The 576,716-nt window shown below is 44.5% G+C and overlaps 10 protein-coding genes and 2 long non-coding RNA genes across 22 annotated transcripts in view; 8 read left to right on the forward strand and 4 right to left on the reverse strand.

Annotated features, from left to right (window-relative positions):
* Positions 1 to 510: 510 nt before the first annotated feature.
* Positions 511 to 5,435, reverse strand: LOC116656814. The gene is made up of 3 exons (XR_004311802.1): positions 4,422 to 5,435; positions 4,168 to 4,268; positions 511 to 1,576 (listed from the first exon to the last, which is right to left on the reverse strand). It is a non-coding gene; the product is annotated as an uncharacterized LOC116656814 (long non-coding RNA).
* Positions 5,436 to 5,467: 32 nt separating this feature from the next.
* Positions 5,468 to 45,780, forward strand: RHBDL3 (rhomboid like 3). 4 transcript variants are annotated; one of them, XM_032457701.1, is made up of 9 exons: positions 5,468 to 5,950; positions 7,485 to 7,508; positions 21,336 to 21,494; positions 25,148 to 25,372; positions 28,351 to 28,499; positions 30,196 to 30,308; positions 35,587 to 35,687; positions 42,188 to 42,248; positions 45,355 to 45,780. In XM_032457701.1, exons 1-9 carry the CDS (start codon positions 5,840 to 5,842, stop codon positions 45,624 to 45,626), a joined length of 1,215 nt encoding a protein of 404 aa, XP_032313592.1. In that variant the 5' UTR covers positions 5,468 to 5,839; the 3' UTR covers positions 45,627 to 45,780. The 4 variants fall into 4 exon arrangements, with proteins under 4 accessions (XP_032313592.1, XP_032313594.1, XP_032313593.1 ...); XM_032457703.1 differs by lacking the exon at positions 21,336 to 21,494 and having other exon boundaries at positions 5,469 to 5,950; XM_032457702.1 differs by lacking the exon at positions 7,485 to 7,508 and having other exon boundaries at positions 5,469 to 5,950.
* A 5,513-nt stretch (positions 45,781 to 51,293) lies between these two features.
* On the reverse strand, positions 51,294 to 62,812 carry C16H17orf75 (chromosome 16 C17orf75 homolog). 2 transcript variants are annotated; one of them, XM_032457707.1, is made up of 10 exons: positions 62,614 to 62,812; positions 61,835 to 61,915; positions 59,935 to 60,060; positions 58,744 to 58,887; positions 58,483 to 58,540; positions 57,182 to 57,301; positions 56,469 to 56,533; positions 56,197 to 56,333; positions 55,237 to 55,340; positions 51,294 to 53,457 (listed from the first exon to the last, which is right to left on the reverse strand). In XM_032457707.1, exons 1-10 carry the CDS (start codon positions 62,751 to 62,753, stop codon positions 53,242 to 53,244), a joined length of 1,191 nt encoding a protein of 396 aa, XP_032313598.1. In that variant the 5' UTR covers positions 62,754 to 62,812; the 3' UTR covers positions 51,294 to 53,241. The 2 variants fall into 2 exon arrangements, with proteins under 2 accessions (XP_032313598.1, XP_032313599.1); XM_032457708.1 differs by having other exon boundaries at positions 59,935 to 60,046; positions 62,614 to 62,752.
* A 12,416-nt stretch (positions 62,813 to 75,228) lies between these two features.
* Positions 75,229 to 91,858, forward strand: ZNF207 (zinc finger protein 207). 6 transcript variants are annotated; one of them, XM_014559534.2, is made up of 12 exons: positions 75,229 to 75,411; positions 76,847 to 76,973; positions 81,035 to 81,173; positions 82,050 to 82,220; positions 82,340 to 82,415; positions 82,913 to 82,960; positions 84,006 to 84,076; positions 85,560 to 85,717; positions 86,889 to 86,981; positions 87,960 to 88,202; positions 88,824 to 88,983; positions 89,127 to 91,858. In XM_014559534.2, exons 1-12 carry the CDS (start codon positions 75,371 to 75,373, stop codon positions 89,285 to 89,287), a joined length of 1,488 nt encoding a protein of 495 aa, XP_014415020.2. In that variant the 5' UTR covers positions 75,229 to 75,370; the 3' UTR covers positions 89,288 to 91,858. The 6 variants fall into 6 exon arrangements, with proteins under 6 accessions (XP_014415020.2, XP_014415021.2, XP_032313601.1 ...); XM_014559535.2 differs by having other exon boundaries at positions 82,053 to 82,220; XM_032457710.1 differs by lacking the exon at positions 86,889 to 86,981.
* A 38,894-nt stretch (positions 91,859 to 130,752) lies between these two features.
* On the forward strand, positions 130,753 to 159,388 carry PSMD11 (proteasome 26S subunit, non-ATPase 11). Its single transcript, XM_032457712.1, has 14 exons — positions 130,753 to 130,905; positions 133,233 to 133,334; positions 138,460 to 138,584; positions 144,758 to 144,829; positions 145,229 to 145,286; positions 148,578 to 148,772; positions 153,319 to 153,463; positions 154,287 to 154,347; positions 156,146 to 156,208; positions 157,635 to 157,760; positions 158,234 to 158,269; positions 158,534 to 158,585; positions 158,888 to 159,030; positions 159,149 to 159,388. The coding sequence occupies exons 1-13, from the start codon at positions 130,815 to 130,817 to the stop codon at positions 159,028 to 159,030; spliced, it is 1,269 nt and encodes a 422-aa protein (XP_032313603.1). The 5' UTR covers positions 130,753 to 130,814; the 3' UTR covers positions 159,149 to 159,388.
* Positions 159,389 to 165,148: 5,760 nt separating this feature from the next.
* CDK5R1 (cyclin dependent kinase 5 regulatory subunit 1) lies at positions 165,149 to 168,418 on the forward strand. The gene has a single exon (XM_006195974.3). The coding sequence runs from the start codon at positions 165,284 to 165,286 to the stop codon at positions 166,205 to 166,207; it is 924 nt and encodes a 307-aa protein (XP_006196036.2). The 5' UTR covers positions 165,149 to 165,283; the 3' UTR covers positions 166,208 to 168,418.
* Positions 168,419 to 170,280: 1,862 nt separating this feature from the next.
* MYO1D (myosin ID) lies at positions 170,281 to 474,512 on the reverse strand. 2 transcript variants are annotated; one of them, XM_032457713.1, is made up of 22 exons: positions 474,060 to 474,512; positions 389,387 to 389,595; positions 387,312 to 387,405; positions 385,038 to 385,203; positions 383,283 to 383,336; positions 382,007 to 382,102; positions 377,984 to 378,100; positions 375,943 to 376,146; positions 372,052 to 372,197; positions 371,852 to 371,966; positions 367,619 to 367,789; positions 364,040 to 364,110; positions 360,426 to 360,500; positions 355,574 to 355,706; positions 344,076 to 344,242; positions 334,599 to 334,806; positions 299,828 to 300,051; positions 294,999 to 295,143; positions 294,375 to 294,479; positions 283,377 to 283,490; positions 254,258 to 254,412; positions 170,281 to 172,587 (listed from the first exon to the last, which is right to left on the reverse strand). In XM_032457713.1, the coding sequence occupies exons 1-22, from the start codon at positions 474,152 to 474,154 to the stop codon at positions 172,431 to 172,433; spliced, it is 3,021 nt and encodes a 1,006-aa protein (XP_032313604.1). In that variant the 5' UTR covers positions 474,155 to 474,512; the 3' UTR covers positions 170,281 to 172,430. The 2 variants fall into 2 exon arrangements, with proteins under 2 accessions (XP_032313604.1, XP_032313605.1); XM_032457714.1 differs by lacking the exon at positions 474,060 to 474,512 and adding an exon at positions 473,719 to 473,974.
* On the forward strand, positions 274,344 to 274,870 carry LOC102515270 (40S ribosomal protein S24-like). The gene is given in 2 exon segments (XM_032457715.1): positions 274,344 to 274,455; positions 274,457 to 274,870. Coding segments are annotated over 2 exon segments (384 nt in total). The 5' UTR covers positions 274,344 to 274,408; the 3' UTR covers positions 274,794 to 274,870.
* On the forward strand, positions 442,539 to 445,935 carry LOC116656815. Its single transcript, XR_004311803.1, has 3 exons — positions 442,539 to 442,607; positions 444,646 to 444,651; positions 445,925 to 445,935. It is a non-coding gene; the product is annotated as an uncharacterized LOC116656815 (long non-coding RNA).
* A 23,478-nt stretch (positions 474,513 to 497,990) lies between the features above and the next one.
* Positions 497,991 to 508,951, forward strand: TMEM98 (transmembrane protein 98). Its single transcript, XM_032457716.1, has 7 exons — positions 497,991 to 498,151; positions 500,198 to 500,378; positions 501,486 to 501,617; positions 502,588 to 502,621; positions 504,369 to 504,484; positions 506,756 to 506,815; positions 508,111 to 508,951. Exons 2-7 carry the CDS (start codon positions 500,248 to 500,250, stop codon positions 508,316 to 508,318), a joined length of 681 nt encoding a protein of 226 aa, XP_032313607.1. The 5' UTR covers positions 497,991 to 498,151; positions 500,198 to 500,247; the 3' UTR covers positions 508,319 to 508,951.
* Positions 508,952 to 540,809: 31,858 nt separating this feature from the next.
* SPACA3 (sperm acrosome associated 3) lies at positions 540,810 to 543,962 on the forward strand. The gene is made up of 4 exons (XM_006185834.2): positions 540,810 to 541,011; positions 541,814 to 541,972; positions 542,372 to 542,450; positions 543,876 to 543,962. Exons 1-4 carry the CDS (start codon positions 540,825 to 540,827, stop codon positions 543,940 to 543,942), a joined length of 492 nt encoding a protein of 163 aa, XP_006185896.1. The 5' UTR covers positions 540,810 to 540,824; the 3' UTR covers positions 543,943 to 543,962.
* Positions 543,963 to 555,155: 11,193 nt separating this feature from the next.
* ASIC2 (acid sensing ion channel subunit 2) overlaps positions 555,156 to 576,716 on the reverse strand; it is a 924,670-nt gene continuing 903,109 nt past the window's right edge. Inside the window, 7 exon segments of the mRNA XM_006185835.3 lie at positions 555,156 to 556,110; positions 558,043 to 558,111; positions 559,590 to 559,669; positions 563,021 to 563,112; positions 565,109 to 565,262; positions 566,373 to 566,429; positions 568,361 to 568,511. Of these exon segments, the coding sequence (XP_006185897.1) occupies positions 556,009 to 556,110; positions 558,043 to 558,111; positions 559,590 to 559,669; positions 563,021 to 563,112; positions 565,109 to 565,262; positions 566,373 to 566,429; positions 568,361 to 568,511 (705 nt within the window). The 3' untranslated portion in view covers positions 555,156 to 556,008.

Consider the following 576,716-nt stretch of genomic DNA (forward strand, 5'->3'; position numbering starts at 1 on the left):
TTGGGAGACAGGTTTGCTCATTGAGCAGATAAATGCTGTGAACCTGCTCTGTGCCAGGACTCGTTCTAGGAGTCAAAGATTCTGCGGTAAGCAAACAAAACCAAGTCCTCGTGGAGTGGAGTGGACACTCGAGCAGGAAGGTTTACCATGGGCCTCACGGCAAATTGCCTCCAGACTCTCCCCGTCCCTTGTGCTCCACGCTGGGCATCCTCATGTCTGGCTCTGGGCGGTGGGGAAGGGCAGCCAACCATCCCCCCTCCTCCCGGGGACACCGATTGCACACGTCGCTTAAGACAGACGAAGTGGAAAAACAATCCAATGGCTTTTGCGCCACAGCCAGAGACACCCCCAGAGTTCTGGCTCACACCAGCCTGGACCAGCCCCACCTAGGCGCCCTGATTTAGCCCCACCCACTTGCCCTGGGAGAAGAGAAGCCCACTGCGGGCAGAGGTCTGGGCCAAGTGCTCTCACCACCGCAGGGGCTTTTGTCTTTCACTCTTGAAATAAGAAATTTGGTGAGGGGAATGGAGAATCAAACCTGCTCTGGGCCCAGGGATTTTACCTTCCCCGTTTGTCCTTGTTCTGCTATCCAGAAAAGGCCGGCGTTTTGAGGATGAAATGAAATGACAGATGTGTAAGTGCTTTGAAATAAAGGCAGCAGGGATACAACTGTATTTTTATTATGCAGAAGAATCCTTTCTCCATAACATAAAACTTGTTTCCTGTTGAGGGCTGAGAGTAATAACTATGTAATTAGACTCCATGTCAGATCAAGAGACATGCTCTATTTCTCATTAAACATTTGTTCACCACCTACAGTGTACAATGTTGTGTATTGTGAGAGGTGCAAAACTGAATAATAATCTCACCTTCAAGGAATATATATTCTTGTACAAGGAAGATAAAACTTAGATAATATAATGCAAGGTCAAAAGAAAAAAGTGATCCAGAGGAAGGAGTGGTCCTATCCAGGCATGGAGGGTTGAGGAAAGTCTTCTGAAGGAAAGAGCATTTGTCAGAGAGATGCACATGGTTGAACTGGGACGTGCTGTTTACCAAGGACACAGGACCTATCTATGACATAACTAAAGGTCACAAAGAGTGTTGGGGGCTCACAGAGAATCCAGAAATGGGGCCCTATGGACAGCCTAGCCCCAAGGAGCCGGCAGACAAGGAAGATGAGGCCTGGCAAGGCAGCTGAGCATTTCTCTGAATATGGGATTGGCTAAATCTTGGACCTGTAAACGTTTCCTCTGTGCTTTTCTGAGCTTCACTCTTGGGTGCCCACACCTCTCTTTGAAAGGGTTTGGTGTCTATGAACCTAGACGTCTTTCAGTAATGATTTAAGTTCCTCAGAAAACTGGGGGCCCCGGAGTGAGAGAGGAAGAGACTAAAGGAAAGGAGGGGGAAAAAGTCCGTTTAGCAGTCTTGTTCTGTTTGATCTCAGAGACAGCGGGCAATGATGGAAGAATGCTGGAGCCGGGGATGGAGGGCGGTTGGATTCCAAGTGGCGGTCTCCTCCCTGGGCTGCGCCCGCTGTTCGGACTTGCCGACTTCAAACAGGACTGGGGGATTCCTGGAAGACAAAAGAATTCAGGGCAGGGGCTTGGATCTCAGTCAAAAATAACTCCTGTCTTCATCCCAGGCAGCTTGGGGCTGTTTGCAGGCTTCTCAGAAAATGGAACTCCACGCGGGCGGAGGGGACTGTTAGGGTCGGAAGGGTGTGGGCCTGGCCGAGGGAGACATCAGAATGGGAAACTGGGCTTGAAGAAGAGGCCCAAGCACAAAGGTTCTGGAGAAAAAGTCACTCCCATTACCCCCCCGCCCCCGGTGCTGCCATTGCTTTGAGCCGTAATTACAGCCCTGAATGTTTCTTCGCTGGTTTCTCATTAGCTCATGATGTCCACAAACAAACTCCTGGGCTCCCCTCACCCCCTATTCCCTCTCCCAGCGGTTCCTCCTGGCTTTCCTGGTTCACCAATGGCAACCCCATTGTCCCCACCCCACAAGGTTCAGAACATCAGATCCATAAAGAAATTTCCTCCCTTTCTTGGTAGATGCATCTTAGACACTCAGCCCCCAAACAGCTCTCCCCTCTCCCTTCCTCTATCCCACTGGTCTGTAATTAGAGGATTATCTAATTTTCTCCCAGGAGGCCAGGGCCTGGGTCTTATTTCCTTTGTATTCTCAGCACCTCAGCCAGGGTCTGGCAAAGAATGGACACTCGCAATGTGTTAGCAGAATTGCTCTCTTGAGCTGCTGCCAACTTAATCTTCCTAAAATGCAGCTCCAATTAGAAGCCACCACTGCTTCTCCATTGCCCATTAAGCAAGGTCCAACCTCCCCAGACGGGCACTCAAAGACTCCGGCGGCGTGGTTCTCACCCACCTGGCCATCCCTGCTTCGTGCTCACCCACAGAGTTGTTCCCAAGACAGTCAGTGGCTTTCCCAACTCTGTACCTTTACTGCAGTGGTCCATCCACCAAGAAGCCCTTCCACACTCTACCCAGAAGCTGCCCTCTCAAAGTTCATCTCAATAGCATACTCCTGCCCCTCTGGACTGAGTTTGACCCATCAGAATCTGAACTGCTCTCTCCCAGGCTCTAACCCTGTCCTGCACTGACTTAGTGTCTTGTTAGGAACTTTACAAGAGGTCCTGGATGGAGAGCACTTACAAAATGAAGAGCAGGGTATGAATGCCAATCAGCCCATCAGCAGGTAGCCCCAGGGTACGAACATGTAGGAATGCCTGGCCAGGGCAGCGTTCAGCATAAGTGAGCAGGCACCATGCCCTTTCTCTCCTCTGTCTCCAGTATGGCACAGAATGTGCTGGCCCACAGGCTGTCTTAGGTTGGAGTGGGACAAAAACTGTCAGATATCCTGGCCACTCCCACCCCTTAGAGGTTTCAGGCCTTGGGACCCAGGCCCCGGGTCCCACTGCCTGCTGGGAGTGGTCTGTTCCTAGTTGCAGATGCCCCTGGGGCTGAGGGGTTCAGTGGGCTGGCTGGCTGGTGAGGCTGAGGCAATGCTGAGGGCAAAAGGTGAGAGTGTGGCCTCAGGTTCACAGAGAATGTTGGATGTCACAACTTGTCACAGAGTCCAGATGGCTGTGCTCCTTCCAGCAGGGGCCAGGGAAAGGGAAGCGGTCTCCTGAAGGGAGGATTCTGGCTAGAGGTCAGGAATTCTTCCCAAAGAGACTTTTGGGAACACTGTCTGCCGAGGTGGGGTGAAATGTTCCTAGGGCAGATGGAGGAGTAGGAGACCCTTCTGGATACTACCCAGAGCCTCCCCCTCCCCTTTATTCTAACCGCTGCTGCCCTCATGAACCCATCTTTGGATGGCACCTCCCATGTCCCTGTGCTCAGGCCAACCTCCCTCCTGTCTGTCTCCTGCACTACAGCTGGAGGGATCTTTTTAAATATTACTCTCCTGCTCACAGTCCTTCGATAGCTCCCCATTGCCCTTAGAGTAAAGTCCAAGCCCTTTTCTCAGGAAGCACACCCTCCCCTCCAGGCTGGGCTCTTTACTTTGAGTGCCTTGCTCTGAGTTCCAGCCTGCCAGACTGCATACAGTTCCCCTCCCAAACCATGCTGCCTCCCAAGTATGTACTGTTCTCTCTGCCTGGAATGTCTCCCCTCCAGCTTTTCCACTTTGCCTGGTTCTGGGGCATGTCCTTTGGGAAGCCTTCTTGGACACACAGGAATCCCCTCCTTTGGGTTTCTATAACCCTGGACTTCCCTGGCTGTCACCCTCAGCTGAACAGTTTCTGGAGGTCAGGGTCTGGATCCTGTACACCTCTGTATTCCCAAAGCTCTGTTACTGGCACTTAGTAGGAGCACAAGAAATGTTCGGGGAACTGAACTGAGCCTCCTGAGGTCCCTTCCGCTGGAGGGAATGACAGAGTTGGATCATTTGATAAGCGCTGTCTCTGGGCTGGAGAGAAGGCAAAATTCAAAGGGCAGCTGGGGTCAGAACACTGCCCAGGGCTGCTGGGCACCTCACAGAGGCCAAGACCTCCCTGGGTTCTTCTCCTCCCCTCCCCTGGAACCGCCCGCTTCCTGGCCCACTTCACCAGTCCCAAAGATCTAAGTGTAACACAGCCAGCACCCATGCAGGTCCTGTAAGTGATATGGGGTGCGGAGGGTGGGGGGAGGCAGTGACACTGACCTTAGGGCCCCCAGCCACCCCATGTCCTTCTGGGCTTCATTCTGCAAAGGAGTCGATCAGCCTCTCTTCTGTCCCCTGAAGGCTGTTTTCAAAATCACACCCTATGCAGACAGTTTTATTTACAAGAAAATCTTGGCAGGATCTTGACTTGTTAGTAGAGTAGGGATGGGGGGAGGGTGGTGAGAAACAAAAATAGTTGGAATGATCACACTTTCTGAAACCGAGATGAAAATTGGTGTCTGTAGCAAACTCACCTAATTAGAACGGAGTTAATTTCCTTCTCTGCGTTTAGGAGGAACAGTCATTGTCGGGTGGGATGGTCACAGGTTGGATCCTGGGGCCGGGGTTCTGTGTTCACTTTATGAAGATGAGAGCATTAATTGCAACTTTCACCAATGGAAATGAGCATCAGTTTCTGAGAGAGAGAACAAAGGCCAGTAAGGGGAGTGGAAGGAGACAGCCTTGGTGTGGGCTGGGGACTGACGGTTGGACATCACCAGAAATGAATCCCTGAGCCCCCTGGGAGAGCCCAGCACCTGTCCCAGCCTGCCATTGGCACCGCTTACAGGCAGAGCCTCTGCTTAAGGGAGAGTCTCTCCTGGGAGTTCTCTCCTGCAAGGAAGCAGGACCGATTTTGCTTTTTTTCTTTAAAAGATTCCCTACTCCTCTGCTCTAACTTGATTCCTACTTGCTTTAGCCCCTCTCCCAGGTAGGGCACTTCCCTAGTCTTACATTTGCCACCTGGTCCAGTAAAGCCAGGGCACTGTCACACAGCTCTGGGTGTTGGGAGGCCAAGGTTCAGGGTTTGGGGTCTGGGATTCTTCTGAATTCTTCCATCTCTAAACTACTGGGCTACCTGGTCCCCCCAGGATCTGAGACCGAAGTGAAGAGAAATAGGGTGGTCGAGGGACGCCGTCCTCCCAGCATCCTGCCCCTAATCTATTCGCAGTTAACCCCGACATTGCCAACTTAGTGAATATCTCTCCCCTGCCTCCTTCACGAGTCTGCTGCCTCCAAGTCATCGTTAACCCAGTGAGTCTCGGCAAGTGGACACTGCACCCTCCGGCCGGGTGCGGAGAGGCAAATCCGGACCCGGAGTGGAAGCAGCTGGTGATGTGGCCGGGGATAGCACAGCCCCATCCCCGCCCTGGGCCGTGCGGCTACTTTGCCCAGCCCGCAGCAGCCCTCCTCCTCCCCAGGCCGCGGCGCTCTGACCGAGTCGGCCCGGGTGGTGGCGCCCGGGGGGTGGGGGCGGGGGCGGCGGTCCCCGGGAGCAGCCCCGCCCCCGCCTGCGCGCCGCCCCCGAGGAGTCCGCGGGGAGGTGGAGACTCTCGCGCAGAGCGGGGGCCGCGGGAAGCGGGAAGGGAGCGTGGGGAGCCGCGGGGCCGAAGCCGGGGCCGGCCCAAGGGCGCCCTCGCCTCAGAGCCAGGCGTAGGGGCCGCGACGGAGGCGGAGGCCGGCGGCGCAGCGGGCGCCGAGAAGTTTGCGGCTGAGGGCCCGGCGTCCTGGGGTCTCGAGGCGGCGGCGCGGGGGCCGGGGCCATGGGGGCGGGCGCGGAGGCGGCGCGGCGCGCACAGAGTCCCCCGTGCCGCACGGCCGCCGCGGCGCAAAGTTAGCCCGGCGCCCCAGGAAGAGCCCCGCAGCCGCGGCTGGCCCCGGACGCCGCCTCGGCATGGGCGAGCACCCCAGCCCGGGCCCCGCAGTGGCCGCCTGCGCCGAGGCGGAGCGCATCGAGGAGCTGGAACCCGAGGCGGAGGAGCGGCCGCCACCGGCGCCGGAGGACGTGAGTGCCCCCTCCCCGGCCTGGGCAAACTTTCTAGGGGGCGTCAGGGGACACCTGCCCCTCCCCCCGGCTTGCCCCTCGCGGGGCAACTGGGAGGTTTCAAGGTGACGCGGAAGCGCCCCGGATTGGCCGGGTCCCCGCGGGCGGGAGGGGGCGGAGGGACCGGTCTCCCCGAAACGCGCGCGCGCCACCCCCTGCTCGGGCTCCCGGGGCTTCCCTGCGGAACGCAGCGCCCACTGCTGCGCTGGGGACCCGTCGGCCGCCAGAGCCCCCTCCTCGCGGCTGGTGCAGTGCCCGGGACACGGCGTTTTCCCGCAGAGGCGGCCGCGTCACAGCAGTGGCTCCCCTCCCCTCCCACTCGCGACCCGGGGCTCTCGGAACCCAGGGAAGGAGCGGGCGCCGCAGAGTCCCCGGAATCCAGCGGCGCAGATCGTTCTGGCGACCCCCTTCTCTGCTATCGGATTAGTCCGCACCCGGCACCTGTCCTGTCGCAACACTGATTGAAATTCCAGCTGGCCCTTGTCCCTGAGCCCGGCCGGAGGAGGGAGAGAAGGAGTGCTGGGAGCGGTTTTGCTCCCAGAGGGGGGTCAGGAGTCCCAGACCGCGTGGTTGCCAGCGACGGCCCCCTGGGTGAGGATAGGGAGGGGCTGCCCCAGAGGGCTCCCTGCCATCTGCTGCCTGAGTCTCCCTTGCTCTGGTCCCGGGAGCCATCGGCAGAGCCAGCCCTGGGGAGCCCTGGAAACTGGAGTTTCTTAAGCTTCTCCCTCCCGAGGTTAACCTGCTAACGGAGATGAAGAACTGGGCAGACGCTCTGCCCTGCCCCTTCCCTCTCAGGGTGGGGACGGGGAAGTGAAGCCTGGCCCGCACAACGTACCAGCGTCAGCCGGGAAGTCTGAATGGGGTTGTACTCCCCCTTTGGCTCCTGTGCTTGAACCCCTCCCTTGTTTCTGGCCCCCTCGTTCTAGCAGAACTCCTGTACTCGTCACTTAGACTCAGACTGAAGGAGACTGGGTGGGCTTCAGTGTATTTAGGAGCCCCCGCCTCCCAAACTTCAGGCAAAACGTTAGTGCTTATGCAGGGGTGGGATTTCCTGAGTAGGGCTCTCTGGCTGCCAGCAGGTTGAGACAGCTTCAGCAGCTCTGCTGGAATTGCACCTGGGCGTGCATTCCAGGCCTGGGAGTAGACACACAGATAAGCTTTAGGCAGCAGAAGTTATTAAAGGCTGTTGGACAGAGTTGGACATCTTTAGTAATTGTTGAAAATTACCCTTCTGCTCATTCCTCCTCCTGCCTATCCCAGAATGAGGGACGCTTTCCCTCTCAACCTGAGTTCTCCCAGCTTTGCTATTTGTAGACTTCGTTCGGGAAGCTCTTCCCAGATGTTCCCTGGCCTCTTGTCAGTGGGTGCCTGAATGTGGGCAGCAGTTGGGAGGCTAGGTCAGAAACAGCAGGGGGCTGCAGAGGCCTTGGTGATAAGTGTGTTTCTTTCTTTCTCTCCTCTTCCTCCTCTCCTGCATGGCCTTCCTCTCTACCAGCACTGGAAAGTCCTGTTTGATCAGGTATGTGAGCAGTTAAATGCCCCCCTCCTTCCTTCCAGTCCTCCCGGCAATCAGTCTCCCTGCTTGCGTGGGCTTCCCTAGCTCTGCACTCCTGAGATGGTGACGTGGGGTGGGGGTGTGGCTTAACGCATCTCTGGGACCAAAGGAACAGTAATGCTCTCCACTGCTCTCCAGGTTTCAGGAGGAGGTGGAGGGGACTCCCCTGAGAGATCCTTCCCTCCCTCCTCCTCCCAACTCCACTTCACCAGAGCCGGCTTTATACCATGGAGAAATCGGACAATATGTATTGAAGCCTGGGACCTTCTCCATATGCCAGGGGATTGCAGTTGGGGCTGGGAAGGTGGGGGAAGGGCCTATGTTAACATCCCCTCTCCTTTTCTACCTCCACCACCAAAGATCCATGGCCACCACTGAAGTAGAATCTCTGCCATCCTTGGAGGGTGACTCACAATATGAGCATTTTTTTTTTAATTGAAGTTTAGTTGGTTTACAACGTGTGTTAGTTTCTGGTGTAAAGCATACCCATTCAGTCATATATATACACACACATACTCTTTTTCATTATAGGTTATTACAAGATACTGAATATAGTTCCCTGTGCTGTACTGTTAAGACCTTGTTTATCTTTTTTATATGTAGTAGTCTGTATCTGCTAATCCCAAACTCCTAATTTATCCCTCCCTCTCCCTCTTCCCCTTGGTAACCATAAGTTTGTTTTCTATGTCTGCGAGTCTGTTTCTGTTTCATAAATAAGTTCATTTGTCACAATATGAGCACTTATGAAAGCTGACTCTAATTTTGCCTCAGGGATGCGAGATTTATAGATAGAAAATGGTACATGATTGTTTGCAATGCCTAGAGTCTAGGTGTGGGGAATGGAGTTGGAAGTGCCACATGTTGGCTTTGGAACCTGAAGATGGACATTTGACCTTCAGCAAAGAAATGGTTTTCTTCTTTGCTTGGTACTCCTGTTGCATGCAGTTGTGTGTTTCTTTCTCCCTCCTGGGTTCATGATACAGAAGGAGAGGAGGCAAGAGCTGTCTCAGTGCAGGGGAGGAATGAACGCTGAGGTCCTGGGGTGAGAATTACACCAAGAAGCTTGTGTGACTTTAAGAGACCAGTCTGGTTGGGCCAGAGGAAATGTACTGGGTTGGAGAGAGAGATAAAGCTGAAAAAGTACCATTGGAGGTAGGAGAAGCCTCTGAAGGTTTTTTAGCAGGTTTGTTACAAGATCCAGGCACTGCTTTGGGTAGATCCTGAGTGAGTGGGATAGAAGTCAGGTGGGTTGCAGGGATGAGAGAAATTAGCCAGGAGCCTGTGGCTATGATTGGATACAAGCACCTTGACTTGGAAGTTGATGGTAAGAAAGGAAGGAAAGAGGGACATGGCAGTGGGAGGACTGGAAGCCCTTATTAGACCCTAATAGATGAAAGGACCCGTGTATGTAATTCTGAGATTCTGAACCAAGGAGGAAAAGGAAAATTCAGGGTCGGGGTTGGGGGAGGTTGCAAAATTCGGTTTTGGAGCAGTTCAGCTTGAGGAGCCCCCTAAATGCGGATGGCCAAGTGGGACTGAAAACACGGAATTCAGCTTGAAAGACATGCTGGACCTGGGGCGTCATCCACCCTAACACGAGGCCTGGCAGTGGCTTGGGAAGCATCCAGCATCTCCTGTCCCTCTGGGGTGGCACACCTCTCCCTGGCTCCCGAGTGCCACCTACTCTCCCTCCGGCTCCTAAGAGTGCAGCAGCGGCTGGCCTGACGCCCTGAGGCAGGAGGGGGCCGCCTGCTGCCTCTGATACCACAGCCAGCAAGCTGCCAGCCCTTCACACCTCCTGCCAGATTTAGCACCGAAACCTAGAACAAAGTGTATCATTCTTCTTTCCCTCTGTCTGTGTCTGTCTTTCTCATTTGATTCATTTTCTTTGCCAGTCCCTGTGTGTGTGTTTACATTTTTAAAAGGAACTATTTGGGTGAACGGAGGAAAACTTTCAGTCGGAAGAATTTGGAACTCAAGGGAGCAGAGAGAATATGTAGCCCCTGATATCCCTGGGTGATCTATGAAATCCAATTTTTCCCTCTGGATGGAGACCCTGGGTGTCACATGGAGCACCCCCCGGCTTCTGGGAAGGGATACCCAGAAACCATTCTGGACAGACAAAATTAATTCTGGGAAAGGAACTCCCAAAACTTACTCTGGACAGTTTTTTCTCACGATAGGTTCTGCCTTGTGTCTGTACTGCCCACCCCTCATGAGGCATTAGAAGCCTCTTTCTATTATCTTGACCTCTGGGAGATATCCACTCTGCGTCTGTTCCCCCTACTTTCTGGAGCCACTCTGGACCGTTCCCCTGATAGGGCTGAATGAAGACAAGGTGTGAAGCCTCACAAATGGACACACAACTTCAGAAAGACACCGGGTTATTCAGAATATGGAAGGTTTCATCCTCTCTGCCTCTTCCTCTGGGCTTATTTAAAGGAAGGATTTGGTGATGGCGAACTTGGTGCACTCAGGAAAGTATGTTTGGCCGGAGGTTGCAGGCAGCCTCCCCACAATTTCTTGCAGACGTTGACGGCCCTGATGGGGCGAACTGTGCTGAATGGAGTGGGATTCACATGACACCTGTCAGAATCCCTGCAAGTTAATATGGCCCCGGAGCTCACCTTCCAGAGGCCATTGGGTTGGGAGGCTATCCCCAGTCGGTCTTCCTTCCCTTCCTGGGTCAAGGCGACGGATACCAGCGGTTGTGGTTTCAAACTGGGATCTGCTGGGACCTTTTTCCAGGTTTTAGGGATGGAATTGGGCCAGTTCTTCTGTGCTCTCTGATTCTTCAGCATGTAGAGTAGCTTTGACCCAACAGGAAGCTAATTGGACCCAAGGACTAGAAGCTATGACCTTGGTCTTTTGGTCCTATGTGGTCATCCCTCATCTGAATGGCCAGATTGCCTTTTGAGAAGTTGGAGGTGAAGAAAACAGGTGACCCCGGCCCCTTGGAAGTTTACCTGGCCGCCCCCTTCCACCCTCCCCAGCATCCTGGGCATTTGTCAGGTCTGCTTTAGCAGGGGTGTAACACGCCACCCTCCTCACCCCCCTCCCTGTGCTTCCACGCCAGTCCCAGAAGTCGCAGCAGGCAGGAAACCCAAAGCTCATCACTTCGGCCCCCAGATGTTCCAGGGGCTTGTTTCCTGTTTGAACTTCTCTTTGAGGAAATTGTCTTCCCACATCCTTGGGATCTTAGTGGTTTTCCTAAGTACTGGATTTTAAAGTTACCATAAATATTAACCTGTTGTCAGTGTAATATCGTGGTTAAAAAGATCCTCTTTGCCTATAGTTGAATCTGTTGGGCTTTTCCTTCACGATTCCTTCTGTTGCTTCGGAGCTAAGACAGTTCTCTTTCCTCTCCAGATCTCATAAATATGCGCCTCTATTTTCTACCACTTTTTCTCTGATTAAAAAAAAAAAATCGTCTAATCTTTTAGTCCATCCAGATCCTATTCCAAACCAGTTACCCTAGCATCACCGTTTATATATTGTTTGAGAAATTTTATCATTTGGTAAATTTTTGTGTGTGGTTGAGTTTATTTTTGATTTCTCATCTATTCCCCGATATTTACCATTTTGCTCAGGTAGCGTGCCCTTTGGTTATTGCTCTATATTTGTTTTGCAGGTTTCCTACAAGCTCCTCTTTTTCAGGTTATGCTTTGATAGTCTCATTCTCAGTCCCTTCCAGAACTCCAGGGAGGTGCCCTCAAGGGCCCAAGGTCAAATAGCAGATAAGAGACTGGAGCCCATTAACCCTTACAGGGCTTCTGGGGTTGGAAAACCATTTCCAGGTTCACACTTAAAAATGCCTTCAAGATCTCTGAATGTTTAGTGAGCAAGAGGGCTTGGAGCAGAGTTCTGTTAAGTCAACAAAGCACAATTGCTTTCCAAGCTCCAACAAACAGGAGGGAAAAGGGAGAATGAAAGGACCTTGATCGTGTCTCCCTTTCCCCCTTCCCTTGGGAGCATGCATTTCCCAGACTCCAAGAAGAGACCCCAGCTTCACTAATCTCCCGGAAGTCTTGACTGTCCCTCCAAAATTATGAACGTGCTATGACCACAACCTGGGTCTGCTTAGGTAGGCTGGGGGGGAGAACCCTGGCTATGGCGTCAGATAGACCAGTGTTCAGGCCTTACTGGCTTTGTGATAGGAGTCAAGTGACATTAGCTCTCTGAGCCTCAATTTCTTCATCTCTAAAATGGGGATAATCATCTTTAACTTCTGTGGGAGTTAAATAGAAGTGGAAACTCTTCGTAGTGTCTGATACCCAGTGGACTTTTGACAGCTGTCATTTGACTGGGAATCAGAATTTAGTGGAAGAGACACAGGGCCACTTCTGAGACCCGGGCCTCCCTGGGGAAGGTGGCTGCCTCTCTAAACCAGCTCCTTCCCAGTCCTGGCTCCTGGAGAGAGCCACTCCTGCACCCAGAGGGTTTTTCTGCTTGCTTTCCCTTAGTGTCTCTCCTGTCCAACCCCCTTGTCTCCAGCCTGAGGAAGGTCTTCCCTTAGCCTTACCCTAAGGTCTACCTCATTTACAGTGCTGGAGGCTGGCTTAAGAGGGTTCTGGGAGCTGAAAGGAGGTTGACATAAGACTGCTGAACGGCTTAGTGAGAAAACACCTGCCCCAGAGACGGGGCATTGGTGGTGCCCTCATATCACAGGATTAACCAGCAGAGAGGGGTTCCCTTGCTCGTGCTCTGCACCTCCAACCCCTTCTCCGGTGGCCTCCAGACTTGAGAGTTTATGGACTTGCTTCCACCACAAAGCCAGCTTTGCTGCCGTGCTCCTGCCCCAGTGACCCCAGCAGTCAGGCTGAATTAACCCTTTTATCCCCGACCACTGACCACTCCCACAAATACATTCAATGGCAGTTGAGCAGTGGGGCCGTGGGATCTGAGACTGTACGCTGCCTGGCTGCCTGCCTGACACACACACATGCTGGAATGAACAAGTCAGACGACATCCCTGCACACGTTGTCTTGGGTTCCAGTGTCCTCCCCAGCAGCAGGCCCTGACTGTGGGGCTGCCTCGCCTGGGTCGGCCCCTCTGGGGCTGCTGCTACGAGGATCATGGATCATTAGGTGGTTAGAAGCATCTTGTCCAATCTGCTCATTTTGCAAATGAGGAAACAGAGGTCAGTGACCTCCTGAGGTCACTTGACGCAGTAGTATCAGAGCTGGTGGCCCAGCTCTGCCCTCTCTCTCTGACCTGTGTTCCTGCCACTGGGCCTTGCAGACCTTCGTCTGCTTCCTTGGTGCCCTCAGTGACTAAGGCAGTGGTGAGGACCCACATCTGGCTCAGGTCCCAGCTCTGCTTCTCCTAGCTGTGTGACAGTGGGGAGGCCAGGTCACCTCTCCGAGCCTCCATTTTCTCATCTGGAAGCTGCCTGCCCTCAGGGCTGTTGCGAGGCCTGATGGGACAGCGTGTGGATAGCACTTGGCATGGTCTGTAGCGAGCCCCTGATAAATGTGGTGTTGTTACCCCGTCACTGGGATTTCAAGACGTTAACATCGGTTTGAAGATAGTTCTAGGTCCAGACCCCCTTCTACCATGTCAGGCTGGCTTCTTCAGGGCAGGAGCTGGAAACCCACCTCCCCCCTGGACTTTCACAGAGAAAGGAGACAAGCTTTTGGATGGAGGCTATCTGGGGGAGCCTGGCTGCCCGAGCGTTTCCCTTCTGCTCACTCTCTCCACCTGCATGGCCAAGGGTGAGGGCGAGAACCGGAGCGCAGAGCAGGCCTCCTCCACCCAGTCTTCCGACTTGGCAGTTCCTGTAGGTCGGTTGTGAGATTGCACCCAGAGCACTATTCCGTGTTATGGCAATGAGCTGCCGTGTGTCTCAGATCGTGTCGAACTAGGGGTAGCAGCCAGCCTCATTCTACCAGCTTCTTTGAAGCAAGGTACAGGTTTGAGTCAGAAAGTGTTCCTTTGAGAGAGCAAACATTGAATGTCTGCTGTGTACCTTTATGTCCTCGTCTGGTTTGGTCTCTCCATAGCCCAGTGAGGTGAGTGGTGCTACCCTCTCTTTACAGAGGTGGAAACTGAGGCCCCGGGGGGCAGGGCTTGCCTGAAGACACAAAGCAGACGGGGACCCTCTGCAGAGGGGTTTGTGTGTGTGTTTGTACACAAGGCTCCTAGGGGGCTTATGAAACGGGGCAGAGGGCCACAGGAGGTGAAGGAGTTTGGTAGCCCTTTATCCTGCCCACTCTGCTCCTGAGCAGAGGTCTGCGTCCCCCTCCCCTCCTTCTCCCTGGGTCTCTCTTTTCTTGGGAACCAGAGGGACCCACTGGCGGCCTCCAGGAGTAGCAGCAGGAGGAAGTGGGTTTAGGCTGAAGGGGGTGGGGTGGGGCAGATGGAAAACCCCTCCTCCTTGCTTGCACACACTCTCTGCTCCCTTCTCCCGGCTCCCCTGGGGCCCCTGCCCTTGTGGCTGTGACTCGGCTCCAGTCCCCAGGCAGCCGGCAGTGATGGCTGGCCCCGGTGAGGCTGCACAGGCCTCACAGCTGCTCCTGGGACCAAGGGGCCTGCCTCTGAGTCACAGCCCCCCGCTGCCCCCTCTGAGTCTGGGCATCTGCACAGCCTTCATCAGGGTGGGAGGCTCTGAAGGGGGAGAAGCAGCATCTTCCAGGAGACTCTCTCTCCAGGTGGAGATGGACAGGGCCTGGAGGAAAGAGGCACCCCACCCCTCACTGCCCACCTGACCTCAGCTTCCTGCGGTCCAGAGAAAGTTTGAGAGCTCTTCCACTCACGGCCCAGGTGTTCAGAGAGCTGGGTAGTTTTCCGGAAATATGCCAACTGTCCAGCGGCTCAGCCTGGATTCAGGCCAGGATGTCCTCTGCTCCTCTGCTGAGGGAAGTGTGCTTTAGCTTCCTAAACAGCCTGCCAACCTCAGATCCTGGGGTTCAGCTGTTTGACTTATGGGGGGTGTTCAGGAGCCTGGCTTGGAGCTTCTGGGAGAAGCCCCTTGAGGGGCATAAGCTGCCTTCCTCAAGCCCCTGGGGTGGCAGCTGGAAGGACAGGAATAATATAACCAGGAATCCTAGAATTGCTGTGGCTTCTCCAGCTGTCAGGTGCCTGGTCAAACCCCAGGGAGCATCAGAGCTCCTTGTGTGTCCATGTGGGGAGATGGGGACAGGAGGGGTCAGAACTTGGTTTTTAGGCACCACTCTTGCTTCCTCCCAGAGAGGCCTGGTCTTTGAAAATCCACTCCTAGCTTCAGCTTAAAGCCGGCCAGGTGGTGCCCTGTTTTACTTCCTGAATTGCCTCTCGGCAATTCGTTCCTCTCTTTGTGCCTCAGTTCCCATATCTGTTAAATGGGACAAATCACACTTACTCTAGGGTTGGTGTGAGAATAATAGCAATCAAACATTCGTGAAAATGAGTATTTCAGGTCGGGGGTGGGGGACAGTCAGGGGATGGTGTGAGGCGCATTTTCTCTATGGGGCAAATTAGCATCCTCATTTGCAAGGCAGGGAACTGCTAGAGAAAGCTGCTACTCCTGTAACCTTGCCTCCTGACCTCAGCAGCTGCAGGCCTGGACCTAATTTATAGGGCTGTAAATATCCATGAATGGGCCGGAGTTCCCTGGTGGGCTCTGGCTGTTAGGTGGGGACAGCTCTGCTGAGCCATAAACCCCTGGGCAGCCTTGTTAATTCCACTCTGCTCAGAAGCCTGGTAAGGATGCAGGGAGCCAGTGGATGAACCATGGTAACTCCCAGTTGGGAGGGGGGCAGCTGCCTGCACCCTCCTCTGCCCCAGCGTGCACACCATGTGGTCCTTTACCAGGGCTTTCTGTCTTGGCAGGGATGGGAGCCTTCCTTAGATTCCAGGTCCCGATCTTCCAGACCTGAGAGGTCTTCACCAGGAGGGCACCCCAGGTGCTGCCTTTGGGCTCTTTGAAAGTGCCCACACCCCCTCACTGAGCACCTGGATTTATGTCAATCAAGGAGAGGGAGAGGGTCCTTCTGGGAGAGAGAAGGGACCGGACGTGTAATTATCCTGGACAGGAGTTTGTACAAATCACACGAACATAATTGATATAAAATAGACTTGTTCCTTTTTTCGTTCTCTTACGCTTTGCTGCTCCTGGGTGGATTCTGAAGCCTTGGCCCTGAGGCAGGGAGGGAAAAAGTGGTGCCGCTGTCCTGGGTGCTGAGCAGGCAGATCCCAGCCCCGTGGGGCTGGTCCCTGAGAGCTCAGCTCAGCAGCCCCTTAAGCCAGTCACTGCTTCCTCGGCCTCTCCAGGGGCCTAACCCCTCCTCAACTGGCTGGAGCTTGGATCTGGCAGACTTTTAGTTTTGCTGGAGGACTCCGGACAAAATGTCAGCTGCCTGGAGGACCAGAGCCACTCATGAGATGGGGGTGAAAGGCTGGTTCAGAATCACCAACAGAGGGGCCAGGTTTTACAAAAGGGAAAAATGACTCTACTGTGGATTCATGCGTTTTTCCCAAAAAGTGTTCCATGGAATGCTGCTGTGAAAAAATACTGTGATCCAGTAAGTCTGGGAAATGCTGGGCTGAACAAAATCAGGAAGGCTTCTCCACTGTAAGATCTTGAAGAACCCTTCATATGTTTTTTGTTTGTTTTTGTGTGTTTTTAAAAAATATTTTATTTATTTATTATTGCACTATTTAATTATTTTATTTTGGCAGGGATAGGGGAAGTAATTAGGTTTATTTATTTTTAGAGGAGGTACTGGGGATTGAACCCAGGACCTCATGCATGCTAAGCATGTGCTCTACCACTTGGGCTATACCCTCCCCTCGCCATATGGTTTTATGCATCATACCCTTCCAAAAGGGTTCCCCAAACTTATGGGACTGCAGAACCCTTATTTCAATGCCCCTTCTTGGGCCTGGTGTTCCACAAAACACACATCGAGAGACCCTGGGCCAGTTCTATTTTGTATAACTGAACAGGACAGAGAAAAACAAGAAAGAGCAAGGCTGGACCAGCCACCCAGTGGAGGAACCCTGAACTGTTCCCATCTTGACCACTAACTTGCCCTCTGTACCTGTTTCCCCGTCCATAAAATGAGCGCGATGCCTCACACACAGTCACTCCTTAGTAAATACGTGTTCAGTGAACGGATGGGAGGACCGAACTGGGAGTCTCTCAAACTCTTGCCTCCTAATGATGGGAGAGTGCAGGCCCCTCCACCTGGATGTAAACCCATCTGCACCAGTTACCAGCTCTTCAAACTTGGGCAGCTTGGCTTTTGATGCCTCGCTGTTCTCCCATGTAAACAGCACCTACCTCATAGGGTTGTTGTGAGGTTTAAATGGGGGGACCACGTAATTTATTATCCAAATTGGGACAGTGTGGGGTGGGAGAAAGGGGCACTGGTAATAGTTATGCTCAGACAGTAGGTGTAAACCATGACTGTCTCAGACAAATCAGGACATAGGGGGACCCGAGGTTTCAGTGAGGTGGCCCCTGACACCTAGCAGGCGTTCTGCATATACAGCTACTGTTGTGTTGCTGTTCAGCCGGGTGGGATGCGGAAGGCTAGTACATAGAACACTTCAGAAAGCAGCTGCTCTGGCTGAGGACCAAGGGGGGCTGCTCGGCGACCCCCTCCCCACCTCTCTGGATGTCCCCCACCACCTAGGACTCTGCAGAGCAGCTTAAAAACCACTGAGTTCCTTTCGGCTCTCCTGGACCATGAGTTATCATTTCCTGACCTGCTGCCCTTCTCTGAGGTGTCCCCAGCTCCCTCTGACAGCACAGACCTCACTGCTGTAAGTGAGCTGCCTCATCCTGACCCCGAGTTTCCCATCAGCCCTTTGACTGAGTGAGGATGCAAAATTGAAGATCGACTGCCCCCCGTGGGCTGTCTGGGTTGTGGATTTCTCTTCCCCAAACCCCGTTTGCATATTGGGGGTGCTTGTGTGTGCAGAGCTGGGAGTGGACCCCCTTCCGTCTCCCTGAGAAGGGAGAGTTCCTACCATGTAATTGATGAAGAAACTGAGGCAACGTGGTTAATGATCTGCCCAAGATGGCATAATAGCTGGGGGGGGGGGCATCTTTCCTGAACTCTCCCCCAAATCCTCCCCCTGGCTGGCGATAAGGCAGAGAGAATTTGGTGGGTCCTTTCTGAGCCAAGATCAAAAGTGCGCCAGGAGGGGGCCCAGGCTGGGAGATGGGGTATACAGCAGAGCCTGTGTGGGGCCCCGGGCAGGAGGAAACTGGTGACCTAGAGGATTAAGGGGCCAGAGGGCTGGGTGCTGGTGGGATTAAGCGGCCCAGAGCCTCAGTCTCACAGCTCTTTTCAAGGCCAAGGCAGGTGGGCGGGAGCTGTGGGAGGGTCACTCCTAACTTTGTGCCTTCCTCCTCTTCTGCGCCAGAAGCTCCACGCAGGCTGAATGTGGACTTGCCCCCCCCCCACTCCCCTGACAGCGCTGGGAGTCAGCTATTCAGGAGGCAGCTGCGAGGATGCTCCCGACTCTTGGCTCCCCTCCGCGGGGCCCCTGCCTGCCTGTCTGAGGCCCTTTCAGCCCCATTCCTCCTGCTGCCCTACCACCCCCAGACTAACCCCAGTCAGGCTGTCTCCAGCCCACCCAGCCTAGACCTCATCCTGAGAGCATCCTCCTGTCCAAAGTGGGTGAATTCAGGACATGGAGCACCCAGGACGGGGAGCTTCAGGGCCTTTAGCACACCATTAACGAGGAAATTACATTTGTAAGGTTTGTTTCCCCCAAAGTTCCAAACAAACCATGGTGCTAGTATGATCCTGTCCCCATGGCTGCCCTTGAGGGGGCCCAAAGGTGTGTCCCGGAGGGTCTGCCAAGCCTCCATGACACCAGTGCTCCCTCCAGGCTTTAATGAGGCAAGTGGAACCGGACAGAGTCCGGGCGGCCTCAGTGGTAAGTGGCTGAGACACGAATGGGGTTTACCTTGCTCCTTGCAGCCTCTTTTAGAAGCTCTTAGCTTCCTTCTGGGGCAGTGGGACCCACCTTTCTCCACCTTCTGCACAAATCCTCTCTCCGTGTTTCTTTTTGTCTCCCTATCCTTCTCTCTGTCCACCTCCCTCCACCCCCAACCCCACCCTGGCCAGCTTTTGCTCTTGCCCTCAACTTCCCAGGTGTTGAGGGGGATGGAAAGTGTCCTGTGTTCCTCTGTGGAGCCCAGATAGCCGGCCCCTCTCTGCCTCCCACTACCCCCAGTCACCCTCCTTCATCCCTGAGGCCTCATTATTAGGGTAGCGATGACCCTCCATTGTCTGGCCTGTCTGGCCCTGGCATGAAAGGTGGAGTTTTGGCAGAGAAGGGAGGCTCGGCCTGATTCCAGCTCCTTCTCTGCAGTCTGGAGCCTGAGATGTGCTTGGGGCAGGACTGGCAGGCCCTAGTGGGGGGCGGGAGGAGGAGCCACAGCGCGGGCCCCTGTCACTCGGAAGACAGCAGGGAGCCCTGGTGGGGGCGGGAGAGCAGGGGAGCAGGTGGTTCTTTGTCTGGAGCTGGAGCGAGGGAGAGGGGCCCTTGCCTGATCCCGGCCCCTGCACCCCGCTGCCCCCCTGAGCCTCCAACGGCCCCTAGGAGCGCATTGGCTTCCTCCCCCAGGCTGGGGCAGGAGAGGCTCCCTGCTGTGTGAAGCCCACTGTCCCCTGTGGTGCTCACCAGGGGACAGCTGGGGAGGCGTGGATTTTCCCAGGGCTCCAGGCTGCTTCTCTACCTCCACCCACATCAGCGCCCCCCCAGTACAAAGGCCACGTGGGACCAGAAGAGGCCAGGCTGGGGAGTCCCCATGGCCAGTGCCAGTGCCAGCCTGTGGGGATGGGAGGGGTCCCAGGCACCAGAGAAGGAGACTTCCTGGCTTCCGTGACCACTTTGCCTCTCCGGGTGTCATTTCCTTACCTGAGGAAGGAGATCAGAACCATTGCTGTCTGAGGCTCTTTCCTGCTTTAAAAATCTGTTTAGAGTGGGCCTGTGGGGCTCCCGAAGCCTCCTCCTCTTCTGGGTCTGCACGCACATCTTCGATCCTGACATTTTGCTTCTGAGCAGCAGAGCAGGCCCTGATGCTGGGGTCAGCAGCAGCCGGCGGGCTGGGAGTCTGTGCAGGCTTGTCACTTAACCTCTCTGTGCCCATTTTCCTGGGCCTCCACTTCCTCATCTGTAACATGGGCACAATCATAGGACTGACTCATGAGGTTGCTGTCAGGGGTCAAAGAAATCATTTGCGTAAAAAGTGCTTGGAATGGTGTTTGGCCTCATGAAAACACTCAGCAAATATTTGATGTTTTTACTCTTCAGAATCTTTCTGGAGCAGGGGTAGGTGAGTTTCCTGAAATACTCAATGGCGTGAACCAAATCGGTGTCATCTCTGAAGTTTGGCATTTTTGCTGGAGCGTGGGGGACACATGTAGGTTCCTCAACAGGCCTCCTTAGAGATGGCTTCTCAGGTCGAGTTCTGGGGAGAATTGAAATGGTCAGGACTTGTAACTCTTGGCTGTTTCTCCTGGATTGTCTTTGAGAGGCTGCACCCAGAATCAGCCTAAAATAGTCTTCACTGACCTTATCCAGAAAAGGGGGAGACGTTGGTTTGGCCTTCCGGGCTCCCTTGTCATGCACACGTGGACGTTGACAGTGTCTGTTTGCCTTTTAAAACCTAAGCATCCCACGGCAGCGTCTCCAAGTGTGGTGAGTGCATGGGGAAGCACTTTACGAGGAGGACCAGCCTTGGCATCGCTGGGAGACCGCTTGCGTCTTTTTCTAGCAGGATGTGTGCTGGAGTGGGGGTGGAAGTCAGGTGGGTGCTGTGAGGAAAGAGGGGCTATGGAAGAGGGACAGAGTGGTGCGGGTTGCTTTGGGAGAGATGAGTAAGCCCCTTTTCTCACTGAACCCATGAGCCTTTCTCTGTAAAGTGAGTACCTGCCTCTTCACCTGAACCTGCACTCACTCCACAAATCTCCACTAAGTGTCAGTTATGCCGGGCTCTGTGCTAAGGCCTGGGGACAAGTTGTGATGCCAGCCTTCAAGGAACGGGCAGTCCAGAGAGGCGCTGAAAATAATAAGAGGACAGTGCAGGGCGGAGGCCGGAGGGCTGTCCGAGGTCCCGGGAGGGCAGACCGCGTGTGAGGGAAGGCTTCCTGGAGGCCCAACACCTGGTTAGTTGGAAAGTGTGATTGTGATCGTGATCGTGATCGGAGTCTCCCAGGGAGACACGAGGCAGGGAAGTGAGCCCTAGGCAGAGGCTCCCACGTGTGCAGAGCTGCACAGGGCAAAAGGGCAAAGTCAAAAACCGACCAAACACCCCGAGCGCGCGTCTTTGGGGGGCACCCCGCTTGGCGGTGTGCGCAGGGCAGTGGGGTGTGCGTGGGTGCGGGGGTGGGGGTGGAGCCCGCAGCCAGATGTGGAAGGACCGCCCGGGCTGTGCTCCCAGCTCCCCGGGGTCTCGTGCCTTCCCCACTCGGCCCCTCCGGACCAGGCCCCAGATTTCCTTATCTTCCTCCACTCATCACTTCTTCATTCCTGCTTTCCTCTTGTCCAGGGTCGGCAGTAAGGGCAGGGATTAACCTCTCTGAGCGTGCGTTTCCTTCCCTACGCGGGAGACACCGGGTTGGGCGATCTCAAAGGTCTCCGGGGCTTTCTAGGGTTGTAAGTGGTTGTCCCCGCTATTTGAATGTTTCCCATGGGCGCCTTGGAAACATCCCAGATGCCGCCTGGGCCTCTGTTGGCAGAGGGGTTGGGAGCCCTAAGTGGTGATGGAGGCGGGGCAGGCGCATGCGGCAGTGCGGGGGAGGGGCGGAGCCCTGCTGACCCCGCTGCTGTGTGTGTTTCTCCCTCAGTTTGACCCTGGGAAAACGGGCTACATCAGCACAGGCAAGTTCCGGAGCCTCCTGGAGAGCCACAGCTCCAAGCTGGACCCGCACAAGAGGGAGGTGCTCCTGGCTCTCGCCGACAGCCAGGCCAATGGGCAGATCTGCTACCAGGATTTTGTCAACCTGGTGAGCACTCTGGGGCCCTCGCCGCTGGGAGGGGCCTGTTTGGGGTGTGGCTTAGAGGGTTCTTTTGGATAATTAAAGGCATCCGTTGGCCTGCAGCGTTGAAAAAGTCCAGGCTTCGGCAGTTGAAAGGAAATCACCAAGAAAAAGAAGCTTCTGGCAATTCCAGACCCCCTACTGTAGCAGCAAAGTGGCTGCAGCTGTTCCAGCCCTCAGCAGGAGGCCTGGGATTTCCCGCCTCCCATTGGCCTCGATTAGGCCAGTGGGATGTGCTCATTGGCTCAAACCAATCAGTGCCCACCCCTGGAGCTGCCAGTGGGGTCAGTTCCGCCTAAATGAAGGGCTGGGAGTGGGAGGTGGGAGGTTATTGTTGGCAGGAGAGGAGCCGGGGAGCGATGTTCGGAGGATCAGACCAGACCTTTCAGGAACGATGGGGCTTGTGGGTTAAGGCTGGAGCTCATCAGACGTGCTGGCAGATGTCCTGCGTTGGCGGAGGGGCTGGAGGCAGGAGGCCCATGAATCCTGCACAGTGGTCTGATGTCTTGGAGATAGGACTTTTTCCTCACCGGGGGTTCCTGCTATGCTGTTCTGGGGGCTACTGCAGTGGGATTGGAGTGGGGATCAGTGGGGTTAAGCAGGAAGCATCCCACTCTGGGATGGGTGGGGTATGTGTGGAAGCTTCGTGAACCAGCAGGATGAACACAAGGCCAGAAGTCTCCACTCAGTTTCCCTATTGGTGGTACGGAGACTGTCACCTCTCTTCTTGTCACCCATTAAGTGACTGATGTGAAGTCCCCAGGCTCCTAGAATTCAGAGGTATCAGTGATGGAGGACCCAGGACCTGCCATTGTGCTGGGTTTGGGGTTATTTTCATTGCCTCTTGACTAAGGATCTGCCTTTGCCCAGAGGTTAGCATGATTGCAGGGAGCAGCTGTAGAGCTTTTAGTGGTGAAGGAATCTGCTGTTCTGAGTGGACCCAGGGAGCAAACCTCGAAGGTGGGGGCCAGAGCTCAGTTAAGCAGGGGGACTGGCGGGATCCAGGGGTGGGCAGTGGAGGTGAGCCCTGTGGCTGGACCAGGCCACGGGTTTGAGCCTTCATTGGCTCATCCACAGCCCCAGCACCAGCGTGTTTGCTGCGTGCCCTGCTGCAGGGCTCAGTGCGTGAGCTGCTTCTCCAGCCAGGGGTCCGTGGAGTCCTCTGTGGGAACTCACAACAGCAGATTACTTGTTACCATCAAGATTACAGTGTTTGAATTCTGAGCTGGAGTGGGCAGCCATGGCTTGGGTTCCTGTGGGCAGGGCTGCCCTGGAGACCAGCACTAAGAAGGGGATCTCCTGGTGGAAGCTCTGGGCCGGGCGGAGAGCTCGCGGGCTGGAGTCGGGGGAACCTGTCCTGCTCCAGGCTCTGCCTTTGCCACTCAGTGGGAAAGAGCCTGTTTTCCATTTGTGGAATGAAGCCAAAGGATACCCTCTTCAGGGTTGTGGCAAGGATTAAATAAGATGAAGTATTTGAAAGTTTTTGTTGTCTCTGATGTTCTTTTACCAGATTAACTCCTCTGCATCGTTTGTGAGCCCCTCCCCATCCCAACCCAGGCAGAACAAACCAACCTTATCCAGAGACCACATAGTGCTTTGTGCAAGCCTCTCTTATAGCAGAGACCACGTTGTTACAGCTGAGTGGCCAGGGTTATCATGTACGGGTGTGCAGGTTGTGGACTGTACAAGAAGGATACTGGGCAGAGATGAATGAGAACTGGAATGTGACCTGAGCTTTGTTCAGCAAGGCCTGGAATAAGTGTATCCACCGAAGAAGAGACTCACTTATCTGATTGGCACAAAAGCGCCATCTGGGTTTGAATCCTAACTCTGATTTACTAACTATGGGTCCCTGAGAAAATTACTTTCCCTCTCCAAGCTCTTGTCCCCATCTTTATAATGTGGGGATAATATGCACCACATAACAAAGATGATGTCCTCTTTTGCTGCTGTTTATACATCTGTCTTTCCTGTAAGCTCCATGAGGCCAGAGACCAGGGCTGCTACTGTGCCCAGCACAGTTCTGGGCACACCAGGGCGCAGGTGAAGGGTGAGTGTGCATGTGCACGCACTGCTTCTCCTGTACGCGTGCTGAGCTCCTCCCCACCATGGGTCTTCCGGGTGTGTGTTTGTGAGTGTGTGTGCAGTGCAGGCCCGTGAGCACGTGCATACCCGGGGACTAGGGGACCGGATGGAAAGAGTGGCTACAAACTAATTTGACGACGTGATCCTGTCTCAGGCTTGCAGTGAACGTGGAGCTCCAAGCCCTGCCTGCGTTTCCAGAACCGCCAAGCCACTGAGAACCAGATGCAAGCTTTGCAGACATGGGGTGGGGGTGGGGGGTGAGAACAGGGAGTCATTGGAAGGGGTCATCCGGGAAGGCCTGCTGGAGAGGCGAGCCTTTGGCTGGATTTTGAAGGTGCTTACAGAACCCAGGAGAAGGGAGGGGATGCTGCAGATGGAGGCTTATTCCACTTGGCCTGGTCTGAACCCAGCTTCTCCCCAGCTCCCTTCCCCCGTCAGGGCTTCAAAGCCCTGTGCTTTGGTCTGCCTGGCTTACCTCCGCAGCCCGGTCTGGACTCCTGCCTTCAGGTGAATGCAGCCTAATGTCACTGCTGAGCCCACAGTCTCAGGAATACATTGGCAATCCACACCCAGAGATCATGAGACAGCCATCCAAGCAGCACAGTGGGCTCTGGAGCTGGGAGAGCCACATCTCTAGGACATCTCCCCGTTAGAAGGGTCTAGAGTGTGGTCACAGAGGGCAGGTGGAAGGTAACGGAGGCCTTGGGAGGCTGAAAGTCAGCAGGGATGCCTCTGGTCTCTGGGAGTTGGGCTAACCACTGGGCGAGGCAGCCAGGACTCTGCTGGGGGTGGGGTTAGTCCTTGGGCCCCCTGAGCCTCGCAACTCCCTTGAAGGCACTCAGGAGGGATGACCTTCCACAAGCACAGCCTTAGGTTCTGGCTCTGGGGACCTCCCTGCAAACTCGCTTATCTAACCAAGGGCTGCCTGCCTCTTCCCAAGCTGAGGATATTGACTGCTACTTATCCTTCAGTTCTCACTCATACCACCTCCTCCAGAAAGCCCTCCCTGACCACCATGGGCCAGGGTTGGGCTCCCTCCTGTGTATTCCAGCGGCACCTTCACTTGGAACCATGACTGCTGGTTGCTTATCTGTCTTGAGCACCACTGCGTCCCCTGCATTGGCAGTGTGCCTGACACTTAGCAGTTGTTCAGGAAATGATGATGGGTGATGGAGGGGTCTGTGGAAGGGAGGTATGGTGAACATGAGTACAGGCCCTGGAGCCTTACTGGTTTTGGACTTGACGGATTCCTGAAACTCTATGTTCTTCAGTCTCCTCACCAAGAGAACAGGGATGTTCGTGGTCTGTATCTAGCAGGTGGAGTAGTTGCCTCAAATGAGCGAAGCTGCAAAGTGCTTAGGACAACCCCTGACACTGAAGGGCTCTGTGAATATTGCTTCCTGTAACTATGACAGAAGAAAGAGGAAGGTGGGATGAGGCCTGGCTGATCTCAGGAATGGGCTGGCTGAGAAATGGGTCGGGGCTCTCCCCAGACCCCAGTGCTGACCCCCTCCTCCTCCCTGTTCCCGGTGTAGATGAGCAACAAGCGGTCCAACAGCTTCCGCCAGGCCATCCTGCAGGGGAACCGTCGGCTCTGCAGCAAGGCCCTGCTGGAGGAGAAGGGGCTGAACCTCTCCCAGCGGCTGATCCGCCACGTGGCCTACGAGACCCTGCCCCGGGAGATTGACCGGAAGTGGTACTACGACAGCTACACCTGCTGCCCCCCGCCCTGGTTCATGATCACAGTCACACTGCTGGAGGCAAGGACAAGGGTGGGGAAGGGCTGCTTGGTCTTGGGGGGACCTGGGGGGGGGTCAAGAGGATATCTGAGATCATGAGAGGGACGGGCAGCATCTTATCCACCGAAAGGCGATGATTGAGGACCAAATGGCAGTTGTCACTGCAAGTCAGGCCCTGTTACGGTGCGTGCAAGTGTTGTTAAAACCCCTGGACCACAGAGAGATGGCAAAGATGATAACTTCAAGCCATATTCGCTGCAGCCGAATCCCCATGTGACCACCCCCGCCAGAAACAACAGCAAGTAAAACAGTGTCATAAGTTCACTGATTTGGGGGATTTAGCCAGGCTAACTCATTAAAACAATTTATTTTAGTTCCTCCCTGAGTGAGTAAGGTGGACAAGTCATTTGCTCCGCGGGAACTCCCCTCTTCCACCTGTAGAGTAGGAATACGCAGACCTGCCCTCCTTCTCCCACAGGACTCCTCAATTTAGACCACCAGAATGGCTGGCGGTGCTTTCTGAACACAAAAGCGTTACACAAATACATACGGGAGGGAGTGTTTATGAACAGGCAAATGTGGGCTTAACGTATTTTGCAAGAACATTCTCCCCTTAGGGAATCCTTCGTGCCTATTGTTATTCTAAAAGTCTCAGCTTATGCAGTAGAATCCAAAGTGCCACTTTCTGAATCAGTGCCCATGTGCGAGGGACTCAGAGTTCTTCCGACTCTTCAGCCTAAGAACCTGTGTGCCGCTCACCTCCCCGCAGCCCCAGCTCTTGAACGGACGCTTGGCCTCCCTTTGGCGTTTGATAATCACCGTTCTCTTCCAGAGCCAGGGGCCTAATTACCACCCCTGCTTATGGTTCCTGCCGATTCAAACGGCAGGATCGTTAAGCTTCATAGCATCCTTCTTCTTTTTTTCTAAATCAGAATATCTAATCTGCAGGCTAGAGCCTCTCTGTGTTATTCCAGCTTCACCCAAGTACATGTTGGAGTTGTGATTTTGCTGAGATGTTCTTGGACTTGTTCTCCAAGCACTTACTGTGTTGGTCTATTTATTAACTTCTATTTGAGGGCCAATAATAACAAGCTGGCTTGGAAGCTGGATTTGCTGCCAGGCCACCCGCACGCATGGTGTTAGGTGGACAGAACAGCTCCCAGAGACCCCAGGGAGTCCAGCTGCCATTCCCAGGCCCAGCCCAGGAGGCCTGAGCCCTACCCTAATTCCAGCTGCCTTCCCTGAGTGCATGCCGCACACAGGGCTGGCTTCTCCTGTGCACTTTATCATTTTCAAACCTCACGATCATTGTGGAAGTGTGGGCATTCATATCCTCATTTCTAGATGGAGAAACTGAAGACCAGTGAATGAAAATAATTTGTCCAAAGGCATCCAGAGGAACCAGATCTTGCATCCAGATTGGTTACGAATTTTCAAAAACCTCAGCTGTGTAAACCCAAACCACCAATCTAAAACTGACAAATGATGAAATAACTGTTTCAGAGACCTCATACGAAAGCTCAAGGCTTTTATTTTACATACAGGTCTAGTCACCTGGTTTTCTGATTCCATAATGGAGTGAAAATAGAAGGAATGTGGTGGGAAGCGACAAGAAGGGGCCCCCACCAGCAGTCGGAAGTAAGAACCTGGTTGTGGTACCTGGTTAACAACATGCTGACAACCTGGCACTGTAGGAGAGGACAAAAGAAAATGTCAAAGCACAACTGACTCATAAAGAAACGCAAGAATTTGGGGTCATTTAGTATAGGAGCGAAAACACCATCAGTTGCTGGAGAAGACATCATTCCTCTAGCCCAGACCAACACCTGAGGCATCCTTAAGATTAGAACAAAGGGACATGAATTATGCATTCTAGAACGAGTTCCAGGGGAAGAAAATGTAGTTAAAATAAACACCCTTTTTAGGGCTTCAACAAATATGCTCAGTCATCTTCAAAATCAGCTTATGTGGAGTGTTGGTGAGAATGCAGGGAAGTGGAAATCCTTGGGCGCTGTTGGCGGGGATGTAAAATGGTTCAGCGTTGTGGGAAACAGTGTGGCAGGTCCTCAAAATATTAAACCTAGAATGACCACGTGATCCCACAATTCCACTTCTGGGCATGTAGCCCAAAGAATTGAAAGCAGGGAAGGGTTCAAAGAGATCGTGGTACACCCATGTTCATTGCAGCATTATTCACAATAGCTAAAAGGTGGAAGCAACCCCAGTGTCCATCGACAGGTGGGTAAACAAAAAGAGGCAGATACGTATAATGGAATGTTAGTCAGCCTTCAAAAGGAAGGAAATCCCGACATGCTACAGGGATGTACCTTGATGACATTATGCTAAGTGAAATAAACCAATCACAAAAGACAAGTACTGTATGATTCCACTTACATGCGGTCCCTAGAGGAGTCAAATTCATAGAGACACAAAGTAGAATGGTGGTTGCAGGGGGCCAGGGGGTGGGGGGGGAATGAGAATTAACGTTTAACAAGTATAGAGTTTCTTTCAGTTTTACAAGATTAAAAAAAGTTGTCCGAATGGATGGTGGTGATGGTTGCACATTATGAATGTATTTACTACCTCTGAACTGGGCACTTAGAAATGGTTAAGATGGTTAATTTTTTGTGTATTTTACTACAGGTTTTTTTTTTTTTAAAAAATCAACTTAGGTGCAATGGCCTCACCCCTCAAGTGGGTATGTGAGTTATTACTGAAATTAAAGTTTAAAATCCTGCAAATTCTTCCTGCTTAGCACCAAGGTAATGTGGAGAGAGACCATGAGACCATTTTGTGAAATTTTAACACAAAATAATCAAACAGAAGTGGGGTGAGAGATGGTGGAACACACGCTTGGGTGCTGGTCATGGGAGTGTCCCTCATTCTCTGCGACGGAAAGGCGACAGCTTCCGTCGGGATTCCAGGTGTTAGCACAAGAGGCATCCGTGGGCAGTTCTGCACCTTGTAATGGGCTCTCTTCCTCCTGCGTTTTCATCCAGGTTGCCTTTTTCCTCTATAATGGGGTGTCGCTGGACCAATTTGTGCTGCAGGTCACCCACCCACGATACCTGAAGAACTCACTGGTTTACCATCCACAGCTCCGAGCACAGGCTTGGCGTTACCTGACATACATCTTCATGCATGCAGGGTGAGTGCCTGTCTTCTTTCACTCTGTCAGGAGTCCCTATGGGAGAATAAGTGGTCCAGCTAGCCTGGATTGAAATATATTTTTTAGTTTATTTTTATTCTACCCGGACACAGGATTTGAGCAGCTCCTTGAAACTCATCTAATACCAAAACATATGAGTAAATTATGAAGAGGGTATGGGCAAAGGGAAACAGAGGGAGGAGGATGCTAAAAGCCAGCAGTGAGATCAGCACACACATACACATGTAATTCTGTATACTTGCTAGAAGTGGGTTACAGATTTATTCTGAGCTTCCTAGTGGCCAAAGCAAAGAGGGAAATGTGGTCAGCCACCAGGTTCATTGTCCATAAACTGTGTGTGTGAGTGCCCCCATAAGTGAAATAAAGGACAGTTTTATTGAAACCACCTCCCTTGCAAGGAGATCTCCATATATGGTGACGTTAGTCTTCTTGAGGCACTCTGGCAATGCTTATTGCTTCTGTTTATGGAGCCACGTGGCCTCTTTTGGGGCCTAGAGTGCAGTCAGTTCTCACTGGTGCCTTTTACCCACAATAAGGACCTCCTGGCTGGCCAGGTGCCCACCCAGCTCCAAGTCCCTTGAAGAGCATGATCTTGGCTGGAGACTGTTTTTATGTAGGAGAAGCGTGGAGTTGGGATATCAGAGTCCTCAGACACGAGAGCTCTCCATTGTTTTCTACCGAGTCTCTAGAGAAGTGAAGGAGCTCATTGTTAGCCTGGGAAAAGCCCTGGGGGTGCCTGTTCCTGGGGTTGCAAATGGGCAGAGGGTCACCCTGGCCCCCATGGCTCCATCATTCCCTTTCCTTGGCAGAAAGACCTATAGTGGCCAAGAAGAAGCTCCACTGTGAGACTCCCTTCCCACTGAGCCTCTAAAGCGGGCACAAGAGCCACCCCTAATTGGCTGCACTTGCTGGGGAGGGGGCTTTGGGTGAGGAGACATCGCGATGGTTGCCAACGGATGTCTCCACTCTGAGCCTAAGGAGATGGTGGGCCCGGGGTGTTTGCCTTGCCTTCTGTGTCCTGGCCTCGACCTCACGGGGCTTAGGAGAGGAGGTGGGGGGCCACTTTGTGCTTCCATTTTCTCATGAGCCAGAATCTGGATGCAGCAGGAACTGGGGGACAACTTTGATTTACTAAGTTCTACGAGATATCTTTCATGCTTGCACTTGTTTGGAAAACATCTTTCTCTTTAAATATCAGTAGCTCTTACAAATATAGTAGCAAGCCAGAGTGACTGAGTGGCCTGGATAATGGAGCAGGTCCTGCACATCAGAGACCTGGGCCATGGCCCCAGCCCAGCCACTACCCAGCTGTGTGACTTTACACTGGTCAGTGCCCCTCTCTGAGCCTTAGCTTCTCTTGTGTCAACTGATGGAGTTGCTGGATCTTGCCCATGGTTGGCCCCTCTCACTCTGGCAAGTGCAGACACTGCCAGTCACCACCCAGGCCCCATACCTGTGTTCCTGTCCCGACTGGTGGGGAGGGTGTGGAAGGAACCCTCTTTCCAAGATGATCTGTCTGCATTGTAATTCCTCCCCTCCCTTTCGCACCGCCACCCAGACTGTGAGCTTCTCAAAGGCAGGTGTAAGGTCTTCTTCACTACTAGGTCTCCAGCGTCTTGGCGTGCTGAATGCATGCATGCATGCATGCATGCATGCATGTGGTCTCTCCGTACAGGATAGAACATCTGGGACTCAACGTGGTACTGCAGCTCCTGGTGGGGGTGCCCCTGGAAATGGTGCACGGAGCAACCCGCATCGGGCTTGTGTACGTGGCCGGCGTTGTGGCAGGTAGGCAGCTGGGCCCCGTGTCCACAGGGGTAAACTTCCCCAGGGAGGGTGGGAAAGCCCATGGGGTCGAGCAAGCCCCAGGCTGCCAGAGGACCCTCATCACCGAGGCTCCTGATGACTAGAGTGGACCTCTGGGCACATCTCCCCGCCTCTCAGGGGAGGCTGGAAAGGGGACCGCCACGCAGAAAGGGAGGCGTGTAGCAGCAAAGGGGGACAGAGCACAGGGTTTGGAACAGACAGACTGGAGTTTCAGTCTTTACACTTCTGTGTTGTTGCTGTGTGAGCTTGGGGAAATGCCTCAACTTCTCTTGGCCCCGTTAAGCTTTAGGAGGAAAGTAATGCGACCTGCATGTCGAGTGTGGGAGGGTGGGGTGAGGTAGAGTGAATTAAGCCATCCTAGGGCAGTGAGATCCCTGTGAGGACATCCAAGGGGTAGGTGGAGCCAGGTACCTCCCCTGGCCAGGCTGGCAACTGTCCCCGAAGGGGGACCTAGCGTCTGCCCAGGCTGGCCCTTGAGGAACCCGCTGCCTGGCAGGAGGCAGTGAGCATCCGGGCCAGCTGGACAAGTCTGGGGTCCTGGCTGACCCAGCTCACGTGGCGCGTGATCACAGCAGTCGCTGTGGCCTTGAGGAGTGCGGCCAACCCCCAGCCCCCGCCCCCGAGGGAGGGGAGGCGGGCTGCGATGAGCTGGGGGAGCAGAGCAGAGCTCTGCAGGAAAAGTCTGCACCAACTGGGCTTCTCCACAGAGGGATCTCCCTCGTGATGTTTCCAACTTTTTTGCTGGCTTCTTTTTTTTTTTTTTAACAAGGCTTGCTGCTTCAGCTCTTTACCTTGACAGCTGTGCCCAAGGGAGCTTTGTGTGTATGTTTAAGTAAGATCTTAATCCTTTCTGAGTGGCATTAAAGTTGTCATCAGGAGAGCAGGGTAGCATCGGCCTTGTAAACAATGGGCAGGCAGGGACCCTGGGAGTCAGTGAAGTGGCTTCAGGAATCAAAGAGGGAAGGGTCCCACCCCCCACCCCCCCACCCCACCCCACCCCATGAGAGGCTGGTCTGCTAATTTGTGAACCCTCAGCCTGGGAGGTTGGCCCAGTGCCCTTTCCTTCTCTCCTTCTGTGCGGAGGTTAAAAACTTAGACCTTGCACACCTTGGACAGCACCCACACCAGCTTCTCCCAGAATCCAGCACCTTCTGCATCCAATGGTCTGATGCGCATCTCTGTGTGCCAGACTTACTCAGCCACCCACACACACTCTGAGTGTCTGCATCTGGGGGTTTATAGCCACATTTTCCGCACCTACATACTCAGAGCCCCAGATGGTTAATGGCGAGGAACAGGAAAGATGCTCGTAACACTTGCAGTTAGTAGTCAATTAGATGGGAGTGCCAGTAGCCTCGAAGAGAAACGTAAGATTCAAGATGACTCAGGCCTTGAACTAGATGATACCCAGCGGGGAGACACTGATACCCAGTGCAGGCATCCCTTCCCAGTGATACCAGCGCAGAAGGGGATGGCGTACAGGCAGAGGGGGCTTGCCATCTAGACCTGAGGGTGTGGGGCTGCATTGCAAAGCAAATGACGTGCACCGCTCTACCTGAGTCACTCTGCCTTCAGAGCAGAGGGCATTCTGGTCACCACATGTCATACCATTGATCTCCAGGACTGAGTTGATTGATCTGCCTGCACCCTTTCCTCCTTCTCCACTCCATGTGCATCCCCCCTCAAAAGGGGGACCCGTTCAGATAGCCAGACCCTGACCGAGAGCCAGTAGTTACCAAGTGCCTGCCCTGTGTGGGCCAAATTTAATCCTCACAACAACCCCCTGAGGCAGGTACTCTTCCTCTCCACCTGTTGCAGATACAGAAACCAAGGCTTTAGAGAAGCTAAGTGACTTATTCCAGAAGACACAGTCATAAGGGGTGGAGCTGGGCTTTAATCCCAGACTGTCTGACCCCAAAGGCTGTGCTCTAAACCACCGCCACAGTATTACAGGAACCAAAAGGCAGACCTTATCCTTGGTGTGGATAGGTGTCAGAAACCTAAGGGAGGTCTTAATAGACATCGGGCACAGGAGGTCTTAACAGACAGGAATGAGAGAGGCAACTCTCCCCGCCTCCCAGGGTGAAAATATTCCAAATCCAAGGCCGTCGCATTTTGTCACAACGATAACTGACCTCTGCTGAGCACATCCGATAGTCCAGGCATGTGATAAAGGGGTCACGTGTGTGATCTCCTCTTCTCATCACAACAGTCTTATCAGGGTGCCGACACTCGCATTTTATAGATGGTTCAGGGGTGAAATCACCAGCTGCCCAGCCAAGAAATCCTAGGACTGCAGTGGAAACCCTTCCTCCGCCCCATGCTTGAATTCAAGCCAATATGTATGTATCTCACTTCCGGCTAACAGTTACAGGGCTGACAGATGAAATACCTTAAAAACCAGTATCTTCACTGCTCTGCCAAGCTTTTATCCTAAGCTACATAGCTTATAAGCTACGAGTGCATCCCTAAGCCTGGCTCAGGGTTTGGCACATGTTAAGCAACAAACAGTTGTAGACTGAATGAAAGAATACATACATAAGTAAAGTTATGTTGCTTAAAGGTAGATGTTCTGCTGACGTTTATTTGGATTTTTTTTTTTTAATGGCCAAGGGAGATGCTGAAAAACACCTGCTTTAAATATCCCAGGCTGGACATTATGGGCATTACGGCAAAGTCACCAATCTAGCCCCATGCTGGCGTGGATCCAGTGTTTTGGTGGGGTGATTCACAGCCCGGACCAGCACCGGTCCTTTGATCTGCTGCCATGCAGAAGTGTGGCGCGCCACTCTGGCTTGCCTTTCTCTCCTCTTCCTTTGCCCCAACCAGCTCTGTGGGTCACACTGGCCTTTGCCGAACGTCATCCATTAGATGCATCAGGAGTCATGCCTGGCCCAAGCTTCCTGCCCTGGGGTGGCCTGTCTCACTCTGTTGATACGTGTATATGCCCACATTTACACTTGACTCTCCCAGTCCCTCTAGGCCAGGGCTAACCTGCAGTCACTTTAGGAAAGTCTTCCTGCCGCAAATGGAGGGCAGGTGGGTCCTGACCGTTACCTTCCAGATTGTGTAACCAGGATCCGAACCTCAGGCCCTGGATCTTAGGCCAAGGCTTGGATTATTGTATTCTGATCTGGAAGGAACCTTGAGGTCCCCTCCAGTGGGTGGCAAACTTTATTCCCAGGCCCCCCTCCCATTCAGCCAGAATGACTCTCTGTGCTCTGCTCCGTGGGGTAGGGGTGGGGGTCAGGTTTCCTTTGAAAAGAGGATCTCACTGCTCAAAATTCAGAGAGCCTTAGACCTCCTCATTTCACAAATGTGAAAACTGAAGCCCAAAGAATTCAGGAGCTGTACCCGAGATCACACTGCTAGCCAGTCACGCCCTCATTCTGTACTCCTGCCATGATCCCTGCTGACCTCTGGCCCTAGGGTCAGGACTCCCATCCATGGGTAGGGTGACGGAAAGGTCAGTGTGTGGAGGCTGGACCCTGGGGGCTTCCCTGATGCCAGGGAGGCTGAGGGAGCAGAATCCTGTCCGGTTTGTAGGGACTCACATGGAGGAGAGAGGCCAGCCCAGGGAGGCTGGGGCTTCCTCTGTCCAGACGTTAATTAACGAGGAGAGGCTGGGCAGCCAGCCCTCTGCAGCCCGGCAGTGCAGCCTTCTCAGCCAGCCCCGCCAGGAGAGCGTGGGAATCCTTTGTCATGCAGATCCCGCGGCCTGCCTGTTTGCCACCCTGGGATTTTTTTTTCCTGTTATATATGGCTGACCCTGTGGCTAGTCAGTTAAAAAAAAAAAAGTTATCTGACAATAGATCAATACCTAATTAAAGCCGGAGGCGAGGCATGAAAGGGGAGAAGAAAGATTTATAGCTGCCCTGGGAGGGGAGAAGGACTTGGGATTTCTTAGTTCATGACAGTTTGTATTTTCCTGAGAGATGACATCCCCCGCCTTGAAGCTAAGAATCTGTTGTGAGGACCTCTTCCTGGAAGGAGCTCCATGAGCCGAGGAGCCTTGAGAGCTGTCTGTGGGGGCTTGGGGAGGTGGGGTGGCAAGGTGGGGAGAAAGTAGATGACCTTGCAGGGGTTCCCCAGGCCCAGGGTGTCGGGTACCTGGTTCCCAGGCTGGGCTCAGCTTCTTGCTAAGTAGTGGACCCTCCGGCCCTACAGAACCTGCAGAATTTGGCCTTCTGCCTGTTCCTCTCTCCACCCAGGCAGCAGCTAATTGGCTCATGAGCCTGCGGGCATTTTCCAGTGGTGATTTCTGCACACTCACCCGGGCCAGCCACCTCTCATCCTCTGAGCCCTGGGTTCTACCTCCCAGTTATTTTTAGTCTCCCATGTCTTTCCCTGGAAGCCAAAGCATTGATCACACTTAAATGAGACCAGAACAATACATTTCCCATCTCCTCTTTGCCCGGCTTCCCTCCCAGGACAAAAGTTTGTCATCCCCCGACCAACAGTCTGTACCTTTCCTTTCCCCCAGAGAGGGTGACATCATCTTTTTCTCTTCCCTGGGACTTTTCAAGGACATTTTCCCTCCAGCTGTGGAGATCCCGTTGGCCTCTTGTAATTTCACTCGGTTGGACATGGTGCTCAGCAGGTTTCTGGATGCTGTTGAGCAGAGAGAACAAGGGTGGAGGTTGACCTCGGTCCCAGCTTGGGGCGTGGCTGCTACAGAGGCTAAGAGCACAGGGGCTCCGTGTCAGGCAGACCTGGACTCACATCCTGGCTCCAGCCCTTCCTCCCCATGACTCGGGGCTCAGCCTTCTCATCTGTGCAGTGAGGCTGCTAGTGCTAGCCTCAGAGGGCGATCTTGAGGGTCAAAGGGAAGGATGGACGTAAGACCAATGTCTGATACACAGTGCCCCGCAAGCGGTGGCTGTTTCTGCTGTAACTACTACTACTGTTGTTGCTGCTGCTCGAAACTGTGAGAGAGCCCAAGGCAAGGCAGAGCTGGGCAGCCAGGCAGGTGAGCTGGGCTGCAGTCCCAGCTCCGCTTTGGGCAAGTCCCTTCCCTCCTTTGCTTCTCGTCTGTAGAAGGAGAAGTTTGCACCAAACGGTTCTTTCAGCCGTAAATGAATCTTCCAGGAGGCTCCAAGGTGACAGGGGATCAAAGGAAGAAGAGAGGGAGCCTTTGCCCTGGGGTCTCAGCCCTGAGGCTGCAGCATCTGAGGGCCTGGGACTTGGGATGGGGAGCTGACTCTAGCATCCCTGAGTTCTCCATCTCTCTCTGCACCAGGGTCCTTGGCGGTGTCTGTGGCTGACATGACCGCGCCGGTCGTGGGCTCCTCTGGAGGGGTGTATGCTCTCGTCTCTGCTCATCTGGCCAACATCGTGATGGTGAGCACTTCCTGTCCCGGCGGGCCTTTCTTGGCCTCCCCTCTGCCATCTCTGGGCCCGGGCATTAATCCGCTGGAGCTTGGTTTTAGATCCTCGTCCACACTCCAGCTCAGGCTCGGCAAGCCCCAGACGGCCCTAGCTGATAGCCAAGTTCAAGGACACTCCTCACGCTCTGCTGGCCCACTTCCGATGCAGTCTTTCCATATATGATTCGTATTTTCTCCAGCCATGGCTTTGCCTATGAATTTGCCCAGCTCCCTATTTCAACTCTTTCCTATTCACTGGCTTGAAAAAGTTAAACTCCTGGAGCACTAGCACGCATCATAATTGTAATTCAATTATGAATTGAAAATTGTTGTTTGTCGCAGATTGTTCAAAGTAAAGGGACCTTAGAGATGACTTTATCAGAATTCTCAAATAGGAAAGAAGGCTCTGAGAACTTAAGTGATGTGTCCAAAGTCACAATCAAGTTTGTGGCCAAATCGGGACTTGAACCCACATTTCCTGGCAACCATTGAAGTGTGGAAGGTTCACTACAATGGGGCACCGTCATTCCCTGTCTCATGCCCTTCCCTACCTGTTCCTGAAAGGCAGTCTTGCTTAAAAGCTGAGTGGGGCTGTCATTCAGCCTAGATCTGAATCCCAGCTACCCACTTCCTAGAGAGTGACCTGGGGCAAATGACTTCACTGCTTTGTGCCTCAGTTTCTCCATCTGTGAAATGGGATGAGTTGGGATAAATGAGATAAAGTGAAAACAACCACTCAGTATAAGTGTTACCCTTCCCTGCTCCTTGCAGAAGAGTACGGGGTAGACGCAGAGTGGGGACAGGATCTTCAAGGCAAGAAATTGGAAGCAATCTGATAATCTTGGAGGAGGCCAAGGAGAACTGTTCCCTTCTTTTGGAAGCAGTCTGAAGTTTGGAGGCCGAAAGAGGAGTCACTGGCAGCACTTGACTAACCCTGCTGAATGTGCCCACTGGCCCAGGAGCCTCCAGGCAGGGCCCAGGTCTTCCTCATCTGTTTCTCCAGTGCCTGGCGTAGGGCTGGACACCTGGCAGACGGCGCCCGCTAAATTCTGATGAAGGAAGGGAGGGAGGGGGAGAGAGAGGGACAATGTCCAGAAAAGGCATAACTTCTCTTCGGGATCCTCTTGCTCTCACGTCCCTCCTCCGTCCCACGGCCCCCCACGTGGCGGGTGTGCGAATGCTCAGTTACAGCGGTCTGTGGGCTTCCTGACTTCTCCCGTTTCTTCATTATTGCCACTCTCACTTGGCCTGCTCCTCAACACCAGCGCCTTTCTTTTCACCGAAGTCCCCTTTGTACACTGAGAGAGAGCATGAGAGGGGCAGACAGAAAGGGAGAGAGAGGTGAGACAGACAGACACTGAAGATGCTTGCTACTTGCCTGAATTTTGGCATCTTCAAGCAAGCGCGTGGAGAGCTACAGCAGGGTTGGGGAAGCCCACGTGAGGGTTGTGTGTGTGTGTGTGTGTGTCTGTGTGCATGAGTGTTTACACACAGACGTGTACGGCTCGGTCTGCTGAGCACCTGGGAGCCCAGGGCCGCCTCACATGGCCCTTTAAATGGGTCATTCTGTATCAGTGCCACAGCTTTCCCCAGACACAGCGTTTCCTCTGAATTCTGCCTCCTCCACTCCTCCCTCCCCCTGCCCCAATTCCCTTCTGCAGGGGGAGGAGATGCCAGCCCCTCCTTCCCCTTCCCCTCAAGACGTGTCTGTGTGTTGAAGGTGTCAGAGCAGTACAAGTCCAAGAACGCGGGGAAGAAGAGACAGACAGGAGTTTATAACGGGCCCTGTTTCCAGCCCTTCCCACCGCCTGGGAAGCAGCCCTGGTGTCGCAGAAGTCCCCGTGGTGAGGGCAGACCACCCCAAGGACCCAGGACCGTGGGGTGAAGCAGTGGGTGGAGGAGAGGGGTGCGAGAGCAGTTTTGTTCCTGTTTATGCTTCTTTCTACAAGAAGCCTGTGGCCTGTGGCGGTGGAGATCAGCCGTCCCATCCAGGAGCCCGGCGCTCTTCCAGAAGGACATGGCTTCCCATGGGGTCCCCCTCCCCTAGAAAGCTGTGTAGTGCCTACTGGACAGTGAAACATACCCATTTTCTCCTTAAGAAGGTCAGTTTCCTTTCCTAAAGAGGCTGCCTTTCCCCAGACTAGCTCAGTGCCCGACAATTCAGAGATCCATTAGGACAGAGCACGTGAAGCGGCCATGTCTGTGGGTCGGAAGCACGGAAGCACTGGCAACTGCGTGTGGTTCAACCTCACTGATTCTTAATTCCAAAGTGAAGATTTGGTCTGTGTGTGTATACACAATAAAGCACCTCATTGGATCAAAAAGGAGAAAAAGCATGGACTTGATAGCCAGAAAATCTGGATGTGAGGACTGGTGTCACCATCTGATTAGCTGTGAGTTCCTTAACTTCTCAGGGGCTCCCTTGTCTCATCTGTAGTCCCTTCTTCGCAAGGTAGTTGAAAGACGTGAAAAGAAATGAATGTGAAAATGTTTTTCATGTGGCAAATCATACAGCTGGGAGATCCTGTATGTATGTGTGTGTTTAGATATTTTATACATATAATTTTTATCCTTATAAATCCCACCTGATGTCTGTCAGAGAAACATCAGAAGAATCTGTCCTTTTCTGTGTCCTTTTTGACATAGAAAATCTTGAACACTTCTGTTCTCAGGACTCTATTTAAATGAGAAATTCTGCCTTAAATGAAAGTATGTCTTATTTTTCATAAAAAACATTACGAGTTTCAAAAAGCTTGTCATTTACATGAGGGGATTAAATCAAGAAACTATTTTATGGATGGCATAAAAGACCAGCAATCAAGACTTCTTATTTTAAACACTGGAAGTATAAAGACACACATAATTGAATAATTTATTAATTGCCTTTTGCCAGGGCCCCTGGGGCAGTGTTCATTTTTAAATATACAAGATAGTTTCTTATACTTTGCCCCATACGATAGATGTTTTTCTAAACTGTTTGAGATCTAAATTGTCACAGATTGAACCATACCATCACAAAGCACAAGGAAGGATTCTTGTCTAAAAGACACGGAAGATTTCTGTGTGATAAGATTCATTTTATTAAGTAAAAACCCTTCTGTAGGACAAGTCATCACTCCCAAGTTATCTGTGTCATGTTCTCCTGTTTCCTGTGTTGGGTTTTCTTGAAGTGATTTGACAAGAAATTGTTTCCACTGGGGATGTGTGAAGCTGCACTGGAACGGAGTATCCTCCCTTGGTTTCAGCCTCTGAGCCCTTCACTGGTTGGGTGAGGAAAACGCCAAGGGGACTGGTTACTACTGCCTTGTTTGCTGAGGATGAGTTACCTTCTCACCCTGCTAGGCTCTGGGAGAGAATGAAAGTAAAGGACCTGAAAAAAAAAGTCTCTGTTCCCCAGGGGCTCTCAGGCTTTTCAACATTTATAGCTGCAGCAGTGCTGGCTTCATGTGAGATTTTTTCCTTCTCCCCTGTTGTTTCACTGTGCTTATTTTATTGGAGGAATCATGGGGATGGGGGGATGAGGCAGCTGGTGGAAAGGAGTGACTGGCTGGTTGTTAACCCCTCAGCTGCTGGGAGGCTGGTCACCTCCTGATGTTCGCTTAGCCCTAGAGCTGCTGGGGCAGCCAGCAGGGGCAGACAGCACAGATAGACAGACTGTGGCCTGGCCTCGGACGTGTGGGCGGACAGAGCCCTGGATGGGAACCCTATCGAGCTTAACATTAACTTACTGTGATCTTGCACGAGCCCTCCTGGACCCTCAGTCTCTTTTTCCCTCAAGTGCAGATCAGAGCGTGTGACTGGATCAGCTTGGCAAACTCCAGTGCCTTCCAGTGCCTGGCAGGTGTGGTAGAGGAAGCCTGCCTGGGGAGCAGTGGGGCAAAACTGGAGCTCCCCAGCCTCATCCAAGGTCATTGAGAGTCCAAAGATTTAAGTCCATTATGCAGGGCAAACTCACCATCTTTTCCCCAGGTCTAGATACTGTCACTTACATGACTCCTACCACATGCCAGGCAGCATTCCTAGTGCTTTACACATATTAATTCACAAATTCATTTCACCTTCACAACAAACCGCAAGGTAGGGAATTGAGACGGATACTGTTGTCATCAAATTTTCAAATGAGGGCGCCAGAAAGAAGGAATTCTGAGCCACCCACCCGTGGTCTTGCCAGACCCAAAATACAGACAGTGCTTTTTAAGACAGGTCCCAGATAGGGCCCAGAGAGGGCCTGGACCTTGGCTGAAGGAGAGAGCAGTAAATACGTTCTAGGCTTACTTTGCCCACCGTGTTACCACTCGGAACACAGTGAGAGACACCGTCTTCTGGTATCTCTTTTGTTTTTAAGTGTGGTCAGTACATTCATATTGTGCAACCGTCATCACCATCTGTCCACACAACTCTTTACAGTTTTGCAAAACTAAAATGCTCCCCACGTAGCAACTCCCATTCTTCCCTGCCCCCAGCTCCTGGCAGCCTCTATTCTACTTCTATCTCTGTGACTTTGACCACTCGGTATCTCGTATAAGTGGAATCAAACGTTATTTGTCCTTTTGTGAGTGGCTTAGTTCACTTAACGTCATGTCTTCAAGGTTCGAGCATGTTGTAGAAACTTTCCTTTTGAAGGCTGAGTAATATTCCATTGTGTGCATATCCCACCTTTTGTTTCTCCATTTATCCATCCATGGTTACTTGGCTGGCTTCCACTTTGGGGGCCATCGTGACTCACACTGCTATGAACGTGGGTGTCACTTTTAAGGAGAATGAAGGCCTGTGGATGGACATCAAAGGGAGGCAGAGCCTGGCGGGGCAGTAGCAGGAAGAACTTTTCAGTGATGAGAGCCCCTTCACAGGGCTGTCCCAAGAGGCGGTGAGCTCCCTGTCATAGGGGCTGGAAGGCCATTTTGTCAGCTTCTTGGCAAAAGTGTCCCCTTTAGGGGGAGATGGACTATCAGGTAACTCCCAAAGACTTTCTCTTCCCTAGAGCTTCACCCTGGGGAAGAACTGAGGGGCCACCCACTGTCAGAAAACTGAGCTCTCTCGCACTGGGTTGCCAGATCCAGTGGAGGACACTAACACCCGTTTTGCTCCCTGTCTCCCGGCGAGGCTCCTCTGTGGGCAGATGCCAGCAGGTGACAACATTGTCCCGCCATCTACTTAGCACAGAACACGTTAGCCAGCAAAGCTTAGACTTTCCCACCTAAAGAGGGGCCGTGTGTCACCCACCTTGCCTTTTGTGCTGAAGGACGTGCAGGTCACTGAGGAATAACTGGGAGAAGGGAGGCGATGGGCACGGAGCCCAGTGCGGCAGGATTTCTCCCTCTTTGGGCAGCTTCCCTGCATCCCGCTTGGTCCACCGAAGCATCCATAGGCGTTATTGTTGCGTTCAGGGCCTCTGTGAAGTTTCACACATGTGTCCTTCAGTGTCAGAGGAATTTGAGACGTGCCCCTGAGCTGGGCTGGGGCCAGGCAGGGGAGGCAGGTGGTGGAGGGACAGAAGCCCCGGCTGTCCCCACTTGCCTCCTTCTCTAGGACTCACGTGTTCCAGGGAGATTCCAGGCTCCTTTCTGCTTCTGGGTAAATGGAATCGTGCTTTGAAAGCACTGCAGGAGTGCCCCTCAAAGGGATCCTGTGGCGAAGTCTTTTGTAAAGCCAACAGTCCTTTTGTAAGGTGAATAATTGTACTCTGATTATCTGCCTTGGAGGTTCAGAGTGTTCGGAGATTCTCAGGGGAAAGAAGGATTCGTCTGAAGACCATCTGCGCCCCCTCTTTCCAATGCCCAATTCTCTAAAGCATCCCCCTGGAGGGACACGAAGCCCTCGTTTGAAGCCTTGAATGATGGGAAACTCACTACCCCCCCACATAGCTCATTCCATCCTTGGACAGCTCTGCTTGTTAGAAATGGAAGCTTATCCTGAGCTTTAAAAAAAAAAATCTCTCTCTGAAGTTTTCATCCATTGAGTCTTCCTCTATCAGGTTACACTGAATGTGCCCTTTCTTCACCGTGACCCACTTGATAGGGCCAACAATGAGCTTGACCCCCGAGGCTTCTCTTCATTCATCCCTCCGATGCAGGGCTTTGAGTTCTTTTATCGTCGTCATGGTTCTTCTTGGACTTGGCTTGGTTTGCCATCCTGCCTCCCTGTGCGACCATGGGACCCAGCAGTTGATGCCACCGTCAGGTGTCTGTCCGGATAGAGGAGGCGGGACTCTCCTCTCGCAGGAGCTAGGTTCCTGTCCTCTGTTAGTGCAGCTCAAGAGCTTTTGTGCCAGTAATAAACCTTCCATCGTCTAACATCTCAAAGCCATGCTGGTGTGACCTGCAATTAAGCCACAGTCGCCTCACTCAGGACTTCATGGACGTGATTTTCTTTCCTTTTTTTTTTTTTTCAATGTCGGGTTTCCCTAAGCGGGATGCATCTGCAGAGGAGTGGTCTGATCTGGAACTAATGGAACTCTCTCTCCTTTTTCCCTAGAACTGGTCAGGCATGAAGTGTCAATTCAAGCTGCTGCGAATGGCTGTGGCCTTGATCTGTAGTAAGTTCTGATGGGGCTGGCTGGAGGCGGGAGCCCTGTCCTGGGCCTGGGGTCGTGGAGCGGGTAGGGATGGCACAGTCCTTGCTCTTCAGGGCCTTGTGGTCAAAAAGCAAAGGGAGACATGTCCACAGGGTGCGACAAAGTGGGGCTGTTATGAGACAGTCTGGCCTACAGTGCTGCTTCCTAACCTTTCTTCAACTTTTCATTGACCTGTAACGTGCAGACAGAAAAGTGCACACGGGGGACGTGTCCAGCTTAATGGTCGGGCTAAGAAAAAAATAACCTCTTTTTTTGCTCTTATTTGTTTTTTACTTAAAAAAATTTTTTTGGTGTCAGTATTTTTATTTAAAAAAATGTTTTCCATCCAGTTTTATTGAGATGTAATTGGCATACAGCCCTGCGGCACAATGACTGGACTTACACACATCATGACATGGTTAGGACTGTATATTTAGCAAGCATCCATCGTCTCCTACATATACCAAATGAAGAAATAGAAAAAGTATTTTTTCCTTGTAAGAAAAATAACTTCTTAATACGCTTTTCGGTCATGGAGTCGATCCTTTGCGATCTCCTGTTGGAGGCTCAGGATGCCTTCCCAGAAAAAGGCTCACGCGCGCACACACACACTCTCTCTCTCTCTCTCTCTCTCTCTCTAAAACTTACAGTTTAGCAGACTCACAAGCCGTAGCTAATCCATGAGCCCCTAGGAACAATTGCAATGGGGCCTTTGCTGGGAGAAGTCAGTCTACCTACAGAGGGTGTTTTGAGTGTGAAAGAGACGGGTGTTCACCTGGTAGACAGGGTGTTAAGGGGGCATTTCGGGTGCAGCATGAACAAAGACACAGGGAGTGAAGGGTCATGGCTGGCAAGTCGGTTCACCAAACTGACCCATGAGGTTCAGGTCTGTGTATGATTGTATAAGCAATCATAAGAGTCAGATCACGGGGAGCTTTAAACGCAAAGAGAAAGATTGGATTTCATCCTGAAGGCAATGGGAGGCCACTAGAGGGCTGTAAACAAGAGAGGTGCTGACAGCTTTGAGTCTGAGGTGACTGGTCAGGCTGCACTGTGAAGGAGTTGAGCGGGGGCGGGGTAAGACCTAAGGCCAAGGGGCTCATTCTGAGATGAGTCCGAACAGAAGAGAGAAGAGGGGACGCAGATCACCGTCAGTCCCCAGAACACGGCTCTGAAGAGCGGATTATTGTCAGGCTTAACTTACAGCCTCAGAGTGCGAAGTTCTTTGCCCTGGTCACCTCACCTTGAGATGGTAGCGCCAGAATTCAGATCCAGCCTGTACCATGTCTAATGCCCAGTACTTTAGCCAGGCTAGGCAGGAGCTCCTGGACTGTCACTGCCCCAGTCAGCCACCTGCTATGTGGGGAAGAGGGAGATTGAGCGAGAACAAACGTGGGATGGAGGAGGGGCCTGGGTGGGCCCCACTCAGATCCGCTCTCACACCCCTTATAGCCCATGGCTTCCAGGGCCCTCTGGTCTCAGTTTCCTGGATGGGGTTGGAGTATCTCTAATCCCAGAGAGGACCCTCCAACCCTTAAATTCACAGACTCTTTGAGCCAGGGCAGTGGGGGGGCAGTGGGGGCGCATGGCTTCCTTGTCCGCTCAGACTCATTTGTCTGTTTGCAAGGAAGTGAACAGAACAGAAGTCTTGCTGTTTAAAAGAATCCAACTCCAAGTATCATAAAAACTAAAATGCTGTTTCAGAGCCGGGACCAGTGCCTTTCAGCCTTCACTTGTGGACCCCCAGGACCTGGAAAACAAAGGCAGGAAGATAGCCCAGGCCAGGGGAGGTGCTGTGGGGAGGGAACGGTGTCCGTCCCTGGCTGCTCCTTTTCCGCCATCTATCGGCCATCCCTGGACTCGCAGGGCCCAGGCCAGGAACATAGGCAATTCCCAGGGGAGTGGTGTCCCTGGAGGCGCTGGCACCTCTGGCGTGGTCAGGGTGGAGAGGGGCGCACTGGCTAATTAAACGGTAACTGAGTAAGCACAGAATTCCCCCGCAGGCTTTCGGTCTGTCACATTTGCCTTGGTTTCCTCATCTGTCACGTGGGGATGACTTTGGGTGGTGGGTGATGAGATGGCCCAGCTCCCCAGCATCTGCCCTTTCAAGAGAGAACATCCCCATTGGATTGGCGACCCAAGAAGTTCGTGCCGGAAGGACAGATTGGAGAGCGGGATGGGGGTGTTTTAGAATCTCTTAAGATTGAATTCCAGCACCTTGTTGGGACCGTTTATTTCCATTTCTTCCTTGCCCTTTGCCCCTTTCATCCCTTCCTTCCACCCACAGAAGCTCTGCTTCTGAGGGTCTTGAGATAGTACAGGAGGCCACTTGATAAACTTTAAAGAACTAACACACACTGAGGTTCTGAGTTTCCCAAAGTGCAGCCCGGTTCAGAGGGGCTGAGACCTGATACAGGTGAGGGAACTCAGCCTCCAAGGCTCCGGCCGCAGGGGTGTGAGGGCCTTTGGGCTTCTGCACGAGAGCTGTTCCCTGCCTGTCATGTTCTTCTTAGCATCTTCTCCCTCTCTCTCTTTTTCTTTGGTGGGGGAGGTAATTAGGGTTTATTTATTTTAATAGAGGTACTGGGGATTCAACCCAGGACCTTGTGCATGCTAAGCACACGCTCTACCACTGAGCTATACCTTCCCCCACCCCGCCTTTTTTTTTCAATGGAAGTGTAGTTGATTCACAATGTTGTGTTAGTTTCCTTAGGGTCCTCTCCTGATATTCAAATGTCACCTCTTTAGCAAGATCGGGCCTGATACCCCAAACTAAAGAATCCCCCTTCTTTAAAGCCAGCATTGATTTTAAATCACCATTTTTCCCCCCTATAGAGTTTCTTTTACTGAAATTATCTTATATGTTTAATTGTATGCTGGTCAATTGCCAGGCCGTGTAAGCTCTGGGAGAACAGAGGTTTCTCTGTTGTCTCCATGATGACATCTCCAGCGCATCAAGCGAATGCTGCTTGGCCTGATGGGGAGTGAATGAGTTAGTGGGTGGATGGATGGAGCGAGTGCAAGGCCGCCCCCTCAGCCCCCACCCCCTGGCCCTCCTGTGACTTCTCTGTGCTTCCTCCCCTTGCAGTGAGCATGGAGTTTGGGCGGGCCGTGTGGCTGCGGTTCCACCCATCAGCCTACCCCCCGTGCCCTCACCCGAGCTTCGTGGCGCACTTGGGTGGCGTGGCTGTGGGCATCACCCTGGGCGTGGTGGTCCTGAGGAACTACGAGCAGAGGCTGCAGGACCAGTCGCTGTGGTGGATTTTTGTGGCCATGTACACCGTCTTCGTGCTGTTCGCTGTCTTCTGGAACATCTTTGCCTACACCCTGCTGGACTTAAAGCTGCCGCCGCCCCCCTAAGGGACTGGAGGACCCTGGCAGGGGAGGGGAGGGAGACGCTGCATCAGCGAGGAGCAGTTGCTTCTTTTTCTCATCACCAGCGCAGTGAGGCCGGGAGGAGAGCACAGGAGGCGCTGGGCCCCTGTGATATTTGTATTCAGATTTGCACAGACAGTGGAGCCATTTTTCTGAAAGGCACCTGCTGGAGGAGTTGGATGTGGCTTCCATAGTCTTTCTAGACTGTTCTGAAGACATTGGGCCAGGTCAAAGGCCTGGGGTGGGGTGAGAGTGGCCATGCGCTTGGGCTGTCTGTGTCCCATGTGTTCAGGAGTCCCCTCCCTTGTCACAGATTGGGCAGCAGCTTTCTCCCTCATCCCCCACCCTGAGAGACCCTAAGAATGAAGGAAGGCCTGAGGCCGTGGTGGCCAGGCGGGCCCTTGTCCAGCCCAGAGGTAAGTGTTGGCCGGGAAATGATCCCTCCATAGCTGTTGGGTCTGGAGCTCCGGAGTAGAAAGGGGCCTGGGGAAGCCCAGGGCGTCCTTTCGTGCCTGTTGGTGGGCACTGGGGTGTGGCCTCTAGTGCCTGGGGTGGGCAGAGGAGGGAGATTCTATAACTCCAGGCCCCACCCTTTCCCTGGGGGTACCCAGCAAAAGGAACCCACGTAGGAGGGAAGAATGAACTTCACCCCAAGTTCCGCCCTGGGGGAGGGCGTCACCTGTGGACTTCCCCCGGAGTGCTGAAGTCTCACGCCAGTGCCCCAGCATCCCTGCCCTGCTTTACCTTTAGGGTCTTTTCCTTCCCTTCCAGTGCCCTGACCCCGCCGTGTGCCTGTCCTTTGCTTACAGAGACAATGTTCAAGTATGTGTGTGCGTGCGTGTTTGTGTGTGTGTGTGCATGTGGTTTGGTGGGCAGATGCACATGTGATGGGAAAAACAGTGTGAGGCCAGTTGGAGGCTGCAGAGGAGGCCCGGAGGGGCAGTGAGGCGGTGTGGGGGAGTCTGTGTGAGAAGAGGGAGGACACTGGGGTGGGGGTTGCTTCCCGAGGATCCTTGCTTTGAGCAAAGCTGGCCCCTTCTTTCCCATCCCCGTGCCTCCCACTTCCCAGGCACTTCCCTGAGAATCGCTGACCAGTGGGAGACTAGCCGTGGGGGAGGGAGACCTGGAGCCCTTCTGGGGACCCTCAGGCTGCTGAGGTTTTCCTTGCCTTTGCCAGGTTCCATTCTGATTCCAATCCAGAATAGCCTTCCTTTCTGAGAAGATTCTGTTCTGTCTCCCCTAGGAGGGAAGGGGCTTTGGGGGTGCAGGAGAGACTGGAGCGGGAAGGTTGAGGCCACGCGTTCTTCTGAGTCGGGGGCACAGGAGACTGCAGTGAAAGGAATTCCAATTCAGACAGAAAACTGCTTCTGGAGAATTGTTGGGTACTTGGATGAGTGTCAGAGGTGAGGGCAGCCTGCAGACTCAGGTGCTCAGAGTTGGAAGGGAACTTGGAGGTGATCAAATCCAGCCCCCTACCCATTGCACAAGTGGGGAAACAAGGCCAAGGGAACGACCCCGATGGGAGGGTGTGGGGAGGACACACTTGACAAACTCTGCCATTCCTGCTCTGGAAACCACTGGCAGCTCAGGAGAACCACAGCCTGGGGGGCAGAGGGACTGGTCTGGGCAGGAATGAGGGCAGGAGTTACCTCCTGCCAGCCACATATCTGTTGGAGCCCTTACGTATACTGAGCTCCAGAGTCAGCCGGGCCAGGCATTCGGGGATCTTGGGCCACTGCGTCTTCTTGGCCCCAGTAATCACCTGAACATGAGCAGGGTTTTCCTACCCAGGGACACCCCCATCACCCCCAGGCTATACCAAGACTTTCCCTGTCTTTGCCCAACGAGAAACAGATCGTCCTGGTCCCCGCACATGGCTCTTGAGGTCACAGTGCACGTGTGCCAATGCTGTGCCGATGACAGCCAGCCCTGGGGGCTGGGCCCAGGTCTCCGGCTGAGCTGCGCCAGTGGGGGCATCTTGTCTGTGCCCTGCCAGCCTTTCTCTGCCCTACTGAGAGAAAGGTGTGCTGGAAGGGTCCACTTCTTAGGAGAGGGGGCTGAGATGGAATTGGGGCCAGGGAGACCTGGGTGAGGATGGAGAATGGGGCCTGGGCCGTGGGCTGCTGCCATGCTAACCCTGAGTCATGCTGTCCCCTTTTGGAGGGACAGGGGCAGCTGGTGCCAGATCCTTCTCCTGGCACCCGAGAGTTTTGTCCAGTGCAGCCTGGAGAGGGGCTTTCCTCTCTCAGGGGTGAGAAGACTTTGAACCAGAAGGTTCTAGAAAGCCCTCAGAAAAGCACCCAGTTTTGTCAGGGCTTCAGATGGAAGCCTGTTATGGAGAAGGACTGCCTGAGGCAGAAGTCCCATCTCCCATCCTATTAAGCCTGCCCTGCAAGGTCTGGGACGAGCTAAGGGAGCCTCCTCTACAGCTCAGGCCACCAGCCCCGGCTGCTCCCTGTCCAAAAGCAACCTTGAAGCCCACCTCCACCGCCCTCTCCCTGTATCCCTGCCTAGTTGGGAAAACAGAGTTTCTGTGTTTTGGAGACAGCGCTACCTGTATATATATCTAAGGGGAGGCACTGTCTCAAACTCAGATTTACTGCACAAACTGCTTTACCTATAAACCGGCTCTAGGAAACATGCTGAGAAGTCAGCATAAGTGTTTCTATGACGTCTAAGCAGGGCCACACAGTGGTGACATCAGCCACTTCACATGATCCAGGTCTCCAGCTGAGGGCCAGGAGACAGCTGTTTGGTAAGGAAGGTTTACTCTTTGGGGCCTGGCTTGCTCCTCAGCAGGTCCCTTTGCGCCCAGCACCTGCCAGCACTCCATCCCCATCCACCCTCCTGCCTCAGCCAGTATTCTCCACCCCTCAACCTCCCCTCCGAACCCCCGTGGCCAGCGTGCTGGGAAGCAGAGGGTGGAGTGAATCTTGTAAAGGCCAGCCGGCCTTTCGTCCACTGGATACAGAGATTGAAAGCTGGGGGTTCCCTAGTCAGCAAGTCTAGACTCACTCCCTCCTCAAACGGAACAGGAATCACAGAGACGGGCGGAAAGGGAAACAAACCTTCAAAGGAGAAATTTCATTTTAATGACACCATTAATCACTCGTTTTTTAATTAGGAAAAGGTCCCTAATGAGACGCTTTTGCCAGCTAATAGGATTCTCCATTTCCATGAGAACCACTCTTGCCCAGAGGATTAGGGGAGTCACTGCTTACCAAGCCAGGATCCTCCCCTAGTGTCCAATTTTGTTTGCAAATAATGCTGATTCCCAGGTGCGGCGGACGCCCTTTCCTGGCATCACTCGCGTTGCTCCCTGTGCTGGCTGGAAAGCGCCAACACTCCTCTGCCTTAAAAGACTGCCAGACACAGATCTTACCCCCAGGACTTGAGTAAGTGGGAGAACACAACAAAACACAAGCTGCAATGTTTGTTTCTAAGTATTTTTGTATTGTGTACATTCTGTATATTTTTGTTGTAACATATTATTTGAGCACAGATTCCATTAAAGATTCTTTTTTTTCTTTAAGCCATTGGTCATTCAGGAAGTGGCCTGAAGGGCTGGCATTGGAGCCTGTTTCATCTGGGGCTAGGTCAGGGCGGGTGGGAGAGGGCTGACGGCAGTGGGGCTGGGGCTCTGATTTACGCGCTACAGATGGGGCGTCCGTGCTCAGTGCTGGTGTTTCCAGCTTGGTGGCTCTTAACCTTTCGTGAATTGCTGAATTCTCTTGAGTGGTTGCTGAAAGCTATGATTTCTCTTCCCATAAAAATGCACAAGTAGACAATGTTGCATACGATTTAGGGAGAGAAGGCTGGGAAATAAGGAAACTCATCCACGATTTCAGGTCAGGAATCTCTGTGCCAGCCGTCCTGGTGGGTGCCCGCCTTCCCCTCCCACGTCACACTGTACTCCGATGAGAGATCAATATTTTCACTATTATCATTGGAGAAGTCTTCTTCAAAATACCCTAGGTACTTCCTTTTTTACCCCAGTAGCCTCGTGTTTAGGTCTTTCTCGGGGCCATCTGCACTGTGGTCTTGAGGAAGGGATGGGAATGTTCTCAGGGTAAAAGGGCATGGACAGTTCATACAAAAGGGGACGATAAGAGGAGCATAAATGTGAAAGGTGGAGTCTGGTGCTTGGTGAGTGGGCTTTGGCTGGGTGAAGCCTGGGAAAGTGAACTTGTGCTCACCAGTTTTCTAAGCTCATGGCGGTGTGCTGTCATTTTGCCGTTCATTTCTCTCACTTGAGGATTAAACCACCCTGTTAAGTTCACGGTGGGAGTTATTTCCTCTAATGTTTTCATATCAGCTTCCTGTGTAGCATTTTAAAATATTTCTGAACGCTGCAGAAGTCATCCCAGAACAGACTTCAGAGCACAGTGCAGGCAAAAGGTCCAAGAACCCAGTTCTGTTTGGAGTGTGAAGAACCGGCTCCCCTAGAAGGGAAGTGGGGACCCTGTGGGAGCATCAGTGCTCCTGCACGTTCGGTCCAGGCTCCGACACCCAAGGCAGTTGAAGGTAAGCTTCCTGGCAGCCAGAAGCTGTTTCTTTACCTTGCCTTTGGCCTCCTGCACTTCCCTCTTCACTCTTCTGCCTCCTCCCTTCTACCAGATTCTCATTCTTACCATAACTTAATGAGATGTTTACCAATAATGCGATAATTATGAAGACAATTTACTGGGTTCCTACTATGGGCTAGGGCCCTGGCATATCTTATTCTCATTCAATTGCACAGGAACTTGGTGTGAAATGGGGAGAAGTACGCCCATAGTTACACACGAGGGGATGGCTTAGAGGAGTTTAGCAGCCTGCTAGTAGGATATGGCATGGCTGGATTCATACCCAAGACTGCCTGGCTCCACGTTCTCAGCCCTCAGGTGTTTGTATGTGACTTTAAGGACACGAAGTCTGTAGACGCATCAGGGTGGTGGTTTAGAGACCCAGTCTCGTTGCGCTGGGCCTAGGGCCATTCAGCCATAGTCGTGAACCTTGGAACATTCATACAGTGTTCACTTAACAGGATCTCCGCTTTGTCAGCCCTCTCAGAAGCAGTTGACAAGAAAATCCACAGGTATTGATTCATTACTGCTCCCTATCACCCCCGATTTCCAGAATCTAGCATTTATGCCAATGCAGAGTGATTTAAAGTCTGTGAGACACATTTAGGAAGTTTAGCAGATAAAGGACTTGGAGCTGCCGTCCTAGACCTCCAAGTGGAAGGGCTTCATTGAAACCAGCGGGGTTTCCATGGCTGAGAAGATACGTGGTTGGGAAACTTTAGTCCTAGTAACTGAATCCTATTTCTGAGAAGCCTGCAGGCTTTCTTGGCATCTGGTATAAGTGATCCTCTGGTCAAGGACAGACATTCTGTCATAGTTAATAATGAATGAGAGAGAAAGGAATTGACTTGGGTTATTGAGTTTGACACGTGTAAATTTACTGGACAATGAATAAAACATCGTGATGGAAATTGCTCTTACCCTCTTGCCTCATGCCTCCTGCAAGAGGCAGAAAGGTGTACCCCAGCAGGTGATTGATTTCCTTCAACAAATTCCTCAGCATAATAAGTACAACTGCCCCATAAACTTGTGAATTAATAAAAATGTCAGGTTGGAGAATTGAGCTCACTGAGTAAAAATGACCGAGTTGGTGAGAAGCTAAGATGTTTTATTATTACTATTAAAAATATAATTACAGGTAAACTGAGACCAACTGAGATGCATGACAGACATTTCCTCTGTACGTACAGCACACAAATAGTACGTAATGTATTCCACACCTGAACAAATCCTTTGTAAAACTTTAGAAGTTAATGTATTAGCTTATTAAAATGTCAGTACAGTGCATGTTTCTAGTCATGAGCTCTTTGAGTCTCTTCTCAGGGCCTGCAGGATGTTCACCTCCGTCTCACTAGTCGCCTCACCTGCAGTAGTGATGCAGCAACCCTTTTAAAATGAGGCTGTACTGTATACAAGTGTGTCATGTAGTGAGCTGACATTACAAAAAATAGATAGAAAAGTACATATAAAGAGTATGTAGTTACGCCTTGACTCGATCCACAAGTGACTGGAAGCAGGTAATACATTTGTCTGCAAATGCTATTTACAACATGGATCCTTGAATGATATGTGGATTTGAAGATGAAAAATATGTTTTCCAGACTCAAATTGTTGATGTCCTAATGTTGTTTATTTAAAAAATTGATTTCCAAGTGAGCAACCCTACATCAGAAACGGTCAGATTCAAGGGTTGTGCCATAAAATTGTTTCCCATAGTCATTCTGAGTTTAATGCTATAAAAAAGATGCTACTTGGATTTTTTTTCCTACACTGACTACAATCCAAGTTATTAAAGTTTAAAACCACATGAAAGCCTTTCTGAGGATCCTGAATTGTATTTCTCGTTAAAAGAAAAGAAATGGCTTGGTGAGTCATGTCTCTAGACTTCTACAGAAGAGAACGCAGAATCCTGTTGTCAGTCATTTTGAAAGTTAAAACTCAGCACTTAATGTGAATTTAGATGAGTTTAGGAGAGGATTTTTACAAGCTTGTGTTCCACGGAGCAGTCAGGGTGGGTCTCCCGAGGGCAGTGAGAACACAAGACTTCTGATCTTCTAAACAAAAATCATTATCAAATGGATTTATTAAAGAGCTCTGCAGAACAAACTGCAGCTGTATGTGTGCAGCTACGGTCGGCTTCTGTGGGAATTATTATAAATGGCTCTAACGGAGGGCACTTTCGATTGATTCAGAGTAAAACAATATAAGGCTTGTAACAAATGTACAAAAAACTAAAATCAATGAGTAAGTCTGACATGAAGAATCTCTGCTTGCTTTATGTAATAGTTTGCTTGTAAAATTTATGTACTTTGTTTCTTTCTTTAACATTCTGCTTAAAAATTCCAGCATTTCCATATAACAGAAAAAAGAAAATATAGGCTGTTGGCAAACACCTGTGAACAAATGAATGAAGGAAAGTGATGGGGCCAGTTCTGCAGTAGTTTTCCATCAGAGATGTTTTACCTTAAACTAGTGTGTCTGTTTTTAAAGCTCATTTCATTCCTTACACACTCATGATTTATTTGCATATTGACATCAAAGCTGGCCTCATCATCCATGCCATTATCAATCAGACTGAAAAAGTCTATCAAGCACCCACAGGATGCACAGATCTGTCTTTGAAACGATGTCTTATTGTTAATTTGTCCTAAAATTAGGAATACATTTTTTAGAAGAGGCTATAGTACATTGAGAAAGAAGTATCATGATCTTTCTGGGAAGAAAAGTTGCTAAATATTGCAGCAAACTCCTCAGAGAAGCCACAAAATCACCTCTGAAGTTTTTAAACAATAGCTCTCTGAAGTCTAGAATTTATGGGTCCAGCAAATGTAAAAACTTCACAACTTGAATGCACACCTCTCTAAGACTCAGTGAAGACGTTCCTCAGATTTTTATGTCTTAAAAGTACAAAAAAAAAAAAAAGCTAGAATGTTTCAAATAATCTTAAACAGCAATCCTACAACAATTGTAACAATTGCAGTTTCGAACACCAAGGCTTAGGTAACTTCACAATACAGTTTTCTCAAAACATGTGATCAGAAACTTGGGGCAAGAGCTTCTTTCATAAATTCTTCAAGGACGGCTACCACATTTTTGGCTTCAGGCATTTCTTCATGTTCCACCTTAACAATCTTCAAAAGGATGTCTCCACTACCACAGTTCTTTAGGAACAGGAAACACTTAAACAAAGCGTAATGATTCGTTTCTGCCTGCCGGATAAATCTCTTCAAATTATTTATGTCTTGTATGGCCTAGAGAAAGATTACCCAGTTAAATATGTGTTTAGTGAGGTAATAAAGCCTGAAAAAGATCTCCTATCTAGCTGAGAACTCAACATATGTTGCTGAGATTTTTGCTTTTTATTTTAAATATTTTCATCATTTTCTTCTGCTAATACGCTTTGCCCTTGGGAGAACAAAATCCCTTATATAAAGTGAAAATGGTTTATAAATCTCCTAAGGTGACAACATGCCTCCCCACCAGAATTTTGAACCCTTAGGCACAGAACCTCTTTTTTTATGCTTTCCAACGAGGATATGTTACAAATTATAAGCCTGATGTTCCTGAGAATTGGAAATGCAATGATACATATGTAGGATCCACTGAAAAATATAAATAAATGCCTTCTAATGATTCTAGTTTTTGTTCTTTTTAAATTAGAAAATTATTTTAATTATTATGAATAAAACTTATGGTACAAAATAGATACAGAATAATGCAAATTTATGGTTAAGATCTGGACCCTATTTGACAATTTATCAAAAAAAAGATATTGTTTACATATAAAGAATGACAGGTAACATCTTTCATTAGCATTGCCTTTACAATTTATAATGTCATTATATCATCATAGTGGATAGATTTGCTCCATCTAAATGTCTATGTTTATTTACAAATAGTAAACTAACTTGAAAAAGTGTTCAGCCTGAATAATAAAGACATACAGATTTGAACAGCTATGGAGTGCCAATACTGAATTAATAAAAATAAATAAGATGGATAAAAACTGTTATATTAGGTTCTGCATAGAAAAGCCCCACACATTGCTAGCCATTCTGGAATTTGCTCCTATTTTTCTGAAGTACAAGCTGGCAATTTGCAATAGAAACCAAAGCATTCATATCCTTTGCCTCTGTAATCCCACTTTGGGGAATATACTCTACAGTGATAATCCAAGTGAAAAAAATATGATGCAGCAATGTCCCTTCTGAACATCTATCTGAAGAAAACAAAAATACCTACTCAAAAAGGTATCTGCACCCCCATGTTGACTGCAGCATCACCGTCAACAGCCAAGACATGGAAGCAACCCAGGTGTCCACTGATGGATGAGTGGACAAAGAAACTGGTATATACACACAATGGAATACCACTTAACCATAAAAAAGAATGAAATCCTGCCATCTGCGACAATGTGGAAAGACCTCAAGGTCACCATGCTAAGTGCCAAATGAAACAAGTCAGGCAGAGAAAGACAAATACCACATGATCTCTCCTACATGTGGAATCCAAATAAATAAATAAAAACACGCTCCTAGACTCAGAGAACAGACTGATGGCCACCAGAGGCAAGAGGTACGGAGTGGGAGAAAAGGGTGAGCTGTTTGGTTTTGGTTTAAATAACTGTATTGGGGGGGTAATGTATTTTATTTGTTATTTATTTTTGGTGGAGGTACCAGGGATTGAACCCAGGACCTCATGCCTGCTAAGTTCGTGCTCTACCACGTGAGCTATACTCTACCCCCGTAAATAAACAGAATTTTTTTAATGCACGTAAAAACAGTGATATATACCATTGTCACCTGTCAGATCAGCAAAGATAAAATGTTTTGATACCCAGTGGACTGGGTGTGAGGAAACTGGCACTCTCAATGCTGTTGGTATGAATGGAAATTGAGGATTCTAATTTTGAGAACGTCCTAGTTAACAGACGTCATAGCTGTAGAGCAGATCTGTTACTCGGTCACTAGTACCAACTGAAATTTAGACAAAGATTGTATGTGGCACTTGGCAGACAGCCCATTAGTTACCTTTAGTTTAAAGTTCTCCAGGACTTGTCGAAAAAGAAAAGGGTTACCTCCTTCAGCACCATTCAAAAAAGCCTGCATCCAATCCTCACAAAACCGATTGCTTCCTAGAAAATATTTTAGAAAAATTACATAAATGAAAATGAAATCTTACAAAGCACAAGACATTTATTCTTCCTTTTTATTTCTTTTCTTTTTTAATTGAGGTATAAGAGACATATAACATTATATTAGTTTCAGGTGTACAACATAGTGATTCAGTATGTGTATACATTGTGCTATTCTTTCCTCCTTTAAAAAAAACACTTGTAATGAATTATTTAAGACTTCTATAATGGTCTAAAACAAGTGTACTCACCACCTGGTTAAGAAGTACCAAAATGGTCGCAGCTCTCGTGTGCCTCTCTTCGCAGGTGCATCCCCCTCCCTTCCCATCAGAAAGGTGTATCATACCCATGTCTTTCTTTAAACTTCTGCCACACACTTTTTTTCATCTCTAAGCCCTATATAGTATTGTTTTGCATATGTTAAAACCATGTATTTTTCTTTAATGGCTCTTTCACTAGGTAGTAGGCTTGTGAGCTATCCTGGGACATGTAGCTCCGGTTCCCTCATTTCACGGCTACGTAGTATCCTATTGTGTGAATACAGCAGTTTGTCAATTTTCCTGTTGATGGACATTTAAGTTGCTTCCAGTTCTTCGCTATTTCAAAGTGTCCTGATGAACATCTTGTATCTGTCTCCTTATGTACCTATACAAGTGTTTCTCTCTATACCTAGGAGTGGAATTGTCAGGCAAGGTGTGATTTCCATGTTTCTAGAATAGCTATTGTTTTTGGCGATTCGCGGATAAACATGTAACACTGCACAAGGCAGAAAGGGTAAATTTGCATTGCTGTTCTCAGGGCGAAAGCTGAGATCCACAGGCGCGCCAGGAAGGCTGCTTCCGAGGTCGTGGCTCACCTGCATTGTGGAACTGAGGCCGGGAGCCACTGCAGTCGATGATCACAGACCTATGCTGCTCCTCCGTCATGGCCATGCACAAAGATGTCATGGTGCCTTCGTGAATAAGGCCTTGGAGACTGGCCACACTCAGAAACCTGCCATACACACAGTCCTTTTCCACAAACAGGAAGGGAGGGAGAAGCAAATTCATTCTGCACTAGGGGACATTTAACAATGTACATATCAGGCTTGCCGTGGAAAGGGTCTCTCTCGGCAAAACTGTTCTTTACCTGTTAATGTCTCTCTTTGTTTTTTCATCTGATTCTTTAACCTCAACAGGAGTATAACTCAGAGCCTATGAGAGAAAAATAAAGCCTAGTTCATCCCTGTATCCCACTTTTTCTTGTTGAGCAGCTACTTGTGACTAAACGTCACCTCCCCCAATAACCACCAGGCTAAATGATGCTTGCCGGGCATGGCCCTGGAGCTCTCCAGGGCCTCGTCCCCCTGCTGCTCACTGATAGTCTGAAACCTGGCTTTACCCCCGATCTCACGAATCATCCAGCCTTAGCTGCATCTACCCGCCACGCATATCTGAATGAAAAGCCTGACCATTTACTAAAGCCTTCCCCATTGTCTGGATATTTTAGTGAATTTTCCACTTTTCATTGGCACATTTTGAATATAGTTAAAATCAGTTTGAATTTTTGTTTTCCTTCACAAATTGTTTTGGAAATTACACCTCTCCCAGATCACTTCAAAAAGTACTTTAGAATGTTTCCTCCTATTAGGAAGACTCAGTATTTGCAATTCCCCCTCAGTAGTGCAGCTTCCTAGATCTGAGTAAATAGAGTGTGGTCCATCCTGATTGCAAGCATGGTCTGAATGAATATTCAGAGGAGGGAAAGTAATGTTTAGAGAAAATAAGTATGTCTTTAAATAATCCAAATTCTGCCAAAGTGATTCTCAGTTAAGGAAGTGCTTTTGTTTGGGCAATACTTACAGCATGGAGCAGAAAGCTAAGCTTCTCCTGAAAGAGAAGAACCACCCTTTGGATTGGGCATACAACATCCTCAAACCAGCTGCTCAGGTAGGACTGTATGTGGTTCTCCCCGGCCCTTGCCTAGACCAAGAGAGAACGTCATTTGCTTTAATATAAGCCTTCACCTTAGTGGACTTCACATTTCCTTCATGATACTCTTGACAGTGAAAAGAACTGGAGACAGACACCCCCTTCTTTTAAACTAACACCACCAATTCACAAAAAGGAATTGTGATTTAACTTTGCTGGGCTTGTTGGGCAGAATGGGGATTAATTCTGTACTGCATTTCTTAAGAACACACTAAGAAACACATCATATAAAATGAAGAGATGGAACTGATAGGGTTCCGTGCTATTTCTTCACCTAGAGGAGTTGGGCATTTGCACGCGCCTCTCCTCCCACTGTACTTCGTACTCTTGGAGATACTCTCTCTCTGATTCTCGTCTCCCCAGCACTGGTGCAGTGTCTGAAGCAGCCATGTGTGAGCTTATAAAGTGCCTGTTGAATGACTGAAGGAATGCAGACAGATGTGAACAGGGAAGGATACAAGTCCAGGCATCAGAGCGCTCAAGCCCACTCCAGGTGTCAGAACCGCTGCCTTGAGCTCACCTGGCTCCCTGGGCGGTGCTGCTCGCCCTTGAACCCATATCCCCCGCTCACTCCTGTGCTATCCTTTCCTCTCCTGCAGTGTCTTATAAGCACATGCATGACAAGTAAAAGGAATTATTACCACATGTAATGGGTAGAAAATTTATAAGAATTGTGACTTAAACTACCGCCACAAACTAGTTTTTAAAAGGTACGGATAGAGGAATCGATATGGATTGTATCCAATTCATAAAAGATTGATTAATGAAAAATGGTATGTTTCTGAAAATCTTTTTTGTTGTGTTCAAGGACAGTCATATCACTGCATAGCATGTCTCTGGTGCCAGTGACCTTATGGGCCATTAGTCTGACCAAACTATAAATCTCACATGTCTAGAAATCAGGAGAAGAGCACCCTCTTCCTCACTTGGCCTCAAATTCAATGAATTGAATTTTTCATGGATACAAAACAACAGAAGCAATCTTGTGAAACTTAACAGCACTTACAGGACTATGTTCCCTGCTTCCCTTAACAAGCACCTTTCTACTAGCCCTCAAAGTAGCACATTTTCAGAATTTAAGTGTCTGTGTCCACCTGGATGATTCGACAAGTACAGCAGTTACATAATGTTAATCACCTCAGTCTTTAAAAATATTAATGCAATCATCTTACCTCACAGTTCATGTTATTTTTCAGCCCTTGAATGTACTTGTCCAATTCAAGCCTGAAAGTATGTTCTTAAGGAAGCAATAAAGGATGAATCAAGACAGGGTTTTATCTCTCAAAAGGTAATATAAAATCTCTCAAATAATTGTCAATTCAAACAAGCCGAGACAAACTGGTCATCTGAAGGAATGAAATTCAAGTAATAATCCTCCACTTGCCTTCCAGCATTTTCTCACCTGCTATCCTTAAAGACCAAAGAAAGGATATAGCTCAAGTCCTTTTTCAGACCCTCCTAAAAAACAGACCACGTACTCTGAAGAATTAGGTTCCGAGTCCATTGTTGCTGTTTCAGGAAGCAGCTTTTCTTGTTGGAAAAGGCAGTAGTAACAACCGACTTGGTAACCTGGAATTCTAGAAAAGGGAAAAAAGAGGTAAAATGTATTACTTTGATAATTCATGCCTGTAATTTTGTAGACTGCTCTGAGCCCTGGTCATCTTGCCCGGGCAGCACCATTGCACTGCTCAGCAGGTCAGAGCTTCCCAGGCTTTGTGGTTTAGTCATAACAGCAGAGGAAAACGAACAGACACCACCATGGGCTTCAGCTAAAGCAGCACCCGACTAACATGGAATGTCTTTGAATTCTCCTGTCTTACGTGAAACATTCCTGCAAATTTCAGTCTTGTTCATAGTTTATCCATGTTCACATAAATATAATCATCTTTTCTCCCTCCCTCAAAACTTCATGAATCACAGAAGCCCTAGGCAGATGGGCCGTGTTCACCCTGTGGCCTTATCTCTGGGATGTGGCCTTGTACTCCTGAACGGACTTGATGCCAATATCATGGTCTGAAGTGAACTACAAGCAAGGGGTGTAATGGAAATGTGGCTGGAATGCAACCTATATTTAAACCTGAGTTCCATCAAGGTGACCAGCCTTGGGACCTGAGGGCGGGACCCACCTCCTTGGGTAAGGTAAGTATGATCCACTTCATCTGTTCAAAGCAGTCCTAGCTTTACAGCTTATTCTCCCTAGTCTTCTGACTCCTCTGGGACCCCAGTCCACTGCCCTTACCTCTTTTTCACAGTCCCTCAAGAAGGAGTTTATTTCCTCACCTGAAAATGGGATTAAGACTGTCTGCTCTCTCACCCCTTTGCAAGGAGAATGGCATCAAAGTTTGTGCATGCACTTTACAAACTGTAAAGTATACAATTCGAGTTTTGCCAATGAACTCTTTTCTTCCAAGTACAACACTAAATAAGTACACTGAGGAGGCAGAGTCCCTGTCATTCATTTAATTCCATTCCACAAATGCTTGCGTGTGAGGCCCAGTGCTCAGCTGCCAGGGAACAAAGATGAACTCGCAGGTTCAGCAGGAGCTGATCTTTTGGGGTTTCTCATCATTTCTCATATTCAGCTCAGAAATAAAATCTCAGGGCACAGCACATTTTACACTTACCTCAGCTCCACAGATGCAACATTACCCAGCCCTTCAAAGACGGCTCCCTTAGAAAGACGCTTAGCAATGAAACTGCGCAGCTCTGGCTCCACTTCAGATGGTAGATTAGTATCTGCCAAGGAGAGGCTTGACGAAGGAAAGACACACATTCCTTACCAGTGGACACTGCATTCACACTCCGTAAGTCAGACAGGATGTCGCTAAAAGTCCTCTTTAAGGACCTGAAAAAGCTCCCTATCTGACTTCTGCTGGTGAGGCTCCTAGGATGTTTGTCACCCAATATGATCTACCTCATCTGTTCAATAATCTTTCCAGCTTATTCTCTCTAGTATTAGGACTCCACTGCGCCTTACCTCCCTTTCACAGTCCCTCCAGTTTCTCATTCTCACTTCCCTCCTTACCTAGCTGAAATTCCACGGTCAGTCATAATCACACCCCTGCACACATTCTCAGTCAGCCTCTTTATTTTCACCTCCCTGTACTTGCTCAGCAAAACTTCAGCCCGACTTAGTCCGGCTTTCTCCCTACTCTGCACCAGCACCCACGCAGCTGAAAGTAGCTGGACAAAAACCTACATTCACAGTGTCTAGTCTCATTTTACTTACTTTTTTTTTTGGAGGGAAGGGAATTAGGTTTATTTACTATTTTTAGTGGCAGTACTGGGGATTCAAGCCAGGACCTATACATACTAAGCACACACTCTACCATGAGCTGTACCCTCCTCCTTCTAGTCTCATTTTAAATTAATGACCACTGACCTCAAGTGGGCCCTCACTGCTGCCCAGCTATCACTACCTTGCCTGGTTCACTGTCTTCTACTCTCCTAGATCACTATTTCACGCCTCTTCTCTCCTCAGTCCTCCCACTACCTACTACCCATGAGTAACCACACCAGCTTAGTGATCATTTTTATGAGCTAAAAATAACAATTTCAGCTTGGTTTAGATTGGAAAATAAACAGAAACTATAATTTGAATATGCAGGGAAAAAAGATCTTCTAGCACCAAACTTCCCAATAGAGAATCTGAACTTCTCACATCTTCGGTTTCATATTATGGAAAGTTTCAAACATATAAAAAGTAGAGAGAATAGTATAATGAACCCACATGTACCACCCAGTTTTGACAATTATCAGCTTATGGCCAGTGTTGTTCCACATGTACGCCCCTGCATTGTGCATACCCTCCCACCTCTCAGAGTTATTTTGAAGCAAAGTTCCAGGCATCATATTATTTCATCCCTAAATTTCTCATTAGGTATCTCTAAAAACTGAGGACTATATATATATATATATATATATATATATATATATATATATATAACCACAATATTATTACAACACTGAAAAATTCCTTAAATCATCCATCATCCGGTGAACATAATATTTTTGTATTATACCCTACTTTGCATCAAGTGTTAAGGTTCATTCATTCACTTATTTAATAAATATATATGAAATGTCTACCCTATGCCTGGTACCACTCAAGGTACTAGGTAGAGAGAGATCAATTAACAAAAGAAAGGGCAGTCTCTGTTGTCTTGGAGTTTACATTCTAGTGTGAAGCAGAGAAGCTATGAAAGGATATTAACAGGGAGAAAAAAGGAGGATATTAAATTTCTTGATACCCATATGATATTGAATATTTACTGGAGTCCCAGTCAGGAAGCTCAGAATAACTGGCTGGCTAATCACCAGGGGCACTATCAGTATCTGGATCTGCCCCAGCCTTGAATGAATGAACTAACGAGGAAAGCGAGATGAGGTCCCTAGGGGACAGGTGGGCTTGATGGTTTGACTCAGGAAAAGCTGAGTGGGGATAGGGTACCCACTGACATCTGAAGGCCAGAGATACCCTCAAGATGAAAGCACATACACGGGTTATGGCCAAACTGTTTTTACCTGAAATCATCACCAGATGGAGTTTCTGCGTTTGTGCCGCTAGGGCTTCCATCATCACTGTTCGCTCGCTGCTGTGCCAATCTGCATGCCACAGAAGCAATTCAGCTATTAACTATGGGCTCTAACTCAAGTGGTGTATGGGGAGCCCCACAAACAGTCAACTAAAAATGCTGCAAGACAGAAGTGCGTGAACCCTCCAGTGCCTATTTTCATTGACAGGGAAAACCCATAGAACAGTGCTGACAAGAGTCCCTTCTCTCTCCCGGCCACCTATGGGGTGGAGGAAAGGCTTAATCAAGCATTGGGAAGATTCAAGGAAATTTTCTGTTAAAAACAGACTTTACAGGGCCAAAAGAGCCCCAAGAAGTCTGCCCGGGTGGAGGGAAAAGAGGCCGCAAGGACAGAGGGTAAAGAAAAGGTGAGGGTAGGGGTACGGATGTGGGGACTGGAGATGGAGGGAAGGGGGGGGGGGGGGAGGCGACAGGAAGGACAGGCAATGGGAATCGACATTATTCAGCATGCGAGACTGCGCTGAACAAAGGGCAGGGGCGACAGAAAGGGGCCGAAAAGATGACAGGGAAGCACAGAGCGAAGAGGCATGGGAGGGCACAAAAGTCCGGGACGGGGGCGGGGAAGTACGGCGTGAGGCAAGGACTGCCCTGAGGGCCCCAGCTCTTGGCCCGGAGGGAAGAAGACGGCGTTCCGGAGCCGCCAGGCTGTGGGGCTGGGGGTGGGCTGCGGGGCCGGGGCGGGGCCACACGGGCGGCCGGGCGCTGCACCTGCTTCCGCGGTAGCTGTAGAGACAGTAGTGGCTGCTGGGCGGCGGCTCGAGTCTCCGCTCCTCAGCGGAGCCACCCTCCTCGCTGCTCTCTAGTTCCTTTTCATCCCCATCCAGTGATTCCCGCAAAGAGGGGAGCATCGCGGCGGCCTCGGCGGCCTCCGAGCGGCCGTGTGTCCCCGCCAAACCGCTCCCCCGCTGCCGTACAGTCCTCGGTGGCTGGGCCCGTCCGGCTCCCGGCCCTCGCGCACGTGCGTTCCGTTGGTTTCTCGGGTCTCAGGCGAGGAAGCTAGTCTGCGGCCGGGGCCAGTGGGTGTGCTAACTTACCTCTGAGGAAAGACTTTACCACTTCTCTTTTATCTTTTTCTCTTCTGCCTCCAGTTTCAGACGTCTAGGAGACTCCATATGTGATAAAGGTGGTGCAACTAACCAGCCACCTGGAAAGGAGTAAAGCTTCTTTCCTCCTTCCCGGCGCGGGAACACACAAGCACCTACGCCAGTTTGAGGAAAGAGGGAAGAATTTATGTTCTTAAATCTCACCCCCCAACACACACACAAAAGAGGTGAAAATATGGGAGACTTTAATAAAAAAAAAAAAAAAACCCTTGAAGGAGGCCTTTCTAAACATTAACGAAACACTTAGAAAACCCCAGGAAAAGATTAATAAATCTGACTAGTAAAAAACTTTTCTGTGTGGCCCAAAGTCAAAACACGAACAACAAACTGGGAAAAATATTTGCAACTTACATGATAGATGAAGGGCCATAATTTGTCAATAAACAGAAAAAAAAAATAAGCAACAGGCAGTTCACAGAAGAAGAAATAAAATGAAGGATACATTAACTTCAACTAAAACTGATTGTACAACTTTTCACCTAGCAGATTAGCAAAGATTTTAAAGTCTGATAATAATTCTGCACTGGGATATGTAAGGAAGGAGTCATTCTCAAAAACAGTTCATAGGAATAAGATTAATGCACATGCTTTAGAAAGGAACTTGAAAATATCTATCAATATTTTATTTATTTTTATTGAAGTATAATTGATTTACAATGTGTTAGTTTCTGGTCTACAGCACAGTGATTCAGTTGTACATATATATTCTTTTTCATTATAGGTTATTACAAGTTATTGAATGCAGTTACCTGTGCTATACAGTAGGACCTTGTCATTTATTGTGGGAGCACAATCACGGGCAAACAAATTGTAGGGTCGCACTGCGCGTTGCTTAAAACAGCAGGGCATGCTTTGCTTATCTAGAACTGGCTGTCTTTGATTCCTGAGATTCCTACGCTTCCCTTTTATTATCTCTTAGCATATCTTAACCTAGAACAGTTTAACCTTTTACTTAAATTGCTTAAGATTTATGACTTATGCCTTGCTTTGTTCAAATTCCAATTACATATGTCACTCTGATTGAAGAATCATTCTCGGTAAATTTGAGAGTCTAAGGGGGTCTCGCAGAGTTGATCTAATCAAGATGTCAGCCGTCCTGCTGTGGTTCCTTCTTTATGTTTCCAGTTGCAGAAGATCTTTTTTGCTAGGTTCCAGTCTTTTCTCGATGGTTATTTAGCAGTCAGTTGTGGTTTCATTGTAGTCACGAGGAGAGGCAAGCTCATGATCCTACCACTCCGCCCTCTTCACCGGAAATCTATTCAAACCTGCTTTAAATGTGGCAAAACAGGACATTTTCAGAGGAAATGCCACCAATCTAAAAAAGGAATAATTAATAAGCCTCCTACCAAAGACTGCCCTCTATGTAGCAAAGGAAAGCATTGGGCCAACCAATGCCATTCTAAATTTGATAAGGAGAGGAAACCCCTTTCTGGAAACAAGAAGAGGGGTGCCAGCTCCTGTGCCCCCAACCCCAAGTGGAGTGGTGCCATAATGAAAACCCCATCTCAGATATTCCTAACTCAGGCCACAAAAGGGTCTCCGACCTGTGAGCCTCCATCTCAGGGAGCTCCAAACTGGACCTGTACACTACCTCAGAATTAATTTTAAAGGAACAGGACAATATATACACTGTCCCCATAGGAATTTGGGGCCCTCTGCCACCTAATTCCAAGGTTCTTATCTTGGGAAAATTAAATCTTACAAAAAAGGGAATTATAGTTCTTCCCCACATTATTAACTCTGATTACATGGGTGAAATTCAAGTTTTATTAAAAGCATCTTGGTTGCGTGTTATACCCCACCCCAAACCCAGATAGCACAGTTACTCTTAACTTCCTCTTACATTCCTGATTCTCTCCTGAGTAAAAGGGAAAACAAAGACTTACATTAAGTCAAATAAACCTTTGTTAACTATCTCAATTAAAGGTAAATTCTTCCAAGGTCTTATTGACACTGGAGCTGATGTTTTTGTTCCTGCTTCACATGAATGGCCCGAACATTGGGAAAAGATTTCAGGCCTTATGACCGTTACAGGGGTTGGAGGGACCCACCTACCATTACAAAGGAAAAGACCTCTTAAATGCATGGCCCAGAGGGACAAATAGGTTATATTCAACCTTTTATCCTACTCATACCTGTTTCTCTATGGGGCAGAGACCTTTTCCAACAATGGAAAGTAATTATACAGTTTTTTGGGTAGGGGCCACTGTTAAAATATCTTCCTTCCTTTTGGTTTGGAAATCTTCCACACCAAAATGGATCGAACAGTTGCCCTCAAAGGGGAGAAACTTATTCAAGCTACCTTACTAGTTCAGCAACAATTGGAAGCCAGACATACCGAGCCCTCTACGCGCCCTTGGAACACTCCTATTTTTTACCACCCCTAAAAGGTCAGGAAAATGGCTATTACTGCCTGAGCTTCGGGCTATGAATGCCTTTCTTCAGCCAGTGGGGGCATTACAACCTGGTCTTCCTATAATTCCTGCAGATTGGCCTCTTATTGCTTCTTTACTATTCCTGTAGCTGAACAAGACCGTGAGCGCTTTGCATTCTCTCTACCTTCACCTAACAATCAAGCCCCCCATCTCATTATCAATGGCAGGTTTTACCACGGAGAATAATGAATAGTCTTACAATTTGTCAGTATTTTGAGTACATCAGGTGTTACTACCCACCCGTAACATTCATCCCTCCTGCCTGATCTATCATTATATGGATGATCTTTTGCTTGCCGCCCCCACGCAGCCTCAGCTCCTGTCTGCCTATCAACATATGCAAACCTCTCTATTAGGACGAGGACTTCAAATAGCTCCGGAAAAAATATCAGATTCAAAAACCCTGGCAATATTTAGGCCAAAGAGTCTTCAATTGAACTATTCAGTCTCAGCCTATTATCTTGGACACTCCACACTTACGTACATTAAATGATTCTCAAAAAATTTTAGGGGCCATTCATTGGATCCGCTCTATCTTGGGGATTTCTACAGGACAACTTTCCAATTTATTCAGTATCCTCGAGGGAGATAATGCCTTAGATTCTCCCCGAAGCTTGACTTAGGAAGCTAAAAAGAAAATAGCTCTCATTGAAGAGGCCATCCAACACAGGCAGTTGCACAGAAGGCAACCAGGCTATCCCATGTTTTATTTCTATTTCCTAACTTCCATACCCCCACAGGGTTATTAGGACAATTCATTGATGGTATTGAATGTTTAGAATGGATATTTTTATCTCATTCCCTTAAAAAAGCTCTTACTTCATACACTCAACAACTTGTTGATCTACTGTATAAAGGCCGATACCGTTGTCAACAATTAACTGGTTCTGACCCATAATTTGTCCAGGAATATCTTTAGAAGACTCCCAACACTTACACAATCTTTAGATTTCCAGGCCACCATAGCTGAATTTACAGGACAATATATATATATATATATATTCGTACCTTCTGATAAATTACTTCAACAATTAGCCCTTATTAATGTCACTATACCTCAGAAGGCTGTGTCTACACCTACTCATAGTGCTATTACAGTCTTCACTGATGGCTCTGAAAAAACAACTAAATCTGCCATGGTTTGGTTTGACCAAAAATGGCACAAGGTAATTTCTACAGGACAAACCTCTACACAAAGAGCAGAACTTAAGGCTGCCATTATGGCACTCCAACATGTCTCTCACCAGCCTGTTAACCTGGTCGCTGATTCACAACACGTAGTTTATGTTATTCAAAACATAGAACAAGCCTCCATCAAAGGATTAACTGATTCTTCCCTCCTTTCCCTTTTCCTTACTTTGCAGTCTCTTATAGACAAACGACAACACTGTCTCCTGGTTACACATATTAGATCTCATGCAAATTTACCTGGTCCCTTAACCACTGGTAATGCCATTGCAGATCACTTTGTCGGTTATAGCTTAGCTTTTAAAGCAGCTCAACAATCACATGAGTTCTTTCATCAAAATTATAAATCTCTTGTTAAACAATTCTAGTTAATTGTATCTCAGGCAAAACAAATCGTTTTAGCCTGTCCAGACTGTCAATTATTATCTGGAGGACAAAAATCTTGGCTGGCATAAAGCCCAATCAAATCTGGCAAACTGACGTAACCCATTATACTCCTTTGGTCGACACCTTCTCCAGATATATCTCCGCCTCCATTCACACTGGAGGAAACACAAAACGTGTCATCAGTCACCTCTTACATGCTTTCGCACACGTGGGAAAGCCACAACAAATAAAAACTGGTAATGGATCTAGTTATATCTCCTCCAGATTCAAACTTTTCTGACAAAACTGGGAATTACAACATACTGCAGGTATCCCTTACAATCCTACTAGACAGGCCATTATAAAACATGCTCACTCTACATTAAAATCTGTGATTAAAAAACAAAAAAGGGGGAATACACCTGGCATGTCCTTCTCAGATATATTACACAAAGCAGTATATACTTTAAATTTTCTGAATTGCAATTCTCAAGGCCTCACAGCGGCAGATCGCCATTTTAATATAATTATCAGCAGCCTCTATAAGAGCAAAAGTATTCGTAAAAAATGTGACACATGAAAACAATTCCTGGGAAGGACTTTATGAGTTAATCACCTGGGGGCGAGGCTACGCTTGTGTTCTCTTACCTACAGGACGACATTGGACACCAGCCCGTTTTGTCAAGCCCTACCATGAGCTGGAAAGATCAGCCCTGCAATTCTCTTCCTCAGATGGCCAATCTCTCCTTCCAAGACCATCGACTGAAACCCTGTCAGAGAACAGCCAAAGCTGCAGATGTGATCTGGGGACAACTTAAAAGACTCGATCAACAAGCCACTGAAGTCATGCAATGAGTTGGAGCACCTCCCAGTCCAGATAACATGTTCACAGCATACTTAGCAGTGGTAAGGTAATACCGTTCCTGCTCTTTGCTTTTCTTTTCATTCCCTCAGCACAAGCCCATTTATACTGGACACACATTATCAACCCTCCTCTCTTCAGACCTGTTTCCTTGTGGGGTGCTGATCCTCCTCTAAGCAGCAATGACACCCGGTGCACAGAAGGCACTTGGCTCCCACCTCAAGGACCCCTTCTGGAACAACATGATTGGTTAACTCTAAATGATTCTCTTTCCCTTTTTAATGCCCTTCCTCCAGTATGTTTTACTACCACCTATACAACTAATTGTCAGTCTATCAAATCTCGAACCTATTTACATTATCTCCCCAAAATTAATAACCAAGAGGCCAACCTTACCTTTATTTTTGCAGCAGCAGTAGATGAGGACATTCCATCCAATCGTTCGACCCCTCCACCTGTAAACCATTGTCAGATGACTAGGGTCTGGTCTCCTAACAGTCAATCCATCTCAACAGTGTAGATCCTCTATTGCTTACGAGCGGCCCCTTTCTCCCAACTACACCCTTTTTGATTGGGGCCCTCAAAGTTATCTATCTTCTATGGGGAAAAGATTAAATTTTACAGACTCAAGTAACTCTTCCATCTATTGGACTAATGGGGGCCTTTCTGGCCCAATTTTAAGAACTTCTAACAGTCTTATACATAGTCCTTGGCATTCCACTTTGTGGCACGTTGCCCTTCCCTTTCTTCCTCGGAATATTTCTCATGGCCTACATAATAACCACAGCAGTAAATTTGCTGTTAATCTCACCTCTCATATTTCTGATCACATTCTATCTTGTACTCCACATCCTTATTTTTCTCAATGTCTTCTCAAAAGATCGATATTACCTTTGATAACAATCTTTATGTTCTAAAAGTACATTCCCCTGCCTGGTATACATCATGCATAAGTTATTTAAACGCTACCAAATTAAATATTTCTCATGTTGTCATGTTAAGGTGACAGCCCCAAGTGTGGCTACCTGTTAATCTAACCCGTCCCTGGGAAGGATCCAACAGTCTCACTAGTTTTACTCAAGCCATTTCCAAATGGAGATCTAAATGTTCATTGGATGGCTCATTGCTTTTGTCATTTCTGCAGTAATTATTCTTGCCACTGCTTCTGTAGCCACAGTTTCCCTTACTAAATCTATATATACAGCAAAAATTGTAAATCATGTCACGACAAACATTACTCATGCTATGCTCACTCAAACCCAAATAGATAATGGCATTATGCAAAGATTACAAGCAGTTGAAGCATCCCTTGAATGGCTTGGAGACAGACAACTAGCCCTGATTGACAGACAACTCATACAGTGTGATTGGCAACATGATAAAATATGCGTCACCCCCTTGCTCTACAACCAGTTGCAACATTCCTGGGATTTGGGTAAAAGGCATTTACAGGGAGCGTTCTCCTCTAACCTTCAGTCCAGTATCGACACTCTGTCTACCCAGTTACATCAACAATTGGTTTACATACAAAAGGAAATTCAAACAAATATTGAGTAAGAAATGTCTGATAATTTAAAATGGCTAAACCCCACCAACTGTTTTCATGGCATCAACCTACGTATTGGATTATCAGAGCTTTTTGCTTGTTAATCCTTTTTGTTTTCTCTATAGTCTGCAAGTTGATCTTCTCTGCAATTACTGCCTTAAAGCACCAAAATCAACTGATGATCGCCCTTCTATTTATCTATTATGTATATAGTAGTTTGTATCTTCTAATCCCAAACTCCTAATTTACCCCTCCAACCCCCACTGGTAACCATAAATTTGCTTTCTATGTCTGTGAGTTTCTGTTTTGTAAATAAGCTCATGTCTGTCATTTTTTAAGATTGCACATGTAAGTGATATTTGTCTTTCTCTGTCTGACCTAGTTCACTTAGTCTGATAATCTCTAGGGCTATCCATGTTGCTACAAATGGCATTATTTCAATCTTTTTTATGGCTGAGTAGTATTGAGCATATATATCACACACACACACCACATCGTCTTTATCCAGTCATCTGTTGATGGACCCTAAGGTTGCTTCCATGTCTTGGCTATTGTAAATAGTACTGCTATGAACATTGGGGTGCATGTGTCTTTTGTATTGGAGTTTTCTTTGAATATACGTCCAGATGTAGGACTTCTGTATCATAAGATAAATCTATTCTTATTTTTTTAAGGAATCTCTATAGTGTTTCCAGAGTGGCTGCAACAAATGACATTCCCACTGACAGTGGAGTGGTCCCTTTTCTCTGCACCCTCTCCAGAATTTATTGTTTACGGGCTTGTTAAGGATGGCCATCCTGACTGGTGTGAAGTAATACATCACTAGAATTTTGATTTGTATTTCTCTGATAATTAGTGTCTATCAATATGTTAAATGCATATACCTTTTGACTATCAATGCAATATCAGGACATCTTCAAATAGATGCACTCACGTAAGTGTGAAAATACATAAGTCCAAAGATACTCCTTGCAGCATGGTTTGTAATGATGAAAAATTAGACACAATCTGAATGTTCGACAGTGGAGGACTAATGAAATAAGTTAAGGTACATGTGATGGCAGGCAGAATAATGAGCCCTCTCCGAACACTTTCACATCCTAGTCTTTGAAACCTGAGAATGTTACCTCAAGTAGCAAAAGGGACTTTGCAGGTGTGATTAAATGATCTTGAAATGAGATTATCTTGGATTATTCAAGTGGGCCCAATGTAACCAAAAAAGTCTTTATAAGAGGGAGGCAGATCAGAAAGAAGGCAATTATGATATCTAAAGCATAGATTGGAGTGATTTGGGACCACAAACCAAGGAATTGGGCATCCTCTAGAAGCTAGACAAGGTAGTAAACAGATTCTCCCCTTTAGCCACAGACAGAATGCAGCTCAGCCAACCCATTTCAGACTTTTTTTTTTTTTTGGTTTCCATTACTTTATTTTTTTATGTATATAAACTTTTGTTTATTGAATTATAGTCATTTTACAATGTTGTGTCAAATTCCAGTGTAGAGCACAATTTTTTAGTTATACATGCACATACATATATTCATTGTCACATTCTCTTTCACTGTGAGGTTTTTTTTAATTTAAAATATTTATTTATTTATTTATTTATTTATTTATTTATTTATTTATTTATTTATTATTTTTTGTTGTTGTTGGGGTAGGTAATTAGGTTTGTTTTTTTTTTAATTTTGGAAGAGGTACTGGGGATTGAGCCCAGGACCTTGCATTTCAGACTTCTGACCTTCAGTACTGTAATATAAATTTGTATTGTTTTAATCCACTGAGTTTGTGGTAATGTGTTATATCAGCAACAGGAGACTAATACACATATGTACCAGAAGATTATGCAGCTGTTTTAAAAGGATGAATTAAAACATGTGCACATTTAGAAAAACAACCCAGTATTTAAGTTTTTGTTCTAAAGGAGCTGGCAACCCAACTGAGGAGACAAGGCATGCACATGGGAAAGGGAAGAATGTAATTACTACCAAGAAAGTAATGTGGAAACCTAAGATGAGCTTAGAAATCTCATTACTGGCCTCTTGACTACGAACATAATCTGAAAACATTCATCTTTGGAAGTTGGTCTATCAAATGCCAACAGAAATAATCATCAATATAGCATTTATAGTTTTAGTATTGCCATTTATTTAGCAGTAATCGTAGGTCAGGATATTTACCTATTTTATTTCATTTATCTTTGGACCAGATCTGTCGATGAGGTTTGTCCTTGTTTTACAGCTGAGGAAATTGAGGCTCAGTCAACATAAGTGATCAAACTATGTCTATCTGACCCCCAAATGCATACTCTTAACTGTTATTTTAAATTGTATTCTGCTTGGGTCTCAGAAACAACTCTGAATAAAAGACTATGATGGTGAGTTGTAGAGGGGCTTTATAATCTATCTTCTATCTCCTTCTGACTTCGTTTCCTATCACCTGCCCCCTTGTTCACTCTGTTCAGGTCACATTTCTTGGTGTTTCTCCAAAGCTCTAATTTTTTTCTAATTTAATAATTTTCTAACTGCTCTTCTCTCTCTGCTTGGAATGCTCCCTGAGTTTTATGTCTTATTCCCTCACATCATTCGGATCGCTGCATAAACATCAGTTCCTCAGAGTGAACTTCTTGACTGCCTAACACAAAACACATCCTATAAGCACCTCCACTGCGGTCCCATTAATGACTCTATCCTGTCCCCTTAGACTGTTCAGTCCTTCATTGCATTTGTTACCTCTGACGTTAGGTATTTATTTTCTGTCTGCCTCCTTCAGTAGAATGTCAGCTTGTTCACTGCTATATCCTCTGGCCTAACACATGGCCTATAGTGCTCAATGACTGTTTACTGAATTCGTTTTAAGACTTTGTAACACCTAGGCATCTCTTTCTTGCTTGTTTCACCTTACACTATATTAAAGATATCAAAGTACACCTACATCCCATGTTAACGTCATACAGAAAAATAGCTAACATTTATTGAGCACTTATTGTGTATGAGGGCTTGTCTTAGTGCTTTACAAATACTTGTTTAATTCTCACAACCCCATGAGGTAGATATTATTGTCCCATGCTACAGATGAGTAAGCCAAGGCCAGATTTTCTTAACTTGTCCATGGTAAAATAGCTAGTAAGTGACAGAGTGGCATTCAAACCCAAACACTCTGACACTAGAACTCCTAATACCACAAAATTGAGTTGAGGATGACTTGTTGACCTAGAATTATGCATTGTAACCATTTATTTGAATAGTTATTAATCTCAGGGTTGTTTTGTTTGTTTTTTGTCTTCACTTCTTTAGAGCTCCTTTAATTTCTTACAATGTTTTGGCTTTTCAGAATATAAATTTTGAACTTCTTTTGTTAAATTTATTCCTAATTTTTATTCTTTTTGATGCTAGTGTAAATGGAATTGCTTTCTTAATTTTATTTTCAAATTGCTCATTGCTAGTGTATAAAGTACAATTGATTTTTGTTCATTAATCTTGTATTGTGAACCTTATTGAGCTCTAACTAGCACTACATTTTTAAAAAATATATATTCCTCAAAATTTTCTATATACAAATGTATTAGTTCTCTAGGGTTGCTGTTAACAAAGTACCACAAAATGAGTTGTTTGAACAACAAAATTTATTGTCTCACAGTTATAGAGGTTAGAAGTCCAAGGTCAAGGTGTCAGCAGAGTTGGCTCCTTCTGAGGGCTGCAGAAGAGTCTGTTCCAGGTTTCTCTCCTTGATGTATAGTGCTCTCCTTTCTATGTCTCTTCATATTGTCTCTGCATGCAAATTTCCTCTTTTTTAAGGAATCAGTCATATTGGGTCAACCCTAAAGATCTCACCTTAGCTTGATTACCTCTGTAAAGACTGTTTGCAAATAAGGCCACATCATGTAGTGCTCAAGAATAGGATTTCAATATATTAATTTTTCTTTGTGGGCTTTTTCTTCTATTCACACGATCATGCCATCTATGAATAGAAATGGTTTTACTTCTTCCTTTCCATCCTGGATTCCTTTTATTTCTTTTTCTTGCCAAATCACCCTGATAGACGTGAAGTACAGTATTGAATAAAAGTGGCAAGAGTGGACATCCTTACATTATTCTATCACCTTTCTCCTACATTTTTGGTTTTGGTAGGGCACCGGGCACCATCTAAAATTATCTTAAGTAAATAAATAAACCGAATTACCTTCCCCCCCTCCAAAAAAAGAAATAGAAAAGGAAAACGGAAACACAAGTTCATGTTGTATAACACAGGAAACTCTATCTGATATCTTGTAGTAACTTATGGTGAAAAAGAATATGAAAACAAATGTATGTAAGTTCATGTATGACTGAAGCAATGTGGTGTACACTAGAAATTGACACATTGTAAACTGACTATACTTCAATAAAAATATATAAATTTAAAAAGTCAAAAAAATTATTATTTATTTTAGGAAGAATGAATAAATAACTTCTTAGGATCACTGCCCCACTTCAGACCAGTTTCATCTCTCACCCAGATTACTGTCACATTCTCTATGACTTGCCTCTAAGCGTCCACCAATCCACTGTTCACCCTGGAGCCAAAGTGATTCTTCTAAAATTTAAATCTAATTTAGCTCCATATTTACACCTCTGTGACCTTGGGGGTAAAGTACCTCAACTCCCTTAAGCCGCCTTTTCTTCAGCTATATTAACATGGTGATAATAATGGCACGTAAATCACAGGTTAGTAGAGACAAGTGATGTAAAACTTACTACCTCGTCTGGTACTCAGTAAGTGCTCCGTGGATGTCTGCTATTATTTTTTCCTTTTAATAGTAGCATATTAATAGTAATAACTTAACATTACTAGTAACTTCTATATGCCAAGCTGTGTTTTAAGTGCAGCCAGTGGAAGTTTAAGAGCCTTGTCCAAAGTCATGCAAGTAGGCAGTGGCACTGATGGAAAATGAACCCAAGCACTGGGTTCTTAACCACCTATATACTCTTATATGCGTTATTCTCTCATCGCCCTTTTAAAACTCCCCTGTTGCTTCCCAGAGACTTCAGCATGAAATCCAATCTCTCAGACTGCTCTAGAATCTCCAGAAGTCGCCTTTGCCAGCCTCCCTAGGATTCTCTCTTGCTACCAGCCCCTTCACTACGAGCTCCAACACTACTACCTCTAGCTTTTTTCAGGTGCTAAGCCTCAGACTTGCACTTTTTGCGCCCTTGGTGAGGAGCCTTCTCCACTTCGCTTGTTCCCACTGACGCTTTAGGAAACTTCCTTGATACCCCAAAGACCGCCGAGTTCCTGTAATCCGTTCCCCTCCTGTGAGGTCCCCCAGCACCTCGTAAATCACCATTTAAAATTAAAAAAAAAAATTTCCATCATCGCGCTGACCATGATGCATCGTCTGTTTATCTGTCACCAATATGTGAGTTACAGGCAGACTGCGACTTCTTTGACTTAATAGTAGGCAAACGTTCAGCACTTACTACAGAAAGGAGTAATCCGGCATGAAAACCTGGGGGTTGTCTCAATTATCCTTTACTTGTGGTTAATTGTTTGTACTTAATTACGCTGACAAACTTTAAAGTTTTGGGATTTTTTTCCCATCAATTCGGGAGTGTCTTGGCGTACCTAGGTCACCCGTCCTTTACGAAAGAAACAAAACCGGAGGGATTAGCACGCCCAGCGAGCGAGAGCCGAGACTACTCGCACCAACAAGATGGCGATCACCGCTCCCCCTCGCCCCGTGGCCGCTAGTCTCCACCCACTCAAGGCGGAGGCCTGCGTCATGTGACCCTGCCCTGCCTGGCACCGCCTCCGAGCCGCAGTGCCTGACGGGAGACAGAGCAGCGAGCGAGAGCGTCGGCCATTTTGTGGCTGTTTCCTGTGGGACGCGGTGGTGGCGGTTGGATCGGAGGAGTGAGCGAATTTCGACTCATTTTTTCTGCTTGTTTTATCCTCCTTTTTTTTTTTTTTTCGGTAGAGGGCAGTTATGGGACGCAAGAAGAAGAAGCAGCTGAAGCCGTGGTGCTGATATCCTTTGTCGGTGTGAAGTCGAGGCCGAGCGGGGGCGCCGGCTGGTGGTGACTGGGACGGGGAGGCCTGGCTTGGGCCTATGGCGGCGGGTGTCCGGGATCTAGGCCTTGGGGTCTGTGGTTTGGTGGCTGGAGGTGGGTTTGGGAAGGCTTCTCGGAAAACGGAGTCCCTTGGGCGGGAGGTTCTGGCCTTTGAGGATCGTGGGACTCCGTGACTCAGGAGGTTCTTGCTTCGGTGCGAGCGCTGACTCTCCGGGAGGCGGCTTGGACCCTTTTCAGCAAGGACAGTGTCCCCGAGGACTTTTGCCACACTCCGTTGTTTTGGTGACGATTCAACAAAGGGACTTTCCTCGAGCAAAATATGCTAATTGACTTTGGAAGATTAGGGGAGAGCTTCCGGAGTCACCCACTTTTTCCGTTCTTGTAGAATCGGTGGTTTAGTAAAGGCTTACGTTGGTTAACCCTGAGTTAGACCCCCCCCGGCCTTTTTTTTTTTTTTTTTTTTTTGGCGGTGGAGGGGAGTTAGCTGCCGCGTCTCACCCACTGGCGCCTTGATTTCAAGGAGCGTTCTCTTACAGGGTGGGGTTTCTTGTTATCTTTTTACCTGGCTTTGTTAGACTGAAAAAAATGCCTCCTGTTACTTAGTAAAATAAAACGTGGCGTCCTCTTAATACTTCTTTTTCCCCAGAATCGGTAATATACGTTAAAATTGATTTTATTTACTGCCTTGTACCTAAAAACGGTTTATTACAGAACTGCGTTTATTTCTATAATAGTTGAAAAGTGATTACGGATTTTGTATTTAAAAAAAAAACTTGACTATCGAGGTAAGAACTCTCAGAATCATGAATGTAACTCGTCTCTGAGTTTAAATACATTGCTTGGCAGCATACATTCATACGGAATTGCAGCCAACTTTATGGATTGTTAATAGAAAGTTGTGTCTTTTTTTTTACTATGGACTTATTTTCAGATTCTAATAATGTAAATGTTAAGTTTTAAATATGAGGTAAATTTTTACTGAATCTAATTCTTGAAATTTTGTTAACATAAACTTTGGTTTTGTTTTATCAGTGAACCCTTCCAGTTCACAGTGTGCATTTATAAATGTTGAAATAATGAACTAAAGAAACGTTAATTTCACAAAAATTTCTGTTAAACGTGGGAGTTTGACAGAACTATATTGCTTACTGTGGTGGTTATTTAGGAGTGGTGAAGCAGTATTATGGGCCTCCAGGACATTGAAGATTCTGAAATTATGTGGCAGGTTAATCCGTAGTGAGTAATAAATACAAAGAGCAAAGTTTATATAAAGTATTCAAAGAGGTTTTAGCTGTTCCCATTTTTAATGTTACCATTATTCTCTTTCATGATTTATTTTTTTAGACAGTGTCATTATTTTGCGATTTTTGTGCCTTAACAGTAGTGATTAGGTATTGTAATAGAGATTTTGATGATGAGAAGATCCTTATACAGCACCAAAAAGCAAAGCATTTTAAATGCCATATATGTCATAAGAAATTGTATACAGGACCTGGCTTAGCTATTCATTGCATGCAGGTAAGGAGTTTTCTTCTGTATTTTATTTTTGCTTTCTTGTTTGGAATCAAGGTGTGTGCCTGGGGTAGGGGGGGGTCTTGAATTTCTCTTTGATAGCTGTAGGGTTTTTTTGTTGCTTATTGCAAAGGATTAGATAAGATAACCAGTCAGCTTTAAAAATAAGAAAACCTGTTTCTTAGCCATTGAAATAAACAGTTGATTTTTAATGTTTACAGAGAATTTATATCAATATCTTTCAATTATGGATAAGGTCTTTCATCCTAGGTTAGGTGGATGACAGTTTGGTTGAGATCACAAAGTATTTCCTCGGTACTTGGAATACGGAACAAGGATCAGTGATTAAATTTTGTGGGCTGTGTGACCAATTCTAATCCCATAAGAATTAATACATAATTAACTGCCATTACTCACTGCCTTTTTCAAGGATTTGTTATCAGTTGCCTGGGGCTAGGCTTATTTCAAGCATTTATTTTATGGACCTCTTTTGGAATGGTAGCATTGTGTTTCGTTGAATAATTTCTAGGTTTCTTGAGTTCTTTACTAGGTAGGGAGAGCTGTGTAATTTATACTTTTAAAGATCAAATAGGTACGTTTATATCTTGCTCACCATTGTTCTACTTTTGCGAGTCCCTGAGCTGCCTGAATTTTTGCCTAATTGGACCCTAGAGAGATGTGAGATGGGCAAATCCTTATTCATTGAAAACTACTGTTGGTAGGAGGCAGGGAGGTAAATTTAAAACCAGACATTGCTTCCCCAAGTTTAAAAGGAATTTTATTTAGATCTTTTTCACTCCAATAATTTTACTATAACAACAATTTAATATCCATGCAGAAATATGAGAGGCTACTGGACCCACAGTTTTCCACTGTGGCAGTCACTAGTTACATGTGGGTATTTAAAAGAAAATTTAAAAATTCAGTTCCTCAGTCACATAGCCACATTACCAGTGCTCAGCCACATGTGGCTGGTGGTTGACTATTGAATAGTAAAGATAACAGAACATGACCATTTACCAAAGGAAGTTTCTGTGAGTGTTTTAGGAACTGATTATACAGCAGTGAATAAAACAGTTACCTTTGTGGAGTTTAGATTTGCATTGTGGAGGAAAATAACCTATAAATGTTTAGTTTGTCTTACATGGATAGTAATAGAGAAAACTAAAACTAGGTAGGGGGCATAGGGGAGGGCCACAGAATAGTTAGGAAAGGCCTGAATGAGAAGCTGACATGTGAGCAGAGAGCTGAAAGGAAGTGAGGGAGAGATTTCTGGGAAGAGCCAATGAAAGACCTTCACATCAGGGGCGTTCTCCCATATTGAGGGAAAGCAATGTGCTACTTCTATATAGGAGGGCTTGCAGGCTATTGTAGGCCATTTTCTTTACATTTGAATGAAATGGGAGTTTTAATTGAGATATAGCATGCTTTGGTACGTTTTACAGTCATTTTGGCTGCAGGGTTGAGAGTAGACTGTAGAGTGCAGTAAGACCACTTAGGAGACTGGAGTATTCCATATTATGGGTGAAAGTTGATGGTGACAGAAACCAGAGTTTGCTCATGGGTTAGATGTGGAGTATGAGAGAAAGTGAGTGAAGGATCTAAAGGTTTTTGGTTTGAGCAATATGAAAAGTGAGTTACCTCGTCTGTGTCTGTGGATTCAACCAACTGCAGTTGAAATTCTGATTGAAATTCGATTAGTTGAATCCACTGGTGTGGAATCTGGATCGAGAGGGCTAACTATACTATGCCCTTTTATATAAGGGATTTGAGTATCCTTGGGATTTGGTATGGAAGGGTATTCCTGGAACCAATACCCCATTAATAGGGAGGGACGACTATATGGAAATGTGGAAAGCTACAGGAAGAATAGGCTTAGAGATGAGGATATCAAGATCATTTTATGTTAATTTTGAGTGTGAGTATGTCAGTTTGGAGACTGTTGAATATCCAGATGGAGGTGTCATATAAGCAACTGAATCTACAAGTCTGTAGTTCACAGAGAGGTTGAAACTGAAGCTAGAGATTTGGAAGGATACAGTATAAGGATAGTATTTTAAACTAAGATACTAGATATCCTTCTTAGGGAGTAAAATATAGATGAAAAAGAGATGCAGGAACTCCACCTTGGGCCACTCCCAGCATTTAGAGGTCAGAAGATGAAAAGAAACCTATCAAGGAGATTGAAAATGTGGGCAAACCAATTCAATAAGCGCAGCTAATAGGTAAGCGCAGGACTAAGATTGGATCAAAGTGGAGGTCATTGGTCACTTGCCAATAGTGATTTCCTAGAATGATGAGGCTGATTGGAGTGCTTTCAAGAGAAAATGGGCGGGAAAGTAGAGGCACCCTTTCAAGGAGTTGTACTGTAGGGAAGTGCAGAGAAATAGGGTGGAAGCTAGAAGGAGATTAAACAACGTCTTACTTTATTTATATGTTCTTAATAAAACTTCACAGCAACCTGTGAGATAGGCATGGCTGTTAAGTCATGTTAACATGTTAAGACGTGCTCCAGTTCTGTATTTGATTAGCCTAGGGCATTAGTAATTTAGATGTTTCACATCAGTACTAGCTCCTATCTTTTCAACCAGGACTGTATTTATTTTTACTAGGCAAGATTCTAAGAAATCTAATTCTGGCTGTACCATAGTGTTGGGACGATTTTAAGTAAATTGTTATTTTCCTTCTCTTTCCACTATCTTTTAATTAATTTAATCCTGCTCTTACCACTTAGAAATGTAATGAAAACTAATGTGTATGTGAATGTAATTATTTCTTTAAAGGACATATGAGTTACTTCATCTGAGTTTATCAGGAAAAGTAATACTTAAAAGTATCAAGAAAAGTTTTTTTTCCAAAAAACTTAGGAATTGGTGATTAAGTCTCTTGTTGAATAACTGTTCATGGATCTTTTAATCACAGTAAGATAATTTCTAAATTTTTGATTTGCGTGTCGCTGTTTAAAATTTTTGAGATACATCTCTAAGAAGAAAACAGTTTTCTTTAGTTACCTATTTTTTCCATGAAAGTGTCTAGGAAGGAAAGAAAAATTGAGTATTACTTTGACAGATACATCAAAGTCATTACACTAAGTAAGTGGTTCTCAAGCTTGAGCAGGCATCAAAATCACCTTGAAGGCTTGTTAGGTAGATTCCTGTTTCTACCCAAGAGCTTCCAATTCAGTAGAGCTCACATATAGCCTGAGAATTTGCATTTCTAATAAGCTTCCAGGGGTTGCTGATATTCTAGGCAAAATATTTGGACATACTTTAACCTAAGTTAATGCTTTTTGCTGAAGAAGCCCAAGACTGACAGGGATTTTACCATATTGACAAAAGTTATCTACATTTGAGGGAACGTTTGATCTAACAAAAAACATACAGTGAAAAAAGTCCTAGAGCTCCAGGTTTTAAGAACTTCTTTTCATGACCTACCAAATAAATTCAGCTAGTGACAGGATTACTATTGTGGTAATGTTAAGCACCTCAGATGATTATGGGTAATGAAATTGTAAATGTCACTTTTATGATTTGTAACCGCAGGCTTGTTTCAAAATCCATTCTTGGAAAATTTACTTTATTCCAGTACTTAATAAAACTTCATAAGCTTTACTTAATTGAGGAACTTCTTGGGACTTAATTTCTGATTTGAGGAGCACTATTAGTTTGTTGCTAATAATTTAAGCAAGTGAGATTATATGGTAAACTTGAAATAATGTTTATTGAGTCCTTCCTATGTATTACTCATTGCCAAATGCTTTTTATGCACACAGTATTTTATTTAATCCTAAAAAGGACCCCAGAATTTAGGTAACATATAGGTGGAGTAAATTGAGGCTTAGAGAGGTCAAATGATTGGCTCAATATAGCTTACTAGCTATAAAGCTGGGGGGGTTGAATCCATGTAGTCTCACTATAGAACCAGTCATTCTTAAGCATTATACTAAGTGGTCTCTGAGTAATTTGAAGTTACTCTTTAAAAGATGCTGTCTTTCATGAAGCGCTTTTGTCTTTCTAATGGAAGTTTTTTGTTTGTGTGGGTGTCTTTTGTTTGTTTTTTAATGTTAGGTGCATAAAGAGACAATAGATGCTGTGCCAAATGCAATACCTGGGAGAACAGACATAGAACTGGAAATATATGGTATGGAAGGTATTCCAGAAAAAGACATGGATGAACGAAGAAGACTTCTTGAGCAAAAAACACAAGGTAGGTACCAAGATGTATGTTTTTTTTTAATATAGCTTCACTAGTAAGAGTATTATTACTACTTTCAAATATAAATTTAATGGTAGATACTAGATGTATTCAGATTTCCAATTTTGAATTTTATTTTTCTTTATGTTATAAGTTACATATTTGATTTGTGTATATGATACTATTTGGATCATTCTGTACATTTTATTTTATTTTTACTTATAACTGAATTCCAGATGGATTTAGCAAGTGTTGAGGCCTTTGAAAATGAAGGTAGCTTGTTTTGATTTATGAAACCACTGATTGTAAATTTTTTTTAGTACTGTATTTGATTTGGGATTTATAGCCCTGTTCTATCCAGATAATAGAAACTTATTAATTGCCTGTTAAATTTTTTGTTTTGAAAAGGATTACAGAGAGGTCAGATTGGTTTGTCATAATTTACCTTTTGGGGTGAAATAGAAAGCTGTTTTTTACTTTTTTAAATTTATTTTTAGTTTTTAAATTTTGGGCGTAAAGGGCTTTTTTTTTTTTAATTATATTTTTATCCTTAATTGCGGTACTGGGGGTTGAACCCAGGACCTTGTGCATACTAGGCATGCACTCTATCACTGAGCGATAACCTTCCTCCTCAAAAACTGTTTCCTAAAATAAAACTGACTTAGGAAAATTATTTTTACTTGCCATAGAATAGGAGAAGGATGTTGTCCTTGCTTAATATAGAGTGAAAAAACATTTGAAGAGAACAGCGTTAACTGCATTTTTTGGGAAGAAAACTCTCAGGCATTAATTGCACTGAAATAAATTTTTTGAATGCTGGATGTCTTAAACTTGCTTAGTTTTTCTTTCTTTCCACTCTGTTAGAAAAACTAATTAAAACTTTTTTAGCAGAGAGTCAGAAAAAGAAACAGCAAGATGATTCTGATGAATATGATGATGATGACTCTGCAGCTTCAACTTCATTTCAACCACAGCCAGTTCAACCTCAGCAAGGTTATATCCCCCCAATGGCACAACCAGGACTACCACCAGTTCCGGGAGCACCAGGAATGCCTCCAGGTAGCACATCAGGTTTCTTACAGTTTAACAAATTCTTTGGTCTTTATTGATACAGTTCAGAAGTACTAATTTTTTCTTCTTAACCCCCCCCTCTTTTTGGCTGAAATTCTTGTTTATAGGCATACCTCCATTAATGCCAGGTGTTCCTCCTCTGATGCCAGGAATGCCACCAGTTATGCCAGGCATGCCACCTGGGTAAGAAAACTCTTAATTGGCTTGTGGGCTTGTGCCTGGTAATCTTTTTCATCTTGGGTGTTACATGAATTAAATGTTACTTTGTACTTTTTGCTTCTAAAAGGTATGGGCTCTATAAATATTAAGCTTATCTAATAAAGGGGTCTACTAATAAATTTAAGGAATATAAATTTGCCTCTGAAAAGAATAGAACTTGGGGTTTTAGAGTGTATGTAGGCAGCCATCTACTTCAATTGCACCTGGTGTAATTAAAGCAGTTGGTTGTAGGTTTTGAGTTTCTGAGATTCAGAACTGTCCATAACACTTTATAGTTGTGACAAGAAGCAAACTCTGTAAATGATTTATTTGTCAAATCATCAAGAACTAAAATGAATATGAGGTGCCCGTGCCCATCACTTTTACTTAAATATTGTTGGATATGAGAGGTATACAGTACACTTTCCCACTGTATTTTGAAAATCACAGTTAGATTTTGATTTTGTCATACATTTTCACAGATTGCATCATCAGAGAAAATACACCCAGTCATTTTGCGGTGAAAACATGTAAGCATCTCATTCATAATGTAATTCAGGAGGTATAATCATAATGTCATTTTCTTGTGTGTTTAATGGTATCTATTCAGTTTACTTCAGAAGTTTTCTAACTTTCCTTACTAAAACTTCTAAAATTTGTAGACTGATAGACACAGATCTTTTGAGGGAACTAAAACATCTGTGAGGAAATAGTAATAGACCCATATAAATAAGGCATTTTCTAAGTGTGCAGCTGTTTTCCTCAAACTGCTGAAAGTAATGGGACTTAGTAAAAAGGATTGGTATTAAGAAAGAATGTATATTCTTTTGCCAAATTACATACTTTATTATTATAGAAGGTAATTGAATTTTTTCTAATAAAATCTATATATAGAAGTTATTCTTCTGGTAAGAGTACTTAAGAATTCACTAACTTGTAATTTTTTAAGTGAATTGGACACTGATAATTGAAGGTGAGATTTTTTTAAGGGAAGGAAGATAAATTGGGTTATGTTTTTAAGTCATGATTTAGTGTTAGATAGCTTTCTGCTTAAAATTAGGCAGTCTGAGTTTACTTTTGATTATCTTTAATTATGATGGTAGTTCTTCTGTGCCCCTCCAAAAAAAAAAGAAATCTTTATTCCACGGGGTACATTCAATATTTTCCTTTCGAAAAATCTGACAACTCTAAAATAGAGAGTTCTTTTTTTATATTCTGTGGATATTTTCCAAGTGAGACAAAAGGTGATTTTGCTTTCCAATTACACATATTTTAGATAAAATCTCTTTATTTATATTAAGGAGAGTATAATTTTTGTCCTCAATGGCTTTAAATGTATTAAAATGCACTGTTAACAAAGATTGAATTTTTTCCCCCATTTTACTGGTAAACCCAAGAGTTTGCTGGTTTTTAAGGAATTTATTTTGATAGGATTATCCTAGTGTGTTGTGTTCTTTCAGTATTAGAGGTCTCATTCAAGTCTTACCTATTGTTTCAGGCTTTAGCCAAAATACTTTCTAATGTTTCATACTGTTAATTAACTTTAGTTGTCTCTTGAAATTTGCTTTCTAATAGAATGATGCCAATGGGTGGAATGATGCCACCTGGACCAGGAATACCACCACTGATGCCTGGTATGCCACCAGGTATGAAATGTTAGATAATTGCCTTTTTAATAAGACAGGCATGTTTTATTCTTAAGTATTTTGGACAGTAGGTTTGTATGCATTGGAACAATGTAATTACAAAATTCCCATAGGTCAGTGACTTCTTTTTAAAAATACTGTGAGAAGTGTTATGATGGACTTCTTTCTTTTTTCTTTTTTTGTTTTGAAAAAGATAGTAAAAGTACTCTTCCAGGCAACTGGAATGAGCCTATGCACAGAGCCTGTGCACTGAGGCTCACATATTTAACGGTGGTTGTATCTGTTAGGAATATTTTAGATGAGTAATGGAGACTCTTAGCAAGTAATAGAGAAATCCAAAGAACTATATTTAACAATGTAGCCATTTATTATCTCACTGAATGTAGGAGTGGTAGATTCAGTGGCTCTAGTGATAATCAAGAACCTGTGCTTGCTTAATTTTCGCTTTGCTGACTTTAGCTTTTTTCTCCTTCGTACGTGTCACTCAGTGGTTACAGGATGTCTTAAGAAAGGATGTCAGAAGTGTACACTCCTTTTAGGGAGCAAAGTAACTTTCCCAGAAGCTCCTTAGCTTCTTATACATCATTGACCGAAGTAGGTCTCATGAACCCTCTTAAGTGCAAAGGTGCCTGGGAAATAAAGTATATTGACTTTATAGCCTGTAATATGGGGAAAGGGATTTGGTTAGCCCAGTAAGTGTGCCACAAAGGCCTTCATGAGGCGCTCTGAGCCCATTGCCTAGTTTTTAATCCTAGCAAGTTTGGTTTGGAATCCATAATGGAGTTGGATGTACTCAAGTGATAGTTGGTGTAAAAGGAACAGGAAAAATAAGGTAGCAGCAAAATTTGAATCATTGTCGGTGTAGCCATTAATTTGTAGACGACAGCTTTACATACATTGTGCTCTGAGATGATTTTAGGCATTTGAAGGAATACAGAAAAATAACCAATGTTCGTTTCATAATGTGAAGTCAGTAAGAGTTTTAACTTACGTTGAGGAAGTTTAAAGTGTACACTAGTGGTGCATTTTAGGAAAATGTAGTGTTTAAAGGAATAACTTAGTTTCTGGATTAATATTTATAGCTGTATGTATCTATTACAGTTTTTACTGTAATTTGCATTAGTTCAGGAAACATCTATCTGGTAGATGATTGAAATAATTATCTTACATGTTTCAAAAGTTTGCTGCATCAGTAATACCAACAAGCTTAAGTTTTGCTTTACCTGTGCATGGGGTCTCGAGTGGTGTATTTCACTTCCCCAAATTCTGAAGAGACATGAAGGAATACAAAGTTTGAGGCAAAATTGTTTCGAGGGGCAAATATCTGGAGTTCTTTGGGTTTCATGCAGTTCAGCAGTCAATTGTTGTAGTATAGAATCTTTTTTAATATAGTACATTTTAATGGCAAAGTTCGGGGGAAATATTTTTTTCTGAACTAAATGTGTAAACAACTGGGTCCCTCTCCAATATTTCTTGTCTGCAGGTATGCCACCTCCTGTTCCACGTCCTGGAATTCCTCCAATGACTCAAGCTCAGGCTGTTTCAGCACCAGGTATTCTTAACAGACCACCTGCACCAACAGCAACAGTTCCTGCTCCGCAGCCTCCAGTTACTAAGCCTCTTTTCCCCAGTGCAGGACAGGTAAGGTGAAATTCCTGAAAAGGGGTGCACTTACATTTAAAGGTAAAGTACAGTTGTTTACTGAAATCTTTGAAATCGTCATAGGTCAATTTTTTAAATTTGTAATCTTTTTAATACAACTTATTAAATATTACTAAGAAGTGGCTCTTCTATTCCATGTTTGCACATGTTGATTTCCTCTACTCATAAAAGATTGACTGGAACCAGAGATAGTGTAGTAGGTTATTTTTCATAGTTGTGAACTCTGGTTATTCTTATCTTCAGTTAGAAATGAACGTTTAATTTCTGTGAACTTCAATACATGTTCTTAGAGGTCTTCCTTTACCTAATGGACTCGGAGTGGAAAGAAACCAAAGCCAATGATGAAAATCCTGAGACCTTAGCAAATAATTTTTGGGCTCTTCCTTTAGTCTAGAATAGTGACAAACAATGCTGCACTGTTACTGGAAGGGCATCATTTAATGGCTTTTGACCTAGTCACATTTGTATTTCCTACTGGTCTTTTTTTTCCCTCAGAACTCAGAAGCGAAGATGCTTCTTTTATATATAGTATGTACATGACTGTTGCTTTTGCTTTTTTTTTTCCCAGTTTCATTCAGAATTAAGCAGATGTATTTATTCATTCAGAATTAAGAGGATCAGGATGTATGTTCTTTGTTGTTCACCTTACAGTTACTCCTTAGATGTTTTCTTCCATTTTTTTTTCTTTGTAGTTGCTAAATTAAAAGCATTACTTTTAAGTGCCTTTTAAGCACATTAACTTATGTTTTCGAGGTGGTGGGGGATCTGTTTATTGAGAGACAATCTTGGCAAAAATTGTATTCATTGATAGACAATTGGATTGAAGTGTCAGTAAGAATGCATCATCATTCTCAGTTTAAGATAATCAGTTTTGAAGTATCATAGTGCAGAACACATTAGTTTTAGGGGGAAAAAACCTGTGATTAATTAGATTTATTGGTGTAGAATTGAAAAACAACTTTTTGAGGCTCATACTGTCACTCTGTTTATTGTAAAAGCAATAACTGCCTCTATATATAAAACGGATTTGATTGCATTGTATTTTGCCTTTACAAAAATGCAATCTATACTGAAAAAAAGTCTACCACATGGCTTATTTTCACCCATTTGTTTGGAGACTTTTCATTGTTTCCTTTCTTTTATGCTACAGATGGGGACACCTGTAACAAGCTCAAGTACAGCTTCATCCAATTCAGAAAGTCTGTCTGCATCTTCTAAAGCTCTGTTTCCTAGCACAGCACAAGTACGCAGGAAGTTGCAGTTTAAAATTGTTGAAATGGCTTTATAACTTAACCCTTTGGACCCTACTTTAAAACAAAATCTTTTCCCAAAAATACACTATTTAATTTTTTTAAGTACAATTAATGGCATATAAATCAATGGTTTTTGAAAATTTGAACCTCATACTAACAGAAAAAAATGTACCCCAAACTCCTAAGGTTCTAAAGGGTTAAAAGCATGTAAGCAGTAAATGCATTATAGTGGCCAATGGTTAGCTTGATGCATGATTAAGCTATTCTGTTTTTTGCTGTTTAATCTAATGCATCAGATAATAACGTAAGGAAATTTAGTACTCTGCATTTGGTTCTAAAAGTTGGCCTAATTTACATGTTTCAGATGTTTGGTGTTACGAAAGGTTAACACTTTTATTACCTATAACTTTATACTTAAAAGCTCTACTAAACCCTTTTGTCCATCATAATCATCCAGCCATTGTTAATTGGGAGGGCATTGTATTAGTATATAAGGGATACTTCTGAAGGATGTGTCACCATTGATAATTGTTTATGCTATTCTTAGTAACTGAAATTCATCCAAACATTTGTATTCTGTAAATTTTTTTTTGAGTTGGTTGATTAAACAATTTAGAGTAATAAAAATAGAACATATGCTGTTCCATTATATGATACTATATTTCATCAATTGGGAATAAATACAAAGCTTTGTAAATTGAGTAATTTTTGGCAGGGAGATAGATGACATCTGAGAAGTTACATAAGCAGTTCTTGTTTCTACTGCTATGTTTTGGATGTGCTTGAAAAGACTTCAGCATCCTTTGATAGTATTTGTTACCTTGAATTTTGTGGATTGTTTATGATGTTAACTTTGTTTTAATTTCAAGTTTGCTCTCGTTGAATGTTGGTGTCTTAAGTTAAATTGGTAGTAAATAAATTCAGTTTTGGGTTTTGAAGTTTTGTTGATGAAAGATTGTGTTTTACAGGCTCAGGCAGCTGTCCAAGGACCTGTTGGTACAGATTTCAAGCCCTTAAATAGTACCCCTGCAACAACTACAGAACCCCCAAAGCCTACATTCCCTGCATATACACAGTCTACAGCTTCAACCACTAGTACAACAAATAGCACTGCAGCTAAACCAGCAGCTTCAATAACAAGTAAGCCTGCTACACTTACGACAACCAGTGCAACCAGTAAGTTGATCCATCCAGATGAGGATATATCGCTGGTAAGTTGTTTACATTTTTTTACTAACAGAGTTTGAGTACTGTTGTAGCAGCTTACCCATTTAAAAAGTTTTGATTTGTATAGTGATGGTCTTACGATTTGACTGAATGCTTGCTAAGTGATATTTACTATTCTGATTTTTAAGAACCACCAAACAAAGTGAATATTGCATGTTTTGATCTTAGATACGTTCTCCCCCTTCCCTCCAGACTATTTGTGAAAGAAGACAGTAAGTTGGGTTCTTACTCTCTTAAGAATTATTTTTGTTAGACATAAATTTGGTAAATTAATTGAAGAAACAGTGAAGTGTGAGGTAGAATCTGCAGATCACTAACAGTCCGTATGCTTTCTTCATTAGACACTTTTCTTGCTGAAGCAATTTATAATTCCTGGAATGTTGTTCAGATATCCCATGCTTCAAATATAAAAATAGGTGAAATTTTTTTAAGGCGTCAAGATTTTAAGTAGTTGGACTGGTTTGTGGGATAAAAGTAACTGGGGTGTAAGGGTACATTTAAAAATTTAGGCTTACTCATAAATTATAAAGACTTTAGATGCTTGCCTTATGGTTAATGAGCCTCTGCATTCAGGTGTTTCACATTTTGCTTATTTTTATTCCTAGGAAGAGAGAAGGGCACAGTTACCTAAATATCAACGTAATCTTCCTCGACCAGGACAGGCTCCCATTGGTAATCCACCCGTTGGACCAATTGGAGGTATGATGCCACCACAGCCAGGCATCCCACAGCAGCAAGGAATGAGACCCCCAATGCCGCCTCATGGTATTCCTCTTTTTATGTTTATTATTATATTTAGTGGATTTTCTCAGTATACACGTAGTATTTATCTGCAAAATACATTGCAGTTAAAAGTACCACGCACAGACCAACTCAATCTATTTTTATGTTTTAAATGTGTTTTTTAGGTCAGTATGGTGGTCATCATCAAGGCATGCCAGGTTACCTTCCTGGTGCAATGCCTCCGTATGGGCAGGGACCGCCAATGGTGCCCCCTTACCAAGGTGGGCCTCCTCGACCTCCGATGGGAATGAGACCTCCCGTAATGTCGCAAGGTGGCCGTTACTGATCTTACTTCATCCAGTCTAATAGGTTTGGAGATTAAACCTTTTCTCAACTTGTGCTGTTTATATAGCCAAGCTTCCGTCAATAAGGCTTCATTGTGACTTTAACACATATTATCTTCCCACATACCAGGAACTATTGGACATTTATTTTACATGGGAAAAATTATTTGGAATAATAAAGCAGGAACTTTTCCTGAAGTTGCAATTTATACTGTATGGCTTCTTTTTCATGTTTCATCTAGGTTTTTAGAAGTGAAGTATAGTAAATTTGGTTCGTTATATTGTGAAGGCGCTGGAATTACATGAACATACCACCTTAATAAAGGCAAGTTCTGTAAGCTTACATTGCTATTTGTAAAGTTATGCCTTCACAGCATTTCATATGCTGTTGGACTTTATGTCCCCAACCTTGCTTGGTGAGGGCTGTAACTGTCTCCAAGTACCTGTACATTGGAAGTCTGAATGTGTAACAATATTTAATGTATTTAGAGTTCCTCATGTTGCAGGGTTTAAGAAATCTGACCCACCAAGGTCATGTGACTTTTCTGTACTGTTAAACTTCATTGTAATAAAATGAGAGAAAAATTTATGCCTTTTTATTCATAACCCAGCTGTGGACCACTGCCTGAAAGGTTTGTACAGATGCATGCCACAGTAGATGTCCACATAATAAAATTCAGTTACCAATGCAGTTTTGATATATCACTGGATTCTGTCTTTGAATTGTAGGTTCCTTAGCTGCATGTTTTAAACTGGATAGTATGTGTAGAATTGTATGTTAGTCTTACACTTGACGGAAAAACTTAGATATACATATGAGTCACTACATGGGTATGAAATCTTTATAATGTGTCACCTTTCTACCCCCTTGGTGTCAATACGTGTTAGATACCATAGATGTTTAAGATGTAAACCCTGATAATCCCTCCCTGCTGATGATGTTTAGAGCCTAGTGCCAGACCCACTCATTTCCTGTTGATTGTTTGTGAGACTGCAGTACTTTGTGGACCTCAGAAGCTTGTCAGGTGCAAAATTCTAGAAGCTTAGGTGCATGCAGTAATAATAGCCTTTTGTGCTGTTAATGATTGGCATATATTCTAAGTGTATTGACAAGAATCTAAATGTGCCTCTCTTAGGATGGTTAACTGATGGATTTGAAATTTATTTGGTTTCTGGAAGATTACATTATTTCTTTGATTAAATGGCTACCTTTTGTTCCTGTTAAGCCTAGATGGCTTTCCTGTTAACCTTTTCATCCTTGGAAATTCGAATGTTAAACTGTGTTCCTGTGAAGAACTTTTCTGTAGAGATGACTACTATTATTCAGTATCTTGTGTTGCAGGTCTCATATAATAGCTCTTGTTGACCTCTTTTTTTGCATCCATTTTTTTATCTTTACTTTTGCAGAGTAGTTTTATTATTAAGTATCAAATGGCCTGTACAAAGTATAATAATACAATGAATTCAAGTTCCTTGGTGTAAAGTTAAAACTTCTAAGAAAATAATGTTTTTTTGTAACCTTTTTGGGAAGGTGTAGATAGGAGACATAGAATCTGAAGTTTTGTTAAAAGAAAAGCTTTAACTTTAAAAGAAAATACTGAAAAATATTTTAATCATCGTAAAAATGTCTGTGTATAAGCGACAAGTAAAAGTCATTCATTTAAACAAAACATTGTAAATATTTTAAGCTGATTGCTATTTTTAAATGTATTTTGCTCCAGTGGTTTTATAGCTCCTGGGCTGTGGTACCATTGAGGTTGAGAAATTTTCATAGTTTGAAAAGGCAACATTCATGTATCACTAAGAATGCATTTCTTCCTTCTGCCAAGCCCCTACCCCTTTTCCCAACAAACACCTGCCTACCTAAATAGTTTTAAAATTAATACCTTAGATTTGACAGCACATTTATCATACTGTCAAAGATTTGTGTTGAAAATCTTTAAGGTAAAAATGGCATTATTAAATTTAGAATGATTAAATAGGAATTGTTCTGCCAAACCAAATGTCTCAAGCATTTCATGTACAAACTACAAATGGATTACAGCAGTTGGGGAGAGGGAACAGGAAGAGGAAAAAATGTGTTAGTAATGTTTCAGATGTTATCCAAAGCTTGATTTGTATTTAATGCAAAGAGAACCAATATACCAAGGCTTGTTGTTTTCTGAGGTCTGAAAAGAGAAAACATTGCTACTTTTAAGTAAATGATAGAATTCTGGTTAAAAGTTAACTCAGAATGTTATGCTTGGCACTTTAAAAACTTAAGCACACCATCTCTTACAGTTTAGTATACGGCTCAGGTGGTGCCCATTTGGTATATTTAATGTGTAATTTTTGCATGCATCAGAACATAATTAAGCTTCTAGAAAATACTTTATACCTAACTGCTTCTGTGGTCCATAGTGTGGTTAAATCACAAGTGGAACAAATTATGTTGAAATAATTAACTCTTACTTTGACTTAACACTTTCTTAAGTGATAAATGGGGTTGAGTTGAAGTAAACTTCATTGGCCCTCACAGAAGACCGCTTTTGGGACTTGGTATAGGCAGGCAGGCATTGTGATGTCACAATTTAGAAAGTTATAAGATTAATTGGGCTGCCAGCTTTTGCTCTACCTCATATCCACTGTTACCACTTAAAAAAAAGTTTTTGTCTGGCACTAGTTTCTACTGTGTAGCTTTTATTCCTGTTACCACAATAACAAGACCAGCAGGTGAGGATCTGCTTTTGAGTGACTGCTGGAATATCATTTGGTTTTATTAATACTTAGTATTTTAGTAATCTCTCACACATTTACCATTAAGAATCAGGTAAATATTCTTTAAGTACTTCTGTTCCACTGATCAAGTTACATATTGAACTTAAACTCAGTTGAGTTAAATTTAGTTATTTGGAGGGCAGAGATTCCCAATAAAACTATGGGCTCAGAATCGAATTACAGTGACAATAGTTTTTTTTTTTTAAGAGCTGCTCTTTTTTCCTTTGCTTGCTTGATCATTGGGATTAAAAAAAAATGCATGTCTTTTAAATTAATTGGGTAATGTTTTTCTAAAATTAAAATTTTCTTCTTCCTATAGCCCTGCCATAGGACAGGCTGAGGCTGAGTCTCAGTGTTGCCCTGTTCAGTCTGAGGCAAGTGGGATTTATTTTATTCCTTATAGGGGCTTTCACAGCTTTATGGCTGTTGGATATTTATGTCCCCAAACTTGCAGCAAGTTTGGTGAAGGCCCCTAAATTTAATTAAACTTAGGATTTTTATGATCTTTTGGCAGAGAAGGCTCTATATTAATATTCACGTTTGACTGTGGTGTTAATAAAAAGTATTTGATAAATGTAATTTTATGTAATTATCTTGTGTTACATAATACTTAACAGCCTCAGTAAGCTGGTATTGTTGAACTTAAGTAAATTGACAAAATTTGATAATCTTGATTTGGAGGCATGAAATGGTTTTCAAATTATCCCTTTTACTTTTAGGAAAAATCTTACTGGTTATTTTCTCCTTAAATTTAACCTCAAGGATAAGTTTAACATTGGAAATGCCACTGGATACTGAAATCTGCATTTTTAATCCCAAAGTTACGCATTGAACATTACGGTTTTGAAATGTCATCTGGAAATGCTTGTGATTTTTAATATTTTCAAACTTCACCACATTAGAGCAAATGTTAATGTAGAGCCCTGTGAAGAGTGGGAAGATGGTGTGTGTCTGGTATATATGCATATACACTACACATTGGATATAATAAAAAAGAGTTTGGGTATTACAGACCTACCAGAATGGATGGATTACTAATTTTCAGGCAGCCAAACTGAAATTGTATCACATGGTAAAGTTAGTATATTGAACAATGGTTTTGGGATGAGTATTCTAAGTTTTATTTTATCCTTACTGAGCAATATTTGATGTAGTATGCACACATGAAAAGAATTTATGTTTGTTCCCAACTAAAAATTGCTTATTTTGTTTTTTATGTATATATGTTGTTGGAGGCAGGTAAAGAGGGAACTGGAAGAGAGGCCAAAACAAACTTGGATTACTTTTTGTTCCTTCCTGTGTTAAAGCCATCATTCTATTCAGATAGCATTTTCCTCTGAACAGTAATGGTTAACATATAGTAAAATGTTTAGCAAATCCAGGCTTGTGTTTCTATGCAGTTTTAATTCTTGGAAGCATAAAGAAAAAATATGCATTAAATGAATTCCAAATTTTCACCTGTGTAATTAGAACATGTTTTCTCTGTTACTGAATCATGGAAAAAAGATCTTAATGTTTTTAAGAATTATATCACAAAAAAAATACCATTGGAATAGTTTATAACTCGCACCTTTTAAGTCTCTTAGTTGGAGGTGTTTTCTTTTGCATCCACCATCCCCTCATATTCTGAAATATTCAAAAGTGAAGTTGATTGTCCTAATTCTAAAGTGATTGTTGAAACAATTATAATTGAAATACACAATTACACACTTGATTACTGGGTTGGGAGGGATTTTCAAAGGGTGACAATTTGTTGAAGGTGATATAGATATCTTAAAGATGTAGCTTTGATCACTGTAGTTCTGTGACTCAGACTAATAATTTTGAGAATTCCTTAATTTTCAGGTGTCTATTAGGTCCACTGGTATAACTTAGTAAACTGCTGAAGGGAAATGTTGAAGCCACTTCTTTACTGAGATAAAATTTTGAGTAAAAACTGACACTTGTTTTGGTAGGGGATTTTGAAAAAAAAAGTAAACATGTACCCTAAAATTTTGTGTGAATCAGATATGTCTTTTTTAAAAGGTGGTATTTATCTACCTAATATTGCATAACCTTTGTATGTTATTCCAAAATGAAACTGATTCTTACTGTAACTTGGAAGTCTTCTAAAAGAAGGAGTTCATTATAAATAAGACTTGACTATTAAGACAGATTTTTGTAAGTAATCATTCTTCCAATTATATTTCTGCTTGTTCTCATTTGAATATTAGTGTAGGTACTCCTATTAGCCTTCTTAGTATTTTGTTTTGTGTAATCTGAATCACTATAATAAATAACCTTTTTTTATAGCATAGGAATCATTTAACTTTTCTGTGTGGTATTTCTTGGCAAAATAAAGTTACTTTAATGATGTATAGTATGCACATAGTGGATATCCACAATTTTGTAATTAATGTTGAATTTTCAGAACTATACTTTTTAGTATCTTGGTTCTTTAGACATCCCCTATCATGAATCTAATTCAAACTAGTCCACAGCAAATGGGGAAAGCAGGACCTCAGCTTGAGCTCCCTAATTCTCTAAATATCTTCAGCAATTCCGAATTCTTTCATGTTCTTGGCATTTTTGTTGAAAAGTAAGTTTGAAAGAAGCTTTTTTTTTTTTTTTTTTTTTAAACTAGACTTCTTCATTAAGGACTCAGAGAATTGCTTTTTATAAGCATTGTTTTTTCTGCTCTGGGCGTCATACATTTTTGCATAATTGGCCATGAAAGGAGGAGCCTTTCAGTTTCTTCCCAGCTCTGGAAAAATAATAGCTTGATACCAGTTTGAAATTTCTGAGTGACCTCTCTTTTAATCTGTTCAGTTAATCTCATGCATTCTCATAATCAGGATGTAGAAATCATACTAAAGCAGAAATGGAAGACCCAAAGGAGATCTTCACTGAAGCTAATTCGAATTATTTCTATTTGAAGCAAATTGAACAATATTACAAATGATGACGGGTTTATGGTTAAGTTCTTTAGGAGGCATATGATCACCTGCTATATTAGGAGAATATGTTTGTGAATATGTTGTAATTTTGTCAGATTAACTATAGAGAAGATGCATGTGAGTAAACTTTATTAAAAATGATTTCTTGGACCCCAGCCATTAATTCCAAATGCTGTAATGATGTGAGGTTGTAATACGACACAGCTTCAGTAATGTGCTGTGTTTCTCCCAGGGGTTTGTGTAATGCTTTGTTTATAAACCAGGGGTTGAGGGGGGAGTCCTTTTTTCTAATTCTCTAGACCCTTTAGCTTTCTTGTGTCTCGTTTTTGTTTTGTTTTTGAACCATTAATACAGTTAAAGGTCATATGCCTTCACATTTGGTTAAATACAGGGAACTGGCAGTGAAATTTATTGATGCCCAATGTGGATAAAATGAATGTTGTTTTCCCAGCTTACTGTATACAGACTAGTAGTGATTATTTAGGAGAAAAGACATTCATTGGCCATTGTATTGTTAGACCTTAGATGTAATGAAAGGTAGCAACATTCTGCCCTTGGTTTGCCTGTGTTAAGGCTTCACCAAATCATTTGTTATAATGTAGTTTATTCTTAGCATTTTATTCATAAGTAGTTCCACAGTCATTCAGAGATGAAACTAAACAAAATTTGCCACATCATTTTCTAGTCTCTACTAATAGAACAAGGCTGCTTAACTATCCAAGTAGACCCAGGAAATAAAGTTTCTGTAAGTTTGAGTTAGAAAAATACGGGATATACACTTACTGAGCAAAGCCTCCCTTTTAGCTGTTAGCTTGTTAGTGTACTTCTGGAGGAGCAATAGAATTTACTTTTCAGCCCATGTTTTTTAAAATTGAAAATCTTGAAATGAAGTCAGGTATTTTGGAAATTGAATTTAAAGTATTAAAAACTGCGTATCTCTGTGGGATATGGCTACATACACTTAAATTAGAAATTTTTGTGCAGAGATTTTTTTTTCCTAGTTATATGTAACCCCCTTTCAGAGTAACCCAAATTTTTGTAATGCACATGTTGGAATACATAGTTTATTAAAATTGAGATGTGTCCAAGAGATACACAGTGTCTTTAACTCATTCTCTAAGGTCACTCTAAATTTAATAGCCAATGTAAGGTAATTTTTATAAGATTTAGGGAAAATTTTTTAAAATGTATTAATATCAGGCTCTGAGGAAATTAATGCACATTGACTTTTTAAGCTATGAATTGAACTCCTCAGTTTAATACAATTTGTGTTTTTGTTAACTAGCAGCAGAATTTCAGCATTTGCTACTTACTGGTAGAGAAGAAAAATCCCACAGCCCTGCCAGTACAGGTTAGTTTAATCTGTAAGTACCTGATATTCCTATTTTTTTCAAACATATACATATAACCCACACAAGGAAGAAAGCTGTGCAGTTACTTAAATGTGAGTACAACTAATAGTAGAACCATTGGACACTTTCAAACACTCGATACTTGGGCCGAAGTAGGTATAGGTTTGCTCACCTCAGTTGTAATAAAGGTGTAATACTACCCCTTTATTAAGTGGTTATGGTTGAACCTAAATAGATACATTGACTATAGAAGGAAAAGGCAGTGAAAGTTTCAATTGGCTATATATATGCTTATATTGGTATGATATGGAGTGCAGGGTTTGGGTCCAGAGTCTTCTACTTAAGCCACTCCTGTGGTGGTACTCATATTTACCTTTAAATTTTTTACAGTTTAAATCAACCTAAGACAAAAGTCAAGTTTCCTCCCCTCTAGCAGTCATGAATGGTGTGCAATCATAAGCTATAAAATGTGTTTATATTGCTTTTTTGTTCTTAAATGTATTTTATTTACTCTTGCTGTAAATAAATACTAACTTTGTTCATCTTTTTTGTAAACTATATAAACTATTCTGTTGGTGCACCACCACTGTGGGTTCATTTTACTTTGAACTAAGAAAAACCTTACTTTTTAGTACTCAAATGAAAGCTTGACTACCCATCAAGAAATCTAGACAGATTCTTCGTGTATTTCTTTTGAGGGGCAGTGAGACCGTAACAGGTTATGAAAGTTATGTTAAGACTTTTTATTGTTGTTTTTGTTGGTTCTACCAAAATTATTATCTTGAACCATCCTTGAGAAATTTATTTTAACCTTTAAATACTGTGCACTTAATGTTGATAAATTTTAAATACTGAGAAGAAAGTGTATAATTTAGTGTATAGAAGCCTGAACCATCCTTCTAATCTGTAGCATTAACCAGGACGTGTGGCTTCATCCTTTTCACCTTAAGTGTAACAGTGTCTCATTTGAGATCTGTCTGTAAAACTAGCTGATCATCTACTCCTGTTAAACTGAGAGTGGTGATTGGCCACTGGAAACATCATCTTAATGTTATTTTATATGGAAGTCATGCGTTCAGTTTTTAAAACTCAATTATCATCAGCTGATAATAAAATATATTTTATAAGATACCCATTTGTCTTTATATATAAAATTGCCTAAGGGCTCAAGTTTCATTGCCTTTCACAGTTTAATCTGTATAAGAAATGTCGTAGATGCAGTGGAAATGGTTTTCCTTAAAACCATCTCTTAAAAGCTGCTTTACTGGTGAGTACTGTTTTATACTTTTATGTATCTTTATTTTTCTTTTTAAATTTAACAAGTTGGACACTTTGATCAAAGTGTCTGAATTTCTATACTCTTCAGCTATTACCTGAATCAAGAATATTAAGGTGATTATTTTACTTCCTGACATTTCCCTCATCTGAGCTCACTTTTTTCTTGACCTTCATTTAGTAGATTATAACAGCAATAACTTTAACATATAGATTGTTCCCTTTTGTTGAGATAGGAAAAATATTTTTACTCAAAACTATCTAGCATTTACAAAAATTTTTTTAACATACGATTTTTTTGTTTACAGCCAAAAGTTGTTTTTGTTTTTTTCCCTCAATGCTTTTGGTTTCCATGTTGCATAGGTATAAAATTTTAAAGACCAGAATTTCTGTTTGTCCTTGTTGAAGCTGCTGTTGAACAGTTAAGCTGAGAGTACGGTTGAAAGAAGGTTTGTTTGCCTAAGATGGTCATGCAGACTAACTGCTTACAAGAGTCTCTCTCTTGGGTGAGGTTTGAAAATTTCAAGTGTATTTTTAAGTCACTCTAACCTTGCATGAAGAACTTAGATTGGAAATACTGATTTCTGGGACTGTGTGTATCAGTGAAAGCCTCTGAGTATATTTCTAATTACTTTATCCCCTGTTTAATACCTTCCTTCATTGTAACCGTGGATTTTTTTCCTTCTACCTTTTAGCCACATCCTAGCTAATGTCAATATATGCTAAGGATGTTTTCTCATTGTATTTCCTGCCTTTGTAAGCCAGTGATGAAGAGTCAATTCATACTTTTTAGTATGAACAATAATAGTCTTTTAAAATTGAAAATTGGTATGAGTATGTGATAATGGTGATATATTCTTCTAGATAAGCACTAAACAAAGTACAGATCGTCAATTTATGTCTTTAAGATTTAAAGTGAAGTAAGTTTCTAAGGAACTCTGTCCTTTCCTAGCAAGGATAAGCAGACATTGAAAATTTGGTAAGTATGTAACTTTAAATGCATGTAATAGTGATGTGAGTTAAGTAGCCAAATTTCCATAGTTTAAGATAATATTTAGGCATGAACAAGAATTCTTGAATCCCCTTTGTGACTGTGTGTAGCATTTTTACAAATTTGTGTGCACACTGATTAAATTGAAATGTATCTTACTCCTTTGTCTGGGTCATTTTTTGTTTTGTATGGTGCTTTATTAACTTTATATTTCAAGCTTTTTTCAGGGTAGAAATAAGTGATGGGTAAAGAAAATATCTTCAGGAATTATTATTTACATGTCCCCGTCTTAAAATCCAGTGATGCTTTTAAGTTTACTTAAGCCTTTTGTTTTTCAGCTCCAGTTAAAACTGACAGTAGGCAGCTGATCAAAAATGGGAAAGAAATCTTTGTGCTCTTTCTGGAATATTGTAGGAGTCATCGTATAATAGCAAAATGTTATTAAGCCAATACTGGATTTTCATGGAAGCAGTGCTTTTTAAATTAAGAGGAAAAGGAATCTCCCTGTGACACTTACTGTTAAGAAGAAGATAATAAATAGAAGTTAAAGTGAAAACATTTAATTACTACAGTATCTTTCCAAACTGGTGTATAGCATTATTTTGTGAAGTGGTGCAAGATTGCAAAGGGTTGTAGGAAAGGGGAGAAGCCCCCTGCCCCCATTCAGTCTCTAGGCTTCACTCCAGCATTGTCCTGGCAAGGAGGGAAATGAAGAGCAAGTCATGCATGGGATATGATGGTAAGGAGGACCTGAACAAAACAAACGAAAGAGAATAAATGCTAGTCCAAGTCTGTGATTAAATGGTTTAGCTAAACAAACAAGTGGTGACTAGTAGCATGATTTTTAATGTAAGTAAATGAACTCACTGATCTTAAAGGTAGTAACTAAATACTAGCTTTAAAGTTTTACCATCTTTAACGTTCTACTAATTAACACTTGGATTTTGTTGATGGGGTATTTTAAAATGAAGTTTTCTTAACAAATAGTACATTCTGTCACTCTGACATACCACCTAGAAGCGAGTGCATAAGAACTGAAATGAATGACCACGTTTATAGTGTTCAACTATGTTAGATTTTATCCTACTGGTAGGGTTTGGGTGAAAGAGATGTTTCTAGATGTTCCTTAGTGTATGGAGCCATGCATTAATCAGAGCTCACAAAAGGTATTGAGGTATTTTTTTCTCTCTCTCAAGGTGGTGTGGGGGTGTTTGCTAGGTTTTAAGAAAGTCAAAACTACCATCTGATAAATGGTGCTTTCTTTCCATGTCCGAAGCAGTTTACAGTTTGTGTTTTCATCTAAAGGTTGAAGGATTTTTGCTTCCTTGTTATTAAAAGCAAGCCTCTTTGCTCCAGGATAATGATTGACCGTTAACAAACATTTGAGTGCCTGTTAATTTACAACAATGAATAAAATTTTTCATTTCTTATATATGATATTTGTCTGAGCCCATTTTGTTAAGTTGTATCCAGAACAAATTACATTGAGTGAATTATAATGATTATAATGATACACTTTAACTGTCCTTCACAGTTTTTGGTGTGCCTTGGGAAGTAGAAGGCAAAGTTACTTTTATTAAATATAGAATGCGTTTTGGGAGAAAGTAAAGGGTAAATGAGTTTTGGACTGTGGGTATGAGGTAATTGTGAGAAATGTATTAAAGTTGAACAAGTAGATGGAGCCAGAAGCAGCATAGTAATTTAGATGAAGCATAAAACTAGACCTTGCAATCAAATCCTTGTCTGCTGTTTAGTAGTTCTATGATCTGGAACGGGTTAACTTCTCTAAAATGGTGGTAATAAGTTTCCTAGGCTTTTGAGAGAAAGTTACTGTATGTAACAACCTACCCTTGTCTGTCAGACCAGTGGAAATGGTGGGACTAAGGTTGGGGTAAGCAGTTACTGAAAACCTAAAGATTTTATTTCACTTAGTAAATGCGTATGAGTGCCTACCATATGCTTGGACACTCTTGGTATATACGGGGAGACAGGAAATACATCTGAAAAGAGACCTTGGAGCTGAGGATTTAAGAAGCCAGCCCTTGAGAAAAGTCTTGTTGATTAACAGTATTACAGGTAGAAGGGAGAGTAGGTGCAGAAACTGAGATGAGAAAGCATAGCATCTTGGAACAAAAAATATAAAAGTATGAGTAATGGATTGGGAGGGTGTGTGAGAGATGTGAATAGTGATTGGAAAGGTAGACCAAATCACAGGTCATGATTTGAATTTTATTCTAATGGAAGTCGATGAAGGGTTTTGATCTGGTGAGTAATATATAATTTTTAAAATCTTATTCTAAGTTGTGTGAGGGTGGGGAGTTGGTGGGCAGCATGGGGACTAGTAGAAGGCAAGAAGAACCTGGGGTAAATAGATCTCAAGAATAATCGATGTGCATTACTGTGACTGCATGACCATTGGAGAAGTTAGATGATGCCAAACCTAAGAACAGAAGAAGTACAAGAGATTTGGAAGTTAAACTTTTTTATTCATGATTTAGTCCACACCTGACCTATTGTAAGACTTTGATTTAGGAAATGTTTATTAGGGTCTGGTAAGGCATTGAGGTGGAAAAACAACAACAACAACAAAAAAAATAAAACAAAAAATTAATTAGAGACTTAGGAAGGATAAATGCTAGCACGAAGAAAGTGAAAATGCCCTCTGAACAAGTTTGGAGGACGGTAATTCCACCTGCATTGTGTTAGAAGAAAGGTGGCATTTGAACTAGGTTTTGAAGGATGTTAGGGTTTGGACAAATTGAAGAAAGTGTTAGGGAAACAACTTGAAAACAATACGGAGAGATGTAAAAAAGTTGTAGAGAATGAGGTAATTTGAAGTGAGCATAAAAAGATCCTTGAACATCACGGGTACACATTTCCACTAGGAATTGGAGTGCCTTTGATTTTTTGCATAAAAGTAACTTAATGAGAGCTGTGGATTTGGTTTCTCTTCAGAAGCAACCAAAATCTCCGAGATCATCAGATGCTGTCACCATTTCCTCACTGCCACTATTACTCTGGTGATGTGGAGCAGTAGGATTCAGAAACCATAACGGCCTGACTGCTATTGACTTAGTCAAGTTACAAGAATTCCTTCTGTTTACCAGGGCTAGGTTAAAACATTTTGAAAACCCTCTATCTCAGACCATTACTTTCCTCAGTCACTTTCCTGTAAATGGCCTCTCTTTTTTCTGCCATTTTTTTCCTCAGTGGTAATACATTGATCCTGTCCCTCAAAAACCTTTGTTACGCCCATTTAAATCCTGTTTTGTACAACTATACTATACCTGAATTCTTCATAGAATAGAACCTTACTGAAAACTAGTTCTCCACAAAGGTGTAGTTTCTAATAGTTACCTGAAGTGAATGTGCTATTCATTCAGATTGTTTGTACCTCGAGTTTGAGAAGATCAGTGAACTGCATGTTACCAAAAGCAACACAAGTTACCGTATTTGCTCCATTTGGCTCTCTTACTCTGCTTTAATTTACTGACTCCTGAAAGTTCCCCTTTGTTGAGATCTTTGGCATATTACTCAGATGCTAAATTTTTTAAATGAATGATTAATCTTTGAAAAATATTACAGTACTATACTACTGAAGGCAATCACAAAACTGCAAATTGGTGTAGAAGCATACACTGTAGATGTATAACACATCCATTTCAACCTTGGGTGGGTCCAAAGCAAATCTGTGTAAGGGTATAGTCACCTTTTCACTTACTGCGTATCTTTTCAAGTCCTTGTTTGCTTCCATCATCACCACCTGCCACACCACACGTGCACTTGTCTCATGACTGCTTTCTAATTCATGAAGATAGTAAAAGCCAAAGCCTTTTATTTTTAGGTACCATATCTATAAAGTAACGTGTATTTACACACTTTTATGTCTTTAGACTTGATATCCAATTAATTGCTAATGCCTTTTACTATGAAATTCCACCAACTGCCCTTTTTTTTGGGGGGGGGGGTGTTTTTTTTAGAGAAGTTCCAGGTTTACAACAAAATTGAGAGGAAGGTACTGGGATTTCTCAAATACCCTCTTGCCTCTGCCCGTACATAGCCTCTTCCATTATCAACATCATTCACCAGAATGGTACAATTTTTTTTTTTACCATGGATGAACATACACTGGTTCATTATAATCGGCCAGAACCTATAGTTTACCATAGGACTCACAATTGCTGTTGAACATTCTGTGGATTTGCATAAGAAGAGTGACATATATTCGCCATTGTAATATACAGTTAAAAATCCTCTGCCTGTTCATCTCCCCCACTCCCACCTCTGGCAATCACTGATCTTTTTATTGTTTTCATAGTTTTACCTTCTCCAAAATGTCTTCTAGTTGGGATCATACAACATGTACCCTTAGATCAGCCTCTTTCAGTTGGTCAGACACATTCGTGTCTTCCATTGTCTTCCTTGATTGTTAGCTCATTTCTTTTTAGCGCTGAGTAATAATCCATTGGATTCACTAGTTTATCAAACATTCACTTATGAAGATGAAGGACATCTTGGTTGCTTCCAGGTTTTGGCAGTTATGAGTAAAGCAGCTATAAACATCCATGTGTAGATTTTTGTGTTGATGTAACATTTCCAACTCCTTTGGAATAAGTGCCAAGAAGAGGAATTGCTGGATTGTATGCTAAAAATGTTTATAAGAAACTGCCAAACTCTTACAAGTGCCTGTGCCATTTGTTCCTCTTGCTCTGCATCCTTGTTAGCATTTGGTGGTGCCAGTGTTCTGGATTTTGTCCATTCTAATAGATACGTAGTGGTATATCTCATTGTACTCATTTCCCTCATAACATAATATGAAGCATCTTTTCATATGCATGTATCTTTAGTAAGATTTCTGTTAAGATCTTTGGCCCATTTTTAAACTGGGTTGCTTCCTTTTTGAGTTTTAAGAGTTTTTTGTATATTTTGGATACAGAGTCTTAACAGATACGTCTTTTTCAAATATTTTCTCCTAATCTGTGGCTTGTCTTCTAATTTTTTTTAACTTTTATTTATTGGGGGTGGGAGATAATTAGGTTATTTATTTTTAATGGAGGCTCTGGGGATTGAACTCAGGACCTCGTGCATGCTAAGTATGCTTTCTACCACTGAGCTATTACCCCCCACCCCCATTTTCTAGATGTTTTTCACAGAGCAACTCCTGCCTTCTTAGTGCTCTCTAGATTATTCCTTTTGGTGCTTCTTCAGCTTCTTTTCCTGGAAGTTTCTCATTCTTTTAATGACTCCTCTAGGATAAAACTTGAGGGATTGAAAGTGTCATAAAGGGTAGGGTTCAAGAGTGATTCCCAGGGGGAAAGGGATAAACTTGGGAGTTCAAGATTTCCAAATATTAACTACTATGTATTAAAAACAGATTTAAAAATATAGCACAGGGAACCATATTCAGTATCTTGTAATAACCTTTAATGCAAAAATATGAAAATGAATATATGTATCACTGGGACATTTTGCTGTACACCAGAAATTGACATATTGTAACTGACTATACTTAAAAAAAAAAAGACTATGGCCTAGAGTTGCGGGCATTGGGTGGGGCAGAGTGATTCTCAGGTTTTACTTCTCTATTTGGCTTAGAAGACCTTTTGTAAACTGACCCTTGCTTGTCTTCTGGTCTCATTTTTTCCCATTCCCCTGTGGTACTCAGTTCAGACTTTCACTTCTCTCTGCCTAAATATCACTTCTCTCTGCCTAAATGCCATATCCTCTCCCTTTACCTCTTGTCTTGGTTGACTTCCTCATCTTTACACTTAACAAATTTTAGTTTAGAGATTATTTCCTCTTATAAATCCCTGAGCCTTCATGATGACCTTCTTATGTGCTTTCATTACAGCAAGTACTCAACTATTAATCTTGCTTGTTTGGACTGGACTGCAATCTCCTTGAAAGCAGGTGTGTGTCTTGTTCACTGCATTCCTAAAACCTAGCATGCTGCTTCATGGCACTTAATAATTGCTGAATTCAACTAACTTGCTGGTAGTGGGTTGATTGATTTCATCAGAGTGGACTAGTGGTCCAGATAGACACGTGCCTTTATTTGAGCATTGTGCAATTTAAATCTGACCAACTCAAGCTGTTCTTTTGAGCAGGATCTTTAAAAAGTGCTTATTGATTGTCTAAAGAATAACCCTTTCCGACAGCAAAGGTCTCCCTGACAGCTGTTCTGAGAAGCAATGTAATTTGTGTTTTTTCCAGGAAGATTAGAAGGACTTCCTATGGGATGTCTGTCAGAGTAAAAAGTTCGTGTTTCCTATGTGGTGAAAGACCAGCTCTAGTTTAGAAGAGAGGTAGACTAAACTAAGGATTGCAAACTAAAATACCTAGAAGAACGAGATAGGTAGTAGAAATGAGGGAGATGAGCCAGTTGGCGAGTGGTGAACTTCATGACCCGTCTACATGAGGTTCATGCCATGTGCAATGTTTGGTCAGGGTTGCCAGATTTCATTTTCCTAGAAAAGTTAGACATCTTTTTGAATTTGGCAAAAAGATCTGTTTTAAAAATTAAATGAAGCACTATAAGCCAAACACATCTGCAGGCCAGTTCTCCTGTGGGTCACCAGTGTGAGGCTTCTTGAATGGAAGCTGATGTTTGTTAAGAATTTATCTGTCAATAGCTCAGTGGTAGAGTGCATGCTTGGAGTACATGGGGTCCTAGATTCAATCCCTGGTGCCCTTGTTAAGGGGAAAAAAAAAAATCTAACGTGGATCAAATGAAAAAGCTCCCTGCCCCACCCCCAATCACAGTCCCAAGGAAGAACTGCTTTTAACATTATCTGTTTTGGCTTCACCTCTGTATATCTAAATAACATCTTTTTGTTGTTGACTTACAAATATTAACATCCATTGATTTCCACTGTCTTAGGTAAGGATTTAACTCACTTGTTCCATCTTTACCACACCTTCCTTTATGTAATTATATCACTTTTCTGTTCCACTGTTTATTACATCTGTAATGTATCTTTATTCCTTGTCCCATCAATTAAAGACAGTATCTCACCTCCTTGCTTAATAAATATCATCGTTTGCTCCTCTGTTCTTTTTCCACCTTTCACTTCCAACTTAGGATGTTTATGCTTTATGCAGTGTCAAGGTTTGGACATTTGCATTTTGTTCTATGATCTTAATGCGTTTTGTCTATAGATAGATTTTAAAATTGGAAATCGACAGAATTCTTATGATTGTAAATATTACTCAAAAGGCCAAGAAGTGTAATGTGATTACATTTCCTTTATAGTAAATTTGTTTTTCCTGAAGTCAGTCAGTCTCTCTTACTTTGTCTACCTTTATTATTTATTTATTTATTTTTATTTATTTATTTTCGGCCTACTTTTATTATATCCTGTAGTTCTGATATTTCAAGGACGATGTCAATCTCTGGGATTCCTCTTTGGTGGCTTTTTTGTTTGTTTGTTTCTGGTTGTGTGCCTTTTACAGGAAAAATCCATCATGTAGTATTTTAGAAGTTTGTTTGCAGATCCTGGGTGCTTTCTGAAAGACGTCTTCATATTCAGAACTGAGAATTACGTTCCTAGCCTCCTTCAAATGACAGATGCTGTAAAACCATGTGAACTTCCTTGTTTGACGGTTAGGAAAACTGAAATTAGCCCACCAGTAAGCTTAAGTCAGGAAGAAGTATTTTGCAATGTACGTATATCCAGAATATTTAAAGCTTTTAGTTGACATGAAAAGTATCCAGTGGAAAAATGGGTAAAGGGTATCAACTGGCAGTTCACAAAAGAGAAGACTAGAGTGGCTAATAAATGTGAAAAGAGGACTCAGCTTCACTAGTAGTTATTAAAATGAAAGTTAAAACAACAGTGAAATACCATTGCAAAAGCCTGGATCAGTCTGGCAAAAAATTAAATTCTGATGATAAAAATGACATCGATGTGGAACGGCATATACTCCTGTGTGCTACCAATGGGAATGTGTTTTCATTGGGGTACAAGTTCTGGCTGTCATAACAAAAACCCAACTATAACGTGGTTTAATAAAGTGGAAGTTTTTCTCCCATAACAATCCAAGCTGAAGGCTGATACAGTGTTTGTGACACAGGCTCCTTTTAGTTTTTTGGTCTGTCAACTTTAGTAGGCATCTTCATTCCTTGGTTTCATGATAGCTACTCCAGGTATGGCTGTCATATTAACATACCAATTAACAAGAGAAGGGGAGAGACCATTTCCTCTTTTTAAGGGCATGACCTAGAAGTGGCCCAACTTCTACTTCTATGCCATTGGTCATAACTGAGGCACATGGCCACAGAGAGTTATAAGAAATGATGAGAAGCGGGGAGGGTATATCTCAGTGATAGAGTGCTTGCTTTGCATGCACAAGTTCCTGGGTTCAGTTCCCAGTACCTCCATTAATAAATAAATAGATAAATAGATGAATAAATAAATCAAATTCCCTCCAGAATACATTTAAAAAAAAGAAATGATGAGAAATTATATATTCTAGTTGACTATGCACCCATCTAAAATTTGGAGGATCTGTTATTAATATTTTGAAGACTGTTAGCAGATATCGCCATGTAGAGTAAACTAGTTTAATCACTTTGGGGAGCAGTTTGGCAAGATTCAATAAAATTGGAGATGTATTCCTCGATCCACCAGTGCCACTTCTGGATGTATGTCTTAGAGAAACCAGATGTATACACAAGGAGATGTACAAAAATACTTATTGTGGTAGTACTTGTAACAAAAATTTGAAACAACCAAAATGTTCATCAATTAAGGATGGATATTTTAAATATGTATAGGTAAATGCAGAAAAGTCCAGCAGTTAAAAGGAACTAGCAACATGGAACAGTATCAGACAACATTGTGTGATAAAAGCAAGTTGAGTAAAGGTGAGTACAATATTATGGTATCTAAATAATGTTGGAAACATGCAGCACGGTAGTATTTTTGCACACAGATATATGTAACAAAAAGTAATAAGACCTGCATGGGAATGGTAAATACCAAGTATAGGGTATAAGTTACCTCTTGTTGCGGATGGGGGTAAACAAAGTGCTTCAACTGTATCATGTTTTTGTTCTTCAAGATCTGTAGTAAATACAGCAAAATGCTAAAGCTGAAGAGGAAAATGCTAAAGCTGAAGAGGAAAGACTACATGGAAGTGATACATGAGAAAATTGGGGTATTTTTGGAGACCACTGAGAGCCCTTTAAACCCAATGATGCCAGCGAAAGGCAGCGGAAACCCCAAGGCTGCAAAGACCGTAGACTTCAGAGAGCTGGTGCTGCTCTCACTGTTCCTTGTTAGCTCAGAAGCTGTAGGTAGCCCTCTCTGGCCTAATGCATGATGGCCACACGTCTCCTTAGCCTCTCATGGCCTCCATGCTCCTTCATGCTCTCTTTGACATACCCTATGGTACAGTTACCCAAACTAAGTTTTATTCCCTGTGTACTTCTATAATCTTTTCTTAGTTGTTGTCTACTTTGCCATGGTATATGAAATGCACGTAGAGAATGTCGAAGTTGAAAGCAATTTTGCATATCCTGTCAGTGACTCCCTCCCAGTCCTGGGTATATACAAGAGTCACTTGGAAAGCTTTTAAGAACATGTATTTCAAGGTCTCATCCCTAGAGTTTTTTTGTTTTTGTTTTTGTTTTTTTACTTCAAAAGGTCTGGGGAACAGATTTGGCATGTGTATTTTTATTTTTCAAATTTTATTTCTGTATATTCTGCTTTGGTCTTTGTCTGCTCATGTGTATGTTTACAATAGTGTGATAGTTTTATAATTTTTCTATGTTGCTACAGTATCCACAATTATTATCAGAAAGGTTGTGTAATAATTTATTTGCCCATTTCTTGATTGTTGGTAAGTTACTTTTATAAATGATTATGCTGGGACTATTTTCCTGCATATAGCATACGTATTTTTTTAATGAACCACACTGGACACTTTACGTAAGAATAACCTGAAGCCTAGAGATGTAAGTGCCTTGCTTCCTGCCACACAAGTTAAGAGAAGGAGGAATAAAGCTTGAACCTGATCTTCTGACTTCCAATGCAACACCCTTTCCACCACTCATATTTTCACACCTTGTCTTTCATATCTTCTCTCTGTACAGCCAGGACCTATCCATCCTCCAAAAATTTGTGTAAATATTGCTTATTTCACATAAGCCATTCTTTGCTCACCCACTGGAAGAAATTTGTCTTACTGAGTGTCCTTAATATCTACAGTTCTTTTTTCCTTTTTCACTTTTGACCTTAGATGATAATTACAGTTTTTATGTCTTAACGTCCTTACTAGAGGCAATGTGCACAATGGTTAGGATTTTAGGCTCTGGAACAGCTTGAGATTTCTAATTTCAGCATCAGGTCCTAGCTATGTGAATTTGGGCAAGTTACTCAACCTCAAAGTCTGAGTTTTTTCACCTTTAAAATGGGATTAAGTGAGACACTAAACGTAAAACACCTAGTACAATATCTGGCTCACAATATGCAATTTATTTTAATTGTTTTGGTAACATTACTATTTAAAGTAATAATATAATTCATGGTTAGCTCCTTGATAGAGCTAGTGCTTTAATACAGTGTTTGGGTACATAGTATGCACCTAATAAATATTTGTTGAATAAACAAGAAAATTAATATTTAAGGTATGTCACCTCCCCAAATATCCTACAATAAGAGGCCCTCGGTAAATGTTTAATATGACACTGCTTGTACCCTTGCAGGCAATAATTCAAACTCATCTCACTAGCAGCCATCCTGACTAGCTAGTACCTTGTTTGTAGTGCTTTTTTTTAATTCTTTTTCTTTTAATTGTGTTATAGTTTACAATGTGGTGTCAATTTCTGGCATATAGCACAATTTTTCTGTCATACATGAATATACATATATTCATTTTTATATTCTTTTTCAAATGAGCTACTACAGATCTTGAATATATTTCCGTGTGCTATACAGTATAAACTTGTTTATCTATTCCATAGTGCTTAACCACTCAGGCCTCAGGACCTTGGATTATGTCTATTTTCATTGGGCGTTTCTGGTCCAGATACAACCTTTGTGAGGCCAACTCATGAAAAAAATTTTCTTTTCCAACTCACGAAAATTTTATGTTTTGGAATTGGTGGGAAGAAACTAAAGTTGAGATTATTATGTATGCATTTGTTTTTGTAATTTAGTGACTGATCTCTTAGTTTTTTACTTGGCTAAGAAATTTGGATCTGAAGTAGATTTTTTTTTCTCTTTTTTGAAAAAGTTAATAGTACCCTTGAGTCTAGGGTACATTGTTTTAAAGTTTTACTGTTTAAAGGAAATTGATGAGGGAAAAAGGAATGAACTTGCCTTTACTAATACCTTGAATTTGTATCTCTTTCTGTGTGCAAATTTCTTCTTTCTTGAGGAGTTAAGCAGGTTTCTGTAGTGTGCTCTTTGTGAACTAATGTCCACTTATAATACTAAAAAACAGAAGTGGAGGGTAGCACTAAAATATCTGAAGTTTGATTTCATGGACCTTCATCCATGTCGGTGATAGGGTCTAACGCTCTGAGTGAATGGATTTACACTCGGAGCACTGTGACTCCCTGTCTGACGTGGGTCCTTCGTCTCCACTGCTGGGGCTGCTCAGTCTCGAACACAAACCCAGCTAAACCTCAGGCTTGGGGCTGGCTTCCTCCCTGCCCTCATTTCTTGAGCTCATTCTGACTTCAGTGTGGTTTTAGGATCTGAGCACATGTCTTGTTTCCACCTTCTCTGCCACACTCCAGCTTCCAGAACGGACCCTCTTTCTTGGTCTATGAAGCATCAAGTTGATTAGGGACCACTTTGCTTTCACCACTGCTGTTTGTGAGCCCCCCAGCCCAGCTGATGCTTCCCCATCTGCTGCCAGCCTTTCGGATGATTTTTGATTGATTTGCATATATTGAAAAATCTTTGCATCCCTGGGGTAAATCCCACTTGATCATGGTGTATGATCCTTTTAATGCATTGTTGGAGTAAATCTGTTAGTATTTTGTGGAGGATTTTTGCATCTATATTCATAAGTGATACTGGTCTGTAAATTTTTTTGTGTGATACCATCTTTGTCTGGTTTTGGTGTCAGGGTGATGATAGCCTCATAAAATGAAGTTTGGAAGCGTTCCTTCCTCTGCAATTTTTTGGAATAGTTTCAGAAAGATAGGTATTAACTCTTTTCTAAATGTTTGGTAGAATTCACTTGTGAAGCCGTCTGGTCCTGAACTTTTGTTTGTTGGGAGCTTTTAAATTAATTATTGGTTCAATTTCAGTACTGGTAATTGATCTGTTCATATTGTCTGTTCCTCCCTGGTTCAGTCTTGGCAAACTGTACCTTTCTAAGAAATCGTTCATTTCTTCTGCGTTGTCCTTTTTGTTGGTAGATAGTTGCTCATAGTAGCCTTTTACGATCCCTTGTATTTCTATGGTGTTGGTTATAACTCCTTTTTCATTTCTGATTTGACTATTTTGGGCCCTCTATCTTTTTTTCTTGATGAGGCTGACTAAAGGTTTATCAGTTTTGTTTATCTTTTCAGAGAACCAGCTTTCAGTTTCATTGATGGTTTCAATTTTTTTTTTAGTCTCTATTTCATTCATTTCTGCCCTAATCTTTATGATTTCTTTCCTTCTACTAACTTTGTTTGCTCTTCTTTCTCTAGTTGCTTTAGGTGTGAGGTTAGGTTGTTTATTTGAGGGTGTTCTTGTTTCCTGAGGTAAGCTTGGATCGCTATAAACTTCCCTCTTAGAACTGCTTGTGCTGCGTCCCAGAGGTTTTGGATCGTCGTGTTTTTGTTTTCATGTTTTGATTTCTTCAGTGATCCACTGGTTGTTTAGTAGCATATTGTTTAGCCTCTACGTGTTTGTGGTTTTTGCAGTGTTTTTTTTCTTGTAGTTGATTTCTAATCTCGTAGCATTGTGGTCAAAAAAGATGCTTGATATGACTTCAGTTTTCTTAAATATACCAAAGCTGACTTTGTGGGGCAGCATGTAATCTATCCTGGAGAATGTTGCATGTGCACTTGAGAAGAATATGTATTCTGCTTCTTTTGGATGGAATGCTCTCTATATATCAGTTAAGTCCATCAGGCCTAATGTGTCATTTAAGGCCTATATTTCCTTATTGATTTCCTGTCTGGATGATCTGTCAATTGATGTAAGTGTGGTGTTAAGGTCCCCCACTATTATTGTGTTACTGTCCATTTCTCCTTTTATGACTGTTAACAGTTGCCTTGTATGTTGAGGTGCTTGTATGCTGGGTGCAGATATGTTTACAATTGTTATATCTTTACAATTGTGATATTGGGCAATGCCCCTGGACACCCAGAACCCCATGAGTTTAACACTGAAGGTGGTCTGCTTGCCCCAAACATGTTCTGAATTCAGCCTCTAGATCAGGGGTTTATAAGGACCTTTAAGGCTCATTATGCATAGTACCCTGGAGCAAGGATTGTCCACACTATGGAAGAGATCCCCAGTAGAGAGAACATCATGAAAGTCTGGAAGAATTACACTGTCAAAGATGCCATCATTGTGCTGTGGAACCATCAAGCCCAAACAATAAATTCCTACTGGAGAAAATTATGTCCAGGTGTTGTGCATGGCTTTATAGTATCAACGAAAGAGCCAGTCAAGGAAATCATGGAAGAGATTGTAGTTCCTCAGCCCACCGTGGACTTTCTTCTGTCTTCCCTCAAATGTCACTCCAGTGAGCCCTTCCCTGACTATCCTACTTAAATTTCATTGTCTAGCTAGCACTCCTTACCCTCCTGCTCTGCTTCGTTTTTCTCCAGAGCACTTATGACCTGTTGTACCATAATTTATTTTATTGCTATTGTCTGTCTCCCCAGATAGAATTTAAACTTCATGAGGTCACGGATTTTTGCTCTTTGGTTTCCCTGCTGTTTTCGCAGAGTCTAAAACAGTGCCTGGCACTTTGCAGGCACTCAGTAAACATTTGTTGAATTAATACTTTGTCAGAAAATCTACCAACAGATTAAAAGAGAAAAAATATATGATAAGCTCATATGCAGAAGAAGAATTTGATAAAATTATTCACTCATGATAAGGACTCTTAGCAAACAATAAATAGAAGAGAACATCTTTAACTTGCTAATGATAAAAAAAAAACAAACCCTAGAGTTAATGGCTTACTCGATGGTAAAACTTTAGGAACATTTCCATCAAAGATAGAACCAAGACAAGGAAGTCCCTGCTCTCACCTATTCGGTTTTGTGCAAGGACAAGAAAACGTACTAAATGATACAAAATTGAGAAGTGAAAATAAAGCTGTCCTATTTGCAGAAGAAGTCTACACTAAATATTCAAGAGCATTTACAAACTATTAAAACTATTAGAAAGTTCAGTAAAGTGACTATTATATAAAGATCACATTCTTTCAAGTAACAATTTGTATGTATCATAGAAAATGATCTGATTTATAACACTGACCTAAACTATAAGCTACTCAGAAATTAATCTAATGAAAGATGTGATAATTCTTTCATGGAAAATGTGTGGAAAAATCACAAAATATTATTAGGGAACAAAAAAATTCTGACTAAATGGAGATATATTCATAGATGGGAAGATGGAATATCAGGAAAAAATCAATTATCTCCAAATCTGTAAATTAAATGCTATGCCTAATGAACTTTCCTGGAACTTGACAAGCATAATCTAGAATTTATATGAAAAAGCAAAAAGCCCACAATGTTAAGACAACTTTAAACAAGAAGAATGATGTGAGGGACATGCCCCCATGGATATCAAGACTAATTATAAAGCCACGGTAGCTCTCGAGTCTAGTAAAGTGCCTGACAGTCTTCAATGAAGTTTTGCTGGGTATATTGATGGTGAGTGGATGAACGGACTTGCAGGACACACAGATGTGCAGGGTAACCCTGGGTGTTACCACTTGTCTGAGGTCAAGATCAACTGGAACTGACAGGACTGAGAAAGGGTTGAACCTGAAATTGAAGACGACTCAGATTGCAAGGACCCAGGAAAACTGGATCTGCCAAAAAGCAGCACATAGGGCTGACTAACTCATTTCATTTGTCTATAGAGACATTGGTATCCTTAAGCTAATTTTATCTTGTACAATTTGAATATGGGCTATTAAGTGCACTGTTTGGCTGAAGTGCAGGAAAATTTTTTTTATTCAATGGAAAAGAAGTTCATAATTATTATTATATATATATATGTATTATATATTACTATGTTGGGAAGGTTGCTATTACATAAATTACAGGGCATGGAAACTATGAAAACACTTCACTGCATTGTTAATCATAACATATTTTTGACTTGTATTTTATTGTTACCACCATACTATTTTCCAGAGTAGCTGACTGGTTTACATTCCCACCAACAGTGTACATTTGTTATTTCTGGGGATTGTTTTTGATATTGGCCATCCTAATGAGTACGAAGCAGTATTTCACTGTAGTTTTGATTTGCATTTCCCTAATGATTTTCGTAATGATTAGTGATGTTTAGCTTCTTTTCATGTGCTTATTGACTATCTGTAGATCTTTGGATAAATGTCTATTCAAGTCCTTGTCCATTTTTGAATCAGGTTTTTTGTTGTTGAGTTTTAGGAGTTCTCTGTGTATTCTGAATATTAATCCTGTATCAGATATATGATTTGCAAATATTTTCTCCTATTCTGTGGGTTGACTATTGATAGTGTCTTTAAAAAAATTTTTAAAAAATTTATTTAGAGGGAGATAATTAGGTTTATTGTTTGTTTGTTTGTTTGTTTAATGGAGGTACTGAGGACTGAATCCAGGACTTCATGTATGCTAAGCAGTGCACTCTACCACTGAGCTATACCCTTCCGCTGACAGTGTCTTTCGATGCACAAAATTAAAAAACTTTTATGCTGTCCAGTTTGTCTATTTTTTCATATCCAAGAACTCATCGACAAATCCAATGTCATATCCAAAGTAGTTCTGCATGCCTTATTTCATTTGTGCCTCAAAGATACATAAAGGAGGTTTGTTTTAATTCAGTGTTCCCTTGGTATGTGTGCTGCCGAAGCGAGCACGAATTCAGTGTTCATTTCTAGAGCAAGTTTTGTGCCAGGTTTTTGTACTAGATCTTGGGGAACCAAAGATAAGACGAGGACTCTGACCTTAAGTAATAACAGACAACACTGGAATTCACAATCTGAAATGTGTATATGAAAACAATGATTAAGGGAGAGACAGATTATTGGGATGTGTTAATGAGAGACAGTGATGACATTTATACTGTCTTTGTTATATATTGTTTCCTTTTTTTTTCCAGCTTTATTGAGATAAAAATAATTGACATGCAACATGGTATAAGTTTAAGGTGTACAACGTGCTGATTTGATATATTACATTTTTTTATTTCAAGGAAGAATTGATGTTTTTTATACTATTTTGAAGTTATATTTCACAATTTATATGGCTGATTTGCTATACTTTTAAAAATTGTATTTTCCACAGTTATGATTTTTTTTCCTCTTCAAAATCTGAGTGATATATTAGGACATTCAGAGTAAGCTGCCTTCCTTGACATTGTGTTTGTGGAAGGAGGAATTAATCTATGTGCATAATTTGGCCTCTTGCATCCAAAATGCAATTTGGTTTATTAGAACTGTTTTAGATAATCAGTGCCTTGTAGGTTTGTGTTGTTATTTTTAGATCTGAAAAAGATGGAGAGAAATAAAATGTGACAAGTCTCAGTGCTTGAAGTACGTGAAACAAATCAAACATGAACAAAAACAAAAGTCCCTGAGATGAAGAACAGAAAACCTGTGATTATTACCATTATGAACTCCACAGGGGTATTGAAGTGATCAACATATCAATAACATAATTAAGTAGAAATATATTTTTAAATTTTAAGAAATAGAGAAGCCATTCTTCTAGGGTATGTCTCTTCTATTCTCAGAAAAGTTTGCTTTTTTTTCCAGTTAAGTATCAGTGATGAATAAACAGTCCATTCATATTAAATACACTGTGTGCTCCTTTGGCAGCTCATATTAATTACACTGATTGCAAATCTGTATACCAAGGAAAAGTATACAAGCCTGTTGCAGACTTCTGTGTGTTGTGCAGAATTCCTCACTTCATGTGAAAATGACCCTTGAACACCATAACACAAGCTTTGTTAGGAGTTGGTTTTCTTTTAGAACGGGATCCCTTTACTCTGATAATTTATTCTAACAGAAGACCTCTACCCAAAGCAGTTAGTGGAATTATTTTGAGCAGTGCTACCATCAAATCAGGATGTGCTAGCCTTCAGGGAGAGCCCCTGGTTTTGCTAGTCTCCTTACCAAGGCCAAGTCAAGATTTTCCACCAGGACTGGCCTCTGGATGACAGATCTGCAGTACCTGGTAGGAGTCATGGGTCAACACTGCCTAGTCATTTCTGGTTGTTTTTGTGGAATTCAGATGCAGATTTGATCAGTGACTAACCATGATCCCACATGTGGGGACATTGTGAGATAACAGATAATTTGGGGGAAATCTCATGTTGGTTTTGTAATTTGACCTCCTCTTTTGTGCAGGATTTGGAGAGGAAGGTAGCATTCTGTAGACGAAAGAACAGAAGTTTTCTCATCAGAGTGATCTGGCTTCAAATCAAGAGTGTTTGGGTTCAAATCCCGACTCTGACTAGCACTGTAACTCTGGGCAAATGACTTAAACTCTCTGAATCTCAATTTCTTCACTCATAAAAAAAGGCACTACTTTATAGGGTCTTATGAAAATTAAATGAAATCTTAGCACAATGCCTAGCGTTAGGAGAAGTACAATTATTTCACTGTTAATGATACAAACATTTGGGGCATATTTGGCACATTTTATTTCACCTCAAAGCTATACAAACTCAATAAATATGAGTTCCCATCTAACATTAATTTTCCATTGTTAACATAGAGAAATTTTTGTGAAAATGTTACTGTACCAGTTATTGAAATTGTGTGTTAACATCTGACTCATCAAAGAAAGTGTAAACGTTACTGCAATCTGTTTTTTAGTTTTGTTGTTAGACCTCTTTATCCAGTTGATATTAAATTTAAATAAATACATCCTTATTTCTACTGCTCTTGATTTTTCGACTAGGAATTGCTATTGAGAAGGAATAGAGACCAGGCCATATTTATAAGTGTTCTGAAAGAAATTTTGTTAAGTATAAACCAAGAATAGGCAATAGTAGGCAGATACAAATGAATCAGAATGCATGGGACGAGCAGAATGCAGAGAGCTGTTGAAAAGTCTTATGCCTCACAGCTAATTGGCTATTTTTAAACAAGGTTGACCCTAGGTGTCCTGGAAAAATTATAAAGGAAAGTTTAGCTTAGGGTAGGGCTCAGTGAGCATTTGCAGATGGAATGGAGAGAACACTGAGATGAGCAGGGGTTTGAAGTACTGAAGATTTCTCAGGAGAATGGTAAGACTGTGAGAGAGAGTCTCTGTGAATCTTATGGTAAATTTACTTGATGGCTATATTTCAAGACCTGTTGACATTTTTATCCATCCTTAAAGGCCTGTCTTGCTATTTCCTCCCAAAGTCTTCTCTGGTCTTCCTACTAGCTAATAAGAATCCTTTCTCTTTATACTAAATAACTGTGAGTTTGGGGGACTGTTTTATTTATACTTCTCATATGAGAAATTATGTGACAGTTGTTTGTGTCATATTGTTATATGAATGTATCTGCTTCTTAAATCATGGTGTGGTAGGAAGAACATGAGTTCTTAGGTTGGAAATATGTGGATTTGAATACTAGCTCTGATCTTTTAGAGCAGTACTTTTTTGGTTGTTGTTACATAATATCTATTTCCATAGGGTTGTGGGGAGGATTAAATGGAATAATATAGAGTACTTTTTACCTTCTGCTGATCTGCAGGTTAAATCTAATGGCATAGAATTTCTGTTCCTTGCTCTCTGCTAAGGATTCTAAAGAGGTGGTTTGAAAAGGGAAATTTATAGATACTAAATGAAATCGAAAACCCAGGTATATGAGGAGTCATGTGTAAGATCGCTGTCTTTTAATCTGACAAATTAAAGTGATGAACAAAGAGAAACTGTGATATCAAGAAAGACTGTTACTAGTCACTCAGATTATAAATACATTTACTTTATACATTACGTAACGGAAATGATACCACCTGGTACCAGAAACAATTTCTACCAGAAAAATTCATTCTGACGGCACAAAGTTCTTGTTTAAAATTTGGGCAGCTATCTGTATTATTAATTAGCCAAGCAAGAAGAGAAACATTCTAAAAACGTGCCTTTACTGAGCTAGTGCAGACCTCTTATTTGTCTAGTAACCATTGCAGTTCTGTCAAGACTTTGCACATATGTCAGAATCATTTACATAAGATGCAGTGTGGTGTAACGCAGTGACCCTGGGCTAGAAGTCAGAAGAACTCGATGCAAGTCCTGATGTTATCTGAGGACAGGCCTCTGTTACATGATAAACAATGATAAAACATAGGCTGATCAGAATCATCGTGCAGGATGAAACATTGCAACTCTAAATATATCAGTGTGTGTGTGGTGGTGGTGGTGGGAAGATGAGTTATTAAAGATGGCTAAAACTGACTGAAGCAGTAACCTCTAATCTATATGAAAAAGCAGGCTCCCTATAATGCCTAAAAGTAAACGTGAGTTTGAAAAACCTTCTCTGAGATAAACCCTTACTAGACTTCACAGATCTGGTGATATGCTGGTGGTTCTGTGTTGTCATATATCGAAGAAATGTTCGTCAGGTCCTGAGAAGCAAAGGCAGGGAAGAGGTCCTGGAATTTACCAGCTTGCACCAGACCATCAAAGGTGAAGGTAGGACATTTATTTGGCTTAGATGATTCTTCAAAAGGGGACAGTAAGATGCTCTTGAGAGAAACCTAGGTAATAAAAAGGTCAGGAAAAATTGTCTCTGAAAAAAAAAGAATCAAGGAAAAATGGAGACTTCTGGAGAAGATAAAGCTATCGTATGCCTGTGTTATCAAAATGCCTGCCAAGAACACAAGCATCAAATGGGGACTCCTGGGCGTCGCTGTTTGTTGGCATTGTCCTCAGGCGAGGTAAGTTTGTAACTTCTCACTCTCCTTGATCTTCGTATAATTTCCTGGAGCTTTACACTGACTCCATAACTTCCTAAGCGTGGGTTCTGGGCAAATTCCTTAGCTTCTCTAAGCTATCCTCATTTCCTCATCTGTACAACACAGATCTCCAGCACCTGCTACTAAAGATTGTGTTAACAATGGAGTAAAGTGATGTATGTGAACGTTTCACCCTCAGTCACTTGATCAGCTCCCTCCTGCTAAGGAGCTCCCTAGATCGACAGGCAGAGCACAATGTCACTTCTCTGCTAGCCTCTAGCTACAGTAACACTAGCACTTGGAGTCCTGTTCTGACTTGTGATCCTTAGTTCAAGTCATTTCACTTCTTCCCAGTGGAGGAAACACAAATGGAGCAAGTCGTGGACGCCACGAAAGGTTGTGGTGCTTGTAGTTCTTACACAGAATGGGTTTCCAAACAAGCCTCCCTGGTACAGTGTATCATTTCAGAGGCCCAAGAAGAAGTCTGAGTACTCACAGAAGCAGAAACATTAGCAACCAGTTGCTTCTTAAACGAAAGAAAGACAAAAAAAAAGGCATTGAGATATAATTGACATACCATACAATCGACCCATTTAAAACGTAACAGTGCTTTTTAGTATATGTACAGAGCTGTGCAACTATCACCACAGTCAGCTTTAGGACATTTTCATCATCTCCAAAAGAAACCCCAAACCCACTGGCAGTCACTTCCCATTTCCCTCCAGTGCCCCCAGCTTTAGGCAACAATTAATCTATTTTCTGTATCTATACATTTTGCCTTCTCTAGACACTCATATAAATGGAATCATACGATATGTGGTCTTTCTTTCATTCAGTGTAAAGTTTTCAAGGTTCACCCATATTATAGCACATATCAGTACTCTGTCTGTTTTTATTGCCAAATAATATTCCATTGTATGGATAGACGATGTTTTATTTATCCAGGTGTTAGTCATTTGGACCAGTTCTTCTGAACTCCCTTTTGCATTTGGTTTTCACAGAGAAAGGACTTAAGAGTGACTTGATTGCACTTATAACTCAACAGTGAAAGCCTTGTAGGTGTTTCCTATGTGTACGTGATTTAGTCCATTTCATTGCCTAAATCAAAACGTGAAGACTTGAAACATTCCTATTTGAAAGTAGCAATATTCTTCATCTCTTCTAGTATATTGAATAGTACTGTTGAACTACTTACTGGTTCTGGTGGTTACTAGTTTTGGATTAATCACCTTTTGAACTTTTTTTTTTTAACTTTTTTTTTTGATTTATAATCATTTTAGAATGCTGTGTGAACTTTTTTTTTTTTTACAGTTATATCAAAAATATAAGTACACTGTTGAAACTGGGAAATGCAGATAGGCAAAATGAAATGACCTATCATCTCAGCACTCAAAGACAACTAAACTTAATATGCCTTTAAGGATCATTTATTTGTAAAAATGGTACATATTGATTATAAATTAGAAGAATGTAAAAAAAAAAAAAAAAAGGAAATCACTTTAAATCCCACCATGCAGAAATAACTACTTAATATTACGTTAAAAGTATTGCAGATTCCAGACATCTCTCCCTTTGTGTATATATAGGCAGAAGGACAGATGGATGGCTGAACAGATAGGAAAAAAATACATAAATGAAAACGTTTTTCTTTATTTTTTTTTTGAGGGGAGGGAGGCAATTAGGTTTGTTTGTTTGTTTGTTTATATATTTTTATTTTTAAAATGGAGGTACTGAGGATTGAAGCTGGACCTCGTGCATGCTAAGTACACACTCTACCACTGAGCTATATACCCTTCCCCCTAAATATAATATTATAATAATGATTTTTAACAAAAATAATATTTACTTGAATTTTACAGAAGTTTTGTGTTCAAAATAGGGATCTGAGCACATCTTGCAATTTCAGTCCTTTCCCCCAAACTCCAGAAATGATAGGAACAATACATATTTAATGTATTCATAGATGTGCTCTGAAACAAGACGAGTCCTCAGAGATTGCGAGAAATTCCCAACAAAAATCAGATGGGATTCCGCTGAAGAGGGAAACGGCAGTCCGTTGCGCACGTGGGAATCCAGCGTCTGCTTCTACCAGGAGAAGTGGGCGCTCCGCTCTCGGATGGGACGTGGTGGAAGGTGGCAGCCGAGCAGGCGGAGTCCTGGCCATCAGGGCTGGTAGACCAGGCGCAGCTTCCGGCCCGTCCTCCCTGCCCGCGCTCCGCTGTGTCCTCCCTCCGGCAGGTGCTGCAGCTGCGGCCACTGTCTCTAGAAGGGAGCAGCGTCTCAGAGCTCAGGCAGTGTCTCAAGTGGCCGGCAGGAGCAGGGAGAAATGAGGAGCACCTCGCCCTGAAAACTAGCTGCTGAGGCATCTTCCCTTGGGCTTGTTCTGCCCGTCTTCCAAGCTCACTGAAAACCACATGGAGCATCAGCTCCAACAGTCAAATCCGTTCTGCTCTCAACTACACCCCTGACTCCAAGGTCAGCTGCCGAAGTAGGGAACATTTCAGTCTACTAGCAACCTCAGTGGAAAGACTGGATCTGTGGTAAATAATCCCCAGATAGTTGAGTAGCACCTTGAAATAGAGTGAATAAAACAGAAGAACTTCAGTTTATACTGTATAGCACAGGGAAACATATACAAGATCTTATAGTAGCTCACAATGAAAAAGAGTATGAAAACGAATATATGTATGTTCCTGTATGACTGAAGTATTGTGCTGTACCCTGGAAATTGACACAACATTGTAACTGACTATAATTTAATAAAATTTTAAAAATTAAAAAAAATAAAAGAAGGTATAAAACAAACAGAAGAACTTCACTTGAGGAAACGTAGCTAAGAGAATTGGACAAAAACTTTAGAATAAGCATAATTAATACTATCAGAGAGATGCAAGGACGTTGTATCCGTGAAGCATGAACAGGTATCACAAAAGTGAACTAAACTGGAGAGCTTAACAATGAAAAACATAACTGTTGAAATAAAACAGTAAGTGGGTAGAATGGCAGAGTGGAAACACTGAAAAGGGAATGGTGTGCTGGAAGACTGGACGGAGATGTGTTGTCAGAGAGCAGTAGGAAGAGGAAGCAGGTGCAGGAATGAAAGACATGGAGGGAAGGTCAAGTGTTAACATCAGCCTAGTGGAAGTGACAGGGGAAAGCAGAGAAAACGGACAGTAGGTATGGCAACTTTTTTTTTTTTTTTTTTTTGTTATTCTTACAACTGCCATTCTCTAACCCTTCTCTGCTAGCCAGGCTTCCCATTATAGATGCTGACCATGCCCACCAAATGCTTTTCCAGCCACCCTTGCGCCTGGGGCATGGATGTGTGATCCAGTCCTGATCAGTGGGCCCTGATGGGAGTTCTGCGAGGAGACTTCTATGAGTACGTCTCCACAACACCAAGAGATGCACGAGGAACAACAGCTTCCTGTGTCTGGATGCGGTTGTGCGAGGATACACTGTCCGGAGCTGCAGTGGTCATCTTGCAACCACACGGGGACAAAAGCAGTGCTGAAAATGGCTGAAAAGAAAGATGGCCCTTGAGTCCTTGTATACTTTAGGTATTAATCCCCTGTATATTTTAGACATTGCAAATGCCTCCTTCTATCCTGTCACCTGTTAACTTTGTTTATGTGGTATCTTTCATGGATAGAAATCGCTTTGATGTAATCAGATTCTTGTTTGTTTTCCCGTACAGTTTGTACTTTTGATGTTTGAAGTTCTTCTCTAGGTCTCAAAGTTCATCCTACATTTTTTTTCATCAGTTGGCTTGATGGCTTTATATTTAGTTCCTCAGCTCATCTGGAGTTCACCCTTCTAGATGCTGTCCAGTTTTATTTTTCTCCCTAGAGTAGACAAGTTTTTCCAACTCCAGCTAATAAACAATCTCTTCTCTCCCCACGGATTTGTGGTGCCTCCTTTATTGTATATCAAGTTCCCATTATAAATGGGTCCTTCTCAGAGTTCTCTGTTTTGTTCCTTTTGTCTATGGCACCGACACCCACCTATTAAGGCCTTGCAATGTGTCTTAATATCTGGTAGGGCAAGCCTCCTCTTCTCCATTTCCTCTTCTTTTTTAAGGTTATCTCAGCCGTTTGTGAACCTTTCTCCTTTACATAAATTTTAGAGTATTTTTATCGTTTTTAGTTAAAGAAAAACAACTTGGATTTTTGTTCGTGATTTGTAGATTTGGAGAGAGATGCTGAACAGGGTAAAGAAGAGAAAGCCTGTGTAGAGTCATGTCATAATGACATTTCAGGGCATCAGAAATAAAAGAACATTCTCAAAGCTATCAGAGAAAGCAGATTTCTGAGAAAAGAATAAAAATCAGATTGGTATCTGATTTTTCTTCAGCAACATCAGACACACAAGAATGCAGTGCAGCATGTGGGAAAAACAGAGCTTCATTTTGTGTGTGTGTGTGTGTGTGTGTGTGTGTGTGTGTGTGTGTGTTTCCAGAAAACTTCATGATGTACCTTTAAATTCAAGCTTGATAGCACAGGGAGGCCAGAAAACTCAACTCTCTCTGCCCAGAAGTTTTACAAATTATCTATACATTCAAGGGAGAAAATGCATAAATAAAATAATTGAGACCATTTATAACTTAAGTGAATAATAATAGGCATATGTTATGGACCAATATTACTTACATTTGATATTTCGGTTTTATGCAATTCCATGTTTTATGAGCTTTGGAGCTAACCCAAACATTGGAGTGAGGAGATGTTATTTCACATGTCAAAAGAAAAGTTTTGACATAAAAAAATTTGATATCTCAAGGAGCTATCTCTGCCAAGAAATACAGCAAGGAGGGCTACAGCTTATGATAGAAAACAGGGAATGTCAAATTTAACTTGAGACCTTTGACTCTGCGTGATCAACGCTCTTCCTTTAGCTGAATGGGTTTTAAATATTTTGTATCCTTGTATTTCTTATCAGCATAAAGAATGGCAATTCACTGACACTGAAACTCCTGTATAAACAAAGTATTTCTAGATGAAGAATGAAAGCAGGAAGAAACAATGAGCTACAAGAAGAAACCATGAGCAAATAAATGAGTGGAACTTATCACCTTAGTATCGATTGGACTAAAAAGTTTTAAAATAGTTATGAACCAACATTCCCATCATACCAGCGTGGTAGGTATATTATAGTGGGGCAGGGAGCTCTCAGGATAAAGTAAAAACATGCTAAAGGATCTTGGAATCCTGTGTTTTTAAGAGGGAGATATAGATTTTGATTAGTTCTAAATATTATTAGAAAAACAATGTTTAAATTATGTGGGCAACAGTTTAAAGGTAGCCACTAGAAGATTAAAAGTTGAGTACAAAAAAAATTGAAGAAATGATCAATCCAGTAGAAGGCAGGAACGTGGCAATGAGGAGAGAAGAAGAAAATACATGAAATAGAACACCCCCAAAATGGTCAAAATGAATAAAAAATAGTTTATAGATTATCATCAAGAAAATGGGTTAAAATGCTAATTTTTAAAAAGCTCAGCTTGGATTAAAATCACCCGCACATATCACAAGCTAGCTGTATGATATTTATAGGAGGCACATGTCAAACAACATAGAGAGCCCGAGTATTAAATAGAAAAAGATATAGCAGGGAAATAGTAACTAAAAGACATCTGGAGTAGCAATTAAATTTTAAGAGGAAATTTCAGTTTTTAAAAGGAAGACTCCATCTACGATCATGCAGATAATCTCAATGCTATTAATATTAAGTAAATACAAAATAACAAGATACTATTTCACTTAGATTGCACCTTACATTTACACAATGTTACATGCCACTTAGATCGCCCAAAGTGTCAAGTACTGGTGAGGATATGGAGAACATGGTACTCTGTCTGGTTGTTCAAAGAATTCTTTCTTTGATGTTTAATAACTCAACTAGGATACAGATCAGTGTCACCATTCTGCATCAGTTTTTTTTTTTCCTTCCTGGAACATGGTTTGCTATTTCCATCTATAACTAATTTCTTTATTTGTAAAAGAGAAATTTTTAAAAATTATTTCTCTGGATAAGTTTCCTATTTCATTTGTTAGGTTCTTTACTTCAGGGACACCAGTTAGCTTTACGGTAGATGCTTTTGTTCTTTGTGTCTGTTATTATCTTTATAGTCTAAGAATTCCCCAAAGTCTGTAAACTAACGAATTACAGTCATGGAACAGTGATATCAGGACAGAAGCAAACTCGACCCAGGTCTCGTAGGAATAAGGAAAATAAAACTCTGCTGAAGATGAGCTCACAGTCCAAAGTTACGAACACATGAGAAAACAATCCTCCAGGAGGGAGAGGCAGCAGACACAACAAACTGCAGGAGCAGATCCGCAGGAATATCAAATAATTATCAGACATGGATTATAGGCTTCAGTTTAAATGACTAAGGACGTGAAAGAAGGAACCCAAAGCGTAAGAAAATAGTACAATTCTTTGAAAAGGGGACAGTTTTGGAAAAGGACCAAATAAATCTTGTAGAAATGGAACTAAAATTTTCAATTTGATCAAAATGATTGCTTAGTAGATGGGCTAAATAGCAGATTAGAAGCAGCTAATGATATAATCAGTGGAATATTAAATAACTTTTTTTACAAATTGCCTAGAATGTAGCACAGAGAGATAAAAGGATAGAAAATATAAAAGAGAGTAGGGTATAGCTCAGTGGTAGAGCGCATGCTTAACATGCACAAGGTCCTGGGTTCAATCCCCAGTACCTCCGTTAAAAAAAAAAAGTTAATATAAATAAATAAACCTAATTACCTCCCCTCCAAAACAAACAAAGAGAAAATATAAGAAGTGTGGTGAAAAGAAGCAGATAGTCGAATGGTGCTGTCCAATAGAAATATAACATAAGTATATATCTTAAAAATTCCTGGTACCAACATTAAAGAACATAAAAAGGAACAGGTGAAATTAATCCAAAATATTATCATTTCAACATATAATTGATATAAAAATTATGAATGTTACCTTTTTTTATACCTTCTTTAAAATGCTGTGTGTATTTTGCGTTTTTACATCAAGTTCGATTTGGACCAGCCACCTTTCAAGTGCCCAATAGCCACATGTGGCTGGTGACTACTGTATTGGACAACATAGATCTAACTTAACATCTTAAAGGGTTTCCAGGAGAGAAGAGACAATATTTGAAGAAATAATGGCTGAGAAATTTTCCAGGATTAATGTAAGGCATGAATCCTCAGACTCAGAAAGTCTTCATCAGAATGTAAATATTTTGTAGTGAAACCGTGAAGAGCCTAGAACAGAAAAGATGTTAAAACTAACCCGAGAGAAAAGATGGATTACCTACAAAGGACCTTCAGTTCAACTGAAAACAGTCGTTTTCAATATCTTCAAAATACTGAGTCAAAATAAGTGTCAGTGCAGGACCTTTATATCCACTGGAACTATCAATTAAGAATGAGAGTAAAATAAAGGCGTTTTCAGTTAAAGACGAAGTTTATCAGCGGCAGACTTTCACTGAAGGAGAACCGTAATAAAACACAAATACAACAAGGAAGTCTGGGGACAGGTGGCAATATGAAAGAGGATTTCTAAAGAGAGATGGAAAGATAATAATGACATACTTTGTGTACTCCTTAGGGTTTGTTTTTTTTTTTTTTCTTCTCTCTATCTCTAGAGCTCTGATGGCAGGGAGTGGGTAGAGTTGAGGAGTCAGTGCTAACTCTGACCTGCTGACCTTACCTCCTGGTCTGTCTGCTGCACAGAGTATGAGGCAGAGAAGGAAGTGGGGGAGTATATGCTGTTGAATTAGCAGGATAGTACATTATAGTCTTCCCCTATTTGCTCAATAATGGGATACAAAGAAAACAGTGAAAAATTAACAGGTATATAGAGGAAAGAAATCATTTTGGAATACAAGGTAACATGGAGGGGGTGGAGAGTAGGGCTTTGTAACGTGTTTGGGAGTTGAGTTGGGACAGAAAGAAGATTGACAGAGAAGGAAGAGAGGCAAGACCGAGGGTGAGGAAGTTTAGATGAGAAACAGAACCAATAGTTGCTTGTCACGCTGTTGCTATAAAAATCACTAGTTAAAGATTTGTTTAGCCCTCCAAGAGGGCTCCCTGAGGAGGCAGAGGAGTGGGTGCCACAGCTAATTTAATCAGCAACTTGATTATGAATTTAATAGCTGCCATTGAATGAGCACTTACAAGTGTCAAAGTGGTGAAGTGTTCTAGTGTCTTTGAAAATTCAACCTTCAAACAAGTCTGTGAAGTAGTTTTTTTTTAATTGTGGTGAAATACACATAACAAAATTTACAATTTCAAGTGCAGAGTTCTGTGATATTAAGCACATTTACGTTGTTGTGCAGCCATCAAGTGAAGAAGATTTTTCAAGTAGTTTTACCAATGACCAAACTTAGTCTCAGAGAGTTTAAGTGATTTGCTGTTAGTTGGTAGTAGAGTAAAGATTTGTGCTCCCTGTTTGTCCAACTTTAAATTCCATACTCTTTTTCTACCAAATCTAGTGCCTTTGCTAAGAGTAACTTGAAAGTCTTCAAAAATTATAAATCTAGGGCAGGAACTTGAATGACTTACTGGTCTTCCAATTAGAAATATGATTTGGGAATAAAAAGAAGTCTAGTGAAATGTAGACATTTCTAGTGAAATGTAGACACAGTGATATTGAAACCAGGATTTGGTTTTCTGGCCCAAATAATCATTGAATGGCTTATACGTATTCCTGATTTTTTCCCATGCACCACATGCCATATGTACTGCTATTTAAATTGACCCACTTTGTTTTTCATTGTAACTTTATGTCTCAAACTTCAATAGAAAACCTGTAGTATTATTGGCCATAACTAGAATGGATTGAAAATATAGGGGATTATTTTTAATGGGATGGCATGGAAGGTCTCTTTGTAGAAATGATCTTTAAGCTGAAACCCAGGGCGGGAATATAGAGGCTTTGAGGTGGAAAAGAACTTAGCATATTTGAAAAAAAAAAAAAAAGAAATAGAAGTAAGAAATAAAGGAGCCGGCTGAGCAGAGTGAATAAGGGGCAAAGTGATGAGTTGGAGTCAGAGAAATAGGTAGGGGCCAGATTATGGAATACTTGGTGGACCCTAGTAAGGGAGTGCTAACCAGATTCTCACAAGGATCAGAATATCAGATACATGTAGAGAAGGCGTGAAGAAGCCCAATGTAGAGACAAATGACAAGTCAACTGCCAGAGGGTGAAGGGGAGCTTTTGGTGACGTTGAGAATGCCATATTCCTGAGAATTACTTACACGTGTAGTACTGCTTAGTTTAGGAACATTGCAGTCAGGGGAAGGCGACTGACTACTAAGCAGTAGTTAGTGATCCCCACGACGTAACTTACTTGTCACTGTTGCGTAATGAAGATGCCAGAAGGAAAGAAAATAACTTTCATTCAACATGTCCCCATATTATCTTAGCTCTTATCCTTTCAACAACCTTGAGAAGTAGATTTTATTATCCCTGTTTTCCAGATGGGAAAACTAAAGATCAAAGAAATTAGGAAACATGTTAAAATCACCAGCTACTAAATGGCGGGCCTGGAATTTGCGAGCAAGAGGGTGACTCCAAAGTCCATGGTCCTTTTATTACATTGTCTGCTTGATGATACAGTTTGAGAGATTATGAAAAATGTACAACTTAGGCTTAGAGATCACTCTCTTGGACTTGGGGGGAAGAAAACCGAACTGATCAAAGGTAACTGGTGCAGAATGGCCATCATTCAAAAGTCCACAAATGACAAATGCTGGAGAGGCTGTGGAGAAAAGGGAAGCCTCCTACACTGCTGGTGGGAAGGCAATTTGGTGCAGTCACTGTGGAAAACAGTGTGGAGATTCCTCAGAAGACTAGGAATAGACTTACCATACGACCCAGCAATCCCACTCCTGGGCATATATCCAGAAGGAACCCTACTTCAAAAAGACACCTGCACCCCGATGTTCATAGCAGCACTATTTACAATAGCCAAGACATGGAAACAGACTAAGTGTCCATCAGCAGATGACTGGATAAAGAAGATGTGATATATTTATACGGTGGAATACTATTCAGCCATAAAAATAACAACATAACGACATTTACAGCAACATGGATTTCCCTGGAGAATGTCATTCTATGTGAAGTAAGCCTGAAACAGAAAGAAAAATACCATATGAGATCGCTCATATGTGGAATCTTAAAAAAAATAAAAGAACATAAATACAAAACAGAAGCAGATGCATAGATATAGAATACAAACTTGTGGTTGCCAAGGGGGCGGGGGGTGGGAAGGGGCAGACTGGGATTTCAAAATTTGTAGATATGACAGGCATATGTAGAGTAGATAAACAAGATTATATGGTATAGCACAGGGAAATATATACAAGATCTTGCGGTAGCTCACAGCGAAAAAAAAACGTAACAATGAATATATGTATGTTCATGTATAACTGAAAAATTGTGCTCTACCCTAGAATTTGATACAACATTGTAAAATGACTATAACTCAATAAAAAAAAGTATTAAAAAAAAGGTAACTGGTGTAATTAACTAGACTCTTGCATCTCCTGGGAGATCCCTGCCTAGCTCCAAATAGTAGAAGCACTAGGGAGGGGCTCATAAGCATGACCATTCATTCAGAATCTTAACAACAATTAGAGAAGGCAGTGTGGAACCAGTAACTAGGGAACATTTTCAGGAGATTAACTAGTAGGTAATAATTAGCTGTGGTAGCAGTGGTTGGACAAAATAGAGGAATCAAGTTAGGGGCCCAGGAAGCTGAGCAGGTGATGGTATTGTAATAGATATGCTGACGGACTTCATGTAGGTAAAAAGGACATCCATTCTCTGTGAATCTCCCCTCCCTTCTCCTGGGTGACTTTTGGGCAAATCTAACTTTATGTCATTTATAATGATTAAATGTCCAGTCGTCTTTACTTTCTGCTCAGTTTTGCTGTGAAGCTAAAACTGCTGTCAAAAACTTAAGTTTATTAATTAAGAAACAAGTCCAGTCTAGCCTAAATCAAAATTTTAATTTTATATCTCATTTAAAGCTTCTCCCCTCCCTAACTCTCAGAGAGCTGAAAATTTGTGTTTAGCCTGTACTTTCACTCTTTTCTTTCTTTCTCCTCTCTCACTCTGCTGTTTCTGGGTCTCTTTCTTAAAGATAAATAAACTGCCTAACCCAGACACAGAGGAGTGCAACCACTGGTTCCCTTTACAGTTCCCTTTAGGGGACAGTATATTGCGTATTTGGATTGTCTTCACCTGGAGAAAGATCTTCCTCAAACTGAACTGCTTCTAGACACTGTTAGTATCTCCTTTAACCCTCAGTGGGCACATAGAATGTCTTTTTTTCCTTCCACTTAACAGCTTTTCAGGTATCTGTGATTTTAGTTGAAGGCACTGGAGGCATTGGAAAGAAAAACCCGTTTTTTCTTTATTGAGCTGGGGAGTTCGAGTAGCTGTCAGATTTCTTTCTGACCCCTCATAATTGAGTGAATGGGAAAAAGATGATATTTCACTTTCTAAGGTCTGTTTTCTCCAACACTGGTGCTTTTAATCACAGGTTGGCGGCTAGTAGTCTAGCCTGGAAAGAGAGAGAGAGAGAGAGAGAGATAGAGGGAGGGAGGGAGAGAGAGAGAGAGTGTGTTTGTGTCCCACGTGTTGCTGGACACTGGAACGCATCTGAATGGTGCCATTCTTCGTCTGCCACATAGTGAGCATTTTATAAGATCGTTTATTGCCCTGAATGAATGGCTAAATGTGGAAGCTACAAAGAAAGCCGAACAGCTTTCACTGAGTACCTAGCCCGGTGCTCAAATACTCTTCTCAAGGGCAAGCAAAGGGAGCTGGGGTGTTGAGGTCTCTTTTGGGATGGGTGGGGACTTGCCTTGGGCTCCTATTTTTAGGCACTACCTCTTTAATTCGCGGGGAGCCGCTAGGCGGTGCTGGGGAGCCTTGCATGGGGGCAGCAAGCTCTCCAGCGCCCCTCCTCACTCCTCTTCCCCCGCCCCTCGGAGAGACTACAACTCCCGTGGTGCTCTGGGAGTGGGAAGGCGGGGCAAAAGGAGAGGGACGCGAGGGCGGGCCTTCCGGGCGTGTGCTTCCGGCGTCGGCGGCCGTGGCCGAGGACTGTGTGAGAGCGGTAAGATGGCGGCGGCGGCGGTGGTAGAGTTCCAGAGAGCCCAGTCTCTACTCAGCACCGACCGGGAGGCCTCCATCGACATCCTCCACTCCATTGGTAAAGGTCGCCGCGCTCCCTCTCGGGCCCCGCCGGCTCAGCCCGGCCTGAGTCGGTCGGCGGCGGCGGAGCGGGGCCGGGCTAGCCGGCTCTGGTGCTGCTGACTCACTGTGTGTGTGAGGGGGGCCGGGTCGGGGGCCCAGGCCGCTCGGAGCTCCCTGGAGCCTCCTGGCTCCCACCCCGGTGGGAAGCCCCCAGGCAACCCCGGCGTCCACTTGCCGGCTGCTGACTCACGGTGGGCTCAGCGTGGGGTGGGAGTGGGCCGAGCCGGGGCCCCACCACTCCCCGGTCTGGTCTCCTGCTCTGGCCCGTGCGGGCTGGCCGGGGACCGTGAGCGGTGCCGGCCGGCGGGCTTGTTGCGAACTGGGCTGAGAGCCTCTAGTTGCGGGCTTTGGCGAAACCCGCTCCGGACAGGCATTTCCCGCCGTTGTTATCAGCACAGCCTGCTCGGGTGGGAGTGCGAGCGCTCTGCTCTTGGAGTTGCGTTCCGCGGGACGCTGGGAGCTGCTACTTCTCCTAGCCCCACCGCAGAGGCTCCACTACGAGGGGACCTCTTTCTGAGTGTGGTTTGAAATACCGAGGGGACACACACCTCACATTGGCATTTGGTTTGGGGAGGTGGCCAAGACGTTCCTCTGCCCCCGTGTAGGGTGGGACCGCCCGGCTAGAGGAGATGACTAATCTCCCTAGTCTCCCTTATTGAGGTTGAAAGTGAGTTCGGGGAGTTAGTTGTCAGTCGCGGAGTTCAGGGAACTCTTTGGAACCGGCCGGCTGCACATTGCTGGAGAAAATTAAAGATAAATTTCTTAGCACTGTAGTACGATTGTCTTACGCCTTGCACACAACAGGAAAACTGAAATGGGAGCCCCAGCCGGTCGCTTCCGACAGTTTTCTACTGGGATTCAGGTGTGAACAGAAATAAATTTATGATGACAGAGAGGGCTTTTAACATTCATGCATAAAGGGTTCAATTAGGGCAGGGGCTAGCTCTTCACTGCCCATGTAGTAATGTGACATTTTAAATGTAGCTTGAGAAGATTCGAATCGTATCAACAAGTAGTATGAGAATGCACGTGTAGGTGGGACCTCCAGGATGTTGGCTTTTATGTTCACTCACTAGTTCGTTGGTACTGCTGAGTTGCCTGGAGGAAGGACAGTGACATAGTCTTGATGTCTTTATTTTGAGGCGGGGGTACTAGGAAAGAGGAGGAAGTGATGCATCAGTGAATGGATGATATTGTTAAATAAAGGGTGTTTCAGTTTAAAGTTCTGGTCTTGACTTAAGTCAGTTACAGTTATAGAACCAGTATAACAGTCACTGTTATGCATTATTTTTAGCCTGTGAATACGGACTATTTAGAACTAATGTGAGAAGCATGGATTTTAATTTTGTGCCTAGTGCCTAATATTTTGTCTTTTATAAAGTAGGAATTATGGTAAACATTGTAATTAGAATATTTCTTGCTTACCCACTATATTAGGAGAGAGTTCACTGAAAGCTTCCCTGTTAGAGCAAGCTTGAGTCATGATGGTTGACAGCCTTACTTTTTCCGGACTCCATCATGGAGTATCAAAAGCTGGGTTTTTGTCAAGTCATGATGCTTTGTAAGAGAAATGATAACTAGTGATGATCACTAAAATTATGACTACAAACTTGAAGAGGCTGTTCAATGTTTGAGTGGTAGAATAGTTATTATTGACTGTTGAAAGTGGAGCAGATAGCACAAAGTTATTTTAACAGGTCCTGAATCCCTTATAAAGTAGCACTCCCTCTTAAGGATCACACTGGAGCTTTGACAGGATTGCTTTTCTTGAATAGCTTTGTAGAATTGTTTATCCCTACACACCCATCAGCCAAGTTTATTGAAAGACCTTTGACTTTATAGTTACCAGTAACTAGGTCACTTGATTTTAGTTTGTGGCATGTAAATGCACAGGTATGTTTAATATTTTCACGTAACATAGTGTCTAGCAAGGGGCCTCCCCCCACAAGTTTGAACAACTTGTTTTGTTGGAGTTTTGCACCAACTAAAGTGACTTCAACAGAAATCTCAGGGTATGTGGGTAAGGGAAATTCTAAATGGCAGAATGAAAAGTCACATTTAAAATTAAAAGGAATCCATTTTTATGATTTACACGGGGCATGTCCTAAGTGATCATCTTGCTTTTTCTTGTTAGAGTATTTTTGTTTGTTTGTTTTTTAAGACTTTCTAGAATTTGTCTTTTGGCAACTGCTTAAATTTGTAATGGATCTGGTGAGAGTGAAATTTCTCTGAGTCCTCATTTTCTGTCAGAATTTTAAGAGGGTTTGCGTTTTCCTCTCCCAGTAAAGCGTGACATTCAGGAGAATGATGAGGAGGCCGTGCAGGTCAAAGAGCAGAGCATCCTGGAGCTGGGGTCTCTCCTGGCGAAGACTGGACAAGCTGCGGGTAAGTGCTGCTGATGGGTTGCTCTTTCTTGTACCTGAAATGCTGGGTGAAGTTTTGCTTTTTCGTTGGGGAGTGGAGGAACATAGGAATGCACCCACACGGTTTATTGATGGGGTAATTCAATTTTATTGCCAACTTGTTGAGCTTCAGTTTTCTATCAGGAAATTAAGAGGCCTTTAAATTCAGTTCTTTCATGGAAGAGTTTTGTCCTGCAGGTGAGGGGAAAATCCTATTCCTATTGGGATATAGCGACCTGTGATTTGTTCCTGGTTTGGATTTTCACTTCATTCCCTGACATGTGGTCAGCAGCAGCAGCAGTCTTCAGTGGTTTGCACAGAGCTGTTCCAATGTGTTTAAGGTGGATAGTGACTCTAGGCCCCTGCCTTGAAAATGACTAGGGATTTTGTATCCAAGGAAGTGGCTTGCTGTTCTTTTTTCGTGATACACAATGAGTAAGACATTAAATGGGGAGAACCTCCACAAGATTTCTCCACTGATACCTAGCGCTTTGTGCCTGTTGTTGCCTAGACTGAACTTTTGACTTTCCTGGCTTGAGATGCTATTCTGATGATGGGTGTGTCCTTGGAATGACAGAGTCCCATTGACCAGGAAGGGCCTTTGACCAGTAAAGTGGTAATAGTATTTAGAGAGAAGCCTGCTTAAATTTAAAATAGATGATTTTTGTCAACTTTAAAGTGAATTTAGAGCTTGTCTGATTAGAATGGATTAAGCTTTGGTAGTGACCTCATGAATTACTTTGCCCCAAATTATGTTGTTATCCAAGAGAATGATAGGTATAACTTAGCAGAACTTCTTGCACTTGAGAATAAGATCTTTCCCAGTTAAAGATGATAAGTTATTAATTATTAGGCTCAATCAACAGAAAGTTGAGTAAAGTTTTATAAAATTGGGAGGATATGTTTATATGGATCTTGTATCATATTTAAAGTATTAAAAATACCTGTAATTTAAAAAAAAACCAGTTTTTGAGTGTTTACTATGAATTAGTTACTGGTTTAAGCAGAAGCAGAATTTAGCTTATTGACTGCTCGAAACAATTTGGTAAGGTAGATACTGTTACTCATTTTATACCTGAGGAAACTGAGCACAGAAAAGTTAAGTATCTTGCTTAAGGGGACTCAGCTAGTATGTGGGAGAGTTAGGATTTGAACCCATGGATGGAGTCCTGCTTCAGCGCTCATGACCTTGGGGCATAATGGCTGTTGCTTTTCCATCATTATCCACTTACGGGTTATCAATGGTAGGTGCTGGTTTTTTTGTGTTAGGCTGACTTGTTTCCTGTTTAACGTATTTCTGGATTCCTTTTGCCTGTCAGTTAATTTGAGCTTGAGGGTTGTAGAACAGTTTTGATAATTAGTGCACACAAAATATAATTAATGAGGTAATTTTCCTGAGATAATTAGAAAGCCAGGTGAAATGATTTTTCTTCTGTTGAACTATCCAAATGTCTGTTTTCCTCCAGTAGCATAGATCATTAAAAGCAGCATGTAGTATAGTCAGTGTTTCAGAAAATTTGTCCCAAAATGTTACTATTTTGCTTGGAATTGCTGTTGCATGCTTTACTCTCTCCTTATTCCTTGCCCTTCCCTCCCTATGACCTATACCTGAGAAGTCTATTGTACAGCTAAACCTATTGGAATTTGACAGGTGAGTCGTTAAGAACTTGCAAAAACATTTCCAGGTTCCTTGTCATTGTTTTCTAAGAAAGACTTTGATGAGTATAGTAAGGAAGCTTTGGGGCCTGTGTTCATTTACCTGTCTTTGCTATTAATAGTTGATCGGTTTGTGGTGTTTCCTTTGATTTTGGCTTTCCTGAGAACAGAAAATATGTCTGTTCTATTAATTTTCAATTTTGCTTTGTTATGCTTTTAGTATATGGCTAGCACTGCGCTATGTGCTCTACTCAGAAAGTTTAAGATAGGGTTCCTAACAGACAGCAGTCACTTGGGAATTAGTGAATACGACAATGTCTGATGGATAACAGTGACTGAAGATAGTGCTGATCATCGGCACACGTGATGCCTGAGCTCAGGATCTGTCGATTTCATAGCCTGAGACTCTTAAAAGGAATATGTTGAATTCTGTGAGGTTCTGAAAAGGAAGTTCTGGTCATACAGTTAAAAATAATTTCAGTAAGAATAGGATGAAGAAGTCAATATGATTCTATGAGAATTAAAAAAAAAAAAAGAAAACAGCATGTGTGAAAATGGAAAGAAATAGGGAATATACCCAAGAATGAGTAAGAAACAGTAGTAGACTAAAATGAAAAATGAACTCTTTTGGCAACTGAGGGGTCATTTGTTTCTCTTTTGGAGTAAGAAGAATAGTGCTTGGAGAAAATACTGTAATGCGAGCAGGTGCTAGAGAGAAGGGCAGACTTCTTAGCTCATGTTTTACTTCTGCCTTTTCCAGGAAGGAACATGATTTTCAAAAAAAAAGATAGAAATAACATCAGAGAGAGAGAATTAAAGCCAAAGCAGGTGAGAGGAGAGAATCTCTTTGAATAAGTTCAGGGCTCTAGGCTCTGACAACTTCTGTCTTTTACTGTCAGAAGAATAGTTCTAGCAGGTGTATTTTTAGAACCACTATTATTCTGAGAAAAATCATGGAGGATGGAGAAGTGTAAGGAAACTGAGGATGGGCAGACATTATTCCACTTTTCAAAAAGGTAATGAAAAAAGTAAATTCTAGATACTGTAAACTGGTAATCATCAGTAAAGTTCTGGGACAGGTTATTTGATAAGTAGGTTTTAATCACTTAAAACAGTGGGTTTATTAAAAATAGACTATTCCAGACTCACCTTAGCTCTCTTTGGTTGGCCTTATCAGACCAGCAGATCTGTAGGGCTCCACAGACAGTGGCTTGTCAGCTGTTGTTGTAAATAAAGTTTTGTTGGAACATTGTCAAGTCCACTTGCTTACATAGCGCCTGGGACTGCTTTTGCACTATGGTGGCTGAGTTGAGTACCCACCACTGAGACCATACAGCTCACAAAGCCAAAATCTGGCCCTTCCCAGAAAAAGTTTGCCAACCTCTGGGTTAGAAGAATGATACAGACTGCATGTCTGATGTAAGCAGGGTATTCAACAAGTGGATCATTTGTCAACCTGGAGGGATGTCTCTAGTACCGTGTCATAGGGGTTTGTCCTTGTTCTTCTGGTCAGCATCTGGCATTTTGGCTAAAGCCGTGTCAGAAAGTACATGACTCAGTACAGTAGGGGACAGGATCAAGATTCAGAGTTATTGCCAAAGGCCAGCAAGGTTAAATTCAGTATGGTAAGTATAAAGTTATATATGTATACTATTTATCAAAACAGAGGAAGCGGGGGAATTACCTGTCTATGCGAAAAGGTCTTATGGACTCAGTCTGAACAAAGAGTGCTATCAGAAAAAGCGAAGCATGTTGTCTTGTGTTACATGTGGTAGTCCGATCAGGAGAATTAAGCTATGACTGTACTGGTCTGACCCTATGTGGAACATTGTTTTGGGTACCACAAGTACATTTGCAAACTCGAGTTTATTCAGAGAAGGGCAATAAGGTGATACAGAATCTAGAAACCAGGACATTGGATGAACAGTTGAAATAGCTAAAGATGTTTAGCTTGGAGAAAGGGAAAGTGAGTGAGATATGAGTGACAGTTATCATCAGATACTTGAAGCCAAGTGGAAGGAGGGTATAGACTTGTGTTTCAGAAAAGAACAGTTTAGTTTGACCAACATAGGAATTGTCTGCTTTCTGAATATTTCTGTCACTAGATTTGTTCAGAATTGTTTAAGCATAGTAGGAAAATGCTATAGGAGAAGGCACATTGCACTAGACTACTTTTAAAAAACCATGATTATATAACATAATTGAAGTTTGCATAAGTGCAAAAGGAATTGGAGGGAGAGAAATCAGTGTAGCCAGGAGTTGGCATGGAAGATTCAATAGGACTTTAGCTGGATTTAAAAGGATATCTAAAATTTCCATAGATTGGGGTGATGGGAGGGATTCCAGGTGGGGGCGCAGCATGAGTGAGGCATGGAAGTCAGTACAGGAATGAATGGAGTGGCAGGATGGGAGAAAAATCTCAGATTGTGGGACTCACAGGTCAGCACTGGGGAGTGAAGAGGAAGATGAACTTTTCCACTCTGTATAAAGTTCCTTTTATACCTGACACAGTCCCGTGCATCCTGTGACCACTCAGGCAGATGAGGATTTCAGGACCCTGAATTAGCGTTCTCAGGAGGGGGAGGTTTGCTTGCCCTGAATTAGAGTTCTCAGGAGGATGAGTCTACAATTGGAGAATATTAAAGAGGCAGTGGCACTAAGGTAATTTTAACCTACATTTCGAAAGTACTTCCTTAGTTGTTTAGATGAAATATTCTCTCATTTTCATTCTTGTTTCTAAAGGTGCTCCCTTAGAATTACTATACCATCCTCTTTTCTTATACAAGGGGAAACAAACCCTCTGTGGTGGACACCTTTTCTGTCATAGTTTAAGATTTAGGTTTTGCAGATTAATGAGGAATTTTAAAAGGTATATTATAACTTTAAGGGGCAAACACTCTTAACTTTTATGTGAAAAGTTGATTCATAAGAGTGCCGTGGAGATGACATTGGTAAAAGGCTAACCCGGGGAGACTTGAGGAACCGAGGGAAAAAGGGAAACTGGAATTGAAAATCTGTTTAAGGGGAATAGCTAAGACAGACTTGGAAATTAAAAATAAAAAATTTACTCCTATACTGTGATAATTTTGTTGGTTGTGGGGAAGTGATTTTAGTCCAGGGTGGCAGAGACGTAGATATTTCATGTTCTAGAAAACTACTCTCTGAGAGTGTGAGTATTTTGCTGTTTATCTTTCATTAAGATGAGTGAATGAGACAGAGGCACACGAGCTTTTCCCAGGGCCCTCACACTAATCCAGTGGCTGGTTTTTGTTGTTAACTTACTTTTGCAACTCTGTTACCTGCTAAGAATGCTTTAAATTCCTACTAAGTTTCATTTTGACTGATTTCAGTGACTTAAGTACTGATTTTATGATCTTGGGTCATTTTTTAATTGGTATTTTGTCCCTAGTTATTGATGTATGTTTTTCCTGTCTGAATTGCCTTCCACACAGAGCTTGGTGGACTCCTCAAGTATGTGCGACCCTTCTTGAATTCCATCAGCAAGGCTAAAGCAGCTCGCCTGGTCCGATCTCTTCTTGATTTGTTTCTTGATATGGAAGCAGCTACCGGGCAGGAGGTAAGCTACTTTAATAACAGAAGGTAGACAGTATGGAGCAAAGTCTTGTTTCAGTGAAAGAAATGCCTGCACTGCGGTGCTAATGTGGAAGGGACAGCTGGGAGGCCAGCGCAGGACTTACCATGTCAGTTTCTCTTTGTTGCAGGGCATTTGATACTTTGGGTCTGTTCGGTGCTTTGCTTTGTAAGTGGAGATTGTCAGTGGTCCCTGGAATCCTCATTACATCAGGGTCACAAACTGATTCTTGTCTTTGAGGTGTTGTATTGCCACACCTTTGTAATGTTTTCTGTGTCTGTGGTACCTTTCATTCTGTGTCACAGAGCTCTTTGTGAGCACTAATTAAGTCTTGTGGCATCCCTTCTTGGCATGTTTTGTGCTGCGTTGACGCCTTTATTGAGGCGTGAGCGTCCATATGTGTGTGTCGCATGTGTGCGGAAGTGACTGGTATACCTGTACATGTCCTCTACAAGTTCTGAGGAGACCCTGAGATATGTTGAAGGGCGCCTCTTTGGAATCACTGAGCCTCTTCCAGTTCTTTTCAAAGATTACTGTATTTTCTGCGGTTCAGGAAGAGACACTCCTAAAGTTAAAACTCATCTGTAAAATGTGGCAGATTCAAGCAGGGTGTATGGTGGTTGCTTGAATGTCTTTGTAGGGAGAGTATAGTCTTTTCTATAGATGTATTGATGAGCACTCATTGAGCGCCTGCTATGTGTTAGGCACCGCTGCAGGTACTGGGGATGCGTTTGTAGCAACATATAGTTACTGATCATGAGGATTACATTTTAATGATGAAGGAAGGTAATAAATATATAAAATGTCAGGTAGTATAAAGACAGGGGTAGGAATTGGTAGTTGGTTGTTTGCCGTAGCCTCTGTGGGTGTAAAAAATACAAAAGGGCTTAGTGGATGTTCGGTAAATAATGAGGAACCTCAGAAACCTAGGACATATGGATCCCATTTTGAAATCATGTCTTTTGTAAAATGTGGTTTCTTGCCTTAATGATTCTGAAACCTAGTTTAAATACCATTATCTAACTTTGTAGAAAATTCATTTATAGAGAAGTCTTCAAATTCATTTGTTCCTGGCAGAACTGTTTTGTGATAGTAGATCAAAAGTAGATAATGTTTAGATGTCTGCCTTTTGAACCAAACTGTTAGAATTATTTTTAAATTAAAATAATTGAAAAAGAAATTTAAAAGAAAAAGTGCTTTTTTTTTTAAAGGATATTAGTCTTATCTAACCCTAACTTTTTTTAAAATTGTATTCTCATGAAAAAGTGACGCTCCATCTTTTGTTTGAATTAGGGTGCCTTAGAAATGTCAGCTTGAAATAGATTAATAAATGTTACTCGGAACATTTTAAGTAGACAAAATTAATTATCCAGACTGCTGCTTTGATACTGAAGTCTCTGGAATTTGTCCCTTCCCATAACATGGAGCTGACTCAGTGGTTAAAACTACATTTGTGTAATGATCGGTTCTCCTACTCCTGAATCCACATCATCCAGATCACAGTTTAGTGCTCTCCTGTGGTTGACTAGTGGGCTTGGCTGGCCTTTATCATGTGGCTCCATGTCTGGTGAGGCCCTCCCTGTAACTGTGTGTGTACATTGCAGTTGTTCATCGTGCTTTACTTTTTTGTTGGCTGTAAACCTTCCTTCCTGTTCTAGGGTGGAGGGAAACACTCAGGTATTGTGTCGTTTTATCATCAGTGTCATCTGAGTGCTAAGTAAGAGCTTTTAGGGTTTTTTTGTTTGTTTTTGATGATTAGCAGTTTAGCTTTTCATCAAGAGCCAGAGTCTTAATCCACTTAGCAGGACTTCTTTCAGTAATTATTGTGGATTTTAGGTTATTTGCTTGTTTTGGAACAAATTATGAATCATCCAGGTGGTTTTACCTGCACCTTAAACTCAACATAGCCAACTTCAGCATCCAACTATTTATTAAATTCTGTCAGTGCAACTTTCTTTGGTCTCTCTTCTCCATTTCTTTTGTATTTATTCTCTGTACAACTACCATCTAGTTTGGGTTCTAATTATTTCCTTTCTTTCCCCTGAAGTGTAGTTGTTGTAAAGTGGGCTCTTAATTATTTCTTTCTTAAACTACTGCAGAAGCCTCATAGCACCATTTTCAGAGGTATCCTACCAGGTAGCCCCCTGAACATTTTACTCCTCTCCCTGTTCACCCCACCCTTCAGCAGCTCTCCATTGCCCGCAGAACCAGGTGTTTCATGTTTTCCTACAACATGACTGAGCACAGCAGCCTCATTGCCCGATATGCTGCGAAGTGTACCAGCCATGTCCGCCGTGTTGTGTACCTGGCTGTTTGCTGAGCAAGCCCTGAATGTCGTCATGATACACCCTTCCATTCTGTGGTCCCGTCTTGAGTTCCATCTGCTCTAAAATCTTCCCTTGTTGACATCACTGTGATCTTAACTCTTTCAGTGATCCACGTTGTATTTTGTACATTATATTTCTGATTATTTGGCCTTGTTTGACGGTCACTTGAACATTTTTTTTATCTTCTTTACTGTAACATAGTCTCATTGAGATGAAGCACTGTGTATCTTGTACCACAGTGCCTTTCTCATTCCTAATTCATGGCTGTTCCTTTAACCAAGGCTATAGCTTTAAACTGTTCTAGCCTTGGGGCATTTGTTTTTAGATCTTTTTAAATTGAGTTATAGTAATTTTACAATGTTGTGTCAAATTCCAGTGTAGAGCACAATTTTTCAGTTATACATGAACATACATATATTCATTGTTACATTTTTTTCTCTGTGAGCTACCACAAGATCTTATATATATTTCCCTGTGCTATACAGTATAATCTTGTTTATCTATTCTACATATGCCTGTCAGTATCTACAGATTTTGAACTCCCAGTCTATCTCTTCCCACCCCCTTCCCCCTTGGCAACCACAAGTTTGTATTCTGTATCTATGAGTCTGTTTCTATTTTGTATTTATGTTCTTCTGTTTTTTTTTTTTAAGGGTTCCACATACGAGCGATCTCATGTGGTATTTTTCTTTCTGTTTCTGGCTTACTTCACTTAGAATGACATTCTCCAGGGGCATCCATGTTGCTGCAAATGGCATTATGTTGTCTTTTTTTTTTTTTTTTTTTTTTACGACTGAATAGTATTCCATTGTATAAATATACCACCTCTTCTTTATCCAGTCATCTGCTGATGGACATTTAGGCTCTTTCCATGTCTTGGCTATTGTAAATAGTGCTGCTATGAACATTGGGGTGCAGGTGTCTTCTTGAAGTAGGGTTCCTTCTGGATGTATGCCCAGGAGCGGGGTTACTGGGTCATATGGTAAGTCTGTTCCTAGTCTTTCTTTTGAGGAATCTCCATGCTGTTTTCCACAGTGGCTGCACCGCCTTGGGGCATTTTTATACATCTTGGTTGGTCTCAGCCTGATCTTAACACAGTTGTTTTCTTCATATCATTTCAAGTCTTCACTTATATCTCATTCCTCAGAGACCTTCCTTGATCACCCTGTCTAAAATACCCTATCTCTGCTTTACTTTTCTTCATATTTATTTTACTTACTAACACCTGTTTCCTACTTAGACTGTAAGTTTCATGAGGATCACTCCTGTGTCCTGTTCACTGCTGCATCTTTTGCACTGAGAGAAGTCTGGCTCAGAGAAGCTACATAACTAGGATTTGTTGAAGGAATGTATGGATTATGCCCTATTCATGGTAGATGCTCAGGGGATAGTTTGTTGAATTAAGACTAAGTTTATTGACTTGAGATATAAGCTTAGGGCATTGTTACATTTGTCTGTGTGACTCAATAAATAGAAAATTGAGTATAGATCTACAGAACACTCTTCGGCTTGCCATGTTCCTAAAACTGATAAGATTCAGGTTAGGTTCTAGTTAATTGCAGTACTTAGGTTTAGAACCTAGAAAATGAGGATATATGTATGGGTGGAGTAGGGAGTGAGGACTGGGGTGGTTGGCCAAGGGAGGGGAGTAGAGAATTGGGATCAAGAGGGGAGAAAGAAGACTGAACCAGACGCTTGCCAAATAGTGAACTGAAATTCCAGAATTAATTTTACCTTCCAGGGATCTCTAGGGAGTTTCTGTGGGAAGCCATTTTTTGGTGTAGTCTATCCAAATGGAACACAGTAGGACCTTTTAAGAAACCTTACATCAAAAATCGTATTACCAAAACAGTTATTTCAATGCAAAAAGGGAGTTTGTGATAGAGAATTTCAGACTTAGAATAGTAGTTAATTTTTTCCCTTAGAAATTTAGCTAATATAGGCATTTAAAAAATGGTTAAGTGTATTGATTTAAAACTTAAATATCCAGTTTTGACCATGTCAAGCTTTTGGGCTCAAGTAAGGGCTTCCTCCAGAAGCATGGGCCTCCTGTGTATTCTGATCCCCTTTCTCAGTCATTGTTAGCATTAACAAAGCACAAAGCCTCTCATACAAAATAGCTGTGTAGCAAGGGCAACTGGCCTTTAAAATCTTTTCCTAGAACTGAAGCACTGGTTCCACCAGTTACAGTCCTAGATATTGCAAATATCTGTACTCAGTAATTGATGACAGATATGCAGTTTATGTTGTAAAAATCTTCTACTCTAGGAGAAATGTCTGTATTGACCTGAATTTATTAAGCCTGGGTTGAGATAGAAAGAGCACTGAAGGAAGAGTTGAGTTCAGGTCCCAGCAGCTGACCTTGGGCCAGTACTTAACATCCAGACTATGAGGGAAACGGGGACAGTGAGATGCTGGAATAGAATCCGGGGCCTCTTTAACAAGGGCTGTACATCAGCACGGCCAAGCTCTTACTCCAGACTACTGAATCAGGAGCCTTGGCATTCGTTGCTGTATGGTTTGAAAAAGCTCCCGGGTGAAACTGATGGCAAGCATTTCTTAGCTCCCTGAGTCATGTAGGACTAAAGACTTTTATTTTTGTTGCTAAAAGTATTCAGCAAAATATTTTCATTTCTATTCATGTCACAAAGAGATCTTATATTGAGTTTGACTTTTTAGGACATAACTCAAAACTCTGAAATTGTGATTGGTTTGCTTTTATCTTAGTTTTTGTAGAATTTATGAGGGCAGTTGAGCTGAGTTGGAGATTAAGTAGCCACCAGGGGGCTCTAGTGAGTTGTAAAGAGTTCATTGAATCTCTTACTCGTGAAGCCTCCAAATTCCATGTAATGTCATCCATTTATCTGCTGAGCTTGGACTTAGGATCTAAAGGCAGAAGGTCTGTCAATTTGGATTATGTCCCTTCACTTTTCCCTCATAACATCTCTCAAGAGAACTTTGGATTTAGATAAAAACTTGTATTAGCAATTTTAGTTCTGTGGAAAGCTCAGTTTCTTTTTACCTTATGCTCTGATTATGAATCTTAATATAAAATTTGGAGTAACAGAAGGGATACAAGATCTGCAGCACTTAATATGTTCTTTGTCACAGCTAATTTGTCAAGGATACCTGATGGTATGTTGACCATCTATACAGAACACTACTTTAAATCAGTTACTCTGCATGTTACAGTGTCGCTTGGGTAGCAGATAGAACTTAGATAGCCTTTAAATAAAGCTTAAAAGCCCTTTTAGGTGTTAGGCTAATTCTGATTTCTTTTTACTCCCTTTAATACATGCTAAGTCTGCTGTGTTCTGATAGTGAGTTGTTAGTTGGCATTTCTTAGAATCTGAAAGAGAAGAGCCAGCTGGGCCTTTTGAGTCTTACAGGCAACTGTTAGGAATAAGACACTTGTGCCTAGGCTGAGAATTTCTCCTCTTTATGACCAGTGTATTCACATTAATGTATTACTGTTACTATTCAGGGAGAAATTTCTGCTATACAAATTCCTCAGCCATCATAGAAATCTTCGCTTCAGAGCTAGTATGTTGAAAGTTCTGGATCCTTCCTGGAAAGGTAGAGGAGGAATCTTGAAGATGAAGCTCTTTCCTAAAGGAACACAATCTAAGTACAAAGATACTTTGTGTGTAAAAAGCCAAGTTGATTCTCCATTGCGATATAACCATTATATATTGAGATACTGTGGATCAAGGCATGTCCTGTGAGACATGGGTAATGTATAAGGAGGGAATGAAAGGTGTTCTCCAAAGCGAGGTTTATGGGAAGAGTGTGGGGACATAATGCTGCATGTACTGTCTCCCCCTGTTGCAGGTCGAGTTGTGTTTAGAGTGTATCGAATGGGCCAAATCAGAGAAAAGAACTTTCTTACGCCAAGCTTTGGAGGTATGTACCTATAGTAGTACTGCTTTCAGTTCTCTTAGGCATTTGACAGTCTGTGAATGTAAGTTAACACTATCCTGATCAAAGGTATTTTCAGCAGCTTTGTACTACTCTGGCACCCAAAATTATTGGTAGTAGTCCCACTCATGAGAATTGCTCTAGTTGAAGTTTTGAGACAGCTAGCAGTACCTAGCTCAGAGAAGTAAGCAGCAACATGGTAAACAGTCACTGGCCATAATAGGAGATAATACTGTGGATTAGATGATTTTTTAGGCTGAATTTGATGCTATCATCAGGCCTTGAATATTCAACAGTAACAGTTCTGTGACTGTCAATCTTTGATTTCTTTCTTTGGCTTTTTTTATCCCCTTTCCATCAGTCAATGCCTTTTCTTTTTCCTAGGCAAGACTGGTGTCTTTGTACTTTGATACCAAGAGGTACCAGGAAGCGTTGCATTTGGGTAAGTAAACTGGTGGAAGCTAATAAGGCCTCCAAACTGGCTAACTGAATGTGTCCTGAACCTAGCTCCTCTTATTAGTTATGTATTAGTAATTCAGGTTGTGCCTGCTTCTAAGGATTTAAGGTGGCTTACATTTACTGAATCTGTCATGGAGAAACGCCATTTAGACGTTCTGAGAAACAACTAGAGTTGATCTGTGAATTGTAGAGAACCAAAGGTTCAGATTGCAAGTGTTTACTGACTGTCACATTTAGACTCTCTGTTTATAATTATCCTTATAATCTATTTTAAACATCAAGAAATTAATTGAGTGGAAATACATAAGGAACCTGAAGTGGGCCAACTAAAGGCTATTCCCATTTGACCTTTATAAATATCCTGAAATCTTTGCGTGCTTTTTTTTTCTCTTTTCATTTTTTAAATTTATTTATGTATTTATTTTACAATGTCGTATTTTTAAAGTGAAGTATAGTTGAGGTACAATATTATATGTTACAGGTATACAATATAGTAATTCACAATTTTTAAAGGTTATAATCCATTTATAGTTAATATAAAATATGGTCTATATTCCCCATGTTGTACAGTATACCTTGTAGCTTGTTTTATACCTGATAGTTTGTGCCTCTTAATCCTCCTCCTCCATCTTGCCTCTCCACCTTCCCTCTCCCCGCTGGTAACCACTACTTCCTTCTCTACATCTCTGAGTCTGTTTCTTTTCTGTTATATTCACTAGTTTGTTGTATTTTTTTAGATTTCACATGTAAGTGATATCTTACAGTAATGTCTTTGTCTGTCTGACTTACTTCACTTAGCATAATGCCCTCCAAGTCCATCCATGCTGTACACCAGAAACTAATACATTTTAAATCAACTGTACTTCAGTTGAAAAGCAAACAAACAACCAGCCCATCTAAAAGATGGGCAGAAGAACTGAACAGACATTTTTTTACAAGAGGAAATGAATATGGCCAACAGGAATATGAAAAATTGCTTAACATCACTAATATCAGGGAGATGCAAATCAAAATCACAATGAGATATCTCACACCTGTCAGAATGGCCACTATCAAAAAACACAAATAACAAAGGTTGGCAAGGATGTGGAGAAAAGGGAGCCCTTGTACACTGTGGGTGGGAATGTAAATTGGTGCAGCCACTATGGAAAACAATATGAAAGTTTCTCAGAAACCTAAAAATAGAACCAGCATATGGCCCAGCAGATTCACTCTTCGGCATATATCTGAGAAAAACAAAAACATTGATTCAAAAACAAAAACAAAAGAGTACATACAATCTGCTATTCACAGCAGCATTATTTATAATTGCCAAGATACAGAAGCATCCTAAGTGCACATCAACAGATGAATGGATAAAGAAGATGTAGCATATATATGTGATGGAATACAGCTCACCCATAAAAAAGGGTATTTTGCCATTTGTAGCCCTTCACTTTTTTTTTCACTTCTAAAACCAGAATTTTATAACTGCCTGCTGCTTTTTTAAAAAAACCTAATGGGTACCTCTGGACTATTATCCCTGAATGGAAGAACTTGGCTTTCATGATCTATTAGGTTGAGAAAAATGACAAGATTCAATTTTTATCCTGCAGAAGTGATAATTTCATATGGTTTAAACAAATAGTAGCATTAAAAAAAGTTGAGATATAATTCACAGGCCATAAAATTCACCCTTTTTTAAGTGTGCAGTCCAGTGGTTTTTAGTATATTCACGAAGTTGTGCAGCTGTCACCACTAACTGATTTCAGAGCATTTTCATCACCCCAGAAACTAACCTTGTATCCATTAGTTGTCACTTCCCATTAATTCTCCATCTATTGTCTTTGCCTGTCCCCTTTCCCAGGCAATCACTAATTACTCTTTGCCTCTGTAGATTTGCCTATTCTGGACATTTCACATAAATGCATAGTTATGGTCTTTTGTGATTGGGTTCTTTCACTTAGCATAGTGTTTTCAAGGTTCATCCATGTTGTAGCATATAGCAGGGCCCCATTCTTTTTTATTGCTGAATAATATTCCATTGTATAGCTGTACAACATTTTATTTATCTACATTCATCAGTTGATGGACATTTAGATTGTTTCCACTTTTTGACTCTTGGGAATACTGCTGTGAACAGGTTTTATGTGGACATGTTTTTCTTTTGGGTATATACCCAGGGGGAGAATTGCTGGGTCACAAAGTAAGTCTGTTTAAAAGCTTTTGAGGAACGGCCAAACTGTTTTCCAAAGTGGTTGCACCATTTTACATTCTCAGCAATAATCTATGAGGGTTCCAGTTTCTCCACATCCTCACTAACACTTGTTAATGTTTTCTTGTCTTTTTAATTTTGGCCATCTTAGTGGGTGTGAAATAGTATCTCACTGTGGTTTTGAATTACATTTCCCTAGTGACTAAACTAATGATGTCGAGCATCTTTTCATGTACTTTTTGGGCCATTTGTATATCTTTGGAGAAATGTCTATTCAAATCCTTTGTTTATTTTTTAATTGTGTTAGTTGTGCTTTTAGTATTTATTCTGGATATAAGTCCCTTACTAGTTATGATTTGTAAATTTTTTTTTCCCCGTCCTATAACTTGTTTTTTTCAATTTCTTGATGGTGTCTTTTGAAGAACATTTTAATTTTGATCGTCTCATTTATCTTTTTTTTTCTTTTGTTGCTTATGCTTTTGGTATCATATTTAAGAAATCATTGCCTAATGTAAGATCACAAAGACTTACTCGTTTATTTTATATATTTAGCTCTTACATGTAGGTCTTTGATTCAGTTTGAGTTAATTTTTGTATATGCAAGTCTGGCTGGATTTGATTTTCATCTGTGTTGGGGAAGAAGGTGTATTTGGAGAACATTAGTAGGTGCAGAACTCTTTCCTTCCCCCACCAACCCTAGTGCCTGGTGTTTCTTATTCAGTCTTGTGTTTGCTGGGTGGAAGAGAGTGAGGTCAGGTACCTGTCTGGATAAGTAGTTTCAGCATTTTCTGGGTGGGGATTCCCACTGTATTCAATCTTAAGAGTAAGCTTATAGGACTCTCAGCTCTGATGTCCTTTGTATGCATGCAGAAGGGCTTCAGAGAGATCTGTGTTTCTCTTTTGGAAGATAGCACATTAGCAGAAAATTTAATTCTTGTAAATAGATAACCTTTTGTGAGGTTTTGAGTTCAGGCAGGTTTCTTTATCTTGAATGTGTGAGGGTTAGTTAGAGAGATATGATATTAAAGTATTAAAATTATGGCTAATAAAGGAATATATATATATTTTTCCTTTCTCCAGGTTCCCAATTGCTGCGGGAGTTGAAAAAGATGGATGACAAAGCCCTTTTGGTGGAAGTACAGCTTTTAGAAAGCAAAACATACCATGCCCTGAGCAACCTGCCAAAAGCCCGAGCTGCCTTAACCTCTGCTCGAACCACAGCAAATGCCATTTACTGCCCCCCTAAATTGCAGGCCACCTTGGATATGCAGTCAGGTAACACCCATAGCTGTTCTTGGGATGTTTTCTTCTTAAAGCTCCTCTTACCCCACAGGTGGAAGGAATGGGGGGTTGGGGCTGGAGAATAAAATTGGCAATTTGGCTCACTATTCCTCAGAGAAACCAATTGCAAGGTTACTTCTCTAGCTGTCCCTTTTCTATTCACTTGCTGTTTACTGCCTGAAATATATTAAGAACATGCTTAATCTGTGGTTGACCGGACAACCTGACTGTTAGAGCCAGCACCCTAGTGAGGTCTCACTTATGTTTAAAAAGATCTCCTGTAACTTCCATCTTAGTCACTCAGGATGGTAGCACTTCTCTCCAGGATTGGACTAATTCAAGTCTGATATCACTTGGAGACCTTTGCAAAGCATGTTGGATTTTTCCAAAGGGCCTCAAATCAAGGCTGAGGAAAGACACCCCTCACCCCCATTTCAGTCGAGCGTAGTGGACAGCTTTCTGATGGAGTGTGTGAATGTTTGGCTAGGAGGCCATGGATTGGCAGGAAAATACTTTTTCTTATAGTCATCAGCTTTTATTAGTTATAATTTATTATCATTGGAGGAGCGTTGGAATTGAAGGCCAAGGACTAGTTTAAGGCTTGGTGTCACCTCGTTGCAACTTTTGTTTCCATGTAACACTGTGCAAGAGAGAGAATAGCTCCCATGCCTGCCTCTCAGGTGTTGTGAGTATGGAATGGCGTGTTTTGCCATGCAAAGGTTAAGAGCAGAGGCTCCAGAAAACAACTTTTCTAGGTTGGAATTTAGTTCTGCCAGTTTCTAGCTGTGCGACTGGGCAAGGTACTTAATTTATCTTGAGCCCGTCTGTGAAATGGTGATGATAACTCTACCCCCTCACAGTATGTTGGTGAGGACTGAAGTGAGGTGGAGAGTGTCAGCTCTCATCCCAGCATCTTGCTTTGGCCAAATACTGGCACTCTCTTTAAGCCGCTTCTCTTCATTATGCTCTGGCTTCATGGTCAAGAGATGAACTTGCATCCTGTTTCTTAAATAGAGGCCATTTTTATGTGAACCCTGTTTATTTCTCTTTCCAGAATTTGTATCACTACCTGTTTTTACCTGTTACCAAGAGTGTTTCTTCTCCCTGTCCTTTTGTTCGATTCTAAGTCTTTGTTTTCCTTTTCCACTTGGATCCTCCTCTCAGTCTTCAAACTGCCCCAGCTGAAAAGGCACAGCTCTGTCTCCTTTTTAAATTGTTGTCTTCTCCTTTTCTGTCAAGCTTCTTGAAAAAAGTTGAAAGAATATTATTACTTTGAGTTTTTATCATAAATGGGTGTTGAATTTTATCAAATGCTTATTCTGCATCTGTTGAAATGATCATGTGATTTTTGTTCTTTCTTTCGTTGGTGTGGTGTATCACACTGATTGATTTCCGTATGTTGAACCATCCTTGTGTCCCTGGGATGAATCCAGCTTGATCATGGTGTGTGATCTTTTTTATATGCTGTTGGATTCTGTTTCCTAATATTTTGTTGAGGGTTTTGCATCTATGTTCATCAATGATATTGGCCTGTAATTTTCCTTTTTGGTAGTATCTTTGTCTGGTTTTGGTATCAGGGTGATGGTGGCTTCATAGAATGAATTTGGTAGTATTCCCTCCTTTTCAATCTTTTGGAAGAGTTTGAGAAGGATTGGTATGATCTCTTCTTTGTATGTTTGGTATGATTCCCCAGTGAAGCCCTCTGGTCCTGGACTTTTGTTTGTAGGGAGGTTTTTTTCATTGCTGATTCTATTTCATTTCTAGTGATCAATCTGTTCAAGTGGTCTATTTCTTCTTGATTCAGTCTTGGTGGACTGTATGTTTCCAGAGACTTGTCCATTTCTTCTATGCTGTCCAGTTTGTTTTCATATAGTTGTTCATAGTATTCTCGTGTGGTTTTTTTGTGTTTCTCTAGTATTGGTTGTAATTTCTAAGGATATTATTACTTTGATTTCTCTATTAACTCCTTGAAAGGTAGTAACTCCCCCCAACCTCTGACTTTTGGGGAGATTTGACCCTGTTGAGCACTCCTGGCTTCTCTGATAGCCTTGTCTTCTTGGTTCTCTTCTCTTGACTGCTTCTCCTCAGTCACACTTTGCTGTTTCATCTTCCTTCTGATGTGTCTTAAGTGTGGGTGTGCTCAGTGTTGTTTTCTCAGTTCTTTTCCCTTCCTGTCCTTTTCCCTTTTTCCTGTCTCACCCTGCACTCTCCCATGGCTTCAGCTGCCATGTAGCACACGAACGGTCTCCCCACCTAGAGCTTCAGTAGCTTGTCTCTCTCCTAAATCCCATTTCTAAATGTCCCACAGGTCTCAATCTCAGCATGTCAAAACCAAGATTGTTATCTAACCCTTCCCCCCTCAAACCATCCTTTTCTACATTTCCTGTTTTAGTTAGTGGTGTCATTGATGCAGCTGCTCAAGCTATTATCTTTGAGGTAATTTTGACTCCCTTCCTCTCCTTCACCCTTCATATCCAGTCAGTTGCCAGATCAGGTTGAGTCTGTCTCCAAATCTGCACTTTCTTTTCCATCTCTGCAGTCACTGCTCTAATCAGTGCCACTGGACCACTGGAGTAGTCTTTTACTAATCTCACTGTCACTTTTCCCAGTCCATCTTATTTACTGGTCTTAAAGTCATGTGTCCGAAACACAGATCTGATCATGTAACTCTTTTGTTTAAAATTTTCCAAAGGTTCAGCGTTATCCCCAGGCTGTTTTACTTTAACAATGCATTCTAAAGGGAGGCTTTCTTTCCTTTTCGTGCTCATCTCCGGTTTTCAGTCCTAGCCACCAAATGACTTCATGTATCCCTGCTTCTGTGCCTTTATATATTTTGTCTTTCTGCTGGAATTCTGCTTTTCATCTTGCCCCCTTGGCAAACTTGTCTGCATCCCTTCAGATCCAGCTCACATGTCTCCTTTATAAACCCACTTCAGTGCCTCCTTTACTTCGGACTTCCCTACGAAAGGTATATTATGGTACAGATCTCCTTGTTACTGTTTTGATGACCGTCTTTCCAACTGTGAGACTAGGATTTCCTTCAGGGCCTTACTTGTAATTACTTCCTCAATAATAGTCATATCAGTGCTTGGCACATGGTAGGCCCTCATTAGTATCTGTGTTGAATGTGTCTAACCAGCTATGATGCGTGTCATCCTAATGTGGTCTCTATTTGCTAATGTGTTTGGGAAAGCAGTATTCCAGTTCTTGGGCCTTATTTTACTCCCCCCCCCCCCCTTTTTAAACTAGTCTTATTTTGGGTCTGGTCTGTGCTCTTCACACTTTGGACTGGGAGGAGTGGAAAAACGGGAGTTTGTCTCACGTAGTTCATCAGTGTTAATAGTTTGTTGGGTATTTTTTAGGGAGGTCTCCTTGACTGCAGAAGAGGGCAGGTTTTCTCCAGGCCTCTGTAGTTAAGAACAGTAGTAGAAGAAGGAGTTGACTCCTTCAGCCTCAAAATGGGAGGCCTTTTGGGTGGGGTGAAAGTACTGGGGTGTGGAACATATCACTCACTAATGGTTATTAAGTCAGAAGTTTCCAGCTGGCGTGCCAGGCACACAGGTATGTGACAGGTGGGTTAAAAGTATGCTCAAACTGATCCCTTGAGGTCATGTGTAAGCAGTTTCATCCTTTCACTCTGGTGTGCTGAGTACTTCCTACATGTAAAAAGCTGGGAAGCCCTGTGGTGAACAGATAGATGGGACTAAGGCAGAGTTAGAACTGATATACAGAATCTTAGGGCTTCAATGCCTCCCAGGCTAGAAAGAGCCAATTTTCATGTCATCCCAAGTCATAGCAGAGTTAGAAGGAATAGCAGGTTCAGTCAAAGCCAGGCTTATTGGGAGCAACCCAGCTTCTAAACAGTAGAGAATTGGTCAAATGAAGTGTAGTGTATCAGCCTAAGGAAATACTGCTTTACTGTGTACAGTCAAGTTCGTGGATTTGGCATTACATGCAGTCTACACACTGATTGCATCAAGGCAAAAGCACATCCATAAACGACCAATATCTAAAATGAGAATATTAAAAGTTGGATTTCTATTTCTCCCATGAAAGCTGCTTACAGTTAAAAACGTCAGGCTTAGAAAAGCTTTCTTAAAGAAACGGTTGATGTTATTAAAAGGTAATTTGTACATACCAGGGATGTTTGGGTCAACTTCCTGACCTATGAAGATAATGGCCTTTTCTGGTGGCTCTAAAAGGTAGGACTGCTGTGATGGTGAGAAGCCTGAGAAAGGTGTTATTGTATGCTGTTTTTAGGATCCTCTTTAGTTGGGCCTCTAACTTCTTTGGAATTAATACTTGCAAGATGGCACTGAACTGGGAGGCCAAAGACCTGGGTTCTAATCCCAGCTCTGCCACTAGATGGCAGTGATTTGGGCAGGTCCTTTATCCTTTCCTGACCTGATGAATAAGTCGGCTGGGATAGATTTCTGGGATCTATTCCAGGGTGGGATAGATTTCTGAGGCCCTTCCCACCTGTGAGATTTTGTGGTTCTTTTATTTTATATGGTTCTCACTCCTTTCTTTTAATGCCCAGGTATTATCCACGCAGCAGAGGAGAAGGATTGGAAAACGGCGTACTCATATTTCTATGAGGCGTTTGAGGGTTATGACTCCATCGATAGCCCCAAGGCCATCACATCTCTGAAGTACATGTTGCTGTGCAAAATCATGCTCAACACGTAGGTGCACGTTAACTTTGGGATATGAGAACTCAAGTCCTTTATCTAGGTTTTTCTGCCGCAGCAGAGATGGCTTGGGCAGGGCGTTTGGCTAGGTACAGAAGCAGCACCTGCTGCCTGGTGGGGCTGGTTGAGGTGGAGTGGGAGGGTTGACAGTAATCGAGAGTACTTTTGCTCGCTGATGTTTCAGAATCGGGGAGACAGATTTTAGAAATCTCTTCCCCAGCACCTCCTCTTTGAGTATTCTCCTCCTCTTACAAATATTCTGTCCAGAGAGTTGCTGAGCACAGGACAGAGGGCCAGGAAATAGCTTACAGACTAGCACCAGCCATGGGGCCACCCAGAATGGGTGTGGATAAAGGAAGAGGTTAGGGAGGGGTTTGAAAAGCTGGCAATGGCAAACGTGACAGATCTTTTTATAAAGAATTCTACAGAATTTATCCACATTCTTTTGGGAATAAATGAGATACTGACTGGGATTCTGTTTGGATCTTAGGAGTGTATAGGGCTTGTGTTTTAAAATGACCTGTTATGCTGGGATTGGATTTGTACTTACCATTTTGCCTGTTGGGTCTTTGGCTTTTGGTAGGTTCATTGTGGCTTTCTTTTTAATGTGGAGTTTTTCTCCTCTTCAGCACTGAGCGCAGAGTGGAGAAAGCCTGGCTTCTGTGGTGTAAGGGGCCTGTGGGGTTAGGGGTGGGGGCTGATTACCTCTGTGGGCAGAGTCTTTTCAGTGGAATTTTGAGAAAAAGAAATTTGCCTATACATACACTTAGAAGCATAACATCCTGGAGCAATTGACCAAGAATGTCTTTTTTTCTAGCCCAGAAGATGTCCAGGCGTTGGTGAGCGGGAAGCTTGCACTCCGGTATGCGGGGCGGCAGGTAGGGACGCCTGGGCTGCAGCTCTGATCTCTGCTCTCTCTCAGGCAGCGTGTTGTCCAGCGTGGTGTGCGGTGACACCATGCTCTTCCGACCTCCGTTCTGCTCTTCATTCTTTTTTACCTCTCTCTTTTCCTTAAGCTCATTCAGTATATTTCCTGTACTGTTAATTCTTGGCTTGAAAAATCAATGTTTGTTGCTCTTATGGGTATCAGTCAGTTTGAGGGACTTACAGAATTCAGAATTGAACTGTAGCATTTTCAGTGAGTTAGGTTGCGCCAGAAAATGTATCTCCTGTGCTCTTGGCTTGCAAAGTTAACATGCACAGAATATGAAGTCTTGGGTTCTCTAAGAGTCTGGAGCCCAGTAAGCTCAGGTGCACGTTTGCTTTAGGGAGATTGGATTGCTTGGTGCAGAAACTAGGTTTTGATGACGCATCAAGTGCTTCTCACATCAGTACCTTTCTACTCATGTCCTGAGTTTTGCGTGTGGCGCAAGAAGAGGCCCTTGGTGGTCGGTAGCCCTGTTTGTGGTGCCTCTTATGCCTGAGTAGGTGAGAGTGACCTGTTGAAAGATGATGACTCAGATGTGCGCACCATCACTTCTTTGTACTTGCTTGCTTATCACTAGTAAAGTAACAGTCATCTTCTAGATTCAACTGCACTTGACTCTGAACAGCAGACACATTGGCTTTCTCACTGTATCTTTGGCAGAATGTCCACAGCAGATGATTTCTTCCTGCTCCACCAGTGGCCCTAATTGGCTTTTCATTAGAAAAAGTTTCAGATTAGCTCCTAGTTTTGACCAAAAGAATACTGGTTTATTACTGTAGTGAAAAACTCACTGTAATATCTAGAACTAGAGTTGAGGAGATGGGCTAGGAGAGATCCGGTGTCCAGAACAAGGTCAGGTAACTAATAATGGTGAAGCCAGACTTTGATCTTGGGTTATCTGGTTCTAAGTTTCAGGCTTTTCTCATTATGACGTTTGTTTTGTCTATAGGACAAATGCTGAAAACAAACTATATTAATGATGAGGTTTGCACCATTTTTAAAGTCTCCTGTATAAGACACACTCTCCTTATTTAAGTGCATGGGCTGGTATAAGAGAAGGTCTTTCTGTCCTTTGCACTTGGATGAGAGATTTCAAGCAGGAGTCAGGCCCATCTCTAGAAAGATGAATGTAGATTTCTCACTGAGTAGAGATCTGATAGCTTGGTCAGGTGCCTTTTATAACCAGGTTAGAAGTTGCCCCTCAGCCGTTGATTATACCTTCGTCACTCTGGGGTTTTAATATTCAGCATAATATGTAGAATTTTGATGCCTCAGCCTTAATGAAAGTAAACTGGCCTGTGCCGTGCACCAAACCCAGCAGAATAAGGCTGGATAAAGCACAGGTGTGATCAGGTCTCAGGGCAGGAAGGCATTTGGGGGGATACGGTGATAGGGAGTCTTTGAGGAGGGGAAAGAAATCACAGTTCCCTGGCCAGCTTCCCTTTTAGCTTGTCCTCTTTGGAGAGTGCTGTATCAAAGTCTGTTTTTTGGAAAACTTTCTATTTCCTAGTGTTTTTAAGTTGCTTCAGATTTCAAAGGGAAACTGGTTGGCACACATTGGTATTTTTCTAGGTTTTCTTCCCAGGCCTCCAAGAAGAACAGTGGTGGGGAAGGTTCTTCTCTGCAGCCAGAAGTTGTGCGGACATAGCATGTTTCTCCCCGCGGCCCCTTGCGTGTTTCTTATGAGACTTGTTGGGATGTGAGTGTGCAGAATAGGTCACTTTCACTATTTTTCTCTTTATTCTTAGACAGAAGCATTAAAATGTGTGGCTCAGGCTAGCAAGAACAGATCACTGGCAGATTTTGAAAAGGTAAGCATGGAATTGAGTTGGTAGGGAGTGGGTGGGGGAGAGAGGTACTTTAAAAAAAAACTTCTTTTTAAAATCTTAAATGATTATAGTTTCACAAGAAGTTGCAAAGATAGTACAGAGTGATTCCATGTACCGTTCACCCAGCTTTCCCCTGTGGTAACATCTTAACTATAGTACAATATCAAAACGAGGAAGTTTAAGCACTTTTGTACAAGGAAACTTTTTGAGTTGTGATACCTCACTTATAAACTGTGCCTTTCAGTGTCAAAAAGTTCTGTCATCCTTCTTTTGCTTGAGTTTTCACAACACACTATTAGCTGCATTTTACACTTGGGGGAGCTGGGATTTAAAGAGGGCCAAGTGACACAGCTGATGGGTATCAGGTGTGATTCCGGGCCTAGTTCTTTTCCCACACAGCATGGTCTTAGGTGTCCCTTCAGTTCCAGAAGTGCCAGCTCTGCTTCTCCTCTGCGGACAGAAGAGAGGCTTTGATGTGCGCGTCTGGGCTGAAGGACACTTCCTCAGGATGGAGCTCTTCGCTCAGTGTTTGCAAAGGTTTGGAACAGGAGAAAAACTTACCTAATCAGTAGGGTGAGACTTGCACTTTTCCGAGCCTCTCTCCTCTTAGTCTGAGTATAATGATCAGCTTAATGGAAACAGACCTAGGTCCAGGAAGAAAAATAGTGTGGACAGAGACTAGATTGTGTGTCTCTGACCGCCCCCTAAGAGTCATCATATTCCTGGAGGTTTCTTGCCAGTTTCATTTCCTTACGTGGCATGATTTGCTTGCTTCCCTTAACACCTTATAGCACAGCTGACATGATATTGAGACCATTACTAAAGGTAAATAAATCACATACACGAATAAATGGTCTAGATCATTTTACCCCAAGGTTTAGGATGTTTGATGAAACACTTCTGTTAGGGATTCCTTAAAAAAAGGGTTTGTGATCAGATATTTGGGAAACACTAGGCCTAAACAAAATTAGAAAGATGCTTTGTTTTCTAGTGACTACAGTGTGGTATTCCTTGTAAAACCCCAAGAGCTAGCTGTGGAATTCAGCATTGCCCACTTATTTAACCTCAGAATTCTTTTTTCCCCCGTGGTGGCCCTATTTGTTCTGTAGAATACAGACTGAGGACTGCTTGTGCAGCTAGCTGGGCCTGTCAGCAGAGCTGCTCTCAGGGCTTACTTGATTTGAGCTGTCCATGTGAACCTTTAGATGGAAAGCCTAGGGTGGCTCCATCTTTCACTTCTTGATGTTCCTTTTCTTCTGCCTTCTGTCGTGGCTGTTTTTTCATCTCCCCCAAATCCTCCAGAACTTCAGTCAGCCATGTAGTTACAAGGGCCAGCAGACTGCTTAGGAAGCTGGGAGTAGCATGGCTTTCAAGTGCTACTCTGTGCCAATCTCGGCTCTTTTGGCAGGCCCTGACAGATTACCGGGCAGAGCTCCGGGATGACCCAATCATCAGCACGCACTTGGCCAAGTTGTATGATAACTTACTGGAACAGAATCTGATCCGAGTCATCGAGCCTTTTTCCCGAGTACAGGTAAGAACCCTCCTGGGGGCTCTCGCCCTTCTCTGGTGGGAGGAGGTTTCTGGCTGGGCATCCTCACTGTAGCCCACCCCCTTCCCACGCCCATCCAAGAGTGTGTGTGGTGGGCAGGAGATTCTCAACAGCTTGGGGTTTTCTTCACAGGGAATGAGAGTTGAGGAGGGGGATGCTGTTGGGTAGAGGCTGGCGAGCTTGTCCCTGCTTGTTTTCAGTGCAGTCTCCTTGCTTTTGTAGTCACCATGCATGTGGTAAACTCTTTGTTCTGGGTGTGTAGGACAGGAGTGTGTTCATTGTAGTGATGAAGGGCAGGCAGTTGGACCAAGCACAGGAGACTCAAGAATGTCTAAAGAGAACCTCGCCCTGTAGAGACATTCGGCAGAATTTCAAGAAACAGCACCACCCCAACTGTAACATTAGAGGCAAAAATGAAACTGTCAGTGTTGGTGTCTTTTTACCTTTCCTTTTAGATCGAACACATATCTAGCCTCATCAAACTCTCCAAGGTAAGGAGTCCTGAGCTTGTCTTGGGGGTAGGGATCGGGAAGGGGGCATGCTGAGGGGCGGCCAGTTAAACCTGCTGGTCCTTGTTGGAAAGCTCCCAAGCTTCTCAGGAGGGACTGGGGACTGTAGCTCAGAGCTGGAGTTGTATTGTTGCTGTTTTATTTTCATTCCATTTGCCCTAAGACCCTTTTTGTACGAGGCTTTTGTGTCAGCGTGATCTCTAACTAGTGGATGCTGGTCCCTTTAATCATGTGCTTTGATTTTAGGCCGAAGTGGAAAGGAAATTATCACAGATGATTCTTGACAAGAAGTTTCATGGTGAGTAACCATCATACAGGCGAGGGGGCTGGTGGTGGTGATGAAATGGTGAAGAGGCATCATGTTCTTGTTTATCTTGAAAGAAGGTGCTCCATTTGTGTCACCTGGTGGTTCCCTGGGATCCTTGTCCCTCTTATCCCTGTGATGAGAGTATATAATAAACATGCACAAATGGAGCAGGAAGATGACTTCTGTTCCCCTCCTTTCTGGAGAAAGTGAGGCAGCTGGGGAGTGGGCTGCTTCCCAAGTGCTTGTGTGTCTAATCCTTTCTTCTACCTGGGTTGCGCTTGTGTCTCCTACAGGGATCTTGGACCAGGGGGAGGGTGTCTTGATTATTTTCGACGAACCCCCAGTAGATAAAACTTACGAAGCTGCTCTGGAAACAATTCAGAACATGAGCAAAGTAGTGGATTCCCTCTACAACAAAGCCAAGAAACTGACATAGGTGAGTGCTGGCTCCGGGACCTGGGCCCGGGCAGCGCTGTCTTCTGCCTGTCGAGACTGAAAGCCTCCTGGTGGCCTGGCGGCTTCCCCGATTGACACTGCTCTGTCTTCTCTTGCAGAGTTGGATCTGTAGCGGTCCTTTGGAGAGTGTGTGTGGCGGGAGAGTGAAACCTTTGGGGAAAATGCTAGGAGATTCTTTTTTCTTTCTGTTCTACTTTTCGCTCGGAAAGTTTTTAAATCCTCATTTGGTGCATCTGTATTCCAGCCGATAGGTGTGCCAGTTTTCATGTAATCTTTACTGGCCCAACTTGGGAGTGGGGAAATTGCTTAAAAAAAAAAAGAAAAAGAAAAAAAAAAGGTTATTCTAAATAAAAGGAAAAAGGCTTACACTACCTAAAGCTGTGCTCTCTGCCTCCTGGGAGAGGGCCGCAAAGCCAGGCGCTCCGCCAGCCACGGGGGCTCCTAACCCACCGCTGGGCGTCACCTCTCCTCTTCAGAATTGGGTGTTTGCCTGACCATCAAAGCAACGACTTTTTATTCTGTTTGTACTGAACCAAAACAAACAACTGTGTATAGACTGCTGTTTTCTTTTTTATTTGAAACGAGGCGTTTCGGTGTTCTTTCCCTTGCCATATGGCCTGTCCACTCACCCTTCCCCTGAACAATGGCTCCAGCAGACTGGCCGAAGGTCCCGCCGCGCCACCGCAGCAGCAGCGCCCGCACGGCTCCGCTCCGACCTGTGAAGGGATGGGGACGAGGCCGGGAGCTCGTGTCCACTGCGGCCACATGGGGAGCAGGGTGGGCCCTCGGGGGCCTGCTGTGCATGTGGCCCTTTTTAACACAGTAAACTAGATTAGACGTCAGTGTTTTAATTGCCTCCCTTCTCTGCTCTTTTCTCCCCTCCTCTCTTTCCCCTCACCCAGGAGACCATCCCATTGTCTCTCTTCTTCCTTCCTCCTTCCCTTCCAGGGGAGTCAGGCTGTCTGAAATCCTTCAGCTTCTCTCCCTGTCCCACTGCTCCTGTCCTGCTGTCAGATGAATTTATTCCTTTTTTAAACAGTGAACATCAGAAATGAGACTGTGGGGTGTGTGGATTTTTCCCCCCTCTCTCTCCCAATTTTTGTTGTTGGGTTTTTGAGCAACCTCATGTCCCCCTCCCAGGGAGCTTCTTTATTTACCTCTTAGAAATGGAACGAATGGGAGGTAGGGCACTGTACTTCAGCATGCTTTGTTTTATGATGAGATTACATAGCAAGGCTTTCGTGCCATCTGGGCAGGTAAGCTTCTGCACCTCTGTCGTGCTCAGCTATCTTTTCTTCTTCTCATTCCTCTTTGTTTTCTCTTTTTTCCTCCTCCTCCTCCTGCCTCCTTCCTGCTGGCCTCCTTTTATCTTTCTCTTCCTTTCTCAGATTATCCTTCCAGGTTTTCGTAATAAATTTATATTTTGTAAAAGGATTTTGTTGTATCAGGTTTAGCATCCTCACTGAATCTGACTGGCTTTTATTTTCCTCTCCAAAATCAGGTTTTTGTTCTCAACATCTTTCCCCATCATGTCCAGTCACTGTTTTGGTTTTGGCACCATCAATATCAAATGTACAAACGGTTCTTGCTAACCAACACCAGGTATATCTGATGTTCAGATGAGTTCCAATAAAAACAATTTTTTTTTCAAAAGGTGTCCTTTCTTGAGTGCTGGAGGGCTTCTGATCAAGTCCAGGCAGTTCTGTGTAGCCCTCTAGACTGGACAAAGCTCTGCTATCTCATTTGCTTCATGGGAGACCTTTAGATCTGGGGTCAAGTGGAGGGCTTTGGGTGAGAAAATTGGTCTGTAAGGTCTGAGATGGGAACTAGAATTCAGTTATCTTTGTTTTTCCAAGGCATCGTGGTCCAGTGAGGACACAGGGCTTGGGCTGTAATATCCTCACAGCCTGTTCCTCACCTGCATGACGAGAATGGTGCTTCCTTGGCAGGTAATTGTGGTGGGAGGTTACATGAAGTCATGGAAGTACAGGTGCCCGAGAGCCCTGGCATCCAGTTGTGGTTTAGTTTTCATTTGGAATCTTCAAAAGTGTTGATTTTCCTGCTGCCCTTCAGACCCCAGGAACAGTCTGTCCTGAGGGGCTCTGGGCTGCTAGGAGGGGAGGGTGGGCTCTAGCCTTTAATGCCACTTGGGGCTGAGTCACTGTTCTGTGTTTCAGTGTTGTGTCTCTGTGTATAGTTTTACTTAAGGAAGAGTTGTGCTTCAGTAAAGGACTTTGATAATCCAGAGGGATCCAGAGCCAGGGCAGCGGGGAGGGGAGGGCAGCCCAGGAGCTCAGTGGGGCAGCAGCCCTTCCTCTGCTGACTTCCTCTAGACCTGCGCTGTCCAGTGTGGCCACGAACCCCACATGGCTGTTAAGCCCTTAAAATGTGGCTATTTCTAACTGTGTTGCCCTGCAAATGTAAACAAACCAGACTTAGAAGAATGTGAAGAGAAAATGAAAAATTGCTTAACTTTTTTATATATGTTGAAATATTTTGAGCATTTATTGGGTTAAATAAAATTTATTATTAAAATTCACCTGTTTCCTTTTACTTTTTTAATGTGGCTGCTTGGAAATATTAAATGACTTATGCGGCTTGTATTTGTGGCTCACGTTAATATTTTTTTTGGACAGCGCTGCTCTAGACCTCGCAGGATTGCTTCCCCTCCCAGGCTTCAGATAAGCTGATTCTAGGCGCAGCCAAGAGGGTGGGGTGGCCCATGGGCTGGCATTTGCTTGGCTCCGTCACTTAGGGACCCTTGCTGGCACCAGCCTTCATGGTGCCAGGGCTTCCTTATGTGTTAATGAGATACTGGTGGTGTTGGGAGTGGCTGGGGCGGGTGGCTGTGGAGCCCCGCTGCAGGTGAGAGTTATGTAATCTGCACTGCCCAGAAGGGCCGCTAGATGCTGCTCTGTGATGCCTGAGAGAACAAAGCACGACTTCCTCAGGAGCCAGGGCTCAGCCCTGCTTTATTTGGAGCCCTTTCTGGGAGCTGGCTGGCAGGGATCTTGACCTCCCTTCCTGAGAGTGGTATGGGAAGGGGGCATGCAGAGGACGGCGGCTCTCCGTGGACATCCCAGCCCAGCAGCGCATGTGACCAGCAGGCTGGTCCTTCCGGCAGCTAGAGATAGGCTATAGGATAAAGAGGCTGATTGATGGGGGTGGGACTTGGAGAGCTTCCCTGCAGTTCTGTGGTGAAGACTGGGAAGAAAACAGCTGTGCCTCATTCAGCTGGGTCTGCCTTCTGGGCCCTTGATTCTGCCATTTTTGGCAGATGGTTGCCCTTCCTTTCTTCGCTGTTGGAGCAGTGATGGGAGCTCGAGGCTGGTGGTGGTGGTGGGGTTGAGTGAGCGGAGGAGTGGTGTGGTGCCTTGAAACAAGCCGAGCAGTCACGGCACAGGGGACAGGGGTCCAAACCGCCCCCCTCCTCAATCACGACAGCCAGTGTGCTGGCAGTGCCATGCCATTCATGCTCCTCTGCATGTGACTTGGCCTCTGACATGGGTGAGGACGTTAGGGTAGTTCTGCCAAGAGCTCTTTCTGAAGGTGCTAGGAAAGGGCGGCCGGACAGAGGCAAGAGGGGGACACGAGAGTGTGGCCAGGCTGGAAAAGGCCCAGGCCAATGCAAGCTTCCATGGGTTGTGAAATGGGGTGGGGTGAAGTGTAGGTTGGTACTGCTGCCATGAACTAGGATAGTTAGAACTGAAATTTGTAGGTACAGGTAACAGGGTGGGTCCAGATCGTTCTAAGGGGTGTCTTCCAGGCTCAGAAATCCAAGCATATTTTGGAAAGTGGAAAGCATTTAACCTCTGTTCAACACCAGAATCTGAAGGGGAACTTGAGACACAGGAAAGGTAATGTGGACATGGGCCTCCACTAGAGGCAGGATGAAAAAAGTTTGGGGTTCAGCTTTGCCTTAGGAAGAGAGTCACTGGGCCAGCGGACCTGGAGGTGATTAATTCTTGGCGCTTATAGTAAACTATAAAGAAGGAGGGCTGAGGACAGCTCCATTTGAATAGCAGGTTGGGGTTGTAGACCGAGGAGCCTCCAGAGGAAGGGGCACATTGAGCTAAGAGTGTGCCTTCATCTTCTAAGTTAGGATGGAAGCTGCTGTGGATGTTTCTGAAGGGTCCTAGAAGAAATAGCCTTCTGGGTACAGAGCAGTGTGTTTTCCCAAGGTCCCCAAAGCTTTCAGTTGACACTGTTGACAGAGAAATCTCTGGATTAGTACATTCGCAAATTCTAGTACTTTCTGATGATGGTAGCATTGTTTTGAATGATGCCAGATTTCTGTTCTGCTTAGGGCAGTAGGCAGAGCTGGCACAGGTTCTGTGCTGGTGTGGTTGGAGTCAGGATTGGGTCTTCTCTGGATTGCCACTTCCTCATCACTGGTTCCAGAGGTGGTAATTTGGATTGATAAAGATTAAGGTTCCTGTTTCACAGGTTTGTGGTCAAATTTGAGTCTATCTCCAGAACCAAACTAAAAGAATAACAAATGAATGGCCTTTGTGAACGATCTGGATTCTTGTTCTTATGAGAGGAACAATTATTGACTTTTACTCGGAACTTAGTAATTTTACTGGTACCAAGTCTTCAAATTTATACACACTTGGCATGAAGAACATTTAAATCAACAGATCAGAGGCTGGTTGGAGGAGCAGTTGCCTGAGTTTTATAACAGATAAGAGGGCAAGTGGAAATTTCGAGGTCACAATTGTGATGGGCTCAGTTTTGGCCCATCTCTGGGGCAGCGACCGAGCCAGGAGCCTCAGGGCCCTGTCCCTGGTGTGGTGTGGGAAAGTGGCTCTTTGTGGACCGGCCTAGAACTGCCTACGCCTCTGGCCTAGATTTCTGAGACCTACCCGGGCCGTGGGCATTCCTGGAATGGGGCAACGGAGGTCCCGCGGGGAAAGGGACCTCAAACTGATGGGACAGCGCCTTCGGGATGCGCGTGGCCCTCAGACGGCCTCAGCAAAGGCTTCGCCTCTCATCTTTCCCAGGGGACGAGGATGTTAAACTGAAGGAGGCTGCTCAGGCCCCGGCCTCAATGGATGGCTTCTTGGGTGGCAGCCTCAGCCCGGGCGGGCCGCGCGTCGCCAGGGCGGGTACGCGCCTGAGAGCGCCCCCGCGGCCTGCAGCTGCGGGCGCCGCGGCGGGAACAAAGGCAGCACGTGTCTGGGCGGGGCGGCAGGCGGGGTCGGCCCTCGGCCCCGCCCTGCCCCGCGCTCCCTACCGGCCCTAGCTCGGCTGCGCTGTGCGCCCGCGACTCTCACGCGGCCGGACTGCTGCTGGCGCGGCGGCGCCGAGCGGGCTGCGAAGCAGTGCGGGAGGGGGCGGCTCCGCGGGGCGGGGCGGGGCGGGGCGGTGCCGCGAGTGCGCGCCGCCCGAGTTCGGGTCCTGGATGGGGCGCGGCGAGTAGAGGCGCCTCGGGCTCGCGGCCCCGTCGCTGTCCGCACCGCGCACGGCTCGCACTGAGCATCGCGGCGGCCCCGGCTTCCCCGCGAGACCAGGCCCGGCAGAGCCAGCTGGTGGCCTGCGCGCGCGCCCGAGAGGGAGGCCGCTGAGGTGCGCGCCGGCGCGGGCGCGGCGGCGGCGAAGGCGGCCGAGCGGGGGGCGGGGCCGCGGCGCCTGCAGAACCTTGGACAGAAGCTCCGGAGTCGCCGCCGCCGCTGCCGAGCGCGAGCCCCGCCGAGCCCCGCCGAGCCCCGCCGAGCGCCGGGACCGCGGCGCCGAGCCGCGGCGCGCATTGCGGAGGGCGCGGAGCGCCAGAGCCGCCTACCCGGTAAGCTTGCGCCTCGGGCCGCCCGCCGCCCCCGGGGAGCCCGACCGGGGTCGCGACCGCGCGCTGTGTCTAGGCGGGGTCCCCGGCCGCCCCTGCCGGCGCCGCGATCCCCGTGCTGTCAGCTGGACCGCGGCGGGCACGGTGCCGCAGTGGAGCGGCCGGGCTGCGGCGCGGGGGCGCGGGCGGGGCCGTGTCGACTGGGGAAGGGCACGGTCGGGGGCCAGGTCCGCGGGGCCGCCGAGGCCAGGGCGGAGGAGCGGGGCGCGGGCCCCGCCTGGTGCTGAGAACCATCTTGTTTTCCACACAGATCCAAAGCGGCGGCACGCGACCCCGGGAGCGCCCCCGCCTCCCCCCCGGGCCGCCGCGGGCTCGCTGAGCGGTTTCTTCCCTCCGGCCGGCAGGCTGGGCGCGCAGGGGCGCGGGCCCCCGCCCGGCGCGCAGCGGCACCATGGGCACGGTGCTGTCCCTGTCCCCCAGCTACCGGAAGGCCACGCTGTTTGAGGATGGCGCGGCCACGGTGGGCCACTACACGGCCGTGCAGAACAGCAAGAACGCCAAGGACAAGAACCTGAAGCGGCACTCCATCATCTCCGTGCTGCCTTGGAAGAGGATCGTGGCCGTGTCGGCCAAGAAGAAGAACTCCAAGAAGGTGCAGCCCAACAGCAGCTACCAGAACAACATCACGCACCTCAACAATGAGAACCTGAAGAAGTCGCTGTCGTGCGCCAACCTGTCCACGTTCGCCCAGCCTCCACCGGCCCAGCCGCCCGCCCCCCCTGCCAGCCAGCTCTCGGGCTCCCAGACCGGGGTCTCCTCCTCCGTCAAGAAGGCCCCGCACCCTGCCGTCAGCTCCGCCGGGACGCCCAAACGGGTCATCGTCCAGGCGTCAACCAGCGAGCTGCTGCGCTGCCTGGGAGAGTTTCTCTGTCGCCGGTGCTACCGCCTGAAGCACCTGTCCCCCACGGACCCTGTGCTCTGGCTGCGCAGCGTGGACCGCTCGCTGCTCCTGCAGGGCTGGCAGGACCAGGGCTTCATCACGCCGGCCAACGTGGTCTTCCTCTACATGCTCTGCAGGGATGTCATCTCCTCCGAGGTGGGCTCCGACCACGAGCTCCAGGCCGTCCTGCTGACCTGCCTGTACCTCTCCTACTCCTACATGGGCAACGAGATCTCCTATCCGCTCAAGCCCTTCCTGGTGGAGAGCTGCAAGGAGGCCTTTTGGGACCGCTGCCTCTCCGTCATCAACCTCATGAGCTCCAAGATGCTGCAGATCAACGCCGACCCCCACTACTTCACACAGGTGTTCTCCGACCTGAAGAACGAGAGTGGCCAGGAGGACAAGAAGCGGCTCCTCCTTGGGCTGGATCGGTGAGCCCACTAGCCTGAGTCATGGCTCAAGGATTCAATTCATTTTTAAAAATTTATTATTAAATCAGATTTTGTGTACAGTATGTGTCTAGCAAAGCCACCGAGGGCCTCTCCCTTCCCACCTTCTTTCCTTGGGGTTTTCTCCAGCCCTGCCAAGAACTCTGGGCTCTTCTGAACTCCCGAACCTGTGCAAAACCCAGAAGATGTATTCAGAACCACCACGGCCCCTGACCTCCCACTTTAGGGAATTCAAAGGACTGACCTGCCTCTGCCGCCTGTGCCCTTGCTGGACCAAGGCAGGCGAGACTGCCCACTGCTCCCTTTGTGGGAGCTGGCGAGGGGTCTCTGGCCAGGCAGCTTGGGGAGGAAGTAGAGTTTCTAGTTGGAGGCTCTTTCCTGGCTCCCGTTTTGGGCCGTCTGTTCTCCCAGAGGCTCCTGGAGCCGGCCCCCCTGACTGAGCCGCACGTGGGATTGTGAGGCAAGTTGCCCGCGGCCCTGGGACAGCCTCTTCAATCAAGGAGAAGTCGGCCTGGTGCAAAGACGGTGTCCTGTTGTTTTGACCATGCACGACCCTGGTTTGCTCTTTTTTCTGTTTTAGGGAGAAGGGCTTTCCTTTAGTGGAGACACGGAAGTGGAGACGTGGAACTTGCTCCCCTTCCCCCCTTGTCCTCTGTTCCCGGCCGTGTTGGTACTGTTGGTTAATGAGCTGGTTTGACTCATTAAGTTCTTTCATTTTGGGTCCCAGCTAAAGCAGTGGGGTGAAGCTGGGGACAGCTCCTTTCCTGGGTGAATTTTTCATTTGAATCATGCAGCTTAGTCACCCTGTGGGGAAGGCCCAGGCAGCTGCAGGTGCCCATTGTCAACAGCCTGCCTTCTGGGCAGGTGGGGTGGCCATGCCTGGGACCAAGCCAGAGCCCACCTAAGGGCTAAGGCTTCTTGCTGGTGCACATGACATCTGTCCTGCAGAGCTGCAGGACCGGGAGGGGGTGATGTCAGGGATCAGGATGATGTGGTAATGATGTCCCCCGGCTCTCACCCCTTGATTTAAGCTGTTTCCAAACAGTTCAGTTTCTTCTGAAGACGAAGCCTTGCCCTGCAAGGCCCAGTGAGACAGCTGCATCTTGGAGACAATTACAAGACGGGAGTAGAACTCCTGATCGCCTGCTGATTCTACAACTGATCATTTGCAGCTGCTGGTTTTGGTTACCACCTGACCCTAGTGGCTGTAAAAACACATGATGTGTACTTAATCAATTTTCTTTCTAATTCTCCCAGATTGGTGGCTTGGGACTGGGGAGAGGACCAAGAGAAGGGAGCAAGTCTTCCTCCATGGCCCATCCCTCCAGCTTTGGGGAACAAAGACTGATGCGAAGACGCTACAGAATTCTCTCTTCCAATCCCAGTCCCCCAGAGGGTGCTGGAATGGGGGCTGGGGGGAGGCAGAGGGCCTGTTTACATAGGATTAGCTTCCAGGTGGCTGCCCATTTCAGCGCAAGCACTACTGAAATTCACATAAAAAGAGAAAGCTGTGAAATTGAGGCCGGGGTTTAAGAGGCCCAGAGCCGAGCCCGCCCGCCGGCCCGTGTTCTCCCGAGGAAGTGGGCCTGCCCAATTGGGAGAGCATTTGCCCCAGCTACACCCGGAGGCCCACGCTGAGCCATTCCCGGGGCCGCCAGATTACCTGACCTGCCGCGGGGCTGGAAGCAACCCGCGGCTGCTGGCACAGACCTCGCCGCAGCACCTCTTCTCCGCTGGAGTTGTCACACAGCCTGTCTTTTCAGATCCTGCTGCCATGTGTGACCCGAGGTAGGAGGCCCGTGGGGGCAGCGGGCGCTGGTGGCTCGGAATTGGGAGGTTCGGGTGCCAAGTCTCAAGAGCAGGGGTGCGCGTCTGTAGCCGCTCGTTCGGCGGGCCGAACTTGGCCTGAAACTGCGGGAAGTTGCATCCGCGGGATTCCAGTTTCGTGTGTTTCCTTCTCTCTCTCCATATTTATTTTTTTATTTTTGGAGGAGGTGCAAATTTCAGGAGTGGTTGGGGACTAAGGAAAAAACTCTAGTTCCATCAGTGTGAAACCTGGCGGGGTCTCCTCCCTCCCTTGCGCTGGTCATCAGTATTGTGTAAAGGAACTGATAAAATACTTGAGTGTGCAAGCAATGAACCCATTTGACATGCTGCTATGAAGACTACTTTTAGAACAACAATAAAAAAAAAAAAGGAAAAAAACTAACCTAAAAAAAAAACCCTTTATTCTTTAATTGTTGCTTTTACAGTGATATTGTGCATGCAAACCAGGAACATTTTGTGTCTTAAGAAAAAATAATCTTAGAACAGATGGCTGTGAAAATTACACCCGTGCACAGAACAAGTCACAGGAATAATAGTTCAGGATTTGGTTTTTCTCTATTCCTTGTAAACCTGAAGGGTTGATATATTCTTTCCATGCAGTTATTAGAACTTAGTTTTGTTCCGACAGTTGTTAAACTTGCAATGAAAAGAAAATGTGCCATTTTTTTTCCACTCGGAATTATTCATAGCTGTATATTTGAAACTGCTAATTACACACGTGCGATGTATGTTGGTTTTTTAGTGCAATTTCTTTTGTAGCTATTCTTTGACCAAACTGTGGGTATTGTTAATATTAATTTATATTTGTCTCCTTTTGTACGTATGCGTAGCGTGTTTGTAAGTATGTGTGGTTTATAATCTGACAAGGTCACGAAGCTCAGTTTGGCTGTAATTTAATTCCCCTTCCCTTATTTTTATTTATTTTTGTACTGTGCTGATTAAATAAAATGCACTGACCATCCATTACATAGACCTCTTTTGTGGGCACATCACTGACAAGCAGGCTGGGGGCCCTTTTTGTAAATGGTTCCTGCACTCAGAACGTAATTGGATTGCACTATGGGGGAGGGGAGCGTGGGAGGAGGGCAGTGTTGGGGAGAGGGCTTAACGAGCGCGTTCACGTTAAGGTGATTAAGAAAGAAACACAGGTTAAGTCAACTCTGGTTTAGCGGTGGGGCGGGGGCAGTTCCTCCCCAAAGGCTTCCGAGGCTTGGCCGGGCTGGGACCTCCGGCCAGGGAGGATCAGGCCCGAGGCGTGTGCTGGTGCAGGGGTCCTGCAGGGCACTGGCTTGGCTCTAAGGCTGCTGCCCTGAGCGTCGTGGGCCTGGCTCTGCTCCCAGCCCACTGCCCGGAGGCCCCCAGGCTGGCAGGAGTGGGCTCAGGGCGTGTGGCTCAGCCCTGCCAGTTTAGTTCTGTGCAGTGTTCCAAATGAGAGAACTCCAGCCCCGGGGCTCCCAGATTAGCAGCCACCCCAGCCCGTCATTGTGGCAAGCGCGAGGCCCTCTACTGGTTGTATTGCCAGTGGTCTGTGCCCATTCCTGCCACCAGCCTGGGCCTCAGGGACCAGGTGTTTTGAACTCAGCCCTCCCCAGGCCTTGAGTCCCATTGGCTGGAGCTGCCCCTGGGCCCCGGGGAGGCGGTGCACCTTGGAAGCTGTCAGCTTTGTGCTCAGGGCCACTCGCCTTCCTCAGGGCACCCTGTTTGCGTCAGAAGCCATCACTGCACCCGCCAGTGACCGCTGACTGGGTGGCATCGTCTGGTCTCCAGGCCCTTGGGTGATGGGGATGCCCTGTCCCTTGACCCTCCTCCCCCACCTAAGGAGTCCTGATCTCTGGCTCAGCCGGCTCCGGGAGAGGCTGACCAGCCACGGTTCGCTCAGACCTCTCTCCGAGCTGCAGCCATGGGGGTCCGAGCGTTGCCTTTACTATACAGGTGCTTTAATTTCAGTTAATGTGAAAGCAGTGAACTTCCATTCTAGTGCGCAGGCCTCAAGGTGGTGGAAGAAAGGGTCTGGATTTAAGTCTACTGCCTGTCCCCTCTTCCCACTCCTCACAGCTTTTCTTGTATTTAATATTTTTGTTCAAAAACCTCAGGTAAATTATCCTCCATTTTTACCTTATTTGTGCTTAATGTTCCCTTCCCTCCTCTGGGAGAGCAGCTGACTTTATACAAGTCAAAATTTCACAATTTTCGATATAGTGTTCAATTCAATAAGCAGAACACCTTTAAAAATAAGATTCAATGCTTTATTGCTCTTGATGGTAAATCAAAATATGCTTTAGAAATAAAGTTAATTTAATGGAAAATAGGAATATACGCACCAAACCATAAAACTGCATTTAATTAAATCAAGAGAAACACTTCATTGCGTACAATCACCACGTCCTCCTGCGCTCCTCTCGCACTGTGATCACACCTGCGGTTCCCTCTTCAGTTGCCACACACTGGTACTTCTTTTAGGACATCATGAAAAAGTGCTTGTCGGCCGGCTGGCAGTGCCCTGGCCCTCAGCCGGGAGGCGCTGGGCTCAGGGACCAGAGGCAACACCGAAAAGGGGAGGGGGGGAGGCAGGACTCCAGACCTCCCTCCTCTCCTGCCTCTGAAAGGCACTCATTTGGCATGTTCAGTTTTGGTGTGTCTAGGACATACATTTGCGTGTATCTAGTAAAGCAACAAGTTTGGGGAGGTAAGTGGAAAGGAGAGGTGGCGTTCCAGTTAAGGTGGTTCGACTAGTGTCCGGGCGACTGGCAAAACTATGGGTGTTGCTGAACTGGGGTGGGGGCACCTCTGCCCTGTGCAGGCAGCTGACCAGGCCTCGCGAACGAGAATGGGTTTCTAAGGCCAGGACTCGGCTGCGAACTGTACGGGGTGCAAATGTGCTCGAGCCCTGGGAGCAGGGGTGGGGCAGCCGTGAGGCCAGGCTGCTGGGACCACCTGGGGGCCGGCCAGGGGGCCGCGGCAGGCACCGGGTGAGGCACCAGCGGCAGCACTCAGGCACTTGGGATGTGTTGCGAGGTCGGGGTGGCAGGGGGCAGGCGGGGTGGGCCGCGTCTGTGGCAGAAAGTGAGGAAAACGTCAGCACGCCCCTCTTTCGCACCCTGCCTGGCTCCTCCTGGGGCCTGGGCTCGTCCTCAGCCCCCTCACCACACAGGGTGTCTGAGTGTAATGGCTCCCGGCTGGGAGGCCCCGGATGCCCTGAGGTGTGCGGCCTGCTGCTCAGCCGAGGCCGGGAGGAGGGCGGGCTGAGGATGGCGTCCGGGGCACACGTGCTGTGACCGGGCGGGGGCCGGCAAGGCCCAGCGCGCTCCATGTGCCTGGCGGCCTGGGCCCCGGCTGCGGGGTCGGGGGTTTCTGTGCAGGGCCGGGGTGGGCATCCTGGCCTGGCCTGCAGTGCCAGGGCCCCTCGCTCTGTTTTCTGTTGCTCCACTGCCCCAAATTCCTGTGTACTCCTCCCCTTCTGCCCCAGTCCTACTTTTCCAAATATGTATGAGGCCGAGGTGTTGGAAGGGGAAAACTTGCAAGCCCCCCAAGTGCTCCCCAGCCCCCCGATGCCATCTTCTTGTTAGTGTTCCTGACACCAGTGTGGGCACAGCGGACGTGGTGTCTGACTGACCACCCTGCAAACTGTAAATGTAAGTGTAAGACAAGTGTGGGCCCAGGCTGTGCGGTTCAGTAAGATGATCCCTGGAGGGGGTGGCCGGGGGGTGGGGGTGGGGGCAGGCACCGGGCAGGGCAGACTGCTGGTGGGTGTGGTGGTTTTGCTGACCAGAGGCTCCTGGGCTGAGAGGCTGGCTCTACAGGTGAACCCGCTCACCTGGTGGCTTTGGTGGCTGCTGGGGGGGAGGGGGTCCTCAAGGAGCTCTGAGAAGCTCCCTGAACCAGGGCACAGGGCCTGCCATCACCCTGCGGAGGAGGGCGACCGCCTGGGCCCAGGGAGGGAGCAGGACTACCTCCTCAGCTCATCTCCCCTAACCCGGGGCACATCTTTGGTTGGAAACTGCATCCGGGCTCCCCAACCCTCCCCTCGTGGGGCCAGCTGCGGTCACCGGGTCGGCTGGGGAGGCTGACCTGACCTGGCCATCGCGGCAGCCTTCGCTGACGGGAGGCGCCTCTGAGAGGAGCTGGGGTCTGGGGGTCTCCGGGGGCCAGGCAGGGCACAGGGGTCTTTGGTTTGTTTTCTTGAGGGGGCTGTGGATGGTCAGGACAGAGGAAGATGGAGAACAAAGGCAGAAAGCCAGGGGGAGGTGGGGAAAGACCTCCGAGAGGAGCCGCGTAAGAGGCAGGGGCCCCTCCCAGCACGACCCTGGTGAGCGAGTGGGCTTCTGGTGGTGACAGTGCCGGGTGCCGGGTGCCGGGCTGGGCGGCCCCCGCTCCACGGAGCATCAGTTGCCGGGCACGCTGAGGATGAAGCCCGAGCGGTTCTTGGTGAAGTCGGGCTGTGGCTGGTTGAGCCGCGTCTCCACGGAGACGGTGCACTTCTTGCCGTGCAGGCTGCACTGCACGGGGTTGGTGACGTTGACTTGAAGGTGGCGCTTCTCACTGGAAGAACCAAAAAGAAGACAGGTGGTTAGCAGGCGGTCTGGGTCTGGGAGTCTCCCTGGCAGCCCCCGGGCCTCATGCGTGCCCCTGGGGTCGGGGCACAGAGGGTGAGGCCAGGAGAGAGGGTGCTGGCCTGCAGCCCTGAACCAGAGCCGTCAGGGAGCGAGGGGTCGAGGTTCAGGCGCTGCCTGGCTCCAGAGAGCCTGATACGTGGGGCAGGACAGAGGAGGGAGCCTTGGTGGAGCCACGGCCACCACGCCACTGGCCTGCGGCCGAGGACTGAGCCACTGGGCTTTAAACGTCAGTGGGGGGATATCACGAGGGGCTGGGGCTCTGATCCTATCATCGGTTACGTCTGATGGCAGCAGGGCGCCCTGGGGGTGCTGTGTCCAGGGATAAATGAGACTCTTCAATACATGGTCCTGACAAGAGAAATGTCTTCTGTGAGTCCCGGCTCTGCCCTGCCTGTCACCGGTCCAGCTGTTAGAACCAGGCTGTCCTCTCACGCTGGGCAGCTCTGCGGCCGGGAAGGCAGGAGGGAGTCAGTGAAGCTTCTACCTGTGTGTCCTGGGGTCACGAGGCCCTGGTGGCCCCGTGGAGGCTCAGCTGAGCCTCTCTCTCTTGGGGGGGGGGGATCCACCTGCTGGCTAGGTCCGAGGGGGCCCGGAATGTGGCTAGAGAGGCCCGCGCACCCGCCGAGTGGGAGCAGGACCCGTCCTCCGGCACCTCGCTGTGCACTGATGTGCTTCAGATGCTGCTTATTTCAGAGCCAAGAAATGTGTTGGGATAGGCCGGCCCCTCGCGTCCCCTCGCACCAGCCGGCACAGCCCCGTGCTGCACCTCGTGCCTCGTCAGCTTTCTCTGTGCTGGGAGGTGGGAGGAGAAGGGCCTGCTGGCCGGGAGCTTCATCGCGGGCTGGGCCTGCTCCCCCTGCCGGGACCCACTTCGTTTCCCCTAGGGTGTGCCGAGTGTGGTCAGGCTGGGCTCTCTGGATGCTGTTGCTCTTGGCGTTGGACAGGGGAGGCCAAGGGTCCGACTGCAGGGGACGCCAGGCTGAGGCCAGCCCAACTGTGCTTTCGCCCAGCCTGGCCCATGGCCCTGGGAGCCCCCCTCACTCAGACCCCTTTGCTGCAGGTGGTGCTGGAAGGGGGCCTGCGGACAGTGGGGTCTCGGCCTCCCTGTCCCGGAACCCCATGGCTTTGCTGGAGCGTCTGGCCCTGGTGCCTGGTGGGCAGCGATGGAGGTGCTCTTAGGGGCCTTTCTCATGGCTGGTGTCTACCTGCTTCCTTGTTAAACACACTACAGAGGTAGAAAATGCACACAGGAAGAGACCCATGGTTATCACTATGGGCACTAGGTATCTGATGCTTAATGTCTTGTCAGCTGCAGCTAAAACCTTGGCTTAGACGGCTATTTTTAACCAGACTTGGATATAAAAATAGCAGAGCCCACTGGAGGCAGTGACTCGGGTACCTCTCCATTCCCCCGGGAGCCAGGATGCCATGCGGGGAGACGCTTGGCCTGTGGTCTGGGTGGGGGGGCCCTGTGACCCTCGTCCTGGCTCCACTGCCAGCCTGGAGCGAGCCGCGCCCTGGCGCTGCAGCCCCGCTCGCAGGTGGAGGTGCGCGGCCGAGCCCTCAGCGGCCCTGCCCTGGTTCCCTGCCTGTCTCCGTGGGGCTGCTGTGGGGTTGGGGCAGCAGAGGGGGCTGAGTGGCTCTCTGGTCTGAAACGCCAGGCAGCTAAGCAGTGCCGGCTGGGGCCGGCCACACCGCCACTGACGGCAGCAAAGGAAGACGGCGTGGATTGAGTCTGCTTCCTCCACACGTCAGACAGTTACCACATGACCCAGCAATTCCGCTCCTGGAGATACACCCCAAAGAGGTGAAGACAGGTGTTTCACACAAAAACTTAGGGAGGTTTACAGCAGCATTATTTACAATAAGGAAAAGGTAGAAGCAGCCCAAATATCTAACTGATGAATGGACAAAATGCGGTCTATCCACCCAATGAAATATTATTCAGCCATAAAAAGGAATGAAGTAATGATACCTGCCACTACATGGCTGAACCTTGAAAACATGCTAACTGAGAGAAGCTGGACACAAAAGTCACGTATTGCATAATTCCACGTACACGAAACATCCAGAACAGGCAAATCCACGGAGACAGGAAACATATTAGAGGAGTGGGGATGTTTCCTTTTGGGGTGAAAATATTCTGGAGCTAGAGAGTCGTGATGATCGTACCACTGAGAACGTGCTAAATGTGACTAATTGTACATTTTAAGTTATGGGTGTTTTACCACAATTTTTTAAAAAGGGGGTTGATCTAAAGGAAAAATAAGAACTTGCCCATAAACCATGTTATCGCTCCCCATTTCAAGTTTAATCCAAGACGGTTTTAAGCCCAGCCAGGGGTTTCTGGAGACAGAGCAGGCAGGGCCCTAGCGGCAGACAGGGAGGGGACACGCCATCTCCTGCTGGAGCTGCAGCACATGGGAATCTTTATAGAACCAGAGCACCCTCCTTAGTTTTTAAAGAAAAGAAAGATTTTATAGCTGCCGATGACAGCTGCTGATGGAGGCTGGTTGGCTGTGAGGGGGAGGGGCTTTCCACCCCATCTTCTGTTACAGGATTTAATGGCTCAGCAAACTGGAATTCGGGGACTTTCATCTTGTTTCATCTGTTCCAAACTATCACTGCAGGCAAATGGCCTTGATCAACTTGCTTTCCTTCCGTTTCCTCCAGCCCTCTGCTCATGACAGAAATCCATGGGTCAGTGCAAGACCGGCTGGGCTGGAATGTCCATGCGGCCGTGCATTTAAAAGCCCTGCACAAAGTGGGGCAGCATAAGTCTCTCCAGGGGCTCAATCAGCCAGGAACATGTCCCCTCCTGTCCAGACCCCTTGTCAGCTGGGAGCAGGAGGCTCTCGGCCTCTGGTCTGCCCTAAGCAGCCCAGGACGTGAGCCACCTTCTCTTCTCGATGGCGTTGCCTCCTGGAGTTCTAATATGTGCACTTGACAGGGAGCTGGGATGGAAGCGAGGTCAAGTGCAGCAGCCCAGTGACCCGACCGCTAGGGGCGTGGCCAGGGGTTCCAGATTCAGGGAGGCTAATGCAGCGTTCTCTGTGTTTGGTCACAGGATGTGATAAGGGGAAGCTCGCCTTGCACCAAACACGGGCAGGTGGTACACAGATGCTTTTCAAAGTGGTGACCCATGCATGTATCAAGTGTTTCACGATAAACCCGAGAGTCATCAGGACAGGCCACTTTCCACCAGATGCCGCCGGGACACAAGTGCCCAGTCTCCCACTCTCCCCGAGGACGACAGCCGTGGCCGGGGTTCATGTCTGAGCCGCTCAGGGTTTCACTTCCGTCAAGGAGGAGGCCCCTCTGCTCATATCAAACCACAGAGGGCAGCTCTTGCAAAATCCTGCTTTAGGAAATGCTACTTCTGTTTCTGTCAGGGTCGAATGGTCACTTGGACCACAGTTGCTTCTAGAATGAGTCTGAGAGCCCAGCGCGCATGCGGTCCTAGTGGGCTGTCACCTGCACTGGCTTCCTGAGTCCTTTCTGGGTTTGTAGCTGGTGAGGGATGATGGCAACACCATTTCTACTGAGAAAAGAAAACTTCTCTGGTCACTAGATGGTTCTAGGCAGGCAGCACGGTCCTGAGGCCCCAGTGCAGCCTGGTGGGTGCCTCCAGGACCACGTCACCCAACCGATCGGGCTCCCTGTCCAGTGGGGCATAACCTGTGCTGACCTGACCTGTGTTCCCCTCCCGCAGGGACACCCTCCCCCATGGCTCCCTTCCCCCCACCCCTTCCCTTGGCAGGCGTCTGCGAGCGCCTCTGATGGGCTGGGCTCTGCCTAGAAAAGGGAACACAAAACGAGGGGTCCCCAACCTCAAGGCACCCGTTCTTCTCAGGAGTAGGGGCTCATGTTAACCCCCTGCCACAAGCCCAGGGGGCCACCTGAGCAGGGGTGGCTGGCCTGGGCTTCTGGAGGGGGTGACGTCAGACAGACACCCCAGGAAGCAGCAGGAATCCCGCAGGAGCGTGCTTCTGTCTCCTCACTCCCTAAATCCAGGTTTACCTTCGGTCCTTTCCACTTTAACCGTTCTCTCTCAGTGTGTCACCTATGCTGTGGCTTCAGTGACAGACAATTACCCAGTCAGTGTCCCCTATCCCAGCAAGAGGTCCCAGGATTTGCAGCCACTGGCGGGACAGATTCCACCGAATGTTCTATAGCGGCTGAGTCTTCCTGTGCCCAACCCTGAGCTCATCCTCTTCCCTCCTCCTGTCGGGTGTCCTCATCCACCTGTCCCAGAGGCTGGGAGGCCGGGGTCAGCCTGGTTCCCGCCTCGGCCCACAGCAGGTCACCAGGTTGTATTGATTTCATTTTCTTGGTCTCTCTCTGCTGCCACCGCCACCACCCCTTTTCCTGGAAATGGATGTAGCTCCTTAACTGTCTCCTCTGTCTTCCCTTTGCCCTGCACCCCGCTTCACACGCGTCCTCCACATTGTCATCAGAGAGATATTTAAAGGCACAAAAAAGATCTTGTCATTCCTCAGAGCTTTCCAGAACTGCCCGCCTCCCACCCCCACCCCCAGGCTGAGCTGGGTGTTCATCTGTGTCCCCTGTGCTCTCGGAGCTCTGAGCAGGCAACCGTGCTGGGCTGTTTCCAACAGCGTGATTGGAGCTGACAAGCTTTCCTGACTGCTTACAAGTGTCTATGATGTGAATCAGATTCCCCAGAAAGAACACTTAAAATTTAAGTGGAGGCTGCAGGAAAGGAAGGGTAACCTCCAGGAGTCAGGAGGGGATGTGAGGCCAGGGTGAGAGGGAAGGGCCAGCGGATGCCAAGCCCAGGGCGTGCTGGCCTGAGCAGGAGTCACGCCGGGCCACCGGCAAGGGAACCGGGACTGAGGTCCTGCAGGAGGCTGCCGTCCGGCCTGGCAGAGAGGCCAGGAACCACTGCGTGGAAAGGTGCACACACAGAGCTTTTTTTTTTTTTTTTAACTGAAAAGAAAACCTCAAGCTTTCTTCTCTTGACTTCTTGAAAAGCAAATCCACTGCAGGTCACTAATGGCAAAGCAAACCTTAAGAACAGCCAGAGACAAAAGAGACATTCCTTGCAAAGGAAGAGTAGGCTTTCTCATCAAATATGAGGAAATAACGATCACACAGACTCATCAAAGGCTTTAAGGAAAATAACCGTTAACCTAGACTTCTCTCCCAGACCAATCCCCGGAGCACGAAGGTGAAAGGCAGACTTTCTCAGACGACAAGGGTGAGCCCCGGGGCGTCAGGCAGGCTCAGCTCTCGGGCAAAGAATTTAAGGACCCATCGTCAGAAAGACACTGAATCCAGAGGAGGAGAGTGGCGTGGGAGACGCACAGAGAACAGACAACTAGGCAGACATGCAGGTCAATCTAAGTGAGCCTTTGCTGCAAACACAGCAATGACTGAGATGACTCACTCGAACTAAAATCCTGGAGAAGAACAACATGCAAGGTGGGGTGTGGTCCAGGAAAGCGTGCCCCGGGGTCCCGGTCTCGCCTGGGAGGAGGCTCCAAAGACCAGCCAGCAGTGAAGGTGGCTGATGGTAAATGAGCTGGAGAAGGAGAAGGAAGCGGGAGCAGAAAGTCTGCTTCCTTTAACGGAAGGAGGACAGGGGGAACCAAAGGAGCCAAAAAGAAATGTGGGGATGAGAAAACACAAGCTGACACGGATGTGAACCTGTTAAAAGGGCCTTCTCAGAGTGAACTGAGAAATGTGGCAATAAGGCTGTTTGCAAGAGACGCATCTAAATCCTAGAGACAAAGAAGAGTCAAGGGGATGGGACGAGATCTTACAAGGCCAATGTCAATCATAAAACTGGCAAACGCCGCTGCTGGGGAAACAAGCCGTGAGGGAACTGTGTTCTTTATGAAGGAGTCGCTCGCCAGGAAGATGCACTCCAGAAAATAAAAGTTAATACATTTGTGTGAGATGGCGTAAGACTTGCAAAGATATGACCTGTCTGCAGATAGTCAATGACCTTAATGTATTCCCCCCCACAAACGTACAGATCCACAGACACTGTTAAAAGAACACAGATTTGAACACAGTTAATAAGCTTGTGGGCTTATTAGAGAATACATGTTATTTTAAACTCATTTGGACTAGGTACCAGGTCCTAAAAGGAAGTTCAATAAATAAGTAAGAATTAGCATCAGGCCAAAACTATCTTCTCTGTCTATAATATAATACAAATAGAAATCAAAGGAGACTAACAACAGAAAGTATTATATGCTTTTTTGCTAAGTGCTTACACACATATACATGTTTATTGAAGTATAGTCAGTTTACAATGTTGTGTGGATTTCTGGTGTACAGCACAATGCTTCAGTCATATAGGGACATACATGTATTTGTTTTCATATTCTTTTTCACCATAAGTTACTATAAGACATTGAATATAGTTCCCTGGGCTAATACAGTATAAACTTGTTGTTTATCTATTTTATATATAGTAGTTAGTATCTGTAAATCTTGAACTCCCAATTTATCCTTTCCCATCCCTTCCCCACCTGGTAACCATAAGTTTTTTTTTTATGTCTGTGAGTCTATTTCTGTTTTGTCAGTAAGTTCTTTTGTCTTTTGTCTTTTTTTTTTTTTTAGATTCCACATGTAAGTGATATCATATGGCATTTTTTTTCTCTTTCTGGCTTACTTCACTTAGAATGACAATCCCCAGGTCACCCATGTTGCTGCTAATGGCATTCTGTTTGATGGTTGAGTAGTATTCCATTGTATAAATATACCACAACTTCTTTATCCATTCATCTGTGGATGGACATTTAGGTTGTTTCTATGTCTTGGCTATTGTAAATAGTGCTGCTATGAACATTAGGGTGCATGTTATCTTTTTGAATTAAGCTTCCCTCTGTAGAAAGAATGATTTTTTTTAAAAAAAGACATAATTAAGAAAGCAGCCTGGACTCATGTCAACATCAGACACTAACCAGAAGACTAGAGGACAGTGTCAAGCATCTTCAAACCCCAGTTGTTAAGAAGTGAGTTGGAGCCGTGGGTGAGCAGGGGCTGGGCTTTGGGGCACACACACTCTGTGCAAGGGTGTGTGGAGGTGTGGACTGTGAATCAGGCATGGGGGAGGCTCACTATTCCAGGGGTGCTTTTTGGGAACTGAAGAATCCTGCAAAGTGTATCACTGCTTTGCTTTGTAAATCTAAACCTTCACATATTAGGCGTTCCCTCCTCATGGCTAGTGAAGTTCTCAGGGAAATAAGTGTTCATAGGATGACAAACATTTGGACTGATAGGTTTTGGAAACACACGTGCAAGGCTGGAGAAGTTCCAGGAATGACATCAATGAACTTTTTTTTTGAGGTTGAATGGAGATGAGCGGACACTGGTTCCATGCAAATGTCTCAGTAACATCCTGAGGAATGCGCACAGACGCTTCCCAGGATCACTGGGCTGTCTGCTGGCCGGTGCTACGCGGCAGCGTGGCTTGTGCAGGTGTAAAGGGGTCTTGGATCGGGCGAGGGGAGGCTGACAGTCAGCAGCCACTCTTGGAGAAGGTGCCATGTGCCAGGCACTGTGCTAAATACACTTTGCACGCGTCTTCTCATTTAATCTTCACGAGGCACTGTCCTCATGCCCACCATGTAGATGAGGACGCAGAAGTTTAGCAAGGTCACGGGGTTCCGCACGGCTGGAAGGTGGTGCGGCTAGGGTCGAGGCTGAGGAGTCTGTCTCCTGAGCGACATGTTGAAGCCCTGTCCATTCAGTCCTCACGCTGACATGTCTGTCTAGCTGTCGCCTGCGACACTGCCTCGGCAGCAATGAATTCTCTAATACTTGGTGCTTACGTGTCAGGAAACAGCATTTGGTACCTGCTGTCATGGCGCTAAGGTCGGGCGTCCTGACCCACAACCATGACGCCTACTGTATGTCACTGTCACCACTCGTCTCCCTTCCTGGGTATTTACAACATCACACTGATGTTTCAGGCCTGGCTGATTCCGAGCTGCCAAAGAAGGGGCGTTCTCCCGGAGCCCGGAGAACTCCTGCACTTTTTGGACTATTCCCCGGCGTATGCTGCTGTCTTGACTTGCCCATTGGAGTCCCCGAGGAAGGCTGTTGCTCTGTGGGGACTCCTGGCTTCTGTTTCTGTCAACCAGAAGGTCCCTATTCTTCGTGGCGGGGTGGACCAGGGCCCGGCCTCTGCATGCTGGATGTGGCCTGGCTGAGCGCCCCCGGGAGGCCCAGTGACTGCTGCTCGGGCCTTTGCTGTCTTTTCCTTCTACCAACATCAGAGACCGAGGGGGTGAGGAGGCTCCGTTTTGCTTTATATATATTTGGAATCTGGGCTCTTGACAGGCTGCATTCCTCTGTCCCTCCCAAAATGTCCAAATTAATGCTTTATGTCAGGGATAATGAAACCTTTCAAAACCAAACTAAAAGAACTAAACCCTACCCACAGCTCCCAAAATATGAGGCAAGAACAGAAAACAGAAGCAACCAAACAAAACACCACTGAACCAAACAGAAACCCTGCCACAAAACAAATGGGACGGCAGCCGTGGATGGGGCGGCCTCCTGGGCCGGGGTCTGGTGCCCCCTTGGGGGGTGCCCGGGCCCCCATCAGCCCCGACAAGAGGTCCCCTGCGTCCATGGCATCTTCCTCGCCTCCTCTTTCTCCCCCCTCCTCTCCCTTCTTTCTCTCCCCTCCACTTCTCACCTCAGTGTTTTACGCTAATGTCCTTGGGGCTTTATTTTATCAAAAAATATCTGTTTGAGAGTTTTTTTTTCCCCTTTGCTGTGTTAAGCTTTTTCTTTCTTTCTTTCCATCTTTGCAGTTTCCTGCTTACACGTCTGCTCCTCCTATCCTGGCACTTCTGTTAATAGCACCTCCAAAGTTAGCGCCGTCTGCGAACACGGGAGTTTATCTTCTCTTCACATCATTAATGAAGGTGCTAAATAAGACTGGATGGAACACGAACCAGGACCCACGTCTTCCTATGAACAGATGATTTTTAGTGGCTTGTCAGAAAACTGCTCTGTCTGCTGTTTAATCTAAACTGGTGTTTGTATGTGGCGGTGGGTCACTGCACAGAGGAGCTGGCAGGTCCCCAGACTCCGCCAGCTGAGCACTGGATGTTTCAGGCAGTTTATGGCTACACACGCTGGTGTCATATACACTAAAAAGAGCATCATCAAAGAAGGCGTAAGTAAGATGAATGATTTCTGGGTTCTGGGTTGTAGGATGGCATTTTTTAAATAACAGATTTATCAAGATATAATTAACAAACCATAAAATTCATCCTTATAAAGTATACAAGTCACTGATTTTTTAGTAAATTTACAGAGTTGTGCAACCAATGCCACAGTCCAATTTTAGAACATTTCCATTCATCTTTTAAAATTTGACTTCATGGTTAAATACACAATTCCAGATGATTTTTTTTGCTCTCATAGACATAGTATTTTATATTTCTATATATATTTTAAAAATTTACATTATGTACTGTTCATTGTTTCTAAGAACTGTTTAGAGCTTTAGCTTTTAAAATCATAGTTATCAAAGAATAAAGCCAACCACAAAATAAGAACCAACAGAAAGCAGTAATCCAATCATGAAGGACAGTCAGATGTGCTCACACATAATCAAGAAATTAGTCACCTAAGTTATAAATCGTAAGTAGTTCATTTGTGTCTTTTTTTTAAAATTTTTTTTCATTTTACACATAAGCGTTATCATATGGCATTTTTCTTTCTGTTTCTGCCTTACTTCACTTAGGGTGACAATCTCCAGGTCCATCTATGTTGCTGCAAATAGCATTATTTTATTCTTTCTTATGGCTGAGTAGTATTTCTTTGTATAAATATACCACATCACCTTTATCCAGTCTTCTGTGGATGGACATTTGGGTTGTTTCCATGTCTTGGCTATTGTAAATTTGTAAATAGTGCTGATATGAACATTGGGGTGCATGTATCTTTTTGGATTAAGGTTCTCTCTGGATATAGGCCCAGCAGTGGGATTGCTGGATCATATGGTAAGTCTATTTTTAGTTTTTTAAGGAACCTCCATGCTGTCCTCCATAGTGGCTGCAGCAACTTACATTCCCACCAACAGTGCAGGAGGGTTCTTTTTTCTCCACACCCTCTACAGCATTTATCATCTGTAGACTTTTTGATGATGGCCATTCTGACTGGTGTGAGGTGATACCTCATTATAGTTCTGATTTGTATTTCTCTAACAATTAGTGATGTTGAGCATCTTTTCATGTGCTTACTGACCATCTTTCTGTCTTCTTTGTAGAGATGTCTATTTAGGTTATCTGCTCATTTTTTGATTGGGTTGCTTGTTTTTTTTTGATATTAAGGTGTATGGGCTGTTTGTATATGTTGGAAATTAGTCCCTTGTTGGTTGCATCATCTGCAAATATTTTCTCCGATTCTGTAGGTTGTCTTTTAGTTCTGTTGATGGTATCCTTAGCTGTGCAAAAGCCTTTAAATTTAACTAGATCCCATTTGTTTACTTTTGTTTTTATTTCTATTACTCCAGGAGCTGGTTCAAAAAACATATTGCTGTGATTTATGTCTGAAAGTGTTGTGTCTTCCTCTAGTTTTATAGCATCTGGTCTTACATTTAAGTCCATTTTGAGTTTTATTTTCGTATATGGTGTTTGTTAGAGAATGTTCTAATTTCAGCCTTTCACAGGCAGCTGTCCAGTTTTCCCAGCACCACTTATTGAAGAGACTGTCTTTTCTCCATTGTATATTTTTGCCTCCTTTGCTGTAGATTAACTGTAAATGTTTTGGATTTATTTCTTGACTTTCTATCCTTTTCCATTGATCTATGTGTCTGTTTTTGTGCCAGAACCATACTGTTTTGATTACTGTAGGTTTGTAGGATAATCTGAAGTCAGGGAGCATGATTCCCCCAGTTCTGTTCTTCTGTTTCAAGATTATTTTGGCTATTTGGGGTCTTTTGTGTTTCCAAACAAATTTTAACATTTTTTGTCCCAGCTTTGTGAAAAATGTTGTTGGTAATTTGATAGGGATTGCACTGAATCTGTAGATTGCCTTGGGCAATATGGCCATTTTAACAATATTGATTATTCCAATCCAAGAACACAGTATATCTTTCCAATTGTTTGTCATCTTCGATTTCTTTCTTCAGTGTCAGAGTTTTCAGAATACACGTCTTTTGCCTAGGATGGCATTTTTGAACAGGGTTGGGAACTAAGAGGAAGATTTGCCATTGGCTCAGGAATTCCTCTGCATTATCTTGAAACATATTCTACATCGAACATCTGAGTCTAAGGCTCTGGGATGCAAGACAAATAATAAAACAGCCTTCGTTCTCAAAAAGCTCTGAGTCTGGGGAGGGTGGCTACTATAGACGGCGTGAACGCTGGCGCCATCAGAGGCCTGAGAGTGCGCTGAGGAAGCACAGAGCCAGGGGACGTGAAGGCCCCCTCCCTGCCCTCTGCCGGGGTGCAGCCCCTTGGGCTATGTAGCCTGTGGCTTTGATACACAGATGCGTCGTGGGAATAAACTGGGCTCTCGGCACCCTGGTCCAGAATGTGACCTGATTTCTCATCCTCACTCTCCTCCCATCGGTAAGGAGGAAGGCAGAGCCACAGGCAGGGTGTGCAGTTCCTGGGGGAATGAGCGCACTCTTGACCCAGTGGCCTCATCTCCATCCCTCTGACAACGTCCCTTCAACACTAATTGTCCTTCCTCCCTGCAGCCAACCTGGGCCTCCCCAGCCCGGATCTCCAAAACCCAAAGACAGGAGGCAGTGAACTTCCCTTTGGAGGGTGAGGACTTAAACAGAGATGACCCTGAAGCCTAAAACTGAAGTTTAGGGAATTGTGGGGAACAGCAGGCGTGGGGCTGGCGTTCAGGACACAGCTGTGTTTGGAGAGTGTGGTGAGAGAGAGACCGGGACAAATGACAGGCAAGGAGGTTAGGCTTAATTCTGTAGGCAGTGGGGACACCCTTAAGGATCCCTCAGTGGAGAAGATAGATAATACTTTGTTTTCAACAGCACATGTACTGCTGTCTGACACAGACCTGTTCGACCCTTGGCTTGTTTACTGTCTGTCTTCCTCTGGCTCCCAGCCCCTCCCCAGAGCTAAGCTCCATGGGGACAGGACCTTCCCCATACGGCTGTGCCTAGAAGAAAGTCTGGCATAAAGTAGGTGCTTATTTAATAAAAGAACGGCTGCATGAAATGGATGGAGAGGAAACAGGTGATGTGGAAGGTAGGCTGACGGGGGCATGTGAGACAGGCAGACCAGGTAGGATACTGTGAACCAAGAAAGAAGGGGCTGTGATGGTGAAGAGGGTCAAGTCAGAGATGCTTCAGAGTGAGAACTTGGGTGACTGAATGTAGATGGTAAAAGGGACAGTCTCCTGTGTCCCTAGGTTTTCAGTGTGGGTGATGGTGAAGGAGGCAGAATAAGTTTGGTTCTGGACAGTGTTGAGTTTCACCTCTTCTGGAAAAAGATCCAAAGGGTTTCACTGCATATTATGTCAACTCAGGAACATACGCCTCATCGCTCTCCCGCCCTTAAAGGAACACGCGAGCCAGTCCCGTAGATCATACATCACGATGCTCAAAACCTATTGGTAAATTTTATTATAAAACCAGTATTTACAATGTTATGGTTGGTGCTGTGCTCTGCGAAGCCAACAAGCCTGGAATGTGACAATTTAGTGTTAAAATGGCAAGTGAGCAGCCTGGCCGCCAGCCTCACCAGCCCCCCCACAACAAACTCCTTAACATTTCTAACTTTTTATTCAGTGTTCTTTTTCATACTTTTCCTCCCATTCTTTCCAGCAATCTGAAAACGTCCAAACTTTAAGAGCAGATTTCCTAGGTGCACTAGTGCAAATAAGTAACAGGGTGGGGTGGGGCGAGGAAGAAAGCCCTAATTCCTGCTGTGCAAACAGAAGGTCACGTTCTCTAAAACTGTGGTGACCTACAGAAAACTGGTCCCTGTCCAGCAACAATCAGCGAATTAACGGTTTACTGAACGGTTAGTTCAGGTCCCCATTTAGAGGCGGTCCGCACATCAGACTTTTGACGAGCCTGGAAAGAGTGATTTCTCACGGATACTAACCAGCCCTTTGGAACTTTGGCTTTAACACCCCGGGGAGTCTGACACCCAAGCTGGCAGCAGCAGGAGGGAAGAGACAGGGACCGGGGACTTCCAGGTTCCGTGCATGTCTAGGAATGTTGCTTCATCAGGACAGGAGAGGACGGGGCTGGTGGAGAGAAGAGGCCTTCGGGCTCAGCTAGTCTAGGGTGTGAATCCAGCTGGAAGGCTCTGGGTGATCATTTGTCCTCTGATGCTTGGTTTCCTGAACTGGGGTAGTTAACACTGGTAATGCTTTCTTCCAAAGGGTCGTGGTGAGTGCTGAAGGAGAAAATATTCATATGCCCAGTGGCCAGGGCAACGCCCGGCTCAGGGTAAGCGCCCCTTGACATTAAGTGCCTGGTAATGGAGTCAAGTGCTTGAATGACGGAGGTTCTTCTGTTTAGAGTGCTGGTTAAACAATGGATACAAGGGCTGAAAGGACCCTTGCCCTGGGGCTCAAGGCCGTTGCTTGACCAGAGAGAGAGCCCCTTAAGAAAAAACTGTGCCACCTCCTAGGGCCATGCTGGTGAAAAGGCTGGTTCCAGGAGGCCTTTTAACTTGTTCGTGGGTATGTTAAAATCCCATCTAAGCCGACATCTTCTTGGGGGCGGATGACACAGTTCCTCTTATGCATTTTTTTCCACCTTGCTCTTAGGAAACCTTACCGCCCATTCAGGCCACTGTCCTCCACAGCGCAGAATATCTGATTCGGTAGCAAGTAAGCTGGGGATTTCTGTTCTAAGGGGGAATTCGAGGAGGTTAAAACAGAAGCAACTAGCTCATAAACCAACCCCAGAACACTGAGATGAAAAGAAACAAATTGCCCACTTTCCACCACCTGTTTGAGAACAGAAGGGTTTGCAGTCAGTTATGTCAGCTAAAAAGACGTACCCTGGGTCAGTGTGGTACAGAAGCCCTTCCCGCACAAGTGCTTTTGATGGAAAGTCCACCCCCTGCTCCGATGCACCCTTTCATGCTGGTGGTAACAGAGGCAACACAGGCCTTTCCATCAACGTGTTCTGCACACTTCTTAGCAGCTCTGCTTTTCCTTTCTGCATTTGCTATTTTAAGCGAGTACATAATGCATCAATTTTCAGACTCTTGCTCAGCGCCACCACTACAGAACTGAGAACTCCGTAATCTCGTCAGGCCATGCAGAACAGTATTCCAACAGATGAGACGCTCCATGCAGCCTTACCTCCCCTTTCCTGGGGTGGGGCATCTATTTCTGGCCCTTTAATGAGAGAGGAACCAGTGGCGGTGGTCCAGGCCCACTTGCTCAGGAATCCCACATCACAGAAGCCATCCACCCTGTCCCTGCCGCTGGGAGACACATCAAAGGCCCCGTGGGGTCTCAAGCCCATTCAACTGCTCTCTCATTTTTTAAGTGCCCAGAAATGGGTTGTTTGGATTCAGGCTGGTGCTTCCTGGCTGGGAATGAGAGTGTGGGATCGCTCAGGCCACACGGTGCTTTTCCTGCCAGCCCTGAAGTGCTCCTCTTCTCCCCATGATCCCTGGCATGATGGAAGAGGCCCAAGGGTAACCGTACTTCCCTGTCCCCCATCTCCTAAGAGATTTCTATGTGACGTGTCCCCCATGTGGCTTCTTGCCAAATTTGGCCCTCGAGTGTAGACACATTTCGACTAGAAAGCCAACTGCATCTGGTTCTCTTGGTGGGTGGCGTGGGCAGGCTTCCCTGCTGTGTGTGCGCCGTGGCTTCTCATACAGGCCCGTTCACTGCCTGCAGGGCTCCCTGGGGTACGGAGCTGAGCAATCCGTGGCTCCATCCACTGGCTCATAGATGAGCCAGGGATCTACCCTTCCCACCGGGCTGGTATAAACAGGCCGGGCCACTTCCACCAAGTCCTCCAGGTCCCACTCCTTTTAGCCCACATCAGAACCGGTGCAACAGACGAGACGGAATGAGTGCACAAGTGAGTGATTCTACTGAAAAGTGAGTAATTCAATAATAATCGACACCACAGTCCCTCGACAGAACTAAATCATGGCATCGAATGATTCAGCCATCCGGATGGGGACCTTGAATTACTGGCTCAACTTCATCAGCATAAAAACCATCAAACCAAACAAACACACTCTTCCTCTGGGGCGGGAAGTCAGACTCCCTGAGTGATATTTAGGTCACTGCTGCCTGGGCAAGTCTGAAAAATGGTTCGTGCCCTGATTAGACAGGCTTGTTTTAAATGACTGTCAAAGGAGGGGACCTGCAGGGTTCTGAAGGCAGAGTGGGGCTGGAGAGCAGGGCCTCTCCCGGAAGTTGGCGGAAGCACGACAGCTCTCTGCCCGGCCTCCGGTGTGTCAGCCTCCGCTTCACAGTTGAAATCGAATCTCTGGGTTTGGTGCGAGTGCGTGTCCCCGTTTCCTCTTGCCTGCATTCTAGCAACACACACAGCAACATCCTCAACCCTGACTGAGCAGCGGGCCTGCTGAAGGAGCATCAGAAACGCGGTGGTCAGTCCCCACTCAGAGAGGCTATGATCCGTCGGGCCGCGTGTGGCCCCTGGATGTCGGGTGGCTCTCCTGTGCGCCGCAGAGCCCCGGAGCCGCCCCCTCCCCGGGGGTGACCCAAGGAGCGCTGCCTTGCCTTGGGTGAGCCCTCCAGTCAGCTGCTCAGGAACTGGGCTGGCAAATGACAGCGTTCCCCTTGTTTACAATGTGACTGATGATTCAAGCTTGTCATTATGACGAATTTCAGACCTGCACTAGAGAGAACAGTTACACAAGAATTATTTAGAACACTTTACAAAGGGATTGCGCACAGGAAGGGTTGAGCCCTTGGAGGGTCATGAAGCTCACAAGAGGATGGGGGCAGTGGGCACCCCTCCTGCCATCCTGGGTCACCCTTTGGACAGCACCCAGGCACTGTCACTCTGTCAGCACCCTCTTTCTTGTCCACTTCTCCTCTCTTTATTCAACAGATACAGACTAAGTCCTGAACGGCCCTTGAAGATACAGTGGCGTAAAAGACAAGTGTTGCTCCTGCCCTCACCAAAATTACAGTCTGGTGTGGAGACGTGAATTACACACTCACTGTCTATCCCTCATTCTGGGAAGAGCTGCTCTGTAAAAAGTGCAGAATCACATGGTGGGGGACCTAAACTACTGTCATCCACTCTTGGAGGAACTGGGGAGCACTTTCTTGAGGAAGTGATAGTGATATTAAATTTTAATACCATATTTTATTTGTAAAGGCAAATACTAAATGCACATGGTGTAACATTCACAGGTAAGAGGGTATATGTGGGGGAAGGTACATTTTCCTTCTAGCTCTATGCTCTGGCCTCCCTGTTCCCCTCCCTATAGGCAACCACAGTTCTACTTACTGTGCATCAGTCCAGACACTGTTCTGTGTGAATACAGCCAATAAATATATACGTATACATGTATATTCATGGGGTGATTTTAAACCCCAGTCTTTAACCATTTTAAAGGCATACCTTTCATTCCGGATGTAGGGATGACAGTGATGGGACCCTGGTATGTTATGGAAGCAAGGCGATATTGGAGAGCCACTGACTTGTGACCCTGGTAAGTGGTCTAAGGTTTCTGGCTGTTCATCAGTGTTCCATCATTTAAGTACTAGGTGTGACCTTCAGAATATGGGAGAGGTCATTCCAAAAAGATCCTGTTAAACCAAATATCTCACTATGTGTTGGATATAGTTGGTGTCTAGAAAATGCTTTTTATTTTAAAAATCTAATTAGACCATGGTGTGTCCTTTTTATGGACACTCCACTAGAGTAGCACACATCTGTTATCTTTTTGCTCTCTTTTTTTTTTTCTCTCAAAGGCGAGGGGAAAAACTAGACCATGAGCCAGTCTGACGTTTTAAGCCAGTGCCATTAGAGCGGCTGTGTTGCCCCAGGACAAGGATGGATGACAGAAGCGTTATGGGTTGGGGGTCATTACTGTGGCCCCAGCGCCCTTCATTACTAGCTTATGTGGATGCTAACTGCAGTACAGCAGCCCCTCCTCCCCCAATCAAGAGTTTAGGTCCTGGAAGCCCTGGTACTTCTGCTCTGGGATAACCCCATCCTGATGAGTTCTCTGGGGCCAGATGAGGCACGTGCATTTCCATGACTCTTAGCTCCGGTGACTCTGGGGATGTGTAGGTGCGCAATGCAGGGCGGCCGGAGGCCTCGCCGGGCCTTTCACACCAGGGTGACAACGGCGGGCCACAGCCACAGGCCATGAGCCCGAAGGCAGTCATCCAGGAGGGGGAGGAACAACAGTGCCTATTCTCTTAATCCTCTTTTTAAAATATCGGTTTCAAGTGAGGCGTTAAGGTCCCCGAGAATAACAAACGGGCCCTGGGCCCTGACTGTGCCGCTGGGTTGAGGGAGCGGCCCCTGCTTGGTCCAGCACCGGCACCGGCACCTGCGGGCGAGGGGATCCACGACCTGCGGCAGCTCAGGAAGGGAGAGCGTGGGGGCGGGACGACAAGGGGGGGGGCCCGGGAGGGAGCCAGACAAAGAATCTGCACCCGCCCGGGTGGGCTGCGGCGGGGGAGGCGGCGCCGGGCCCAGGCAGCCGCTTTTAGCTCCGCCGCTCCCCGGTCGCCATGGCAACGCGGGCATTAGCGATTCCATCTGACATTAAAATGCCGACGCCGGCCCGGAGCGGGGGTGCCGCGGCCGGCGGGTGGAAAATGCGCGCGCGCGCACACACGCCCACCGAGGCGGGCGGAGCGAGCTCCTTTTAGGCGGTAGTTTTATGCATCATTTATCGTGCCCCCCACCATCTGCCCTGCCTCCTTCCGGCTGTTTTTGTTTGTTTGTCTTTCTAGAGAAGGTGATGATTTGGGGCTTAGATCATCTGCTGGCATATTGATGAGCTCACTGGGTCGCTGGAAAGGGAATGGGGATCCGGATCTGGGTTAGCTGAGGGTATGTGACTGGTTTAAGACATAAAACATTAAGAAACGGAGTATCTGGGCAAATAGCAGGCTTTCTTTTTCTTTCTTTTCTTTTTTAAACCAGGGCTATGAATTAGCCAGAAATAGTTAAAAGGAAAGGGAGCAGAAAGGGCTACCCTGCAGACACGTGAAACAGGATTAGTGGAAACCCTAAAGACCGGGGCCCACGGGAACCATCCTGCAGCAGTTTGCTGCACGTGACAATTTCACCGCTCAGACCTCTGCTCCAGAAAAAGAAAATCAATCTGTGCACCTTTTTTTTTTTTTTCGGGTACCTGAAGCCCAACCTTGTGGTATTCTCTCAAACTGCATTTTGGCACGCACAGGGAAAGGCTCATGAAACTATACTCTGAGGGGGGAAACTGACCTTAATCACCTCTGTAACTGGTGAGCCCACAATGGGGATGGCCACACATCAGGTAAGGGTGGTGGCCCAGCCACTGTGCACAAGTGGAGTCTGCAGAGAGGACCTCCCAAGGCCAGCCTCCTGAATGCCATAGGGACCGGACCCAGAAACACCCCGGTAGCCTGATGCCTCACTGTGAAGGCAAACAGAGACCAATGGGTGTGGTTGGGAAGTTTCTGAAAACTCAGCAAAGCATGGGCAGGAACACATGCCTTCTCAAGCCACCAGGTGAAGTCTCCCCTGTGTGACACAGCTCTCCTGCATCTGGAGCATCCCACTCGGTAAGAACATAAAGAGGGATGTTGATGAATAACTGGCGTGTGATGGGGTGGTGCTGGCTGGCAGGAGCTGGCTCCCAACTGCTCTCCTCTCAGCTGCCGGGTTCCCAGGCATGAGAGGGTATCCTGTCTCCGACTGCACCGCCCTTTCCTGACCAATAGAATGGGGTCCATCTATCTGGACAGAGGCTGTGTCCATTCCAAGAGAAGCCTCTCTGGTATCCAAGGGTAGGGGAGGAGTCTTCTCAACTCGGCCTTGCCACAGCTGAGGACACAGGCCATGAATAAAGACAATAAATGCGAACTGTGATGGTTCCTGCATCCCAGAATTCTGACCATATTCAAAGATGACTGGCAAAGTTCATCTTCCCAACAGGTGGAGATAAACAATGAGTAGAAGGACTAAGATGCTGAGAACACGGGGCAGGGAATTTGTCCGCTCTGTTCAGCAAGGCCTCCAGACAACACACTCTTTGAACAGATTTACTGAAAAGACCAAACCTCGATTCTGGAAGCTGAGAGTTCTAGAGCTGGGCCTTGAGAGATGCTCTGACCTTGAGGGTTGCTTTAAGCAGGGAAACATCTCAAGCATTCTGGCCAGAAGGCGGTCTATTTATTTCCTCCAGGCCTCTCCCTCAGGGACAGATGGCCCGTGCCTCCCTCTAGTGTTACTGCATCCTGATGGCGGCGAAGTTCTTCCAAACCATGACAACCAACCTACTCCTTAGAAACACACCGAAAATAGGGGTGAGAAGGCCCAGGCGGTGCACATCATTTCTGCAGTCTAAAATGAGTGTCAGGTTGGTGAACGTTAGGGCAGTCTCCTTTTAGAGGCCGACTTTGTGTGATAAAGGCCCACAGATTCCCACACAATCATGAACAAAATGGAAAGAACTCTGAGGAAGTTAAAGGAAGAGGAATTTTCATGGTCTCATATACGTTGATCCTTTGCTTGCTAGCCGGCGCTTCAAGGAACATTTAAATACAGATAATAGTGAAACGAATGCCCGATAATTTAAAGTGATTTGGGAAAACCTTAATTTGCTGAGATATGGATGGTGACTGCTGCTTTGTCCATGGAACACTAGCCAGCCACCCTGGATTAAATAAACCCGTTTCCCTGAACTGTTTCAAATATTCATGTCTAACAAAAAGGTGCATATCCTCCAGGAGCAAATGATTTTTTGTTTCATGGTTAAAGGAAAAACTGAAAATGATAAAGGTATCAAGTAAATTCTCTTCATGGGGTATCTATTCCCCCACCACTCGCCACCCCAACTCCCCCATCTCACCACGGGAGGCTTGATTCTGTCTCCTAACTACGACCGGAAAGCACTGAACCCAGGGTCAGATGCCTTTGGACCAAAAGTAGGTCCCTGTTGGTGGTCAGAATGAGAGAATTCTGTCCTAAACCACCCCAAGTTCTTGCAGGCCTTCTTAATTTTTAGGTATTCCTTAAGACGAGTTAAAGCGTCACAGTGCTTGGAGGGGGGAATCGGTGAATGACATATTAGGAAGATGAGACATGCTGTTCCTGAACAGGCAGCAGAGTCTGGAGGGAATGGGATACGGAGCAAGTATGATGTGATGCTAAGACGGGGAGGGGTAGGAGGGTGGGATGGCCCGGTACCAAGGGGCCTGCGGCATGAAGCTGAGGGGCCGTGTGCAGATGCTCCGAAAGGGAGACCAAGGCAAAGTCACAGCAGAGCAGAGGCGTCCCGCGGCCAAGACTGACACCCTGTGCTTCTGAGGTGGGGCCAGCCCCACCGCACTGCATGTCCATCTCCTCACTGTCTGAGTCCCCAAGCCTCGTGACAACGGTGTGGTCACGCCACATCGCCCACCTATCTGCCATACACAAGACAGGAGACTAGAGACGCAGCCGAGGGAGAGCCTGCGAGTGGCCAGGAGAGAGACGGGAGGACAGGAGGGGTGGGAGGAAAGGGAACGTGGTGTGTTCAGCGTAGTGGTGGGCCTTCAGGGGTCCCCCTACAATTTCATTTGCCGGATAAGGAACCGGGCCCCAGCAGGGCCGGCTCACTCACGGAGGTGACGGTGGAAGCGAAACTCTCGCCTACACTCAGATTTCCGACTCGGCGTCCATTCATCTCGTTTCTGCGAGGGAAGGGAAGGGCAGAAGGACCAGGTACCACCAATAACGAAACAGCAAAATGCAAATGAAAACCAGAAAAACTCTCCAGAGGAAACCGAGACGACTCTAAAAATCAGTCCGTTTAGTCTCTGGGACAAAATAACAGAACCTGAAGCAGTTCAGCGTCGAGACGGCCGGCGCGCAGCGGCACTGGCTGAGGCGAATCCTGGCTTCTCCACTGACAGGCAGTGTATCTGGGGCCAGTTTCTAAACCTCTCCCAGCCTCAGTTTCCTCAGGCATGAAATGGGGATAAACACACCTTGGCAAAGACTTCCTCAGCAAACAGCCTGGAGCATAAGTACTTCCTAAGAGTTCGCCGTTACTATAATTATGATCACTACCAAGCTGCCACAGCCAGGGACACGTTTGTTTTTCTTACTAAAAAAAACGCAGTTTAAAAAGAAAAAAAACAAACTTATTGGCGGTTTCTATGCATGGGAAAGCATATCTATTTTCTTTCTTTGGGGCTCGAAGAGTATATATATTTCTTTTTGAATTTCCCACAATAAAAAAAGCACCTGGTTGCTTTTGTCTTCGGTGGCGCGTGCTTCCTCCTGAGGTCAATGTACTTTTTCCTCCGTTGGTGAGAAAGTCCCAGTCTCGGTCTCACAGCTGAAAAAAGGGTTGCTTCTTAGCAGAGTGGCACAGACTTCACGCTCCCGGGGCCGAGGCGGAGGGTGGGAACACGGAGCAAGCTGCCTGCTTCCACGTGTCAGTAGTTCTGTTTTCCTTAGGAAATCAGTTGGACTTGGCTCATAGCTGAGACTAGGAATTCTCAGTCTGAAGGAGTGCAGGTGCCACCACACTTTTTTCCTCATCTGTAAAATGGGTACTGAGGTTTAACCCGTTAATACGAATGGGGAACGGCAGACCCCTGGGGTCCAGGAGTGTTATTTCTTCGGCCTCTCAGGTGATGCTCCTCTGACCACTGGTCCAGTGGCCCAGAGACAAACCTCCCCTCTCTCCTGCCCCACGTGGATTTTCAGGGCTGTCTCCTCTAGAGACTTCCTGAAGGGTTTTACATTCCTGGTTATTTTTAGCCTCATTTAGTTGCACTGTTCAAACGCGGTCAGGGCATGGCACGCAGCTGTGGAAAGCAGCTGCCGTGGTTTGATTTCTAGTCAGTACCACCTGACATTTCTTGTTGGTGACTTCTAAAATTCCTTGTATTTTTTCCAGGTCATCTCAAGAACTTTTTCCCCCTGGAGCGTTGGGTGTGACATCTGAGCTGTGTATCTGATAACCCGCTTCAGGTTGGGTATGAACCTGGAACCCCGCTAGAAAGGTAGACAGATTTCAGTTTTGGGGGACCCAGAAGGAGCAGGTCTGGGACGAGAGTCAGTGCGGTGGGCTCTGGTCCTCACAGCTTCCTTAAGGCCCTCCCTCTAGCTTTCCAATTTTAGAAAGGGGTGGGGGCCGCTGTCTCTTGAGGTCGCAGGGAGGAGGCAGCACGCTGGCCTGAGGGGAGCCTCACTTCAGTGACAGCAGCTGAAATGGACAAGAGGCCGGGCTGGGCTCCTCGGCCGGGGGAGATCTGGGCTGGGCCATGTGCTTCTTCCTGCTTCTCCATCCTCTCTGCCCCACACGTGCTTACCTCCCTGTCTCTCTGGGTCGTTCAGTTATTAGCTTCTCGGTTCACCCGCACACACCCACCTGCCATGAAGCTTCTGCCTTGCAGCCTTCTGCACCCTGTTGTTGCCTGGACGGCCCTTGGTCCATTTTCCAGACCAACGTGTCGTTTGATTCTCAACACCAGCATCACTTTTGGAAGTCTTTTCTGATCCATCAAGAAAGGCTTAACTGTCCCTTTGATGTATCTGACACATTGGATTGTAGCTGCCTATTTACTCAACCAGTCCCCCACTAGGCTGCAAACGCCGGGCAGGCTCACGCTGTGGTTCACTGGTGTATCTCCACTTCCCAGTCTCTGGCCCAGCACACAACAGATGCGCTGTAAGTATTTGTTGAATAATGTTTCACACTCACTGAGAACGCCCTCTTTTTTCCCCTCCCCTATATATTTTTTAGACCGTAAACTCTTTGCTCCTCAAATCAATTCTCTAAGCCTTCTATTTTATCACAATATCCAGCTCAAGTCCTTTGTTGGTTCTGCGTTTGAAGGAATCTTCAATTTTGCATATAGGTATGAAAATGTGATGCTACAGACTTCTAGACAGAGTCTGTGTCTAAGATAAATACATCAAGGGAAGGTGGAAATCTGGGCTGGATGACTGAGGCTTTTCCTCTGTATCCTGGTCATTCTCCTTTGTGAAGTCTTTTTTTTTTTTTGTGGGCTGCTAAGGTCAGATCCCTTTTTTCAAGTTCTTCTTGACAAGGAGATGGCACAGGTGTTCTAACCAAGAAAAAATCTTCCATTGATCATCTGGAACTGTTTTTCATTTCCTTTCAAGAGAATTCTTACAGTAGAGAGAGGAAGTGTTCGGTTGCACACAGTCTCCACGAAGGCACCCTGTCCGCCCCAGCCCCAGCCCTCCGCGCCAGCGAGGCGGAACTAACCCCACACAGCAGCACCGTGGGTCTCTCTGCAATGACTTTTCAGAGGGCTGTTTTTTGTACTGTCACAACAGGTGTCTTTCCCCAGCCCTCGCCAACAAGTGGTATTTTTAAGCAGCAGTATACAGGGTGTGTAGGATGACAGTGCGTGCCTCCTGTACCTGCCACGCAGCATCTGGCATAGGAGTCAACCTTTGGCCTGAAAAGAGGCCACAGGAACAAGGTCTCCATCCAGACACAGGGCTGCAGACTGGCACTAATGGCATCTGGAGCCACGCCTGGAGCTGCGGGATCCACCCTGCAGGCTGCTGAGATAACTGGCCGGTGGCGGCTAACCGGAGTGGGGAGGGGTCCGTGTGGCTGTCCCAGGGGTGTGTGCAAGATGAATGATGACTGAGCGACTGGTCTGCTGAGATACTGCGTGGACTGGGAGCTGAGGCTCTGCTTCCCGCCCTCGTTGACTATGTCCCAGAGATGCCCAGACAGCCAGGAAGAGGCAAGATGTTTCCCGCGTGAAGCAAATATAAGCAAAAGCAAAACAACTCGATTCTTAGGGCAACAAAAAGCGTGTGCCTGTCCTGCCCCTCCAGCCAGTGGTTTGGGGGGAGAAGGCAGCCTGATGGAGACGTCTGACGTCCTCTGCCCTTTGGAGTGCTGCTTGCAAGGCACCGAGGACCCTGTTGCTACTGCAGGGGGCAGAAAGTGAGAAGGTGGGACGCACCAGGCCAGTGCTGGGAAGCTGGTCTCCTCAGATCAGCAAGTCGGGAGGGAGGGTAGCTAACCCTTCTGTAGAACTTGGGGGTGTGTGTGAGAATTATGGGGATGGGTGGCAGGATAGGCTGAAGAACGGCCCTGAAAAGATAGCCCCGTCCTAATCCCTGGAAGGTTACGTTATATTGCAAAAAAAGGCCATTGCAGATGGGATTACATGAGGCTCCTGTGATTTGAGAATAGCCGATATTACCCAGGTGGCGCCCACATGCAGTCACAAGTGTCCTTATATGAGGGAGGCGGAGGGAGCTCTGACACAGCCAGAGAGAAGGTGATGTGATCGGGGTGGGGGGGCAGGGACTGGAGGGATGCGGCCACGGACCCCGGGATGCCAGCTGTCCCAGAAGCTGCGGGAAGCGGCACGGGGTGGATTCTCCCTTGGAGCCTCTGGAAGGCGCACCGTCCTGCGGCCCCTCTGTCTCTGGGCCCAAAGCAAATCAGCGATAACTGATTCTGGCCTGCTGGCCTGCAGAACGGTGAGGGAACAAATTTCAGCTGTTTAAGCCGCCAAGCTTTTGGCAATGTGTTACGGCAGCCAGGATAAGATACAGTTTGGGTAGACGTGCCACTCAATGAGGCTTCCGACTCTGTTCCAACAAGCAGTATAAGGTGGGGCCAACGAGAGAGAAGAACAAGCATTTCTCAGTGTTCTATTCACCACATGGAGCAGTAGCAGGGTTCTGTATGAACGCACACTCCACCATCTCCTGGATCTGAATCAGCCACTGCGCTTACCTAGCTCTGCAGTGTTAGGGTGTCTCTAGCGTAATCCATGGCCAACTGAGGCAGGCAGCTGTGAACTGACGGAAGGAGCTGTGAAACAATCTCGCCCAGCTTCGTCGGGGAGGGACCCGGAAGGTGTCCCACATGCACGGCGGGGACAAGGCGGGGAGCAGGGGGAGGCGGGAGAGGCTGACCTCTGAGGTGCAAGCAGCCTGGACAGCGGGGAGAGGAGCACACCCTCCAGAACAAGGAACAGGGAAGAACCCACGTGCAGCTCTAGGAAGCTGCTCCCTCGGGAAGAAGAAGGGGTAAAGGAAGACCTGACCCTGTTTCTGTTCCATCTTCACTCTCTCCTAGGGATGAGTTCTCTGCCTGGGTGAGTGATTTACTTTTAAAAGGAGGACCACTGGGGGCATCCACCTGCTAGGTGCGCTGTGCGGATGTGGCCAGGATGGGCGGTGGGGGCGCTGCTTTGGGTAGGGGGGCCTCTTTGGGCTCCTGCGGCATTTTGGATGGGAGATGTGCCATTTGCTTAAAGAATGGCTTCAGGTTTCGGATGCCAAGGTGTTCCTATGGTCTCTCCAGGGGAGGACAGAGAAGGGGCACAGGAGGTGAGAAATCCTCAAAGGGAGAGAAGCACACACTCTTCTCGGTCTGGGCTCTCCAGACAGGCTCCTTGCTGTGAAGAGGCCCTGCGCTGACTCCGGGTGTCAGCGATGCGGGGGAACCCGTCTCCTCCCCGTGGCTGGCCCCCCAGCCCCAGGCTCCTGGTTGGATCGACACTTGAACAATGACGTCTTAAACCCTGGACTCATTACCGATCCGCACCACTGACCGAACACGCACAGCAGCCCCCGCAGTAAAGGAGGTCATGGGGGTTCGCAGTAAACGTACAGCTGACCCTTGAACAACCCGGTTGTGAACTGTGCAGGTCCACTTACCCGGGGATTATTTTCAACAGTAAACACAACCGCCCGAGGCTGGGTGAACCCTCCGATACAGAGGAACGAGGTGCACAGAGGGCTGGTTGGAAGTTACACCCACCTGGATTCCCGAACACTGGGAGACTGGCAGCCCCAACCCCCGTGCTGTTCGAGGGCCAGCGGGAGCTGGCACAGCCTCGGATCTCCAGGGAGAAACAGACACAACTGAGAAGACCCAAACCAAGCAGAAACGTAGGTGACAGGTATCTTGAGGCCCTGAACCCACGAGGAACTAGCAGAGAAGCTGGGAGATCTGCATTCATCAAACCCCCAATTAAACTGCCTCTGTCGTCCTGGGCTTTAAATCTTTTGTCTGTCGGTAGAACAGGTTTGATATAGTAACAAATGGCTTGGAGTATTAAAAAAAAAATGAGACAATGTGCGTGAAAGCACTTTTAAAGCTATAGTAATTGTGTCTCAAAAGATGATATACAGCATAAGGAGATATAAAAGATTACGCTGATGAGGGGTAGGAAAAATACAGACTGTCAGCTTACTTCCAGGAATATAATAATTTCATTGTGACTCATCAGGACTCTCTGGGACAATAGTGAGAGATATCATTCAAGAGAAAAGAGCATCTTGACACTGAATATAGCTACGTCGGGTTTTGCCCGCCCCTTTCTCGAAGTGCTCCGCCTTCACTCCCCTTACAGAACTGATCAGCCATCCCAGGACCTCGCTCCCCAGCCTCCGGGCTTGAGCCTGGGTGGAGGTCATGTGATCCCGAGCGGACCAACCAGAGACTGGCCCTGGGATTCATCTATTTTGAAGCAGGAGAGGTTTTCTCTTTCCTTTGGGTTGCTATGCTGGCATAACACAAGCCTGGGGCTGCCCCTGGCCACGATTTCCCCTGTGGAGAAGCAGCCTGTAGTAACACAGAATGAGGCCAACACACAGAGACCGGGGGGAGGGGGCGGGGAGTGGCGCAAGAGAGTCGGGTTAGGGGACGAAAAAGGGTCTTGACCAGAATCAAGTCCTGGCTGCCAGTGCGTAAGCCCCCAGGGCCCTTCTGGGATATTTGGTTTTGGGTTTAAACCGGCCGCTTCATCTGAACGAGCTCTGATTTATGGGGCGGGCTTATTCTGCAATAAGGAATAAACCTCGATGGAGGGCAAATAAGTAGGTTGCTGGAAAAAAGATTCTATAAAGGTCACTGTTTTCCCTGAAAGAAACGGGATGGGCTCAGCATTTGGAGATATTAATCCCCAATTTTCTAAACCTGGCTCAGCACTGACAACCTTCTGTATTAATTGAACAAAAAAAGGCCATATGCCTGCGGCATGATGAACACCAGGAGCGGCATTCAGCGACGGTCTGGCTAGATTATTCTAATGCCTGATGAGCACGACCAGCATGGGGAATATACACAGAAGATAATGCTGAAGTGGGGAGAACAGTGATTGGGACAACATTTAAGCTTCTAGAATATTAAGCACCAGTTATTTTTCATACCATTTGCTTACTGAACAGGAAAAACTCATGTTTCAACAGCAGCAGCAGGAATCACAGAATGGCACTGTCTCAGAGGTCACTGCACTGAAAGTGCATGCTCGCCCTCGACGGCTACATCATTATCTGGCTGCAAACAGCCGTCCCCAAGCCGATCTGCTGTGGAGTCCTGTCTAATCCCCTGCGCTCCTGGCAGGTGAGAAGACCCTGAAGGACCTGCCCTGCACCACCCCGGCTCCATTATGGCAACGGACACTTCCATGGACAACTTCCAGTTGAAGAAGTTAAGAAGGCAGTTCCCTGAAACAAGTATCGGAGACAAAGGGATGACAAAAATGGGACTCTTTCTCCTAATCCTTTTCTGATCTCCATCTTTCTATCAGATATGACCTACCTTCTCTGGAACCTCTACACAAGTTTTTATCTGCTACTAATAGAGCCTGCTCAACGACACAGATTCAGAAATTAAGAGACTGTCTGTAGCAGATGAAATGGCATAGTGCCAACACTTTATGATAAGTCCTGGCCTAAAAAGAGGTGCTCAGAGTTGGGTATTTGGATGAATCTAAGAAATACAAATGGGGGAATATTCAAAGTCCAAGAGAACCAGGACTGCATGGATGGGCTCACTAAAAATTCCATGTATGTCTCAGAGGGTGTAGACTGGTGTGGCCATTCTGCCACAGCAGAGCTGACCCCATTTTGGGGTAGGAAACAATTCTGTTGACCTTCATCCACACTAAGGTTATTTTGCAGGGTGGTACCAAATGAATGGGAGAGCTTCTCTTTGAGAAGCCGGCCTTCATCATGGTAACTTGCTTCCCTGGGTTTTCCAGGTCAATGAATTCAGAATTTTTGGTTTTCTGCCTTTGTTCCTGTCCCTTGATGTCCCTGAAGTGCCTGGCGTGGTGGCTTTAGAACACTGTCTCACGTGGCCTCCATCTGCAGTAGGTTCTCGTCTTCCTGCTCTTTAATTTTCCTCCTGTCCCCTCCGTCCTCCTCGCCCTTCACCTGCACGGCTTCAGGTAGTTTCTACATGCTGACAACTCCCGCGTCTATACCTCTAGCCCACTGGAACCCCCAGCCTGAGACTCAGCCACCCCCCGGGCACCTCCACTTGCACAGTAGGCAGTTGTTCTGTTGTGCAACCACCCACCTGAGAAGCCAGCAGACGCTCCTAGACGCCACCTTCTCTCCCACGCCGCAGCTGTCCATCACCATGTCCTATGGATTTTTACCTTTTTAATCTCTTCCAAACCCACCTTCTCTCCTTTCATCCCTACAACCACTTCACTATCCAGACTTTCAGCGAACCTCACCAAAATCCCTGTAACGACCTCCTCTCAGGTCTCCCTGCCTCCCTCTCTGCTCCTCAGGCTACAACCAGAATGATCCTACAAAAATATAGACTGGAAGTTACCAATCTGATCGCTGGCTAGACACTCTCCGTTGGGTCCTCACTGCCCTCAGGAGAAAGTCCACGCTCTTTCCGATGTCTCTGATCTGCGGAATCTCCAATTCCAGGCTTCTCACTCCCTCCCGAGCTTCCCGGGCTCCAGCCCCACTCAACTTTCTCTAGTTCCCCTGTGGCCCCACGTCCCTTCCTGGCTGTCACCTGCTTTTCCCTTTGCCAGCACACCGTTTCCTCCTCACGCTTCCCTAGTCCAAGTTTATCCTAAGGAGATAATCTGAAACGCCAGCATGTTTTATTACAGGATATGCATTACTAATGCACCAATTACAATTAAAAAACAGAAGAAACCCTGGAAACTGCCAACTTGCCCAATAAACCCAGTTTTTAAATGACCTCATGAAGTTTTGTGTGACTGGGAAGTCACTCCTCGTATATTAGATGAGAAAACCACAATGTGAAGCTCACGTTCCATCACAGCGTCACACGTACGGAAACAGCAGCAGTGGTCATTGTGTCTGCATGGCAGAATTACTAGTGATTTTAATTCCTTCTTTAGACTTTTCTGTTTTCCAAAAATTTACCCATGAACACACAATAATTAGTTTTGTAACTAGGAAAAAACTATATCCATATACTTTTTTTTTTCAAAGAAGAGCATCTCTGAGTGAGGTAATACAAAGGTGGATGCAGACAAACCTTGAAGATTCTATTTCTCGAGGGAGGGGTGCTCTGCAGGGAAAGCTTAAATCCTTGACTGGTACGACACCGTGTCAGTGAGCTCAGTAATAATCTGTTGCAAAGGGTGAAGTGAAAAGACAGCTGAGGAGGGCGGGGGAAGTTCGTGCTGATGCTCCAGTGACAAATGCACGGGCTAATATTAACTCCTCGTTTCCATTCCTGCATACATCCCTTGGCTCTCTCCTCTTACCCCCCTGTCGATACGGGCATACCGTACATTTGGGGGCTGCTGAAGCCGCCGGAGGGCCCCGAGCACCGGGCGAGGGAGACGTGGTTAACGCCCCGAGCCCCAGCTGCTGCGCCTCAGTCAGCGGGGAGCAACAGGTGGCCTCCTCCCCACTCTGTGTGTCCGGCCACGGACAGAGAATGGAAAGTTAACACACAAATGTTTTGTTCTCCAGAAAAATGAAAATCATTCAGCTAAGTCCATACAGCTGTACCCAGCAGCCATTTGTGATACGTTAGTCTTTGCAAAGCAATAGGAGACTCTGAGCGCCGGCCTGAGAATATTACATATGAGAGGAGCTTCCCACCCAACCAAGCACGCATGCTGTTTCCACTGGAGGCTCTTTTCTGTCTTAATTAAACTTGGAGTTTAATCGATAAGCAGTGTTAGAAGAGAATGGTGTACTTTTGGGAAAATGAGATGAAACTTTTTGCTTACACAAAAACATCATCTGAAAGCATAAAATTGAAAATACAGCATCTTCTGCTCACTGAAGCATAACTGCTGATTAAGTTTTCACACTATGACCTAGCACTGAGCATTTGTTACCAAGCGTGTATTAAACAGGAATCCAATAAATAATTAAAAAAACCCAAACTTTTGAAGCAGAGAAATGAGTCTAATGTTCTCTTTTTGAAGAGAGGGAAAGAGCACATTGTACGTATGTGACATTTATATAAAACCCAATCACATTTAGAAAAAATCTTTGAGGATCTCAGAGTGTTTTCCCTACAGACACAAGACCATAGCAACCTGAGGGAGAAAGGCAAATTTCTAGTGCTTCATCCTATTCCTGCGAAGAGCGCCTGTTCTCAAAGACGAGAGAGGCAGAGACGGTACGAGAGAGAGAGAGGGGAGCAGGGAAGGGTTACAAGTCTCCCCGCTACAGACTCTGATTCTGTTATTTTCTAAGTCTTGAAAAGAAACCAGCATGAAATCACAAGTCAAATCTTGATGAGGGACAACAAAAGAAGATTCTATTATGTCAGGTCATTCAAAACTCCAAATTGACTTTTGTTATTACAGCTGGATAAAGTGAGTGAATTCTTATTGGTTTAGGTATTAAAATGAACCATACACATGGCTGTTTGGGTTACGTGAGTGATGAATCTTATGTGCCGGCTTAATTTCCCGGGTTTTCCAATGGATAATTCTAAGGGCAATTCCAATTTGTTAAGTTTCTCAGAATTAGATTTGAGTTGGAAAAAAATGATAGTATGAATAAGAAAATACTATTATGCAGTATATATTTCATTTTAAAGTTTGAATTATTTCTTGGAATCAGATCTGGGTCTGATCTGTAGAATTTTCTGCTTGATAGCCTTAAACATTGGCAGTATTCCAACAATTGTTACTGACTCCTTTTAAGCTTCGTTACCCAGGATTTCATTTTGGTGGTTTGAAGGAAAAAAAAAAAAAAGTCCCATGAATCGCATCCTTTCACAGTTTGAAATCGAAGGGTTCACACTTCTTGTCAGCAGGAAGTGGAGGTTGGGAAGAATTCTATTTTTGGAGTTAAAAGGCCACCTTTGACCTAGAAATGCGTGGTTGGATGAAAGATGTTTCTCTGTTCTGTCTTACTTGATTTACCCAAGGAGCAGAGAAACACTTCAGAGTGCAAACTTCAGCAGACTTGTTTCCTCCCACTGCCCTAAGATAGCCCATGGTAACCATGTCTCGAGAATTTTAGATTTTCAGGTGTTTATTTTGGTCATGTGTGATCCATGTCGCAGTCATTTAAATTCACATTACTCAAAACACTCCAAGTTGAAATCTTGACTCTTTCCCAAGCTATGAGGATCAGATTTATTCTTCTAGATCAGGGGATGGGAAATGAACAGTGTGAACCGAGGGCTGGCCACTAAGTAACACAGGGATCCTGGAGAAAGAAACCAAGAAAGAAATGACTCCCCAGAGGAGTAAATGTATCCTGGCACACTACTTGGCTCTGAAGGAACCAACGTTTATAAAGTTACAGTGATATAAGTGCTAGTTATTGGTTTACAGTTTAGAGTCAATCACCAAAGTGTAAAACAATGCAAATATTAACAATGTAAAGGTGAAGCTACAAGTGCCAAAAGTTCAAACAGGAGCACTGACATCTTCATTCCACATGGGGTAAGTTTAAGACATGGTCAGGTCTGAAGTCGATGGAGCATGAAAAAGAGGTTCTTGCATATTTGTGTATTTCACGGACGCTAAAAGCTCACATCTTCTCAACCTTTAATATATTTGAAACGGGGATGCCCCTTACTCTTGAGGATATCTTAAAAGTATAACTGGCAGTGCTGTTTTCCTTAGAGGAATATAAAATAACGGTGCATCTTACAATAGATGGCATCTCAGATTTGATAATGCAGTATTCTGAGTTGTAAAAATAACTAATAGCAAACTAAGGATAATGAAAAAACTAACAATAATTGGGAGGGAGTGACCAAAGGCAGCTAAATAAACCATCATCTCTTAGAATCAAAGGCCAAGAGGTAATATCTACACAGGATACATTTTGTAAAATGCCAGCACAAGCATGCTGTTTGTGTATCTTTTCATTTTAAACCCTTCCACTATTTGACTTCTTAAAAAAAACAAAAACAAAAAACACATTGTATTAGTTTCTTGTGGCTGCTGGGACAAAGTATCACAAACTTGGTGACTTAAAAGAACAGAAACTTATTCTCTCATAGTTCTGGAGGCCAGAAATCTGAAATCAAGATGTTTTCAAGGCCACATTCCTTCAGAGGCGCAAGGGTTCTTTGCCTCTTCCAGCTTTAGGTGGCTGCCAGCATTCCCTGACTTGTGGCTACATCACCCTAATCTCTGCCAATGTCTTCACATGACCTTCCCTGTGTGTGTCACGTCTCCCTCTGCCTTTCTCTTATAAGCACACTTGCGGTAGCACTTAGGATCCACCTGGATAAGCTAGGATAATCTCCTAATTTCAAGATTTTTAACTTAATTATATCTGCAAAGACCTTTTTTTTTTCCCCCAAATAAGTAACATCCACTAAGACATGGACATACCTTTGGAAGCCATTATCAGTCTCTCATATATTAGTTTGATTTTAAAACAGATATAAATCTTGTCATTATACAACTCAAAGACTCTCAGTGGCTACTCATAATTTCCAGGATCGAGTTCAAATGATATATTGGTTTTATACACACACACACACACACATATACATTTATATTTATATATATGGGTTAAATTTGTGTGTGTGTGTGTGTATAAATATATATATTTAACCAATACAAAAAGTATTATGTTTATATTGGTTAAAATATATATAAATGTAGTCTCTAAACGAAAAGCACAAGATACAAAAGAAAAATAGATACATTGGACTTCAAGATTAAAAACTTCTGTGCTTGAAAGGATACCATCCAGAAAGTGAAAAGATAACTCATAGAGAGAAAACATTTGCAAATAGTATAAACGATAAGGAACTTGTATCTAGAATATACAAAGAGCTCTTAGAGCTTAATAATAAAAAGACAAATAACAATTTTTAAATGGGCAAAGGACCTAAATAGACATTTTTTTAAGGGAAGATAAAATACTAGCCAAACACACACAAAAAGATGTTCTACGTTATTAGTTATCAGGGAAATACACATCAAAACCATAATGAAATACCACTTCATACTGACTAGGATGGTGATAATAAGAAAGACAGATAACAACAAGCATTGGCAAGGAACAGAGAAATTGGAACACTCAAGACGCTATTGGTGGAAATATGATTTGGCAGTTCCTCAAAATGTTAAACATGGAGTTACCCTATGACCTAGTAATTTCACTCCCAGGTATATACCCAAGAAACATGAAAACAAATCCACATAGAAGCTTGTACAGGAATGTTCACAGCAGCATTATTCATAATATCCCAAAAGTGGAAACAACTCAGATGTTCATCAACTGACAAATGGATACACCAAGTGCAGTATATCCATATAATGGAATATTATTTGGCAATAAAAAGGAATGAGGAAGTGACAGGATACACTGCTACAATGTAGATGACATGTTGAAAACACTACGCTAAGTGAAAGAAGCCAGTCGCTGAGGACTACATGTTCCCAGTACATATGATTCCATTACATGATATGTCTAGAGTAGGCAAACCTATGATGAAGCAGATTAACAGTTGCCTGGGGTACGGTTAGGGGTTTAGATGGAATGGGGTTGGGGTGGCTACCAGTGGGTATGGGATTTCTATTCGGGGTGATGAAAATGTTCTAAGTTGATTGTGGTGATGGTCACACAACCCTGAATATACTAAAAACCACTAAAATATGCTTTCAAAGGGAGAATTGTATCTCAGGAAAGCTCTTTATAGACAGACAGATAGTCAGTCTACAGAATCACTGTCTTTGGTCAGTCTCAGCTCCAAGAGTACGTGTAGACGGACAAGAGAGAACACGGCAGATACCCTACGTGTGACCACTGTTACTACCGGCATCTGAAGCTTCACAGGACGTGGCCCTTGCCTACCTCTGGCCCCTTTTCATCCCTTCAGTCCTCTTTCAGGGCAGTCTGCACACCCCTCTCCCACCCCCACACAACTATATTACCTCTCTGAGTCCCCAGGAACAGGTCCAGCACACCCTGCTTTTACTAGAATACTCTCTTTCTCTCCTCCCTTCGCCTGGCTAATTCCCCTTTTCTCCCCCTTCTGCATTTCCTCAGCTGTAAATCTCCCAGGAGGTGTCCCCTACAGGGTCCAAAGACAGTCCTGCCCGTCCCGCCGGGTCCCCTGTGGCTCCCACGAGCGCTCACAGCTCTCGGCACACAGTCTGTCCCAGGGCTCACCATTCTCCACAGCATCTGTCTGCCACGTCTCAGTCGTCTGTCTGCTCAGTGCAGAGCAGACCACAGTAAGAAGCGGATGTGCTAAATAACCACTGGGCCTACAGAGAATTACTGCAGCACCAACAGAGTCTCTCCTAGGAAAAAGGGAAGATTTCCGAGCTGGCTTTCTGGACTCAGGAATGTCTCGGTTCCTCTGGGATGGGGGGCCCAGAGTGGCTGCACTGGGGCCTCACCTTACACGTGCAGACCTGCCCGCCGCCTGCCTCCCACCGTGTGATGGAGGAAGTGATGCATGGCCTCTCTCGTGACCCTGGTCAGCCCCACCTCCGCGGTGGCCCGCTTGCCTGGTTAGCACTTTACTGATGCACACGTTCAGACATGTGTACTTAATGGAAGGGACAGCTCAAGAGCAAAAACAGCCTGGCGTTTACACCTTGCAGCGGAGGGAAGACGCACTTGCAAACCCTGTAGGAGGTAATGCTCATAAAAAGCCCACGGTTTGGGGAGGTTTGGGGATGAGAAGGAACGATGGCTTTCTAAATATTCCGCAGATCGTAAGCACTGTCAGTGCTGAATCCCGGGAGGCCTGTGTGAAGTGCCCTCCAACCCCCCCCCCACCTCAGGCAGTGAGGGTCCCAACCCAGAGTCACTCACATCAGGGAGGGCAACGTGGGGAGGGGGGAGACACTGCAGGCAGGCGTCCTGAGCTCCACTCCGATGACTGTGACCCGTGATACACTGACTTGAGTGGTGAGAGTTGTTTGGAATACGAAGGCTGCCAACCGCACAGCTCTGGGGTGCCCTCCGCATCGCAGTGCAGGTGCCAGGCACCCCATGACCGGCTGCCCCACAGAGACTTGCAGTTGTCTTGGGCGGCCTGGCTAAGTCTCGACTGTGTCTACAAAAGCAATACGGGCTTTCTTCGTTTCATACAATATTGACATCTTTTTTTTTTTTTTAAAACAACACTGTCTAAATTGTACACGTGACTTAACGGAATCATGATGTATTTTAAAGGGAACTCTCAACACGAGGAGGGCCTGAGTTGGTCAAAAGTTTCTTCACTGGTCCCATCTTAGGGCAGTACTCTTAGCAAATACTAGCAACTGTCTCTTGCCTCTGGTGTATTTTATTGGTAGGAGTTAGAAAAACAATGAAAGGCCAATAGCTTCCAGGGTCCCTGGAAAATATGCCAGTTGTCATTTCTGAACGACGGAACATTTGCCTTTGGACAAATAAGACTCAACTATACACTCTTCACAGGCGTCCTATCAGTCAGGCAATAGCTTTTCCTTTATTAAAACAGAAAAGGATCAGTACTGGCCCGTGCACACACGTGTACACACACGCACTCCCTTTACCTTCTATGCTATTCTAAGCATTATATATATATATATATAGAAATGAGCCTAATTTCCTACCTTATTAGTTGATTTGGTAAACTATGTGATAGAGGACAAAATGAGTATTTTTAGTTCTCTGTGGTTTTTCCCTCTCTAAATTTCCTCTTCCTTGTAACTGAGCACAGGCCCGGCCCACCCGCCTTACAGCACCACCGTGGACCCACTGCTTAACGCAGGGGGAGGGAGGGAGGGAGGGAGGGAGGGAGGAAGAATCTGGCCACCTTCCAAGGTCCCTTCCAGTGCCCGCTCCTTCCCGACCTCTTCCCCCTGCATGCCGCGGCCCGGAGCCTGCACCTCTCCTTGGCCCGAGGAGTCAGTGCAAATGAGCTGAAGTCCTGACTCCGCACTTACTAGCCATGGGCACCTCTGGCAAGTGACACAGCCGCTCCGGGTCTCAGCTTCTTCCTCTGAAAAATGGAAGCAATACCCATCCCAGAGGGGTTAGGAGAAGCTTAAAGGAGAAAAACGTACGTAAAGCACATGGCTTAGGGGAAGCGCCCAGCCAGCAGTCTGAAAATGGTGGCATCTTCTCTTCCTCTATTGTGCTTCCTTCTGAATTTATTCTGCCCCTGTTATCAAACTATAAACTTTGAGGGAGCAAATATTTATTCAACAAGTGGGGAAATGTATGTGAGAGGAAGGGAAAACCACTACACTTCCCACTAGCAAGGTGCTCCTGAAGCATCACGACCTCACTCTGCCCTCTTCTGGCCCCCGGGTCACCCACCAGGCTATGGCTCTAAGGCTGTACCAGCCAGATGGCAGACTTCTCACCAGCAAAGACAGCCAGGTATGGAGGGTTAATCGCAATACATCCTCACTGTAAAACATTACCTCTCTGCTCAAATTTCATCTGCATTTGACCATAGGAAGGACGCCCCTGATTGCTGAAGGTATGCAGACGATTTTTTGTTGTTCTCTATACCGAACTGCAGAATAGAAGTAGTCTGATGCCCTACTTTCCTCCTTTGCTTCGGATTGTCCACGATTAGAATTTAAGGTCTGTTTCTCTACCCTTGGCTTTTTTCTAAAGGACTTGGGATGCTTGCGGGTATGCATCTGAAGCCCTGGGCTAGATTCCTGCGATCATTAATCTCATCAGGTTTGAACAGGGCAAGCTTATAACGGAGATGCGTGCGAGTCTTCTACATGCCAAGAACAACCAGCACCGAGGCCCTCACAGACCACGTGGCTACAGGTTCAGTCATGGATTCCCTTCCCAAGGGACGCTCACCCTGGAGCCCCCAGGCTGCTTGTATCATGGCCCTGAGCAGTTACCCACTCTGACGCTGCACTGACAGAAATGGCGCTCCCACTATGCATTTAGGCACTTTGAGGGCTGAACAGGAGCTCATCCACTCTCCAGTTTTCCTCTGGAATTCAGTAATGAACTCATTAAATCACCAACTTGTTGTGACAGGAAGTCATTCAGATGCTGATGCTGTTGCCATGGAAACCATCCCTCCACTCGGAGCTCTGTCTGTCTCTGCTAGGAAGCACCCCAGCTCCATAATTACTGTCATTCCCCAAATAACACAGAGCCAGCACGGCTCTGAGCAAGTCCAGAAGCAGGGCATACAGAGACTCTATCCTGCTTTCAGGCGAATCCTTGTTGCTTTTGGTATTTTTAGCACATATTTCTGTTCTCTACCAGCTGTCTATTAAATTCCTACATGCTGGCTCCTTTCCAGCACCTTTCTTAGAGAAGCAGACAAAGGATTTTTTTTTTTTTTTGGAGAGGGGAATAGCTGTCAGGGATACTGGTGAGAGAGAGCCCACTGCTTCCCCAAGTCTTTGTGCTTCCAAATATGGAAAAATGAGTTCTCCTGCCTTTTGAGACCCTGAGAGACAAATCCCGAATTCTGTTCCAGTTCACAGCCTATAAAAGCTAAACCTGGACGGATCAGTAATGCCCAAATACAAGTTCAGAGATGCAACTCCAAGTACAAAGTGGTGTTTGCTTCATTTTGCTTGCACTGTCTAGGCTGTTGCTGAGTGCCAGTACTGAGGGCTGACCAAGTCACAGAAGGGATAAATGCCCACTCTTATCCAAAGCAGCAAGCCAGTCTCTTTTGAATATGTTATGGCACCCGGTATACAGGGAATCTTAAACAGAACAAGCACTTAGCAAATGAAGGACACTGTACCAGGCATCCCGCATTCTGTTTCATGATTCAAATTAATCTGCATGAAAATCCCACGAGGCAGGTATTTTTATCCCAATTTTACAGCTCAGGAATGTGCAGCTCAGAGCAATTAGGTAAATTAAATAAATGCCATGCTCTTTCACACTGCATAGATATTACCCCGTCACACATGCTGAGCCCACAGGCATAAAGGTGACTTCTGTCGCCTTAAAACCACAGATGCCCAGATGAGGAAAAGCCTTTCATGATTCTCTTTTCCCATCAACCAGCCAACACCTTCGAGGACATCTTAGGTGACTGTCTGGTCTCAGCTTGGGCACAGCCAGTGATGGAGAATTTACTAAGAGCTGTCTGTGTCTGGACAGCAGTCCTGATCTGTTCCTCACGTGAGTGAACAATAGTCATTGCTGGCGCTTCCGTGAAACTGCGGCAATTTGGTTCTGGCTGAGAGTCTGCCCTTGAGTATCCATGGGTGGACAGAAGAGGGAAATGAGAAAGAACTAGGTTAGGGGCTGTCTGAGCTCAACAAGAGCATCTCAGCCGACCACTGACTCTATGATCATTCACCCCGTGGGGAAGAAACCTGCTCCCCGGTGTCCGCAGGAAGCTGAGCTTTGGATGAGACTCGCATTAGACACACTCCCTCCACAAAATGCATAGCTGTTTGTTACAAACAGAAACACCAACATTTAAAGAAAGGCAGTGAGCAGTGATCTCTGGGCCACCTGCTGACAACGTTAGCAAGGTCAGAGGGGAAACACAACACACGAACCTTCCAACTTTATGAAGCTCTACATTTAGTGCCATTAAGATAGTTTCTTTCTGCTCATGGGAGTGAGATTTACTCTTATAAATGCTCATTTGCCCCTGCCTTAGACTATATAAAATCTTTGGTGGCAAGATCTGTGATATATGCACATGTCTGTAATGTGTATGACCTGGGGCAAACCTCTTTAACCCAAGTGCCTCCCGGCGGGGAGGATGTAGCTCAAATGGTAGAGCACATGCCTAGCATGCACAAGGTCCTGAGTTCAATCCCCAGTGCCTCCTCTAGAAAGAAAGAAATAAACCTAATTACCTCCCCCCTCAAAAACAAAACCAAAAACAAACCCAAGTGCCTCCCTTTCCTCATCTGTCAAATGAAGGATACTGTTAATTCCACTATAACCTTACCGGAGTGCTGTGAGGTTGAACTGCAAAGTGCAAAAAACCCAAAAAAACAACAAAATCCTGTGAAAAGTATCAAACCTATAAAAGTGTGCCTAGTTCAGTATTCTATGATAGTGAATACTTAAATATGAACCATTTAAAGCTTAATATGTTAGGTCAAGTCTCTTTACAATTACCATGAAAACCAAAATGATTTTTAAAGCTTTGAGCAATGATTTATTTTAAGTAATATTCAATGCCAAAATTTCGATAGTACAGAGTTGTGTGATTATTATTATTATTTTTTTTTTGGTGTTCACTGTCTCATGACCTAACCTGTTGCAAAGATTAAAGCAGAATTTCCCACAGGCAATCACAGAGGATTAGCAAGGCCTCTGTAATACCGCATCACTAAAAATGAGCAGGTCACACACTCGGAGCCCAATGTTTTTAGTCTTCACAGATTTGTTTTCAAAGTAATTTAAAAAAGGTACTTGTGAATATAGTCTGCTTACTTCTTAAAAACTATCTGGGCATAGCCCACAATACAAGGAACAGAAATAAAATGGAAGTAATTAAAAAATAATCTTTTAGTCCAGTTCACAGCCATTTCTTGTTAATAACATCTGTGAAACAGAATTCATCTAGAGTTGCAAATGCAACCTAGAGTTTCTGACACTGAAACTATTTTATTCCCCATAACTGCAAAATGGAGCTGGTAATAAATGACTTCTGTGGGTTGGGCACAGGTGTCTGTGGAGCAGTCCAAACCATAGGACCCACATAAAAATCAGCTAAAAGAGAGTTTCTTCTCTACAGCACAGGGAACTATGTTTAATATCTTGTAATAACCTTTAATGACAAGGAATATGAAAATGAATATGCGTATGTATATGCATGACTGGGACACTGTGCTGTGTACCAGAAACTGACACATTGTAACTGACTGTACTGCAATTAAAAAAAAATCAAACACTATGGAACTCTAAGAGAATGAACATTAGTATCATTATGAAGTGGATTAAATCAAGATGCAGCACATGCCCAGATCACATGTTCTATTTCCATTTGGATGCTGCAGCTAGTTTTATGCAGAATATGCTAAGAAAACCACACAAAAGGGAAATGAGTCACTTACTGAATGCCAGAAAAGCTTCGGCTCACTGGCGAGACGGAGACTCAACCACGTCTTTTTCTGCCCCTGTTCCCCTCCTAGATCCAGAAAGCACCGCTTTGTCTGAATCACAGGAGAGAAATGCTTTTGGCAAATATATATTGGACCCATCCAGCGTTACTCCTGTTCTTTCTCTGTGTCTCACACACACATACACACACACACCCCCATATCCAGGAGGCTTTGGAATGCATGTTCCCCACCCCCGCAGCAGTCTTACCTCCATAATCATGTTTGACCTAGACTAACATTAAAATATTTTGCTGTTCCTGAGAAAGCAGCAATCGGCGTGAGGTTCCATCCTCTCGTGGATGACAGCCCATTACCCTTCTCCCTCTCCTGTGTCCCCACTAGGATAAAAGCCCTGGCATAGGAGCTCTGTCTGTCTTGCTTACTCCCTGGTCCAGTGCCTGGCATTTTGCTGGACCTCAATAAACATTTCCTGAGGGAGCTGAATAAATATTTTCAGTCTCTCCTCCACTGGCTATCTGCTTTTCCCTCAGCCTTAAAAGCATGGACAAGCCTCCTCATTAAATAAAAGACCCCAAAGCCCACCATTCTTTTCTCTCCATGAGCCATGAAATGCCCCCAAATTAAAACAAACCGTCCTTAATGCCAGGGCCCTCCCAGCTGCTGGCCTCTCTCTCATAGCACCGCATTGTCAAGCTTCTTCAGAGAGTAGTTTATATACTTTGTCTTTACTTCTTTTTTTATATGGAAGTATAGTTCACTTTCCATGTTGTGTTAGTTTCTGGTGTACAGCATGGTGATTCAGTTACACACACACACACACACACAAGCACACATATCATTTTTCATATTCTTTTTCATTATATGTTATTACAAGATACTGAATGTAGTTCCCCATGCTATACAGTGGGATCTTGTTGTTTACCTATTGTCTTTACTTCTGTGCTGTTTATTCTTCAACCTTGGAAATCCATCCATCTGTCCATCCATCCACTCCCTGCCTCCCTTCCATCCATCCATCCTTCTGTCCACCTAACTTTTTCCTCCTTCCTGTCCTCTTATCTGTCCATCTGTCTTCCATTCCCCTTCCTCCCTCTCTCTTTCCTTTGCTTCTGTAAATATACACCAATGCCTGCTATGTACTAGGCGCCACACTGGGCCCTGAGAATACGGTACTGAAGAAGACACAATCTCTGTAGTGGGCGGGTTCTTGATCTGGTGGGAGATACATGCGTGTAAACTTGAGATTCTTAAACTGGGGCACAGTTCCCTTGGATACTGAGAAGTGTGCTATAGTAAGTGGGGCCATAGAACAAACGGAAACTCTTCCAGGAGGATCAGCTTTACTCCATGTAGATAACTGGAAACATTTCACACTCAATTAAATTAAGGCCAGTGTTTAAAAATGACAGAATGAGAAATAGCATGATAAACAGCATTGATGGTTAAAACAAAACACAAGACTTTAGAAGAAACATGCCATAGGCTGTTTCGGGATATGATTCCAGTGAGTGCTGAGTTTACCCTTCTGCTGCTGGGGGAGTTTCTGTAGAAAGGTCTGAAAAGCAGATAATACCACACAAGGTGACACATTAGCCTCGAGGTAAGAACTTGAGCTCTCAGGGAGTTCTGAGAACGTGCAGTCTTGGGGAGGGGTGGACGGGACTGCCTTTACCGAAGACGTGACACCGGAGGTCGCTCCTGGAAGGCGAGTGGTTTGCCATGGGGAGAAGGAGGGGACAGCCACAGTGGGCAGAGGAAGCAGTGTGCGCAACTGTAAGGAGCTGTGAGTGGATCGGATATGTGAGAAGAACGAGGAGTTTAGTGGCAGCTGAAAAAGGAGGGAGGTTCTGACGGTTCAGAGAAGAGCCCAGGTATTGTGCCAGAAAGTTCCCGTGCTGGAGACCATTCTCTATCTGTGAAACTCTTTTCCTCTTGGGACCACTGTACCCTGGTCCTCCTACTTCTTTGACAGTTTCTTCTTAGCTCCTTTCGCTTGTTTTCCCTCTTCAGCATGCCCTGCCCAGCCCTGGAATTTTAGCATTTCCCCAGGATTCCTTCTTGGCTGTGTTTTCCTTCTTATTCTGCACACGTGGGTTGTTTCATTCACTCCTTCTGCTTCAACTTCCTTTAAGCAGCTGACTTCCAAATCTATATCCCTCAGTACAGACCTCCGGGCTCCAGATACCCACGTCTCACTGCATGGTTATCTCAACCCGAAGTGACCTACAGCCTTTCAAAGTGAGTAAGTCCTGAGCTGTCTACAGTATCTTCCATGCTCCTCCCCTCCTTTTGGCCAGTCTCTACAGTCTAGGTTAATGGAACCACAAACCCACTCAACCAACCAAATAAAAACTCAAGAGTCACCAGTTACTTCGCTCATCACCTAAAGCAAATCAGCACCTCTCCTAAACCTCTGTTAAAATTCCCTTTCCTTTAAATCTCCACCAGGGATTCCCAACTAGGCTGGAAGTTCTCCCACTCCCTTCACCCCAGGTGAGTATCACTGCATGTGATGATGCTTTACTGATGCACATATGCTGTGTGGTTGGACTCTGCAGGGGCAGAAGAAGGTTAGTCTCATTAGCATGACCATGTCCCTCTTGGCCAATTGCAGTGACTAGTTAACTGGCCTCCCTGACACCAGCTTCCTTCCCTCTAAAACCTCCTCCACAGCTCTCCAGTTGTCTTTTTAACAGAGAAGTCTGATTAAAGATGACAAATTATTGAAATGTACAGAATAAAATTACTGCAGAATGAGAAGGAAACAGAAGTGAATCTCTGGGTGGGTAAGACTTTTTAAAGCATTCATGCAAAGGCTAAAGGAAAAGGCAGATCTGACCACACAAAAATGCAAAACTTACGTAGAAAAAAAAAATGATGCAATTAAAACAGACAGATGGGGAAAACATCTGTCATGTAGGAGAGTTAACAATCCTAATATGTAAAGAGCTCTTACAAACTAATAACCAAAGGATGGAGGAACCAAAGACAGAAAGAGGCAAAGGACGTAAACAATTCACAACACACGTCAAGAAGACAAGTAGGCTCATGGGAGAAAGTGTTCAACTTCATTTAAGAAACACAGATGAAACCAATGGATACCCAAAGTTTTCTTCTCTGTCAAACTGGCAAATGAAATCCAGTGCTGAGTGAATAATTTGGTACATGAGACACGCTCATACTTGGCTGATGGGGGCATAAAGTGGCACAAGCTTTAGAAAGCGAATCTAGAAATACGTATACAAATCCTTGAAAGATATATATCCTTTAACCCCACGATTCCATTTCTAGCAATACCTAAGGAAACAATCATGTATGTAAATAAATAGCTTCCTCTAAGGACAATGATCACAGCATTGCTTAAAATACTGAAAACATTCTAGATGCTCAGTAATAAGGGTTGACAGTGAAACAATATAAATAAGTTTTAGCTCATTTTTAGCCTGAAATACCACCCAGGTATTAAAAGTGGGGCTGGAAAACAATACCTAGTGACACAGGAGGACATTTTCAGAATGTTTGCTCTACATTAAGTGAAACAGCAACCATAAAATAGACTGTATTTTAAAAAAATCTCATTTGGGGAAGACTGTATGCAAAAGAAGATCCAAAAATGTTAACAATGGTTTGTTACATGCCTACAGATTTTTTTCCTTCAGTGTCTTTGTGTACATTTTCCAAAATTTCCACATTTAGAGTTACTTTTGTTATCAGAAAAAATATTTTTAACTAGAAACACAAAAATTCCCCTCTGTTTTGGCTGCCTGTTGTCTACTGGATGAAACCCAAGTCCCTCTGCCTGATATGCGAGGACTGTCACAATCTGGCTCCTCCTCGGCTTCCCAGCCTGCTCTTCCGGCTCTTCCAGACAGAGTACCATATTCATGGCTTACCGTGTCCTGTGCATATCTGCCAACAAACCTTTGCCTGCACAGCCACACCTCTCCTTTCTCTCTGCTGTGCTCACAGGATTGCTTAACTCCTCATCCTTCTAAATGGTCTGCCTTTCCAAGTCCTGGTCTTCTCTCAGTTCCTTAAGCCTGCCAAATTATTTTCTGCCTCAGGACCTTTGCACCAACCATTTGCCTATCTGGTTCAGTCTTTTTATGACCAGCTCCATTTCATCTTCCAAACCTTAACTTAAATGTCACCTCTTCATGTGGCCTTCTCTGATTACAATTTTCAGAAATAGGTCACCTGCTTGAATTCTCTGTCTCAGAACCCTGTTTATTTCTCCTTAGCAGTTACTGTGATACAGAACTGTTTTTATTCATTTGTTCACTAGTTTTTGGTGGGGGGTTGCCCCACTTGAGCATAAGCTCCAGGAGGACTGGGGCCATGATCTGTCTAACCCAGGGCCTCACACATGGTACAACACAGTTCTTTACGGAGAGGACAGACAATGGACAGACCAGCTGTGCTAGAAAGCACTCCTCCATCTTCCCATGGGGCTCTGTACGCTCATCTCCACCAACATATTTCTAGAAACACGACCCCAGGTATTTCTTTACAGCTGCTCCCTGAAATGGACTTTAGGTGCTCTGAGATAGAGACTGGGTACAGGGTCAAAGTCTGGTGTATTCTACGTGCCCAACAAGGATGTGCTCTGAATGATGGATGAGGGGCACCCAAGGCTCCAAGTGGGTGGAGGAAACCATTCTGGGACTGAGCACTTGCTACAACCCACGCATACGACGAAACACTGCCTACAGGTCCACTTCAGCTCAGTCAAGACCATCATATATTGGGCAGACACAGAGTTTGTGGCAACAAAAACTTTTAACTAAATTTTAAAACGAGTTTTAGCAATTAGTTAATAATTAATTCTTGAGCTTCCAATAAAAAAAAAAAAAAGAACAACAGCACATCTAACATTAAGACCACAGAATAAGAAGGGAAAAGAGGAATGCCAGAGTGCCTCTGGGTCTGTCAGAAGAGTGAACTGTGCTCAATTCCTTAATCTAAGGAATTTATAGGCTCCTTGTGTGGAACCCATAAACTGATGTTTGTTTTCTTTTTACAGTGTGCTCCCAGGGACCTCAAATATTTTACAGACAAATAATGTGGGGCAGTCACTCCAATTAAGGCAGCTTAAGAGTGAGATGGTCTAATTTAAGGATGCTGAGTACAGAGATGGTTAGTGACTTGTGGGACAAAATGTCAAGTCCCAGGTTTCAGTAGGGCAGTTCTTATTCAGCAAAATAACGTGAGCCTTTTCAACTTGGGAGCCGTAGCCTGTCTTTGTAAAAGTGGCCAAACTGGATGGGGCCTGAGATGCCGTGTTGTTAGTCAGGGGTTGGCAAAGTTTGTCTCTGAGGGGCCAGAGGGTGAACATTTCAGCTCTGTGGGCCACACAACGTGGCTGCAACTGCTCAACCTGGCCATCGCTGTGCAGATGTAAACAGAGGCGCACGTCTGTGTTCCCATGAAGTTTACTTTGTGGACAGTGGATTTGAATTTTACGTAACTTTCAGGGGTTACGAAATATCATCCTTCTTTTGATTTTTCTGCTAACCATTTAAGAATGCAGAACCACCTTGGTGGTGGGCCTGATTTGGGTGGTGGGCCACAGTGTGCTGAGCTCTGGGCTAGTTTGCGACAGTTTATCTGGATAGGCAGCTGTGGGACAGGGAAAAGACACGCTCCGAGAGGCAGAGCCCTGATTGCAAGAGTGAGTTCCAGCGCTTGAGCAGCTAGGCCCAGCAAACTATTTCTGAGCACAGCCATTCCAGAAAATAATGTCGGGCCCTGAACAGTCAACATTTAACTTAAGATGGAGCAACAAGGGAAAAAGACTTTGCTCTCAGAAGTGAAGAGGGTGCTCTGGAGTTTGATTAGAAGTGTTCTGTTCACACTTTACGGAAGCACATTATATTTGTGCCTTTTCACTGCAGGATAAATGGAAAACAAGTTCACACGCAGCGATCCTTACATGGTCACACCTGCGGTCTGAAACTGCAAACAAAACACTCTCCTCCGTTCAAGGGATCATTGTCAGATGACTCAAACGCTGGCAATAAGAGAGCCCGGAAATGTCCGTTCTTTTCACGAGACAAAGGCTTCCTCCACATTTCTCACTGGTTTGGCGACAGAATGAATCCCCACGGAGATGAGAGGAAGCAGAGGTCACTGACAGGGTCTCTTGGGCCCCCCCTCATTTCCTCTTTTAAAGAGTGCTTCCGTTCTAATTATTTCACTCCTTCTTCCTTGAATAACACGGGTGCCTCATCTTGGAGAGGCAGCAGCGCCTAGGGTACCAGATGCCTGGATGCTGGTCTGCTGCTAACTAGCCGTGACCTTGAGTAAGCCACTGAACCTCTCTGTGCCTCAGTTTCTTCAGCTATAAAATGAGGGTAATCATAGCACCCGACTTCCAGAGCTGAGGGGCTTACACGTGTTAGCACACGCACAGTGCTTTAAACAGAGCCCAGCGCCCTTCGTGTGCTCACCAAGCACCTCAGAATCTGTGCACACAGATTTAACCTGCTCTGCTGGTCGGGTGTTCCCCTCTTTTACAGGGAATACACTGAGGTTTCATGGCCCAAGGTCATTCAGCTATGGAGTCTCTTTTGATTAGGAACCAAATTGTCCTTCAAGGGCTTTTAAATTACTGAGTGTGATCCGGAATTTCCAGGCTCTTGGTCTATTATGGAAGCTCCTTAAAGAAAAGGCTGTATTAAAAAAAAAAAAGTCTTAAAAAACCCACATACTTGTAATCCATATACAATAAGGGATCTCAATTGTTTGAAGTTACATTAGTCCTTCTCCTGTGCTTTATTACCACTACCTTTTTATCATGCTTCGTTATTTCCCTCCCCAATACTCTTTTTACTATCTGAAATGTCTTCCTCTTTTATTGATCACCTCTTATCGATCTCTTGAAATGTAAATAAACCACGTCCATCCCCAGCCACAGAACTTTAAAATAAACTATTTCTTGACCTCTCAGTTTCACCTTCTGTATTTATCAACACTGTGCATGTGACGCGGTGACAGGATAGCTGTCCTGTAGTAACCTTCACCCAACTGCAGAATAATGTGTGCGGCAAACTGAACGTGCCTGTTGTTAAAATATTGAAGTATTCTGGGAAAAAACGTAATCCCTCCTTATGTGTAAATATAGTAACTGATTCACACAGCCATGGTAGGTCACCAGAGATACAGCTTCTAGTCTGCAAGGGGAGCTGAGGCCAAGCCAACCCAGACGAGTGGTGTTCCCAGAAACCTGCTGCAAGGAAAAAAATGGACGTCACGGAACATTTGAATTAAAAAGAAATTTTAACACCCAGAGATGACTGAAAGAAATGATCCCTGATACAAAGCTTTCACACCTGAAGTTAAAATTCTGACTCTCAAGATTAGTTGGTGAATCATTCAGAGAAACCTACGTTTTTGAAGCCTGTTATTTTATAGTCTAAGTAACATTTGTAACTACTGTCACTAACTCAGTGTTATTATATGTTCTGTACTTTTTGTTTTTTCTCTCATTTTTTCCAACTATTTTTTTCCCCTAAAGTTCATATATGTTCATCGTAGAAAATTTGGAAAATGGAGGAAAGAAAAAGCAGTAGAAACAAAATTTTACCTATAATACTATCTTGCCATCTTGGGGGAGAGCTCTGGTTAATATTTTGACATATTAACATGGTAACACCGATACTTTACACATCCTTCTAGTGATTAACTTTTGTCATAAAGTTAAAATAATCTTTTTCTTACAGTTTTCCCCTGATTGCCACTGAAATAAAGCTGGAAAGCACAGAAAAACTGGAAGAAATAAGAATGAAAGCACTTAGGATTAACCATTTTAGTATCTTCTCTTCTGCTATTTATGCCTATGTTCTTTTCAAAGTTGTGATCACAATTTGGATACAATATTTCATACTTAAAAAACTTATATCATAAGCACTTTCTTTTGACATCAAAAAGTTTGTAAGGATTAATTTTAGGGCTGTAAAAAATTTCATCATATGGTTATACCAGTATTCAAATATTCTTTTGTTTATAGCTTTCACTATTTATAAATAACTGTTATATGCATCTTTACACATAGATCTTTGCCCACATTTTTAATTCCTTCTTAAGTCATATTTCTTGAAAGGAGATTGTTAGGACAAAGAATATGAGCATTACAAGATTAGCAATGTTTTTTTCCCCCCTTCTGATTCTGAATGTATAACATAATCCTTGAAATAAATACTATTAACATTGTACTATATTTCCTTTCATCCTTTTTAAGGGCAGAAAGATTTTAAAGTCTTCTGATTAATGCTTTCAGTTGGTTCTCCAGATCTGTATCAATTACCTGTCTCAACAGCAATACACTACTACATCCTCATTAGTGTAACATCAGTGTTACTAAGTTAATGTGTCAAAATATTAACCAAGGTTCTCTCCCAAGATGGTGAGGCAGTATTATGGGTAAAATTTCGTTTCTACTGCTTAATACTTTCCTCCATTTATCATTAAAATAAACCACACTGACTTGGACGGAAAGGGAGTATCTTACCATTTTGCTAACCTACCTTTGATTATTAATGAAGTTGAAAATTTTTCTGTATTTTTTGAGGGGGGTAAATTGTCCATCTTCTCTGCTATAATAGATCCTTCTAAATACTTACACAGTGACCAGTGGAGGATGAAGTTAATCTAAGGCTCATAAATACGGATCTCAGCCCACACATTTGAGCACCCGTGGGAACCACGTCAAACTGAGTAAGAGGCAGAGAGTGAAGGGCGGCTTCACCCACAAGGAGCCCAAGAGTCACACCGCTGTCGTTCCTCCCCCTCCCTCACTGCACGCCTGACATTCGATCATGCCTTAAACTGCGGTGTGTCGGTTTAAGATGAGCTACTAAGTATCTGATTTAATGTATTTGGTTTTTTTAAGCCCTTTCTTGTGTGATGTTATTTTGCTTTGCTAAGATTCTTGCTGGGCTTAAAAAGGCTACGTGGGACTATAAAAGTAGCAAGAGCTAGTGAGATGTATCAACAATTGATTAAAATCTGCTTGGCTTAACTCAATTCCTTGGAACCTGGAAGTCAGTCTGCCGGGTCCAGAAGCACTTTCCGTCTGAACACCGGCTTCCAAGGACCGCGTGGAGTCTCCGCGGCTGTGGGCGCTGCAGCTCCTGTGAGCAGAGCCCAGGCACACGAGGAGAGGAACCTCACACCTCAGCCTCTCCATCCCTTCCAGATTTGGTAGAAAAATGGACTGATCAGGGGGCTGTCCATCAGCAGGTAGATTTTCCTCACGCTCGCTCTGAAGTTTCTAATTACTCACACAAATCTGGATCTGAAGCTGACGTTGGCTTCCTTCAGAGTCACTTAGGAAAATCTCGGTCAGCTTGTGGTCCCTTCCTTTCTAAGCTGACATCCTGTACTTAGCGATTACTGTTAAGTGGTTAAGTGTCTCTGCAGTCAGGGCTGCAGTGTAGTGTACAACCCGGGGTGAGGTCCCACCCTCCCTGCCCTCTAACCGGAGCCTGCCGACCTGCCGACACCCACCTGCCTCTTTCCCTCCCTACTTTGCTATGTATTTAGCGCTTCCTGCAGCGATGACTCAGATACGTACACGGCACATCCCCTGTTCTTAGTGAGTTTACAGTTTAATGGGGAGACAGACATAGGTGTAAAATGAGGGGAAAGTAACAGTGACCGCAAGAGAACAATTCCGTGTAGTTCCACTTCCAACCCTCACTCTGGGGAGTCACCTGGGACTCATGGCCACGTGACGTTTGAGGAGGAGAGAACAGAAGTGGATGCCAACAAGGCCTGTGTGCATCCTGTTGTCACGGTTACAAAGGGAATATGTGCTCCTTCTAGAGACAACACGACCCCCTACCCCCGGCCTCCCAATTACACAAGACAGTCCTGCACCTTCGATGCCAGTGCCTCCTGCTGTATAATGCGTAGGACTAGAAATATCGCCATGATCTAGAAAAGACTCGTGTGCTAAGTCTGTCCCTTAAAGAGAAGACTCTTCTTTGTAGCAACAGAAGGCATCCTGGCAGCACCCACGATTTACAATGCAGTCCCCATCTGTCCCTCTTAAACTTCACCCCGCTGGACCTTGGAAACCTGACCACAGGGAGTGGCCGCTCAGATTCTGGAATCTCCTTAACCCTTAGCTCTCCATCATCTGCTCTGCCACCTCTGCCCCTGGGAGCAGCCACTCTTCATCCAGCCAGCAATGGTTTGGGACCAAATTGAGCTAGCATGTGGCCATCACTAAACACACTCAAGGAAGGACTGTGTTACCAATGGCATCTGAACAGGGCGTCCAGCACTGAAGGTCAATTCCACGCACCTGTTTCAGAGTTTCTCATTAAAATCAAATGCATTCAGTAATAAGAAAGCCATCCATGGCTTCCTAAATAAATATTCATTCAATACATAGTTTCTGAGCATCTAGGCTGGTACACAGACACAGTCCTTCCCTCATGGAACTCCCCGCAGCCTCCTCAAAGTGACAGATGCTAAATTTACATGCACACACAAATTAATTACAATTGTGGTGTTACGAGGAAAAAGAATCGGGTGCTGTCAGGTGACACCAACACCAGGATTTAGACTTGTCTGGGGAAGGGGTCACTTGAGCTAAAACCTGAAATAAGCGGTGGGGATGGGCGGGTAGTTCCCAGAAGGCGCAGCACCCAAGGCGTCTCTGAGGCACACAGTGTGGGCCGCTTGCTTGAGGAAGTGCAGATCTTTCTCGCTTTACGATGGGGCTACATCCTTATCAGATAAACCCATCGTAAGCTGAAAGTATCATTAGCCAAAAATGCAATGAATACACCCAACCTACTGACATCACAGCTGAACCCAGCCCACCTGAAATGCGCTCAGAACGGTTACATTCGCCTACAGCTGGGCAAAGTCATCCCACACAATGGTAGTTTCACAATAAGGCACTGGATGGCTTGCGCACCTTACTGAATGCCGCACTGAGAGTGAAGAACAGCAGGACAGTCGCCCGGAGGGGGGCAGCGACAGTACACGTGTCAGACGGCGTGTCTGACCGGAGCTGCGGCGGCACCTGTCCAGCATCACAGACAGTGCTGGATGGACATCGCAAATGTGCCCGCAAAGAGAGCAAAATTCAACATTTGAAGTACGGTTTCTACTGAATGGCCCTTGGGGAGGTTAACAGGGTGAAGCTCATGCAGAGGCAGCAGTTTCTGGCTGAGGGTGAGGGGACACCGCGAAAGGGCAACTAAGCGGCGGGGTCGGGGGAGAAGCAAATACCTTGAGAAGTACCTGAAGAAGGAGGGGGTGAATCAGGGTGTTTGTCTAAGCGTCCTGAGGACAGAAGCCTGTTTACCTTGCTCATGGCTGTAGCCCTGGTGCAGAGAACACTGCTTGGCAAGGAACACGTGCTCGACAAATATCGGCCGAATGAACGGCCGCACTGGGACAGAACTGACCTCGTAATCATCATGATGGCAACAGGAGCAAAATCAGCCGCCATCACCTGAGCACCTACCATGTGTCCCACCTGCGCTCAGTGTTTGGCTGGACTAACCCAACTCCACCAACGTGCGAAGCAGGCGTTGTTACCCTCCCGTCACGGACGAGGAAGTAGATGGTATGCAGAGGTTTAGGAAAACGCCCCAGGTGTCTTGTTCAGACAGAGAGGCAGGGAAACGCAGGCCAGCCTCAGTCCAAAGCCTTCTGCCACGTCATGCTGCTTCTCAAGCGTGAACGTGTTAGGCAGCTGGGCTCCAGGCGCTTCCAGATGACTTGGCCGCTGTGGGGTCTCAGGCTGTCACGGCGCTTAGCCACCGCGCCCAAGCAGCCCTGTAGGAAGGAAGCAGGTGTGCACCTGAAGCAGGTGATCGCAGGACACCCACCAGCTGCATCTACCCAAAGCGCCTTGTGAGATGAGGCTGTGCCTGGTTAGTTCAAGGGTGCGAATGAGGCCACTGTTCCAGGGTAGTCTCTGTGTCCAATTAACTCGGCTCCGTGGCTTAGAGACACACCCCAGTCCGAGTCATCCCTCCCCAAGATGCATTCACTAGTTTCAGGGAAGACTGCTGAGAAGAGTGGGTGGCTTGGTAAAACCTGTTTGTAAGACTAGAAAAGCCATTCAAAGAAACGTCACAATAATGGCCAGGTGTGGCTTCCTACCAAAAGATCACGCAAACTTCTAACCCAAACTTCTGTGCCCGGAGCTCCTCTACCTTGCAAAGACCTTTTCTCCAAAAAACGCTTGAGATTTTTTTTCCCAAGTATTTCTCAGAATCTTCTGTGTCTCTGTGATATTATTAAAAAAAAAAAAAAAAAGGAGGGGGGGCAGGTTGGTAGGTGAGTAGCTAGCATAATTCCTGAAAATTGCTAAAAACTTAAAAGACTGAGGCACATTCATAACATCTATGTAACCCGGATGCTGTTCAAAAAATTATAGCTGGAGACAGAGGTATGACTATAACCAACACTTGGGCAAGCTTGTGTTTAGGATACGGTTAGAACAGTTAGTTTTCAAGGCAAGTGGTATCTAATTCTACTTCTCTCTCTGGTGAGGGGAGACTCTCTCCGCCTCTCATCTCTTCCCTCTACAAATTGTCCTCCTCGGGGCTGCTGCACTTAACCTTTCCAGAGCACAGATCTGATTAGTTCACTGCTTTACGTAACTTACCAACCCCACTTGCATAGCATGTAAGTCAGGTGGCTGTGTGATTTATTCTTCTGGGACATGCTTGAGAGTTAAAGGAGGCAGCTCTATTAATTATAATGTTGGGGCAACAGCCATGGACCAGGAGAGTCCCTGGCAAGTGGGATGGTCATCTTGCACAGAAGGTGCCTGACAATCTTTCCTGACTCCATCCCGCCCAGATCAGCCTCTGAGAGGCACCTGCCTTCCCTGTGCTTTCTGGCTCCGTCCCTCAGCCCTTCCCTGCTTCTCAGAGGGACGGGTGCTTCCAGACTAGCTGGAAGAACCACACTGTGTACTCCCCACAGCAGAGTTAGGGGTCTGGCCTCCAGGCTCCAAGCACCTGCAACCCAGCCTTCACTGGAGCATCGGCACTCATTTCCGTGCACGTTGCCTCTGTAGACCATGAGCTCCACAAGGTCGGGAACTGAGAGATGCTTGTGGCCACCGCAATGTATACAAGGGTGTTCCCTGGGTCTTAAGTGCTCAGTAAATGCTAATGGATAAGCAATCAATTCCATGACTAGAGAATCTGATAGCTTGTTTGTAAGTACACTGAGGTCTGTGTTGTAAACAAATGTTCAGACGGCAGCGTTGTATCACAGAGCCGCTGCCTGTCCGGTGTCACAGAAACGTCGGCTGGTTTCCGCGTTAAGTGAGCGTATGGAAAAATGACATGACATGAGCAGTTTGTTTTCTCAGCGGCGGAGACCGTCACAGGCAGGATTTCACTTCCATTGTTCGCTGGGGACGGTGCTGCCAAAATGCTGAGCCTGAGGTGACTGATCCCCGCGGTGGCCTGAGCTGTCGCAGACCCGCGGGCACCGGCTCGGGCCTCCGAGGCGGCACCTTGTGTGTGGCGCTCTCACGCCTGCGGATGGACTCCGCATTGGTATCTGCCACGGACAAGGCACCTGTGCCACTTCTGTGCGGCCCCCTCCCTGTCCAACCTGTCTCTTACAATCGGGAACGCCCAAGGGAAGTGAAAGGAAGTTCCCCAGGCTGACACGTAAAGACACCACCTCCCACTGGGTGAGCCACGGTGTGCACGCCCAGGAGCCTGAGTTCCCTGTCTCCCAAAGCGTGAATCTTGGAAGTGATGAGCAATGACAGGTAAGCTCTTACATGGAGCTAAATCTGCATGTCCAGTGACGTTACAGAGTGAGGAAGTCAACGCAACTCAGTAGTCCATCCCACTATGACTGCTTCCTGACACTGTTGATCTTAGCACGGACAACCAGAACATCCTAAAGAGCCAGAGAGTCAGATCCATGAACAAAGGACAGAGGAAAGGTCAGATGAGTATATGGAGGCATCATACAGTGAGTCACTGGACGGTGAGAGCTGTTCCCACCGCCCCCGAGAACAAGGAGAAGCCACAGCACAGGAAACTTCGGTTTAGGAAGAGGACCACATTTCCTGAGCAGGTTATTTCAGATCATTAAATAAATCACCAGGGCAGCTGTGGAATATATTTCTCTGGAGGTCTTTAAAACCAGAGCAGTTATTAAGTGTCCAGGGATGAGTTCTGCTGAAGCGTGATTGTTACCTTGAACTGGCTAGAATCTTTAAGCTCTTCCCAACCCTACCATCTCGAGATCCTCTATCAATTGCCAGCGGAAGATGAGAGATGAGCAGAACCCAGAAGCAGAGGGGCCACAAGAAGTCACCTGATCTGCTCCCGGGCAACTATACAAGACTTCTATTTTTAGGTATCACTGAGGACGGAAAGCAGTGATACCTGGAGTCTCCCATCATTAATCAGTCTCTTACAGTCCAAAGCTTGTCCTGAGCGCAGTCAAACTTTCTTGGTTGTAAGATGGGAACCAGTTTCCTCATATCAGTGCTCTTATCCAGTAAGCTAAGGTTATCGCACTGCTTAAGGCTCTTCTAACATTCCTCATGCTTTCAACGCTCCTGTTGTAAAGGTCAAGAAACTCTCCAAGACTGGGTGAAATTCGAATTTGATGTGATTATTCTGTGATTCGAATTTGACGTGATTATTCTGTGCACAGATGGATGTTATAATCCCAAGCTTGGGCGTCTGAGGTGTGAAATTAAATATTAAGGAGTTTGGGATGGAACCTGGATGAAATTTTAACACAACATCCCTCTTCTTAAAACACACGCATCCTGAGGGTGTCCATCCATGCTGTAACTAACCCTCCATGGGTATAAGCTGCTCAGTGCCCATGTCTGTCGGGGAGGAGGAAGGGAGGGAATGAAGCAACAGAGGAGGGTGGACCCCAAGCTCCAAAAAAGGGCTGGCCCCAGTGAGGAAGGGGTCTGGGAGGGAGCATGTGGGGCAGAAGGAGAGTCAGAAGTCCCAGCACCACGCAGGCGTGGAGGGTGGAGGGAAAAGTCAACAAACACATGCGGAAGGGAATTTTTCCTGACAGTAACTCAAAGCATCACTTGGGAGAGGCCTCAAGAGTCTTTATCCTCGTTCACGCTAGAGTAGGTGAGTCAGTGTGAAGTGTGTCCTCTGCCGGCTGGGCTGGAGGGAGACGCGGGGTGAGGAGGGTGGGCTGTGGAGGCAGGTGGGGGGCGGTAAGGACACACGTGCTGACAGGCCCCTGGCCAATGCACTGACCACAACTCTCTAGCTAAAATACATGCTCGCAACCCTCCATGTGGCCCTCTCTCCACTGCCACTTTTTAAGTCTCTGTTCCCGTGGCCATGACCCTTCTGTTCCTCCGCGCTGCTTCCTGGATCGAGCCTTTCTTTCTTCCTTGGAACTCTCAATTCCAGGAAGTTCGTCAAGTGGCCCAGAGAAACTGTAAATTCTGGTAGGCACTTGAATGGTTCTCTAGCAGGTGGCAGAGGACATGGAACGGGGCTTAAATTAGAATTAAATTACATCAGAAGGGTTGAAACTTCTATGCGCCAAGAAAGGGACTAACCTCTCTCTTGACCCCTGCTGGCACACCCACCACCACCTTCCAGTACATTTTAAAGAGGAAGAGGCTCTTGGTATTATTTTGGAGAAATAAGACGTTGAACACCCTCCTCCCCTCCATTCAATTAACTTTGGGAAATCAAAAAGCACTCCATTCTCCAGGCAGAAAATCTGATTTTGTGGAGGTCATGAAAACATTACCCTTTTATTCTTTAACAAAGTAGCCCACACAGAGAACTGGGGGAAAAAAACAAACTAAAGGCAACAGTCCCTTGACCTGCTGCTCCCTTCTTTCATGCTTGTTTCAAACTGCTTCTATTTTTAATTCTCTGCTGGTTATTAGCTCCAATCACTACGTGATATGCTTATGCTGTTCCTTCTTAACTTACCAACGTTAAATATTATCCACTGACTTCCTTTTATGTCAGATCTGCATTTGTGTCACTAATAACCTCCTCTCTCCCCCTCATCTATAACTCAGTCAATCGAGTTATAATCATTTTGGACTATCTTTATTACATTAAATAATATATATATCTTTGGTTTTGTTCCAGCAACAAGAAACTGTATTTTGGGGGGGGGGGCAGGGTATAGCTCAGTGGGAGAGCGTGTGCTTAGCATGCACGAGGTCCTAGGTTCAATCCCTAGTACCTCTATCAAAACAAACAAACAAACAAACCAAACAAATAAATAAAGCTAATTACTCCCCAAGCAAACTGGAAAAAAAAAAAGGTAAAAAACCTAAAAAAGGAAAAAAACCTGTATTTTTATTGCCTCCCTGTATCAGGTGAGGCTATCAGCATCTCTACCCTCTTAGCACATCTGCTTCCCTCCCAACTGTCCTTCCACATCCTCAGGGTGAGGATACTTCTTCTGTGACATCAACCATAAGCTCTTGATTCTACCTCCAAAAGGTGCTCCTGTCCCAAGTATCTCACTCTCAGTCAGTGTTACTCCATCACGTGCTCCAGCCAGAAAGGAATCCTGTCCTTCCCGTTCGCCCCACACAAGTCCTGTCATCTCTGCCTCCAAAACACCTTCTCACCATCTCCACGCCACCTTCTGTCTCCAGGACCGGCTGCTCTTACCTCGCTAGTCTCTCCTCTACAAAACAGCCACAGCGACCCGAGACAGCATCAGATCCCACCACATGACTCCTCTCGCTAAGAAGCAGTCTCTCACTGCAACCGCCTCACCACTGCCCATAAGAGCTCCAGTGATCCGGCCCGGGCCCCCTCTAACATCCATGCTCTTACCCACTCTGCTCCAGCAAGGCTGACCTTCATCTTTGGACCGTCACAAGCTAACTCCTATGTCAGGGCCTTTGCTCTTCTGCTTGGTAACACCCCAGGTCTGCTTCTCATCCTTCAAATCCTCACTGAAGCGTCACTCCTTTCAAAACGTCTTCCGCATGAGCAAAAGCAGCCTCCGATCCCCACCTATGCGCGCTCCTGTTATTCTGTTTGTCCTCATGCTCCTCTAGACATGACCTTACTTATCTGTATGTGTTTACTGCTTTCCTCCCCTTTCTAGAATGTGAGCGCTGAGAGCTCTTTTGTTCACTGCCTGTACCCCCTTCATCTAGGACAGTGCCTGGAACACAGAAGGCATTACAAAAAATATTGGCTATTATCAACTCAGTGTTCTGTAACATTGCTAAGGCTTCTATGCTTAGCAGTTGCTTTGACTAAGACTAATTCCAAAAGTTGGAAATCCCACAGTGTTTTATTACTGCAACCATGTAATTATTATTCACTACTTAAGCAATGTCCCCAAATATATCCTCTCTTGAATGTTCTTTTCCCTTGGAATGTATAATTGCCTTTTCTCTCCATGGTCTCACGTTTTAAGGATAGAACAGAGCCCTGTGAGTTCCCCCTTCCCCCAGGGACCACACTGAAGCCCGCCGTTTTCTCCCTCTGATCTGGACGGATGCCTCACCAAGTCTAAACCGCAGCGGCCACTCCGGCTTTATTCCCTTCCTGACTTGGAGCTACTACCTCTTGGCTCTCACGTCTTCCTCTTTCTTGTTTTATTACCTTAGTTTGCTGGAATACAGCCTCGGAAAATTTCCTATGAAAGGGTGTGTGGAGACCCCGTGCCTGTCTGACTGTGTTTTTCCCTCTTGTTCATTTGTTTTGGTTTTTTAACTTCACACTTGATTAATACTTTGGCTGGGTAAAGAATTCTAGGCTGACAATACTTTCCTCTCGGTGCTTGAAGGCAATTTTCCATTGCCTTTTTGCAGCTGGTGTAAGTGAAGAGAATTCATGTACGTACGTACTCTTAGGGATAACCTCCCAACTCAGACTTCCTGAAAAAGACGTTTACAGTAGACAAAGTGAACAATTGTATCCGTGCTGGCAAAGACGACTCGGGTGGATGCATACAAGACCAAGTTCTGTCAAGCTGGCTAATGTAAACTACCTGAATTAGGTTGAATTATAGTATGCTGAGTCAAGAAAGTCAATTCTGTTTCTTCCAGATAGGCAGTTCTCCACAAATTCTTCTCTGCAGCAGGCTAAACACTTTCCTACAAGTCTTTTCCTGAGGGTTCTAAGCAACCTCTTACTCACAGCACCCCTTGGTTCATCCTCGTGGTTCTCAGCACAACCGTGGTGGCTTTTTGTTATCTATTTGTAAAGTCGGAGCGGGAAGGAAGAGCATCTCGCTTACGGCTGTGTCTCTGGCATCTGGCTTGCCTACAGAAGGCCTGGCATTCTGAGTGGGGGCTCGCTCGACAGGCCCAGGAGATAAAAGCAAAGCCCTACAAGGTGCGGAAGTGTCTCAGAGTCAACACGCCCGTGCCTGCCGGGCGAGTCAGGCTCCTGCTCTTCACGCACAGACACGCGCTTTCAGAGATCACGGGTCTTGGAATCAGAGAACTTAGGTTTGACTCTGACTCTGCTACTTATCAGCTACGTGACCCCGGGCAAATCATTTAAATGCTCTGAACCTGTTTTTTCACGGGTAAAATGGGGCTAAGAATGTCTACCTTGCAGCAGAGTGACTCTAATGATTAAATTAAAGATAATGCATGCAAATAAATGGACATAACAGTGGGCCCTTAAGAACTGGTTATTACTTTTATTTTTATGAATAAAAGCAATAGAAAGTTATTAAAGATATCAAACTTAAAGCATTCATTTTGATGAAAAAATTCAGAATTTTTCATCAAAAGATTATACTGTTTCACACAATACTAAGCATTACAAAAGTATTCTATAGTAAGACTGAAATAATTAACAAGTTTCTAAATCTGAGGCTCCTTTTGGTCAAATGTCCTCCGTGCTTCCTGTAGCTCCACCCCTGTCACCTTTGACCGACCTTGTCTCTATAGCTCAGTCCATTAAAAAATCGTTAGGCAGAAGTCTCAAGCTACAAAGTCCCACATTTGCCTTCTTTTGCATCCTTTTACTTACTGATGAAAAATCCTGAATGAGTAAAACAGACATAAACGAGGTTTTATTCTAAGTTTTATGTTTATAATACACGTCGTTTGCTTAAACAACATCAGTTCTGTGTGTGGCGTGACAGTACACAACTAGCGAAGGGGCTTTCCTGGGTGACTTGTGCATGTTGATCTTATTATTTCAGTCCCACTGGACGCACTGAGCTCAGCAGGCTCCCTCTTCCCATCTCACGCCGTGACCTTCACTCACTGTTCCCCCTGGGAGGGCTTCTCCTAACTCTGTTTTCCATCCATTGTCTGTCTTTTCAGGATTCCCGTTTCTTTCTTTGGAGTGTGCCTGGATGATCACTCTTCAGGGAAATCATAGCTGGATTGAGGGTCAGGGATAAATTCATCTTATAGGCTCCAGAATTCCCAAGACGATTTGCAGCTCACCTACCTCTAGTAGCCACCAATCCATGGTGTTCACATCCCACAGCAATGGAAAAGAAGACAGGACTTCTTAAAAGCTACGTTCGTATTATGCTTATCATCGAGGGAGCATCTTTTCGTTTTGGTTTGTGGTCAATCAATGCCCTCATCTGAGGGATCTGACAACGGCAGAGGTGCAGAAATGAGGCAGACAGGAACCTCAAAACCTCAAAAAGCCTTCTATTTTATTCCTTTTTACCTACTAAAGGCAATCCACTAATAGAATCTGAGAACAAAACTGCAATAAATTTAGCTCATTGCTAGGTAGATCAGGGGTGAGTCAGGGAGAAGGAAGGGGAGCGTGTCAAAAAATCTATTTTCCCAAATGTGCAAGACAAAGAGCCCTGCAGACTGGCAAGCTTGCCATCCTGCCCTATTTGCTATTTAGGTTCTAAGCACTACAACTGATGTTAAGTTTTTAAACCATAAGGTTTTAATTTAAACGAACCTGCAGGTCTCCTGACTTTCTTATGCCTCCATCCACGATGGAAGCAACAAAGGACAGCACATTTTGGAATCTGCATTTAGAGTCACCTGCCAAGGCTCTCTGAGGACAATTGTGACTGTCTAACTCTAATCTTTTATAAAATGAAGGTGAAGAAGTTTTCTAAACAGTACAAAACTCCAAGGAAAATTCTGGAATACATACCACAAGCACCTGACACACTGCTCCGGAAAGCAGAACCTCCGACCTGGACTAAATGTGATGACGGCAGACCATGTGCTAAGAAATGTGCTTCTGTGAGTTAATATTCATATCTTCTCAATCTGATAAACATCAGCTTTGATTTATGACGGCCTCCCTTCTACAACGGAGGAGTGACTGAGAACAGGAATAATGTGTAGTATCTAACAATTAATCAAAGTTTGTCAGGTGCTTAGATGTTTATTTTTACACCTTTCCTTTTGCTAAAGGTATACTTTCAGGTTTGAGTTCTGCTCTTCTGAACAGATGGCCATCATTTAACTAACAATGCTGAGTTTATTTACCAAGGATTCACAGTCTAGTCACAAAACAGTGAATATGATTTAGCTTCCACTAGTGACAGCGGAAAATAGTGCTTAGGTAAGAATCCAACAGATGGGATGACTTTTAAGATTCATAAACAAGTTTCAAAGAGACCCTGGAGGTAGCTATTAGAACGCTTGGGTTTATAAAACATTAAGAAATGATCAGCAGAAACTGTATATAAAAAGGTAGCAGAATATGGCTTTGCAACCTCATGTACATAAAATAAGTTACTTGGTAAAAATATTTCCTTTTGTTTGTGGTCTTAACTTCTTTTTTCAACCCATTTGAGAGGTCCAATCAATTGCCATTATTAGATAATAGGGAGTCCCATGGCAGATGGGGTATCAGCATTCCTAGGTGTACCAGGTTTGAAAATTGTACCCTGATCTTCCCAGGATCACCCACTATCTCCTGACTGCAGAATTACTGCTTCCCCCCAGCAGCAGAAAGCCAGCTTCAGAACCTAGCTCACCTGGGAATCAGCACCGGCTGGTCAGGTTTAGAACACGTCTACGCCTGGCCCTGCAGGTTCTCCCTTACAGAACAGGCACGTGCAGCTGGTTTTCCTGAACTGTTCCAGCACAAAAAAATTAAACTTTCGAGTGTAGAGTCATAGAATTTAGAATAGAAAGAGATAAGCTAACATTTTAAAGATTGGGATATACTTCCGCTCAATCTTTTAAAATTTTTTTTTCTTTTTTTGCAATTTGGCCTTCACCTTCCAATACTTAAATAAAAGCACATTCTAAGGCCACCAGGTCAAAGGGGCTTTTCCAGGTCTTAACCTCCTTTTATGCGGAGGCATTTGACCACACTGTTCTCTTCTTCTTTCCAAGAGATATTTCCCCCAAGTCTCCAGCCTTTCTGACCTCCCTCCCTTTCTTTCAGCACAGGATCTGCCTAGGGTTCCCATCTGGTCCCCCTTCCCACTCTCCATGTCCTCCGTGGTGACTTCCTCCTGCTTTGGCCTATCTTCAAACTCAAGACATTGCCTTTAAGCTCCTCGACCGTCTGGTCATACCTACATACCTTTCTAGTATTTCTTGCCACTCCCTCTGCACAGCCTCTGAACTTGCCACACCGGACTGCTTCCCACTGTTTTCAGAACAGGGACCGTGTGTTTGCAAATATCCCTTCTGTGGCTTTGTTCATGCTGTTTTTCCTACCCCAGACGCATCTCACCCGTCTCACCTGGCCCTCCTTCCCTAGACTCTAGGGTCCAGTTCCAAGCTTACTAACAGCTTCATTGTGGCATCACTGACATCTGATCAGCTCCACACATTCAAAGTGTACGACGTGAAAAGTTTCGAGCGGTGCGTGTACCTGTGAAAGCGTCGTCGTGCTCAAAACATCCACCACCTCCCCAGTTTCCTTGTCCTCCTTTGTGAACTCTGCTTCTTGTCTCTCCCCATCCACTCTCCTTTCCCAGACAACCCCTGATCTGCTTCTTGTTATTATAGACTAATTTGCATTTTTAGAGTTTTATATAAATGGAGTCGTACAGTGTGTACATTTTCCAGGTGGGCTTCAGCCATGTGGTAGTGTGCATCCATGCCATTCTTTTTATTGCTCAGTAGGAGTCTGCTGTATGGATACCACTGTCTGCTTATCTGTTCACCTGTTCACGGACATTTGGGTTGTTCCCAGGATTTGTTACAAATAAAGCTGCCATGAACATCTGTATGTGGGTCTTTATGTGGCTATACGCTCTCATGCCCTTTGGTAAATTCCTGGGAGGGGAGGTATGGTTAACTCTTAAAAAAAAAAAACCTGCCAAACTGTTTCCCAAAGTGACAAGATAAAGTGACAGTACTAATTATCCAATGAATACAATTATCCAAAATGGACAATGTTAACTATCCAGAAATGATCCAACAGTGCTGGATCCTGTCTTGGGGGTCGGGCATTCAGCCTTGCACCATTAGCTACGAGGTGAGTTTTAGATTTTCCACAGATGTCCTTTAACAGAGTGAGGAGGTTACTTCTACTGTTGGTCTGCTGAGAGTTTTTATCAGAAATGAATGTTGGATTCTGTCAAATGCTTTTTCTGCGTCTTCTGAGACATCATATGGTTTTTCTTTTTAGTTTATTCATATGATGCATTACATACATTGATTTTTGAATGTTAAACCAACCTTGCATGTCTGAGACAAGTCTTCCTTGGTCATAATGTATTACTCATTTTATATATTGTTGGCCTCGAATTTTCCTTCTGTATACAGCTTTTTCCTTCTGTATAATGCTATATACTGTTATTTCCTTTCCTGTATACTGCCGAAGTGGATATACTAAATTTTGCTCAGATTTTTTACATGATTGTCCCCAATGGATATTGATCTGTAGTTTTCTTGTAATATTTTTGTCTGGTTTTGGTATCATGGAAAGGCTAGCCTCCTAGACTGTGTTGCGAAGTATCTCCTTTTCAATATTCTGGAAGAGTTTGCATAGAAATGGTATTATTTCCCTTAAATATATAGAATTTATCAGTGAAGCCACCTGGACTTGGAGTTTTCTTTGTGGGAAGGTTTTAACTACTAGCTCACTTTCTTTAACAGACCTAGAACGATTCTAGTTACTTCTTTCATCTTGGGTGAGCTTTGGCAGTCGGTGTCGTTTAAGGAATTTGCCCATTTCATCTAAGCCATCAAGTTTATTGGCATAAAATGTAAATGACAACATCCCCTTATCTTTTTTAATTGTATCTACAGAATCTGTACAGATATCACCTCTCTCACCCTGATATTGATACCTTGTGTCTTCTGTTTTCCCTCCTCAACTGACTGGATGCTTATCCATTTTATTTTGGTCTCATTGATATTTGCTACTGTTTTTCCATTTTCTGTTTCATTCATTTCAGCTTTGATCATTATTGTTTTCTTTTTCCCATTTTGGTTTAACTTGCTCTTATTTTTCTAGTTTCTCAAAGTGGAGGCTGACCTCACTGATTTGAGACCTCTCTTCTTTTCTGTTCTAGGCACTTCATGCTATAAATTTCCACCTACGAATTGCTTGAGCAGCATTACATAAATTCTGATTATATTGTGTTTTCACCTTCGTGCAGTTCAAAATACTTTCTATTCTTCATTTTAATTACTTCTTTGACCCATGGGTTACTTTGAAGTGTGTTATTTAGCTTCTAGTTATTTGGGGATTTTTTTCAGAGATCTTCTTATGACTGATTTCCAATTTAATTTCATTATGGCAGGGATGTTGAATCCTTTACATCACTTGTGCCTTATGTCACGGCCCAGAACACGGTCTATCGTGGCAGACACGCACCTGGAGAGAGCGTGTACTCTGATGCAGTTAGGTAGGATGTTCCCTAAATGTTAATTCGGTCAATTGAGTTGGTAGCATGACTCAGGTCTTCTATACACTTACTTACTTTCTGTTGACTTGCTCCACCAATTACTGAGAGAGGGGTAATCGAATTTCCAACCATGATTGCAGACCTGTCCATTTCTCCCTGTAGTTCTATCGGTTTTTGCTTCATATTTTTTGAAACTCTCTTACGAGGGGTGTGAACAGTTAGGCTGGTTACAGTCTATTTATTAACTGACCTGTGCTACTTTGTTACTGTTATTCTGTAAACATGTGCTTTTTAAAAAGATTGAACTAACAAGGAAAGAAGCTGATACATTTACGCACGTAGCTGTTATTTCTATTGCTTTTTATTCATTTGTGGAGATCTGTATTTCCATCTGGTATATTTATTTCTTCTGCCTGAAGGACTTTCTTGAATGTTTCTCGTACTGAGAATCCACTGGTAATGCACTGTTTCAGCCTTTGTGTGTCTGAAATGTCTTTAATTCACCTGTGTTTTTGAAAGCTATTGTCGCTTGGCATAGAATGACATGCTGACAGTGTTTCCCTTCAGTAGTTTAAAGATGTTGCTCCTCTGCTTTCTCTCTCTCATTGTTAACCGGCGAGAGACCAGCCACACAGCCTCACCTTCATTCCTTTGTGTATAACGTGTCTTTTCCCTCTGGCTGCCTTTTAGATTTCATTTTTATCACTGCTTTTGAGCAACTGGATTGTGATATGCCTTAGTGTAGTTTTCTTCATGATTTTTTTTTTCAGTGTAACTTCTAGGAGCTGTGGATTTATAAGGTTTTCATTAAATCTGGAAAGTTTTCAGACATCATTTCTATAAGTATTTTTTCTGTCTTCCCCCTTTGGTTGGGGACTTCATTCATCCATCTAGGAGAGCACCTGAAGTGGTCCCACAGTTCATTGATGATCTGTTCCTTTTTCAAGAACCTGTTTTCTTCTGTGTCCTTCATTTTGGATAGTTCCTGTTGGTATGTCTTCAAGTTCACTAATCTTTATTTCTGTAGCATCTAATATGCTATTAATCCCACCCAGTGTATGTTCATGACAGATGTGGTTTTCACGTCTGGAAGTCTGGCTTGGGTCTTTCTGGATACCTTCCACGTTTCTACCTGTTTGTTGTAATACAGTGATGATAACTACTTTATTGTCTCTGTTGGCTATTTCTAACAACTGTGGCAGTTCTGGGTTGGGTTTAATCGATTTTGCTTCTCATAATGGGTTGTATTTTCCTGTTTCTCTGCAGGCTGGTTAATTTTTGACTGAATGCCAGACATTGCGAATTTTACCTACTTGAGTGGCGGATAACTCTGTATTCCTATAAATATTCTTGAATCTTTTCTGGGTTTCAATTAAGTTCCTTGGAAATAATTTGATCCTTTCGGGTCTTTTTAAAAATCTGTCAGAGGAACCCAGAGCAGTGCTCAGTCTAGGGCCAATTATCCCCCACTGCTGAAGCTAACCTTTTGAGCACTGTACTTAAATGCCCTGTGAATTACGAGGTTTTCCAGCCTGCCTGCTGGGAACTTCCCCTACCTACCCCTCACTCTCTGTGAGTGCCAGGCCTGGTCACCTCTCGTCTTTTTGGTTGTCTGTCCGCAGGTGGTCTCCTAACAACATGTGCTGATCAGTACTCAGATGAATACTTAATTAAGGGACCCTGCACATCTCCAGAGTTCTCTGTCTGTGCAGCTCTCTCCGGTTACCCGTGTCCCGTAAACTTTAGTGGCCTTAGTCTACAAGCTCCCAGGCTCCACTATGGTCCCCGCTCCCTGCGCCATGGCCTGGACATTCCCTCCAAGCAGGAAGCTGGGGCAACTGCAGGGCTCACCTCATTTGTTCATTTGTTTTCTGTCTCTGATACCCAGTGTTTCAGAAACTACTGTTTCATCTATTTTGTCTGTGTTTTGGTTGCATCAGGTAAGAGGATAAATCTCCTCCTTGCTACCCCGTCTTGGCTAGAAGTGGAAGGGCTACTTTTGAAACTTTAGCGATCTGTGAAGCCTGGTACAGACACCACTTCTCTTCGATGAAGTTTCCCCAGAACATTCCCCCTCTCTCACTCTGGTGTTAAGGTGCACTCTGACCTCTGCGAGTTAAGCCACTTTCTTTCTGTTCTCATAAGCCTATTCTGCGTTATGTAGTCATCTGCTTTGACAGACCGCGCGCTCCCTGATGGCAGGAGATACCTGGGACAAGGAGTGATATATGATCGAGCCTCAAGAAACACTCTCCTCTCCCCATTACGATGGTGCTCACTAGCCAACACTGACTTCTATTTTATTTTTACCATCTTAACCATTTGTACGTGTACAGTTCAGTAGTGTTAAGAATAGTCACACTGTCATGAAACACCTCCTGAACTTCTTCTATCAGGCAAATAGAAATACATATTTTTTTAGGGAGGAGGGTATAGCTCAGTGGTAGAGCAAATAGTTAGCATGAAAGAGGTCCTGGGTTCGACCCCCAGTACCTCCATTAAAAAAAAGAGAAATATGTGTGTGTGTGTGTGTGTGTGTGTATAAAATATTATATATATAATGTGTGTATATGTGTGTGTGTGTGTATATATGTGTGTGTGTGTGTGTGTGTGTGTGTGTGTGTGTGTGTGTGTGTGTGTGTGTATAAATATATATGTAGATGAATGAATGAACACATTTGGTGGAGACTTTTAATCTTGATTAAAAAAGGCTGACCTGCTCAAGGGCTTACAGAGAGCTGGTGGTGGGAGTCAGGACCAGAAGCCACACTGTCTGTTTCCTGTCAAATACTCATTTCTCCCAGGTCTGTTAATTCAATGCATATGCTGAACAGAGAATGCCAAGTATCGCCATGCATCAAAGAAACCTCAGATGTGGAAAGCCAGAAATTACTGATTTTGAATGGCATAATTTAGCTAGGCAGAGCTTGGGTTTTTTTCCATTTGTCTCGGTTAGAAAGCAATATAATATCCTCTACAAACTGTTCCTTGATTCCTGTTTTCTGACAAGGAGCTCACTGAGTCATCTAGTGCTGTAAGGCTGCTTTCTTATTCGATTTGATACCAAAATTTCTTTTCTCCTCATATCCTCAAACAAATTCCTTTCATTTCCTTTGCTATCTCTAGGCTTGGCATCTTTCTCTCTAAGGCCAGGATGTACAGCCCTGCTTCACTTAGTAATGATTCTACCTCACCAAGGATGGATACATGGATCAAGCTGATTTTTTTCCACTATGAAAATTTCATGGAGATTTGCTGGCTATTTGTTGCTTTGTTTCTGGAAGAAAAGATATTCTGAAATCATCTCATAATTTTTAAATTTTTTTTTCTGGTTATAAATAATGACAATTATAGAAAATATGATATTCCATATATTTTTAGACAAGAAAAAGGCCAAAAAGAAAATATTAAATGCAAAAACCTTTTAAAAAAAAAAAAAACCCCAAACCTCTGTAAATGTCATGTTGGCTCTTTCTTTTGGTCTCAAATATGAAGAAAAGGGGGCTTGGAACAATTTTTCTTTGCGCCAAAGAGAAGCTAAAGGAAGTAACTGCTGATACCTTTTTAAGAAAGGATGGAGGAGGGGCTTTGAATTCAACAAAACAAACCTTTCCCCTTCACACGGAGAAGCCTGGCACCTACAGAGGGTCGGACCAGGGATGCATGCCATGTGGAAACTGAGCAAAACGTTAAGAGTTTCCTGACACTATTTCATGTCCTAAGCTCTGGAAAACACCATGCCCCCGGCCCTCTGAACATTCAGGGATGAAAACGGTTCTAACTTAACGTGAAAGAAGGATCTCTCACTCCCCTTTCTAGCGGTAAGTTTCTCACCTGCACCCCAGTGCTGCACGTGCCTGAGAGAATCACAGACAGAGTCCCGGGATCTCAAGGCCCCCACAGAGGCTTCCCTGGGCCACACGTATGCAAACGACATTTTGAACCCAAAGGCAGAACTCTACATTTATGTCATTCCTTATTCTAGCCTGTCCACATCTCCCGAATCCCGACTCTGTCATCCGAAATACAAGTCATCCTTCCTGGGTTTGTGTGACCTGCAAACTCGGCCAGTAGGTCTTTTATCCAAGCCACTGTCTGAGGGGAACCATTGAAAGCTGAGCTCTCACGACGTCTTCTCACGGAACTTTGCTGACTTCTGTTGCTCTTCCCCACCCCACCCCCCATGCAGTACTTAGAAAATATAACTGCTGATTTTAGAATTTTGCTGAAAAATTCTGTCAGGTTCAACAAGAAGGGTCATTTTTGGATCTCTGTTCGCATTTGCAAACCAGGAAGACTTTCCTGTTCAGTTTGGGGCGCCGTCTCCATTCCCCATGGCTGCTCAAAGATCCCTGCCAGCGGGCAGGGCTCCTACTGAACGTCCTCAGCATCTCAGGATGCGGGCTGCCTGGCTTGGAGGTTTGAACTAATACAGCATCCAGTTGTCTTCTTTTTCCTAGTTGGGCTTTACTTCCCCTAATGCTTGTTCTTAGTTTCAAAAACGTCTTCCTCGACGGGTGAAATGAAAACACCTTCTATTCATACGATACTGGTTTCCCATCCTTGTTCAACCAAGTACTGCCCCTCCTTCCTATTTGTTATTATTTCCCCCGAGTCTCAGCTCAGCTGTGACGTCAGTCTTCCTGACAATATTTCTACAGGAAACTGACATTCTGAATCACGGTGGTGACAACCTTCCTTCTGTCTTTCCCCTGGTTTTCTTCTATCTGAGCTCAGGTGGCCTTAGGTTCAACCACATTGGTTTCTTTATCTTCCTCCCCTGTTTGTTACATGAAACTGTAGAGATCTCATGTGTAAGGGGAAGGCTCCCTTTCTTGAGCTTATTTTATTTTAGAGGGTTTAGTCCTGGGTTAACACTCAACGTTTTCTGTATTTTTTTTGAGACCTGCTTGCTAATGTCTCAAGTTTAACTATCCTTGGACCTGCCTCATTTGTCATTACAAAACCTATTTGCTTCCAACAGACTCAACAATCTACTATTTTCATTTCAACTGTGTATTAGTTTTTTTTTTTTATTTCACCCCTGAGGAAAAATTAAGATAATGCTGGGAAGACTTAAAAACACAGAGACAAGGATATGTCTCTGGATGGAGGAGAAAAAAATGGAATTACATCTGTCTGGCAACGTAGACACTAACATAGAAATTAAGAATTCCAGATCACTGATGTCTTCAATTTTGATGCCCAGAGATGAGGAAAAAACTACAACCAACAACTGGCAGATTCTCAAGCGTTTTTTTTAAAGCTCAGTTACAAAATCAGCAAAGTTAAACTGGATAAAATACAACCTCACAATGTCAATTTATAAAAGAATGTCTCTAATACCTAGAGAGGAGTTTAACACCCCAATATTTACAAAATGGAGACACCTGAATCTGCTAAAGAGACTCCAGTAAGAGTTTAGAGGTAGGTTCATGAAGTATTTTAAGAGAAATACTAAATGTTGGCAATGAAGGATCAACTATATGTTTTACCAGGATCAAACAACATCCGCTGTATTATTTACCAGTAGGTACCAGTGTATCACAACTGCTGACTTTTGCAGGACTTCAGCGCGTTCGGTTAGGACTCTCTTGGATGCAAGGACAGAAACCTGATTCCTATTAGCTCAAGCTAGGGGAACTTGTTATGAACTAGGACAATTCACTGAGGAAAAGTGATCTACCAAATGGTGAATTCACCAAAGATCAATCTGCTGAACAATGAATTTGCCGAATTTACCAAAGTTGCATATTTAACAAAACCAGTTTTTATTTGTCCAGTTTTTATTGGATAGATTGGCTGGACGTTTAGGGTTCTTGGGTGGTCAGGCTCTCCCTTGCCTTCCAGCCTGTCCCCTTTGCCCCTCAGTCTTTCCCTCTCTCTGCATCTCAGCCTCCCTCCTCTGTGGGATGGGCACTCAGATGTCCTGGGCACACTCTCTCCTCTTTTCCTTTCTCTCTTCCTCTGTTCTGGTACATCCGGCTGCAACAGCAGCGCCAGAAACAAAGGGACTACTCCTTAAACTCTTGTTAGGAAAACGGATCAACTAAACTGCATGGAAATTCTCAAAAGCTATTAGCTGCCATCTCCTCTAACCGAATTGCTGTAAACTTTATAAAGAGTCGAAAGGAACAAATTTTTGGTAAGTTGGTAAGTTTGGTAAACTAGATGTATTAGTCGTTTGGGCAGATTTGATGGAAGAATACCAAATACCAGATGGAAAATAACTGAAGGAGGATTTGAAAATTTAGTATAAACTGGATTTCCCATAAGGAAATGCTAAATGGATTCTGACAATTGCTTGTGTGGAAAGTGGTTGGTGCCAGTTTCTAGGAAAGGCTTGGGTCTGGATGACCTGAAATGCAGGCTGCCTCTCTGTGGCAGTCAAACCGTGATACTTGGCACTGCTGTTTGGGAATGGCTGCATGGACTTTTGAGGCCCTTAAGAGTACAGTGCTTATGTAAAACACCCACGTGCTTGCTAGTTCTTTGGAAGTATCTCATAAAAGGACACCCTTCTTTAGCCATTCTAAATAAACTCCAAACAACACACGTGCAAACTGAGTGAAGTCCATTTTTCTGCTAAAATTCACAAAAAGATTAAGCCAATTCATGAGCTCCGGCATTCTTCAACCTGACCATGCCTTAAAGTGCTGTTACAAGGAACATACTCAAGAAGGATATTCCTTGAAACCAGTTTTTGGTAACTTGGCAAATTCTTGCAAATTCAGAGAATCGGTCATTTGGCAAATTGACTTCTGGGGAATTGGTTTTTTAAAAATCTATTTTTAAAATACTGAGAACACCCCCCGACTACTCCCCCCAAACAATTTCCAAGTGTACATACAGTACAGTCCTGTCAGCCACATGCATGCTGGTGGACTGATTTTTGACACATCAGCCTGTATCAGATCATACAAGATCTTAGCATCAAACAAGGTCATACGATGTGAAGGCCACATGGAGGCTGGCCCCAGAGTTAGGCAGATGCAGGGACCGGGAGCTTCAGAGTCTGCCTCACCGCTGTCTCTGCTTCTCTGTGGGTCAGCTATGCCCTTCTCCCTGAGACCAGCCTTCTCCACTTTGGGAAGTGTGGTCACTCCGACTCCCAAATATCTGGAGAGGCAATGACCTGGAAGGCTTTTCTGGTCTGAAGCCCACTAATCTTGAGGAAGGGAAAAGTGGTGCAGTGTGGGTCAGGAGCCGGCCCTGCACCACCCAGCTCTTCCAGGGAGTCAGAGGATGTCAGGATGTGGTGCCTTGGGGGAACCATGGAGATAAATGACAGAGGGGAGGGAGGGTCCAAAAGAAGGGGCTGCCGGACGGGCCAAACAACAAGTGTTCCCACACTCAAGCTCCTCCTCCCGTATTCAGTACTACCATCATTCACTCCACCCCTGGAGAATCTTCTCTCCCTTAAAAACCACTATACAGTACGATAAAGCTTCTTTAATCTCTTACTTCCTTGCTGTCCCTGAAGGCACAAATCTAGGTTCTTCCCATCTTATTAGAGATTTTTTACTGCTAACAACTATATATTTTGGGTAGCCAAAAATCACAAACAACAGAAAAGTTACAAAGGCTAAGTAATTTTGTTATAGTTCTTACTCCTTTGAGGTCTTTTGATTTCTGGTTTTATTACTAAGAGTTGCAACTTGCCTTTCTAACCTCTACCTTGCTAGCTCTTTCTCCATCCAATTCATTCTTTTTTGGCATCTGGGGGCCACAGAAGTATTATATGTCAACTAATGTCCTCAAGTTCCCATTGCCCTGAGGTGGACAATTATTTTGCATTCCTGAGCATCTCTAGGATGGAAGTATGTGTCACCAGGCTTCGTCTCACTGGGCAGCTGTATATTTTTATACTTGCTTTCTCCCCATAACCTATATGATAAAGTTCAAGTTCACTGGCATGGGGTCTCATAGGCTCCTACTTCAGCTACTTCCCTCCACCAAGCTTTTGCATATTCTGCTCCCTTCTCTGGGGAAAATCTTGCCCCATTCCCAACTGATAAAATGCCAGCCATCCGTGAAGACCCAGCTCGACGATCACCTGCTCTTATCAGGGCTTTCTGGACTCTCACAGGCAAAGGGAACTAGTTCGCCCCCCCTTGCTTCCGTGGCCCGGTCCTCTGCCCATGGCCCCATCGTGGCACGTTTATCAGGAAATGGACGGCGTGTTCCATCTTCCCCATGAGATTAAGAGCTGTTTGAGGAAAAGGACCCAATGATCCATCTTTGTAACCCTCCCACCACCCTTAGCCAGATCTGCAGTGGGTGCTCAGAGAATACAGGCCGAATGATGGTATGAAAATATAACAGTGTTTGTTTCAGATAAAATACTTGGTTAAATACATTATGCTTCCTGTCCAGCTGATAAGACTTGAAATAAACACATGAAGAAAGCTTTTAAAAAATCCACTGAGCTAAAAAGTAGTATCTGACAATTCAGGAAAACAAGAGTCCAACAGATAACACAAACCAGGGGATTATTCACTCATCATTCAGTGAATGAACACGTCACGGGAAGATCACCATTTTAACATACAATACTTATTTATGTTAATATTCAGTGTGATGGGCCTTCTAAAAAAATAACAGGATTACTGTAAAAGTACAAGATGTCCCTGTGGAGATGCTGAAAAGATGATCAGTTTTCCAGCACTTCTGGTTTCCCTCTTTCAACATGAAAGGCAAAGATGTGCACATGTCATAAAGCAAATAAGTATCTTTGATCTGCACAAAAAATCCCCAGCAAATCTCCACCATAAGAGCAGGTAAAGCTGAGGATGACCGTGCACCCCTGCACATCCTCTGAGGGGGCTTTGTCCAGGGGCAGCCGCTTCTCAGGGCAGACGGGCACAGCTCAGAGCGAGAGAAATGGGAAGTCGGGAGATCACTCACAGGCCACAACAGCTGTGACACCTTAATGCTGTTTGATTTTGGTCCTGGCTTAGTCACACTGAAAAGCTTTTAAGACTCCTCCCTGTGTTCTTTTGTGCACAGCAGACGGGTATGGCTAAATATAAACAGGTTAAGTTCATTCCATGGAAGTCTGCTATCGCAGGTGGGGTGTCCTGTTGGGAAACGGACAGACAGGTCCTCCCTGCAAACTTCTTAGGGTAGTTAAAAACCATTGCTTAGAACAGTATTTTGCACCTTACTTGGTAATAATAATTTTAAAACATGAAGTTTTAATGGTTTGATTTTTTTTTAATGCTACTTTTGTCACAATGGCTTCAGCAAAATGGCCATGTAAAATCATCATGTGCTCATCCTGGTAATCTTCTGTGTCAGTTCTTGAAACCAGTGGGAATCACTAGGGTAGTTTACTAAGGAGGTAGATTCCTGGAGATTGGGGTTTAGAAGGCCTGGGGTGGGGCCTGAGGACCTGCCCTTTGAAGAAGCACCTCCAGGTGATCTCAGGGCAGGTGCTGCCCTGATACAGAAAGACTGTCGTTGTTTTTCATGGCAAATGCTGTTTCTTTGTATGGAAATACCATACTATGTTGAACCACGTTTATTCTGATGGACTTCTATATGGTTTATGTGTCTTCATAATTAGTGATGATGCTATACTATCTGTGTTTTCTGCCTGCCATCACTTTCTGCTTCTTTTGTGGAATGTCGGCCTCATACGCTTCACCTCCAAACACTCCCACCCAGCTCTGGCTTGCCCTCTTCCAAAAAATGCTCTTCTAATGGTCCCCTGGTCTTGTGGGAGACTTCCAGATTCGGAGAAGATTCACTTCTCTGGTCAAAGTGACTGCGATTGGGGCAGGTCCCTAAGCCATGTGGTGCCCATCTCATTACTCTGACACAGAACGAGTCTCTTCTAGTATGCTTTGAACTAACACATTTACTGCATATACGATACCTTCTTTGTAAGATGTACACTTATTTTGTGTATCGCCAAGAAAGATAAGGTGTTGCCCATTATCGCTGTAAGAATCCAGTAATTGTAAGTCACATCCCAATTTCAGGGATACTAACATTAAAAAAAGTATTTATTAGAATCAATGAAACAGTCTTACTTTTGCTCAGTGTAGTTCTCTTTTCCTTGTACACCTATTATTTGAATGTAAACTTTATGTTCTCTGTCTTCTATATCTTTCAACTTCCTTGTTATTATCTTTCTCTGTACGCCAAGAGACCTTCTTACACTTTTCTCTTGCATCAATTTTCTTTTCTGCAATACCCATTGTATCATTTCTACATTTAAAGTTGATTTAAATTCTTATAGTATCTTTTCTTACTTCATTCAAATAATTGAACATTTTTCTTTCTCAGCCAGGCCCCTCCCATCACGGACTGTCATGTAATCTTTGGTCTGTTTATGCAGAATCCAAACTTTCTTGAATTTCTTTCAGAATACAGTTTCTAGAATGTGAAATTTCTGTTATAATCCTTTTCAGAAATATGCTTTTCTTTTTCTTTTAAGTCTATGGTCTGCACCTTCCTCACTGCTACTGGCTTTCTTTATAGGTCTCGTAACTAAGGAGACATCTGTTCAGTTCTGGTGTCCTTGCAGAAAAGGGGCATATAGATCTTCTGGGGCCCTTCTAATAGTCCACTTGTTTATAGTTAGAATCCACTTCTCAGCTTTTAAGCTGGAGAGCTGGCTTTTGTACACAGCCTCTAGATGTGGTTTTGAAGTCTTTTACTTATTATGAAGCTGCTGATCTGAGCAGGAATCCCTAGATTTTGCTTCCTTGCCAGCCTACTGACAAGGAGAGTTTGAAATTATTTCTAGTTCTTAAGTTGCTAAAAAAAAAAAAAAAGTAAATGAAAAGCTGTAACCCCCAGCATACAACATACCCATGGCTCTTCCAGCCCAGAGTTCTTTTAGTGGCTGATTCAGTGTCTTGAAATACCTTTTCACTCCTGTCCCCAGATGTGCTGCACTACTTACAGGTGCAATCCTCCGATCGGTACAAGAGGAGAGGTATTCACAAAGGGAAAGGAACTGTCACAGAGTTCTTCCTTTCCCTCCTACAGAAGGAGGACTAAGTTACCATTCTCTGGTGGACAAGACACACACATCAGCGGGGAAGGGCCCACAGCCAGCCCTCCATCTTCAACATGTATCTGCTTGGGAGTTTTCCGAGTGCCAGGAATGTTCTGAACACGAGGGAAACTGCCGTGAACAACAGAAACAATGTCCTTGCTCACATGGGGCTTATAGTCTAGTTGGAATATATACAATAAGTAAATAACTGAAGACACAGCGTCAGATGCAGAGGAAAGCCATGCGGGAAAACAAAGCAGGGTAGGGGTCAGCCAGTACTGGGGCGGAGGAACCGGTATTCTTTATAGGACGGTCAGGGAAGGCGTGGGGAGGTGACACGTGAGCAGGGGTGAAGGATGTCCCGTGTCCCTCTCAGTGGGCCTCTGGCTGAGCAACACTTCTAGTTGCCAGTCCTAAGGAAAGCTGCCATCTCTTCCTGGGTTTCTGTGTGTATCTCTATTGGAAAGCAGAAGACCTCGAATTGTTCTTTTCTGTCACCACAAATGAGATGACTTCAATAATTATCCTTTCAAATGGCTCTAATACTCCATTAAGTAGATGGACCATAATTTAATCAACCAGTTTTCTATACAGTTGATCCCTGAACAATACTGTTTTGAACTGGGTGGGTCTACTTATACATGGATTTTTTTTTTTTCCCAGTAAATACTACAGTACCACATGATCCACGACTGGTTGAATCCGTGGATACAGAACTTTGGAGACAGAGGGCTGACTTCTGCTCTTGAGCTTCTGAGGATTTTCTGCCGGCGGGTCCTTGAGCCAACCCCCCTTGGATTCTGAGGGACAAATGTAGTTGTCTACCTGCATTATTTTCAACTATCTTTATTTTACTTGTATATTTTTAGTTGGAATATTAACTATTACGATCAGCAGCCACGCATTCAAGGAAAGCAGCTGGGGGCTGCAGAGTAAGAGCCAGGAAAACCTGCACCTGGGTTCCAGGCAGAGGAGCAGGGCGTTAAGGCACTGCCGGACGGGGAGGGGCAGAGGCTCTGCCAGGTGGCCTCACTCCTCCACTTCCTCCCCCTCCGGGCAGGAGGCCCCATCTCCCCTGGCCCCTGCAGTACCTGGGCCACAACCAGCGGCCTGCTTATTACTCTGGCTCCACCGATAGTTTTAGTGTGAGTTAAAAAAGAACACAAGCAAACTACAACAGAGAAGCAGGTCAGGTGTTCAGTTAAATTCAGTAACGGTGCTCCTTTAATCGAGCAGATATTAAAGAGACTCCTTATGAAAAACAAGCAGCAGACGGCACCGACTTCTGGCTTTCATCCACAGAAAGAGAACGGGAAAGATAGGAAGTTTCTGTGCCTGAGACTGGGGTTGTCCTGAGGTTCCCAGCAACCAGACGGGCAAACGCAGGGGCAGCTGCTTAGGGCACAAGGGTCCTCTGACAGCTTAACAGTGCGGAGTTCCTGGTGACTCCGTAGCTGGGGCGGCCAGCGGGAGGCCATCTGTTTACCAGCGGGCAGAAAGGCTCACCACCAGCAGGTAGTCACCGCTGAGCGTGAGCTACACACTGAAGGTCGAGCAGCCTGGCCGGGGGGAGCCATTGGGGCAACGAGCACAGACAAAGCAACCTCACCGCAGCTTCTTGTGACCTACACAACGAGACCCCACCGAACGGCGGTTCTCCAAGAGGTTTTACTTCACCCTACTCAGTGCCCTGAGAGAGATGATTCACTCAGAAGGCTCTTTTGTTCTTTTCTACTTCTCTAAACAGGAAAGGAGAATAACCATGAACTCAGAACCACCTATAATACACCTAGAAACCAGCTGCCATTTATTTATTTAAAAGAAAAAAAAATTTCTAGGTAAGTAGTACATATACCTGTTGTCAAAGGTGTAGAGTGAAAAATAAATAAAACCTCCCTCCTACCTCTTTCTCCCAGTACCCATCTCTCCTCTCCAGAGACATCCTTTCCCACTTCCCGAATGTCTTTCTGGATATAGTCTATAATGTACATAATACTGTGTGTGTGTGTGCGCGCATGAAAGAGATATATACACACGCACACACACACACACACATATATGTCCTTATAATTTTTTAATTGTGTGTATTTAAAATGAACAAAGCATATTAAAAGCTCTGAGAAGTACTGCAGTGAAGAAACCTGTCTATCTTCATCAGCATCTCTGAAACATCCAACTTCGGGGCCCCTCCCTTTCTCCTTTGGTGCAATTCAGGTGTGTGGAAGGTAGCCAGGACTTGCTGGTACGGCAGGATCAGGTGTTTCTGGAGGGTGTCAGTTCTCAATGGTCTGTGCTTGAGCCATGCTGGTTGTTAAATAATCTAAATGTCACCCTTTGGAATAGACTTCATTAAAAGGCTGCCTTCAAATGTTCTAGAAAATGTGAAATGTGTGGGTGAGTTCTTGCAGAGGCAGAAATAATGGGTCCAGGTTGCATAAAGACTGAAGGAAGTGAGAGAAACTTATTCATATTTAGTTAGAGAAATAATTTATACTTTGCTGGGTTTCGTTTCGGATTAGGATGGAAGGAAGTGCCAGGAAAGGGCTGGCTTCAGTCTGTGAGGGATGATGGTCTTGAGAAGTTCATTACGTAGAGGAGAAACCCATAAGCTTTATCTTTTTTGTTTTCATTTTGAATTATGATTATTTCAAACATTTTTCATCTAGAAGCTTGATTTGGGTCTGTTTTTATATATTCCACGTCTCTAGCTAACTTCCGAACACCTGAATTTAGCTGTAATGACGGTTTTCATGTCTGTGTCTGCTGATTCTAAGCCCTTTGTCCGCTCTGGGTTGGTTTTAGTCGGATGATGATCGCTTCCCCTCATGCTGGACTGCACTTTCCTGCCTGTCTGTATGCCTGGTAATCTTTGATGGGACGTCAGACACTGTGAATTTCACCTTGGGAGGGGGGTGGATTTTTTTGTACTGCTATACATATTCATGAGTTCTGTTCTAGGACACAGTTAAATCACTTGGTAGTGTTTTGATCCTTTTGGCTCTTGATTTTAAGACTCATTAGGCGGGACTTGAGGGGGATCCTACCCAGATCTCAAGCGTTCTCGCTCTGTGCACGCCTCTCCTCCCTGGTACTCTGTCCTGCAAACTGTAGCTGCCCTGGTCTCCCCCAGACTCTTGTCTCCATCTCCCGGACTCAGGGAGTCTCTGTGCTCCTGCTGGCTTTCCCCTGCGTGCACCATGGCCTGGAGCTCTCCCAAGGCAGGGTGCTAGGATGGCTGCAGGGCTTGCCCTGGTAGATTTTCACCTCTCAGGGGTCATCGCTCTTCACTGCCTGACGTCCAGGGTCTTGAAAACGGTTGTTTCACAGGTTCCGTCTTTGTGTTGTTGTTGCTGCTGCAGGCAGGAGGGTAGGGTAAGGCTAGTCCCGCCCCTGTCCTTTTTTTCTTCATTTGCCTTTCTTTATTTCCTTTGCTGACTTTTGTATTGCCAGTGCACAGTTCTCTTGCTGATTTCTTTTTGGTTTATGATTTGCTGTGAGTGGGGGCAGCTGTTGGCTGAAGTGTGGCCCCTGAAGAGGTGACGTTATCATGCTGGGGTTGTCCTAGGGTTTTGGCTCAGGTTGCTGAACTCCTCTCATCCTCTCTCCAAACTGCAGCATCCTCTGCCCAAGGCCACTTCTCCCCTCAGCCGACTGTGTCCTTCCTCTTCACCCTCCGTGCACTGGAGTCGGCATGACTCACACGTCTCCTCAGGCTGCAGGCGCTCCGGGTGGTAACCCTGTAACCGTCTTTGCTCACGTGATCATGGTCGGCAGCTGGAGGTCTGCTTCATATTTGTTCCTATTCCTATTTCACTGAAGATTTATTCATTTTGTTTGTATCTTATTTATTAGGTGTAATGAATATTCAATTTTATCAAACAGTACTTTTGTCTTCTCTTAAGAAGCATTCGGTGAATAGGTTAACAGACCTTTCTAATGGATAACCACTCTTGTATTCTTAGGGCACAGCCTCAAGGGTTATGATGCATTATTCTTTTAAAACACTCTTGGATCCAGTTTGGGGCATTTTATTTAGAATTAAAAAGAACTCTCTGCAACAAAGTGGGACTGGACTGTAATTTTCTTTTCTTGTGCTATCCTTCTTTGCTTTGGGTATAGTGTTGTCCTGGCCTAATAAAATGAGATACTCTTTTTTCCATGCCCTCCTTCCCCTGCCAAATTATTTACCTCTCCCTCTTCTCTCTGCAACTTGGCCAGAACTTTGTTCACGGACTTTAAGTCCTAATCATCTCTATAATTTTTCAAGCAATGACTCCTGTTCAAATCCAGTCTATCAACAGTATATTTTGTTATTTTGAGCCCTTTCCTCCCAACTTCTAACTAGAGAACTCTTCAGAATGTACTTTAGGGAAATCATCTGAAAGATGAAGAACTGGCCCAGTTAAATCCTTATCACCTTTGGATTTACAAAATTAACCCAGGGACACATAAGACTATGTGACACATTGTTATGCTTGTAGAATACAGTATGATTTTCAAAGTCACACCAATGATACTGTACTTGACAACAAAGGAAAATAGCTAGGGAAAAATCAAATTAATCTTTTCTCAAGAAGTCAACAGCAAGTTGAGGACTACAGCCCTAAGTCCAAATTCCAAGCCGGAAATTTCTCGGGCAGACAGGAAGGATTTTTTTTTTCCCTCTTGCTTGAACATGACTTTTTAACTCACAGGATTAAGGACACAGGATAGGGTAATCAAGAAAAAACTGAAAAAAAAAAAAAAACAACCCCAAAAACCCCAAAAAACCACTTAAAAAACCCCCAAAACCCCACCATCTCGACAGCCTTCTTCTCTTCCTTCCGTTTATAAATTTTTAAAGACACTTGAAAGTCTTACAGATATTAGAGATAGAAATGTATCTCAGAACACAGAGGCTAGGAAAAAAAAGCAACTGATGGATTCTAAGAACAAATTCACTTATCTCCCCCACTTGTAGAGGCGTTTAACAGAGGCTGGAATTTGCTAAACAAGGACACAGATGGAGAAAAAAATACTTCAACTTCCCAGGGAAAAACTATTAGTATAGGCATCCAAATTCAAGGTAATTGAAACCCCTGATTAGCCATACTTTGCTATAAGTAAATATTAGGAGGAAAAGAGACCTGCTTATCCGAGTTGCAGACTTAATAGTAGAGATGCCTTCTCCATGTCTTTCCCTTCCATTCTAAACTCTTCAGTATTTCTCTTAGCTTTATGTTTGGCAGATGGAAGGCACTTTTTCAAAGGCCTTTATGTTTATTATTATTTTTTGGTAATTCCTTAGTTAGATTCTTATTTTTTCCCCCACCGGATGACCACTAAACATCATTCTGCTTATAGCATTTAAAAGCATTTAATTATATAAGCTATTTAAAGATCTGTTTTGATCTACAATATGGTTTTAACACAAAATAAATGGCCTACGCATCTCACTGCTAAAATTATACTCCATACATTTATCAGCCATCATGAACACAGTAGAATTAGACATTTGGACATCAGATTCTAAATACGCTTTTGTGAAGAGAAAAGCCGTATCAAAATTTAAAGGAAAAAACCCCAATACTAATAAGGAATACTAGATGACTCTTGGAAATTTAGGAAATGTCTTTTAGGAAGAAAAGGAACTGGACATTGGGCTCATTTCTCAGTCCCTGAGTTTGGAAGAGCAGTCCCCTCCTGGCCTCAGGGTGGTGGTGGTGGGGGGGTGACAGTATGTCATAAGGGGAAGAAGTGGGAAGAACATCTGACTTTGGAGCCAGAGAAACACCCAGCTCCAAATACTCCATGACCTTCTTTGGGAAGAAAAACACCATCTTTAAAATGACTCCAGTAAGTAGCCAGACAAAAATCACTCCCCACCTTAAAATGACCCACTCACTGGTCCCCATCACCATCAGGATCTGCTCCGTTTATATTTCTCATATCACCATTCACTACACAGACGTACACAACCACCCGGGCAGCATCTAGGTTTCCCATGAAGTTCTCAGACAATGCCACATTCCATCACGACCCCATGGGTTTCTGCAGAGGTTACTGCCTCTTCAGAATTCCTTTACTCTTCGTGGACCTACATGCCATCCTAGGCCTGCCTTCTAATTTGTTTATATTCCTAGTTGATACTCTAACTGACTGTATTTGGGGTACATGAGAAGCTGTGACAATAAGGATGTAAAGTAAGTTTTCTGTCTTTTGGATTTAATGACATTGGGGTTGGCGGTGAAGAAATCACCATTAGGGAAAACTCTCGTTGTTGGTTCAGCTGGAGGCTGGGAAAGCAGAGGATCTTTCCTAATCTTGAGGCTAAGCCTGGATACTAATTTTGTCTTCTGTGAAACAGATGACTTAAAAGTTGTCCTTGAGAAGGAAAACAACTCAATATACTAAAATTGGCACAAAACAAGTTCAGTGAGAATAACGATGGAAAGAGTTCATATATTTTAAACTTGTCTTAGTTATAAAAACCAAACTTTACCTCTTGAAATGATTCACCAGGACTCCAACCAGTTCTCCAATTCGACTCTCGTGGGTTGGCTGTTTGCTGAAGAGGCAGACAATGAGGTCTTTGTTGTCTTTGGTATGGAACACCACAAGCTGGTCCTTTCCATTGGAGACGCTCAGACCAGTCAACTGCAGAGAGACAAAGCGTGGAAAACTATTAGGATGGTTTTCAAAAAGAGGAGCTTAAAAATACACTTTGTAATGGTTTTAGTCAGTCACTCTGATGACATTAATCTTTATCAAGTTCCATGAAACACACAGATGGAAGGAAATAATGAGAACGAAAATGAATGAAACTGAAAACAGAAAAACAAGACAGTAAAATCAATGAAACAGAGAGCAGGTTCTTTCAAAAGACAAATAAATTTGCTACACCTCTAGTCTGAAAGAGTAAAAGAGAGAAGACCTAATTACCCATATCAGGAGTGGAAGAGGGGCTATTACTACAGACCACATAGACATTAAAAGGATAATAAAGGAATATTTTCAACAACTTTATACATAAATTCAACAACTTAGATGAAACCAAACAATTCCTTGAAAGCCACAAATTACCAAAACTCACCCAAAAAGTAATAGATAACCTGAATACTGCTCTATCAAAGAAATTAAATTCGTGGTTAAAAACTTTTCAAAAAAGAAAACTCCAGGCTCAGATAATTGCACTGGTAAATTCTACCAAACACACACACACACACACACACACACACACACACACTTAATTGAAGTATAGTTGATTTACAATATTGTGTTAGTTTCTGGTACATAGCATAGGGATTCAGTTACATATATATATTCTTTTTCATTATAGGTTATTACCAAATATTTAAAAAAGAAATAGCACCAACTCTCCATATCTCTTCTAGAAAATAGAAGAGAATACTTTATAACTCATTCTACGAGCATTGTTCTGATACCAAAAACAGACAAAGGCAGTACAAGAAAAGAAAGCCACAAACCAATATCCAATATCCTTCATGAACATGGATGTATTCAGGATGGCCAACAATGTATCAGCAAATCCAATCCAAAAATATACAAAAACAATAATACATCAAGACCAAGGAGAGTTAATCTAAGAAATGCATAGCTAGTTTTGTATTAAAAAAAAAAGCAACCAATGTAATCCATCACAGCAATAGAATAAAAAAGAAAGCCACATGATCATATCAACTGATGCAGAAAAAGCATTTGACAAAATTCAGCATCCATTCATGATATAAATCTCTCAGCAAACCAGGATTAGAAGAGAATTCAACCTGATAAATAATATCTACAAAAACGCCACAGCTAACATCACACATAGTGGTGAGAGACTGAATGCTTCCCCCAAAGATCGAGAGCAGTGCAAGGACTTCTACTGTTACTGCTGCCGTGTAACCTCCTACTGGAAGCCCCAGCCAGTGCACTGAGGCAGGTGTAAGTAAATTAGAAAGTATACAGATCGAAAGGGACAAAACAAATGACTCTGTTTTCAGATTACATGATCGTCTATGTAGAAAGTCCCAAGGAATTTACAAAACAGCTCTCAGAACTAGTAAGTGGGTTTGGCAAGGTCACCGAAAAAACAAAGCGAACAGACAAAAATATATTGATTTCTATATACCAGCAATGAAAAACTGGAAACAGAAACCTGAAAACAAAACCATCTGCACCAGCTTCAAAACTAAAAATACTTAGATAAAAATCTAACAAAATATGTGCAGACCTGTAGGCTGAAAAGTACGAAATGCCAAAGAAAGAAATCAGATGAAAATGCCGATGAGAGAAACAAAAGAAATCTAAATAAATGAAGAGAAATAATGTGTTTGTGGATTGAGAAACTCAATATTGTTCAATATTGCCAATTTTTCCTCAATTGATCTATAGATTTAATGCAGTCCCAACAAAAATCCCAGAATTTTTTTGTAGATATTAACAAGCCGATTCTAAAATGCATATGGAGAGGCACAGGAACTAGAAAAGCCAAACAATATGAAAAAAAGAACAAAGTTGGAAGACTCACAGTAGCTGATTTTTTTTTTTTTTTTTTACTATAAAGCTACAGTAATGAAGATAATATAATTATCAAAGGGATAAAAACACAGGTCAGTGGGAAAAGAACGGAGAGTCAGATACAGTCCCACAGAAACATGAACAACTGGTTTTTCGCAAAGATGCAAAGGCAGTTCAGTGGAAAAAGGGTAACTTGGACAGGACATTTGGATAACTCAGAACATTTGGACACCCACTTGCCAAAAGAAATAAACATGGACCTAAATCTCACACCTTATGAAAGATTAATTCATCATGGATTAGAGATCTAAATGTAAAAATGTAAAACTATAAAACTTCAAGAAAACATAGGAGAAAGTCTCTGCAACCTTGGACTGGACAAAGATTTCTTAGAAATGACACCAAAAGCACAACCCATAAAAGAAAAAAAATGTTAAGTTAAATTTCATCAAATATAAAGCTTTTCGCTAAGAAAGATATTGGTAGGAGAACAAAAAGACTGCCCACAGACTGGGAGAAAATATTTGCAGAGCTCCATCTAATAAAGTACTTGTATCCAGAATATACACAGAACTCTTAAAATGCAAGTAAGAGAGCAAACAAGCCAATGTAGCATGGGCAAAAGATCTGAGGTCACTTCACCAAAGACCTATGGGTGGCAAATGAGCACAGAAAGATGCTCAACAGCCCTAGCCATTAGGGAAACGCAGACTCAGCCTACAAGATATCACCACAAACCTATCAGAATGGCCCAAATAAACAAGAAACAAAGAGGAAGAAGAACAACAAAAGTGACGACAACAAAAATGCTGGTGAGGCTGCAGAGGGACTGGAACGCTCCTCCATCGCTGGTGGGGATGATAATGGCACAATCACTGGGAAGCCAGTTTGGCAGTTACTCAAAAAGTTAAACACAGAATTATCACATGACCCACAAATCTCACTCCTAGGCATTTATTCTAGAGAAATAAAAACTTAATGTTCACACAAAAACTTACACAGGGATATGTACAGCAGCCCTATTCGTAAGTGTGCCAAACTGAAACCAACCAGAACATCCATCAACAGGTGAATAAACTGTGGTACAACGATACAATGGAATGCTATTTAGCAATAAAAAAGAATGAACTAATAATGCAAATTACTGACATGCAACTACATGGATTACTTTCAGAGGCATTATGCTGAGTGAAAGCAGCCAGTCTCAAAAGGTGACATATTGTATGACTCCATTTATACGATATCCTAGAATATAGATGTCAGCATTTGGGGTCGGGGGTCCTGGTTGGTATAAAGGAGTTTTTAGGGTTAATGGAATGACTCTGTATCTTCACTGTGGTGGTGGTTACAGTAATTTGTGCATGTATGAAGACCCACAGACTGGTATACCATCACCACCACCAAAAGACAATGTTATTTATTATACGCCAATTAAAAAAAAAATAGCTCCTTGGTTGCTTTGATCCCTAGAACTACTTTGGTCAATAAAGCAGGAGCCTGAGTGATTTCTCATTGTGGTTTGTTCTTCTATTGCAGAAAATACCAAAGTGCCACCTCCTGGCTGCCATCGGTGCTGTCAGTCAGTCCAAAGCATTGACAGGGTATCCACTGCGGGCAGCGCAGAGTGCCAGGCAGCTGGCAGTGGGGATGGAAGTACCAAAGATGCAGATGGCATAATCCCTGTTCCAGGGAAATTCATAATCCAGTTGAGCAGCAGAGACAAATATCAAACAACCGAACACTTTGAACACTTCTAACAGTTCATACATTTGGAAGACCGTTTAGTCCCAAGCTCGTATTTCACAGATAAGGAAATTGAGGCTAGGAAGTTAGCTGATTTGTAGGCCTTGAAACTGGAACTCAGGTCTGCAGACTGACCCAGGCCCATGTTTTTTCCATCATGGTAGGCTTTTCCGAATATCACATACAAATGAACATAAGCTGTAAAAATATGCACCCCTAAATGTCAAGTAAATAAATTTTCATTGAAGGTGTGTTCTTAGGTTGATTCTAAAGGATGCCTGGGTCAGAGCTCACTGGAGGGAAGGGAAAATATTCAAAGAACTGGAAGTCATTGCACAAGCCTGTGTAGATCTTGGGCTCTCCAAGGCCCTAGGTAAGAGGATGTATCAGTACTCCTGCCACTTAGATGTGCCCCATTCAGATAATTTTCTATGATTAAATTAAATATACCATTTTCATTAAAAAACATTTTATGTCTATGATGCTTCACTCTCATTTGATTATTTTATATGCAAAATCCAAAATTGAGTTTATTCACAGGAGAGCTTGATTAAAGCCTAATAAAATGAGACTTCTAACAGCAGTAACTCTGCTGGCATATCTCGGGAACATTAGTTGCAGGGGTTCTGGGAAAGGGAAGGATTCAGCAGTGAAAGCTGGAACCACCCGGACAGAGGAGCCCTTACTCGATGCCGTCGGGCCAGAGCACAGGCGCCGTGCCTGCTTCCGCAGCCACCTTCCTGCGGTGTGGGCGTCCCTTCCTGTTCTCCCCTGTTCTGCCCTGTCTGGGTGGCTTCACCCTGCGGAGCACCGAAATTCTTCATGCGTGCTCTCAGGCCTTCGGGTGTGGCTGGGTCTCAGCAGAAAAGAGGGAGGCAGCACCTACTTTCCTCTGCTGCACACATAATGAACGGTTAAGTCCCTGTGTCACCAGGGCAGGACAAACAGCATCCAGGATGTCTGTTTTGTTCTGGGAGACAGAATGGCAGGTAGGGAAAAGCAGTGCAGTAAGGGACGGCTTGGGTGTGCACCTCAAATCCGTCATGTGAGCCTGAGTGAACCATTCCATTTCTTGGGGCATCTGTCTCCTTTTCTGCAAAATCAGGACCCTTACTAGATGCCTTGTCTCCCTCATGAGATGGTGGTAAGGATCAAATAGGAGCAACTCTCTCTGGGGTTTAAAAAGATAAATAAATAAAATCCGTCCGCCTTCCATGGTTTTTACACTCTAAGATGAGACAGGATTGGTGAAACCTGAAAACCTTCACAGAAGCACCACGCCAAGGGAAGGTATCGTAGGCAAATACATCATTAGGGAAGGGGGGTCATGTAGGGCAGGGGCCACACACAAATAAGTTCCTCAATAAAAGTGAACCTGCTTATCAAGACTTCCCCCTGCTAGTTGCCTTCTTATTTCTCTTAATCCGTGAGTGAGCTCTACGCTAAGATATATCTAAACCTTCCTCCTCTTTAGTTTTTAAAGATCTGAGTAGGGCAGATACAGTCTCGGATGGTAATCCCTCTCAATTCTCCCAGACCCTCCTCAGGAAGGAGGTTCACACAGTGAACACAACAAGACAAGTAACAAGGTCCGGCAGTCCTGAAGGAGGGGGCTGGTCTGAGGGGTCAGAGCAGATGGACTTAAGTGCAAGAAAGCAGAGAGAACTAGAAAAGGAAATCTCGAATTTGTACTCTCATTTATGAAATAAGTGCAAAACGGACCAGTATTAGGAAGTGAAATGACTCTGAAAAATAAACATGATAAATTAAAAACAACAGAAGCAGTGAGGAACAGAAGAGATACTACAGAAATGAAAGAAATGGTTGAAGAAAAAATTTTCAATGTCAAAAATATTTGAGTCTTCAGATCATAAGGAGTCTGGGGTACCAGCCCAATTTGCTTTCCAGGGAATCATACGGAAATGTAACCCAGAGAAAAGTTTTGAATTTAAGTGTTAGAGACTAAATATGTTAATAGATATTTTCTATCTTTTACTATTTTTATAAATAGCAGGGGAGAGAAGAATTAACTGGAAATTAATGCATACGACCTTACTCACAACAAAATACTCCATACAACTTGATCCATCAGTCAGAGGATTTAAAAAATTCAGGTATAATCTACATGCAATAAATTTAACCGATTTTTAAGTGTTTCGGTGGATGACTTTTGACACTCAACTCAAGACACAGAATATTTCCATCACGCCAGAGTTTCCTCTGATTGTTCTTTTTAAGTCTTAGTTCTATATTTGTAAGTCAAATTGGCTTATTTAGCTTTTGAGAGCTTAAAACGATTAGCTCATTCCTTAAGACCTAGAAATCCAGAGGTCCACTGTGGTAAGAACAAACGCACAAAACACTGAATTTTCTCCTAACCTTTTCTCTGTTTTCATGAATTGTGCCATTAGGATTACGAAAATTTTACAAATAAAATCATTAATCTTTGAAGGTGACAAATCAGCCAGATGCTATAATGGTGACCTTAAAGGAACTATTTAAACTATTATAACAATAAAATATGGTTTATTCAAGTTACTTGAAATAGGTGGTTTGGAGTTTAAACCATTTTTGTTTGCCCATCTCTTCATCTTATAGTAAGATTCCTTGTGACGGAATTTAACTTTATTTAGATTTCTCTTAATGGACAGATAATCCCTGGTTTCCAATCTCCAGTTCCAAATAATTCAAAATAAATTATGCTGAGGCTGTAAACCCACAGCTGTTGGATGAGACTCAGTCTCACGTTGTAGGACAAGAACCAACACCTAGAATACAGAGTTGCAAACCTGCATCCTTAGGTCTAACCTCGCATGAGCTCAGGGGTGGGGTTAACACTCCCCCAAAGTCCACTGTAACCACAGGTCATCTTGCCTGCTGTCTTTTTTGCTCCATATTCCTCTTTATTTCCCTGTCTGCATCTTTATGACTCTGCATATGTGTGCACAAGCTTTGCCACTGAAACTTGTGGGGCCTCAAAATAGGCCAGGAGCCCTCGAGTTCTTGTTACATTGAAAAGAATTAGTCTTATGAAACGGTGATCAACTCCTAGAAAACCACCAAGGGCTGACCAGGGAGGAGAACGCAGGCCTTGTCACAGTGCCTCCATCTAGTTTTCACTCTGGGGCCTCCTTGGTCCAGACGTACTCCCAGGAGGCAGCTACTCCGTGCCTTCCCGAGTGCGAGGGTCTCTTCTCTTCCGTGGTTAGTGCCGTCTACACACACCTCCGAGGGACTTCATTAACTTGGGGTTTCCCCCCTGATTAGGGATGTGCTTAACACACAAGAGCTGTCATAAAATCGTGCTGGTCACCTCACTTCTTCAGGTTTCGGGTTGTATGCCGATACATACTCTCAGGCCTTTTGGATCTGCCACTCTCTTTCAGTTCTTTGGTTTGACTGCAGAGTTACAATATTTATGCTCTTCTGATCTCAATTAAGAAATTGATTCTGGCTGCTCAGCGATGGAGGACATTCTGTTCATCCTGTTTTCCATGCAGAGACGTGGAAGGCAGACTGCTCTGACTTTTTGTAGGATGATGCCTGCTGGCTTCATCTCTTGCTTTGTCTCTCTGTCCTCTGTTCATCTGTCTCTCCTGACCTCCCTTCTTCTGTCCCTTTCCCTCTTTCCTTCTCCTTCTCTTCCTCTCTCTCCTTGGTCCAACCAGCTACAAATTAGGGATCTTAACTGTACAGATTCATCAGGGAAATAATGCACAGTTTGGGATAACTAAGAGTTTATCCCTCTATAAACAATCGTCATTTGGAAGCAAAGAAGTGCTTGTGCTCTGAGCCACTGTGTAGGAGGTCTGACCGTCCTGAGGCCGCTTTGTTGGGAGGAACTCGAGCCTCTCAGAGAGGTCAGGTGTTGATCCTCTGATCAGCAGTCCTGGTACGAGTCCTCCCAGCCTCAGTGCCAGACAAATGGGCGTGTGAGGGTCCCAGTGATCCCAACACTCAGCTGCTGAGGAACCCCTAGCCTGTGTGTCTTCCCAACCAAAGCCCTTCAGACTTTGGAGCAAAGGCGAACTGGCCCTGTTGGGCCGTTTCCAAATTCCTGACCCGTGGAATCCATGATCATAATACAATGGTCGTTTTTTTCACTCCACTAAATCTGGGGTGGTGTGGTACACAGCAATGGTTGACCAGAATAGAAGTTTGGCAGCAGCGAGGTGTCACTGTGACACATCCTAAAACAGCTGGCACTGGCCTTGGGAAGTGGGTGGAAGCCGGAAGAGCCCTGAGGAGCCTGCTGGTGGAATCATGACGGGCTTTAAGGAGGCGGGCACGCGGGCTTGAAGGAAAGCAAGAAAAGTATTATTTCAAATTTGAGGAAAGGAGACCCTTATTACGAAATGGCAGAAAATTTGGCAATGCTGTTGCCTGTGGGAAGGTAGTGAATGGAAGATGCAACTAACAAATTCAGTGATCTAGACGCGGATTTCTAGACAGGATCCTGAAAGTGCCATCTGGCTGCTTCTCGCTGTCTATGGAAAAAAGGGAGAAGAGGAGATGATTCTAATAAGAAGATGTTCAGCTTTCATGCAAAATTTAGAGGAAATATGAAGGAGCCTGCACTTGCTGGGTTTGAAAATAAAACTGGAGAAGTCCCAGCTTCTCCAGATGGCAGATGACTCTCAAATTGAGAAATGGATTCAGGGCAATGATCAGATCCAAAGTGGGAATGTGAAATCCCTTGCTAAAGCCTCAGAAAGACCTAAGGCAGTGCTACACAGAAACTTCCAGATAGATGAAAGGCTCTCCAAAGACCTTCAGGGCATGCCTTACAAATTTTCTCTTTTAAACAGTGGGACTCTTCAGAGTCTTAGCTGCCTTGTCCCACAGCAGCTCACAAGGAGCCCAAGGTACAGGACAGTTTATTTGCAGAGATTTGTGGATGTGCTTTTCATGGATTACAAATTGATGCACAGTAAATCCACTAAGACTTCAAAGGAATTGTATCAGGTTGGACTGAAAGGGACAGAAATGTTACAACATCTGCAGAGGTGTCTGGACCCCCAACTTTTGGTGGGCAGGAAGCTGGCTAAGAAGGCTACTTAGCTGCAAGCACAGGTGGCCTGTAACTGTCATGTGCCTCCCATTTCCCATCTCTGGGGACGGCGAGTGTCTACTGGGGTATCCCACCTCTGGGTCACCACTGTATGTTGGGTATGTGGGGCAGATAACTTGTCATTTTAAGGACCCGAGATTCACAGGTCTTCAGGTTGAAGGAATTCTGGCTGAGGAACTATACTTGGATGGACTTACACAATGAGATCCTGGACCTCAACTCTGAACCTGACGACCTACAAGGATGAGGCTTTGGGGCATCTTGGGAATGGGTGAGTGCATTCTGAATGTCAAGAGGAATGAAAATAATTTTTGACCACGGGGTAGACTGTGGAGGCTTTAAAATTTATTCCTAAGTCCTTTGACATTCTGCCCATTGAGAGATGGGGGTCTGTGTCCTCTCTCCTTGAATCTGGGCTGATCGTAGTACTTGCTTTTAGCCAATAAAATGCAACAGAGGTGATTCTGTGTGACTTCCGACGGTAGGTCATCAAAGGGGATGCAGCTTCTGCCTTGCTCCTTAGGATGTGCATGCTCTGGACAATAAGCCACCTCGTAAGAAGTCTGGCTACCCGGAGGCCACCATGTGTAAGGAAGCCCCCGAAGGGGCACATAAAGCTCTCCAGTCCTCAGTCCCAGCCAGTCACGTCCCCCCAGCTCAGGGGGAGAGAATGAGCCTTCAGAGGATTCCAGCCCCCAGCCCTGAGTCACCGCCAACCTTCTAGCCTTCTCAGCTGAAGCCTCAGATACTGTACAGCAGAGACGAGCCACCTGCTCTGCCTTTTATGAATTCCTAATCTAAAGAAACCAGGACCACAATAAAGAGAAGGTGGTTGTAAGTTTGGGGCAGATAGTTATGTAGCAGTAGTGGCCAGAAAACAGAGAAATTTTAATTATGTAAACAGATCATGGAAAGAATGATACGTTCAGGATAAGAGGAGTCTATTCCTTTATAAACAAATACCACTTTCTTTCTTTCTTTTTTTTTTATTTTTGAGTAAAGGTAAATTTATTTAGAGAGATGCATAGAGTGTAGGCCACTTCAGAAGGCAAGAGAAAGGCCACGAGGTGCAGGGGATGGGTGCTCAGGTTAGAGCAGAAGTAGGTACACACTCTACAGACAGAGTGTGTGCCCCGAAGATGAGGGAGCATAAAGGGCGGCCCAAATATCACTTTCAATAACAGCAAAAATTGTAAAAAAAAAAAAAAAAAAAAATTTTATCACATTGTAAGAGCATCTAAGAACACACTATGTTTTAGAACTGTTTTCAGCTTCATGAAACATAATAAAGTTATTATTTTACTTTCAGAGTAAAATTCAGAGTTGTTATGGTGAACATTATTTAGCAAACATGCTTTGAAACAGATGTGTCTAAAAGCTACTGGTGTTCCTGTGACTATACCCCGGAACCACATGCTCCAAAAATCACACCAGGACATGTAAAGCACATGACATCTTAATGGTGAAATAAAGCCTTTTATACAAAATACGGGTCATGAGCGGTAACAAGAAACTGTCTTAAAGCCAGTGTAATCGACTTTCGGCACCAGCGGCTAGTTATGAGCCTCGTATTACTGATCGATATTATTCAGGTCAATGAAAACAACCGTGATGAACGGACGAAAGGGCCAAGTTTACATTATTGATTGACAAGGCCTTTCAACTCTTGATTTTTACAGTTTGATAAAAGCAACTCAGCAAAACTCTTTCATAAATTTCCAAAAGCAATCCATCTAACTGCACCGAGTAAGTAACATCTCCACAGTCAACTTCAGTTTCTCCCAAAATGCTCCTCGTCCTGGAAGGGATTAAGGGCACCACCAAGAAAAAAAAATTTACTGCCTGGATAATGTTCTCATCACAAATGAACTTTGTACTTCATGACGTTAAATACACATTCCTTTAGAGGGAGCTGCACAGGAGCTCAGGCCGGCCACAACCTCCTCTATTAACTTAAATGCACGAATCATTTCCCCCTTTGGTTGCAAGTACCCCGTTTGTGGCATGCAAATCTGGCTTTTTCATATTTAGATTAAATGAGTCAAATTCCTTACTGAAACAGTGGTTAGAACCTATCAGTTCATGGGTGTCAGCCAAATGGCCAATTGTTTTCTTTTTGCTAAAAGTCTCAGACAGGCCGGTTGGAGGTATCTCTGCTAGATTATCTGGCAGTTGGGAGTTCCTGGGTTTGTCTTGCAGCTTGAAATTCAGTAGTTCCAAGAAAAACTGAATTCTAGTTCCAGAAAAGACTGCTCTGAGGAGACAGCTCAAGAAGTCACTTCGACAAGCTTTTAATATCAAGCCATCCAGTGGAACCGAACTCAGCCTCCTCCTAAGTCTTCCTGCACTCTCAGTTTTCATGTATTGCAACCATCAGCATGCCTGCCTGCCTGTGAGAGACTGACTCCCTTTTAATTACTGCCTCAGATTTATTGTTGTGGGCCTGGGGAGCGGATAATCAGATTCATCACAAGGGTGCATGAAGCAAGATAAATGGCCCAAGAGGGCACTCCTTTAGAAAGAGCATGCAAAATTTAGTGTGCAAACTCCATCACATCTGTTTTGAGTATTCAGGACTTGTGAAATTTCTCCACTTATATTCTGTTTATCCCCCATGGTTCATTCAGGCTGATGGCTGTCAACCCTGCTTGCATGTTACAGTCACGGGGGACACTCTGCTTTATCTGGTGTTGGATGGGGCGGGACATCTCCAGTTTTTGACGCCCCCTCCCTCCAAGTGATTCTAATCACACATGACCACTGATTCAGGCAAAACTGTTAGATAACTTCATCCTAGATAGTCAAATTATTATTTTATAGAGCTAATTGTCTTATTAATTGAGTCAAGTTTTATATAATCCATTTTGAGTTTATTTTTTCTCCATTTAGAAATACCAACTTAATGAAGTTACTTTCCCTGTTTGTCTTTCAATTGAATTTTTTTTTTTAACCTTACAAATGAGCGATCCTCTCGATGCAGAGATCACTCACTCATAATTGTAGGTTTATTTTCCTTAACCTACGTTTGCCAACAAATTGAGTCCACACACACTAGTGGTGCTCCACTTTCGGGATGATGAGTGATTCTGATCACATCCTGGTCATTTTGGGTATTGTGTTATCAGACTCTGGGTCTAATTTAAATCCTCTATTTTAGGAGGCTTCTGCTAAAAATGAATCAATGCTCTACTGCTGGGTGGGAGTGGACATCCACGCCCTACTTGGACTCATTGACTCTGCTTGGTGGGGAGTAGGAAGGGCACGTTGGAGCCACCAGGAGCGGGTGGAAACCTAGGCTGCCCATCCAGCCTCCCCTGGAGGCCCTATGAGAGGGGAAGGGGCACCTCCTTTCCGCTTGGAAGGGGCAGAAGTCCAGGCTCCTCGTGGGGCCTTGGTTGAAGGAAATTTGCAGGCGGGTGAGGGAGGCCTGCAATCCTCCCTGGTGTTTTTCTCGAGAAGTGCGTTTATTGTCAAAAAGGTTTCTGTTTTCTTAGGCTGCCCATTTCCTGGTCCTCTGGCAAGAGAGAGCAAACATTTCTTGTCTGTGCCCACCGGCATTTCTGGGCAGGGGACTTCTCCTGCACACAGTTCGGGATGTACAGAGGCAAAAAGAAATCCCAGGGGGCTCACTGCCATGTCGTTTCTCAAGTCTTAAGGTCCCTAGCTAGTCCACTTTCTCGCCACCTTTCAGGGTCTTCTTAACATTTGTTTTATAATATAATGTCTAGCGTTTTTAGGTGGACTTAGTGAGATGGGGGGGGGGCGGGGAGAAATGCATCTGTTCTGTCTTGCCCAGTACTGGAAGGTCCAGCTCTCTGTTCCAGATGATGCGTGCAGACAGGTTAGAAAACACAGCTTTCTCCTTAGGGAGTCTGCAACGCAGCTGGGGAGCCAGGAGGCACACATCGCACGAGGATGCAACATGGGCCTAGTGGGGAGGAGGGCTGCAGGCTCCCCTCTCTTTAAAATACTGACAATTCTCATATGCGAATGTCAAGCTTAAGCCTTTCTTGTAGCGCCTGATGGGGAAAGCTCCGACAAGGGTCCCTGGGGACCGCATACTGGACTCGACCAAAATGAAAGTCATTACCCTGCCTTAACTACTGTCCTCGTTTCGGCCCTATTTCCATTAAGTGCCACCAGTCACGCCATGTCCCAGGCCCCAAGAGCATTTACTGCAGTGGTCTTTATTTCACCAGCCTCTTCCCAGGTCAGTCCATACTTTTTAACACTGTCGGGGAGGGTCAGCTCCCTAAAAAACCAACCTCATCATGCCACTCCAAATCTGTCGCCCTGCGTTGCCAAAAACATTCATTCACACATCCCTTTAAGAATCTGAAAAAAAGCCACAGGTACACTGTACAGAAAAAAAAAGGAAAAAGAAAAAAAAAAAGCACAAGTGTTTGCATACACTTATGAAGCCTTGAAAGGCTTCCTTGTCTGGGAAACCATCTCCACTCCACTCCCTGCTCTCTCAGCAGTTCCCGCTGCTCTTTGTTTCAGGATTTAAGAAGCCGTACTGGGGTGGTTTCTGTATATGTCTGCCTCACCCACTGAACAGCTGGCAGCGGCTCTGTCTTGTTCACCTTTACCCCCAGGCCCCGGCCTAGTGCCACAGCAGGCAGCAGGTGATCACAACTCATGGAATGCGCGGAGGACAATGAGGGTAAAGGTGCAGGTGAGGCCGGAGGGTTCTCTCTACTCAGGACGCTCTGACGGGTCCCCTGCGTTCCTCTCTATCAAAGCCACCAGCCCCAGCATGGCCTTAAAAGCCCCGTTCTCCTGGTCATTCCCCCTCGCCTCACCCGCTCTCATGGTTTCAGCTACCACACGTTCCCGGCTTCCAAATCTATGTCCCTGTTCTGAATTGTTCTCGAGACAGTTAACTGTCTACGGGGCCTCTCCGTTTTTCCTTCCCCAGGCTCCTTAAATGAGTGCAGGTAGGACTGAGTTCACGTTCACACTCTGCTACGACGTCGCTGCTTCCCCCGCGACATCTCCCATCTTGGTGAGTAACCAGCAGGCCCACCTTGTCCAGGGAAGAAGCCTGCTGGGGGTCTAGACCCTATTTTCTCAGTGCCTGCAGCCTCTTATTTTGACCACTTAAACAGCTCTTGAATCCAGCTCCCTTAACCCCTCTTAACCGTCCTGGCTTGAGTCCAAGCCCTTGTAACTTCTCCACAGGATCAGAGCCGCAGCCTCTCCACTGCCTTCCCCGTCACCAGTCTCGCCCCTCCGACTCATCCGTCCGCACCCATTTACTGAGCACCTGTGGTCTGGCAGTAACAGGTGCCCACAACCCCCCGTCTCGGCGTCTGTGTTCTACCGGGGAGCTGGGGAGCGCACACAACTGTGTCTTGTGACAGAGGTGACATGTCTATGAGGAAGAACCAAGGAGCAGTATAAAGGCACAGAGAGGGAAGGATGGATCCTTCTGGACAATCCCTTGGAGGTTATTCTGGGCAGAGACCTGAATGGAGCGAGGGAGCCATGCGGTTATCTGGGAGAAGGAAGAAGGAAAAGCGAGAGGGAAGAATGAACAGTGAGGACACCGAGGGTGGCCCTCTCCCCACCCCTCTGGTTTCTACAGGCACAGGACCGCCAGCCCACAGGGGGTTAAGAGCAGCTGATAATTACTGAGCGTTTTACTACGTGACCAGAACTAGGCTAAGGACGTCACACGCGTGACTTCAGGTTAATTTACATGCATCTGCTTTCAGGCTTCAAGGCTCCACTGAGGGGGGCGCTGTCGTTACAACGGGGCGTAAATTCAACAACTACCCATATGCTTCCACGCATCTGAACACCTGTGCTAGTCAGACCCACTGGGATGTGGTTCTTCCTTTTGTCCTTTACCATTTACAGTGTGATGGTCTTGAAATGCAATGGGAGGTATTTTGTTTTACAACTCAACAAGCTTTGTGAAATGGGAAGGCGTGGAGGAGCAGGGAGCAAGGGTAGACATGGGAGGCGGCTTCCTAAGGAGCCAAGTGACTGTTCCAGGCCCAGAAGCCAAAGAAGTAATTTCGCAAAGTCAGGAGAGAGAATCCTGAACTTGCCCACTTCACTCACCCTGCGAGATCTGCCTCCATCCCTGGCACATCGTAAAGATGTCTGTATTTAGATAGGATTCCAGTGAAATAAAATCTGTTTCTTTACGTCAGTTATATCAGAAAATCAGACTCTCCCTGTAGTGTGCCAGAGCTTCATGATAATTCAGTGCAGAGAAAGTCTGCCCTGAACCTCAACCATTAATAAAGGAACAGGCCCATTTACTTAATACCTATGAGTTCAGGACCAACGTAGGTTGCCTCCCAGTGACGTGGGGAGGGCCAAGTGAGACGACGTACGGTGATGTCCATTAGAGGGATGGAAGTCAGCAAATATAAAGTGATGATCTTACACTACTCTTGTTGGCGGAAAATCTTCCAATAAGACCATCTGCAAATGTGAAACCACAGTCCGTACCTTAAAGAAGATTTAATTTTTGATATGAATCACAGGATTATGAGGCTTTCTAGGAAACACACACTCTCTCTCTTCCCTGTGTGTCACTGTCCCCTATATACACATGCAATGTGCGTGCACACACACACACACACAGGGGAGAAAAATCTAATGGCAGAATTTAATTTGGGGGCAAGTCCAAATTTCAATATACATCTCCAAGAAACATATAGAACAACAAAAGCGAATAAATGTGGGGAACAGAAGAAGAGTTAGATCAGGAATCTCCTCCCTGGCTGCACACTAGGGAGCTTTAAAACACGCTGATGCCTATCCCCAGAGATTCCATGTTACCGGTCTGGGATGTGGCCAGGGTATCAGAATTCAAAAAAAAAACTCCCTAAGCTATTCCAATGTGCAGTCAAGGCTGAGAACCCCTGAGATAGAAGCTACTAACATTATTGATTTGGGCTTTAAAAGTGGAAACTAAATGAAATCAAATTCAAATCTCTGACGAATCAGGTTAGCAATGAAAGCATTTTTTTTCTGGCCTGAGATTGTAGTACCTTTTCCTACATGTTTCTTCTTGGAAGAGACAGGATTGCAATTAAGAGAGAAACAACTGTGTAAATGGAAGTACAATGTGGCAGCTGTCTTCAGAGATGCTGCCTTTTTTTTTTCCCTCCCCAAAAGGAATAGAGCAAAAGGTTTTTTTTCCTTCTGTATCCTAGTGTCTTGCCCTAGAGAGCCCTTGACATGTGGAACATGGCTAGTACACAGGCTCTAGTCTTTTCAAAAAACTATTATTATTTTTTTAATGGAGACACTGGGGATTGAACCCAGGACCTTGTGCATGCTAAGCAGGCACTCTTACCACTGAGCTAAACCCTGCCCAGACAGGCTCTGGTCTTGATTATGTAGTTTCCTGGGGGATCCCCAAGGTTTGCAAGTCACTTATCCTCAAAAGGTTAAGATAAAATATTCAGAAAGCAATTATCATTATTAAGAAAGACTTACATAAATAAACAAGAGAAATGGGAGAGAGAAAGAAAGAGAGACCATCCTAGGCAGCTAAGCCAGAAGATGTCCAGCCTTCCATCTCACTGGGGCTTTTTGGGCTCTGGTGTCTGAACAATCTGTATGGAAATCCTGCACGAGTGACCAGCCTCTCTGGGAAATGATGTAACCGTTAGAGACAACAGCTTATGGTAAACAGCTCTAAGCAAATCAAGTTATGTCAAAAGTCAGTACTTTGGGGCAGGAGGTAAAGTCCATTTTCTTCAGGACTATCCTTGGAAATTCACTTGATTCTTTGATAAAAATCATACTTAACTTCCTGCACAGGACTCTTAGAAAGATGGAGACACAGTATATTTAAATCACCCAATAAATGCCTGACACTGGGTACGCGACAAATGTCAGTTCTGTTAGTTCTTTCCTCCTCTTAAAATAGGATCTTAGTTAGATGTGCTACTCATCATAAAAGGGAGGCAGTTATAGGAGGTCACCATCAGGGTTGTGACTCTGAGGGCTCCAGGGTCAAAGAGAAGCCTGGTGCCACTCCCTGTGAGCTGTGTGACCTTGGGTGATTACTTGACCTTTCTGAGCAACAGCCCTTGGGAGAGAGGTATTATAATTTGTACCTATGCCGCTGCCTGTGCTGGGTGGGCTGGTTCCCTCCTCTGCCTCTCCCACGGTGCTGCGGGCAGACTGTGACGGACTATGCCACTGTTAGTGCCCGGCAAACGCACAGCACATAGTAGGTGTTCAAAAGTGCTGACTGTGTAAAAGCTCTGATGAGACAGCTGTACAGGAGGAAGCTGACTACTGCCTCAGGTTAGTGGCATCCACTTCTGCAAGTGCAGAGATCTTTTACGTGCATGCCTTCTTTCGGGGCTTTGTTTTAAAAGGATCTCCTTTCTAGCAATCTGACCTCTGGATAAATGAGGTGGTCTTGGACTAATTTGCTTACACGTTAATTTTACAAAGGCTTTGTGGTTCTTTAACAAGAAAGCTTTTCAAAGGAGTCATTCGTTGGCTCTAACGACTATTGCTCTTAGACACTGCTTCGATACATCTTTTACATTTGTAATTGCATTTCCAAGTATAGTACTGATGAAAATGGATTCTATCTCCTGCCCCAAAGCACCGACTTCTGACATTGTAAGTTGGTTTGCTTATTTAATACAGCTTAGCGTAAGCGGCAGTCTCTAACCCGTACGACAAAAGGCATTTACTTCTAAACACATGTCAGGAAAACAATCAATAGGAGAGCTCTGAAATTCTGACTTTTTTCTCCTGTTTAAAAAAAGAGAGAGAAAGAGAGAGAACATGGCTAGATGCCACATTTCTTAGAAGTATTTTAAAACCTTGTGGCTCACTCAAATCAAATAATAAAATAATTGAATGTTAAAAGAAATCATAAAGGGAGTGGACTGTTTCATTGCCAAAGCATCAGAGCAAGAAAAGATTCTTGAAAAAATTAAACTGAAACCCTAACATTTGCATCTTTTAAAGAGGAACAGAGGTTTGGCCAAATAGCCAATATTGCTAAGGAACTCTCTTTGTTATAACAGGCAAAAATATAAACATTTGCACAAGATGTTCAAAATAATACAGCTTGCAGGAACTGCTGAGAATTAATTAGGAAGGTGAATTTATTACCTAAATAAATAAATAAATAAACAAACCCGAGTGCCACTCAGTGTCTGGCATTAAGGGGATATACACGTTCCATTAACGAGGACTAGTAAATATAGTTTAAAGGCTCGAGGGAGGAGTGAGAGAGGGAGGAGAGAGAGAAGGCTGGCGCACACCAGCTCAGGCGGTGCCAGACGTCAGCTGACTGCCTCCACTGAGATTACCATGGAAACACCTTCTCCTGGGACACTGCCAGGAGGGCAGGGGTGCTTTAGAAGTGGTGATGGGGAGCAGAGCCGGTAGCCGATGGATTTTAGCAGGGCTCACCCCTGTAACACTACAAGGACAATCTATCTTCCAAATAAAACGGTATCTTTCTAGCAACTCACGTCAGATAGAGTCATAAAGCATGAAGCCTGACATAATTACAATCCATTTACCTCCACAAAGCAGTCACATCGGTTCAGATAATTGTCTCTTTTCTCTCCCCTGCTTGCTTTGTATCCTCCGTAGAACTAGAGGAGGTGTTTGTGTAAATTAATTGGCTACTCCCTGAGCCATCAAGCCCATACTGATGAAAAGGGACTATATCAAACAGCATTAATGGGCAGATTCAAACATTCTTCAAACCGACCCATCAGGCAAAACCAACACAACTCACCAACAAAAGGGCAAGAGGAGTTCCAGCTGAGGTCAGGTTAAATGTTTCAGTTTATGCGGTCTCGCTGGAAACCAGTGAACAGATTTTATGTTTACGCAAATTAAACTCAGTCTTGGCAACCAGCTCGCAGAGCGCTGGCTGGGGAGAGCCAGTGTCCACGTGCACTCGAATGGCAGAAGCGCAGTGATTCAAGCACCGTGCCTCAGCCATGGGGTGCAATGTTCCCCACTGATTCACAGCGATCTCTAGGATGGCGCTCAGCGTTAAAGAGGCTGTGATCAAAGCTGTGCACACAACGTTGCTAATTGTGTGGGCTACCTCTTGCCTTTGTTCTCCGCATTAAACCCTGGATACCATGAGTCTTCCTGCTTTGCAAAACATTCAGATTCTGACCCCGCCGCTCCCTGTACAAATTTTAACCTTTCTTGACAACCGTATTGGAATGAATGCTTTAATTTGGTATTACCACTTACAAAATAGAGCGTAGAGGGTGACTCGAGGGGGATGACACTAATTTGACAATAACACAGATTCCCGCGGGCTGAAATCCTAACCTAACTATGCAGCATTTGTACACAGAAAGTCACTCTGTGGCTAATACAGGGGTCATGTAACGTGAACGTTTCATTCTCAGCTTGCTGTGCACAATTATCTGACCACACCATTTGTGAGAATATTCTTAAAAACCTATCATGGTTTTCTACTTTTATCTTTCCTGTGAAAAATGACTGGCATCATTGTTAAATGATACATTGACTGAATAATTTTTGCCAATGGAAGGGAAAAAATGTGTTAAATGTATCTTTTAATTATATTTTGCTTAGGTTTCTGTAAAGATCAGTCTTCATCTCCTGAACACAAAGCAACAGACAGTGGGGGAATGATTCTTGTAGTTGAAGACTGAGACCCCCAGGGTGTGTGGAGGTTTTATAGTTTAGAGTAATAGAAAAATACATGATCCCACTACACACCTATTAGAATGGCTAGAATAAAAAAAAAAACTGGTAATAGCAGATGCTGGTGAGGCTGAGGAACTCTTGATCACTGCTGGTAGGAATGCAAAATGATACAGTCACTTTGGAAGACAGTCTGGTAGTTCTTACAAAGCCAAACTTAGTCTTACCACGTGAGCTAGAGCTGCACTCAGAGGTATTCACCCAAATTATTTGAAAACTTGTGCCCATACAAAAACCTGCATGTGAAGGTTTGTAGCAGCTTTATGCACAACTGTCAAAAACTGCAAGGAACCAAGACGTTGCAATAGGCAAATGGAGAAACAAACTATGGTACATCCACACAATGAACTATTTTTCAGCAATAAAAAGAAATGAACTACCAAGCCATGAAAACCCATGTAAGAACCTCAGATACCTATTGCTGAGTGAAAGAAGCCAGACTGGAAAGGCTACATACTGTATAATTCTAATGACAGGATATTCTAGAAGAGGCACAACGAGAGAGACAGTAAAGTGATAAGTGGTTGTCAGAGGTTTGGGGGAGAGAGAGAATATAGAAATATATAAAAAATATCAAGCTCTTCCTTCCTGGCTGCCTGAGGATCCACCATTATGAACGACACAGTAACTATCCGGACCAGGAAGTTCATGACCAACCGAACTTCAGCAGAAATGAATGGTCACTGATGTCCCTCATCCTGGAAAGGCAACAGGACCGAAGATAGAGATTTGGGAAAAGCCAGATAAAATGTACAAGACTACACTAGATGTCATCTTTGCGTTTGGAGCCAGAGCCATTTTGGGGGGGAGCGATGGTGTGATTTACAATTCCTTGGATCATGCAGAGAAAAACAAATCCAAACATAGACCTGCAAGACACGTCCTGGATGAAAAGAAAAAGGCCTCAAGCAAACTGTGGGAGGAACACAAGCACAGAGAGAGCAAAGTCAGGGGGACCGCAAAGGCCGGTGCTGGTGCTGGCAAAAAGGCCGAGTAAAGATTCTGCAGTGACTGTGCAGATTTTTAAAGAGAAGATTAATAAACTGTAAAAACTTGAAAACACAGGATCTAGTCTACCAGCAGTTAGCAATCTAGGGTACACTGAGGGCAACTTAATAATAGCTTGGCTACAGTGAAACATTTTCCAAAGATGAGTCACACGCCAGAGTTAGCTGTATATGTGCCATCTTAGTTGAGATGCAAGGTATAGTCTTAAGTATGTGGAAGTGTGCTACTGAAATAAAATTAACATTGCCTGATTTAACTTCTGGTTTATAGGACATACAGGGACTAGGAGAGTAAGTTAACTGAACCATGAGGAACCAGTTGGACAAATCCAGATGAGACCAGTCCTGGGTCCTTTAAAAACTCAATGTCATACATACCGAGTGTTGGTGAGGATGTAGAGAAACCAGAACTCTCACAGACTGGAGGGAACATAAACTGGAGCATCCACTTTGGAAAACGGTTTGGTAGTTTCTTACAAAGTTAAACAAATGCCATACGGAATAATTCCACTCCCAGATATCCACCCAAGAGAAATGAAAACATATGCCCACGTAAAGTCTTGTATGGGAATGGACATGGCAGTCAAACGTCCATCAACTGGTGAATGGGGAAGTGAAATATGGTAGATCTGTGCAATGGAATATTACTCAGCAATGAAAACAAAAGAACCAATGATGTATGGAACACGGACAAACTTCAGAAACATTATGCTGGGTGAAGGAAGCCAGACACAAAACAGTATCTATTGTATGATTCCATGCATATGAAATTTCTAGAAAAGGTATAATTATAGAGATAGAAAGATAGTCTAGGGCTGAAGTTGGGACTGAGTGCAACTGAGCCTGAGAGAACTTTCTGGGGTGCTGGAAATGTTCTGAAACTAGAAATATATGATGTTTGTACAACTGCATAAATTTACTAAAAATAACTAAACTGTACTTTACAATGGGTGGCTTTCTTTTTGTAAGTCCTCTAAACGTATCAGTTTGCTAGGACTGCCATGCAAAGCACCACAGACCAGGTCGCTTTAGCGACAGAAATTTCTCAGTGTTCTGGAGGCTAGAAGCCCGAGATCAAGGTGTCGGCAGGATTGGTTAATTAATAGTAATTAAAACAGTCTTTGGCATGAAGATAGACAATAGACCAAGAGAGCAGAGGAGAGAAACTAGAAAAGACATATGCACACACTTGACTTACGACAAACGTGGCACTGAAGAGTAATGGGGCCCTCCTCCTTGACTTGTAGACGGCTGTCTTCCACCTGTGTCTTTACGTGGTGGTCCCCCTGCACCTGTCTGTGTCCCAGCTGTCCCTTCTCATACGGACCCCAGTCATAGCGGATTAGAGAGCACCCTAATCTCTCACTTTAACCTAAACCTCTCGTTAAAGATCTTGTCTCCAAATACAGTCACATTCCAAGGTATTGGGGGTTAGGATTTCAACAAATGAACTTTGGGGGAACACAATTAACCCCTAACAGTAAATTATACCTCAAGAATGCTGTTTTAAAAAGTCATTATGCAAAAAAGTGTGTGTGTAGAGGTACAGTATTGGATTAAAAAAGATGTAACTAAATCCGAAATATAAACCTAGACAGGGTTTTAATAGGTATAAAAGACATTCTTTGAACAATTGAGGATATTTGAATATGAGTTCACCAACCATAAGGGATAATGATAATGTTTAATATTAAATATTATGAAAATATTAATTTTTTTAGATGTGAAAATGGTATTGTGGTTAGGAAGAATGCCCTAATTCTTAGGAGAATGCACCCAGGAGCATCTTAGTGGTGAAGGGTCATTAGAGATAAAACAAATATGGCAAAAAGTGAACACTTACTGAATCTAGGTGGAGGGCACACGGGTGTTCCCTGTATTGTACTTTCAATTTGTCTGCCCATTTGAAAAATGCTCTAATTAAAAGTCAGAAGAATTGAATTATCAAAGAACTCTGAAGGGGCAGAAAGTTCTCGAGGTAGGAAAGGCACCTAAATGAGAGATTTCTTTTCTTCCTCTCCTTCCTGGCTAACTGAAGTAGAAAATTATATTCTGTTAAAGCTCACACCCAGTTACAGCTTTTTATAAATAAGAAGCAGTTAGTATTTGTACTACACAAAATCTAGAAAAAAAAATCATAGATTTTAGAATTTTTAAAGTTTGGCAGGGAGGAGACCAAGAAGTGTGGCTGCAGCTCACTCAGAATAACAAATGACAAGCAAAGGCCCTTTCTAACAGGAGTAGCAGACTGGTGGCCTGTGGGCTGAACATGGCTTATAGACATGTTTCATTCAGCTTACATGGCGTTAAAACAATCAGGAGATTTTATATATAATACAGACTGCAGCTTTTTCTAGGTGAATCCACAGATGTGCTGTACTGGACTCTGGCGTGGTCACAACGGATGAGAGTGGGGTGGTGGCTGGCCCGCGATGGGTCTGAACTTCATTCGTTTCTGAACCTGACTCCTAAAGGAATCTGACTTTTTGGCAAAGAAAATGGGTAAACAGCAAGCTGTCCCTTCTGCTGGGCTTTGCTTTACCACCGTCCTCAGCTCTATTTCCCTTCACATGGATACAGCGAATGAGAACATTATATTGGCGGTGTATGTGTGTGGGGGGTGAAACTGAAGAGAGGGGATTTGGAAATGATAATTTTAGAGTTCATAAAATCTTCGCCCAACAATAATTAAAACAGTCTTTGGCACAAAGATAGACAACAGACCAAGAGAACAGAGGAGAGAAACTAGAAAAGACATAGGGACACACCTGACTTACGACAAACGTGGTGCTGTAGAGCAGTGGGGAAAAGACGGTCTTTTCAGTAAACGGTGCTAGGCCGATCATTTATCCGTATTGGGGAAAAATAAACCCTGGGCGGCCGCCTCGCATAAACACAAAAATCAATTCTAGGTGGATTGTGAGATGTCGGTGTGGGAGGCACAGCAATAAAGCTTAGAGAACGTAACAGACGAGGATGTCTTCACCATCGTGGGGTAGGGAATGATTCCCCAAACAAAAACAAAAAAGCATCGACCTTAAAGGAAGAAAAACCTGATAAATGAAACCACATTAGCATGAAAAATGTTGTTCACAGACACTGCTGAAAGAACCAAAAGGCAAGTCACAGAGTTGGAGAAGATATTGGCAACACAGGTAACTGCCAATGGGCATGTATGCAGAATATAAAAAGAACTCTAGGAAATCAATTTTTTAAAAAGTCAGCCCAATAGAAGAATGGCAAGAGACATCCAAATGACCAATAAACACACAAAAGGTGCTCCACCTTATTGGTAATGAGGGAAATACAGATAAAACCCACAATGTGTACCCATCCACGGATGAATGGATAAAGGTGTGGTATACACACACGATGGAATGTTATTCAGCTGTGAGAAAGAAAGAAATCCTGCCATTTGCAACAACTTGGATGAATCCTGAGGGTGTGCTCAGTGAAGTAAGTCAGAAAGAGAAAGACAAATACTGTACAATATTATTTACATGTAGAATCTCAAAAAAGGTAAACTCAGAGAAATAGAGTGGAGTGGTGGTTGTAGGGGCTGGGGGAGAATGCGGGAAATGGTGAGATGCTGGTTAAAAGGTACAAATTCCCAGATATAAGATGAGTATGTTCTTGGGATCTGTTATACAGCACGGTGATTACAGCTAATAATTCTGTATTATATACTTAAAAGTTGCTGTGTGATCAGATTTTACATGGTCTCACCCCTAAAAATTTGTAATTACGTGATGTGGTGGAGGTGGCATCTAATGTTAAAGGTGTAATCATACTGCAATAGATAAATGCATCAAATTGACACATTGTACACCTTAAACATACACAATGTTATATGTCACTTATATTTCAATAAGACTAGGGGAAAAAAAACCCCCACAATGTGTAACTACCACACACCTACCAGAATAGCTAAAATTCAAGACTGTCCTGGAGCAACAGGAACTTCCCAGTGTTGTTGGTGGGGGTGTAAACCAGTATTACTGCTTTGGAAAACTGGAATTATCTACTAAAACTGCACAGCAGTTTCACTCCTGGGTATTTGTCCCACAAAATGTATGCATACAAACACCAAAAGATACGCACAAGAACGATTTTTAAAATCTTAAATATCCATCAACACAGGAATGGATAAACGAAACATCCATTCCTTCTGGTATATACCTGGTATATACTCATAAGGAAATACTATACAGCAATGAAAATGAGAGAACCAGAATTACACAAAATAATATGGAAGCTCTTGTGAACATAATGTTGAAAGATGTTAGCCACTACGCATAAAAATAGATTAAAAATAGTTTTCACTGTACAGCACAGGGAACTATGTTCAATATCTTGTAATAACCTTTAATGGAAAAGAATATGAAAATGAATATGCATGACTGGGACATTGTGCTGTACACCAGAAATGGACACATGGTAACTGACTGTACTTCAATTAAAAATAAATAAGTAAATATTTTAAAATATCCAAAAAAAAAAAAATTGCAGCATCAGCCGAGTTCTTATCCACGGTGGGCATCAGTTTAGCTCCTGCTTGACAAAGTCTGGGATCTTGGCAAGTGGAATGCGGGTAGGTGGAAAGAGTCCAAGGACCCAAGGATGCTGCATGAACGTGGACTTTTTGAAGCACCGCTCTCCCACTGACTTCCTTCTCACTGGGAAAACCTAATCACCCACCCCAGTATTCAGTATGATCTGTGACCAAGGTCCAAACGTGACTTGGGCCTAAGGACAACACTCAAAAACTGTAGAAGGGGACTGACCATTTTTACCCAAAATGAACTGTAGTAATTATCCCACGCTATGCCAGGAAAAGTCAGGAAAGACTGCACATTGATTTGCAACTGCCTGACGAGGAGCTGAAGCTCCAATTTGGATCATGCAGAACTGGTTGCTATGGTGAGGCCTCATCAGAGACACTGTGTTCAATATGTCTCTGCAGGATCAAACTTGAATGGCTTGTTGTTGGGTTGGCTGATTTAGACCTCAGCCTGGCCCATGTTGTCTGGCAAGAAAAGTGATTGTTAGTAAGAAAACACATAAAGAGAGATAAAGACCAAAAAGAATGGCAGAAACTTAGACCATCCAAGCACCATGTTGCTGAGGGAGTCACAGAATAACGTGGTTCCTCAGAGCTGCCTTTAAACTGAAGAGTTTCCTGGGTGTCTGTGAGATACCTTTCCCTTACTACCATGTGCATCTTAAAAAAAATTTTTTTTTTATTAATAAAGAAAATTTATTTTTATTTTTTTTTTGAAGTATAGTCAGTTTACAATGTTGTGTCAATTTCTGGTGTACAGCATAATGTCTCAGTCATACATACACATACATGTGCATCCTTAATTAAAAACAAAATATTACTTGAGATAGTATTTGGTCCTGTTGGGGCCCAGGGCAGGCCTCAAAATATGCCTCAATGGCACACTGATCATTTTGAATTCAAGATACTTAAAAAACAGCCAATGCAAGAGGGACACTTTGACCCCCCTCTCTGTCTCCCTGAAATCAGGAAAGAAACCTCCCATGTGAAAGGTGTTCTCCCTGCACTGGGAGGTGGCAGGCAGTCACTATCGCCAGAGATGGGGAACCCAGGGCTGAGAAGCCTGTGTGGATAAACCTTGTTACCTCTTTACTGCCCAAGGCCAAACTGTTGCTTAAACTCCTTATAATTAAGCACCCAAACCTAAGTTTCTTTGTCCTGTCAGATCTTCCCAAACTCATTGTTTCTTTCTACAAAAGACATAAAAGCTACCTGCTTTAGGTCATTCTCTGAGCATCATTTTACGATCTTCCGCACACACAAAATCGAACTGGGTTTTCTCCTGTTAATGCGTCTTGTGTCAATCGTACTACTGGTCCAGCCACAAGAACTCAAGAGGGACAGAGAGAAACTCCCCCTCCCCGATAGGCACAATCTGTTCCCTGGAGCCAGAGAAGCCCAGGGAATTCAAACAGGGGCCTAAGCAGGAGGAGAAACGAGACATGTGGGGATCCTCAGCTATGTGTGTTTATTGATCACTCTTTATTTCTGAAAACGTTCTAATCTGATTCTGAAACACAGTGGTCCCAGAGTTCTTCTCCTCCCTGGAATAATTGATAACCTCATGGAACTGAAGAGGAAATTGGAGCTCATACGCACATTAAGAGAGAAGGGAAAATGGAGGCCCATAAAGACAAGAGATTTCCTTTTCATTCCGTTTCCTGCAATGATCCTCCTTTTCCCCACCATTTAAGTGTGGGTGCTCTTGAATCATCTGCCCGCTTCTCCCGCCAGACTCATAATTTCAGCCTTCAATTATGTGCGCATCTGCTCTTAAAGTTTTATCTTACGGGCTGAATCCTTCCCCCTCTTTACAGTACCAGACTTCCCGTTACCCGTGGAGGGTACACGTAACAAACTGCATCAATACCTGAAACTCGACGTGGTTAAAACTGAAATCATTCTCCTTCTTCCCCCAGCTGCTGGGTTCTTCCTCTCGGTTATTATTAGCCGTATCGTTTTCAAAGGTTCCTTGTCTTGAACGATGTTTGTGATTTCAAAATATTTCATACAAAAAGTGTGGAGAATAAAATAACAAGTATTCATGTCCCCATTAGCCAGACTTAATATTGGGTCACACTGGCCTCAGACTGAACATTTTTACAGACACGGCCGCAAGTCCCCCTGCCCCATTCAATCTGCTGCCTCCTAAGAGGTGACTCTCTCCTTAAAGCAGGCCCTGAGACAAAGACTGACGAGCATCAGAACTGATCTGAGAGGTGCAGGGACACCAGCAAGGGCATGAGGAGGTGGCTCAGGGAAAGGAAGGCACCTCGAAGGGCCCATTATTAAGCAACTACCCCAGGGGGCAGCTGCAGCTTATTCCTACAGAAAAGCTCCAGCAAATGGTGTAAAACACACCTCAGAATGATGGTGGCCGATGAGGGGTGGAGTTGGAGTGTTTATACCCCCACACCCACTCGTCATTTGGGTGGCTGGGGGGTGGTAGGTGGGGGTCTCCAGCGAGCACAGAGGGCTCTGGCAGCCTTTTGACAAAGACACTGGCTGCTGGAAGTTAGGCTGGTGTGCACCAGGACGGGAAGGGAAGGCAGAGCACTGATGTGTGACACGGTGCACCCATCCTACTGGCCTGGTTTTACCTTTATGCCAATTGTTAGACATGGTTCACTTCTGCATTACAGGACACAACTGATAACATTGATGATGATGATGATGACAACGGTGACGATAAACATACACCAGCCAACACGGAAAAGGAAGGTAGTTTGGGAAAATAACTTCAGTTGAAAGACCTGTTTAACTATTTATGGAATTCATATTGTGTGCTTGATTGATCTCCCTTTAACAGAAAGTAAGGAAAAGGACTCCGACACACTCTTTTAGACTTTGACAAAATTTGATTTTTCTCCCTTATCCTCCTTCATCTCCTGCTTCGAGACTGCAGGGTTATTAGGCTTAAACTCTGATTGATATAGAAGATCACACGTCTTTGCTAAGAAGGCTACATGCGATCAAGAATGTCTCAGAACGTCATTTTCTTCTTAGCTGCCACCCATCAGCCTTTCTGCTGAACGGGAGTGGAGTGTGTCTGCGTATGTGTGCGGGGCGGGGACTACGTGGTGGAGACGGATCCCAACCCCCTCACAGGGTGACGAGCCTGCAGAGATGTTCTAAATTATTTAGCAAAGCCAGGAATAGTTTGCCTTCGATGTACCTCACAACCAACAGGACTCCTGATTTAACAAGATAAGAGTACAAAACAGTATGTTTCCAGTTCCCTTTTGCAGAGGCCAAAAGGATTTAAAATAATTTTAAATGATACTCTTCATAGTTCCTATTATTGGACAAACACAGACCTCCCTCTTTAAGGACTAGCAGGAAGAGAAAAATCCCCTGACACGTAAGAGCCAGTCGTCCAGGAGGGTCTTTCTGAAGAATCAGAGCAGGTGCTTGTAAAGCAGACCCCATAAAGCAGGAAAAAAAATTAAAAAAAAATCTATGGAGATTCGAGGAAACACCCACCAAATTTCATATTTCAAATAAGGAATGATTACAGAACTTGAAAACCCCACAGAGAAAGGGAACACCTAAGTGGGTTTAGATCAGAGGTAAACCATATTGGTGAAAAGTCTGGAAGCAAGCCTCCATTCTACATTTAAAAGAGAGATAATGTTTTCAGAAAGCAATTCTCGACTGTTTTTCTACCTGATACCAGTTCCACATAAAAACAAGCCTTATGAAAATAAATCAGAAAATATGTCTCGTGTCACAACATTTAAGCAGTGAGTAGGATTAGGAATAAAGAAAAGTCACGTAGAACTCAGAGTCCTATACTTTAAAAAAAAAAAGGCTTTGTTGTTCCATTGGAGGCTCTGGATCCTCCTTCTAGAAAACAGTACTTTTGTATGAAACATGCAATTGGGATAGAATTTCAGGAATTCAAGGGCTTCCTAAAGCCCCGACGGTTCTAGGGATCAGTCTGTTGACCCACTAGGGGTCCATGAACGCCAGGCTGAGAACCCCTCATTCAGAGAGAAGCAGAGGCACTTACATTGTACAGAGGGATGGTCTTCATCACTTTGTAATGCTTAGTGGGATCCATTTTATACAGGTGACGATCAGTGACAAAAATTGCTCGATCTTCCACCTTACTAAATCGATTCACCTGTAAGAAAACGAAACAGTAAACCATATTATTGCATCAAGAAGGAAATCAAACCGTCTGTCAGGAAAACATCTGGGGCAGAGGTGGCTGGCTGTGGAGCCAGGCTATTGGATGCAACAGGGAGCTAGAAAGAGTAGATGTTTCCAGATTTGTGGAATGTTACAATGAAAATTGCACAATTTTACAATTTAACAGGGGAAAAAAACCAAGAAAATTGAAAAGGATTAAACAGAATTAAAGGACTAAAAACATATAACCCAGACATTATAAAGAAAGTGAAAAGGCAACCCACAGAAGAGGAGAAAATTCATGCAAATCATATATCTGAAAAGGGATTTTTATCTAAAACATATGAAGAGTAGAATGTATGTTAACCTGGAGTATATAACTCAATAATAAAAAGACAAAATTTTTTTTAAATGGGTAAAGAATTTGAAGAGACATTTCTCCAGAGGAAGATACACAAACGGCTATAAAGAAACACTGAAAAGATGCTTGATTTCATTAGCCATCAGGAAAATGTAAATCAGAACCGCAGTGAGATACCACTTCGCACCCACTAGGGTGACAATAATTAACAAAGACAGATAGTAACACACGTTGGCCAGGATGTAGAGCAATTGGAACCCTCATCTCTACTGGTGGGGATCTAACGTGATGCAGTGGCTTCGGAAAACAGTCTGGCAGCTCCTTGAACGGTTAAACATAGAATTACCACATGGCTCAGAAACTCCACTCCTAAGCATATACCCAAGGGAACTGGAAATACATCCACATGGAAATCTGCGCCTGAATGTTCACAGCAGCCTTAATCGTAACAGCTAAGAAGCAGAAACAACCCAAATGTGCACCAACTGATGAATGAACAAATAAAACGTGATCTATCCATACAATGGAATATAATTCGGCAATGAAAAGAACGCAGCGTTGAGACAGGCTACAACACGGATGAACCCTGAGAAGACCATGCCAAGAAAAAGCAGCCAGGCACAAAGGACCATATGTTGTATGACTCCATTTACATGAAATGGCCAGAACAAGCAAATCTATAGAAACAGAGCACAGATTAGTGGTTTCTTGGGGCTGGGGGAGATACGAGGTTTGGGGGACTGTTAGCTAAGAGGGTGTGTGGGGTTTGTTTTTGGGTTAATGAAAATGTTCAACAATTGATTGTGGTGATGGATATACAACTCTTAACTATAAGAAAAAGCCACTACATTGTATACTTTAAAATGAGAAATTATATGTTAAGTGAATTTTATCTCAATAAAGCTGTTAAAAACAAAGTTATCTCTATTTGAAACAATTCATTCTGTCCCTTTCCTCATGCACTGGGCAGGTGTATTTCAGATTAAATTTCCTGAAGTATGTCGTTAAATCTACATGTTCTACATGACATCTACTTGCACCAAATGACGTAAGTCAGACAGAGAAAGACAAACACTGTGTGATATCACTTATATGTAGAATCTAAAATAAGACAACCAACTAGTGAATCTAACAGAAAAGAAGCAGGCCCAGATATAGAGAACAAACTAATGGTTACCAGTGGGGAAAGGAAGTGGGGAGGCGCTATGCAAGGGTGGAGGTTACGAAGCACAAACGATCAGGTATAAAATAAGCTACAAGGATATACTGTACAACATGCGGGATAGAGCCAATCTTTTATAGTAACTATAAATGGACTATAACCTTTAAAAATTGTGAATCACTATAATGTACACCTGTAACATACATAATTGAAAAAGACCCCATGTTTGAAAGTGGGTAGTGCCTTCCTATTGCCTATAGAATAAATAATTGTCTGATCATCACTTCTGCTCATTAAAAAGAATGCACCATGCGAGAAGGCAGTAAGTGCCCCACGTGGAACGGATTCAAGCAGAGGCTAAGTGGACATGTGATGTAGGTGTGGTAGAACAGGCAGTCGGAGGGTTTCCAAGGCCCCCTGCCACTCAGATTCCACCGTTCTTTTACCTGCCTTTCAAGAGTTCTCCTATCTGCCACTAGTCTTCTTATTTAACTTGATTTCTTCAAGGACCCTGGCTCCCTTCTGATAGCTTTCCTTTCTCTTAAATGTTTATGATTTTCTCCTCCCGTTTCCTCTTAAAAAATTTTTTTTTTACTTTAAAAAAATATCTTTTTTGGCGGGGGGAGGGAGGTAATTATGTGTGTGTGTGTGTGTGTGTGTGTGTGTGTGTGTGTGTGTATTTTTTTTTTCTTTAATGGAGGCACTGGGGATTGAACCCAGGACCCCCCATGCATGCTAAGCACACGCTTTACCACTGAGGTCTACCCTCCCCAACCTTTTCCTCTTTATCCATGTATATTTCAAGACAACACTCAAATTTCAGTCTGTTATAAAACCTCTTCAATTCCTCCAGTAAAAAAAAAAAATCACTCTTTTCTCTGAATTTCTACAACATGGTTGTAGAATCAATACATAGGATTTACAAAGAATTAAGCATAAAACAAAAAATTAACACTGAAACCAAGAAGCACAGGTATTTCTTTGAAAGCAGGATATGTGAGGACAGGAGGAACTACTGGCCGAAGTGTTTCTGCTAATGGAAAACACTGGGCGTGTCATCACTCTTTGCTTGGAAAGAATGACAGGAAGGAAGGCTGGCTGATGCTGATAAAAGCAAGACAATTCAGTTACATCTATCCTTGGTCTCTATACGAAGTGGAGTTACTATTTACACCTCTCCTACTAAAAGGGCAGAAGTTTTCACTTAATAATTGAAAAGTTTTAGTTAATTTTAAGGACAGTTGACTTGTTTTTTTTAGAAATTTATCTTATTTTTTAATTGAGGTATAGTCAGTAAGTTCAGTTGACTTATATCTTGTAGACCATGGATGCTTGGTTATTAAAAAATACATACTTGCTACAATAGTTATGTGGAATGCTGTGTTTTTTAAACTTTTGGTTGAAGCTATGTTTGGCAAAAGAGGCTGATTTTACTTACTAATCCTGTGATAATTAGTCTACTGACTATATCTCGCTAATCTGGCTCTAATGACCTGAGCCAATACCACAGGTTGTACAGACTGCCTTAAAATTAGAAGTCTATCCAAAAGCTGCTCTCCTTGTCAAACAGCTACAAATAAGTTACCAAAATAGTTATAAATAAGACTAACAAATTTACTTCAACACAAAGTAAAAAATCTTACATACAGCTGTATGATTTCTTTTTTTCAGTGAAGGTTAAGAAAGAGCAAGACGCATCTGCGGTAAAAGAAATCAGAGCAATGGTTGCCTTTGGTGGTGGTGGTGGGGTTCTGGCTGGGGAGGGGGCTGAAGGAGCTTCCTAGGGTGATGGAAACATCCTCTATCTTGATGAGGTTGTGATTTACACGTGTGTGTGCACTAGTCAAAACTCACTGAATCATATACTTCAGATCTGTGCACTTAACTTGCACATAAGTTACGCCTCAATACAAATGCGAGAACAATGTGGAATCTCAGATATCCAGGGCAGGTTTTTATTGATTGCCTATTATTTCACGGACAGTGAGTCTCTCTTCCAGCCTGCCTGGAAGTTCCTTGAGGGTAAGGTTTATAAGGTGCCTGTTCTCTTGTACCTGATAGCCCCCTGTGCAGAAGTGGGCAACCTGTAGTATTTACTACACCCTTGCTGATCAGTGGGCTTTGAGAGCGCTTTTAATCCCACAGGACAATTTCAAGAAGTCTTCTTCCCCACATGAGCCAATCAGTGTTGACAATGGGAACTGTCAGACTGGGAAACCAGACAGGAAGATGGCCGCAGCACCCTGGGGAGGCTGCATTATGTAAGGAAAACATTTCCCAAGTGGCAAAGGGAAGCACACTTGCTCAAGAGCTTCAGTCCCCAAGGCCCAAGTTGGGTCGTGGAGAAACTTTATGTCTGCATTGAAAAAAGAGCAACTGCGGACTTTGTGATTTTTGATTTCTGAGGCTGGAAACCATTTAATTAGTCAGCTATCTTTGTAATAAAAAGCTCTCTCACATCACAGGCACTATATAAGCACCCTGGGTTGCTGATTTGGAACTTTTTATTCTCCTTGTTGGAAATGTTGATATTTACTTGTACATTTTCTTTTATCTCACAAAGTCTCTTCTCCATGCGTTAATTTTTCCCTTTGGAGTCTAAGTTTCTGGAGGGCAAGATTTTTACAACCAGCCATCACGACTAGATTGCCCACAGAATGCTGATGGGCTGGATGAACTGTTCAGAGCGGATTCGAGCCTGTATTTGCAATGATGTATTACTGGGTAGTAGCCACCCACAGAAGATCTCTTTTAGACTCACAATTTCATTGAGAAATGTATCCTTCTAGAATTATAAATCTAGAAGTGGGATTGAACTTATTTTTTCCTTCATTTAAAAATCCAGCACATGACTTCAATTAATTAAAAAAAAATTACATTGGTAGAGCAATTACTCAAATTAAATAGTTTGATAATTTTTTCCCCCTAAATTTACAATGTGCATGTTCAAGCACTTTATAAACTGCTAATGATATACAAGGAAGCCCATTGTTGCAAGAATCTGAAACTAGTAGATGGGGTTGAGATAGACAAGAAACGAGTAAGTGAACGTAATTTCACATAAAGATAGATATAATATAGATAAATATAAATATAATTTCATATAAAGGAAACAAAACTAGATAATGGCCTTGGGAGAAAATGTACATGTGTGTGATTCTGTTGAGTGCTACTTTGCTAGAGAGTCAGAGAATGCCCACATTTGCAGGTAAATCTTTTCCTAACAGACAGAATGAACCACAGGATTAATCTTGTAAATAAGTAGTTAATGATTCACTGATTAGGACGCTTCAGTTTTAGATTTGGGTAATAGTGATACCTAAGTACCACGCACTAAAAATTTCCAAACAACTCCTGTGTCATATTTCTCAGTGACTGGAAAGAAAAGGAAAGGAAAACAAAGCAAAGCAACAGAACCCACTAAGACCGCTCTCCCTAGCAGACTGTAATAGAAGAGAACAAATCTGACTGCATATTAGAACTGTTCCTTTGGCTTTAACCCTGTCCTGTCTTCCAGGCTAGGCTCTGCACCTTTTATAAAAGAATGTTGCCTTTAGCCTGAAATATACAGGAGAGCCTATTCTCAAGGCTTTGACCTTTAAAGATATGAGCTCTTTTGCACTTACATAAAGATAACAAGTTGCAGAATAGAAAATAACATTTGTTTTGTTGGAGGTTTTCCAGGGGCAGGTGACCTGACCCAGGAGGACAGCTTCCTACACCAAGAAGTTTGCAACAACCAACCACACCTCCCCCGTCTTTTTAGTATAAAAGGAGCCTGTATTCTGACTTGGGGAAGGTGGTTCTCCAAGACATTAAGTCTATCAACTTCTCGGTTTGCCAGCTTTCTGAATAAAGTCGCTATTCCTTGCCCCCACACCTCATCTCTTGATTTATTGGCCTGTCGTGCGGCGAGCAGAACGAGTTTGGACTCGGTAACAAATTAGAAGGCAGAGCTGTGACACAGCTAACTAAATTAGGACAGTAGGGTAGGATCCAGTGGGACATACTGCTATAGGTAGGGCACAGCAAACTAAAATTCAAGTTTCAGTTTGCATTTTATTGTCTCCTCCCTTTTGCCTTAAAGTTTTAGAAATCAGTCAGTCCTCTAAACATGTCCTTTATAAACCCAAGCATATTCTCCAGCCTTACTGACAGAAACAGTGTCTGTAATAACTGCTCTCGGTAGTGACGGTTTACTGGACATGGCAGCGGTTTTTGCCATAAAAGAGAGCTGGCACTTGTCAGAGGACCTGAAACAAGCTGGCTGTGCAGCTCCTCCATCAGCGTTTTTTCTAGGTTGTTTTGCACAAGCCCCGCCTCACGGGGTGCTTGGTGAAAGACAGGGTTCCAGGCCAGGCTGGTTTGAGAAACGCTGCAAATCACAGCCACCCCTGCGGCGTTCAGAGCCCACGGATACATTAAAGGCTTATAGAATTCTGCACTTAAAGAGCATGTTTAACTGCTGAACCTAGCCTTTCCCAAATACATTTATTTATGGTACCCTTGGGGGAAAATAAAACCTAATAATCAACAGAACACTGGTTTGTGAAAACCTCCTTGGAGAACACTCGTCGTTTGTATCCACCGTAGAGTATGGAAAACAGAGAACATCTAAGATGGAATCTGAATCATACACAAAAGTAGGAATCTGAATCATACATAAAAGTAGGACTCTCATCTTTTGTGAAATCAGACTGAGAGACGTATGAGTGTGTTGCAAAAGAATGTGGAAGAGAAAAACTTGCTGCGCAATTTCACGAGGTCACACAAGATTCAACACAAAACAGGCCATGGGGCTAAGGTGGAGAGCACGGCCCTTCTGACAATACGCCCATGAGTAGTTCGTCTAGAAACCCGTAAACAAACCCCTCAAAGCGGCAATTACATTGAAGCCCTGCGTAGAAATGTTACAACCTTTTTAATGTATAAATGTAATTTCTAAAGAGAACAGGCAGTAAATCTTCACCTTGAGGTTTAGCGAACCCACCTCATCTTGAAAGCACGAATCAAGCGAGTGGGAAGGACATCATGTAACAAAGGAAAAGCTTTGAGTTGCGTAACTTAGCCAAAGCGAAATGGCAAAGAAAAATGTTTTACATACGTATGTGAATTTGTAAATTCAAACGTAATGAAAGCAGCTGTGGCACAGGAACCCCATTTCCCTTCCGCTTAAATTCACAGTCATAGAAAAACTAGATCAGAGACTCAGTGTTAGCTGAGATCTCATCTCACTTCTTCTCTTACCCAAGCTACTGCCCTCAACCAGGGAGCAATCCCTGCCAGGGCGCTCCTGCCTGGACACGTCTGGGGGCCGTCTGTGGGTTTTGTCAGCTCCACAGCGGGCCAGAGGGCAAGTCTCCCTGGAGCCAGACCAGGAGAAAACACAGCGTGAGGGTAACAATGTGCCAAGTCTCCTACCTCAGAGAACGTTTTATAAATGTAGCCAGTGGCAAGTGGCTGCTTCAACAACCAAAGCATAAAGAAGAGGGTTTTGTTAATTTGTTTTGCTTTACTGAAATCGTATCAAGTTTACCTTCGTACACCCTTGGGGATTGAAACATTTTTAAAGACGGTATTACCTAAGCTGTAGTGTGAAGAAACCTACTGCATTATTTTGCATTGAACTTAGAAATACAGAAGCATGACTAAGATTTTTTCAGTTTTTATCTAGTTTTTACCCCAGGGAGAGCCATGCTGTCAGACATCAAATTGCTATCCCTGGAAAACAGAAGCAGAGATGCCAGGCTTTTCCACAGCAGACGACATGATTCTCAAACCCGTCCAGCTCTCTTTGATCAATTGTTCAGATGACTAATTTGACTCCCCGGGTATGTTGATATTGGAAAGGCAGCATCTCAGAGAGCAGACGTGAGAATTCACCACAATGGTACGTTCCTTGGTCAAATTCAAAAACTGGCATCATGGCTTATACTGTTTTGTGTGGGTGTGTGACTCTGGTTAGCAAAAGTCCTTTCTTGATTGATCAACTCTAGGTATATGTGCAAAATAGAGTTACTGGATTAGGAGTTCAGAATTAGACTCTACATTATGGTGACCACCCCCAAGATACTGCCAGCAAGCTTTCCTTGGTGTCATTTATTTCATTCTAAGTTTAAAACGAGCTGCTCTCTATTTTGTTAAAAAGTCTTTATTATATTGAATTGGTATCTTTTTTCTTAGAACATTCATTTGAACACTAACACCACTAAATAATAATTCCCTGCTGCTCCCTGACCCCAGCCCCTGGTAATCAGTATTCTACTTTCTGTTTCTATTAATTTGACTATTCTTGGTATTTCATATAAATGGAATCACACGATATTTGTCCTTCTGTGTCTTACTACATAGATATTATCGTCAAGGTTGTAGCACGTATTTCATTCCTTTTTATGGCTGAATAGTATTCCTTTGTAAGGATACACATGTTCAGTTGTCCACCTACCGATGGACATTCGGGTTGTTTCCACCTTTAACTACTGTGAAGAATGCCACTGGGAACACTGCAGGGCAGTCAATTATCTTTTAAAGAGATTTAAGTGGTAAGAAAAATATTACTCGATAGCTCCCATTTCCCTTGCTCTTCATTCTCTGGTGTATTATGTTCATATTTCCTTCTGCCTGAAGGATTTCCTTTAACATTTCCTGTGAGTTCATATCTTCAGATGTGTCTGAAAAGATCTTTATTTCACTTTGGTTTTTGAAAGATATGTTTGTTGGGTATAGAATTCTAGGTCAAGTTTTTTTTTTTCCTTTCTGTAAAAAAGTTTTAAAGTTAGTGCCCCACTGTTCTCATCTGCACTGTTTCTGATAAGAAATCTGATGCATCCTCATCCTTTTCCTGTGTCTTTTTCCTCTTTATCACTGGCTTTAAGCAATGTGATCATGTTGTGTCTTGGTACAGTTTTCTTCAAGATTTTAGTTATTGAGGCTTGCTGAGTTTTCAGGAGTCTATGAGTTTACAGTGTTCATCAAATTTGGAAAATTTTCAGCCATTATTTTTTTAAGTATTTAAAAAATTTCCCCTTCTCTTTTCTCCTGTAAGGGACTCCACATGCCCTTGTATCAGGCCATTTGAGGTTGGCTCACAGCATCCTAATACTCTGTTCGTTTTTTTGGGGGGGCATTATTTTCCCCTTCTCTGTGTATTTCATTCTGGGTAATTTTATTGCTATATCTTTAGTTTATTATTTGTTAAGTTTACTATTCATCTGCAAATATCTAAATTGCTGTTAATCCCATGAAGAGAATTTTTTAAACGTCAGACAAATATCATATTATCTCTGTTCATTACATAGCCTAACAACTGTTTCAGTGGCCTTGTCTGTTAATTCTACAATTGATGTCAGTTCTGGATCAGTCCACATGATTGATTTTTCTCCTCATTATAGGCTGTAGCTTCCTGCTGTTTTGTATGCCTGGTGATTTGTGATTGGATGCCACACACTCTGAACTTCATCTTCCAGGTGCTCAGTATTTTGTTTTCCTATAAATACTTTTGGGCTTTGTTCTGGGACACTGTTAGGTTACTTGGAAACAGCTTGATTCTTTTGGGTGATTTGTTAGGTAGGATTGGAGCAGTGGTTAGTCAGGGCCAATTATTTCCCATCACTGAGGCCAAAATTCTAGTCAGGACTCTACCCAATGGTCCATGAATCATGAGGCTTTCCAGTCTGGCTGGAGGGAACAGGCACTTCTTGCAGCCCCGTGTGAGTTCCGGGCATCATCATCTGTAGTCCTCTGGGCGGTTTCCTCACATGTGTGCGGAACAGTCCTCAGCTGAACACCTGACGTGGACCCCCTGAGGGTCCCTGGAGTTCTTTTCTCTCTGTGGAGCTCTGTCCTCTGTGGGACTCTGCTCCACCGACTCCAGCTGCCTTGGTATCTCCCAGCTCACAGCTTTGTCTTGTCAACTGGGCAGCCTACTGAGTTCTTCCTTGGCCGCCCCGGCCCATTTCTCTCTCAAGGAAGTAAACTGGGTAACTGTAGGGCTCGCTTCCTTTGCTTCTCACACCTCTGGGTTCACTGTCCTTCCTTGCTTGATGTGCACTGTCTTGAAAACCACTGTTTCATATATTTTGTTCTTTTTTTTTTACACTTTTATCCTTCTTTCATTCATTTCAGTAGATGTGTTGTATCCTATTATGGCCACACATGATTATTTATTAATCCAATCATATACTGATGGAGATTCACATCTTTTCCCTCCAGTTTTTTGACTGTTACAATGTACAAAACTATCTATGTGTATGGATATGTGTAAATCTAGTGCAGGATACATCCTGAGTTGTAGAATTCCTAGATAAAGTGGTCTGGGCATTTTAAATTTTGATAGGTACTGCATACATGTCCACTCAGAAGGACTGTATCTTATACTCCTACCAGTAGTAATTCCTTAAACCCTTGCAAACACTGGTTGTTATCAGCATTTTAAAGTTTTCCAAATTTACAGCTGAAAAACAGTATTTCATTATTTTGATCTAAATAATACTGCAATTATGCACTTTTTAAAGATTTGAAACAAAGCACCTCTAAAATCACCTAAACCTGGGCCTTTGTTATGACATAATTTTTTGATAATTTTCTTAATTCCTCCTTTGGATATTGGCATATTATGTCAGTATCTCTTCTGGGGTCAATCTAGACATATTTTTCTTAAATTCATCCATTTCATTAATACTTAAATTTTTTTTTACATCATCTTGTAAAACACTCTTTTATAATTATTTCAATTTCCCCTCTGTGTTTTGAAAACAAGTTTTAGGGTTTTAAAAACCAGCTATCTCCCTTTCCTTCCACTTTCCAGCTTCCAGCTTTCCACTGGCTCAACTGCTCCAACCCCCTAGGTAAGTAACAATCCTCACATGTCCTGCTTCAGAGAAGCGAATATATTCATAGCACATAACTCCATCAACCCTCCGCTTCCAAGTCTCACTGCGTCCTTCTCCCTTTTCTAAACTACATTCTTCCTCCTCTTCCCCTGTTTTTTAAAAATACTAATAAAACATGTATGAAAAGTACTGAATGACCATTAAATACAAGGCAGACTAATACATGCTATGAAAGATACACACAGTAAAATACAAGCCCCTGATGTCAGAGAGGTTCCCCTTCTCCTGTTTTAAAAAGAGATGGTTACCAAAAATATTGACTTCCCTAATTAGGCTTTACAGCCTAACCCTGAGGTTGCAGTCACCTCAACCATTCCATCGGTGCCACACCCCACAGGGAGAACTCACTGATGACATGGCCGGGGTGCACCTGGTGTTATGTTTTACCGGGGCCGCAGCCACGTCAGTTTCATCGGCATCAGTCTGTTCTTTCCAAGGAGGTCTGTTTCAAGCTTGCCTTACCTTACGGACGTGACAGGAGAAGAGGACGTTCATGTATTTGTCCTTCCGTTTCAGTTCATTTGCGACGGGGACGAAAGTGCCTGAGGTCTGAGGTGTATCTGGCTTCTGAAAGAAAAGGGAAACACGAAAATATGAGCACACTTCACATGTTAGATGACAAGGCAACCTCTCACTGCTTTCTAACTACACGCGGATAGTTTCACACATGTGCTTTGGACCTCCCCATCCCAGATGAAAAGCTACTACTGAAGGGTTACTGTAACACCAACGGTCCTATAATATTTTTGAAATAAGGAATGGGAGAGAGGATGAAATACAGCTTTAGGAATAATGGATACAAAGATGCTAATTAAAAACAGTTGTTGAATTACGTAAGGGAAGGTTTAAATGGTCAATGCCAGGTTACAGAATGTACCTAATACATGTGGATACAAGACAGAGGACCCATTTAAAGTGAGGGAAACATTTATTTAGAAGCAATAAAAATCTTTTAGTCTAGAGTCTCTCGTAGAAATTTAGTTTCTGAGGGTGTCTTAGTCCTTCTATCAATTCTTGGAGAAAAATTCTTCTCTTTCTTTGGGTAGGGGAGCAGGAGTAGGTTCCACTTTGTTCTCCTGGACTTACCGAAGCAAGATAGTTGCCCTCCCAGGCCCTCTGGAGCCCAAGGTCAGCCCTTTGACCCTTCAGCATCTCCACGGCTGCAACCTTCGCCCTCACCTGGGGCAGGTCTGAAGCAGGTATAGTCTTGATGAGCTGGGATGCTCTCCATCTATTAGAAAATGAACCAAATGTATATGAGACTTTAGAAGCACCATCCTTTTCCTTCTCAAAAGTAACCGAACCTGCCATTAAGTACAATTAAATCACTTGTGTGCTATCTTAAAAAAAGTAAAATGCCTCTAAAATACACATAGAACTTGTTAAAATACACATAGTTTCCTGTAGACAGAGGTTTTTGTAAAACTTGTTTTGCTGTTTGTGTGTTTTGGGAGCAACCAGAACTCAATGATACACGGAGTCTCATAATATATATATAGTTAGGGCGTGGGAACTTTGGATTCATCATTCATTCATTCAACAAATGTTTTCTAGGCACCTCCACCTCCTGTTTATGCTGTTTTCGGGAGGGGAGGCACAGCAGTAAAGAGATGCAGGTCCTTTCTGCCAGGTGCTTACGTTCTAGACCGCAGAGACAGATAGTAAGTAAGATGAGTAAATGCCGAGTGTGTCTGATGTGATACATGCTGTGGAAGGAGATAAGGCAAGAAAAGGGGGGCAGGAGAGCAGCAGAGGGAAGGGACGGGGAGCAGGTGTTAGGTACGCAGGGTGGTCTGGGAGGCACCAGCTGTACGGATGTTGGAGCAAGTGTTCCAGGAAAAGAGTGGGCAGAAAGGCTGTAAAGTGTGAGCCGGTCCCGTGTGTCAGAGGACCAGCCAGGAGTCCTGTGAGTTGGGGCAGGAGCACGGGGGAGAGGACCAGGCCGGGGGTCCAGGGGAGAGCCGGGGCCAGGATCCACGGAGCCATGGAGGCATTCCCAGGACCCTGGCCTCCACTCTGCATGAGAAGTTGGTGGAAGGTCTTGAACAAAGAAGGGACGTGGCCTGACTCTCGCTTCACAGGCTCATTCTGACGGCTGTGTGGAGAAAGGCTGAAGTGAGGCTGGGCCGGGCACGGACGCCCACTTAGGAGGCTGTTTCCATCAGGCACGTGGCAGAGGATGGTGGCTTGGATCAGGAGGTCATGGTGGAGGTGGGGATGGGTGGGGTTCTGGAAGAAATGCCAAGAGCATCTGCTGACAGATTAGATGTGGGGGCAAGACAGAAACAGAGGATTTAAAGATGACCCCAAGGCCTTTTGGTCTCAGCAACTGAAAACATAAACTAAAAATAATCTATCCCTGATCGAGAAAGACAAGCACAAGGTCTTCTGCGCTCTCAGCAGCATCCTAGAATTGCGTGAGACGTATGCCCTCGTTTCTGCCACCAGAGGCTGACGCAGCGAGGCTGGAACTGAGCACCTCCCTCTCGCAGACGAAATAATCAAGGCCGGTGGTTCTCAAATTATGCTTCCGTGGAACACTAGAATGAGATTCAACTAAACCTGGAAAGTGGTGCTCTTTTCCCAGTTTACATACAACGCTAGGGAGACGGTTTTCACCTAAGGTTTTTCCTGGGGTGTATGCTTGTTTCAGGATGGTGACTGGAGCCTACATGTTTGTTGTTCTGTCTGTCGAATTCCCATTGAAATAACTCAATAAATATACGAAAAAACCCATACCGCCACCAGACCATGGGAGTGATGTCAGTACACTGGAAGATGTGGCGACTTTCTGGGTGGAGAAGCGGCTCCGGGCAGGGCAGTCACGCTCAGTGGGAGAGGAGCCCCCGGCACACGCAGTCCCGAGCCCCAAAGCCTGCAGCAGCAGGGCTGGGAGCAAGGGCTGGAGGGGAGGGGAGCTGGGCCCCTCCCCTGCACGCAGTGACTGGCCAGGGTGAGGCGGGACACCGGCCACGGCAGAGAGGGCCCGAGAGAGCAAGGTGCCAAATGACAACCATGAAAACGGAAAGGCTCAACGTGACGGTGAAATCCTCTTTACTTTCTATGGCCAGCCAACACTCCATGGGGCAGACTGTCCTAAGATCATTCCTGAAGAGGCTGGAAGAGTGACAGGTAGGGAGTAGCTTGTGGTCAAAGTCAAGGACACCAGTGACAGACACGATGGTACAACATGAAGCAGCTTGTCCCAGGGAGCCCTCCAGCCCCAAATTTCTCCTCGGCAGGGAGGTCCTTGCCCCATCTGCTGGTCTGTTCTTAACCTATGTGCTCGGTCAGCCTGTCCCTTTGTCACTGCTCAAAGTGGCCCAGGACAGGGTCCTCGGCGGACTGACTCCAGGGGCCCCTGGCAAAGAGCTGTCTGTGGAGGGAGCTGGGGCCTGACCTACGCAGCACAGGGAGAGCAGCACATACTTCTCGGCCTGAATCAGGCAGACGGCCACCTCTAAACACGCGTTGCCGATCACAGCTACCGCCTTGACCCCATGAAGCAGCTGGGCAAGAGGCCACGTCCAGCCTTCCCAGGGTGAGAGAGAACTGCTGTGAGGAGCAGGGGCGAGCCGAAACACGATCAGATGCACACGGGGGTGCCAGAAAAGACAAAACCGCAAGGTCACAGCTAAATCCTGTAACACACGTCTCTCGGTACTCCGCAGATCAAAACTCAAGCACAAGTTAAAAACGATACAGTGACTAGGTCAGGGGTTGGCAGACTATCGCCGGTGCCCAGTCCGGCCCATGGCCTGGTTTTGTCCTGTTCCCGAGCTAGGAATAGTTTTTACATGTTCAACAAAGCAAAATATGTGACCAAGGCCATATGTAGCCCACAAAGCCTAAAATATTTACTATCTGGCCCTTTTCAGAAAAAGTTTATCTTTGAGCTCTATTAACACAGCTGGCAAGATTCATTCAGTGTGTGTGCGCGTGCGTGTGTGTGTGTGTGCAGTCAACTCACAGAGCAGATGCAGAATGTTCAAAATGCTCACTGATTCTAAGCCCTAAGAAGGCTGGCGCTACCTTTTGCATCGTTCTTGTTTGTCACCGTATCCCTGGGACCTAGGTCAGTGCCTGTGATACAGCAGGTGCTGAGTAAATATTTGCTGAATGAACACACTGTAATTTTACAAAAAGTAATCAATTCTAAGCCATACATAAAGCCTCCAAATCTAAAAAGAAGACTGCACAGGCCACAGTGCAACATTATCAAAATCAGTAATTCTTTGTATCCATTTAAAATATCACATAGATCTTGATCTATTCTGCTGAACAGGCCTCCAGGACTTATTTCTAAGTAAAGTCACAGAACCATATATCTAGTCCTGCTTGTGGAAACAAGAGAAGAAAAGAAAGCCAAATGAACACACACTCACAGCACGAGCGGTCACCTCCACAGGACTTAACCACGTGTCAGGCACCATCTGAAACGCTTTACGTGTATTTACTCATAACCCTTTCAACAACCCTATGAGCAGGTGCTATTATTACCCCTCTTTTACAGATAAGAAAACTGAGGCATAGAGAGGTTAACTCACTTGGCCAAGGTTACACAGCTAGCCAGGGGGACAGCCAGAATAGGATCCCGGGCTCCAGGGTTTGTGTTCTTAACCACTGTAGCACGCTGTCTCTTACGTGTGTATGTGTTTGTAAATGCACAAAGATTTAGAAGGATACAAACTGTTAATGAGTGGTTATCTCAGGGGAAAGAAAGAACACAGGGAGAGACAAGAGGAGTTGTAGAGGGTTTCAGCTTTATGCCTTCTACATTTTCACATTATGTCACTTAAAAAATGAGCAGGTACTCATGGATCAGTTACTTTTTAGATTATGTCAAAAATGCGAGTGACAGATGATACAATTCATGAAACAAATTTATCTGCGCACTAAAAAGGCTGCCAAGATTTACAGCTAACAGTTATGATACACTGGAGAACGGAGGGTGAAGGTGCTTTTGCCTTCAGTAACTCTACTGTTCCACTTTTTTCATTTTATGAGCAATCATTTTTAAAAAACCAATGAGATATATATTAAAGAGTTTTCCTCTCATGCCCTTTTTTCTCCTGGTATCTGCTACCAGTTTACATTCAATACATCAGTTAGTTCATGGTGTTCTTTGCGGAATATCATGATGGCAAACGACCGTATGTGGGAACCATTAGCTCAGTTTATGTGATTAGATGGCTGTATCTAAGACACAGCTAAATATATCTGGTGCACACTGGCAACAAATAAGCTAAAAAAAAATGAGGAGAAAGGAGCTATGAATAACTACAAAGTCAGATTCAGGGCAATTTACAGAAAAAAAACTGGAAAGGTATCAAATGTTACATGGGTGTTTATTTATTTATTATATATTAAAAAAATAGCTTGCTCTAATAAAACCATTGTTTTCTCCCTTTCACTTTAAAGAATCACTTGGGAAACTTTAAAAAGGACCTCCCCTCGGCCCCCACTCCCGAGCTCTCTAAAACAGGACTTTCTGGAGGTGGGACTTGGGCATCAGTGTGTTTTATAAGCTCCTTGTGAGTGTCGGGGTACCAGGCAGAGAACCACTGTTCTGAAAGAATGAACATATTCAGTTATGTGTGGTGATTATTTAATAGTTACTTTTGCCAATGGAAGAAAGGAAAGACATCATGCAAATAGCTTTCTTGAACAAGGCTTGATGCTGGCCGTGTGGCACACTGCTGTCTACTGGCACCTGGAAAAGGGAACTGACAGCTCGATGATTCTGAGGGGTAAGCAGATGCCCTCTGAAAGTGAAATCTGCTGGAACTGCAGACGCAAGGTAGAAGCAAATGTCACACAGCAATCATTGGCGCTAATACCGTGGTCTCACATTTGTGACTTTACATACTGAGTGTACTGCTGTAAAATGGATGCAACACACACCAAGTGCTTACCGGTTAAAAATGGCCTGCAGGGCCTCCTCGAAACGGCGGAGAACTTTAGGTGGGGTCGGCCACTTCACGTGCTTGCCGTAGTCCCTCATCGTCCTGATGCCCTGGAAGCGTCTGGCCACCTCATGGATGTACGACTTGACTTTGTAGCGACGGTAGTATCGGAGAATTGTCAGAGCCGCCTTGGTCCTCTTGTACCGCATGCGGGCCAGGGTGCCCCGCCACACCTTCGCAGCAGAGGAGAAAAAAAGGAAAACGTTGCTAGGATGGCCGAGTAGCAGATCACTTTGAAATCACAGAAACTCCTTTACTTATAAGCTTGTCTGTGGAATTTGCCTGTGTCACAAAATCAGACCCAAAGCATGTCAATTCTCCCTGCCACCAACAGATGGCGCCAGGAGTCATGCCTGTTATTTTGATTCCGCGTGCAGCTGTTCATTATCCTCATTGGAGTATCTGTTGAGTTTGAAGCAGAGCCCTGTTCTAACTCTACGGTCATGAACAGAAGAAAGCCAAAATACAATGATCTTTGGATAAATATATATTATTTTTTTAAAATTTGCATTCTTTTTCACTTTACAATGTTGTGTCAATTTCTGGTGTACAGCATAATGTTTCAGTCATACATACACATACATATATTCGTTTTCATATTCTTTGGATAAACATTTTCAGAATGTTGAAAGGAAGCAAGATGAGTCAGAATCAAAAGCCATCAACATCTATAGTTCTCTTATGAAACCTAGCTCTACACAGATTATACATATTGGCCATTGGCGTGATGTCGCATTGGATGTATGAACTGACTTACACACAGTCTGTTCAGGCTCTCTCCCCAGGTGCTTTGTAAACTCCCAGGAATTTAGATATATTCCTGGGGAAAGGGTAAAAGCCAGATGACTAATATCACACAAATCTTTGTTTTTTCCCCAGGGCTCAGAGATCAATCAGATGTACATAAATGTCCCAGTGCCTGCTTTATCCAAGCATGGTGAATTGAGAGATACTTGTATATTTTTTTTTCCAGATCCTTTGTCCCGGTTCCCATAGTTCTCAGTCTTTCAAGTAGAAAGAAATCTGGTGTCACCTTCGAGGCTTCAATTGGCTCTTCCCCTAAATATGCTGTCTACCACCAGACACACTCTTTCTTCCTCAGTATCTCCAGTATAAATCTCTTTCTTTTCCGTTCTGCTACTATGGTCTCCCAGACCCCAAACGACCGACCTGCTTCCTTTGATAAACTCTTTGTGCAGACCACCATCATGCCGCAGCTGATCCTCACGGCTGCTGCATGAATGGCTGTTCCAATTCTCAGGTCGATGGTACCACTTCCCTCCTGTCTCTGGCCTCTCAGGACTAAGATAGTCGATCTCTAGCTCAAAGCCCACAGTGTGAGTTCTCCAGGCTCCCTCAGGGGACTTTTCTTTCTTCTTAAGCCCCCATCTGTACCCACCAATTTCCCTCAGCAAAACCCATGTGATGCCTCTTTCGTTCAGTCATTTCAGGCTGGTCTTCACACACTCCTCCAACAGGCACCATGCGGCCACAACGCCCTCCTTTCCCAGCCTGCTGCACAAGAGAGGCAGACGTGTTTGCATACAAATGTGAGAGGGTCATCCAGGGACCCCAGAGAGGAACTAACAGGTCGAGGGAAACCAGGGTACGTGAGGGAAACATGACGTGGGAGCGAATCTGTGATGGAACCTAGAACTCACATACAAAGAGAACATATATACATATACATATATACACACACATATATATACACATACATACATATATATATGGGGGGGCAGTGAAAGGTAGTTCAGTCTTGCACATGGCATCAGCACAGTAATGCTTTTTAGTCAAAATGGCTCTTTTCCTGTGGCCGAATCCATCACACACATGGCTCTGTTAGGCCCCCACCCAAGCACTAAAATAAAGGTCCCTTCTTTAGTATCTTGAGAAACCAAAAGAGCACAATTAGAGGGTAGAAGCCTATGATTCTGTTTCTTAAAGAAAACACATTTTTAAAGTTTCATATTGTTTCCTCCTTTTTTTTTTTCCCAAAGAAGAAAGAAATGAAAGACTTTCTAGAACCACATCTATATAGGAAATCAATCTTTAATTTTCAAGAAATATTTTCTAGATATTTTTATTGAAATATGTCTGGTTAGATTCTTTAGTAACTTGAAAAAAATTATAAGTAAGTGCTTTGTAAGGGGTAGCGTTTGTTTGTTTGTTTGTTTTTACAACCTTTAAGGTTTCATCTATGTCCTTGGTTTATTTAGGTTTTGTGTAGCTGAAAAGTCAAATAGCACAAAAAAAGTATAAAAAAGACAGCAGCCCTTCCTCTTGCCCTCCCAAGCCTACTTCTCCACCTTGCAGTCTCATTCGGCGCCAACTGTTTTAACTGCTTCTTCTGGTATTTACAAATAATACACATATACGTTATTTCTCGGTAGATAGTTTTAGACAGCACCCAAATTACAGAAGTTGGTGCCATCACTGTTACTTCTCTTCTATCATCCCAGTAATAATTACATCAACACGTTAAAGTCAACAGTGCTTACATCATCACATATGTTAACTATATCACACACTGCAGAGGCAATTTACGTAATACACGTATGCATACTCCACGTTGTATACTGCATATGCCTTTGGTTCATCACTGTGCTAAGGAGCATAGCATGGCTACCATTCCTTCACGCTGTCACGTAAGCTTGTTTTTATTTATAGTTAGTAACTGTCTCAGTTTTAAAAAATCTGCTTTATTTTCTAAATACTGCTAATTTCGACCATATGCTCGAACAGACCCATCAAAGGATCAGCAGTCAGTTTCCAATCGTCAAGCCCAGCAGTCAGATCTTTTCCTTTGCTGTCCCCGGGGTCCTCTGCTCTCTCGGCCCACTGCACAGCTCCTGTCCTGGTACTTTTAAAACTACTCTTCCGTGTCGGATCCCTGATTCTTGAGCTTCTGTCTTCCTCTTTCTTGGTTTCCCTCCTTCCAGTAGCTTCTAAGAAAGGGTGCGTGGCGAGTAAATTTCTATTCTCTTTAATTTCCTTGGAGAGTACAAGGCAGTTGCCTCAAATGTTGTTTCCTCAGGTTCAGGAGCAGAGTTGCGGAGAACAGGCTGGGGACCCAGACTGCCTGTGTTCAAGTCCCAGCCCACTCTTACCAGCTGGGTGAGCCCGGGCGAGCTTCTTAACCCCTCTGAGCCTTTGCTTCCTTATCTGTAAGACGGGGACAGTAATGGTGCTTATCTTGTAGTGGTGATGCGGGGTAGATACACACAGGACACTTAAAAGAGGGTCCGGTGGGAATCTGGAGCTCAGTAAACACTGGCTGTTAAACGGCGATTTGAAATCTGCTCTTTGTCTTTTAGCAGACCATGCTCCTTTCCTTTTTGTATGTGCAGATGTTCTGTCTCTGTCACGACTACTGCTAGGTGGGAGTAGGGATGGGGTTTGAGCAAGATACTAGGGTTCCAGGCATCAGGCTAGCAGGGGTCACTGTCTCTGACCTGGAAACTCTTTGATGAATATGAACTATTCCTTCTCAGTGTGCCATTTGCCCTGGAGAGTGTTTCACTGGGTCGTATTTTATTCTTCCACTGATATTATGGACTGTACGTCTGTGATTGATACGCCTTATCTAGTCTTTCAGCTGCCCAAGAGGAGTGGAAAGAGAGCTGGGGCTTTGGGTGGCTGCCATCGACTTCCTTCCTGAATGCTAATGAAGTCCGCGCACCAGAGCTTTGCTCCCCTGAGCAGGCGTGCATCGTGGGCTTCTGGCCTGGTGGGTGGGGGACACGCATTCTTTCTCCAGGTCTTGTGGAGCTTTTTCTTGGTTTGTCTGGAATAATTATTCCTACCAGATGCCTCCCCTATTCCCTGCCCACTTACTGACCTAACAGAGGCAGGGAAGAGGGCAAATCTTCTTGACTCTTTTTGCCTGGAGGGGAAGAAGTCTTCTTGAAGGAAGAAAGGGCCCCCGTCAGGGGTGTTACTTACAGCCAGAACCTTCGAAAGCAGTGAGACTTTTCAGAATTCCCTCCTTGTACTTTTCCATGTTCCATTCTGCTCTTTGAAGAATACATCGATTTTTTTTTTTAAAGCATCTTCTTTTAGTTTGGTCCAGTTTTTCTTTTTCTGGACGACACTTCGCAAAGTTTATAGTATGAAGTTGGGATCTTTTTTTGTTTTGTTTCATGGTTGATGGCATGCTCAGTTTTTATGTTTAAAACAAACACTTTAATCATAACAATTTGCTTTTACCATTTTGTTAATTTCAGCAAATTTGGGAGAAAGGAATTTCTTGAGCCTGCCCCTGTATCATTAACTTTGTCAGAAGTCCCTTAGGCTTTATTTTTCCAGCATCAGACAAAAAGTAGCATTGAAAAAATACAGAGGCAAATGATTCTATGCAAAAAAAAAAAAAAAAGATTCATGAATTTTTCCTTATAATCTTAGCATATTTGGTTTAAACAGATCTGCTCCCACAGTAGTTTGTGTGTCTGTTGTGGGAGGAGGGTTGTTGATTTTCTCACCAAGGGTCTGAAGGTTCGAATTTAAGGTATAAGACAGATTTTCCTCCCTCTTTTTTTTTTTTTTTTTTTTAAAAAAAGCTTCAACTGCAGGGTTTTTGAAGTCATACAAAGCTCACCTCCACAGAGGACTCTGCCTGATGATGGAGTGTCAGAAAGGGGAAAATTAAATGCTATATTCGATAAGCAAATGCTTCATGCTTACTTGAATGTGCCTAGAGAGGTTTCAGCAAGAAAAAAACAAGGGTGCCAGAGGGGCCCTCATTGGACAACATTCACACTAAAAGTGGAACAGACCAGACACTTATTGTGTTTAAGGATATGATGCAAGAGAGTGGAGGTGGAAAGCTCAAGGAGGCGTGGTGGGAGCCGGGAGAGAAAGTTATCAGAAGATACGAGGCAGGGGCGGCCTGGCAGAGGTGAGACAAGCAGGCCATTTCTTAGGAGGAGTAGAGGACAGGGGCAAACAGAGTGGCTGACTGCACAGAGAAAGACGAATGTCACGTGACATCACTTATAAATGGAATCTAAAAAAAATGACACAAGTGAACTTATTTACAAAACAGAAAGAGACTCACAGACATAGAGAACAAATTTATGGTTACCAAAGGGGAAGGGGGAAGGGGGAAGGGATAAATTAGGAGTTTGGGATTAGCAGATACAAACTACTACATATAAAATAAACAACAAGGTCCTACTGTGTAGCACAGGGAGCTGCATTCAGTATCCTGTAATAAACTATAATGACAAAGAATACGAAAAAGCATAAATACATATAACTGAATCATCATGCTGTACACCAGAAACTAACACAATATTGTGAACTGACTATACTTCAATTTAAAGAGAGAGAGAGAGAGAATTAGCACCGTAGGGCACACATCCCTGCTACTGAGTTTTGGATCCAGTTCCTCCCTTCAGTGTCCGACCCCCTATACTCAGGTCTCAAAACAGCAGCCGAATGATCTTTCTAAGACCAAAGTCAGAACGTGTCACTTCTCTGCTTGACACTGTGCTGGGGCGGCTCCATCTCCCTCCATCTCTCCCCAAGTGGAAGCCAAAGTCCCTCCCCTGCCCACGAGGCCCAAGTGATCGGGTCCCTCGGCGCCCAGCTCCTCCCACCGCCCTCTCCCTGGCTCACTCCAGCCTCACTGGGCCCTGCTCTGCCCTGCACAGGCTTCCTGTCTCAGGGCCTCTGCCCTAAAGCTGTCCCCTCGGCCAGGAAAGATCCTTCCTCCAGATGGCTAGTGTCCCCATTCTCCGGTCTTCGCTCAGTCGTCACCTTCCCAATAAGCCCGGCCCTGCCCATCCTGTGCAGAGGTGCCCCTTGTCTCCACCCTCTCCTGGTACTCCCCATTCTCCTTACCAGGCTCTATTTTCTCCCCTGTCTCCAGCACTTCGCAACTTTACGACCCACCTAATGTACCTATTTTGCATCGTGCACGCTCGCCCCTCCCCTCCCACTGGAATTTAAGCCCTGCCAGGCCTGGGATCTTTGCCTCTTTGGCTCACTGACGGGTCTCCACAGCTGACAACAATGCCAAGGACACAGCAGCCACTCAGGAGCGTTTGCTGAGTGACAGTGTTTTCAACTTTATCTTCCCAGCCCATCCTTGTTCTCCAGCTACTCCTTTTAAAAGCACGTTGCTCTGACTTCACACGAGGGATGAGATTTTTACAAGAGCAACTCTGATCCTTCCTCTCTGAGTCTACGAATCATGGTTTTACTGGGTTTTTTTTTTTTTGCTTTTTGTTTTGTTTTTGGCTGCTCCCTGCATTATATGCGTTACCTTGAAATCTCCTCTTCCAATTGTCTTGGTCTCTTGGCCTTTTGTGCTAGAGGCCTTGCTCACATGTCTGGGGCTCCTTGGTCATCCATTCACTGAAGCCTGAAAAGCCACTTGGAAGCTCTGTGCATACGCTTCACGGGTGGGGACCTTCACTTTAGGGAGATTAGGTGGGGACCAACTGTCTGTGGGGACCCCAGAAGGTCTGTATCTGAAAGTGTTTTCTCTTTGTCACCAGAACTCTGAGTGAAGGGGAGTGGGGAGAATCTTTAGTATTTAGACTTTTATTACTTAATTTACTTGGTTTCAGTATGGTGTCTGACCCCTCTCCTCCACGGGTGCCTGGTGTCTCCAAGCCCAGAGCTTCTCTGGTTCAATTTCTTCAGAGGAAACTTCTTGTTTTCTATCAGAAGGGGACTGAGGTAGCCCCTGGCTCTGCAAGGCTGGGAGGAGACCTGGGTTATAATTTTTCTTTATACAGACTTTCAACCAATATCTTCCTTCAGCTCCACCCCTCACCCCTACCTGCAAAGGGGTCTTTGCCGAACCTGCCTACAGCCCAGGAGCGGGGTGACCTGATTTGCTTGTCAGCCATCTTCTCTGCAGGCACTTAGATTTCACTTTCTCAGCCTGCTTGGGGGACTCACCGCATGTTCACTTGCTTCCAAAATTATGTTGATGCCTCTTGTCTGCTGTTTCCTTTCCACTACGGTTCTGTCTGTCCTTGTGGGTTTCTCCAGTTTTTATCCCTCACTGCTGATTGAGGGCTTTGAGAGGGAGTGGATATAAACAGCCTGTCATGTTTAACCAGATGCCTTATAATGCCATTTTAATTCTACCATGCGTCCTCTGGCGCACACCTCCTCAGTGGTCAGGCAACAGCTGGCAGTCATTAAAGTACAAGATACACTTTGCAAAAGATGTAGGATTCTAGGTTGCACTCTATTGCAAAGTAGGTCAATTACGTGTCTTCAGTTTAGCTTCAGAAACAAACACAGGTCAACTTTCCTTTGTCCCCTAGTTCTCCATATTTTTTTCTTTTCTCGTCATCATAGGTGTTGGGCCCTTTCCATCTGCTCTGAAACAGCTCCCTGTTGCTCAGAATTGGACATTCTCTTGGTCTCTACAACCAGAATCCTTTAAAATTCCAGCTTTCAAGTTTCCCAGACTCTCCATGCCTAGGGACAGACTTTTTTGGGGGCAGATGCAACTTTCTTCTATTTCCATCCTCCAAATTGTTATTCTGGCCAAGTTCTAACAATTTATGGTTGCGAAAGAGTTGTGGTGGAGGAGAATCGATTCAGGTACCAGGCTGAACTCTGAGCAAACTGTAAAATACACAAAATCTATCTTTAGTACCCATATACCCCCATCAGATTTAGAATACTATGTCCATTCTGGGATATTCCGTGACTGATTCATGAAGGCTTGGCCCCCTTCTTGGAGTTATTTTAAAGGAAGACTCAAAGCAGAAAAATCTTCCCAAGTTATTTCTCTTCAACTCAAATATCTCTTTGAGTGACAAAAAGAATAAAGACCCGATGTGCTATTTTTAAAATGCTAGCGCCCATGTTTTTACCAGAAGAGCGGATGCCAAAAAGAAAATAAGACCTAGTGAATATCATCTGTAGGTTTTCAGCATAAATTTTGACACAAAATTTGGTTTTATAGATAAATAGCATTTTCACGTGACTTAGGGGAAAAATTAAGGAATAATAAATAATCAAATTTTCAGTCAATAAACAGATATAAAACCATTCAAATAAAGCGACCAAAAGAAAAAAAAAAACATGTGTTGAGTCTGATCATTATAAACTATCCTGATGAACTTAGCTGTATATGTGGGGGGTGTAATTTAGAAATGATGACCCCTGAGATTTTACCTTGGTCTGGGAGACCAAGCTGCCAAGCTAGTGGACTTGTGAGCCCTCACTTAGGATTCATGCGTTTTGTATATGGCCTTGTGCAGATGCATCAGCCCAGCAACTGTTGCCTATGAGAGATTTCTTTATGTAGATGGTGCTACAATCTGACAACCTTCTTATAACTGTAAACTTCAAGCAGTTGCACCTCTTAAGTCGATTACTGTCAGAGGACTGGCTCAACATTAACTCTGTCAAAACTCAAATTGCAATTATTTTGAAGATAAATGAAAACAAAATTATGCCAGCTAACAGGTTAAGTCACTCTGATGAGCCTTTCAGGATTCAAGCTTGTTCAAAAATAGACAGTCCATGGAGCTCTACTGAAGTGGTTGCTTTCTTTTGTTCATTTTTTTTTTCCTTAAAAGAAGAGGTACAAAATTGACAATTCATCTCTAAAATCTCTCAGGCCAAGGTTATGTCAAACCTGCTTTTTGACATAAAACTTCAGGGTTTTGGCCAAGTGTCCGGGGCATTTCAGCAGATCTGGGGAGGTGTCTGGGGATGTTGTGGCTTTGTGTAAAGACGCCTGCTGCTTTCTGCACCCCTAGATCCGCTGTTACCCAAGACGGAGGTGGCTTATCACCTGGTCAGGGGACAGGCTGGGCTTTTATCTTATGGAACAAATGCATTGACTTGTCTTCCTTTATGTCTAACATCTAGAACATGCAGAACTCCTTAAAAAAAAACCAACTCAGTGCACCTTTGCTTCAGACGCTTGCAAATGATCTCAATTTTGAATGGCTCCCTAGATCGCTCAAAAACTCAGATAATAACTGATATTTGAAAGGAGTAGCCAAAGGTGCACCCTAACACTCTCTTCTGTAGAGTTCCAAAAGTGAATTCGGGAACACAGGGCCTTTGAAATGCTTCCTGAAGAAGGAATTCCATTTTCAGTAAGTTCAGGAAGGCTGCACACTGCAATTCCTTTCTGGAGATTTATGTTGTACAGTAGTGTATTAGGAGCTCTGAGAGGGGAGGGTATAGCTCAAGTGGCAGAGGGTGTGCTTAGCATGCACAAATTCCTGGGTTCAATCCCCAGTACGCCCTCTAAAAATAAATAAGTAAACCTAATTACCTCCCCCAACACACATGCACACACACAAAAGAAGGTCTGAGCAGTTCCATGTAAATAAACCAATTTTAACTTTGGTCAACAAAATTAAAAAAAAAAAAAACATAGTTAACTAGAGAATCCTTTGTACACAGATTACTAATTCATTTTATCCCCTATCAAGATACGCCATCCCAAAAGATGCCACTGTGACATCAGCATTACTGAGCCCTTGTTCACTCTACAAGGACCTCCCCAATTCCTCTGCTACGTGTCGGTTCTGTAGGGAAGACAGAGGAAAACAGGAGACAACTATGACATCCTAGGAAAAACCAAATATGCTTATGAGATAATTATAACCCATCCCCGAAAAAAGCAAGATCTGGTCCAATGCCACAACCCTGTAAGCCTCCATGTAATGAAGCCGTAATTCCTGTCCCAGTGAGGCTCTTTCAAGGAAGTCCAGCACCAGCAGAGGGACAGCTCCCTGGCTGGCACAGAGTGGGGGATGGGGGGGGGAGTCCTACCCCGAGGGAGAGGCCAGCCTTCCCTCCAGATGACTGGGGGAACCAGGCAGTCAGACTTCGTGGGGTTCAGGTTTTTTGCTTGTAAGGCCAAGATGTTACAGTCGGTGAATTGTAAGAGTGCACACTCGTAGTCTGCCATGACAGCTACTGTTAATGAGCAAACATTTAAAAATGTTAAAGGTTCTTTCTGATCCAAAGTGCACATGGAACGGACAACTGCACTCTTTGATCTGATTACTGCTATCACCCCTCAGGGAAGGGAGAGAAAACATTATTTCATTATTACGTGCCAGGCGTTATGCTAGACACTTGACATACATTAAAAATAGGTATTTTACACATTACAATATATAAAATAGATAAGCAACAAGGATCTACTGTATAGCACAGGGAAATATATTCGATTTCTTGTAATAACAAAATAGAAAAGAAACTGAAAAGAAAAAAATGTATGTATAACTGAATTGCTTTGCTGTATACCTGAAATTAACATTGTAAATCAACTACACATCAATAAAAAATGAAAAAAAGCACCCCAGAACAAAAAAATAGGTATTTTAAAAGTATTCATTCTTGACATATTTTTGTACCTTGCTATGTTTCTCTTGCTCATAATTCAACATAAAAAAAAAAGCAGGGAATACATTTGACATAAATTTCTTTAAGTCATTCATGAATACATTTCTGCTGGCAAGTGCTTGGCTTTGAGAAACTATCATTTTTCAGACCTAAAACCCTGCTTCTACAGAGGAATGCAATTAACAGTCACAGCTCTTGTGAGTAGCCTGGCTCTGGTTGTGGGCAGTGGGAGACGGTGGTAGCAAGGTTCTGTTTAAACCAGCATCCTCCAATGTGTCCCTGCATCCCACCAAGCCATCAGTTCCCAGTTTTCACTCCAGTGGTGATACTGGGTCATGATGCTTCCCAGAGGGGGATTTCAGAATTTTGGAAGAGGGAAATAATCTGGAAAAGGTCCCTTAGATTACCTGGGTAAACATCAGATATGCCTCCTCTTTTCATTTTTCTGTCTTAGATTGTAATTAATTTAAGGGGGAACGGCAGGATGAAAAATGTATACTTATTAAGGGCAGATCCTTTTCAACAGTTCAATTTTACACAAGTTGAACAAAATATGGTTAGATAACTATGAAGACCATTCCTGGTCATAACTCAATGCCAAAAAAGGAGAAAAAGAGGTATACGCCTGCATCGGGACATGATTTACCATAAAGGAGGCGATACACATGATCAGAGTATAACATGTAGCTCATGCCGGGATAATGCGGTGGTGACACAGACAGGAATGTTACTACTTAGAGAAAAATCTAAAGTAAAATGCTAGATTTTCTCAGTGATGTTGAGGTTTTATATTTGTACACATAGCTGTAACCATATTATTGAAAATCCAACCAGAAACATAACCTTGTACTTATCCTACTACCATTTCTTTTCCAAGAAATGTTTTATCACATAATATTTGAAGACTAAAGTTTCTTAGTTATACACCAATCATGTCAGAACAGATTTTAAGTGGATGTCAACAGGAATAGGATTAATTTTTCAACAAACTTCTCTAGAATCTATTTTAAAAAATTTATATTTTTTACCAGTCATCTTAAATTCTTTTTTGTAAGCTGCATATATCTATCTTTAAAATCCATTTTCTTTGGACTGCCTTTTTTATTGATTTGTATGAGCTCTTTATAAATTAAGAGAATCATCCTTTTGTCATTAATGTTTTAAACATTTTTTTCCAGTATGCCAATGATCTTTTGATACTGTTTATGGTACACTTTCACATGGAAGTTTTTTTTTTTAAATTGTGTGCAGACAAGTGTATTCATTTTTCTTTTATGATTACATACATATTTTATACAAAACTGAGATCATATAATAATCATACAGTGCTTTGCAATGTTTTTCATTTGATACATCAGGCACATTTTCCCATGTGATCAAATATCCTTCTGTAATGTGATTCCGAATGGCCTCACAGTGCTCAGCCAGATAGATGCACATAATTCAGCTAACTAGCCCCCTCCTGTGAGGTATTTCTGGTGTTTTCTGTAACTGTAAGTATCATTTTGGGAGTACCACTGTACATAAATTCACGCGCACAGATGATTAATGGCAAAGTTCTAGAAATAGATTGGCTGCTGTGTCCCATCTAGGTTTCCAACTGCTACATATTAAAGTACTCATTTCCAAGCTCTACTGTGTGAATAGTTAAAAAGAATTAACTCAGTTGATAGGATAACATATTGTTGCTATGATTAAATTGCTTTGATTTCGAATGTTATTCAACTTTTAAAAAATCCACTAGCTATTTGAATTTCTTCTTTTGTAAATTTTCTCTTCATTCCTTTTTTTTTGTCCATCACATATTTGTAATTTTACATAATGATTTGTAAGGGCTTTTTGTACAAGAAATAAGCTAACTTTTTATTACGTTTACGAAGACTTTTTAGCATTTTGTCTTTTACCATTTCCTGGCCATGGCTATTGGTTCTGGCCAATAAAATATGAGAAGACATTTTCTAGGTGTTTCTTTCTTTCTTTCTTTCTTTCTTTTTTTTTTTTTTTTAATATTTTCTTCTTATTGAGTTATGTTCAGTTTACAATGTTGTGTCATCTAGGTGTTTCTGAGCAAGGAAAATTCTCACTCTTCAGAGAAAATGTCCAAGGACTTCTAGAAGAGACTATTCCCTTGAATGAAGAAACATGTGGCAGCTGTTAATTGTGAGCAGCTGTCTTGCAACCACAAGGGGGAGCCATACTGAGAATGAAGATGATGCAAGAGAAGGAAGGCTTCCTGTTGTAGGAAATAAATCCACACTCTGACAAACCGAATTGCATGTTCTTTTCCCCTCTCCCCTCATTCCTTCCCCTCCCCTCCCCTCCTTCTCGCTTCCTTCCTTCTCTGTCACTCCCCCTTTCTCCCTTCTTTCCTTCCTTCCTTGCAACTGATGACACTGCGATACAATATTTTTTGAGAAACGGAAATTTTAAATGCTTATGTGGGGATATCTATCAATCTTTGCCTTTATGATTCTCCTTTTGCTACTGTTAAGCTCAGAAAGGCTCTCTCTACATTAACATCAAATAGGTGCGCATGAAATGACTTTGTTTCATTAAAACATAAGCTCAAAGTGGTTGCCAGGGGCCGGGGGTGAGGCAAATAGGGAGAGGCTGGTAAAAGGGTGCAAACTTTCTGCTCTAACTGAATAAGTTCTGAGGATCTAATGTATAACGTGGAAAGTATAGTTGATAACACTGGCTTGTACAACTGAAATTTGCAATAAATATTCTCACCGATAAACAAATACATAAAAAAAAAGTAAGCTCTATGTTGGGGGAGGGAGGATTCAGTCACAAACCGGAGAGAGCCTTTATTTCACGATCACTCCATGAATGGCAGGCAACGGTGTCTACTCTAGCAGGTTATCCCTTATTAAAGATGTGTGAAATGCCCACTAGAGCTCTGGATTCTCTGAAACACAGACGTGTCACCAGCTATGGAAGATGAATCTGACAGGAGAGATGTTCTATCTGGACCAAACTCACGTGAGGGAACTCACCTGGTCCGGCATAAAGAGTTAGTATCAGAAATCTGTATGAGGCTGTGTCTTCCAAAACAGTTATGTAAAAACCCACCGGGAAATAATCAGGGGGAAAAAACATATATCCTCACCCACTCACACACACACATATAAAATTACTTGACTGCAAAAGGCATAATCTCTGGTGAAAAGGGTAGACAGTCTATGGAGTTTAATATACAAGTCATAATAAATCAGCAGTTTCACAGAATCAGAGCAACCTTATCGTGAATTCAAAGAACAATCAGAGTGCTTTTCGAATGAACACCAGCGTTAGTTACACTGCCTACACAGTCCCTTCTGTCTGTCAACCTTGGAAATATTTTAGGATCATCAAAAATCTGCCTTTCTTTTCTTGGCTTTTTTTTTTCCACTCATCTCAACCGGCTTGTGATCAATATTTCATGGAACTCTTCTATAGCTGCCCTCCAGGTATTCTTCCAGAAAACCCAAGCCCAAATTTCAGCTGAAAACTTCACAGACAGAAATCCCACTGTACTCAAGTCTTGAAGAAAGGAATGTGCACCAGTGACAAAAAGTGACAGAAGCACAGAGACCAGAGTGACACTGCTTAGTTTAAATGCCCCCTAAATGTTCGAGCCCTTTCTTGCTGCAGTTTTTTTTTTTTTTTTTTTTGCTTATGTAGGTCACTCTGCTTGTATCTCCTCTCTGGACTTGTCCTAGAGTCAGACCCTTGTCAATCTTTAGGTCTCATCTTAATGTCACCTCCTCCGAGAGGTCTTCCCTGATTGCCCCATTTACATTTCCCCTGTCCTCTGAAGGACTGTCCCAACTCAGCCCTTCCTTTCTGTCAAAACTGTTACACAATTTATAATTACTTGCCGACTTATCTTCTGGTCTTACTCTTCGATTAGCGTGTTTGCCATGCGAGGACAAGGGCTATTTCTATTACATTCATCACTGTGTTTCCAAAGGTGCCTAGCAATAAACACATTTGTTGAGTGAACAGATACTTATTGGCTTGAAGACACTAAATATCTTTTATGGTAGTAAGTTTAAAAGAAGACTTGCTTCTCTGTGAAAAAAGGCCCCATGGAATGTGTTACATCCAAGAAGGGCTCAGCAAAATTAGGGTTTAAGAGCTCACTTAAGAGAACTAGACAGCCCACCCTGTTACACAGTTGTGCAGACAAGCCAAGCAAATAATGAAACATTCAAGGAAGAAACACATGGCAGCTGCCACACAGTTCTCAAGTCTTAGTGGAATTTCAAAATCAACGCTGGTGGATGACGGTTCTAGAGCGGTCTAGCTGGAATAGGCACCCACTTGGAAAACTGCTGCCCATTGGCCAGGGAGGAACTGGATGCACAGGAAAGTCTGGTTTTCAGTGAATGTTCAGTTCACGTTTTAAAAATTTCACTAAGAATGTAAACATCTTCATCTTAAATAAGTTGGTTCTGTTCGAGCTATGAAACTGGATTTTCTACATTAAGTGCCGAATTCCTTGTTCATTCCAGTTATTGGATTTTTCATGAAAAATTCCCCCTTTGCCTTCTTTTTTTTTTTTTCTTTCTTTCTCCCACCTTTTTGCTTTTGTTGACAGAAGTCAGCACCTCACTTTTTATCAAGTGACCAAGGAGAAGGTGACACGGTACATCCTTCTCTCCCGGAGCCAACGAGACGGAGAAAGAGCCCAAACACTCTACTGTGAAGCATTCCTTTTTCCACGGGGCTTGTGAGAAGGATCTAATTCCTCTATTACTGGCACGGAAGAGGGGCAAACCCTAGACTGGGAAATTATATCAAATTCGAATATACAAGTATTGTGCACTAGTTCTCAAATTAAGAACAATCAGGTTCTGATGAATGTATAAGGAACCAGCTCTTGGTTAGATCACTTAGGTGAATGAGCCATTCAGGCTCACAGGCCAAGGGTGACATGAGAAGATACTGTAATTAATGTCGCTTTGGCTTTAACTCAGCAGCTTATGGGTGCTCTCTGGTCCCTTCTCGAGAAGCTACCCAGCAGACACTCTGCTCTTCCAAATGGACAGAAAACTCTTGTTCCTTTTTCCTACCTCCATGGAATCCATCGAGTCACTGCCTTATAGCAACAGGAGCTAGGCGGCTCAGAAGAGTCTCAGACTGTCCATGTCTTAGAGGTTTACCCCCAGATCAAAAATCATGGAACAAGTCTTCTGGGATTGTCACATTCAGGAATGCATTTGCTTGGCCAAATTAAGACCACAACAGTCATAACTCCTCGACCTCACCATCAAATAAGAATTACAGAAAACTGTCTTATCACTAAAGAACTTTGCTTTGAATCCTGGATTTTCTTCCTCTTCCAAATAACTATATTGTTAACGTAGCTTTTAAAAAAAGTATTTATGTATGTTTTTAATGGAGATTCTAGGGATTGAATCCAGGACCTTGTGCGTGCTTAGCACGCGCTCTACCACCGAGCTATACCCTCCCCTGTGAACATAGCTTTAAGGTAACTGTCACTTACAGAGAACCCCGTGCTAGGCTGTTTGTATAACAAACATTCATTCCTTCTCACTTGACCTACATGGGCCACCCCACTGATGTGACCTACTTTCAACAACTGGATATAAGTGTATGCGACTGAACAGTTTGAAATGTGCTAGTGTGGTCAGTCTCCCCCTCTCAGGCTTTGGCCCCTGCCTCAGGGGTCAACGGACTTCAGGAAAATGAGCAACACATGGAACCAATCTGTACTCAACCCACGGCCTGGAATGGGCTCAGCCAAGAATGGCCAAACCCTGGATGCATGAGGAAGATGTAAATTCTGACTGTTATGTCTACTAACTGTTAGAGTGGTGTGCTGGACTGAATAATGCCCACGCCCCCCGCCCCACCCCGCTTGCCCCACCCCGCTTGCCCCACCCAAAGATATCAACCCCTTAATCCCTGGAACCTGTAAATGTTCCCTCATCTGGCAAAAAAAAAAAAAAAAAAAAAAAGGACTTTGCCGATGTGATTAGGGGAGGGTCTTGAGAAGTGTAGATTATTCCAGATTATCTGGTTGGACCCTAAATGCAATCTCATTTATATTTATAAGAGGGAAGCAGAGGGAGACCTGAAGACAGAAGAGGGGATGGCACCGTGACCACGGAAGCAGAGACTGGAGCCACACACTGTGGAGTTCTGGCAGCTACCAGAAGCCGGAAGAAGCAAGGAATGGAAAATCTCCTACAACCACCAGTGGGAGCATGGCCTTGACAACACCCTGATTTTGGCCCCGTGAAACTGATTTCAGGCCTCAGGTCTCCAGAACTGTGAGGGAATAAATTTCTGTTGCTTTAAGCCACCAAGTTTGTGATCATTTTTATCGCAGCCATAGGAGACCAATAAGGTGGTTTGTGGCATAATTATGGCCACTGTTAACTGATACATACCTAACCAGTAATAATCAACAATGATCAGGTTTTCTTTTTCTTTTTTTTTTTCTTTTTTTGAGAGAGAAGAGACAACAAACAGATTCACCTAGAAGAAGACCAAAGTCTTCCAACTGTGTTCCAAGGAACACCCAGATTCCTTAAAGGGGCTTCTGATGCTGTCACTTGGGGCCGTGGTTCCCACCTCCCTCCCCAACCACACCAGATCTCAGTTCACATCTGTTCTCTATTTTCAGTTTCTACCATGAGTTTCATTTAGAGAATTGATAATATTAGTATTAATAATACCAATGTTAATAATAGCAGCAAACACACAGCACTAGCCACACGCTAGGCACTGATCAAAGTATGCTGAACATACTAAGTCATTGAATACAGCCATACAACAAGGTGGGTTTTATTTCTCTTTTTACACCCGAGGAAACCAAAGCACAGAGAGGCCCCGAAGTTTCATCTGGTGAGTGTTGGAACTGGGACTGGAACCCCAGTGCCTTGTGCCTGACTGAAGCCAAGAACTACCTGCTGGTTAGGCCAGCAGCAGGGTCTAGAAATTACACAGAAGTTAGCGATTCTTCAATTCAGAGCAGAGTTAACACTTCAAGGCTTCTTTCCCAATTGGGAATAACTCTTAAGCCTACTAATTACTCCATTTACTTGGTGTTATGAAGGTACCTCATTTAAATGCACACTGACCAGCTCTCAAGTATTAATAAATATAACACAGCTAATAGGAAACTTCCTAGCTCCCAAAGCACCTAGCACTGAGGCATGATAATATGATGACACTACTGGCTAAATACCACCCCGAACCCCTGTGCACAGGGCATCATCCTGGGGCCCCTGGGTGGGTACAAACGAGCATGAGGACAATTCAGAATCCAGCCGAGGAGAGAAGACACACATGCAAACTTAAGAGATGATCTACAGACTACAGAAATTACAGAACTCAGCGGGAATCTCCGAGCTGCAGACTTCTCACAGCTGGCCAGCCGGGAGGTTCTCCGCCCTGACTTTCCAGCTGGCACACCTGAGGAAGGACGGCCACACGTGCGGCACAATTCCTAGGCTCGCACCCTCCCCGGAACATGCCCTTCTCGTCCACCCAAGAAAGTAGATACAAACTTCACAGAAATCACCTCACATCAGCACCTTCTTAGAAATTAACTCACTATCTTTGCTGACTTACTATTAGTAACAAATCACTCCTGATGCACCTCACACCTGGTTGTGACAGGTGTGCCCATATTCAAACCTATCACTTTACAGATAAAGCAAGTAATGACCTCACACAAACCCCAAACTAACAGCGGGCCCACGGTTCCCGCCTCCTGTTGAAGTGACTGTCCCAGAGAGCCACACAGAGTCGACCAGTGGATGCTGGTGAAGGAAGTAAAGACGACTTTATTCAGACGGGTCTGGCCAGGGGGGCGTCAGTGAGGGGGTGGAATCTAATCTGAAGACACTAAAGGCAAGGTGAGCAGAATGCGCAGAAGCACACAGGTGGGAAGAAAGGTGTGTGTGTGAGTTCAGGAAGAACACGGTGATGCTGCCTGGTGGCTCAGGAAAGATGCTGGGAGAGCCTGGTCTTAATTTTGTAGGTGGTTGAAGGGTCTTCTGAACAGAGGAGTGACATCACTAAAACTAAGACTGTGACGCTTCACAGATGTGGGCCAAGGAGGAAAGCCTGGGAGATCACACACAGGTGGTTCAGGGGCCCAGCACCATGGCCATCGCCATGGTTCTGCCGATTTTCAAATGGGAACAGCCCTTTACAGTGTACACAGTATGACTTCAATTTAAAACAGAGTGTGTGTGTGTGCGCACACGCACGAGCATGCACATGCACGCATGAGTAGGTATTTCTAGAATTAACAATGTGGTTAATAAGGAATCGTCCTGAACATCCTGTTTTGTAACATATATTCTCACTTAACATTTATCATGAACACTTGATGTTGTTCAATTTTTTTATGTTGTCATTGTTAATGGCTGCTTAGTTTTCTACTGTATGTAAGTACCATAATTTATATAGCTCATTTCTTAACATTTTTCTCCATTACTTTCCATTTTCATGGGAAATGCTGAAAAGAAAATTCTTACAACTAAATTTTACATACATTCTTAAGAATTTCCTTAGTGGAAATTTCTAGAAGTATAATTACTAATTAGTGGCAGACCCAATTTTAACATTTTTTGGAAAACGCTTAGCTAAACTATGCTCCAGAAAGTTCTCCAAATGTGCTCTCGTGCCAGCACTAAACATATCCTCAGCAACACTCCGCAGGATTTTTTTTTTTCTTAAAACCCTGAGTATTTGATAGATGAAAATACGGTTGTGTGTGTGTGTGTGGATTGACTGATTATATTTCCCTGAGTTTTCTAGTGAGGAATTTATTTCATTTCTCTGGAAGGGCCTTTTGTATGTTAAAGGCACTTATATTCTGCACTTGCTGGAATTACAGAGTTTAAATCCACTACCTGTCTTCCCACGAAGAGAAACTGAATGCTCTAAATATATGCAATAAAGAAGGATACATTTCCCAGAACATGTTGAATATTTCATAAACTTTTTTGGTTAAACCGTCCAAGCAGAATGTGTTTGCATGTGCCATGGCAAAGAATGTGAGCCATTTCTGATACACTTAGATTTCTTGGCTGGAGCTACACACATGCACAAGGGTAAGAAAAGAATAAAGCAAACCTTAGCACCATGGCTTTTACCCTTAAACAAAGTACACTCCATTATAAACCCACTAGGATATTAGGATATTGCTGGTCACCCATAAAGTGTCCTAAGCTTAATGAAATATGTGGCCAAACTACTACTTCAGACAGGCTTTTTTAAAAAGTCACTTCTAAAAATCATCATTTGGGGGGTGATAATTTACATTAAATATCAGCATTGTCACTAGGTAGTGAGTGCCCATTATAATATTTTCATCATTGCCTTTAATATTTTCTCCTCGGTTATTTCTGAAAGGATCGGAGGGAACTTACATAAATGGTACACAGATCACAGGGTCACCCAAGTAAGGACAAAAGAAGGACAGGTAGGGAATGGGGCGCAGGGGTGTCGGTGGGAAGGGGGACAGTCACACTTGAAATCCCCACAAGCATGGCTCCTGGATTTGAGTACAAATCTGAACCCTAAGCTTCCCGGCAGCTACAGCAAATGGGAAACCTAATGAGTTGCATAGGTTTCACTATTTAATAAGGTTGGTAATTAAACACTCCCTGCACCCAAATATACTTTTAATTTTTAAATAATAATTTTTGTTGCAGAGGAAGAAAAATTAATAGCTCAGCAATGATTCTAGGGTACCCTGTTTGGCTTGGCTGTGCACACTTTTTGCCACCTGTGTAAGGCAGTCTTCCTCCAGACAAGCTTTTGGTGCACATCTCCTACCTATAAGACCTTCCATTGGAGTCTGGGATGACAATCCTCGCTGAATTGTTCACACGTTTTTAATTTAATGTAAACACCTATTCATCAAATCATTTCCCCTTCACTAATTAATTCCCTACAAAGAGTCAATCTCTTGAGCTTCCAGCAATTAAAAAAAGAAAAGTGCAATGAAAAACATAGCCATGGGTTCCTTTCCTTCCTTTTTTTCCCTGCCACCACCTATAGGGGCCAGAAAGTGTTGTCATGGAGACAACAGCTGCTGGGTTATGAGTGACAGGTCTCAAGAGAGAAATGTCTTGGAAAGGGAAGATTTCAAGTTAAAAAAAAAAAAAAGTGGTGCAGGAAAACCAATGCAAGGTCTTTCACGAAGCATGGCGGGGAGCTCATGGTGGGGAGCTCGGGTGAAAGGTGTATTTGAGCAAGCAAAGAATAAAAGAAGTATTTTCCCCTTTCTTTCACCTAAGGTAGGAAGTGTTTTCCTTCCATAGGGGAGCAAATCTCAAGCATATGTACATATCTTGGCATAATTACATTTTAAAGTTGGGATTCACGCTGACGCGCCAAATCGGTTGCCTCAGTAATGAGGCATCGCCCGGGCAACGGCTTTGCTGCTCTTCCAGGAGAGCAGAGTCACCTGCTTCCAGCTTACTGCGGAGCGGGCTCGGGAGGGGATGGCAGTGGTGTCTTACTGGCGGTATCTGAGAGGGGATACGTAAGAAACAAATTATTTTTGACATGTCGTCATTACTTTCCAAATATGCTTTTATCTTTTTTATTCATCAGTTGGGTGGGAGGAGGAAAAGGGTGGGTGGGTGAGAGGGAGGGAGAGAGGGAGGCAAGAAAGGATGCTCTGTCATTCTAATGTTAAATTTTTGCCGAAGCATTTTCATTGTTTTGAAAGGGCTTTGCGTTTGTCAATATGTAAATACTAAATGGCATCAGTTACTGGCTTTACACAGTATAAATCAACAGAAATTTTCTTTACAATGATAAAAATCAATGACTTGTACAGAGTAACGTTATTATAAGAGTACTGCTGCGTCACACACGTGGGAGTGAGGCTTCACCGTTCAGTAATCATTTACTAAATGTCCTGTAGATGATCAATACTCCTCGGTTCCTTTACTAAGAACATACGTCCTTTCCATACCTATTTTCATTACCATGATTTATCATTAAATGTTCAACATACTTTCCTGCTGGAGGATTCTGGTACTTGGTTGGTGTTTCTTCTCCTCCTGTACTCTGCTTTCAACCAGACCAACTTTAACGTGCTGGTTATGCTATTTTGTTATTAAAAAGTCACTATTTTCCTGATAATAGTTACTTAGTGTTTCAGTTTTTTGTTATTGTAAGTAACACTCATTTAACAAACCAATGATTTTCCAAGCGTCAGATTCAGCGGATACTTTCAGTCCTTATTTCATTGGATGTTTCAGGTTTGACACCACTCATCATTCTCTTACCTGAAATCAGCTACTTCCTTTGCTTCCCTGACTCACACATGCAACCTGCTGGTCACCTTGACTTGAATGCCTTACAGGCACTTTGAACACGTCATGCTCCAAACTGTTAACTTCCTCCAAATATGCCCCTGCTTCTGCACCCTTTCTATTTCAGCTGTTAGTGGCACCAGCTATCTAGGAACCTATGTTGGAAACCTAGGAATCAATGCTTCCTGCCTTTCATCAGCCTCCCATCCAAAATGCTATCATGTCCTGAAAATTTTGGCTCCTAAATATTTCTCCCCATCTCAAATACCATAGCTCTGATTTAAGCGTCCAGTAGCTTTTCCCCCAGATGACAGCAACAGGCTCTTAAATGGCCATCCTGCCTCCAGTCCTAGGTTTCTAATTCCCCCTTGACACAGGTCTACTTAAACTTGAAAACTGTGACCACATCACTTCTGTCTCCTAATCTTTTCAATGGGACTTCCACCAAGTAAGAAAAAAAAAATGTGGCCGAAGAGGTAAGTCTGGTATCCCTGCTGCCAGAGAAATGTAAAAAAACACCCCTATGCAGACCTGACCTTGCAAGAAAGTAAAGGACATATTCAGGGGTCAGTATAAGATTGGTCAAAATGAAAAATTCTGACAATCCAAATGGTTGATAAGGATGTGGAACAATAAAAATTCTTACATGGTTCTGGGTAAGAGTAAGTGGGTACAATGCTCTTGGAAAGCAACCAGGGAATCTTCAGTACTCTTAAAAGTGTGCAGACCCTACCGCTCAGCCTTTGCAATCCGCAGTATCTTTCCTAGGCTGGGGCTCTCAAGGTGTGGTCTGGGAACCTGCGCACTGCTGAGATCCCTGCAGGGGACCTTCAAGATAAAAGCTAATTTCATAATAATCCTAGCAGGCATATGCCTCTAATTCTCATCCTCTCTTAAGTCTACACTGGAGTTTTCCAGAGGCTACATCCCATGGGATGACATCATCAATCTGAATGGAATGTACACCTGTATGTTCTTGAATTTCCCAGAATTCTGAGCTCTTAGGGCTCTTCAAAGTTTGGGAATAGCTGCCCTACACAGACGTATCCACTTGTAGATAAGGAACTATGTACGAAAATGCTCACTGCGGCATTACTTACAATAACACAAACTGAAACATTAAGTAACTATCATCAGGAAAATAGTGACTTTTTAATAACAAAATAGCATAAAGAAGTAAAAGTAATTAAATTAGAGCTGCAACTACGGACCTGGAGAAATTTTAAAAACACGCTGAGTGGAAAAATCTTAGTCTCAGAGACTTTGTACAGTATAGTGTGGAAACGGAGTAACATGAGCCATGACAAAATAACAAAACGATCAGATCAGAGGCTGCCAGTGTAGACTAGCAGCCATTCACGAGGAACCACGACAGAAGGGAAGCTGGTTGCCCTGGGTGCTTTGAGAAGACGAGGCCTGAGCTAGCTCTTTATGTCTTGTTAGATAAATAAGGGAAAGCTTAGTAAACATCTATAAACTTGTGACAAAATTTAAGTCAAATCTAAATTTAATTCTGTCATCATGAGCTGCAGGACTGCCATGTACGTCTGCCTCCTAATTACCCATGTGGTGTGGCTCTTCTCTAAGAAGGGTAAAGAACTTTCTTGTAACATTGAAAGGGCTATTTCAGTCATTTCAAGGACAAAGACTAGTGTATGTTTATTATGGCAAAAGGTATGTTTGAATATTTTTGTAGAAAATTTTGTTTCCTATTTTTGTCACAGGAAGTTTATTTTACCCACTAACCTTAGTGACAATTAACCTGCTATAACGTCAGTGATCCAGCTCTATAATGGTTTATGAAATACAGATTAAGATCTGTCTTCCCTGTTAATGGGCTTCCAAGTGAAATGTGCATCTAAGAGTGGTTCTCAAACTTTGTGGCACCTCTTATTCTGGAAAGCCTTCTCTGCCCAGCTCAGGAAGGGGGCTCTTCTCTGAGCCCACCTGGCAGTCGTTGTCTACTCAGTGGTGTCAACAGTTACCGCACTGCATGGGTTTGAGTGCTAACATATCTCTCTCCTGACTGGGTTGTTAGCTTCCTCTATGTGGAACCTTGTCTTGCTCATTTTCACATCCCTATTCAGTAATGGATGGGCAAATCCATGTTTATCACTCATTTAAACATGCATGTGAAGTGCCATTCTTCCACATCATGGTGTTGGGAAGGACAATTGCTACTCGTTTCTTGTCACCTTGTACTGAAAAGACATACAGTCAATGGCCAGCATTTAATCAGAGGCACATTTTCCTTTATTTCTTTCAGTACTTAGCTAAGGTCCAGCTGCATATTCTTGACCATAAATATCTCCCTTGGGGAAAAAAAAATATACATAGACTAGAAGTTAGAGACAGAGGGCTTATCTGTGCTACCCAATATGGTAGCCATCGTCACATGGAGCTAGGGAGCAGCTGAGATGCAGCCAGGCTGAACTGGGATGAAGTACACACTGGATTTTAAGGACTTCATTACTATTTTGGATACACTGAGTTAAATAAAATATATCATTAGAATTATTATCACCTAATTATTTTTATTTGTTTAAATGTAGCCACTAGAAAATTTAAAGTTACACATGTGACTTGCATTATATTTCTATTGATCAGTGGGTGTTCTGGGGATTTGGATGAATCTCATGGCTGTAGGTTTCTGACATAATTACTGTGAAACCTGAGTGGCGTGGCCCAGGCCTTCTGCCTCCAGCTCAGATGCTTCTGGTCCCTGTGGAGTACTCCAAGATGCTGCCAGGAGGACCAGTCCTGAACTTCCCTGAGCCTCCCTGGCTTGAGTCTGGGTATCCTGCCTGAAGTTTTGCAAACTTAAGTTGTAAGGGCTGGGGGCTATCTTTAAGGGGAAAAAATACACACACATATATATAAAAATATATACGTATATATATGTGTATATACATATATACACTGTATATATATAAAGCAGTGAGGGGACTGGCACTGGGGACAACCTCTCTTACCACCCAGCAACGCCTCCTGCCACCCTTCCTGTAATTCAGTTATGCTTTGTCCACAGTCACCCAAATATACCTCTCCCAACCCACTCACGGCTCAAAAGTCACTTTTACCAAAGCAAATAAAATATCTTCTCCTGGAGCATGTATTCTCAGTAAAAGAGAGTCGCTGATCATTTTTCATGATGGCACACATGTCAAGAGCTGATGCACATGGTTTCGTACAGGAAACATCAGTGTTTCCTTCCAGTTGTGGTAAAGATGTGTCTTAGTTCACGTACTCAGTGGTAGCTGACTCAGACATCACTAGATGTCGACCAAGGTCATTCAATACAGGAATTCTGCCAAATCGCGTTCTCCTTTTTCTCTAAGCACGATGCCATCATCATCTTTGTGGCAGGTTTTGTGAACTTCTCTCCCACAGTGTGACTCATGCCCGTGTTTCCTATGCAGAGTGCATACTGACTGATGCCACAGGTGAACAGCGGGTTAAGAACTTGTGTGCAGAAGGCTGGAATCCTGGGTTCAAATCCCAGTTGTGGGATTTGCCATCAGTGTGGCCTCCAGCAAGTTACTCAGCTACTCAGTGGCTTCTCTTTCCTACTAGATGAAAAAAGTAACAGACACGCATTCCCCGGGCCCTTGTAAAGATTTAGTTAATGTACGTAAAGTGCCCAGAATACAGCATGTCACTCAGTAAAGATTAGCTAATATACTAGTAGTTTTTCTTTTTTCTTTTTTTTAACTCCAAGGTCAAAAGCAATCAACTTCCTATGAGAGATAATCATTTTGCTTTTAGCCCGAGAAATAAACACTTGATTGGTTTCACAAAGGAGCCAGCGAACTTTGTCTGAAGACGATGTGAAAGCCCCGTGGCTTCACGCCACTGCCTGACAAAGTTGCACAGCAAACAGTACAGTAGGGAGTAGGGCACGCGAATCACTACACCAGGACAATCCAATTTTCAGACAAGGATTCTATTCACACTTTTTCTCTGACTGGTTTACAAAATTACTATGCTCAGGCCTCTACTGACCTTTGAGACTGCTTACAATTAATGGTGATGACACCGTTCTCAGTTTCAGAATTTACTATTTTCATTATATGTCTGTGCTCTAATGAGTCCCTTTTAATTCTTCCCAAGCTCCTTCTTGCCACAGGGGCTGTACTATAACCCAACAATAAGCATGCAAAATGCAAATTTAACCAATAAATACAAGAACGTACAAATAACGTTAAATCGTTAATTAGGACAAACCAACCAGGGCAGTCCTTGTGATACGTGAGCCACCTTTAAAACCTACACTCTTAAAGGATGAAATGATATGTCACTGAAAAATCATAACACGATAATGATGAGGGTGTTCCCTTCTCAAAAGGGCCTCAGCTCCTGCTGCTATCTGTGGAAAGACATTTCTAAGTCAGCTGGGAATAGTGTACACAAACTACACATTAGGTGATGTAAAGGAATTGTTAACTTTATATGGTGCGATAGTGGTCTACGAAAGTCCTTCTGGAAAGGTTATACTGGTATGTAAGGGCAAAATGATAATAAATCTGGGATTTCCCTTAAAAAGCACCAAACCAAACAAACACACATAAGAGCACGAGGTGTGTACTGGGTAAAATAAGAATGGCTAAACGTGGGTAATTGAGAGATGGGAACATGGGTCTTTCTTTCTACTTTTGTGAATATTTGCTATTTTTCATAATAGAAATATCAAGAAAGGAAAAGAAAAGACACCTTGTTTCAAGCTGTACTAAAAAAGTGACCTTTAAAACACTAGACCCTCAAAATTCAATAAATTCCAGAAACTAGAAATAGTACATTTAACATTCCATAATCATAATTCAGTAAAACTAAAAATTAATAACAAAATTGGAAAACGAAATAAAACACTCAAAGCATGAATCACTTGGAAATGATCTTTACATTTTTTTTTAAATAACTCTTTTGGGAAAGAGGAACTCTAAACATTAAATAACGTATGCGGTCCTAGAGATACAGCAAAAGTAGCGCTCAGAACAAATTCCATAGCCCACTATTAATAACTGTGAAAGGAAAACATGCACGAAGTGCCGAGCTCCAGAAGTTAGAGAAAGATAATCTCCTGCTTGTGTCTTCTCTTTATACTCCAAAAAAGAAGAAATCGATGAAGATAAAAGGCAAAATTAATAAATCAGAAATAAGAAAATGGAGGAATTAATAAATGAGAAAACTAATTCTTTGAAAACACAGTAAAATGCATCACGAACTAAAGTTCATAAAGAAAAAAGAGAGTGAGTACCGATCAAACACACAAAAAATAAGAAATGACACGGGGGACTGACTAAAGACACAAAGGAAATGAAAAGAAACATGAGCGATTACTTCGTTTAAGTCTGTTCAATTAAATTTGAGAAACTGGATGATTTTCTAAGAAAATATAAATTCAAAAACGGATCCGAAACAGACCGTCTTACAAGGAACTAGAGAAAGCCTTTGAAGAGCTCCAACAAATGCCCCCTTTCACACATTTTCACACCAAATTCAACCTGAACAGATGAACCCCAACACTGTTTAGACTTTCCGTTTTCCAAAATATGGAAAAAGGAAGAGTCTGTCATCCTGCTGAGACCTACGTGACACTGACACTGAATTGATTAGTAGAATTCTCCATATTGATAGTTCAAAGAGAAAAAAAATTACATGTGCATCTTGATACCTAAGATGCAATTCTATTTAGTTCAACATCTATTTTTTTTAAAATTGAAGTATAGTCAATTTACAATGTTGTGTTAGTTTCTGGTGTACAGCATAATGATTCAGTTACATATATATATATTCCTTTTCATATCCTTTTCCATTATAGGCTATTAAAAGATATTGAACATAGTTCCCTGTGCTATACAGCAGGGTCTTGTTGTTTATTTATTTTATATGTAGTAGTTTGTATCTGCAAATTCTGAACTCTCAGTTGTCTCCCCCCACCTTTCCCTGTGTATCATAAGTTTGTTTTCTGTGTCTGTGAGTCTACATCTGTTTTGCAAATAAATTCATTGGTGTCATTTTTTTTAGATTCCACGTATAAGTGATATCACGTGGTATTTTTCTTTCTGTTTCTGGGTCACTTCACTTAGTATTCTTGATTTTAAAAGTACTCTTAACACAACTGGAATAGATGGATTCCTCCTTGAAATGTTCAAATGTACTAGCTCGATCAGTAGCACGCATAAATAGAAACCATTAGAAGCAGTCCCATTAAAAATTCAGGAACATTTCAAGGATGTTCAGTATCACTCCTCCAGGAAATATCTCAAGGAGGTTTTACAGCAGTGTGGCCTCCATCCCATAGTATGACTGCCAGTCTGAGGGCAGCAGCCCAGTACAACAAATAATGGCATAAGAACAAAAAGAAATCTTCCCATGTGCCCTCTTAAAAGGACACTGGATCTTACGTGCTTCTGTTACGACCTTTATCAAACATCACACGTGGTGTGCTTAAAAACACGGAGGATTTATAGATAAAATCAGGTGGCCTTATTTTTGTACAATAGTCACACAATACCAGTTTGCTAGTGGACTGCCGAAGTTACTATCTTGTATTCTTAAAAAAAGAAAAGGTCATTAGCTGCTCTACAATTCCATGTTGAACCGCACATAAAACTAGAAACGACGGTCACATTACCATTTTAGCCCACATTCTGAGTTATTTTATTTCACCTCCTTGAGGTCCTTCCTTCCTTTCTCAGGGTTACATTACCTCTTTCTCTTCCACATCCTTTCCACACTTTCTCCTCCGCTCATTCCTCTGTACTCTCTCCTATCCTGCCCTTGAGATTGCTCCCATTTTGCTATGACCTAATAATCAAACCACAACCATCCTCTAATCAGGCAGCCACCAGACAAGCAAAAATAAAATCCTGGGAGCCAAGGGACCTAGGTGGCGGATGCATCTGAACATTATAGCACGAGGCTTCTGTAATTTCCCATGTAAACAAGCCTGTGCTTTCATGTAACTATGACAGAAGAAGGCCGACTGGTTCTAGACTTGAGCTTGAATCTGAACCGCACAGCTCGTTGGCATGGCGTGACAACTGAGAGCCGCATTTAGGACTGAAATAAGAACCAGAAAAACTCATGGCGTGGAGTGTGGAACAGGTCAGAGGCTAGCAAGATTTAAGTTTCCAAAGGGCTGGCGGCTCTTGCTGCTGTGGAATTTGGGAGCTATAACTGATCTCAGGGTGACCACAAACTGCCTGGATGAAAATGATTAAAGCCTTATTATTTTAAGAAGGAAAGTCTATGTCGAGAAGCCTTCGGGACGTGATACAGGCAGGACATCGACTTCATAACTATAACAGGGCACACTGGAAAGGACAACGTATTCCTAGAGCTAGGATCAAAGCTGTGGGACCTGAACTGGCGCCAGTATGGGACGTGGGGACCCATTAAGATCTTTGTCTTTTTTTTTTTTTTACAGTAATTAATGATAGATGTGTGTTTATTGCCATTTTGAACTTACTTTTGACAATGAATATACGTATGTTCATGTATAACTGAAAAATTGTGCTCTACACTGGAATTTGATACAACATTGTAAAATGACTATAACTCAATAAAAAATGTTTAAAAAAAAAGATCTTTGTCTGTAATCGATGCTAGACATCCTTTAAGAAAGGCCTAGTTCCCCCAAGGGAAGACACAGTTCACAAAAGTGCCAACCTGTCTCACAGGTGGGTCAACCGAGTCACTCTTCAAATCCATCAGCTTATTCCAAATTTGCTGGTAATGGTCACACAAAAGATAAATTTCCCCAATACTTTTCCAACTACCTTTGAGAATCCACTTTTCATATCACCTTATATGATGATTTTGATGTTGCTCTATGATTCTTTCGGATGAGAACATACACTTAAAACTGTACATGAATGAAAAAAAAAGGGAGTTTCTTGAGAAGTTCCATACCCCACTCGTCTTTCAAGACAGCAAAATATTTCAAACAAAAGGGGTACAGAATATTAGAGAATCATGATGCTTTGTAATGCATTTCGTATGATACTTTCATTAAAAATCTATAAAATGTATAGCCTTTTTTCAGGATCTCCTCAGCCACACAACAAGGAAGTGTCTTGTTTTCTGGGAATCAATGAAAACAACACACAGAAGACAGATGGTAAGAAACCCCAAACCAGAAAGGTCCAGGGTGAAGAAGGGAAAAAGCTACAAGGAAATCAGCTTGGACAGATCTGCCTCACAACACACTGAGTAACAATCATTATACACGTCGACTCAGCCCCATGTGTTTGCTGCTGAACTGACGACTGATGTCTCAGCACCGCCTTGCTTAAGGCTGTAATTCTGAAAATGTCAATTTCTTCTGTGCTGTCTAGAAATACCACCTTATTTGATTTCTCACTCAAATGGGATGTAAAGAACACACACAAACTCCCAAGTGGAGGGTGTGTGGGTAAGTGAAGCAACCGCATACGATTGAAAGGAAGAGAGAATGACCTTCAAGAAAATCCTGCTGGCTACACTGATTCATTCCTTTTAATTCAAAGATGCAAAGATGTGGATACTACAACTGGGGATTCCTATAAAAAGATTTTTCCAATACAGGCACACATCAGTTCACTGCCCTTCACAGATACTGAGTTTTTTTTACAAATGGTAGGTTTGTGGCGACCCTGCATCGAGCAAGTCTATCGGCGTCATTTTTCCAACAGCATTTGCTCACTTTTTGTCTCTGTGTCACATCCCCCTCAGTAGTTCCCACAATATTTCAAGCTTTTCATTATTATTAGATTTGTTATGTGATCTGTGATCAGTGGTCTTTGACATAACTACTGGAAAAAGATTATGACTCGCTGAAGGCTAGGATGACAGCATTTTTAGCAATGAAAGCATTTTTAAGTTAAGGTATGTACTTTTTAAAGACATAATTCTACTGCACACTCAGCACACTACAGTATAGTGTAAAACAAATTTTATATGTGTGGAGGGGGAGGGTATGCTCAGTGGTAGAGCACATGCTTAGCATGCACAAGGTCCTGGGTTCAATCCCCAGTTACTCCTCTAAAAATAAATAAATAAACCCAATTAACCTGCCCACCCCCCCACAAAAAAAGTCTTATTTATATGCGTGGAGAAATAAAAAATCTGTATGACTTGCTTTACCGTGATATTTGCTTTATTTGTGGTGATCTGGAACCAAATCCGCAGTATCTCTGAGGTCTGCCTGTATTCGGGCAAAACATTCAGGATTTAGGTCTTTCACAAAGTGTATTTATAAGAATGAAAAGAGCCAGCCAGTGCTCCAGCGAGACAAGCTCTTCCACTCATTAGTCGGTGGGAGCATAAACCGGCACAATCTTTCTGGAAGGCATTTAACAACAGGTATAGAAAATCTTAAAAGCATCTATTTTTTAAACCAATAATTTTGTGTCTGAGAACTTATCCCAAGAAAATAATCAAGGATGCTTGCAAATCCTTAATAGTAGTAATAGCAGAACTAGAAGTAGTAACGACAGGTATCGTTATTGAACTTGGCGGCAGGCACTGCCCTAAGGAAGCAGAGAAGTGCACCACGGTGGGACCTGCCAGAGTGAAGCACTGGAAATTGCCAGACGTCCACGAATAGCAGGCGGACTGAAGAGACTCTAGTAGATCACAGTAAGGGTCAAGCCAGCTATTGCAAACATGCAAGTGTTGACACTTGTAAAGGTACAGCAAAAATACTATACAACAACGGTAGGATATGATTTAAATTCACATACAATATAAAATTATATTTTAAAAATATAAAATGATTTCCTTCATGATTCTACATGAACTTGTATTGCTACTACTTATATACTATAAAACCAGTAAAACTCTTTAAAGTCGAGACGGTTACTTCTTTAAAAAAAGGTAATTCTAGCAATGTCAAAAATCCTCTAAAATGTCAAGCATATGACCAAGTATATGAAGAGAGACAAGATGCACTATACAGATTACCTGCAATTCTTGACACTGAGGGGTTAATGGTTTAGATGGTGAGAGTGGAGAACTATAAATTCTTTTTACGAATTAGAAAGTGACACAGTTTCTGTCTCCTCTGTGATCTTGGTGGTTATACAGCTTATTCCTTTAAGAACAAGCAATTGCCGCTTCCAACTTGCTGCTGAATCTCTATTAAGGCACAGAAAAGGTATAAAGATACACTGAAAGCCAAGTTCCCACCTGTTAAAACCTCTTATGAGGTACTGTAATAAACACAGTCTGATACTGGCAAAGGAACTGACTATGGAACAAAATAGTGAGCCCTGAAATAGATTCAAGCATATACGGGGATTTAATATCAGACAAAGGTGGAATTTCAGTTTAGTGGAAAAAAGAGAAATTTTTAAAATAAATGGAATTAGAATAGCTGGTTATTTACTTGGAATAAGACAGAGCTGGACCCTTAATATCACACCATGTACAAAACTAAATCCCAGAGCTGTAATTTTTGGGGGGGAAGAAACTCGAAAGCTATAAAGAAAAAGACATATTTCACTGTATTAAGTGAAAAATCTTCATGTCAAAGAGTATACCATGAACAGAGCCAAATGACAAATGATAGCTTGGGAAGAATAATTGCAGCACACGAAGATAACAGCTCCCACAAATTCACAAGAAAAAGACAAGCAACTCAACAGAAGAATGGGCCAGTGATACGAATAAACAGGTAACAGAGGGAGCAGTCCAAAATAAGCCAATAAACACACCCTCACCAGCAGCCAAACCCTGAGCCTGGTCAACCTCTTGGGTAGGTATAAAGGAAAAAAAAACAAAGCATTAGATCTGTAAACAACAACAAAACTACCAGCGGCAAGCATGAAGATCACAGGTAGGGATCTGACTACACAGAAGAACAGATGTGTGACAGTAAGCTACCACGGCAGACAAAAAGCAGTCAACTTGCAAACTTACAAGCCGTCTTGAGAAACAAAACAGAACTGAGTAAAAGCAATATTCAAAAAAAAAAAAAAATTAAGAGAAGGAAACTGTTTTAAGGTGAAAAAGAATTTGGTATTCCACTCCAAAAGTTTTCTTGAGTTCTAGGAAAAATAAGTGAAAGAGATGAATACTTAGAAACATCTTCTCAATTGGAAGGGAGGGGAAACCTTTCATTATTTGCACACGGTTATTATTTCTTACCCAGAAAAACTAACAGAATCAACAAATATGAATCAATGAAGGTTTCATTCTGGATACAGATCAACCAACATAAGACAGTATTACTTCTCTATACTGACCCTGCCATCTAGAAAATGTAATTTAAAAAATTTCACAGCAGCTACAAAAAACAGTATCTAGGAATTATCCATGAGTTCCTAAGGCCTTTCCAAGTCTAAAAGTCAACGAAGTGATTTAAATAAGCCTATCCCATACTTTTAAGATGATTTAATACTATAAAAATGTTAATCCTTTCAAATTAATCTATAAATTCAGTGCGATTCTAATAAAAAGTATTGTTGAATTTAATGAACTCATTAAACACACATTAAAATTTATATTACAGAATAAAGGTCTATGCATAAGGTAATCAACCTTAATAAAGAAGAGAAGATGGTCTTATCCGACTGCGTACTAAGACATACTACCAGAGAACCAAGTGGCATTAGTGCAGAAACAGGCAGATATAAAAGCAGAACAGAACAGAGTTCTCAGAAACAGAACACAGTATGTACAATATGTAAAAACAGAATACATAATAGAAGTGGCACCACAAAAATGGGAAAAGGACAGACTGGTTAGTAGATGGTATTGAGAAAACTTGCTCACCAAGCTCACCATATAGAAGTGAAACTGGATTTCTATGTAAAACCACATACATAGGGAGATTCTGAATGGATTAAAGACCTAAAGTGAAAGGTAAAATTGTACAGTTCATAACAGAAAATATAGGACAGTCCTTTTGTGACCTAGAGACAAGGAAAGCCCTCTTGCACAAAATTCCAAATCTCAAAACATAAGGCAAAAAAAAATGAAGAATTTGACTATGTCAGAAAGAAGGATTCTCTTCAACAAAGCATACTGGAAAGTTCATAAGAATGTGTACAGAAAAGGAGAATATATTTATAATGTCTAAAGTGAGTAAGAGATGAAAGTCTCAAATATTTAAGGAATTCCTCTTAACCAACAAGAAAATGGTACCAACTCCAGTAGAAAGACAGATAAAAGAGATGAACAGGCAGTTTATAGGAAAATCCAAAAAGCAAACAGACATTTAATGAGATGCTCAAATTCAACAGTAATCCAAGAAACACAAAGTAAACAGCAACAAGGTATCATTATATTTGTTAGTATGGTAAAATTTAGGTATCTGGGTGATACTGGTGAAGATATGGGCACATGGTAACCCCCACATACGGCTGGTAGTGTGCCAACTGGCAGTCATTCTGGAGAGGAGCTTGGAACCACTCGCACCAATTAGGTCTGCCTATACCCATGACTCAGCCACCTTTCTCCTGAGATACACATCCCAAGGTCATTCTCACAGAAGCACGTGATTTCTCTTTCTATGCATATATAATTTTTTCCATTAAAGTGGTTCATGCAGAAGGTATGAAAATGGGTAAGGAGGATAGACAGAAGCACTTGAGCGAGTGAATGAAATGAGAAGGGCCCCTGCACAGATCAATGATGACAGATCCCATGATCTTATGAGCATCGCTGAGTAAGCACTCCCCACCTTGGGCAAGGGCTCGTGGTGGGTCATGACGGGGGAGGGAGGTGGTTTCAAACATGCCAGCCAAGCTCTTGAATTACAAGATAGAAAAAGTTCTTTATGCAATTAAGCTGAAACAACTCAGTTCACTACAACAGACAAAAAAAAAACCAGACTGCTTCAGACATCTCTCTGGTTTTAAATACCAGAAGACAAAATATCTTCAGAGTTTTGAGGATAAAATAATTCTGAGCTCAAGCAGCCAAGTAAGTTTCCCATGTGTGAAGGCAACAGAAAATGTTCTAAGATATGCACAGATGCAGAAAATATACCATCGTGAACATTTCTTGAATCAAAGAAAGCATTCAACTAATCTTTAAGAGCATAAAAGCAAAGGATTATCTTTATGTGTAAACTATAAAATTACCTTTTGTAGGAAGAGGACAATCCTTACGAGCATCTGGGCACGGAGTTCTTCCAAGGTAAACAATGTTCTGGGTGTTCGAATGAAAATTTTGGTTTTCCCATAAGCTACATCATCCTGAAAACCACAATGGTCAATCAGTTTCTTAACAGCCTCTTTGTCTGAAGGAAGGTCATGGTTGGGCCAGGTGAACTCAGAGATCATTTTGTACCTGGATGAAAAAAAAGACCAGGGCACAGATTAAGGGAGAAAAACTATACGGTATCAATAGATTGAGAAAAGCTACTCAATAAAATTCAAGATGCTTCATAGAAATTAAAAAAAAATTCTTAGCAAACTAGGAATAGTGGTGAATTTCATTAGCCTGATAAGAGACACAGAAAAAGCCTTCAATAAGATACAACACTCCCTCAGGATAATAATAATAGTTACTAAACTGGGGTTAGAAGGATATTTCTTAACTTAATAAAAGCTATTTACTAAAACCTTGCAGCAAATATTATTTGTAAAGGGGGTACCTTGGAAGCATTCTCTTTACAAACAGAAACAAAACAAGGATGCCTTTATCATGGGTTTGCGAGTTGGTCAATGACTGGAGGACAAACAAAATTAACATTGCTTATGAGCAATACGACTCGTTTCAAAGGAAATCAAGCAGATCTTCAGACAAACTACTATTGCTAAAAGAACACTACACAGTGTTCTGCACATAAGGTCAATACACAAAAATCATTTTCAAGTCTCTATGCACGCAGCCAACAGTTCCTTGATACATGGGGCAGTCACAGGTTAGTTCAGTACACACCAGCTTCCTCACGAGGGTGAATGTGAGCAAGACAGAAGGCAGAGAGTCACAGCCTTTTGCAGCCTAATCTCACAAGTGACATCCCATCACTTTCACCATATTCCATTTTGCTAGAAGCAATTCACTAGGGCCAGCCCACGCTCACAAGAAGAGGATTCCAGCAGGGCATGAATACCAGGAGGTGGCGACAGATCACTGGGACCAGATTAGAAGGCTGCCTACCACAGTACTTCCCCCCCACCCTTGGTAGAAAGTTGTTCAATACATGTAGTCAGATTTAGTAATGTTTTTCACATGTTGCATCTGAAATTTTAAGTCTTCAGTGAGAAGTGAAAGGCTCTCCTCACACTCAGATTACCAAGTACTCGACCTATGTGTTCTTCTAGTACTTGTATGTTTTCATTTTTTACCTTTAGGTCTCTGATCCATTTGGAGTTTATTTTGGTATATGGTGTGAGGTATGGATCCAACTTTACCTTTGGACAAAAGGCTACTTCTGATACCATGCACTAAAAAGTCTTTCTCCCTCTGATTTAATATGCCATTTTCCTCATATGCTAAATGCTCATGTGTACTTCAGCTCATTTCTGGGTTTTCTGATCTGTTTCATTGTTTTGTCTTTTCATCTGCCATCAGTACTGCACGGCTTTAATTACAGATGTTCTAAGTATATTTTACTATCTGGTGGTCTCTTCTTTTTTAAAGGTCTTTCTAGCTATTCCTGCATGTTTATTTTTCTATATGAACTTTAGAAGCAATTTCATAGTTCAGGGAAAGGCAATCACAAGACAAACAAATCCTTGCTGGTATTTTTATTGGGTTCCCACATTAAATTCATTAAATTTATCTATGATGTTAGATTGTCCTATCCAAGAACAAAGGACACCTTTCCACTTGTTCAAGTCTACTTCTGCACCTTTAAGGAGCCTTCATGTTTTCCTCCTAGGCCTTTGCACATTTCTGGTAAGACAATACACAGCTAAGAGGCATCTGACCCCTTCTTACTCTCTCTCTCTTTTCCTAATTTCCACCCCAGCTTCCACAGCAGCATGCTCTTCCTGGCTTCCTTCTGTCTCTCTGAATATTTCTTCTCTGGCTACTGTTCCTTCATCACTGGACCGTAAAATGCTGGAGTGCTTCAGGGCTCACATCAAGCCCTCTTCTCTCTATGTACACCCTCCCATGTCACTTCATCTAAAAATCCACTTTATTTTTCAACTCATGCGTTCATTATCCTGAGCCCAGTTCTGAGCTTCAAACTCATGTATCCAGTGCTTACAAAGATCTCAAAGGCATCTTAAACTCCTCTTTCAGCCTTTCCCACCTCAGTGTCCTCTGTTACTAAAGCTGGAATCCCGGGAATCATATCTGATTTCTTCTCTTTTCTATCACCCCTTCTAATCCACCATCCAGTCTACTGACTCTATCTCCAAAATCTATTTAAAATTCAACTATTCTCATCATTACTGCCACAATCCTGATTCAGGCCACCATCAAGTTTACTACAATAGACTCCTAAACTGTTTTCCATTTTCTCTCCAATCCATTCTGCATATTTAGCAGCTAGAGTAATTTTCTCAAAAGCCTCTCATCAATTTTATTTTTTACTACTCTCCTCCTTCTGTTACTCTATGCCAATCACCTTAGCCTTCTTTTTAGGGTCCGATGATGTGATTGCCTCCTTCTTGCTTTGGAGACTTTGCATATGCTGTTCTCATCGCCTGGAATGCCTTTTAATCTTTGAAAGGCTGAGACTTGTTCTTATCTTTTAGCCTTTGATCTTCTTTCATCAACCATCAACCCTCATCCCCATTACTCCTCCCTAAGGCAGCCAGCTGGGTTTTTTTCCCCTCCCACTATTCATCATCGTTCGTAATCATATTGACTTGTGGGTTTACCACTTGAATGTCAGTCTACGGGTACCATGAAGGCAGGGATTTTGTTTTGTTTCCCACCCATACGCCATGTGCCTATGACACTGTCTGCCACACTATGAGGAAAGAGATATCCATCTATTGAATGAAAAGAAGAAAAAAGGATACACATTTAAAAGGCTTCTCACTTGCCAGATAAGAGACAGAAACAGAAACCAAACGGAAGAGTTCTAATACGAAGAGAGAGATAATATTACACAATGTCACATGAAAAAAAGGGAAACAAAATTAAAAAACCTTCCAAATCTGTTATAAAACTAGAATAGGAGTCAACAGGCAAGAATGGCATGTGTGTCTGAAGTTTCAGCTACACTGCTGAAACTGGAAGCAATCCTACTGCCAGCCTGCTCAGTGAACATTTCAGGGTAACGACACCCTTCCTTGCTTCCCCATGGTCAAGGGCATGCCCCCAGTTCTCCAGCAAACCAGCATCCCAAACTTGCAAATTAAAAACTGCACTCATCAGCTTTCTGACAACTAGTTTTACCTCCCTCAAAAACTTCAGCAGCTTTTAAGGTTATCAGTACCTTCAAAATTATTCTCTCTCTTTTCCAATAAAAGAATGAAAATCAAAGTGACAAGTAAAAATTTTAGGTTCAAAACTAGCTTACAAAAAAAAAAAAATCTGCAAACTCTAAAAGCACAAATTCACTGCGGAAAATAATACTTTTTCTCTCACCATGACTGAAAACATTAGCCCAACATCCTACACACCTTCTATTCTACCCCACGTCCCACTGCTAATTAGTTCAATCAGTGTGACAACAAAACATCAGTTTCTCAATTTGAGCAAACGCATTTTATGCTGAGCGGAAGGTAAACACAGCCTGCAGGGTGGGAACAGACTGTCTTCCCAGGTGCACACCCACCCCCTCATCCAGCGCTCTTCCTAGATGACACCGGGGAGGACCTCATCTCGCCGGAAATCATCATCAGTTAGAGGGACATCAGTCTTTTATAATTCTTTTACATCTTGAACACTTGTAGTGTGATTATTAATGTTTCAGCTTTCTCAACCACTCATTTTATGTTTTCGATTAGGTGTGCTTTCTAGTTGTTGCTTTTCACCCTGTCTTCTCTTGGACAGACTGAGTTTTCTTTATTCCATTTTATTCTCTCCTTTGATTTGAAAGCCGCAGTCATGAGGCAAAGCAGCCTTAAAGGCTGTAGGCTCAGGAGCCCACTGTCCGAGTTCAAATGGGGGTAGTAACTCCTCTCCTCATGTGGTCGTGAGCTTCAGGGATTTATTACGTGCAGACTGCTTAAAACACTGCCTGGTACATACGGTGAGCACTTCACGATGTTAGCACTATTACTGTTACTGTTATGAAAATTTTAATACGTAAAAATTATATTTATAAGAAAATACATACTCCTCCGTCTAGTTAATTACCATCTATATAAACAATACAAAACTCTTCATGTACCCTTCACGTACTTCTGTATTTCTCACTCCCATTTTGATTTTTGTTGCAAATGATCACAACAAACTTCCTTTCCCCGCTCCCAATCGATTCTTGTTCAGATTTCACAAAAAGTTTTACTGATTTGTTTACTGTTCAGTGTTGCTTTTTTGCATTCCATGATTTCCCTTCTGCATTTACTTGCTAAATACGCCCTCTAGAAGGTTTTTCAGAAAGGGTCTATGAAGAGTAAACTTTCTGAGCCTCTGTATGTCAGAAGACGTTTTTATTTTACCCACACATCTGAATGATAATTTGGCATGGGGTAAAATTCTAAGCACAAAGTTCATTCCCCCTCATTGTGAAGATTTTGCTCCTTTGTTTGCATCAAATGTTGCTAATGAGAAGTCTGGTGTCAGGATGAGCCTCACTTCCTTGTAAGTAGTTTGCCTTTTTCCCTAAGAGCTCTAAGTATTTTTCTTCACATCTAACATACTAAAAGTGAACATAATTTACTGAAGCTTCATTAAAAAAAATCATGTTTTATCCTCAGTGTATTCTTTCAAGCTGACCCCTATTCTCTCTTCTTTCCTTCGGGTGCTCCTGTTGGATGGCTTTTGGTCCCCCGGATCAACCTTGCACACAGCCTGACCTTTCTTTAGTACTTCCCATCTCTGTTTCTCTGTGATGAGGTCTGGAAGAAGTCTTCAGCAGGAAGAGACTTCTCTAGAGAAGTCTCTAGCTCATTAATTCATTTAAAAGAAGTTTAGTTGAAAAAAAAATTTTTTTTGTGGTAAGCTTTACATACAGTAAAATGCACACGTTTAAGTATACGATTCAGCAAGTTTTGAAAAATGTTTACAAGCACTGAAACTGACACCCCAATCGAGAGAATCCCCAGTCCCCATAATCTCCAGGAGACTGCCCTCTGCCCTTCCCCCTTTCCAAGCGCTGCTCGGATGTCTGTCTGTTCTTGAACTTCACAGAAATGGCAGCATAAAGTATATCCTCTTAGGTGCCTCTTTTTCAAGATGTTTTATTCATCCCTGGTGGTGCTGTAACAGCCGTTCATTCTCTTTAATGGGTATCAGTAACCATGATATGATTACACTACAAACTGCTGACTCATTCTACTGATGGACAGATCACTCTTTCGTTGTGCGTAATCTGCTTTTCATTCTCTAAATCTCTAGTTAGTTCTTTTTAGTAACTACCTGTTCTTGTTTTTAACCTCATATTCCTATTTTAGGGCCATAATTCTCTCCTCTGTCTCTGAGAACATGAAGTAGGCTTATTCAAGTGCCTTTTACTCCTTGCTCCGGTTCCTTGAGGGTGGCACTTTTCACTTGTTGAGCGTATTGTCTCTTTTTCACAGGCGTGGTCTTTCTCAGATGCCTGCCTGTCACTGCCTTCCCCAGAGCCCCTCCATGCACCTCCTGGCCTTGGCTGGCCTCCTGGAAGGTGCCTACTTTTGCTTCCTGAGTCTTGGCCAGTGTGCCTCTGAGGTCTGCCTTGCAGTTGGTGAGGTGGTTACTTGTCCCAGTCATTAAGGTGGCCTCCTGGTGCTGCAGGGGAGGTAAACATGGGCACGGCAGCTGGGACACTCCCTGATGGCAGCTCAAGCCTCACAAGGCTGTCTCTCCCTAGAACTGCGACCCTGGCTGACTTCTGGGTCTTCATGTCTACTTTCTTCCGTATTTCAGAATGAGTCACATCTTCAGGGTTCTCTGAGAATCCCTCTTTTGATGTGTGGCTTTAAATACATATATTTTGCATTATTTGGGAATGTTCTGGGGTGGGAATGGGAGATTTAAGCTTGTACCATACTTAACATTCACGGATTCTTTTTAATCCTTTCTGTTTTTATTCGAGTATTATAAAACATAATTCAGTCCTTATAGTATGTCTTCCCTGCCAAAAAAACACACCAAAAATTTTGAGTTGAAAGTAAAACAGGCACAAAAAGAGATTAAAAGTGGGTAAAGATATGCACTTGCAAAATTCCTTGTTCCCTCCAAATCCAGTTTGCTTACTCTCTTACTTCAGCTATGCTCTGAGGCTTCCTCTTTGTCTCGTGGTAATATATTTTCAGTTCAATAAATATATATTTTAGATAAATACACTTTGAATTCAGCCTCATCCTATAGTTACCCATCCCCACTCTGCTCGTTCTAATCTTTAACTTCTGCCGATTTTACAGAGGGAACAACACAAAAACAAATACTAAAACTGAGTAATTGCTAGGATTCTGACACTAATGGCGAGGGACTAGTAATCTTCCTATTAACATTAATTTAATACTGTTTGAAATCAAGACTCGTTATGAACACATCTCTGCTCATGAACACATTCCTACTCTACAGCCTCAATAAAAAAAAAAGAAAAATCAAATGTAAAGAGCAGCATGATTTCAATAAGGAAAACGATCAGTTTTGAGCATAACCTTTTGATCAATATAAAACTGTTTCAGTTTTCTAGGCTCTTCTGCTATGAAGTTTTATTCATTCCCGGAGTCTCCAATGAGTGCCCATCCCTTTCAGTTCTGCCCCCAGGTAGCTGAACACTGGTGGAGGACAGCAGGCAATGCCAGGTGGTCTCTCTGTACACCTTTAACCTCACATCTCACGCGGGCACTCAGATCTTCCTGGCAACAATCCTCCTACACAACCCTCCTCCTACACAACCCTGTGCTTTCCCAGTCTCTAAAATGAGTGTTCTCATTTCCGCTCAAACCTCCTAAACCACCTCTCCTAGTCCTCACGGTCAGCTCATGACCTCGCCTCATACTTTACTGAGGAAACAGAAGCCATCAGTTAGGAACATCTCCATCTTTGCCATCAGCTGGCCTTTGAGGTTTCCTGCATCTGCATTCACAGCCTCTGCCTTTTGTCTTGTTGCTGTGGGTGGAGGTTCCCTGCTCCCATCTAGAGCTGATAAACCTTCCACTTGTCCTTGGGGTTTCACTCGTTGCCTTCTCACGGATGTGACTGTTACAATTACCTCCTCTCTCCTACGTCCTTGGTTCCTCCCTCTGTTCTGAATCATCCCCACCTGCACGTGAACATTTTCTGGTATCTCCTTGACATCATATTCTGGCTACTGCTTCCATTTTTCTCTGCCCTTATTCAAAGCCCAGATCCTTGACTTGTCTACAAGCATCCAACTCTTCACTTCACTTTCGCATCCTACTCGAACAGGGCTCTGCCCAGCCCTTTCTCCTTGGATCTCTCTGTTGCCAAGTCTACTGGGTAAGCTTCTGCTTTTACCTTACTTGATTTCACAGCAGCATTTAATATGGCAACTGCACTTTTCTTCTTGAAATGCCACCTTCTCTTGGCTTCTGTGACATAACCCTCTCTGGCGGTTTCTTCTATCTCGCTGGTTGCTTCTTCTTTTCTCTTTGCTGGTTCTTTCATGTCAGACCACAGACCTGAAAGGCTGGCATGGGCCTCCTCCTCTTCTCTCTCCAGTTCCAAGACTCTATATATAATCTATATACCCATGGTTCCAGAATTTCTATTTGCAGTCTGGACTTCTTCCCAGAACTCCAGATTTGTATGTCTAATAACTTATTTAAGTATTTCTACCTAGACGTTTAGCAGCCATTTCAAACCTAACACAGTCAAGAGACAAATCTTGATTCCATCTTTGTCCCCAGTTCCATGTCCTCCCCCTCAAACTTCTCTTACCTTGGCAAAAAGTACCATGCTTATCTAGATGCTCAAGCCCAAATCTACCTGTTATCCTTCATCCCTCTCTACTCCTCTCTCATCTAGCTGATCCCTGAGCAAGTCTTGTCCACTTTCCCCTGAAACACATCTCGACTCTGTCCACCTGGATGCATGATAATTCCTTGTTTCAAGGCACTACCATTGAGCCACAACAGCAACTCTAAATGTCTCCTTGCTTCCTATTCACACAGCAGCCGCAGTGATCTCTCTCTCTTTTTTTGGGGGGAGGGTAGGGGGAGGTCATTAGGTTTATTTATTTTTAATTAACCTTTTTTAAATGGAGGTACTAGGGGTTGAACCCAGGACTTTGTACATACTAGGCATACACTCTACCACTGAGCTATACCCTCCTCCCCACAGTGATCTCTTAAAACATCCATGAGATTGTGTCACTCCCTGCTGAAAATCCACCAATGGTTTTCTATCACACTTAGCCAAAATCTAAACTGTTTAGTCTGGATTACAAAATTCAGCGTGATCTGGCCCCTGGCCATCTCTCTGGTCTCATCCCACACCACTGCCCTGTCACTCAGCATCCTCCAGCCACACTGGACTGTGTTTGGTAACACACTTACTGTTGCAACAAAGGCTTTCCCTGGCTGCTGCCTCGGCTCCACCTGCTCTTTTCTCTGACCTTTGTATGACTGGCTCCTTCCTGACACTATAATCTCCTTAGAGACTCTTCTCACCAACTAATATTTTATGTATTTAATCATATTTTTTTTTGTGGAATCTGTAGTCTAGAAACATAGGAAATGTTCAATAAATATTTTAAAATAAATGAACTGACGGAATTCAAAACACTATTCTTATGAGTCCCAGGTGTCAACTATCATGATCATTTTTAATAAATAACAATAGAAATGATATCTTACACACGTATTGAGTAAATACTGTATGTCAGGCACTAGTCTAAGTGCTTTATATTATCTCATTTAATCCTCCAGCAACCCTATCAAGTAGTTACTATTATTAGCCCCCTTTTTACACATGAGGAAACGGAGGCAGGTTATATGATTTGATTTGCCCAAAGTCAAAAAGCTACGAAATGGCAAAGCCAGGATTCAGGCAGGTGGATGGGTTTTAGGGCCTCTATGATTAACTACTTAATATTTTATTACTATTGTAGTTACTAATATTAGTAATGACAAGCAGCATTAACTGAACATCTATTGTGTGCCAGCCCCTAGCCATTTCACTTAGGGTCATCGGATCCTCACAACACCAGCTTATGAAGTGGCATTACCACACTCATTTTACAGATGCAGAAACAAAGTCAGAGAAGTTAAATTTCTAGACCAAGGGCAGGCAGTGAACGAGTGGCATAGCCAGGGTTCCCACCCAGATGTGACTCCAAATCCTCGTCTTTTCCCTACTCTACTACACGCCCACATTTTCCCCGTGAAGAATAAAACGTTTTCCCTGCCATGGTCCAAAAACCACAAACCCAAGGGGACCTCCGGCTGATTCTGGGGAAAGTCTTTCACATCTTCAGCTTCCCCAACTCTGCTGTTCATGCACCAGATATTCAGACCGTCTGCTGTGAGCCGATGCATCGTGAAACCCGGGGGGGACCCGTCAGGTTTCTTCGCTCAGTCCCACCTCACCTGTGAAGAAACTTCTCGTACGTCTGGCGGAAGGCGAACCCTGCCCGGCGCACCCTCACATTCTCCAGGAGTCCCAGGTACTCCACCTGGTGCCGGCAGCGCTCGTCGTCAAATATCTGCGGGGACTTCATGTCGTTGGGTTTGATGCAACGTACGTAATATGGTTCCTACAGAAATGCCAGCGGCAGGTGGTTAAGTTCCGGTGGAGAAAAACCCCAGATTACGGACACTAATATGCAATCAGCGTTACCTGGGTCAAAGCCAGCTCTGTGCCTCTGGTTCCTCAGGCATACTCTTACAAATAAAGCAGTTACTCTCCTTTTCCCCTCCCTGTAAAGGCTGGAAGCGCTCAGGCATTCAGCTAAAATTCTGTTTTATTATATTGTAGGATTCATCAGAAATAGGAGCAAGGGGATAAAACTAGGGTATAAGTAGTTGAGATATGTAAACATCAAGTTTTTTTTTTTTTGTATTTATGGAAACACGGTTAAAAGTAACAGAAGGAGTCATTTAATAGGAAACTTAATTTTAATGGAAATTTAATAGAAAGAGACAGGAGCTGTGGTAAAGACATGCTATCATAAAGAATGGGAAATACGAGGCACAGCCCTGGGACACAGGAAGTGCTCCGTAAGTGCCGTTATCATCCTTGTCATCATCCACCGCCATCATCACCACCACTACCACATTAGCCTGGACTTTCAAAAAAGAGATTGAAATATGTAAGTAGAGAAGTTACAAAGTCATCTGCAGGCATCAGTGACTCTGAGAGAGAGCCTAGCAAGAAATCATTCCCTCTGTGCCAATTAAGTTTGGAACCTTGTATTAGATCATAACTCCTTTCAAATATAAAACTGTGTTTGGCACAGATCCAGGTACAGTGAAGATAGCAAGGCATCACTGGAGGAATCACTGGGGTCAAATGTATCCTGCTTATTGGAGTGAAGAGCTATTTTCTTCTCTGAATCTGTTATCCATCAGACACACAGTAGCACTTTAATTAAGAAAGAGTCTTCTGCACTAGGCAGAAAACGACATGAGGCAGTTTTGAGTTCCGCTGAGGTCTGGAGGTTGCAAGTAGGGGAGATCTGCTGAATGTGACTTTACTTGCACTCTGAACAGAATAACAGTTTTGACACCTAAACAGGAAGCTCCAAGTGTATAGTGATAATGCTGCCTTCCATGATGAAAAGCAACGTCCTTTTCTTCCTTTTTCAAAGGAAAATAGAAATTTCCTACTGTATCAGTTTCCTACGGTTGTAGATTACCACAAACTTTGTGGCTTAAAACAACCCAAATTTATTCTTGTACAGTTCTGGAGGTCAGCAATGGGTCTCAGCGGGCTACAGATCAGGGTATCACAGGGCTGTGGTTTTCTGGAAGCTTTGGGGGAGAAATCATCTCCTTATCTTTTCCAGCTTCAAGAGGCTGCCCACATTCCTTGGCTTGTGGCCTCCTCCCATCTTCAAAGGCAGCAATGGCCTGATGAGTCCCTTCTCAGGGTGCCATCTCTCTAGATCTGACTCTTTGCCCCCACTTTCCCTTTGAAGAACTCCTGCATTTACACTGGGCCCACCTGGATGACGCAGGATGAGCTCTGTATTTTAAGGTCAGGTGATGAGCAACCTCAGTTCCCTCTTTGGCGTAGATCAAAGACGGGCAGAGGACTGACATGACTATAAAGCACAAGCAGAAGCTTACTTTAAAATAGAGTGATGGGTGGCCAAATGTTCATTACAGCCGAAATGGTTTTCAAATGGAGCATTTATAGGGGGAGGTAAGTAGCTTACTTTTAAAAGGGGCTTATACCATTTTAACAATATTGATTCTTCCAATCCAGGAGCATGGGATATCTTTCCATTTTTTAAAGTTTTCTTTAATTTCCTTCATCAGTGGTTTATAGTTTTCCATGCCTAAGTCTTTCACCTCCTTGGTTAGATTTATTCCTAGGTATTTTATTACTTTGGGTGCTATTTTAAAGAGGATTGTTTCTTTACTTTCTTCTTCTGTTGACTCATCATTAGTGTAAAGAAATGCAACTGATTTTTGAACGTTAATCTTGTAACCTGCTACCTTGCTGAATTCTTCGATTATTTCTAGTAGTTTTTGTGTTGACCTTTAAGAGTTTTCTATAAATAGTATCATGTCATCTGCATATAGTGACACTTTTACTTCTTCTTTTCCAGTTTGGATCCCTTTTATTTCTCTCTCTTGCCTGATTGCTGTAATAAATTTAAAGCAAACAGTGGGATAGGAAAATGAGGGATTTACTTGAGGATTTGCTGAGTTTCTTAGGATATCGTCTTTACTGCTTGGTGGATAAACTAAGAGGAGTAGCACTGAGCACAGTAAATACCAAAATGCTAGATCTGTCTGTGTGCTTCGGTGCTGTTGTAACAGAATACGCCTTATACAGAATCAAGACACTTGGGTCTTAGTTGTCTCTGCTCTTAACTAGCTATGATAAAGTCTTCATGGACCTAATAATTTAATGAAATGAGGATATTTGGAATTCTACTTAAATAAGGACAGATGAGGCAATTTAAACCAACACTCATGCTGGGGACACCAAGGACAGGCAAACAAAACAGGCAAAACACCTGCTTAAAGACACTGGAGAGCTAACAAGGTAGTGGAGAACCCAGAACCCAGAAGAGTTTTTTTCCTTTTGGGGGGGGGCAGGATTTGCCAACTCCAGAGGAAGTGGGGGGATCTGAATAATGGTTCTGATAGCCTCATAAGCAAGTAGGACACAGATTAGAGACTAGGGCCTGAAAAGAAGGAGGTCACAGGTAAACCCCTCTCACTTTGGGTTGAGATCCAAAAAGGCTGCCACTAGCAATAAGGGTGAATCAGAAGTAGGCAGTCCCTCACAGGGACAGGGCTTCAGCTTTGACTCATTTTAGTCCTTCAAACTGGAATAGCTTCTTTGGAATATCAGTGCTTTTAGGGGCCTAAAAGGAGCAAAGATAAATCTCCCCTAGAGAAAGATTACATAAACTTGGGCCTCCAATTCTTCCCGTATACAGTTTTGCAAAAATAATGTTTGGAATAAAATAAAAATTAACCAGACATATAAGGAGCCAAGATAACATGAATTGGAAATAGCAAAACAACATACAAAACAAACAGACTTGAAGGGGTCCAGATATTGGAGTTATCAGATAAGAATATTAAAATAAGTACATTTAACATGTTCAAGATGATAAAAGACAATATTGAGAATTTTTTTAGAGAACCAGAAACTATAAGAAAGAACTAAACCAAACGAAAAACCTGGGACTCAAAATGCAATAGCAGAAATCAAGAACTCAGTACTTCAGTAAAAGAGTAGATTAGAAATAGCTGAAGAAAAAAATAATGAACTAGAAGATAGGTGGAAAGAAATTTCCCAGAATGGATTATGGAGAGATAAAAAGATGGAAAACAAGAGAGGTTAAGAGGCACAGAAGATAGAGTGACATGGTCTAAGTAACTGGGGTCCTGAAGGAGAGGAGACAGAAGGGGCAGAAGCAGTATGTGAAGAGCTAATAGCCAAGAATTTTGCAAAACTGATGAAAAACAATCAAGCTATAACAAAATGAAGAAGTCCTATACATTACAAGCAAGATTTAAAAAAAAAAACCCTACACCTAGGTGCATCATAGGAAGACTTCTGAAAACCAAAGAAAAGCAGTCAGAAGGAAAAAGTCAGATTACCTTAAGAAGCAACAAACAGACTGACAGCTGACTTCCCAAAAGAAACAATGGAATCCAGAAGACAAACGAGTACTTCTCTGAATTGCTCAAAGAACTGTCAGTGCAGAATTTTACACCCAGCAAAAATATTCTTCTAGAAGGAAAATAGCATAAAATATTCTCAGGTAAACAAAAACAGAGAATGTGTCAACATCAGGCCTCAAAGATAACAGGATGAAGTTCAGGCAGAAAAGAAATGGTCCCAGAGGAAGGTCAGTGACACAGAAAAATGAAGAAAAGAAGTGATAAATGAGCAAATCTAAACAGATACTGACTATACCTAGTAGTAATGAAAATAATAAGATGTCATCATCTTACTGGCTTAATATATATATTTAAATATTAAGTATATTTAAATATAAATACATGACTAAAAGAGCACATAAGTGGGGAGGAAGACGAATGGAATTAAGATGTTTTATGGACCTTGCATTGTCCAGGAAGGAGATTAAAGCACCAAATATTAGGTTTTTACATTCAAGAATGACACTGTAATAACTCAAGTAACTGCCAAACAATATTATGGTATAAATCTTCTAAAAACAATACAGGGAGTAAAGGGAGTGATAAAAAATTGAAACAGAGCAGTGGGGGGGAAGTGCGAGAAAAGGGTGTCTTCCTAGGCTTAACTAAACATCCTGACTCAAAAGATTCGTGGCCACACTTGGCACGAGTCTACTCAGAAGACCAGAGCCTAGTTCGCCAGCAGGCAGTGTCAGGGTGGTGCCGCAGTCCACACGGCAGGCCGGCGAAAGAGAGTGCAGGCCCACAGAGATGGGATCCACACCAGACACGTGTGGGAAGTGCCCTTGGTTTAAAAGCCTCACATCCCCTAGGATTCAACATCTCTTAGAACAATCCTAAAGACATAGCTCCCACGTCCTTGATAGGGACATGCCTGATACATGAGTCACCACACTTGGGAAGCCAAAAGTATGTCATCCCCACCAGGCATTTATCATTCTCCCAGTTCAGATGCAATTTATGAATGGGGTAGTTTTTTATCATTAAGTGATGCTGCCTAGTAATACAGTTCAAATACATCTTCCTAGATTACAGGGGAACAGAGCTGGAAATTTAACTGAGGTTAAACTGTCAAGAGAAGGCACAGAATTTTGTTTACCTTGTGCCCAAAGTAATCAATCAAAGAGATTAGAAAAACAATAAAAGAAACATACAAGAGACAAGCAGCACGAAGGAGATGGTCGATTCAAGTACAACATACAGTAGCTATGTTAAGAATAAATAAGCTAAATGATTTATTCAAAAGACAAAGACAGCCAGAACGGATAAAAAACCGAAGCTAACTATATGCTACTTACACATGAAACATAATGATACAGAAAGGTTGAAAGTAACAGGGTGGAAAAGGACAGACCATGCAAACCATGGCCAAAGGGAAAGCTGGATGAAACTGTTTTATTTGTGCAAAGCTGACTTGAAGGTGAAAAGCAACTTAGAAATAAAGGCATTTCATAGTGACAAATGACTCAAACATTAGGAACAAATAACAGCTCTAACTTGAATAAGCCTAATAAATTCTCAAAATATTTAAAGCAAAAATTGGAGGCACAACAAGGAGAAGCAAATTCAGAATCAAAGTAGGTTTTATCACACATTTCAGCACTGACAAAACAAAATAATTAGTAAGAATGCAGAAAGACTGGACAATAATATGACCAGTAAACCTGACCTAATGGATGTGTGCAGAATATGAAATGCAAATGATGTTAATATATAAACAAAACGTATGAAGAAAATTTAACAAATTTTTAAGGACTGAAATCACACAGAGTATCTGACCAAATAAGATTAAGCTAGAAATCAAGAGTAAGAAGATAATTAGAAAATCTTAGATGACTGGAAATTAAGAAACATACTTCTTGGGTTGAGAAGAAAATTACAGTGTGAATTAGAAAATATTTTTAACTCAGTAATTTATGCAATCATGTGGGCAAAGCAGTCTTAGTGTAGGGGATCCTTTCAGTACTTAAAGTAACTCCACTAAACAGAAACCAGTTGAATGGAATTTTACCAGTATTGACAGATTACACACAGGAAATAGTAACACTGGAATGGACACTAATGACCAAGTAAGGGGCTGGGGAATGCCAACTGCTTAGTAAATATAAAAACCTTCAGATAAGGAATCTAGTGGAAATACTTCCTCTATATTTACTCAGCATTCTGTCTCAATTTATAAATGCCGCCTCCTCTCTCTTTTATAAATAGCCAGACTGACTCAGCCTAAGAAATCTTAAATGTGACAAATTCTTAAGGGTCTTATTGAGGTTAAATCACAAAAGCTAATAGTGATCTTATTCTCTTGCACTTTTTAACCTGCTTCTCCCTGTATTTTATGTGAAAAACATCCTTTGTCAAAGTACGCCAATCAGTACACAGATTAGCTGGAAAACAGTTGATTTACATGTTCATTTATTTAACCTGCGTTGAACACAATCGGAGCCAAAGGCAAATTCAGGTTCATTTAATAACTTACTGACCATCTGCTCAGAGTGCTTTGTGAGCTATCAAGAGGTATACAGAATTAGTAGAACTCATTCCTTAGATTCAGAAGACTTATAATCTAGGTGGGGAGGTAAGATATGCATTTTAAATCACCATGTGGACTCTGAAAAAGGGAGGAGTCAGGGACACGCACTTCTGGTGATGGAGGACTAGGCAATTTGTATCAATCAACCTTCCTGACGAAGTCACTGAAAAAAAAGTGCTAGTCAAAACACAGCACGGAGAGGAGAAATCTTGAATGCATCAAAGAGCTAATGATGCAGCCAAGATGAGACTAAGACTAAAGTCCACAGGGGCAAGGCCAGCCTTCGGGGCTGCTTTTGTCTGAGAGGCGACTAGAGACCTGGAGAGGCAGCCATGAGGCTGAGCACAGCCGCTGACAGCCTTCAGGGGCTCAGAGGATGAAAGCTGGAACCCGCGGCCCTAGGTGCAGGACCACACTTGGGTTTGGAATCCTGAATAGCCAACCTTGGGAGTTAAAGGTGAATGGAAAGGGGTTTGGCACTTTTAGGAATGGCAGGTAGCTGATGGCTGAGCCACTCCAGAAGTTGGACTAAGGTGACTCAAGGATGTCGGAACTGGCCTGATATGTCTTTTTAAGGTTAAACGTTCAACTTTTCTGTTATGTTTAGGAGAAGGATGAAAATATTGGCTAGCTTATAATTCTCACGTCATTAATAAATGGTAATATATCTGTATTCTTTTCCTTTAATCTGATTTGACAGTTTTTCTCCATTTATGTTTGCTATAATTACTAATACATTTGGATTTATTTCTACCACCTTGATTTGTCCTAGCTTTCCTACTTTTTTTGTCTCCTTTTTCCTATTTTTTTTAGAACTGATTTTTTTTTCCCCTCGTGCTGGCTCTCCCCACCCTCAATCACTAGTTTGGAAGTTACAGCCTCATTTCTATTCTTTCAATGACTATACCAGAAAATTTAACAAGGAGTTACAAACTAACTTATAACTCTATTTTTATCCTTTTCCTGAACAATCAAGGGCCTTAAACCCAAACCTTCCAATTTACATGCTACTGTTGGACTGTTTAATTCTAATCAGCATTTTTAATCTGCTAAAACATTCCTTCACAGTTTGTTTACGTGCATCCGCATATTTACCAATTGCTTTGCTCTTCTTTTTGCATTTCTGACTTGCATGTAGTAATCAGACTTCCTGCCACCTGATATGCTGCCTTCACTCAGCGCCCGGCCTGCATCCTCCGTGCTTTCTTGTTAGCTCATGACCGCACTCAGGGAGCTGGTTTTTATAATTCACCTAACTTTCTGGTTGTTTTCAGTTGGTTTTAGTGGGTATCTTGCTCACCCTGTTGCCAGAAAACGCATTGCTCACGTGTATTTTTAAAATCTTCACATCTGTGTTCCTAGGTTTGCCTCATCTCTAGCTTTTAACTCATCTCTGATTTCATTTTCTCATGTTAACTTTGTACTAAGGTAATACTAATCTCATTAAATGAGGTGGCTTCTCTTCTTCCCATCCTTCAAAACAGCTTACGTATGACAGGAATTACAGGCTCCTTGAAGGATTTATAAAACTTATCCGTAGAACCATCTGGGTCTAAAGTTCTTGGCAAAGTCTGGGGAAGGCAGACTTCTGATTAGTGATTCAGAATCTCTAATGTTACTGATTTATTCAGGTTTTCTATTTCTTCTTGAGTTAATTTTGATAACATATTTTTCCAGAAAACTAATTTTTCAAATTCACTGGCATAGTTGTTCAAAGTATTCTGATGCTTTAAAAAACTCTATAATGTATGAAGTGGTATTTTTTTTCATTCTTATTATGGCTTTCTCTTTTTTAAAAATCTGTTTTATTAAAGGTTTCTCTACTTGATTAATTTTTCTGGTCTATTACTTTCAATTTTTGCTATTTGAAGATTATTTTCTTATGCCTTTCTTTAGATTTTCTTTGGAGTTCTGTTTTTGGCTTCTTGAGTTGAACTTAACTCATTTACTTTCTATTTTTTTTCCCTTTTTCTTTTTAGTAAGGGCATAACAAGTGGACCACTTTAGGAGAATTCTACAAATTCTAATAGATTCTTTGTTATGTAGTTCCAGATATTTTGTAATTTCCATTGTGATTTCCAATTCAACCTGTGACTTATTTAGGAGAACGTTTTTAAGTTTCCAAGCACGTTAAAAAAGTTTTTAGTGCTGATTTTTATTTCACTTGTTGTGAGGATGGAGAATACATCTGTACATCTGTTAAAATAGCTGGGACTTCCTTTGTGATCTAGCATGTGGTCAATTCTTGTAAATGTTCCATGTATACTTGAAAGGACTATGTATTCCCTGTTCCCTGGGTACAGAGATCTTTTGATGTATTAGATAAAGTTTAAATTTGGTTTTCAAAGCTTCTGCATTCTTACTAAGGATTTTGCTTGATCTATCAGTTTCTGGTAGAGTTGGTTTTAAACCTCCCTCTAGGATTGTGGACTTGTCAAGTTTTTCTTTCACATTTTTCACGTTTTTTTTTTTTTCTTTTCTTTTCTTTTTTTTTGCTTTATAGAGTTCACGTACCATCATGGCTACTTAGTTCTAAATGGTACCTTGTTCAAAATGGCTTTACTGTCTTTGGTATTTCCACTTTATTATTGTTAATCTCTTTATCTGCATTAATACTTTTCCCCTTAAATCCTATGTTCTCTCACATTAATATTATTTCACTAGGTTTTTTTTCTTGGGGTGGGGGGTTGATATAGCTTTATCCACCTCTTTGTTTTTAATCTTTCTGCCTAGTGTAAATTAAGCTGCTCTTATCAACATCAGGGCAAAACTTTGGTGGTCCTGCGGGTTCAGTCAGACCTCGGCAATTAAGTGAATATTGCGATAAAGTGAGTCACGAGAATTTTTTGGTTTCCTAGTGCATATAAAAGTTATGTTTATACTTTACTGCAGTCTATTACGTGTGAAATAGCATTATGCCTAAAAAAACAAGGTACATACTTACTTAAAAAATATTTTATTGCTAAAAAATGCTAATCATCAGCTGAACCTTCATCAAGTCATAGATCAAAGATCACTGCTCACAGACCACCCTAACACATCTAGTAACAATGAAAATGTTCGAAATATTGCAAGAATCACCAAACTGACACAGGGACACAAAGAGAGCAAATGCTGATGGAGAAATGGTGCCACTAGGGGTTTGCCTTTTGCAGGGTTGCCACCAACCTCCAATTCGTAAAAAATGCAATTATCTGCAAAGTACAATAAAACAAGGTATGCCTGTACCTGGATTTTCTTCCTATCCAGTCTGTTTAGTCTATTTACATTTATGGTAAGTACCAATTAGATTTATTTCTAGCATATTAATTTGTATGTTCTAAATGTAACATTTTTTCCTTTGCTTCTGCCCTGCTCGCCTTCCTGCCTTCTACTGGACGGGTAAGGTGCTTGCATTCTTTCGCCTGTCCCTGCTCTCTCCCTCATTCCTCCACCTCTGCAAACACAGACTGCGGGGCTTAGCAGGGTCGGCTAGGCCAGCTGCCTACCTCACAGACAAGTACTTTTTATTTCCCTACTTTGAAACAGAGTATTTACTTCCAGCTGGGTGCACTGCTGACCAGAATAAAAAGGCACTTCCCAGCTTCCCTGGCAACTAGGTACAGCAAGAGAGATGTAGCAAAAGCACTGTGTGAGACCTCCAGGAAGTCTCTTTAAAAGAGAAGCTCCGGCTACCATCTTGGACCAGGAGGATGGATGCCAAGCACTAGTCTGGTAGAGCAGAAAGACAGAAGGAAGCTGGGTCTCCAGTAACCTTAGAGCTGCCACACCAGTCCTGAGATACCTTCTTCCATACTTCATTTGCAGGAGAGAGAAATAAATGTCTCTCTTCTTTAAGCCACTAATTTGGTGGGGAGGGAGTGTGTCTCTTGTTTAGCAGCTGAGTGCAATTCCTGATACGGGAATTACAGGTAGTTCTAGAATTTTTATTTTTAAAAAATGCACATTTAACTATGAAATTTAGAAAATAAAAAGTGATCTGTTTCTAATGAAATAAATCTGATATAGCTTATAAACAATACGCTTATGAGTCATGTATTTTAAAACATCTATTTTGTAAAATTCTGTGTTCATCCCTGTTTCTTGTGTCACACGCCTTCCTTCTAAGCTCACCTCCCTTCTTGCTGGATGAGGCAGGTTGAAGCTGACCTACCGAGAGAATCGGATGGACAAGAGGAGGAGTCCTAACTTTATTCTCACCTCCAGCTCTGGTGTCCCTACCCCAGCCTTGCTGGAGGTTGGATTATACAAGCCAACGAATTGTGCTCATTTGTTGTCACCTGAGGCCAACGAATCCTGACGAAAATAGAATGCTATTGAAGAGACGTGTTCTTGTGTCATCTGCCTAATTTATCCACAGGGAGGTAACCAGAAATAATACAGATTTAAATTTTTAGAGAGGAAGTTGATAAAAAAAAAAAAGATAAAAATGAAGAAGAAAAAATACACTGGAAAAGCACCAGAAGAGAAAGATAAAAAATGAAGGAACTAAAAATAATGAGTCCTAGAATGCTGCCTAATTTATCAACTTGTCAATGGCAGCAGTTAAGAGCAGAAATCTGTTCTTTAAGGAAAAACACTGGGGAAAAAAACAACCCAAAAACCCAGACTAAAGTTATCAAACAGTATTAGACCTCAAAGGAACAATAAAAAGCAGAAATAACTGTCAATAATACATCTTTTTATTTCAGTTATTTAAAACAGCCTATGGATAAGACTTAAATATTAAACTTCCTCTTAAAACTTAACCTGGTTATTTTGTATTCAGATACAATATAAGGATAGCATATTATAATTTAATTCAAGATTAAAAAAAAAAAGCCAGGCCCTGTCTTCAGCACAGGGCTGCAATTCATTTTGTCAGGCACATACTATGCCATATATATATATATAATTTTTTTTTTTTAAAAGATCTCACTAAGACTTTTCCCTTGATGACAACATTAGAAGAAAAAGCCCCAACTTAAGAAGAGCATTTCACCTGGGACACGAACAACTGTTTCATTAAGCCATGTTAAAAAAAAAAAAAAAAACCAGAATTAAGAATTCCATTATAACATTCACTTGAAATATATGAATGTATGTTCTTCAACATGATTCATTTATTACAATAACTTAAAGAGCAAATCATACGTACATTCTCTGTAACATCTCTCAAGAAAGAATCTATGAAATAAAATGGATATTTAAAAAAGAAAAGAGTTACCTTTGATGCAAGGTTGTCTACTAAGGCAATCATAGAATTCTTAAATAAGGTGGCGGCGGTCAGGGGTCTCTTGGTCACCTCTGTGATGCTCAGTTTGCCTTCAGGCCACATATTCTTCAGCACAGGATTTGAACTGAGAAGCACAGAAAGAGTGGTTTGAATGTTACATTCAAATAAGCTGAAAAAGAACTGCTAAGCAGTCCTGCTGAACTGTACCCAACTGCACAGCAGACTGAACTCACAAGGCCCAGCTGGAAAAATAACTCCATCCAGAAAATTAGGCTGAAAGTATAATGACAGGTACCACACCACAGAGCAAGAGGATGTGTCCAAACTGGACTACATTCGAAAAAGTCTTTAACCTTCTTTAAAGTGATGTTGGACGAGTTACCGAGGACCCTCAAAATGGCTTACGTGGTTCTTTTACCACATACCTACAATGAAACAGGTTTGGTGGTCATTTTAAGAATGAGAACAAACTGCCAGCAGGAAAATGATTCTCAGTGTCACAGCAGAAATCACGAAGGTGAGAGCATCTTCCAACTGAAACAGATCTTCTTACAGTAGAGGTCACACCACAAAAAGCCAGGTCTTTCGAAAAATCCAGATCTGAGTATAACCACCTTTACATTGTCTTCTAGGAAATCCCTTTACAGCAGCGGAATTTATGAACACATTTGTAGGTGGCGCTGGCAGTTATAATATTTTATTGATGTGACACTAAGACGGGTTGCGATCCAATTCTTAAAGTGCACTTCAGGCCAGTTTTCAGGCTAAAAATGACATATTCCTTATTTGGCTCCGTGGAGATATTTGTATACACATGCGTGGTGGTCTCCGCTCTGATTTTCCTCCTGTTTCACCTTGGGTGCTTTTGATTTGAAAGTAAAGGAACTGAAAAATGTTACTTGCTTCCTGGGAAACTTCTCTCTTATTGAAAAAAAATTTTTTTTAATTGAGGGTTGAGAATAGGAAAGACTTAATGGACCTTCTTTGCTTATTGTGTTTCCTGTTGCCATCACTTTGTCCACTTTTCCCTCCCTGGTATAAAATTAAGAAAACTGAGTTGGTTTCCCAAACATCTAGTAAATTTCTGTATACAGGGGCTCCAAATAATAGCAGCAAACTGCCAGAACGGATGACAAAGGTGCAAGGAGCATAAACGGTGAGGTGCATGGTGACCTGGTCTGTGCACGAAGGCAGAGCAATACTCCGAATCCTCTCTGTTACCAGGAGGCTGTGCCAACTACCATCAAAAGTGGCTATAAAATAATGCAATGACCTGTGGCTTATGGACCAGTTTTACTACGTTCCAGTCTTATTTCATAATTTTCCAATGATTTACGTTATCAATAAAAATGACCATATAAATGGATATTGCTTTTCCTTAACTTTTCCATTTCAGTCTTTAGCAGAGAGACAACCTGAGACAATGGTTCTCAACCTTCAGTACAAATGAAGCCTGGATGCCTTCCTAACACCTATGGAACAGAACTGCCAGAAAGCAGAGCATGTGCACCTTGAAAATCACTGGTTTTGGATCTATGCAGTTTCCACCCCCAGTTCCACCTTACTGTTTAAGACACTTTTCCTGTATCACCTTGTAAGTGGAGGGAGGGGGGAGTGTTGAAAATGAAGGAATAAGATGGCTATTATTGTTATTATTATATTATTATTATTAAACAGTAGAACGGATGCATAATGAATCAAAACAGACACATACTGTCCTTTTAAAGAGAAAGAACTTTCAGGCCAGTAAGTCAACATAGTTTTCAGACATTTAAAAGATACCTTTTCTTAAAAGGGAAGCTCGTTTATCCAGAAATCCAGCATGCACTATAGATAAGGCAGAGTGTACCTGGCTAACGAGAGGGGTCAAGGGTCATCCGTGCACCTGACACGCCACCTGCTTGCTCCTTGCTCCTTCCATTTACACACATGCACACACACACACTGAAATTTTGGGAGGTCGTTTAGCCATGAAATCATGGAACAGTGTCCAAGGGCAAAGGCAGCCCATCCGAACACCATCTAGGAGGATAGGTTTAACCAAAATAATTCCCAGATTTCCCACCCCAGTGGCAAGGCCTTTCCTACTAAGGACATATACCCAATAAGTTGCAACAAACGGACTTTTAATCTTTTTACACCTTTGGCAAGACCATCTCTGTTGTGAAATGGATTCATCTTAGCCCGATGCCTTTAACTGCTGGATTTCTCTACGTTCCTTTGTTCTGATTCCATGCTTACCAAGCAACTCAGCAGTTCATAAACTAGAGTTCCATTTGACCTCCCAGGCAGGTTTTCCAGTAGGGAAGAAGAGCCCCTCATACCAACGCAAGTGTTCCATACTGTGAGACTGCCGGATTTTGTGCTGGAAATCAGTCCACTTGCTGCTTTGTCTCTGCACTGGTCCTCAGAAGATGGGGTTCCCTGAATCCACCACTAGAAGGGGGAGCTGAGCCTCTGGGCTGTGACGAAGGCCACCTTGTGCAGCCCCCTGGAAGCCTGGCGGCCTTCCCCGGGCAATCCGCCCTGACTCTGCCACTGGCAAACTGAGGCCACTTTTCCGATTTGACTTTTTGACATTTTCGACACAGAGCAATGCCAGACTCTTTCATGTCTCCCTCAAAACGAGTGCATCTTACCTGACAAACCAAGCACCGAAACTCCTCTCTGAAAGCCTCTTCCCTCCACAAGCAGCTCGTGCGTGGGCCCCTCCCACATTCCCATCACTAGAAGGCCTGCGTCTGTCTAGTGATGATGGCGCCATCCCTGCTCTTAGCCACTTCAACACCCACCCAGATGGACCACTTTATAGCAAGACCTCTTGAAAGAACCATTGAAACACAAGGTCTCCACATTCTTGTTTTCTGTATTCTCTTGAGCCCCCTCCCATCAGACATCAGTTTTCATGACTCCGTTGAAACCAGTGTTGCCAAGAGTCCCACCGACCTTCACGTCAGCAAACCCAGTGGCCAGCCTTGGTCCTCACATCACTCTGCTCTTGACAGTATGACACAGTTGATCATTTTTCTTGGCTTGGCCTCTCTGACACCAGATTCCTGGTTTTCTCGCTACGTCACCGGCAAGCTCTCAGTTTCCTTTACCAGCTCCTCCTTCTTTGCTTGACTCTAAATGGTGAAGTGTCTCGGGGGATTCACCTTTCAACCTCTTCTTTTATTTTTTTGGCCATGCTCAGCTTAGATAATCTCGCCCGGACAACGGCTTTAAACACTATCAATATGCCGACGACCGTGAATTTACGTCTCTAGCCCTGCCTGTACCCTGAGCTCCAGATGCATGCATACGGTCGCCTATTGAGCATTTTCAACGGGATGTCCAGTTTGCATCTCCGGCCAAACGTATCCAAAGTAAACTCGATTTCCCCCCACGAATAAGCGCCTCCTCTTGTCTTCAGACACCGAGCACCCCTTCCCCACTGCTCAGGCACCATCTGCGATTTCTGTCTCTGGCACATCACACGTCCTATCCATCAGCTATGCCTGTGGGCTCTACTCTCACAGTAGCACCTGCTTGGACCACTTTTCATTGCCTCGGTCACCACCAGCCAGGTCTCAGCCTGGATTACTCGACGAGCTGCTCACCGGCCCCCCTACGCCTGCTCCTGCCCTTCACAGTCTGTCTTTACACAGCAGCTCTGCTGGCGTCTTTAGAATAGAGATCACGTCGTACCACACCCTCCAACGGTCTCCCTCCATCTCTGGCTCTCACACTCGTGGCGAGTCAGGCCCTGCTGACCTCTCCAAAGTCACCCCCGTCACTCTCCCCTCCCCTGCTTCCAGCCACACGGGCCTTCCTGCCGTCCTCAACACACCCAGGCCGGCGCCCGCCCCAGCGCCTTGGGACCAGCTCTCCTCTGCCCGAGCGCTCCCTCCCTCAGCTTCATGGCTCATCCCCTCACTTCTCGGAGGTCTCAGCTCCAACGACACCTCTCTGGAGACGCCTTTTCTGACCACGCTGTCTGTAACGCCTCCCCTGCCCCCGCTGGTCCACACCCTTCCATCTCTCTCGCCTACTTTATTTTTTCTCTACAGCACTTGTCACTACCTGAAAGCTCATTGTTTTATTGTTCATTAACTGTCACCTCCACTAGAATAACAGACCTCAGGAGGGCAGGGGCTTTGCATCCGGAGAGCACAGGCACACGTGAGGCTCAGAGGTGCCTGCTACACTTTTGATGATCTACTGACCAACCAACTGAGTAGCCTTAATACGTGAGTGACAACACTTCTCTGAGCCAAAAAGAACCAGCTGGCAAGGAAGCCTTTCTCCTTCACGGGTCTTCTTTCCGAAGTTTACCCGTACTGGGTGTGAACTTGCTGTCCTTTGGCTGGTTTTATTTCTTTACCGCTTTTTCACATTTTCTTGGATTGTGAGACGAATCTGTCCACCCAGGACCTATTGCCACTGACACTAGATGCCACTCTGATATCAAGGTGGTCCCTTAGCTGTAGCCAAAGACACACAGTGGGAACCTGAGTGTGTGAAGCTCTCAGCTGGGACAGAGGTGATCTGACACTGTCCTATCACCGCTGAGGACACTGGTAGGGGGTGTCGGAAGGATGGCAGCAGGGAACAGAGAAACCGCGGCAACCCGAGGGAAATCAAGGAAAATCATATTCGTAGTAGGGTCCCTGCCCTAAGTTTATAGGTTTTATCATCATAAAATAACTTATTATCTCATTCATTAAGTATGATCCAGCAGAACTAGAAAAACTGCCAGAAACATTTAAAATGGTCACATAAAAGTAATCATCTGCAAACACATTATGCAACACGTATGTCAAAGAGCTTACCATGAAGAAAATTAATACAATTTCAATCCTACCTGTTATACATCAGGCGTTTGAAATCTTGAAATAAAGTGTCTTTGTTTTTGTCAATAAAACCAATGACAGAATAGCTAGTTGAGGGGGAAAAAAAAACACAAGAGAAAACACATTATTCACCAAGGAAGAGCCACTTCTAAGCTTTTCTGGAAGTCTACAAGCCCTTCTACTGCAAAAACTTATGCACCAGTCATCTCTAAAGCTGATGCTGCCCACCTAGTTCTGAGTTAAAGAACATCAAACCTGCCTGCCACCCAGATGGGATGCTCGCTGCCTCTCCTTCTCTGGAGGAGCGCAAACCCCAACATCCTCATTACGATTAAGATCACCGTTTTCGCCTGGCTTGTTGTTTACCTCAGGAAGATGCCTTTTAAAAAGACAGCTGTGTTTATCATCTGGCATTCCTAAGATAAAAACAAAACAGGAACGTACAGGAACTAACCGTCTCAGCTGTAGGGAGGTCAAAGGGCTCGCCTAAGGTTGGCTCACTGCTCAGGGTGGGAGAAAAGAGTCCTAAAGAACTGGAAAGGACAGTGAGAGCTGGATATGCAGAGGAGAGGGAGGCAGGCAGGTCACAAGGGAAACAGGTGCAGCGAAGGGGCGGCAGCAGGCACACGCGTGGAGGTCTTGAGAGGAAATGAGGGGGTCAGGACTCATGGTTCGGAGGCAGGGACATGAGTAAGGTCTTGGAGGTCCAGCTAAAACTGCAGCTGGTGACAAAGGTAGGAATGGGGGCTGCTCTGCGGCAGTGCCGGGCATGGTCTCAAGGGGGAGTGAACTGCGGGGGTGTGTGTGTGTGCGTGCACATAACAGTAACCTAGGATTCCCCACGACTGAGGCTAAGAGGAGGCTGGGGACACAGTAACGCTAGACGCAGCTGCTCCTTGCAGCTCTCCGGTCTTGCCTGTCTGTGCTTCCTTCCTTGACAATCCCGCCAGTATAGACCATTGTCAGCTCTCCAGCCCTGACCCCTCACCAAAGTTTCAGCCTTACCCGTTTAATTCTGCAAGAAGGTTCCTTCGGGCTGCGCTGCCCATGGGCACTTCAAGGCTATCGGGTCCAAAATGATTTCCCTGCCCCCTTCCTACCTAGGTCTTCTTCCTGATACCTTCAGGTCACTTTTGACTGAACCCTTGAAGTCGCCTGACTCTTAATCTACGGTCAGACCCATACAATTCAGACTTCAGAGGCCTTGTTCGGGCCTTTAGGGCTCATTGCGATTTGGTCTCAATCTGCTCTTCTAGGCATTTCTACTTCTCTTCTGCCACCAAAAGGACACGTTCCAGTCAAAGGGGCCCAGTTGCTATTTCCTGAAATTTTTTTTCTTATTTTTAGCACCCTTCCCACTTTTTCCTATAAAAATAATTCCTAGCACCCAAGGACCAGCATCTGCCTTCCTGCGTCTATTAAACACACAGTTAGAAACATTATATCATTTGCTTATTCTGAATTCTGACAACACATGTTATTAATCATATTGCAATTATTTTCAACCATCTTTTGTTGCATCAATGTATATAAATGTATGTGTGTATATATATATGTTAATAAATATACATACAATCACATATGTATGAATGCATCTTAATCGAAAAGCTCTTTGTAGGCAGAGACCATAGTTTATAAAGTATTGTGCACAAAGAAGATATTTAGTAAAAGTCTAGAAAAGGGTTGAAGGGCTTAAGGAGAGAAGGGGAAATCTGAGGCATCAAATATTTCTCCAAGGGTCTGGAAACCTAATTATTATCTCAGCTAGTCCATAAACTTGCTGTGTGACCTTGGGTAAGAATTTTACACACTCTGCGTAAGTTCTCTTATCCATAAAACAAAGGGCCGGCCCTACATGGTCTCCAAGGCCAATGTCCAGTGCTGCACTTAGCCAGTCCAAGCTGCACAGAAGTGCCCTGTGAGTGGGGCCTGGATTTCAGTGGCAGATATCTGTACGGAACTGGGTCTTCCCTCTTCAAAGTGTTCTGGGGCCTGGGAACAGGCCCAGGAAAAGTGGGTAATGGTGCCATTCCAGCCTTAACGGCTAGTTTGACAGATGGGGTGATAATTTGGAGCCATATTATTTTATGATTCTAGAGTTTTAACTTAAATCAGGAACGGCTATTAACATTTCTTCAAATGTCTTTTTGACATTTACGGAGACGATCATTCGCTTTTTTGTTGTTGCAGTTGTTCACTCTCTTCCTGTAATGGGTTATGTGAATAGAATTCCTAATGTAATAAATGAGGAGAAAGGAAAAGAGGGGACTTCAAACAAAAGCAAGGTAAGGAGCAGGGTTCGGTGGACAGTCAGAGCATCTAAGCGTAGCAGAGGGGGAAATGCCTCTCTTGAAAGACAACCATGTCAAACTCCCTGGAACCTGTCAATGTTACCTTACATGGTACAAGATGAGAAAATGTTAAGGATCTTGGGAGGAGAATCTTATCCTGTATTACTCAGGTGGGCCTTAAATGCCATCCAAGTGTAGCTTTATGACAGATGCAGAGGAGGATTTAACCCAGACACACTGAAGAGGGGGAGGCAATGTGACCCCGGAGGCAGAGATCAGAGTGATGCAGCCACCAGCCAAGGAAAGCCGCTGGGAAAAACAAGGAACACTCCCCCTCTAGAGCCTCCGGAGTGTGCCCTGCTGACACCTTAGATTTCAAACTCCTGGCCTCCAGAACTGTCAAAGAATCAACTTCTGTTGCTTTAAGCCACCAACACGCAGTAATTTGTTATGTTAGCCCTAGGAAACTAAAATGCTAAGGTAGTTTATATATTTATTTATATATATATATATGTGTGTATATGTATATATATACAGACACACATATATATATGTATATATATGTATTTTTTTGTTATTATTTTCCTACCACTTTCTACCTTTATTGCATTGTAACCAGAAAATGTAGCTTATGAGAATTTTACGTTTCCAAATAACATTTGAAAAATACTGCAGTAAAACTGGTTTTTGCTCACAGAGTTAATTAGCAGTTTGTCACATACAATGATTACCCTCACCTCGGGGCCCGAATACCTGCTGTCTCTTCTGCTTGGAATGCCCTGTCTTCTCCGTCTCCTCTTCCTGATCCTGTCCCCTGACTAAGCCTCTTTTACGTTCAGGACTCAGCTGGGATACCAGTTCCTCCAGAAAACGGGGCAACACTCCTCACCCTGGGTTAATAACTCCTCCTCAGAGTTCCCACAATGTCTTGTGTGTCTCCAGTTTAACCCTCTCCATTCTTCACTATAGCGACTTATTGTGTATCAGCTTGCACCCTCCACTAAACTGTCAGCGTCTTCAGAGTAAGGCCTGTGTCATCCATCTTTCTCAACGTACTCTCGAGGTTTATTTATCCATCAGTTGACTTAGACTGAGGGCCAACTATGCCAGGAATTGTGCACGCCCACATGGTGTGCGTTTAATAAATGTCTGAAAAGCAAGGGATGAGTGATGCGATGCCAATGTTTTGAGTGCAGAAATTAAAATACACTGGCATGAGAAACGGCTAAAAAATGCAGATGAATAGGAAAACAGTTTATATTTTTCCTGATTATGTTTTCTAAAGTGAGGCTGTATGCAAGTCATCACGCCAGGTTCCAGAGTGAGATACTCACACCACGTCCCCGGCGTAATGTCGGATTCGAAAATCTCGATCAAACTCCAGGATTTTGTCCGAGGCGCAGAGCTAAGAAAAATCAGCAAGGAGATGGTTTTGATAACGGCACATTTTCACTTTCCTCCAACTTAAAAGAAAATGATGAGAATGTCTCAAATCACGATATCATTATGAATGAAACCACAGTATGCAGGGCTTAATTTGGCGAATGTGGCATAAAGACCATGAGCGTTCCCCGGAAGTCCAGATGGCCAGGCTTCATTTCCCGGCCACTCTTGCAGTTGGAAATGGCCAAATGACCAAGTTCCGGGCAATAGTAGGTGAGTGCAGGTGAGGGGAGGTGAGGCTCTTCCAGGCCAAAGCTCCTAAGGAGTGGATGATTGACTGTCCTCTGTACTTTCTTTTCACCTCCCACCAGCTGGATGTAGAGAATAGTCCTGAGGGGATGGAAGAGCCAGAAGGAAGAAGAACTGGGTCCCTGCGAGGGAAACAGACTTGTACTGTCCATGACACTTAAACCTTGGCTGCCACCTTAACCCACAGCCCAGCCTCCCCCGACTGACAGAGCTGAAGGAGGCCCGTGCTGAGGGGGTGCCGTCTCCAAGCATGTACATCTCGCTCAACACTCACACCTGATATCTGAAGGAAGCATTATGGGCTCTCCTGTGCTTACATGGAAACGGAGGCTCAAACCGGCTGGGTAACCAGCCCAAAAAAAAAAAAAAAAAACCAAAAAAAAAAACCAGGCCATGGAGCTGGTGAGCGGTAGCTCTGGGAAGGATCTGTGGGACCGAACGCAATGCCTGTTCTCTCCTATGTACACCACAGCCTGGCTCGCCCATCTTCCGCTAACCTGGGACTCCAGGCCTATCATTTCACAGAAGATCAACCTTCTGTAGCTGCTTCTTACTGAAGAGGAATTTGATGGAAAGGTGGTGTTTACGTAGCCCTTGGACTCTTACGACTTCCTGCAAGTTCCTGATGACAGTAGCACCTAGATTCTCTGTCCACCCTGTGGAGGATCACGCGATACCCTACAGGTTCCAAAGCAGACGTCTAAGAATCCACAGGCATTGAGCACGGTTACATACAAAGGCCACTTAGCCTGGAGTGTTAGATGACGACTAACCCCAGCCAGGATGGCGGGTTCTACGTGGATGTCGGGACTGTTAAAGGAATAATCAGTCTACTCATTCAAAAAGTGAGTAATTCCAGGAAGCAAGCGTCAGGCTTCTGAGGTTCAGATCTTGGCTCTACCATCCACGTGCACTGTCTCCTTTAGTAACTACTTATTTCAGGGAGTTGTTCTGGATGTTAAATGAACTATGGATACCAAAGTGTCTAACATGCAGAGGGGTCTGCAAAATATTTAATTCTTCTTTCTTCTCTCTCTCATTAACCACTTTTTACAACACCCCTTTTACTTGGAAACCCCCAAAGGAAAAAGACTCAAGAGACATCTATAGTAACTGAATAACTCTTACATTTGGATACGGCAAAGTCTTCACTGATCTAAGCACAGAAGGCTTTCAATTTTTCTTTCTTTCAAATTTATTGAATCATCTGCCTGCCTCTCCGTAACTTAAATGCATAAAAAAAAATTTAGCCCCTAAATAATTATAAGCCAGAAACCTCTTATTTAACCTGTCAATGACAGTGGCTGATCATTAGTAACTGATACCAAATGATAATACCTAGTTTGACATGCACGATAAGAGCACTGATTTAACAGAAAGATTCACAGTGATGAAAACATCCTAACAGCTTGGGTATTTCATTTCTTTCCTTCATAAGGCAAAAACCCCAGAAAAGAACACACAAAAAATTTCCATCTCAGGATCTGTCTGAGGGATGCTGCTGAGAAAGGCAGGAGATACCTGGGTTAGAGCTGGGAAAACCTGTGCTCCCATATTAAAAAAGAAAAAGAAAAAGAAAATGGAAAAGAAAACAATTTCCATCTTCACAGACAAATTACTATTTAGCATTTCCTATCAAGTCAGTGGCAACTGCTTAAAAGTCCATGTACAGTTGCTGTGTTAAATATGAAACTGTATTTCAGAATAGTGGTTTGATAAATTCAAGTGTAGAAATGACCAAGGTGAAACGTAGCAAAATGAGGTGATTTCTCACGGGAGAATCATAGTTATTTACTTAAGTAAAGTGGAGCCTTGCCGGTTTCAGTTTAAAATTCAGTATTTCAGAAGATTTATTTGGTATGATCGTGACCAACTCAATCTGACAAACATGGATTGTCTAGCATCTGGTGGGCACAATCTAGGCAAGTCTCCAAAACCTGAACTGTGATGATGAGGGACTTTTATAACCAGCCCCTCAGAGGTGGTGGGACATTCACCCATGTAAGTATGCTACGTTTCAGAGCACCACTCAGAATTATTTAAGTGGCTTCTAACTTTGCTCACTGCTCTGTCCCCAGCACCCAGGCTGAACCTGGAAAAGGAGAGTCACTTGTTAAGTGTTTGTGTTATACATGGGGAATGACTGAGAGACTAACTCTAGCTAGAACGCTCATGTCAAAGGTCAGACCACAGTATCTGAAAGCCAACTTATGGCAGGCTACAAGTTAATTCTCAGTAATAGGCCACGGAGGGTATTTTAGAAATAAACTGGTCTATAGTCAATATTCAGCCAGTAATCTATTACTTGATGATTTGTCCTTTCTTCTAGTTAACTGTGGAATTCTACTGCTCTGATTACATAATTCCAAAAGGGACAAAGTTAGAAAATAGATTTATTCATGCTAAAAAATGACAGTGCGTCATGGATTTATATGGAATTACGGAGGAGCAGAAATGTTTGCCCCTTTCTTTACGGAAGTGAAGAAGCATGGGGCCTGTCTTTCCTTCAGCTGATGGCTGCAGGACCAGCCTGTATTTGAAGGGACCACTGGGGATGGCAGTGTGTCTCTCCTAGGACAAGCATGATGGCAAACATACTACATGCAAGGCCCAAGGCTCGGCAAAGGTCTGACAACCTCCACTGCCACCAATGATCATGGCAATGTGATCTGTTGAGAATGTTTTTAGAATGTGAAAAACAGGGACTGACAAAGGATACCCGTTCATTTAAGGATCAAGTTTCCTTACAACAGCTAGGATTACAGCTAGAATTTCTCTGTTTTCAAGAAAGTCACAGAGTCTGAGAAACCACGGCAGAGCCCATGTACAGTATTTTTATAACGGGGGATTACAGTAAAAAGTCAAGGACAAAAGCTATTTCAGTGCCAGAATTATCAGATGCAGCAGCAAAATTCTAGCACAGGAACAAGGACTCTGTACCTATTGGTTATAAATGACATCATGCTTTCTAAAGAATCATGTTCATTTTTTCCTATTTCTAGCAAATCAAATAGTCTAGAGCTCCCTCTCGTGGACGCTATGATTTTTAATCAGTCTCGTCAGAACTTGTCCATAGCAGTGAATCACTTCATGGATGCTGATGGTCTTTCTTCGTCGAGTGGGCATTCTTTCAACCCAATCTATAAAATCGTTAATTCTGTCAGACAGTGAGGGAAGTCTTAGAGATCAAAACGAGAGGAAGCTGTCATCATGCACACTACCTTCCGGCTAGAAAAATGACCGTGTTTGGCCAGTTTACTGTTCAGTGCTTCCAGGAACATTTCATCGGTGACTTTGCCCACGTTCATGCAGGCGTCATCTAGGATTGGAATGATCCCCTTGTGCTGCTGCTCCACCAGGTCCACGATGATCTGATTGTTGAAGTAATCGATCTGTAGGACACAGAGAGAAGGCAATTCCAGAGGGGACAGCGACCAGGAACAGGCACACCACCAACGCCTCCGTGTCAATCAGGAGTTTAACTTACTTTGATGACAACCACACGAATAACATTGGGGAGGTATAATGCTACAATGAGCACACATTCTTACAGAGGCTTTTTTAAAAATTCATTTGTTGACTTTTCATCATAAAACACTTTGTCTTAAGTGAGTACAGCTCAAGGCAAAAATTATAAAGCAGATAACGTTTCTCCCATCCCTGACTCTTGTTTTAATCCTGTCTCCATACCCTGCACCTAACCTTTCTCTTCAGACTCTCAATCCCCCCATCTGTTTGCTGTTAACCATGAGACCCAGATTCCACTAAGTACCAACAAATAACCTAGAGGTGTTATTTGAGCTCTCACTTGGCAAAGTGAAGGTGTTACGCAGAACCTGCATTTTTAGTTATACGGCCCTGGGTGACTAAAATCCCAAAGGGCATCTCCTCCAGCTTCCCCAAACTTAAAAAAAGCATCCATGGGACTAACAGAGTTTTTCAGGGTACCATATAAAAAAAAATTAATTCTGAGATACAAGTATTCACAAGGATAAGAATAAGCTTTTCATTTGCCTCCATAAGCTGAACTGAGTTACAACTTGCCTCTTTAGCAACTCCAACACACACATGGTTTGTGTTAACAATCCTCCGCTACACCTGTTTATTCTGAGCCTGCAGCACACATATCCCCCCGCCCGCCCCCCCCCCCACGGAAGTACGCACGGGCCTGACTCAGGCAAGCTGCACATCATTTGAAGACGGGCAGGTCACCATGCATTTCAGTCCTGTGTGTTGATATTTCCCATCCCATCTAGGAGGCGCCTGCACTTAAGAGTTGTCTCTGTTACCTTCTGTAAGATCGACACGCTCACAACAGACTATTACAGCGTCTTGTGTGTCCGTGTTCCATGCTATGCGAAATCCAAGGACTCAGGCCAGCTATTCAGCTCTGGCTTTCAGCTCCATTCCTGGCCTTCCAAGTCCTCCTCTGTATTCCATGGACTGAAAGTCTGCCAACTGGATGGCTTTTACGTTCTTTTTTATGCTTTTCTGGTTTGTCTAAATCAGGGATTTTTTCAACAGAGGGCGACTTTGCCCCCCCGGGGCATCTGGCAATGTCTGGACACATTTTTGATGGCGACGACTAGGGGGATACCGCTGGCATCCAGTGGGAGAGGCCAGGGACACTGCTAGCCACCCTACACTGCACAGGACAGGCTCACAGCAGTTATCTGGTCCAAGACGTTAGTACAGACATGGAGAAGCCCTGGTCTTAGTATTTCATTGTGGGCACTTACTACATTTCCAGTTAGGGAAAAAATATTCTTAAAATGCTCAAAAAGCAGGAACTCTAAATTAATAGCTGAAATCTTAGACTTTGGGACTATGGAATTAAAGACTAAGTCTTTTGTCCCAAGGACAAAAGAATTAAGTTCCCTAAATTCCAACTGTCTAACCTAAAAGTGATTAGTCTTTGCCGAAAAGTCCAGGAACTTTTAGTTCACAGTTTGATGTTCCTTCAAACATCGCTTAAAATCATGGTTTTCCAACCAGGTTCTTCTAGCCGCTTGACATTCCCAGGAGGTTTTTCGGGGGATGCAGGGAACAGAGAGATGTGATGGGACAGCTCAGGGGCATGGGTTCTGGGCCTCCCATCCCAACTCCAAATGAGCAGCTTTGGGCCTGAGAGTCAAGTTCTCAGCAGCTAAAAGTGACTTGTAAACCACTGTACCAAAAGCATGTAAAAGTGAATCAGCCAGACATTAGGAACCTCCTGATGGACGTTCACACACCACCTATGAAACAGGCTGGCAGAAAAACACTGACTGTGAAACCACTCAAGACTGTAGATCTAACAGCAGATGTAAAGGACTCACAAGGCACAGAGAAACATAATTAGATGACACCTCGGGAATCGGATTAGCAAAATCCAGACAGCAGGAAACTGCAGAAGAAACAACTTGTTCTTTCAACAAAAGATTGCAAGGGAAAAAAAAGAAGTGAAAGAGAGAGGATAAAATCTATGGATCCGTGCGAGACTTATCAACCAGCCACAATGTAAGAAACTTACCTGGATCCAAATTCACACAAACTGTACAAATAAAACCCAAAACTCTAAGACAACTGAGAAAATGTGAAAATGTGAACACTGGCTGGATAGCTGATGAGATTAAGGAACTACTGATAATTTTTTTGGTGTGATAATGGTATTGTAGTTATGGTTTTTATAGAAGTCTTTATCTTTTAGAGAAACACACTGAAATATTTAGAGATGAAATAGTGGGATGTCTGAGATTTGCTTCAAAATAATCTAGGGGTGGACGAATGACACAAGACAGGCAATTCACTGGTAACTGTTAGAGCTGGGTGATCGGTACATTGAGCTTGTTATACCGTGATCTCTGCTCTTACGTATGCTTGAAATTTTCCATAATGAAAAAAAAGTTTAAAAATTAATCACTATGTTCAAAAGTATGGGATTTTTAAAGGAAATACTTGCCTGGGATAGAGATTCTAATTTGGGGACCTGGCACGTGGTCAGTAACTGTTATCTTGGGAGTTAGCCGTCTGTTGCCTCTAGGAAACATATTTTTTGGTTGATTTCACTAGAATTTTTGCAAAGGGCTTCTGCTCCTTTTTCAGATGTTTGAAATACCCTACTGCAGTTGTTGACTTTTCCCTTGATCAACTATGACTGTGGGATTTCATATTCTGATTGTTAAAGGGTATTTTTGACCAGTATCTTTGAGCCATATCTGAATAATGAGTTTTATGATTAAATTTGCTATAAAAATCTAAGTCCCATTTATAATTGTATATTATATAACAGATTTGTTCTAAGAAAGCTGTATATAAATTTAATTACATCTTAAATGTACTATGAGAGTTTACTCTTTCAATTAAAATTGTAGGTAGTCCTATTATAAAGTAATAATGCACCCTTTGGCTTATTTGTAAATAGGTAAAATTTATACTAACATCCTTGAACAACATTTTTCGTGGTATTCTAATATTTAACCCATGATGGAAGGCAAAGAAGCAATTTGAAGCAGGAAAGCTATTCATTATACCGCTCTCTTGTTCTAGACAAGCGGAGATAGAAAGGAGGAGGTAGGAAGGAATATAAAAGTAATTTAAATGTAGCAATTCAAATAGCTTTTCACTGCTATTACATTGGCTATCAAAAACAAATACTGGCTTTTATTTTTATTGTCTATACTATTTGGCAAAAGGATAAACACAGAAACTTACAGAAACTCAGAAGTCTCTGTATTTTTCAAGTCAGTTCTAAGAATTCTTTAAAAATACAAATTTCAAAGAAAGTTACTAGGTCCCACTGCTGTCATGAGCAGGAGGTCTCGTGGTCATGTTTTTAGCTGTGATCTGTGGCACTGTGCCCTGGCTACCCAGTCCTACTGTCCGGCTCTGTCTGACCAGACTACGGACAAACATTAAAGTTCGCAAAAAGCCATGAGGAGAGAGGTGATACCTGGAGTGCGGCACAAAGGAAAGGAAATGGAGATCAGAGTTAATACAGCTGTTCCATGCCTGGGCCTCAGAGAATATGGACCTCATTAACTAAAGACAAGAAAATGCCACTGGGCTTACAAAAAAAAAAAAAAAAAGGAGGGAGAAGAAACTCAACTTGGAAGCAAAGTTCAACCAATGTCAGGCAAAAGTTGCTGCTCTGAATAACCTATAAATGATGCTAAACTCTAAGAGATATATGTGAATCAAGAAGCCCACATGGGATCAGCTATAAAGCGAAAATGTTAAGTTTACTGATTTTTAACTCGGCATTTTCTGGTCACCAGCCGGTGGCGGGGGGGAAGGGTGGCTGTCAAATCAGAGAAATCTCAGCTATCAACTCTGGGTATTTACATTATCTCAGAAAGGCAAGCGAAGGTGTAGGTGTTTCAAGCACCGAAGAGGGTCTGAAGACACACCTAAGACGGTAAGACCGGACAAGACCACGGACACGCGACGCACACTGCCTGCAGGAGGCCACTCACGTGTTTCCAGGGGATCCCCTCCCGCTGGTACTCCTCTTGTTCCTGCTTCAGGACCAGCTGGATAAACAGCTGCTGGAGCTTTTCGTTGCAGTAATTGATGCAGAACTGTTCAAAGCTGCAAGAAAGGGGGTCAACTAGGCTCAAACAAGTTAAAAAATAAAAAATAAACAACAGGGTGTTAAGTGTCCTCTCTGGTTTACCTGTTGTTGTCAAAGATCTCAAAGCCGTAGATATCCAAGACGCCAATCACCGTGTTTTTCCCGTGGGTCGTGGTGTCAGAGCTCTTGACCTCAATGATATCGTTGATGCGAGAAACAATCCAACAAAAAAGGCGCTCATAGATAGCCTGTGAGGAAAATGACACAGTAAATCCCTGCCTGTTTGGAAATGAGTCCTCTGGATCTGCGATAAGTTTTAAATTCCTAGCGACCTCCTCCTTACCATGTAGCGTAGCCGTCATTACCCTAAGCTGAAAAACGAGAAATGCAGAGCATAAAAAAAAAAAAATCACAAGATGTCTGCAAAACTAAAGAAAATGGTTTAGATTTTTTACAAGATTATCATCGGACGCTACAAGTGTTGTAGGCTAACAGCATTCCTTAGGTGTGTCCCTCTGCCCCACGACACCAGTAATTTGCCCACAGCCTCATGTAAGTCACTTCATGGCTTTAAGTCAATCTCATCAACTATAAAAAGCAGGGAACCAATGAGTTCCATGTTCCACTAAAGCTCTGTGGATTCTGTATATGTCAACATTGATTTATAATGGAACCAGAAGGTCACCCTTTCAAATTCCTTGAGAATCAGAACCACATCCTGTGCACAAGGACACACACACCAACACACATGTGGACAAAGGCACCATGCACTCGCACTCATTCACATCCTGACCAGCGTGCTCTGCAATGTCACACCTTTACAAAGCCTCTCCTTTACATCCCCCTGCAGCTCCCACCCTCCTCACCTATATACAGCTATACACATCACCTCCATTCTTCACCTCCCTGCTATCCTTCCCTCCACTCCAGTCTTCCCTCATCTCCCACTACTCCACTGAAATGGCTCAAGGACCACCAGCACCTCTATGTGGAAACTTTCTTCTACCTCTATGTGGGCATCTCACTCGGACACTCAGCATCACTCAACCTAGTTTCCCACTCTTGTCTTCAAAGCATCCTCCTTTCCGGGATGCAGGGTACCCTGTTTTCTTAATTTTCTTCTTATTTCACTGGCTGCTCCTTCTTGGTGACCTTTAGTAGGTTTTCTTCTCTCCCTAACCTCTTCAAGTTGGAGTTCCTCCTTGTCTTCATTCCCTGTCATCTCCTCTTATCTCATCCAACACTACAGAACAGTAACATAATACTACTTCCAAATGGACCATCCCTACGCAGACCTCCCCTCTGGGCTCCAGGCTCCCGTGCCTGACTGCCGACACTCAGATGTCTCACGGCCACCTCAAACGTATGTCCTGCCAGGACCACTGAGCTCCCCACCCCCCGAAACTGCTCCTATCCTACTTTTAACCGTGAATAAACAGCAACAGAAATCTAGGAATTCATTCATTCATAAAATATTTGGTGAGTACTTATGATGTGCAGGTTGTTGGAGACACAGTACTTAGTGACATGAACATTGTCTCAGTCTCCAAGGATCTCAGGGGGTAGAGTAAAGGAAAAAAAACCACACACACACAGACACACACACAGATGAGGTGCATGGGATCTGAGGAGAATTCAACCTCTTCAGTGTTCAGCAAGGCCAAGGATGGCTTGTCCGAGAAAGTGGGCTGACATCAGAAGGATGAGTAAGAGTTAACCAGGTGAGAGGGGAGAGCAGAGCAAAGCAGGGAGAGAAAACAGCATGTGCAGAGCCCTGTGGCTGGAAGGATAAAGGGATAAAGACAATGTTAAGGCTTGAGAGAGGTCTAATATGGTGGCATGGAGAAAGGAGGCTGGAACATGACATGAAAGGAGACAGCAGAGGTGGGCTGGGGCCAGACCATGTCAAGGAATTACCCTTGATTTCATCATTCCCCAGAACAAGAGGTCCTGTGGATTTTATTTTCCAAGTACAGTCTGTCTCAAATCACCCTCTTTTCTCCATTTCCATCACTACCTTCCTAGTCCAAGCTGCCGTGGTCTTTCTCCTGGATTACTGAAATATCCCCTTAATTGGTCTCTCTGCTTCCACCCCCGCCCTACCCACCACCCCGTAAAATTCCCCATACTAAGGCCAGAGCAAGCGTTTAAAAAATTCAAACTTGATATTATTCCTCTGCTTAAAACCCTCCACTCTCTTCTGCACTTCAATAAATGCAAATTCCTCCCAAGACCAAAAACTAAGCCTGAGATTTACAAGAGTTTAAAAAAAAAAAAAAGGAAAATGAAGCAACCCAATCAATCAGCAAAAAGGAAAAAGAGAAAAATCTAAACTTGGGAAAATAAAATATTCGCCAGAGGGTAACGGACAAGCAGGTTAAAGAGATGAGCTCTTACAAATGGACAATTAAAAAGCTAACAGCCCCAAAGAAACATGTACAACACGTACACCCAGGCAATTCTCAGAACAGATTTAAACATGTTAATAAAAAAAAAAAAAAAAGAAAGGATGCTTAAATACACTAGCAATGAAAACTAAAGGAACAGTCAGGTATCACTGTATACCCGTAAAATCAGTCATTTAAAGTTTAAAATCAGTGTGTCCTTTGACCTGGCAAGCTCCTTCCAGGGAGTCCATCCAACGGAAGTAAAAGCCCTGGTATGTAAGGAATGATGTGCGAGGACTGTAGCATACGTCAGAAAGAAAAGGAAACAAGTTAACAAGCGGAGTGACTCCAGAGGGGGATGGTGGCTAAATCATGGCGCCATCACCACACACAGACGCTGAAAGCAGTGGGACCATCAGGCGGCTTCCATGAAAGGGGGCCGTGCAGGTAAAGAGCTCTGAGCTTCCCGATCCATCGGCTTCTGCTTTTCTGAGAAGGTTTTCTGGCAGTGATGCTGTCATGGGGGTGCTGTTGAGATGTGATGGTCAAAAAGTACCAGTATTGTTTCTAAAAGCCTTAGCGTACTTTCAGTTAACGACTGGACACCTCGTCACAGAACTTCACTGAAAATGAAACTGAGATCAACACCAGGCTGTGAGATAACAGGAAATATACAGCGGTCGGTGCCCCTGGTTCCTGGCACAGAGCTCTTGCAACCCTTGTAATTCCCTAAGTGGTAAGAACCCAAGAAGCGTCTCTTGTTCTGGTATTTGTCTTTGACCTCACCCCTGGCACAGGGCTCCTGAAACCCTTGTAAATTCCTCAGTGATAAGAGCACCAGGAGCATCTTTCGTCCTGCTGAGGTGACGCTGAGTGGGCTCCTGGATGGCTCCTGTTTGGGGGCTGGTCACCAGAAACATCAAGTCATGGTTAGAAGCCTGGGATTTTCAGCCCCACCTCTCATCCTCCAGAGGGGGAAGAGGGGCTGGAAATGGAGTGCATAACTGATCATGCCTACATGAGGAAGCCTCCAGAAAGTCCCCAAAGTAGAGGGTTCAGAGACCTTCCAGGCTGACGAACACATCCACACCCTGGGAGGGTGACACACCCCTAATCCATGGGGCAGGAGCGCCTGCTCTCAGGACCCTCCCAGACCTCGCCCCATGGATCTCTTCATCCAGCTGTTCATGTGTACGCTTTTTCGTATCCTTTAATAAACTGAGAGATGTAAGTTAATGCTTCCCTGAGTTCTGTGAGCTGCTCTAGCAAATCAATTGAATTCAAAGGAGAAGTCACTGGAACTTCCCACCTATAGCTGGTTGGTGATAACCTAGTGTCTGAAGTGTGTGTGTGTGTGTGTGTGCGTGCGTGCGTGTGTTTGTGTGTGTGTGTGTGTGTGGCGGGGGTGGGAAGCAATCTTGCAGGCTGAGCCCTTAACCTGTGGGATCTGACACTGCCTCTGGTAGACAGTGTAAGAACTGAGTTACGTTGTAGGACACCCAGCTGGTGTTGCAGAGAACTGGTGTTGTGTGGAAACACCGACTGCCCCAACGTTAGAAACCGTGGCACCAGAGCCCTGGCGAGGCCGACAGGCTGCGGCTCCCACCTTGGCGAAGGCGTCCCTGCCGTAGCTGGCTTCTTGTTCCGTGTGCTGCTTGTCGATGACATCTCGACCTGTCGCCACCGTCCGGTAAAGGAGGGCTTTCTCCACCATGTCCGTCTTGGTCGACAGCAGTTCCGCTATGATTGACACAACCTTGCCATTTTCAATCAGAGGCGTGTCACCATCCACCACAAACTTTAAATTGCCCTGTGTCAGAAGAGGAAGAAAAACAAGACACTCATTTGCAACGAGATGCTGAAACGTGACGTCAGGGATCTATATGCCAATTTGGGGGAGAGTTCAAAGTGACCTTGTCTGTAGCCCTGTTGTCCTAAATACATTAATATCTCAACACATAAAAACCTAGTGCTTCATCCACTGTTTTCTTCTTCAGACACTGATCTATCTTTTAATTTCCAGTATGTTTTTGATGGATGGAAATTTTACATTTTTATGTAGTCAGACCTATGAATCTTTTGCTTCAGGGTTTCTCTTTCTTTGGTGTCATCCTTAGATCATTCCTACTCTGAAGATTATATGAATATTTAACATTTTCTTCCATTACTTATACAGGTTTTTCTTACATTTAAGCTTTTAACCCACCGAGAATGTAGGTTGGTATGTGGCGTAAAGTAAGAATCTATTTTCTCAGATGGTTATCTGCTCCAGTTCCACTAACTGGCTTTTCCTCCTGATTTGAAATATCACCTTTATTATGTATTAGTTTCCACCAAGTTTTTAAGTCTATTTATATCCCACTCATTCAATAAGCAATAAATACTTATTAACCATCTACCAAGTGTCCAGCACGTGAACTAATCTGATTAATCTGGTGCTGAATTTGTGCAACGAGTTTTAAAGCACTGTAGCTTTTATGACCATTTTAAACCTGGCAGAGTTAGTCATGCCTCCTCCCCTCTGAGCTCCTTACCCTATGACTCTCCTTTAACACATTTTATTCAGTCTTTGTACATATTTATTGTTTTGGTAAATTCTAGAATCATTATGTCAGCTGAAAAACAAAATTCCTCTTCAGATTCTGAAAGATTATTGTTGCACTGTATTTATAAACCAGTTGAAAGAATGAGACAACTGAGAACGTTAAAATCTTCCTAGTCAGAAACACTTATTCAATTAAAAATTTTTTTTTAATTTAATTTTTTTGGGGGGAGGGGTGGTAAACAGGTTTATCTACTCATTTGTTATTTTTAGTGGAGGTACTGGGGATGGAACCCAGGACCTCGTGCATGCTAAGCATGCATTCTATCAACTAAGCCATACTCTCTCTCAGAAACACTTATTTTAAGATAGTGTTTATATGCTGCTGTCTACTATTTTTCACGTAGGCCCTGCACATTTCTGATTCACTTAGAGTTTAGATCTTGTCACGGTAAAGTGAAAGGTAGTTTTTATTCCAGATCTGCATTCATGTTGTCACTCGGTTATTACCAGATTACATGTTAATTATATTTTCAACATCTGTAATTGTACGGACAGTAACGAAAGAACTCTGGCCCACGGCTCTTCAATTCTCACTTGGGTTTGATGTGTGGAAAACAGCTTGAGCCTAAGTCAGCCCATGTGGTCTACGGTGTTGGCTGCAATGAATGGGCTAAGCTTCTGAGTCAGTCAACTCCAACCTCTAAAACGAGATGATCTGAATTCTAGCTGTAATAACCTATGATTCTGTATTTCAAGTGCCATTAGAAATACACTCTGTTCAAAAGATTTTAGCTTATACCATCGGTGGTCACATCACCGTGGAATTCTTTTACCCTTGACATTAACCAGTGCAAAGTCTGACATAGCAGGAAGACAGTGAACTGAAGCCACAGTCTCAAAGCCTGCAGTGGCTGGGAAAAATCTGCCAAGACAAAACGAAACGATGGAGGCAACTAGAGATATAGTCATTTCTTCAAAACGTCAGAGAGATTTTCTCTACATAAATCACTTTTTACAAGTACAGGGAAAAATCCAAAACCTTCTGGAAGAACATCCCGTCTCCACAGGGAGACAAAGCAGTCTGAGAGGTGTCCCCACTCACCAAGTGAAGAATAGCGGCCAAAATTTTATATGCTGTTTGAATCTCCTCAGGTTTGAAGCCAATTACCTTCATGGCATCAGCTACTACTTTGAATTCTGCAGCATCATTGATAGACGACTAGGAATGAAAACAGGGAACTTAGGTCACAGACATTACACGTAAGCATTAAGATCTAAACATTACGAGACTACATCCAAGCGTAGCCAAGGTCTTGATGCCTTTGGAGAAAGTCACCCAGGGATGATGTGTAACCAGAGGAAATAAAGATGATCCCAGGGGTAGACACATAATGCTCCCTTGCATATGAGAGCCACTGTCACCCAAACCAAGCCGCAGGCACTTTTCTGGCACCTTCGGCGAGGGAGCAGGTCCTGAGCTGGCCTGGAGGAGCTCCGGGATGAGTGAGGGAAATGGCGTGGGATGTGAGCTCACAAGTGGAAACTCTGACTGAGGGAGCCTCCAAGACACAGGTTGAGCTATTGTCGTCTGTGGCTTTTTGTCCCACAATTAGTCCTGTCCAGGAACAACACTCCCACACTCGTACGGTCAGGCTCTCTATTCCACAGGTGAGGAAGGGCAGGTTCCCAAAGCAACGTGCCCTGCCTTAGTCATTCAGCAAGCCAGTAAACAGCCTGCTACTAGAACGCCACTTTTGCCAGCATTCAGTAAACATTCAGCATGTCAGAGCTAACTGGGACCGGGGGCGGGGGGGTGGGGTTGCTGTAGAATGAATGTGTTCCCCCTGCAATATGCACATGTCAAAATCTTAACCGTCAGGGCGACAGTGTTAGGAGGTGGGGCCTCTGGGAGGTGACTGGATCTTCAGGGTGAGGCCCTCATGATGGGATGAGTGCCCTTAGAAAAGAGGCCCCAGAGATCCCCGCTCCCTTCTGCCCTGTGAGGACACAGCAAGAAGGCACCGTCTTTGAACCAGGAGGCCTGCCCTCACCAAAGGCTGACTCTGCAGGCACCCTGATCTTGGACTTCCCAGTCCCTACAACTGTGAGAAATCAACATTTGTTGTGTATAAGCCACCTCGTTTATGGCATATTTGTTGCAGCAGCCCGACTAGAGTAAGACACGGCTTCACAGATTAATCACCTGCCTTGAGGATCTGTAACCCTCAGGCTGGAAATACAAGCTTTTCGATAGAAATTCACAGTAAAGCAATGGTAACTGCCTGTCTTAGGAGTTTTCCCCGAGCAGCAGCTGCAGAGGGCCTGATCCTTTCCTTGGCGAGTTTCCCCTCCAGCCAGGACGCAGAGACCTGGCCTGACGCTCACCTGTTAAGGAAGAGCGCAGGGAGGGTCCTCTCTGCCTGATGCGCACATGTTTCTCTAATGTCCAGGACACAGCCAGGCCAGCTCCTCCACCTCCCAGGTCTCTGAGTGAGACACTTAACCTTGTTGAATTTCAATTTCCTTATGGGTACCATGGCCATAATAATGGTCTTTCTTACAGGGCTGTTGTGAAAACTGAATGAGAATTTATATACAGCCTCTCTCCCATTCCTAGCACATGAATAGCACTCAAGTATCAGATATTACTATTATTAGAAGCTGCAACCATGTCGAAATTGCAAAGAAACCAGATGAAAAAAAAAAAAATCTACATGTCCTACTGAGGGGAACTGTCAGCCTCTGACCTAACAGCCTTTCCCCAACCCTACTCCTTCCTTGCTACTAGAGCTCTGATGTGTTTACCCCTCTCTGAATGCATGTGTTCTTCACGACTGTTCTCTCCCAGCCTCAGAGGTAAATCTTCACTGGTCTAAACTAATCTCAGGGATCTTACTTCCAAAGAGTGACTGGTCAGCCTGGGCATGCGATGCCATTCTGGTCAATTAAGACATGAGATTTCCCCAACTTATCAAGGGTTATAAGCCAGGGACACTTCCTCTGCCTGTGACTCCTGGAACTGCTGCTGCCATTTTGGGACCATGAGGAAAATCAACCTAAGCAGACCAGCCAAATCCAGGGAGGATGGCAGAACTATAAGTTAGAGAAATAAACAAAGATCGGGGTCTCAGTTGATGTTGTTAAGAGATTGATTTAACCGACTCTGGAACGGCTTCTTCTCAGTGAGATATTTAAGTTCCTTATTGTTTTTGGAGACTTTTATTTGGGTCTTACCTTACCTGCAGCCCAGAATATCTTAATTGTACATGAGTCTTATATTTTAGGATAGCTAAGTAAAATTCTCTGATACAGAGTGCAATACTTGACAGTTATTAAGGTCATTCTATTAATTTATATTTGTTTACAAGGGAAGATATTAATGATTATATTGCAATGTAATAAAAGGTTTATTTACTCAGTATTTTGTGTGATTCCGTGTATAAATATATACATATAAACTGCTGTTATCAATAATTATCTCTGAGTGGTGAGCTTTAGTATATTTTTGTTTCCTTCCGGTTCTTCTTTATTTTAGGTTTTGACTATGATCAGCTATTACTCCTCTGTTTTTATTAGAGAGGCAGAAAAAAAGGAAGGGGAGGGATAGGAATGGAAAACTTCGATGAAAAGGGAAACTGAGCTAAATTCAGCTTAGGAAAAAAGCTAAAAATACTTGCTTTCTGTGGGGGTTCTATATGATCTGGCCAAAAGTCATTTGGTCAATAAGATAATTTGATTTAAAAAGACTATTTCCAGTCGCTGGCTTTTTAAGTGTTGATTTTACAACCTTCTATCCATCTTTAAGCACCTCGGGCCTACTCTCAGAAAGCTGGAGTGTCTCCCTCTGTTGTTTTGTTTGCTTTCAATTAATTTTCAGCCAAACATCTGCTCTCAGATGACTGTAAAAGTAAAAAAAAAATCATGCAACTTAAATGTCAAGCAATGGAAAATTAATTGCAAAACCCTAAATATCATTTGTTTTTATGCATGATAATAAAAATACAGCTAAACCAGTAATGCGATAGAATTAACTAAAGATGAATAGCAAAAATTAAAAAAAAAAAAGAAAACATCTTCCACATCTTAGATTCTTTCCTTTTATAAATTCTTTTATCCTCCCCACCCCCCAACTACAAAAGCAACAAACTTAAAAAGAATTTTTGGGGGATGGGGGAGGTAATTAGGTCCATTATTTATTTATTTATTTTAATGGAGGTGCTGGGGATTGAACCTAGGACCTCGTGCATGCTAGACATGTGCTCTACCACTGAGCTGTACCCTCCCCACCCCCTGCACTTTTAACTATAGAAGCAACCTGAAATAATATGGAAGAAGCAGAAGAACGCAAGTATCCATAACCTCATCCATCCGAGGAACAAGTAAAACCTTAGTCTATTTCCCTCCATAACTTATTTCATGTCTTTACATACCTTTCCCTCAACAAAAATGGGTAACCCTATAGTCACTGTTTTATACCCTACTATCAACAGATTACTGTATCAGTAGGACTAGTTTCAAAATGGCTAGTAGAAATTACACATATGGCAGAAAACTAATTAGAAATAAAAGAGGAAAAAGATCTGCCTCTGTGTGAGCAGGGGCTTACGTGCACAGGAAGGGGGGAAAAATGGAAAAAATTTGAAGGCTGACCAGAAATGGGTCACAAAACTATTTCCGGGATACATCAAACTCAGTATTTGAAGAAAATACTGAATGGAGATCTTTGATACTCATTTTCAACCAAAGTTGCTTTTAAGTTTTCTCTTGTCTTGCCAACTTGCCTTTGGCCAAATCATATGGTACCTTCTTTTGAGGTGGATTTCCTAATTGTAACAATATTTTTATAGTGTCAAAATGAAAAGGAATATGGTTAAAAACTAAAAGAAAACACAGGATCATGGGAGAGAAACTTCTTTCCTGTCAGGTAGAATACAGTAATGGTTATGAAGCAAAGTTGTTGAGTCAAAAATATGTTGAATCTCCCTCCCCGAGAATTTTAAAAGTAGAACAGAATAAAAGAGTCATTTATTTGCCTAAAGGCAGCAGGCTGGACCAGATAATTATTTAATGTCCTTTCTGGCTCTTCGATTCTATATTTGAATCACGTCAAAAAGGAAACCTTTACCTTTAATTGGGCTCCGACACGAATGTAGTTGTAGGATGAAAGGGATTTCTGGAGATGTAGTGAGTGCAGCATCTGCTCTGAACCTCCTTGCAGTAGCTGAAGAGTATTTAATTAAAAGTAAGTTAGCAAAATACATCAAACTACATACTGAACCCAATACACTCTACATTCTAACTTACTGATAGTCTAGATTTTATTCTCTTTCTAGGCTAATTCACTTAGGTCCTCCTGCTTCTAGCTTTGAAGATTTTTCTTTTTCACCTTGAAAATACATGGCTTCAATGTCATCAGCGATGGAAAATATTACACAGCCATGTGGACAATTACTGAAAAAGTCTTAGCCCTTTCACAACGTAACTGGCATGAAAGGCTCTTGCTTTGACTTTGGCTTGTTTTGCAGGCTGTGCTCTGTGATGGTCACCTGCTTACTGGCAGCCTCATTATCCAGACAGCAAAGTTGTGTTTCAAATTCAGAAAAAAAGTCAATATTGCCTCAGAACTAAGAGATGTCAGCAGCCAGTCATATGCTGAACCACACTGGAAACAAACAGCTCTTCCCCATCAGTCTCTGTATCTCAGGAAAGGACAGCTGGGTAACCAGGACTGTCCTGCTGGACAAAGACAGAAGTTTAACATGTTTACCTAAGTGGGGAAAAAGCGACAGTTTCTTGAAATAAACAAAACTCTTTTATATGTGGTAGAAAACTAGTTTACTGGAAAAATGGCAAATTGTTAACAAAAACCACAAATACAACATGGACGGTCCTTTTATACAGAGCATGAGATTTAGAAAGCACTACGTTGATATTCTCTATATTAAACTGGGTGCTTTGGTTTATTGAAAAGATAAAATTATTAGATTTCAAAAATTGTTTTTCCTAACCAAAATAACCTGAATTTGTATTCCCATCTCTAGAGAGCCTTCGAATGGGAACAACAGCTTCAATTCATAAATGAAACAAAATTTAATTTAACATATTCAGAATTTACCATTTCAAAAGCTTTTTACGGTCATTAAACTGGTACCTACACTGCAAAGAAACATAGCGGGTGCTCAGCTAAGGGGGTTATCTGACTGATTACCCACCTGCCAGCTCATTTTAACAGTCATGCTCGCTCAGTCTCTGAAGAAGCCCGTGGGGTAGGGTGTATGCGTGTGCATGTCATGTTTTGTGGGCCAATGGAGACGCAGGACGGGGGGAGCCCCGAATAAAAACATTTATTTCCGTGCAACTGAGCAAATGATTGATGATCTGGGTACCAGGAGCTCACTCACCTGATAGAAAGAATGAAAGCTTCTTTCCCCTGGTTGTTGCACAATCACTCGGGACTAAGAAAAAAAAAAAAACATTAATTTGAGAATGTACTCCTAAAACAAAATGAGAGAGCCACTTTCCCAGGCAATCCTGTATCAACAGTGCACTGAAATGTCCTCAGACCCCATAGATGGGACCGACCTAAAACTAGGTCTTCTCCACGGGTTTTCTGTGCAATTTTTTTTTTAAATTGTTTAAAACAGAGTTCCTTAAACTTTCTGAAAATGAAGCTATTTTGTCTTTTTTAAACTGGGAGCCTAAAGATGGGATTTTTTTAGGGGGAGGGAGTTGGAAGTGGGGCGAACAGGGAGGAATGTTTAGAAAGGAGTATTCCCTTCCTCGGGGTCTACTGGCATTTCAAAGAGCAGTGCCTCGTATCCTGCAATAAAGTCAGTTGAGCAAGACCTGTCTATAGAGACCTCTGCTTTAGACAGCTTCAAAAAGACTGCTCTTAAGAGAGGACTCAAGGTGTCTGTTCATTCCAGGGGATCCTTTTGACTGAATATATACACACAGTTAAGCCATGAAACATTTTGGGAAAAAAGACTGATAATAACTGGCATTTCTTGTCCGTTTTCAACCGACTCTGATAAAACACTTATTTCCTTAATAGTCTGACTTCAAGTTAACAAACATAAAGATTACACTGCCTTGTGCTGCCTTAAAGGTTGCTAAGGTGGGACTGGGATGCAAAACCCTGAACTGAGAAGGCATGTCAGTTCACATCTAAGCACAAGCCAAGGTGGAGACTTAACATGGTCAAGTTCAATCTTCACTGCAATAACCAGGCAAATCTAATCAAGATTAGTGTGAACACAACCTCTCTGGCAGTCCCCAAGAGGAAAGTGTTGACTGGAATCTTCTATAAATCGGGCCTATCATTCACACGGGCAGATAAAAACATACAGCCAGTTTTCACAGACAATGCAGTCCGCCTCACAATGAGGCTGTTCGATCAGGAAGTACACCTAGGCTACTAAAAAGCAGTGAGCAAACAGAAACTACAGGAAAATGAGATCTCAAGTTAATTAAAATAAAAACATGGGAGGACGTGTAAAAACAGTAGAAGTGGTTAGTCCCAAACGAGTTTTTGTTAAACTGTATCCTAAGGTTGACATTTATAACCCCTCCGACCCTCCCACACCTAAATCTTTATCTACAAAGTCTATAACTTTTCCCAACTTGATACTGTAAGTGCTCACAAGAGAACACAAAAAGAGATGATCTTGTCATGGGAAGCTAACTGAGGAGCAGGAAGCGACAGAGAACAGGACTAAAAACTATTTGGGAGCAAGAAAAGAAATTCTATAAATTTAATCAGGTTTTTTACAAAGCATTCAGTATTAACAGACTCAAAGATACAGAGAACAAACTGGTGGGTGCCAGAGGGGATGGGGTTGGGGGGGATGATCGAACTAGGTGCAGGGGATTAAGAGGTGCAACCTTCCAGGTATAAAATAAATAGGTCATGGGGATGGATTGTACACATAGGAAATATGGTCAGTAACACTGTAATAACTTTGTGTGGTGACAGATGGTACATGGTCTAATTGTGGCGATCCTTTTATAATGTATGAAAATACTGAATCACCACATTGTACACCTGAAACTAATATAATATCATATGTTAATTATAACTTCATGGAAAAGAGAAATCTAAGCTAAAAAATTTCAGTATTCACAAACATTACCCTCAGGAATTAAGCACACTTTACCTTTTCCAATAAGTAGTTATTGATATGTCCACCAATAGGGTCCCCTTTGAAATCGAAGTTGATATCCATGTATTTTCCAAACCTGCTTGAGTTATCATTGCGGTTGGTTTTGGCATTTCCAAAAGCTTCCAGGACGCAGTTGGACTTCAGCAACATATTCTTCACTCTTTAACACAGATACATGAAAGTCATGGTCATCAGTTTAAAAAGCTGGGCCTTTAAAGGCACTAGATTTCATTAAAAGACATGCAAATATTTCTACAAAGATGATGACTGTTTGCAATATCAAAAAAAAAACATTGCAAACAGCCTAAATATCTACGAATAGGGATGGAAAAAAATACATTTTTGTTTCCCAGTACGATAAATAACTGACATAGAAGGATGTCCAGAATATATTAATGAATGAGAAATTAAGTTGCAAAATAATATGTATTACATGCTCTGTGTGTGTGTGTGTGTGTCTGTGCACACACATGTGTTAATAAATGCTTACAAATCTGGAGGGGACAGCATACTTCACTATGGTTGCCTAGGTTGATGGGGTACATAGAATGAGATTTCAGGGAAATACCATCTTCTATATAATGCTGTATTTTTAAAAAAAAAATTTTTAATGAACATATTTTATTTACATACAAAAAAAAAAATCTTAAAAAGAGATGCTCTGAAAAGAAAGAATGGGTGATACAGAAAATGATTCCATTTTTAAAAGTACTTGCTTATAAACTCTAGAATAATGAAATTCATTGCATTTGGGTACACATCACAAAGGTGATCTTGATTAGTTTAGAAACTGCTCATCCTTTTGTCTGAAGCTGTATGGAATCTCTCCTTGGTACCAGGTATTTAATTCATTCTTTATTCAATGAATGTAACTCTCTATAGAGCAGTCCTCCCAATGAATACATTTTAATTTCATTCTAAGTTTGTGTCTTTTGTTTTTATTTCACTGACAAAATGCATCTGATGCGGGCATACTGCTGAAACACCCTCACGTATCAGATTCACTGTAAGCGACCCTACCACCTTTTCTCCTCGCCAATGAAGGTACACTTTTAAGTGGAGCAGGGGAAAGCTGCTTGCTTTTGGTCAATAAAGTGTCTATGAAACTATGGTAAGATACGCTCTTAAAAGACCAGTAATTGTCAATGCGCCTTACTCTACCATACCAACTGGGCTTAGAAATAAAATTGATTTAGTTCTCAGCCAGCTCCTCTCCTGAGCTCCTAGGGAAATTTAAAAAACTTACTATATCCCTGTCCTTGTCACTTCAGATTGCAAAGTCAGAATCAGAATTGGGGATGGGTCACAATTATGAAAAATGCCTCTTTTGACCTGGCAATCCAGACTACTGCTGATGAAAAGAAGAAAGCCCACGTAGGGTGGCCTAGTCTAAGTTTTCTTCTTTCAGACCAAACCAGCTTCCTTTCTGTCTATTCATACACTGAGGACTGAGCTGTGTGCACGGGGTGTGACTCCTCTGTGTATAAATACTGAGCTTCAGAGCAACTTCGGAAAGCTCTGGTTTTCCCTCCTCAGTCTACACTAAATAAGAAAGTCAAGACATGTTGCTTGATAGCCACATTTCCTACTTTCCTTTTTTTTTTTTTTAAAAAAAAAAACCACCCACTTGTTCCTTACATATTTACTAAGTAAATACCGTGTACCAGACATCCTGCTGAACACTGGGCCCCGGACAGCGCATCCGGGCTTCATCACTCGCCCAGCTATGAGCAGAGCACAATGTGGCATAGACACCCTTTCAGAAAATGAATCGCACTCAGAACATCCAATGTCAGGTCTCTGGTTGTCACAGTGATGGGGCCAGCAGGGATCTGCCTCCCAGAGCCCCCTTTCACTCTAGGGAACTTGGTCTCCTCAGAACACAGTTGAGAAAAGATGCTGGTGTAGCAGAAAAGAGCAAGAAACCTGTGTGAGTGTGGATGACACAACCTACCAGTGAAGTGTGACATTTCTGCTGACCACACACGGCACTGAAGGTGGCAGCTGCAGACTAGAATGAGGACACTTTGGCCTGTTCCAGCATAATTTTGTTTTATATTTAGGTAAAGCTTATCATAGTAGTATTTTTCTATTAAAAACAAACATGGAAATAGAGTCACATAAATCCAAGCACAGGGACAGAGAATCAAAGGAGTGAATCAGCCATTAGTGGTCGATGTGCACGAGACGTTAGGCCTAACCCAGTCACGTCCGCACAGGACGTGAAGCTCCAACGGGACCTTCTCCCGCTCGTCAGCCGGCACTTACCTCTCGATCTCCGCTCGCTGGCTGGGGTTGGTGATGGCCGCGATGTACTGCATGATGTACTTACTGGCTTCCGTTTTACCAGCTCCGCTCTCCCCTGGGGGCGAAATCGTGCAAGGCCCACCGTTACAAATGGCATCGACAGTGAGCTAATTTTTAAACAGAACAATTTCGAATTCTGATGTTAGTTATTCATGGGAAACCCCTTACATTTCACTGTTTGCTTTTTTTTTTTTTTGAGTTATTTCACCCTGTCTTGATATGGGATTGGTTTTAACAAATCTGAACATATCGAAAAACATAAAACCAGGGTGGAAGCAAAATAACAGATTACAGATTAGAATTTACTTAGCAAACATATCAAGGGGGTAAATTGTGGTAAACTAATTCCTTAGACTAAAGTCTGAGGACTTGGCAGTGACTATGAAAAGTCTGGCGGAGGAGAAACAAGCTAGGGACAGACAGCGGCCACGGGTAAATTCACACAACCTTGTTTTCTACAGCAGGATTTCTTTTCATCCTTATGGGGAAGGAGTAGTTCTTTCAGAAAAGTAGAGCAATTCTAGTGAAAAAGTAAAACAAAGCCACAAGCTCCAGACATACGGTGTCACAGAAAAAGCATGACAGGTGACACAGGGAGGGCAGAAGGGATGAGTTTATAATTATCTACCCAGACTTCTAAATGGTAATCCCTTGTGACCCCAAACTCCACTTGTAGAAATTTATACCACAGAAACACTAAAAATACTAATATAATCCAGTAATAATCTTCAAAGGTTTTAAGAGAATTTCTGCAGATTATACCATGTGTTATAGCTAAAATCTGAAATAATAACCCCATTAGCAGAGGACTGGGTAAATAAACTATGATTCAACTACTCAATGGGACGTGACACAATGGTCAGAGAATGGACTACTTCTGTCGGTGCTCTAATGAAAAGATGTCCACTTTATATTGTTAAATGGAAAAAAAGTTTTGTAATGGTGGTTACAATACAATTCTATGATGTAGTTAGACCTTTTAATATAATGACACAGGCACGTGTGCTACACGTATTTGCACACACTGAGAAAATGCATCAAAGGATGAACACTTTATTGTTCACAGCTGTTACAGCTAGAATTTGGGAAGAGACAAGGTGTTCAAGGGAGAGTGACTGTCTGCTTTTACTTCATACACTTACGTAATTGCTTCCCCCACCTCTTTTACAGTCAGGCGATGCCGCCTTCATAATTGGTTTTAGTAAAATATAGGCCCAGGACATAGCTCTCCAACTCTAACACTAAGTCAAGTTGCCTAACTCCCTGACCCTCAATGTTCACATCCATGAAGCAGGAACACAATTGTCCTACTTACCAATCAGAGGGGTGTCCTGATAAGCAAAATGGAATAAAGATCACAAAAGTGTTTTAAAAATATAATGCCACTAATGCAAATGTGAGACATTATTGGCATGAAAAGAAATGCCCACAGTTTGGGAGAGGTTATCCTGAGAGGGGGATATGTTCTTGTCCCCATTTCACTACACACGATTCCGTGAAGAGCTCAGCTTTACATGGAGAGCTCAGCTCCAGTCCTTGGGAGCCCAGGGCCTGCCACCTGCAGGCTTGAGAGCTCGGGTCCCCAGCCCTGGGGCTGAGAGCCTATTTCCGGACCCTACGTCTCTCTATGTCCCTTGATATTAGCTCCCACTCGCCAACCTGAGTTCATCCTTCATTTCTGGCATCTCAGGATTTCATTTTCCTGGTTTCATTCTGTTATTATCTAAAATAATTTTTGTTACATTCTATCTAGTAGTTTGAGATGAGAGGATGCATTTCGCAGGTCAGCTTAGTCTACAAAGTTAACCAGAAGTCCATCCAAATGTAACAGGTAGTGTTTTTAAATGAACCAAGAACTAGTGGATGGCCAGAAATAATATAAATAACTTAGCATTTAACGTTTCTTACATTTTTTTCCTATAAAATTATTTACGTTTCTAACTTCAAAAAAGACCTCATCGATCATGCGGACCCCTGAGTACCAAATAAGTTAAATACATGTTGACTGTTGGAAATACAGGGGATTCCTTAAGTACCTGATATCACAATGCAAGTGTCCTTCGATCGCCTCTTCATGGCCTTGTAAGCAGCATCAGCGATGGCAAAAAGATGAGGCGGTCTCTCGTACAGCTCACGGCCTTTATACTGCTCGATAGTGTCTCTCCCATAGATGTTCAACAACTTGTAAGGGTTCACGGAAACAACGACTTCTCCAATGAAAGTGTAGATGCGTCCTTTTTCAAATCTGCACAGAAACAAGAGAAAAGGAAGAAGCAGGTGCTATTATAAAGAAATGCTCTTTCCTACAAGTCTCTTATTTCCAACAACAACAACAAAAAAACCAAATATCCCAGGAGCAATTTCTGAACTAACATTTCACTGTCTTGAGTTCACTTTTATTTGTTTTTTAATTTACTTATTTATTTTGAGTGGAGAGGTAATTAGGCTTATTTATTTATTTACTTAATGGAGGTACTGGGGATTGAACCCAGGACCTCACACATGCTAAGCAGGCACTCTACCAATTGAGCTACAACCTCCCCCTCTGAGTTTACTTTTAGAGATAACCCTTGAGGCTATGTCCCTTCAGATGCTGCTCATAGAGAAGACCAGTAGAGGTGAAAAGCCAAGAGAGAAGATAGAATTTAATTCTTTGGAGGCTGGAGATTTCCTGTGTCCAAAATACAGAAGGATAAGAAGGAGAAAAATTAAAATAATTGAAGGCAAGCTAAGAGCTCTAGGAGGAAAAGATACAGAAGCTAAAGCAGGTCCTGAAATCCATTTAGTCAGATTTTCAATGGTAAAGAAAATTGTCCAAATGCATTTATTTCTTCTCCCTCTTAAAACCCCACTAAAATGTCAGCAGAAGAATAAAAACAGCAAAATCCATACCAGAGAGAATGGTTAGTGGAGACAGTTCTGGCAAAAATCAAATTCATTAAAAAAAAAAAAAAGACTGCCTAAAGTTTCATGGTGCAGATATATCCTTATTTATTCAATCATCCTCCTTTCTTCCCACTGTTACGAACAATAATGTAGGGAACACTCTTGACACACAATCTTACAAATCAGTGCTTTTATTTCTGTGAAACAGATTCCCAGGAATGGGACAGCTGATTTAAACGTATGTGTATTTTATAAAGTTTAACAGGATCCCACCACTCACACATATAAAAGGCTAAAAATCCACCCTGTGTATGAGTTGTACGTATAGCTGTGCATAAATATAGTTTGCAAACGATTACACGAGTGTGGAAAAATACGGAAGAGTGTATGTGATATTTTATGTACCCTTTAAACACATAGTACGGTGAGGAGGAGGAAGGCCATGTGGGCAGTTGGAAGAAAGTCATACGAACTAAGAAAAAAAAAAAAACGAGTTAAAAAAAAAACCCACACACAGTATCAATAATGTGACTGCAATTGTGCAAAATCATGTGTCTATACTTGCAAAGAAAAAATAATACCAGTGGAAAATTTAGAAAATCCATGCATATATTCACTATTGACACATTAACTCACACATATAAACACATATGAACCGGAGTGAGGACGACACCCAAAGGGATGTTTCCACACCAGTGGCTGCCCCAGTGCCCTCCACCTGCGCAGAGGCACAGGCAGACAGAGCTCACTCCCAAGAGCAGAAAGAAACAAGTGCAGAGACTGGAAAATGCTGGTCCATGGAAGCGGCCGTGTCTCTAAGCTCTCTTGCTGTTGGATCAGTGCAGCAGAGAAATAACTAAAGCATTTGAGACCAAGAGGCGAGACCCTTAAACCTCCCCTACACTGGAATGAAGGCTACCAGCTATAACTGGGAGTGGAAATAAACATGCTGATAATGTCAACAATAAATTAAAGCCAAGATTTTTATCAAGTAGTTATGTTTAAATAAGAGTTACTGAGGTTTTCTGTGCATTTTTCTTCTGTTGTTCTCCTCTGCCTCCCTTCTGTTGTTAGACAGAAAATTTGCTTATGTGGTAGCTAAGCACACCAACCCCGGAGTCTTTGACACTGGGTCTGAAGGCTCCTATTACAAACTTGAGAGCAGTGAGCCTTTGTGAAAGCTGTTTTACCTCTATGTGTTTCAGCTCCTTCTCCTGTAAAATGGTGGTAATTACACCCTTCCCTCCCTCTGGCATCGAGTAAGTACTTTAAAAAAAAAGCAATTAATCTTCTGCATCCAATTACGTTCTGCATGAAGGAGATTTTTAATAAATGGTTTTATTTTATTAGCATTGCTACTAAAATCACAATAATCCCTACCCACGAGGAATTAATGCAACGATCATGATCCGATTTCCTGCCTCAGCTGTCAAATGAACACAAGTCACAAGCAAAATGTCTACGTAACTAATGTTCAAAGACCCACAAAAAGACGCAGCAGCTAAGAGTCACCGCCCAAGCCTTTGTGGCTTAACCTGCCGATCTGAAGGACGTGTTCTCATCTTCAAAGATGAGAACTGAAAGGACAAAATTCCTTAGTTTAAAAAACACTGCAAACAGAACAAATAAAGAGAAGGCGATGTTAGGGGAAAAAAAAATTACCTCATGAGTCTGGAACTCTGTGACTAAGAGACAGCAAATATAACATCTGAGATTAGAATGTTGTTCTAAGATTCCAGGTCTGCCCAACCGTGTAACTCTCTGAAATTCCACTGTATTTCAAATAGAATACTTTGTTTATCGAAATGTCTAAGCATCATGTTTGTAAAACTCTATGTATAAAGCCATCTAATGTGTGGCTATGGACTTGAGGGCACTGGCAAAGGCTGGATAAAATACACAGCGCTTCAGAAAAGTCTGCTTGTTAAAGATGAAACTTTCAATTTGGTTAGGCCTTAAAACCACCAGTAGATGGTGCCAGCAGACACCTTAACGCCAACCCAAGGTTTCTGTTTGCTTTGGAAAGCCTCAGGGTGTGAAGCACTAAAGTAATTTACCTGTTTGCTTAGCCTCCAGGAGGAATGGCAGTAAACATCCTATCCTAGATGACCAACGGACTGATACCATCTCTTACGACAGACCAAGGCAGGCACTCCTACGACCTCTGTGTGCAAACCTTTTATGACAAACTTACCGTTCATTCCGCATATTTGAAATACTTCATACGTTTTATAATTCATCATTCAATATCTGCTTTGTGACAGACTCTGGGTCTGATCCTGGGAATTAAGAAAGAAAGAAACCCTCCTACACTGTTGGTGGGAATGTAAATTGGTGCAGCCACTATGGAGGACAGTATGGAGATTCCTCAGAAAACTAAAAATAGATTTACCATGTTATCCAGCAATTCCCATTCCTGGGCATACATCCGAAGAAAAATATAATTCAAAAAGACACATAAACCCCAATGTTCACAGCAGCAGTATTTACAACAGCCAAGACATGGAAACAGATGACCGGATAAAGAACTTGTGGTATATTTACACAATGAATACTACTCAGCCATTAAAAAAGAAAGCCATTTGCGGCAACATGGATGGACCTGGAGATCGTCATTTTAAGTGAAGTAAGCCACAAAGAGAAAAAGTGCCATATGATAGTGCTTATATGTGGAATCTTAAAAAAAAAAAAAAAAAGACACAAATGAACTTATTTACAAAACAGAAACAGACTTGCAGACATAGAGAACAAACTTATGGTTACCAGGGGGTAAAGGGAGTGGGAAGGGATAAATTGGGAGTTCAAAATTTGCACCATGCCTGGGGAGTGATGGAAATGTTAGGTACCTTGATTGTGGTGGTAGCTTCATACGTGTATATAGCTATCAAAATCCATCAAGTTGTACATCTGAAATATGTATAGTTTGCCGTACAGAAATTATGCAAAAATAAAAGTTTCAAAAAATTTTAAAAAGGAATAAGGAACAGGGAGGTGTTGTAAATAAATAATAACAAGATGGTGTGATAGGTAAGATCATGAAAGCAGGTACCAGGAGGGCGAAGATTCTCACGACAAACTCCATGGGACGTAGAGCCCAGGAGGGAAATACACATACTGGACAGCAGCACACACAGGCCCCGTGTGTTGTGGCTGCCACATTTCTCCTCACTTGACTCTGCTAGCTCCCCACAACACTTCCAGCCTTCAGAACTCTGCCCCTCCCCGGTCTCCCCCCAAGCCCTTGTCACTCTCGCCTTCACATTAATGAGCTACCTCCAGTTCCCCAGACCACCAGGCCTTCCTGGTTCGCCCCTGGGGTCCGTTCTGCCTGGAATACCCTCCCCACCCTGCCTCTTCCCGCCCCCATCTGTGGGGCAGATTCCCATTCCTTCTTCAGAAGCCTAAAGCAGCAGCCCCTCCAGGAAGCCATTCTTGCCACCCCACCTCCAACACTAGGATTATGGTTTTTGCTCTGTTCAGATTTTCTGTTTTCCCTTTGAAACTTTCCAAATAGTGAAAATAGCTTAACAGCAATTGATTTTTAAAACTTAAATTATTTAAGGAGTTTATTTAAAATATTTATTAAATGGGCTGGATATTTTCACTGACTTCTGAATAATGAAACAAAGAGGTTCTAAAAAGTCTATGAATTAACGAGTAGCAATGGAGAAAATACAAAGGTTACGCCTTTGGAGAACAATAGTCTTTTGTACATGAGTTCTGAAACATTTATTTAAAAAAACATAGCCTCGTTGATTTGCACATGTGCTTATATAAAAGATTGCCTATGGGGGGAAGGTATAGCTCAAGAGGTAGGGCGCATGCTTAGCAGGCACAAGGCCCTGAGTTCAATCCCCAGTACCTCCTCCAAATGTAAATAAATAAATAAATAAATAAACCCAATTACCTGTCCCTCATAAACCAAACAAACAAACAAAAAGATTGCCTACAACAGGAAGTCAAGACATACGCAGCTCCCTCAAATCAGACACGGGCAGACTGTGTGCGCAACTGGACAGAGAAGTACGATCCTGGGGTGGGGACACGCACACAAAACAGCACTAAAGAAATGAAGCACTAATTGTGAACATGAACTTAACGTGAACTTAAGCAAGAACTTAAGCAAGAACCATGTGGCAGGATTAGAAGTATGGGAAGGAGGGTGGCTTAGAGTAGAAAACTTGTATTAGGGAATGAATGCCAGGGTACAGTTGGGTAAGTAGGAGGGAGTCAGATTTGATATGATACCATAGGCTTTAAAAAAAAAAATGAGGTCTAATTTACATACAACACTATATGTTTCACCTGTACAATACAGTGATTCGGTATTTGTACACACTGTGAAATGGTCACCAGGGTAAGTCTAGTTAACATCTGTCACTATACAGAGTTACAGACTTTTCTCTTGTGATGAGAAGATTTAAGGTCTACTCTCTCAGCAGCTTTCAAATACGCAACACAGTACTGTTACCCACAGTCACCACGCTGCACATTGCACTCCCATGACTTGTTTATTTTATGACTGGAAGTTTGTACCTTTTGCCTCCCTTCACCTGTTTCCTCCCCACCCCAACCCCCACCTTTGGCAACCACCAATCTGTATGTATCTATGAGTTTGGAGGTGTTTGGTTTTTGTTTTTTAAGATTCCACATATATATGAGATTTACAATATTTGTTTTTTTTTTCTTTTATCTCACTTACCATAATGTCCTTATTTCATAAAAGGCAAGATTTCCTTCTTTTCTATGGCTGATAGTATTCCATTGTGTGTGTGTGTGTGTGTGTGTGTGTGTGTGTGTGTGTGTGTGTGTGTGTGTGTGTGTGTCTCACATCATCTTTAACCATTCATGGACATTTAGATTATTTCCTGATATGACAGGCTTTGAAAGCCAGGCTGAGACAGTCTAAATTTGATGCAACTGGAAACAAGGGAAAAAGTGAAGCCTTTTCCAGCTATGGAGATCAGTAAGACCTGCCTCAGTGGAAATGAGGGAAAGAAATATTTGAGTTGTTTCAAAGGGAAACTGGGCAGAATTCGAACACTTACTGAACACGAGGGTCAAAAGTACATTTAACTTTTGAGCTGTGCGAAAGGAGGAGGAATTTACTTCTGATGATGAGATTTCAAATGTACTCTCGAGGATGCTAAGTTCCCCCTCTAACAGAATGCAGTGTCATCCTCGACTGACTTCTTCAACTATACGGAATCAATTACCATCAGAAGGAAAATTCTCTGTGAACGGTCTACTGTGTATTTAATAAAATTTTTATTCATGAATAAATATTACTTATTTCACAAGAACATACATTTTCAAATAGCTGATGCTTAACCGCATTGATGTGGCCTATTTTCCTTTCCAATGCAAACGAAATTTTAAGTTGCTATGAATGTTTATAACTCTCAGGAGAGGTGTTCACCCACACAGGCTGTTTTCTGTTATCTCCTCAAGCAGCTCCAGCCTGGGTTCCACCCCAGCACTTCAGCAAACCTTGATCAAACTTCCCAAAGTGAGTCCCCAGTGACACTGCTACATTCACCGATGGCTGTCTGACCTCATCTTAGCTGGTGCCCCAGCAGCACTTGACCGGAACTCCCATTTCCTCCACACGCTCTTCTCTTGGCTTCCGGGAGGCCACATTCTCTGGGTTTTCCTCCTCAGCCCCCTGTGTCATCTACTTCTTCCCAGTGATCTCTAAACACTCAAGTTCTCCCGGGTTAGGTCCAGCATCAGCTTCGAATACCATGTAAGGATGCCCATCTGAGGAGGAGGGAGTAAAGATCTCTTGGCCCTCCTCTACCTTCTGAAAATCAACAAGCCAAAACAAACCCAGAAAAGAAAATGTTGCCTCTTAGGAAACAGAAAACTAGCTACAACGCTGAAACACCATCTCTGAAGCAAGGCTGTGAAGTGTCAGAAAACCAGACCTCGCTGAGGGAGGCTGCTCAGAGCGGGCGCGTGCCTCTGCAAAGCCCAGAGGCTGGACCACGCTCTCTGGAAGCAGGCTATGGTTCCCGAGGGGCCAAGCCAACAACCTTTGGGTAATAACGGCAGGGTCTTGGAAGGCAGGGGTCTGCAGAACGAAGTGATGCTTCAGAATAGTTGCAAGACAGAGCTAAATGAAGAAATGAGTAGAAGTTACATTTTTACGAAAAAAGCAGGCTGTCAGAGCGGCGAGGCACCAAAAAAAAGTAGAAGTTACATTTTTACCAAAAAAGCAGCCGACTGCTCTGCAGCTGATACTAACTCACCTCCCGGGAGTCTCACGGCACACGTGTGGGACTTGCTTGCTAGTCAGGCAAAGCTCTGGCCATTTCAGGGCGGCGTGTTAGTGAGAAAGGGTCCAGAAGTGACAGATCCCAGCCTTGGTGATCTGATGGCCATTCTGCACACTTTTCTTTCAACAACTAACCAGCTCAGAATGGAACACGCCTATTCAGAGATGGCAAGAATCAAAAGTGAACCAGAATGAGGCCCATGAAAAGATGTTACAGGAAAAAAATAGGCAGAGTCTAACTGACAAAAGCATACCCACGGGAAGAAAAGGTGCATAAAGGAAAAAAATGATGATAAAATATTTCTGCATGAAAGCAAAGAATGTAAAGAAAATATAGCCCCATAAACCAAGAGATCAAAGGAAATATTGGTTTTTAAAAAGAGAAATCATATTTAAAAACTATTTACTTTTTTTAAAAAAAAAGGAGATGAGAAACTAAAAGAGCTCAAGGAAAACCCCCACAGAAATGAAGGTCACATTAAAAGACATTAAATGGGAAATGGATGCTGCTGAAAAGACAGGAGCAAGTGAAAAGGTGGAGAAAAGTAAGCAAAATGAAATGGGGAACAAAATTAAGGTAGAAAGAAGGAAATTATAGAAGTGGAAGACGATGGAGATCACATAATTGGTGTTCCTGAACGCTTTAGCACATAATAATGGTGACATTTCAAAACAGCTAATACCAATAATAAAAGTTAATAAACAGTGTTGGAAAATGGGCTAGCCACCTGGAAAAACATAAGAGAGATTATTCGTGTGACAGCTGGAACTGTGTTCCCCCCCAAAAGACTTGCTGAAGTCCTAACCCCTGGTCCCTGTGGAGGTGACCTTATTTGGAAGTGGGATTTTTGCAGACGTAATTAGGATGATTGTCATTAGGTGGACCCGAAAACAGCATGACTGGTGTCCTTCCGAGAAGAGGACAAGGCCTTGTGAAGACAGACAGGGAGGACGCCATGTGATGACAGGCAGATGCAGCTACACGACAAGGAGCGTCAAGGGTTGCTGGTCACCCCTGGATGCTAGGAAGAGGCAGGGGAGGATTTCTCCTCTACAGGTTTCAAAGGAAGTGTGGCCAGTGGACACCTTAATTTCGGATCTCTAGTCTTCACAACCGTGAGACAGTGATTGTCTGTCATCTCAAGCCACCCAGTTTGTGGTAATTTGTTACAGCAACTCGAGGAAACTGATGCAATGAGTTATACCAAAATAAATGCCATGAAAACATGTTGCAATGCCACTGGAAGGAAAAGCAAGTCAAATCAACACTATGATACAATTTTTCACCTACAGATAAAGCGTTTTATTGTGAACAATGTTAGCAAGAATACGAAGTCACAGGCACCTTCCCCGTCAAGGGTATCGCCTTAATTGGTCTGACCTCTTTCAATCTCCATATAGCAGGAGGCATGATCTTAAAATATATATCTAACTGCTCATTCCCATCTTTAGTCTTTTCAATGGGAAACTACAAAGTCAGGCCAACCTGACGTCCAGATACTGGCTCATCTCATGCCAATCACTGTGTGCACTGACTGAACTGCCCCCATCCCCGACCCTCCCACACTTCTTTGTTTCCTTTACAGTATTTGCTACAAGTAATATCTTGTTTACTTGTTTACTATCTGTCTCCAAGGGAGTAGAGACTATGTCTTGATCACTGCTTTATCTTCAGCAGGCAATATGATCCTGGAACTTATAGGGGATGCTTAACTGTTGGATGAATGAAAAAATAAAGGAATGAATGAATGAATTCCTTTAGCCCACCTCTACTCTCTCAGAAAGTGGTTTTGCATTCTACTTATAGAGAAAATCCAGGTGTGGAAAACTTGAAATCGCCTACTGTCATTACCATTTTTTTCTATATATGTACTTAGTTTCATTTCTCTTATTTCCTTGTGACTTCCAAAAATGAAGAGGGTGGGTTAAGTACAGCCAAATGTCACCTGGTTTCTAAAAGATGGGCCATATCCCCCTGTCTCAACACAAAATCATCTTTCCCTTCATGTGGGCAACTTCACATAATCCAGATACAAATAATAATTTTTATTCCAGGAAAATACAATTGAATGATACGTACTCTGACTCACCCTCTGAGATAGGTTTTTCACTGTTAGAGAAGGAAGTTGCAAAACACGTAGAGCTGACTTGGAATTGGAGGTATCAGTACAAATGCATGGTCCAGGGGGATGAAGGGAGGGTGGGGTGGAGAGAGAAGTATGTGCACAAGCATTTCCTAGCTCTGTCTGCTGAGAGAGCTTAGAAGCAATGGCACCCAGAAGCTGGCCTGCAAATACTGTTCTTCTTAACTCAAAGGACCCAGCGCTCCTTAAAGAAAAGTTGAGCTGGGACAGGGAAAATAGATGAGCCTGGAACAGCTTGTTGAGTCAGAAAGCAGCGAAGTACTTCAAAGCATGACAGGGACAGAGGAACCAGCTTTGAAAGGGCTCCTGGCCAAATCTGGGACCACATGAGCATTAAAATAAGGAATGTCTGTGACATTATAATCCTTTGAATAAAATAAGAACCTGTGAGTCCACACTGATATAAAAAAAAAGGGGGAATAATAAAAGAGAAGGAAAAGCTATTTCTTAGAGTGGAATGTCCCCTAAGAAATACAGCAGGAATGATGTGAATTAGAAAATCATCAGTGCATACTAAAACTTGGAGTTGAAAGCGTGACAAGGAAGAGGACATTTACACAGCTTCAAAGGATCTCCCGCAAGTTACTTATTAATTACAAATGGGAAAGATAATAATTTTACACTGGAGAAAGTTTGTAACCACTTACACCAACTGATCAAAATTAATAGCCCCAATATTGAAACAAACCAACATATGTGTCTGTGATGGTTAATTTGATGCGTCAAGGTGTCTGGCAAAGGGGGCGAGACGTCTGGTTAAACATCATTTTGGGTGTCTGTGAGGGTGTTTTGGGTTGAGATTACATTAGAATTAGCAGAGTGAGCAAAGCAGAGTGCTCTCCCCAATGTGTGGGCCTCATCCAATCCATCGAAGGCACAATTAGAATAAAAGGGTAAGAAAGAATTCTTTCTGCCTGACTATCTTTGAGCTGGGACATGGGTCTTCTGCCTTCGTACACAGACTGAGACTAGAACTCACATCATCGGTTCTCCTGGGTCTCCTGCTTGCACTTCTCAGTCTCCGTAGCTGTGTAAGCCAAAAACCTCTTACACACACACACACACACACACACACACACACACACACACACACACACCCTGTTGGTCCTATTTCTCTGGGCAACTCAAACTAACACAAATTTTGGTACCAAGAGTGGTTCCAGAGGAACAGGATTTTAAGGATGAGTTTTCTGAACTGGGTCTTGGGGGGTTCTGGAATTGGTTATCAAATATGATTAGATTTAAAGCCACCAATGACTCTATTTCCAGGAGTAAAGACAGCACTGATGGTCCATGGTGTGGTCTGGCCATAGAGATACGTAAATATCCCCACTGGACACTCTAATTAACCTCTTATAAGCAACAAGGAGCTGGGCAACTATGTACATGATAATTTCAGACATTCTTGGAGAAGTAACAAGTATGTAACAAGAAGTTGGCTGGTGGGCTGGCCTAATGTTGCCGGACAAAGTGGTGAATGAAAAGGATGATCTCAGGGGTTCAAACTCCCAGCTCAAGAGCCATGAAATGACCTGAAAGCTTCTATGTGGGCCCTGAAGGAGTGTCGTCATCTCTCGCATCCTCAGGGCTGAGAACCCTGGTAGGACGCAGAGAAAGCACAACAATCACTCCTGTGGCACCTGCCGAAAACATATATCCTGAATCTAATCAGGAGGAAACAGAAAACAAACCTCAATTGAAGGAGAGTGGACGAAATAACGGGAAAATCCCACAGTCAAGAAAACAGACAAAGGCTGAGTAATATTCCAGCTCAGAAGAGACTTAATGACTCAAACGCAAGGCACACTCCTAGGAAGTTTCTCGTAGTATTCTTGTAATTTTTCTGTAAATTTGAAATTATATCAAAGTCAAAAGTTGCTAGTAAAAAAATCCTACTTTCAAGCTTCCTGATAAAGTTGGTTTAAATTTTTATTAACTTGTTAATTTTTAATAGGCAACACAGACTCTAAGTAAAAGATTCAAAAGATATCAATGAATCGGTAGTAAAAAGTATTTCATTTTTCCCACAGCCTCCCTCATCAGAGGTAACCACTGCCACTGGTTTCCTGTGATTTATTCTAGAAACAGTTTACGCATACACACATACATGCAGCTTTTTCCATGAATGACTCTTTTTCTCTAATTAAAAAAAAAAAGTATATATATCTTGGCAATGGTTTCATGTAAGTAAACAGAGAAAAGCCTCATTTTTTAATGCCTGCAATAATATTTCATTTTGCAGGTGAATATACAATAATATATTTAATCAGTCCCTACTGGACATTCAGGTCACCAACTGTTTGTTACTATGAGCAATGCAATTATAAATATAATGGCATATATTTCTTTGTGCATATGTGTACATATAACTGTAGAACACATTTATAGAACTGAAACTGCTGGTTCAAAGGACACGTGCATTTTAAACTTATTTTAAATTAGTTATTGCCAAATTATTCTTCGAAGAGGTTGCAGCAATTTACACTTTCACGCACAATGTATGAGGGTTTCTGTTTTCCTTCGTGTGGGTTTTTTTAACCAACGATCCCGGCCCATTTCGAAAGGACAGCCTATACTGCAGTTTCATTTTCAAAATACACAAAACTTTGACCCTCTCCTTACTGGTATGCCAAATTTATGCAACGCTCATTAGCTTACTGCCAACTTCCAACAACATGTAACCCACCTTCCCCAGGTCTCAGATAAGACTTTCTCCCAAGGGGGAAGGCACCTTTGTTTCTGCTTCTGGCAAAATCACGGTCCCCAGGTGATGGAGTCAATTCATTTTATGCCCTGGGTTAGACAGTGTGTTTCTCAGACAGGCAGGGACTACCCTGGAATGATGGCGAGCTTCAGAGTCACACACAGTCCTGGGGCCCTGGGTTTGAATCCTGCTCTGCTAGTTACAGACTGTGCACATTTGTAAACATTTGAGTAACTAACAGGCGCCATGTGCCGGGCACTGTGCCAAGAGCCTGAGTTACAAAGAAGAATAAGGAATGGCATTATTGTCCTAAAAGCTTTACATAAACACAATGTCATGTAGTAAAGCACAATGACAGAGCGTTTAAAAATTACATATTTTTTTTAACCATTCTCTTCTTGCTCCCACCCTCCCTCCCTCTCCCTCCCTCTCTCTCTCTCTCTCACACACACACACACACACACACAACCATGCTGTTTCAGAAAAGATTAAAGGCAATAACAACATAGAAAGGATGCTATGGAAACTCAGAGAAAGGGTACCTAATCCAGCTTTAGGAGGCACCCTAAAAATTAGGTTACTTGACATTTAAATTATGTCTGCGATTACATAACCTCCATACAAGGTAACTCGAGGAATCTCTTGGTTTACACCACCTTAAGAGCATCTGGTCCAGGACGCTCTATTTTAACTCTGTATTAACACAGTCAAGCCATGGAAGAGAACACTTGAGAAGGAGCACCACCACGGCTCCCAAGCACAGCACAAGGACCACCCTGGGCCCTCTCAGCACAGGAAAGGGTGCATTAAGAAAGTGCATGCTGTGACCTGACGTCAGTTTAGCACCAACTAGCTCTACCAGCCAACGCCAGTGATCTAAATAACCTCTCTGCTGGGGAGGTTCTTCATCTAAAAGGTGGGACGATGCTAGCTAGTATCGACCTCACCGGACTGCGATAAGAAATGAGACTCCACTCGTGGACCCCTCAGCGCACTCTCAGCACGTGGTAAGAGTGCAGTAACACGAGGTACCACCCCCCTTTTTTTTTTACCACAAGCAGTCCTGCAAGCCCAGTGAATGGCAGGAAGCGTCCTTCCTCCACTCAGGTCCCATTGTCCCACACGCTGCATCTGTGTTGTGCTGTGTTTATCCCCAGGCAAGGGTCACTTCTGTTAGCATGATGAGTCATGACCCGGCGTGCCATCATGTCCGGAAAGCATTCTTCTAGGACGGACCCTCTCAAGCCAAAACCCCTCCGTGAAAAATGTCCTGGCTTTTCATAGGACATAGGAAACCAGCTAGGGCCACTGGCAGTGGTTTTACTGACTTCCTGACTTCATCTCCTGGTTCTCTCCTCCAGAGCAACATCTCTTCACTTGAGCAACACAAAAGGTAGTCAAACCACAAAGTGTGCTCGGGAGACGCCTGGCTGAATTACTTCACCCCTTCCTTCTCTCTTCCTCTCTTTCTTCCTTCCTTTCTTTCCAATGGAAATCATTTGCTTTTTATATATACTTTATAAGATAATGATTACTTTTTAAATACTATTTTGTTACTTAATATCTTGGGGGGGAGGGGACCTTGACTTTTAAATTTTATTTATTTTTATGTATTTATTTGTCAGTGAAGGTACTGGGGATTGAACCCAGGACCTCGTGCATGCTAAGCATGTGCTCTACCACTGAGCTATACCCACCCCCTCTCCAATGATTCCTTTTTCAAAACACATTTCGATTATATAGTAAGGCATGTAGAGAAATATCAATTTAAAATTTTCTCGCTGCCGTTTTGAATTTTATTTACATTCATTCGTTCATTCATTCAATAAATAGTTTTTAGTGCCCATGTTCCTAGCACTGTGGTGGGAGCCCTGGGTACAGGAACGAGCAGGCAGACCTGTCTCTGCTCCAATGCAGGGTAATGAGAAGGCCGGCATTAAACGGGGGCTCTGGGAAGAGGCAAGAGCAGGTGCACCACGCGGGTGGAGGGAGGGGACACGTGCTGGAGGAATCCAGAGCGGGACAACGTGCCCACATCACAGCAGAGAGAGTAAGGCGAGAGTGATGTCAGAAGTGTGAGAGGGGAGGCTAGAGTGTGCAAGGCTGGCAGGCATGTTATAGGGCTTTGGGACTTTATCGCCAGGGCAGAGGTGGAAGCATTGATTACATCTGCTTTTCTGCAAGCCCCCTCTGACCACAGGGTGGAAAGGATTGAGTGCCTGGTGGTGGAGCAGGCAGGAGGCTACTGCATTAGCCCCGCCAAGGGGTGACTGGGGCTTTGGACAGGATGGAGCAGTGAAGAAATGGAGATGGGGACAGGCTTGAACAGCAGAAGCAGAATCGATTAGATAGGATGACTCAGATGGGATGTGAGAGGTGAGAAAGGGAGGGGCCAAGGTTTCTTACAACCACAACTGAGCAGACCACGATGCTCCTGTCAATGAGAATGGGGACATTGGAGGAAGCACAGCATTTCAGGAGGGGCCCGGGATTCAGACAGGCTAACACCTGAGAGAGAGCCCAGTGCAGGTGTTCCTCTTCCCCTTCTCATAGTCTAATTACACCTGATCCCCTGGACACAAGGGGAACACAGAAGGCCACAAACAAGGTATCAAGAAAACAGAGAGGGCGGTCAGAAATCTTTACCTGTTGCAAGGGGACCATGTGATCCGCTGCCCATTTAAAAAGCAAGAGAAAGATTTTAAAGAGATAGTAGATACCTGGGTTCTATTTAAAAGTTTTTACTAACTGAATTTGATCACGTCAAGTCACTCAGTGGCTCTACCTGCTTGGAATAAGAGAACGGTAGAAACAATCCAACACCCTCCCATATAAAGGCTTCCTCTCTGCTAAGGTCCCTGGCAATCTCACTAAAAATAAAAATACTATGGCTAGCTCTCAGTGCATGGTCTAAATCTCTTGACTATGACGGACACTCTTACCAATTATCACAACTCATGCAACCCGGCAAAAGGAAACAAAACATTTTAAGGTGTATTTCAATGAAAACAAGGTATGTCTCGAGGATATAAAAAATAATCTGTCAAATACAGCAGCTGGGTTGACATCTATAAATGGATTGCTTCTCAGCTTGTGTTGTTTTGTCTGCTGGGGTGTCTGGAAAGGGTTCAAATTTCAGGTCTGTCACTGTGACGAGAAGGATATCGGCCACTCACAGGGCACTTGGTCAGTCAGTCACTTTACTATTGATGAGTCTCCCCTGCTGGTGTCAGGACACTTCTATGCTGGGTAGAGTCGCTGGTAGGATAGAGTACCTGTAACTGCAGGTTTCAACACTGTTGGAAATGAATCTGAAATGGTTATGTTTTGATCTTGCAAGGAAAGCTATTTTTTCCATGAGTTAATAAAGGGGTTGTAAGCTTACCAACCCCGTACCATGGAATGCAGATTCTGTTTTGGCCATCGTTTGCTGCCTTATAGCTCTTAAATAGTATTTAAATACTTAACTGACTGATTTTTCCTAAAATCTTGGTAGAGGAAATAAAAAGACTGGTGAACTGAACCGTAGTAAAATCACCACCAGGGACTCTAAGAGTCCGTAGCAACCACAGACCCTCAGACCAAGAGAACAGATGCTTAAATACTCACATGCATTTAAAAAGCAGTAAAAACAAAAAACAAAACAAACAACCCCCCCCACAATAAAGATGTTATATATTTTACAATGTTAGCATATGAGTAAGTCACAATAGCATTCTTTAGCTATGAAATGCTGAGCGCCTGATAATGACAGGCAAGATGATTTAGACCAAAACAAAAAGAAAACTTTCCTATTAATAACATGACACAAAATTTTCTCTTCCAATCAACAAGTAACAAATATAATTTCATTTTTTTAAAATTTTTTAATGAAGGGAGATAATTAGGTTTATTTATTTAGTAGGGGTCCTGGGAATTAACCCAGGACCCCATGCTAGGCATGCATGCTACAACTGAGCTATACCCTCCCCCTATAATTTCTGCAACACAGGGCTCAACTCTTACATATTTATTCCTTTCATCCATTTCATTTAAAAATGGTTTCCCATTACAGTAACCATTTGGCTGGCTACCTGGCATGCCCAGGGAAATAGTTAACTGCATTTTGCCTTAGCCAAAGGAGCTACCCTATGACTATAAATCAACACTGCTTGGGAAAATGAGTCAGAAAACCCTTTGGTAAGAATGCACAATTATATAAATGGATAAAAGTTATCCATTGTAAATAATACTATAAACCACTTAAACTACAGTCCTGAACACTTTTAAAAAAGGAAACACATAAATCCTACAGATATCTGAGGACTGTAACTAAACAGGATAAACTCAGGATCCTTATCCCACTCCATCCTCAAGCTTACCCTGGTAAGAAGCCCCTCTACCCTACACTGTACCCAGCTATTCCATTCCCTGGGCTTTCTCGGTGACAGGAAAGTTAACAGCTATATCCTGTCACTTTTCTCCAACCATGCCTAATTTAGTAAATGACAGAAAACCTAGTCAATACACTGCATCACTTTTTAAAACCTATAGTTCCTTAGCCCAGTTTTCGTAACACATGAAGGCTTTGCTGTTCAGTCCTGGGGCAACCAGACAGGCTTTGGGGACAAGCTAGGTACCAGTTGTAGCTGAGACACTGAAGAGAACTACATGGCTATGCAGCCAAGTGAATGAAGTATTCCCTTTTCACATTACTGTCACAATACCCGTTTTAAGTTCAATAAACAAAGTCACACTAAACTAATACTTTTCGTGCACCTACTGTGCCAAGAACTACGTTAGATATTTTCCATGCATGCTTACATATTAACAGAAAATCTTCTCAAACATTCTTCTGCTGACATCACATGTCCAGTTACAGGTAAGAAGGAAATGACCATATATTGAAAACAATCACCTAACCATTATCTCTGCTTGGAGAAATGTGAACTACAAAGCTAAGCTTTCAGCGGCCTGGGAGGGAGATCTATTTCTCCCACAGAAGGGATTTCATAAGAGTAAGGAAACTGGAAGGCTTCCCAGATGCTCCTAACTTATGTGTTCAGCTATCGTTTCTGTTGAGGGGAACTAACAGCCACCACTGAACTGAGCAGAGGATTTTAAAACCAGCAAAAATCTTTACTGAATGAATGAATGAACGAACGGCCAGAAACTTGGTCGGCTGGCTCTCTCCTTGGCTTTCCTTGACAGGAGTCTGCAACATCCATTAAGGCAACATCTCCTCATGAAAAAGCTTTGAATTTTGCATCATCCTCATACTTCTTCTATTTGGCATTTTCTCTTGGCTTGAGGTTTTTTTTTTTTTAAACAACCTTCCTTGTGTCTAAAGTAGACTAAAAGGTTAACTTCCTTTCCCTGATCAGTGGTGTAGGATTTGTGTCCTTTAGACAGCCTGACTTTTGCACAGGGGCTAGCAGTCTCAGGGGAAGGAGGAAGGCTAAGTTGGCACACTCCCTATTCCAATGTTGGAGGTGTCTGGGGGGCATACAGAACGGCCACCGTGCTAACCTGGTAGCGCTGTCACTCCTCTGACGCCAAGTCCCTGAAAGGACATGAAGGCTGTCAGATGTCAACTCCAAGTGAAATATCAAGAGCTGCTCACTGGGGCCCACCAGTAATGCCTGTTTATTTGGGGACGAAGTTATGAGGGTAAGGAGAAAGGAGCTGACCCTGGAGGGCTTCAGAGAAGATACAAAAGACATAGGACATCAGTTATTACTACTCTGCAAAGGGTTTTCATCTTTACATGATATTTGATTTCTGTTTTGGGGGGTTTTTTTTGGAGGGGTGGGGAAGATAATTAGGCTTATTTATTTATTTTAATGGAGGTACTGGGTTTGAACCCAGGTACATGCTAGGCATGTCCTCTTACCGCTGAGCCATACTCTGCCCCTTTTTACATGACACTGGAGATGTTGCCTTTTACAGCTTTACTTCTAAATAGTAATCAAGTTCCCTAAGGAACTGTGAGCCAGATTCCTTTTCAATTTATTTTTTGCTTGTTCCTAGTACACTCCTGGGGGACCCAAGGGACTATTTACTAAGGAAGGAGGGCCCTGGCACCAATAAGAGATTCATTATTAAAACTGCAATGTATTAAATGGGCCCATATACAGATGATACAAATCAACACATTCCAAAGACAAACAGATATGGATATTTGGCTGCTCTGCTTGAGCCAGCCAGTCCTTCCACACTTGTGAAAATAACCAAGTGTTGCCTCCACTCCGGCACGGCAGACATCAGGAAGTGAGCTAAGAGAGTAAGAATGTGGTGGCAAAGAAAAGAGTCAAAAACTAAAAACAGATCAAATACATCAGGAAATGGAAAAAACAAATAATTCTCCCTATTTTTTCTTAGTTCCTAAAGGCAGAAATTCCTTTTTACTGCTAGATCAAACAGAGAAAGGAATTTATGTGAGTAGATTACTTGCCAATTCAAGATAAATACTATAATATTTATTTTTTTGGTTTAAGTGTCACCGCCCCCCTCAACCCAGGCCAACAGGAAAGGTTCTAACTGCCCTTAGGAAATAGCTGCCCCTCTGGTTCAACCTGGCTCATTGAAGCAGCAGTTTCTCTAAATGCCTGTTACTGTTACCCTTTAAAAAGTAAAAGAAAAGCTAAGCCTACTTATAAACAGCATTATTTCCAAATCTTTAAAATAAATTCCATCGTCCTCTGCAAATAAGAATTGAAACTATGTGATTGAATAACTGAAAACACCAATCCTCTTCTAATTTCAGGAAATACTTTGTCTCAAGTTTTTGCTTATAATTCATCTAAGTTTAAAAAGTCAAGGGTTTGGCCAGCAGGGCCAGTATATTTGGCAGAGCCGGGACTGGGGATTCAGCTGGCTCAGTCACTGTGTGTGGTGGGGCCAGCTGGGGGTGTCCAGCAGGGCAGGGGCCGAGGAGGCGGCCCATGTGGTGGGGAAATTAGTCACATACAGGAGGATTAAGAAAATAAGTAAATATGTTGAGGATGATGACAGCCAGGTTTCTTCTCACTACTGCAGAAGGAAATTACAAATCTGGAAGGGACAAGGTTAAAATAAACTCTGGGGTGTCGGACTGAAATGCGAGATATTGGGGTGAACTCACGATATTTAATGTAAATAGACAAATAAGTAGGAACAGACACATGTACGTGCGTGCCTGCAAGTTCCCGACCTCAAACTCCACTGAGAAAGCCTAGAAGCCTTGACACACTGGCATGGCAGCAACAACCAGACCTACCTCCAGGATCTTGGTTTCTAATGCCACATGCCACTTACAGGAATCAAGGCTTTTTTTTTTTTTTTTTTTTTTTTTTTTTTTGAAAGAAATGGCTGAATCCATCACCGGGCCAGGGAGAGCCCTAGGTGAGCCTGGAATCAGTATTACTGAGCCAGAAAGTAAGGAAGGTCTCAAAGAATGACTGCAGTATGTCAAAAAGGATACTGCAGCCAGCAGAAAGAGGCTTCCACTATCCAAGTCTGGGACCAATTGGTTTATTAGGGAAAATAGGAGCATGAATTTTGTGGTTGATTATGTATCTGTGTTCTCTGTTGTGGCTGTGTGCACTATAGCTTTTATCCTGACCAGCCTTCTAGGAGACACATACCATTGATTAAGCCAACGTGTGGGACAAATTCATCACCACAAATGAACACATAGCTCAAACCTGTGCCCTCTTGACAATATGGCTGCGTGGTGAAAAACAGGTAATATGCATACACTTTCTTGATAAGGTCTTTCTTTGGTTCCATAGAAGCATTCATTTATTAATGCTTTGAGTGCTTTCTTATGTCAGGGTACTAACAGGGGACTAACAGAGACAAATTGCTTTGGTTGTTAATGCATACAAAAAAATCTTTTTTTTCTAAGTTTTATTCTTAATATCAACTAGAGGAAAAAAAATTTTTTTTAAATAACTTGTGAGACATGGTATCAATTAGGTTGGCCTTAAATGTTCCCTTTCTCTAAATTTAGACTAAAAGATTAATCACTTAGAGGAAGAAAACTCTTTCTCCCTGTTGACAATCTGTGGCTGAGAGTTAGCTTTGACTTTTAAAAATAATTTTCATATTGAAATAATTTCAAACTTGTAAGTAGTACGAAGAACATTAAAAAAAACTCCCAAGTATCCTTCACTCAGAAGAGTCCCCAGTTGTCACCACGTTTTCAGATTTGTCTTATCCTCACACTTACATGTGTGCACATATCCACATACATACAATATTTAATATTTATACCAACTGTAATCATCTATTTCTGAGCTCAACCAACGTATTTCAACCACAGATTTATACATAATTTTATTCTTCAAATGACATATAAGTCAAGTTAGGAAGGGAAATGGATGGTGCTGGTAAAGCTGAAGGTTTTGTTTTGGTGTGGTTTTGGACTCGGCGGGTAAACCATGCTTGAATAAGGCACGGTGGGGACTAGACAGGGGTGTGCTCTGTACAAAGGGAGCAGCTGTTACTTTCATAGACGGTTCCTGCTCTGAAATGCAGATTCAGTTGTGCCAGAAGTTCTGAGTTTTCAAGAGAAGGTAGAAATAAGGATTTTTCAGGGCTATTATCCTATTTTAAAATGTTCAAAAATAATAAAACTGGTTTCAGGAAAAAAAAAATCATCTCTATCTTGTGTGCAGCTCACCATACTGCCAGTTGACAGGCGAAGTAGTAACCCACTGAATTTTGGGTGATGACTAATAGAAAGTTGTAATTCCATAAATAGGTAATTAGACACTGTGCAAAAATAATTTTAAAAATGACCCTACCCTAGGATCCTGCAGTCAATTCCCTCGCAAAGGAAGTGATGCAATATAAATTACACGCAGGATAAATAAAAAGGAAGACTGAGCTGGCAAGAACCAACCCCGTATTACAAAACAACATCTGCAAAGCAGAGCTTTTTAAAAGAACCTTATGGAGTAGCCCTACTTACAAAGAATCTGGTGCAAACACAGCAATTACCAAGAAGTTTGTAATGATTTGGAAGAATAAAGACTTAAAACAATTTTTTTAAAAAAAAGAACACAAACAAAGGCTTTGCATTCAAAGGCTGACCTTAAGGTTTATGTAGTAAAAGCAGTATTTCTATACTACTAATCAGCATGACTAATGTTTACATTTACCTCTGGCTTATAGAACAATTAGGTAATCAAGATACTACAATGACTTGAAATAAAATTGACCCAAATTATATCTGGAAATGTCTCATTATCCTTTAAGAAGTATTTCAAGTCCTGCCCTCTCCATAAGGCTCTCTCTCCTCGACACCTCCAGTGCGAAGGATTTCTCTCTTCACTAGACACAGAATAATTACTGTCTCTAAAACTTAATTGTCAATTAACCGGATGTTGCACTGGGGCACCTCTTCTACGAACCTTTTAAGCTACTGAATTTTTTTTTTATTGCTACTTAATATTTCAAGTGTTTCTACATTTCTTTATATTCTCCAATAGTTCCTAGAAGTGTTACTTGCAGTGTTCCGTTCTGCAAATGGTGCGTTGCTGGGTCTGTAGCAAGTACGGAAACAGAGAGTTGAGAAACTTTTCATGGCAATTTGACAATACAGTGACAGCCAAGAGCGAGATCAGTGAACCTACTTTGTTCAACAAAGTAAAGACCATTTCGGAGGCTGTTAAACTATCATGGTGAGGTCGTGCGTGACAGTGGCTGCATGTTAACCGTCCACAAGCAGGACTATGATACAACTTGTAACCTTTAAGAATAATTTACTAACTCAAAAGTACATAAAAATCTCAGAAAATATAAGCATGTATTTATTTGTATTACTTGTTAGGTTTCCAATTGTTTAAATTTTTACTAAGGCCTGTTTTTAAATTTATACTTTAGCATGATCAGCTACCTTAGGAAAGTAAAATTTGTATTATTTATTTTTAATCCAATTTAACTTAAGCCTCATCCTTGGCAAAACAAGCTTCACAGTCTTTTATTCTGTCCAGAAAAGATGCATCTTTTCTGAATAGAGCAGTTGCAGTGAACCAAATTATGATGATGGAAGCGGGTCCAGAGAAATGGAGACCAAGAGAGTTTGTCCCAGGTTCACTTGGAGGTATGATGCCCTCATACACCAAGTCTGATCTTTGAGCCACAACTGCCAGTGTGGTGTGTTACTGGCAGAGATGAAGAACGAATGAAGTCATAAAACCATCAGAATGAGGCAGCATTTAAACATAAGACATAAAGAAATAACCTCAAAACCAAAAGAATTATTTGAATGAAAAAGTTGACATCTACAGGACTGTCTCGCCCTGGTCACGGCAGTCCGTAAAGACATCAAGATAGGAGTCAGGCAAAGAAGCACCAGCCTTGGACCAGATCTGGGAAGAGCCATCTCAGAGGCTGCATGCTCTTCTCTTCCCTGGGGTTTCAGAGACTCGCTGGTAGACACACAAGCTCAAGCCACGCTGTTCTTTTCATGCCACAGGCAGCTTCGGCAATTACATTGTCCTCGGAGGGTTTGACGTGAGACAGATGACGACAACTATAAAAGGGACCCGAGGCCACCACAAGGTGTTATGGATGCTGTTTGTTCTTTCAATCAGAGTTTAAATGCATTTTTTTTAATGTACACTTAACTATACACCCCATGTGTAAACGAGAATGTCTGGTTTTATAGAAAGAGGGCATTGATCTGTAAAGGTGAACCTTCAGATTTTGAATTCCTAAAGAGATTAATACAATTTAAATATATTTCTCTTAGGAGTAAGGATTATGTCATCTGTTACGGTACTTTTATAGCTCACTGGGCGTTTGGCTTTCCAAGGCAGCGCGAGGCAGCTCCTTGCTCGTTCACGATGAATGAACTGCTTATTCTTTCGCCTGCCCTTTACCCCGGCACAGTCAGGGAAGGAGGGGTGCAGAGTAAATGGCAAGGGCATTTCCCATTTCATAAAACTGGCAATATGTGAGGCTTAACTAAATAACACACGAAAGTACAGCTGTAGGTGGACTTTGCTATTTTCTCCGCCCTGAACGTATTACAGACACACATACACGTTAGAGCTCTACATTCGTTTCGTTTAAGGTGAATTAACAGTTGCACAATTCAGATTTGTCAAAACTCAGTTTTTTTCAGGAAGTATTTCATGGAGTCAATTTAGACCAGATTGAAAAAACCCACAAAAATTAATATATATTAATTCTACTCTATATATTCACAGAAGGTAAAGACTACCCTATAGTGTTTAAGGCAGTTTAAACATATCATCATTAGACTGCGAATATTTAAAAAATGGGAAGGGGGTGGGAAGGGATAAAATGAGAGTTTGAGACTTGCAGATATTAACTAATGTATATAAAATAGATAAACAACAAGTTTATATGTTATAGCACAGGGAACCATATTCAATACCTTGTAGTAACTTATGGTGAAAAAGAATATGAAAACGAATATATGTATGTTCCCGTATGACCAAAGTACTGTGCTGTACACCAGAAATTGACACAACATTGTAAACTGATAATACTTCAATAAAAAAAATGTAAAATAAACAAACTTTTAAAAAATTGTAAACAATTCGAACAGGATAACCTTAGTCCCACTCTCCAGAAGTGCCTACTGTGAGTAACTTCTTACATATCCTTCCAGAAAACGTTATGTACCTATGCTCCATATTTTTATTTTTAAAACATAATTATATATATAACACATACACCATATAATCTGATTAACACATTGCTTTTTTAGATTAGCATACTCTAAATCTTATGGCCAAGATGGTTGCACCCCAAACACTGCAACTGTCCTCCCGCATTGCAACCCGCTCCCCCGCCCCTTGCAGTTAGACAGACCATGTTACTAGTTGCGGCCAATGGGCTGCAGGGTGCACACACTCCTGGGCCAGAGAGAAGACAGAGAAGCTGGCGTCCAAACTCCCCAGGTGATGGAGGAAGCTCTCTGTTTGAGATGGCAGAGCCACAAGGTCAGAGCAGCCTGAGTGCTCAGCGGCTGTCTGGAGAGTCTCCCGGAACCACAGGGTTTATGTGGGTGAGGCATCATCCTTTGTTACATGAGGCTGCTGCGACCTGGGGGTTGTCTGCGACGGCAGTGTGACCGACCCTACCCTAGTTCAGCAATCCTTCCACACTGGTACACCTCGCTTTGCTAAACGGCAATACGGGTAAGTGATACCTGATGTACCAGCTCCTCCTGATGGACTCTGAGGTCGCTCCCAGTTTTGTTACTGTCGTTACTGCAAATGTGCCATCAGTAACATCATTTCACATGCCACTTTGCTAACACCTATACAAGTATTTCTGTGGGATAGATTCCTTGAAGCAGAACTGCTGGGCACAGAACAGTACACTAAAAATACTTTTTAAAATAAGTCATGCTTCAATAATCAAAATTCAAAAGGCACACAAAGGAATGCAATCAAAGTCTCCCTCACACCCTATCCCAGAACTTCCAGTGCCTTCCTCTGACTGCAACCAATGACGTCAATTTCACCTGTATCCTGAGAGATTTCAAATACACATATGTGTGAGCAACTGTAGACTTCCTCATACCTCTGTATGGATACATGTATATGCCCATCTAAAGACACACATGCACATATGTATATTTAGGGAAGATTCTGAGATATTTCTAAATTGCCTCCCAATGCAGCTGTCTGTAAAATAAGAGGTGTTCGTGCTGTGTTTCTGTGCTCGGCACTAAAAACAACTGCTAACATTTGGGCAGGCCTTTTGCGTCATCTTAATAGAAGAGGTCCGACTATAATCGTCAGGTGAATGAATAACCTAAGCAGTGTTTGCAAAACAAATTCACAGTGATCAAGTGGCCCCAAAGGCGGGCCCAAACTAACGCTTCTGGTCTACCTAAATAGGCTGGGGAAATGGGCTAAGTAAAGGAGGAGGGTAACATAGGGCGGGCAGGACGGAGCAGCGCAGGGGCGTGTAGGTGAGCGGAGAGGTCTGGCTGGGAAATAGCAAGGAGACTGGGGTGGCCGAAAGGTTTGTGCAAGCACTGCAAAGGATGCTGAAAGTAGTGACCAGGGCCAGGGACTGATGTGACAGTGACTGCATAGGAAGGGCGAGGAAGCTGGAGGGAAGAGTGCCCAGACACTAGATGTGAGGACGGGGAAGGAAGGGGCTGGGGCGCTGTTAGCAAGAGAGACGGAAGGGAGGATGCAGAGAGCGGTGAGCACAACCCTGCCGCCGTCCAGGTCCACAGACTCAGCAGAGGCGCAGGTGGTGGGGCGTCCTCTGTCGCGATGTGCTGACTTCCCCAGGTAATGTAGGTGGAAATAGCCAATCGAAAATGGTTATTTTGATCACGCTTTTCATGGTGGTAATTCTGGGTAACTATAAGGTTAAGTCTGTAATTTTTAACACGCCTTTAAAATAACTCTGTCCACTCATCACAATGTCCTGGACAGGAGGGCAGAGGTTATTTTGGTGTGGGAACCGTTTTTGTTTTTCGTAATTTAATAATGTTTATGGGCCTTTTAAAAAGTAGATCAACGAAATCATTCAGCTTTTGTAAATTCTGAACTACTTTTGACGGGTGACTTGCATCATTACACTGAAACCTTGTCGCAAAGACAGTGGTTAAGGCAATAGCTTCACCAAATGAGGTGGATTCCTTAAGGAGAAAGGGAGAAGGCAGTCACGCAGGAGAAGGCCACTGGCCTGAGGCAGGCAAGCAGGGAAGAGGAGGGCTCAGTGCTGAGAGTGAAGGACGGGGGAAGGGCAGAGAGCAACGCTCTGAAATCTACATTTCCAGTTAAGACATTTCTTCCAATTGCCTATGGAATATTTCCACTTGGATGTCTCACAGGCACCTCTCAGATCAATCTGTTTAAAACAACTCACTTAAAATCCTATTAATGAAACCCGCAACCCCTGTTGTACTCATCTCCATGAGTGGCTATCCACTTAGCCAAGACGAAACTGGGAAGCTAATGAGGCCCTTCTTCCCCATTCCTTTGCCAGTCACTGCAGATGCCAGAGGCATCGCTCACATCCCTCCCCTCTGCTCCAGCCTCATGCCGTGGTCTGACTGGCATTTTCCTGACTTTACCGTGTTCCCAACTCTTCTTCATTCTTAGATTTTTTTCTTTCTAAGTATGAAATATTTCAAACACAGCAGTAGACACTGTATGGTCTCTACCCAAATTCACCCCCCCAGCCCTTTTTCTTTGCTAACAGTGCCCTGATTTTGTTCACCTCCCCCTGCCAACACTTATCTCTCTCTCTCTCTCTCTCTCTCACACACACACACACACACACACACACACACACACACTCTCCCTCTCACTCCCTCTCTCACTCCCTCTCTCTCTCCCTCTCTCTCTCTCTCTCTCTCTCTCTCTCTCTCTCTCTCTCTCTCCTTAGGGAATAGAATTCTACCCCCAGGTCCAGGAGAACAGATCTTGGTTGGTATAAGTTGAAATTGGGAATCCCAACCCCCTTGGCAGTGACCAAATGAGGAAAGTTTCCTTGATCTGAGTGAAGAGGAGGGGGAAATCCTTCTAGAATGCTGTCATTTGCACACGGTGCCTGAATTTTCATCTTGAGGTGAAGGGAGCCAGTCTAAAAGGACAAGTCAAACTGCTGAAGGAACAGAAAGGACCCGCGTCCTTGAGGACATGATTGAGCAACTGGATTATCCAACCTTGGCTCTATCCTACCTTCAGACTTGCTACAGGAGAGAAATAACGTTCCTTGTTGTTTAAGCCACTTTTATTTGGGTTTTCTGATACTTGTAGCCAAAGCATCCTGCTGCAGAGAACAGCCTGATAAGCTCAGTTATGAATACTGAGTTTGAGTTTATTTTGGGACATCCAAGTGGAGACAAGATCAAAGGGTGAGAAGCGGGGAGAGGCGCGGAGATTCAGGTACAGAAGGGACACAGTTACATAAGAGTGGCTGCAGCCCCCAGGTGTGACTATGACTACTGATGGCCGGCATTATTCAGCGCTCCTTACGTGCTAAGCACCACTCCAAATGTACTAAAAGAATCTCTCTCTTATTCTCACAACTCTAAGAGTTTCCACTCCTACTTTGCACATGGCAGCAATGAGGACTAGAGAGGTTTAGTAAAGTTGCTAGAGGTCACAAAGGTTGAGGGTGGTGGCGCCACAGTTCCAACCCAGCGGGCTGACAGCAGAGTAAGTGCCCTTAACTCTTTATGCCCTGCGACTTACGTTAAACCACAGGACGAGAGACCAGTGGAGTCATTAGTAACAGTGGTCAGAGACATAAAGACAAGGCACAGCATTTCTAGAAGGAGCAGTTTTGATCGGAGGGGAAGGAGGCGGCTTACCAAACTGGAAGTGAGGGAGCTGGGGAGACAGCCAGAGCCCCAGGTCAGAGGCGAGGCGCTGGCCCCGAGACAGTCGGCAGGTCGTCTGTACAGGACAAGGGAGAGGACGGCACAAGCGCGTGCGGACCATCTTCACCTGCTGCACATTTTGGCCGAGGAGCAGCAGGCTTTATATAATGCATTTCACCTTCTTGTCTTAACACGGTACTAAGTCACTTACAAATATGAAAATAATATTTATTATGCCAAACACTAGGCTAGGTAGGAACTTTACATCTATACTATATTTGAATTCAATCCTCAAAATTACACTAACTAGAATTGTGACATTATCCTTTCATGAATAGTTTCACCATGCAAATATGATTTATAAGGCGTGGAGTCCCTTACATCTATCAGCAAATCCAGCCCCAAATCCTATCTATTCAACCTTCAAAGTAGTTCCAGAATCAATCGTTTCTCTTATCAATGGTCTTCAGAACTGATGATTTCCCAATATCTGGAAAGACATTCTGGCATTGACTTTAGTCGTCCTTAATATACCCTCAAATATCACTTCGTAGACAGATCTGATAAAGACTGTGCTCTTACACATCCTATTACTCACTTATCCAAGCTCCTGTGCTACACAATATGCTACGGGCTGAGGTGCAGTGGTCACCAATATAATCATGTTGAGATCCTGACATCTCAGCCTGAGCTGCTCCGGACAGCCTAGTAGGGGATGGAGACAAGTAAGCAGGAGGACAAACAGCTCGGGAGCTCTCATGAGAGAGGAGACGCAGGGTGGTCCTGGAGCACAAACGAGGGGCAGTTACCCTGTACCTCGAGGATCTGACAAGGTGATCCAAGAAGTAACATCTAAGTTGAGAACTAAAGGATGGGTAGGAATGACCAGGTGGGGGGGAAGAGCAGAAGTCACAGAGTGGGTCACAGCAGGAACAAAGGCTGGGAAGGCTTAAGAAAGAGTAAGGCTGGAGCACAGAGCACAGGAAAGGCAGTGCAGGTGAAGAAAGGAAAGAGAGAAGACAGGAGAACTGATCGCTGATGACGCAGGGCCCTGCAAGTCCCAGTAAGAAGTTTAGGCTTTATCCCCAAGGCAAGGGAGAGTCACTGAAGGACAGCAAAGCAGAGCAGGTGTTGAGTTTTGCAGCTTAGAAAGTGAATTCTGGCTACGGCATGGAAGTATGAAGACAGGAGTGAAGAGACAGCTGCACCTGTGGGACCCTTAACAAACCAGAACATGGTGGGAGGCAGATTCAAAAGAGGCTTAGGAGACTGAACTGATCTCACCTGGTGGCTGACTAGATGGGGGTGGAGATGGTAAAAAGAGAGATGAATCGAGAACACCGAGGTTTTTGGCTTGGACATTAGTGTGGAAGTTGAACACAGAGCAGACTTGACCTGTTGGTAAATTTCCCAAGGCAGCAATACTTTTTAGGAAAGTGACCTGCCAGAGCCCACATCAGCCACATAAATTACACTTTCATGTTGACGTTTTAAATGTATCCCTTCTCTTTCTCCTACTGCACTTATAAGTTAGAGTAAATGCTCTCTGGATTTGTAAACACAGAACGTGACCTTATGAAATGGTGTGAGAGGAAAGAGGGCAAACAAAGGGCCTACTTAATCGGAGGAGCCGTGAGCCAGCTGTTTCAGGAAGAGCCAAGTGATTTGCAATAATGAAAGACGAAGAATTAGCTGATTATTTTAAAATGAAGCCGCTGTTTCTTTTAAGTTACATTACAAACTAACGCATAAGTTAATCATTCTTGGAAATTCAAATATTTACCCTGAAATTGCTGTATTCGCCATGAAATGTGGCCTGAGGGTAATGCTAGTTGCAACAATGAACTCCAAACTCCTAGTGGCTTCACAAGAGAAGTTTGCTCACACATTAGCCCAACACAAATGCTTCTGGGGAGAGGGAGTGGGCCTTTGCCCCAGGGCAGTCAGTCATACAGCCTGACACAAAATCTTCCATCTTCGACTCGGGACTTCCTGGTCACTGTGGGCATCAAAAACCAGCCAGAAGTCAGCAGAGAATGGAGAATCACATGGGGGTAAGTTTTTACGAGCTAGACTGGGAAGTGGCTGGACCTCACAAGTTCCACTGGCAGGTACTCAGTCACATGCCACGTGTAACTGCAAGGGAAGGCGTGCCGGACAAAAAAGAGGAAACAAAGTTTTGGTGACTAGTTAGCAGTCTCTGTCATCAGTGAGAAAATTCCGAGGACAAGACAGCTGACTCACCCATCTTTGCAAAGTGGCAAAGCCTAACAGTATCTCAAAGAAAACTGGAATTCAAGTACTCAAATATAATTCTTTTGAAAGAAATACCTTATGAAAAAAATTACCGTATCAAGAGATCCAAATGATGGCATAAACTACTGCTAAAAGAATCGTGGGATACAAAAACTGAAGGAATGGATGGAAAAAGAGAAAAATTCCTAAGATCTTGATTTATAGCAGTTGTTCATTTCAACCCGAATTTTCCTTACTCACCAAGAAGAGACCAAAAATATTATGGTGGAAGAAACCATTCCAAACTTGTGGTTCAATGAGAATCACGAACACTGTTTCTCAAGTACTACACAATCCCAGTGAGTGGCTATGGATTGCTTAAATGTTTTTACATTTTCATTTTTTAGCTCTAATTCTCATCCTTTTTATATAAAGCATAGTTACTATTTTCGGTAGCTCAAAGCTCAAGGAAACAAAGGAGATCCAAATACAGAGGTTTTTCCCAAGAAACAACCTCCATGTTTGCAATTTGTTTCTCTGAATGGAAATTTATAAACCAAGAGAAATTTTCTAGTTTATTAATCAAAGCAATCTTGAGCTATGTTGTGGTAACACATAAGCCCCTGGAATCTCCGTGGCTAACACTCCCTGAGCTTTATTTCTTGCTTGTGTAAGTCCAGTCCTGGTCAAGCAGTCCTCTTCCATTCCATAGATCTGCCAACTAGAATATGTGGCTTCCGAAGTTGCCACGGCAAAGGAGAAAGAAATGAAGAAAGCACAGTGACTCGAACTGCCTCGGCCCCGGTGTGACATCCAACACTCTGGCTCCGAGTTCATGGGCCAGTCCTAGTCAGATGGTCCCAACCTAAGGGTAGGTGAGGCTTGGAAAAGCAGAAAAGTAAGTACAGGGTTACTCAGTGATTAGTATCTTGGCCACACCTGGACAGACCACAAGCCCGAGGTCTCATGGTCATTTCCTGCTAGAAGTTGAAAAATGGTCTTCTGGTATACAAATGAGCTTCCTGTAAGTTTGTTTACTAGCCCCAATGAATCTGATCATCAAAATGATCAAACTAAATTTCTGGACCTGCAAACCTAACCAAATCCTTTACCATGGGGACCTAGTAGCAGTTAACGTGACCTGAAGCCCTATGTGATGTAGCCAGTTGATTCCTCTCAACGTCTCTCAGCTACCACATCCTGAACAAGGGCCCCATTCATCCATCACTCAATAAATACCTACTGAGGATGTCTGTGTGTCTAGTGTGATGCCTGACATGAAGGATGTGGCAGTGAAAAAGACACATTTGGTTCCCACTCTGATAGAACTGACAGTCAGGTGAGGAACACAGCTTTTTCAAAAACAAAAACAAAAAAAACCAAAAAACCCTACCAATAACTATATTATTACAATCCAGATAAATCAGAGATACAAAGGAGAGTAGGATGCTAACAGCATTTAACCTGAGACCTAACTGGTTTAGAGAAGGTTCCACTGAGACAAAAGCAGGGCCCTGAAGGTAAGTAAGGGCTAGACAGGTGAAGAAGGAGGTTAAAAATGTTCCAGACCAAGGGAACAGGACAGGCTGTGGGAGGAAGGGCTGGAAACCTAGTCCAATATTACGACTTCTGGTCTTGAGCTCTGAAATAGCCTGAATAATTCTTTTGGTTTCTCTCCATTTGATTGCTGTCGCACTATTAAAACTGAATTTTAAAGAATTCACTATGATCCTAACCTGTCAAGTTTGCAATACACTTCAATTCTTTAATTGCAAATCTTCAAATACTAGGGGAGGGGGAAAAATTTGAACACAATTTTTCTTTGGAAATACTTATACCATTTATTTGCAATTAGTAAACCCTGAGTTAGTTCTGTTTTACAGATTGTTTTATATTTTAAAAGTGGTCCAAATCTGATAGATGGATGCTCTTAACTACAGATATTGGATATATATATATATGGATCCTCGATGTGACATTAAGTATGAGTTTAAAACTCACTCACAAAACTCTCAACCATCTTTATCATTAGAAACAGTATTAGCTTTTCTTCTACAAAATGCTATCTTGTTTTTGGATTTTTAAAACAATTTTTCAAGTTAATACTTTTAACAAAAAGAGGGAAGACAAACAACAAAAGAAGCCACAACATAAAAATATTTTGGAAAGGAAAAATAATCACAATTCATTTATGTAACTTAGAAAAGTGAATATTTGTGTTTCAATTTTTTATTTAATGAGGTACTAGTCCAGAATAATTTCTAAATTCCCTTTCCAGGTCAACCTACTATGATTTTAACATGCATGTGGAATTTTTTTATATCTGTCAAATGCCAGCCTGTCAAATTTATGCATAACTCTGCCCCAATCACCTAATAATAAATTATACATTATTGTGCTCTGTAAGCTTGTACAATTTGCACATTGCATGATAGGAAATTGTACACTGGCACAATTTATACAATAACTGGTAATGTACTATGCAAATCAAGACTTCCACTGTAAGTGGGAATGTCTAGGAAACTAGAAAAATCAACACAGCCCTTCGAAAATCATGTAGTCTATGAGAACAGAAATATTTGAAAATTATTCATCTGGGTAGTGAACCAGAAGAGAATTTTTAGTTATTGCTTAAAATCTAATATTGGTATACTGTTATAAATAAAATAAAAATAGCATTCATCTCCTAGCCACCTCACAGTTAATGTTACAAAAACGCACAAAAAAAAAATCTGTAAAATGTTTGCAGTCCTAAAAGATATGGGCACTGAAGCTTCCTTATTATATTGAGGAACAGGAAAACAACAGCCATATTATTTAATGGTTTAGCAACAAAAAAAGAACTTGGAGCAAGAACATATTTCTCCCTCTCTTCATTATAGCCATAAAATGCACATACATTTGCTGCATTTTGAAATGAATACTGTACACTCATAAAATGACTGCAGTTTCAAAAATTGGCCTTAAACTAAACTTAAATTGGTCTTAAATTGGTCCGTAACTATAAAGTCACAACTTGCTTTCAGTTCGAAAACTTTAAAAAATTAACCAGAAAAGAAGAGAATTTTAGTGAGAGGCTACTGCCACCTCTTCCTTGCTGTTTCTGTAAGCCATTTTCAAGTAGTATAAACAATGGCCAACACCTGTTGAGTGTTCCTACTCCAGGCCCTGTGTGAAGTGGTTTACGTACAAGACTGCATTCATCCTCATGATAACCCAAAGTATTCCATGCACTCTTACATTATGGATAAAGAAACCAAGACTCTGCGAAGCAGTACCTTCTTGCTCAAGGTCACACAAGTATTAAATGGAAAGGCTGGGACTCACCCAAGCAGACGTCTGCTTCTACAGCCGGTGCTCTTAACCAGCCCTGCATCCTGCAAGGGCTCCGCAGACAAACACTATTCATGTGACGTTCCAACTGTGGGTCGCTGCTGCGCCCCCAAGTCTCTGACCAGCCTCCCCCGCGCTGCCCATTTGTGGCCCCAGTGAAGGTCTCTGCGCAGATGAAAGGTTAGCTAAATATCCAACAGTGGTTCCCGCTCAGGGGAAGGATTTCTAACTGGTGGATACTTCACTGCTTTGGAGGCAGATGCAAGGTGGGTACATTCAAGCCCCTCCTAGCCCACGGATTAAAACAAACTGGGGATCGTACATTTCCAGCCTTCTTCTCTAGAAGAGATGCTGAAAGAAAGGCCATGTGGAAGGAAAAGAAGTGTCAAATAAACACCTCTTCTCTAGTCTGGGTTTCAGAGCCCACAGAGGCATTATAACACACTCTTTGCAGTCAGAAAGACCTGGGTTCACAAGCCCTAGTTCCACCACTTGCTGTAGCTTTGCTCTTGGGTAAGTTCATCTCTTCAAGCCTGTTTCCTCATCTGTAAAGGGAGGGTATTACACCCCATAAGGTTGCTGTGAGTATTAGATGAGACAGAGCGTGCAATGTGACACCGGGGTCCAGTTTCCCTTATTTCTGAAAGCAGTGGGACTAGAAAATCTGTAAAAATCCTTCCAGCTATAAAATCTTGTGAAGTTCTGCCCCATTTTCAGCTCAAAAGCTTGAAAAGATTAACCAAAATAAAAAGAATTCTACTGAAGGGGTTGATGTTACCTCTTCCTTGCTTTTTCTTTCAACTGGAATATTACAAAATAGGATATGCCTGGAACATACTCAGCCTACAAAAAAAGGAAGTCAGCAGCCGCTGAAAAGTCGCGGCAGCTGGATATTCACTTTATGCTGAGAGTGGGGGCTGTTGATATAATCACGCCACAGGAAAACTTCATACTGTTGGCTAAAAGCAATCTGAGATGACACAGCAATAACTCTTCATCATGTGTGAGTCGGCTTCATTGTTGCTTTTGCCTGGGTAATTGGGTTGCAAGACACAAGAGCTACGCCAGCGTGGTGGTGTCCAGGGCGGCGAGCAGAAACGCAGGGACGTCAGAAGAATCCCGGGGGAGAGATGGCGGGACCAGGAACTGAAGGGCGTCTCCCGGCTTCTGTTTCTCTCTACTCACTCAGCACATCTCCTCCCTTTATGAAATCACTCCCTCTGCTTTTTGATGAGTTTCTATTCCTTCATAAAATTGATTTGTACATGGCTTTACTTGCCATCGCCCCCTTACTTCCTTCTCTCCGTGAAGTGCTTTCAACCTTCACTCTGTGTACGTTTATGTACACATATGTCCTTTTCTGCATGGACCTGTCCATATCTTTCATCAGATTCCTCAAGGAGACAATAAAAAGAGCAAGGGACACTGTTCTATCTCATGACACCCCAGCTTTAGTTTCTACTGGTAACTCTCACAGTCCCTCACTTTCCAATTCCAAATTTCTCATAGAATAATAATAATGGCTACCATTTATGGAGCTCTGAGTATGAGCCAGACACTGTTGTATGAATTTTAAATGAATTAAATATTTTTTATTAAAGTATAGTCAGTTTACAACGTTGTGTTAATTTCTGGTGTACAGCATAGTGATTCATCTGTACATATATTTATACTCCTTTTCATATTCTTTTTCATTACAGGTTATTAACAAGATACTGAATATTGTCCTCTGTAACATACAGTAGGATCTTGTTATTTATCTGTTTTATATATGGTGGTCTGTATCTGCAAATCCTGAACTCCCAATTTATCCCTCCCCCCACCCCAACCTCATTTCCGTAAGTTTGTTTTCTATCTCTGTGAGTCTGTCTTTGTTTTATAAATAAGTTCATTTGTGTCCTTTAAAAAAAAAAGATTTCACATATAAGTGGTATCATACGGTGTTTTTCTTTCTCATTCTGGTTTACTTCACTTTAATATGATGATCTCCAGGTCCATCCATGTTGCTGCACATGGCATTATTTTCGTCTTTTTTGAATTAACTATTTTTCATTCTCAAAACAGCATATAGGATCTAATATTTGCCAGAAAGGAACCCTGAGTAACGTGCTAAGGGTTACACAACCAGCAACTGGCTGAGCTTGAATGTGAAGCCAGACAATATATTCACGGTGCTCAAAACAGGCTGAGTTGAACTTTCCAAATCACGGTTGTTGGTGAGACCGCAGAACGGCTGTCTTTGGATCAAGTCCTCTCCCAGTTGTGAGAGAGTCGGGGCGGAGGGAGGCAGGGGGATCAGATGGCTTGAAACACAGCCACTGCTCAGCAAGGCCACAGCAGAGTGGTTACTCTTAAAACGAGTGTAGGTGGTAGGCAGGCTTACTTAATAATTAATGTGTAGTGCAACCATCACTTTCACTGTTTGTCTTCTAGGAATATTTTATAATCAACTAAGTGAAACTTATCTTTAAGAATGACAAATAAGGTAAGGGTAATACTGTGGTAAAGAAATAAGGAGTGGTCAAAAGAAGAGAAATTGAACTATATCACCACACACATACACACACACACAAATACACACACACAATGGATGGGGGCTTCCCTGTGGATCCAGGGAGATCAGGTTCTGGAATGTCCGTGGACAGGTCTAAACTCAAACGACCAGCTCTGTTAGCTAATTCTCCAACCCAAGGCCCACATTAATAGCCTGTCAGGGACAAATTTCTCTTTCTTAAGAATGAACATAGAAGGATTTCTAAAAAACACTGAAAAAAAAAAAACCCACCAACAATGTACTATCAGAATGAAAAAATAAGGAAACATTCCCATTTACCTTTGCATCAAAAAGAATAAAACAGCTAGGAATGAACCTGCCTAAGGAAACGAAAGACCTGTACTCAGACTGTAAGACACTGATGAAAGGAACTGAAGATGACACAACAGATGAAAAGACACACAGTGCTCCCCGCCTGGAAGACTCAGTACTGTTAAAATGACCATACGGCCCAAGGCAGTCTGCAGACTCAATGCAGTTCCAATCAAAATACCAAAGGCATTTTTCACAGAACTAGAACCAACGATAATTTTAAAATTTTTATGGAAACACAAAAGACCCCGAATAGTCAAAACAATCTTGAGAAAGAAGAACACAGCTGGAGGAATCACACTCCATGGCTTCAACCTACACGACAAAGCTTCAGAAATCAAAATAGAAATCAAAAAACAAAGACACACAGATCAATGGAAGAGAATAGAGCCCAGAAATCAACCCACACACTTAGAGTTTATTAATCTATGATAAAGGAGGCAAGAATATACAATGGAGAAAAAATAGTTTCTTTAGTAAGTGGTGCTGGGAAAAACTGGACAGCTACACGTAAAAGAATGAAATCAGAACATTCTCTGACACTATATACAAAAAAATCCAAAATGAATTAAAGATCTAAATGTAAGATCAGATACTATAAAACTCATAGAGGAAAACATGGGCAGAACACTCTTTGACATAAATTGTACCAGTATTTTTCACATCTGTCTCCTAAAGCCAAGGAAACAAAAGCAAAAATAAACAAATGGGACTTCACTAAACTTAAAAGGTTTTGCACAGCAAAGGAAATCATCGACAAAATGAAAAGACAACCTACAGAATGGGAGAAATTATTTGCAAATGATGTGACCAATAAGGAGTTAATATCCAACATATATAAACAGCTCCTACAACTCAACATCAACAAAACAAATAACCCAATTGGAAAATGGGCAGAAGAACTGAATAGACAATTTTCCAAAGAGGAAGTGGAGATGGCCCACAGGTACATGAAAGGATGCTCAGCATCACTAACCATCAGGGAAATGCAAATGAAAACCACAGTGAGATGTCACCTCACACTGGTCAGAATGGCCATCATCAAAAAGAACACAAATAAGAAATCTTAGTGAGGATGTGGAGGAAAGGGAACACTTGTACACTGTTGGTGAGAATGTAAACTGCACAACCACTGTGGAAAACAGTATAGAGGTTTCTCAAAAAACTAAAAACAGATCAACCATGTAACACAGGAATTTCATTCCTGGGTATGTATCTGAAAAAAACCCCACTTATCTGAAAGGTTACATGCACCCCAATGTTCATAGCAGCATTATTTACAATTGCCAAGATATGGAAACAACCTAAGTGTCCATTAAAAATGGATGGATTAAGAAGATGTAGTGTATATATACAAAGGAATACTACTCAGCCATAAAAATGAACAAAATTTTGCCATTTACAACAACATGGATGGACTTGGAGGGTATTATGTAAAGTGAAAAAAGTCAGACAGAGAAAGGCAAACACTGTATATCACTTATATGTGGAATCTAAAAAATACAACAAACTAGTGACTAAAACAAAAAAGAAGCAGACTCACAGATACAGAAAAGAAGCTAGTGGTCACCAGTGGGGAGAGGGAAGGGGGAGGGGCCACTTGGGGGTAGGGGAAATAAGTGTTATTATGGGATTATATAAAATCATGTGTGTGAAACTTTTAAAAATTTTGTAAAGCACTATAGAATTTAAAGAATCTTTCATCCAATTAAAAAAAAGCAAAAAAATACTAAAAATGAAAAAAGGCAGAGAAAGAATATGAATATGAAAATAAAAAATATATATGTGTGTGTATATATATTTTTTGTTTATTTTATTTTATTTATTATATATATATACACACACACACACACCCTACAAGATAATTTTGCCAGACCAGGTAAAAATCATGGCCAAAGACATTACGTTTTAAGTGATTTTTGTGGTAGGCAGTTATGCCTCATTCTTACCCGCAAGATGTCCAGGTCCTAAGCCCTGTGGATCTGTCACTTTACATGGCACAGGGGACTTAATTAAGGTTGCTCATCAGCTAACTGTAAAATACATTGATTACCACAGATTACCTGAGTAGGTCCAACGGAACCAACAGGGCCCCTAAAAATGAGAGGGAGACACAGCAGAAGTCAGAGAAAGAGGCAGCTTTGACTAAGGAAGAAAGTCAGAAGGTTGGCACTATGAGACGTGAGAGGACTTGACCTGCCTTTGACGGCTCTGAAGGTGGAGGAAAAGGACCCTGAGCCAAGGACATGGGCAGCCTCAGAAGCTGGAAAAGGTGAAAAGTCGAGGGTTCTCCTCTAGAGCCTCCGAAAGAGGACCCCTGCCCTGCCAACACCCTGATTGCAGCCCAGTGAGGTCAGACTTCCAACCTCCAGGCAATAAATCTGGGCTGTTTTAAGCCATTAGGTTTGTGGTAGTTTGTTACAGGTTAACTTTTAAAGGCTTTATGAAACAAGAGCTTAAAACAAAGATAAAACAGCTCTTAACAACAACAACAAAAAAAGACATGATATAACTAAAGGTGGGGGGGGGATTAGCTAGCAGAGCTCAGAAAGGAGAGAGGAAACGTCATTATATAAAAAACGGTCATGTTGAAAGCGAGAAAAAGGCGCAAAGATCCTGCTGAAAATGTATATGAGGCAAAGAAGACAGGCTTGAGAGAAGAGAGAAAACAAAGGGATGTGAGAGAAAATGACAGATATAGAGAGAGACCCCGGAGAAGCAACACACCCCTGATGGACACCTCGGAAGAACACAGACATGAAAAGACGCCAAGGATAATTCAAGAAATTCAAGAGGGCGTCTGACACGTCATAGTGAAGGGCTGCACCTGCTCTAAGATAAACTGGTGGAGAGGAGCACACACCGAGACCCACCCTCACGAGTTACTGTGCTTCAAAGATAAAACAGCCGCAACAACAAAGTAATCCCATAAACACTGGGACAAGGCAAAAAAAGAGGAAACTCAGGCAGGCCTCGGACTTCCAGTAATACTCCACACCTCAGACAGCAGCACAGCAATGATTACAGAGAAAGGAAAGCACGACTGGGGAGTTTTATACCCAAACTATCCCTTTAGTATAAAGGCATCCAGCAGTGATTTCAAAATGTGTAGGACTGGAAATGATAAAGCTCACAAGAGTTCACTTTTTTTTTTTTAATGGAGCTACTGGGGATTGAACCCAGGACCTCGTGCATGCTAAGCACGTGCTCTACCACTGAGCTCTACTCACCTACCCACCCACCCACCCACATAGAGTTCATCCTGAAGAATCTTACAGAGCGTAACATTGACCAAGGGATGAAGGAATTCCTGGATTCATGAGTGGAGAGCAGAACAATGTTACAAAAGAATGATAATGTAAATTAGAAATAATGATATAATTAATAGAATTCAAGAGCGGAGAAAAGGTAGAAGGTCATTTAAATATTCTGACTTCCTCCTCTTCCATGACGGGGGTCAGCAGGTACTGTTTACAGTTCACAGTCTAAGCTATGAACAAATATGAGTTAACAGATATGAACTTAAACTGTGTCTGAATTAGTTAACTCCCTGCCCGGTGTCCTTCCACCTTCCTTCTTTCCTAATAGCAACCCAATTTGGTTCAGGGAGGCAATGCTTCCCGTTTCCCAACCAGGGTGACAGCCAGGGGTGACGGTGTGATGTAGTTCTGGTCAATGAGACACAGAGGAAGGTTTCCAGGAAAGTTCTGCTTCCCCAGTACAGACACCCCTTATCCTTTTCCTCTTTTTCTTCCCACCTAGAATGCAGATGAGAGGTGAGAGGTGGGAGGTGGGGCGACCAGAACTTGACTTTAAGACGAGCTTGAGCACAAGAGCCAAGGGCAGCCTGGGTTGGGGGGGGGGGTGACCAAGAGCCAGGACACTGATGACACTGGGTAGCTGCAAAACCAGCCTGACTGCTGACCTCTGTGCTGCTCGTTTTATAAGGAAAATAAACCCCTCACAGATGTGGGAGTTCTATTCCATAAAAACCAAACACAATCCTAACTGGAATATCACTAGAAAAGCGACTAACAGTAATGTAACTAATCAAAACTTGGGTGATGACAGGGAGAGGGCAACGTAAAGTTGCAGTCATAAAGAGAACTATGAGGGAGAAGGCACTACAAACTAATCGTAAGTGTTCAAATTAGCAGAAGGAACATACACACAACACAAAGCAATGCAAACTTGGAATATGGGGTAACAACTACTCAAGAAGTATTAAAGGCAAAAAAAAAAATTACACAAAATAAGACAGAACTAAGACCAAACATATCTGTCATGGCCATCAATGGCCATATAAAACCATTTAGAGCAAAACTCAGAATGGTCACAGAGTAAAATCAAACAATCTGCTGAACACAGGAGACTCGCTGGAACAAAGCAACTCTGGAAGTTGGTACCAATTCTCCCAAAATTGAATTTATAAACATAATGCGATCACACTTGAACTCTTAACGAACTTTCCTTTTGAAACTTGAAAAGCTGGCTTTAAAGTTTGACTTTGGTAAAGAACAATGAAGAGATTTTTATCTGTTCACACAGGAAAACACAGCATAAAAGGTGGGCTATCCTAGTTAGGGCAGCCGCAGTGAAAAATACCAACAGTTTACCGTCTGTCCAGCGCTCGGCATGTGCCAGGTGCTACCCTAAGCGCTTCATCCATTACCTCATTTAATCACTGCAAAGCAGCCAGGGTACTCCTCCCATTTCGCAGACAAGACTGGGATTTAGGAAGAGTGCATAATTGTCTGAGCTCACACAGCCAGCAGGTGGCGCTCACACAGACACACTCACTCCATGTCTCTCCCTCCCCCTCTCCTTCCTCCCGCACTCTCTCCCACCTCTTATATATGTAACTAGTTGGTTGTCCAACTGTTTGCACACTCTGGAAAGAGACACACCAAACTTTCAGTGTTTACTTTTGGGGAGTAAAACTTAGGGAGGAAATTTCACATTTTACTTCCTTTACTTTGAAGTGCTGGAAAGATGTTTTCCTTTACTAATTAAAAAAAAAGTATATATATAAGGATTAAAAAGTAAACCAAATTAAAAGTAACTAAGATGCAAAAAAAATTAATTAGAAGAGAAAGTTTATTCACAGAACAGCATATCTTTGTTATCTCAGCTGTGGCTGATCTGAACATTGTGATATTAGAAATACTTGAGCTTATTCAGATTTATGTGGAACATTTTCACACCCAAATGAAGTATTATTAAAATAAAAATATCCATATTACATTACTCTGTAACACAGGTTATTTCTTATTTCAGGATGAATTTTAATTAAGGTAACATGCTCATGTCCACAGAGCTCTGAAGTGCTACTGGTATTTTTAATTACCCGAGCATGATGGCAGTAAATTGCCGCTTCCTTAACAGAATACTACTATATTCCAAAGCTGTGGAGTCAAAAGGTATAGTGTTGGCATATAAACAGACAAACAGATCAATGGAACAGAACACAGAGCCAGAAATAAACTCAGGCATATATGGTCAATTAATTTACAACAAAGAAGCCAAAAATATGTAATATGGAAAGGACAGTCTCCTCAGTAAATGGTATTGGGAAAACTGGAAAACCACATGCAAAATAACAAAAGTGGACCTTACACCATACACAATAATCAACTGAGTGTAAGACCTGAAACCATAAAACTCCTAGAAAAAAACAAAAGGGATAAGCACCTTGACACTGGTCTTCACAATGATTTTTTTGGATTTGACACCAAAAGTAAAGACAACAAAAGCAAAAATAAACAATTGGAACTATGTCAAATTAAAAAGCTGCACAGCAAGGAAAACCATCAACAAAATGAACAGGCAATAGATGGAACAGGAGAAAATATTTGCAAGCCTTATGTCTGATAAGGAGCAAACATCCAAAATATAAAATGACCCATGCAGTTCCACAGCAAAGAGCCAAATAATCCAATTTAAAAACGGGCAGGGGAACTGAATAGACATTTTTTCCAAAGAAGACATCCAAATGGCCAACGGGTACATGGAAAGAAACTCAACATCACTGACAAAAGACAAATGCAAATCAAAACCACAATATCAGCTCACTCTTATTAGAATGGCTGTCATCAAAAAGATAGGTAACAAATCTTGGTGAGGATATGGAAAAAGGGGAGTCCTTGTTGTTGTGTACTGTTGGTGGGAATGCAAACTGGTGCAGCCACTATGGAAAAAAGTATGGAAGTTCCTCAAAAAATTAAAAATAGAACTAACATATGATCCAGCAAACCCAAAGGAAACAAAATCACTATACTGAAAAGTTATCTGCACACCCATGTTCACTGAATCATCACTTACAAGAGCCAAGATATGGAAACAACCTAAGTGTTCATCCGTGGATGAATGGATATAGAAAACGTGATATACATATAGATATATATGTATAAATATATATGGACATTGCAGGCACTGTGCTAAGTGAAATTAGCCAGAGAAAGACAAATACTGTATGATCTCACTTACATGTGGAACCCAAAACAAACCAAAATCAAAGAAATAGAAAACAGGTTGGTGGTTGCCAGAGGTAGGGGTTGAGGGTAGAAATGAGTGAAGACGGTCAAAAAGTACAGATTTCCAGTTATAAGATAAATATGTTCTGAAGACGTTACATACAACATAGTGACTATAGTTAACAATACCGTATTACATATTTGAAAGTTGCTAAGAGAGTGGATCTTAACAGTTGCCATCATGAGAAAAAAAAGCTGTAACTGCACGAGGTGACGGACATTAACTAAACTTGCAATCACCTCACAGTATCACAAGTATCAAACCATTCTGTAGTATACGTCAAACTAATTCAAGTTTGCGGTTTTTGTTTCTCTCTGCCACATAATTTAGCATTTCATTATTGCCCAGTTGTTTTTTGTTGCTGTTGTTTTGTTTGTTTTGTTCTGTTTTGTTTGAGTGGTCACATCTTTATTACCCAGTTTATTTTTTTTAATTCTTATTTTTTATTGGAGTGTAGTTGATTTACAATGTTAGTTTCAGGTGTACAGCAAAGCGATTCAGTTTTACACGTACATACATGGTTTCTTTCCCATTATGGCTCATTACAAGAAATTGAATAACGTTCCCTGTGCTATAGAGGTCTTTGTTCTTTATCTATTTTATATATAATAATGTGTATCTGCAAACTAGGACAATGTTACACGCCAATTATATCTCAATAAAACTGAGGGAAACGTCCCCATAATACACTACCTTACAACACAGGTTATTTCTCATTTCAGGATGAATTTTCTTTAAGTACGGTAACATGCTCACAGTTTGGACACTCTCTTGGCATTTTAATTGCCTGAGCATGATGGAAGTTAATTGCTGCTTCCTTAACAGAATACTCATTTCACAATCGAGTGACGCTGTGAAAATGTTTATTATTACTTTATCCTGCGAGAATATACTTCCTGAAGGATTCTGAGCTATTTTAGGCATCGTTGTGAGACACTGTCCTCTTCTTCTCAATCTTAGGTGGCCTGCACATTCCCATCTTCTCCCACACACTCTGTACGTCCCCTTTCACAGGACTGACTGCAAGGACTTGTCTGCATACTTGTCTGGCAGCAGCAGCCCATCCAACCCATTTAGCACAGAGCTGGGCACGCAGCCAGCCAATAAAAGTTTGCTGACAGGAATGAACAAACACTCTCAGACATACGTGTAAAAACATATAGTGATATTTCACCTGCAACAGACAATGACTGAGGTTCTTCACTTGACCAAACTTTAACTGGACTCCTGAACCCTTTCCTAGGCTCCCTTGCTCACTTCCTGGTGAAATCTAGTTTTAGCAAGAACCCTTCTAAGTCAGTTTAACCAGAACCCCCCACCCTTAGATGATCACCCTTCACATCTTCATCAGGTCCCTCCCCATCCCTTCCTGCACAGCTCATGTCTGAGCACCCTGGCCTGTCTGCAGCAAGAATTCCGTTACATCGGTTTAGTCAGAACACCCCCTCACTCCTAATGTTTCCTCTTAGTAATTTTCCATCCACTGACCCCTACTCTGCTCCTTGCCTAAAAATTCCTAGTTGCCCATGCCGTTTTTAGCGTTCAGCCCAATCTCTCTCCCCCACTGTAAAACCCCACTGCAGCCGTGGTCCCTAGCCCCATGAAGACAGCACTCCCTATGTGAATAAGGTCTACCTTACTATGTTTAAACAAGTGTCCCTGAACATTTTTTTTCTTTAACACCAGCTTATTACCTTAGAAAGAATAGACACTTAAATATTTAGTGGCAAATGAGCCCATCTATGGCTTGAAAAGTTACCTGTAGAAAAATGTGCACCCCTTTAGTAATTGCTACTTGCTACGGTTAAAATCTGAAGTCTATCAAAACTTGGTATTTAATAAAACTGAACACAATGTAATCTACATAGGTAACACAGCACACCAAAAATCCTGTGCTGAGTTAGAACACAGTGGATACCAGATCTTCCACAGCCTTGTGATAGGAGAAAACTTCTATTTGAGCAGAAAACAGCTCGTACCAAACAGTAAACTAACTGGATGGACATACAACTATCTTGAGGAAACATGAAAGAGTGCAGTGTTTAGTTATGCATTTCTCATGCTGTTTCATGATTCCCTGTTTCATGATTCTATCTAAATTCTGATAGAGCCATAGTTGGAAAGCTATATACTATTGGTTTTTCAATGTTTCTTCTCAAACGTCTACATGATTTTATTAGGAACCATGGGAACATACAATGGTACAGCCAATTGTGGAAGACAGTATGGCAGTTTCTCAAAAACTTAAACACAGAATGACCCTGTGACCCAGCAATCCCACCTGTAGGAGTACACCCAAAAGAACTGAAAGCAGGGACTCAGACAGGTATCTGCACACCAGTGTTCGCAGCACCATTATTCGTAACAGCCAAAAGGTGCAAACGAATGGAGAATGGTAAGTAGACAGTGGGATATTATTCAACCTTAAAAAGGACTGGAATTCTGACACATGCGACAACATGGATGCACCTTGAAAACATTACACTGAGTGAAACAAGTCAATCACAAAAAGAACAAATATTGCATTATTCCACTTACTTGAGGTACCTAGACTAACTAGCCCAGTTTCACAGAGACAGAAGATAGTAGAGTGATCACCAGGGATGGGGACGGGGTGGGGGGACGTGGGGAGTTCAAGCCTAATGGGAACAGAGGTTCACTCTGGGACGATGAAAAAGTTCCAGAGACGGATGGTTGCGAGGGCTGCCCAGTAATGTCAGCGTACTTGACGCCACTGAAACGCACACTCAAAAGGGTTAAGAAGGTGCATTTTATGTTCCGCTTATTTTACCACAACAAAAATTTAGTAGGAAGCATTTCATTATTTTTAAAAAGCAGTTTTTATTTACTTCTCTATATTTCTAACCTCCAATCTATTCCATTAATGTGTACCCCAAAAAAGAGTAGGAAAAAAAAAAAAGACATCATTAAGTTTAAAGACAAACTCTCTAGAATCCACAGCCCACAAAACAGATGGTCAGTGACTATGTACACAAGGAATTGTCTTCGATGCCAAGGCAGTGAGTGAGGGAAAAGTGAGCTTAAAAAGAAACTCTCATTTAAGCAAATATTTGCAAAAATATTTTCAGAAATCTGACTTGCAGGTAAAATATGCTGACCATCCTCACTTATTAACTACATTTTCACCAAAGGGGGGAAAAAGGATAACACTATAAAGCATCAAAAAAAAAAATAACCCTTACCAAGTCAGAACCACACCATTGGCGAAAGCACACGATCACTAACCGCGAAATACCGGGCAAAGAACTGAATGCTGAACTTGGGAGAGGCTAGACGCACGCTGGAAAACACTTCAAGTGAAGGCCTCCGCGGATCGAGCTGACGTGGAAGCCAGTAATACAAATGGCAGGCATTACTTTCCAGAAAGGCTCTGGGTAGGAGGTAACTGTTTTGTGTAAGTAAATCAGACTGTTTTTATTCTTCTGTGTTATTCTGAGGAGACAGGAAACAGGTGCCTATGTGGACGAGTCACCCAGAGCCTGAGCAGGCTCCTGGCAGTGGGATGCCACATTCCAATGTCCTCTTTAATTCTGTGTGCAAGGGCAGGATTGGGCTGGGGACCATGGGGATATGTGGCGTTAAGCCACTGGGCAAAATCAATTACTTCGTATTACTTAAAGAAGTAAAAGGGGTAAGAGCTAAGTTGTGAGTTCATGCTTTGTGCTAAGAGTCAAGTTGCTACTTACTATGCGTTTTTCTCATTTAAATGTCGTGATGACCCTCTAGGGTCGTGTTCCGTATCATAGGTTCTCCCGATTCCGCACGACTATATCCCGTGGAAATGGAGGCACATACAAGTCGGCTAGACTTGCCTGAAGCCACGCTCCACAGTAGGTCACGGAGGCGGGAGGCAAAGCCGGGTCTGACTCTGAGGCCCAGGGCTTCCCGGGCTGCGCGGCCTCAGCGCCGCACACAGCAGGCCACAGTAAGGCAGGGGCAAAAATGGAAACGACAGAACGAAAACATGCTCTGGTGGATGCCAAAACAAACTTGCAAAACGTTTACTTTTAAGATGAGATCCTGAAATAGCAAAAAAGAATCAACTCACAGGGAGGGGCTGGGCAGGCACTGGACAGGGAAACCGGACTAAGGGCGTTTTCGAGAAAGGTCTTCTCGGGGCACTTTCATGCCCTTTCGGTGGGCGTCGGGGATGGTGGCGGGGAGGGCTGAGATTTATCAGAACACGAGGCACACCCATTTCCAAACGAATGGATAAAATTGTTTTTATCCCAAATCAAATGTTTTTTTTTTCACTCTGAATTACACGTAGGTACATCTCTGCATGAATCCTAGAACCATGGGCTGTACCGTCATTCCTGAGGTGGTGCCCCTGTCCCACCACTGGCTAGGAACGGTAACAAGAGTCTCATGTTGCTTTCTAAACAAATGAGGAAATAAAAAGAGACAGAGCCCCAGCCCCCACCCAAACGATGGAATACGTGCCTTGGGGTGGGGATCAGGGTGGAGGGGGGGTGAGGGTGTAATGAAAAGGCTAGCATGAAAAGGCCTCTCCATTCCCCTTACCATCAACCAAAGAAACATTTCTTCTATGAATATATTTATATGTATGTATGACTGAAGCATTATGCTGTACACCATAAATTGACACAACATTGTAAACTAACTACACTTCAATAAAACACATATTTAAAACAAACACACAAAAAACCAACATGAACAACAAAAAGCCCAAACATTTCTTCTAAGGATAAAAGAGTTGACTTACTAGGTGTGGTTACTTTCATTACGTTATCATCAAATTTTCTGAGTAATTGAAGCCCATAATTTCTAGGGTAATTAGCCCCAGAGTCATATCTAAAGTTGGAGAGAAAAAAGTGCCAAATAAGGGCGTGAGGCGGTCCTAGGAATGAGATGAGTTGATTACAATTGCTATTTGAGTTTGCATGAAATAAATTTTACTCTTTTCACCTCAATTGTGTTCTAAGTAACTCGGTAAATAGAGAAAGTCATAACATTTAAATCAAGATACTCGGGGGGAGGGTATAGCTCAAGTGGTAGAATGCATGCTTAGCATGCAGGAGGTCCTGGGTTCAATCCCCAGTAAGTACCTCCTCTAAAAATAAATAAACATAAATGCCTCCCCTCGCCAAAATAAATCAAGATATTCATCATTAAAGCCAAATGCCCTATCCAGTGAAAATGACATTATCACGATGTAATCATCACTGAATATAACATGCATTTTTAATGCATAACAGCAGAGTACCTCCAGAAACGCTATCACTAGATTAAAGTAGGGATGACTGAAAGCAAGGTAGGCAGAGGCAAGACCTGGAAACAGAGTGGAGAATGAAGCTGATCAAAATAATGCTGAAGAGGCATTTTCTACTGACATAAGAGAACATTTTTAAAAAGCAAAAAATGAAAGGTACAGCTTTGTACCTATTTGTGGTATGAATCCATTTTTATTTTTTAAAAACATAGGCATTTCTCTTATGTGTATATTTATATCTATCTGCAGCAAAAGTCTGGGCAGATGAACACTGAGTAGTAAGACTGGTTATCACTAAATGGAAGAATTACAATTTTTCCCCCTAAAAATTTTTAATTTTTCTACAACAAAATAAAAAGGTTTCAAAAGATACTGACGTGAGTGCAAAGGACAGGAAAAGGTGACGTTTTTACAAATATTGACTTGTGATCAATACACAGATAGAGGAAATGGTGTCACAAATTAAAAAGTAAATAGAATCTGGCACAGTTCTAAGCAGCAGTTTTGATCACAGTGTTAATCTAATCAGAAAATGCTTCAAATTTCTGCTGAGAAAGAGTAACATTTTTTTTCAAAGCACACAGTACTCAACTTGGGAGGAAAAAGAGATCGCCTTTTGACTTTTTTTTTTGCTGTGCTAGATCATGCTGAATTTTTATTGCAGGAAATCTATTTTTAAAAAAATACCCTCTCCTAATAACACCCAGGCAAATCCTCACAGATGGAATTTATTTCACCTTTGTTCTATGTAATGTGTGAACACTGCTTCAGGAGAACCCATGCTGATAAAGTGCTTTCAGATAATGAAACCCTTAGTAATCGCATTAAAATATCTGTTTAAAGAGGAATGTGATCATCAAGCTTCCACTAATTTGTTTTTAAAATGAAGGCTTAGGGTCAATCACAATGTAGCATGCTCAATTCTAGGTAAACAAGGTAAAAACAACGTAATTAATTATTGATGCAACGCAAATAACTGGAATTGTGTGCTGTTAAAAACAAACAAACAAACAAAACTGTATTGTATTTATTAACTCAGTTTGTGCCCCCGGAGAATTTGATTACTTTTTTACACACTTACAATAACATTTTGAGGTGTTTGGACTTAGGTTTACATATTATTTGTAAATGAACATTTACGTCAGTTCACACCGACCCGCTGCTTTCTCTTCCTGGGGAATGTGAATTGCTTGATCAGGTAACCAGGCATGCCTTTGTCACTACACGTAAATGCTAGGCATCTTTCACCCCCCTCTTGACTTCTTCTAGCTGTGGCAATGCAGTGGCGCAGATTCTGAGCTAGACTTGGGCCCTTAGCTCAGCTCAGCCACTTACCAGCTGTGTGAGTTTTAGACAATCGCCACTCTAAGCTTCCAAGGCCTTGTAGATAAAATTGGGGGTTGCAATCTCCTATGTGGGGTAAAGGATTCATTAGATGAATGCATATAAGGCATTCGGCACAGTGCCTGGCAGGAAGGAAGCACTCAAGAGTTGCACCTCCCTACTCAAATCCTGGTTCTACCACTGAGATGTGAACTTAAGCTGTGAATTTGAGTACACATCTCCGTCTCCGTTTCCACAAGTGCAAAACGGAGACAACGTACCCAGTTCAGGAGGGCTGTTGTGCAGAGCTGATACATGTAATGTGCTTAAACTGTGCTTGACACATACTGTCCCAGGAGTGTCCGCTCCCGTCCTCTGCTGCTGCCACCTCTCAGCACTTCAACATTGTATCTTCCTCCAATGGAGTATGTGAGTTATTCTGTGCGTCGCTGTTTCCAGACTATCTTTTCATTTCTCTACATCCTAACACCTATTAGATGAAATAAAATGCCTGAAATGTAATAGGTTTAGAAGAAGAAATGAAGAAAGTTCCACCTTTTCACCAACTCAATCTCTATATTTCTCTGTTTCAAGTGGTGCCTGGGACAACTGCCCCAACCCTAGGCATGGCCAAATGCTTTCCATGACAGATACACTTAATAAATGCTAATTGTATGTGCAAAGCTAAATAGTAAAAGGAGGAGAAAAGATTTCACCTTCAAACCCCCATTTTATTCCACTGTGTCAAGATGGCTATTTTTCATAATTTCTTACTGAAGTAAATACTACTTAGGGTCTTTAAAGCAGTGCTACAGTAAACAGGATCAGTGGTTATCTATTGTCTAGCTATAAAAATGCTTAAATATGACTTACAGCTCCCAATCTTCTTACAGTTATCATTCATAAATTAGGAAATTACATCTGGTATAGTCTGCATTATTTCCTAATTAAATCATACATTAAAAAATTAGCTTGCAGTCTATGAACACACTAATTAGAAGGGCAAAGCAAGATAAGAAAGGAATGGGTGTTTAAAGGTAGCTGCATTAAAAAATTGTTAATTTCACCAATTTTATTCACTTGGAAGGAGGCATGTTTTATTTAAAAACAACATTGAACTAAAAAGCAAATGGCAAAAATAGACGTTATACATGATTTAAGAATGCACTGCCTTTAAAATGCAAACAACTTTTAACTTGGGTATAAGTTGGCAGCTTAATTTATCTGATCTACAAAGTGTTTTCGTGCCTACAAAACATAATCTGAAATCTTCTCAAGGGACCTTTGCATGATTCTAAAGTAGTGTTGTGTATGGCACTCCCCTGAGCCATGGGTGTTCAAATCATAAACTACACTCACAGCAACAAGTTTTCTCAGAACTGAATTTATGTCTGCAGCCTGGCTTCTCCCCTGAAGCTCCGAACAGTATATCCAGCTGCCCACTCAGCATTTCCTCTTGGACGTCGGTTGGGCATTTCAAGCATAAGACGTTGAAACTGAGCTCCTGGTATCACCTCAAGCCTGCTGTCTACACCCCACATCGGATCTGTGGCAATACGTATCTTCGAACAATATTCAAAACCTGACTTTTTCCCACCTCTGCTGCTGCCATCCTCGTCCATGCCACCATCACCTCACCTGGATCTCTGCACAGCCTCCCATGGTTTCCCTGCCTCTGCCCTCGCTTCGTCTTCAATTTATTCAGTTTAAAGCAGCCAGAGTGATTCTGTTACCATGTAAGTCAGGCCATGTCATTCCTTTGCTCAAACCCCTCAAGGCTTCCGAGCTCAGAAAAATGCCAAATCTTTCCATCAGCCCTCCCGGCTCCAACCCATCTCCAGCTCTGACCACATCTCCACTCCAGCCTCACTGGCCTCTTCACTTCCCTCTAACAGTGTTCGCACCCAACAGGTCTTTGCATCTGCTTTCGCCTCTGTTTGGAATTCTCTCCTCCTAGCTGTCCACACGGCTCATTTTCTCACTTCCTTCAGAAGTCACCTTGTCCGCAAGGCTTTCCCTGACTGCCCTACAGAAAACTGCAAACCGCACATCCCCACGCTCCCTCTCCCGACTCTGCTTTTCCTCCGCAGCCCTTGTCTCCATCGAATGCACTAGACGTTTTGCTTCCTTATTATGTTATTATCTGTCTCTCCTCACTAGAATGAAAACTCCATAAAGGCATGGATTTTGTCATTTTTGCTAATATCTTTTTTGTTGCCTCTGGAGCCAAGAATGGTGCCTGGCATGTGGCAGGCACTCGATAAGCATTTGTGGAACAAACCAAGGAGTCAACTTTCCAAAATTTAATAACATTTGATATCATGCTTAACCTGATCAACAGAATTAAGCACAAAAGATGGAACTCCAAGAATTGCCACTTAATTTGGTAGGACACTTTGGGAGGGATGGCAAATTGTTCACTCATTCACTGTCACAGTCACTGGGAAGACAGCAGTGAGCAGATATAGGACCTGCCTTCATGGAGCCGACAGTCAAGTGAAGGTATCCACTCCCCCGCCCCCACAACCACGATCAAAAGGTGCCTGCGGGTAAGGTCAGGATCAACAAGCCCTGTTTCCCAAGCTAGCACCGGTGAATTCTCCTCAATTCTTTCTTCTCCCTTACCTTCTAAACCAATGAACCAATCTGTCATCAAGACCTCAGGAATGTGTCATACACAGTCAGACCTTCTAACTCCACCATCACTCAATTCCCCAGCCTTCACTTGGCCACCTGAGAACTACAGTATTCCCCGAACCAGCATCTTGCCACCGGTCTCTCCCCACCCAGTTTGTCTCACACAATGTGGCTGGAGTTACTGCCCCCCAGCTACTTCCTTCCCTAAATTTCCTTAATAGCTGCTCATTGCTTTCAAAAGGACATACAAAGTCCTGAACAATCTGGTTCCAGAAACACCTTGGTAGGTTCATCCAACAGAGCGCTTGTTTTTTGTTTTTTCACCCCGATACACACCCTGCCTGGCTCTTTAGCAGACATCAATTAACCCATCATTCAAGACTCCACTAAAAGGTTACCTCCTCCAGTTCCCTGCAGCCCTCTACGCTCTCCTTGTATTGGTTCATACTTCTACCACAGACAGCACTGAAAAACATTACCGGTTACCATCTGCAGAGCGTCCTTTGTTACTATGCAAGCGCACTGAAGGGGCCACCACGTCTTTCTTACTTCCCAAACTCGACGCTAAGGAGCGTGCTACAGCAGAAAAGCACTCAATCAATGTCCTGAAGAAATGGATGCAATTGCCACAAAGGGTTTTCGTATATAGCCCTGAAACTGGGTGCCTGGAATGGCCACGACCTGCTGGTATTGGTTCTGCCTGAGACCACAGAGAACACAGCACACTCTTTGTCACACGAATGCCTTTCTAATTTGAAGACAGCTATCAGATCCTCCCGGGTCCTCCTTCTCCGAGAGAAGCATGACCCGTTCTTTCAGCCTTCTTAGTGGCCGTGTTTCTTCTGAACGCATTCTAGGTTATTTACCTCCCTTTAGAGCAGTGGCACCTAAAACCAAATGAGGATCACTTCCTTTGCTGTTAGCACTCTTCAATGAATCTAACCTAAAAGAGGATTAATATTTGGGGGTTCCCACTAATTGTTGGCTCATATTGAGCTTACTATGACTGAAAAATGTTTACTGTTCAAAGTGAGATTCATAGGTTTCCATTATGAAAACAATGCTCATTAGACATTTTTAAAAACTAAAAATAGAGGGAAAAAAATCCCACCAACTAAAGACATCTAATCCACTGAATGTATTTTGTGAATTTTTAATGCATATGCATAATACATAACTTTTTAACGCATAAGGGAGTTCTGCTTGTTTTCTTTCTCCAAACAATTACATATTCAACTTATACATATTTCATCATCATTTAAAAATATCTCTAGTTGATCATAAACTGTCATACATTACACATTGACCATGTGCTATTTTAACAACGAACCTGCAAGTTAAGTATCTTTATGATTTACAGGTAAGAATGCTGAAGCTTAGGAAAAGGAAGTGACTGGTCCAGGCCACGTGTCATTTCCCAATTTTTTTTTTTAATCACTGAGAAACGTAAAGGAGTGCGTATGTATGAAGTGTATTGTTTGTTGAATTGGGATATAGGTACAGACCTATGTAACCCCCATACAGACTAACAAAGAAAAATTTCATCACATCACAGGCGTCTCCTTGCCTGATTCAATCAGTTCTGCCACCCAGGGGTGACCACTGTTCTGACTTCTACCACTACCAGTTCACTTGCTTGTTCATACATCCTATAAATGGAATCATTTAGTACACACTTCTTTGGTCTGTCTTCTTCTGTTCAAGACAATGTCGGTGAGGTTCATTCATGCTGTCATGTGTATCACTAGTTTGTTCTCTGGGTAACTGTCTCACAGTATTCCACACAGGAATAGACCTCAGTTTATTAATCTTTTCTTCTGTTCTTAATATCACTTGGGTTGTTTCCAGTTTGGAGCTCGTTTGAATAAAGCTGCTCTAAATAACCACGTGTGTGTCTCTTGGTAGACATTTGAATTTGTTTTTCCTGAGTATATACCTGGAGTAGAAGTGCTGGGTTACAGGGCAGGTCCACATTTAGCCTGAGGAGACATTGCCAAAGCGTCCTCCGAAGTGACTGAATTAAGGTGTATTTCCCCCAGCAACACGTAACAGTTCCAGCTGCTTCCTCCCCTCACTAACATTTGATTTTTGTCAATCTTTTAAATTTTAGCCACTCTGATGAACGTATAACGCTGCTTTGTGGTTTTCAGCTTGTATTTCCCTGATATGCCGTGATATTGTGGATATTTTAAAATGTTGGTTATTTTTAAAGTGCCTGCCTAATTTTTAATTGGGCTGCCTTTTTTTTTTTTTTTTTTTCCTGGTAGGATTTCTTTATATGTTCTGGCTATAAGTCTTCTGTCAGATACATGCATTTCAAAAATCTTTTCCCAGATGTGGCTCATATTCACTCTAAATAGTCATGTGTTATTCTATCAATTAGATACATCATCATTGAACTGTTTCCTACTGCCGGATATTCAGACTATGTTTAATTTTTGCTGTAATCGAACATGCTGCTGACCAACTGGGGGAGTAAAGAAACAGTTCATGGAGGATGTGATGGCTTACAGCTGCGCAGAAAGGAGGATGTTAAAAAGACGTGGAGGAGAAAGAGAAAAGAGCACTGGAAGTGGAGCGTAGGGTAGAGTGTGGCTGGAGCCGAGGCTGAGGAAGTATCAAAGGCGAGATCACGCAAGACTAAACACACGATTCTGTACTTTATCTGGAGGGCAAGGTAAGCCACTCAAGTTTAATTATGGGCCAAAGTGTTCAGATGTGCATTTCAGAAAGACCACTTTGATTATAAGAGGATGAAAAATAGTTTACTAGAGGAAGTCAAGGGTACAACCAAAGAGCCGACTTAGTCCTGACTCAACAATCTTCTTTTTCAAACTTTCTATGCTACTATCACCTATTTATTTTTCCAGATAAATTTTGACATTATTTAGCCAAGCTCCCCCGCTCACACACCAACTCCATTCCAATCCAACTGTGACTTTATTTGAAATGACAGTAAATGTTTAAATTAACCTAGAGAAGAATGGCAACTTTATGTATCATTTTCCCTACGGTTCTTAATTGCTGCTAAGCCATACCTCCCTCCGTCATATATTTTTGCAAAGATAATGCATGGCTGTTCACAAAACAAAAATGAAGGGGAAAAGGCAGGATAGGAGAGTCTTAATCTCGACCAAAAGCACAGGAAATGTCAAAAACCAAAGGGAAGCAAAAGCAAGAAGGACTCAGGTCTAAGCCAAGAAGACCAAACTGTTGGAGAGAGCCACAAGGACTGTTTTGAAACACAGAAGTGTTAAACAGAAGTATGCCGTGGTCCCAAGGAAGAAAGAACCTTATTTTTCCAAAAGCCAAGAAGTGAATAAAGAAAAAAATTTTTTTGACCAGAATTCAAAGCATGCTGGAGTTTTACCAAAATAACTATAAGGCCTAGTAGTGGAGTTTCAGAATCAAAGGAGTGAAAAAGACCCCAGAAGAGACTTCAGGTGCTTTAAAACTGGGCCAAGTGAAGTGGTTAGTGTCTGTGCGGGGCTCCACCTAGTCAGTTCTAGTCTGGATTCTCTCACACCAAAGCCAAGTGGAGCTGGTGAACCCGGAAATCCTAGACAGACAGCAAAGGGGGCGGGCGGCGGGGGAAAGAGTTACCTCCAGAGAAAGAAAGGGAATGAAGGTCACCTGGGGAAGGAGGCTCAGCCCATAAGAACCTGCTCCCTTTAGCACTCCTCAGTGTTGATAAATGAGAACGGACACATCATGCTGCCAGCGGACAACACAGAGGACCTGCTCGTGCTTGTGACATCTATATTTATTCTCAGGATTTGTAGAAGGCATTTTTTCCCCCACAAGAGATCTGTTATTCTGGAAATGGTCTGAGTATTATTTTTCAATGTGAATCCTGAGACACGTAATTCAAGCCTAACTATGAGAAGATGAAAGATTTCATAGTCTGACAAAACTACTACAGAGATAATGACAAACAGACACAGTTCTTGTGCACTGGGCCTTCCACGGCTCCCAAAGTTGTCTCTGCTAGAAAGAAGAAGCACTTACACATAAGGCTTTTTTTCAGTTACAATCTTCTTCATCTTTTTATCTGGGCACAGCATAATTCCTTCATTCCACGGATGTTTACCACACTCATGGCACTGGGGCTGTCCTGATGAAAAGGTAGAAGAGCTTCCCGCCCTCCTGGGGCTCACAGCACAAGAGAAAAATAATTAGATACTTAGAGTACAGGGCCCAGGGTGCCACCGGAGCAACCAGGAGAGGCCTCTGGGGAGTTCGGGAAGGCTGCTTTGGCAGAACTGAGTCTATGGGAAGGTTATGTGGGTATCTCACAGGCCGTGTAGGCTGGGACCCAAGCTAAGACCTAGAACTGGATACCAGGGAAGACAGGAACCGCACCTGTGTGTGGGTTACAGGTGTGATCTCCCAGAACACTGTACAGTACGGCTTTCTAACCTGTGGGCAGCTTACAGATGTGCCCACCAGTGGTGAGCCCGGCCTTATTCATTTCCCTCAATGGACAACACTGATATCACCATTTTCTATGAGTCACAACATGAAAAAGGCTGGCAATCACTGCCTGGAAAGAACTCACGCAATGCTGTGTTTGCCTCTCTGCTCTAACGCATTTATATTCATTCATTCATATTCTCTCTCTGTGTTACCTCGTTCTTCTCCATTATTTTTTCCTACTCTTCAATACTCATGCAGAACTTGATTCCCAAGAGGTCCAAAATACACAGTCTGAATGTCAGCCACCAAAAGAGAGAGAAAAATGATTTCGTTTCAAATACAAAATCCTGGTGAAGAACAGTGATTGGTCCAGTGTGAGTCAGGTGTCCACTCCTGGACCAATCAACTGTGGCCCCAAAAGAGGAATATCTTGCATTTAAATTGTGGCTCTGGAAGTCATCACTTGACTAGACTGGAGGGAGGGGTGCTAGTTAGCAAGGCTACAGGTGTTCACTACAAGATGTGAAGGCTGAAGGCAAGAATTCTGGAGAGAGGGCAAGGATGAAGATTCAAAAGAGCAAGAGATAACAGAGAAGTCAGTGTCCCTGTGAGGGTGACAAGAGACGGGAGCCATGGTAGGGCAGGTGGGACTGGCCTAACAGAGGAGGAAGAGCACACCTAGTGTGACAGGAAGGACGGAGGGAAGAATGGGTGAAGGCACAAGGTTTAAACGTGCCGGCAGGAATGGTACAGCCCAGATCTGAAGAATTATTTCTCTGAGCAGGCAGGAGGGTGGTGCAGGAGAGAGGGGGCCAGATCAAAATACGAGATTAGTGGAAAGAATATGAAATAGATGCTATGTGAAATGAGACAGAGCCGCCCAGGGAAGCACAGGAGGAATGCATGGCAGTTTTAAGACCTGAGTGAGGGCAGCAACTCTAAGTAGACGGATACCTGTCTGTAAGGTAGCATAATTTTCTCCAGCAAGTCTCAAGTCTCAGCAGCCCCGTATCTATAGACGCAAACACAGAAGAGCAGTTCAGCAGGTCCAGGGATGTGTTTCTGCCAGGTAAGGGTCCCTGAAGGAGACTGGGACAGTGAAGCTCATGGTTGAGAAGAAAGGGGTACAATGGCACTTGGGTTGATATTCCCAGGTCAGAAGAGAGCAGGAATAAGCAGTATGAGAACAAGACGACAGGTGACATCTGGGGAGATGACCGAGAGCCCGGGACGTGGAGCAGGATCCGCAGCTCCTCAGCTGACGGCAAGGGTTCTGGGATGGCTCATCCCAGCAGTGCCCCAGTGGGCGGGAACCACTGAGGCCTCCTAGGAGCCGGATGCACACTGGATTGATGATTTCTCTGATTTTTTTCATGCTCAGAAATATTCAGTTATTCCTCAAATTCTTTATATAATTTATACACTTAAAGGGGGGGTTACCCCTCCATCTCGCCCCCCTCAAAAATCTACCTGCATTCTTTCTCAGGCCAGATTACCTACTCCAACCAGAGAAAGCAGCATGCTACTTGCAAGATGCTGCTGGGGTCCACTTTCCACCCATGTTTCACGTGCCTTCTCCCTGATCATTCAGAACACACTTCCCATTCCATGTGCCCAGACTGCAAAATCTCTCCAACTTTCCTAACCCAGGTGAAGTTCCCAGCTTCTCCAAGGAAGGTGCCCAAGATTCCACCTAACACAAATCACTATTTCAATACACAGATTTTTAAAATTCCACATAATTACACACACACACACACACACACACACACACACATATAATTCCTAATTCTCCTTAAGGGTAGAAATTCTTAAATTTGATTTTTAAGCCAAAACATGTGTGTGCACTTGGAGCCTATGAAATACTCTTGATTTAAACGACTCAGACAGCCAAAGAAGCAGGCAACCGTGCTCTTATTCTAAAGCTCACACACCACACTGGGGTTCTGTAAGGAACAAACGCCTGTGACTAAGGAGAAAACGGGGAAGCGTTTCTATAAAATGTATTCAAAGCTGCACAGTAACCTGCCAAATCAGTCACGGAATGTTGAATGAATCAAATGGAATGCTTAGCTCTGACGACCAGCCTTATGTCTCTTAGTCACTAAGGGTTTTCTGTGTGGTATGCCAAGGAAATCCAAAGTCACCAACTTTTCTGTTCCCTACCTTTTAGGGGAATACAAAAGATGGAAATAAGAACGGAAGAAGCAGTTTACAGATTCAGGAAAAAGGACTGAAGGAAAGGCAGTGGGCTCAGCACCACAGGCAAAACGGGAGTACAGCTGCCTAAGGACATGTACACAGAAACTCATCCAGTTCAATTTCAACCGAGGGTGAACATGAAGAAAACCCATTAACAATAATAAAACTTTTTTTTGGCCCCAAATGAATATGGTAATACCCATTTTGAAGACACTCTCATGCTCTGTTGAATTAATGCTGTTTTAATTATACAGCAGTCTAGCAATAAATGTAAAAATGTTACATCTACACACATTTTGAGCCCTTATTTTACTTCTAGGAATCTGTACTAGGGAGAAAAGACACACACACACACGATATATACACACAAAGACATTTACTAGCACAATTATATCTTTATTAGCCAAAAAACCCTGAAACGCACTCACCATTCAATTGATTAAATATTTAATAGTATAATTATATTATGAAATACAATAAATAATATCTAAATAAATGTATTAAACATATGTTGCTATGTGAAAAAAGCAAGTGTAAGAAGAATAAATACAGTGTCATCTAGTTCTTATAGAAGTAAAATTTAAAATAATGTTAATATATGTATGCAGACATGCATATATATGTGTGTAAAAAGACAGAAGAAATACAGACCAAACAAGCATTAACGCCATGGGGGTTGTGAATTCTGGGAATCTCTCATTGTATATTTCATATTTATACAATGCTTGAATTTTTAATTTTGTGTAACTTTGTGTTATGCTTATAATTAGAAAGTTATAGATATTTCAAAGTAGACGTGTATCTATTGACGTGTAAAAATGTCAATAATACATTAAGTGAGAAATGTAAGCTAAAGCAATATGTCCCCATATTTGTATTTTATAAAAAGTCACACACATACAAGAAAAAGAAATATACCAAGACATTGACAACGGCTTTTCTGGGTGGTGAGATTTTGAGTGACTTTTACTTTCTTCTTTGTAACCTTGTCTTGACTCCATTTTTAAAAATAAGGATTGTATATTATTTTTACACATAAAATTTTCATTAAAAAAAATCTGTCTTCACTTTTCACTTTCAAACCTTTTTAAGGGTCAATAACGTTCCATCATAGTTCAACAATAATAAATTATTTTAACTTTGCTTCCCCTCCCTGTTTACACAATAGACTCTAGGTTTATCCATGCTAAGAAAAAAAAAAATCAGCAGAACAGGAGGAATAACATGACTGAGATAACCAGCAAAAAGTGGTTGCTTCTGGCTTTGCTATGAAAAAAGACAGGGGTGTCATAATGCCGATAACGTCACTTTATATTTCCAGTTAATGATTTTAAAGAGCTTTTAGGTCCACAATGTTATCTGGTCTTTACGTCTATGTAAAAGGCCAGGGAATCAGAATCCTCACTTTTAAGGTAAGTGGCCTGTGTTGGGAGAGGGGGAGGGATGTGCCCAGGATCTCAGATTGGTGAATGACAGTGCTAGCTTGCACACGCCCAGATGGCAGCCAGTAACTACATGTGGCCATTTAAAGGTAAGTTAATAAAAATGACATTAAATTTAAAATTCAGTGCCTTAGTTGCACTAGTCACAATTTCAAGGGCATTTCAATAGCCACATGTGGTTAGTGGCTACTGTCCTGGACAGCGGCAGATAACAGAATATTTCCATCACTGTAGAAATGATGCGATTTCCATGCCAATAACATTTGCCACTCTTGTGGTGGCTTTCTACACCCCTGCTTTGCCCTGTTGGAAAAAGGGAAGATATTATTTGATGATCTTACTGTGTAAGACACAACCCTCTAAAAAATTATAGGAAAAAATGTTAGGCTAACTGAAAGGTGGCTGGGATAGCTGGCGAAGAGTGAGGAGCGGGAGGCGCACAGAAGAGCCTGAAGGGTGGGTGGTACAGTGGCCTCTGGGGGTTGCCCACCTGGCACCTACTCACCCCCTTCCTCCTTTGTAACAGAGCTAAGATCTAGTCTAGGTACCTACCCCTGCCCCACACAGCCTCTGTGCCTCAGAGCTGGCCTGCCATGCAACTCGGGCTTGATGAAAACAAGATGAGACGTTAGCTGACAGGGTAACACCCTACTGTGGCTTTGGTCTTGACTTCTGAAAGGTCAAACAGCACAATGCCTACTTCAACATCATCTCAGGCATTCCCCCCAAAGTGCACGAACCTCATGCGATCACACACATTGCTGTTAAAGTTACATCTGAGCAGCGTGGCCAGGTCAGCAGGATGGACCCAGCATGACATTCAGACTTGCTAACATAGGTCCATCTGCAGGTAAGTATCCTCATGTGTCTCAGGGTGAAAAATCTCATGTTGTGCTTTATGTGTTAAGAGTCTATCATTCGAAATAGAAATACAGTCTTACAAAAAAGTAAATGAAATAATTAGTGATCGTTTGAAAACACTATTAATTTTATGTATCAAAACTATCCAAAATTTTCAAATCATTAAATAACAAGGGAAAAGACTGACAATATGAATATGGAAGCACATTTGTAGGTAAACTCTGGAAAGAACGTTATATCCTTTTGCAGCCAAACATATATAAAAATTTAAATAATCAAGACCATACAGACATGAGATGATAGCATAATTCTCATCTTAGTAGAATTATTAAGCAAAACAACCCTTTAAAAACTGTACTAAATTTCTTAGATATGTGATTCCATTCAGGCCATGTGTCTTTCAAGAAAGATCTCATTCTGGGAATATTTCATATCTTGTGAGAATGCACTGGGAGCAGAACATCAAATCTACCACACCTTGTAGAAGGAAACACCAGAACAGAGAGCTGTCATGCAGTCTGCAATGGAATGAACGTGGTGACGGTTATGAGTGATTCTGGAATCACAAGCATATGCTGCTTTGTTCACTGGCTCCAGAGAATAATTATAGCCCGATGGAAAGGAATTGAACCGCTGGCCTTCAGCAGAAAAATGATGGCTGCCTGTCATCTTGCCTCAGCTCAAGACAGGCTGCAGACATACTTTAGAACTATCTCAAGAGGAACTTGTATGAAATACTCAACGGGATGAAATAGCAACTCTCACACATTAAAAAGACAGCCTTAAACCAAAAAAAGCTTGGTATTGTACTCGGCACACAATTGTATCCATAGCAAGACTTCATGAGAACCAGGGGGTGATTGCATGGAAAGTAATTCATCTGCTGGAAGAGGTACTAACTCATGAGCTACGAAGTACAAGTACTTCCCACATGATACCTGTTCATAAAATCTCCTGTCCTGTTTCAGAGAAGATGCTGAAATGGTTATGCTGCAACAAAAGCATAATGAAAAATGCACCCCCCCTTCTCCATTTTACTCAAAACAGTTAATTCATTTAAGATTAACTGAGACCAAAGAGATATGATATGAATCCTGGACCAGGAAAAAAAAAACTGCTATAAAAAACATTATCGGGGGCAACTGGCAAACTCTAAACACGGACTTTGATACAAAACTATTATCTAACCCAGTGTAAAATTTCCTGCTTCTGGTATCTGCACCATGGCTGTATAAGATTCCTTGTTGTTAGGAAATACACACTGAATTATTAGGGGCAAGGGGGCATGATGTCCGCAATTTACTCTCAAATTATTGAGGGTGGGGGCAGTGATAAAACAAATGCCAAACTTGCTGGGTGAAAAGCACATGGGAGGCCCCGTAACTTCCCGGAAGTTTAAAATTATGTCAAGGGGGGAGGGTATAGCTCAAGCGGTAGAGCGCATGCCTAGTGTGTATGAGGCCCTGGGTTCAATCCCCAGTACCTCCTCCAAAATTAAATAAACCTAGTAACCCCCCCACCAAAATACACTAATAAAGAAAATATTTTTTAAAAAGTTAAAAAAAATTATGTCAAACTAAAAAGTTAACCCAAAAGACAATTCACCTCTCTGTTTAAATCTCCTTCAGAAAACACGTGGTTTCGTGGTGGTCAAGTCTCAGAGTGACCAAGGAAACAGAATGTTCTGGATGGTGCAGAGACTTCTGAGTTCGCTTCAAGAGTCACCGTATTGTGTCACTAGCTCTGACGGTCGTGCCCGATCCAGAGCCGATTCACTCCCGATGGCAGAACACAGGGCTGTTCAGCGCGGTATCATTCAGTGCCTGCTTCAGGCCGGAACTCCAGGCTGTTGCTGCCTAACCACGGTCTCCTGCATCTTATTGTCATGGTTATGTAGCTGGGCGCACTCAACACAGCAGTCCCAAATCCCCTATTTGTTCCTTAAAATACACGTTTTAAAGAGAACAGCCCTGTAATAAAGAGGATCCTAGAGGACCATTTCAAAGGCAGCGCCAAGTTCCCTAACATTCCCGTGCATCCATGCAAAGTCAGATGAACACACGCCACACACGAAGAGAAGAAAGACATTGCGAGAAAGACATTATGGAGCGGGACATACACGCCTGGAACCAAGAGTCCCTTAAAAAATTAGGTGTGCTCTTCTCACAGCTGTAAAAACATGTTTGAAGCCCGAATTGTGGCATTTTATGTACCTCGTATGGTTTGAAACAAAACATAGAAGGAAATGCACTTTACTATCATGACATGTCATCCGCAAATTACATGTCTAACCCTCAAGCCTACTTTAGAAACTCTCCTCACTAATTTGCTTGTGTTTGAATAGCAAGTAATATGTTTTCAATCATGAAAGGTTACAGGGAAATTTTTGTGGTAAAAACTGGCCTTCAACTAGCATAAAAATCATCCGTCTTACTGCAGTCCTTGGGGAAATGATATTTTTTTTCATCATTGTCGAGCAGCTTTCAAACCAATTTTAATAGCTACTGTTCCAAAAATATAGCTGTTTACGGCCACTGAAAACTGATGTCACTCAAAACCACGTAAGAGGGAAAAAATGACAGTATGTTGGATCAAGAAATTATTATTTCTTTCTGATACTTTAAGAGTGAATCAAACTATGTGAACTTTTCTCAAAACATCATAATTATTCACTAACGTTTAGACGGACAACTGTCCACCCTCTAACACAGCACACAGTGAGCCCCGAGCTACCGCACTGCTCTTTTCTGATCAGCACGGCAATACTAACAAAGAACAGAGCTATCTTACTTTGATACAAAATTGCATTTGATGCTAATTTTTTTAAAAGTTCTCTTCAGGTAAAACGGGCAGCACAGAAACGAAATGGCTCTTGTGAGCGGCTCTAATGCCTTCTCTTTCATTGTTTCTCCAAAACTTCCACTGACTAAATAATTACTGGCCCTCCCATAACATATTCAGCAATTTTGCACAGTAATGCTGGATTTTTTTTTGCTTTTGCTTTCTCCTAACTCAAACTTATGTGCTCTGTTTTTCATTTTTCTAAGATCTATCAGACAAGGATATGCCAACTTTTCTTTTATCAACCTTTTTCTTTTTAAACCAAATTTTCTGAAGTTCTAAAAACTTTACTAGCATTAGTGAATTTGAAGGGAACAGAGGCGCTAGCAACGTCTGGTCAGAGTGTGATTGTCAGCTAACCATGGGAGTCAATTTCTGTTTCTTTTTCCTTGTTTACGAGAGATGAAACCTCCCTGTACATACTTTAAAGCTATTTAAATTACACTTAAAAAGGAAAAATATTTTCAAATGACCAACCGATTTCTTTGCTTCTCTCCTGCACCTGGGCTGCTACGTACTGCCAGAGAAATCTCCCAGATCGGCAGATGGAAAACTCTACAAATATGTGGTTTTCAACCTCAGGAGAACTTTTGATGTTGCGTAATGATCCTCAGAGCTGTCCTCAGGCAGCTCCCCGGATCGTCACCCACATCAGAAGGTGAACCTGTTCACCCTCACCTTGAGCTGATGCTTCCGCCACGCCCTTCATTCTCAGCCAACGCCTTGTCTTCTCTCTCTCACAGAGAAAAATAAATCTGCTAGACAGAAACTCCTCCAACTTCCTACCAGCTTATCTGCATCCATTCCCATCCTCACCGCCCTTCCTCCTGTCCCTTAATGAGGGGTGTCCCTAGAGCTCTGGACCCATCCTCTCTCATGTCCTCGAGCATCTCCAATTTCCACAATAAGCTGAAGTCTCATCCATCTTTAAAAATAAACAACATGACACCCTCTATCAATTTTGCAGCCCCCTCTGTCTAATAACCCTCTTTCCTGCCCTTCGCAGCCATGATTCTGGAATAAACAAAAGCCACTTGATCCATTTCTCAGCTCACTGTAAACCTGGCCAACACCCTACCAGGACGCCAATGCCCCCAGGCACCCAACCCAATGGATTCATCCATCCTTTGCTTGTGTGACCTCTTTACAGCAATCACCACTGCTGATGCTGCCTTCTAGAAATCCTCTTCTTTATTAGGCTCATATCATTCTTTGATTCATCTATTTCTTTTATTAGCTCTTCCTCCAATAAAACCCTTAAATGGCACAACCATCTGTCAGTGGGAGTAGAAATTGATAAACAATTTTGAAAAACACTGATAAAGCATAAGGCTCTACATTGTTCATATCCTTCACTCCAGTCATTCTACCTCTAGGAAACCATGCTAAGAAAACAATCATAAATAATGAAAAGAGAAACAATCCTGGCACAGAAACATTAAATCCAATGGAATATATAACTTTAATAAGATGATAGTAAGCTTGAACTAATGTTAAATGGAAAGAAGAATATGAAGCAAAGTTGTCTATACAGTGGTGTCTCACCTGTGTGGAAAGTGTATGTACAGGAAAGAGCCTGGAAAGAAATATCCCAAACGTTAACAGTGATTTTCTTGGGAAATGAGAATTGCATTATTGATGAATCTTATTGTCTTTATATATTTTTGTACTTTAAAAGTTTTTGAGAGGGATCATTTGTAGTTTGAGATGGAAGAAAAGCCATGTATGAAAAACAAATTCAAGAACAAAACAGATCTCTTCCTTGCTCAACTATTCAATATTCCTCACAAGCGAGCCAACCTCCTCCAAAAAGGCAATGTTCCACCCGAAATAAACCATAAGCCAAAAGTGATGTTTGCCTTCACCTGTCCCCCTGCACATTCTCCGGCAGGTAATCTCATGTACTCCAGAAGCACCCAGTATCATCAACAGATGGCTGACACCTATGTCCCTACATGTCACTCTCCTAAGCTTCAGAATGTGTTTCCATGGGGCGTCTAGACAATTCCGTGTGATGACTCACAAGACCCTGTTATCTTTAGCTTTCATCCCACGTTCCAAGTCTTCTTCTCTCGGTACACAGCCCCATCTCCAAATTCCTACTTTGAGTAGTAAGATGAGTAAGACTCTCACTCCACCAACGTCCAGTCAAATACAAGGCCAATCAGTTCTACCTCCTCCATACATACGAAAACCATGCCTCCTTCTTCCTCCCCACCTCCTCACCAGTCTCACTTTTCAATAATTTTCTAACTGGTCTTTCTACCTCCAGCTTCAGCCAGGTGATAATATAGCCCCTTCCTAATACCACAGTCATTTTTCTAACATGTAAATCTGATCCAGTCACTTCCCCACCTTAAATCCTTCAACAGCTCCCTGTCACCACATAATAAAATAAAAAATCCTGAGCGTGGGATTCACAAATGTATTCTTATTCCCTTCATGTCCAGCTCTCCTCTGGAAAGCTTCCCTTTACCCCAACCCTCCCCCTACCCCAAAATCAATAGTTAGTTGTGTCCTCTTCTGAGTTCCTGCAGCACCCCATCCACTTCTCCATCACGGCATGGGTCACACTGCTGTAATTATTTCCACGTCTGCCTCTTCCTCTAGATCTGGGTTAAAGACGGGCATGGATGAGATTCTATCGTTGCATCTCTAAAACACAGCATATACTTGGTGAATAATCAGATATGCTAAATGCTTAAAGGAATGAATAATTTGGCTCACAAACAAAAAAGTACAGGATGGATTAACAAAGTATGGATCTTTTTTTCCCCACACAACAGAACCAATTCTCTAAGAATCAATATATGCAAGATGGAAAATTTAATAAATAACTGAAACAAGTAGTAAGTTCAACACGATGAAGTTTGGTGTTTGCCTTAAGTTTCCATAGCTATCTTGCAGTTACTTTGAAAGTACACATTTCTAAATGAACTCGTAAGAATCTTTCCCTAACTTTTCTTTTTTTTACCCTCTCTGAGGCATATGTTTGAAAGTCACCTTTCATAGCTACTGATTTCAAATATAGGCAAAAATTATCTTCGTTCCCTAAAAATAGAAAAAAGTCAAATGCTCTTTTCACTAGCAATGCCAACAACTGGAATCAGTCTGAACTAAAGAAAAACAAAATTTCCTTTTCAATTCATGGAGAGTTTCCTTTCCATTCATTCCAAACACATGTAATAGGTAACCCCTGGGAATCTTAGTTTATTAATCAGAATGATTACAACAATCTAACTCATAAGGGGTTATGAAGAAATAAAAATGGATCCTGGCAAAGTAGAGACTACTGAAAATTTATGAAACTCTGCAAAACAGATCTTTTCTTTTCCTTGCTCAACTGTTCAAAATTCCTCACAAGTGAGTCAACCTCCTCCAAAAAGGCAATGTTCCACCTGAAATAAACCTGCCTGCAAAGGAGCGTGCACATCTAAGGAAAGTAACTTCTGAGTTCTTCTCTGGCCTAAAGCTGGAAAGCACTGATGAAGCCAAATGCAAACAACAAATTATCCGAAAATAATTCTGCTTCACTTTGGAATACACTACATACTTTATGCAGTGGCGACGGATTTAATTTTATTTGACAAACTAATATTAGAATCAGTTTGCACTTCCTGCACACAAACCAACTGAGCCAGTTCAGCAGAGCTGGGATTAAAAACTTCCCAGAAACATGCAATTCTTGACGGTGTCTGAGACTCAAAATGAAATCAGAAAGTAATGGGAAGAGAAGTAATAAACATAGGGTAAAGGCTGCAGAGGCCCAGGAAAGTCTGTTACTGCAGCTACAGCACACAGGAACGGGAGGTGGGGAGCTGGGACACGCTGCCGGGTACGTGCACACCGGCTGAGCCCACACGCTATATACTGAGTAACTGTACTGTGGTCTCTCTGAGACACCAATGCACGACATGTAAACGGGCATGTACACGTGTGTGAATGTCCCCTCACACACAAGCACACGTCCCATATTGACAGTTGCTCTTCCAGTCCCTGCAAATCCACTGAAGTCATGACATCCTTCAACTGGGGGTTGAATCAATCAGGCATTAATCCCCACCGGCTGCAAGGGGGTTTATGAGGCCATTCATAAGGTTAAAGGACTTCCGCCCACTCTGAACTGCTTGCTTATTTTTATACTGCATCCTCAGCCATTTCCTTGAAGGCTCATTGTCTTTAAAACACACACACACACACATTTTATTGATGTGTAATATGCACCCATAAAAGTGCAGAAGTCCTAAATGCACAATGTGATGAATTACCGAAGTGAACACACCTGTGTGACACTCCTGTGTGAAGAAGGCTCCCACCAGTGCCCCAGAAGCCCTCCTTTAGCCTCCTAATCACTGCTCCCCTTCCCCTCTCCGAAATGCCCTGACTTCCAACACCACAGACCAGTGCTGCTTGTTTGTGAATTTCATGTAGATGAAGGCATAGAGTAGGGATTGTTTGGCGTCTGGCTTCTTTTGCTCAATGTTATGATTGTGAGATTAATTCATGCTGATGCACGGAGCTGTGGTTGGTGCCTTTCTGTTGTTATCTAGCTGCTCTGTCGTAAGAACACCACAAGTTACTGTTCAATCCCACTCTGGATGGAAACTTGTAGTCATCCCAGGTGTGGGCTCTGACTCCTTGCTTCTTGCATTTTTTTTTCTAGTCTTTTTTTTTTTTTTAATGGGGGGAGGTAATTAGATTTATTTATTTATTTTACAGAGGTACTGGGAATTGAACCCAGGACCTCATCCAGGACCTCATCCATGCGAGGCATGCACACCACCACTGAGCTATTATACCCTCCCCGCTCCTTCTTGCATTTTTACATCTAACATAACACTTTCCCTTTATTTCTAGACTGCAGGTCTAGAATTTTTTTCTTACATGCTTCATTTATTCAAAAAATTTCTGTCCACTATTACAGATCAAGACAATTCTTCAGATGCCAAACTAAACGGTGGGAAATGAGGCCACGGGAGAGTAAACAACACATGTTGCAAAACATATTCCACTCTGAGAAGTGTGGTCTAGACCTCTTTGGAGGAGGCCAAGGAGGCGCTCACCCTCGCTGGCCCCTGCTGTGCCCTCTGCTGGATGAGCTTTCTCTTCTGCCTGACAGTGTATTCATTCTCAGTCCCTCTTTCTCCTTTTATATCCATTTTAGAAGAAGCTATTTCGGACCAAACAGCATTGTAAAGACAGCATTGAATTGAGTGGCCTTAAACAGAATATATTTACACTGCCATCAGTTCCAAATGTGCAGCATTCATGGAAGATGTGTTTTGGAAATGGCGTGGACCACGCAGCTATGCTTTGGTCAGTGAGGCCACCTTGCGTGGACACAGACTTTCAGTGCAGGGCCGGGGCGGGGGGCAAGGAACTCAGACAACAAGCATGGGTGCCTCCACCCCCCTCCTCAGCCCACCCGTCTCCTCAAGGGTCTCACCTTTTGCATCAGACCCTCTCCTCTCTCAAACTTATCTCTCCTGCCCCCTTCCCATCATTATTTACTCATCCTCAACTCTCCAGGCTGAAAATAACAGAAAAGCAAAAACCTACCTACAGCCTCTTGCAGCTCCGGCCTTCTCTCCCTCCCTTCAGAGCAAAGGCCTTCAAAGCCTTCTCGCCTCTCCCTGTTTCTAGTTCTCCACCCGCTCCACACTCACTGTTCAGCCCACTGCGACTGTTACCACCTCTGCCCCTCAACTGAAAACACTCTCATCTAGGTTCCTGGCACCCTGGCTGATGCCGTGTCTAGTGGACACTTCTCCACCATCGTCTTCCCGGACACCTGCAGCGTTCACTCTGCTGACTGCACCCCGCTTCCCGTGACTTTCGCGGCGTCGCGCTCTCCTGGTTACTTCCTACCTCCCTGGACGCTCTCTCTTTAGGGTCCTGTTAGGCTGCCTCTTCTGACTGCCTCGGAAGCATAGATTTTCTCAGGATTCAGTCCTTGGTCTTTTCCTCACACTTTTATGCTCCTTCCCGATAATCTGCAGCTCACAGGCCTGTCCCAGGGGCACCTCAACCTCAGCAAGACCGGAGGTAGTGAGAGATGTTCTCCTTCCCCAACGCTCTTGCCAGTATCCTGCACATGCAGGCAGTACCCCCAGAGTCCGTATCACTGCCCTCTATTCCTTTCCACGTGTAAGAAGCAGAGAGGGTAGCAGAAAGGGCCTGGGCTTTGGAAGTCATGCCAATCTGGCTTCAAACTGCCTCTTCAATCAGCTCTGTGACTCTGAGAGTCATTTCCTCCCTCTGATTACAATGTTTTACACTGGTATCATGAGTAGAACACCTATCTTGTAGGACTGAATGGATTAAGAGAGGTAAATGAATGGATGAATTTAACCAATTAAAACCCATCTAACCCAGTGCCTGATGCCTGGTAGCTGCCCCAACCCTCAGCGTCCTCCCTGTTTTCCCTTTTATGGAAGCTAGTCCTGTCGCCCTAACTATACTGTCTCTAAAGCGTGGCTCTCCTACAGGACACCTCCAAACCTGTCAGACTGGTCCTCTCATTGTCCCGAACACACGGTGCCCCTTCAGAGAGGCATCAAGGGGCACCGCTGCTCGGAATGCTCCCCCGGCCATCTTAACTCCATGCATACCTAAGTCTTCCTCCGGCTCCAACCCCAGCCCAGTCCCAGACCTCTATAGACGCCTTCCTTTATCAACATCAGAGAAGCATCCCCTGGCCTGAACTGTAGAATCTCAGCACCAAGGATCTGGTGTTTACGACACACTACTTTATGGGCGGTCAGATACTTTTCTTTACCTCCAAGCCCTTTTCCCCAAGCACATCACTCACTTCCCTTGCAGGGAGTTACACACAGTCGTATACACAGTCCCCAGCAAAGAGATTTAAATAATGCCTGCCGATTTGTCGGAGAGGTCAGTCTCCTTTGCTTTGTAATACCTGAAGGCGTAAACACCATTCAATAAATTTAACTATTACTTTAAAATACGTGTACCGACACCCAGAATCTTCAGAATTGGGACTTCAGAGGCCGTGAAGAACAGCCTTCCAGATACACAACACCCCTTCCCAACAGCCTTAGTAAGTGAGCTCCCAAACTCCGTTGCAATGAATTCCCATAACCAGAGACTCACTACATCCTTCGGGAACATGTGAACCAGTTACTTTTTTTTTTTTTTTAATGTTTTACTTAAAGCAACCTCAAACTTACCAAAAAAAAAAAAAAAGTCACAAGTACCTTTTTTCTCCTGAACCACTTGAGAAGAACCTGCTGACCTGGTGCCCTACCACCCCTTCTCATGTACTTCCCGCAGTGACATTCTCCTAGATGGCCACAACACCACCAGAAAATTAACATGTAATACATTTACCAACAATGAATTCTCCAAACGCCTTTCAAATTCCACCAAGTGTCTCAATAATGTCCTTTACAGAAGAAGAATCCAGCTCAGAATCTTGCTTTACTTTAAGCTGTGAAGTCCCTTTAGCTGCCTTCATTCTAGAATAGTTCCTCAGCCTTTCCTTGATTTTTATGAATGTGACCTTTTTAAAGATGACAGTTATTTTATCCTTCGATTTTGCCAGATGTTTCCTCTGAGTACACGCAGGTTATGCATCTTTATTCAGCAGGAATGTCTCAGAAGAAGCGATGCTGTGTTCTCACTGCATCCCATGGTATGTGATCTGACTTGTCCCCTTACGATGCAGTTCCTTCTCATCACTAGTTTAGACAGCGTGTACCAGGCTTCTCTACAGCAACAATATTCCATTTTTCCTTTGATATTAATTAATGAGAGCTTTGTAGGGAGATACTAAGTGAGATACTAAGAATGAGATGCTAAGATCTCATTCCTCACCAAACTTCAAGTTATTCACTTATTAGTTTATAGAAGTATGGACTCATGGTTGCCTACTTCAATTTGGTGCTCCAGCTGACCCAGTTTTAACCCGAGGGAGCTCCTTCAGGCTGAATTTTGTTTCTTCTCAACATTGTCCATCATTCTTTGAGGACTTCCTTGCTTTTTGGCATAGCAAGATGCCCCAGGCTCATCTTGCTTTTTGGCATTTTATTTGTTTGTTTTAAAATAGGAAGGGATGCCATTCACCTATTTACAAACATGGAATTATACCACCTATCTCATTAACTATACCATGGCATACTTACAGGCCAAAGCACACACAACCTTCTTCATTCAGTTTGATCTATACTATTGAACAGTGTGCATGGGCAGAAGCTCCTGCGTTCAGGATGCTTCCAGACCTCATCCTATGTCCCTCTTCATCTGGTTGTTCATGTATCCTTCATAATAAACTAGTCAACATAGTAAATGTTTCTCTGGGTTCTGTGAGTCACTCTAGCAAATTAATCACATCTGAGGAAGGGGCTGTGGGACCCTCCAATTTACAGCTGGTTGGTCAGAAGCACAGGTGACAACCTGGACTTGCAATTAGTGTCTGAAGTGGGCGGCAGCCTTGTCGGACTGAACCCTCAACCCGTAGGACCTGACACTGTCTCCATGTTGATAATGTCACAACTGGGCACATTAAATCCGTAAGACACCCAGTTGGTGTCTGCAGCTGCTGAGAACTGCTTGGTGATGTTGGAAAACATACCGGAGTTATCATGTCTAGGTCTTATTCCCTCAGTCACTTAAAAATGACACAGTTGCAAGTGCCCTCACCACCCCGAGCATTCTTTTCTGAATTAACACCATCCTGTCTCAACAGCTTATAAAAGCATACAGAGTAGGCACTCTTGGTTGCCTATCCAATATCCTTTTCTCCCTCTAAAATTCATTCCTCCCTAAAAGAATCTGGTTTTGTTCAGGTATCTGCTCCCATATAACCACGCTTCAGGACTTGGCTATTCTCAATCGATCATAATAACCACATTCCTCAGAACCAATGATGGGTTTACTAATTTGCATGTGAGCAAACGCGTACCACTGAAACACAAGGATGTCTTCCAGGGGCTTCCTGAGAAAGAAGCAAACACCAGCAGATGGTTCCCTCCTCTTCTTCAGAGGGTGTGGTGTCTGGATGAGATGCACAGAACTGCTGCAACCATCTCAGCCAGTGAGGATGAAACCAGCGCAAGCAGGACAGGGCTGAGATAACCACAGACCCGTGGACCCAGAGCCCTGAAGGACTGGCCAGAACCTCTCTTATCACTGACTTCTTGTTGTGTGAGATAATCTGTTTCCTTTTTGTGTAAGCCGGTTTGGTCAGGTTTTCCTTTAGCTGCAGCCAACAGCATTTTAACTGATAACGAGTAGTTAGAACCACACACAAGGGAAGTGGGATGAGCCTGAGCAGAACTTCCAAGTCTCCTTTCTTCTCAGTAGAGACCAGGTAGATGTTGGTGCCTACTACAGGCTACTAAAACTCCCATCTTTGGCATTCCTAAAATGTTATTTTGTATTTGTATTGGTGCCCTTCAGTAACAGAACTAGAGATTTACTTAGTATTTACATTGTTAGCTTTTTCATTGTTTCGACCTGCTTAGATCTTTTTAAGTAAGTTTAAGTGGGGAAGGAAAAAGGAAGTTAAAGAGCTGCTACTTGATTGCAAAGCAATAAAGAGGAGAAGTGAAGAATAAATTCAGAGCTAGGATATCAGAGATTTTTTGCTCCAATAATAACTGCATCACTAGACTAGTGAAGAATCCTGAGAAATAATCACACATCTATGTTCCTAACTCCATGTACCCATACGTCAGGGAGATAACCTCCGGGTTCCCTTCCGGCATTAAAATCCTACAATGCAGAGATTTCATGAGGGAATTCATGGCTCAGAATCCCTCTTCTATTGCTAGAAGCATAAAATCAGAAAACGCAGCTCTCAGGAATCAGCCGTAGCCTACTAGTCATCACTGAGATTGATCTCAAATCAAAGCACTGCTTTTGGGCTGCCTATTCCAAGCGGCAGCTTTGTTACACCACACGCAACATGGGGCTATACTTGTGTTCACCCCTGCTGACGGAAATGTGTAGAAAGCAACTGTCAACTCGGTACTCTATTCACCAACTTGACAAAAACATTCAGAACAGCCATCAGACCTGGGGAGTTCTGGCAGCTAAAGTGAAGGAAGCCCAGACACTTAAAAGCGAGCTATTGACCTGAAGTGCCTGCAAGATGCGTGAAGCCCTTCAAGGCTTCCCAGCGCACTCGGGAGTCTGAGCTCTTCGTTCCCAAGTCCTTGGCAAAAAAAGCGTGGTCCCGACTAGTGCTCCATCACCACCTGGCCCCGCTCTGCCCAGACTCCAGCCTCACTGGATGCCCTTCAGTTTCTGAAACACACCGAGCGTCCATCTGTCTGTCTGTCCCTCTGTCAATGTCTCATGCTCTCCCTCCCTCTCTAGTGATTCATTCCGCGTGGCCTGTTCCACCCTTCCCTGTCTGATTCCCCTTCCCTACACCTGCCTCCCTCCCACATCCCCCCACCCCATCCCCCGATTTCTCATCCTTCTGATTTCACTTAAATCTGAAGTCCTCAAAAAATGCCTTCTCTGTGGCATGAACACACACCACTGCCACTTCCCCCACGAGGGAACCCTGCTCTTTCCTTCATGGCACTTAATACCACTTGTAATTATTCTTTTGTTGTTTACCAGCTTTGCTATGTCTCCCCAGCTGGTATCCCAGCTCTGTGGAAGAAGAAATCACTTCTGTTTGGGTTGTCCCTGTATATCCAGAAAAGGGTAAGGATGACATGGTTGCCAGCACACTTTCAAAGACAACTTAATGACAAACGCATGCAAATGCTTAAGACACTATGTTATAAAACTGTTTACAAAAGTATACTTTGTACAAGCAGAAAGATTCCAAATTTTTCAATATATACATTTATATAAGTACCCCATATTATAAGGAAATATATCAAGGTATTAGCAAGGATGGTATGACTACTTGGGGGGGGCATGGAGAATCTGATGACAGAAAAATAATACACAGCATGCTAAAAATGGACAATCATAACCATAGGATGAAAAAGATGTGTTGCAAAGATGAAGGATAAACTATGATTATCAAATAATTAAATTGATTTAATAATCACAACTAAGAACTCTAATTATTTGGGTAAGCTGTGATACATTTGTTAACATACCAGTCAGTTCACCCTGCAGTAACACTCCCATATAGCTTCAATAGAACACAGCTATGGATGAAAAAAAAAAAACAAAAACAAAAACAAAAACCAAAAAACAAAAAACAAAAAACAAAAAACCAGTAGCACAGGACCGTGGTTCCCAGCCTAGCTGTACATGAGACTCACTTGGGCATGAACGAAGCTTAGTAAGATAGAATCTCTGCAGGGTAAAGTCCAGGGAACCTAGATATTTTAAGAGCTGGGTAACTCCAATACAAAGCCACATTTGGGAACCACCAGCCCAGGGTCAATGAAGAAGTTAAAGAACAGGTTTATTTTCGGTAAAGGTTTCAGATAAACCAGGAACCTAGGAGGCAGAGATGCAAACAGTCGCAGACGCAGCCAGTAGCTGCTGCCTCCTGCAAATCAGCAAGTAGCCATACGGTGCACACAGTGTGGAAAGACCCACTCCGCATGCACTGGTTTGTTCAACTACACCAACAATTCAAATACCAAGGGCAGCAGTAAGTTTCAGAGTAGCGACTTACCTATGACTCAGAACTCAGCCTTGGCTTAACATGCCTTTCTGACCAAAGACACCAAAGCAATCAAAACATACTCAGCAGAGAAGGCAACAAAAGCAGATGTCTCAAAACTCATGCCCTACGATTGATACACTCAGGACAAACCCTCAGTCTTCATTAGAACTCATTAGCTCCTTCTTTATATTCCTTTCTATGAGTGGGTCCCAGAGCAGATTAGATTTGCAAATTACTAAGAGGGGACAGAGAATTCACAGGGAGGCACGCTGAAAGACATGATAGAAACTTAACCATATATTCTAAAATGTTAAATTGTTCAGACCAATTTGTTGCATGACAGGGACAGATGTCCGAGTTCTACAAGTCTTTTAAAAGAAAAAAAAGATGTCGACCATTTCACAAGGACCCCAAATATACTGTGGCACTTTCTTCCCCCTAAGAGTAACGGCAGTTTTATTCTCCTGTCTTCCCAAAGACTGGGGTTACAGCCACAGGAAAATCAGACTACATAAATATATAAGACACAATACAAAAAATACAGAAAATACATAACACAGGCAGGAATCAAACTTGTGGAAATATTATGCATTCATTTATTCATCCATTGATAGAAGTGAAAACATTTTGTCCTTAACGCCTGGAAAGAAGCCTTCAGAGGTAAAGAAGATAAAAGTTGCCCTCGGGACTTGGAGACTAGGCACAGGACATAAATATACAGTGACAACGCACGTTGAAGGCAATAACAAATTTCTCATAGTTGTTCTCACTGACATTTAAACTACTCTAGAGATTTGTTATTTTGAAGGTTTTTTTTTTTTTTTAAGGTTTTCTTCCTAATTACAAGAAACATAGGCTAGGATGGCAGAATCAGGCTAACTCAACCTCATTATCAAGACTATTCCTGTAAGAAATTTTAAATGTCCTAGATGTCCATAAAAACTGATACCTGATCAATTTGAGGGTTATCCAAAACAAATGTAAGGCTTTTTTTTTTTAATGGAGTCTGATCTTTTTTTTTTTAATTGACTATGAAATTTTTCTTGACTTTATATTGAGCACAAAGCAGTGGTGTAAGAGAGAGCCCTTGGGCTCACCCTGACCCCGCTACGGACGGTCCTCCATTGTACAAGTCACTCAAAGCAGACTTTGTGGTCAGAGGGAGGGGGGAAAACTGTGAGTTTTCTCTTGGTGTTTGCTTCATTGTTTTAAATGAAGCCTTCTTTTTTTTTTTTTTTTTGACTCATTCATTTGCTTCTAGCGCTTCTGGGACCTGGTGTATGTGAGTGGTGATTTCCTCCCAAGCCTTATTTATATGACTGTGGAAGACAAATGAAGAGGAGGAATGAAAGCAAAGTTGTGTTTGCTTCTTGATGTATTTTTCCATGTATTCCAGAAGAGGTTTTTTGTTTTTTGTTTTTTTTAAAGAATCTTGAATTGGCCTGTGTCTTCTTTGGAAAAAAGTTACGCTCAGCAGTAAACAATCTTTTTATTAAGGCAAAAATAGCCTTATAAGAGTTAATGCTTTACTCCCTCTAAAGTGAAATCCATTACCATACTGTGCACCAAGGCGCAGAAGTGCAGGGGGGAACGGAGGTGGTCTCGTTCAGACATCAAGTACCTCCTCCCGCATGAGCAGGTGTGTCTGGAGTAAAAACTGGGATATCTTCAGCGGTGAGGCTGGGACAAGAAGCAGCCAGGAAGGTGGACAAAGTATCCAGAAGGAACCAGCTGAGGCTCTCCAATCCCTTCTCCAAGTCATTTACCAGAACCCTTTACTTTAACACGGTCTACTTTCCAAAAGTGGACCATTCTACTTCATCAAGAAATGCTGGAAGCCATGACTGGATTCACAGCCTGGCTCGCATGTGTCTCTAACCCTCAGTGGGATGGCCATAGTATTCACCACGCAGTCTGGGTGCTGAGACTTGAAGTTCTGTAATCAGGCATGAGATAAAGGAAGAAGTATTTTCCATTTCCTCTTCTAGGCCTAAAGATAAGCCACACGTTTTTTTAACTGAGCAGAGGTTTTCTCTGGCACCTTCGCTCTCTGTCATCAAAGCCTACCTCCCCAAGAATAAACGAGGCTCATACTGTCTCCTGCCCATCCTTCCCTTTCCACCAGAGTTCAGTTCCACATCCCAGCTCGCCCTTGCCCTTTACAGTTACATGCTGCAAAAATCATTTCTCAGAAATGAAATCCTCGGTTCCTCCTTCTCACTGACCTCGCTGAGGCATGAGAAGGAAAGAACCCAGCAAATTCACAGGACTGTGCCTGTGCAGCCTTAGAAGTTTGACTTTGTAAGGGGATTCTTATCAGCCTAACTCAGTCTCCAGTTGGGAGAACCTTGGGCAGCGTATAAGACAAGATGGAAAAAAGTGCAGACTGTGTTGGGGGGAAATGTTTTTGAGCGACGGAAGCTGGCGAGCAGCAGGGCCAGCCCATTGGTGCGGGAAGCGGGTGCACAGAGAGAAGAGGGCAGGGCTAGGATGGTGCGGGGCATCGGGGCCCACGTTAAAGGGGTGTTTCTGAATGAGAGACGCTCTCTCCTTCCACCAAGGGTCTGCTCACGCTCGACCTGTTCCAGAGCACTGTCCACCTACTCTTATCCCATTTTCTCTTTTTCTGAAATCCCCGAGAACTCTAGTATGTGACACACACACACAATTCTTAATTACACTGTCACCAGTTCTGTTTTTTAAAAATATGGTTCGTTGGCTCCTTCTCTCTAGGAAGCCCTCAAAACAACTGATTGTCTGCAACATTCATTTTGGCTCAGTTATCTTTTACTTCACGTTGATCCATTTTTTTTTTTGAAGTATCTTTTACTCCCAATTAAGCTATACCCCAAAGAATAACTTTCTAAAAAGTAACCCCCACCAAAGTGCCCAACATAGTGAGAAGCACACAGCAAGAATTCAGGTAGTTGCCACCTTTAGGGCCAGGAGTTATATTAAGGTCTATAGTTAAATAAGGAAATGAGTTAGTTTTTTTTTTTTTTTTTTAAAGACTACACTTAAAGTTCATCACCCAGCTAGAGTGCTGGAGATTTAAGGCACCAATGTCACATCACCGAATTTCCTGAAAGCAGAGAAGAGTAAATGTGAAGAATAAAATATTTCGGAATATTTATGGATAATATGAGCAGCTTATCTCCTTTTTCCAAAGAGTTTAAAACAATTTTCAGAAGCTAAACAGCGGTAACCCTGGGGGGAACGGGTATGAGTGTGCTTACTGTGACAGTGATGGAGAGCTGGGATAGCAGGGGCGCTTGGTCTGCAGGGCTGCACTGGGAGGGGGCTGAGAGGAGAGACAGAGGACCATCTACTGAGCACCTACTATGCTACAGGTACCACGTCGGGCATTTCACAGGTAGTAGAGTTTAATCTTCACAATAATATGTCACCTTTACAGATGAAGAAACCGAGGCTTAGAGAGGCTAGTCAACTCGTCTGAGGTCACATGGGTGATGAGAAGTGGTCAGAGACAGAATTAAGGTCCAGATCTGTGTATCTCCAATGCGTTTGCTCTCTCCAATAGGTAACTCCAACCCCTTCTAGAACATTTTTCATCCTTGCCCCCTCCACCCCAAATAAACCCAAAACAAATGATTCTGTCTTTCTGAGGAAGTTATGGAGTCAGGACAGGGATGTGAGGCCATTTGGGAAGGATTCAGGAAGAGAGTTAACATTAATTAAGAGGAAAATGGTCTACCAAGCACTGACCAGGCACTTTTTACACATCATGTGATTTCACCCCAATAACTGTTTTACATATAAGAAAACTGAGGTTTAGGGGCATTACCTTACCCTAAGCCATCACGCTAAAAAGAGTGGCAGTGCAGCTGGGACTTGAACTTGGTCAGTTAGGTCTCAAAGCTTGTGCCCTCTCCACTGCTCCCTGCAGCAGGCATGCTCTCCCCTCTCTTCTTTCCATAAATGCCAAAAAGTAAAGTTTGGAAAACATCGTTCTGCTAAGAAATCTACCCAGTAATTATACAGCCATTGAACCGAAAGGAGCCTGTGTCCCACAGGAAATAGAACTGGTATCTCAACCAAGGAATTGAACAGACGAAAAGAGAGAGGCTTGAAGTGTCTTTTTCAAACCGCTGTTACCCTCTGAACCCATTCCTGAACACAGCTGACTTTTTCACAGGCCATGTCAGTGAGGCACGGACAGATGACCTGCCCAGTGGGGCTGGAGCCTCCGCTGACAGCAGAGACCTTAGATGGGCTCGGCAACCTATGGGCAGTGGCACAATGACCCAATCCAGTCCCAACGGCAACTCAGCAATGGGCACCAGAGTTCTCATAAAAAAGATGCTGGTCCCTGAGATCAGGTCCTTTCTGCCGAGCTGGCTCAGACTCAGGTGAAGACATCAGCAGACAGCCCTTCCCATCAGGATAATTCACAACGCTGATGTCACATGAGTCACTAAACAGACACATTTCTATCTCTACCAGAGTCACCGTTTTCATCTCCAAGTTAACCAAAAGGCTCCTCTCTTACATGTGGAAGCAGAACCCCCTCAGAACCAGCGATGAAACGCACCAGTAGCAGCTCCTGAGGGCTCAATTCCACCCACATCTGGCTCTATTTGGGAGCTAAATTCAGAAGTCGTCTCCAGGGTCAACAAATGACCCTGAATAAAAATAGTCTTGGAAAGCTGTCACAGAGTAGGAAAGGAAACAAGACGGCAGGGTGATTCACTCCAAATGGCAGCTCCGAAACCCAAATTCTCATTTTTTTGTCCCAATATGAAGCCAATGTGCAAAACAGGCCCAGAGCAAACTGTCCTTTTCCGAAGGCCTCTAAAAGTGGTTGCCAAAGAATTTCATGTGGAAGCCAAAAAGATTTAGCGTGCCATTCACCTCTCCTACAAATCTAACCATAGCCACTCTGAACAAAAGCTCTGAATCAATCACGGACTGACACTGGCTTGAAGATCACCAGAGTATCTGAGATCTTGCCCCCGGCAAGAAAGAGGGACCCTTTGTCCTACAAGACTTTCCAAATGGCCAAACAGCCACAGAGAAAGAGTACAGAGGTTGTGCGGTGAGTGTGAGTGTGTGAGTGTGTATGCGTGTGCACGTGTGCCAGTTCACCGTCTTTCTGTTAACTCTACAACTCATTTCTCCTGCCCTCCACACAGTTGTATTAAAATAAGTACAATATTTTGAGACAACTGTATGCTTTTTTAAAGTTAAGAATCCCACAGGCTGGACAATAACCAGCCGACAATAGCTGGCCTAGTTCACTCATTTAAAAATGTACTGAACACATGGATGCCCGGCTCCGTAGCATGACAGAAAAACGCAAGAGGGCTAGTGGCGAGTTTGCTCCACAGCCACTCGCTCGCCCTTGCTCCTTCCAAAGCCGTGTATCTAATTTCGTACTCGTAATTTACATTCTTTTTCTTAGCGATGGGCCCCTCTCCCCAACTGTAATGAGTTTCAAAGGGTCACAAAACCTGGATTCGCCTCCGGACAGGCTTTGAGGATCGCACAGTCTGGCGGGAAGGCAGGCATGCAGAGAACAAGATAACACGATAAACCCTCTCTAGCAGTGAAGACCAAGTGTCCGTGTATCCTGGGAGCACAGGTGAGGGTACAGTTAACTGCCCTCCTGTCCCGGAGGATTGGGAAAGACTTCTCAGAACTGGTCTCACAGGATGAGTAAGAGTGCGACAGGCAGGGAATGAGGGCAGAGAGGAGGGAAGGAAGAGGATGTTCCCCGGAGAACAGCCCAGGCCAGTGGTTCTCAACTGGGGACGATTTTGCCCCATCCTCCGAGGGACATTTGGCCGCATCTGGAAACATTTTTGGTTGTCATATATGTGAGGGGAGTGGTGCCACCGGCATCTGGTGGGTAGAGGCCAGGGACGCCGCTAAACATCCTACGATGCACAGGACAGCCCCCCACAGCAAAGCATGACCGGCCCAACGTCAACAGCGCCAAGGCTGAGGGGGGCCTGGTCTCAGCAAAGCTACAAAAGACGTGCCGTTTAGGTTAAAGGTGAGAAGCTGCCTGTAGCTTTGGCAAACACAGTGCTTCAAATGGCTGCTTTTATGGAAGAGAAAACCCAGTAACAAAAGAGGACAAATTAAACCTCCAAAGAGCCAAGAAACCAGTCTGAGCAGATACCTTATTCTAAAAACGGGTGTTTTTTTTTCTAACACTGTTTTCTAACAGTGTTAGAAACTGGGAGACTAAGGTGGGTTTCCTCGTCCTGTGGCATGAAAAGCACGTGTCTCAGGGATCCTGTCCTCAGCTCAGAGCAGCGGCCCGCATCCTTCCTTCCTTCCAGGATGGCCGAGCGAGGAGCAAGGCACAGGGAGGACCAGATGTTCCACGGGGCGTGGCCAGGAGGGGTTCTCAACTGCGACAGGGCGCAGCGTGGATGTTACTTTTGTTAGAACTCAAGTACGAGAATGGCCTGAGCAAGGAGAAACGGAACCAAAGGGCTCCAGGTCCAAAAAGGAAGTGGCTATGAAGAAGGAAGAACATGGTGGGGATGCTGTGGCCACTGTTGGGGTTGGGGTTGGGGGGGTGCTGGTGGGACCCAGGCCTGACCACGAAAGCAGGAGGTGCTTGTGTGGGAATCTTGGTCCTGGGCACGGACCCTTGGAAATGGAGTGTGGAGCTTACCACTGCCACCAAAACCATCGACACCTCTGTTTCCATCTCTGCCAAAAGGAAAAACAAACAAACAGAACAAACCTCCCCTAGCAGGAGACTTCCAGGAGGCAGAGAAGGCAGCCCTCAGGATGCTGGTGGTTTTTGATATAAGGGTGAAAAGCACAGCCTGAAGCTCCTTCTCATTTACACTAACCCACATCCCCCCTTAAGCCTTGCCTCAACCAGACCCACGTGCACAGACACAGGCCTACACTGATTTTTAAAAATAATAACAAGTGAGGGAAAAGTTACATCAGTTGTAGCAGATGTCTGAAAATCAAGCTTTAACCAAGAGGGGAAAAGAAGGCCAGACTAGCAGCAAAATAAGAAGATAATTCTAAATGGATCTCGTCATAGAAGCTTCAAAAAAAAAAAAAAAGTAACTGAAACATTCCTTTTCTTTCTTTCTTTCTCTACAAAAAAAAATGTTGTCACAAGGAAGGTCCTTCGTGCCTAGCATTATGCTGGGAGCTGCCGCCGGGAAAATTAAAATTCGGTTTGGATGACACAGACCCCTGAAACAACGGCAGCCTTAAGTGTCCAACTGTATGTTACAGACTGTAAATAAAGGAAAAGGGCCTTGCAGAAGAGCCAGGCAGACAGCAGAGGACAGGTCATTCCAGACGGGAGTGAGAGGAGAAGCCGCAGCTCGGGGAAGGCAGGAGGACGGGGCAGGTGCACACACATGCACTGAGAGATGAAATACACTCAAATCTCGCCTCTATACAACCCTAAAGATACACCCAGCAGGGTCCAACCATCCTTGTCCCAGGAGATGAAAACACGACATCACGTAAGAGCACCCGGATCTGCAAGTGGGTTTCTGGTCAACTCCTGCGAAGGGAAACAGATACCCAAGGGTCGCAAGCGCATGAGCCCAGTGGCTCACACAGCTGAACACTGGAACAGTTTGAGGGGGGGACATCAGGGTGATAGGAATTTCAAACTATCAGGGAGAGAGGCCTGCCTGCCACTGGGTCATCAGGGCTCACAGCTGGAGAGGGGGAAGGGCACTGCTCCCCTTCCACTGTGTTTATGGCTCCCGAGAACAAACCAACTACTCTCAATTTACAAGTAAATCAGGAACAGTCGCTGAACCTGTGCTGTGAGAACTGCAGCCAGTTCTCAGCGGTTGAATACACACACAGGTGAAGACTCACAACATCCGGAGCTTCACTGACCTGGTGACTGGGTGCAAAGGTGAGCCTCGAAACCTGGGCATTACTAGCCAAGGGTGGTACTAATGAGAGCTGGCGATTCCTCCCACAGCTCCCCAACACCTGCTCCTTCCTCTCCAGACAATTTAGTTTATTCACTATTCCCCAAACAGATCAGCTTTGAAGCCTCCACTCCTCTGCTCAGCCACCTTATCCACCAGGAATGTTCTCCACCTACACAAATCCTAAACCTCCTCTCAACCCCTCCTCTCCTCCTCTGGACTGTGTTTCTGAGCCGGCCTAAGGCATCTCTCCCTCTTCTGAACTTTCAGAACAATTAGTTTGTACAACTGCTTGGCAAAGAATCTTCTGAACTCTTCAAAGCTTAACTCCTCTGTTGTTTTCCTGACCTGTTATTTACATGAATGGAAATGTTCACCTTGCCTCTTGTCTTCATTAACATGCCCCCTCTTTGAGAGGTAAGGACACACCTGATAGTTCTCTGGACCCTCCACCTTACCTCCTGGAGTATCCTGCGCAAGGCAGAATTAAACTGCAAAGTTCTCTTCTGAGCAAAGTCAGGCTCACATTAATAATCTTTCTTCAGATTCAAGCCTCACACTTAAAGACATAGCAACCAATGACATGTAAAAGCAAAAAACAAAACAAAACAAAACAAACCCACCAAAAAACACACAAAAAAGAACTAATGTAAGTACTGAAAAATCCTGGAGATCGTTATTTTACAAATTAGAAAACTCAAGACACAATGACTGGCTTAAGGTCATTTGAGGTAGGCAGGTGTGGAACCCAGGTGTGTGACCCTGCTGCTTACTCTGGGACCTAATGAAGCCAGGCCAGGAACAGATGAAGATCTGGGGAACTGCAATTTCAAAGATTAAAAGACTAAAAAAATTTTAAAGTTAACCGGGGTAATTAATACTGAAAAGTGGGGTTAGTTAAGCACCCAAACCTGGATTAAGAGTTCCACTTTATAAGCTTATGGAGTGATATTTAGCTCTAAACCCTACAAGAGATGAGGCCAGAACTTCCAGGAAACACACATACACGTCAAAACCCAGTTATTTTGAAACTCCATTTACCGTAAAGTTTTCTTTAAAAGCCCAACTACTTTAAAGGTCTGCTTACATATTACTTTATCAGGAATGAAATAATCACAGGTAGAAGCCTCTCTAAAACAAATTCGTCCTGGAAACCCATTCCGGCGCGTTGACTTGTGACTACATTCTCAAGGATGTCAGTAACACAAGGGCTCCATCCACAACTCCCTGAAAAAACTGAAACCATGAATGCCTTGTCAAATTCAGACAGTTTATCTTGGCACTGGCAAGCAGAGCAGTCTCTTCGATGTCTGGAAACGTGTCTAATTACGTTTAGAGAGTAACCAAAAAATAGCCAGTGTCCCGGAACAGACGGCTCAGGGATCACTCTACAGCATCCTGAATGACGTGGTGGAACCACGCCAGGAAAAAAATAAAGGAGGAGACCAAGAAAAGAACCAAGTGTGAAACCGGGATGAGACCCTAGCCTCTCTCCAAAACAACCCTCCAGTCTTCCCAGGGCCTTCGGGGCCGCCACGACTCTCCCGAAAGTTTTTCTTTCCCTTTACTTTGGTTTCCATTAGGTCACCCGGCCCGCCCACTCACTTACCTGGGGCAGCGCACTAGCCCGCTCGGCCCCCAGCGCTGCCTCCAGCTCGGCACAGCTCTGACACCCACCGTCCGGACAGCACCCAAGGACGCCCCCTCTCAGGAAGGCGCAGCCCTGGAACTCGGCACGCCCCTTCCACTCCAATTCGGCCGCACCCCAGGGCGTACTCTCTCGGCAACCGTCGAGCTCAGCGGACCCCGGACACCCCAATCCGGCCGCACTCCATCCCTCGAGCTCGGCGCACCCCCGACATCCCCAGCCCGGCCGCACCGGGTTGCAGGGGTGCCCCAACTTGGGGAAGCACAGGCTCGCGGCACTGCGCACCGCCCCTCCGCCCTCACCTGAGCCGGAGGTTGGCCATGAACTCGGGCATGGAGACGGTGTCCATCAGCACGAAGTCCGCCTTGCCGAACTCCAGGCTCTCCTGCTCCGCCATGGCGCCGGCGCGAGGGCTCAGGTGGGCGCGGAGCGGCTCAGGTGGGCGCACTCGGGCCGCGGGGGCCGGTCCGGGGGCACGCGGCGAGCTCGGGCGGGGCCGGGGCGGAGCGCGGGGCTGCGGGGGAGGGGGCGCCGCGGCCGCGGGGCCGCTCGGGGCCGGACGGAGGCCGCCCCGCTGCTCCTCGGCGCGCTCTCGGACGGCGCGGCGCACCCGGCAGTTTCCGCTTCTTCCGCGGCGGCCGCCCGGCGCTGTGGGGGACGGGACACCGAGACAGAGACGGAGACGGCGGCGGCTGGTCCCGCCTCTGGCCTTGGTCTGGCCCCGGCCCCAAGAGCCTCCCGCCCCGCCCCGCCCCGGCCCGGCCTTTCCGCCCCGCCCCGCCGGCTGAGGAGCCGCCCCCGCCGCGGCGCGCAGACCGCCGCCTCCTCACCTGGGCGGCGCGCACGCGCGAGGCGGCCGGCGGGGGCGCGCGAGGCGGCCGGGCCACGGCGGCGGGGCGGCAGCGCCCCCTGGGGGCCGGCGCTGGGAGCTCAAGGGGGCGGTGCCGAGGAGTACGGACGTAAGAGGGTGGGTAGAATCAAGTTTCCAGGATTGCCGCCTCCGCTCGGGCTTGGTAAATGCCAACAAAAAAGTTACAGAAGTAGCTCGTGGAGCTTCTCGAGTGGATAATTCATTATGATTCTGACAAACTGCTGCGGAGCCCGCTCCTGCTCCTCTGCTCACATCCTGTCCATCCAATGAAGGTTCACACTCAGACTGAGAAATAGTAACAATAACATGTTGGGAATAGAACTTTAGTAGCTCACTACATGGCTACGAAGTGGCGAAGCTGCAGTTTCATCCAGGTCGTTTGACTTAGGAGCCCCAGAGTTTACCCACATGGCAGACTGCTTTCCTTCTCCAATGTTCCATGATCCATTTTTCTCTTCCACTCATCTGACCGTGTCATCAAACATTACATTACATTGTTATTAAGTCTTTAATCTGTGTATGTATCATCTCCCTGGGATTATTATGGGTTTCTGGAGCATGGGACCATGTCCTGAACTTCTCCATTTCCCCATTGGCATCCCCGAAGGAGTTATGGTTCTGCCTTGCACGTATATGTATGAAATACACACTAGTTCAATGGGATGGAATGAGTTGTAAGTGGTCTCCAATTTATAGGTACATTGGATGATCTTAGACAATTCTTTCAGAACTTAGACTGCATTTTCCCAGTGAAAATCTATTATAAATGGCTTTCTAAGGGAGCTACATCTCTTCAGTCTTGTGTTTCCATCAGGACCATCTTCTAGTCCACAACCTACTAGGAAATCTAGAAGCCCCCAAAGACCTGGCTGTACTCAAACACTACGAGTGAATGTGAAAGGAGTAAACCAGACCTAAGGAACCTGCTTGCGGTCTGCTTCAGCTGCCAACAATCCACCCTGGCCAAGAGAGAAGGGAAGACAGCTTGATCGCCTCCCGAGGGAGCATGTCTGCCATCAGAAAGACACCTCAGTCTCTGACACAGGCAGGGATGGTTTGCAGTCTGACTAGCATTAGCAGCTCTCCTTCAGAGGAAACCTCCTGGATCTCGGTGTCCTCATTTATGGAATTAGAACTATGGGCTAGACAGTCTCCAAGGTAGGACTGTCCTTTGCTTGGGTCATTTGTGTGGGTGAGTCAGTGGGTAAGCGGGGAGTTGCAGAGAGTGTGGTATGTTCCTGAAATGTTAGTATCAGTACATTTTAACATAAACAGAACTGAATTTCAAAAGGAAAGAAAGAAATCTCAAATTCTGTGCAATTTGGAGCAACCAGGGACCACAATTCTCAGAAATGATCGTTGGAAAATGGAAGTATGTGTATTCCCTGAGCCCTGGGGTTATTTGAGCAAAAGGGATTGTACAGTGGGCAGGATCTTTGGTAGGATTCAGCTGTGGCTTTCAAATAGCCAAAGCAGGGGAACTGTTGTTTTAATCAATATCTTGTACAGGAGCCCAATGTATAGAACATACACCCAACATATGCAAAGGGTATTTTTTCAATTTATAATCAAATTAGTGTCAAATCAGGCATCAAGACAAATGAAGCTCTTTTGATGAACCAAAATCTGTCCAGTGGGGCTCACTGTCACCTTAAATCAGCCTCAGGATTTCAATTTACTTTTCGTATAGTGTTTTGGTTGTACAGTGCCAAGAAGATTTCTGATTTACATGGCTAAGCAGTAATCTGTTACTCGTGCAATTTTACATCCAGCCTTTTGAAAGACCAGTCCACAGCTATAATCTTATTAATCAGTGACATGTTTATGAGAATTTCCAATATATTTAGAATTGGCAGGAGAAACTAAACAAGGAGGTCTGCATTCAGACAAGGTAATGTAGAGCAGGTTAGCTTGTTACTAATCTCTTTTGTGATGAAATTTGGATATAAACACATTTGGTTGTGTATGTTTGTGTTACAGTTTGAAACATACTAAAAACCAAAGTAACAGTTAACATCACCAGTTACGAGACACAAGGACGTCACTGAGTGATGTGATGAGTGATGTGATCTCCTGAAAAAAGGCTGTATTCCCTCACTCGCCTGCTGAAAATGCATCCACTGAGTCTCATCATGAAGAAACATCAAATCCACCCACCTTAAGGGGTGTTCTACAAAACAATCAATCGGTGCTCTTCAAAAATATCAATGGCCAGAAGACAAAGACAGGCTGAGGTGCTAGACCAGGTTAAAGGACCCCAGAGAGATAGTAGCACAGTATCCCTGTTGGTTTCTTTAGAGACGCCTTGTAAAGTATTTAGGGGTAAAGAGTATGATATCTCAAATTGTTTGGCAAAGATAATAATAATAATACATGGATATATTGGTAGATAGAGAGAAATGGAAAAAGCAGATGTAGCAAAGTGTTGACTACTAATGAATAGAGTTAAAAAATATATGGGAGCTTTTTTTTTTGCCCTTTTCTTGCAACTTTTCTGGAAGTTTGGTTATTCCAAAATATAAAGTTAAAAATCAAATAGAACTGTTCTAAAATTTTTAAAAGTTTGTTTTGAAGAAATCACATAATATTTAGAAATAAATGTCACATCAGAAGTTTGCAGACGTTCCCAACTGAAAAACCAGCACATGATTTGAAAGCTCTGATACAGACTGTCTATTAGCTCTGATTGCCATAGATGTGCTGGGAGATTATAAACACTAAACACACGATTCAAAAAACAAAAATAATTTAAATAACTTCTGTTTCAAATATATTTTTATAATTTGGATTAAATAATGTTTACTCAGATGCGATCTCTGCCTGAAATTCTCTTCCCTCTTGTCCTACTTCTCCCCCCTCTGGCCTAGCTAACTTCTGCACATCCCTCAGTTCTAAACCTCAACATCACCTCCTCCAGGAAGGCTCCCGTGATCTCCTAAGTCAGAGTCAGCTGTCCCTCCTCTGTTCACTGCACTCTAGATGTGTCATCCTTGTTAGAGGATGAATGCGTTTGAACGAACCTGTGGTCCATATCTCTCATGAGACTGTCAGGGCCACGAGGGCTTAAAGCTGTGTCTGTTCTGATTTCAGCTGTAACTCCGGCACCTAGTAACACAGTGCCTGTGTGTCACACTCTTAATAAACGCTCGCTTGATAAATGAATGTAGAATGGTCTGTGAATCTATGGATTATGTAATGTGGGGTTGTAAAGCCGCCCTCCTGGGTAGATTTTCTGCATTAAAATCACTTCTTTGTGCAGTGTTTATCTCATTCTCATCTCCTGTCCCTGGAAGCAGGTCTCAGGGCTGTGTTCACTTCTCTTCTGGGGCCAAGCCTGCATGTTGCAGGTTCACACTGAACAGAAGCTGTTGTCTGGGAAAAAACAAAAAGCTAAATCCCCCCCAAGACTCCTCAAAACCTTTTGCAGTTGACATGGGCTACAGAGAATCTGCTCTGGGTTATCCGTAAAAACCAACCCTGAATCTTCCACAGCCAATATTTGCTCCCGTTCTACTTTTCCAGAATACTTCAGGGCTGCCCCACCCTCCGTCTGTTTACCAGGTGCTCTGCATCCAGGAAGACAGCTCACTTCAGCATAAGTCCCACAAGACAGAAGCAGGAAGGCCAGAAAGAACATAGTCACAAAGCATATTCAAAGGGTGTTTTATAAATGTATTCTGTAAGCCCAAATTACTCTGCAGCAGAAAGAGAAAGGCAAGTTTATGTTGCATAATAACCTCACAGTGCACTCACAACCACACAGATAAGATACGGAACTCTTTGCCTTAGACAGTGTCCAAAGCACATGCCCTCTTTCATGCCTAAGGCTGGATTTGAACTAAGAATGATACCATCAAAGACAACATATGTCCTCTCTACAGTTTCTGAAGCCTGATTTTTTAAAAAGTAAAAGCAGACCCAACAGTTGCCTCCCTGGGTTCACTGATGACTTGTCCACCTGTGGACCCCCCTCCCACCCCACCCCCACTCCCTCCCCCACTGCCTTTCACTCTGTAGTCGTCTCACAGCACAAAGGAGAGGGAGTTTTCAGCCGAGGTCACCATCATAAACCACCCTGAAAGCCCAGAAAGTGACTTCAAAAGCTCACCTTCTCACCTCGCGCTATGAAAGAGGTTTCAGCCAACCAGTTGCCAAAGACCTGGTTCTGGGTTCTAGGGATTTCTTTCCCGCTGTGCCCGTGGCTCAGCTGTGCTTACCTGGGACACGCTGAGTTGGGGACAAGGATCTTTCTTTTGCTCTTCAGAATGGCTGATACCACAGACAGAGCTCCTAACGTGATCAACCTCAGCACGCAGGAAGTTGAGACACCAGCTGTAGAGTGGGAGGGGGATGAGGGGAAGAGGGGAAGGAAAGAGGCCGCTACTGCCAGGGGCTCAGGGCAGCAAGACACTGGCTTCCAGTGTTTAGGTGTCACTGTCCTTTGATGAAAACATGAAGACTTTCTCTCCCAAGACAAATGTATTAAGCACGTCCACAAAACCATTTGCATGTGGACTCCCCGGCCACTCTGCCCAAAATATCCTGTCTATGGATCCCAAGTCAAGAACCCGTGAGCTACGGGAGGATCCCACCACAGGTCCTAATCACTGGGGAATGGAGGAGAATGTAGGCAAGTCATCACTATCAGTATGCTGTGAGTCACCAGACAGAAGCTATCCCAGCAGCGCATCCCCCAGACTGGGCACAGGAGCCACATATTTAAGGCCACAGGAAAGACAGAGTCAAAGGGCAGAGGAGGACACAGCCTGGGACTGCCTCCAGAGTTTTCCTTGCCTGCAACAACATAGTTTCTGACTATAAACATTTCACTGGAATGTGTCCTCTTTACTAATTACAGAAGTGCTTATCACACTGAGTTGGAGTTGGCTGTCCAGGCCTGTCCATAAACTTTCTGGAACAGAGGCCATGCCCTAGTCTCCCTTTTATCTTCAGCCCTCAAGCTGTGCCTGACTCCCCCTTAGATGTTTCTTGAATCGAATAGGTGAATGAGGTAGTGAGTGAATGTATTAGTAAGTGGGTGTGTGTAGGTGTAGGGTGATATTTCAGGGACCGGGTGGCATTTCTCTATGCCCTGTGCCAGAAAATCACTAACTCAAGCTATTCTGGCCGTTGGAAGTAGTCCTAGTGCTCGAAATTTTGGGAGTGTGGTAGGAACACACCAGAGGGAAAATGGAAAGGCACATCCACGATCAATTCATGGATTGACGGTGTCTTAAGGCAGGATGTCTCCAATTTTAAAGTGGGTAAGAATCACTTGGGATCTTGTTAGAAATGTAATGTCTCAGGTCCCATCTGAGTAGGTCTGAAATCACTGAATCATAGTCTGCACTCTGACGGGATCCCCGAGTGATGCTACTGCTGCTGCTGGGCTGCAGATCACACTTTGAGTAGCAAGATTCCAAGGAATTGCAAAGGCCATATAACCAAACATGCACACCCCTTTACAGATGGGGAAACTGAGTCCCAGGAAGAGCTGCTGACTTTGACTAGGTCAGAGTGAGGCACTGGCACAGCTGAGACAAAAATTTACAGCTTCAGATTAGTGGGTCATCTCCACTCCCCAACATGAACATCCACTTGTGAGACACATGCAGGGAGCGAGTAAAAAGAAGCAAGGGAGGGCAGCACCCTAGATCTTCCCTGGGTAGCCCCAGAAACTCCCCACCCCATTTCTAAGTGGGAGGCTGATGTCCCCCCTTTTCCCCATCCTCCTTTTCCTCCTCTTGTAAATGCCTGGAGTAGAGCTGAGAGAAGATATTGCTAGGGTCAGGGAAAGTCCAGTTCCCTTCTTCCCTCCACCTGACAAAGCAGCAAGTTGTTAGTACTGATAACATCCACCATTAATGTTTGATTAGTACCTGCAGAACTGACATTCCAGGAAGAGCATGACAACAGACTCAAGGTGACATCTTCTAATCTGCCTCCCAGATCCCCTCTCCTCCTGCCATTCACCCAAGCTTTCTCAGCTGGTGAGCTGCAGCTGGCCCCATCTCCTAGAATGAAGATCATGAAATAAACTTGATGTTAAAATGTGCAGTGTGACCCTCTGACTTTTTCCGACCAAGCAGATTAATTTCTTCAGCCTACCTAGAGGTAGAAAGTATATGAACAGTACTTCTGTCCAAATTCTGACACCCTGAACCCTAAAGAAATGATCCAGGAGGAAAGTTTCAATGATTTAAAATAAGAACCCACATATCACCTCACACTAGTCAGAATGGCCATCATCCAAAAGTCCATGAACGATATAAATGCAGGAGAGGCTGTGGAGAAAAGGAAACTCTCCTACACTGCTGGTAGGAATGCAGTTTGGTGCAGCCATTATGGAAAACAGTATGGAAATTCCTCAAAAGACTAAAAATTGACTTACCGTATGATCCAGCAATCCCACTCCTGGGCATATATCCAGAGGGAATCTTAATTCTAAAAGACACCTGCACCCCAATGCTCATAGCAGCACTATATACAAAAGCCAAGACATGGAAATAACCTAAATGTCCATTGACAGATGACTGGATAAAGAAGCTGTGGTATATTTATACAATGGAATACTACTCAGCCATAAAAATGACAACATAATGCCATTTGCAGCAACATGGATGGACCTGGAGAATGTCATTCTAAGTGAAATAAGCCAGAAAGAGAAAGAAAAATACCATATGATATCACTTATACGTGGAATCTAAAAAAAAAAAAGACAAACTTATTTACAAAACAGAAATAGACTCAGACATAGAAAACAAACGTATGGTTACCATTGGGGAAGGGTGTGGGAGAGGATAAATTGGGAGTTCAAGATTCGCAGATAATAACTACGATATATAAAATAGATAAACAACAAGTTTATACTGTATAGCACAGGGAACTATATTCAATATTTTATAGTACCTTATGGTTAAAAAGAATATGAAAACAAACAAAAAAGAATATGAAAACGAATATATGTATGTCCCTATATGACTGAAGCATTGTGCTGTACACCAGACATTAACACAACATTGTAAACTGACTACATTTCAATAAAAATATATTTAAAAAAGGAGAACCCACAAGACCTAGGAGACCCCAGAGGCCGTGTGATTGAATATCCCACCCAATGCCTGAATCCCCTTTACCAGATGCTACAGTGCATGGATCTGGGCCATTTGACTCAGTAAGCCTTCCCCATGCCCTGCAGACGTCTCCACACAAAAGCAGGCTTAGTACCCTTTCACGCAGTCTTACCCAAGTCACTGCACAGACTCACTCCATGCCCTGTGTGTCAACCCACTCCTAGATGTCCCATCTTCTCTTGTTGTCATTCGTTATCCCCATTTATGAGCTTGGTCTGTCCTTTGGAGATGATTTTTTTTGCACCCAGATGGGACCAGGTTGAAGTGAACTGTAATCAAGGAGGGGAGGGGAGGCTGTAGCCAGTTCAGGAGGAGCCTCCTGTTTTCCCTGAGCTGAGCTGCCTTGTAGAGTTTCTAAATCCATCGCATCCCATCACTGTTTTTTGCTGATCTCTTTGAATTCTGCCCTCCCAGCGTTAAGGGCTGTGACTGACTGTGCTGTCTCTTAGCCATGACACAGTCACTTTCTCCCTGTGTTCCCTCCCATCTTTCCCAAGTCTCTAATTAACCCTTCTGTACCAACTAGGGTTCAGTTGAGAGTAGCATCTTCCCCATGCTTGAGAGGCCGTGGTGCTACAGTGGTACCCAAACGTTAGATATCTGTACCAGTGGCACAGGATAGGGGTCGGGTTCAACATTTAAATAAGCAGCCCAAGAGATTCTGCTGCAGGTGGGCAGGGGGCCTAACTTAGAGAAAGACTGATGGGAATTTTGGTGTCAGATACATCGGAGTTCAGTTCCTGACTCTGCAACTTTCTACCTGTGTGACCTTGAACGTAGCAGTTCATCATTATAAGCCTCAGCTTCCTCGTCTTTGTTAAAGAGATGCTAAAATCCATCCCTGAGCGTTAAAACTATGAAATGAGATGACATCTATAAAGCGTTTCGTATAATTCGAGGCAGGCAGTAAGCAAGCACTCAATGACTACAAGCCAGCGTTGCTATTGGTGTAACTGCTTCTTTTATCTTCAGGATCGGGAAATTATTAGCAGGAAGTCATCAGTTGCATGTCCTTTTTGGCAGACTGAGACTTCTCATAGACGCTGGTGAGCCTCCTTACCATCCTGTGACTTCGCTCCGTGTGAGTTTTGGGATCCCTGTTGGTGGTTTATTACCACTCCCAGGCATGGCCGTGGGCCTTGCCCTTAGTAGGGGATCAGCATTTGCTGACTGTTTTGGATTGAGTGAATGCCTTCCGGCCAGGCCTTAGGTGCTGTGTTGCCGTGGCAACGCCACTTCTGTTCTTCTCACCTTTCCCCTAAACGCTCTCCAGCATCTTGATATTATGACTCTGATTCAGTTCCTTCCTGGCCCGACCCTTCCGACTGCTCTGCTCCATTGAAGAGCAGCCTCCCACCGAGCCTTGATGGTACCTGCCAGTTTTTATTTATTTCTTGGCGTTAAAACTTCCAACTCACTTAATCATATCATCTGTGCTCTATGCATAGATTATGTTCTTAAACAGAAATGATGAGAAATGAAGCTGGTAAAATGGGAGTAGGAGTTGCAGTGGTGGGTGGGACACGGCTTTGGCAACCAAGTAGGAGGGAACCAATTTTTCCTCTCTTGGAAGGGTTCAGTTTAGCTTCCGATGCTGTGATCAAATGATTAATTCAGAAGCATTGAGCCTACACCATGGATAACTTACATTCCGACTTCTCCATCAATGGATGAATACACGTGGTGACTGAGCAGAGCACACCTGGGTAATGACGAGGATTGTGGGGCTCCGGGGCTCGGGTTTGGGAGGTGGTAGAGCATGGGTTAGAAGCAAAGGCTCACGGGCTGGTTCTGACCCTTACGCAGTGTCTGTGACCCCAGGCAAGTCACGGAAGCCCTCTGAGACTCAGTTTCCTCTTTCATAAAGTTAGAATAATACTAATATCTCACCTCCTGATGTTTCTATGATAGTTAAGGGAGATGAAGTATGTCAAGCGCCTCGCATGGGGTGCGGGACATGGTTAGGGCTCAATAATGTGAGCTGACAGTAACACCTTAGTCACCCGTCCCTCCTCTGGGGCTTTGATACAGCTCCTAACCAGGTGGGAGAGGAAAGAGAGTCTTGTCTGGGCTGGCCCTTTCCTCCTTTTGAACCCTGGCTCTCTGGTGTCCTCTTATCTGTTGTTCAGGTCAGGCTGGTCACTTCCTCGTAGCTGAGCTGACACACTAATTGCAGGGAGTTCACAGCCTCTCTGTCTACAATTTCTCAACCTTCAGTCTTGAAGGTACAGTGACTTCCTGGCTTTCCCAATCATGCTTTGTTGCCTGAGTTCCTAATTACATTTGCATAACCAGGCATTTCAAGAGATACATTTCTCCCCCAAGGCAGATACAGACACATGGGACCTAAGCATCACGTCCATAAAGAGCCTGTCCTCCAGCCCCAACCCCAAATCTGGTGTAGGTTGCTTTAGGAAGGTCTTAGGAGCCAACGAATCCTGAATCTGACTGGTCATTCGATTCACCCGGGATCCTTCGGCAACCTACAGCTTCCAGGATCCCACTTGCAGTCCCTTTAAGTTGAAATCTTGGTGGCTCAGAACCACCATAGTAAGAGCACTGGAGTCAGGCACATACAAAGAGTAACTTCTGAGACAAGTGTTGCCTGGGAAACTGATGGCCATGGCATCAAACGGGATGCTCTCTTTCACATGGGGTAGACCCAGAGGAAGCTGCTGAGTTTCCCACATCACGCTCCATCAGGAATGTAGCACAAGCCTGCTCGAGACGCCACACCTGCTAGAGATGCAGGCTCTCAGAATCCTCACGAGAAATACCAGGTTCAATTACTAACTACTGATTTTATTAGGAAAGAGCGCCTTCCCGTTTTCCCTATAAAACCTCTTCCGAAAGTGCCCTTGCCTGTGGCCACAGCTCGGAGCTAGAAGTGTGGGGGTTAAGCCTTCCACGTGCACTTCATTTGCTTCTATGGCCTCCAATGCCCTAAGAAGAAGCTCACAGTTCATATCCCAGCCAAAGAGAAGTATGAGCCGGAGGAAGGGGAGGAAGAAGAAGAAAGCCCATTTCAGTTACATGGGGAAAATCCTAAAGCAAGTGAGTTGGGACTCTCTTTAAAGAAGCTTGGAATGGCCAAGACGGGTGTCCTGGTGGCAGCCTTGGCTGTGATCTTCACTTCAACTTCTTCTGAAACAGGAGCCCTTCCTCACCCACTGAGTTCCCGAAAAGTTGGCTGCCAACAGCGGCTCTAAACCAGATCTGTGGACGGCTATCTTCTCCCACTTGGCTTTCTTGCTGCTGGCAGCCACTCTGAACACCTGAGCTCTCGGTGTCTCTCGTATCTGTTGACAGCCACCCTGTAAACTGATTCTGAAAGGCCCTCCCCTTTACCCGTAGAGAGGGGATTCGCCGCCTCGTCTGGTCTATCAGTCCGAGGAGTTGCAAATATCGGGCTTTCATTACAGGGTCCTCTGTACTTAGAAAGTTCTTTAAGTGGGTAGGTAGGCTTATTCCCCTGTCCTGCCCACCCAACCTCACTGCAGAGCATGCAGATTCTAGAACACAAAGTCAGGAAGGTCTTCCCCTCCGAGAGAAGCTGTGGGGAAGAGAGGAAGGAGGGTCTGTGAAAGACATGCTAAGGTTTGATGTGGGATCGGACTTCACGCCAAAAAAGCAACGCTGAGTGTTCATATCTGTTGTTGTACCAAAGCCCCCTGTGTTCCAGTAGTATTGTTTGGAATCTGTTATGTGTCCTGGGTGAAGAAGGGAAAATGAGATTTAGAAAAGATTGGAGATGGTGTGTGATTCAGAACGGGGTTCTCAACCACGGCCCTGGGGGCAGGGTGGTTCTTTGTGGGGCTGGTGGCGGGGGCGGGGGGAGCTGTCCTGAGCATTGGGATATTGAACAGCATCCCTGGCCGCTAGCCACTAAATGCCAGTGGTGCCCTCCTTCCCAGCTGCGATGACCAAAATGTCCACAGATACCAGATGACCCCTGGAGGGCAAAATCACCCCTTGCTGTGAGCCATTGCCGAAGTCAGGCCCTTGGTGGCAGCACCTGGACTAGGCAGCCCCTGATCGTTAGTCTCTCCTTGGCCGGTCCTTAACCTGGTGGGTCTGGCAGGCCGCGCTGCGCCTTCAAGCCTCCAGAGGGTCAGTTCTGTGCCTTGCTTGGCTCAGCCCCTGGGGTGCCATGAGAATAAAACCAGACGCTGGCTGGGTAACTGCATTGAGTGCCTGTGTGCCCACCAGGTCTGCAGCAGGAATTCAGATGAAAACGACGTGGGCTCTGTCGTGAAGGGGCTCACAGTCCTGCAGTATGTGTGTGTATGTGGGGATACTGAGGAAGTAGGACTTGCTTACGTGACGTCTCATGTCCGGACAGTTAGGATTAGAGCCCTGAATGGGTGATTCTTAGGGCAGAGTTCTTTTGACTGTTCTCACTGCTTCTCCAAATTTAGACAAGGGCAGTAATGACACAGCAGTATGTGACACAGGCTCTGAGAACAAAAGGGCCCTGGTCCTCAGTGGGAGGTGGACCACAGATAAGCCAGAGGTGGTACTTGGGGAAGAGCTTTAAAAGATGGGTGGGATTTGAAAGGTGTAGTTGGATGAAGGCATGGGAGGTAGAGGTGACAGAGAAACAGTGGCATGGGGACTGGAAAACCTAGGGACACCTCTGAGGAAGAACAAGTGTTCCCCGCTTGGCTAGAAATCATGTTGGCCAAGGAATGAAGGCTGGAAATTAAGAAGTGTAAAGTAAAATGCTTACTAATGTGAAATATAGAGTGTGAAAGTATACTAGAAGCTAAAAGTATATTTTCCATCTTCAGAAGTTGTTGGATGTTAACTCTGCTTCTAATTAGGAAAAACCAAGGCACAAAAGTTGAAGCGACCAGGCTTAGGTTGTATTATCCAGACAAGGGTTATCTTTCTCACACAGCTACAAATTCCCCTCCTTCCCTCTTGCTCAGAGACAGCCGATAGGTATGATGGCCTTGTTTACTTCAACACATCCCTGTCAGCGTCCCTTTGGGTGGTCTGTGTGTTTCCACGGATGCATGAATCTGCAGAAGCCATGGGGATACCTGGGTGCTGGGTCGGACCATACGTTCCTTACTATGGGAGCCTTCACGTCTCTGTCTCAGCCTTGTGCTGTTTGTGTTCCAGACCCACCCAGACTTCAGTGGGAACTCCTGGATCTTGGATGCACTGGGAGTTCTGGAGGACTGGCGGCTGGAATGCATTAGCCGGGAGTCAGTTAGGTTGTCCCTCTACAACCACAGAAGAGCCATCACCAGCAGAGAGATCCTGGCAGCAGTCAAGCAGAGATCCTCTTGGAAGAGCTTTTGAATTAATGAAGTGGGTTTGAATGGCCCTGTTGTTGAAATGACTGCACTTGTCAAAAAATAAAGTGGAGGGGAGAGGCACGTTGGAGGGCTGAGTTAGAAGACGGAGTATCTGAGAAGTACCCGCTGCGACAGGGGTCTTGGTGCTACACGCCTCGTCTCTGGGTCCTGCGTTTTTAGCCTCTAACTTAATTTATGTAAAGAATAAAGGAAAGCTACTTTCTCTCGTGTGTGTGTGTGATGCTTGTTTATGGTTTTCAAGTTTTTTTGGTAAGCATGCTTCTCTCCTTTCTTGAGCTTACCTATTGCCTTTTTGGAGGACACAGTTGCCCCCGTTACACTGTGGACTCACCACTGCTGCCCCTACTCCAGCCCCAGGGTGGGGGCTGCTGCAGTGGTATGAACTGATGATTTTTTTCTTAATTTAAGCACCCCTGCCTTGATTTATAGGAACTAAAAAATAAAGGGAAAAGGCAGTCTGTTTGCTTTTTGAGTATAAGACTCATGGTGTTGGTTATCTTTGTAGCACTTAGCATAATAGCATGTAAGTGTCAAATGCAGAAGCTGGTCCCAACCATGGGGAAGCAAAATAATAATAAATAATAGTATTAAAATACAATAAGCTAGGAGCAGAAAGAATAAACAGGCTGGTAGATTTTAGACGTGGTATTCTGGGAAAGCCTGGAGAGGTGACATGAAAGAAGAGGATGGGAAGGACTCTGGGTGGAGGGAAGAGTGCGAGCAAAGGTCCTGAGGCAGACAGGCAAGCTTTTAGCTTGTTAGAGAAACTAAGTGAAAGTCAGGGCAGCCGGGTTCTAGCAAGCAAAGAAGAAGTCCAGCAGGAGATGAGGTTGGAGGAAAAGCCTGGAGCCAAGTCAGGCAGGGTTTTTTATTCCGAGGACAGTGTGAAGCTGTTGAAGGATTTTAACTGAGATGGAAACTGTCATCCTGTTTAGGCTGTGGCTTTTAGTTTAGGTTTGCCCTATAGTAAAGTGTACAAATCTTAAGCATACCTCAAAGTTTTACATCTCTGTATGTATATACTCAGATGAAGATACAGAATATTTCCTTCACTGTTGCTCCTATGTCAAGGAGAGATTGGAGACAGTGTTGGAGATGTTTTGCATGAGTTTAGTTGAGGGATGACAGTGGGCTGTGGGAGTGTGGGTAGCAATCAAGATGGAAAAAGGGAAGAGGTTTGAAGTAGAATTTAAGATCAAATCAATAGGATTTGCTAATAGTATGGACACGAGAAGGGAAGGAATAAGGATGACTCCTAGGTTTGGGGCTTGAGTAGCATGGTAGGCAATGCGGCCGTTTACAGAAACGGTAAGACTAAAGGAGGGACAGGTATTTTGGGAGAGGTATAAATTGACAATTCCATTCTAGACATGTAAGTCTTAAATACCTATGAAATATGCAAATGGAGGCGTCAAATAGGTAGGAGAACCAAGGAGACAAATTTAGGAACCATCAATATAAAATAGTGGCATATAGATCAGCAAGAATGGGTGTGATTACTTAGGAAGATGGGATAAAAAGGGAAAAAAGAAGACGGTCCAGGACCAAGACCAAAGAGATCCCACTATTTAGACTCAGATAGTGGAGAACAGACAAAGGAAACCAAGGAGGAGAAATCTGAGAAATCAGGAGGATGGTGTCATGGAAGCCGGAGGGGAGAACGTGGTCCAGCCCACGGTGCACAATCCTGGAGAGAGTATTAAAAGGACATGTTTATATCTGTTGTCCTTGGTGATGCGGCGATCATGGCAACCCTGTGAAGTCAACTCGCTGGAGCAGGGTGGGCATCAGCCAGATTTGAGCAGGTTGAAGAGTGGATGGGAGGTAGTTCGTGGAGGCAGGTTTTTGTTTTTTTTTTTTTTTTTGGATGGTGTTGAGACCAAAGGAGAAATTTAGTGCTGAAAGGGAGCAGAGACTTGGGCTGGAAGCTGGAGAGTCACTTGGTACAGAGAGATTTTGAAGATGAGCAGTTCTAGAGCTCAGTGGTTTGCTGATGGGAATTCTCCAGCGTAGAGGGAGATATGAATGCAGAAGAATGTAGAAAAAGGCAAAGTACCCAGGACCTTGAGAGGGGTAAGGGGTGAAGGGATGGGATTCAGAGCAGGAGTTGAAAGAGGAGATGTATAAAATGTGGGAAGTGTAGAGATTTGGTGATGAAAAATGAGGAAGTTAGCAGTTTTTTTTTTTTTTGAATCAAACAAGTGGAAGTGGAGGAGGGGCATGGGAAGTCTGTAGATAAGATATGAAGTCGTTGTCTAAGAGAGTAAGAGTATGAGGCTTGAACATCTATGGACAGATGGCCCACCAGGAATGAGTGCCTGCTTAAAGTCTGTGATCGTGAATTGAAAGCAAAGCCAGTCTTCTTAATTTCCAGAATATATAAACAGCTCATACAACTTAATAACAAAAAAAACTCAAACAACCCAATCCAAAAATGGGCAGAAGACCTAAACAAGCAATTCTCTAATGAAGACATACAAATGATCAATAGACACATGAAAAAATGTTCAATATCCCTAATTATCAGAGAAATGCAAATCAAAACTACAACTAGGTATCACCTCACACCAATCAAAATGGCCATCATTCAAATGTCCACAAATGATAAATGCTGGAGAGGGTGTGGAGAAAAGGGAACCCTCCTACACTGTTGGTGGGAATGTAGTTTGGTGCAGCCATTATGGAAAACAGTATGGAGATGCCTCAAAAAACTAAAAATAGACTTACCACTCTTGGGCATGTATCCAGAGGGAACTCTAATTCAAAAAGATACATGCACCCCAATGTTCATAACAGCACTATATACAATAGCCAAAACATGGAAGCAACCTAAATGTCCATTGACAGATGACTGGATAAAGAAGCTGTGGTATATTTATACAATGGAATACTACTCAGTGATAAAAAAAATAAAATAATGCCATGTGCAGCAACATGGATGGACTTGGAGATTGTCATTCTAAGTGAAGTAAGCCAGAAAGAGAAAGAAAAATACCATATTACTTTTATGTGCAATGTTAAAAAAAAAAAAAGAAAAAACAAGACATTAATGAACTCATCTACAAAAGAAACAGACTGGCAGACATAGTAAACAATCTTATGGTTACTGGGGAAAGGGGGTGGGAAGGGATAAACTGGGAGTTTGAGATTTGCAAATGTTAACCACTATATATAAAAATAGATAAAAATAAATTTCTTCTCTATAGCATAGGGAACTATATTCATATCTTGTAGTAACCTTTAATGAAGAAGAACATGAAACTGAATATATGTATATATATATGCATAACTGGGACATTATGCTGTGCAGCAGAAATTGACACATTGTAACTAAATATACTCCAATTTAAAAAAAAAAAGAAAGCAAGCAGGGCCAGTCTTGCTGTGTGACCTTCTCCAGCCACATGTGTTTGCCATGGTGCCAAACACGGTGCCTGTCTGGGGAATGCAGAGTCTGGGTTCTGCAGAGTGAGCTAGAAGTGGGGAGGGGCAAGGGAGCTACTCCATGCAATCCAGGCCAGCCAGGAGGGGAGGAGGATGAGAGGGCTGAAAGCCTCTTGGGGTTCAAAAGATGTCGGGCCTGTAAACTGAGTCTCAAAGGGGGACTTTTCTCTCTCTGGGACCCTTTAGTGTTAGCTAACCCACGAGGACAGTCGCCTAAGAAGCAGGGGTGACACCCAGTGACCACTCCTTGAAATGCACCTTCTCACTTTTAGGTTGTCAGCCGACCCCGAGGCAACCTTGTATGAGATGAGCTGGGGCATTCTGCTCTACTTGGGAGGCGCGCAAGCCCTCCCGATTCTCTCCATAGTTGTCCCGCTGGCCCTGCTCTCTCTCAGGTGACTCAGATGCTGCTGCTCAGGTGGGTAACTAGACGTGGACAGTTGAGGCACTGAAGGCAACCTGGGGGCTGTTAGCCCAGATGTGGGCTTCCCTGCTAGGTTTCTGCTGTCCTGGGAACCCAGAACAGGCATCTTAGGATGGCTTCAGGCATTCTGAAATCCTTAGGGTTTAGATGAATGCCAGGTCATGACACAAGCCTCTTCCAGCCCACAGCTGTCCTGGGGAAATTGTCAACTCAGCCGACTCAAAGGCTAAGTGAGATCCCCCCTCCCTCAACCTTCTTTCAAGAGTTGATTATCCTCAAGATCTGAGAGGGTCCTAATGTCTGACTCCACCTAGACTCTCCTGCCCCAAGCACTGGGGTCTGGCTTAGTCTAGAGGGAAACCTGGTATCTCCCCAAACCCTGCCTCCCACAGGTACTGGGCTTGACTTCTGGGCCAAGGAGTTGGATGTCCCTCAGTTAGGGGCTATTCTGTTCTCTTGGCAAAAGCACTTAAAATTATCAAAGTCAAAGTCAAAGGATTTTTTGGAAAGAGCTCTAAAGACAGATTTCACAGCCTTCCTCTCTTGTCCATTCTAGTATCGGACTACCCCTCTTTATTATTTTTAAAATTTCTTTTCAATTGAAGTGACGTTAGTTTATAACATTGTATACGTTTCACGTGTACATTGTATTTTCACTTCTGTGTACACTACAGTGTGCTCACCATCTGTCACCATATAGGTGATCCTCTTTACTCAATTCATCCTTCCCCCTGCCCCTTCCTCTCCGATGACAACTACTCTGTTCTCTGTATCTGCATTTGTGTTTGTCTGGTTGGGTTGTTCATTCCTTTTCTGGCTTTTGTTTTTGTGGTTGTTTTTTAGATTCCACACATCAGTGAAATCATACGGTATTTGTCTCTACGTGATCTTATTTCACTTAGCACAATACCCTCAGGTTCCACCCGTGTTGTTGCAAATGTCGAGATTTCCACTCCTCTATGGCTGAGTAGTATTCCATTGTGTAAACGTATATTCCACACCTTCCTTATCCACTCATCCATCCATGGGCACTTAGGCTGTTCTCATATCTTGGCTACTGTAAATAATGCTGCAATGAACATAGGGATGCATGTATCTTTTCAAATTAGTGTTTCTGTACGCACAGGAAATACAAAGAGGGCCAAGATGGCACCTCTAACTCCCTTTGTAATGACCTAAGGTACCTCTTCTATTCTCTCTAATTACCTTTCACTAGGACCTGCTGTTTATTTTTCACTTTAAGAGTTAGCCAGTCAGGCACAAGAGGGTGAAATGAGGGTGTACTGCTGAGGCACGGACCCTGGAGTGAAGCAGGGGAGGAAGATGGTCTCTAAGATGGTCAAGAAATGGAGGAAGACTGACTCACCTCTAATCCTCTTCCCCATCTCTTAGCTCACGATCACCAGCCTGAACTTGACTTTGAACTGAGGGGCTGCCTGGTGCAGTAGAAAGAGTGCACGCCAAACACTTGCCCATGTCTGTTCCCACATCTGTAAAATGGTGATGGTAATGGCTCCTGCACACGGCCGTGGTGAAAGTAGAATTAAATAATGCACATGAAAGTGTTTCTTACACTGACACAGTATAATTTCCCTTGCTCACTCTGCACCCCCCCACCACCCAGACTGCCCATTGCACATGCCCTAAAGCCCCCTGGGGGGAATCCTTGTTAATGGTCTCTATGTCCACTGGTCCAGTTGCTCTGACTTTGAGGAAATGCAGACTTGGCCTTTGTTCCCAGTAGGGATCCTGGCCCAGCCCTGCTCTGCTAACTCACAGCCCTCCTCCAGCCTTCTCCCCACTTCCTGGTCCTGCTCCCCCCGCTCCCGCTCCCGTCAGCCTCAGCAGTTCTGAGTGCGCTGGCTTTTGCTCCTGTAAGAGGCACTGGCTTCACTGTGGTCTCTGCCCCCGCCCACAGCTCAGAGGAGGCCTGACCTGTGTGTACACAAACCTCTCCCTGCTGGCCTCTCTTGGAAAGCCATTCACTAACCTATAAAAGGCCCTGAACACTTAAAACAAGCATGGACTCAAAATCAAATCAGGGATTTAAACCTGGGACTCAGATTCAGATCAACCTTCCTTTTTTTCCATTGCTGGTGCCTTATCCTCTCTGAGGGTTTCCCACAGGCTTAACTCTCCTGCCATAAGCCTCCCAACGGCTGCCACACCCCAGCCAGCTTCCCAGCATCCGGGATGGGTCTAGAGTTCCTATCACCATTATAGAATGACAGTGACAATAGCTCAGTTTTATTTTCATTCCTTCCACAAGTGTTTATTGAGCACGTACTAAATGGCAGGCACTGTAGTAGACACTGGGGGGTCAGCGGAGTAAAGTATAAGACAGTCAAGTCCTGAGACTTATATTCTGAAAGGGGAGAAGCAGTAAACAAATACTTAGTGCACTGTCAGGTAGTGAAAAGTGCCATTTAAAAACACATAAAGGAGGCAAGAATACACAATGGAGAACAGGCAGTCTCTTCAGCAAGTGGTGTTGGGAAAACTGGACAGCTGCATGTAAATCAGTGGAGTTAGAACACTCCCTCACACCATCCACAAAAATAAACTCAAAATGGCTTAAAGACTTAAATATAAGACAAGATGCTATAAACCTCTTAGAAGAAAACATAGATAAAACATTTTCTGACATAAATCTTAGCAACGTTCTCTTGGGCAGTCTACTCAGGCAACAGAAACAAAAGCGAAAATAAACAAATGGGACCTAATTAAATTTATAAGCGTTTGCACAGCAAAGGAAACCGTAAACAAATCAACACAACCTGCAGAATGGGAGAAAATATTTGCAAACAATGCGACAGACAAAGTCTTAATTTCCAGTATATATAAACAGCTCATGCAACTTAATAAGAACAACAACAACAACAACAAAATACCTGAAAAAATGGGCAGAAGACCTAAACAAGCAATTCTCCAATGAAGACATACAAATGGCCAATAGGCACATGAAAAAATGCTCAATGTTGCTAATTATGAGAGGCATGCAAATCAAAACTACAACCAGGTATTACCTCACACCAGTCAGCACGGCCATCCTTTAAAAGTCCACAAACGATAAACGCTGGAGAGGGTGTGGAGAAAAGGGAACCCTCCTACATTGCTGGTGGGAATGCAGTTTGGTGCAGCCATTATGGAAATCAGTATGGGAGATTTCTTAAAAAACTAAAAACAGACTTACCATATGATCTAGCAATTCCACTCTTGGGCATATATCCAGAGGGAGCTCTAATTTGAAAAGACACATGTACCCCAATTGTTCGCAGCATCACTATTTCCAAGAGCCAAGACATGGAAGCAACCTAAATGTCCATTGACAGATGACTGGATAAAGAAGCTGTGGTATATTTATACATTAGAACACAACTCAGTGATAAAAAAGAATAAAATAATGCCATTTATAGCAACATGGATGGACTTGGAGATCGTCATTCTATGTGAAGTAAGCCAGAAAGAGAAAGAAAAGTACCATATGATATCACTTATAATGTGAAATCTAAACAAATAAACAAACAAATAAAACAAGTGAACTTATTTACAAAATAAGAACAGACTCACAGACATAGAAAACAAACTTAGGATTATTGGGGGGAAAGGGGGTGGGAAGGGATAAATTGGGAGTTTGAGATTTGCAGACACAAACTACTATATATAAAACAGATAAACAACAAGTTTCTACATGGAACTATATTCAATATCTTGTAGTCACCTATAATGCAAAAGAACATGAAAAAGAATATATGTATGTATATGGATGACTGAAACATTATGCTGTACATCAGAAACTGACACAACATTGTAAACTGACTTTACATCAAGAAACGAAAAAAACCCAAAAAAACAAAAAAACAAAAAACCAAAACCAACACATCAGGCCAGGGGAGCATGGATGATGGGAGGTACTACTTCAGATGGGGTGATCAGGGAAGACTTCTCCGTGGAGGTGACTCTTGAGCAGACACCCAAGCAAAGGAAGAGAGTGTGAACAACAACAGCAAGGATTCCAGGCATATAGGGAACTTCAAAGAAGTAGATTCACAAATTTAACTAGTACATAGACCAAGAAATGGAAATGGAGCATGGGTCCTGCCCTCCCAGGGGCAACCTGCACCCTGACTTTTGAGCAAAGCCCAGCCCTGACATAGGATGAGCTGGGCATATTTGAGGAACAGTTTTTTTTTTTTTCAATTGTGATAAAATATACGGAGCATAAATGTGACCATTTTAACCATTTTTAAGCATACAGTTCACGGCATCAAGTACCTTCTCACTGCTGTGCAAACATCACCAATCCTCTCCAGCACTGTTTTCATCTTTCCACCTGGAAACTCTGCACCCATCAAACAACTCCCCATTGTTTTCTCCCTCCAGCCCCTGGTAACCACCATTCTACTTTCTATATGATAAGCGTTTTAAATGCATCATCTCATTTAGGCCAGGGTTTGGCTGCCATAAACAATTTAGGCCATAGGTTTGGCTGTCATCCCCATTCTAGGGATGGGGGAGCTTGGAGGGACCTGTCTAAGATCACTACAGCTCCCAAGTGGAGGAGTTAGACCTCTGATCGTGGTTTCCCTGCTCCGGCTCCTACTCTTAACTGCCTACCAGATTGGGGTGAAGGATGCTTTTCTGTTGTCCCTCTGATGGCCCGGAGGTGGGTCAGGAGAGTTTAGTGAGGGTTACAGGCCGTGTGAGAAGCCTTTTTTTTTTGTGGCTGCCAGAGGGTATTTTTGCCCCTGACTGGTCCTGCCTGTCTGGAGGGAAGGGGCTGCTACCTAGAGCCATGGGTTGGGGGTGGAGGGGAAGGTAGGTGATCACCATCTGTCTGCTACATTCCTCTCCCACCTTGGTCTTTGGAGCTGCTTTTCAGGGAGTGTTCAGCTGCCCTGAGGGAATACGCATGAGCATCTCCGGTGCCTGATACCCAGCCCACCAGCCCTATTCCCATCTATTATTATTAGGACATAACACACCACTAAGTGCTACAGAGAGAAATTACCCGGGAGCTTCAAATGACACAGATGCAACTCTGCAGCAGACATCAGAAGGCAGAAACAAAACAAAGTGAAAGGATATCAAGATTGGACAGACTCAGTCTGAAGATCAGAGGAAGTGTATTTTTGAGGATGGGGTGCATGCAAAGTTGGGACAGAGTGGCTCCAGCTGTTGCAGCCACTGCCTGAGCCATGACAACCTGCCTTGTTCTGATACCTAGGTCACCGGAAGAGCTAACAGTTTCCTGGTCTGGGTGGTCTGGGCTTTGGTGCCAGGGCGTCTTGGGTTCCACTCCCTGCTCTATGATTTACAAGCAGAAAGAGCTCGGTAAGGTGCCTTACCCTTCTGAGTCTATTTCCTCCCCTGTAAACATAATCATACCATCTTTTCAGGGTTGGTGGGAAGATCAAATGAGATAAGGCATGTAAGATAACTAATCAGTGTCTGATACATAGTTGGTGATTAACAAGTGTTCACTCCCTGCCTGGGTGGAGCACCAGCTCATACCCACTGGCCAGGAACCAAGCCTCACCACAGTCAGAACCACTGTACACCTGCTGGCTTCTCCTCTCTGAGTCACTGGGTTCAGTCCTCAACTTCGGAACTCTTGCTATATAATTTGTTGTTCAGACTGAATAGGGGAGAGGCCATCTGTAGGGGTGTTTGAATTTTGGGGGGCAGTCTGGCAACTCTCCCTTTTATCTTTATTGGGGGAAACGCCCCTCGCATGCAGAGATGCAGGAAGGCAGGATCCACAGCACAAGCAGATGGGGCGACATCCTGCCCAGGACTCTGTGTCTGGAATAAGATAACGTAGAAGGGAGAGTCACAATTATTTCAGGGCAATGGAGCCCCTGTGGTGCCTGCCCATTTCCTAATCTGGGTCTTCCGTCTCCCGCTGATTCTGCGGGCACCCCGGGTCCTCTCAACACGACCCCTTTCCACGTGGGGCAATCAACCAGTTTCTATTGCTTGCAAGTAAGAGCACTGAGTACCAATGAGGTCTTTTCAGGTCAATCTGGGGAAACTTCAAGGGGCATTGGGATGACAGGAGTTGCTAGCATGACGGGACACAGCTGAATAGGAGAGGCACTGGCCCGACCTTAGTGCCACCCTGTCTTCCCTGCAGCTGGGTGGTGGTGGTTAACTGAGGCATCTGCACCCTCAGCTCCAGGCAGCAGCTGAGATACACACATAGCTGGGATGACCATCTAGGGTCCGTAGTCCTTCCAGACCATGCTCCTGATACTCTGGACTCTGGACGTCTCTGCTCAAATGGCCCCCAGCCTGCTTCCAGGGCTTATGTGGACCTCCCTCCTTCCAAGGCAGCCTGTCCTGAAGGAGGGCCAAGGGATGGCTGTTCGCAGGGAGGGGGCTGTGTCCCCATGAATGCACGGTGAGTCCCCTTTTGGTATGGGATGGAGTAGAGTTTGAACAGAAGGCACAGGACTGCCAACCGGTGTCCTGCATTTGTACTCTTGCCCGGCCAGGCAACTGGTACGGGTGGGCCTGCTGGTCACCGCCCAGTGTGGCTCAGGGGATCATAAGAGCTTTCACTGAGTCACCGTTTACCCTGGGCCCGGCACTCTTAAACGCACTGCCTGCATCATGGCATGAGACGGTACACTAACTCAGGATGCTTACAAGTCATAGCCCCCTTTCCAGAGGAAAGAACCAAGGTCCCGAGAAGTGAAATAAGTCGCCCGCAAGCGAGCGAGCGGCAGAGCCAGGATGTACAGCAGACAGCGCGCAGCGCGCAGCACAGACTCGCTCCCGGATCAGACAGACACACTGCAGGGACCAATGGTACTCCCAGCCCCCACCCCCCCGGACGGCCGGACCCTCCGGGGCCCCCTCCCCGCCTGGCCCCCGCGGGGGCGCGAGGACCGCCTGTCGGGTCGCTGAGCGACAGTCTCGCAGCTGCCCGGGCCTCCCCAGGCCCCAGCCCCCGGCCGGGCCCGGGGCCTGGCGGTGACGGCGGCGCCTGGCAGCGGGGGATTTGGATGCTCGGCCGGCGTCTCCCCCGCCCGCACCACCTCCGGGGGTTTGGCCGCGCCGGGACTTATCTCGGTTCCTTCCCGGCATGCCCCGCTCGCGGGCGGCCGCCAGTCCCGCGCCCGGACTTTGCCATCGCGGGGGGCCCGGCCGCGGGAGCGCCCCCGCCGACGTCCCGGAGCCGCAGCCTCAGGTGGGTGAGCCCGGCGCGCCGCGGAGCTCGGGACCGGGGCTCCGCGCGAGCCGCCCCGCCAGTCCCTTCCGAGCGGGACGCGCGTGGCGGGCGGGGGTGCGGGAGAGGAGGGGGAGGGCAGCCCCTGGGCCCGCGACTGGGGAGAGTCGGAGCTGCGCGCCCCGGAGCCATCGAGCCCCGCGTGGCGCGCGCCAGGGCGGGTTGGAGGGGGGGTGTCCCTGCCAATGTCCTGGGTGTGGGGTGGGTATTTGGGGTAGCCGCGCAGGGGGAAGGAGGTGGGGTCTTGGGTCTGTTGTATTCTTGTGGACTTAGAACCCGATAGAGAGAAACCGAAAAACTCATCCTGAAACACACACACAGAGGTGAGTACACAAAGGAAAAGGAAAACACACGAAGAAACACTCATACAGACGGATCACGGAGAGAGACAGCGACAGCTCACAGAAAGCTCATACACGCTCAGAGAAACACACCAGAAACGCACAGGAAGAGGGGAGACAAAGCGGGTGGTCTTGGAGGCCATGGGCAGGGGGAGGGGAAAGGAAACACCGAGAAAGCATGAGATGGGGGAGGGGGAAGGAAAGCCTAGAGAGGGAAAAATGAAGAGAAATCAGACAAGGAGGAAAGAAAAGGGGCTAAAGGAGGTAGCTCCTTAGGAGGGACAGTATAAAGAAACGCATCTAGAGAAACTGAGGCACTACACCCCTCCTCTCCCCCCCAAACACAATCAGATACAGAGATGAAAAAAGTAGATCCCAGCCTTCTCATCCTTGTGGGCAAGTGAGTCCACAAGCTGTGCTGTGAGACCTCTGAGAAGCCCTCCTTGGCACTTTGAGTCAGCGAAGTCCCCACCTTATCCACTTGGAAAACTCCTACTCATCCTTCAAAACCCAGCTCAAGCATCACCTGCCCTTTGAAGAAAGCTTTCCTAGAAAGTGTTGTGCAAGCACTGGTACTCCCATTTCTGTGTACTTCTGCATGTGGTACAGGCATTCTGAGTTGAAATGGTTTGTCTGCCTGCCCACCTTTCCCCCAGTTCCCCAAGTTTAGGGGGCCCATGTCTTCATTTATCTCCAATCTCCAGAATCCAGTCCTTGGTACATAGTCAATGGTTAATAAATACTGAATGATGCTCAGGAGCATTTAGACCCTCAAGACATGGAGCATAGAATTAAATTCAAATAGTGGAGTTGTACTTACTGTCCTGGAATCAGAGAGAATTCCAGGTCAAAGTGCCCTTTTTTGCAGGTGGAGAAATCAAAGCCCAGAGAGGAGAGGAGACTTGCTCAAAAAGACACAAGTGGGAGACCTGCAATGAAATAACATTGTGAATACATACTTCTCTGAGATGCCATTGTCCCTTCAGCCTATATGTTTAAAATAGGCATGAAAGACTCCCCAAAATGAAAGCAGGCAATAAATAGGCAAGGGAAACGTTAATACCAGTTGTAAGTTACCAGCATTGAAACTGGCAATCAAAACTTTCTCCAGAGTTTTTAGAATCCTCTTTCCTCCTTAGAAAGAATAGAGGAGGTGAATGTCCATCTCAGTTTGTGTGGATGGCTTTCTGCTTCCTGACTCCAAAAACTTGGATGAATTACTTAACCTCTGCGGACCTCCGTTTTCTCATCTGTAAAATGGGGAGACTGATACCTGCCCCATAGGATAATTAGAAGAGTAAACACGTACCAAGTGCCTGGCACAGAGTAGATCCTCAGTGAATACAGGCCTGCCCTTCTTCTTAGGTGGGTATTTGTTCATGTGCCTGGTGCAGAAAATAGTGCTAGTGAAAATGTTTCCTTTTGTCCTTGGTTGAAAAGGCCATCCTGGTCCAACGGGGGAGCAAATGCTTTTAGGGAAGGAAAATGCAAGTTTAGAGCATGACATAAAATGCGTTGTGATTCTGTTCGGGCCCTCAGGTCTCTGCAGGTGACTTGGGGGAGCCTAGCTGCCCTCCCCGTTAACCCACCAGCAGGTAAGACCCCCCCTGCCCCACTGTCTTTCACTGCTTCTTCACCAGGCTGTTCTCTCCTTGTGTCTTTCAAGCTTCAGCCCATGTGGGGGATTGACTGGGACTGAGGGAGCCACCTGGAAGCATGGAGACCGTGGTGATTGTTGCCATAGGTGTGCTGGCCACTATCTTTCTGGCCTCGTTTGCTGCGTTGGTGGTGGTTTGCAGGCAGCGCTACTGCCGGCCCCGAGACCTTCTGCAGCGCTATGATTCCAAGTGAGTGGTCCAGGGAGGGAAAGGAGGAGAGATGGGCTGTGCCCTGGGGCTCCGATGAAAGAAAAAAAGAAGTTTGGTGCTGGGCAACTCTTGTTCAGCTTTCTGTCTCTAAAATGGTACCCAAGGCTGTCCTCAGAGCTTAAGGATGTTCCTTAAGCCCTGCAGTGTCCTGAGCCACCTTGGACTCTGTCACTGAACGTGTTCACCTACCACAAATCTATCCCAGACCCGCCACCTCACTTAGCATTTGGACAAGCCAAGTCCCTTTCCAACCAAACTCATAGGAACAGAAATCTGAGGCCCCCACTCCAGCCACATATCTAAGCAAGGGACACTTAGTGCTGTGAAACCCCAGCCTAGGACCATCTCTCTGTGTGCACATATTTCCTCATGATGTTCTGCAGGTGAAACACAGTTTGCCAGCAAGATCCTATCAGCAGTTTAGGGATATTTTAATTGTTAGATCCTCAGGGACCCTGACCAGTAACCCTTAGTTCTTTTACCCCTTTTTTTGAATCCTATCAGCATCTCTGTTGAGTGGTTAATAATTAGTAAACGCACATTTATGTGATGCAGGAAAGCTCTGCTGTGGCATCTCATGTTTTCAAGAACCCTGTTGTAAAGAAGAAGGTGTTTTCACTTCTCCCACTTCCCTAGTATAACTGGGAAGGGGTGGGACTATGCGGGTGGACCAAGGGGGTTCCCAGGAGAGATTCTGCAGGACGTGTAGGGGGTTCAGGTAAGTTTGGCTAATTGGAACTTTAGCTTCTCCATAAAAGTTAGGCTTGAAGGAAAAGTTACAAACATATTGTCCGGAAGGAGCAGCCCGTCTAATACGTCTTTGTAATGATCATGGTTGTGGCCCTGCTCTTTCTCTTAGAGGCTCATCTTGTTCTGTGCCGCTTTTTTTGTCTTCGTGCCCCTGCCTCCTTGACTCACCGTCTCGCCATGTACCCTGCCCACACTGCATGTCACTAGGGTTAGGTTTGGATCAAGGCCAAGTCCCTGCTTTGACTAACTCACTCCTTGCATTCTTTTGGGGGGTATGTGAGCGTCAAGAAGGAGAGGGTCAGTGGTGGTCACCACTTACCTGGGCTTTCCCTCCAGGCCCATTGTGGACCTCATCGGCGCCATGGAGACCCAGTCCGAGCCCTCTGAGCTGGAGCTGGACGATGTTGTCATCACCAACCCCCACATCGAGGCCATTCTGGAGAATGAAGACTGGATTGAAGATGCCTCGTAAGGCCTTGGGGACCGTTTGCTTTCCTCCAGCCGCCTGAGGATGGTGCACCGGGCTGCTGGGTGTCCTCCCCTGGCTTCCCCTTGCCAGAGCCGTCGACTGAGTACCTAGGAGCACTGCTGCCCTTTCCTCTGCTGTCACGGGTGGTGGTGGGGACTTAGAAGATGACATGACACTGTTTGTCCTCACCCTCCCCATTTTGTAGACCTGAACACTGAGGCCCATAGATGTGTGGCAGAATTGTTATAAAGTCACCCTGAGGTGTTGGATTCTCTTGGAGGCACCCGTGAATTTGACCCTCAGGCTCCTTGGGGATCCCTCTAGCCACCACAAGACATTGTGGGTTGAGAAGTGTGTACCGCCCCCTTCCCTTTGGCTCAGCCATCCATCTACTGGGCAGGTGTTTACTAATGTGATGTGAGGGCACTGGGCCCGGCACTGCAGCTATTAAGCTGGTGGTGGAGACAGAATTCTACTAAATGCCGTATTTCAGAAATGATCGGGGGTCTGTGCATGGTGCCGTGGGCACACACAGAGGAGGCAGTGTCTGGAGTTGCCTGGGGTCCGGAGGTAGGGGTGGAATTCATGAAGACTCTCCCAAAGTGGTGCCTCTCGATGTGGGTTTTGAAAGATGAGTTCACCAGGCTGAGCAAACAGGGAAGAAGTCCCTGGGTGGAGGGGGGGAGTGGCCTCAGAAGCTCAGAGTTACGAGAGAGCATGACCTGATGGGTGGGGAGTCGTACCACCTGGAAGCGCAGGGTGGGTGTGGGAGCGGAAGGGAAAGAGAGGTGAGGGAAGGTGCTTCCCGGGTTAGCTCTGGGGCTTGCTCACTGTGTCACTGAGGCCTTCCTGCTCTCAGGGGGCGTCCAGCTGCGCCCACAGGTCAGAGCTGGTTGAGGCCGGAGGTGGTAGCTGGAGGGAGGTGGGTCTCTCTGGAGAAGCGCTTACAAATTCTTCTTGTCTCCCCAGGGGTCTCATGTCCCACTGCATTGCCATCTTGAAGGTAATACTCTCCAATTTCCCCTTGAGGATAAGGGGGTGGTCACCAGAGCACCCTGTGCACAGACTCTCCGAGCGGGAGGGACTTTGGGAAGAGCCCTGCACGGGAGGCCTTTTGCAACGTGCGCGACACCTGGCGTGTCTCCTCTTCACTTCCGCCCCCGCCTGGATGGTCTGTCCTGCTTTACAATTCTTGAGACCCTTTCAAAGGCTTGATTCCACCTGGTCCTCATAATAGAGCGGTCTGCGGGAAAGATACCATAGGCTGTCACTAAGCACTCTGTCCCTGACTGCCGAGAAAGCTGTGCCCCCGAGACCGAGCAGCTGCTGAGGAGGAAACGGGGCTTCCCGGCTTCTCCCGGGCACTTTCTCTCATTCACAGAGAGCTCAGCCCTCTACAGGGAGCTGAGTTCTGTCTTGGGGCTTCTCCAATTGCTAGAAAGTTCCTCACTGGCCCTCCTGGGCTGTGACGGTAGTCAGCCAAACAAGACAGTCAGTGTTAAAAAAATCCAAACCGTGAGTATTTCAACTTGAAGGCAGACTTTTTTCTTTTAATACCCGCAGCCTCCAGACCTGGGTGGAAAGTTGGATCTGGTTTGCATTGTGGGTAATTTTTAGAGTCTGGGGTAATTTTTATGGTTTCAACGTGTTTTTCAGTTCGTGCCTCATACTCTCCTCCTTGATAGGATAATAATAATACTATGGGAATATTTGGCCAGTGGCAAATAGTGTTCATTTCGGTAACCTGGGAAACTACACATTTCTCTGTCTAGTAATTATTCAAGATTTCAGAAAAGACAGCTTTATCTTTTCTTTGGTGTCATTCAGTGCAAGATATTAAAAAGTCTCTCATCCCCCCTTCCTTCAGCCATCTCTCTTGGGGGACAAAGAAGTGCCTAGTAGGACATTGTTGTCCTAGGGTCCAGGCTTATTACTGAATTCCAAGAAGCTCTTTATCCATAGATATGGTCATAGGTGGCGCTAGATGGTTCTGAGCAATAATGCCGTATTACATCTCCCTTCTTCCATCCAGGATGTGCCCTGGTTCTGGGTTTTGTCCCCTGCCCTTGCCTCTTAAAGGAACAGGATGAATGACAGCTGAGTTACGGGATGGCTTATTGTACTGAAGTCAGTGGTCCATCCTGAGATGCTCAGATCAAAGGAGAGGCTCTTACCTTCCTCTTGGGATCTCAAGGCCATTTTGCTTGGCCACCTGCCCTTGAATCTGTGTGGTGAGGCCTTGAGGGAAGGGCCTGGGACATGCTAAAATGTCACCTTAGAAAATTGTTGAAATAAGTTCCACTTTGGGAAGATGTGCTTAAAGGAACGGTTGCCTTTGTCTGGCCATGTTTCTGAGGGTGCCTCTGGAGATCTTTATCATTTTGGAAGGACTAAGCCAGGAGGTGAAGGAATCAAAAGAGAAACGGGTTTTTCCCCTTAAGGGAGAAGGTGAAATTCGAGCACATGATTTTTCTTAGACAGATTATTTCAGCTTAGACTTCTCTAAGCCGAAACCCTGACCCTGATCTGAGGTTCCGACCCCTCCCGCCTCGCCGGCCATGTTCTTGGATTTGCCTCTTCCACTCCATTTCCTCTCATCCCTGTGTACTTTCCACTTCAGTCTGTCTGTGAGGTTAGGGGGCCCAGCTGTGGGATGGGGAGGTCCGTGTTTGTCTTTGTGGGGGCGGCAGGACCCTCAGGGGAGTGAGGTCCCCATCACCCCATCACCTCTCTCCTTCCTGCTGTATTAGATCTGTCACACCCTGACAGAAAAACTTGTTGCCATGACCATGGGCTCAGGGGCCAAGATGAAGACCTCAGCCAGCGTTAGTGACATCATCGTGGTGGCCAAGCGGATCAGCCCCAGGTGAGCCTCGGGGCCACAAGGTCCCCACACTCCACGGAGAGGGGAGGGGCCGGAAGCTGAGGTGGTGGCAGGGCCAGGCTCTCCTAAGAAGCTACGTGGGCAACTTCAGGGGTTTATGTCCCACCCATTTCCAGAGCACCCAGGAGAGTTTAGACTCCCCTCACCTCCAGCGTGCCCCCTCCCATAGGCTTTTTGGGAATTTCCAGCAAATGACTAGTGCTGACTGTCTCCTGCTTCCCCAGTCTTGTGCCAGCTGGGGCTGCTCGCCTTCCCTTTGCCACACCTCTGCCTGGGCTCCGGGCCAGCCAGCACATCACCCACTGGTGCCCATATCTGTGTGTGCAGTGACCGCCTGGCCATTACCCGTCCCAGCCCTTATCTGAACAGGAGATCAGCTCCTTGTCTCTGCTGCTCTGGCAGCCTCCAGGACTGGGTGGGAGGTGGAGATGGTTCAGATCTCCCAAATTCCAGGCTGTCTGCAGTCTCGTGTAGGAGGCCACCAGCGGGATTGCAGTCAACAGCTCCACCCCCTCATTTGAGCTCTTTTTGTGTGTGCATGAAGGAAATAAAGCCTTTTTTCTTAGAGGGAAGGGTGGTACTAAGTTTGTGCTGCCATCTGGTGGCTGGTATGTGGATGTGCCTGAGCCTGGGGTTGTTCCCAGTTCAGAACGTTTTCTTTATCAGCCATGGAGTTTCCAGGGGTCCTTGTCTCCACTGGTAGATCACGAGGACCAGCCGTCTGTGGGAAAATGACAGTTGGTGCCCTTGAACTCTGTCCAGGGAGTTCAGTGAGTTGAGAAAGCAGGAGGGAGATAATCCAGAACAGTTCTTGGCTTCCTCTGGAGCTGTCCGGGTGGGTACCTGCCTCGGTGGGCCCCTGTCCTGGGGACCCGCCACCCCAGGCTCCGGGCAAGCCCTGGACACTCCTTGGGCCACCTGTGACCGGCAGAGCCTGCGTGGCTTATATCTGCTGGACCCTCCTCATGCTTCCTGTCACTTCTAAGAGCCACCGCAGGGGCCAGGCACATCACGAGACCCCTGCTTATAAGACAGCATTGCTGGGAAGGGTCGTAGGGGGAGAGAGATGGAGAGATCTGAGTCCGAGTGAAGTCCTGGGTGGTCAGGATTAGCAGTGGTGCTGGAGCGAGGCTGAGGCGTCACCCAGAGAGCGGACCTGACCTGGTGCTCACTGGCCGGTCCTGCAGAGCACCTCGGACTGCCTCCAGAATGATCTCTGCCATCAGTCAATCAGGGTCCCTGCTTGGTCTTTTTGCCCTCACCCTTCTTTCTCCTTCTGGCCATTTTTTTTTGTCCCCATTGCTATTCTTGCTCCGTTTGTTCCATATAGCGTGTTGAAAGCATATTAGTCTCAAGGAGAGCGGCTTCAGCTGCGCGGCAGAGGGAGGGGCCGGCTGAGACAGGTGCTGAGGGTGACCGTGGTCCTGCTGTTCCTCACAGCCCCTCAGCCCCAAGACAAGGATGCTTAAGGGCATCTGCTTTCAAGCCCTTTTGGAAATCAAACAATACATCATTAGTTTTTGCTTCTTTATCAAGTGATCCAGGAGCAAAGATTTGGATGAAAACCTTAAACCATGCAAATGAGAATAAATAGTAGTTCCTTTCTGAATTTGATTAAAGGAAAGTTAACCATGAATTGTACCAGGTGCTAAGAGAAATCCAATGGGAGCAGTTTGAACCTGAGTTAAACTTGGAGGTTTTTTTAGTGTTCTAGGTAACTACCTTTAACCATGGGGTTTTAAAAAAAATATATAAAAGTAGTAAGTACTTGTAAAAGTTAAAACATTGCAGAAATTGAGTGTCTGAAAAGTGAAGGACCCCCTAATTCTACCCCAATCCCAATTCCTGGAGGCAGCCACCACTGAATGGTGAGTAGTCTTCTAGATTTTGCCCTCTGGCATTTCATAGCTTTTGTTTATTCATTTTTGAGCATTTGAGATCGATCAGACTTTATATATTGTTTGGCAGTTTGCCTTTTTAATGTAATAGTCTGTCTTGAATGTCATTCCGGATGTGTGAACTTGTATTTTGTAAACCACTAGACTGAAAAAAAAAAAACACAGAAAAAAAAAATTCTATCCCCTGAACTTGAAGCCTTTCTGTCTAAGTCTCTGCCCGAGAATGCAGTTAGAGAAAAAGTCACTAAAGATTGGGTCTTGACTATCAAAAGACAGGACTCCGGATAAGGAGAGGAAGGAGGGAAAAGGGGCCACGAGAAAAGCGAAATACTGAGAGCCTTTTGCCTCCCCGCAGGGTGGACGATGTTGTGAAATCAATGTACCCGCCGTTGGACCCGAAGCTCCTGGACGCGCGGTGAGAGGGCGAGGAGGGCTTGTGGGCCCCTGCAAACCGGAGGCTCCCCGTTTTCTCAGATCTGTGGGGTGGGCTGTCGGGCTGTTGAGGAGAGGGCTGCTTTGGTGGCTTCCTGAGGCTTCCCGTGCTTTGGGCACCATCCCCTTCAGTGTGAATGGTCAGCCAGCCAGTGAGCCAAGCCTGGCTGGGTGCTGGAGGCCAGTGCTCTTCCTGGAACCCCGGAGAAGGAAGAGCCAGGCTTAGATTTTGAATTTCTATGATTAAACACCCAGCCAGGCTGCGTGATATCTGCACCTTCCCTCCGTCCCATTTCCCCCCATTGCTCTCCCTGCTCTCCGGACCTGGGGAGCAGACCCGCCTCAGCCGTCAGTGCCACCCAGTGGTGGGCGGGGCCACGAGGACGGAGGTGACGGGTCAGCTCAAGCTGCACTGCCCTTCCACAGGACACACCCAGGAGCCCCTCGCTTGTGATCCTCCCCTAAGACACGAGCCTACTCAGGCTTCTGAAATTATGTTCCTTTACCAGGTGCAAACCCAGTATAAAAAAAAAAAGGTTCTTTTGTCTCTCGGATGGATACGACCGTTTCACAGACCCTTAGAGTGATAATTGCCGGATATACGTGGTCACCGCCGTTGGGCTCGTCTCTCTGCCCCGCTCCTGGTGCTGCCCGGCCGTGCCCGTGGGCTTCTCACCTGTGATACATTCGCAGATGCGTTGTGCACATTCACTCACTATACGCAAGATATTCTGCAGTGAATCTTTCAACACTGAAACAAACAAAACAACAAAAAACCTCCTAGTCAATTTGTTTGCAGTTACATTTCTTTTTTAGAGTGCGGTCAACCAACCCTGGGCCTTACTGATTCAGAGTCAGTAAGTGATGCTCAGAGTAGGGGTATGGGTATCCTGTCTTCAAGTGGCCAGCGGTCGGAATGGGCTTATCCAATGGACTAGGTCCGAACTGTCCCACAAAGCATGCTCTGGGCGGCGTTAGTGAATGTGCTGCAGACAGTGGGCTCACAGGCTTGTCAGTTAGTGAGACTCAGAGTATCAAATTCTCCCCTTAGAGCTTTATCCCGTGCACCACCTGAGAAGGGCTTCGGTTACCCTTGTTTAACCCAGACTTTCCCAAAATTATTTGAGCGTGGAAGCATCTTTAAATGACACACAGCAACCTCTGAGGGAAGGGACTCCAGCTTGGGGAACTTAGTCTAGATTCTTCCCCTTTGAGCTTTGCTGCCAAGTCCCTTATATCCTAGGGAACCTGACCCTGTTCTGTTGTTTTCTTTTCTAGGACAACTGCCCTGCTCCTGTCTGTCAGTCATCTGGTGCTGGTGACCAGGAATGCCTGCCACCTGACTGGGGGCCTGGACTGGATTGACCAGTCACTGTCGGCCGCTGAGGAGCACTTGGAAGTCCTTCGAGAAGCAGCCCTGGCTTCTGAGCCAGATAAAGGCCTCCCTGGCCCTGAAGGCTTCCTGCAGGAGCAGTCGGCCATTTAGTGCCTTCTGGCCACGCAGCCGGTCGCCAGGGCTGGCGTGCTGCCACTGCCGGGTGGCTCAGCCGCGCCCTCCACTTTCCCCTGTAGAGTTAGTTGTCCTCCAGACGTGTGTGTGTTTATCGAAGCAGGAGGGCCCCGTCTGTCGGTGCCTCTGTTGTAGTTGCGAAGGGTGGCTGGTGAGGGGCAGTGTGACGCTGCATTTCCGGGAGGTGACAGTCACCGTCTGTGCAGTAGCGCTTTGGAGACTGGAGGGCCTTAAGCTTTATTTAGCTCACCTAGTGTTTTCAGGAAAATTGAGCCACCATCTGAGAATCAGGAGGTTTCACATTAAAATCAGAATTTCTGGCTTCTCTCGAACAATCAGACGAGGAGGCAACTCTCATCTGCATTTTCCAAAGAGGACAATCAGTGGGAACTAAGGGGTTGCCTCTCTTGATGACACGTGTACTCTCTCACTTGGCCTGTTTCACTTATTTTTTATTATCTGCCTGGTCCCTGAGGCATCTGAGTTCCTCCTTCCCTTTACAGGTTTGGGTTTGAAGGTGAGCAGTGTAGAGGATCCCCGTTTTATCATTATGCCTGCAATTTTACCTAGCCACCACTAGGTGGAGAGTAAACGTATACTTAGTTTTCCCTCAGGTGTGTCGTTACTGAGTCAAAATCAAATGCGTGATGGATGGGGGGACACAGTTCTCTGAGAACTGAGGATGGAAGGAGACAGCCTGAGAATCCTGAGGGTGCCTTGTGTGTGTGACTCCAAATGAGATATTCAGAGACCCCTCACGGTTCAGGCAGAGGTGAAGATACGACCGTGAGGTAGTTCCCACACTGGCAATGACTTCCATGATGGGTGGGTCCCCTTTCTTTTGATATCTGTTTGTTTGGCAAATATTGAAAGAAGAGGGGCATTTTTATGACTTGAGACGTTTGTGGGACCTAGAATCACCATCCCATAACCCAGACGTGCATCCGAATCCCATAATTTCTACCACAAGCATATAGGAACCCCTGAAGTACTTGGCTTCCTCTCAGGATCTCAGCGCCAACCTCACTCTTGGGAGAGGGACCTGACTTGGGGGCTGCTTTGGTTTTATCCCATACTGTTAAGCATGTTCGGAGCATGTTAAGCATGTCTGTTCCCATTTCATTTTCTGTACCCTAACTCAAGTCGGCAGATACCTCAGCCTCAGTCTAGAGAATCAGGAACTCATATTCCCAAGTCTAAAATCAGGACCTGGTTTGTCATGAGATGTGTCATCTGCTCAATTTCATTCTCTCCTGGAAAGCAGGGTGCTCTGACCAGCACAGTGTACACCAATTCCCACCTGGGGAGATGGAGTCAGGAGAGGGAATTGGGCTGGGGCTCAACTCTCTGGGAAGATGGAGGGATTCCTGATTACCGGGGACACCTTATTGGACTGTCCACTCCCATCAACCTTCAACACATGCTAGGGAACTTCCCGGTCCTGCTGGTGAGCTGTGAATGGGAAATGTCCTCGGAGTCACTTTGACTTTTCTGTGGTCTCCACCAGTAGACGTCCATAGGCCTCCTGCTTTTGTCTTTTCCCCTCCCTTCCAATACCTGCTTTCATAACCAGACTGGAAACCACCATGCTAGGGTTGCTGTGGCTGCCACAGTTGTAAATGTCCTTGTATTTTAATCTGGACCAGAGCCCTAAGCCAAATAGAGGCAGCCTTGAATTGGCCTCTCAAATACTGTCCATGAATGTGGGGTTAGGGATGGAGAAGACCCCAGCACCCCTGAAGTGACGCCCATTGTCACTTACCACTCCTGAGCCCTGGCCAGCCCTGGTGCACTGAGATGCTGCCTGAGGCACCTGCTTCCTGAAGCCCTGAGACGCTGCCCTTGTAACTTCAAGGAGAGGTTTCTGAAGACCTCGGAAGCATCTGCTAGCCTGCAGGATCTCTGATTCCACTGCTGTGTTGTTTTTCTTTTGTCTCCAGTGCAGGACAAGCAAGAGTCCTCTGGATAAGTCTGGGGTACCAAGGCTGATGGTTGAGGTGGAAGCACCGTTCTTGGGGTGGGAGGAGACCCCACTCTTTTAGCCCTTGAGTTGGCTGAACTTGCCTCCTCACCTGGGAGGGGCTGGTGGCTGAGCACTGGGGATCCCGCCAGGTGTGGTTTCCCAGAGGATGGGCACATCCCACATCCCTGGTTCACTAGTGTCTGTGTACATGGTCATAGATCTTCCCTTCCAAGACTCCCACTGGCTCCTACCCTGGAGGAAGAGCTTCCGACTCACATTCTGAATGGAGAAGGATTTAGGGATAGGAATTGAGTGTGAAAAGAGCAAGCTCTTTGAAGTCAGACAGAATTAGGTTCGAATTTGGGCTCAAGTCATGGATTGTGTGAGCTTGGACAGGTTTCTTAATCTCTCTGGTTCTCAGCTCTCTCACCTGTAAAATCAAAGCTACTGCCTCACCGAGTTGGTATGTCAATCGAAGAAGCCATGTATGCAAAGTACGCAGTTGTGTGCCTGGTACTGATAAGCCAATGTTAACCCTTCTGCCCCTAAAGCCTCCTCTGCCTTGATGCAGCTGACCCAGATAGTGTCACCCCAGGTACCAGGGATCTGTCCAAGCAGGGGCTGTGGAACCAAGTAGCCAAAATTCTGGAATCACCGCAGCCAGGAGAATGGCCCAGCCCTTTCCCTGCCCTACCCCAAATGCGTTCACAACAGGAAGGCAATCAAAGCTCTTAGCCTTTTATCGGCGTTCCCAGGGTTGACTGCCCAAGCTCACATTCCTGTAGAGTGTGCCCGGAGCCTCCTCCAGCTTGTGAAATCTCCCAGATGGAACACGTGTTCCTGGCATCCAGCTTACCGTGGTGCTTACCCTGACCGCCTCATTCCAGGAGTTCCTTCTCTGCAGAGACCCTTTCCACTCTGTGTGGCCACATGAGTCTGATCTTTAGAAAACGACTTACAGTTCAAAGCCCCTGAGTTGCCTTAGGACCTTGGATGTTTGGGGAAGGTGTCAAATGAAGAGTTTCCATCTATTTCCTCCTTCACTCCCTCTCTCTTCCCCTCCCTCCCTTCTCCTCTCCTCCCTCCTCCCCTCCCTCCCACAAGCAAGAGTTTTTTACTTACTCTGGAGGAAGCCTTGAGCTAGGTGCTGGGGATTTGGAACAAAAGCCCCAGCCCCTGTCCTTAGAAGCAGGGGCGAGTGAGCTTGAGGTCGAACCATGACTGGCCAGTGCAGTGAGGAAGGGATGCATAGCCGGGGGCCATGGGGACACAGAGCAGGGAAGAGGTGGGGTCGAGATAGAGAAGAAACCTGGGGAGAACGGATGTCTGTGTGGGGACGTGACAGAGGGTCAGAGAGCTGTTCTGGGCAGACCAGACCATGTGGGAAATGTCCAGGGCCAAGAGAGCATGACCCACTTGAGAAATGCGGGTGACTGGGGAGGGCTGGAGTGTGGAATGTAGGAGTGGGTTTGGATCATAGAGGATCTTATAGGTTATATTAGGGGGTTGAAGCTTTATCCTGAGCATAATGGGGACCATAGAAGGGCTTTAACTGGGGAGTGGCTTGGCTAGATTTGCGATTTAGAAAGACAGTCATTGACTTCCTACCCTATGGCGTTAGACCCATAAAGGTGCCTGATGCCACACAGTGCAGATTTCCTCCTGAGTCTAAAGCCAGGGTGGGCAACTGGTCAGGAATGGAGGAAGAGAGGGGCTTGGTGTCAGGACAGGAAGTGCCGGGTAATAATGTGGCTGTGCTGGGTCTGCTTCTGGTCGGTTCTTACAGCGTCTCTGTGTCAGAAATGCTGATGAGCAGTTTTGAGAATTTGCAACCTGAGTCCTTTCTGTTCCATTCTGCCTGCATTTTTTTTTTATCATCCCCATTTCACAGATAAGGAAACCAAAGCCTAGAGAGATGAATGATGGCACTGGTGTTATTAAGCATCAGAGAAGGACCGTCAACTCCCCGCCTTGTGTTCTGAACCACCACTCCTGCCTGCCTGCGTGCGGAGGGTGGGGAAATCCACAATAGGAAGGAAAGAGCAGATACCAGACTCATTCTATTCTCTTCTAGTTCAAATATTTTTTTCATTAAAAAGATGGCGATCGTGACCCATAAATTAATTTCATGGCCCACTAATTGGTTACAACCCACAGGATGAGAGAACATAGGCATTAAAACGAGGGCTCGGGCATGGGCGAGGCAGTCTCTCTCCATTCAAAATGAATTAATTTTATCCTTTTTAAGTAAAACATGCATTTACCAGAATAGCGGTAAAAAAAATTTATGGTCCAAAATGGGATAATTAATTTATTACATGATTGATTAGTTCAAGAGTCATCTGTTGAGCATCTACACTGGATGAAACCCTGGGATCCAGGAATGAATAAAAATGGAATGTGTCTCTTGAGGTGCATATAATCTAAGGTGGAAAGAAACCCATAAAGAGTCAATTTCAGTGTGACTGGGTAAGCACTGGGTAAGGGAGGGTGTGTGTACAGAGAGCACAGGGCAGGGGCACCAAACCCAGCTCATGAATTTCCCAGAAGGTGATGCCGTCTCAGAAGAATGAAGGAGGAGGAGGTGTTGGCTGGAAGAAGATTGTGTGGGGTAGCGGAAGGTGGAGCTGGAGGAGGGCAGAGTCTCTGTGCAGCCGGCGTTCCATGCTGGGCTCAGAGAATTAGTGCTGGATGTGTCTGAGGGGAGGTGGGGTGTGGTGGGAGACGATGGAGGAGGACGGTGAGGACTGGAGTCTGGGCTTTTCCTTGAGGTAGTAGGGAGCTATTGAAAGTTGAAAAAGCTCTTATTTTCTCTTGGAAAACAATCAGATGCTCTCTGCCCCATTATCTGCCTTTAGTGTTATGGGAACTTCACAGGGGAACCGCGGTTTAGAGTTGTGTTAATTTGCGTTTCTCCGACTGCTGGTGAAGTTAAAAGATTTTTCATGTGTTTATTAGCTATTCATACTTATTCATGTCCTTTGTCCATTTTTCTTCTGGGATTTTAATATTTTTCTTATCGATCTCAGTGAGCTCTTTATATATTAAGGATAACAACACTTTGTCATATTTATTGCACATACTTTCCCCAGCTGTGTCATTTGCCTTTTAGTTTTGTTTAGAATGGTTTATGACATCCAGAAGTCTTAAATTTGGTGCAGTCGAATGTATTGATTTTTCCTTCCCTTAGTGATTTCTTCCATTGCTTTTATGCTTAGAAAATCCTCTCTCATCCAGAGAGCAAATAAATATCGTTGAAATGCTTGAAGTAGTAAAGTACCATGGGTGAGTGATTAATAATAATATTCACAGGTTAGATGTAATGGTCAAACAGAAAAATAAACTGGGCTAGAAGAAGTCAAACTTTCCCTTATTCACCCCAAACCCAGCTCAGAGTTAAAGGTGGGAACAGTCAGGGATTAAAGAGATGGGTGAGGGTGATGAGGAGGGGCAGGGAGACTCTGGAAGGACCAGTAGGAGGTGGTCAGGCAGATGGGGTGGGTCAGAAAAGCACGGAGAGGAAGCTATGTGTTCCCGGGTTAGGGATGAAGCTGTGTGGTTAGAATCTTAGATGAGAAGCAGCAGTGATTGGAGAAGAGGTTGGGAAGGGAATCAGGGAAAGCCAAGCAGGGTCCATAAATCATGCTTACTTTATTCTGAGAACAAAGGAAAGCCACTGAAGATATAACCTCAATAATTCTTGGTACCTCCTGGAGCCATTCTCTGCCCAGAGTTTCATTTGAGTGGGCACAGTCTGGCAGCCAAAAGTAACTAAAAAGGAAGACTGGAGAAAAGGTTCCATTGACAATGGTGCTCATCTGAACTCCCTTAGAGAACAGCCTCTCTTCATCTGGACCAGATGGTGGAGAGCTAACGGCATCGCTCATCCTTCTTTTATCCTCTCTTCCCTGTTGCTAGCAAAGAGTATGGCTTTGGAGGGAGTCAGACCTGGATTTGGATCCTGACTCTGCCTCTCCTTGGCCATCTCCTTTCCCACCCATCTGACCACTTTCCTTGTGCAAATTCCATCGGACACGTGCTATGCTATGGGCTAAGCATCATCTAAATGGTGGGGGGTGGGGTGGGGTATAAGGCAGAGATAAACCACACAATTTCTGCCTTCATGGGATTATAGACTAGTGAGGAAAAGGTATCAAGCAAATGATTGCTTAAATAAATGGAAAATGAAAAGTTTTTAAAGTATGTTAAGAAGAGAGAAAAAATCTCATGAAAGATGATAAAGGAAACTGATCTTTCTAGATGTGGAAGAAGGTGTCCATTAAAAGGGATCTATGATCTGAAGAATCAGTGGGAGTTCAGAGATGGAGGACTGGAGACACAAAAACAGTCCATGCAAAGGTCCTTCTGCAGAAGGACAAGAACTGAGACAAGGCCAGTGGGATCGATGAGGAGAAGGTGAGGAAGACACAGGGGACAATGAGGCAGGAGGTCAAACCATGCCAGACTATGTTGCGTAGGACATTGTTTTTTATCTGAAGAGTGATGTGAATCCATTCAAATGGTTTATTCAAAGCTGGTGAGGCTGGAGAAGCCTGGAGGTAGAGACATGAGCACACCTGTATTTTGAAAAGGTTTTTATGGCTTCTTTGTGGAGAACCAGTTGGAGGGAGCCAGACTGGATAGGAGACCCAGTGCTATTGCATTAATCAAGGCAAGAGAAGATGGTAGCTTTGTCTAGGCAGAAAGAGGGAGATGGAAGTTAGGGGAGTGGCTACGTTGGAGAGATATTTAGGAAGTAAAAGAAATTGGACTCTAGGTGGATTGGATATGGGACAGTGATATAACATGATGAGGTGTCCAGAAAGACACCTTGGTTTCAGGTTTGCACACCTACATGGCGATGACAGTTTGGGAATAGGGCTTGCTGGTATAGGAAACCCCAGAAGAGGATCACGTTCAGGGAAGAGGTTGAAACCATCTGCTCTGGATTTGAAAAGTAGGAGGTGCATTTGAGATATCTGAGTTGAGTTCGATCTAATGGTTGAATCTCAGAGAAGACTGGGCTGGAGATTTTTCATAGGTCTTTACTATGAGAGTCATGGCTACTGGTGCGATGCTAGTGAAAGGTACAGAGTGAAAATAGAAAGAGAACCATAAGGCACCTGAGCATCTAACATGATCCTGGGCCAGTCTAAGGCTGTTGTTGAGTTATTTTGATGGTTAAGTAAAATACCATCTGCCCAGTGCCTGGCACATAGTAGGCACTCAATAAATGCTAGATGCACTTCCCTTCTCTTCTTTTAACTACTCTGCTACCTTTATTTTATTTCTATTTTCTGACTCTGTGTATTGCAGCCAGACTTTAGCCTAACTCTTCTCACTTGCGATGGCCTCTGGGTACCTGGTGTCTATACCAAACAAGCACCGTTCTCCAAGACCCAGCCCTGGAGATCTCCCCTCTTGAGAGCTCTCCAGACTCTTTAAATTCAGAACTAAGTAACAGACTAAGAGAACTCCGGACCTTTGATTAAGCTGACCGATGACCAACGCTTGGAGAGCCACTTTTCTCACCACACACAGCAACATCTGCCTTGATGATACCGTGATAAATAATCACGCCACCTGCCATGCCTAGAACGTTTTGCATTTTTTTTTCAGATAATTTTCATAGCAAGTATCTCCCTTGCTCATCACAGGATTTTTCATTATGAAATGCATTTGCATATTTTACTTACCCCTAATTCTTTTCCCCACTGCTGAAATAATAGCATGTTGAGCAAATACACATATGATAACTGAGGAATTCACTCCTCTTTCATTCTTAACCTTGCTTTCTCCTGCTTTCCCATTTTCTTTCCAAATTGTGAGTTTTATCTTCCTGGTCCTATCCTGTCCCATGTCTCAGTGGTTCTCAAAAATCACAATTCTGTTCCTTTTTCTTTCTTTTTGGCCTTTGCTCGCTTCATTTCTTTTCCCGGATACCCAGGCTTCTGGCCCCCAAAGCCCAGTGTTCCGGCATATTCAGAAACTCATGTTTTTGACTCCTCTTCACCTCATTTCTCTCTGAGGCAGGTGCTGTTTATTCTCTACTGAAGCTTCCTGTTAGCTTTAATTGGAGATGTGTTATGCAAGACAGCCTCACCCGGGCCCTTCCTTTGCCCCGGCACCTTAGAAGCTTCTCTCGGCTTCTCCGTCTCCAGTCGCTCCCTTCTCCCCGCTCTTCTGCATAGTACTTCCCTGATTTTCCTTCCTCTATTCTTGATCTTCATCTTCTGATGTCTGTGTTCACCCTCTCATTAAAAGTGTATTGAGCACCTATGATGATTTTGCCTCTGCTGGGCTCTGGGGATGTGGGTACCCATGACCTGGTCCTTGACCGTGAAATGCCCACAGTCTGCAGCAATGGATTGCAAACCTCTGGCACATTTGAATCACTGAATTAAAAAAAAAAAAAGAATGGCATAGTCCTAGCTCTAGAGATTCTGATTTAATTGGTCTTGAGGGGAAGCCAGGAACTGTTATTTTTAAAAAGAGACTCTAATGTGCAGCCAGGGATGAGCACCACTCACTGGTCTCATGGATGAGACAGATGTATAAACAAATAATTATAACACGCTGTGAAGGCAGGAGGAAGCAGAAGGGCTGGAGGAGAGTGAGAAGAAGCCCCTCACTCAGCCGGGAGCAGGCGACTGGGGCTCCCCCACATTCTGGGGAGCCTTTGCACAGAGCCCGCCCTCCCTCCCGGATTTCCAGCCAGAGAGGAGAAATGAAAGCCTCTTTCAAAGCAGTGTTACCTTCTGTCCGCTTAAGGGACGGGAGAGCAATTAGGATCTTGGCCTTAGGAGTCAATCGCAGCTTTACCACTTACTAGCTGTGTGGCCTTAGGCAAATTTCTTACCTACTCTTAAGCCTCAATTCTCTTGTCAAGAAAGTGTGTGTGTGTGTGTGTGTGTGTCTGTGTGTGTGTCTGTGTGTGATTGAAATGAGTGATCTAATGTCTGTCGCATGCCTAGCCCACTGCCCTACACCCAGTAGGTGCTCAAAAAATCGTGGCTACGTCTGCTTTGCGGTACCAGACACGCACTAAGGATGCTCAGCCTTTCTTCCAGCTACAGATACTCAAAGGACCTACTGAGTCTGCCATATCGGTCCACCCCTGTGTGTGGGTGACACCCCTCTCTTGGTCCACCTCTGGGCAGTTTTCAAAGGCTAATATCTGACCCTCGGCACCCTCTGCTCCAGGTTCTTTCTTTCAGATGTTTGGGATTTTCTTTGCCTACAAAGTTCCCACTGACCTTTCTCCTGGCCCAGCCTCTGGTCCAGTCTACTGTGGGTCTGAATGTGATGACTACCCCTGACTCTGTGGGTCCCCCTGTGAATTCTCCTACGATGGTCCAGTGGTTCGCTGCCATCCAGCGTGGCAGCCACAGCCCCGTCGGCTGGTATTCCCCGCTCAGGCCAGCCTTGCACAAAAGCCTTGCTGCTTCTTGGGGTGGGATTTACCACAGCAGGAGCTCCGGCTTATCAGAGCTGCCCACTGTTCCTTCCACACATATTGCTTCCTTGGCTGGCCCTCTCTTTTTCCTGCGACAGCGCTCCAAGGTTTGCTTGGTCTTGAAGTAGATTCGAGAACTCAACAGCCAGACCCTCAGTCCCTATGGCGCCATCTTGGTTTCAGGGCTTGATCGGCTCTGGAATTATGATGTTAGCTGGGAAACCATATTCTCCCTCCACATGCTGGTCCCCACTCTCTCTGAGACCTCCTTGCTCCTGGAACAGAGCTTGCAACACTGCTTGTGGTTCCTACTTCTCATGGGCGCCATCTTTATCTGTCTCTTCTCCTTTGGCTCCACTGCGGTCCTCTGACCCTCCCCGCATTTCCAAGGAACATCTGCGTGTGGCATCCACCCTGCCTGCCACTCTGTCTTTCTCTCCTCATCATTATTCTGTTTATATAGACTTCTCACTTGGGTTCTTTGCAGTTTTTAAATTTTTATTGATTTTTTTTTTTAGCGATTTCTATTTCAATCCATTACTTGGTCATTTCTCTCTCTGCTCTTCCTTATTTACTTTTGTGAATGGGATTACCTAATTTTCTCCTCACAACTCTTGTCTATATTGTCTCCTGTGAGAGGGTTTGCTCATATTGTCTTCCCAGGGGACTGGGCCCCGTTGGGCTAACGAAAGATGAGCAGAACTCCCTTTCCCTTGATCACTGTTGTTGGGCTGGTGATCCCCTCCCGCCCTGATGGGGCTTTGTGTATCTCCTGTGCCTTCTCCTCGGGAGATCACTTCCCACACCCACCTGGCTGGAGTCCATGGGAGACGCGATGCCTGGGAGATCCCTGGGGGTAGTGATGGTTATTCCTGTTATGAAATTAGCAAAACGAGGCTAAGCAGGGAGGGAACTGAAGCCTAAGAAGAGGCAGTAACTCTCCAAGTTCATGTGGCTAATAAAGGAAAGATGGAGAAGAGAAAGCAGGCCAAGGGATTCCCAGTTCATTGTCTGCCCCAGGGCTCCACTGGGACATGACAATTGGGCAGCCAGGCTGTGGGAGGCTGAGCTCTGGATTCTGCTCTCAGGAAGGTACCATAAAACCCCTGGCGGTGTGAGCTGATGGCCCTGGCCTGCTGCTCTGGTTGGGTTAATGTTTCAGAATGGCACACGAGTCACTATGTTTCTATTATTTTAGGGTGTCAGCCACAGGGACTCTGGGAACAAGATTCAGCAACGTCTTCCCTTGTACACCAGATGTAAAGCATGCAATACCAGTGGTTTTCTGGGTTGGATGTGCCTTTAGTCAAACTTCTATGTCCTATTTCAATAAGACGCCAAGCTATGAGGCCAGACCCCATCACTCCACTCATGCACAGGTGGGATCACGCACAGGTGGGGTGTGTGTGTGTGTGTGTGTGTGTGTGTGTGTGTACGCACATGTACATGCACATGTGTGGCTGTTCAATGGTAGGGATTTGCTCTTGAGTAAGGTAAGAGTCTCCCCGAAAAGGGGGAGACCTGTGTTCGTCTGTCAAGATACAGCATCGCTCCTTCTCACCTTTCTTTAGAAATTCCACTCAAATGAGCTCTTCTCATGAGCGGGGCACGTGAGAAGATGTGTAGTGTCTCCCTGCTGTTCTTTGCTCCTGCCCGGGAAGACGAGTGTCCAGACTGGCTGGACAGAGGTGGATATTCACTGGGTTACCTTTTAGGGGGCAGGGCTGCTGTGACTCAGAACAGGGAACCAGGTCAGCTGCTTCCTGTCCAACTCCCCACCCTCCTCGGCGAGCCCTCCTCCTCTTACCATCTCAGGGGAGAGGACATGTGGTCCAGACTCAGGGCTCCCTTCTAGAAGGCTTACATCTTGTCTGTATAGTTGAGCTGAGCTTCCCCTGAGGGTTCATCGTGATGTCTGCAGGCAAGTTTCAGGGTGTGTGTATGGGGATATGTCCCAATGTCTAGACTTGGGAGTTAAGAAGCCCCATGTTATATATACCCTTGACCCGATCTGAATTCCCTAACACAAATTATAGGTTCTATTCTGGGACCTACCAGCGTAGGTGAGTAAACTTGATATTTGCTCCCCACTTGGCTCATTTATGATCCTTGCGTGTCCATGTCACTGGCGGATCTTACTGGAACTTGGGGAAGAGCCATGGAGAGCCCACGGTTGGGCTCTCCTGGTGCCCCTGCCCTTGGTCATCACGTGAAAGATGTGATAAAAAGTCATAAAAGCATAAACAGTGTGGAAGAGTTCAAAGGTAAACCTGTCAGTGCAGAAGCACCAGGTATGCTTAGGACCAAAAGAGAGAAGTCATCCAATCACTTAAGGCACTCATCCTCTTGGCGTGGTAGTGAGCGGAAGTTGAGCGAAGCCTTCAGAAACAAGGGGCCTCGCACGGATGGGTCCCGCCAGCACGCCAAGAGAGCGCATTTAAATACCCAACAAGCATTATTTCATTTAACCTTCACAAACCAGTGAATTCTTATGGGAAGGGTATGTATGGCTATTTCCACCAATAATAGACTCAGGGCGATCAAGGCATTAGCCCAAGGCCACAAAGTGACTTCTGGGATGAGCACAGGTCTCCCAGATCCCATTTCCAGGTGCTTGCCTGCTATCACGGCTTACCCAGTTTCATAAAAGCCGGATCTGCACAAGGTCCCTGACAGAGAGAGTGGGACACTCCTCCCTGGGAGGGGTCCGCATGGGGAGGCCAGCCCCGCCCCCAGGCCTCCAGTTGGCTGCACCACTGTGGCCAGATGGGCCCGTGGGTGTGACACTGTATCACTGTCCCTTTCTTAAGTACACAGAGGAGAACACTTTCCTGCTTGGGGACAAAGTTCAGAAGGTGGGGCTGGGTGCTGGGGTGCTGGCTGGCTGCCCGCGGCGATTAACAAGCCACAACGCCTGGAATATGGCAGGATAAGGGCCAAGACGGAGCAAGGACCCAGGTTCATGGGCTTCTCTCTGCCTGTTAGGCTGCCCGCCTTTTCCTGCTCCTAGAGCCACGGAGAGGTCGCGTTTGGAAGTCAGCATACGTTCCCCTTCCGTTCAAGGTGAAATTCGAGATTCATGGTGAAAGACTTTTCTCATTCTTATGGGCTTTCCTGAGATCTCTTCAAATCAAGTACGTAACTGGTAAAGATCTACCCGAGGCTGGGGCCCCACTTAAGTACTGAAGTTGGAGAGAGAATCACGACTCCTGCTCACGCCTTCAGACTTGACTCGGCCATCACTGTCTCCCAGCTTTGGACTGCGCCGTTCCCTCTGCCTGGAACACCCTTCCTGTTCCTCAGTTTTCCCCAAGGAACCTCTCAAATGTTGCCTAATATAATCATAGCTAACAATTACAGACTAATACTATGGGCCTGGCACTGTTCCAAGTATTTTATGTTTGTTCACTCATTGAATCTTCCCAACAACCTTATGGCATACGTACCATTATCATGCCTATTTTGCAGCTGAAAAGAATGAGGCACAGAGAGATTACGCATCTCATTTAAGATTACACAGTTAATAAGTGGCAGACCTGGGAGTGTGTTCCGATCTATTTCCAAATACGGAAATTGGCAGCATGGTACAGTGAAGGAGCGTGGATGGGGTTCAGATCCTGGTCCCATCACTTAAAACTGTGTGAGCTTGGGACATGGTTTAGCCTTTTGGAATGTCAATTTTCTCATCTCTTAAAGCAGGTAATACATCCAACATCATATAGTCACTTCTGAGGTTTAAAAGAGATAAACAGAGAAGGAGTTGATCATTCATGAGTCAGTAATAGATATTAGTTTCTTTCACTTGCCTCTTCCAACTTTGGAAACAATGAATTACATAAATATAACACTTTAGCATAGAACAGAATGTCAGATCTGGAAAGGATCTTAGCTATGACGGCACATGCTCAAAGTGACAAAGTCAGTTGGCGTTCGTGACAGAGACTGCAAGTGGCCTTCTCTAGTATCTATTCTCCTTGTCTTCCTTAGTAAGAGAGCCCCTGGTTTTTAGGTGGGTTCATGGCTTCTCAGAAAAAGTCACTTTCTAGCTTTTCTTGGAGTAGGTGTGGCCACTTGACTATGTTCTGGCCAATGAGATGTTGGTGGAAAAATCCTGGGATGCATTCCAGAAGACTCCTTTCAAAGAAAGGAAGCACATTCTTCTCCCTTTCTTCTGTCTTGCTTCTTGGAAGGCAGATCTGATGACTGGAGCCCCAGCTGCCGTCTTGGAACAGGAGGACACGTCACACCCTAGGAATGACAGAGCCTTCACACTACCCTGAGTTATCTGCCTGTGGATTTATTTCACATGAGACAGAAATAAACTTCTGTCTTGTTGAAGCCGCTGTTGTTTGAGTTTGCTGTTACTTTCAGTCTAATCTAATCCTAATTGACAGCATTAAATACAGACTACAACTAAGGTCAATCAATGTTTGTTGACTTGACGATAGGTTTCCAAGAGAAGACTTGGGAGGTGGCCTGTCTTTTTCCATCTCTGCAGGTACTGGTGAGAGAACATAGGTTTTCACAGTCAAACATCTTGAAGCCCTTATATGCCTTCTTGTACCTTACAGGTGAGGGCAGTTTTGCCTCTGGAAAGTGAGTTGTGGCTGGAACATATTTCTCTGGGATGGCTGGTCTGGGATCTGTCAACCGTCCCTCTCAATCCACAAGGGACAAACTCACAGGCAGAGCTATCCAATGGTTCCAAACATGGGTCTTTGAGTCAGGTTCACCCCGAGTTCTAAGCTGGTGAGCTGAGGAAGCCCAAGAACATGGAAAGATTGAGTGAGGTGAACTGATAACCTCTACTGGCTTTCCTGTCTGATAGCGGCATGTTTTGAAATTGATGGATTTTTCCCCTTAAAAATTTGTCCCTGCCTTTGCTTTTTTCTCCCCTTTTATGAATTAATTTTTTTTTCATCACCAAATATTTCAAAGACTAGACAAGAGTAGAAAGGAGCATAATGAATACCTCTTTACCCACCATTAAGCTTGATCAAATCTTAACATTGTCATATTTGCATCCGATCTCATTGAAAGAAATGAAACATTACTGACATAATTGAAGCTCCCTGTATTTTCCACTCCCATTCTTAGTCTTTTCCCTCCTGCTCAGAGGGAACTATTACCATGAATCCAGTGTTTATCATTCTTAGGTATGGTTTTACACTTCCCCTGCATATCTATGTATCCATTAATACCATAGAGCATTATTCATTGGGGTTTTAAGTTTTATACATAAATTGTAGCACACTCCACTCATCCCTGGGTATCCCATTGAATAATTATACTGCAGTGTATTGCTCCATTTTCCCACTGATGGATATTTAGGCTATTTCTTTTTCCTTTCTTTCTTTCTTTCTTTTTTTTTTTTTTTAAATAACTCAGACAGTGCTGTGATGAACTCCTGTGCTTATGTAACTACGGCCCCTCAGTCAGACCTGGCCGCCACCTGTTTTAGTATGGGACTGTGAATTAAGAATAGTTTTACATTTTTCCTCTAATTTTAATTCTTTTTAATCACAGTAAAAGATGCATAGCATAAAATTTTTTTTACCATTTTAACCATTTCTAAGTGTATAGTTTAGTGGCATTGAGTACATTCACATTGTTGAATGACCATCTCCCCCGTTCATCCCCAGAACTTTTCATCTTCCTAAACTGAAGTTCTGTGCCCTTTAAACGGTAACTCCTTAGTCCCTCTCCACCCATCTACTTTCCGTCTCTATGGATTTGAGTACTTCAGGTACCTCGTAGGAGTGGAATCACACACGATTTGTCCTTTTGTGACTGGCTTTCTTCACTTAGCGTAATGTCCGCAAGGTTTGTCCACATTGCAGCCTGTGTTAGAATTGCCTTCCTTTTAAGGCTGAACAATATTCCCTTGCAAGTACCCACCACATTTTGTTTTTCTGCTCACCTGCTGATGGATGGTTTTTACATTTTTAATGGTTAAAAAACAGAACATTTTGTGACACATGAAAATGATTTGAAATCCAAATATCAGTGTCCATAAAAAAGGTGTATTGGAACCCAGCCACCGGGCATTCATTTAAGTATTGTCTACATCTGCTTTCATGCTAAAATGGCAGAGCTGAGTCATTGTGTAGTCTCACAGAGACCGCATAGTCTGAAATGCCTACAGTGCTGGCTCTCTGGCCCTTTACACGACCAGTTTTCTGACCCCACTCTATGGTGTGTTATCACCTAGAGGTGGAGTAGTTGACTACTGAGGTATGTGCATCTTCAGATCTTCTAGATGTTGAGAAATTGCTCTCCAAAGTGGTAGAACCAAGGAGTGTTTGAGTTCTCTGTAAACTCTTCTTTTTAATAGCCAGGATCTTTCTTTAACTGAAGGCAGTGAAAAGGTCCTTAAAAGGCATTGTTGCTATCAGTGATGCTGCTGCGTAACAAATAGCTTTGAAATTTCAATGACCCACAACATACATTTATTTTGGGCTTTTGGGCCTGCAAGTTGACTAGGGTTTGGCTCCAAGCAGTGGCTTGGGTCCCGGTCTGTTCCACATGCCTCTTGTCCACCTTGGACTTGTAGCTAACTGAGGCAAATTTTTCTCATTGAAAAAGGCAGGAGTCCTAGAGGGTAGCACCAAGGGTACAAGCACATTTCGAGCCTTTGCTGATGTTGTACAAACATTCCATTGGTCGAAGTGTAGGTAAGCCCAAATCAAGAGCTGGGAAATACACTCTGTTCACTGTGAGGTCATGAAAAGAATGTGGGTGTATAACTTTGCCACCACAGGGGAGTGAAGATCTGAGACCACGAATTGATCTGCCACAGGCATCAGCCTTTTCTTCAAACAAAACCTTATGTGGAATTTTAATCTATAATATGCAGAAGAGTGAAGCTGCTCTGATTGAAGTGGGGGTGGTAGCGGTGGGCAGAACCTTGCTCACCTTCCCTCTCCTCCCCTGCAGAGCCTCCTGGGATGTCTCTGTAGAGTCCCCCAAGCTTTGACAACGACTCCTCTCCCAGGAGATGTCAGAGAGCACTCCCTCCAGCAGGACCCAGGGATCTGAAGCCATGCTTAGTCAAGCAAGAGCAGACCCTCTCCAACAGGTCGGGGATAAACATGTGGTCCAGAATGGGCGTCTCCTAGAGATCAGGTGTAAGAGGCTGCTTCAGGCTCACCCGATCCCCGGGCAAAGCCAGACAAGATAACAAACAATCCTGGTTTGTGCTGTGGCTCAGCCTCAGTCCGCCAGATCGCAACTACCTCGCCTCCCTGCCTGCCTCTGACTCAGGTACAGGTCATCCTTCTGCAGAACATCTGGCTCTCAGGTCATGAGTCTCCTGGCAGGGAGATGTGGCTCTCATCATGATTGATCTTCCACCACGGTCTCAGCAGTGCCTTTTGGGCACACAGCCTGGTTTCCTTTTCCAGAACAGAGTCAAGGCCAGCCTCACCCCACACAGCCTCTCTTCTTCTTTGCCCTCCCACTGGCTGCAGGAGGAGCCCGTGCTCTTCCAGGGAAGGTAGGATGCTCAGGTGAGGGGCCAGGCCACACCTCGTTGTGGGCTTGCTGGGTTGCTCTGTGTAGGATGTAGTCCCCTGTATCTGGCCAGACCAGGAAGCAAGGTCCAGCCTCCTCTGCCTCCCTCCATGGCATAGAGGGGACCAGCCCACAGGGCACCTTTGCCAGCCCCACTTGCCCTGGCAGCGCCCACCTTTACCCCTTCCAGGCCCGGCCCCAGAGTTCCATCAGCAGAGCCATCTCCATGTTCTGTGTTTCCTGGTAGATTTCTCCTGCAATGTTCTGGTCCTTTACAACTTGACAGTGTCCGTCCTTTTGTTCTTGGAGCCTAGTGAAAAGTAGCGATTTAATAAATCACCAGGGAGCCCACAGGGCAGGACAGTGGAGGCAGGAAGGAGGCGTGTGGGCTTGGTATCTAGAAGGGTTTTGTTCTGCATTCATTCATTCTGCAAACATTAAGTACCTATTATGTACCAGGGTCTGGGTTAGGCTTCGAGAAGACAGTGAGAAGTAAGAAGATAGGGCCGGATACCTGTGCTTTTCCCCACCCACTTGCTGGGGAGGTCTTGCCCCAGATGGACAGATTTTCCAGGATTGACTTCCGTCCGTGTAGCTTTAGCTGGCTGCTCAGACCTCTCATCCCAGCCAGAGCAGCTGTCCTGACATTTGCTTCTTTCACCCTTGAGCTTGCTTTACCTTTTGAATTTAGCCCTTTGAGCCTTTAGGGCTGCCTTCTCTGGAGGCCAGCCCTGGAGCTAAAATCCTCCCTCTCCCCACCCCTTTCCTGAGCTCGGATCCGGCTTGTTCTCCACCCCTGGACCTAGACTCAAAGGAAGTGGGTGCTTTGAAAGGCCAAGTGCTGATAATGCCATGAGATAAGGGCTTCTGGAACAACTCCATTGCCTTTTCATACAGTAGATTGGTTTCCTTTGATGAGGAAACTGAGTGATAACTGGAGAAAGGAGGGATTAACCAGGAGAAGAGCAAGTTTCCACTCCTTTTAAGAATGCTGAAGGAACCAGAGCTGGATGCCACTGCCCCCCTTCTGTCCCCTCTGCCTTCCTTTCTGTCTGTGTCTTCTGCCAGGCCCGACTCTCCATCCTCCCAGCTGTAGGAATGCACACTTGGGAGCTCTGATCTGCCGCGGAGTCCCGAGAACTTCGTGCATGTTTGCGGGTTCTGGTTCTGGGCTCAGGGGCAGCCCTCCATGTAGGACCCTTAGGGGGAGCCTGGAGATCTGGATTTTAGAGCCAGCGGAGCAGCTTAGATTCTGATCATTCTTTGGGGTTGAGTCTCCTTGTATTTTGAATGATTGGGTTTTGACATTTAGCCTTAGGACTTGGCATTCCAGAATGTTAGTTCCCTGCATAGCTTAACTCAACCACATTCCCCTTGACCTTTAATCAATAAAAGATGGTCTGGGCTTCACCAGGGGATGGATTCTGTGTTACAAGACTGCTTTCTTTGCTGAGGCTCAGGGGTTGGATGATGCCTTCCCCACTTTGAGCCGTCAAGAGCAGTCATTTCCTCTCCTTTGACTCATACATTCTTGGGTGTGTGGTGGAGGGGTGGAGAAGATACTGCGGTTTAAAAAACACAAGTCGAAGGGAACTATATTCAATATCTTGTAATGGCCTATAATGAAAAAGAATATGAAAAGGAATATGCTCTACACCAGAAACAAACACGTTATAAATCAACTATACTTCAATTAAAAAAAAAACACAAGTTGATATGCTCTGTTCTTCAGATCCTCATCTTGATCAATTGCCTAATGTTTGCTGTGTGTGTGTGTGTGTGTGTGCGTGTGTACGCGTGTGCAGGGGGAGGGAGCACAGACCATTAAGCATCTTTGTCCTGGAACCACAAGGGACTTGGACAATGCTTGTGATTTCTCATGAAAATCTTAAATAAGAATGCAGCTAAGCCCAGGCAGGCAGGAACTGACCGGGGTGCGTCGGTGGCCCATAGCACATCCCAGCAGCGAGAGCTAACATTTATGAAGCACTTCCTGATGCCTTCTCTCCCTTGCAATTCACCAGGCTCCCAATCAATTTGCAGTTGTCATTCTTATTGACAAGTCTGTCCGTAGGGAATGACAGAGGAAGGGTTTGAACTCAGGTCAGATTTGCCTCAAAGCTCTGTAATCCCCACTCCGTATTGACTGGGCTGTTGAAATGATTCTTTCAGTGGAAACTTCTTCTTTCTGATGGAAACATTTCTCTTTAGGATGCGGCCAGAGGCTCAGGTACAGGCGTGTGTATCTCCACTGCCTCTCCCCCCCACTAAGCCACCTGCAAAGCCCAAGACCCTCAGCTGCCTCTTGATAAGTTCTAGAAAAAAAAAAGAGGTGATTTTCTTGTCTCAAAGGTCGCTCCACCCTGGTGGCTGTTGAATGAGAACACTCTTCAGTAAATCATAGTTCCCTTGAAACTTTTCCCCCTGTTGATCATTATCATGCTTTTTTTTTTATAGACAAATGTTTATTAAGTGCTGGCTGTATAAATTATTCACTTCTCCTCATACAATGTAGAAATGGTGAAGCAGGAATAATTATTCCCATACCGTCATTGAAGACTTGGAGGCAAGGAGGCTCTCTCTCTCTCTTTTTTTTTTTTTTGACTGTGGAGACTCAAATCACCCTGAGCAAAGTCAATAGGTGGGTGACGAGGAAGCAGAGCTGGAGGTGATGGTCTTGGCGGGGCCGTTTCGTTCATCAAACCAAACCAGGTGTCTTCTGTCCCAGGTCAGGAAACTGAAGGCAGCCTGGAGATGAGAGGATTGGCCCAATGTCACCCAGAAGGCAGGAGGAACTGGACTGAGACTGCTCTATGCTGCTGCACATCCGGGAGTGGCACCCTCAGCACCACTGACATTTCAGCCTGAATTATGGCTTGTTTTGCCAGGCTGTCCCTGTGCGTTAGCAGCATCCTTGTCTTCTACTCACTCAGTGCTGGTAAGTGTGCCTCTCCCCGCTTGCGGGGGGTGGGGGGTAACCAAAAACATCTTTAGTCATTGTTAAGTGTCCCTTGGGGGATAAAATCACTGCCTACCCCCAGCCCAATTGAGAACCACTTCAGGCCCCTTGAACAGAATGAACCTGGTACTCAGCTCTTCCCTGCCAGTTTGGGAGGGAAATTGTTTTGGGGTCTAAAGGGAGAAAGTCTTCCCTCTCAATCCTCCCCCACCCCCAGCACCTTGGGAGAGCTCTGCTGGGGTTGCTGATCTCGGCCTGGAGAGGACAGGTCGCAGAGAGGTTTGGGAAGGTGTCAGAGAGGCACAGCAGGAAAGCCAGACCTTCTGAGAGGTACTTACCCTTCCCCCACTTCACAGATGAGGATGCAGGCGTTCAGAGGGTTGGACCCACCCAGAGGACCGAGTATGGTTTCTCTACCACATGCCATAAGGAGCCCATACAGTATTCACGCTGTGTGCTCTGAGTCCTTGAGCAGTAATGTCAGTGGTTCCTCTTACCTACTCTTTGTGAGTTGCAAGATGAGTGTATTAAAAGAAAGCCATGCTCTGGAACGTTGGATCTGGTCCCTGTCCTGCCTCACTCACTTGCCATGGGCCCTGGAGCAATTTGCTTTCCCTGGTGGGGGGGGGGATTTGTGTCCTCACATTCATAAAATGAAGAGGTCAGATGGTACGCGTGATGAGCAAGCTTCCTGCTGACCCATCAGCCTGGAAATGCAAACAGGGCAAATAAAGGTGTTTACAGGTCATATTCGTTTGAATTAAAAATAGGAGTAGCTTTATGGAGTCCTAGGGAGGAATATGTATGTTCTTAAAGCTCAGATGGACCTGTTCTATTGACGGGAAAGATGTCATTAAAAATGATTTTTTTAAGCCCCTAAAATGTTGATATCTGGGCCTGTTTGAGGAGCAGCAACATGGAGGCAGGTTTCTAATCATTTATCCTAAAACCACACCATGAGCCACATGGCAAAGTGAGACAGGCCACAGGTCGGGCGTCGCTGGGCGTGGTCCCAGGAGTCTCTGAGGTCTGATGGGTATTTCTGTTTCTGCGTGCAAGGAGAGCGCCCCCTGGTGTAAATCATTACAATCCCCCAAAGCTGAATATGCTCAGCGGCCCTTGCAGGAAAGGGTTGGAGGGGCTTTGGGATAAGACCAAGGTTGCTTTATTAAGAGAGTAACCAGAGAAACACATTTTTTGGACGCTCCCATGAGGCAGTGGTGGCCTTGCAGGTAAAGGACTTGGGTTCTGGAGTCAGACTTGGCTTCACATCGCTGCTTCCAGGCTGTAGGCACTTGGGTGAGCGACTAACAGCCCTGTTTTCTTTTTCTGTGAAACTAAGATGATCACCCACCTCTCAGGTCTGTTTTCGGAGTAAATAAAGGAAGTGGGGTTTGGGGGAGTGACTGAAGATGAAGCTGGAGAGAGAGGGCCTGATCCTGAAGAGTTTATGTACCGCGCCAAAGAGTTTGAACTTGACTCCAAGAACAAGGGAGCCACTGGAAGCCTGGGGGCAAAAGAGACGGGACAGCACCTGCGTGTTGGAAAGATAACTGATGGTAACGCAGGCAGCGTAGGACTTTGATGGTGGTGACGGAGCTGGAATAGATGGAAAAGAATTTGGGAAGTAGTGTTGACTTCCAATCAATGGAATATGGTGGATCTCGAGATGGGAGGGGGCAGGGTGCAGTCAGAAAAGGCAACATGCCTGTGTATAGCTCCTAAGTTGCTTTCTCATAAGCCTTCTTACCTGATTCTCCTGATAATTTTATGAGCTAGATGTAATCATCATTCTCATTTTGGATGTAAGGGACTGAGAGACATGGAGGTTAAGCTAAAGGATACACGGTGAGTAAATGGCAAAACCAGAGCATTATACCCAGGTCTTTGTTTCCTGATTCTGCCTCTGTCTCTTAGGTCACGCCGCCTCTCAAGATTCAGTGTGCAGTCGCCGCAGAGGAAGAGGCAGCCTGGGTCCAGGGGTGGATGTGGATGTGGCTGGGGCTGGGGCTGGGGCTGCAGGTTGTGCAATCTTCCTGGTTGCTAGGAATCTCTGATAGTCAGAGTCCCCAGGTTGCTAGGCGACCTGGGTTGCTAAGAGTCTCAGTTTATTATAGGTCTTGGGTTGTTAAAAGCCCGAGGTTATTCAGTCTATCAATTTATTAAAGGCTTCATGATTCTTGGAGATGTCAGTTATTAGGGGTCCCCTGGCTCCTGGGGCTCCTGGCTCTTGGCATCATCAGGTTGTTTGGAATTTCAGGATGTCAGAAATTCCACCTTTGAAGGTGCTAGTTTTCTGGAAGCCTCAGTGTTTAGCACTGCCAGCTTGTGAGGATGTGGACTCAGAGTTTTAGGTCCACGGCTTCCCAGAGTCCTGGGTCAGGCATGCAGTTTCCTTCCACGCATCCAGCCCCTTTCTCTGGTCAGAGTAACTGAAGCTTTCTCTCTTCCTCAGTTGCTTCATCACAGGTGACTGCGTTCTGCTCCCCCAGCTGCGCTGACCTGATTCATTCCACCACCTGTTTTGTTTCTACCACTTAGCTACCAAGGCCTTTAGAGCAGAAACGTGTTATAATTCTAAATAAAGCAGACGCTGAAGCACATTTGGGTTATGTTTATGTTCTAATCATTCGCCTTCTGGCCAGTCAGTTTTAAATAATCTTAAATTAGACTTTGTGAGAAGTTCCAAGGTTGACGGCCCCTCATTTCCAGTTATTTTATTAGATTAGTCAGAACAGTAAAATTACCCTGTGCATTTCTCCTTTAAAAAAAAAAAAAACGTATTATCAAATAATCACAGGTTCACAGAAAGCTGCAAAGATGGTAGAGAGATCCTGTGTACTCTTCATCCAATTTCCCCCAAGGATATATCTTATAAGCCCAAGGAAATGAATGCTAGTAATTCCCTGCTTATCCAGAGACCCTGTGACTTCGGTGAGGGCCAACACCGCACAGACATGGGTGGGGAAAAGACCTCTGATGGGTTAGAACAAGCCCCTGCTTTCCCTTTGCAATGTCCTTATACAAGTATTGTATACAGTTGGCCTTCCGTATCAGTGGGCTTCCACCTGCAGTTGGTTGAATCTGAGGATATGAAACCCATGGATACAGAGAGCTGACTGCACCAGGCCATTTCATATAAGGGACTTGATCATCTGTAGGTTTTGATATTCTGGGTAGGGGGTGGGGAGATGCTCCTGGAACCAAGACCCCACAGATGCAGGGGGACCACTGTAATATCTGTCAGGATGTCGACATTGCTAGAATGTGTGTGTTTGGTTCTGTGCCATTTTCTTTTCTTTCTTTCTTTTTTTCCCTTGGGGGGAGGTAATTAGGTTTATTTATTTTTTTTAAATGGAGACACTGGGGATTGAACCCAGGACTTTGTGCATGCTAAGCATACACTCTACCACCTGAGCTATCCCCTCCTCGCTTTGTCATTTTATGACACGTACATTTGTGTACCTACCACCTCAATCAAGATACAGAACTGTTCCAGCACCACAAAATCCCCCCTGTGCCATCCATATATAGTCACATGCATCTCCCTCCCTCCCCAACCAGTGTGTGTTTTTTTTTAAAACTGAAGTATAGTCAGTTTACAAGGTTGTGTCAATTTCTGGTGTACAGCATAATGTTTCAGTCATATATATACATACACATATGTTCATTTTCATATTCTTTTTCATTATAGGTTTTGAATATAGTTCCCTGTGCTATACAGTATAAACCTGTTGTTTATCTACTTTATATATAGTAGTTAGTATCTGCAAATCTCCAAGCAGTGTGTTTTAAAATGTACTCTCCTAACCTTTATTCAGTGCCTTCTGGGTGTCTCACCCATTAATAGGTCAAGGAAATACAGAGATAAATATAACTTACTCCTTGCTCTGGAAGAGCTCACAGACCAGGCTGCAGTCACATACACCATAAATTACCAGTGCAATGTGGAAGTCCTATGACAGGGATAAACTCAAGGTGCCAGGCAGGGCAAGAAAACAGATTGGTGGGTTCAGGAGGTGGAGAGTGTTGGATTAACACTTTCCGTAAAAGTTGCAATGCTGGGCTGATTTTGAAGGATGAAGTGGAGTTATCAGGTACCCAAGGAGGAGAGATTTCAGGCAGGTAGGTCTGGGGAAAAGTGGGTAGTTGGGAACTGCAGAAGCCCGGGGGGTGGTGTTGCAGGAGGAGAAGTGCTGGGAGGTGGGGACTGGGGAAGTGGGGAGAGGACGGAGCGTGGAGGGCCATCTGGTTGATGAACTAGTCCTGCAAGTGATCGAGATCCACTGACAGATTTTAAAATGAGGCATGTTGCATTCAGTTCTTTTACTTAGATGGAGAAGGAATGATTGCAGTCCCAGATAAGACCCATTGATGGCACCAACCAGAGTAACGGTGTTGCAGCAAAGTGTGTTACAGCTTAGTGTTACAGCTCAGTTGTGACAGCAACCTGGATCGGGGCGAGAGAACAAGCAGCACTCGGAGAGCTCGAGAACTCAGGTTTATTACGCCAGCGGGCCCAGAGGAGTTAACACTCCAAGCTCTGGACCCCGTCTGTAGGTTTACACAGGCTTTTATAGGCTGCCAGTCTACACTTTGCAACATCCTATGCAAATAAGGTGTAACAAAAGTTGACTGATTAGGAATAAGCTTTGTAGAAATGGACCAATCAGGAGTGGTAGAAATAGACCAATCAGGAGTGAGCTCAATGCAAATGAAGCACTACAAATGGACCAATCAGGGTTTAGCTCAGGAAATCAATAGAATCTTAGGGGTAAGTTCCACTTTCCTAGAAGTAAGCCGTTTCAGAGGCAAAAAGTGAGATAATGCCGCTGCACCAGGGAACTGGATGGTGCTGGCAAGAGAGTAACCCTGCCTGGGGGTCCTGCTGGTCTTTTTCATGGGGTTTCCCACCTCAATGGGAACAGGTATGGAGGACCCATTTTTGACCTCTGAAGGAGGGCAGGATGTGGAGGGAGGGCATAAGAACGACGAACAAACACTTTTTCCAAATGGATGTTTTTCCTTTTTCCTTAGCATGTGTCAGTTTCCCTGAGAGCAAATCCCCAGGATGCAAGTCCAAGAAGACGAATGCTGGTAGAGTAAATCCCTGCTTATCCAGAGACCTTGTGACTTCCACGAGGGCCAACACAGCACAGACCCGGATGGGGAAGAGGCCTCTGTGATTGGTTAAAACACGCTTCTGCTTCCCCTTTGTGACATCCTTCAGGACCTCTTACTCAGAACCCTTTTTATTTTTTATTTTTTGGATAAATCGAACACATTTCTCAGAAGTATGGTTAGTCGTTTCCTCTTCCTCAAAGTAACAATAATTGAAAACTACCATTTATCGAGGGTCTGCTTGGTGTCCAGTTCCATGCAAGACACTTTACAAGTTATCTCATTAATTCCCTCAACAGCCCCCTGGGTGGCAGTCCTTTTCACTTGACAGGTGAGGATACTGAGGCTCAGCAAGGCGAACTCACCCACCGAGATCACAGAGGGAGTAAGTTCTGTGACATCAGGACTCCAGCCCAGGTCTGGCTGCTCTCAGTCAGCAGCCCTGTACCGTGGATGCCACAGATCACAAGAGGGGACGGAAGACTGTCAGCTGGTAGTGGCACCATGGCGAGGAAGGGAATAATGTGGACTGAGGAGCCTGAGGACTGTTCAGTGATTTTCCACCAGCTTCGCAGGAGGAGTGTATCAATCAGAGGAACAGAACATATAGGAAACGACAAGAAGTCTGGTTTGAACAGTTGTTTTATATATATATATAAAATAAATAAATATATATATATCTATCTATCTATCTATCTATCTATCTATCTATCTATCTATCTATCTATGGCATAAGGCTTATGCAATTATGGAGGTGGCCAAATCTTAAGATCTGCAGGCTGAATTGATAAGCCAGAGACCCATGGTGTTGTTCCAGTCTAAAGGCTGGTAGTACTCTAGACCCAGAAGGAGTGGGTGTTTCAGCTCTAGTCCACAGGCAGGAGAAAAAAGCCGATGTCTCACTTTGAACTGCAGGCAGGCAGGAGGAATTCCACTTTATTCGGGGAGAATCAGCCTTTTTGTTCTATTCAGACCTTCAACTGATTGGATGAGGCCCACCCACATTAGAGAGGGCAACCTGCTTTAGTCAATCTACTATTTAAATGTTAATCTCATCTAATGCACAGCACAGTATAGTGAATACAGACAGCAATGATAAATGCTGAGATGACAAATTAGCATTCGTTGCTGTGCAAGGATGTAGTGGACTCCCAACTCAGCCCAAGTAGTTCAGGGGAGGAAGTCAAGCTTCAGCGATGCTTTCAGGAGGACCAAAAGCTAGCCAGTTAGTTGGAGCAGAAAGGGCATGTTTGGCAGAGGGAATAACGTATAACAGCATATAAGACATGCTTGCAGAACATCGTCACACATTTAGGGAACTATAAAAATTTGGGTGGAACGGTGATTCTCACCTCTGGTAGCACTTTGGACATATATAAAGAAATACTAATGCCTGGGCCCTACCCCCAGAGATTTGGATGCAATTGGCTTGGGGTGGGGCCCAGGCATCAGCATTTTTCCCTACAGTGCCACCAGGCCTGAGAACCAGGAATGTAAGAGATGCTGCAGGAGAACGTAAACCTGAAGGGACATGATGGGGGCATCTCTGCTGGGATGCAGTCAGGAATCGGAGGGCGCTTTGAGGAAACAGGAAAGACCTGTGCAGAGCTCGGCAAAGAAATAAAGACCCACTGATGGCCACCTGGGGCCTTGTCTGCCCTCATCACTGTTCCTGTTGAGATGTTGAGACGTGGTTTCTTACTCCCCATTTGAAAGTAAAAGTCAAGTGGGAAATAAGAAAGCATACAATACAATAAAAATAAGCTGAAAGATTACTCAGTAAAAAGAAGTGATAAAATAGTAAAATCAGGCCAGTACAGTCAAAACTCCAAAACTCAGCCAAACAGAATCACCACCCAGGGCCAGACAATAAAAACAATAGCAAAGATACACCAAGCCAAGTGGTAGGCATCTTCAGGCATTGAGACCGTGAGGGAAGATTATTCCCATTTTACAGAGGAGCAAAATGAGGCTCGGGGAGATTAAGTACCGCAGTTCCAGGACGAGGTTGGGCAGGGTAATGACTCCATTTTATAGAGGAGGAAATGGAGGTTAACTGGCCAAGACGAAACAGCCAGTCAGGGGCAGAACAAGATACTGAACTCAGGTTTTCTGACTCAAGTCCAGAGCCATTTCCCTTGAACAAAGGCTCAGGCCTTGCCTGCACATTGGAGTCATCTGGGGAGCTTTTAAGAAACACTGATGCTGAAGAGACTTTTCTCCAGGGAAGGCATACAGGTGGCCAACAGGTGTATGAAAACCATGTTCAACATCAACGGATCATTAGGGAAACACAAATCAAAACCACAATGAGATATCAGCTCACACCTGTCAGGATGGTTACAGAAAAAAGCAAAAGATAAGTTTTGGCAAGTATATGGAGAACTCGGAATCCTTGTGTTTGTACAAATGCAAAATGGAAACCAGAATCCTAACAACATTAAAAATAGAACTACCATATGACCCAGCGATCCCGCTGCTGGGTATTCACCCAAAAGAACTGAAATCAGGATCTCGAAGAGATACCAGCACCCCTGTGTTCACTGCAGCTCTATTCACAACAGCCAAGATGTGGAAACAACCCTAAGTGTCCTTCGGATGAATAGATAAAGTGTGGTTTATACACATGATGGTACACTGTTCAGCCTCAAAAAGGAAGGAGATTCTGCAACATGTGACAACAGGGATGAACTCTGAGGACATTATGCTAAAGAAGCTGCCACAGAAAGACAAATACTGCCTGATTCCACTCACATGAGGTGTCTGTAAGAGTCAAGATCATAGAATCAGAGTGGAATGGTGGTTGCCAGGCGCTGGGAGGAGAAGGAAATGGGGAGGTGCTAATCTACGGGCATGAAGCGTTAGTTAGACCAGGTGAAGACGTTTTGGAGATCCGCTGTACAACCCTGAACCTGGGATCAACCACGCTGTACTGCACATTTAAAACTGTGCAGAGGGTAGAGTCCGCGTCAAGTGTCCTACCACAATGAAATTAAAAGGAAATCCAGACGCAGTGCTGGGTCAACCCTCAGATCTAATCTGGTGGGTCTGGGCTGGGGCGCAGGCAGACAGGGGAACAGGTGCGGCTCCACCTGCCTACGGCCGTGCTCTGCTCTTCGCAGTAACCGCTCCCGTGGATTGAGCATCCACGGAGATGCTTCAGGTATTCCCCCCTGAGAACTAAGGAAACTGAGAGGTGAAGTCAGTTTCCCCGGTCCCCCGGCTGGTAGTCACTAGGGCCCGTGTGTGTCCTCAGGTCAGCCTGACTGCAAAGATTCCCCCCGGCTGTGTCCCGTGGCCTTGTAGCAGGGGCCCCTGGACGGTGTGGACACTGTGGCACGTGCCCTTCCATTTCACATCTCTGTCCCGCAAGCTTTAGGGTCGACAACATCACTCTTGTCCCAGGCTTGTCCACGTGGAACTGCCATCATTCAGATGGGGGGAGGGGGCGGTCTGTGGCTCAGCATTAAGAACCTCCAAGCAGTCGAAGGGGTTTGACGGTGAGCGGTGAGGTAGGCTGCCTGGGGAGGCAGCAGGCACCCGCCATCATCACCATCACGGGGTAACCACCGGGAGGGTCCGGTGGGAGAAGAGGCAGCCTTCAAAGTAGTGGGGGGTGAGGGAGAGGCGGGCAAGAGGGGTTAGAGGCGCCAACTATGTCCCCAGGACCTGAAACTGAGGGGCTTGGTTGGGGGCAGGTAGCTAGTAAAGCTCACACGGTTCTAGAAGATGAGCTCACAGAACCAGAGAGTTCCAGAAGGCCCTGCATCAGTCTGGGGTCTGCCCTTTCCCATCATTCTCTGAAAGGTGGGTGCCCGGGGCCCCAGCAGGATCGCGGGGGTGTCCTGAGCTGAAGCAGGGTGTTGGGCCACTGCTGTTACTGCCACTGTCACTGCTGTGTCAGCTCTGGTGGGGACAACACCTGATCAGTGAGCCCCCTTTCCCCCTTCCTGTGGCTGTTAACCAGGACCCTGGGCTGGGCTGGCCAGAGAGGGATGTGGAGAGAGAGAGATGGTGGGCAGAGATGGCGGGCGATCCTGGGCTGGTGGCAGTGAGTTGAGAGAGAAAGACATGGAAGACCGTACTGGCGGGTCTCTGATCTCTGCGTCACCAGACCCGACTTCTTACACCTCTAGACCTGCTGTGAAATGTGCAGGATGCATGACTTTTAAGTTACTCTGCTACAAAAAAAAAAAAAAAAAAAAAGAAAATCAGAAACAGTCTCTGTAGAGCAGTCAGCTTGATTGCTTCATCTCTAGGTAGGGGATAGTAATCCAATCCACCTTGAAGCGTTGAGAGGATTAGATGAGATTAAGTTAGAAAACACCCAGAGAAGGCCCAGCTCGGTGTCTGCCAGATTTTAAGAACTCAGAAGGGTGTCTTCCTCCCTCTCATCCCCCACACTTTGATGGGAAGGATTCATGCTCTTGTGGTCACGATGTCAATATACTTCAGTCTTAAGAAGCACCATTCAACAGCCCATCCATGTCGGCAACTCTGCTTGACTCTTAGGATAAGAAGATAAATGAGACCGCCATTGTTCTTTGGAAGTTCACCTTGGAGTGGGAAAGAATAGCATATTTTGCAGTCTCATGGGCAGACACATAGGGTGCTTTGGGAGTGTTGGGTGGGGGTGGTGGCCTCCTGGGAGAGTCTCGCTGGGGAAGTCACCTCTGATGTGACCCTTGAAATGAGTAAGAGTTAAGCCTGTAACGGCATGGAGAGGGTTACTGTCCTAGATAGCAGGGTGGTCATGAGCGAATGGTAATTACTGGAACTTAATGGGTCGCTGGGGAGAGGTCAGCAGGGCTGGGTTGTGCGGGTCCTTGTGGACCATGGGAGCAGTGATGAAGGAAGCCATCACAGGATGTCACGTGGCCAGGCTTTGTGTTTAAAACATTCATGCTGGCGAATGTCTGTAGCATAGTTTGGGAGAAGAGTCAGGACTGGGTAAAAGGAGATGCTCAGCGCTCCAGGATGGTGGTCTGAACTAAGGGGAAGACGTTGCTCTTGGAGGGAAGGTAGAATCAATGCCCTGTTGCGCTGACTGGTTGGGGATGGGTGAAAGATTTAGCGATGGAGAGGAGTGAAGAATGGCATTCCTGCTTCTAGCTTGGACATTCTTATTTCTAGTTTGGACATTCCTATGCCTAGTTTTAAATCAAAAACCATGACTGAGTTTAAAACCAAGAATGTTTTAAACCAAGAAAAGAAAGACACAAGGAAGAGTAGATTATCATGGGAACGTTCACTTCTGTCTCAGATGTGCTTAGTTTTAGGTGACTGTGCGATAGCCAAGTGGAGATGTCCGGGAGGCAGTTACCTAGGAGGTCGGCTGCTCCGGGAAAGATGTCACGTAAGCCTGTCATCCTGCAGGGGGCAGTGAACAGCGGGCTGCCCAGAGGGTACTTGAACTGGAAGAGAGTAGGGCTCAAGGGAGAAACACCTGGGAAACGGATCCGCGTTTAAGACCCGGGCAGAAGTGGATTCCACAAAGGGGAATCAGAGGACCCTGGGAGAGGGGGAGCATCCTGGAGGCTGAGAGAGGCAAGAGGTTTAACTAAGTGGGGTGGCAGCGGCGTGAAAGGCTGCTGAGAGCCTGCGTGAGCCAGGAACTGACAAGGTCCATTGGACTGGGTGGAACAGTGTCGGGGCAGGGGTCGTGGCGGTGATGCTAAATTTCCCTGGGTGAGAAAATCGTAAACTTCCCCCTAGAAGTTTAGATGAGAAGAGAGGGAGGGAGACAGGTCAGAATAGAGTCCAGGGAAGGTATTTTAGAAGCTGGAGACTTAAGTGTGTCTGTAGCAGCAGAGAAAACAGGAGCCGGTGGAGAGGAGATGCTGGTGAGGCTGAGAGGAGAGGTGGCCTGTGGTACAGGGCTCAGAGATGGGAAAGGATGAAACCCAGGGCTCGGTGGAGAGACGGAGGCACCTACACTTGGGGAAGGTGAAGGCGGTTGAGGCTTCTGCCGCACGTGTGAGTGGGATGGGGCGACGGCAGAAAGAGGAAGGAAATCCCACCTGTGACCACCTTGTTCTTCTCAGGGATGCAGGTGAGGGACGGCCGGGTGGGGGCTCAAGGACTGCAGTGAGGGTCGTGAATACGCTTGGAGGGAAACGGGAGGAAACTGCCCTAGACCAGCATCAGTGCTGGGGCCAGCAGCACTAGAAGCCACAGCCAGCCTCGTTCTCGTGCAGAGCCCAGTCCTCCTGGTGCCTTTCCTTTCTCATTCCTTCTTCACAATCTGATGAGGCAGGTGTTATTAACTTCCTCACTTTATAGAGGAAGAAAATGAGGTTCAGAGGGGGTCTAGGTTGAGGTGGGCTTCCTGCAGAGACAAGACTTACTGCAAAGCGCACCCTTGTCCTGTCACCCTCAGGGTCTCGGGCCACCCATTCACAGGGACACCCACTCCCAAGGCTGTGTTTTGTTTTTGGAGTCTATGAAGGTGGAGGGCAAGGCGGGGGGCAGAGGTCGTGAGAGACATGGAACGCATGTCAGGGGTGCTGGGGGAGAGACTGGAATCGGAGGCTGCAGAGATGGGGGCTGGGGGGGAAGATATGATGCAGGGATGAGGCCATGGGAGCAGGTGGCTTTGACAGTGGAGGCCAAGGGCATCACCAGGTGCGAGGACACCAGGTGTCCTTCATGATGTTGGGACTGGCCTGCAGAGCCAGTGATGAGAGGCGTGGAGGACAAACCTCATGGGGTGAGGCGAGCCTCATGGGAGGCAGGGCTTCTGCAAGGTGATGGTTTAGAATGGGCGGCGGGCTGGAGGAGAGTTTCAGCACCGCCTTGGGGGCCCGGGTGCAGGAGGAAGAGCAGCCCCCACTTGTGAGGCTGCAGGGTGGCAGTGCCCTAGGGGGAGACCTGGCTTCAGTTCAGACCCGAAGGGGGAGGCTCAGCGCTAGAAAGTCCTTCCGTGGCCGTCGGGCTTGGGGATTGATTCACTCCGGTGCTGCTGCTCGGCTGCCCGCTCTGGGAACACTGCTCACGGCCATCGCCTGATGGCTTTGGAGTCTCACATAAACTTTGGTCTCAGTCCAAACTTTGTCCCTTCTTAGTTGTGAAATCTTGGGCTGCAGGATTCAGTTAACACCTGGCATGTAGCATGGAGCTCAAAGTATATGTTTTCTCCCTGTTTGCCCGCCTCTGCTCTCCGCTGCCGGGGCAGGGGGTGTAAAACGCTGGGCTGGGAAGGGAGAGGGGCTGGCTGCTGGGAACCCTCTCCTGGCTCTCGGGGTGTGTGGTGTGGCGGGGGGTGGCTGATGCTTCATCAGCTACAAGGGGTCTGGCGGGCAGCGTGGGAGCCTTCCGCCCACTTCCCGGGTACACTCAGGCCCCGGCTCCCTCTCCTTCCCAGGGACAGCCCTCTGTGAGTGGACAACCCCCAGAGCCACTGAGCTGCCTGCCACCCCAAAGCCCAGCTCCGAGCTGGTATAGCGAGGGTCCTACCTTGGCTGCCGCCTGCATGGAAGCCAAGAGCTGGGCTCCCAGAAGGCGGCCATGCCCGCCTGGGATCGTGTTGGTGGCCTTGGCCTCTCTGTTCAGCTGCCCGCTCACCCCCGGCCAGGCCAAGGTCTACAGTCGCTGTGAGCTGGCCAGGGTGCTCCAGGATTTCGGCCTGGATGGATTCCGAGGATACAGCCTGGCTGACTGTGAGGACCCCTCTCCCTGCACAGGCTCCCAGGCTCCCTCCACACTCGAGGGGTGTGGCCTTGGGAGCTTCGGGGCCTCAGTTCTCCTTTATAAAACAAGGGTCCCATGAGTCGAAAGGTAGAGAACACACAGCGTCGAGGTAACTGCAGAGCAGGCAGGCGACGGGCTGGCCCGACCAGAGCTGCACCTTCGCTTTCCCCCGCTGTCAAGTCAGGAGCCCGAGGAAGAGGAAAAGAATAAAAGGGGGGAAAAAAGGAAAATAATTATTTTGTACCCTGATATGATTCTGAATCACAGTCACTAGGATCAGACGGTCCCACTGAAGTTTAATGCAAACTGAGCGAACAAGAAAGACCAAATTTTCTAGCTGGTGGTGGTTTTGGGAAGCTTCGAGGTACGGCCACACGCAGCTCATTTTTCCCCTAGTTCCAGCCCTCTCTGTAGGTCCCACCTGTGCTTTCCTAATTGCATCTCTAAAGACTGAGCTCCTGTTCATGCCACAAACATTTCTGGGGTCCTACTATGTGTGGAACAGGGAGACAGTGGGAAGATTGCTGGCCTGCGAGTCCGGAGTCCAGAGGTCCGGTCCTGACTCTTGCTGTTTGGTAGCTGTAGGTGACTTTGAATAAGTCCCTTTGCTCCTCTGAGCCTCGGCAGAGTCCTGTGTTAAGGAGGAGGGAGGGTGTCTGCCCCCATCACCAGAGACTGGAGCTGAGGCTGGGAGGAGCTGATGTGTGGGGTCTGGCTTGGCCTCGATCTTGGAACAGCTGATCCGCAGGCCTGTGTCTCCACCCTCTGCAGGGATCTGTCTTGCTTACTTTGCAAGTGGCTTCAACACCGGTGCCGTGGACCACGAGGCTGACGGAAGCACCAACAATGGCATCTTCCAGATCAACAGCCGGAAGTGGTGCAAAACTCTGGACTCCAGTGGCCCTAACATGTGCCAGATGCACTGCTTCGGTAGGCCGGGCCTGAGCCTGGGGCTGGCGGGGGCTGGGTTCTGCACCCACCTTTGCGTCTCCCCTAGTTGTGTTTGCTCCTCCTGCCTTTGTGTCTGAGTGGGGACCCCCACAGCCTGCCAGGCCCACCACGGAGAGCAGGGTGGGGCCAGTGATGAGGGTGGGTCCTCCAAGGATCTGACTTGGGGTCCCAGAAGGGACACTGTCCTGATAGCTATGGGAATGCAGTGGGGATTGCTTCTGATGGGGGAAGTGACAGACAGACCTGTGCTTCCAGAGGGGTTGAGGGACAGGGCTGGTTTAGGATGGAAGAGGGTGTGTATGGGAAGAGACAGACAGACTTTGGATGTCCAGCTCTGCCTCCTGCTCCCTCATCGTGTTTCTCTGCCTCCCATCCCAGACTTACTGGATCCTGACCTCAAGGATAGTGTCATCTGTGCCATGAAAATAACTCAGGATCCCCGGGGTCTGGGTTCCTGGTGAGTAACAAGTAGCCCCGCCACCTTGGGGGTTGTGTGTGATGGACAGAAGCGGGGCTGGGGCTGTGGGCTGTGGAGGAGGAACAGGGACAGGTGATATGTGGCCAGTGAGGGAGAGGAGGAGGTGAACAGGACTATAAATACAGAGATGGACCAAGATGGGCCTTGCCAACGGCCACAGCTTCGGAGACATGTTGGGCTGAGGACGTCGCAGCCCCAGGAACTGAATCTGGAATGAGGCAGGCCCGGCAGGACGCAATGCACTTCTCTAAAATCAGGAGGGGTGAATGCAGGCTCAGGCAGGACCCCAAGGGCTTGAGGCCTTGGGGACACCACCCTGGGATGGAAGAAACAAGTCTTTTGTGTTAAATGAAAGAATAACTCTTTTGTGCGCTGGGAGTAAATTCGTGGCATGCGCAAGCCCTGAGAGGTGGCTGCGGCTAATACGAGAGGTCCCGGAAGGTCGGAGGGTGCTGTTTGCTCCTTCCTACACACCCCCGGGAACTCACCTGAGGCAGGCTCTGCGCTGGGTGCTGGGCTTCAGACGTGGCTGGGACCCAGTTCTTTGCCCTCGAGGGTCTCAGTTTGGTGGAAGCGACAACCGAGCCAGTCAACCCCTCTCGCTTGCTAGATTTAGCGGGTCCTTCAGGGGCACTGCTTGCCATTGGGCTCTTTGACACTGACATCACGGAGGACACTAGTGATGGAACCCCTGGGAACTTGGGACCCTGGAACCTTGCTTGTCGTCCTCGAGATGCCAGTGTGACGCTGGAACAAGGTAATAGTCCTGAAAGAGCCTATAAATTATAGTTACCAACCGTTGAAAGACCCAGATCGGTAGCCAAGGAGAATTGGATGGGTCATTTACAAGCTGTGGACCTCGGGCAAGTAATTTTGCATCTGAGTCTCAAGGTTTTCATTTGGAACATAGGGAACAGAATACTTGCCCAATCCACCTTGTTTGTAGGGCTGCTGGGGACGGGGGTGGGTGGCAGATAAATGGGTGATGGGTAGGACAGTGCTGTGTAAACTCTAAAGGGCTGTAGACACACGTGAGGGCACTGTTGTCTGCTGAAGTGGCGTCGTGTGGGAAAAGAACCCTGGGCTGGGGCTCTGGACCCCAGGACCCCAGGCCTCGTCACTGGCTTCTGGGTGAACTTGAGCAGATGGCTCTGTATCTCCACGGGTAAAAAACAGAGGCTAGGTAGACAACTTTTTAAGGGCCATTCTCTTCCCTTTTTTTTTTTTTTTTTTCCTACTTCCTCTTTGCTAGTTAACGGAGTTTACTTGGCTCTCTTCCCCTGCTGGTCCCTTTTCTCACCTCACTTCGGTGTAGAGCCCCTGCTGCCTGCCCGTCCTCCTCTGGGCAAAGACCTCAGGCTGCAGCTGACAGGGCCTCTCCTTCTCCCCCTCTTCCACCCTCAGGGAGACCTGGAGGCATCACTGCCAGGGCATTGACCTCAGTGATTGGGTGGATGGCTGTGATTTGTAGGATCCTCTCTGGATGGACAGCGCATACCTAGCAGCCTGGGAGATGCGGTCTGCTTCCTGACCCAGGCCTAGGGAAACAAGCCAACTAATAAAGCTTAGTTTAACAGGTGTGTGGTTCTTAGCTGTCTCTGTGTTTCCAGGTGGCATATTGGAGCCAGAAGCATCTCAGGGCTTCCTCACTGTTCCCGTGGGCTGGGGTTCAGCTGGACTCCAAAAAGCCTACCACGGGAACTTTGCCTCCATTCCTGGAGGCCTGGGCAGAGGGCAGAAGGATGTTAGTGCCTCCCCTGTCCACACCTGGCAGAGTTTCCTTGATCCTCTACCTAGACCTAGGTTTGCTAGATTTAGGAAAAAACAAAAAACAAAAAGAAGCAAACAAAAACAACAGTGACAACAACAAAAACAAGATGCCCAAGTTAAATTTGAATTTTGGATATATAACAAATACATTTTATGATAAGCATGTCCCAAATATTGCAAGGGACCTACTCATATTAAAGCATAATTTGTTGTGTACCTGAAATTCAAATCTAGCTACATGTCCTATATTTTGCCTGGCAGCCTTACCTGGGTCTGGTGTTGTGTACCTCTGGGTTGTTTGGGAGGGTCCTTGGGACACTTATTTTCTGTGGTTCTGGTCACAGAGGGTGACCACAGCCACCAACGGGTAGTGCACAGTGACTGAAGATGATCACCAGGGGTTTCAGTGGGGCCCCACCCTGCTCTCTAGTGCCCTCTGGTGTCAGGAGATTCAAGTGATGGTGGCCGTCACAACCTGGGTAAAGAAGCCATCCTTTATACTGCCAACCACTGCTGGGAGGCTGGACGATGGGGTGGGGGCTGTGAGTGGCTTTCAGGCAGCAAACTGCAGGTCTCTGCCTTCCTCAACATGCGGGAAGCTCAGAAGAAGGCAGCACTGTCTCCCATTAACCTCAAGTTCAGCGTCTTAAGTCCCTGTGTCTGGAGGAGAAAGGTGGACAGTCTTAGGATCACGGTGGACGTGGTGGCCCGAGCGGCAGCCAAGGTTATGTCTGAGAGGTTGAGCCCTGATTTCAGATTAGACTCTTCTGGAAAGGTCTCAGGGAAACCTGCAAGTACTGAACTGCTGACTGAGGCATGGCTGGCCACTCTCGGGAAGAAGGAGGGGACTACCATGCTGACCTCCTCCTTCCTACCAGCCTGCCATCTCCAAATGTCACTGGTCAGCGAACACCAGAGGGGTGGCTGAGCATCCACAGTTGCTGAGACAGGCCATTTTTCCTCCACTGCTGGTCTCGGGTGGGGCCACTCCCATCCCCAGGGAATCAGCTGCCCTGCCTTGGGTTCACCCCAGCTTTTAGTTCTGCAGCCCAGTGAAGCTCTTGCCTCCATGTCAAGGTGATGGTAAAACTTGAGGTCTGCTCATACAAGTGGACAGTGGTGAAGGACCAGCTCTGTGCTGGGAGTTGGGGGACAGGGGATCAGCAGCTAATGCATCCATTCTCTTGAACTTTTTTTTTTTTGGCTGTCCAGCTCCATTTTTGATGAGCACATTCTTTCTGTAAATATCATCATATACTTGACTGAGTTACATGTAAGTCTTTTTATTGTTGGAATATAGTCAAGTTTTCTATGTTGTGTCAATTTCTGGTGTACAGCATAATGTTTCAATCATACAGATACATATATTACTTTTCATATTCTTTCTTCATTAGAGGCTACAAGATATACTACTATGTAGAGAATAGATGAACAACAAGTTTCTACTGTGTAGCACAGGGAACTATACTCAATAGCTTGCTCTCTTTTTAATATTAAAGCAAACACCATGTGCCTACCATGTGACATGCACTATCTAATTTAGACCCTAGAACAGTAACTGTGATAGAGGTACCATTATTATCCTCATTCTACAGATACGGATACAGGAAGGTCGGAGGAGATACATTTTCACCCGGGTCAACGTGACCCCATGTGTGCTTTTAGATGCTGCGCTTCCCTGAGAGGTTGTTGTCCTGGGTCACCGGCAGTCTTCCCTCCCCCTCATCTGGCCAGAGACCTGTGACCCGTTCTCTTTGGGTGATGGGTGCCCTCTACTACTCTGTGACAACTCCATTAGAAAATTCTCTTTCTATCCTAAACATTGGGGGCAGTATTGATAGGGAGTGGTGCAGCCACTATGGAAAACAGTATGGAGGTTTCTTAAAAAGGAAAAAAACAGTGTTACTATATGATCCGGCAATCCCACTCCTGGGCATATATCCCAAGAAAACTCAATTCTGAAAAGACAAATGCACCCCAGTGTTCATAGCAGCACTATATACGATAGCCAAGACATGGAAGCAACCTAACTGTCCATCAACAGATGATTGGATAAAGAAGACGTGGTATATGTATACAATGGAATACTACTCAGCCATGAAAAGGAACGAAATGCCATTTGTAGCAACATGGATGGTCCTAGAGATTATCATACTAAGTCAGTCAGAGAAAGACAAGTATCATATACTACTTACATATAGACTCTAATACCATTGACACAGATGAACTTACTTACAAAGCAGATTCACAGACATAGAAAACAAACTTATGGTTACCAGGAGGAAAAAGAGAGAAGGAGGGATAAATTGGGAGTTTGGGATTGGCAGATACAACTTAGTATGTACAGAATAGACAAACAACAAGGTCCTACTGTACAGCACAGGGAACTATATTCAATGGCTTGTAGTAACCTGTAATGAAAAAGAATACAAAAAAAGAATATGTGTCTATATGTGTCACTGAATCACTGTGCTGTACAACAGAAACTAATACAATATTGTAAATCAACTATAGTACAATTAAAAATGTTTAAAAAATATTGATCGGGAGACAAGCATTTGGTAAATGGTTCAATTAGAAAACATCGATTAAAAGCCAGTAATGCTTCAGATAATCAAAAAATTATAACCATATTCATCAGTTCACTCAGTCCTATGCAGTCAATCCCTTTTACTAACAGTTTTATGAAATCAGAGCTTTCATTAGACTTCTTCTATATCCCACCAACCTCAGCGGTAGGATTTAAAAGAAATCTGTACTTGTCAGAAAGTCCCCTTTGCGGATTCTCTTGAAGATGAAGCAGTTCTGTAAAGCATCAGCTTAACTGTCTACGGATGACAGAAGACTGCAAAAGGTGAACACCCGATTACATTTTTTCTTGACAACAAAGCTTAATCAAGTTGCTGCCATACACTACCTCGAGATAACAACCAGAATTATGACCGATAGTATCACACTGGCATATCTAAATTTCCCAAACTCCATATAATTTCCAGAATGTCCATACCAGCAACATTTACCCTATACTGTACAATCCAGAGAGGCTTATCGTTTGTTTGACAGTGCTTCCCGTGCAATTCAACACACCAGTCAATCCTAGTTGGTTTAACGTTTTCCCCTGAGATGTCTCAGGGCCCTCTGAAGCATCCCAAAGTGAGCTAAAGTCAAAAACACTTCAATTAGAATTTGATAGAAAGTTTATGCGAAACTTTCTGTTGTTTTTGACAATGTTATCAGAAGCATCCTAAGTAAACTTGTTCTCTTAAGAGAGGAACCAAATCTGGTCCTGCGCTAGCTTGCTTTCAATAACAAAACCCATTTGCCCACTTAAGCTCAATCTAATATCAGCCCCGCCGTGCACAGAACTCCTTTTTTAGGGCTTCCTTTCCACAAACTTCCCACAACTTTCTGTATCCTATTAGTCTGTCCCTTATTTTTTTCCCCCTGTCTATAAACAACCAGCTCTAGGACCAAATCATTTGCCTTTCTCTTAACAAAATGCAATTCCATTTCTCTCTCTCTCTCTTTTTTAACTCAAAATATACATCCTACTTTCCCACTGTATACTGAAATACCCCCCTCAAAATTTTTAGTAACTTCAATTACATATTTAATTTAGAATCCTCAGTTCTCAAAATCTTCACTTCTAGTAAATGTTTCGGTATCTTATTTTGTTTGGGAATGACCTAAGCTATCCAACTATCCAATAAACTTCCATCATTTAATGTAATTTAGCACAATTCTGAAATTCTAAAATTTCAAGTCACTGACTATCTGGAGAGACCGTTTTTAAGGAGACATTCCAAAAACGTAATTATTTCCAAAGAGTTCACCCAAAAGCACCTAACTCATTTGCATTTAATTCACTTACAAGAATTTCATCACGCCAAGTTAATTTTTTTCTTTCTGCTGACAAACTCTGCAACAGAAACATGAACTTATTGACCTTCAGGAAACCGAGGTACAATAAAAGACGTGTCTGTATTGATCATACCAACAAGCTTAAGCTAGCTTTAATATCAGGTATCAGTTCAACATTGACTATTTCCCAGATCACATGCACCCAAAATTTGCTCTATCATATTTTATACTTAGATATATTTAATTTGTAAGCACTTAGTTTTAAGTCAATTAAATAGAGCTCATTAACAAGTTGATTTTTTACATACAGACATATAGAATCAGAGACCTCACAGTTTTTCTGCTAGAGTTTTTAAAAAAACCTCTCCGCCCACCCCCTGAGGCCAGGTAGATCATTCACATCACAGAAGCACAGGAAGAGAAGTGCAGATCCCCCCCCAACAAACTGCTTTTACAGCGCTCAATCATTTTGGCTTTTCTCAGGGATTTTTTTTTCCAGTTCCCAAATATCTATTTCAATTTAAAGATATAACAGTAATAGACTATATATCATTCATTCGCACTCACATCCCTCAATTTCAGCAAAAGCAAGAAGAGAGGATTTGGTCTCAGGTACTGAGACAGATAGACACACACAAGACAAAAGCAATTGCAAAAGGCTCACTTTGATATAAAAACCGAGCCATTAGGGGCCATTGTTCTCCGGATCTCAGGGAGTCCTGAGTCCACACACACAGTGTACAATAAAAAATATTATTTCCTTTCATTTATGGGAGCATAGCGGAAGATCTCGCAGTTTTGCAAAATATATCCTAGGGGGACTGCAAGATGGAACCGAGAGGTACTGATAGCGGTACTTAATGATTCACAGCTGATGTTATCAAAGATCAAGCAAACTGCAATTCAAAATGGTCTCTCAGGGTCACAGTTCCCTAGCACCCAAAATGGGGATTCCCCACCAATGCCCCATCCGTCCAGAAGGGGCGGACCCCAGCCAAGTTCCCATCAGAGATGAAGCTGAATAATGACCAAGGCTAGGAAGGGAAAACCACAACCAATGCAACAGGGAAGACACTCTGGTGGTGTCACACACGAGCCCTGTTTCTCATCAAAGACGGCTCAACCGGCCAGTGCATGTATCGATACACACACACATACAAACAACAAACGTGGTCCCACAAAAGATCAGATGAGATGCAGCCCCCAAATTCCACTTCTACTCCCAGGCAGAGGCCTCCAGAGTGGCCTAGCTCCTGAAAGAGAACGGACCCAGCATGGCTCCCAGTGAGCCCAGAGCATCTCCCCTCCCGCAAGGGAAGGGGCCCAGATGGAGCAGACAGAATTCCCAGCCTACGCAAGCTGGAGTGACTCACCCCTAGGAGACACCAAATGTGGACCACAGCTCCGGACTTTTCTCGGCTCCAGACAGCCTCCTGGGGGGGCAGGGGGAACTGGTGCCCGTCAGGGACAGTCCCTCCCGCGGCAGCTGCTGGGGACCATGGAAGAGGCTGACCCCGACCGGGGTTGACCTGCCATGGGCACAGACTCCTGGGCTGACTTTGCCAAAATTGTTACTGAAGGCAAGTTCGTGAGCCTGACACGTAGTGAGGTAAAAAAATACCAAAATGTCGGAGCTTGGGGCAGAGGAAGGTTCACTGCTGGGCGGAGCCTGGAGAACTGACGGTTCGTGCCCATAAAAATCCCAAACTCCCCAAAAAGGTTCAGCTGAGCCTTCTTAAAGTCCGGGTGAGGCGGGGCGTGGCCTCTGGGGGTAGGTGATCAGCTGTGCACAATTCTCTGATTGATTGATGGTGATCGATCCTTAGGCGGCAGAAGGTCTGGGGGCTACGTACATGCTCACGATCATCAAATAGTTAATTTCTTCTATTTGGTGGTGGTTTTTAGCATCTGAAAAAACTGGAAATCTGCACGATATACTATGATCTGGGTACTTCAGAGAGGAGCTACAAGCAGAGAATTTGGGGGAGAAGTCTGTCCTGGGAAGGCCCCACAGTGTGCTTTGAAGGCCCTGATCAGGCCACTTTCATAGCTGGGATGAAAGCTAATGCACACCAGCTGGCCGCCAGCACCCAGCACGGGAAACTGCTAGTCACGCTGAGCCCCGAGGTGGGCAGGACATTCATGATGTTGGACAGTCTGCTGCTGACCTCAGGGAACCTGACAAATTTCAGGGACAGGTACAGACTGTGGAAAAGACCCAGGACAGAGAGAGGCTCAAAGAGCCAAAGGGCTGTCCCAATCAGCTGTAAAGGAACTGCTTAAAGTAAACTGGAAGCAGATGTGGTTTGACCTCATTGCTGCCAGGAGGACCCCACCCGACGGGCAGTGTTGGTCGGCCTGTGGTAGATCGTAAAACGTGAACAAGAGTGCAGACCTGCTCACCCACCTGCCCTTACCATCCCTGGTGCCCCGCCTACTCCAGCGGAGGCCTCAGGGGGACAGCCCTCTTCAGGGTGGGTACCGCCCATGTCCTGGATACGGGATGCAGGCCAAGATGGCCTCCAGGTGAGGACCGTTGGAGGTGATCGGAGGTCTTGTGTTGAATGCACTATTCATTGGTCCCCCAGAAGTCAAATGTGCTCAAATGTGCTGGCTCTAGACACAAATGTTCTCTAAGGCATGGTCGCCCTTAGGAGTTTCCTGGTCCCCTTACCACCATCAGTGGTTACGGAGGGCAAAGGTCCCCTTTGACACTGCAAATTGGGTGTTCTTCCCCACGAGAATATGAGGTTTTTTTCTCCCTCCAATGCCAGAAAACATACTGGGCATTGATATTCATATTCTACAAAACCAGCCTCTGCAAATCTCTATTGGTGAATTCTGCCTCTGGGTTAGAGTCATCAAACCAGTGCTGAGGGGAAAGGCCAACTGGGAACCAGTAAGTCTACGGTCCCCATGAAGCATGGTAACTGTCAAACAATATAAATTATCTGGTGGGGGGAGGGCTTAAGGAAATAGAAGAAACTATTCAAGAACTGGGTGTTGTATGTCCTGCCCACAGTGCTTTCAACAGCCTGGTATGGCTGGTAAGAAGGCCAGATGGCTCCTGGCAGGTGATGGTGGCCTACTGAGAACTGAGCAAGGTAGTGCCACCCTACCCCTGCAGCTGTGCTCAACCTTGCCACCCTCTTAGACATCTCGGCTGCGGTCCTAGGAATGTACCGTGCTGTACTGGACTTATCAGATGGTTTTTTCACCTCTGGCCACCTGGTCATAAGATCAAATTTGCATTCACGTGGGAGGAGTAACAATGGAACTCTCGAGTCATTCCCCAAGGAAGCACAGCCCCGTATGTGTCACAGGAGGGTAGCCCGAGGTCTGTCCCTGTTCGCTTGCCCTGTGTCAGTAAAACGGCCCATGACATGGATGATACAATGGTACCGCGTGAAGACTTGCCTCTGCAGAATTTACTGGAACATCTGCAGGGGAGAGGGTGGGCAGTAAGTCCACAGAAAACTTGAGGTCTAGGCACCACCGTAAAGTTTTGGGGAGTCGTTTGGTTGTGTCAGGCTCACGTTGTCCCGGGAGCTGTGACTGGTAAGTGCAAGGCTGTCCAACCCCTAAGAAGATGACGGAGGTGACAGACTTCATGGGAATGGGGGCTTTGGAGGACTTCTATCCCCACCTGGCTTAGAGCCTCTGTCCCTTACACCGCCTGGTAAAGAACAGGCACCTGTGGCACTGGGAATCGGAGCAGCAAAAATGAAGTGGTGAAGCAGGTGACAGCGCTGGGCGCCTCCCAAGCAGAGCTACCATTTGACTTAGAGTCCCCGTGACTTTGGGACATTTGGGTTGGGCATTGTGGCGGAGACAACAGAAGGAGAGAGCACGCTGAAGATCTTGGACTCAGCTCTGGGAGGGGGCAGAAACCTGATTTACCCGCAGAGAGCAGGATCTCCCTGCCCTGTACACAGAGCTCCCCTAGGTAAAGCCTCCATGACGGAACAACGTATCCTGGTAAGCTCTTCCCTTCCTATCAAGGGATGGGTTGAAACTATGTTCCACTGACCCACCTATGCTGTGGCTCAAACTCCCACGCTGAATAAATGACACGCCTCTTTGCAGCAGAGAAGCACTTTGTCTGCCAGCCCACTGTCTCTAGAAATGCAGGGGGCGCTGGGCCTGCGGAGCATGCGGATCATCCCCCTGGATGCCCCCCCCCCCCACTGTAGCCTGTAGAGAGGGATGGGGGAAACTCACACCGATGCCTGCTATACAGGTGGTCTGGCTGGGACAGTCCATCCCCACGGGCTGCGGTCTCTTGTCTGTTCAACCCTGACACTATCTAAACAAAAACAGGAAACCTGACTCCACCGGTTCTGTTTCTGAGGTTATGCACTGTTATTTGATTGACTGATTGATCGATCGATTGATCTGACCCTGTAAGGTCAATGATAATTCATCCTTGTGGTTTGGGCTCGTGATCGTTCTGAACTCTCAGCCTTTGTCATCATTTGGGCCACTCTTGGACATATGACACTTCCCAAGTCTACCAGACCTCTCCAGGTCACCACTAAGGAAATGGTCACACACTCGGCTCCTTGTTTGCAATGCTGATAATAAAAAACACCCCACCACTCCCAGGAATTTAGGCTTACAGCTATGCCTTTGGTTAATAACCAGTTACTAATAGTCAGGAGCTGGATCTTATTTTGCTCTCTCGAATTAACCTTTAAACAGGTGAAGTTTGTAGACCCGCTCCCGGTTGAACAAAGCCAGAATCCCCAAATCAGAAGGGGCACATACATATGCGAGGCCCGAAGCAATCCAAACCTGTTAGAATATTCTTCGCTCCATCTTGAATCAATCTGTTTTTTTTTTTTAAAGGAAGCAAGAAATCCAATGGAGCGGTTCAAATCGCAATTTAAGTTATAGATTTTAAAAAATGTATGAACTGTTAAACTGGAAGAAGGCAGAAGCATCCGATAGACTCCCACCTCACTGAAAAGACACTGAATTTGGTTTCCACCCCTGACGGGAGCAGTCTGAGGACAATCTGTTCTTCTGCATCCTGTATAGTCTAGGTACCAGGAGGACTTCTGCCAGCCTGATGCAGTGAGGAGGCCCTTTCTCCCAGGATAGGGACTTCCACACCCTGGCAATATCTGGAAAAATGATCACTCTCAGTCCTTGTTTTAAGTGAGTCTACAGATGGAACTGTGAGCCTAGGAGCTTGGGGGTATAACTCACTGTGTGACCCTGGGCAAGTCCCTTTGCTCTCCTTTTGGGTCTGCTCATTTGGAAAATGAGGGTTGTAGGCTAAGTGGTCCCAACGGCACTTGGTAGACAGAATAATGCCCCCAAAGATGTCCCTGTCCCAACGCCTGGAACTTGTGAATACGTTGCTTTACAGGCCAAAAGAGACTCTGAAGATGTGGTGAGTCATTAACCTTGAGAGAACCCCATTGCTGGCTGGGCCCAATCCAATCTAATCTAATCTAAGGGGTCCTCTGAGATTGGAAGAGGGAGGCAGGAGAGGACCGGAGTTGGAGGGAGGTGTGACTACAGGAGAAGGTCATCGTTGTGGGGTGTCAGGACTCACCCATCGTTGCTGCCTTTGAAGGAGGTTGAGGCCACAAGCCAAGGAATGTGGGCAGCCTTCAAAGCTGGAAAAGGTGAGGAAATGGTTTCTCCTCTAGAGCGTCCAGAAAGGAGCGCAGCCCTGCTGACACCTAGATTTGAGCCCAGGGAGACTCACATCCGCTTCTGGCCTCCAGCACCATTAAGATGATACTTTCGTGTTGTTCTAAGCCACTCAGTTTGTCGTTTTGTTACGGCCGAGATATTAGACTCAAACAGGGTCGCTGCCAGCAGCTGTGAGCTCTGTTTCTACAAATTAAAACCTTGCTTTGTCAACAGGCTTGGGCAACCCCAGCTGAGAGGGTGCTTGCAAGGAGGCACCCCAGGGATGCTCTGTCCCCGCTGCCTCCTGGAGCCTCGTGACTGCCAGCTCCAGGCCACTGCTTGTGTGTGAGGGTGGCTGGTGTGGCTCGTCCCACTGGCGGGGGAAGAGGACTGGTGGCAGAGCCCCTCAAGTCTGGAGGGGCCTCCGAGATCATCTGTGAAGACACAGGGAGGGTATTATCTTCATTCTCAGATGGAGGGAACTGAGCCCAGAGAGGTGCCTGATCTCATCTGTCAATTCCTGGCATTAGTTGTGGGGGAGGCAGGGAAGGGGTGAAAGCAGAGCAGGGACAGGACCGCGGTCTAGTCAGCACTGCCTGGGCGCTTGCGCATGAGGAGGGAGGTGTAAACCGCATTAGGCCTTTCTTCGTGGCTTAGGGGGCGACTTGGAGTGGGGAGTGGTGGGGGGAGCAAAAGGTTGGGCTGCAGGAACTCTCCCTGTGGACACTGCTTACTGCTCTGGGGACAAGGCTTCTGCACGGACAGGATGACCTCTCCTGCCACAGTGGGGCTTGAAAGGTCACGCCCCCTCCCCACCAGAGGCACCTCCCAACCTCCTCTCCCATACGGGCATCCTCTCAGGAGTCCTGGGAGCAAGGCAGAAGCTGGTCTGATGGGGATGAGGCAGTGGGCTGCAGAGGGAGATGGGAAAGGTGGATGTGTGGGAGGGAGGCCACGCTGGGTGCCTGGGTCCAGCCCGAATTCACTGACGGGGTCAGGAGGCATCAGGACAGAGGATGGAAGAGCAGAGGGATGGGGAGGCCTCCTTTAAGGTCTGCAGGATCTGGGCTCTGCCTGCTCGTCTTCAGGCCACACGCCTGTGGTTTGGACCATGGGCTGTGACCTGTGGGCAGATTGTGAAGTCATTTACAACACTGCTGATCAATAGTATTTGAAGACGAAGAATAGAATACAGAGTGTGCACATTTTGTAAAGGTCAGTGTTGCAGAAAATTTATATATACATATATATATACACACACACACATATATATATGTACACATATATATACATATATATATATATGCACTGTAGTTTTTGACCTGGCAGGTCTGGTCTGGTCCTCTCCTAAACCCTCGGGGACAAAGAGTGTGGGGGAAAGGCAGACACGACTCAGCCATTTCCACAAGACCAGCTTTTAATATGAGCGTGATTGGAAGCACGAATAAATAAATGCCAGAGAAAATGGAAAAACCAAACCAAACCAAACCTCAGAACGTCGAAACCAAAATCCAGAAAAAATGAAACAAAACAGATTTCCAACAGACAAACAAACAAACAAAAAAGCCCCGGGAAGAAACAGAATCAGACTGTACAAGCCGTGTCCCGGGGAGAGCGGAACGCTGTGGGCACGAGGACGAGCCACCCCGGCCACCGCACCTCCATCACAGGCCCCGGGAGGGGAGGGGGGTTGGCCCTGGTGCCCCTGCGGGCCAGCTTGTGGGGGAGGGGGAGGGGTTCGTGGGCAGGTTAAGGACTTTCACAAACGACACAAGGACCGGATGTCATCGTGGAGAGTCCTGCGGTTTCCCTCTTGGCTGTGCAGGTGTGGTTCCAGCGCGGCCTCGAGGTGGCTCGGGGCTGGAGCCCGGTCCCCTCAAGCACAGCTGCAGAGTCGGCTGCCGGAAACCGCACCGAGGCGTGCCACGTAGAGACAGACGTGGAGGCGGCGCCTTGAGAAGTCTGAGCATGCAGGTGCTTTGTACATCTGGCAGTGAGATGTGATGGCAGGTCGGTTCTCGGACAGTTCCAGAGCGGGACGGCATTTCTGCTCTGAGGGGCGGACGCACGGCGGGGCCCGAGGGTGCGGCGAGCCAGATGCGGCCGGAGCAAGGTTTTGGCAGAGAGTTTGCTATGTGTGCATAGGGGGCTCTTGCTTCTTTCCGTCGGCAGGGGCCGTCCCACCTGAGCCTGCTGTCCCCTGTCCCGGGTCTGGGGCCTCAAGGTCTGTTTTGGGGGGTGCCGGGTGGTCCCAGGGCTGTCAGCAGGCAATCTCCTCCAGGGTCCCCAGGGCCGTCTGCAGGGGCACGTTCACAGTGTGGCTGATGGTTTCGGAGTGGTTTGGCATCGTGTCGCAAGTGCTCTGGCAGGAGGGGAGAGTGGCCGTGGGTGTTCATTCAGCAAAAATCCATCAGGACACCCTGGCAGCCCAGCCCAGGCCCTGGGAGCCATGCTGCCCATGATGGGTGCTCCCGGGTGCTGCTGCTCCTGCCCCAGACATCTCACGTGCTGGTCTGCCATCTTGGGGCACGAGGCTGGAGGGGCCTCACTGCTTTCAGAGTCCTCTCCACTGCCCACCGAGGTGCTCTCCCCCAGGGTTTAGCAACTGGGTTGGCCTTCTCTCCTGGAAGCCCCCTAATGTGTCACCTGCAGTTCCATCTGAGTGGCGTCCAGCCTTGGGACTTGGATGGCCTGTCCTGCCCTCATCCTTGGGGACTCCCTTGGAGCCTCCCTGCGGTGGATGAGGTGCAGCCTGGGGCACGGCCTGGGGCACAGGGTGCCCATTGCTGAGGCCAAGCAGGGAAGGCCCCTGACAGCCAGAACCAGAGCTGGTCACAGCTGCCCGAAGGACTTTTAGGGTGAAGCTGGCCCCAAGGAAATGTCGTCTTGGGTCCCTGAGCAGGGAGGGGCTGAAATGGCGTTGGGTCCTCTGGGTGAGTCCCAAGCTGTGGGGGGCTGGAAGCTGGGAGGGGTGGGAGCAGAATACTGTGCCAAGAATTTGGGGAGATTTGATAAGGATGCAGCTGGGGGCAGGGGAGGGGACAGAGGGGAGGCTATGGCTCTGAGACATTCTGAAGGCAGGAGGGAGGGCGGGGGAGGGAGCCTGCCCTTGCTGAATGTTGACCATAAACTAGGCAAAGCTGATTGTTTTCCAGGCACGGTCTCAACTTAATCTGAATGACACCCCCACTCTGCCTGAGGTCCCAGTGACTTGGCAGATGCTCAGGGAGGGAAGTAAGGTGACCACAGGCACACAGCTAGGAAGCAGGGACCTGGAATCCAGGCAGGTCAGCCAAGGAGTCCACAGCCTGGCTTCCTTCCACACCGCCCTCTCCTCAAGGGAGGCTGTCTTCTGTTCAAACAGAAGCTACAGGGACCCGAGAGATACAAAGCGAGGTTTTTAGCAACAGAAGTGGGAGCCCAGCCAGGCGGAGGGGCTGGAATCCATTTTGGATGTTTTGACTTTAAGGCCACCTGCTGGGATGGTTCTCCTGGGGGAAGGGCCGCTGACTTGGGGAAAGCCAGCGATAGCCGCACCAGCCAGCTGAGACCAGGGTCCGGGAGTGGACTGAGTTTGGGAAGGAGAACGGACAGCAGAAGAGGGAGGTGCTGCTTCTCCAGCCCGAGGGAAGAGAGGCCGAGTAGGACGGAGGCTGGGAAGCCCTGTGCCCAGCTCTGACACTCCCCAGCTGTGTGACCTTGGCCTCTGGGCCTCAACTGCCTCATATACAAAATGGAGATAAAAACAGACCTTCCTCTAGGGTGACCATAGGTCTGAAATGACATGGAACTCTTATGGCGTGCAGCACAGGGCCTGACATGTACCAGGCACGCCGTGGTCAGCAATCCTAACAGGTACAATTAACACTTCCAACGTCACAGGCCCCAAACCTCACGTCCCCTTCAAATGGGGCAGAGTACCAGTGATGTCCCTGTGTGCATTTTGCCCCTCTGGAGAATAAGGGACCTACACAGAGTCTCTCCGGTTCTCCCAAGGCATGAGGAGAGAGGAGTGGCCCTCTGGCCTGGGAGGAGCTGGGCTGGGCCAGGCAAGAATTACCTGGTCTCTACTCCAACCATGGCTAGCACTATTGGGCCCTGGGGTGAGTTCCAGAGAGAGACTCAAGGCACAGTTGGAGTGTCCTTGGATTTGGGAGCTGACAGAGTGTCATAAGCCAGGGAAAGTTGTGCGACGAGGCACTGCCCCTCCTGCCCAGGCCCTGGCATCTGGGTTCACCCCACCTGGACAAGTCAGAGGAACAAACCCACCTGCGAACCCCCGGGGCACTCTTACCACATTCTCGTCGTGGCTCCCTTCGTCCTCTTCTTTGCCAAGAAGGTCTAGTAGCTTCTCTTTGATCAGCTGTAAGGAAGGCAGGAAGCGGGTGGTCAGGTCAGGAGAAACGGTGCCAAGGTAGTGAGACCTCCCTCCGCGGGGCGCGGCTGGGGATGCTGGGGATGCAGGGGCAGCGGCCGCCTGGGCTGTGGCTGGACGAAGAGGCAGGAGCCCAGCCCGGCAGCCCGTGCCCGGGCCCTGCCCCACCTCTTGGCTGCAATGGGATTTTGGTGCAGGAGCCAGAGCTTGGGGGAGGTCCCAGGAGGGCCCTGTCTTGCAGTGGGGCTGGCTCACTGTCTGTCCCCAGAAGCAGCCTGGGAGCGCCTTTCTGGGGCTAGGGCCTGGGTTGGGGAGGGGACAGGATTACAGATCACTTCCAAGGCCTGACAACTCCAGAGTCCCTAAGATCAGGACTCACCTGAGTTCATAACATTTTATTCTTAGTAAGGAAATGTGGTTAATAAATCTGTTCCCTGGTGGGATTCAATTTCTGTAATTTTGTACAGCTGTTCACAAAAATTAATAAACAAGTATAAAATCTGGCTGTGGGATCTGGTTTGGGGTTGGGAACAAGGTTCCCAGGCTGAGAGGCAGGGTGGGGCCCCCAGCTCCCCACAATGATGCGCAGGGCCTTTGCCGCCGCCGGCCGCTGTGGGAGGCGGCCCACTGCCTGCTCTGCAGGCCCTGTTTGTGGGCCGAGACTCAGGGGTCCTGGGACGGCGTGGGGCCTGCGCTTGCTGTGGGAATTCTGGAGCCCTGGCGGCAGGGGCTGGGGGTGGTGGCGGTGGGGAGACGCCGGAGGAAGGCTGACGGAGCTCTCAGTGCCAGAAGCCCGTGCTTGTTGTTTGAGCAGCTCTCAGAGGCTCTGTTCCAGACGCTTCTTGAGGGCGCCAGCTTCCTGGACCGTTAGTGGCCAGGAGTGGCTGGGGCGCCTGCGCTCTTCCCTAACCTGCCTGGGCCACAGAAGGGGCTGCTCGGGTGACAGGCCCCCAGGAGGGCAGGCGTGTGTGTGTGTACGTGGTGTATGTGTGAGTGGTGTGTATGCACGTGGTGTATGTGTGTATTTTTGAGTGGGGTGTTTGAGTATGGTATAAGTGTGTGTGATATGTGTGCGGGTGCATAGGGCGTGTGTGTGTGGGGTGTATGTGGAGTGTGTGTGGTTTAAGTGTGTGCATATGTAGTGTCAGTGTGGTATTTGTAACTAGCGTGGGTGTGGTATGTGTGTGCATATGCTGTGTGTGGGTATGAGTATGTGTGGTGTGGGTGTGTGGGTGTAGACACACACATATATGAAGCCACCATATGTGGCCCAGCCGCGGGAGGGGCTCCGAGCTGCCTCAGCACAGTCTCCTCTCCTCCTCACCCCTCCCCCTCCCTCCCTGGGGGTGTAGACAGCCCTGAGGGTAGGCATCTGGCTTCCTCTCCCTCTTCTATGCTTTGGTGCTGGACGTCGGGGCGGGAGGTGGGCAGCAGGTCACGTCCCTGTGAGCAATCCCCAACCTTACCTCGTAAATATAATCAAAGAGCTCTAGTATTGTGAGGATACTAGCACCAATGAACAGTCCCATCTGACCACCAATGTCACCTGGGGAGAGAGAGAGAGAGGACAGGGGTTCGGCTTTACTGACAGTGTTTCCAGGAGGGGTGAACAGACTGAGAACTCAGAAACCAGGCTTCCTGAATGGTCCCCCTGGCCCCCCGGAGCCTGGGCCTGGTCACTGGAAGGCCAGGCCCTTGACACGTCCCTCCCTCAGTGCACAGTTTCGAGGGCTGAGGGTTTTCAGCACCCAGTGGGGCGGGAACTAACCGGCCCGCTTGCTGGGCGCAGGGGACCTGGAATAGATCCCATAGCTGGTGGACTTCGCTCAGCACCACTCAGAACCACTCTGGCGGGGCCCAGCTCTGGCTCTGGGCTGGGAACAGACAAGACGTGTGTGGCCCCTGCCCTGGGTGAGGGCACGGTCTAGCATGAGACAGGTGTCAGGTGCCCTGAGTGGGGGTCTAGGGAGCAGTGACAAAAGAGGACCCACCCCCCAAGTCGTGACGTGGCCTCGGGGCACCTCTCGCCCTTGGGATGAGGCTTTAGGACGCATCTCCCTACCTCTCCACTCTAAGTAAATGTTCAGTTTGGTCTCTTTCTACAGAAGAGGTTCTTACTCTGGGTGTGTGGCTCCCTTGACCCAAGGGGTCGTCTGGACTGGTCTTCTGGCCCTCTTGCATCAAACTCCTGGGAGACTGGTAATCAGTGTAGATGCATGGACCTATTCGAGGCCTCTACAATCAGAATCTCTGGGGTTGGGATCTGGAGGTCAGGATTTTAAAGTCCCTAGGTGGCTCTCTGGCCCACCAGAGTTTGAGAACCACTCTCCTGTGAAAGCATCTGATGGTTGGAGACCCCCTAAATTGAATGCAAACCGTTGTGTGTGTGCACCTGGGCATTTGTAGCAGGTGGGTCTGTATAGAAATAGGTCTTTCAGAAACTATTATCAGATTCTCAAGGGGGTTCAGACCCCTCTAAAGCCCCAAATGCTCTGCTCCAGAGGCAGTGCGGTGGAGCAGAGGGCTCCGAGGCTGTGCGTTTGGAGGGTGGCCATCAGCTTGCTGCGTGGCTTTGATAAACCTTGATCTTCTCATAGATTTGCCTTCAAAGGACATTTGGTGGTGGAGGGGGTCGGGAGGGGGCTGGCAGAGATGAACTTTCCAGCTGTGATCTCTATGGCTGTCAGCCGCTGGGCTGGGCTGGGCTGGGCTGGGGAGAGCGCCAGGAATTGGGGAGCTCTTGGGGGTGGACCTACAGCCCTCCTGCAGATTCCAGGCTGCCCTTGGTCTGAGAACTTCCTGATGAGTACACCTGCCCACTCCTGCCCTGATCAGACTGGGAGGAGCCCAGCAACCACATCTCCTGGTGAACAAGCCCAGATGGTGGGGAGGGGCCCCTTCATTCCTCTCCTCCCTCACCGCCCCCAATAATGTCCTTAATGGAGGCTGATCGGGGAGCGTGTCCATGTATACGTGCATGTCAGGAGTGAGGTGTGTGTCGGTACATGTGAGCAGTGTGGCGGAGTGTGTGCACGTGTTTGTCACAGAAGCAGGCAGTATGTCTGGCCATCAGTGGCTTTACATAGGTGGCAGTCCCTGTCTAGGGTGGGGACACCGAGTACGTCTCAGTGTGGTTTTGGGGGATGGGTATAGTGTGTTTGAGTGTATAGACCACATGCGAGCATGTGTAGGTGTAAGTGTGCTTGTGTATGGCAGGTGTGGGTGATGAGTGTGTGTGTGTGTGTGCACATACATGTCTCTGTAGCTGCGTGGCTGGCTGGTGAGTCTGCACACGTGTGCCCTGGTGAGTGTGGTGCATGTGTGCAGACTGCGGTGGGGTGTGCCGTGTGCAGCGGGGGGAGGGTGGGCCACGGGGACTGGGAGACAAGGGCCTGATTGGGCCCCGTGGCTCAGGGTTTGAGAGTGGCACACCCTGTCCTCGCGGGAGGTACAGATGGCAGCGTGATTTGCTCAGCAGGCTGTTCTGGATGGGAACAAGATGCTGGGAACACGCTCTCCTCTTATCTGATGCAGAGACCAGCTATCTCTCCTGACAGATTTGGAGCTCAGGCCCTCCTCCTGTGTGTGTGTGTGTGTGTGTGTGTGTGTGTGTGTGTGTGTGTTGTGTGTGTGTGTGTGTGTGTGTGTGACTGTGAGCCTATGTGGAGGAGGGGAGGAGGGGGTGGGGAGGGAGCATCTCCTTGGTCCTCTTTAGGAAATAAAGGTGGCAGGGGTGGGGCTTTACCACCGGCGCAGGGCATGAGTCGCTCGGCACAGTCTGTTTGGCCACAACATTCCCCTAGCCTGGAGTCATGACCAACTGAGCCCAGCTGGGACCTTGCTGTGGCCCAGCCCCCAGCTTCCTGGGAGAGGCACACAGAAATCCTCAGATGGTGCACAAGGTGGGCCCTGGGTCCCTGGCATGATGTCTGTTCAGGTGCCAGAAACCACAATTTAGGGACCTTCCATGGGCTTTATCATATTTAATCGTCACGGCAAACTCACAAAGTGGGTTTTATTAGACCCATTTTACAGATGAGGGACCTGAGGCTCAGTGAGGTGAAGCCACCTGCCCACGTTCTCCCATGGTGTGCTCTCCCCTGAAACTTCCAGGGAGAAGTTCTCACCCCCACCCAGGATGCTTTCCACCCGGCTCAGTTCACAGAGTCAACCAGAGCTGTTTCCCCGTGTAGCCACAGACACCAGATCCTTCCTCAGGAGTGAGTGGGAGTCGGGGGGAGGGCCCAAGGGCAGATCTTTTAACTGTCCATCCTGAGGGGTTTTGTGAGTTTTGCGCTGGGGGCTGGGGCAGGGTTGAAATTAACTCCCTACATTTGCCATGTGCCCACGGGGCCAGCGGAGCTGACATGAACCAGGGTGGGGTGGCAGTCAGGTTTGTGGGTTTCTGGGGACATGTGGCCCTTCTTTTGTGTTTGACAAGGACTCTCAGTCCAGGGGACTCCTGGCCTCAATGCAGCGACTGATGCTTTCTGGATGGAGGCTCCATGGGGGGCCCTCCTGGGGTCTGCTGCCTGGGACCTCCCACAGCTCAGCCTTCTCTCCAGCCAACAGCTCTTTCTTCCTGCCACTGCCCCAGGGCTCTGACTCTAACCATGGGATCCAAGAGGGTGGTGCTGGAAAGGCCCTGAGAGACTTTCCGGCTCACCTGCCCCATTGTGTCAGTGGGGAAACTGGGGCATGAACTGGGCTTAACACCTCCATCCTATGGAGTTCTTTCCCATCCTGGGGCAGGAGAAGTGCCAGGAAAGAGAGTAATCCATGAATTAAAAGGCTGGATTTCTCAGGAGGCTTTTCGATCCACCTGCCAGCCCGCCCATACCCCCTCCCTCCACCCGTGATGAGATGTGGAAATTTGGGCGACAGACAGCTGACTTACCAAGTAAGGCAGCAACTTCGTATGCCTTCTTCTGTTCAATTGTCTCATAATTGAGAGCTTCAAAAAATATATCCAGAACAAGGATGTTCTCTCTGTGGAGGGAATGTTCAGTGTCACATGATGGTTAGAGCCATCAGGATCCATGGGGACCATCTCATACCATTTTCCCACAAACAGATGGGAACACAGAGGCCCAGGGAAGTGGGAAAACTGGCCCAAAGTTAGAGCTGATTAGTGGCTGAGCGGGGCTTGAACCGGGGGTCCTGACTCCCAGCCCAGTGCTCTTCACGGGACGGGAGGCGGGTATCAGTGGTCCCCTTTGCCCCTTGTTGCTAAAGCCCCCTCTCTCTTTGCACCCTTTGCAGGAATCCTGCCTGGCCTCTAGGTCTCTGCACCCCCAGAGGGTCTGCCTGGGCCCTTAGGTGCAGGTGAGCTCAGCAGAGAGGCTACTCCAGAGAGGCCCCCAGTTCCTACTGGGATTAATACCAAGCTTCTCCTCATGGGGGCCCGAGTCCGGCATCGCCAAGTCAGCTGCTGGAGCCAGGGAGGATTTTTCGGGGGCAAACCTCTATCTGGCTGCAGGGTTTCCTGGAGGAAGGACCTCAATTCCCTTTTGCTCTTTTGGGCAGATGTGTGAATGAGATGCTTCTGGGCAGGAGAGATCATTACTGCAGGCAGAATGTCTGCCGACAGCAGGCCTGGAACCTCCTGCAATTCCCTGTCGCCTTCAGCGTCGCTCACAAGGCCCTCAAGTGCCTCTGGTCCTCAACCCACTGAGCAAAAGCTGTCCCAGGATGCAACCTGGTGACTGTGTGGGTGGGGGTGGGGAGTGGCTGGAGAGAGAGGAGCAAACCCTCCTCTCCACGCAGAGCTCGCTCAAAGCATCCGCATCTCCTGCCTGGTTTATGGCAGCTGCCTGGGACCAGGCGCCCTCCTGCCCACCTGGCTTCCTGCTGGTCCTAGTCCTCTGGCTGTCGCCTGAAGGGCCCTTCTAAAACCGCTAATTCACATGGCATAAAATTAGCACACAGCTCCTCTGTCACTCAGCCTCCATTTAAAATGCTCCATAGCCACACGTGGCCAGGGGCCACCATGTCAGACATCACAGATCTAGAACATTTCTGGAAGGTTCTACCGGAGGGCAGTGGTCCAAGATGCATGTGAGCCTGTCACTCACCTGCTTGAAGTTCTTCCTCAGCTCCCTGTCCTCTTAGAATAAAGCCCACTCCCTGCACCCCACCCCTGCCAGCTCAGCCTCCAAGGTCCTCCAGCTTGGACACATCCACCTCCGCCAGCTGCCCCGGCAGTGCGTCCTCTTGTCTGCCCCGCACTAACTCTCTTGCCCGAGCCTCTGCCTGGGACGCCCTCTTCTCCCGTGTCTTGCTTTCATTTATTCCATTAAAAGATATTTTTGAGCATCGACTCTTGTGCCAGACACTCCACAGCAGAGAACAAAATAGAAAGGTTCCTGCCCTCAAGAAGCTTTCAATCTCATGGGGCAGGCAGGTAATTTAAGGAAACATACACCTGGATATATAGAATTACACATGGTGGTGAGGGTTATAAAGGCAAACACCAGCGGGCTTTGAGAGAAACATAGCAGGAGTGGGGCCTAAGGTAGCTGTCCAAAGAGATGACATTTAAATGGAGACCTGCATAATGAGGAACCAGTTAGGTGGAGAGTGAAAGGAAAAGCATTTCCGGCAGAGGGAACAGAATGTGCAAAACCTGCCTGGAAAAAGCTCTTATACATCCTTCAAAATAAATCTCTGAAGCTTTCCTTGACGGCAATCCTATGCAAGGTGCAGCCAACCACCTCCCTTATTATCTGAATCAGCCTGTATAGCATTCACTTTTCTACTTGTCTCCCCATAAGACTGTAAGCTCCTTACTGGCAGGGGCTGCATCTTATTCACCTTTGTCTTCATATTCTGAGTGTGGAGCCCAGAACTTGGCACACAGCAGAGGCTCAATGAATGTCTGCCAGATAGAACTAACTCTTTCCCTCGGCCCTCTTCCTCGATGGCCCTCAGTTTCCTCCTGGTCCTTCCTCCCCCAGCCCCCGTTCACCACGCCCGCTTAGCTTACGAGATATATTTTTCTGATTTGTTAAATTTCTTCTCGAGGTACTTGGCTGATGTCTTGCTGGGGATCTTGACCATGGAGAGCTCTTTATTGTAGCGGGTCAGGTTGCAGGGCGTCCTGCAGAGACAGTAATTACTGTCCTTCTCTGCCAGCAGACCTGGAGGGGAGAGGGAGGCAGGGTTTAGGCAGGTGTGGGGACAGGGACCTCTGGGCCCAGAGCAGCCCGGTTCCTGCAGAGGAGAGGTGAGCTGAGAAGGAGGTGCCACTGGGTAAATGTGGGGGCGGTGGGTGGGGTGCCGTGGAGGGAAGCAGAGCTGGGCTTTTGCTGGAGGCTGATGAGGGTGTGAGCGCCCCCTCTTCCTGTGTTACTCTTGCTCCTGTGTTCCTTCTGCTTCCTTTACCGTCATGTGGCCCTTTAAAAATATTTGAAAGGACAGCACTTTTGGAGAATGGGCTCCAAGGGAGTCCACGTCCCAGGGCCCCCTTCTCTGCTCCTCACCTTCTGGGGACATCGGGACATTCAGAGCGGCATCACTTAGCTCCAGCAAGTGCAGCTGCTGAACAAACTTACGTCCAGATGATCTCAATACCCTGCTTGTCTTGGTTATAAATAATCATGTCCCAGGTCCCGGGAGAGGCAGGCACGTGGAGTGGGTCTAGCTTTGGGGTCGCCGCTTGTCGGTGTGATCTCCCTCATGGGAAGTTTTCCCAAGGGGTGGGGGGCGGACCAGCAAGCACCCAGCGGAAGGAAGAGGAGGCAGGGGAGCCCTCCTGCCTTCCTTCTGCGCATGTGGAATGCACACCAGCCTCACCTGTCTCCCTTCCCCCACCGCCCCAGGCTCCATGGGGTATGCAAAGGCAGGACAGCAGTGGAAGGACCTCCAGCGTGTGCGGGGAGGTGCCGCCAAGCTCTTTGGTGTCCATCTGGATGCCCCCCCATCCATCCTCTCTCCATCTCTGCCCCTTCCTCTGCATTCCTCAGTGCTCTCTGCTCCCGTTGAAATCCACTCCTTCCCTATTCCCACCTCTCCACCTGCTTTCTCTCCCCTGGTCCAGTTTCCAGCCCTCATCCCCTTGCCTCAATTCCCTCCCCGACCTTTCTCTCCTTTCCAGCTCCCTCTCCTGCCCTTGCATGGATGCCACCCTGTCCAGCCTCTTTCCCCTCACCCTTCCCCACGATCTCTCTCTCTCAAACCCAGAACATCTCCGAGGTCTCAACCTCAGCATCCCCACCGCCCCCTCATTCCATCTGGCCCCTGGTACTGACCTAGGGCAGGCTCTGCACACTCCTTGTGCTGCTCAGGGGTACAGAAAGGGGCGTCCCCTGCAAAGAAGAAAGACAGGGAGCGGTACTCGGGCAGCAGCCCCCCACTCCTTGGGCTGGGGGAAGGGCCGGCATCCTGGGGCCTGGGAGGGCAGCGGCTCCCCAGTGGGCAGTCAGAAGGCAGCTGTCTATCAGGGCTGCCTGCGGGTAGTAGGGGAGCAGAAGGTTGGGTTTTGATCTGCTCTGTGGCCTTGGGCAGGAAATAATAGGACCTGTTGGGCTGACTTCTCCCAGACTACACAACCAGCTCATGCAGGTGTTAGTGAGAAAGCCCTGACAGTTAGTTAAGGGGGAGAGGCAGTGGTAAGCACTTCCTAAGCCCTGGGCATGTGTCCTGCCCTTTAACCCACATGGGTAACTTTGGAAATAGGAAATACTCATGAGTGATGGAGGCTTGAGTGTCCGTCACTGCTAACAGTGATGGAGGTGGGCTTTGAACCCGGGTCAGTCTGATCCTGAGGCCAGGGCTCTTCCCACCATGCCACACTGCCATGGGTGAGTGAGGGCTGCTTTGAAAGTCTCCTCTTTGCTGTGCCCTTAACGCCACATTATAACGGAGATGCCAGTAACAGTGCCGTGGGGGGAATGATTAAAATCTCTGCTGTTGGCTTAGGGCTCAGGTTCCATGGGGGAAACCTCACTGGCTGGTGACCCAGGCTGGGCGTCAGCCTGGAAGCATGTCCCAGTGCTCAGTCCTCTCTGGTCTCTGGAGAAATCTAGAAACATTTTTTTCTTTTACCAAGTGCTAAAGTTAAAGCCCACCGCAATGTCCTTTCCTTACCCTTTCCCTAAACACCTTTCTTTAAGAAAACTGATGTTGAAGAACTGATGTTTCCTCCTTTCCAATAATAACTTAACTGATATATTTCCCTTTTTGCTCTGTCTTCTAGGAAGCTCAGAGGCAATTTTAAAGATCGATAACTCTAAATATAGATTACTAAAGGAATTACTGTTTACTAGTGAAATAATTCAGAATTTAGCTCTAAAGATGTTCATTTCAGCATTGGTTGTAACAGAAAACAACTGGTAATGAACTGCATGTCTGATATCAGGATTTAGTTAAATAAACCTAAATAAAGTATGATATAACCATGAAATAGTAGCCATTACATATAATAGCAAAGTTCTTGGCACATAGTAGGTCCTCAGTCAACAGCACTCTCAATTTCCTCTCCCCAATTGACTTTTGCAGTTGACAAAACATTTTTACATTTTAGCCTCATAACAACTAGTGATTGTGTTTTAACTATAATGGCAGTAGGAACAGAGACGTTGAGTAAGTTGTGCCAGGCCACACAGCAGTTAAGTGCAGGAATCTGAGTTAGAAGCCAAGGTCACTGACGCCAGCCTCACTCATCCTTCCTTCCACGCTGCAATACCAGTCAGCCCTCCCTCCACTCCACTTCTGTCTGTGACAAGCCGACTGCCTCTAATGATGGCGACATGCATTGTTAGTCTGACAACAGGAATGTCAGTCCACACACATTCATTGGCTGGCTGATGGACTTTTGTTTCACTTGAAAGAGTGCTAGGCATTTGGATGCAAGAAGGGAAACATCTGGACAAAAGCAATAAACATCTGGATGTTTGAGTGTGTACCACTCCAGGATGCAAAGAATTGTAAGCATCCAGATATCTGGACACTAACGTCTAGGAGGGAAGGACAGCAAACAATTAGCAAAAGTATTGAACACTGGGAGGAACGTTCTCAGAGCATCTGACCACTTCTGGACAGCAGGCTGCTGCCTTGGTCATCAGACTGGCTGTTTCCATCTGCCCTCTAAATGTCTGGGCATCAGACAACAGTCTTCTCAGAACAGCATCCCTGTGCATCCTCGTGGAGTGGGTGAGGAGCTTCCCATCAGGGTGAGAAAGGCACAGAGGGTCCCGGGCAGCCCCGGGGCCCATGGCCGCCCTCCCTGGGCACTGACCTGGCATGTGGACCATGCGGCAATTACAGTTCTCCACGATGTAGCGGGTCTCACAGTCAATCCTACAGGCGGTGATGCTGTAAACAGGAAAGAAGTCCAGTCCCATCTCCGAGGACCGGCACTCGCCCCACGGCGGGGGCAGGTATGTGAGCTGCAAGACAGGAATGGGGGTGCAGCAGTCAACCTGGAAGATTCAGCCTTGACAGACCCAATGGCTTATTCAGTCACCTATTCAATCAACAAACAAATATTGAGCTTTCACTGCAGGACAATCTAAACTCCGCTGATCTTCCATAGCTGGTTTCCCTATTTTATCTTTTCTAACTTTCCCATAAGTATTGATCTTCTCAAAGTGTCTTACATGTGCCGTGTCTCCCCACTTCTGTGATTTGTCAGCTTGCATCTCTTGGGATGACCTAAATTCTACCCTCTTGGCTCGGGACATTGGGCCCCCACACCTAGACCAGGAGGACCAAACCTGGAGGTGGGTTCAGGATGAGAAGGTGTTAGGCACCCTCAGTGTTATTTATGATCCTTGGCTCTGACTAGAGAGTCCTCCAGTGTCATGCAGTGGGCAAACTCCTTCGGGGGAAAATGTCACTCATTCTCAGAGGTCCAATGACTTAAAATGTTCTAATAACTATAGCGCATGCCTGCTGGGGATGGGAGGGCAAAGGATGAGGAAAATGAATGGTTGTTGAGCATTTACTATGTGTTAAGCCCTGAGCTAAGTCTTTTATACTTAACTTTTAAAAATTGAAGAATAAAAAAATTATAAAATGCACACATTTTCAGTATACAGTTCAACAAATTCTGAAAAATGTATATGCCTTTGTAACCACCACATAAATCAGGATTCAGGACATTTTTAATCACCCCAAAAAGTTCCTTCCAACCAGCCCCCTGCCTGCTCAGGCAAACCCCGTTATTGATTCTCTCACCCTAGGTTGGCTTGGCCTGTTTGCAAACTCAATAAAAACGAAAACTAACACTATGTATTCTTTTGTGTCTGGTTCCTTTGGCTTCATGTGATTTTTTTTTTTGGGGGGGGTTATCAACATGGTTGCATGCATCAGTGCATTCCTTTTTATTGCTGCATAGTTTTCCAGTGTAGGAGTACACTGCAATCTGTTTATCCATTCACCCTGTGATAGGCACTGGGATTGTTTCCAGTTTTTGGTAATGATGAAAAGCCCTTATTAACATTTACAATAAGTCATCTTGTGGAGGTGTATTTTTATTTTCTCTTGAGTCAGTGGCCAGGAGTAGAGTAGCTGGTTCAAAAGGCAGGGCTCCTTACAACCCTGTAAACAGACAGTGTTGTCTCCACTGGCTGTACTGTTTTTCATTCTCACTGGTAGTGTGTGAGGTTCTTGATACTCAATGTTTTTGCCAAATCTTGAGCCATATTTTAAATTGTAGACATTCTTGTATGTGTATGGTTCTATCTCATTGCTTCTATTTGCAGTTTCCTGATGGCTAATGATGCTGAGTGCAACTTTATGTGCTTATTGGCCATTCATATATTGCCTTCCATGACATGTCTTTACCAGCCTTTTGCCTATTTAAAAGACTTGCTTATTTTTATTTTTTACGTTTATTACTGAGTTGTAGGGGTTCTCCATAGACTCTAGATACAAGTCCTTTGTCATATATATATGTAAAATATTTTCTTAATGTTTCCTGTAGTGTGTGGCTTACTTTTTCATTTTCTTAATGGTATATATTTTTCCTACTTTAAAAATCAACCTCATTAAGATATCATTTACATGTAACAAAATGCATTTATGCATTTAATGAATTTTTACAAACATAAACCCCCTTGTCACAGTCACTCTAATCAAGATACAGAACATTTCCATTAACCCCTTAAAGTCCCCTATTTACAGTCACTCCCTCCTCCCCAGCCCTCAGGCAATCATTGATCTGCTTTCTGTCCTTATACATTAGTTTTGCCTGGTCTAGGATTTTATAGAAATAGCAGCGTACAGTGTGGACTCCTTTGCGTCTGGCTTCTTCCTCTCAGCAGAATGTTTCTGAGACTCATTCATGCTCTTGTGTGTATCAGTAGTTCACTCCTTTTTACTGCTGAATTTTACTTCGCCCTTTCTGTCTTTGTTCTCTTTATGTCTTTTTCTTGCTTCCCTGCGTTTGGCTGGAAACTCTGGTATAATGCCTGGAAAACGTTCCTGATCTTAGGAAGAAAGGGCTATTTCACCATTAAAAATATTAGGCATATATTTTCCTTAGATGCCTTCATCAGGTTGAGGAAGTTCTTTCCTGTTTTTGGTTTGCTGAGAGTTTTCCTCTTCAGCAGGTACTGAATTTGGGCAAATGTGTTTTCTGTTTCTGTTGAGATGTTCTTATGATTTTTCTCCTTTATTCTGTTAATATGAATTATTTTGATTGATCTGCAGGTGCAGAACCCACATTGCATTTCTGGGATAAGCCCCACTTGCTTATTATTTATATCCTCTTTGTGCATTGCTGTATTCAGTCTGGAGGATTTTTGCATCTACGCTCATGAAGGATCATGTATTTAATTTACTTTTCTTGTAATGCCCTTGTCAGGCTTTTATTAAGGTTATGCTACCCCCATTAAAAAAAGACTTATGAAGTGTTTCCTCGTTCTCTCTCATTTTTGAGTTTGATAGACTTCACATTCCTGTCTTAAATGTGAAGCCATCTGGACTTGGTGTTTATGTGTGTGAAGATTTAAAATTATGAATTCAATTCCATGAATAGATTTAGAAACCTTCAGATTTTCTATTTCTTCTTGTGATAGTTTTGTTAAATTGTGTTCTTTTTTCCCTCCAAAGAATTTGTCCATCTGATCTAAGTTTTTGAATTTTTTTAGCATAAAGTCATATATAATATTTTCTTACCATTTTTCAAATGTCTGTAAACTTGACAGTGATGTGTTCTCTCTCATTCCCGACATGGGTAACCTGTGTTCTCTCTTGTTTTCCATATTGGTTTTGATTTCTTATTTAATTATGCTTTATTCAAACAACATACTCTCTATGATTTCGTTCTTTTGAAATTTATTAGGATTTTTTGTCATCTGGTTACATCATATGATGTATCCTGGTGAATTCTCTGTGTGCACTTGAACAGTATGTGTACCTGTAATTGTCAGCATCGTGTTTTACAAAAGGCAGTCAGGTCAGATTGTCTGATGGTGTTGCTCAAATCTATATCCTCACTGACTTTTTTGTCGACTTACTCATCAATTTCTGAGAGAGAAGTGTTGAAATCTCTAACTGTGACTATAGATTTCTCTATTTCCCCCTTTGGTTCTGTCAATTTTTTCTTTACGTATTTTTTAAACTTATAGGTAGGCACAGACACACTTGGAATCATATCTTCTTGATGAATTCATTCTATTATCATTGTGAAATAACCCTCATATCTCATGCAATATCTTGGTCTTAAAGTTTACTTTGTGTAATATAGATATACCAGCTTTCTTATGCTTATTGTTTATTTTTTCTCACTCTTCTCATTTTTTTGGTCCCCCCTTTTCCTTTTAACCTGTCATAATATTTATATATTGAAGGTACATCTCTGGCAAACAGCCTACTTGAGTGGTGCTATTTGACCCCATCTGACAACCTCTGTGTTTTAATTGGAGGATTTAATCCACTTATATTTAATGTAACCCTTGATATGGCTGAGTTGAAGTCTACTATCTTGCTGTTTGTTTGCTATTTGTTCCCATTGCTATTTCTTCCTTTATTCTACTTTTCCTAACTCCTTTTGGGTGAATCGAAGTATTGCTTTAGTAGCTCATTCCATCTCCTCTATTGGCTTTTAATTTATACCTCTTTGTATTGTTATTATTTTTGCTGTTGCTGTAGGATTTACAATACGCATCCTTAACTTACCACAGCCTATCTTGAGTTAATATTATACCACCTCACATACAATTCTATTTACACCCCTTCCCATTTTTAATGCTGTCGCGGTCATATATATTACTTTCACATCCGTTACAAACTATAGCACACTGTTATCATTTTTGCCTTAAGCAGCCCATTGAATTTTAAAGAAGTCAGGAAAAGAAAGAAAACATATTTTATATTTACTCTCATATGTGCTCATATATATCATTTTCACAGTTCATCATTCTTTCCTGCAGATCTGAATTTCCATTTGCTAATCAATTCTCTTCAGGCTGAAGACATTTCTTCACTATTTCTTGTAGTGTAAGTTTACTTGTGGCAAATATTCTCAGTTTTCATTCATCTGTAAGATGTGTTAGTTTTGTCTTTATTTTTGCAATATATTTTGGCTGTACAGTTGGCACTCCATATCCAAGGATGCAAAATCAGCAGATACAGAGGACTGACTCTACCATTTTAGAGAAGGGTCTTCAGTATCTGTGGATTTTGGTATTTGTGGGAACTCCTGGAACTATGCCATACTTACATGTATTACTGAACTATGCCATCACTGAGAACCCAAAGTCTCTATATGTATTTTATTAAAGACTCACAGAAATCCTTTGGGGGAGATGTTCCTATTCTCATTGTATTCATGAGGAAACTGAGAGTCAGGAAAGGTTAAGTGGCCTGTCCAAGCTCACACACCTGGCGAGTGGCAGAGCCAGCATACGGACTCATGAGTTTCTAGCTCCAACCTTGTGCTTGTCTCGCTGTAGGACATTGGTGGGCGAGAGGGAGACCCACTCCAGGGATGATCTTCCAGAGTCCTTCTCTTTTGTTTTCATCTAATAGCCTCATTCATCTTCCTTGCTCGTGAAGGTTTGCATAACTCTCTCACCTTTCTTTGGAGTTTATGAGCTGAACGGGATTTTGCACAACTTTCCTGTATGGCTTTGGGATCAGTTACCACTCTCTTCTGGACCTTAGTTTCCCCATCTGTAAATAGGGAGGATTTGGGGGCAGGTTTGATAGCCTCTTGCTACAGTGGATGGGGTCCCCTATGCTGCTCAATATTGGACCCATAAACACACAAACTGGATTTGGGAAGAAGCAATGGTGACTTTTGGCAAGGCTGGGGGTCTAAAATAACGTAAAATAACATTGGGAGGGGCTCATTTCTTTTTCTTCTTCTAAAACAGGTTCCCACAGCAGGCAGATCCAGAATGTAGCTCATGAAACTCTGGGGATGGGCCATGGCTTGTTCAGGGTCAACCACTTCCCTTTTTTTTTTTTTTAAGGCAGAAGTCACGATCCAGATACCATGGTTCCCCTGCTGCGGCGGGTTCGTCATTTGCTCCATCAGATTTTCTGACGCCTTACACGCCCCAGCAGCTGGAACATCGCCGTGTGAGCAGCATCCTCTCTTGCTTACCAATGAGTGTCTGAAAGCGGGTTGGAGTACTAGTTTATCCTGCGTTAAGCGAAGCCTCAGGAGGGCCCCGAAGCACTGTCTACAAATATCTGTAGGGCTGTCTCAGGGAAGAAGAATTAGATTTGTTTTCTGGCGTCCCAAGGGGAAGAGAGACATAAGAACAGTTGTAATAAGAGAAGTGGGGAGGAAGATCTCGTTGGCTGATGCTGCAGGCACTGTGGTCGGCACAGCACGTGTATGCCTTTATTTAATCCTAAAGAAGGACATCTTCTGGCTCAACCCTCTGACCTACTACTGTGATTCAATAACAAAACCGCAACCATTGTCTCGAGGGCGAGTTGCCATCATGAGGGGTTTTCAGGCGGAAGCCGCACAGCTACCAGGCTGGGATGGGAAGAGAGAGATTCAACTATTGCGTGTGCAGTTGGAAAGCCTAAAATCTCTTAAGCCCCTAGGTCTAATCGTAGGCCCTACATCTATTATTTTAATGAGAATTAGAGGCAATAGAACCAGCCAGACAGGACCTTGAGCCCCACTCTTTCATGGGCTCGCTGTGTGACTTCGGGTAAGCTGCAAAGAAAGCCCATTCGCCAACCCCAGGCTTTAGTCTCCCCTCTGGATTAGATGAGATAAATTAAGCGCTCAGCGGCTGGTAGGTGCTCACCGAGACTTCGTCCCCAGCTCCTTCCCCTAACAAGCGCCTTCACGGTTTTCTACTCTTTCATTCATTCAACAAATAGCCCAGCTCCACCTTTTCGGCTCAAGTCATTCTGCGTTGGGCTTGTTACAAGGACTCCTGCCACTTCAGACATCCAAGTCCAGATAACACCAGGCAGCTGACCTAGGGGTCTGGAGCTGGGAGAGCGCTCTGGGCTGGAGACGTAAATGTAGGAGGCATTGGTGGATGATAAAGCTACGGGGTTGCGAGAGAGAAGAGAGGAGAGACGCCCAGGATTGAGCCTTTAAGTGTTTCTGCATTTACTTGACAACTGGTCCACCCTTAGCCATTTCCCCCGCCCCGATTGTACCACGGAACTGGTGGCTTTGCACTATTGCTTAAATTGATGAATTGGGCAAAGAACTCAGCAGTTTTGTGTTGGGATACCCTGGTGCTTGCCTGTTGTTACCCCACTCTCTTGAGGCGTCTCTCCACAGCCTTTTCATTTTATAGAGAGAGATTTGTGTTTGCGCCCTTCCTGCCTGGGACATCAATGCGGCTCCCCAGCCCCCGGCTTTCCCAGCCTCTCCCAGCCCACAGATCCCCAGGTGCGCCAGCAGGTGGCGTTGCCATTAGCGTAGCTGCCCAAGGCTGGTCTCTGGAGCCAGAGCCGCTCCGAGGGAGTCAGCCAGTCTCCTAGGACCTTGCCAAGCTCCCTCGGCCTTTCCCTTATGTCTGCAGCCCACACTCGGAGGCCTTGGCTGGGACGCTGGGAGGATGAAGAGGCTGCGTAGAAACATGCTCATTCTGCTCCTGGAAAGGGTAGGAGAGACCTGAGGAGAGAGGAAGGAGGAGGGAGACAAGGGGAGATGCCCACTGAGCTCACCTGGTACCCAGCTGGTTCTTCCATTACGCCAGCCCCTTGGCCTCTTGTGAGGGACTGGACACGATGCTCACCGGGACCGACCCCCTCTAGGCTCAGGGATTCCCCTGCAGGTGCCTTCCCAGGGCTGGGTCAGTGGCTTCAGTTCTGGCTTCCTCCTCTTCCCCACTAACCCACCTGGCCGAGATCCCGGTTCCCTGTCTGCTGGGAGCACTCATGTTAGGAGCAGGTGCTGGGCTGGAATCCTGGCCACGTGCTTAGTGGGGGACATGGAGCACGTGGCTGAGCCTCTCACGTCTCCCCTTTCTGCACGAGCATCACCCTGAGACATTAGCTACTTCAGAGGGATACTGCGAGGGGGTGTAACCCACTGCCATCCTTGGCTGCTGTCTTCCAGTCTCTGCTCTGTGTCATATGGATAGGATGTGACACTCAGCCCCTTTTTAGTGCCACAGAAAGCCATTCACCCTGGACGTTAGAACATAGGGAAGATGTTAGGGCCGGAGGAGGGTCTACACCAGAGCAAAGCTCGTTCACCTTGCCTCAGCCCAGACCTGTCCATCTTTCTCTCCGCTTTCCTTCCTTCTCTCCCTCCTCCGTTCTCTCTCCTCATGTGCTTTGTCACCCTTTCCAGGAACAGAATCAACATATTCTGAAGTAGTTGCCTCATCCTCTGATGTCTTGGCACATGGCAACATCCTTTCCCACAGAATCTCAAGGAAAGGTATTTCCCTCTCCAGGAGGAATTCTAAAGCCAAATGTTAACATGTTTTTTTTCCTGCCTTGTTCTGTAACAAGACGTAACATCTCCAAAAGCACCTGGTGAATAATAAATGCAGAATAAACTGGAGATAATTTTGGCCTATTATCTCACAGGGCTCCCCCACCCCCACCGCCCCTGTTTTGCATCAGTAACACAGAGACACACGTTGATGACCAGAAACACAGAAGCATGCCCCAATGACCGTGGTGCACACTTATTTTCTGTTACTTCTGAAATCTTTTCTCGGGGATCTCTTATCTGCCTGTGATTGACCGGGAAGCTGGCATTCAGCAGTTCTGACCACTTCTTTGTGATTGTGCCAGAAAGCAGACGTAGTGAGCATCACTGTGGGAGGAACACTGCTGGGGCTCATAGGGAGAAGGCAAGTCCTGGTGTTGGGTGCTCTCTGTGCGTTAGACTTTGTGCTGGCCCTTTAACTGAATTTTCTCATTTCATCTTCTCATCAAGCAGCAAGGTTGGTATTGTTCCCCCCATTTGACAGATGAGAAAACTGAGGCTCAGACAGGTTATGTCCATTTCCCTGGGTCACAAGTTACATTGACTCCAGGTCTTTCAGACTCCAAAATCCCTACTCTGTACAGTGACTTACAAACTTTTAACAGCCATAAAACGTTCCCTCCCTTCAAATCAAAATATGACATCAACAGCAAAATAATAAACCAGCAAAGGAGAGCTGTTGCAGGCACAGGTGGGGGAGGGGAGCCTGGAGTTC

The sequence above is a fragment of the Camelus ferus genome, chromosome 16 (genome assembly GCF_009834535.1).
Source record: "Camelus ferus isolate YT-003-E chromosome 16, BCGSAC_Cfer_1.0, whole genome shotgun sequence".
NCBI lineage: Eukaryota > Metazoa > Chordata > Mammalia > Artiodactyla > Camelidae > Camelus > Camelus ferus.

Bases quoted from the DNA above. Each gene is read 5' to 3' on its own strand.
- RHBDL3 (XM_032457701.1), top strand. From the start codon at position 5,840: ATGGGCGAGCACCCCAGCCCGGGCCCCGCAGTGGCCGCCTGCGCCGAG. The intron at 21,495-25,147 runs GTGAGCACTCTG...TTCCCGGTGTAG, and splicing joins ACCAGGATTTTGTCAACCTG to ATGAGCAACAAGCGGTCCAA. The intron at 35,688-42,187 runs GTGAGCACTTCC...CTTTTTCCCTAG, and splicing joins ATCTGGCCAACATCGTGATG to AACTGGTCAGGCATGAAGTG.
- C16H17orf75 (XM_032457707.1), bottom strand. From the start codon at position 62,753: ATGCTCCCCTCTTTGCGGGAATCACTGGATGGGGATGAAAAGGAACTA. The intron at 58,888-59,934 runs GTAAGTGTAAAA...TCCCTTTTCTAG, and splicing joins GTTGCATCTGTGGAGCTGAG to AATTCCAGGTTACCAAGTCG. The intron at 56,334-56,468 runs GTAAAGAACAGT...TGTGTATGGCAG, and splicing joins ACAAAGAGAGACATTAACAG to GTTTCTGAGTGTGGCCAGTC.
- ZNF207 (XM_014559534.2), top strand. From the start codon at position 75,371: ATGGGACGCAAGAAGAAGAAGCAGCTGAAGCCGTGGTGCTG. The intron at 81,174-82,049 runs GTAGGTACCAAG...AAACTTTTTTAG, and splicing joins TCTTGAGCAAAAAACACAAG to CAGAGAGTCAGAAAAAGAAA. The intron at 88,984-89,126 runs GTATTCCTCTTT...TGTGTTTTTTAG, and splicing joins ACCCCCAATGCCGCCTCATG to GTCAGTATGGTGGTCATCAT.
- PSMD11 (XM_032457712.1), top strand. From the start codon at position 130,815: ATGGCGGCGGCGGCGGTGGTAGAGTTCCAGAGAGCCCAGTCTCTACTC. The intron at 148,773-153,318 runs GTAACACCCATA...TTTAATGCCCAG, and splicing joins CACCTTGGATATGCAGTCAG to GTATTATCCACGCAGCAGAG. The intron at 156,209-157,634 runs GTAAGCATGGAA...CTCTTTTGGCAG, and splicing joins CACTGGCAGATTTTGAAAAG to GCCCTGACAGATTACCGGGC.
- CDK5R1 (XM_006195974.3), top strand. From the start codon at position 165,284: ATGGGCACGGTGCTGTCCCTGTCCCCCAGCTACCGGAAGGCCACGCTG.
- MYO1D (XM_032457713.1), bottom strand. From the start codon at position 474,154: ATGGCGGAGCAGGAGAGCCTGGAGTTCGGCAAGGCGGACTTCGTGCTG. The intron at 300,052-334,598 runs GTAATTTTATAG...TCTGCTGCGAAG, and splicing joins TTGTCCTCTTCCTACAAAAG to GTGTGGCGGGGCACCCTGGC. The intron at 295,144-299,827 runs GTAAGCACTTGG...ATTTTCTAATAG, and splicing joins CTGCAGGCCATTTTTAACCG to ATGGAGAGCATCCCAGCTCA.
- TMEM98 (XM_032457716.1), top strand. From the start codon at position 500,248: ATGGAGACCGTGGTGATTGTTGCCATAGGTGTGCTGGCCACTATCTTT. The intron at 500,379-501,485 runs GTGAGTGGTCCA...CTTTCCCTCCAG, and splicing joins CTGCAGCGCTATGATTCCAA to GCCCATTGTGGACCTCATCG. The intron at 502,622-504,368 runs GTAATACTCTCC...CTGCTGTATTAG, and splicing joins ACTGCATTGCCATCTTGAAG to ATCTGTCACACCCTGACAGA.
- SPACA3 (XM_006185834.2), top strand. From the start codon at position 540,825: ATGGAAGCCAAGAGCTGGGCTCCCAGAAGGCGGCCATGCCCGCCTGGG. The intron at 541,012-541,813 runs GTGAGGACCCCT...CACCCTCTGCAG, and splicing joins AGGATACAGCCTGGCTGACT to GGATCTGTCTTGCTTACTTT. The intron at 542,451-543,875 runs GTGAGTAACAAG...TTCCACCCTCAG, and splicing joins CCCCGGGGTCTGGGTTCCTG to GGAGACCTGGAGGCATCACT.